General features: G+C 51.7%; 133 protein-coding genes and 4 non-coding genes across 137 annotated transcripts; 68 read left to right on the forward strand and 69 right to left on the reverse strand.

Annotated features, from left to right (window-relative positions):
- Positions 1-1,512: 1,512 nt before the first annotated feature.
- Positions 1,513-1,875, reverse strand: CLUP02_15175 (uncharacterized protein; the record flags this gene model as incomplete). The annotated part of the gene is made up of 2 exons (XM_049294099.1): positions 1,513-1,729; positions 1,844-1,875. The coding sequence occupies 2 exons, from the start codon at positions 1,873-1,875 to the stop codon at positions 1,513-1,515; spliced, it is 249 nt and encodes an 82-aa protein (XP_049151245.1).
- A 242-nt stretch (positions 1,876-2,117) lies between these two features.
- CLUP02_15176 (uncharacterized protein) lies at positions 2,118-4,903 on the forward strand (the record flags this gene model as incomplete). The annotated part of the gene is made up of 3 exons (XM_049294100.1): positions 2,118-2,219; positions 3,086-3,549; positions 3,700-4,903. 3 exons carry the CDS (start codon positions 2,118-2,120, stop codon positions 4,901-4,903), a joined length of 1,770 nt encoding a protein of 589 aa, XP_049151246.1.
- Positions 4,904-7,370: 2,467 nt separating this feature from the next.
- Positions 7,371-8,228, reverse strand: CLUP02_15177 (RNA polymerase Rpb5 domain-containing protein; the record flags this gene model as incomplete). The annotated part of the gene is made up of 3 exons (XM_049294101.1): positions 7,371-7,896; positions 7,951-8,033; positions 8,145-8,228. The coding sequence occupies 3 exons, from the start codon at positions 8,226-8,228 to the stop codon at positions 7,371-7,373; spliced, it is 693 nt and encodes a 230-aa protein (XP_049151247.1).
- Positions 8,229-9,014: 786 nt separating this feature from the next.
- On the forward strand, positions 9,015-10,662 carry CLUP02_15178 (nuclear segregation protein; the record flags this gene model as incomplete). The annotated part of the gene is made up of 3 exons (XM_049294102.1): positions 9,015-9,170; positions 9,311-10,468; positions 10,534-10,662. The coding sequence occupies 3 exons, from the start codon at positions 9,015-9,017 to the stop codon at positions 10,660-10,662; spliced, it is 1,443 nt and encodes a 480-aa protein (XP_049151248.1).
- Positions 10,663-12,195: 1,533 nt separating this feature from the next.
- Positions 12,196-13,103, reverse strand: CLUP02_15179 (uncharacterized protein; the record flags this gene model as incomplete). Its single annotated transcript, XM_049294103.1, has 2 exons — positions 12,196-12,841; positions 12,901-13,103. The coding sequence occupies 2 exons, from the start codon at positions 13,101-13,103 to the stop codon at positions 12,196-12,198; spliced, it is 849 nt and encodes a 282-aa protein (XP_049151249.1).
- Positions 13,104-14,432: 1,329 nt separating this feature from the next.
- Positions 14,433-17,524, forward strand: CLUP02_15180 (obg family GTPase CgtA; the record flags this gene model as incomplete). The annotated part of the gene is made up of 6 exons (XM_049294104.1): positions 14,433-14,790; positions 14,882-15,011; positions 15,079-15,167; positions 15,231-15,258; positions 15,326-15,716; positions 15,770-17,524. 6 exons carry the CDS (start codon positions 14,433-14,435, stop codon positions 17,522-17,524), a joined length of 2,751 nt encoding a protein of 916 aa, XP_049151250.1.
- A 659-nt stretch (positions 17,525-18,183) lies between these two features.
- Positions 18,184-19,602, reverse strand: CLUP02_15181 (glucan 1,3-beta-glucosidase; the record flags this gene model as incomplete). The annotated part of the gene is made up of 1 exon (XM_049294105.1): positions 18,184-19,602. One exon carries the CDS (start codon positions 19,600-19,602, stop codon positions 18,184-18,186), a length of 1,419 nt encoding a protein of 472 aa, XP_049151251.1.
- A 2,107-nt stretch (positions 19,603-21,709) lies between these two features.
- On the forward strand, positions 21,710-23,846 carry CLUP02_15182 (uncharacterized protein; the record flags this gene model as incomplete). Its single annotated transcript, XM_049294106.1, has 3 exons — positions 21,710-21,849; positions 21,908-21,998; positions 22,080-23,846. Coding segments are annotated over 3 exons (1,998 nt in total), but the record flags the coding sequence as incomplete, so codon positions are not given.
- A 232-nt stretch (positions 23,847-24,078) lies between these two features.
- CLUP02_15183 (ABC transporter) lies at positions 24,079-28,175 on the reverse strand (the record flags this gene model as incomplete). The annotated part of the gene is made up of 4 exons (XM_049294107.1): positions 24,079-24,105; positions 24,175-26,409; positions 26,489-27,265; positions 27,330-28,175. 4 exons carry the CDS (start codon positions 28,173-28,175, stop codon positions 24,079-24,081), a joined length of 3,885 nt encoding a protein of 1,294 aa, XP_049151253.1.
- Positions 28,176-30,748: 2,573 nt separating this feature from the next.
- Positions 30,749-34,094, reverse strand: CLUP02_15184 (uncharacterized protein; the record flags this gene model as incomplete). Its single annotated transcript, XM_049294108.1, has 4 exons — positions 30,749-30,891; positions 30,980-33,326; positions 33,382-33,922; positions 34,081-34,094. The coding sequence occupies 4 exons, from the start codon at positions 34,092-34,094 to the stop codon at positions 30,749-30,751; spliced, it is 3,045 nt and encodes a 1,014-aa protein (XP_049151254.1).
- A 1,242-nt stretch (positions 34,095-35,336) lies between these two features.
- CLUP02_15185 (uncharacterized protein) lies at positions 35,337-36,392 on the forward strand (the record flags this gene model as incomplete). Its single annotated transcript, XM_049294109.1, has 3 exons — positions 35,337-35,472; positions 35,597-36,098; positions 36,161-36,392. The coding sequence occupies 3 exons, from the start codon at positions 35,337-35,339 to the stop codon at positions 36,390-36,392; spliced, it is 870 nt and encodes a 289-aa protein (XP_049151255.1).
- Positions 36,393-37,619: 1,227 nt separating this feature from the next.
- Positions 37,620-38,379, forward strand: CLUP02_15186 (ribosomal protein L23; the record flags this gene model as incomplete). The annotated part of the gene is made up of 2 exons (XM_049294110.1): positions 37,620-37,696; positions 37,812-38,379. 2 exons carry the CDS (start codon positions 37,620-37,622, stop codon positions 38,377-38,379), a joined length of 645 nt encoding a protein of 214 aa, XP_049151256.1.
- Positions 38,380-38,541: 162 nt separating this feature from the next.
- On the reverse strand, positions 38,542-39,750 carry CLUP02_15187 (uncharacterized protein; the record flags this gene model as incomplete). Its single annotated transcript, XM_049294111.1, has 1 exon — positions 38,542-39,750. One exon carries the CDS (start codon positions 39,748-39,750, stop codon positions 38,542-38,544), a length of 1,209 nt encoding a protein of 402 aa, XP_049151257.1.
- A 439-nt stretch (positions 39,751-40,189) lies between these two features.
- Positions 40,190-41,902, forward strand: CLUP02_15188 (uncharacterized protein; the record flags this gene model as incomplete). Its single annotated transcript, XM_049294112.1, has 4 exons — positions 40,190-40,326; positions 40,405-40,604; positions 40,689-40,882; positions 40,952-41,902. The coding sequence occupies 4 exons, from the start codon at positions 40,190-40,192 to the stop codon at positions 41,900-41,902; spliced, it is 1,482 nt and encodes a 493-aa protein (XP_049151258.1).
- Positions 41,903-42,241: 339 nt separating this feature from the next.
- Positions 42,242-43,366, reverse strand: CLUP02_15189 (uncharacterized protein; the record flags this gene model as incomplete). Its single annotated transcript, XM_049294113.1, has 3 exons — positions 42,242-42,286; positions 42,351-42,929; positions 43,118-43,366. 3 exons carry the CDS (start codon positions 43,364-43,366, stop codon positions 42,242-42,244), a joined length of 873 nt encoding a protein of 290 aa, XP_049151259.1.
- A 2,437-nt stretch (positions 43,367-45,803) lies between these two features.
- On the forward strand, positions 45,804-47,457 carry CLUP02_15190 (3-dehydroquinate synthase; the record flags this gene model as incomplete). The annotated part of the gene is made up of 4 exons (XM_049294114.1): positions 45,804-46,136; positions 46,190-46,236; positions 46,291-46,731; positions 46,791-47,457. 4 exons carry the CDS (start codon positions 45,804-45,806, stop codon positions 47,455-47,457), a joined length of 1,488 nt encoding a protein of 495 aa, XP_049151260.1.
- A 136-nt stretch (positions 47,458-47,593) lies between these two features.
- CLUP02_15191 (uncharacterized protein) lies at positions 47,594-48,602 on the forward strand (the record flags this gene model as incomplete). Its single annotated transcript, XM_049294115.1, has 6 exons — positions 47,594-47,749; positions 47,878-47,948; positions 48,011-48,146; positions 48,226-48,324; positions 48,351-48,393; positions 48,475-48,602. 6 exons carry the CDS (start codon positions 47,594-47,596, stop codon positions 48,600-48,602), a joined length of 633 nt encoding a protein of 210 aa, XP_049151261.1.
- On the forward strand, positions 47,928-47,992 carry CLUP02_tRNA268. The gene has a single exon. It is a non-coding gene; the product is annotated as a tRNA-Lys (tRNA).
- A 104-nt stretch (positions 48,603-48,706) lies between the features above and the next one.
- Positions 48,707-51,512, reverse strand: CLUP02_15192 (NOL1/NOP2/sun family protein; the record flags this gene model as incomplete). The annotated part of the gene is made up of 3 exons (XM_049294116.1): positions 48,707-51,116; positions 51,193-51,425; positions 51,495-51,512. The coding sequence occupies 3 exons, from the start codon at positions 51,510-51,512 to the stop codon at positions 48,707-48,709; spliced, it is 2,661 nt and encodes an 886-aa protein (XP_049151262.1).
- A 245-nt stretch (positions 51,513-51,757) lies between these two features.
- Positions 51,758-53,878, forward strand: CLUP02_15193 (class II Aldolase and Adducin domain-containing protein; the record flags this gene model as incomplete). The annotated part of the gene is made up of 9 exons (XM_049294117.1): positions 51,758-51,841; positions 51,938-52,028; positions 52,085-52,175; positions 52,235-52,289; positions 52,361-52,449; positions 52,517-52,725; positions 52,825-53,087; positions 53,167-53,305; positions 53,379-53,878. 9 exons carry the CDS (start codon positions 51,758-51,760, stop codon positions 53,876-53,878), a joined length of 1,521 nt encoding a protein of 506 aa, XP_049151263.1.
- A 1,594-nt stretch (positions 53,879-55,472) lies between these two features.
- CLUP02_15194 (ABC transporter) lies at positions 55,473-60,493 on the reverse strand (the record flags this gene model as incomplete). Its single annotated transcript, XM_049294118.1, has 3 exons — positions 55,473-56,450; positions 56,527-60,124; positions 60,408-60,493. The coding sequence occupies 3 exons, from the start codon at positions 60,491-60,493 to the stop codon at positions 55,473-55,475; spliced, it is 4,662 nt and encodes a 1,553-aa protein (XP_049151264.1).
- Positions 60,494-62,364: 1,871 nt separating this feature from the next.
- On the reverse strand, positions 62,365-62,687 carry CLUP02_15195 (uncharacterized protein; the record flags this gene model as incomplete). The annotated part of the gene is made up of 3 exons (XM_049294119.1): positions 62,365-62,407; positions 62,474-62,487; positions 62,592-62,687. 3 exons carry the CDS (start codon positions 62,685-62,687, stop codon positions 62,365-62,367), a joined length of 153 nt encoding a protein of 50 aa, XP_049151265.1.
- Positions 62,688-63,000: 313 nt separating this feature from the next.
- On the reverse strand, positions 63,001-66,304 carry CLUP02_15196 (endomembrane protein 70; the record flags this gene model as incomplete). The annotated part of the gene is made up of 6 exons (XM_049294120.1): positions 63,001-63,019; positions 63,090-65,172; positions 65,273-65,476; positions 65,585-65,826; positions 65,937-66,140; positions 66,213-66,304. 6 exons carry the CDS (start codon positions 66,302-66,304, stop codon positions 63,001-63,003), a joined length of 2,844 nt encoding a protein of 947 aa, XP_049151266.1.
- A 2,235-nt stretch (positions 66,305-68,539) lies between these two features.
- CLUP02_15197 (arrestin) lies at positions 68,540-70,027 on the reverse strand (the record flags this gene model as incomplete). The annotated part of the gene is made up of 1 exon (XM_049294121.1): positions 68,540-70,027. The coding sequence occupies one exon, from the start codon at positions 70,025-70,027 to the stop codon at positions 68,540-68,542; it is 1,488 nt and encodes a 495-aa protein (XP_049151267.1).
- A 267-nt stretch (positions 70,028-70,294) lies between these two features.
- On the reverse strand, positions 70,295-70,765 carry CLUP02_15198 (uncharacterized protein; the record flags this gene model as incomplete). The annotated part of the gene is made up of 1 exon (XM_049294122.1): positions 70,295-70,765. A coding segment is annotated over one exon (471 nt), but the record flags the coding sequence as incomplete, so codon positions are not given.
- A 641-nt stretch (positions 70,766-71,406) lies between these two features.
- Positions 71,407-74,670, forward strand: CLUP02_15199 (uncharacterized protein; the record flags this gene model as incomplete). The annotated part of the gene is made up of 16 exons (XM_049294123.1): positions 71,407-71,471; positions 71,533-71,583; positions 71,676-71,798; positions 71,852-71,899; positions 71,957-72,314; positions 72,353-72,541; positions 72,611-72,656; positions 72,722-72,745; positions 72,814-73,270; positions 73,350-73,614; positions 73,683-73,853; positions 73,906-73,930; positions 74,001-74,124; positions 74,188-74,295; positions 74,381-74,515; positions 74,574-74,670. 16 exons carry the CDS (start codon positions 71,407-71,409, stop codon positions 74,668-74,670), a joined length of 2,286 nt encoding a protein of 761 aa, XP_049151269.1.
- A 110-nt stretch (positions 74,671-74,780) lies between these two features.
- Positions 74,781-75,508, forward strand: CLUP02_15200 (uncharacterized protein; the record flags this gene model as incomplete). The annotated part of the gene is made up of 5 exons (XM_049294124.1): positions 74,781-74,832; positions 74,894-74,968; positions 75,021-75,112; positions 75,154-75,264; positions 75,344-75,508. 5 exons carry the CDS (start codon positions 74,781-74,783, stop codon positions 75,506-75,508), a joined length of 495 nt encoding a protein of 164 aa, XP_049151270.1.
- A 140-nt stretch (positions 75,509-75,648) lies between these two features.
- Positions 75,649-77,196, reverse strand: CLUP02_15201 (ZIP Zinc transporter; the record flags this gene model as incomplete). The annotated part of the gene is made up of 4 exons (XM_049294125.1): positions 75,649-75,834; positions 75,925-76,243; positions 76,316-76,941; positions 77,053-77,196. The coding sequence occupies 4 exons, from the start codon at positions 77,194-77,196 to the stop codon at positions 75,649-75,651; spliced, it is 1,275 nt and encodes a 424-aa protein (XP_049151271.1).
- Positions 77,197-77,970: 774 nt separating this feature from the next.
- CLUP02_15202 (uncharacterized protein) lies at positions 77,971-78,303 on the reverse strand (the record flags this gene model as incomplete). Its single annotated transcript, XM_049294126.1, has 1 exon — positions 77,971-78,303. One exon carries the CDS (start codon positions 78,301-78,303, stop codon positions 77,971-77,973), a length of 333 nt encoding a protein of 110 aa, XP_049151272.1.
- Positions 78,304-79,632: 1,329 nt separating this feature from the next.
- Positions 79,633-80,337, forward strand: CLUP02_15203 (uncharacterized protein; the record flags this gene model as incomplete). Its single annotated transcript, XM_049294127.1, has 1 exon — positions 79,633-80,337. The coding sequence occupies one exon, from the start codon at positions 79,633-79,635 to the stop codon at positions 80,335-80,337; it is 705 nt and encodes a 234-aa protein (XP_049151273.1).
- A 228-nt stretch (positions 80,338-80,565) lies between these two features.
- CLUP02_15204 (uncharacterized protein) lies at positions 80,566-81,011 on the reverse strand (the record flags this gene model as incomplete). Its single annotated transcript, XM_049294128.1, has 3 exons — positions 80,566-80,686; positions 80,748-80,883; positions 80,978-81,011. The coding sequence occupies 3 exons, from the start codon at positions 81,009-81,011 to the stop codon at positions 80,566-80,568; spliced, it is 291 nt and encodes a 96-aa protein (XP_049151274.1).
- Positions 81,012-81,046: 35 nt separating this feature from the next.
- On the forward strand, positions 81,047-89,160 carry CLUP02_15205 (Spc97/Spc98 family protein; the record flags this gene model as incomplete). Its single annotated transcript, XM_049294129.1, has 16 exons — positions 81,047-82,251; positions 82,279-82,785; positions 82,864-82,990; positions 83,039-83,220; positions 83,373-83,606; positions 83,682-83,869; positions 83,898-83,956; positions 84,014-85,590; positions 85,676-85,728; positions 85,804-85,843; positions 85,905-86,200; positions 86,290-86,384; positions 86,442-86,570; positions 86,616-87,257; positions 87,308-88,997; positions 89,036-89,160. 16 exons carry the CDS (start codon positions 81,047-81,049, stop codon positions 89,158-89,160), a joined length of 7,149 nt encoding a protein of 2,382 aa, XP_049151275.1.
- A 1,358-nt stretch (positions 89,161-90,518) lies between these two features.
- On the reverse strand, positions 90,519-91,943 carry CLUP02_15206 (uncharacterized protein; the record flags this gene model as incomplete). The annotated part of the gene is made up of 1 exon (XM_049294130.1): positions 90,519-91,943. The coding sequence occupies one exon, from the start codon at positions 91,941-91,943 to the stop codon at positions 90,519-90,521; it is 1,425 nt and encodes a 474-aa protein (XP_049151276.1).
- A 1,411-nt stretch (positions 91,944-93,354) lies between these two features.
- CLUP02_15207 (uncharacterized protein) lies at positions 93,355-93,945 on the forward strand (the record flags this gene model as incomplete). Its single annotated transcript, XM_049294131.1, has 3 exons — positions 93,355-93,442; positions 93,502-93,707; positions 93,772-93,945. The coding sequence occupies 3 exons, from the start codon at positions 93,355-93,357 to the stop codon at positions 93,943-93,945; spliced, it is 468 nt and encodes a 155-aa protein (XP_049151277.1).
- A 583-nt stretch (positions 93,946-94,528) lies between these two features.
- CLUP02_15208 (uncharacterized protein) lies at positions 94,529-98,202 on the forward strand (the record flags this gene model as incomplete). Its single annotated transcript, XM_049294132.1, has 18 exons — positions 94,529-94,684; positions 94,762-94,890; positions 94,946-95,138; positions 95,193-95,302; positions 95,335-95,365; positions 95,440-95,529; positions 95,587-95,713; positions 95,756-95,928; positions 95,989-96,106; positions 96,188-96,486; positions 96,545-96,659; positions 96,732-96,958; positions 97,048-97,171; positions 97,233-97,311; positions 97,355-97,466; positions 97,512-97,622; positions 97,664-97,911; positions 98,023-98,202. 18 exons carry the CDS (start codon positions 94,529-94,531, stop codon positions 98,200-98,202), a joined length of 2,622 nt encoding a protein of 873 aa, XP_049151278.1.
- A 30-nt stretch (positions 98,203-98,232) lies between these two features.
- Positions 98,233-99,340, forward strand: CLUP02_15209 (uncharacterized protein; the record flags this gene model as incomplete). The annotated part of the gene is made up of 7 exons (XM_049294133.1): positions 98,233-98,379; positions 98,490-98,645; positions 98,702-98,839; positions 98,902-98,944; positions 99,007-99,035; positions 99,116-99,163; positions 99,194-99,340. The coding sequence occupies 7 exons, from the start codon at positions 98,233-98,235 to the stop codon at positions 99,338-99,340; spliced, it is 708 nt and encodes a 235-aa protein (XP_049151279.1).
- A 1,315-nt stretch (positions 99,341-100,655) lies between these two features.
- On the forward strand, positions 100,656-102,510 carry CLUP02_15210 (uncharacterized protein; the record flags this gene model as incomplete). Its single annotated transcript, XM_049294134.1, has 6 exons — positions 100,656-100,809; positions 100,866-100,903; positions 101,749-101,785; positions 102,108-102,159; positions 102,214-102,351; positions 102,423-102,510. The coding sequence occupies 6 exons, from the start codon at positions 100,656-100,658 to the stop codon at positions 102,508-102,510; spliced, it is 507 nt and encodes a 168-aa protein (XP_049151280.1).
- Positions 102,511-102,783: 273 nt separating this feature from the next.
- On the reverse strand, positions 102,784-107,187 carry CLUP02_15211 (SH3 domain-containing protein; the record flags this gene model as incomplete). The annotated part of the gene is made up of 5 exons (XM_049294135.1): positions 102,784-104,450; positions 104,507-104,581; positions 104,633-106,461; positions 107,035-107,044; positions 107,172-107,187. 5 exons carry the CDS (start codon positions 107,185-107,187, stop codon positions 102,784-102,786), a joined length of 3,597 nt encoding a protein of 1,198 aa, XP_049151281.1.
- A 1,431-nt stretch (positions 107,188-108,618) lies between these two features.
- CLUP02_15212 (Rtr1/RPAP2 family protein) lies at positions 108,619-109,518 on the forward strand (the record flags this gene model as incomplete). Its single annotated transcript, XM_049294136.1, has 1 exon — positions 108,619-109,518. One exon carries the CDS (start codon positions 108,619-108,621, stop codon positions 109,516-109,518), a length of 900 nt encoding a protein of 299 aa, XP_049151282.1.
- Positions 109,519-109,977: 459 nt separating this feature from the next.
- On the reverse strand, positions 109,978-110,623 carry CLUP02_15213 (40S ribosomal protein S17; the record flags this gene model as incomplete). The annotated part of the gene is made up of 3 exons (XM_049294137.1): positions 109,978-110,073; positions 110,139-110,339; positions 110,477-110,623. 3 exons carry the CDS (start codon positions 110,621-110,623, stop codon positions 109,978-109,980), a joined length of 444 nt encoding a protein of 147 aa, XP_049151283.1.
- Positions 110,624-111,334: 711 nt separating this feature from the next.
- On the reverse strand, positions 111,335-112,708 carry CLUP02_15214 (uncharacterized protein; the record flags this gene model as incomplete). Its single annotated transcript, XM_049294138.1, has 1 exon — positions 111,335-112,708. One exon carries the CDS (start codon positions 112,706-112,708, stop codon positions 111,335-111,337), a length of 1,374 nt encoding a protein of 457 aa, XP_049151284.1.
- Positions 112,709-113,301: 593 nt separating this feature from the next.
- Positions 113,302-114,688, forward strand: CLUP02_15215 (queuine tRNA-ribosyltransferase; the record flags this gene model as incomplete). The annotated part of the gene is made up of 2 exons (XM_049294139.1): positions 113,302-113,711; positions 113,773-114,688. 2 exons carry the CDS (start codon positions 113,302-113,304, stop codon positions 114,686-114,688), a joined length of 1,326 nt encoding a protein of 441 aa, XP_049151285.1.
- A 151-nt stretch (positions 114,689-114,839) lies between these two features.
- Positions 114,840-117,319, reverse strand: CLUP02_15216 (uncharacterized protein; the record flags this gene model as incomplete). Its single annotated transcript, XM_049294140.1, has 10 exons — positions 114,840-114,922; positions 114,972-115,154; positions 115,204-115,395; positions 115,465-115,571; positions 115,637-116,061; positions 116,143-116,580; positions 116,649-116,688; positions 116,877-117,054; positions 117,121-117,172; positions 117,251-117,319. 10 exons carry the CDS (start codon positions 117,317-117,319, stop codon positions 114,840-114,842), a joined length of 1,767 nt encoding a protein of 588 aa, XP_049151286.1.
- A 48-nt stretch (positions 117,320-117,367) lies between these two features.
- On the forward strand, positions 117,368-117,656 carry CLUP02_15217 (uncharacterized protein; the record flags this gene model as incomplete). The annotated part of the gene is made up of 2 exons (XM_049294141.1): positions 117,368-117,416; positions 117,472-117,656. The coding sequence occupies 2 exons, from the start codon at positions 117,368-117,370 to the stop codon at positions 117,654-117,656; spliced, it is 234 nt and encodes a 77-aa protein (XP_049151287.1).
- A 1,065-nt stretch (positions 117,657-118,721) lies between these two features.
- CLUP02_15218 (histone deacetylase) lies at positions 118,722-122,341 on the forward strand (the record flags this gene model as incomplete). The annotated part of the gene is made up of 3 exons (XM_049294142.1): positions 118,722-120,738; positions 120,814-121,163; positions 121,217-122,341. 3 exons carry the CDS (start codon positions 118,722-118,724, stop codon positions 122,339-122,341), a joined length of 3,492 nt encoding a protein of 1,163 aa, XP_049151288.1.
- An 894-nt stretch (positions 122,342-123,235) lies between these two features.
- Positions 123,236-124,367, forward strand: CLUP02_15219 (histidinol phosphate phosphatase HisJ family protein; the record flags this gene model as incomplete). Its single annotated transcript, XM_049294143.1, has 3 exons — positions 123,236-123,397; positions 123,484-124,029; positions 124,143-124,367. 3 exons carry the CDS (start codon positions 123,236-123,238, stop codon positions 124,365-124,367), a joined length of 933 nt encoding a protein of 310 aa, XP_049151289.1.
- Positions 124,368-124,909: 542 nt separating this feature from the next.
- CLUP02_tRNA284 lies at positions 124,910-125,002 on the reverse strand. Its single transcript has one exon. It is a non-coding gene; the product is annotated as a tRNA-Trp (tRNA).
- Positions 125,003-126,395: 1,393 nt separating this feature from the next.
- CLUP02_15220 (lysophosphoplipase A) lies at positions 126,396-128,627 on the forward strand (the record flags this gene model as incomplete). The annotated part of the gene is made up of 3 exons (XM_049294144.1): positions 126,396-126,539; positions 126,600-126,922; positions 127,001-128,627. 3 exons carry the CDS (start codon positions 126,396-126,398, stop codon positions 128,625-128,627), a joined length of 2,094 nt encoding a protein of 697 aa, XP_049151290.1.
- Positions 128,628-128,682: 55 nt separating this feature from the next.
- CLUP02_15221 (fungal specific transcription factor domain-containing protein) lies at positions 128,683-131,059 on the reverse strand (the record flags this gene model as incomplete). Its single annotated transcript, XM_049294145.1, has 5 exons — positions 128,683-128,883; positions 128,956-129,229; positions 129,283-130,740; positions 130,793-130,917; positions 130,985-131,059. 5 exons carry the CDS (start codon positions 131,057-131,059, stop codon positions 128,683-128,685), a joined length of 2,133 nt encoding a protein of 710 aa, XP_049151291.1.
- A 685-nt stretch (positions 131,060-131,744) lies between these two features.
- Positions 131,745-132,705, forward strand: CLUP02_15222 (uncharacterized protein; the record flags this gene model as incomplete). The annotated part of the gene is made up of 2 exons (XM_049294146.1): positions 131,745-131,777; positions 131,836-132,705. 2 exons carry the CDS (start codon positions 131,745-131,747, stop codon positions 132,703-132,705), a joined length of 903 nt encoding a protein of 300 aa, XP_049151292.1.
- Positions 132,706-137,456: 4,751 nt separating this feature from the next.
- Positions 137,457-138,590, forward strand: CLUP02_15223 (MOSC domain-containing protein; the record flags this gene model as incomplete). The annotated part of the gene is made up of 1 exon (XM_049294147.1): positions 137,457-138,590. One exon carries the CDS (start codon positions 137,457-137,459, stop codon positions 138,588-138,590), a length of 1,134 nt encoding a protein of 377 aa, XP_049151293.1.
- Positions 138,591-141,677: 3,087 nt separating this feature from the next.
- CLUP02_15224 (uncharacterized protein) lies at positions 141,678-142,001 on the reverse strand (the record flags this gene model as incomplete). Its single annotated transcript, XM_049294148.1, has 1 exon — positions 141,678-142,001. The coding sequence occupies one exon, from the start codon at positions 141,999-142,001 to the stop codon at positions 141,678-141,680; it is 324 nt and encodes a 107-aa protein (XP_049151294.1).
- A 303-nt stretch (positions 142,002-142,304) lies between these two features.
- Positions 142,305-146,392, reverse strand: CLUP02_15225 (uncharacterized protein; the record flags this gene model as incomplete). Its single annotated transcript, XM_049294149.1, has 19 exons — positions 142,305-142,540; positions 142,602-142,743; positions 142,831-143,067; positions 143,114-143,272; positions 143,344-143,474; positions 143,538-143,656; positions 143,712-143,799; positions 143,865-143,926; positions 144,040-144,155; positions 144,237-144,373; positions 144,565-144,694; positions 144,763-144,815; positions 144,866-145,332; positions 145,410-145,548; positions 145,606-145,656; positions 145,879-145,943; positions 146,011-146,104; positions 146,169-146,236; positions 146,304-146,392. 19 exons carry the CDS (start codon positions 146,390-146,392, stop codon positions 142,305-142,307), a joined length of 2,583 nt encoding a protein of 860 aa, XP_049151295.1.
- A 4,897-nt stretch (positions 146,393-151,289) lies between these two features.
- Positions 151,290-151,745, forward strand: CLUP02_15226 (uncharacterized protein; the record flags this gene model as incomplete). The annotated part of the gene is made up of 2 exons (XM_049294150.1): positions 151,290-151,401; positions 151,648-151,745. The coding sequence occupies 2 exons, from the start codon at positions 151,290-151,292 to the stop codon at positions 151,743-151,745; spliced, it is 210 nt and encodes a 69-aa protein (XP_049151296.1).
- A 2,982-nt stretch (positions 151,746-154,727) lies between these two features.
- CLUP02_15227 (histidine acid phosphatase) lies at positions 154,728-161,452 on the reverse strand (the record flags this gene model as incomplete). The annotated part of the gene is made up of 12 exons (XM_049294151.1): positions 154,728-155,046; positions 155,114-158,530; positions 158,556-158,714; positions 158,761-158,782; positions 158,894-160,072; positions 160,158-160,224; positions 160,319-160,388; positions 160,481-160,733; positions 160,823-160,886; positions 160,946-161,099; positions 161,164-161,218; positions 161,281-161,452. The coding sequence occupies 12 exons, from the start codon at positions 161,450-161,452 to the stop codon at positions 154,728-154,730; spliced, it is 5,931 nt and encodes a 1,976-aa protein (XP_049151297.1).
- A 139-nt stretch (positions 161,453-161,591) lies between these two features.
- On the forward strand, positions 161,592-168,880 carry CLUP02_15228 (WD domain-containing protein; the record flags this gene model as incomplete). Its single annotated transcript, XM_049294152.1, has 11 exons — positions 161,592-161,723; positions 161,798-161,980; positions 162,043-164,743; positions 164,829-165,150; positions 165,440-165,592; positions 165,642-165,810; positions 165,937-166,154; positions 166,212-166,307; positions 166,586-166,643; positions 166,705-166,787; positions 166,849-168,880. The coding sequence occupies 11 exons, from the start codon at positions 161,592-161,594 to the stop codon at positions 168,878-168,880; spliced, it is 6,147 nt and encodes a 2,048-aa protein (XP_049151298.1).
- A 402-nt stretch (positions 168,881-169,282) lies between these two features.
- Positions 169,283-172,076, reverse strand: CLUP02_15229 (uncharacterized protein; the record flags this gene model as incomplete). Its single annotated transcript, XM_049294153.1, has 14 exons — positions 169,283-169,375; positions 169,409-169,583; positions 169,721-169,824; positions 169,872-169,925; positions 170,025-170,221; positions 170,287-170,570; positions 170,648-170,706; positions 170,777-170,801; positions 170,876-171,183; positions 171,211-171,475; positions 171,507-171,544; positions 171,617-171,753; positions 171,810-171,869; positions 171,935-172,076. 14 exons carry the CDS (start codon positions 172,074-172,076, stop codon positions 169,283-169,285), a joined length of 1,941 nt encoding a protein of 646 aa, XP_049151299.1.
- A 188-nt stretch (positions 172,077-172,264) lies between these two features.
- On the forward strand, positions 172,265-173,191 carry CLUP02_15230 (uncharacterized protein; the record flags this gene model as incomplete). The annotated part of the gene is made up of 5 exons (XM_049294154.1): positions 172,265-172,443; positions 172,485-172,512; positions 172,600-172,799; positions 172,927-173,074; positions 173,135-173,191. 5 exons carry the CDS (start codon positions 172,265-172,267, stop codon positions 173,189-173,191), a joined length of 612 nt encoding a protein of 203 aa, XP_049151300.1.
- A 61-nt stretch (positions 173,192-173,252) lies between these two features.
- On the forward strand, positions 173,253-175,581 carry CLUP02_15231 (glycosyl hydrolase; the record flags this gene model as incomplete). Its single annotated transcript, XM_049294155.1, has 3 exons — positions 173,253-174,988; positions 175,345-175,365; positions 175,434-175,581. 3 exons carry the CDS (start codon positions 173,253-173,255, stop codon positions 175,579-175,581), a joined length of 1,905 nt encoding a protein of 634 aa, XP_049151301.1.
- Positions 175,582-177,139: 1,558 nt separating this feature from the next.
- CLUP02_15232 (uncharacterized protein) lies at positions 177,140-178,711 on the forward strand (the record flags this gene model as incomplete). The annotated part of the gene is made up of 1 exon (XM_049294156.1): positions 177,140-178,711. The coding sequence occupies one exon, from the start codon at positions 177,140-177,142 to the stop codon at positions 178,709-178,711; it is 1,572 nt and encodes a 523-aa protein (XP_049151302.1).
- A 710-nt stretch (positions 178,712-179,421) lies between these two features.
- CLUP02_15233 (uncharacterized protein) lies at positions 179,422-181,248 on the forward strand (the record flags this gene model as incomplete). The annotated part of the gene is made up of 3 exons (XM_049294157.1): positions 179,422-179,484; positions 179,627-179,687; positions 179,801-181,248. 3 exons carry the CDS (start codon positions 179,422-179,424, stop codon positions 181,246-181,248), a joined length of 1,572 nt encoding a protein of 523 aa, XP_049151303.1.
- A 717-nt stretch (positions 181,249-181,965) lies between these two features.
- CLUP02_15234 (uncharacterized protein) lies at positions 181,966-182,640 on the reverse strand (the record flags this gene model as incomplete). The annotated part of the gene is made up of 1 exon (XM_049294158.1): positions 181,966-182,640. One exon carries the CDS (start codon positions 182,638-182,640, stop codon positions 181,966-181,968), a length of 675 nt encoding a protein of 224 aa, XP_049151304.1.
- Positions 182,641-184,048: 1,408 nt separating this feature from the next.
- On the reverse strand, positions 184,049-189,128 carry CLUP02_15235 (lysophospholipase NTE1; the record flags this gene model as incomplete). Its single annotated transcript, XM_049294159.1, has 3 exons — positions 184,049-185,409; positions 185,595-188,518; positions 188,578-189,128. 3 exons carry the CDS (start codon positions 189,126-189,128, stop codon positions 184,049-184,051), a joined length of 4,836 nt encoding a protein of 1,611 aa, XP_049151305.1.
- Positions 189,129-189,448: 320 nt separating this feature from the next.
- CLUP02_15236 (uncharacterized protein) lies at positions 189,449-190,628 on the forward strand (the record flags this gene model as incomplete). Its single annotated transcript, XM_049294160.1, has 3 exons — positions 189,449-189,512; positions 189,575-189,900; positions 189,960-190,628. 3 exons carry the CDS (start codon positions 189,449-189,451, stop codon positions 190,626-190,628), a joined length of 1,059 nt encoding a protein of 352 aa, XP_049151306.1.
- A 6-nt stretch (positions 190,629-190,634) lies between these two features.
- CLUP02_15237 (Rpp14/Pop5 family protein) lies at positions 190,635-191,254 on the reverse strand (the record flags this gene model as incomplete). Its single annotated transcript, XM_049294161.1, has 2 exons — positions 190,635-190,984; positions 191,044-191,254. 2 exons carry the CDS (start codon positions 191,252-191,254, stop codon positions 190,635-190,637), a joined length of 561 nt encoding a protein of 186 aa, XP_049151307.1.
- A 351-nt stretch (positions 191,255-191,605) lies between these two features.
- CLUP02_15238 (molybdenum cofactor synthesis domain-containing protein) lies at positions 191,606-193,779 on the forward strand (the record flags this gene model as incomplete). The annotated part of the gene is made up of 3 exons (XM_049294162.1): positions 191,606-191,881; positions 191,941-192,019; positions 192,068-193,779. The coding sequence occupies 3 exons, from the start codon at positions 191,606-191,608 to the stop codon at positions 193,777-193,779; spliced, it is 2,067 nt and encodes a 688-aa protein (XP_049151308.1).
- Positions 193,780-194,217: 438 nt separating this feature from the next.
- Positions 194,218-195,025, reverse strand: CLUP02_15239 (ATP synthase subunit C; the record flags this gene model as incomplete). Its single annotated transcript, XM_049294163.1, has 4 exons — positions 194,218-194,326; positions 194,387-194,695; positions 194,768-194,894; positions 194,968-195,025. The coding sequence occupies 4 exons, from the start codon at positions 195,023-195,025 to the stop codon at positions 194,218-194,220; spliced, it is 603 nt and encodes a 200-aa protein (XP_049151309.1).
- A 402-nt stretch (positions 195,026-195,427) lies between these two features.
- CLUP02_15240 (transcription initiation factor IIA) lies at positions 195,428-196,025 on the forward strand (the record flags this gene model as incomplete). Its single annotated transcript, XM_049294164.1, has 3 exons — positions 195,428-195,474; positions 195,544-195,691; positions 195,873-196,025. The coding sequence occupies 3 exons, from the start codon at positions 195,428-195,430 to the stop codon at positions 196,023-196,025; spliced, it is 348 nt and encodes a 115-aa protein (XP_049151310.1).
- Positions 196,026-197,378: 1,353 nt separating this feature from the next.
- CLUP02_15241 (uncharacterized protein) lies at positions 197,379-198,478 on the forward strand (the record flags this gene model as incomplete). Its single annotated transcript, XM_049294165.1, has 5 exons — positions 197,379-197,662; positions 197,749-197,802; positions 197,894-197,990; positions 198,041-198,076; positions 198,134-198,478. 5 exons carry the CDS (start codon positions 197,379-197,381, stop codon positions 198,476-198,478), a joined length of 816 nt encoding a protein of 271 aa, XP_049151311.1.
- A 1,831-nt stretch (positions 198,479-200,309) lies between these two features.
- Positions 200,310-203,735, reverse strand: CLUP02_15242 (voltage gated chloride channel; the record flags this gene model as incomplete). Its single annotated transcript, XM_049294166.1, has 3 exons — positions 200,310-202,986; positions 203,268-203,280; positions 203,705-203,735. 3 exons carry the CDS (start codon positions 203,733-203,735, stop codon positions 200,310-200,312), a joined length of 2,721 nt encoding a protein of 906 aa, XP_049151312.1.
- Positions 203,736-203,992: 257 nt separating this feature from the next.
- CLUP02_15243 (histone-like transcription factor and archaeal histone) lies at positions 203,993-204,825 on the forward strand (the record flags this gene model as incomplete). Its single annotated transcript, XM_049294167.1, has 4 exons — positions 203,993-204,056; positions 204,115-204,200; positions 204,274-204,368; positions 204,405-204,825. The coding sequence occupies 4 exons, from the start codon at positions 203,993-203,995 to the stop codon at positions 204,823-204,825; spliced, it is 666 nt and encodes a 221-aa protein (XP_049151313.1).
- A 528-nt stretch (positions 204,826-205,353) lies between these two features.
- Positions 205,354-206,460, reverse strand: CLUP02_15244 (U2 small nuclear ribonucleoprotein A; the record flags this gene model as incomplete). Its single annotated transcript, XM_049294168.1, has 5 exons — positions 205,354-205,599; positions 205,676-205,810; positions 205,916-206,176; positions 206,259-206,299; positions 206,382-206,460. 5 exons carry the CDS (start codon positions 206,458-206,460, stop codon positions 205,354-205,356), a joined length of 762 nt encoding a protein of 253 aa, XP_049151314.1.
- Positions 206,461-206,556: 96 nt separating this feature from the next.
- Positions 206,557-211,727, reverse strand: CLUP02_15245 (uncharacterized protein; the record flags this gene model as incomplete). The annotated part of the gene is made up of 4 exons (XM_049294169.1): positions 206,557-206,771; positions 206,843-206,946; positions 207,091-211,453; positions 211,514-211,727. The coding sequence occupies 4 exons, from the start codon at positions 211,725-211,727 to the stop codon at positions 206,557-206,559; spliced, it is 4,896 nt and encodes a 1,631-aa protein (XP_049151315.1).
- A 108-nt stretch (positions 211,728-211,835) lies between these two features.
- On the reverse strand, positions 211,836-212,223 carry CLUP02_15246 (uncharacterized protein; the record flags this gene model as incomplete). Its single annotated transcript, XM_049294170.1, has 4 exons — positions 211,836-211,910; positions 211,950-211,993; positions 212,039-212,112; positions 212,192-212,223. 4 exons carry the CDS (start codon positions 212,221-212,223, stop codon positions 211,836-211,838), a joined length of 225 nt encoding a protein of 74 aa, XP_049151316.1.
- Positions 212,224-212,291: 68 nt separating this feature from the next.
- Positions 212,292-213,555, forward strand: CLUP02_15247 (uncharacterized protein; the record flags this gene model as incomplete). The annotated part of the gene is made up of 7 exons (XM_049294171.1): positions 212,292-212,345; positions 212,445-212,507; positions 212,593-212,723; positions 212,804-212,873; positions 212,980-213,154; positions 213,190-213,254; positions 213,358-213,555. 7 exons carry the CDS (start codon positions 212,292-212,294, stop codon positions 213,553-213,555), a joined length of 756 nt encoding a protein of 251 aa, XP_049151317.1.
- Positions 213,556-213,702: 147 nt separating this feature from the next.
- On the reverse strand, positions 213,703-217,205 carry CLUP02_15248 (SH3 domain-containing protein; the record flags this gene model as incomplete). The annotated part of the gene is made up of 12 exons (XM_049294172.1): positions 213,703-213,907; positions 214,041-214,139; positions 214,185-214,191; positions 214,250-214,363; positions 214,451-215,462; positions 215,541-215,732; positions 215,788-215,926; positions 216,003-216,086; positions 216,139-216,348; positions 216,434-216,531; positions 216,612-216,853; positions 217,001-217,205. The coding sequence occupies 12 exons, from the start codon at positions 217,203-217,205 to the stop codon at positions 213,703-213,705; spliced, it is 2,607 nt and encodes an 868-aa protein (XP_049151318.1).
- A 116-nt stretch (positions 217,206-217,321) lies between these two features.
- On the forward strand, positions 217,322-221,265 carry CLUP02_15249 (uncharacterized protein; the record flags this gene model as incomplete). Its single annotated transcript, XM_049294173.1, has 21 exons — positions 217,322-217,401; positions 217,473-217,672; positions 217,741-217,774; positions 217,823-217,922; positions 218,003-218,137; positions 218,186-218,243; positions 218,286-218,416; positions 218,490-218,550; positions 218,617-218,936; positions 218,991-219,139; positions 219,202-219,404; positions 219,469-219,594; positions 219,678-219,721; positions 219,781-219,849; positions 219,913-220,144; positions 220,185-220,231; positions 220,299-220,468; positions 220,529-220,676; positions 220,737-220,850; positions 220,980-221,188; positions 221,244-221,265. 21 exons carry the CDS (start codon positions 217,322-217,324, stop codon positions 221,263-221,265), a joined length of 2,652 nt encoding a protein of 883 aa, XP_049151319.1.
- A 117-nt stretch (positions 221,266-221,382) lies between these two features.
- Positions 221,383-222,139, reverse strand: CLUP02_15250 (uncharacterized protein; the record flags this gene model as incomplete). Its single annotated transcript, XM_049294174.1, has 5 exons — positions 221,383-221,415; positions 221,477-221,591; positions 221,709-221,783; positions 221,869-221,978; positions 222,041-222,139. 5 exons carry the CDS (start codon positions 222,137-222,139, stop codon positions 221,383-221,385), a joined length of 432 nt encoding a protein of 143 aa, XP_049151320.1.
- A 1,443-nt stretch (positions 222,140-223,582) lies between these two features.
- CLUP02_15251 (uncharacterized protein) lies at positions 223,583-225,034 on the forward strand (the record flags this gene model as incomplete). The annotated part of the gene is made up of 2 exons (XM_049294175.1): positions 223,583-223,612; positions 223,709-225,034. 2 exons carry the CDS (start codon positions 223,583-223,585, stop codon positions 225,032-225,034), a joined length of 1,356 nt encoding a protein of 451 aa, XP_049151321.1.
- Positions 225,035-225,630: 596 nt separating this feature from the next.
- Positions 225,631-226,988, reverse strand: CLUP02_15252 (serine/threonine-protein phosphatase PP2A catalytic subunit; the record flags this gene model as incomplete). Its single annotated transcript, XM_049294176.1, has 6 exons — positions 225,631-225,703; positions 225,761-225,833; positions 225,888-226,421; positions 226,478-226,583; positions 226,636-226,704; positions 226,830-226,988. 6 exons carry the CDS (start codon positions 226,986-226,988, stop codon positions 225,631-225,633), a joined length of 1,014 nt encoding a protein of 337 aa, XP_049151322.1.
- Positions 226,989-228,129: 1,141 nt separating this feature from the next.
- Positions 228,130-230,355, reverse strand: CLUP02_15253 (uncharacterized protein; the record flags this gene model as incomplete). Its single annotated transcript, XM_049294177.1, has 4 exons — positions 228,130-228,478; positions 228,531-229,800; positions 229,851-230,070; positions 230,143-230,355. The coding sequence occupies 4 exons, from the start codon at positions 230,353-230,355 to the stop codon at positions 228,130-228,132; spliced, it is 2,052 nt and encodes a 683-aa protein (XP_049151323.1).
- Positions 230,356-231,095: 740 nt separating this feature from the next.
- CLUP02_15254 (MAS20 protein import receptor) lies at positions 231,096-231,889 on the forward strand (the record flags this gene model as incomplete). The annotated part of the gene is made up of 4 exons (XM_049294178.1): positions 231,096-231,156; positions 231,277-231,522; positions 231,604-231,704; positions 231,773-231,889. 4 exons carry the CDS (start codon positions 231,096-231,098, stop codon positions 231,887-231,889), a joined length of 525 nt encoding a protein of 174 aa, XP_049151324.1.
- Positions 231,890-232,324: 435 nt separating this feature from the next.
- CLUP02_15255 (wyosine base formation) lies at positions 232,325-236,951 on the reverse strand (the record flags this gene model as incomplete). Its single annotated transcript, XM_049294179.1, has 9 exons — positions 232,325-234,651; positions 234,711-234,785; positions 234,839-234,914; positions 235,033-235,118; positions 235,339-235,507; positions 235,575-236,277; positions 236,335-236,464; positions 236,518-236,759; positions 236,815-236,951. 9 exons carry the CDS (start codon positions 236,949-236,951, stop codon positions 232,325-232,327), a joined length of 3,945 nt encoding a protein of 1,314 aa, XP_049151325.1.
- A 743-nt stretch (positions 236,952-237,694) lies between these two features.
- CLUP02_15256 (cysteine dioxygenase type I) lies at positions 237,695-238,623 on the forward strand (the record flags this gene model as incomplete). Its single annotated transcript, XM_049294180.1, has 4 exons — positions 237,695-237,718; positions 237,849-238,136; positions 238,199-238,448; positions 238,499-238,623. 4 exons carry the CDS (start codon positions 237,695-237,697, stop codon positions 238,621-238,623), a joined length of 687 nt encoding a protein of 228 aa, XP_049151326.1.
- Positions 238,624-239,391: 768 nt separating this feature from the next.
- Positions 239,392-242,555, forward strand: CLUP02_15257 (SNF2 family domain-containing protein; the record flags this gene model as incomplete). The annotated part of the gene is made up of 8 exons (XM_049294181.1): positions 239,392-239,674; positions 239,732-239,790; positions 239,906-239,998; positions 240,046-240,459; positions 240,578-241,158; positions 241,218-241,490; positions 241,542-241,640; positions 241,691-242,555. 8 exons carry the CDS (start codon positions 239,392-239,394, stop codon positions 242,553-242,555), a joined length of 2,667 nt encoding a protein of 888 aa, XP_049151327.1.
- Positions 242,556-242,984: 429 nt separating this feature from the next.
- Positions 242,985-243,646, forward strand: CLUP02_15258 (uncharacterized protein; the record flags this gene model as incomplete). Its single annotated transcript, XM_049294182.1, has 2 exons — positions 242,985-243,313; positions 243,577-243,646. The coding sequence occupies 2 exons, from the start codon at positions 242,985-242,987 to the stop codon at positions 243,644-243,646; spliced, it is 399 nt and encodes a 132-aa protein (XP_049151328.1).
- Positions 243,647-243,741: 95 nt separating this feature from the next.
- CLUP02_15259 (uncharacterized protein) lies at positions 243,742-244,041 on the forward strand (the record flags this gene model as incomplete). The annotated part of the gene is made up of 1 exon (XM_049294183.1): positions 243,742-244,041. One exon carries the CDS (start codon positions 243,742-243,744, stop codon positions 244,039-244,041), a length of 300 nt encoding a protein of 99 aa, XP_049151329.1.
- Positions 244,042-244,684: 643 nt separating this feature from the next.
- Positions 244,685-245,107, reverse strand: CLUP02_15260 (uncharacterized protein; the record flags this gene model as incomplete). The annotated part of the gene is made up of 1 exon (XM_049294184.1): positions 244,685-245,107. The coding sequence occupies one exon, from the start codon at positions 245,105-245,107 to the stop codon at positions 244,685-244,687; it is 423 nt and encodes a 140-aa protein (XP_049151330.1).
- Positions 245,108-247,143: 2,036 nt separating this feature from the next.
- Positions 247,144-247,443, forward strand: CLUP02_15261 (uncharacterized protein; the record flags this gene model as incomplete). Its single annotated transcript, XM_049294185.1, has 2 exons — positions 247,144-247,296; positions 247,375-247,443. 2 exons carry the CDS (start codon positions 247,144-247,146, stop codon positions 247,441-247,443), a joined length of 222 nt encoding a protein of 73 aa, XP_049151331.1.
- Positions 247,444-248,584: 1,141 nt separating this feature from the next.
- Positions 248,585-248,821, reverse strand: CLUP02_15262 (uncharacterized protein; the record flags this gene model as incomplete). Its single annotated transcript, XM_049294186.1, has 1 exon — positions 248,585-248,821. One exon carries the CDS (start codon positions 248,819-248,821, stop codon positions 248,585-248,587), a length of 237 nt encoding a protein of 78 aa, XP_049151332.1.
- Positions 248,822-249,158: 337 nt separating this feature from the next.
- On the reverse strand, positions 249,159-251,231 carry CLUP02_15263 (endoglucanase B; the record flags this gene model as incomplete). Its single annotated transcript, XM_049294187.1, has 4 exons — positions 249,159-250,486; positions 250,573-251,021; positions 251,086-251,117; positions 251,205-251,231. 4 exons carry the CDS (start codon positions 251,229-251,231, stop codon positions 249,159-249,161), a joined length of 1,836 nt encoding a protein of 611 aa, XP_049151333.1.
- A 1,943-nt stretch (positions 251,232-253,174) lies between these two features.
- On the reverse strand, positions 253,175-256,526 carry CLUP02_15264 (uncharacterized protein; the record flags this gene model as incomplete). Its single annotated transcript, XM_049294188.1, has 14 exons — positions 253,175-253,440; positions 253,492-253,667; positions 253,750-253,913; positions 254,037-254,156; positions 254,323-254,353; positions 254,489-254,639; positions 254,738-254,799; positions 254,856-254,977; positions 255,045-255,120; positions 255,179-255,925; positions 255,988-256,159; positions 256,211-256,248; positions 256,297-256,395; positions 256,471-256,526. 14 exons carry the CDS (start codon positions 256,524-256,526, stop codon positions 253,175-253,177), a joined length of 2,280 nt encoding a protein of 759 aa, XP_049151334.1.
- A 623-nt stretch (positions 256,527-257,149) lies between these two features.
- On the reverse strand, positions 257,150-258,020 carry CLUP02_15265 (chaperonin 10 kDa subunit; the record flags this gene model as incomplete). Its single annotated transcript, XM_049294189.1, has 4 exons — positions 257,150-257,177; positions 257,287-257,345; positions 257,627-257,854; positions 258,018-258,020. The coding sequence occupies 4 exons, from the start codon at positions 258,018-258,020 to the stop codon at positions 257,150-257,152; spliced, it is 318 nt and encodes a 105-aa protein (XP_049151335.1).
- Positions 258,021-258,678: 658 nt separating this feature from the next.
- Positions 258,679-261,643, reverse strand: CLUP02_15266 (uncharacterized protein; the record flags this gene model as incomplete). The annotated part of the gene is made up of 4 exons (XM_049294190.1): positions 258,679-259,325; positions 259,376-260,720; positions 261,081-261,382; positions 261,589-261,643. The coding sequence occupies 4 exons, from the start codon at positions 261,641-261,643 to the stop codon at positions 258,679-258,681; spliced, it is 2,349 nt and encodes a 782-aa protein (XP_049151336.1).
- Positions 261,644-266,135: 4,492 nt separating this feature from the next.
- Positions 266,136-267,287, reverse strand: CLUP02_15267 (50S ribosomal protein L11; the record flags this gene model as incomplete). Its single annotated transcript, XM_049294191.1, has 5 exons — positions 266,136-266,237; positions 266,309-266,427; positions 266,487-266,571; positions 266,703-267,029; positions 267,156-267,287. The coding sequence occupies 5 exons, from the start codon at positions 267,285-267,287 to the stop codon at positions 266,136-266,138; spliced, it is 765 nt and encodes a 254-aa protein (XP_049151337.1).
- A 473-nt stretch (positions 267,288-267,760) lies between these two features.
- Positions 267,761-269,089, forward strand: CLUP02_15268 (uncharacterized protein; the record flags this gene model as incomplete). Its single annotated transcript, XM_049294192.1, has 4 exons — positions 267,761-267,783; positions 267,847-268,062; positions 268,125-268,926; positions 268,985-269,089. 4 exons carry the CDS (start codon positions 267,761-267,763, stop codon positions 269,087-269,089), a joined length of 1,146 nt encoding a protein of 381 aa, XP_049151338.1.
- A 790-nt stretch (positions 269,090-269,879) lies between these two features.
- CLUP02_15269 (histone H4) lies at positions 269,880-270,920 on the forward strand (the record flags this gene model as incomplete). Its single annotated transcript, XM_049294193.1, has 6 exons — positions 269,880-270,019; positions 270,089-270,120; positions 270,195-270,210; positions 270,494-270,581; positions 270,660-270,722; positions 270,813-270,920. 6 exons carry the CDS (start codon positions 269,880-269,882, stop codon positions 270,918-270,920), a joined length of 447 nt encoding a protein of 148 aa, XP_049151339.1.
- Positions 270,921-272,389: 1,469 nt separating this feature from the next.
- CLUP02_15270 (acetyltransferase) lies at positions 272,390-273,957 on the reverse strand (the record flags this gene model as incomplete). Its single annotated transcript, XM_049294194.1, has 2 exons — positions 272,390-273,294; positions 273,843-273,957. 2 exons carry the CDS (start codon positions 273,955-273,957, stop codon positions 272,390-272,392), a joined length of 1,020 nt encoding a protein of 339 aa, XP_049151340.1.
- Positions 273,958-275,604: 1,647 nt separating this feature from the next.
- Positions 275,605-276,296, forward strand: CLUP02_15271 (uncharacterized protein; the record flags this gene model as incomplete). Its single annotated transcript, XM_049294195.1, has 4 exons — positions 275,605-275,714; positions 275,770-276,067; positions 276,132-276,175; positions 276,251-276,296. 4 exons carry the CDS (start codon positions 275,605-275,607, stop codon positions 276,294-276,296), a joined length of 498 nt encoding a protein of 165 aa, XP_049151341.1.
- Positions 276,297-276,372: 76 nt separating this feature from the next.
- On the reverse strand, positions 276,373-276,910 carry CLUP02_15272 (uncharacterized protein; the record flags this gene model as incomplete). The annotated part of the gene is made up of 2 exons (XM_049294196.1): positions 276,373-276,456; positions 276,689-276,910. 2 exons carry the CDS (start codon positions 276,908-276,910, stop codon positions 276,373-276,375), a joined length of 306 nt encoding a protein of 101 aa, XP_049151342.1.
- Positions 276,911-278,314: 1,404 nt separating this feature from the next.
- CLUP02_15273 (uncharacterized protein) lies at positions 278,315-279,210 on the reverse strand (the record flags this gene model as incomplete). The annotated part of the gene is made up of 2 exons (XM_049294197.1): positions 278,315-278,628; positions 278,709-279,210. 2 exons carry the CDS (start codon positions 279,208-279,210, stop codon positions 278,315-278,317), a joined length of 816 nt encoding a protein of 271 aa, XP_049151343.1.
- A 1,185-nt stretch (positions 279,211-280,395) lies between these two features.
- CLUP02_15274 (uncharacterized protein) lies at positions 280,396-280,692 on the forward strand (the record flags this gene model as incomplete). The annotated part of the gene is made up of 1 exon (XM_049294198.1): positions 280,396-280,692. One exon carries the CDS (start codon positions 280,396-280,398, stop codon positions 280,690-280,692), a length of 297 nt encoding a protein of 98 aa, XP_049151344.1.
- Positions 280,693-283,612: 2,920 nt separating this feature from the next.
- CLUP02_15275 (uncharacterized protein) lies at positions 283,613-286,619 on the forward strand (the record flags this gene model as incomplete). The annotated part of the gene is made up of 4 exons (XM_049294199.1): positions 283,613-283,812; positions 283,912-285,560; positions 285,615-285,889; positions 285,945-286,619. 4 exons carry the CDS (start codon positions 283,613-283,615, stop codon positions 286,617-286,619), a joined length of 2,799 nt encoding a protein of 932 aa, XP_049151345.1.
- A 711-nt stretch (positions 286,620-287,330) lies between these two features.
- On the reverse strand, positions 287,331-289,016 carry CLUP02_15276 (uncharacterized protein; the record flags this gene model as incomplete). Its single annotated transcript, XM_049294200.1, has 9 exons — positions 287,331-287,434; positions 287,526-287,823; positions 287,881-287,992; positions 288,124-288,248; positions 288,309-288,333; positions 288,394-288,489; positions 288,558-288,576; positions 288,701-288,794; positions 288,900-289,016. The coding sequence occupies 9 exons, from the start codon at positions 289,014-289,016 to the stop codon at positions 287,331-287,333; spliced, it is 990 nt and encodes a 329-aa protein (XP_049151346.1).
- Positions 289,017-289,644: 628 nt separating this feature from the next.
- Positions 289,645-291,855, forward strand: CLUP02_15277 (uncharacterized protein; the record flags this gene model as incomplete). Its single annotated transcript, XM_049294201.1, has 2 exons — positions 289,645-289,923; positions 290,734-291,855. The coding sequence occupies 2 exons, from the start codon at positions 289,645-289,647 to the stop codon at positions 291,853-291,855; spliced, it is 1,401 nt and encodes a 466-aa protein (XP_049151347.1).
- A 2,142-nt stretch (positions 291,856-293,997) lies between these two features.
- On the forward strand, positions 293,998-307,164 carry CLUP02_15278 (dynein heavy chain; the record flags this gene model as incomplete). Its single annotated transcript, XM_049294202.1, has 2 exons — positions 293,998-306,666; positions 306,715-307,164. The coding sequence occupies 2 exons, from the start codon at positions 293,998-294,000 to the stop codon at positions 307,162-307,164; spliced, it is 13,119 nt and encodes a 4,372-aa protein (XP_049151348.1).
- A 738-nt stretch (positions 307,165-307,902) lies between these two features.
- Positions 307,903-307,991, reverse strand: CLUP02_tRNA283. The gene has a single exon. It is a non-coding gene; the product is annotated as a tRNA-Arg (tRNA).
- Positions 307,992-308,180: 189 nt separating this feature from the next.
- CLUP02_15279 (uncharacterized protein) lies at positions 308,181-308,465 on the reverse strand (the record flags this gene model as incomplete). The annotated part of the gene is made up of 1 exon (XM_049294203.1): positions 308,181-308,465. The coding sequence occupies one exon, from the start codon at positions 308,463-308,465 to the stop codon at positions 308,181-308,183; it is 285 nt and encodes a 94-aa protein (XP_049151349.1).
- Positions 308,466-308,801: 336 nt separating this feature from the next.
- CLUP02_15280 (uncharacterized protein) lies at positions 308,802-309,912 on the reverse strand (the record flags this gene model as incomplete). Its single annotated transcript, XM_049294204.1, has 3 exons — positions 308,802-308,952; positions 309,016-309,546; positions 309,644-309,912. 3 exons carry the CDS (start codon positions 309,910-309,912, stop codon positions 308,802-308,804), a joined length of 951 nt encoding a protein of 316 aa, XP_049151350.1.
- A 555-nt stretch (positions 309,913-310,467) lies between these two features.
- CLUP02_15281 (ATP synthase F0) lies at positions 310,468-311,513 on the reverse strand (the record flags this gene model as incomplete). Its single annotated transcript, XM_049294205.1, has 4 exons — positions 310,468-310,695; positions 310,752-311,154; positions 311,206-311,422; positions 311,483-311,513. The coding sequence occupies 4 exons, from the start codon at positions 311,511-311,513 to the stop codon at positions 310,468-310,470; spliced, it is 879 nt and encodes a 292-aa protein (XP_049151351.1).
- Positions 311,514-311,549: 36 nt separating this feature from the next.
- CLUP02_15282 (uncharacterized protein) lies at positions 311,550-312,575 on the reverse strand (the record flags this gene model as incomplete). Its single annotated transcript, XM_049294206.1, has 4 exons — positions 311,550-311,892; positions 311,954-312,007; positions 312,087-312,193; positions 312,315-312,575. 4 exons carry the CDS (start codon positions 312,573-312,575, stop codon positions 311,550-311,552), a joined length of 765 nt encoding a protein of 254 aa, XP_049151352.1.
- Positions 312,576-322,583: 10,008 nt separating this feature from the next.
- CLUP02_15283 (uncharacterized protein) lies at positions 322,584-324,349 on the forward strand (the record flags this gene model as incomplete). The annotated part of the gene is made up of 2 exons (XM_049294207.1): positions 322,584-322,947; positions 323,001-324,349. 2 exons carry the CDS (start codon positions 322,584-322,586, stop codon positions 324,347-324,349), a joined length of 1,713 nt encoding a protein of 570 aa, XP_049151353.1.
- Positions 324,350-325,105: 756 nt separating this feature from the next.
- CLUP02_15284 (uncharacterized protein) lies at positions 325,106-328,803 on the reverse strand (the record flags this gene model as incomplete). Its single annotated transcript, XM_049294208.1, has 14 exons — positions 325,106-325,205; positions 325,245-325,474; positions 325,547-325,743; positions 325,819-326,141; positions 326,480-326,800; positions 326,877-326,966; positions 327,011-327,160; positions 327,205-327,514; positions 327,644-327,750; positions 327,863-327,979; positions 328,064-328,163; positions 328,229-328,409; positions 328,501-328,639; positions 328,769-328,803. 14 exons carry the CDS (start codon positions 328,801-328,803, stop codon positions 325,106-325,108), a joined length of 2,400 nt encoding a protein of 799 aa, XP_049151354.1.
- Positions 328,804-328,915: 112 nt separating this feature from the next.
- Positions 328,916-329,710, forward strand: CLUP02_15285 (uncharacterized protein; the record flags this gene model as incomplete). The annotated part of the gene is made up of 5 exons (XM_049294209.1): positions 328,916-329,182; positions 329,266-329,330; positions 329,396-329,484; positions 329,519-329,573; positions 329,641-329,710. 5 exons carry the CDS (start codon positions 328,916-328,918, stop codon positions 329,708-329,710), a joined length of 546 nt encoding a protein of 181 aa, XP_049151355.1.
- A 1,121-nt stretch (positions 329,711-330,831) lies between these two features.
- Positions 330,832-332,319, forward strand: CLUP02_15286 (uncharacterized protein; the record flags this gene model as incomplete). Its single annotated transcript, XM_049294210.1, has 4 exons — positions 330,832-330,922; positions 330,980-331,580; positions 331,727-331,983; positions 332,042-332,319. The coding sequence occupies 4 exons, from the start codon at positions 330,832-330,834 to the stop codon at positions 332,317-332,319; spliced, it is 1,227 nt and encodes a 408-aa protein (XP_049151356.1).
- Positions 332,320-332,372: 53 nt separating this feature from the next.
- CLUP02_15287 (fungal specific transcription factor) lies at positions 332,373-337,123 on the forward strand (the record flags this gene model as incomplete). Its single annotated transcript, XM_049294211.1, has 8 exons — positions 332,373-332,998; positions 333,063-333,200; positions 333,253-333,390; positions 333,448-333,542; positions 333,599-333,723; positions 333,861-334,208; positions 334,263-334,364; positions 334,448-337,123. The coding sequence occupies 8 exons, from the start codon at positions 332,373-332,375 to the stop codon at positions 337,121-337,123; spliced, it is 4,248 nt and encodes a 1,415-aa protein (XP_049151357.1).
- A 570-nt stretch (positions 337,124-337,693) lies between these two features.
- On the forward strand, positions 337,694-339,916 carry CLUP02_15288 (uncharacterized protein; the record flags this gene model as incomplete). Its single annotated transcript, XM_049294212.1, has 14 exons — positions 337,694-337,810; positions 337,877-337,967; positions 338,021-338,152; positions 338,231-338,256; positions 338,317-338,402; positions 338,521-338,689; positions 338,757-338,795; positions 338,865-338,973; positions 339,047-339,094; positions 339,156-339,308; positions 339,376-339,441; positions 339,526-339,535; positions 339,589-339,745; positions 339,827-339,916. The coding sequence occupies 14 exons, from the start codon at positions 337,694-337,696 to the stop codon at positions 339,914-339,916; spliced, it is 1,293 nt and encodes a 430-aa protein (XP_049151358.1).
- Positions 339,917-340,084: 168 nt separating this feature from the next.
- Positions 340,085-341,696, forward strand: CLUP02_15289 (serine carboxypeptidase S28; the record flags this gene model as incomplete). Its single annotated transcript, XM_049294213.1, has 2 exons — positions 340,085-340,457; positions 340,519-341,696. The coding sequence occupies 2 exons, from the start codon at positions 340,085-340,087 to the stop codon at positions 341,694-341,696; spliced, it is 1,551 nt and encodes a 516-aa protein (XP_049151359.1).
- A 510-nt stretch (positions 341,697-342,206) lies between these two features.
- Positions 342,207-343,097, reverse strand: CLUP02_15290 (uncharacterized protein; the record flags this gene model as incomplete). Its single annotated transcript, XM_049294214.1, has 4 exons — positions 342,207-342,387; positions 342,453-342,653; positions 342,767-342,872; positions 342,929-343,097. The coding sequence occupies 4 exons, from the start codon at positions 343,095-343,097 to the stop codon at positions 342,207-342,209; spliced, it is 657 nt and encodes a 218-aa protein (XP_049151360.1).
- Positions 343,098-346,388: 3,291 nt separating this feature from the next.
- On the forward strand, positions 346,389-348,659 carry CLUP02_15291 (uncharacterized protein; the record flags this gene model as incomplete). The annotated part of the gene is made up of 7 exons (XM_049294215.1): positions 346,389-346,437; positions 346,727-347,420; positions 347,470-347,545; positions 347,595-348,085; positions 348,143-348,399; positions 348,453-348,534; positions 348,590-348,659. 7 exons carry the CDS (start codon positions 346,389-346,391, stop codon positions 348,657-348,659), a joined length of 1,719 nt encoding a protein of 572 aa, XP_049151361.1.
- A 1,585-nt stretch (positions 348,660-350,244) lies between these two features.
- Positions 350,245-351,589, reverse strand: CLUP02_15292 (initiation factor 2 subunit family protein; the record flags this gene model as incomplete). Its single annotated transcript, XM_049294216.1, has 4 exons — positions 350,245-350,346; positions 350,424-351,294; positions 351,352-351,418; positions 351,511-351,589. The coding sequence occupies 4 exons, from the start codon at positions 351,587-351,589 to the stop codon at positions 350,245-350,247; spliced, it is 1,119 nt and encodes a 372-aa protein (XP_049151362.1).
- A 4,605-nt stretch (positions 351,590-356,194) lies between these two features.
- Positions 356,195-357,073, forward strand: CLUP02_15293 (uncharacterized protein; the record flags this gene model as incomplete). The annotated part of the gene is made up of 1 exon (XM_049294217.1): positions 356,195-357,073. One exon carries the CDS (start codon positions 356,195-356,197, stop codon positions 357,071-357,073), a length of 879 nt encoding a protein of 292 aa, XP_049151363.1.
- A 585-nt stretch (positions 357,074-357,658) lies between these two features.
- On the reverse strand, positions 357,659-359,397 carry CLUP02_15294 (uncharacterized protein; the record flags this gene model as incomplete). Its single annotated transcript, XM_049294218.1, has 5 exons — positions 357,659-358,665; positions 358,723-358,907; positions 358,961-359,130; positions 359,256-359,265; positions 359,303-359,397. 5 exons carry the CDS (start codon positions 359,395-359,397, stop codon positions 357,659-357,661), a joined length of 1,467 nt encoding a protein of 488 aa, XP_049151364.1.
- Positions 359,398-359,505: 108 nt separating this feature from the next.
- On the reverse strand, positions 359,506-360,684 carry CLUP02_15295 (radical SAM superfamily protein; the record flags this gene model as incomplete). The annotated part of the gene is made up of 2 exons (XM_049294219.1): positions 359,506-360,296; positions 360,390-360,684. 2 exons carry the CDS (start codon positions 360,682-360,684, stop codon positions 359,506-359,508), a joined length of 1,086 nt encoding a protein of 361 aa, XP_049151365.1.
- Positions 360,685-362,396: 1,712 nt separating this feature from the next.
- CLUP02_15296 (GMC oxidoreductase) lies at positions 362,397-364,693 on the forward strand (the record flags this gene model as incomplete). The annotated part of the gene is made up of 6 exons (XM_049294220.1): positions 362,397-362,580; positions 362,647-362,939; positions 363,011-363,457; positions 363,528-363,741; positions 363,807-363,893; positions 363,948-364,693. 6 exons carry the CDS (start codon positions 362,397-362,399, stop codon positions 364,691-364,693), a joined length of 1,971 nt encoding a protein of 656 aa, XP_049151366.1.
- Positions 364,694-365,618: 925 nt separating this feature from the next.
- CLUP02_15297 (ATPase) lies at positions 365,619-369,947 on the reverse strand (the record flags this gene model as incomplete). Its single annotated transcript, XM_049294221.1, has 4 exons — positions 365,619-366,075; positions 366,143-368,402; positions 369,175-369,715; positions 369,897-369,947. The coding sequence occupies 4 exons, from the start codon at positions 369,945-369,947 to the stop codon at positions 365,619-365,621; spliced, it is 3,309 nt and encodes a 1,102-aa protein (XP_049151367.1).
- Positions 369,948-370,407: 460 nt separating this feature from the next.
- Positions 370,408-371,777, reverse strand: CLUP02_15298 (ferrochelatase; the record flags this gene model as incomplete). The annotated part of the gene is made up of 2 exons (XM_049294222.1): positions 370,408-371,472; positions 371,523-371,777. The coding sequence occupies 2 exons, from the start codon at positions 371,775-371,777 to the stop codon at positions 370,408-370,410; spliced, it is 1,320 nt and encodes a 439-aa protein (XP_049151368.1).
- A 566-nt stretch (positions 371,778-372,343) lies between these two features.
- On the forward strand, positions 372,344-378,118 carry CLUP02_15299 (ATP-dependent DNA helicase II; the record flags this gene model as incomplete). Its single annotated transcript, XM_049294223.1, has 12 exons — positions 372,344-372,415; positions 372,464-373,081; positions 373,131-374,352; positions 374,464-374,621; positions 374,683-374,820; positions 374,859-374,926; positions 375,022-375,331; positions 375,387-377,054; positions 377,117-377,179; positions 377,347-377,449; positions 377,533-377,722; positions 378,016-378,118. The coding sequence occupies 12 exons, from the start codon at positions 372,344-372,346 to the stop codon at positions 378,116-378,118; spliced, it is 4,713 nt and encodes a 1,570-aa protein (XP_049151369.1).
- CLUP02_tRNA269 lies at positions 377,747-377,827 on the forward strand. Its single transcript has one exon. It is a non-coding gene; the product is annotated as a tRNA-Glu (tRNA).
- A 592-nt stretch (positions 378,119-378,710) lies between the features above and the next one.
- On the reverse strand, positions 378,711-381,999 carry CLUP02_15300 (major facilitator superfamily transporter; the record flags this gene model as incomplete). Its single annotated transcript, XM_049294224.1, has 7 exons — positions 378,711-378,801; positions 378,869-379,410; positions 379,472-379,519; positions 380,071-380,150; positions 380,212-381,590; positions 381,659-381,732; positions 381,811-381,999. 7 exons carry the CDS (start codon positions 381,997-381,999, stop codon positions 378,711-378,713), a joined length of 2,403 nt encoding a protein of 800 aa, XP_049151370.1.
- Positions 382,000-383,942: 1,943 nt separating this feature from the next.
- Positions 383,943-384,535, forward strand: CLUP02_15301 (uncharacterized protein; the record flags this gene model as incomplete). Its single annotated transcript, XM_049294225.1, has 2 exons — positions 383,943-384,147; positions 384,438-384,535. The coding sequence occupies 2 exons, from the start codon at positions 383,943-383,945 to the stop codon at positions 384,533-384,535; spliced, it is 303 nt and encodes a 100-aa protein (XP_049151371.1).
- Positions 384,536-385,479: 944 nt separating this feature from the next.
- Positions 385,480-387,888, forward strand: CLUP02_15302 (myb-like DNA-binding domain-containing protein; the record flags this gene model as incomplete). The annotated part of the gene is made up of 1 exon (XM_049294226.1): positions 385,480-387,888. The coding sequence occupies one exon, from the start codon at positions 385,480-385,482 to the stop codon at positions 387,886-387,888; it is 2,409 nt and encodes an 802-aa protein (XP_049151372.1).
- A 249-nt stretch (positions 387,889-388,137) lies between these two features.
- Positions 388,138-390,478, reverse strand: CLUP02_15303 (major facilitator superfamily transporter; the record flags this gene model as incomplete). Its single annotated transcript, XM_049294227.1, has 5 exons — positions 388,138-388,825; positions 388,872-389,058; positions 389,132-389,156; positions 389,277-389,562; positions 389,700-390,478. 5 exons carry the CDS (start codon positions 390,476-390,478, stop codon positions 388,138-388,140), a joined length of 1,965 nt encoding a protein of 654 aa, XP_049151373.1.
- Positions 390,479-392,381: 1,903 nt separating this feature from the next.
- CLUP02_15304 (uncharacterized protein) lies at positions 392,382-394,088 on the reverse strand (the record flags this gene model as incomplete). Its single annotated transcript, XM_049294228.1, has 4 exons — positions 392,382-393,169; positions 393,248-393,480; positions 393,600-394,003; positions 394,059-394,088. The coding sequence occupies 4 exons, from the start codon at positions 394,086-394,088 to the stop codon at positions 392,382-392,384; spliced, it is 1,455 nt and encodes a 484-aa protein (XP_049151374.1).
- A 1,946-nt stretch (positions 394,089-396,034) lies between these two features.
- On the forward strand, positions 396,035-399,133 carry CLUP02_15305 (uncharacterized protein; the record flags this gene model as incomplete). Its single annotated transcript, XM_049294229.1, has 4 exons — positions 396,035-397,440; positions 397,604-397,647; positions 397,905-398,210; positions 398,271-399,133. The coding sequence occupies 4 exons, from the start codon at positions 396,035-396,037 to the stop codon at positions 399,131-399,133; spliced, it is 2,619 nt and encodes an 872-aa protein (XP_049151375.1).
- A 272-nt stretch (positions 399,134-399,405) lies between these two features.
- CLUP02_15306 (uncharacterized protein) lies at positions 399,406-400,682 on the reverse strand (the record flags this gene model as incomplete). Its single annotated transcript, XM_049294230.1, has 3 exons — positions 399,406-399,564; positions 399,620-400,340; positions 400,675-400,682. 3 exons carry the CDS (start codon positions 400,680-400,682, stop codon positions 399,406-399,408), a joined length of 888 nt encoding a protein of 295 aa, XP_049151376.1.
- A 2,904-nt stretch (positions 400,683-403,586) lies between these two features.
- On the reverse strand, positions 403,587-403,745 carry CLUP02_15307 (uncharacterized protein; the record flags this gene model as incomplete). Its single annotated transcript, XM_049294231.1, has 1 exon — positions 403,587-403,745. A coding segment is annotated over one exon (159 nt), but the record flags the coding sequence as incomplete, so codon positions are not given.
- Positions 403,746-423,571: the final 19,826 nt, after the last annotated feature.

Consider the following 423,571-nt stretch of genomic DNA (forward strand, 5'->3'; position numbering starts at 1 on the left):
CGCTAGAGCATACATACTCGACTGGGCGGCTGTTTATAACATGACCCTTCCTAGAAAGCAATGATAAAATACGGGGAACACACGAGATACTGCAGCTGTCCACTTTGGGACGACAGCCGAGACGCGAATGCGCTCCTCTCCAGCTCCTGCTGCGCTATCCAATTCCACATGCTCGAGTCGGCCGGCCGAGCCCACCATCGCCTCAATCCTATCACCCTTCTCGCTCTATCACCGCCTGCGGTAACCTTTCGCCTGTCTACACCGTAGCGGCAATCAATGGTGCCTCTGATTCACCTCCGGTCTACCAAGAAATCCTGGCAGTGTAGCCAACACCACCAAAAAAAATCCACCACATGGTCAATATCAGACTCTCAGTCCATAAGCCCAGGCTCGGCCCCCTCGCCAAAGTCCAATTAAACAAACCGCGGTTATCTATGTCTCTTCTTCTCTAGGATTCCCAACCCTCAGCCGTGCAGCGCCATCAGGCCATGGCGGTCGTCAACTGCATCGAAGCAACCAAGGAGACATGCATCTTGCTGGCGACCATTGGTACTACCAAGTGCCAAAACCTGTATGCCCTGATCTACTAATAAAGTTGCAAAGCTTACCAACGCGTCGGACCATGCCACCGTCCTTTCTTCAGTCAGCAGGACAGTGCAGAGCAGGGCAGGGCCATTGGCAACCCAAAGACACTTTGACCCTCCACAGCCTGCGAAAGCCAACCCCTGTCGATTTAACCTGACAGCCATTGGACATCCTTGTGGGCGACTCTTCCCCGGTAAAGAAAGAGGGCAAGGGCCAAATCGCCTCCGCATCGTCTCCGCGCGCCTGCGTAGGGACTATTACGGGGCCCTCGAATTCGCAGTACGGAGGAAAATAGTATTCGTACACAATGTTTGCTTTGTACTCGGCTCGGTTAGTCCGTACAATGATTGATTCTCAAGAGAGAGTCAGCATGTGGGCTACTGTGTATACTGATTCGATGAGCCAAGGCACTGAATTCGCGACTTTCCCGTTCATGTCAGTCAAGGAGGGGGCGTGCGCAACACGGCCGTTCAACGGCCGGTCCACCAATCCTGCGAAGAAAGGCTGGCCTCTCGTCTGCCGTCGCCTTATCTAAGTGGAGAGGCGCACACGACTGAGAGATCAAGACCACCTCCAGGCTCCCAGGCAGTCAAGACAAGACGAGACAAGTGGAGAGGGGTTTTCGTTGGCGCTCTGTCTGTATGCCGGTATACGATAACGGAGAGGCTTGCCAATGCATCCAATGGCTCTAGAGCCATGTACGATTTCTTGGGATAACAGATACTTTTGCTTCCTACGGAGTACGGATACCACGAATCGAGTTTGATAGCGGGACGTCGATGACCTGAGAGAGTGCTGCCAATCCCTTGGAAGAGCACGCGGCCAGCTCCGACACCGACGGCAAGGGCATGTATTTCTGGCTTATCGAGTAGGCCACGCCGTCAACACAGCCGATCAGACTCGGCTGGACGACATGTTCTTTGAGAATTACTCCATCGTCGAAGAGACCGTTGCCAACTTCGCAGAATGGCAAGATGCAGCTGGAAAGTGCTGTGGGAAGAGATGTGGAGGCAGTTCTGAAAGCTTTTCGCGCATGCTGCAACAAACGCAGCAGCGCCGGTTCGATACCCGTTTTTCGTCGGGTTTCGATTCTTTGCCCGTCCAGCCGCAGTGTCTGCGCAGCAAGCGCCGAGGCCCCAAAAGACTATTGTCGTGTTCAAAATGGAGCCCGCCAAAGTACGCGAAGAAGCCATGCTGACTGTAAAGCGAAGGCAAGCTACAGAGTACAGAGTACTATTCTTGCCTCAACTCACCTTACCTTGGGCTCGGGTGCCGCAGCGAGTGAGACATTGTCGCGGGACACACTCGGTCGAGGCGAACGACTCGAGGCCCAAAGCTAGGTACTTGTCTTTACCACCTTAGCTCCTAGCTTCCCAGCCAACTCCGAATCACCCCCACCAGATGAGCGAATCGGTTACATCTTGAACGCGGATTAGCGTCATTCCAATGAGCGTTGGCAGTTCTGCGATGGCTGACCGCCGTATCTTTCTGTCAGTACGGATACGTACTAGATAGACTAGAGACACGTATACATGGCCCTGGGAAAGGACCGAGGAAGGCGAGACATCAACAAACGGCAAACGACAGTGCCAATGCCACTTCCAATGCCAATGCCAATGACTGACAGCATCTTGGTCCGCCACCGGCTTGGGATATCTCTCTCCTGGAGAGAGATGGACACGGCCGGCCTTGACTGATGCCCCTGTGGTCCCTCTCTCTCTCTCGTCGAGTGCGCCGCCAATCCGTTCACCCACCCGACCTCCTCACAACCTCTCACCTGTCGCCCTCCAACCGACAGGATCAGGATTGGCCAGCCAAGAAAAGCTGGTGATGCACACCACCAAGTCCCTGACGGCACACCCTCGCCCAGTTCCTTGTCACTCCGTCCCACACCCCCCAAACTCTTACTCCCAAGGGCCCGAATCCCCCATTCATCCCTAGCGCGCAAAGGGACCTTCACCAGGTATCCTTGACTGCCCCCCAACTTGGCCATCCCGGCCCAGCCTATCCCATTGCCCATCTCATCCTAGAAGCCGCCAGGAGGGCGGCGGTATGCTCACCAGAGACCTGCCTCTATCTGCGTCTACTCGGCGGTGCAGCTTATTACTTACATCCACTCCTCCGCAGTATCTAGACCAGGCTCCATTCCACGTTCTCCTTCCACCACATTCGACATCTGTCCGTATTTTTTTGCTTCGCCATCCAGTCGGTCCAGAGGTTTACAGGAATAGGAAGCTTTTCTGGTTATCTGTTACCGTGGCCGAGACGGTCATGCACCCGCTTCCATCACCGCTTCTAATCACAGCCGGATCCGGTCCGCTTCATGTTGCACCGTTCGTCCCTTCGCAATCGCAAAGTTCATGCATCAGACGCAACAACAAACGCTACAATACCCTCGCCAACCTCCCTAGCAACACTGTGCTACTCTTCGATCAACCGATAAACTGCGCTACTTCAGCCTCGAGATAGTCATCATCGTTTTTGCCATTGGGACAGTTAGCCGAGCCGATTCTCTGCACGAAATTCGACCCGCCCGCTACGTCACGTCTCGACCTTCGACGACGCATCCTTTTCCTCGCTCGTCGTGCCCTCCGCGGAGGTCGACGGGCGTGGATTGCTCCAGTCCATCATGAGCCTCTACACTGAGCCACCCGAGTTGCGCAGTTCCTCGCAGGACAAGCCCTCGCTATTGGTTTGTTGGTGGATAACCTCATTCTGCACTGTTATTATCCTACTGCGGGTTGCCGGCCGCTTCATTCGAACCGAAAAATTATTTCAAGAGGACAAAGTCGCAGCACTCGCCCTGATCCCTCTATGGCTCCGCATGGTTTGCGTGCATTTTGTCTTGCTCTACGGGACTAACAATGCCGAATTTGACGGCATCGCATTATCCGCCGAGGTCGAGCGCAGGAAGGAAATCGCAAGTGGTCTCGTGCTTGCCAGCCGAATCTTCTACGCAGCAACGTACGTCACGGAATCCCCTTCATGAATTCCCCTTTCATTTCTTATTCTTGTACTTTTTTTTCGCCTTGCGCCCGCAACACTTTATGCAGCAATTTCATCACTGGATCCAGTGGGACGGTAGGATGGCTTGCTAACGCCTTGTCTGTGCAGACTGTGGATTCTCAAGAACACTATTTTAGAGTTCTTCAAGCGTCTGACTGGCGTCACTTGGGCACGTTCCTACGAACAGACGCTGGTGTTCATCAGATGCACCTTGGTCGCAACCTTCATCGCCATTATCATTAGCGATTTGGCGGAATGTCGGCCTTTCAATCACTACTGGCAGGTTACTCCTGACCCGGGTGGTCAATGCCGCCAAGGGTTCGCTCACCTCCTCACCATGGCGACTTGTAACATCATCACCGATTTGCTACTGGTCTTCTTCCCGATTCCCATTATTCTGCGCAGTCAGATGAATGTGAAGAGAAAGATTCAGCTCACCCTGCTCTTCTCGCTTAGCCTGGCCGTCGTTGGTGTTACTATTTATCGTGTCCCCCATGTCATGAGGGCACATGGCAAACAGCAGCTGCGTTCCGTGCTGGCATCCGTTGAGCTCCTTTTCGCAACAACGGCTGCAAATGCCCTAGTCTTGGGCTCATTTGTTCGTGATCGCGGCTTGAAGAAACAAAAGTTCAAGTACGGCTCTGTGGCAGAAGATTCAATAGATCGCAGAGGCTCCGACTCGCGGCGTCCCACTCTCCATCGTCATTGGGGAAGTGACGAAGACCTCGTCCGAGATGTCGGCCTTGGTGTTGATCCTGACCTACGAGAACGCGATGAGGAACGGGACGAGTTCGACAACGAACAACAACGGTACACTCCCGCACCAATGGCCAAACCGTTTGGCGAGGAGCTGAGACAGTGGCAATTCCCTCAGCGGCAACGAAGCAATGCCGAGCGCAGCGACGCTTCTCTCTTACCCCACGACCTTTCTTCCTCAAGGAGCAACTCGACCACGACACCGCGCAGGGTCTCCTTTTTCGACGTCGGGGGTTTGTTGTCAGAGGAACAGGTTGGAGTCGGCCAGACACTCCGCAGGGACAGCATTGTCTCAAGCGTGGACCCTATGGCATCTAGCGTCCACGGTGTCCCGTCACCCACCCTACCCGCCGGATCGAATGGTTTACGTCGCGGATCAACAGCACTCCTGCAAGATCTTGGCGGGCTTTTGGGGCCCACGAAACCGTCGCGACAAAGATCCAGGACTGGCACGGAATTGCAACCCATTCCTCAATCGCAACACGATGATCATCCATCTTACAACCCTCGCCCCGGCGAGCCAACACTTATCGATCCTGGTGGCTTACTCAAGTAGTTTGGCAACAACTACGCAGAAGCTGACCTGTGACATACCACACAATCATCTAATTTCAACACGTTACGACCACGAAACTACGACTATATTTTATGAGACAGTACATGTATATGTATATTGACGATCTCGGCGACATTGCTGGGGGCTCTTTTGGACATGGGGAGTTATAGAGGTTTAGAGCCTTTGGCCGGCGTTTCTATAGGTCAATGGGGGACCGGATACGACCACACTTTACGTTTTGGAATTTTTGGAGGAAAGAACTATTTACGACCAACGGGAAATGGGCGTTGGAGGAAATCCCCGGAGCGGCCTTCACGATGATATCTGAACGCCGTCGTTTTTTGCTTCGCTGTTTATCGTTATATATACCCCGGCGCAAATAGCCGTCATGTTTTGTACCTGAACAGCTTGTTCCAATATCATCACCATCTACAAATAATGAATGACGAATGACTCTTTATGGATGGCACTTCCCCCCCCTTCTTAATCATGTCCGCTTGCTTTTTTTCCCGCAACTGCAGCAATGCGAGAAGCTCGGTCCCGGAAGGCGCTTTCCATGATGCCTGGTCCCTGCACGACGTTTGTTGCGCATCTCGGCCGACGACCCTGTTCCCTACGAAAAGTCAACGACTGACTCTTGTCGCATTCTGCCCGCTGCCAGCAGAATCCCTTCTTTAATTACCCCTGAGGCATGAGTGTACTGTGACCATGGTTCTTGTACCCTTTCTTTAGAGTTTTCTTGGCCAATTACGATTTTTTCCTTTTGATTTTTCTTGGTATTCTCTTTTCCCTGCTTTGTGGTTGTTGTTCCGAGGACCGACGGTTTGGCTGTTCTGTCTATTCTATCGCGGTTGTTGATCTATCTGTGTCTGCCTGACTCGATGGCGGCCGCTTGACGCTGGGCGCCTGACTCTTTCCCCTTTTTTGGAGGTTCAGGAATCCCTAACCTCACATTACAACAGATTTCAGACTCCGCACTCCGCACTTTATCCCTGAGTTCAGAGCTGGGTTCAGAGCTGGCCCGAGAATCCTGCTACGTCGTGGGTATGATTCGGGACAGGAAAGCATGAATCACTTTGTATATTGAGGAGTCCTGTTTTGGTGAGGAGGTTGCTGGGTTTGTGGAGGGCGATCAGCCTAGGGGTTTAGTATTCCTAACTAAAACGATCGGGAGGCTGTTGATATACGCGGTACATGGGAGCCCACATGGCACGTGATGAAGATGGATAGGAGAGGGGGGATCTTGGATAGATTTTACAGAGGTGTTGATGCCATATATTAGCACCTCCATATCTATATCCTTCTCCCCTTTGTGGAGGATATCTACTGAAAACTATACGCGGTCGATGAACGGGCTTTTATGATTCCTAGGTTAGTTGTTTGATAAGATATAGAAAGCTCATCCGGTGGTGATGCGTAGGGTGTTCATCCAATGCCTTGGTCCCTGTCCTCTATCTCTGCAAATTTATCAGTGTTATGGAGCTTTCGATTCTAGACGCGGATGGTATCACGGGTTTTGTGAAGATTTTCCGTCCTCGCACACCTCCCTCCCCTCTACCCGGGACTAGGCTCCCCGTTTCACCAGAGATGAAGATGTATCGAATGAGTAGCCCAGAAGAAGGGAGTACCTCATATACTTTTCAGTCGGGTTGGTCTTGTTTTGAGAGGAAAATATGTATGTGATGAGTGGGTTAGATTGCAAAACTTTGTAAAGGTGTCGTTGACGAAGGTGGGACGTGGGCACCGGAGGCCTTGCGAAGTAGCTGGGAATAGGCGCAAGGCAGTGTTTCTATGGAGGCTTCTCTAAATCCACTGCCCTTGGAGATTGTCGTTCAACGTCATCGAGTGAGGATGCTTCCGACAACATGGCATTGAGTGACTGCCGGATCTGCAAGAACTCGGTTCAGTCCTTTGTATAATTGAGGAACATTTTCTGTCAATGGCTGGCCGACCCGATCTCAGAGTCTCTGGTGATGGATGAACATTGAATCGACATGTAGCATAGACTTTCAGAGGGTTGCGGAATCAGCCATAACGATACCGGTTCCGTTATCGTCCCCCCCCCCCTCCCCCGGGGAAAAGCTGAAGGAGTGACGACTGTATTTAACTCACATCGTATCTCACTTAATCAGTCACAATAATGAGACGTGACTCCCAAGGAGAACAAAACAATGTCGAAAAAAAAAGTAAGTTAGTTATATTGTCCATCCAGAGGAAGCCCTCCATCTCTTTTTTTGGTTGTCGTACACAAAACAGCAGACCGTAGCCGTACCCTCAACGCCAGACTCAAGAGTGATGCAAAGAGTATACTGAGAACTCCTTTTCCCCCGTCTACCAGGGCGTCAAGTCATCCTGCCGGAAAGGTGAGTCCCCAATCCCAGCCCCCACGTCGACCCCGTCCCTCCCGCTTTCCCCCCTCCATCTCATGTCTCGCCTCCCCTCAACCACATGCGCTAGACCCCGTTCTTTACACGCACAATCTGTAACTGGCGTAACGGCCGGCCGTCTCCGAGGTGCGGATGATCTTGACGACGTGCCCGCGCTTGAGGCCGAGGTACTTTGCGACGGGATCCTTTTGCAAGATGCGCGGCAGCTGCGTCTCCTTGAGGCGGTAGCGCTTGAGGAGGGCAATCTTCTCCTCGCGGCTGAGGAGGATGTGCTTGGGCACGAGCTCGTGCTGGGTGATGTTGACGAGCAGGTCGTCCTCGAGGAAGCACTCGACCTTGGCAAAGGACTCGATGGTGACGAGCATCTTGCGGGCGGCGGGGGAGAGGGGCACGTGGGTGACCATGATGCCGGACGAGTACTTGTTGCTGATGAGGTGGTGGATGAACTTCTTGATCTCCTTGATGCCGAACGTCGTGTCGGCGAGGAACTCGACCCAGAGGGTGCCGCAGTCGGGCGTCGGGTTCGGGTTGTTGGGCGTCGGGGGGTGTGTGAATTTGCGGATCATGTCGGCGGAGGGGTTCGCGGAGAACTGGAGCTTGCCACGGCTGATGGGGCCATGATGTTAGTATTGAGGACTTTGATAGATCAAGGGTACGTACTTGACGCTGCCGTCGGCGCTGGTGTACTCCATCTTGAAGCGGTCGAGAGAGATTGTAAGTTCGTCCTCGGCGAGTTCATAGCCCTGCGATCCGTCATCAGCACAGATGTCGCCAAGAAGTACATCGTCCGCCGGGGTGGAGATAGCATCATTCGCATGATGTTCCTCATCGATGGAAGATCAGGGGGTCCGTACGCGGTCCGCAGCCATCTCGTGGGCTGTCCTCCATGCTCTCCACAGTCTGGTAACCTCCTTATTGACGTCCTTCTGGTCCGACATCTTCGCGACGCTGCGTCGTTGAAAACTCTTCCGTCGAATTCGTGGGTCAGTAGCGATGCCTTTGTCGTCGTGGGTAATCTGGGTAGATCCAGATGAGGGCGTCGGTGGTGGATTGGTTCTTGTCGCGACGAAAAGTTCGAGAACCTCAAAAAGGATTGGCGTCGCAAAACAGATTCAGCCAAAAAGTTCTGGCGGCGGAATCAGCCTTGCAGGCCAGAGCAAAAGTTTGAGTGGGGCCTTTGGACTCCGATTGCTTAATCCTGGTTCGGTCCCGGATAGCAGTCGGGTTCTTCTGGAATAACTTGGAAGAGGTTAATCCGAGACAGAGACGGCCCGGAACATTCTGGACTTGGAGATGAGGTACGTACCCTACTTCTTGACTGACAGATCCCCAGCAGCATTAACCACCTAGGTGGCAGGTGCAAGGTGCACGCTCCAGCCACGGCTGCCACGGGCCTTTCAAGGGTCCAGAGTCCCAGTATACGCACGTGCCACCTTTGAGGTGAACCCCACAATCAAAGTCCAGGATGGCAGGTGGCCTTACCTTCTGGAGAAGGTACGTGCCACGGAACCCAAAAGAGTGAATTTCAACAAAATTGGGGGATCCTTTTGACGAAAAGTTCACCCTTCGCGTGGTTAATTCCGATTCCACTTCTCCGTCCTCCATCCTCCACATCACCAATCCGACTTTGCTGTCCACCCCGACTACGGCAGTGTGCGCATTCGCCAGCTTTGTTTAATTGATCATCTTTTGCATCAATTAACAAGCTCCTCCCTACCTTCACAATGGCCGACACCAAGCAGGCACCTGCTGCTGCTCCTGCGGCAGCAGAGACCAAGACCGAGACCAAGTCAGCTCGTCCCACCATGCCCGACGAGGCCGAGTACCAGAAGAAGCTCAAGGTCGCTGAGAAGGAGCATAAGGAGGCCCTCGACCAGCTGGTAAGTTTCATCTCCAATTCCATTGGCGACTTGTTCCTCGAATCCCTTTCCCGACTGGGAGAATCGCAGCCGAGCACCAGATACCCGGAAATGACACATTGCCATTGGATCGCAAATGGCTCACACAATTCCTCTCCTAGAGCGCCATCAAGGCCAAGATCGAGATTGCCATGCCCAACAAGAACAAGGAGCAGCAATCTCCCACCCAGAAGCGTCGCGCCGAGCTCATTGCTCAGGCCAACGAGATTCGCCAGAAGCAGGGCGCCGGCAAGAACGCCCGCACCTCCAAGCTCGACCAGATCAAGCGCCTCGACGAGCAAATGCGCTCCCGCATCAACGAGCAGAAGACCGCCCGCTCCAAGGTCAACTTCAAGAGCGTCGAAGAGGTCGACCGTCAGATCGAGAAGCTCGACTCCGAGGTCAACTCTGGCCGCATGAAGATTGTCGACGAGAAGAAGGCCCTCGCCGAGATCTCCTCTCTTCGCAAGCTCAAGAAGAACTTCTCCCAGTTCGACGACTCTCAGAAGTCCATTGACGACCTGAAGGCCAAGATTAAGGAGATCAAGGACTCGATGGAAGACCCCGAGGCCAAGGCCATGTCTGAGCAGTACAACAAGATCCAGGCCGAGCTGGACGCCATCAAGGCCGAGGGCGACGAGGCCTACAAGAACCTCTCTTCCCTCCGTGACGAGCGCACTAGACTGCACAACCTCCAGAACGAGAAGTACGCCGCCCTCAAGACCATCAAGGATGAGTACTGGCAGCAGCGCAAGGCGGCTCAGGCCCACGAGCGCGAGGCTCGCGAGAAGGCCCGCGAGAGAAGGAAGAATGAGGCCGAGCGCTACCAGAAGGAGCGCAAGAAGGCCGATGCCGAGAAGTTCCTCGCCGACGCCAGCGACCCCGCCTACCTCGAGGAGATCCGCCGCGCCAACAGCCTCCTCCAGTTCCTCGACCCCACCCACAAGGTCGAGAAGGCTCCTCTCCAGGCCGCCAGCGGCCTCACCGCTCAGGCTTCGCGTACTGTTGACGACTCGGGAATTAAGGGTATGAAGGTCGTCTCCAAGAAGGACCGCGACGAGGACTTCTTCCCTGCCGTCAAGAAGGGAAAGAAGGGCAAGAAGGGTGGTGCCACCGAGGACAAGGCCGGCAAGTTCAACTGCCCGCCCTCCGTTGTTGAGGACTGCGCCTTCATGGGCATCGATCCCCCTATGGCCGCTTCCGACGTCCCCGCCGTTGCCGAGAAGGTCAAGGCCAAGCTCGACCACTGGAAGAGCGACCAGGAGGCCCAGACTCAGCGCGTAAGTCCTTCTTTGCAATCATTGTTTGATTATCTCTCCATTTTACATACTGACCCAACTTTCAGAACATTGAGAAGGCGAAGAAGCAGCTCGAGAAGCTCGAGGCTGACGAGGCCAACGGTGTCAGCAACGGCGACTCGGTCGAGGAGGTCACCAAGGACCTCAAGGAGACCTCCGTCGAGGAGAAGGCATAGTCTTCTCACTCACTGACTCCGTCTACAACTTTTGCCTGACTGAAACCCACTGACTCTCAAGTCTGTCTTATCTGCCTGACGTCCTCGCACAGATATTATGGACTGGGGGGAACGTGAACTCTCTCACCTCTCTGCCTCTTTGTCAACACACACCTCCCAATCGATACACGCATACGACACACCCCTTCTCACAAAAAAAGCACCACCCTTGGCATTTAAAAGAGGAAAAAAGGAAACTTCATTCGGAATCAAAAACTAAAGGGGGGAAGATTGCAAAACCTTTTTATAAACTCTCTGGCCTGTTTTTGCGTCTTCCTAGCCAAAATTGTCCCTCGAGGCAAAGTGGCTTTCTTGTACTTAGCAGCTTTCTTCCCCCCCTCCCCCCCTTGTGCCGTTTGTAGTTCCAGCCATACACTTTGAAAAAATTATGAGAGGTAAAAAAAGAGAGAGAAAAGCTTTTTTCTTCGATTTTGTAAAAAAAAACACGAATGTCCCATGTTTCTATGCGTCGACTATCACATTGAAGGCAACTTACCTACCTGAGATGTGCAATATGTTGAATGGGACAAGCTCTGCCCAGCTGTCCAGTCCAGCAGAGTAACTTGAGCTCTTGGGCCCAGCGTAATCATCCCATCTGGTAGGTCCATCCTCATATCAACAAAACCAATGGAGCACAGCCATCGCAGCCCATTGATTGGCCTGTTGTATCTCGGGCTGTCCTCGTCGGGCAGGTGTGCTTGCGCAGCGGGCGAGGCATGTCATGACGTGACGTGCTGGAAACGATTCCTGGGGGTGCGGTTGGGGGGACTTTGAAGTTTGAGCAAACACGTCGCGGAGGTATCATGGCACGAGACGAGTGGTGCGCGTGTAGCCTCGGTAGTAACGCTTCGAGGTCCCATGGTGCAATCTCATGACGTCCTTTGCGTGCAGAATGATGCGTGCAGAATGATGATCATCGATCGGTCCTCTCGCTTCCCCTCCCAGTCTTTCACCACAGATCCGGTCACGAAGTTGCATGATACGTGAGACGATATTTTATATGGTTTATGGATTGTTGCTCTAGCGACCACTGGTTTGAGGGCTGTTGATCCTGTAGAGAATTCCTCCCGTAACATCCAAGAAGAGGAAAATGAAATAGTACCCGGCCTGCGCCGTCGCAAATGCCAAAGAATGCCCTCTTTCCGTGATCCGTACTCCGGTGCCTACCCAACCAAAGAGACTGGAACAGGATGAAACCCTCAAAAAGGATACAAACGTACGAGACTCGATCACAAATTCCGGGTTGTCTCGAACATAGTAAAGAGCAAATGCGTAAAAAACCGTGTGTTCTCCAAGGCTACCGCTACGCTTTGCAATGCATATATGCCTGCTTGTCCCGCTTCAATACACCAAAAAAGACCGCTGATGCAATTCGTGGGTCTCATCAAAATAATATCGTAGGAAAATTGCAAAGACGCCGTGATTCGTACCAATATGATATTCGAACTTTAGGAGCTTCTAGCTCTGGATGGTCTCTTTCGTCGATCTCGGCTTTCATGGGGGCCCACCCCATCCATAGTATGCGCCGGCACCTGGAGGTGCGGTTCGTCCATATCCAGGCGGTGGTCCTCCAGGATGTCCAGGGTGTCCCATGGGCGGTCCCATATGCGGCATGGGTGGCATTGACCTTCTTTCTCTTTCCCTCAAGGCCGGTGTTCTCCCGCCCATCCTGCTAGGCATCGGGGGCATGTCCATGCTGGGCGGTGGTGGTGTTGCTCTCCCAAATGGACCTCTGTCATGACTGCTAGGCGCAGCAATGGCGGGAGGTCCTCCTGGAGGAGGCCCGCCTCCTCCAATTCTTCTTCCAGATCTATTCTTGGACCCGCCACTGAGGGCGCTCAATGGGGGATCCTTGACAAAAGGGTCATCATCGGGAGGGACGTTCAGCTCGACCAGACTGAAGAAATACTCGAGGACTTCAGGATATCGTTGCACACTAGATTGCCAATCCTCATCAATGCCGTGCTTCAATGCAGCCTGCGCCTGGGCAAGCTCGCTAGGATGAGGAGGGGCGTGGTAGTAATGGTATGCGGTGGCGTTGATGCGTTCAAGGTTAGCGGCGTGAGCTGTCTTTCGGCGCTCGGTGAGTAGACGAAAATATTCCAGGATGTAGTCTTGCGCGTGAGCCCGAACCCAGCTCCTGTGTATATAGTTAGCGAAATGTGTCCTCCATAGGTAAAGATGAAAAGTCGTTCATACCGAATGTCGGTGTATATAGACTGCATCATGCGCTGCTCAGCCTGTTTTATGGCAACATCAAGTCCCTTGGCCTCGCAGTCGCAAGCTGCGGAGGCAGGGGCGTGGCATATAGCACAGTCCGGATCCATCCTTGTGGTAGTCTTGCGCACACGCGGAGTGCGTGGAGTGCGCGGCCTGTAGTCTCTGTGGGAATATGAATACATCTTAGCGAAGGGATCACCAGATGAGACACGAGTGGTCTGTCTCTAGCGGAAGTGGAGAAGAGGTGAAGATGAGAGGATATTGTACAAGGAGGTCAAGATGGGTCATCTATTACTAGTACAGATGTCATTATTTCTCCCGAGACCCTGAGCTTGGGTCTCATGGAGAGTGTTTGGAGAGATTGGGGTTGGGGATGAGGCTCGGCAGCCAGGGCAGAGGTAGTGGAAGAGGAGAAGAGAGAGGAAAGCGGTGATGGACTGACCTGACTTAAGAGATTATTAAGAGGGGCCGGATGGTTACAGCCCGGCAGAGCGTCGGCGGTAGGGTGCGAGAGTGAGGGAGAGAATATCCGTAAGGTAGTTGGGAATAAACAAAACTAGGACGAATAAAGCGAGTTGCTCCTGTGTGTTGGTGCTATGTATCCTGCAGCATCGAAGCATGAGACAATAAGGCAAGCAAGCAAGTGAGCAGGCGAGCAGCGAGAAGCAGACTAAGGTAGGCTTCCTAAGCGTGCAAGCAACAGAGAAAGTCGAATGGAGAGTAACGAAGTCGTAGTTGCGGTCGTGGTAGACAAACGGCGGGCTCTCATTCAACGAGAGGAGCAGAAGCAGAAGCAGAAGCAGAGGATGCGGAGAAGACGTGGGGAGAGAGAGATAGCTTGATCCACGAGAACGCAGGTAGATGAAGAGAGGATCGAATGGGAAGGGGGGTTTTGACTGCAGCGTGAGTGTCGTGGCTCGAATGCCAGCAGCTCTCGATATGCAAGTCTTGGGGGGTCTGACGATGGCCCAATGAAGGGGACGCCAAGCGAGAGAGGTCGTCTACCCGACCAAGTCTCAATGAGCTTCGATCGGGGACCCAGTGAGAGGCGGGCTTTTGTTTCTTGAGGTATACGTAGGCAAGGTAGGTCTAGACGTCTGTTTGCCAAAGGTGACGGGCCGGAAGAGAAGGGATGGATGGTAGAAGACGATAGAAAATTGTTAAGAAATTGCAGTCAGTCGGTAGGCGAGAGGAGAGAGAGAGAGAGAGAGAGAGAGCAACGAGAAGCACCTCAGGCCAATGAGTGGAGGGGCAGATTATGTGTGTGCGTTGTCGCCGCCCCTCGTTTGTCCTTCCGGTGCCGTTCCCGCCTTTAGCTTTGGGCTTCAAGGCGGTCAAGGGCCAGGGGAGGAGGGAGAAGAACGGGCAAGGACAGGCCGCAAGCAGGAGAGCTGCAGCCAAAAGAAGTCGCGGGGCGGTTTGCAGTGAAGCGGGGGTACTTTACAGGACAGGAGGTTGGGTGAACCACTTCCATTACCTTAGGTACCTGTACTCCCTACCTCCTTCTCCGTATGCTCTACGGGTACAACCACTGGGGAACTAAGACACCGCCGATGGTCCAACGGGAGACACCGAAGAGGAAAGAAAGCGGAGAGGGGCAGGAGAAGTCGGGCGGGTCAGCGTTTGCAGGCCGAGACGACCGGCGGGGTGGGGTGGCTGGTCTGCACCTTCCAATGCTCCTCATCACCCAACTTAGGACAAACTGCGTAGGTACCAGGCCATCAACACCACCACCCACCTTCATTGAGGGAAAGTTTGATGCACAAGAGACGAACCAGTCCACACTACAGGAAGGAGGGGGCGAGCAACCATTGTATACCTATCGATCAGCTGGGACCCAACTGCTTCCATCTGATGCAACGTCCGAACGTGCGCTTCCAGAACGCCAACGAACGCCTTTCCAGGACCCGGCCCAACTCTACCTTACCTTAACTTGCCTTACTTACCTTACCTACCATAGGTACGGAGCACTTCCAGCGCCATATCGACATCCCTCACTCGAATACCTTTGCATACGCGACTACCTTCAGCAAGATCCTCTTTGCTCCGACGATGGGTGCTGTTTTGCCAATGTCCCTACAATGTACTGGGTCATGGGACTAGGCTGGTTGGCTCACCGCATATTGCCCTACCTCATGCACCTCGCGTCTCGATTAGAGCCCGCTGCAGGCGCGCAGAACATAACCGAACAATCCCCTTTCTGTCAGATTATGGACTCGTAGAGAAGCTGTGGCAAGCCATCATTGGTAAGCTGCAGTAGCATTGTCGTACCTCTCTGTCTGGGTCGGTCGAAATAATTTGCCTCACAGTTGGCCCCTCTTGGAGCCGCATCTCAAAGTCGAGAGATGAAGGAGTGACGTCGAAGAGGCTGAAAGGACAAGCGAGCTCCCATTTCCCTTTTCAGTCTTCCCATCTTCCCCAGCCAACTCTACGGGAGCTTACGAGGCAGTGCACGCCGCCGGATTTCATATGTCAGCCCCAGTTTGTTTCCCAATGATTTGGGCACTGGCCAGTTTGACAATCCCGTCCGGTCGTTGATCCTGGTCTCACAACGGTTGCTCCCGCCCCTGCCACATTATGTAATCTCGTCTTCTTATCTTATCGTCCCAGCTAAGTTGAGGCACGTACCTTACCTTACCTCAGATGGGATGGAAGCGTCCAAAATTTCGAGCTCGTCTCATCTGTTCGCATCGCGGGCACTCAGCGACCACCCTAACGGCTGCGATTACAACGACGACGACGATCGGCATCACACGGTGCCGAACGAGAGACGAACATGGCGCCAAGATGTTCGGGTGGGCATACGGTGTTGCTCCCGTTTCTGTACCCCTCTTTATTTTTTTCAAAGAGCACCACCACGCCTCGTCTTGCTGCGAGAGCGGTTGCAAATAGTCGCCGCCATAGCTCCACCCAGGTAGCTCAAGAATCAAAGTCCACCAGACTCAACCCAGCTCCCGACGACTATTCCCAACCCATCTTCGCCGATAAAGCCTCAGTGACACTTTACGCGGGCCCCGGTGGCCACGGCTGCATCTCCTTCTTCCGCGACGCATACCTCCCCGACGGACCCCCCAACGGTGGCGACGGTGGCCATGGAGGCAACATCTACATCCAGGCTGTACACGGCGAGACGTCCCTGCACAAGTTAGCTAGGCGGCGTTTCATTCGAGCAGGGAAAGGAAAGTCTGGTCAGGGCAGCTCCAAGGGTGGTCAGCGAGGCGAGGACGTCATCATCACCGTGCCGGTTGGTACTGTCGTCCGCGAGCTGGCCAGGGAAGACCCCATTGCCGAGGATGCGATCATGCAGCGCGCTATGAAAGCGCAAAGGAAGGCCGAGAAGAAGGCCAAATTGGCCCGTCAGGCTGAGTTAGCGGAGCAAGCGAGGCGAGAGTTGGAGGAAGGCATTGAAGAGGAGGATGAAGAGATGGCGGCGGAAAGGGAGGCGAAAGCGAAAAAGCAGGCCGAGGATGAATTCGACGAGCCCGAGGACCCCGATCGCAGCAAGTTCCTTCTGTACCCTGGCCTCTCAAAGTCGGATCTGAAGACGATATCCCTTCCCAAAGCCCCTACCCGCCAGCGTCTTTACCATCAACCACCCGGCCCGATCCAGCTCGACTTGTCGCGCCCGTCTCCGCAACCCATCCTACTCGCCGTCGGCGGCATCGGCGGACTCGGCAACCCGCACTTCACGTCGCGCGAGTTCCCGCGGCCCATCTTCGCCACAAAGGGCGAGCGCGCCGTGACCATGGAGATTGAGCTCGAGCTCAAGCTCCTCGCCGACGTCGGGCTCGTGGGGCTACCCAACGCCGGCAAGAGCACCCTGCTGCGCGCCATCACGAACTCGCGCACCCGCGTAGGTAACTGGGCCTTCACGACGCTGCAGCCGAATATCGGCACCGTCGTCTTGGACAGCTACAAGGGCCGCCCCGTGATCAAGAGCTACAAGCGGTATCCCGCCGCGGACCCCGCATACGGCGGCAGCGGATCACCCGGCGCGGAAGAGGAGGTCCTGGTCGAGCAGCGGACCCGCTTTACGGTAGCCGATATTCCCGGTCTCATCGAGGGCGCCCACTTAGACCGTGGCCTCGGCATCGCGTTCCTGCGCCACGTCGAGCGTGCCGGCGTGCTCGCCTTCGTCGTCGACCTCTCCGCCGGTCCCGCCGTCAAGGCTCTCAAGGCCCTCTGGAACGAAGTCGGTCTGTACGCGCAGATGCGCGAGGAAGAAGAGCGCGCGCGCGAGATCGACTCCCGCGTCGACTGGGACCTCAACGCAGGCACCACGAGCGGGGCCGCCGCTCTGCAAGGAACGCACGGCGCCATGATGGTCGCCGACGCACCGCCGGCGCCCCGGCAGGAATCGGGCCTACACATCGCGGCCAAGCCGTGGTACGTCGTCGCCACCAAGGCCGACCTCCCCGAGACCCAACAAAATTTCCGAGACCTCAAGGCCTACCTGGACGAGATCAAGCAGGGCACCGCGCCGCACCCGAGCGGGATCGAAAACGCCTGGACGGACAACGTCGCCGCTATCCCCGTCAGCGCCATCAATGGCCAGGGCGTCGATCGGATTGTCCACTGGACTGTGGGACTACTTGACGAGTAAAAGGGGGGGAAAAGACAAGGGAAGAAGAAGAAAAATGTATCATAGCAATTTGTATCACCACCACTGTATAATGCCACTTTTGGAAGAAGCGTACCGTGCTCTTCCAGAGAACTTGTTTCCTTGGTCCAGCCCCTGAAATTGGCATGCAAGTAAGTACCTGAATGATATGAATATTTGTACGGAAAGAGCGAATAGCAGCATATTGCAAAACTGCCAAATTTATCTGGATTGGATACAGTAAGGCACCCCCGAGACCACGGTAGCACCGAAGGGCTTGTACCATTTAACGAGGAAGGTCCCTTGGTTGCAATCAATAAGCAACTAATGAGGGAATTCACACTCAGATGTTAACAAGAAACTTTTGGCATTTCGTTCGTAATGACTACTCCGTCTAGGGCGACTCTAATCGCCTTGATGGTGCGGAGGTGCTTCCATCCAACTCATTATCCAGGGTTCGACTATGTGCTCGTAAACCCAAAGCCAGGCAGCAAAAAGAACGAGTTGCTGCTCGACCGTAAGCGGTCGACGTTCCAATCCGTTTCTGCCTCCCAAGGGTACGTCCCCCCAAATTCCAAGTCAACCCAAGTAACCATTAGAATATTATAGGGTGAATAGTGATCATGCTGAGACCCGATCCTCTTCTGCTCTCCACGAAATCCTTACAACATGGCGAGAACAATCGCACCAGCCAGAACAGCAACACTGAAGGTCGTCGTGGTTGCACTGCTGCCAGGTACAACCGTCGGTCCTGTCGTGGGAACGCTGACGGTTCCATTAGTACCGGGGCGGCCGGTGCCAGAACCACCTCCGGAGCCACCGCCGGAGCCAGAGCTCTGAGAGGCAGACGGTGAAGCACCGCCAGTAGCAGTGGCGGTAGCAGCAGTGCCAGTCGCAGTAGCACCTCCGCCGCCGCTTCCACCCGAGCCACCATCAGTAGTAGGCACCACAGTCGAGAGAGTCGTAGCGGTACCAGCGGCAGAACTCTGCTGGCTTGAGCCTGAGCCGGATCCACCTCCTGTAGCAGTAGCCGTTGCAGTCGCGGATGCTGAAGCTGCGCTGCTGGCCTGGATAGAGGCACTAGCAGACGCGGTGTTTGTGGAGGAGGCCGAGGCCGAGGCTGATGAGCTAGAGCTGATGTTGTCGCATGAGAGGTCGTAGAGAGGCTTGGTAGTCAAGGTCGAGCCAATGACACCGAAGCTGGGGTTGGGTGTTGTTGGAGAAGAGTCCTGGAATGTGTACCACCAGACATTGGTCTTACCGAACATGGGGCAGCCGACGTCATTCCAGAACTTCTTTGCGTTCTCGAGAGATGGAACGGCAGCGCCGACAGTCTTGCCGCTGACGGGCCAACCAGTCTCAGTAACCCAAACGGGCTTTCCACCAACAGCTCCCTGGGTGGCAGCCAAAGCTTCGGCCCAGCGGTCCTTGCCGTCCGAAATGGAGTTGGGCTTGGTGTCCTCGAAGTAGGGGTAAGCGTCCATTCCAATCCAGTCACAGGCATCGATGACCGCCTTGTTGCTGCCATTAACCCAGGCGGTCCATGTGTCGACGTGACCGATAGGGGCACTGCTCAGAGGCGAGTTCTTGATGACTTCTCGGACTTGCTCAAAGTACTTGACGAGAGTGCTGGGCTCGGCGCCAGAGAATTCGCCGTTGGCAATGCCGGTAGGCGAGTGTCGGTAGAGGTCCTCGCTGCCGACAGAGATACCAGCAACCAAGCCGTTGAGCTGACTGCCGTACTGAGAGACAGTCTTCTTCAGGGCCTCAAGCTCGTTGGCGAAAGCAGCATCACCGGCAGAGGCCCACAGACCGAGCAGAAGAGTTGTCTTTGTGGAAATGGCGGCGGGAATGGCAGAGATGGGATCATTAGTGCTTCCTCCCTGGACCATGGTGTAGAGACGAGCAGAGGTGAAGGCGCCATTGGTGCCCTCGAGGCTAGCTGCGGTCTTGAACTCGGATTCGAAGTCTGACTGTGCCTTTGCTTTACCGTCGGTGAAGGTAGATCCGTAGTTGAAGCCCTGGAAGGCGCTGGCCGTAGCCGCGGCGTATACAGCCGCCAGGCTCAGAGAGGCGCGCATAGTTGTGATGCCGAAGGAGTGTTTGCAATGTTGCAACAGTGACGATGTGATGCAAGGTAGGCGAGATGATGGGAGTTGGCTGGAATTGATGGCAAGGTCCAAAGTTACCGTTGGAGGAGAGACTGGGCACTCTGGGAGGAGTGTTGACTACGGGTAAATATACAAGAGTCAGGCAGGTAGATCCAAGGTATTGCAAAAACGAGAGACGGATGAGTGAGGTTGTCCCAGAGTCCCGTAGGTACAGAGCAGGATGAGGGTCAGATAAGGTATCGTGAGTGACAGTGAAGGTAGGTAGGGAGGAAGAAAAGTGATGAAGTCAGTCGGGCGATGAAAGGGTAGAAAAGGGAAAAGGCAAGTGACGGGGAAGGGCAGAGCAGGCAAGGAGGGATTCGCCAGACAGTAGGAGGGATGCTTGTTCAGATCACATCACAAGCTTGGGAAGTTGGGGTGGTGTCCTACAGGGTTCCCTGTTCTTTGGGCCTCTCCATCTTCTTTTCTTGGGAAAGCTCTTCACTCTCGAGTCTCAACAAGAAAAACCTTGAAGGACGGGACGGGTGTAAAAGTCTGAAAGAGGCAAGTAAAGAAGCCAATTGAGTGGTGCCACCACACACCAACTTGACAGCACTAGTGTGTCTCTTCCTCATGCCCTCACTCCATCAAAACAACATCGAGGGCGCCACCATAGGTTCCTGAGAAACAACAACACACAGTCGTGACAGTCTCATGCAGGAACGAGCCAAGGTGAGGTCACTGGTGTGGCCCGTATTCTCTATGTACACAACAAGTCTAGCACCATACAAAAGTGTGCTATAAGGTATGGTCTTGCCCCTGGAACGACGGTGGCGATGAGGTCACGCCGGGCACAGGGCAAGGCATTCGGGGCAGGCCCGGTCGAAACACCGACCCAATCACGGCTGCCATCCTATTTTACCGGCGTCCCGGGCCTTCCCATTGCTCCCAACTGGGACGGCCGGGTCCCTGCTGGCTTGCCATATTTAGCAGTCAACACCCACTATTTTCTGTCCCCATGTCCCTGTCGCTGTCGTCCGGCCAGGCTGTGGCGCCCCTCCCCCGTATTTTCCAGCAACCACCATCATCGATGCCCCCTCCCGGATGACCAACATAAACACCTCATCTCTATGTATGCGGGACATTCCATTCGGGCCATAACACTGTCGCTCACTACTGTTTACCGAGTTGTTATGGTGCCGTTTTCCCGCGGGGTTATTCTGCAAAAATACGAGCGAGGCTTTGATGTGTGAATGATCAGCAGCCTCTCGATTTGCTCATCCCGTTCCAAGGTGTTGTAGTGTCGCTGTCAACTATTGCCATAAAGCGAACAACACGCTGAGGCACCTACGCACCTATGCAGTAGTTATATCTTGGAACAAAGTCTATAACTGCAGGAGAAGTCGGTTGAGAAAGTATCGAGTGTGCGAGTCTTGACGACGGAAAGAAGTCTTGAGAAAGCCACAGAGCAGGGAGCCGGCGTGACATCTGCAGGTACCTATGCAAGCAAAGCGCCTGCTTCCCCGCCTACTATGCAGGGGCCCTGGGTAGTAGGCGCCGGGGCTGGTTCTGACTGCATTCCTGGACCTTAATTCTGCAAACAACATATCTTCTCATTGATCATTCCGGCAAAAGAAAACCTCACAACTTCTAAGGCTTTGTTGAGAAACTTCTGGCATTGCAGTCTCAGTGTACAGATACCAGTCGACCAACTTTAGCGCAGTTATTACCGGAGCATTGCCTCCTGGTCATGCAAGGCTATCAGTAAGGTACTGCCTGTAAGACACAGGACTTTCTCGCCATAACAGAACCATAGGGTCTCAGTGCTTGATATTCCGTACCATCCCATCTAATAGCAACTGCCCACATCGAGCCGAAGTTAATGGCCATCCCGTCTCCAACTGGGAAGACCGACAGAAAGTTGATAGATGTGAGAGCCGAATGGACTTTGGTATCTCTTCATTGACAGCCGGCAACTTCGGAAGACATCTGGCAACACCTGTCAGTCTATCACATTTCTTAGTCAAAGTCCTAGATTCCAAGAGCCCAACCTGGTTCACCGAACGTCGTCAGACGGGTAAAAGTGGGACGGGGAACTAGGCATCTTCACGCTGTCATCATACCGACAGATAATCACTTTGATCGACTTACGTTCTCAAAAGATGCCAACCAACGCTTATCGCGGGGACGTACCGCCATGGCAGAATACAAGGCAATATTACCCATCAGCCCTCAAGGGTAAGAAGAGGAACGAAAGCACCGGCATCAATCACAAGAATTGAGCTGACATCCTTAGGTCCATCATCTCGGACTCCAACGCGGCCCCCGAGCAAAAGCCAGTTGTCCGTGTCACTAAGGTGAAGCTATCACGTACAAGCACACGCAAGGTACGCACCGGGTGCATTACCTGTAAGAAACGTCACATCAAATGTGACGAGTCCAAACCACATTGCGGCAACTGTCTGCAGACCCGCGGCCACTGTGAAGGTTATCTCCTGGATCAGAAGAAGAACAAAAAGTCCTCAGGGCCCGCAGAGCTCTGTTGGGATTCTACCCAGGCCATCATCCCTCGAGTATCAGCAGTAGCAGTAGCATCGCCCACGGCGCAGACGAAACTGCACATCAACACGGTCGACTTCCGCGATGACCACAGCATGACCTACTTCAAGGAATTCGTCGGCCTGGTTCGAGGCCCCTGGATGAGAGCTGCCTCTACTGGCGATCTGTGGGAAGTCATGCTGCCCCAGCTGTCCCGCAACAATGGCACTCTCCGCTCCGCCGCCATGGCCATCGGCGCCTTGAGCGTGTGGTACCGCCAGTCCGCCCATATCTCCCTCCATGCCATCACCGTACCCGACCAGCCAACCGCCCAAGGAGACATCCATTACTTCCAGGCTGTAGCCCACTACTGCGACTCTCTCAAGATGCAGTGTAGACGGGCCTCCGCCCAGGACGCCGTCTTTCTATCTGTGCTCCTCCTCTTCTTCGAGACTCTCAGGGGCAACAGGAAAGCCGCCCTCGACCACGTCAACCACGCTCTGTCCCTTCTCCTCGCCATCGTGACGGACACAGATGCCCAACATCGCCTAGCCGACCTAGCCCCTAATCCGATGCCCGTCATCAGCGCCGTGGCAGATGTTTTCAATCACCTGGCAAAGCAGGCACGCACCGTCTTCAGGGGTCGTATCCTCGATGGTCCGCCCCTGCCAAACCTCGCAAAGCGCCTGCAGAGTACAAATCAAACAATGGAGACCTTCATGATGCTCCTCAATCAGACGCAGAGCGAAGCCGCCAATTCGCCAGAATCGTATCCTGACTCTTTCGGTACTCTCGAACAGTTCGAGCAGATCTGGCCCGCCATCCGACGTCACCAGGCCGCCATGGGCGCCGTCATGGAGGATACATTCAAAAAGTCTGGCCTCAGCAGCGCAGACGACGACGTCTCCATCACCAAACTCCACCTCGAGCTCTTTGGGAACCCTCGCATTCTCAGCTTCTGCGAAAACTTCCACAAGTCCATGGTCAAGCTCAACGCGGGCTTCCAACCCCTCTTCAACCAAATCATGCAAGCCGACATCGGATCCCCGACCTACCTCCGCGCCATCCTCCTGCGCATCGAGTTCATGGGCGTCTACATCTTCAGCAACGTGCCCTCCTTTATCCAAGACGCGAGCGCCCGCGCCCTGACGCCGCTGTACCGCGAGTACATCTCCCTCGCGCACATCGCCACGAGGGCCGCCAAGAAGGAGTTCGAGACGAACCCGGCCCACCACCTCTCTCTGCAGTGCAGTCTGAGCTGGTGCCTCCTCATCATCTCCCTCTTCTGCCGCGACCCCCTCGTGCGCGACGAGGCCATGTGGATCTTGAAGGAGTACCCGGGCCAGGACGGCATATGGAGCATCCGCGCCCTGTACGCCCTGGCTTTGCGGAACCGTCACGTCGAGCGGGTGAACGCCGTCGGCACGCCCGACGAACAGTGGCGCCGGCTGTGGCGCCGCGAGTTCGTCTTCGAGGACAGCGGCGACCGCGTCGTGCTGCGGTACATGGAGAGAGATGAGGTGACCGAAAAGTGGCAACTGGTGGAAGAGGCAGCCGATATCCCCAGAGATGGCGGGGAGGCCCAGTGGAAGCGGCAGCCCCTTACTATACATAGCGGACTGCTCATCTTGGACCTGTTTAACGCCGTGGCTCAGGGTGACATGGACACGAGGTTACCGATTGGCAGGCCATGCTGAGAGATGGGAGAGACTGAAAGAGAGAGAGAGAGGCATGTTTCTAGATGCGATTCAAAGTGACGTCTCTAAATATGCTAGTTTGATACCCCCGACAATGATTCTGAACAAAAACGCAGTACATTTCCAACAACGCTGTCTGTTTGATGAGGATGGTTTGAGACTTCTACTTATACACTTCGTTCACTTTCGGCTACAACGTTCCTACGCCCTTCCTCCTGTCATGGACTGAAAACTACTGGTCGAGTGCCTGACTTTGACACTGATACAAACTTATGTTAGCAAAGCAAGATCATTCAAGTTAGTCAGAACCAAAAGAAGCACAACTTACCATTTCCCAGTACACGCCCTGTTTCCGAATAAGCTCGCCGTGGCTTCCCTTCTCCACCACCCGCCCCTCGCTGAACACGAAAATCACGTCTGCGTTTTGAATCGTCGACAGCCGGTGCGCCACGGCGACGACGGTGCGGCCGTCGCGCGCCCTCTCGAAAGCCGCCTGCACAATCTTCTCCGACTCGGAGTCGAGCGCCGACGTGGCCTCGTCCAACAACAAAAGCTTCGGCTCGCGGATGAGGGCGCGCGCGATGGCGATGCGCTGCTTCTGGCCACCCGACATGGAGACGCCCTTGGCGCCGACGTCGGTGTCGTACCCTTCGGGCAGCGAGATGATGAAGTCGTGGATGAAGGCGTCGATGCAGACCTCGTGGATCCTCTCGTCCGGTATGCTGCTGGGGTCGTCGATGCCGAAGAGGATGTTGTCCCGGACCGTGCCGCGGAACATGATGGGCTCTTGCGGCACGAGGGAGAGGTTCCGACGGTAGTCGTAGACGTCGAGCTCGTTGATGTCTACGCCGTTGCAGAGGATGGAGCCGTGGTTCCGGTTCAGGTCGTAGAAGCGTTCCAGAAGCGAGATGATTGTGGTCTTGCCGCATCCCGAGGGTCCGACAAAGGCCGCGTACTGGCCCTTTTCGATGGTCAAGTTCAGACCCTCGAATACGACGACGTCGCGCGTGGGGTACTTGAAGTGGACATCTTGCAGCTCGATCCGCACGCCGCCTTCGGACTCGACAATGTCTTCCACCCCTCTCGTCGCACTCTGGCCGACGTCTGCCGACTCCCGGACGTCGAGGATCCGGTCCGCCGCCGCGGCTGCTTGCGCGGCGCTGGGCGCCACGGCTAGCGTTTGACTCGCTGCTTCGGCGCCCTGAATGATGGCCATGAAGCAGACGAAGAACGCCTCCATGGAATACTCGCCTGTGGCGAGGAGCCTGCCGCCGTAATAGAACACCAACGCCTGGCAACCGAGACTCACGCTGTCGGCAAATCCATACAGCGCAGCTGTCCACTGTGCTTTGCGGCGAGCCTCGAGGATGTGACCGTTTAGGAGCTTCTCGTACCGCGCATTGATTGTGGACTCCATGCCGAGAGAGGAGACCGTCCTAATTGCTCCAATGGCCTCAGTGGCAAACTGCGAGCTCTCTCCGAAAACAGCCATGTTCATCTTGTCGAATTGAACCTCGTGTCTGTACTTCCAGAGACCTGCGCCCAACATAATTGGCATCGTGATGAACATGGCAACCAGGCCGAGCTTCCAGCCAAAGATGAGAGCGATGATGACACATCCGAGAACGGTGAAGACACCAGAGAGCAACATGGCCAGGTTCAGCCCGAGGAGTTCCTCCAGCAACTTCGCATCGCCCGAAACCCTGGCGCTCAGAGCGCCGTGGGAGTTCTTGTCCTGGTCGAAAAAGCTAATCTTCTGGTGAAGCATGTCGGTCAAATATTGCCTCTTGTACTCGGCGCTGACGAAATACTGCAGCCGCAGGCCGACCCAGCCCTGAGCGACGTACGCGAGGCCGACGCCCCCAGCGAGGGCGAGCCACATCAGACCCCAAAAGCTCGCCTGTCTCCTCAGCTCATCGCCAGTTAGTAGGAAGACGGCAATGACTTTGGAAAACAGCCATGCTTGTATCGGTGTGCCGGCCGCGGTCGCCATGCAAGATAAGATGACAGCTGCATACGACGTCCACTTTGCTCGCCTCTCAAAAAGAAGCTTACCAAAGCTGCGGACCAGGCCTCGAGGCTCTTGAGACGAATCACCCTCAGCAGTGTCGCTAAAGGCGGCACTTCTGAAGTGCTCATGGCCATTGACCTTCTCCTCTGTTTCCGAATCAAGCCCAGACGTAGATGCCTCGGACACCGACTTTCCAGGCGTTGACAAGTTCAGTGCTTGAGCTCTTACCAGGGAGCTGTAGACGCTGGATGGATCGCTCAGGAGGCTTTGATGGGTTCCTTGCTCGACCGCCTGTCCTTTTTGGAGAACCACAATGTTGTCTGCTTTCTTGATGGTTGAAAGCCGATGGGCGATGGTAATGGTAGTTCGGCCCTGTGTCACTCTGTCGAGTGCTGCCTGGACTATCTTCTCACTCTTGGCGTCGATAGCACTGGTTGCTTCGTCGAGAATGATGATGCGCGGCTTCTTGATGATACTTCTAGCAATGGCAAGTCGTTGTTTTTGACCGCCTGAAAGCTTCGCTCCGCCGTCGCCGACTCGCGTATCATAGCCCTGTAAAAAAGTTTAAAGTCAGCCAAAAGCTCCTTCAACGCGATCAGCTGCTAAGGAGAAGCAATTGTAATTTACTCACATCAGGTAGTCGGCTGATAAACTCATGAGCGTACGATTCCTGGCATGCGTCACGAACAAGCTCCCGTTTCACCGTCTCAGGCTCCTTCTCCCACTGGGTTCCAATGAGACCATTCGCAACGTTGCTGAAGATGGTGTTATTGAAGAGGAAGGGCTCCTGCTGGACCAGACCGACTTGGGACCTCCACCACTTGAGGTCGAGATCCTCCAGGTTCACGCCGCCGACGGTAATTGAGCCGGCCAACTCGGGTCGAATGAGTGACTTTGACTCGTCGGTGACGCTCTCGACCCTCTCAGCTCCCGGTTTCTCGGACGATGCATCATCCACGACCCGGGGCAAGGCGTGCTGCTCCCTCAGACTATACCACCGCTCCAGCAAGCCGACGATGGTGCTCTTGCCCGATCCGGATGGGCCAACGAGGGCGACATTCTGACCTGGTTGTATGCGGAAGCTCAGTGAGTTGAGAACCTTGACTCCAGCTCGGCTAGGGTATTCGAACGTCACGTCCTCAAAGACGATATCCTCTGCATCGATTTCTGGCTTCAGAGTACCGGAAGGAGGCAAAGGAGCGTCGATCACCGTGAATAGCTCACATGCCGCGACCATTGCCTTGCTTACAGCGATGACCGGGGTTGAAATCCTCTCCAATGAGGTCAGAATCATCATGACGGACATGAGAACCACGACAACCACGCCAGCATCGCTGAGGGCACCGGCAATATATCTCTGAGTGCCGTACCAGAAAGCCAGGCCGAACGCGCCGAATACGCCAAAGAACTGAAGTCATATTAGCTCTCACTTACACTTTGGGAACTTGGCTGAACAGGAGAGTAAAACGTACGATGAGGCCAAACTGAATTGCAACAACGGGAGCAGTTTTCTGAGCCCGTCTCCTGGCTTCATGCACCCATGCCTCGTAGCGAGAGATAATGTGCTTCTGCGCACCGCAAGCCATGACCAACCGCACTCCGCCGAGAGCCTCGCTGGCGATCGCGGTGCCCTGGGCATCAGCTTCCGTCGTTTCAGTCTCCCCCTTCACAATCACCGGTAAGCAGAAGGACAGAACCAAGAGAATGTACAAGATCAGCGACGAAGTCACCAAGGTGAGATCCCAGCTCCAAATAAAGGCAATGACCAGGGCCGCCCAGATCGTGCCGTTGAATTGCAAGAATGTCCCTAGACGATCAGAGATGCCGATTTGCAAGGTGGCAGACGTGCCAGTGATGGCCGTCGCGGCGGCGCCGGGCGGCATCGAGTCAATGACGTGGATCGACTGGTCGAACAGCGAGCGGAGGTAGTGCAGGCGGATAGCGGACGAGAGCCGGATCCCAATCATTCGGAAGCAGAACTTATTGATGGCGTTAAGGAACCAGCGACCGAGGAAGAGTGCCGTGATGTAAAGGGCCTGGCGGTTCAGGAGGCTCTCAAACTGCGCCGTGGTGACGGTCGAGCCGTTAGCAAAGTAGCCTGTGAATTGGCCGACGAGCTGGCCAAAGATGATGTTCATCAGAGGTAGCGTCACACCCGCGGCGATGGACGCGAACGCCGCAACCACGTAGACGAAGAAGTCCCATTTCGTTGCATAGGTGAAGACCCTGAGATAATCCGCAAACTTTGGCTTTCGCACCGGAGCCTGTGTACCCGTCGTCGAGGTGATCTCGTCGGTTCGGACTGGAATCTTCGCCATATTTTGGCACCACCTTCGTAGGTGTCGTCGTGCCCCTTGAGCTTGATCTTCTTTCTGGCGTATAGATGTCGATGTCGTGCAAAGAGGCTTTCCGTCCTAGATTAGTGCCCCTTTTTTCGCCTTCCGTGTTAGTCTGACAGTTTCCTTCCAGACTTTGACAGGAGAAGGAAATTGAAGGTTACTTTTGGGGGTGTGAGAAATCCGTCCGTCCGGATTGCTTTCCTGCTTGCTTCATCCATCCTGATGACTTTTTGTCCCATTGATGTTTTGACGTCAGAAGGTCCGACCTCGTGCTTCAAGGCGACGGACGTCCTTTTCCTCTGGTTCTTGGGCCTCTTTGTTGCCCTATCTTGTTTTCCTTCTGGACGGCAATGTGCATGCAGCAAATCGAAACGAGGCACTGCTGTCGATAGGCCGTGTAAGTGGAGGTCCGAGAATAAAAAACGAGCTGAGAGCTATTACATGACGAGACCATCTCTCTCGCGACGGCGAGACTGAGGTGAAAAGCCATAAAAAGTCTGATGACAAGTTGAAGTGAGATTTGTTAGTCTTTCATAGACTCGGAACCTGATGAAAGCCCGACGCAACGTCTCCCTTCCATTTTCGTACTCCTTTCCGCAGTCCGTCTCTGGGAAGCTCATCCCGCGCTGGATGCTGTCTCAGACGGACACTTGACAGATTGCGAACTACTGCAAGGGCCTCACTAGCAACCGTTTTTGGAAGGCGTAGAGCCGTGCGCTCGGGAACCCGGGTTCGATCCAGGAGACAGGCGGCGAGTTTGGGCCAATCACGGCAGTCTTCTCATACCCGACTCTCCGTAGACAATCTTTCAAGTAAGACTAAGGCAAGCAGCCCAAAGCAAAGACTTATGCATCGGTGAAAGGTAGGAAACACGTCCTCGGGGCTCGGAGTTGCGCTTGCAAGACAGATACTGATACGGGTGGCGATGCTGCAAGCTGCAGAGCGTACCGACGTGAGGAAGGAAGCAGCTATCGCTTCCCCCTTCTTCGACTCTAAGGCATGGAACTCTGTGAAGCGGACTTTCTGCGTCAAAGTCTTTGCGCTTGCGCTTGCGCTTGACGGAAGACAATTTCCAAGCTTCCCTTTCTCTTCTCACAATGTCGATACTGCCTTGGGCCAATTAGGCAAGGAGTCAAAGCTGAGAAACTAAGGCCAACAGTTCCGGGAACTATTGACCAAAGCTGCTGTTCATCGGAATGTCCCTCACAACGAGGTTAGCCTTTTTGCAAGCCTCACTTGATCCCTCGAGCATAGTTGCGCTCCTGTCCTATTCCTAGAGGCGCACGAATTCAGGTGACTGAATTCAGTTGGCCTTCTACAGTTTGTCTGGAAGAGATAGAGTCATGGAAGACTATGTGTTGAGCCCAAACCGCTTCCGCCGTGTCCGTGGGAGCTCCTGCATAATGAGGCTGCGCACCACTGACTGGTTTCCAATCGTCGAGGCGGATTCTTGGGTACGGCTATTCCGCACCCACACGAAGGCTATCCCGCACCCATACTAGGCCTACTCAAGCAAATAGTGGGCTGCACGTGACTACACAGCCGCAGCAGCCACATGTCAGGCCATGGGCACGCGCCTTCCCATTATTTCTGTTTTGACGCGTAACACCACCTTTTTTGGTCATTTTTGAAGCAGGATAAGTACCTCTCCCAGCACCAAAATATGGGCTCTAGAGATGTATTTTCCCTGAGCAAAGACTAGCTTCTGAAGTCGTGGTTTTGACTTCGAAAAGCGCGCATAGTCGGCATTGTAAAAGAGGGCAAAGTGGAAGGTGCAGTTGTGGAAGGTGCAGTTGTGGAAGGTGCAGTTGTGGAAGGTGCAGTTGTGGAAGGTGCAGTTGTGGAAGGTGCAGTTGTGGAAGGTGCAGTTGTGGAAGGTGCAGTTGTGGAAGGTACAGTGGAAGCTGCGCCTTCCAATCCTCTAGAACTGCCGGAATAATAGAGATTCCGGGTCACATGTGGCTGCTGCGGCTTGTAGTCACGTGCAGCCCACTATTTGCTTGAGTAGGCCTAGTATGGGTGCGGGATAGCCTTCATGTGGGTGCGGAATAGCCGTACTCGGATTCTTGTAGCAGGCGAGATCTTTGGCTCATGTCGTCTGCTCCGGTGTGTTCCATCTGCTTTGTCAGCTCGGACAGATCTTGTACACCGAAAGTTGATATCTTGAAGAACACCACCGTTCCGGGGAGTCGGAAGTAACTCAGTGACTGAATGGTTATGGTAGTCAAAGGCTCCGTAGCATCTTGTGCGCTGTCGTTTTACTCGGCAGCAACTGCCTACTTTTCGGGCTCAGCTTTCTACAGCTCCCTTGTCCAGCGCTTGACAGTAGTCAAATGTGCCCCCTTTGCAGCCCAACTAAATGCTAGGAGGAACCAAAACTCATAAGATGATCTGTGGCGTTTGGCCCCCGAAGAATGATGGTTATCATACGCGAACGTGATTGCATCTTGGCCACAAATCTAGCAGAACTTTTAGTCATTGGGTATCTCTCTTCATGGGCCGTGTTTCCGTCTTCTCTCGACCAGACCGACTCGCTTATGATGCTTTGCTGATCACATGTATCCACGTATACCCCGTATCACGCCCGACTTTTTCTCCTTCTTGTCGCTGCTGCTACCGCCACCGCCGCCGCCACCACTACCTCCTTCCTCCTTCTTCTTCCCCTTTTCATCTTTCCGTCGATTCTGTACTCCGCCTGGAAAGAATAAGAAAAACAATTCTCAATTAGTTGATCCGCCAGAACCCATCTCGGAGCCGAAGCCGGGCCGATGTTCCAGACTCACCTCTGCCGAAGTATCTCGGATCTGTCGTGGTCGGGCTAATGGCCTCGTCCGTCTCAATCGGGCTGGAAGGTACGGGTGGGAGGTGCGCGCTCGAGGGGACCGGAGTCGACGGCTTCGACATGATTGGCGGTGTCGCATTGTACGACGTCGGGTTGAGGAAGTCGTGCTCCGACAAGACCCTGTGGATCCCCGAGTGACTACCTCTCGTCGTGACCGGACTGCTCGAGTGCGTCGACCCTTCCCCGTCACCGTCCATGCGGAAGACGAAATCGCCCCGGCCGTGAGAGTTCGAAGATCCTACCGAGAACCGGTTCTCCTCTAGCTGCGACTGCAGCACCGTGTACTTCCTCATCAGGCTGGTGTATTGCTTTTGAAGCTCAGCCTGCTTTGCCCGACTCGCAGCTAGCGCGCTCTCGACCGCCGCCTTGGTTTCGGCGTTCCGTCTATTGTGAATGCCTTCATGCGCCTCTAAGAGTTTCGAGTTAAGCACGCCAATTTGCGTTTGGAAGAGCTTCTTCGTCTTCTGGAGCTCCCCCTCGCGCGCTTGAAGCTTCAAGTCCAAGATCTCGGCTCGGTTTTCTGCTTCCGCAGCAGATGTGATTGCCGCCTGTCTTTCTGCCTCCTTGGCTTGCAGGTTTCTTTCAGAGATCGACAGCCGCTCTACATCAGCCTTCAAGCGGTCGTTCTCGGCAGCATTGATTTCCACGGACTGCATGGTCTGCTTCGAATTTAGCTCCTTGACCTCAGCGTCACACACCAATTTCTTCAGTTTCTCGCTCTCTTCGCGTGCACCCTGCAACTCTTGCTGCAGAGACTGGATCTCTGCCTTGGTCTTCCTCGACTCCTCACGCAGAGTTCGCAGTTTTGCGGATAAGTCGGATTCCCACTTCTTGGCCAACGTTCGGCTCTTTTCTGATTCTTTCCTGATTTGATTCTCGGCCTTCTTTGAGTCTTCCAACCGCTTCCTCAGCGTCCGGTTCGTCAAGATAAGATTCTGTGTTTCGGCTTCACTTGCAGCTTCCCGAACTTGTTTGCGGCGCAATTCGCCGATATGCGCCATGTGTTGCTGCTTGAGATACCTTTCAAAGTTCAAATCATTGTGGAGTAGCAGAATCTGCCTCTGCAAATGTGCGACTTGGGATTGTCCTTCAGCAACAGACGTTGGCGTAGAGATGACTGGCAGAGATGGAGGCATGTGGCCAGTAGGGGCCTTCTCCGCTGCTGAATCTGGGTGGCTCAGCGCGAGTGATGGAACGCTATCATTGGCCAAAGACTGATGGAGTCCTGACTTGATAGCTTTGTTCGATTGAATCATGTCCTGCAAATGGGTGTGGGAGGTCGACGGAACTAGCTGAGGGGGCAACGTCGGACTGTCCCCAGCGATGTCTGCCTTGGGGGCCTCCAGGGAGTTTCTGTGGGAAGGCTGACTTGAAAGCGAGCTTTGACCTTGGCCAGTCGAATGCACGTGGCTGCTTGCTCTTGAGTTTTGGTCAAGATCTTGATTGCTTCTCCAGCTCTCAGCGCCAGGTTCCAAGCTGCATCCGCTGAGCAAGGCAGGACCGAGACCGTCTCGATCAGATTCATCGCTGAGAAGGGAGCTGTCACCCTCAGCCGACTGCATGCTGTCCGGTTCGATAGCCGCGAAACCTTCGGGAGAGAAACGCAGTGCCATGCACTCGGCCACGACTTCTGCTGGTTCGCTAGTCATCCATCGACCAAAATCGGTCTTTTCAGACTCGATTGTCAGGGTATAGAAGTTTGGGTGCAGAAGATGGCTTTGCCTGTACCGCTCAGACTTGTACCTAATCTCTGTTGGTTGAACTTCCACTTCATCCGCATTAGCCGCGTTAGCATGTCGAAGATAACGTTGCGGCTTCCTAATGTAGTCCATGAAATTGATGGGATACAAGCCGTAGAGGACGGTAAAGTAGTTGGCGAGATGAGGGACCTCGATGTCGTCGGTCTCGGGAGAGTACTGGCATGTCTCCCAGCCTGAAGGCGACGCAAGGCTCTTCTGCTCGCTTTCATCTGATGTTGCCTCGATAATACCCGTCCGTTCGCTGTCCCAGAAGAGCAACCGCGCATAGATATTGAACAAGTTCGGGAGATGTGGCACCAAGGAACTAGGCATATGTGGCAATATCATGATGAGGGCGGTGATGGCCATCGAGATGGCCGTAGTCGATGTGTCTTGTTGCAGGCATCGCAGCAGATTATTGAACAGCGGCGTCTGCAGTATCAGGTGTAGGTGTGGTGGTTGGCTCTGGACAAATTCGCACAGCAGTTTGGCCGCCCTCGCGCGGAATTCACTCCGCACAAAGCACGTATCTAATGCGAAAAGAAAATCCTGCCATAGCATAAGAATACTGGTCGCACCCACGACGGAAACGATGTTGACGTACCTTGGGCTTCTTCCTGCCATACGTAATCAAGGCCTGGCGTATTGCGCGCTCGCTGGATTGTGCAGTCAAGTCACTTTCAGACTGTATCTTATAGTACTTTTCTAGCCATGATGACAAGAGCCTCTTGGCGAAAGGGTTCACAACCCGTTCTTCATTTGGGTCGTCTTCCTCGTGCGCATCCAACATGAGAACCTCTAGCGTCGCATGGTGAGACTCTTCCATCAAGCCCTTCTCCCGAGTAAAGTTCTCCAGGATCGGGTCGTTGAGTAGATCCCACCACTTGAGAAGGCGGGCCGGGGTGCGGATCGCAGGCACCAGGAGTCGGAAGACGTGGACGAAGGCAGCATACTTGGGTGGTGCACCCTTAACATGCTTATCCCAGATGCCGAGGAAGTCATCTTGTAGTCGCTCGGCGCTCGAATCCTCGTATTTCTCGTGCTTGTTCAGGTAGGCATCGATGACTTGGGCGACATCGTCGGGCAGTGGAAGAGAAGGCGAGGCAAAGAAGGACGTCAAGGCTTTGGACAGGTCCTTAAGAGACCTAGAAAGTCTGGTATTAGCCCTATCGTGTGCGTTGTCGCAAGTCGCAGGCGCAGGTAAGTTGCGGGATGGAATATCGCGCACCACATTACGCAGGCGACCCAGGTCGTTGGGAAATGAAGGGAAAAGACGAAGAGGGAACACAGTCTGACCACTTACGCTGACGACGCCATTTTGTTAGCGGTGACTCTTCATCGAGCCTCACGATGTTCTTCGCTTGTGGAAAAAGCAAGGCAAGGTCCGTCTGTGGGCGCAGGTGGGTAAGTCGAGATCATGCAACTGTCAGGCAACGGCAACGGAATCTGCTGATGCAAGGTACAAGCTTTGCTTGGGACCCTCTCTCGAACAAGGCCGGGAACGCTGTAGAAGGCCGATAAGATAGGTTGGATCATTGGACGGCACGCTACAAGGCATGGGAGGGGCCTGACGGAAGACCACTGTTCGGCAGGACGCGGCCAAACAGCTTTGCAACACAGCTTGTGGTTGGTCTCGCTTAGTCTTGCTGTGGGGCCTGACCTGCTGGGTCTCACAGTGCTCTGTCGCGACTCGCAGGGCTCAATTCATTGCCAGTGCGACACCTCCAAGGGCGGGCGACGCCGCAAGGAAAGAGAGTTCAAAGTGGAGATACTTGGATCTCGGTGTTCCGGGTGCCCTGCAGGCATGTACCGGGACCCACCAGTGACCTCACGGGGAGACTAACCCCGCAATCCGCGAAAGAGCGCCATGCACCGTGGGCCACCGATGCACCCGACCCCAGAAAACGTACGGGAGACAGTGGGGCCATTGGACCACTTGAAGCTGTTGTGGGTTGTGGCCTTTTCCAGAAACGCACCTGATCAGTCACTCAATGGCCAGTTGACTCAGCTGAGCTGGACGAGGGCAAGCGGACCGTATGTAGCACGCGTAGGCAGGAGGGGTTGCTTTGGTTTGAAGCCGGCCAACTGCGTAGATCCAAAGGGGGGAAGGGGGACATACCGCCAGGAGAGGTACCTCAACGTCCACCTCAAGGTGATGCGTTAGGAGGTAGACATTCCGGAATGGAAGTCAGCTAAGGTCAGGTAAACCGTAACGAGGTAAGGAGAAGAAGAGGTCTGGTGGGTTGGTGGTGCATCTGCCAACCCCTCCTTTGACCACCTTTGACCAGATGACTCGACCCTTATTACTTCCTTCCCCTCCCCTCCATCCATCCAAATAGCTCAGAGCTTCCCTCTTCTCCTTCCACTTCCACTTCCTCTTCTTCCACCATCGTCAACCAACAAACAGCCCAATCTCATCAATCAATCGCCAATCCCCAGCAACGACCTTCTCCGAGAACTCATCTCGGTACCCCAATTACTCCAACACAACCTTACAGCTAGCACAAGCTGTATTACTTACTCTTCCCCCCTTGAACCACTACATTAACAACCGGCACGATGGCAAACAAGAGCTCTGCAGTGGCGGACGAGCCCATTGAGGTTCTGTTCGCCCTGCAACCCAACTTCGACCTTCTTGACATGGCAGGCCCTATGGAGGCTTTGTCCACTGCTCTTCATGACCAGAAGGACAAGAGTGAGTTACCTATTTACCTTCTTGGAAGCTTCTGCGCAGCTCCTCCTCCTCACTGCCTTCCCCGCTCCATCCGCCACGCACGCCGCTGTCATGCAGCCATGTTAACCAGTGCCCGACCCCGCAGACTCCAAGGCCTTCGAGTGTACCATTGCGGCCGCAGAGCCCAAGGTCGTCTCCGACTCTGGTGTTACCATTGGCACCCAAATCCCCTTCAAGGAGGCCTATGAGCGCCTCAGCGACTTTGACGTCCTCGTCATTGTTGGCGGCGACAGTGAGAACATTCTCAAGAACAATGCCGAGCCCCTTCCTCTCATCCAGGCCTTCTCTGAGTTGCAGCAGAAGGATCCCTCCCACGAGCGTACCCTCCTCTCCATCTGCACCGGTTCTCTCTTCCTTGCCAAGCAGGGTGTCCTCGCTGGCCTCTCCGCCACTACTCACTCAGACTACATCACCAAGTTCGAGATCCTTTGCAGCGAGGCCGCTACCCGCAACCTCACTGAGAGAACTGATGTCATTGACGATGCTCGCTACGTCGTCAACAACCTCCGCTTCGAGCTCGGAGATGAGGACGAGAACCCCTACGTCCGCCGCAAGTCCGACACCGGTCGCCGACCCTCTAACGCCAGGTACGTGGCCAGATCTACACCCCATCTCCAGTGCTACGAGTAAAACTAACTCTTTGAAACAGAAAGGGCAGCATGTCCTTCAAGAGCTCCGGCCGCCGCGAGTCCATTACCCGCCGTGCCGCGATGCGCCTCGGCGGTCTTCGCGTCATCACCGCCGCTGGAGTCAGCGCCGGTATCGATGCCGCTCTGTACCTTATTAGCGCCCTCGTCGACGACGCTTCGGCCGAGGAGACCGCTCGCTACATGAACTGGACCTGGAACAAGGGTGTGGTTGTTGACGGCCTTGATGTCTAAGTCAGACACCAATAGCCATGACAGATGGATGGTAAAAGTTCATCATGATTCATGAAGATCTGTAAGAAGGACGGGAAAAGCCTTCCAGATGTGTACGGGATAGTTGCGTCTCCATGTTGCTAGCAATGCTGTGTTTATTAGTACAATCCACCCTTACTTCTTTCGGGAAACAAATTCTGCGGTCTACCGCGTGTGAGTCGAATCTGAGTCACCGGTCCACTTGCAGCCGACCCCATGTACCGCGGTAGTTGTGCATGCCTTCTCAATGTGCTAGAATGGCATCGCGATGAGGAGGTGAATACCAGGAAAATCGCCAGCTGTGGTGCTCCCAATTCCCCTCATAAACCAGTGGAGATTAGACTCAGGTTTGTGCGCTGCCTTACATAACCCGTCTGGTCTTGGAATCTGGGGTTGGAGCTCTGACGGACAAGGCCATTCCTTGATCGGCACTGCTCTTGCCTCGTTGGCTGCTTTCTCGTGCCAGGTAAAACATCGGATATGAACGCAATAGGCGTGTATTGTATCCGTACACTGATCTTCTTGTCCCCTCTTGCACATCTCGATGTGAAGTGGTCGAAGCTTCCTCAGATGAAGGCAGCCAAGACTCGACGTATTGTTTCTGTGGAAGTGAGGGGAGAAGCTCTGCTAGCTCTCATAACTGAACTGGTACCTTATTGGTAGTGCTAAACACTGAATTGGCGAGAGCGAGTATCAAGCTGTCCGGCTCAAACTTTCGGAGTCCGAGATCTACGCATGGCAGGACGTCGCGTGACATGTCTTGACTCCACCTTTGCTTGACACACAAGCGACCCAGCCTTGCCGTTTTTTGCCGGGTTAGGACTGGGTATACGTTCGCAAAAAAGCACCTTGATTTGGAGTTCTTTGGCTTTCACTAGGGATGCCAAGGTGACTGTTAATACCTACGTGGAATCAAGGTAAGTTGCCCATAAATTGTATCTGAAGCCGAGAGTCAAAGGCCGGGGAGCGGGCCCGGTCGGAAGAATTGACCTCGTGTGGAGACACCTTGAGGGAGCTATCGTTGACCCAATTTTCCCGCACCTGCGCCCGGCACCCGTAAATCTGGCCCCACTAGTAAGGGCGGAAATACGTGACCCCGAGTCGACCAATCATCAATCAGATCAATCCTGACGGTCAACTTTTTGGATTCTCGCATCGCAGGAGCTCCACGATCGATTAAGCTCAGCCAAATCAACGACGGACGACAAGATGGCGGAGGCATTGGCACAAGCGGTAGCCCGCCAAGGGCCGGCATCCTTCAAGCTGGGAACGAAGGCAGTGTATCTGTAGGTTCAGCTTTCCAATCACAACTACCTTCACCCGAGATCACCTTTCACCCCCTGGCGCCACGCACCTCGAAGACATCATTCACAGAAAGCTAACGTCTCTCTCCCCCCTCAGGCCGAACCATGTCGTCACTTTTGTCCGCAAGGACAAATCCCCAGCCAACATGGCCACCTTCAACGTGCCCCTGACCTTCACAAAGTTCGACATCCGCGACTACCTCTGGAACCTCTACAACGTCGAGACGACGGCGGTGCGCTCCCAAGTCAAGCAGTCGGCCATCGAGCGGCGGTCGACGGGCTCCGGCTATTTCCGCCCGCAGAGCACCAAGGTAATGACGGTGCAGCTGACGAAGCCCTTCGTGTGGCCCTCCCCGCCCGCGGACCTCGAGCCCTGGAACAAGAAGCTGTGGGAGGCGCGCGAGAGCGTCTCGCGCGAGCAGTACCGCGGCGACATCCGCAAGCAGCTCGGCAGGCTGGCGAGACCGAGCAAGGACAAGGAGAGCCCCGAGAGGAAGTTTTTGCGCAAGCAGGCTGGTAGAATCTTGCGCGGTGCGGCGCCGGGCAAGTGGGATCAGGGGAACAAGGAGGTTGAGCTGGATAGCAAGTGGGATCCGCCCAAGAAGAGGAAGGCGAAGAGCTGGCGGTTGATCAAGAGACAATCGAAGAGATCGGTGAGGAAATGAGTATCTTCCCGTTGCGGGAGTTCATGAGATGGGGGGTTGACGGAAAGGGTTGGGATATTCACGTGTACAAAAATCGAAAGAACAATAGTGTAGCATGCGGATCGGCATGTTTTGTACAACACACAACACACAACAAGGACGGCATGCGATATAGAAAAGGTGTCAATTGGTTTTGGTATCTTTGGATTCGGACTCCTCAGTTACGGCATGCCTTATTTCTTCAGATGATGCGACCCAGTGCTGAGACTCTTGAAAGCGAAGAGCTTCGTTGCCCCATGCCCACCAGCCAGCAGTCAGATTACGCGCAAATACCTCTAGGCCGCGATATCCTCGGAGCAGCAGGTCGTCAAACATGCAGCGCAGGTTTGGCTTCCGTGAGTGAACGTCAGGGACCGCGGCAATGACCCTCCCGGGCACCTTCTTATTGTCACCCCGTTTTCTCGCGACGATGAGCCTCTCCCAGGGTTTCCTCCACGCAGACTCCATGTCGAAGATGGCATCGCCTTGCGACGTGATCTTAACCCATTGCCACTCGGCAGCGACCTCAAGGCCCCAGGATGCGAGGACACCCTTGGGCGAGGTGAGCAAGTCTACCAGCGTCGCCTTATTCGTCACCCAGACGGCAACGAGACCGCCGTCTGCGAGATGGGCGGCGACGGGGATCTGGTCCAGCAGCGCGCGTGTCTCCTTGAGACCGTAGACGGTGGCATAGCCGCCAGTCGTCTTCTTCTTTCTCCTCGCGGACTTGTTGGGCCAGGGAGGGTCCATGATAATGAGGTCAAACTTGGGCGCCGTCGAGAGGAAGGATTCCCTAGTCTCCTGGATCGAGCCGTTCAGGTACGTAGACTCTGGGGGAATAAAGTGCGCCGCAGCCGCAGCCGCAACCGGCCGAGAAGCGGCTGCGGTAGTGGCAGCGGCAGCATCGTCGCCGTTGTCCTTGCGTGCGGGATGATCCTGCGGGCTTACGCTGCTTTCACGACCGGTGGTGCTGACGACGGCGCTGCTGCTCCCGCCGCCCGTCACACGAGGGAGACAAAACGGCGCATCACAGGTCCGTCTTAGCGTATCGAGGGCGCTCCTCACCGCTGCCTCGATCATGAGGTCTGCGAGCTGGCTCGCCGGCGTCTGGTTATTGGTTTGAGGTTCCCGGGGCTCTGGGAGGGTAAATGGCGCGGAGACGGGGTCGACCGAGAGGAGCCGTCTCTGTGGTTGTCCTGTTGTCTCGGCACCTTGGCCCGGTAAGAGCTGGCTCTCCTCTAACGAGGCGGGTATGTCGACGAGACACACGGAGCGGTCTTCATTTTGGAACAGGACGCATCTTGGCGACGAGCACGCCTGAGAGGACTTTGATGGAAGACTAGTAGAGGTCATGACTAGAATCGTATCTTCTTCTCATTCTTCATCTAAGTATAACCAGGACCAGCGTGCCTTGCCCCTGTGGCTTTGACCCGGGGCGTCTTCCCCGGAGGCTTGATTTGAGGCCCGGCGCAGTCAAAGTGCCCCTCGACCGGACCCTGGTGGGGGCTTGACTGTGGTGGCCGTGGGAAAAAACAGTCCGGTGCTTGTAGTCCCCAATCCTACCGAGGCCCTCCTGCGTTGGTGTGGTTTCCCCTTGGACAAGCGGTCTGGTGTTAGTTAGTTTCTCTGTGTGTGAGAAAAGTCTTTGCAGTCAGTCCCCGATTCGACTGCCCACATGGAGTGAAATTGCGGAGGTATCGTGGGTATCAAAGGCCTAACCCCGGACCGGAAGTGAGTAAAAGCAGAGAAGATCCTGGAAAGACAGCCCGCTGCAGAGGTCGAGAAGTTGAAAATGACCATCCGCCCGCGTCGACGCTCGGCAATCTTCGGCTCGTGGCCCAGACCCCTGTACTCCGTACTAGAACTCTCAGCGGGCAGCCCCCAATTTACCGCTCGTGCGCCACGCTCCTCCCCCGTAGAGCACCAGTTGTGTGCAATGAGAAGGAGCCTTTTTAAAATCTCGCCTTTATGACGTCCCGCCCCGTCGCATTTCGGCTTTACTTGTAGACCCTTCCCTTCCCTTCCCGCACTCTGCCTCCTTGGAACCTTCTCCACGATCACCACTCCCCCCCACGATCCTTACCCTCCTCGCCTGCCAGCTCGTGCTGTGAGCTCCTTTAGTTTCTCCTTTACCAATCTTCGAATCCTCGACCCCGGAAACTTCGAAACACACTTCTGGAAAACACGATTCGCGGAATGCTCCTCGAGTAACGCCGGGCCCAGCACTTTCACAAACAGCCAAAGCGAACGAGCGCGCTCGCCGGATTGCGCTGACTAGGTGATGCCGTCAGCGCTGCTGGAACATGCCTCTATGTCGGAGGTAGCACCAAATAACCAACGAAATGCTGCGCGACCGAAGCCAGACACGAGGGCCCCTCCCGTGTGCCCGACTGACGACGACGAGACGGTAGCCGTCAGGAAGCAGACGCGGACGTTCGACTATGTCTGGCGTTCTGGCGTCGCGGGAGGCCTGGCAGGATGTGCTGTAAGTAGCAATAGGAATGAATCGGCGTAGAGAGGATATCCGTCATGCTGACGCAGATTTGTACCACAGGCAAAGACGGTTGTCGCACCTCTTGACCGAGTCAAGATTCTGTTCCAGGCGAGTAGTCCGCAATTCGCAAAGTACACTGGGTCGTGGTTCGGTGTCGTGACGGCAATGAAGGACATTCGCTCCCACGAAGGCTTCACGGGGTTGTATAGAGGACACTCGGCCACTCTCCTCCGAATCTTCCCCTACGCCGGAATCAAGTTTCTTGCGTACGAGCAGATCCGCTCCATGATTATCAGGAGGCAAGATCAAGAGACGCCCTGGCGCCGGCTTATCAGCGGCTCCCTGGCGGGCATCACATCCGTCTTTTTCACATATCCCTTGGAGGTCATTCGGGTCCGGTTAGCGTTTGAGACAAAACACGGCGGTTCCTCGTTATCCGCGATTTGCCGGCGGATCTACAACGAGCGTTTTGTGCGGACGTCCCCCGCCTCGCAAGCGGCCGGCACCTCGGCAACTGAGGCGGCCGCCTCCGCCGTCACCGCCGTTGCCCCGCGCTCGGGTCTGATCAACTTTTACAGAGGCTTCACCCCGACCATGCTGGGTATGCTCCCTTACGCCGGCATGTCCTTTTTGACGCACGACACGGCCGGCGACGTTCTCCGCCACCCCAAGCTCGCGAAATGGACAACGCTTCCGCGGCCGGAGAACTTGCCTGCGGGCAAGCCCACGCCGCTGCGATCATGGGCCGAACTACTCGCCGGTGGTGTTGCCGGCCTCATCTCCCAGACTGCATCGTACCCGTTGGAGGTCATTCGTCGGCGAATGCAGGTTGGCGGTGCCGTAGGCGACGGCCACCGACTGCGCATCGGCGAGACGGCCGCCATGATCTTCCGGGAGAGGGGTATGCAGGGGTTCTTCGTGGGCTTGACTATTGGCTACGTCAAGGTTGTGCCCATGGCAGCGGTCGCCTTTTACACGTACGAGAGATCCAAGATCTGGCTGGGAATTTAGACTGTCTATCCTCTGTTGTGTGGGTTGCTGTTTGAATTTGGCGTTGTTGGAACACTGGGACAAACAAGCATTTTTTGGGAGAATTTTCTTTTTCATGAAATACGCGGGTTAGAGGAGCAGTTCTCTTGGGACCAAACCAAAGGAGTAAGATGGAGTACTAGAATGGCGGCTGTTCTGCACATGCCAATCATCCAATATATTTCTGGATTTTTTGCGCCACATGCCAACACCTCGACTTCACTGCGCGATGTGCGTGGTGTGAACCTTTGGATCGCTTTGTTTGATGTGACTGGAACAATTGGATGAAAGCATGGTATTCTAACTTCGTGATTTATAAGCTCATTCCTTCTCCTCGCCAACACATCTTGTAATCTCAACACCATCCTAGCGAGAACTTGTCAGCACCCTCATGGGCCAGAGCAGCCAATCCAAGAGACCGAGAACTTACAGGCACACCAGTCGGCTCAAAGCTGTTGATGAGCTTACTCTCGTACCGAAGATTGGGGTTCCCGATGCGCGACAAGTCCAGCCTCTCCTCTCCCTCGCGCTTCTCGTACTGCTTCGCCGTGCGCTCGTCGTGCCACCCGGCCGCCTTCCTCGCGTCGCCGACGTCTCTCGCGGCGGCGCGCTTCTCGGCCACCGAGCTGCGGACGTACTCCAAGTAAGGCGGGTTTCCCGGCTTGATGACGTTGTCGGCGGCGAGGACGGAGCCGGGGCCGACGAGGCCTAGTTGTTCGGCGAGTTTGAGGTCCGTGGTGTAGGCGGGTTTGTAGTGGTCCAGGAACACGAGGTCGATTTTGGAAAAGGTGCCGTCGGCGTGCAGGCGCGCGATGGAGGCGTCGCTGGGGCCGACGACGACTTTGACCGTGTCGGTGAGGCCGGCGAGGTCGACGAGGGAGCCGATGACGGCGGCGAATTCGGGGTTGCGCTCGAGGGAGAAGTATTGCGCTCCGCCTCCCGGGGAGGCCTTGCGGACGGCGGCGCCGAAGAGGATGCAGGAGTAGCCTACGTAACCTCCTAGTTCGACCTGTTGGCGGGTGTTAGATTTCATCCAATCTCTCTCTCTCGTCTCTATGTCTCGAAGGGGGAAAACAGTGCGGAATGATCAGATCATCCTTAGCCAGCAAGAGCGTTCGGATGGTTACAGGTGCGATTGTCAAAGACTGCTGAACTTGCGACGGAAAGCCGCCTCTAGGAACGAAGCTCTTCTCTTACCATCACCTTGGGCTTGACTTCAGCGATCAAGTCTGTTACAATCTTGCCCTTGTCCTCGCCCACATTCATGAGGTACTTCTTGGTCCGGCCAAAATCGTCAATCGCCTTCAACACGCCCTCCGGCGAGCCGCGGATCTCATCGAGGTTGGGTTGGCTGTAGACAAAGTGCAGAAGTTCGATTTCGCGGCCGTCGTCGAAGAACACTTCCTCCTGGACGGCGTATGCCTTGCTTTCGTCAAAGTGAGGCATCTTGACTGAGGTATGCGTGCCAACCGTTGCAAAGTCACAGTCGCTTTCTTGGTGTTTATGGTATCTCAATTGGAGACGAAAGATCTATGTAGATAAGATAATCCGAAGACGGCGAGAAGGAAGAGAAAACAGAACAGAACGCATTCCCAGGCAGCTCATCCCAAGGGCCACCGGTCTAGTTATGATCACGATGGATGAAACAGAACAGGCCTTCCCACCAACATTAAAACGCCGCCTCCGTCGCGCGCAAGCAAGGAATTCCGAGCAAAGCAGGCACATTTGACGGGAACCGTAGCTCTCGGCGACCTTGACCACCTTTACCACACCCTCCTACCCCAACTTTCTCGTTTCCCCCCTCACCCCTGTGGAGCTGCCCCTCCCTCCTCCGATCTTTCCAAATTAAATTGACCAGGCAATAATTGCCGGGCAAAGCATAGCAGCAGCAGCAGCAGGGAGAAAGCTCGGCCATCATCCATGACACGCCTTGGGCTATTTGATAGCTGTTTGAAGGCAGGGCGCCACAGGGTACCTATGTAGCTCCGGCCTAAAAAGGAAGAGAGAGAGACACATGAATCTGATCATGGCGGGGTATATGGCCGGACCTTGCCATCCCGCGAGATCGTGATTCGCATCTCCCGCAATATGTTGAGGGAGAATGCGGTGGGTACCTTTTGCTGGAAGTGGAAGAAGTGGTACGCGGTACGTGTAGTAGACAGATACAAAGGTACCTGATCAGTACAAGAGTACGGGAGTACGGGAGTACAAAATCATGTGCTTTCGCGACGATTGCGGGTAGTGGCACGCGGAGAGGGGCAGTTGGCTGGGCACGGTAAGTCATGACGCGCATACCACCTCATCAACCGCGTCGACGATGTAATTGAGTTTTGCTTTCGAGCTTTCTCAACTCCACAGCAACTGCAGTCTTTTCTCAGCTCATGCCAGCTTTTCTCGGCCGACTGCGGGGTGTTCCCAAACGTCTTAACTGCCTTTGGTCTTTTTCTCAATCAAGGTGCGTCAAGCCAACGGTAGCACGAAGCCAGGGGGAGGGGGGCGAGGCGAAGGGACGCCGCTGATCCAACTCTAGCATGCGACTCGATGCTTTCATCCGATCCGAGGCTCCCACGCTTGACAGCATTTGAACAAACCCGATGAACCAGAAATGCAAACTGCATCCATGTCCGTAACGCAGGCTCTTCTTCCCCCAGCCAACGAGAAGCTGTCGACGTCCCGATGCGGCTCGCCGGAGGGTTGTCTCCCCCTGGTCTGTCCTCGCCCCCTCTTCCCCACGTGCGAGATCTAGATCTCCCGACTCGTGTCGATCATCTCCTGGGCGTAAAAGGCAAGCAGCACTTTGGGGCCTGGGCTTGTCTCTGAGGGCAAGCGTAGCTAGCCTGCTGTAGCTACGCTTGGCTCCGCGTTCCTACCGCAAAATTATCGAATGTCGATGACGGAATCGACTTTTCAGACTGAAACATGGGATTTCTCTAGCTCTCGTTCTGTTTGCCGTTTTTGCTTGACAGGCGGCAAATAGGGAACATCGGAAGTTGCTCCGAGTACAGCACGCCATCTTCCCGCCCCGCGGACCGCATTGGTTTGTGACACAATAACCAAGCAGAGAGCCTGTGGCATGCGGAACTAACGCCAGAACGGACGCCAGGCCTCGCTTCTAGACGTCTCCGGGGCCAGAAGCTGTAAGCCCCATTGGCAAATGTCATGAACATCATGACACTCTTTCTGCACATTGCCGTCACGCAGCAACCGTAATACGAGAGAAACGAAGAGATCTGATATGAGAAAAAACCGCGCACCAAACGAGGACGATCCCGTAAAAGCTTGTCCGTACTAGCAACTCGCTTGTGCCACCAGAGTTTGACGGCAGCATCGAGTCGAATGTACTTGTCACCGTTTCTCCTCTCTTGTCAACTACCGCGTTGCGCCAGCTGCTTCTACCCAAAGGTAAAGCAGCGTAGCTCCAAGCTTAGGCGCCCGGGACAAGCCGGGGTCTCACCTTTTGACTCCGACCCTTGCTGGTCGTCTCCGGACGACTTGCTTTCGTCTGCCTTGGGATTGTGTAACTTGATTCTCTTTTGAGGAGTCGGTCAAGCTGGAGTGGGCCTAGATGAGCGTTGGAGGCGCAAGCGATGATGTCGACAATTCGTCGACAATTCTCCGGGATTTGACATTCGCCGAAAGAGTAATGACTACTGGAACCAGAAGTATCTCATACGGCTGCGGTCTTGTATCGTAGTTCGAGCTATGGGGAGCTTAATTCATTCAAAAGCCTGATGTTGGAAGCACCTCTCTGGCAGATTCCTTTCATCACCTCTCTCATCTCATTCAACAACTCTCAACGTCTTTCATCTTGACAATCGCGCTCTCCTCTCTCCCATTGCGCAATACCTAGACCGAATCAATTTCTATTACTTCCCTTGACAAGATGGCATCAGACATGAAGGCGACGGTGGAGCCCACCAAGAAGGGTTTCTCCGTCTGCGGTTACGAGAAGATCGAGTACGACTTTGAGCTCCTCGATGGCGTTTTCAACAAACAGAACAGTCAGCTGGCCGACTGTTACTCGCGCTGGAAGCGATGCTTGGCTGTCATGGACCTCAACATCTTCAACATCTACGGCAAGGAGATGAAGGAGTACTTTGATCACTACAACATTGAGCTCAAGATTCACAAGACCATGATTGGTGAGAAGGCCAAGTCCATGGAGACGTTGCTGAGCATCGTCGACTCCATGACTGAATTTGGTGTCTACCGCAAGGTAAGTATCTTGTCTTGATTCGAGCCATCGAAATTATCTAACACCAATTGAAGGAGCCTGTTCTTGTTGTCGGAGGTGGTCTGGTCACAGATGTTGCAGGGTACGTTTCCCTATAGAAGTTCCCTTGACTTGCTTGGCTTCTGACACAACCCAGCTTCGCATGCGCCGCTTACCGCCGCAACACGCCATTCATCCGCATTCCCACGACAGTCATTGGCCTGATCGATGCGTCTGTGTCTATCAAGGTCGCTGTCAACTACGGCAATTACAAGAACCGTCTGGGCGCGTACCACGCACCAACCCACACATTCCTCGACTTCACTTTCTTGCGAACTCTTCCCACCGCACAGATCCGCAATGGTTTCGCCGAGCTGATCAAGATCTCTACTTGCGCCCATCTAGAGACTTTCGACCTGCTTGATCGTTTCTGTGAGGAACTGATCAAGACCGGTTTCGGTCGCACTGATGGAGCTAGCAAGGAGGTCAGGGATGCGGCTGACAGGATCAACCGCAATGGTATTCACGAGATGTTGAAGCTAGAGACCCCCAACCTGCACGAGATCATGCTTGATCGTGTTATCGCATACGGCCACACGTAAGTCAACTTTCCACCCTGCATACGCCACAAGCGTCCTAGAAGCTTACCCCGCGCAGTTGGTCACCCCTCCACGAGCTCTCCCCCGATGTGCCTCTGCGCCACGGCCACGCCATCTCTATTGACATGGCCTACTCCGCAACTCTGGCCCACGTTCTCGGAAAGCTCTCCTCGGATGAGCACCGCCGCCTGCTGAACCTCTTCTCCCGCGCCGGTCTATCCATGGACCACCCTCTCTTCGACGAGGACATGCTCGAGAAGGCTACCTCTGCCATCCTCAAGACCCGTGACGGCAAGCTCCGTGCCGCCGTTCCCTCACCTCTGGGCAACTGCGAGTTCCTCAACGATATCTCCCACGAGGACATGTGTGCTGCCCTCAAGGTGCACAAGGACTTAATGAAGGAGTACCCCCGCCAGGGTGCTGGACTTGAGGCCTACGTCGACGCCAGCGACACTGGCTACACGATCAACGGCTCTTCCGTGGAGGATGAGTCCCGCAAGTACACGAACGGTGTCGAGCAGACTGTCACCCGCGACGATACTATCTCGTCCAACGGCTCTTCGACACCCGAGTACGGCTTGTCAAATGGCAAGAACTTGGATCAGGACAAGGCTACGTATGCCGCTGCCGGCTTCGAGCCTGAGATCCTGAAGAAGCTCAACGCTGAGGAGATGAAGAGCTCCAGCACACATGGCAAGGTCCACGTTGATGAGGAGTGTTGCTAGAGCAGGCATACCGAAAAGTTTTCCTTTGTAAAGCGGCGAAACGAGTATCGTTAGGATAATTGCATCAACTTAGGGGTTATTAAAAACTCGAGCATAGCTCTTGAGGGAACTTAAGATAGATTCACTTTCAATCACAATGTTGGGCACAAGTGCGCGCGCAAGTCTCCCAAGACGATATCGACTCATTATAGTCACTATCATTCTCCACACGAAGCACTTCAGAACATCCTTTTCAACCACCTCGGATATCCACGTGCTTCTTCTATTACGTCAAGATCATCTCCCTACCATAGTTCGTCTCCAACCCATCATACCTTAATTCCTCTCCTCCTCCGCCTCCGCCCAAAAAGAAAGATCCAATCCTCTAACCCACAACCACGACATCCACCACTTCGTCCCCCTTTTCGACCCGCATCATAGGCCCTCCCATCCTCGCATCTCGTCACCAACCAGAAACACAAAGCCTGCCCGGCTAGCTCAATCGGTAGAGCGTGAGACTCTTAATCTCAAGGTTGTGGGTTCGACCCGTAAGTTACAGCTCACTCATCATCAGGAGATGGTTCAGTATTGGAACATCGTCACTAACTCATCACCAGCCACGTCGGGCTCAATTCCCGTCCGCGATTGAAGCGCACTCACCTTTTTTGGAGATTCCTTTCCAAGGAACGGGTTTCTTGTTTTTTGTTCAAGTTTGAAGTAGATTCGTGCGTATGGGCGGCTCCTCGAGCGAGGTTGACTTTGACCGTCGGAGGAATCGTGATTAGAAAGTTGACAGTGGCATGCCGAGCTTGCAAAGAGAACTGGGTGGCATCAGCCTCCAAAAATGAGCGACAAATGAATGGTGTCACCGTTGGAGTCCATGATTTGGTCTGTCTCTCTGTTTATTCTTCTAGACTGTGCAAATGCAAAACGCCCATCTCGACGAAATTTTTTCATGTACTCATACATTTTTTCTCATCTGCTTCTCCATCTTCCCATCCTGACTGACCCCCTATGTATCGCTACCCTTGATTCCAGGTATCGTGATACTCCAGACGCTGGCGAGGATATCTACGGGAAGGGCTCAATCGTCATCGCCATCGTCGACAAGCCATCCTCCCTCCGCCGCAGCGCGCATGACCAAATCCGCGCTCTTCTGCGCGTAATCCGCCATGCCCCGGCGCTTGGCTCTCGCACGCTTCGCCGCACGCTTGCCCTTTCTTCCCGGCCGGGCGTCCAGGTCCAACTCGCTCGGATTCGAGTCCGCCTTCTAAGCCTCCTCGGTGGTGGGAGCAGGTGCGGCAGCGGCGGCATCCTCGGTCTCCGCAACAACAGCAGGCACAGACGCAGGCTCGAGATCCATCTCCTCGGGCGTGGGGGCGTCCTCAATGTCAATGAGTTCCTTGTCCGCGACATGGGCGTCCTCCGCCGCCTTCTTCCTGGCAGCCTCGTCAATCGCCCTCTGCTTCTGCAGGCTGTTGTTGATGAGCGGGGTGGTGTCGTCAAAGATGCGGAGCAGCATGGCCGTCCGGTCCTCCTTGGGCAGCATGAGGTTGAGCGAGTGGATGCTCTTCCACAGCGGGAGCGCCATGCGCTCGCTGAACGCCGGGTCGGAGCCGTCGGGCTCGACGCGGAGCACGCAGCAGCCCATGCCGATGTCGCGCACGCGCTCGCCAATCTCGCCCATCTGCTCCCACTCGCCGTCGGCGATGCGGGGAAACATCTCAATCAGCAGACGGCGCAGCGTCTCCTTCTTGGTCAGGCGGACGACGCGCTGCTCGCCGACGTAGCCCTGGAGGATGGGCATGCCCTCGGACTGGATGCGCCAGCGGCAGATCTCGGCCGAGGGGGCGTCCTGCTTCATAAACATCTTTACCCCGCCGTGGATGACCTTGATGCCGCGGCCCTCGTTCTCCGTGAGGATGTCGCGTGCCAGCGCCGAGGTGTAGTAGACGGCCTTGGCGGGCTCGCCCGTGGCGTTGCGGACCATGTAGCGGTCGTCGGGGAAGCGCGACGAGATGTGGTAAAAGTCGCGAATGTTCTTGATGACCTCGTGCTTGGGATCCAGGTACTTGAACGGCTCCTCGACACGGCCGTGGATGTTGCGGTTCGAGTTCTTGGGCTTCTCTTGTGTTGTCGTCTCGAGCTTGGCCTTCTTGGTCTCTTGGGTCTCGCCGTCAGCCGTCTCGTCTTCTCTCGGTCGCTTAACACCGTTCGTAGCATCCTGCTCCGCCTCCTCGGCCTTTTCCTCACTTTTTACTTCTTCGGTGGCCTCAGTGGTGGTCTCAGGGGCCGTCTCCGGAACCGTCTCGGGGACTGCCTCGACCGCCTCTTCGGTCTTCACGGCGTCGTCAACCTCCATGTTCGCCTCGGTGTTCTCGGTCTCAGTCGCGGGCGTGGCTTCGGCAGGTGTGGCGGCCGCAGTCGCTCCGTTTGACTTGGTGGACTCGTCGCCCTGCTTCTGATCCTCGGGGCGGATCTTGACCTCGGCCTTCTTCTGCAGAACGGTGATGAAGAAGCCTCCAGTGTCCTGCTGGTGAGCGTAGACACGCATGCAGCGCTCGAGAGGCAGGTCGGCGCAGACGCTGCCCTCCAACGGCGGGAACATGGTCTCGACGAGTCTTCCGGGAGCGACGCCCTCGGTGCTGTTCTTGGTCCACTCATCGACCTCGGCCTGAGAGCTCCACAGCCTGCCAGACTTGTCCATGATCTGCCACTTCTTCATGCCGGGGGCGCGAACGAGACCCTGCAGCTCGTTGCTGCAGTCGACGATCTCGACCTTATCCGGGCCACCAGCGCGATCGATGGCGGCCGCGACGACGGACTCGTTCTCGACGGGGTTCATACTGCAGGTGGAGTAGACGACACGGCCTCCGACCTTGAGCATGGCGAGCGCGCGCAGCAGGATTCTGACCTGGGTGACGTGAAGACCCAGCGCACTGCCAGGCTGCCAGTCCTTCCACAGATTCATGTTCTTCCTCAAGGTACCGTCACCCGAGCACGGCACATCGGCGAGGATTCGGTCGAACTTGAGGTATCGAGGCTTCGTCGGGGTCTCGGGGTTCGCGGGGAGCCTGATCGCGGGGTACTGGGTGGCGTCGTGGTTGGTAACGAGCAGGTTAGGGGATCCGAGACGCTTGAGCTGGTGGACAAGCATGTGGCCGCGCTTGTAGTCGGAGTCGTTGGCGATGAGGAGGCCGGTGGTGCGGCCAGAATCCGAGGGGTCGGCCGAGAGATCAGCCTGGCGCTCCTCCTCTGTCTCGTCGCCGAGGTCGAGGCCATCCTCCTTGGCAAAGGCGCGCAGAACCTTTCTGACTCTCGCCTCTTCGCCCTGGTGAATCATCTCGAGAAGCTGACCGGCCTTGCTGCCGGGCGCGGCGCACATGTCCAGCACGGTCATGCCGGGGCGGACGTCCATCAAGAGGGGAGGAATCATGCTGACGACCTCCTGTCTGCTGATGTTGCCGACGGTCGTCTCGGAGACGAGGAACTTCTGGAAAGCGGCAAAGGGGGGGTATTTGCGAATAATGTTCTTCGGGGTGGTCATCCACCAAGCGAGCTCGTTGGGGTACCACGCCAAGGGCTTGGGGGGCTCGACGGTGCGTCCATCGGCGTGCTGGATGTTCTGGATCTCGGGCATGTATCGGGTTTGCAGCAGCTTCTTCACGGCCAAGGCGTGGCTGGGTTTCGGGTCAGTATGAGGTCGCGCGAGACTAGGAAACGTGTCTGTCCTCTGCCAAGTGACTGATGCCTTACCCTTTGGAGCCGCAGAAACGGAAGCTGTTGGGTAGATCTCTGCGCAGGGCATCCCAGAAGGGGCCTTGCTCCTCCTCGGAGAGACCAAAGATGGTATTGTAGTAGCGCTGGAGTCTCTCGTTCTCCTTCTTGACGGCAGGGTAGTTCTGCCACGACTCGCTGCGAGGCTGGCGACCGCGGTCACCGCCGCCCTCGGCGTTGCCGCCGCCGCGGGACTTGCCCTTCTTGCCTCCCTGATGGAATTGTTGTCAGCACGCGAACAGGCAGTAGGAGTCAATTGAAAAGCGACCGCAAAAACTTACTCTGAACTTGCGACCCATGGTGTGTCGCGGGAGTGGGAAAGAGAAAATTAAGTCAACGTGCGTGGAGGGGTATGGGTTCCGCACGGCGAGTGTTGTTCGAAAGGAAGGGAAATTCAGAGGTAAGAGTCGTCGCAGTCCAATCCTGTCAGCGTTGGTGGGTAGTGTCGCGCGGTGTGAAATTTTGCCGTCACCAGAAAAAGAGCAACGGAGAAAAAAAAAAAAAAAAAAAAAAAAAGTTGGAGGTTCGGGTGGAATGCGCCAACATGCGGCCAGCCCCTCGATTGGAGATGATTGGCCTATCAGAGGATAGCTATGGGGAGCATCTAATCACCCCGCATCGTACCCCTGTACCCTCAGGGTCCGCCCCGGCCCCCCGCCCGGCATGTATCCGCTGAAGCCCGCTGGAGCCCGCTGAGAAGTGTCCCGCACTCATCACCTCTCAGTGTGCATACGAGTCTTTCAAGATACAAGTAAGCACCAAAGGTACTCAACCTTCATCTCATCATCCTCCCATCTTCGGCGTCTGTTACGGCGGTAGATGCGATCGGGATTTTGACCATATCGGCTGCGGTCCATGTAAACTCAAGTAGCTCACCTCTGCGGAATGAGGCCGCAGGCACGGCGCCCATTACTCTACTTCTGGAAGCCCAAGCTTCCTGTAGGTCTGCACCTCATAGATGCGTGACATCCGCAGGGCGTGACAGCAAAACGTAAACTGTACGCTTGCCATCGCTTTCAAGAGCCTCCGATCACCGTCGCGGAGCTCATTCCGCTTCTCCCTCACTAAACAACCAAGTAATCCTCTCCGTTGTATTAATATCTCGACTGCTATTGGATACCTGAGCTGAATGGTGGTGGGCACCGAGGCACGCATCGTCAGGGATGGGGGGCCCCAAAACGCCAGAGCGGCACAATGGACGTATAATGCGGGGTTTGCCTCGGGACCCGAGTACCGGTAGTCGGCGGAGAGCGTGGCCAACTCTTAGCAATTCCAGGCTTGATTTCCGTCTTGATGACTGCAGATTGCTGTCTCATTCTGTTAGTGACGTGGAAGTTGATCCCCCATACCCATACCTGCCGGGGTTGGGGTATCGGCAACCGAAGCTTGAGCTATCCCGCATTAAAGTCTATATGCGACCCTTTCGGATGGACATTCGCGTGGCGAGGAAATACTCATCTCTCACACTTCATCTCACTCATATAAAGCTCAAACCCACGTCCGCAATTGCCGGTACTACTCTCTATTCATACTGAAACAACATACACATACATATGTTCTGTGAAGCGATCCCTCATTGAGAGAAGAAAACCATGGCACCATCAACCTCAGTCAGCCAGATCCCCCACGCGGACGCCTCCGCCGTCAATCACACAAACGGCAACGGCGTCCTGCCCAGCTCTACCATTGCGCCTGAAAAGAAGCCCGGGCAAGACAAGTCAAAGACCCTGGAGACCAAGGGCTTCCCCCGCCCGCAAAAGTTTGACGATCCGTACCAGCAGCGCCAGCACCTTAAGGAGCGTCTGGCCCTAGGCTTCCGCATCTTTGCAAAGAACGGCTTCGACGCCGGCGTCGCTGGCCACATCACAGTCAGAGTATGTATTCTTCCGTCTTGGAAACGATCAACATATTCTCGAACCAGCTTCGTGAATCTAAAACTAACGACGTCAAAAGGACCCCGTTGAGCCGCAAACATTCTGGCTAAACCCATTTGGCGTCCCCTGGCCACTACTCAAAGCGTCAGACCTCATCCGCGTAGATGAGAATGGCGAAGTGGTCGAGGGTGGCCCCGTCAGGCTCTTGAATACCGCCGGTTCGTCCCCTCAGAACGGACCAACTTTATCAGTTGCCTCTCGACGAATCTAGCTGACAATGTAAACTCGTAGCATACATGATTCACCACGCGGTCCATGAAGCCCGCCCCGAAATAAACTGCGTAGCCCACTCCCACTCCCTCTACGGCCAAGCCTTCTCCGCCCTCGGCCGCAACCTCGACATCACCACCCAGGACACCTGCGCCTTCTACAACGACGTCGTCCTCTACAACTCCTTCGGCGGCATCGTCCTCGGCAAAGAGGAAGGCCTGCGCATCGCCGCCGCCCTGGGCAACAAGAAGGCCGCCATCCTGCAGAACCACGGCCTCATCACCTGCGGCAAGAGCGTCGAGAGCTGCGTCTACTGGTTCCTCAGCCTCGAGCGGTGCTGTCACCAGCAGCTTTTGGCTGATGCCGCTGCGGGAGGGAGGGGCCACGAAACGGTCAAGATCGATCAGGAAGATGCTGAGTTTACATACAAGTCCATCGGATCCGAGGTGGCAGGGTGGTTTTCGGGGAAGCCTACTTTTGATATGATGGAGCATGAGTCTGGTGTTGCTTATAAGATGTGAGAGTGGTGGAGGTGGTGGGATTAATGATGTATGGAAATGCCAGGCAGAATGAACAGCTTTGTTATTGATTATCGCTGACGGAATTTGAGAATCTTAGCGACATGTAAGGTTTACCTGTAGCCATCGGTAGCTACCTATACAAAAGGGAGCCCATACCATGTTGAATCGTGCCTCTTCAGGACTGGGTGGGGATGTAGCCTGAACGGTCTTTTGTCTGGACCATTATATATTCCAGATTTGGTGGCTAGCCCAAGGTACGGTACATAGGACTGAACTCCACAGCCTTCGCATCAAAGAGAGATCCAGCGGTCCGCCCGTCCTGACGTGCCTCTTCACGTATTCGTTATGTACTACGCTCGGCTTAAGGAATGACGGGACGGGAGCAAGGGTGTCTAGAATGACTCCGGCTTAACAGATATGTTGACTGCGATGGTGCAAGAACAAGGGTGTTTAACATGACTCTTGCTTAACACATATGTTGACTGCGATAATCTTGCTACGCTCTCCAAATTCGAGACAAAGGCTAATGACGCACCAAGCTCTGGGATTCGTGTCTGGGGCGTACTTCAAGTCACTGGTCATTCTTTCAAACCGAATAATTCTCAACGTATCGGACATGGACGACAAGGGGCCAGTCTTGAAGGAAACCATGACAATTTACGAGAGACTACCACATCTACGTACCTAGAAAGCCTCAGTTTCGTCATCAAGGGTGTTCAGGCTATCGGCTAAAATGTCATAGATCGATGTGGTCTCTCCTGTTCTAGGAACTGTGTCAACGTCCCAGCTCAGAAGGTTCGTCTTGCACTGTGAGGATGTACAGAACCAGTCCATTCCATCTGTCTGCATCGTTTCAAGCTTCCACCGGGTTCGGGAGGATTGTTGTAATGCCGTCTACAAGAGTTTCTGGTTTAGTTGCGACTTCTTGCACCGCTCTAGCCACGACAAAGGATGAGATATTCATTCTTTTGTGTCACTGCCTGGCTTGATGAGTGTCGAAAGGGTCTAAGCTGCATCTTCGGAAATCATCCAGTGATATAGCTTAAATTGGTTCCCCATTCTTTGTTAGTTTTAAATTTATCCTAACTATCCGTTATACAAAATATTGGGTATTTGTAGAGGAGAACGGGAACGGAAGTCATATGTAACTACTCTTGGTTGATACTGTGTAGGAAAATCTGGCTGCTCGCCTATAATTTGCCTCACATCAAACCAAACAGACAGGAACGGAACCTAGCACGGTCTCTTCACAACTTACAAGCTCGAGTACAGTCTTACTCCCTGGACTCAAGCCCCTAGGCACAAGCTAACCACGCTATTTGTGTCGGAGGTTCAAGTATGTAGGTGATCACACGAATCATTCAATGTTTCCGATCTATATTGAGCTCACTCTCCGACTGCAGATTCGAAACACAAGTAACGGCTTCTTTCTATGTGTATGTGTACAGGATCTCCATACAGATGCCAAAAGTACACGCAGCCCGGGCACAATCTATAACGTGCTGTTCTAATGCATCATATCCAACTCCCTGACTGGCTTCTCCAACCGCCTTACCCATACTGAGATGCAGGAACAACCTCGGCCCCTTTTCACTTATTTTCCACCCTCAAAAAGCTCCTCCAAATCCTTCCTCTCACCACTATGATGAACCATGTCATAAAACACGCCTCTCGCTTTATACAACTCAACCGGTCGACCCGCCTCAACGACCCGTCCAGCCCCCATGACGACGACCGTATCATAATCCGCAATCGTCCGCAGGCGGTGGGCAATCGTGACCAACGTACGGTCGTCACCGCCACCATCTCCGTTAACCTCCCTCCGCAGCACAGCCTGAATGCCCCTATCCGTCTCATAGTCCATGCTTGCCGTCGCCTCATCCAGCAACATCAACCTGCTGCCCCGCACCAGCGCACGACACAGCGAGAGAACCTGGCGCTGCCCATGGGAGAAGTTCTCACCCTTGGCGTTCACAACCGTCGACAGCGCCAACTTGGAAGAGTCACCGTCACGCGCGACCACCGCCGCCGCGTCGTCGTCCGCGTCGGTATCCACGTCCGAAGAAGGCTGGTACTGGAACGAAGCGATCCCTTGACACGACTCGAGCGCCCTCTCGAGCACGGGCTCGGCGATCTTGCCCGTCGGGTCGAGGTTCGTCCTCAGCGTGCCGTTGAAGAGCACGGCCTCCTGCGGGATGATCGTCAACGCCTCGCGGAGCCGGCGGCGCGGGATCTTGGTGATGTCGACGCCGTCGTAGAGGATCTGGCCCGACACGATGTGCGTGAAGCGCAGGAGCGAGAGGACGAGGGTGGATTTGCCGCTGCCCGTGCGGCCGACGATGGCGACGCGCTCGCCGGCGCGGAATTTGAGGTTGACGTCTGTGAGGATGTTGGGACCGTCTTGATCGTAGCGGATGGTGACGTTGCGGAACTCGATTTCGCCTGTTGTTGGCCAGGTTTTGGGGATGACGTGGGTTGGGGTGTCGGTGTATTCGACTTGGCCTTCTTCCGGGTAGGATTCGTCGTCCTTTTCTTCGGTGTCGAGGCCGGCGTATTCCTTGATACGTACGAACTGTTCTCTGATGTTAGCCACCGTAACTCCAGAATCACAAAGAAAGGAGCGGGAAAAGGGGATGCGCGCAACTTACACTTTGCAGCTCTACCTCGAGGTCGTTCATGCTACGGACGAGACCCAGGATCGTCTGACTCAAACCGGTGGCATTGTGCAGCGAGAAACCCACAAGACCGGCGCCCACAAGGCCGGCCTTGGACACGGCAATGATGCCCGCGCTCAAGCCGACCAAGGCCGTGATGACATCGACGCGCATCGCGACCCACCGATTGCAGTTGAAGTGCGCCTCCGCCGCCCGAGACCAGACGCGGAGCTTGTCCGCGAGGTTATCGCCAAAAGTATCCGGCATCCCGGCCCGCGCACGAATAATAGGCAGACCCGCGAGCGTATCCGCAAACTGCGAAAAGATGGGCGACTGCGAGCTCGCGACGAGACGCTTGATAGTGACGGCCGTGCGGGTGTAGATCTCGCCGACGACGAGGCCGCACGTGGACGCGACGGCGGCGGGCACGATGAAAATCGGCATGATGGAGCTGATGGCGAAGATGCGGATGACGAGCGCCAGCGAGCTCTCGAGGAAGGCGCGGAGCTGCGGGCTGACGCTGAGGTCGAGCGAGGACATGTCGCTCGAGAAGCGGTTGATGATGCGGCCGACGGGCGTCTGCTTGTACCAGCTCAGGGAGACGCGCATGACGGCGCGGATGAAGTCGTTGTGCAGCTTGCGGGCGGCGTGCCAGGCGCCGTTCTCGAAGACGAGGAAGACGGCGGCGTAGAGAACCGACTCGGTGACGGTGACGGCGGCGTAGACGCCCAGGTAGAAGGCGATGTCGACGGCCGTCTGCCTGTCGTAGGCGTCTACCCAGACCGAGAGCCAGAGGGTGCCGCCCATGACGGAGAGCTGGGAGAGGAGCATCAGGAACATGCAGAATACTGCGTACCCTGGGCCGCCAAAGTAGGTCATGTACTTGAAGACTTTGTTTCTAGTTGTCAGCTTTGAAGCTTTGAAGGTCTTCAGGGGGTTGCACTTACACATTAAACGAGCGCTCTTCCCGCTAGCCTTCATCTCCTGAGCAACCACATCCTTCGTTCCCTTATCGACGGCGACCTTTCTGGCATCGTTGAGCGGATCCGTCTGCGTCTCGACTTCGGTATCCGAGTTGTCGGAGACCTCAGTGCTGCTCTCGCCTTCAATATCCTTGGCGACAGCGACCGGGTGCCTGACGACACCAATATTCTGCTCAACGTGCTTGACGGCACCGTCCTCGAGAGTCAGGGCAACGTCAGCCTGAGCCGCAACCCAAGGCTGCTGCGCCACCAAGACCACGGTACGCCCTTTCAACAAATCGGAGCAGAAGCACCGCTCCCAAAGCGAGGCCGCCGTCTTGGCGTCGAGCGCCGAAAAGATGTCGTCGAGAAGCAGCAGGGGCGCCTTGGAGTACAGCGCCCTAGCCAGCGCGACGCGCGCCTTCTGGCCGCCCGAGAGGGACGCGCCGTTCTCCCCGACGACGGTCTGGTCGCCGGCGTCCAGCTCCCGCAGATCGACGGGGAGACAGCAGGCATTGACGACGGCGTCGTAGCGGACCGGCTCGGGGGGGCTGTTGAAGAGGATGTTCTCCTTGATGGTGTCGTTTTGCAGCCACGACGTCTGCGACGCGAAGGCGACGTCCTTGGGCCGCGTAATGACACCGCCCTCCTTGACCGTCTCGCCCAGGATCGCGAGCAGGAGCGTCGTCTTGCCGCTGCCGCTGACGCCCGAGACGACGTTGAGCCCGCCCTGGGCGAAGTCGATGGAGAGGTCCTTGAGCTGGAACGAGGCCGTCTTGTTGCGGCGGAAGGTGGCGTCCCGGATGCGGAGGGGTCCCTCGGGGTACTCGTCGAGCGGCGTCGTGGTGGCAAAGTACCTGTCGAGGCGGCTGATGGCGATGGCGGCGCCGGTGATCTGGCGCGACATGAAGGCGACCTGGCCGACGTTGCGGCGGATCTGCTTGACGAGGTACGTCGTAGTGAAGGCCGTGGCGGCCGTCATGGGCTGCCCGCAGACGCCGACGTAGAGGGAGAACATTGTAATCATGGAGATGTAGGGCACGAGGGCGCTGATCTGGTTGAGCATGACGAACGACAGCGACACGCGCCAGAGGTCGCGCTGCTCGCTGGCGCGCGCGTCCTCGATGGTCTCGACGACGGCGTCCTCCCACGCAAAGTACTTGACGGCGCGGATGGAGGCGAGGTATTCGGAGACGAGCGAGATGCGGGCGTCCTGCGCGCGCCGAGCTTTCCGCGTCAGCCGGCCCATGAGCCGCGAGATGGTGACGGACACGGGCGCGGCGAGGAGGAGGATCAGCGTGCCCACGAGGGCGGGCCAGCCGAGCATCCTGTAAAGGCCGATGACTGAGAGAATGGTGCCCACGGGCACGCCAGTCCCGGCCATGACGACGTCGCGCGCGCCAAAGATGGCCTGCACGTCAGCCGCCATGAGGTTCGCCAGGCGACCGGCCGACGTCGTAGATCGCCCGGCCTCCTCATCCTTCTTGTTCCTCTTCTTATCCTTGTCCTTGGTATTCTTGTCCCCGGCGCCATCGGGCTTGGGCGCGAAAATGTCCTCCTCGAGCTCCATGGACCCCATGGCTCGGTGGTACAGCTCCTGCGTCAGGGCGGACCGCAGACGGACGACCAGACGGGTCGACGTGAAGACGTACTGCTGGAACAGAACAGAGCGCGACAGCGGGCCGCAGAACATGAGCACCAGCCAGAGCCAAGGCTTGACGGAGGCGCCCTGGGGGTCCGCGAGGTAGCCCAGGAGGTGGTACAGGCCGTAGGGGGCGACGAGCTCCGACGCGTAGGCCGAGGAGATGTAAAAGGCCATGAGGTTGACCTCCTTGCGCAGCAGGTAAAAGAGCGTCCACGTCGTCGTGACACCCCTGGCCCTCGCCTTCTTGATCCGCGCGAGGAGCAGCAGCGGCTCGTCGTACCAGGGCAGCTGGGGCAGGTCCTCAAGGACGACCTCGCCGGTGCGGGCGCCCTTCCACATGACGGGTGTGAGCCACTCGAACGTGAGGTAGTAGTTTGCCCAGCTGCACGTCTCCTCGGGCGCGGGCCCGCGCTTCTCGTAGTCCTCGGGCATGGGCACGTCGTTTTCAAGCGAGGGGGGCACCCATTCCCTGGGCGTGATGACGGAGAGGACTACGGCGGCCGCCAAGCTCGCGAGGCCGGCCTTCGCCGGCGCCGCCGCGAGGGCGCACTCGGACGAGACTTCGATGCAGGGCAGAGCGGAGGAGGCGGCGAAGACGAGGAGCTCGAGACCAAGGGCGAAGTTGACCTGGTGCAGGGCGACGTGCCGCCACTCGAGATCGTTGACGAGCCGTGAGAGGCCTAGGACGAGGGCGTAGGCGGCGACGAGGGCGTTGAGCCAGGGAGTCTGTCCGCGGGCGGCCGCGAGGGCGAGGAAGGCTAGTGCGGAAGCACGAACGAGCTGGGCGAGGAGTTCCCAGGGCCATCTGATGCTGGCGGCGCGGACAGTGGTGGTTGTGGCGGTTTGAGGTGGCGATGAGGGCTTGTTGCGGCGACGGATGAGGCGTGAAGCAGTCCAGAGCGCAGAGATGACGAGGACGAGGGCTTGAGGATACCCTGAGTCGGCGGTTTGGGTCACGTCGTTGATCCAGGGTAGTTCTGCATGGCTATTTGAGGTTCGTCAGTAACGTTCCTTTACAGCGTCTAATCAGATACGTAGGAGCAATGGATGAGAGACTGGCATCCTCCACCACACGCTCTCACGCGCCCTCACAGAAGAAATGTGCAGAAAGCACCTGTTGCCATAGATTCACTAGGTTTTTGAACCAAGCCCGGAGGAATAAGTCCCATAAGACTATCTGGTAGCAGTCTTTGCATCCCATATCTAAACCCGGAACGATTCCCCTTCCCATGGCCATGTAGCGGTCAAGCATTCTGTATAGAACTCACCTCTGCGCAGTCGCCAGCAAAGCCTGGGATCGCAATCGCGCCTCAGCCGCGAGCGCAAAGACTCTCCGAGGTATGAGATCCATCATCGTCAGGGGCAGCGCAGCGAGAGAGGTGTTGTCGACACCACGGCCTCTTCTCCGTTGGCGCTTCTCTCGATGTGGGATACTTGACTACTGCTATGAGCACCGCGTGTCATGAGCGAGAACGACGTTGAAACGAAGGATTGCAATTCGCTGGAGGATTAGTGCCCCTTCTGGGGAGTGAGGCAGTATGCAAGCCAAGACCAAGAAGGTCTACAGAAAAAGAGCGGAGGGGGCAGAAATATATCAAAACATGTCAAGAAGGTATTCAACGTAAGAAGAACGAAAGAGAATCCCGAGACGTTGTACCCGTAAGAAAAGGTCGATAAGATACGGCGAGACAGGGGGATCCCTGGTCTTCTAGGCTGTGCACCAGCTCTGGAGCAAATGGGAAACGGTCAATGAAGGCCTTCCGCTGGGGGGGTACCCCAGCTAGGCAGCCAGAGCCTAGTCGGGATGCGTTCATCCTCATTGCTCAAATGTTCGTTTCGTCCATCCTTCCGGGGTTGTGTGGTTTGTGACGGGGAGGGGCCGATTGCTGAGAATGCGGGAATGATGACTGGACCGCAGGACTGGCAAAGAATGCTAGCAGCTAATAAGACGGGGGGCAGGGTCACCAGTTGCGAAAGCGGCATCCAGAGTGTTGCAATCCAACCCGACATGGGTTTTTGCATGCCGCCCTTGGATTGACACATTTATCAGGTACTGTACTGAATCCCGAAGCCTAGCCCGACTGATCGTCATTGTCAGCTTAATACCCTTCAAAAGGCTCTCTCTCCAGTGCATTGCCTTTTCCCCAGGCTGCACTTTTGCAAGATGCACAAGAATCAAGTTTCCAACAACAGAGCTCTCGGACAACTTTGCCGGTCTCGGGACCGGAAAGTGGGGCCCTAGATTTGACCTCTTCCAAACGTCGGGAGCGGATGCGGAATGGGGTTGCCGGCCGAAGCAGGCAAGCCCAGGCAAGCCATCCCACTGACGCCACTCCCGTCTGTGAGGTCGAATTTAAACCAAAGTCCCAAACTTCAACGTACCAAAGTTCCTTTAGTAGATACGAAGACCAAATTACCTAGGTATCCTAAAGTGGCCTTCCTGATAAGAGCGCTTACGGACTTCAATTCCCCAAAGAGAATTTCGTTCGAGACGTATTCCAAGTTTCATGCCCATGCGGTCCCATGGATAATATTATGGGCGGGCACCCCCCCGTCGCATCCCGCCCATCTAGTTCCCGTCCCGTGTAAGAAAGCTTGGCATTTCAAGGAACCAACCCTTCTCGACTTCACACAGGGAGGATCATGGCCAGATTATCCCACTTGCTTGCAACGAATCGTCTCGGGGCATTGTGATTCACCAGAAAGATTTATAAACGTCACCGACTGCATCGCATGAAGCCTGTCTCTGCTCTGTTTGATATGGCCTTTTTTATCAATTCATCTCGCAAAGTACATAGCAACATAATTAATCATCCTACAATACGCAATCATCAAAATGCAGCCATGGACGTGAAATCACCTCCTCTCCATAGATCCCAACATCAAAACGCAGCAACATAGCGGCTGCCCCATCAAATACACCACCCCCTACACCGTTGGACCCCCCCCCCCCTTCTCGGGGCCTGTCAGCCTGCCCGACACCACCGGCATCTCGTCGCTCAAAACGGCAGGTCCAGGTTTCCCCCCTCACCACACGTCTCATTGGATCATGACCGGCACCTTCAAGAGAAAGCTCATCGACCTTTGAGAGGAGAGAGGGGGAGTCAAGACATGGCAATCATGTCATATGCATCTTTTCTTGTTTTCGCTCACCAATCCTTTTTTTCCCGCGCCGTTTTATCCGTGTGTTTTCCCTTCTCAACCACTATTGCAGGATAAACGAGATTAGGCAGCAGTCGCGATTCTGACCTTGAGTTGTTGTCCGTTCCTACCGGAGCGAGCAACATCTTTCATCAGAACCTAGGAGCCTCTCTCTTTCACTCATGACACAAACTCAAGGTCAAGGAACTAGACGGACACGCAAGGCACTCATACGTAGACAGGGAATCTAATTATACGCTGACAATCTTTACCCCAAAAAGTAATCAAGTTCTTTCAAACATAATACACACTTGAGCCTCCTGGCCGTGGTGATCTGTCTTCGTGATATGTACTTCATGTGCGTTAGAAACGTCTTCAAACGACCCCTCTCCCTTCTCACGCTCCATGGTTCCCAGGCAAGGATGAGAAAGAGATAGGCAGAGAGACCGATGAACAAACGAGCACACTTCAACCACCGAGTATAAAAACGCCCCCAAAGCCAAAGCCTCAACGCACTCCCCATTGGGCTTCTTTATTTCCCACTCCCCAAAAACTTGTTTTGACGACGCCAGGCAATGCAATTAATGAGCGCCTTCCCCACCGTTTCGTCTTTCCTTCCGTTCCATTCTTTCTCTCGTTCGTGTCGAGAATCAAAACATTAAGGGAACCTCGCTGTCCAAAATAAAACATTAAAATGACGATGACAAACCCTCACGGGGTTTAGTCTGCCTTGATTGCTCTGTCCGCACAACGTCAGCTTCTTTTTCCCCATAAGAATCCGGAGAGTGAGTGAAAGGAAGAAAGCTTACCCATAAATCCTCCGAACAAACGCGTACGCGCTCAGGAACCCCACCGTCCCCGTCAGGAGACCGTATACACAACACGCCATGAAGCTGTAGCTGAAGAAGAGCATACTGCTCACGAAGCCGGTAATGTGCAACTTGAAAAAGTAGTACCATACGCAGTACAAGAACACCCACACGGCGCTCCCACCGCCGACGGCGAACGACTGCCACCACCATTTGTAGTTCTCGGCGCACAGCCGAACGTAAATTGTCACGACCGTCACCTCGGCAATCGTCACAATCAGAATCACCGACACCACGGCCAGGAACCCAAACACGTAGTAGTAGCCGCTCTTGTCCTGCCAGACGGACTGGAACACGAACAGCAGCTCAATAAAAATGACCGCAAAGGGAATCAGCCCCGCGAGCAGGACAGACTGCCACGACTTGATGTACCACGCCTGCCGGGGCACCTGGCGCGGCGCGACGCTCGTCTTGGTCGGGTGCTCCCATTTGGCGCTGCGGACGAAGCCGAACCAGGAGCCGGCGTAGACGAGGGGCACCTGGATGCAGAGCCAGAGGAAGATGATGGCGACGAGAGTGCCAAAGGGGATTGCCGTGCTTGAAGCCTGTGCCCAGACGAATAGGTTAAGGATAAAGATGATGCCAAAGAGGAGGCCGGGGAAGAGGACGGCGGTGACGAGCGCGTTCTTGCGGAAGTCCTGGCCGTCGAACGTCTTGTAGACGCGCGCTGAGAAGTAGCCCGAGAAGAGGCCAGCGAAGACGAAGAGGCCGACGCCGACACTGATGAAGCCGCCGCGGAAGCTAGGGTTAAGGACGCCGAGGGCGCTTAGCAGAACGAGACCAACCGCCATGAAGAGCAGCTGCATGCCGGATCCGACGAGCGGGGCCAGCAGGTAGCCGTGACGGGGCGTCCGGAAGACGTCGGCGTGCAGCAGCTTCCAGCCCGTGACGTCCTCGAGTGCCTCTTCGTCAGACGACACGTCGGCGTCGTTTTCGGCGTCAATTCCGGCTCCCTGATCGAGCAGTCCGCCGGTCTTCTCAGAAAGTCGGGGCGATTTGTTGCCGGCCGTCTTCTTGCGCTTCAGCTTTGGCTTGCCGTCCTCGAGGGGCACCTCCTTGTAGCCCTTGATATCGGAGCGGATCGTTCTCGCGAGAATCATCAGGACAATGCCCGTGAGCAGACCGCAGATAATGAGCGAGTTGACAATGGCCAGCCAGTGAATCTTTTGGCCCTCCTCCTGATTGACAAAGTACAGATCCCAGCGGCGTGACCACTCGACGTTGTTGTCCTCGCGGAAGTAGACGGAATAGGTATAGGGCACGGTCAACTTGGCGCCGTCGTCGGCGAGGTCTTCGTCATCGTCGGTAGCGGGGTGGTATGAGGAGGAATCGAGGTTCTGCTGCTGCTTTGGCGTCTCGGAGGACTTATTCGGGGCGAGGTAGAGCTCGAAATTCTGGTCAATATTCTGCAAATCCGCGGGGCACCCACTCTCGTCGCGCTTGTTATTGGGTCCGATGCTCTTGGGGTACACCTCGAAGCCGACGACGACTTTACCGCCGCGCTCGCCCGCCTTCCCGGGGGCTTTGCGCCAACGGATGACAATGGTGTGGTGGTTGTTGAGGAAGTAGCGCGGCTTCCCGCTGCTGGCCGAGTAATCCGTGAAGCCGAGCTTGAAGCCGGCGGCGTAGTACTTGCGGCTCTTGTCGACGGTTACGAAGCTCGTGGCACCGGGGAGGTTATCGACGATCCATTCGGTGACGTAGCCATCGTGTACCATGTCCTTTGCGCGGCGCATGTCCTTGCGGCTCATCTCGCGGTTGCACAGCAAGTTGCACGGCTTGTCCTGTCCGACGACCAGGTCAATGTCGGATGTCTTGATCCTGTCGCCGCGGAGGACCTCGCCGAGGTTCAGGGGGGTGCTTTGTCCGCTAAGCAGTCCCGTGCCGGGCTTGCGCTGGCCCGTCGGCGGGCACACGAAGGGGAGGTCGTAGTAGGCATACTGCAGCTGAGTGTTGTCGGAGTAGACCTTGTTCACGAGTAAGGGTACCTGCTCGCCGTCCTTATAGCTCTTGATCGACCAGCCTATAGTTTAATATCAAGGTATAGTCAGCGGGCAACTGCTCGAGCGAGAGAGAGGTGTTTGAGATCATGAGCTGGGGGCTTCTTTCTGAGGGCAGCGAACCTGGAATGTAGAATGCGTCGGCTGGTGCGGCAAGCAACAGGGAGACGAGGCACCCCAAGCCGGCCTTGAGCACCTGTCGCATTGTAATTAGGTTCGGTATTTGCGAGTTCGTCGTCGTTGTCGAATTATATCCGCATAGACCGTCTCGACGAAGTTTGTGTAAGCGGTAAAAGAGGTGACCCGATAAGATGGGTGACCTGTCCTCTGCGGTGGTGGTTGTGGTTTAATCGGGGTACCTTTCCGGCTTGGAGGGAATTAAAGGACAATTGAGGATAAAATTAGGCCAAGTCAGGAACGCAATCAAGGTAAGACGAGTCCGGTCGCGTTCAGGTTCAGTCGAGGGTCCGTGGCTGCACGGTGTCTCTCTCCGCGCCACGCCGCCGCCGCAAATGGGTGGGAAGGCGGAATTCAAGAAAACTGGATCGGACTGGGCTGCGCAGATGTGCCGGCCCCAAAGGATCGCAAGAGGAGGAAACTCGGGGTGGTAGAAGGTGAGGTGAGGTAAGCTGAGGCGGAAACGAGTGGAATCGGTACCAAGTACCCAGGAAAGAAGTCTAAAGGTAAATTGTCAAGTATCAAGCTTCGAAATCTAGAACTCTCCCGTCTTGTTGAGAAATGACGCAAGTGAGCCCGCCGTCGGCCGTTATCGTTTTTGTTTCGAAACGGGGTCCAACCTTGGAAGAGTGGGTGAGGATGGAAGGGCGAGTTGAGGTGTTGTTGTTGTTGTTGTTGGAAGTAGGCAGGTTGAGTGATGGGAGACAATGCATGCAGCACGGGGGGAAGAGGCACAAGAGGAATACAAAGACACACCCTCCAGATGGAAGGGGGGGAGGGGGGGAGAGGGGATGAAGAGGCAATTGGAAGAAACCTAGGACGTTGGCGGGATGCAGCTGGCGGATGGAGGACGGGACGGAATCGGCGGGAAATAAGAACAGTTCACAAGGGGGGAGGAGATGGACAGAGCATGGGAATGGGAATGGAAATGGGAGATTCACTGGGATTGCATGGCATGAGCACATGGGCTGCGAGCATGGGGATGGATGGTCGGGATGGGGGGATCGATGATGGGCGCACGGTTCAAGACCACTTTACATATAGGAGCCCACTGAGAGGTGAAGCATCGATCAGAGAAAGGCCCGGAATAATTCATAAATTGCTTTTAATCATTCAACCTCAATCTGAGATGCCGTCTCCCAGCGTAGCATCGCGGTCGTCGAGTGCCATCCATCCCTCACTGTAGTCCCCAACCGACATCTGGGGGGGGAGCCTCTCTTCCCCTCTCTTCTCTTTCACAGATGGTACTTGCCTTGCCTTACATTGGATGTCAGTAGCTTTGTACTTCTAATGTAGAGTAAGGCAAGGTAGGCACGCTTCCCTACGCGCTTCAGTTCCTATCTCGCGCCTGCCAAGACCAACATGTCTCTCAATGAGAAGCGCAAGACATGAGCGGGAAGGCTTGTCGCAATTCACCCATACTCATCCGTATGCGTACCTTGAAATTCCTTTCCCAGACTCTTTGCCCAATCCCATGAACGCAAGCGGTAGTACAGACATTTCTGCAGGTAGATACCTATGTACATACGGATAGGTTGCTCACGGTTCACCCCCCCCAAGACCCTCCAAAGAGCAGGCGAGAAGTGCGCCCCAACCCCTATATCTGCCGCCGCCCGCTGTCCCGCCGCACCAATCAACATCTGCTGTTGGGGAAGCTAAATCCAACCGACACGAGGGGGGTTCACTCTTTGGGGCAGGTCGCAGCCAAAGATGAAAGGGGCGTCCGCGTCGTCACGTGTAGTTCCATTGTGATTTGTGCATTGCTTGTGTTTTACAGAATAGGATATCCAGCTAGAAAAAATTATTCTCACGCAAGAAGAGGGAGGAATGGTTGGTTATTCGTGCACAGCTTACCTCACCTCGGAACTTGCGCCTGAGCCTCATCCTCAGCTTTGCAAGCCCTCGACTCGCGAGTCACCGCACTAGAAACGATGCCATGTGGAAACAGACGATCGATCTTATTTAGTGTGGGCAGTTTACGCGGCTCCCGCTCCCTTTAGTCAAGTTACTATCAATAGAAACAAACGAACAAACCACTTCCGTGACCTGCCTCGTAGACGATCGCTCCCTCTCTCGAACAAACAGCATCGGGAGAGTGGGCTGTTGGACAGTGACAGGCCGGGTGTTAAGAACGCCCAGATATCGTCATCTTTCTCCATTCCCAATGTCACGGGGGGAATTCGCATACACGGATAGTGATGCAGTTTGCTTGGTGTTATTGTGCTAATGCCAGCTTATGCCGGATAATCAAACCCCCACATTTCCTCACCCCCAAATCCCCCTCATTTGCCCAGTGACCCTCTAGTCCGAGCTTCTTGGAAAAATCATGCTGAGCGTCCGGGGCAAAAGAAACAAGGAAAAAGCGGGATAGCAGCAAAAACTCCACCGCAATCTCAATACTGGAAGCAACAGGGGAAAATGGAAGCAACTTAATGGGCCTAGAACTTTCTGGGTGTCCGGCACGGCATGGCGGCACCTTTCTCCCGTTTTCGTCTCCACCGAGCACCTGCTTCCGGCCAGGTATACCAGGCTCCTCCGGTCCGGGCCCCTTCACTTCCGCCCCATCATCCCGTCCCGTCTCCGGAGGTGCCACTCTGCCCCGGACCATCTCCTTCTCTTGGCATTCCGGTTGGAGACGGGTTCGGCCTCTGATTATGGATTGTACTGTCTGTGTCAAACATGCCGTGTGAGGTAGGTATTATTCGGGTATAAGTGATATGAGTAAAACCAGGACCTCGGCGCTGAGGTGTTGTCAATCTCCTAATTGATTTTAGTGTTCCTCTAGGGGTGATTCGCGCCCTTTTGTTTGGAAGAATACAAGCTTCTTCCTCCATAAATCAGTGCCATAGAGTACGTACTAGGCAGGCCTCATCAGGTCGTATAAAAAAAGTTCCAAAGGAGCCCAGATCTGAGTGATTTTGTCATATTATTACTAAGTATTGATGTGTTTATCCAATTTGCCTCTTGCTCTTTGGGTATCTTCAATTCCAACAGACAAATTTTTCAAATGAATAACAAAAAAACTCCAAATCAAGGCGTCCCGAATTTTAGTATCCAAGACTCCGGTAGCCCACCAGCTCGATTCTTTACTGGTATCATCGCCATCGAAACAAGAGAACAAAGGAAATTGCTGAAAAGGAATATCGTGCTCAAAACCCCCCATAAGTCGTAATTCGTCAATGCAAGGAAACAAGGACTTAAGCTGCAAGAATTTCAAGCAGCGGAGACCTCGCCTCGCCTTGCAGACAAATCGCCGTAGCTAGGCAGCACGGAAGTACCCTGGAATTCGGGTGCGGGTTGCTGCAACAATCTCGGCTGGAGGAAAGCGTCCGCTTCCGCCTCCTCTTGCTGTGCCATCACGGCTTCGAAGGTGGGAAGGCCCATGTCGAGCGAATCGAGCTGCATGGGCGGCTCGAGGGCGACTTGCAGAGGGATGTTCAAGTTGATCTTGGAATCGCCAACGACGATGGTCAACTGCAGCGTGTAGGTGCGGGAGATTAGGCAGGCGTGGAAGGTCGGGATAAAGGTCTTTCGGGCTGTGGGCAGCTTGAAAGGAATCTGGAGAGCGGCCTTGTGAAAGATGGGAGAGGAGCGGTCCTTGCTCGAGCGGCGACTGTTGCTCTGACGCTGGCTGTCCGAGTCGGAGGGGCTGCCTTCACGCATGCCATCGCTGGAGTATCCGGAATCACGGCGGGCGGTGGAGGCCAGTTGCTGGCGCCAAGCAACCTTGTCAACCGATGTGGAGAAGAGGGAAACGGAGGTTTGGTATGCGAGCTGCTGGGTCATGGCATATGCCTCTTGGCTGTTCCCCATGTTGGGGAGCGACGACATGGGCGTTGCGCCGTACCAGGTCTGAGCTTGGATCTTGGCCGAGACGGTGCTGACCTTGGGAGGCAGGATATCGGCAGAGGTAGGCTCAAAGTTGAGGTTGACCAAGACTGAGCCCTCGGAGGCTCCGCGGCCGTCGGCAGTCAGGTAGACGGCACCAGGCTGAGCGGTTGCGGCTGTGACAGTGCCCTGCTTGGAGGAAAAGATGTTCTTGCGAATGGTCTTTGTCTTGTTGAGGGCGTAGTTCTTGTCCTGCTTGGTGATGTTCAGAGGCGGGTCCTCGGGGGATCGAGGGAGGACTTTGATGTGGTGGGTGTCCTCCATGACCTTGATCGGCTTTCCGCTGAGCTCGTCCTGTCGCACAACGCGGGCCTTGATGACATACTGGACCTGGGCCATATCGGGGGCCATGTCATCCCTCTCCCAGCCGCCCATGGTCGGGGGCAGACGCATGTGGTAGTCTTGGATGTAATCGTACTGAGCCTTGTGAGTACAAGCACTCATCGTCAGTTGGTGGGGAATGACGAAGTTGAAGGGAATGGTGTAAGCCCTGCCGGCCTCGAAAATCCGGGGTACGGGGTAGGCGGAAGCGGGAATGGGCATCTCGAGCTTCAGAAAGGTGTGAGAAGAGAGCTGAGGAATCTGAACGGCGTCAAGGCGAGTCCTCGAGATGCCGATCAGGATGATCTGAACAAAATCGAATCGGCTGTCATGGCTGGGCGTGATGGTGACCTCTCCAGAAATGGGGTTACCCGAGGTGTAGACCTTGGAGCTGTAGTGGTCGTTGATCTTGACCTCGATGCTCTGCTTCCTGGTGGAAGCAGGCTGTCGAGCAAAGGAGATGACCGAGCTCATGTCACTGTGGCTCGACATTTTGGCTGATTGATGGTAGATGGAGCTGGTTGGGTGTGATGATGACGATGATGGGAATGTCCCCGAGGTGGGGTGCGTAGCTTATATGTATGTAGACGAAGGCTTGAGTGAAGATCCCCCAGGTATTAGATGGGAACCAGATGGAGTCTTGTAAGTGACGATATGGTAATGAAACCAAGATGAAAGCCTGTGAGTGGTACGGAGAAATATAGACATTTCCATGACAAAAGGGTGGGCGAGGCGTGTCTCTTTAAGGTCGGGTCAATGTCAAGGATGGGAAGGGAGTAGATGGATGGGCAGGAGTGCAATGCAGCGTGATTGTTTGACTCGACTCGACTCGACTTGAGCAGATCCATGGCAGCAAACGCCGGGGCCGGAAACAACCTGGAAACCCTCCACCGTCGACGTCTTCCTCGCACTTGCAAAGGGCGGGCTCCTCATCCTCAGCCTGCGTGATGGAGGGAGGTGGGAAACGTACCGGTACCTGGCCAAGGTACATGAGGTACTCGGATGAGGTACCGACATTTTGAGAGAGGGTGGGTGGTGGGTGGCAGGCAGGTCCCCGGGCGGGAGACTTGCGGTTGCACGGGCAGTGGCCGAGACGGGAACTTGAACTGCCTGCCCTGCTGTTGACCGGTTGTTCAGTGTGTTCAGGGTGCAAAGGAAGGTGAAAAGTGGAGCAGAAGACAGCAGAAAGACAAAATCTGAAGGATGGGATCCACTAGAATGGTGGATGGCATGGCGGATGACTGGCGCTCCCAAAGGCGAGCTTAGGTGCTTGGTCTCGACAAGTGACGCCCTTCCTGTCGAGCTTACCTTATACAATTATGCGCTAGAGACATCCCCAGCGCTGTAGGGCATGCTCCGACTCCCATTCCCTCTGTAAGGTAAGGTAGGTAGGTAGACTGAGTAACTGTACGGAGTAGCCCACCGGTTGTTGGACGCAACTAGGTGGAGACCCCGAGACTCCGACCCTCAAAACGTCGCCAGCTGCGATAGAACGGCGTGAAAGGCGTGAATGGCAGCTATGACTCCGTCTGCTGCTCCGCAACTTCTCTGGGCCATCCAGGTTTCTTGTCACAGGTTTCCCATTTTCGAATTAGCTAAGGTACCTTGGTATCGAATACCTGTTGAAGGTATTTTACCTAAGCTCATTAAAGGTTTCTCGACATCAAAGTCCATTGTTGCACAGAGAAGGATTCAACTGCAACAGACCCTGATTTCCAATGCTCCAAATGATGCCATGTAGACCATGCAAGACGAGACGCATCCAACCCCAGACTCACAAGTTAAGGTACATTAAACAGCAATGCCTCTATTGTCTCTCCCTGCCGTTTCAAAATTAAAGGCTGCTTAGAATTCTTTGAGATTGGTAATCCATGGTTGGGAATCTCAGATTCAACTTTGCTAGCGTGTCGCACTTGCTCGCCAAAAGAGTCATCATGTCAACTTGGACGTCGTGGAAAGGCGCAGGACCCGCTTTAAAATAACGAGAACCGAGCAAGACCCTTTGACTGGACCTTCCTCCACCACCACACGGCGCCGATGATCGGCAGGTGCTCCTTACCTTCCTTTGGCAAGAACGAGACAGCAATTCCCGGCTGGTGCTAACCTCCTGATGCTTGCTGAGGCGGTAAGGCATGGAAAGCACCTCAATAGTGTCTGAATCAAGGGAAACTTTCATCTTCCCGGCCGATGCTTCTGACATGCATCTCCACCCACTCGGATTCCCGACCATCGCCAACGGAACCCGGCTCAAGCCTCTGGTACAGTCAGTCTGCTGACATGACGGATCAAATTGGACCCTGATGACTGTGACGCCAGCGCCAGCCAACTAGTGAAAGCTCAAGTCTCTCGCCGATCCATACTCGAGTAGAAAATGGGCAACCTCTGCGCAAAACCAGCGTAAACAACACGCAGCCCGCCTAGGCACTTGGCTGCAACCTTGGCCGAGAACCTGTCGTGCTTCCGGTACTCTCATGCATTCTCAGACCACCGACATGGCTCGACACGCCCTACTGCCGTCACGCTGTCGTCCGACACCAAAAGCAGTCAGTCGAATCTCCCAGCGCCCTACCGGATGACATTGACGCAAAAGACAAAGACAGCACTAGCACCTGTTCAGAATAATATGTACTCGCAATGTCGCGGACCTCTGCTCTCGGAGCTCAATCGGAGCCGTGCCAGACTCCAGCCGTTGCCATCTCCAGACTGGGGAATGGGGAATCAGAACAGAGCTAAGAGAGCCGCCCCCGCGACACCACACAAGAAGCAACTCAAACCGAGGGTGATGCGGGCACGCGGGGAGCAATCATGGGATTCAAGATCCGCGACCCCAGCAATCTGCCAACGGCTGCAGCGAGCCAACGTCCAAAATGTCACATTATTATCTGCCTCCCTGCGGCCTGCCACTCCCTTCAACACCAAGTTGTGATAAGACGCACGAGACAGCAGGAGAACCACGGCCGGGCAGCCAGTGGCATACTTTTCAGCCTGCTGCCGAGGAGAAGTCTTGTTAGGTTCACTGTTCTTCAATGATCGACCCCAATCGCGTCGCCAGTCCGACACCGCTGTCCCAATCAGCAGCTTGAATTCGTTCCATCACCCTCCACGACGACTGCAGGCAAGGGTGGGAAATTTCCTTTCCAAGCACTTCACTTCGTCATGGCTGCAATACGCAGTCACACGCACCAGGCGTATTTTCAAGCATAGGAGCAGGTGTGTCGTTGGTTGAAAAATTACAAGCCCGTCGAATAAACAAGGGCAGCCTGGGTAAACCGACACAGGGTACAAGCACACGACAGGTACAGCAAGTAACGCAAGTACCTCTACCTCGATTCAATCGTTTTCACCCTCAAACATACGCGAGGTGGATATCGCAATCCAACGGACAAACGACGTGGATGAGAAGGAAAAAACTAATTCAGATACAAAGTTCGCAAAAACACACGACAACCGGCTGGGCTTTACGTACACGGAATCGATGTCTAATGAGATCCATCCAGGGGCGCGGCGCTTTGCCTTTAGGTGCCTGGCGGCTGTTGCTGGCATTACACGAGATCCATGCCATCGGGTCCCCTTGACGTACACGGTTGAAAGTGGACTCCCGCGGCGGAGGCACATCGGCCACCCGGTTCGGCCTCCCGTTAGCGGTCGATGCCCTCTGTTAAGCCGGTGGATCCCCTGGTGGTCTGGGGCCCTGGAGGTTGCCATGATCCATCCGAAGGGTGCGCTTATTGGGGCGTGCCTCGCGAGTTCTTAACGTTAGGGGACGCCGAAAGTAATGAGATCCATCAGAGCTACGACCATGGCCATCGTGAAGTGAAAATTTTACACTCGATCCCACGCCTTCAAAGTTGCAAAGGTCTCGAATGGCCACTCGCGGCCTCGCCAAGGTAGTGGCCGCATGGACCATTGGATGGCTCACACACCATGGAACATGCAAAAGAACAAACAGAGGGAAGCCATTACTCTCACATCACGAATGGTCGGGTACCGCAGGAGAGAACCCGAAGAGTACAGCTGCCCACGTTGCGGCCTACCAGGAGCGCAATTGGATATCAAGTAACAACAGCCGCACGACGATGGTGAGCTTATGACTGATGAGATCCATCGGGGTGATGACGCTAGAATGTATGGAACGTCTGAATGGAAGGCTGGAACGAGCCAAGTACGTCAGGCCAAGGCACGGGAGCAAGCGGATCTTGAAAAGTTGAGACAAGACAAACTTGAGGCTCCATCGCGGAACAGAATGGGGCTCTTCGGGTTACAGTTTACGGCGCATCACTACCTGCAATGCTGCATGGCCATGCTGTGCGGCTCCTTTGTGAGCAGCAGCTAGAGCCGCCGTGAGGTTTTGATCGACTGACCCAAATCAGGGGTGCATACGGGAAACAAGCCAAAGTTGAACGGGCATGCTTGAGAACAACAGGAGACAACTGTGGGTTTGCTTGATATGGATTGTGGGTGTTAGTGACGATGGTGCAATACCACGAATATCCCGAGCAGAACATCCACTTTGAGCCGACGACAAACGAGCCGTGGATGGCCGCGGTCTACGATGGCACATGGGTGTTTGCGATGTCGACGGTCGGACAGTGTGGTTGAAGTTTTTTTTTCGAGAAAATTTTTACGAGCAATTTGTTGCCTCTATTGCGCAGAGTGGAGTGCCATAAGCGCCATCTGTCCAAGGGAAAAGGACCCACGATGCGCCTTTGGATGGACAGCACTGGAGACATGCTGGAGACATCCCACGCTCCGGAACGAGAGTCCGGAAGTATTACCTAACACTCCCGTTAACCGCCCTTCCGCACATGGCCTCATCGCCAAATGTCTATGGCCAGACCCTAGCAGGCCTACGATGATGGGATTCCGCCTCCAATCGGGACGGGGACATCCTTCGGACGACGGATGGGACAGCCTTTTTCGATTCCGGGTCATTCCCAGACTACGAAAAGGCGTCATGCACACATGGCCATGCACCCACCAGTAGGTGTAGAAACTTTGGCGGCCAAGCCCAAAGACTCTTATTGACTCACGCGCCCAGTGCGCCCTACATACCGCTGATGTGCACCGCGCCCTGCAGAGCGCCTCATGTCAATGTCGCTATTGCACTAGTAGGCTGGTGGACAGGCCATAGATAACAACGCATATCAGTTGGGCATCTCTCGGTTCATTGGCAACCACCCCCAAACCACGAGAGCTGACCAAGCTCCATGATGAATAATTCCCCGTCTTCGCTACACCGGAAATCATGTTCCTCGAGGCTGAGGTGAACCAGAACACCATCTCCAGGACTGTATTGCGTCAACCCTCTTGACATTTGCTCACCAAGCTCATTGCGTGCTCACAGCCGCAAACTTACAGACCACCCAGGAATTGCATCATGCACGCCTCCACTGACTCCTCTCTTTCCACCTGAAATTGGGAGATGGCAAAGCAGTCAGGCCTAAGCCCAGCCAACACCAAAATGCGATGCGTGCAAAATCACAAGCTTACTCGGAATACGCAAGTATCTTTGAAACACTGGTAGTTCTTACCCCGGCCATGACAAGCTCATTCCTTCGTGGGGAGCTTCGTGTATATGTGTGTGTATTATTCAGCTTCCCCTCTGCTTCATTATGTAGTCGAAGGACGACATGTTCCTCTACATTGTCTACTTTCTCTTTACCCCAACTTTTGACTCCCGTCGACGACGCCACATGCTTTCTCTTGCGCCCGCACTGCTACCAAAGCCGGTCAGTCGGGCCAGGGACTAGACGATCCGTCGACCGAGTTGTTGGAAATGGTGTTTGGGGACGGTCTGTTGCTGTGAAGGCGCCGTTTCGGGTTGGGGTAGGTCATCACTCCTTTCGTCCAGCTTACTCTCTACCTCACATCCGTATTGCAGGTTGCATTGTATCCAGAGGTCAGCGTAACCAGATTATGGTGACGGGTGGTTTCACATCACTTTTGGCTGGGGAAATCCTCCTCATCTGGTAGTGGCAGAGCGTCTTGCTCTGTCTATTGTCTCTATATATTCTACATGGCGTATTCGCCTTTTTCAATAAGGGTGCATCTAACATGGACATGTTTACGTGTGCACGGGGCAGAATGCAAGCATCATTGAATGGGTGCATTGTCTAGTCATGCCACGAAATGTACAACATGATACCGGCGCCGACAGCGATGGCGGCGAACTGAACGAGGGTCTTGCGCAGCTCGGCCATCTTGTTCGGGCCCGTCTCGAGCAGCTCGGGGATAACGGCGACGGTACCGACGTAGAGGAAGGTACCCGCGGTGAAGGGCAGAAGCAAATCGCCCCAAGTCTATCAGGTCCATCGTCAGCAACTTGTGATTCGTCACGCCAAACTTGCGTTGGCGGCACGAGAGAAAAGGAGCGCAGGTTTTTAACTCACCAAGCTGGTACCCCAGAGCCCCGCGTTACGCGGCATACCGCCCTCGCCGGAGCCGGAGCTGCTGCCGCCGAGCTCCTGGACGGCGATGCCGATGAGGGTGCCGAGAAGGGCGCCGAGGGCCGTGACGAACTGGGCGCCCATGGCGGCGCGCTTGCTGAAGCCGGATTGCACGAGCAGGGCAAAGTCGCCGACCTCGTGGGGGATCTCGTGGAAGAAGACGGCTACGGTGGTGGTTGCGCCGATGGTCGGGGAGGCGTAGAAGCTGGCGGACATGGCGAGGCCGTCTGTGATGTTGTGCGTGAAGTCGGCGCTGCGGGATCTAAGTCAGTACAGTCATGAGTGGAATCGCGCCCGGAGGCCGAGTGGGAGACTGGGTGGGAGGAAGTCGTACATCAGGTTCAGGTAGCCTCCGAGTCTCACGCTGGGGTTCATCTCCTTCTCCGGCTTGTCCACGGCGCCGTCGGCTCCAGATCCGGAGTCGGTCCCGGCCTTCTTCTTGCGCGAGGTGACTTTGCCCGCCTTCTCCACAGCAGACGACACAGCCTCGGCCTTGGCCTCCCCGTGCTCCTGCGCATGCGGGTGTCCACCGTGATCGTGCGAATGCCCCTCCCCGCCCGTAGCGATGCGCAGTCCCTTGTCCATGGCCACGAACGTCATGAAACCGACGAGGATCGCGACGCCGAGCAGCAGATTGCGGTTCGGTTCGACGAGCACGAGGCGCGCGCGCTCGGGCTCGTCCTCGCCGAGGAAGATCTCGGGGAGCAGGTGGAACAAGGTGTCGCCCATGAGCCCTCCGACGGCGAAGGCGACCATGACGGAGAGAGAGGAGGGGTCAATGTCGGTCGGGCAGAGGGCGAGGAGGAAGTTGGGGGGCCCGGAGATGTAGAGGGTCGCCAGGAGGGCGTTTACGGCGGGGGAGCCGGGGAAGAGGGTTCCGAAGGCGCGAGAGAGGAGGGAGGGGGTTTCGGAGAGGGAGGCGAGTTTGGAGGAGGTTAGGGATTGGACTATCGAGCATTGCTGGGATGGTATCGTCAGTTGCGAAGCTCTAGGCTGATGATTTTTGGTGCTCTGAGCTCTCCCGTGCGTCCAATCGGGTTTGCTTCATATTCTTCTCCTCCTCGCACTTACCTGCAGCTGCTCGTCAATCTCCTCGAGGCTGAGTGATGCCACGGGCTTGCTCGTGAGACCAATTTTCTCGGCGACGGTGGAGGCGAGGCCGAGCTGCACCATGAGGAAGAGAGCCCAGAAGGCTGGCTTCCAGGAACGATCCATTGTCGCTACAGTTGCTTGTCAAGTTCGGTATTTGACTTTGAGCTGATCTCTCCGTTCTCCGACGTGTTTTATGTTCGATTTTCCCGAGGTTGAACGATTGTCGAGGCGGGGATGGGTGTGGAAGAAAAACGAGTGGAAGCTCTCGGTTGCACGACGAGGAATTGTCGAGAGAAGCGAAGAAAGCTGTGGCGGTGATCCTAACACTTGTTGAGATCTCTCTCTCTCTCGTTTACTCCAATTTCCGCACAGTGCAGAAAGCCCCCTCTCCTCCCTGGATAAGCTGTCATCTCATTCCCTCTTCCAAACCTTGGCGAGCACGTCCGCTGCCGCTGCCGCTGCCGCTGCAGTGCCGGCCGAGGGAGACGCTGTAATTCCGACCATTCTCGGCCGATGACCGGTGCGAGCTGTGCCTTTCCAGGTCGCTGGAGCCTGGAGGAGCTGCTGAGAGGGTCGCGTGCCGCTGATTGTGAGGGTGCTGCTCAATGGAGGGGGTAATGCGAGCTGTGTGCAAGCTGAGAAGCATAAAAAGGCCGCTAGGCCATTTTCGGGACTTGTTGTGCAAGTCTTGCGTCCGATGTTGGAATTGGCAGGATAACTCATCCTTACGACTTGCCCAATAATCGATATGGGTTGGAAGTTTGGTCCAAGAACACGGATCAAAGTTGCCAAAGACATTTGGAAACAGAATATGCAGAAGGAAGGGGGGTCTCGAAGCATTTATTCGTTTTTCTCGACCTCCTTCCTGCTTGGACCCTTAAGGTACAAAAATTGAGACTAAAGCTCTTGGTACTGGGAAAGAGCTGGGGGCTCCCGAGGGTTTCGAGTACCCGGACGGGTCGGTTGGTCGTTTCCACTTTCCATCACCACCACTTGCCGCGTAAACGACTTTCCCTCTTCAGTTTCGTGGGAAAGAAGGAGCAAATGCAAGACCCTGTTTGGCCCAATGCTGCTGCGGAATGTTTTGAGCACTGACAGAAGATGGGTAATGCTTGGGAAGTGACGGGTCCCGATTTGCTGGGTAGGTTGCACCTTGGTCTTCGGGATGTGGGAGTAGAAGCGGGTGTCAGTGTCACCGAGCTTGTTGGGTGAGTTCTGACGTCGCTCCATGAACCAGGTATGGTCCGCCCCTCGAAGCTCTGTTAATTGTGTGTTTTGTCTTCAATTGATCTCGATGAGTCTGGCAAAGCATCCCCGTTGAAATTCTGGGAACCGTGCAAGAGAACGAGGGCACGTTGGCTACGTCCGTGTCCATGCTGCCTCTTCACTCTCGTTCAAAGTGCCAAAACTCCCGTGTGCCACGCTGTATCTTCAAGAAATCGCATACGTGTAGCACACATTTGTTCAACTGCATGGATATCAACAACATTGAAATCCAATAGCATTATCCATGGTCTGTCCGGGATGAACTGGTGGCCCATGTCTCCCGCTAGAACCGGCCCAGATTTCACGGGGCACCTTCACCAAGAGGACACCGAGCGACCAATGATCGTGCGCTAGTGACTCATCGTTTGAAGCTCCAGGAACTCCAGCAAAGCCTTTAACCATCAGGCCTTCTGCTTTTCTTTGCGACTTCGACCTCATGGCTCTGTTGTCCTGGTGGGTGGCTTCACTAAAAATTTATAAACGATCTACTTCTCTGGTGCCGTGAAACCCCACACATCGCGATCTAGGAGCTATTCGTGACCAGTATGAACATTAACGGCAAACATCACAGTTAGGATGATTGCCGTTCGTGCTCCTATTAACCACGAACAACGTCTCGGATGGATCCTCGCTCGATGCTGGCGAGACACCCCGTGTATAGCCAAGTAGACTGTTCAACAGAAGTAAAGCCGTCTTATTCTCTACACCAAATTGAACTGCTGCAAATAAGATGTTCGTCTAGCAGTCGCGTTTCGATTCGTAAGAATTGCCGTCTTCAGCCCACACGCCTAGGCACCGGGACGCACATTTCTATGCCCTGCCATATCTCGTGGAATAGGAGAGATTGCTCAGATATTTGGTGACCGATGGTTTGAACATCCTCACCGAGATGGTTTTCTCAATGGATGGGCCCTTCAGGGGTGATTATGTGACCGTTGATGACAAGAAACTGTAGTTACCAAGGTTCGATGACAACGACGAAATCCGGCCAAACGGGTGCCCGACTCTTTTCGGAGATAATGTTCTTGAGGCCCATAATCAGGCGTCAAGCAGCCAGAATGTGTCAAGTCCATTTGTTCTTGTAAGTCTATCTTATTGAGCAGTTGTGGTCTTTCTCCGGCTTTGTCGGCTATAAAAGATCCAACCCACCGTCTCATCACCCTGCTTCTACTCGTTCATCTTGTCCTCGCCGCCCCAGCTTTCGATCACCCTATCTTCCAAATACACAACAATCATCAAAAATATCGCCTCCACACTCTTTTACTCGCAAAGTGTAGTCATATCGCATACAAAATGTACATATACAACGTTTTCGACGCAATAGAGAGTGCCATCGATGCATACGACGGCAAACTGTCAGACTACTACTTCCTCAACCAATGCATGCGTATCATTTGCGAGCTATACGGAATGGTTCTCCTCGGCATCATGGACTATTTCCTTGTTCTCCTCGTGCTTCGATTCGACGCCGAGGAGCAGCCGTGGCGCACACTCGGCCACGACCCCTACGGATTCATCTGGTCCAAATACACCAAGGTCTACGATGTCGGCAGTATTGAAGATTTCGGCACGCAACAGGCTGGCGACAACGGAACTTACCAAGGCTTGGATCTTCTGAACGCCACAACGCCTGGTCAAGAACTTGACTATAGGCTGGTCCTGCGCAGATACGGCAAGGGGTGTTGTGGAGGTATCCTTGGGCTGTATGATGGGTGGAAAATCTTTGGATTCCTTATACACTATGCCATACATGATTTCCGCGCTCTAGCCGCTACGAGATCCGCTCTAAGAGAACGCGGCATTGACGACTCGGAAACCGCCTTGGAGCATTGCATCATATGGGCTTTGTCGCTTGTTCCCATGTTCTTCAGTGGGCAGTCTTACTACGATAATCCAGTGCAATCAATAGTTTGGCTGATCCTGCTGGAATGTATCATACAGGCGTTCGCCGTGTTAGCTCGCTCGCGACTGGAAAAGGAAGAAGAGGGCGAATGGTAAAACGATAAGGGCAACGAGAGCCCGCTGATGGAGGGAGATTATGCGAGGGATGAAAGGGACTGATAAAGGGGCGATATCATCAACACTACAGGGAAAGGGGCTGAAGAAGAAGATGAAGTACTCCATTCGCTTGTGACTTGCGGCTGTTCTGCACTCACAACTTCTGGGGAAGACCGAAGAGTTACGAAGATTTCATGCGGATCAAAGTAATAAGAAGATCAAATAACGTTATGATGAATGAGAAGCTTCTTCTAGTTTGTGTGATAAAGTCCCTGCTTCCATAAATTGGGATCGCGTGCATGACCTATCAGCGATATTCGTCGATATGATAGCCATTGCCGAGACGTCACTGCCCAGATGAAGATAGGGATGCTGTTGCCGGGTTCGACGAGAGGGAAGGTACTATATACCTTTCGTTCACAACGATGAGGCTCGGCACGAATGCCAGCTTAACCGTGTCGGACACGAGGAGCTGGGAAAGAGGAGTCAACATGACGCAAATCGCAGTTGTCGCAGACGTCTGCGGAGCGTGGAAGTAGCAGTCGTCTTCAGATGATCATAGCCAGAGGTTGAGGCAACTACCATGCTTTAGTTATATGCATCCGGCAGGAATGTGCAGATATCGAGCAAGGATACATACCTTTCGATGAGTCCTTGCCGAATGTTTGCTCCATCAGGCATGTTGAGAAGAAGTTGCGGAAGAGATGACATGGTCAGTCACTGCCTCCAACGGCTACATATGTGCAATTTCCGCGTCGAAACAGCAGGACTCAGCAGCAGTGCCAGCCAGATTGCATTACTTCCAAATATTGGAAGCAGGAAATGGCATACCTGGGTCTCAAAGTTGGAAGGTCTGATTCTGTTCCACGAAGTCCTTGACCAGTATATCTACCCATCCTCTCCCCCCCTCTCTTCTCTTCTCTTCTTCTTCTTTTCTTCTCCAGGGAGGTCGTCTATCATTCACTACCGAATACAACAAGCGAGCCGCATAGCGATACACACTTACACCTATACTTACAACATGGACCTCCTTTACGTCATCCTCGCGGTACCGGTCGCGGTCGCCTTCTGTTTTCTCGTCATACTTCGAAAATCCCTCCGACGTGGCTGGACAAGACTCCGCCCCCAAGTCAACGAATGGGCAGGTCTGGCCATGGTCGCGCTTCTGGAGGCCTTCAAGAAGGGCATTAAGGACGCCCTGAAGGAGGTCTTCAAGGGGATTATCTTGACAATTCTACGAGAAATGACGGGCTTCCCGAAGCCTTGTGCCGCTCAGGGCGGTGCAGGTGGACGTTGCCCTGATGAACCCTTCGTGGTTCACAGAAGGTGTCTTACCCGACGGTACCTTCATCCGACAATCTCCGACGCCCCGGTCCTTGGGCTCCAGCGGGGGACCTTACAGATTATGTGCTCTCTCGGGAGCTTTCTTGACGACATGTTTTCTTACGACATCTTACATCACGGCATCTTACAACACGACATCTTGCTTCACGACATCCTCCACATTGGCATTTTGTATGACAGCCTCTTTCATCATGGATCTCTTACCGTATGTCCTTCCATCACGGCATCTTCTAGGACGACGTTTTTGGTCAAGACATCGCCTGCCATGGTTATCCCCCTATCACGAATTGTCCCATCACTGCATTTTCCCGGCATCTTGTACATTATCATCTCTCATCCTGGATCCCCTATCACACCGTCTCTCAAAGAAGCATTCTTCGTCATGGCTGTCTCTTGTCGAAACACACTCATCACGGCATCTCGCACAACAGCATCTTCCATCATGGGTCTTCCATCACGACGTTTTCTCTCACAACATCTGTCGTCATTGCCGTCTCCTATCATGACGCTTCCTGTCATAACATCTCACGACATGTCTTCTACCAAGACGTCTACACTGGCTTTTCTCATGTCATCGGCCCATGTGTCGTGACGAAGTCATTGTACTCTATTCGGCTTGTCCAAGGTCATTGCCAAAGCTATCCGTCATGACTTCGACCCACGAGTCTGTCTTCCACCAGATGACCGACTGATCACTTCATCTCAACGACTTCCTTGTCAAGAGTCTGAACACGAAGATTTGTCATCTATGGGACGCTGTAGGATGACTATCCTTACTGGCTGTCGTGGTGTCGGTCCCTCCCGGACTGTCTCCAGAGAGCCTGCCAACATCAGGATTATCGTCGAATGCCCCTGGCCAGACTGGACTTCGGGACGAGAAGCCGTCTCTTCATCCGTGCTCTTGAAGTCCAAGTCTGAGGATGGCTATCTGCAAGCTGGCAAACTAAGACAGTGGTATGGCTTCCTTGCCTTTGCTCTTGATTACCTGAATACGCAGCTAACGTCTTCTGCAGGTTCTGTCCCTCTCAGATTGTGTCTGTTTTCCAGTATGGCTCAGTTCATGTTGGGTGAAGCTGTTCTTCGTAGCTGGTGCTGGTGGTTCGGGTCACATGCTCTACGGGTAGGTCAAGTTCTTGAGTCTCTCTGTTCGACACAGCTGACATAAAATTGAGGCTCTGGAAGTCTTGGCCAATCAGGTGACGCATACTGCTGGACATGTGTCGAAGGTGTTGCTGCCGCCACTGTCTCCTTCACCATGGGTTGCTTCTCTTTGACTATTCGTCATTGCAGTACAATCAACCATGAGCGGGTGGGGCGCGCCAGAAAGCACATGGGGGTGTGTCAGTGCGTGTGACAGCCGCTGGAAGGAGCATCAAAAGGTGGTCAGAGCTTCCCAAGTCGCTGGTTCCCTCTGCCAAGTCTTGCACCTCCTCCTCCAAGCACCTGGAACCCCGCCATGCCCGCCTCTTTTGCAGCATCCAAGGTGGCTGTGCAAGCAATCGACACTTCAACCCCTCTTACTGAACAATCAAACTTCAAGTGACGAATCCACTGAAGAGAGAGTGGATGGGGGGCGAAAAAGGGGTCCGTCACTTGTCGTCGAGTTTCCCATCAAACAAGATGTCGTTGGGTGCAAGGACTGGGAACACCTTGAAAGTCAACAGTGGCCAATGACGTCGCTCGCCGCCCAGAGGCCTCTCGGGCACGCACCAGCGCCATCACCAAGCTAAAGCACGGCGCACCACCACCAACAGCTGCTTTAAGCGCCATGCAAGCTGTTTCGACGCACCCACAATCCAACCATATTCGCCCTCACTACACCCCCGGTCCTTGAATAGACAGAACCCGGCTCGTCGTCACAAAGTCTCAGAGCACCATCCGAAGTGCCACTCACCTTTACCGTTCCTTGCGATTCCTGCTCAGAGGTTTCCTGCTGGCGAATAGCTATTGCAGTTCCCCTACACAGTCGTCACTTTGTCTGATCGCTGGCGTCCACCTAGTGTACCAACCAGACCTTTTATCCTCCGGACCGCAACTCGCTTCAACAACTTACCGAGCAGACGCTCTCTCCAACTTGCAAACCGAGCCTCTTTGGCTTTCTGGACCCCGCGGTCTCTCACCAAAGTTCTCCACGACATTTACGCGCCAGTCGCATCTCGAGACACCACCATCCAAGAGCAACCATCTTGTACGAGGCCCGACCTGACGTAACCAAGACCTCAACTTTCTGCGCCTGTTTTGCGCACCCATCTTCATCATGGCTTCGGGACACAACGTATGCCCTCCAAGACGGAAACAATATGGCGACCGCCCTCACTGACCTTGAGACCAGGACCCCAAGCTTCTGTACGCCATCAATGGCGTCCAAGCCTTTCACATCTCCAATGGCAAGGAGGAGTCGCTCACACCCGCCGGGCCCCAGACCTTGTCGCTGTTGATGGTACCGACTTCTTCGCCCTTCACCGACGCAGTCTCCCCCGCCGAGGACTTCTACCTGCACCTCCATCTACCTCCCGAGCTTGATCTTCCTCTTCCTGCGACAACACAGATCTACCACCAGCCGCCAACTAGCTACCTGATTCCAAGATGGGATCTGGGCCCAGACAGTGGCGCTTTCACACGTATCGAGTTCCCAGACACTGGTAGCCGGAAAGGACTGCAGGAGGACGTCGACACCTTCGAAACGATCCTTGCGCAATGCACTGCATTCCTCGAGCGAGCCCCGCCGCCAAAGACCTCATCCAAATCGGCCAAAGCCGCCGCCGCAGCCTCCGCATACCCCTATGATGACCCCGTTACCGATCGTCCCTCTGCCAAGTCCAGAGCTGCCGCCGCCGATGGCCTCCCCGCTTACAACCCGGCCGACTACCAGCCCGGACAGGGCTATGCCCCGGGAGCCCACAGCTCCCAGCACAATGGCGGCCGGATTGTCCTGATTGACGAAGAAGACGGAAGCGTCATTGGGGAGCTGACTGAGAACTACCAAGTTGTAGAGGAGCTGGGCGTCAAGCCTGGAACAAAAGGTAAGTTTGGCGGCACCTCGGCCGAGCTTGACTCACATGGCATGCTAGATCCGGTGGAGATTACACTCCCTGCCGACAACAGCCAAGCCATTACCGTTCAGCCCGTGTCGCAGGAGTACCGCGAGATGATTATGCACCCATCGTACAAGAAGTCGTTCTTGGTGTCGAATGCTTCAAAAGCGTCTCGACTCATTGTGACATCGTCGGACTTGATCACAAAGGGTTTGCAGTCCTCGGCCGACAACTTTACAAAGAAGACAAAGGCGACGACCGAACCCGTGACGTTCACTCCTGCCGCGCACGACCGTGTACGACGCATCAACCAGTTTTCCACCAAGGCGGCTGGTCTGTCGGCGACCACGGTTGGAGCGGTGGGCAAAGTTGCCCAAAACCTGGGCGCCACCCTGGCTAGAAAGAAGGACGGCAGTGGAAGAGGATACGATAAGGATGGCAACCCAATTGAGGGTTACAAGCCTGGCCTGCTGAACAGGAGCTTGATGGCGTTCAACACTGTTGCGGACGGCATCGATCAAGCAGGACGTAATCTGTTGACTGGCACCTCTTCCAGCGTGTCACAGATGGTGGAGCACCGTTGGGGTGCTGAAGCTGGCCAAGTATCCAGGAACATTGGCGGCGGCTTCAAGAACGTTGGGTTGGTGTACATTGATGTGACTGGTGTATCCCGCAGAGCAATCTTGAAGAGCGTAGCAAAGGGCATGGTCGTCGGTAAGGTAAAGGGTGGTGGACAGATCATCGTCGGAGGCGGCGATGGCGGAGCAGTGGGTTATCTGGAAGACCAGAAAACTCGCAAAGACGACCAGAGCGATACGGCCAGTATGTACACGGCGTATGAGGGCAATGGCAAGCAGCCAGCCGGCAAGAGACTGTGAGTGTGTATTGGAGGATAGTTATTCTGAGTGAAATAGATGGGACCCTTGGACGTTTAAGAGGTACTGAGTTCAGTGTGAAAGACTTGGAACGAAGAGGGATGGATGGTGGGCCACTATGCAGTTTTGTCCAGGCAGTGCGTATTCAATACGAGTAAACGAAACCTAGGTAGCTCAATCAAAGAAACCACAAGCCACTACCTACCCCTTAGAGTCCGCTGGCCGCATTTGTAAGGCTAGAGAATTCACAATGTAGGTGAAGAGTGTTCGTTCGGCATAAGCCTTGGACGGGTAAGACGGAGTACACATCCAGGTGCCGGTGTGCCGGAAGCCGTCGGCGATTACCTAATCTTAGACAAATGGTCACGTGGATCCGCAAACGCCTTGCCGGGTCTGATTGTCTCAGTGTAGCCACTTTAGCCCGTCCGGTCGCGTCAGATCGCGCTTTCCTCCTGGCGCCCACTTCCATCAATGCGACTACTGTGATATTGGAAGGGATCAGGCCCTCAGCATGGAGCCTTCTTGACATCGGTGCTGTTCTGTTGTGGCTCGCGCTCTCCTGTTCCCGTTCGAGAGAAAGACAGAGAGATTGGATATCCTTTTGGGTTCGTGCCACGATGCCTTAGTTCTATGCAGCCCAAACACATCAGGTAATTTATCCATTTGCCAACCATCCGTCACCTGTTGTTGCAACGCAGCCCAACTCTCCCCGTCTTTTGCTTCCTCCCGCCAACCTGCCCCGCCATCCCGCCAAATCCTGGACGACATCTACCCGGCGGTTTTCCTCTCCGCCGTATTGCCAACCTCCACTCACCGAGAAACGAGTAAATGTGTCGCTTCGAGCTACTAGGCGCTTTCATCTTGCTTCTCCGTGACTTTGGCGAAAAGTCAAGGTCCAAGAAGCCGCCGCAACCACGCGAAATGTGCCACATCCTCCTCCTCCGTCCCCTTCTTTGAACCCATGATCGAATCCCTGTCTGTAACCTAATCCCCGACTAACACCTCGATTCTCTCCCCTCACTAGAAGCAAACAGCCGGCATGCTCCACGAAGTCCTCCTCGCCCTCTCTGGGCACCCCTCCCCTCTCCTCCGAACCGACAACACAGATCCCAATGCGCTATCAACGGCAATCTCACCACCGGAGCGCGAACTCCTAGCCACCGCCGCCCACCTGAGCGACCTTCATGTCAAACTGCAGAGCTACACCGCCCCCATCGCCGCCGAGCACCCATCTACGATATGCCGCGCCACCGCCACCGCGATACAGTCCGTCCACCTAGCCGCTTTCCAGCGCAAGGTCCTCGATGTCGAGGAGACGATACTGCGCAAGGACTCGAGTCTTGTCGGCGCCTACAACATTGTGCCATTGACCGCCGTTGTGGGAGAGTTTTCCGAGTGGACGAGACGCATGGAATGGTTGTGGGAGATCGTGCAGTTTATGCTGAAGAAGCAGCAAGGGCAAACGTGTCGCGGGGCACAGCTGATTGACAGGCTGAGGAGTGAGCTGCAGAGCGGCTATGTCGATATTGAGAGGACGGCTATGAGCCTCGTATCCGTGGCAGAGACGGCCTGGCTGAAGCAGGTTTCTGCTTGGATCCTCTACGGACGATTGCCGACCTTTGGAGGGGAGGACTTTTTTGTGCAAAAGTCGGAGGGAGGTGACCAGGTATGTCATCGGCAATGGGTCACTGTGAGGTTCATGACTGACCGCGACAGGAATACATCTCGGTGCCGGCTTTTCTACCCAACTTTGTAACCCTACCAACGGCATCGTCAATGCTCTTCATCGGCAGGTCGCTCAACCACGTCCGTGTCAAGGGCAGTGTTGAATCTGGCTTACAAGGCCTCGATCACCTGTCTTCGCAACTAAAAGAGCTATCCGCTTTAACCTACCCTCTCCACACGGCGAGCTTCTCGCGCGCCATTACCTCGATCCGCCTCACACTCTCACGGACGATCTTGCTCAAGCTCCTGCCTCTCGCCAAAGTTGTTGAGGCACTGCAGGTTTTGCGAGAGTTCTTCCTTCTTGGCCGCGGCGAATTTGCCATGGCTCTGACGCAGCAGGCTGACGAGAAGCTTCGGAGCAGGTGGAAGAGATCCGACAATCTCGCGTACGAGAAGCGAGAAGGCCTCGGCACCTTTGCCGTCAAGGAGGGCGAGGTCGCCGCCGTGCTGGCCAAGACATGGGCGGCCATGGGCTTGATGCAGGGACAGCACGCGGACGAAGACGAGGGGTTGGAGATTGCGAGGGAGCTTCTGCGGTTGACTCTCACAAAGTCCAAGCCGGCAGTGCCCCTCAAGCTCGAAGCAAGCGTATCACGGCCCGCGACGAAAACTCTGGCCACGACCCCTTTCCGCAACCTCCTTTTATCAGTCCCTGTCGTCTTGACGATGCAGATTCCCTCGCCCATGGACATGTTCCTTACCCCTTCCGACTTACAGATCTATTCCACCATCAACTCATACCTTCTCTCTATTCGCCGAGCACATATTCGTCTCACTGAGCTGTGGAAGATCACATCCCTACGCCGGCATCATCCGGCACCCCCAGGACCACCCGCCGGAAGCACTCGAGCGGGGCGCTCTAAGGTGATACTGCTGCGTCAGCGCTATACGCAGCGGTCCAATGCCTTGCGCAGCGCCTGGGTGACATGCAGCTCTGCTATATTCTTTCTTTCCGAGACGGAGGCATACTTACAGACGGAAGTAGTGGCTGGCCTATGGGACGGCTTTCACGACTGGCTGACTCCCAAGGCAGAGACGGACGGCACTGAAACGGGGCCTCAGGGTGTATCAACCAAGGCAGCATCTAAACCTTCGACAGTAGTCGAGGCAGAAGATGAGGACGACGACGACATATGGCTAGCTCAGAGCACGCCAACAACAAAGTCATTCAAGCGAGCAGAACCAACAACGACCACAACTCACGACCCCCAGAGTCTCGCCACGGCCCACAGGGCCTACCTCCGCGCCCTCTCCACCCGCCTCCTCCTTACCTTTCCCACCTACACGGACCCGCTGTACAGCCTCCTCACGCACACGGATCACCTCGTCGCACTTACGCAGCGTCTCCACGCCGTCTGGACCTCGATGGACCTCGAAGCGGACGCGGGCGTCGTCGACGCTTTTGTGGACCTCGAGATTGAGGAAAAAGAGGTCCGCGCCGCGATCCGCGACGTGGAGAAGCATGTCAAGGACGGGATCCGGGACGTGATTGCTGCGTTGCGGAGCCTGGAGGCGGACCCAGCGGCGTTTGCGGACGAGGAGGAGGGCGGCGAGGAAGGGGTTCTTAGAGAGGAAGGGGAGTATGTGCCGCGGAGGGTCGGTGGCGTGGAGAGGTTGCTGATGAAGCTTGATTTGGCGGGGTGGTTTGGGGAGAGGAAGGATGATTTCGGCTTCATGTTTAGTGAGTACTAAACGCGGCGGATGGACATTGGCGGAAAGAGCGAGCATTTGCAACACGCGCACCTATACACACGACACATGTGGAATGGACAAAGCCTGTTGCCACCCCCGCAAAGGGCAGATGCTGGGGAGAGGGTTCCTCGGAACACCCCCGATTCCGATAAAGATCACGGAACAGAGCGGAGAAAGATAGTACGACGATGGAAAGGGACACATTCCGTCATAAATCCGAATCTTGAAATCGCCCCAGAAAACCGGGGAACACAAAGACCGTTCATGGCACTCCGGGTGACCGTCTGCAAAATTACGATGGTGGTGGTGGTGGTGAGATGTCACTTCCTCTGCTCGGTTAGACAAGCGAGGAAGCTCTTCCACGACACTCTGTACGCCTTGCTTTCTTCCACCTTCCGCTGTCGAGGTTGGGAAAGGCAGAGAACGTGTTTTGTGCAGCGGTGGTGGGGTGATTTTTCGGCCGGCCGGGACCCAGCGAAGTGGTGTAAACGGCATAGGGAAAGTTTGGCATTTTGTTACTGGCGGGACGGACCGGGGGAACGTCATGGGTCACGCCAGAGCGGAGCTGGTGTCGCCAGGTCGGTGTCGTTTGTGGGGGGGGACGTTCTCGGCTGGGCTTGGCGTCGTACCGAAATCTCACGATGGGGAGTGGAGTTGTGTGGTGTGACATTGACGATAGGTAACCCGTTCCACTCACGACGGAAAAGCTTCAGTGTTCTTGTCCGTCGTGTAATCGAGCTTGTGCGAGCGTGTGTTCTTCCTTCTCTCATTTTTTTTTCCCCTTCAGAGCATCGAGCATTAGCAGTGGGCGTTGACACCAACATGACCGTGGAACATTTTCTTCAGTCATGCGCAATGAGGTAGTTTGAGCAAAATCAGAATCGAGGCAATGATGCATCTTTGTGCCTTTATTCATATGTACGAAATACCTAATCCAGAAAGGAAGAGGTTTCAAAGGTAGTCGTTTCGATTCGTACAGGGCTTGCTTGCTTGCTTTCGCAATTCATCCAATTCATCCATTCCATCCCAGCTCTTGGGGGGAGGTTTCCAGTCCAGCGCCTGTTTGATGCATCTTCCATGGAAGGAAAAAAGTAAGAAATTACATACAGAGAGATTGATGCACGCACTCCAAAGAGAAGAAGAAGAAAAAAGAAAAAGAAAAAAAGGGGGAGTCCAAAACGCCATTCCACTCCATGCTGTGAGCGGGAGGAATTGTCCCCATGGTACCGTGTCCTGCCCATCATATCCACATTGCTGTCATTGTGTGTTGTTTCCTGTTCTGTTCTGTATGTGCTGCGCATGATCCGCTGCTTGTGTTTTGCTCCCTTCTTGGAGTCTGTGTAAGTCGATCTCAAGTCGATTTGGATCTTCCATCCGAAAATGTGCTTGTTTTTGGTTCTTTTATGTCCCCCGCAAGAGATGAGAAATCCGTAACAAAGTGATAAATTTTGGTTTCCAATGATGAAAGAAAAAAAGAGTTGATCAGAAAATGACGCCTCCTGCATTCATCTCAATAAGTCGAAATCGGACGTTGTCGCAATGGACTTGAAGCTTGATCAGAGGGGCGGCGCTGGAAGAGGTGTTGCATAAAGGCCTTGGGGCCTACATGCTCTACGTCGACAGACCGGGAGGTCATGGGCACCGGGATGCGGGTAAACTTCTTCGTTTGCCAGCGGGTCTTGATGCAGTCGTCGACAAGGGCCATGAGGCCGGTGGCGATAATCACATCGGCGACGTCGGTGACGGCGTCAAGGACGCTGCGATCGCTGATCCACATGTGGCAAGGGGGCACCCAGCCACCGGCACTTTCATCCTCAATAACCTGGTTGGGCGAACGTGTCTCTGGGACAATGTGCGCAACGGCATCGCGGGCGTCGTTGTTGCCGTCCTTGACGAGGTGGAAAGAGACGACACCGAGGTTCTTGTCAGTGACACGCTTCCACTGGTACTTGTGACCCCACCAGTCAAACTCGTAGCGCTTGTTGTTGGCACCGCCGCGGCGTGACACGTCGACGCGCGCATAATTGGAGAACTCGAGCTTCATGGTGTTGCTGGGAACCGGTCGAGCTTTGGATTTCGCTTCAAATGAGGCTGAACGCTTGAAACTTGCTGCGTCGTCGCCAAAAGTGCGCATAGACGAAGAGCTGGACTGTGGGCGCTGCGAAGCTCCGTCCTTGCCCTTGCCTCCGAAGATTGAGCCGCCCGAGTTGGTGCGCGACAGAGGAGGTCTCCTCATGGAGAGGGTCTTGATGGCGCTTGAGACGGATCGCTGGAGGGTTGGTCGCTCTTGGTTGGTTTCCTCAACGTACTTGCGTTTGGAGTTGCAGACTTCGCGGCCGGAGTCGCGGCAGTAACGTCGAAGCGAGAACTCACGCTTGCTGAGGTCGTACATGCGCAGGTGGAAGAGCTGAATGTTGAAGGGGCGGCGACCGGGGGCGACGGTGTCTACTCTGAGATTCATGTTGCCGTCCGGGGTAAATTCGTCGTGGCAGATAGATAACCTGTTCATGGATGGGAACAGTTTGCCAAAGTCCTGGGGTGTGGATGGCCGTACATCAGTGTCGATGATATCACGGTAGTAGGTAGGCAAAGGCGGGATGTCGCGGTGCTTGTCGAAGTTGTCTAGTTCGGCTTCCCGTTGAAGCTCAAGCTCATCTTCGTCGTCCGAAGCCAAACTTGAGTCGAAAGTGTCGACGGAAGATCTCAAACAGTTACTAGTAGAAGGGGATATGTCTTCCTCGTAGACAGGCGGGATCTTGTTAGAGACGGTTCTAGCTTCTTTGACTGATGACGCTTCGGTGCTCGCATAGTAAGAAGTGGGTGTTGTGCTCTGTGATTCATACGTCTCGTATGAGTCGCAAGATTCGCTACTCCTGCGGAAGTCTCGGCTACTTGTCGAGCTCTTGGAGCTGTTTTTCCGATATGAATGTGACATGGCGATATGTAATTATGTGTTGTGCTGGTTGAGCCGGAGGGGAGACTCGAGGTTGAGAGAGGAGTGTTGTTGAAGTTATACAATGTAGGAGAGCTGTGTCTGTATGCCAGGATTGCTAGGGGAGGGAGCAAGGCTTCATATAATCCAAATGGAACAAGGCCTCTGAGCAAGTGAGCTGGCAGATTGGGCTCCAGAGATTGGGGGAAGAGGGCGTGAAGTATTGTGCAGGTTGGTGAAGGATTGGGCAATAACGTGTGTTTGACGTGAAGCCAGGGTGTTGGTTTCCGATGAGGACCTGAGGCGATGGGGCCGGTTGGATAAAGCAGGGGGTGTATGATTCCGAGGCGGTTGGGGATGGAAAGGAGTTGAGATGTGAGAGTGATTATAAAGTGAGTATGATCAAGAGTTCGTGGATATGATACAAGTGCAAGAATATAGCCATCAGGCAGGAGGGCAGTTCGATGAGAGCAATAAAAAAAAGTGCAGGGACGGAAAGAGTAATACGTGATGCTGGGGGTCGGGGCGCGACGGGTGGGAGGTGGTTTGCTTCTTAACGGAGGGTGGGCAGCTCTGGCGCGGACGGGCAGGGAAGACGTAGGACGGGGATCGGAGATGGCAGAGGCAGCGACGGCAGAGACGGGGAAAGTCGTCCAGCTCAGGATACTTTGGTACCTGAGGTACGTAGTGAGGTATACAGAGTACCTACAGAAGGACCCCAGGCGGTACGCACACGACTGGAATTGGAACAACCGGCCCTGCACTGCTACCTTCCCTTGGGTACAACTCAGAAGTACTTGCCATCCCCCCTGCTTGACCCAAGATGCCTTACGGTGCCCACTACCAGCTGCTTGCTGTACTGTATGGTCTTCTCCCTCAGAACCCCAAAAGATTGGACAAGACGGGATGGATGGGTTGGAGAGGGAGGAGGAGCGACAGGGTTTTCCGTATGGCTGGCGAGAGGCCAGGCCACCGCCAGAGGCGTGAGTCGCCCAAATGGACGGACGGTCTGCCTCTTGGGGAATGTGGATGCGTGAACGAAGGCGACGATGAGTTACAAGTCATCGACAAGTCATTCTGTGCCTCATCCTTGAGCGAGTTGGCGTGAAGGAGGATTCGGAACAGTAAAGTAGTGACATGGCGACAAGTACACAGACCCGTACTCTGTCATGTACCATGTTATCTTGCTATTTCCTTAATCCCTCCCCCATTTTTGGCGACAACGAGACACGAAGGCACTGCATGTGTGGGGGGGGAAAGATGGGAGGAAGTCTCGCTCGGCTTGGCTTTGCAATGCAGACAAGTCACCCGGCCGAGCGAGGGAAAAGAATCACCGGGAAGGAGCCAGCGGTCTCTCGGCCTTCTCTGTCCTCCTTCCTAAGTAATAAGGTGTCCGTAAGGTAAGGTATGGAAGATGGAAGGTACGCATACTCCGTACCTTGGGCAAGAAACGGGGAAAGCAGGAACGGTGGCCCGCCGTGGGATGTTCCCTGCCCTATACGGTACGAATTGCTTGTGACCTCTTGCCTTTTGATTCTGGCCTGGCCGAAGGAACTTTTAGGGGAGCAACAATGTCCCACGAATAAGGCGCCGTGTCGCATTTGCAAATTTCTCGCTGTCACCATTTTTGCAACTCCAACACTGAAGATTTCAAAGACGCCCGACAGCGAATACGTCTCGCAGCATTGCTCGAAAGGGAGCCAGGGTGGCACGACAGGTCTCGCGGTTTTAGCTTCCGGTGGCATGTTTCCTAGAGACCTTGACCCTGTCTGTCTGCCCGCTAACTTCTACGCAGTACGCAGTAAGGGTCGGAGCCCACAGTCGCACCCAGATTCTTCACTGCAAGGATAGAGGGACCGAGGAAGTCTTAGGGAGTGTCCCGCTGGGACGGTCGGAATGGAGACCTGCTTTGGAGCTTATTCCTGGCATCGTTCCCGCTGGAGACGCAGGCAGGCCACAAGGCAGGTCGGGAACATTCGGTTTGCGGCTTGCCCATCAATTTTGATCGGAAAGCCCCCCAAAACTCTGTTTGTAAGCTAACGATTCCAGCCCGACGACCGCCACGTACAACCCACGTCCCCCCATGTTCACTACTACGCATACAGTCACTTGTTCTTAAACCAGCTGGCGCCTCTCGTGGCTGAGTGAAAGTCACAGTCATCGCTATCGAAACTCACGGCTGGAAACAGACACGCCGCACACAGGCTGGCTTGGGTCCCAAAGTCAAGGCGGTCTATCGGATGGTCTCCAGGCCACTGTATATCCCAGCAGTGACCGAGAAGATTCACTCCTGCCTGCGTGCCTGCTTGGCCCGGCTCTCACGGAGCTGGTCTCTTTTCTCAGCGGCCAATGACCCAATACCTCGTGGGCCGCCTGCTGTGGCTTGGGCGGCGACTAAAGCCTGAATGAACGTGTCGTGTCATCAGGAGGGAGGGACCTATCCGAATAATCCTGACGCCCGTGTCATTGCCATTTCCAGTCATCGTTGTGCTTCCTCGCGCGGCTAATGGGAAACCATGATACCTGATGACCTACTTAATACATACAACAGGAAGAATACGAAAGAAGAGGTTACTCGCCCAAAAAGAATGCAAAATGACCAAATCATCTTGCGAGGATCGTCCGTCCACCAGGGAGAATTTCCTCCTGCTGGCTTTTTCTTTTCTGCCCGTCTGATTGATCCGTTGCTTCAACGATCGGCACTCGTCGCCCTTCCCGGATCGCTTCCCGTTTTCTTGGTCACCGTCTAGACTTGTCGACTCGCAGCCAAGGCAGCGCAGCTTACCCCCTCCTTGCCTCCCTGGATCTCTTGTCCCTCCAGCTTGGAAATGATCCCCTGCCAACTTCCCGACGAGACTTCGACCTGCATCTAGAACGTCCTCTTTTCCCTCACCTGCCACCCTTCTCTCCGTCATATTCTTCTCATTCGCTGGCACCCCGTTATCTCTGTGTACGCAGTAATACACCAAACTCCACGCCGCACCACTCACTGGATCTCCAGATAGTTACTAGGTGACGTGCCACCTACGACCGTCGGCTTTGACTTCGTCTTACTACGCAATACTCCGTCTCACGCAATGAATTCATCGCGGCGCAACGTTCGACTTGCCCCCCTGCCCCGCCGCCCAATCCACGACGGCCTCCCGTCGTCACATCCGCGATGCCACCCTCAAGCGCCCCATACGACTCCATCAACACGTGTAGACTAAAGGCCTTCTAGAAATTCCCGTCGATAGCCACTGCACTGCATAGCCGTAACCCGCGTCAGCCAGTCCAGCCCAGCTCAGGTATCCAACATGCTGATCACAGAGGGAACGGATGACACATCGTGCGCAACACCAGACCCTGCTCTGTACCCCACGGTTCACAGGCAACGCTTACTGCGCGCACACAGCCCTTAGACTGGCCCGCCCTTGGAGACCTGAGTTTGCATGTAGTGTACGGATAGACTGTGGCTGCTGCCATGGCGTCTGACAAAAGTCAATCTATCCGACTTTAGTTCTGCGTCGTCTCCATTTCGATACGGAGCACGAGGCACGCCGCAGTCCCAGAGAGTCAGGGACCGTCTTGGATGAACCCCACCAGCTTTGTTGGCCGCCTGGTCTCTTGCGCTTAATTTAGCTCCTCCATCGTCAGCCACAACCAGCCGCCATCGTTACGCCGTCTTTCCCCACGATGCTGCCGCTTCACACACACACCGCAACCTCGTCCTCAGCTGGCCTGGGACGACGATGGCGGTGGGATCTTTGGGGGCTTCTAGGGCTGCCTGCATCGTGCAATGAAGACACGCCGATGGCTCCTGCGTAACACTTCAGGATTGCGAAACGGTCACCTTCGACACCGACTGCCCTTTCGCTTACAGCGGCCGCGGCGTTGAGGACCGCATTCCATCTCAAAAGCCCTGTTCGATGCTCCAATAACAACATCGTGACGAATCATCCACCGCCTCTTCATGTTTCGAGCGTCCTCGCTGATGCCCAACGGCCGAGTTAGCCCCACGATTTGGCCAGAGTCGAGGCTGCATGCTGCGCTTGATTCATTGGAGTAGGCGGTCACGATCAAAGCCCCAGAGCCCTCTCTCGCTTCGCTGTCTTCTGGATACCAGGCTCAAGTTCCTGCAGTTCCGACTCGGCAGGCATTCTTGGTATCTGGGACCTGGTAGAATTGTGCATGCTGCCTAGTTTGCATCTTTGCCTGGGGCACAAACACTTTCGAATCCCTATTTACTCGGCATGCATCTTATCTAGAGACCAATGGCAGCTCTGGCGCTGGTTTGCATCGATTTGCAAAGGCCACAAGGCGGCCTTGAGGCTATACGGTTGCAGTTATCAGTACTCACGGCCTTGCGATGGAAATCCCATAATCCTCGATTCATTGCGCGGCTTGACAGCTCAGTATGACGAAGTCAATTATCCCAAAGCAGAATGCAGAGTATCCAGCTCCTGCAACCCCATCTGCAGGCGTTTGAGACACGCTTGTCTTACGAACTTGCAGCAGAATGACCGAACCTGCGTCTGCGCAGAGACCGTTTCTGCCAAATTCATTTGTTCCTTCGCTTATGCGGGTTGCTGTCATCTTGGCTTCGGACCACCGCCGTGTGTCAGACGATGATTCGCTGGATCTACTGCTTCACCACTCCCGAGAATCGGCCCTGCTCACGACAGATCTTGAGCACCTAACACGTGCTATCTCATTGCTGCTCTGGGTCTTCTCTGTTAGGTCCCTTCGACATACTCTACTCCGTAGGACGGCGCAAAGCCCCGCCCCTATCAACTGCTGCTGTGTTTTCAGGGTCTATTGTCGGCCCAACGCGCACTTCACCGTGCTACGGTGCAGGGCGAACAATCAGGCATCCAGGTTCCATCTCGTTCATAGGACAGGCGACCAGATGGTATCGAATCCGACGCCATGGGGACTATTGGTCTACCACATAATTCTCGTGCTTAATCGACCTCATCCTGCGGCCCAGATCATGCGGCGCCTCATACCCTTAAAGCCAGATTGCAAGGATTCTATCAGTGGCTGCATATGACTTCTAAACGTGTCATGGGCGGTATCAATCTTTGGGTAACTATCAATCAGTAGTTACTGCCGATCAGTGCGGGAGCGACACTTCTTCTAACTTTCTTGTACGCGTTCCTTGATCGGCGTTCCTCTCGGGCCACTATCCGGCGCTTGGCCGTCGGCAGACCTTACCAGGAATGGCAGATTATACGGAACATCTCCTTGACGTGAGGATGGATCATCATTGGCGTTCAGCGTCTCGATTGACTCTGTCGGACTGGCTCTTAGCATCTACAGAGTACTGGATGACTCCCTCGCTACGGTACGGATGTGCGCCTACGTGCCGCTTTTCGGTCCTGACTCTCGGGTCTGAAGATACACTCCAGCAGGATACATACAGCATGTCGTAGTGTGAGTATGGAACGGATTGGGTGACCTCATCACCCGTTGAGCCTAAGGAGGGCAACCTGCATCCGATATGCAAAGGACCGAAGTCGGGGTTGTCATCCAGCATCTACGGCTGTATGGTGGCTGCTTTTTGCCATTGACGCAATGATGCCTTGCAAGCGCCATTTGTCTCCTGGAACTACGTACTACAGCAGCAGCAACTCGAATTCTCCTCAGTCGCCCGCCTTGGCGGTGTTTGCCAACGATCGTCGATGTTCTGTCGCCGTAATGGTACGTTGACTGCGTGGTCTCACTGAAGTCTTGACGGATAGTTGGGCATGGGATGGACATGCGTATGTCGCCATGCGGCGATGTACGCACTCTTCTCACCTACCCCGTGTATGAGGAAAGTCAGTCCTCGACCAGACATATCTTTGAGCTTAAAGACACTCATTTATCCGCACGCGCGCCTATGAGCTGCCATTGCAGCGCTTATTGGCAATGTCGATCATGCCAGATCAAAGGCAAGATATCTCGCGGTATTGCTGGTGTTGCCACTCTCCAGGCTGGGATATACGCTGTCTAGCGACGGCAAATGCGTGTCTGATCCCCCCGGAAAGAAGTTTCTCATCGATATACCACAGTCTAGAAATTAGACAACTGCAACAGGCGAATCTCGACTTATTCCTAGCCTCCCCAAACCTTGCTTGTCACATCAATTTTTGGGTCGGGCTTCAACGATGTTTCATTTGCTGTACGGGTGTATACCGCGCTATTCCCTGTGTTAAGACGACCTAGAAGCGCGAATAGAAAGTCTATCCGCGTTGAGTACCACGTCGGCACAACCACATCCCAAAACGGCGTTGACTGATTTGTCCCGGCCCTAGTCTTGCTGATCCGGATGCAACGGTCTGTGTTTTCAGACGATGTTCTAGGCCTCGCTATTCCCTTGGTGCCTTCCTGTCTCTGGACCATTGCGACTACGGCAGCCCTGGATATTGGCCCTATGAGAGACGGAATCGAGCATTGGGTTTCCATAGGCAGCATTGTAACCAGCCACTGAGGGATCGATAAATTCCCCCGTATAGTGATTGGGCTCTCGACGGGCTCATGTGATCCATTTCCCGCCATCTTGCGGCGTCCACACACGTGGTGGAGAGAAAGCCTTCTTCCCCCGCACTCGCTGCACGGCGGGCGTCGTGCAACCCCGACCCCGTTACCGGCAGTGGAGGGGGTTTTGACACCGCAGCGACCGGCCGGCGGCTCGTCTCTCTTGACACGCTCGGCCTATGGAAGCTGCCGATCATCATCCCAGTGCAGTGGGATGCTAGGCCAGAGCCGCGCCGGCAACGGAGCTTTGCCTGGTGCAGATGCTGCATCACACCATATCGAAAGCTGCATGTGTCTTGTTCTGGGGCGATGATCGGGTCCGGGGTAGGTGGCCCTTTTCTTCGGGAACTAAGGAGTTGAGGAGGGGTGTTTCCGTCTGTCAAGCTTTACTCGAAATTGTATTCTTACACAGAATGGCATGTTGGGGAGGAGCTAGGAGCTGGAATATGATTGATTTCAGAGTCAAGTACCTTTAATCAGGAGACTCGGCCCGGCTAATGATGGTACATGTATGGAGAAGACGAGCCTTCTCTCTCTCCAAACTTATCTTCCAGCATCCATGTAGGTCTCCTACTCCGGGCTCAGACGGACGAGGTGGGAAACACTTTTTTATTCATCCTTGCAGAAGCCAATCATCCAAGAATGAGAGAATTCTTTTCTTTTGCCATCATCAGCACATCATCCCATCATCCAACCTTCTCTGCGAAAAAGCTCCGGCCTTGGTGACAAGTCTAGAGCCGAACCGGACCTAGCCGAGCCCTCCCTCTCTTTTTCAAACTTTTCCCTGGGCTACCGGTATACTAGAAAAAGCCAACGACGAGTTGACGGAAATCCCGCATGTCCAGCCGGTTGGAGAGACGGGTGAGATGCGCTGCCACCGTCATTGGGCGTTTCCTTAGTGCGGGATGAGGATTGGGGGTGGTTTAGGGGGGGGGGGGGGGGGGGGGGGAGGGGGGGGGGGGGGGGGGGGGGGGGGGAGGGGGGGGGGGGGTGGGGGGGGGGGGGGGGGGGAGGGGGGGGGGGGGGGTTGGGGGGGGGGGGGGGGGGGGGGGGGGGGGGGGGGGGGAGGGGGGGGGGGGGGGGGAGAGGGGGGGGGGGGGGGGGGGGGGGGGAACGGAGTTGGTCTGGATGAAAGGCTAGGTAGTAGGAGGGGGGAGAGGATGCGCAAGTGGACGTGTTTGACAGGCCACCATCTCACCACTCTAGGGGATTCTTTCAGTCTACCTCAGGTATGGTGTTGGTGGTTGGTGATTGGTTCTAGTGACTCCGATACCCTGGGAAGGAGGGCGAGTGCCTTGAGCATCCCTTTTCTCTGCGGCTCTTTGCGCCTGAAGGTAGAGAGAGGGGGGGGGGCTTGTGAATCTGGAGGGAGGTGATTGATGGTTGATGGAGAAGCGCCTTCTTCCGTGAGCTAGTGGTGATTGTGAGATGAGTTATGTTGGGTGTTCAAGCCTCTAGATTAGGGACTCGTTCGATGAATAAGCGGGATGCGTTGTTTGTTGTTGAGTTTATTAAGGAACGGCAAGGGGGCTTTGTGCTGATCTTGGTTTGGTTCTAGGTTGATGGCTTCGTTACCAGGGGAGGTCCTTCCTAGCCTTGCTCCCTGTGTGTCTGCTCCAGTGTCAAAGTATATTTTGAATAGAGCATGACCTTGTAACCGTCAGACAGAACTCTTCTATGGGTTTGTGAAGTTTGTTGTCAATATTAGCTGGCCTAGGCAGTATACAAAGGTATTTACTTCACTCAGTATATAAACAAGATCTCGTTTGTAACAACTGTTCCTTTCTTGATAGCGCATCTCGGTAGAAATTCTATCCTAAGTCTTCGATGTTTCTTTGTGACCTGTGCTATTTGATCTTGAAGGGCTCTTTGAGTAGTTAGGAGTGATCTGGTTGAGAACCTCACGCATAACGCCTCAAGAGATGTAGCAAACCTTGCTTTGACTCTGACCGGTCTTATAAAACAAACAGTAGTGTCTCTGCGTATGCCCAAGTTGTAGAGGATGGCTTCAATGTCCATATTGAGCTTTTCCTCTGATAACCTCAATCTAGCTAAACCCTTTATACCTCCCTCTGGAAATACCGCAAGTTAATTTGAGTGGATCTTTTCTGGAAAGATACCCAAGTGTAGTCTTTCTGTTCGAGACGTGCGGACGCATTACAAGACGGCGCCGTTCTCACGTTCAGTACTCTTCCACAACAACGATCCAAGTGAATGAGCTCCTCTCGGGCTAATTCCCTCGCCCGCTTCATGGATGCCTCAATCTACTGCCGCATGTGTTACAGGGTATATAAAGCGACTTGCGTTTCCCACGTTCAGTCCTTCTTTCTTCCCGACGACCTGGAGGCAGCTCGCCGCAAGGGGCCACGTCAGCCGTGGCAGGTCATACAATCATAGTACGAGTCTGAACTGCAAGATAAACAGGACACGCCTACCGTCTGAAGTCCTTGAGACATTTGCAAGTATTGGAGATTACGTTCTTTACTCACGCAGCACCTTGCTCGGTCGTATTCGTGATAAGATAGGTAGGCAGACTGGGCGGAAGCTGAAAGATCTCCTCGTTCGAAAAAGACTACTGCTTAGGGTGTGGCTTACATGCAGACAAGCTACTAAAGACTCTAAGCACTCTTACATAAATATTAAAGAACCTATTTTATAATAGCGTCTACTTTACTTCGATGCTCAGCTTTATATAGGAATTTGCTACACTCCACTAGCTCTATACATATTTATCAATAAATCATTTAGAGTAGCTAAGTAAAAGGAGAGAGGATAGGATTACTATTATAAAGAAAAACTAAGGAATCGGTAAGAACACATAGTTTTAGTGTAGTTCTTTCTCTTATGTCTATGAGCATTCATCTTATCCTCTGACGCACGTATCTTAGGGCAAATACGAGACGTTGTAAGAGTACTTAGTATCATAGGACAATTTGTAACGAGGGGATTTCGTTCTTTAGATGACCCTAGTTGCTTAGGGGGCGTGCCAGGAGTGTCACTTAACATACGGCGCCAGCTTGGAAATCCCGACCATAACGTTGATTCGGGAATGAGAAAGGATATAAATACAAAACGGCCTTGGGGACCTTTGCATCAGTGAGTTTAGTATTCGTAATACGTGTGCACTTATTGCGTGGCATGGAGTTTTAATCATAAAGCCGTGTAGAGCTAACCGAGAACCGCCCGAGCAACTAGCAAAGACAAAACCAAAAGACGAGTAGCAAACACGATTGAGATCTAGAGGAGCTTCTAAGAAGCTAAAGTTCAAAGATGTACTATACTGTTCAGACGTAGTGCATGGGCATAGCGCGTCATAGGCGTCCTTGTAGCCCGTCTTGACCCAGGTACACTTTTGAAATTCTTAATGGCTGAACTTCACGTTCAGGCACTTAATCTCTTGTGACTATTCCCTCCTTACGAAGATGTGAACATGAATGATGAGGATAGTATTAGAAGAACTTACAAGATGAATAGAAATAGAAAAGAGACATTGTGCTCTAGCCTAAAGGACAAAATACGTTAAACGAGGTAGTGGGAGATTTCTTGGGGGGATTTGGAAGGGCAATCAAGCCTGCCCTACTTTACCTTCTTCTGTTTCTTTTGTTTACCTTGGTGTTTAAAGGACGTAGTATCACTAGGTAGGTCATGAATGCCCACTTCAACCAGAGGTCCAGCCTGAATGTCAAACTCACTTCTTTGCTCCTGCAAGAACGATAGAGTAAATCCCCTTCTGCGCTGAACTAGAAGAGAAAGACCGTCTTTCACTTTCCAGCGTAGTGATTACCAATGGAAGAAAAGGCTTACATCTCATTTCTCGCAAAAGAACGCAGACTGCGAAGAACATCACAGATAACGGGGGGCCCGCACACACCCCCGCCGCACTGGCTCCTTCGAGTTGGGTCGGGGACAGGTAAGAAGGCTGATATGGGCCAGATTTGAGTAAAGCAATGTAAAGCAGAGACCCACCGAACGAAAGAACAGAAGACGCAAGTATATTAACATCCTCACATACCCGGACCAAGGATCACACTCAGCGGCGTCAATCAAACTACATGAGTCGACAAAATAGAATCAATGCGTTGCTACTAGGTTCCTAAAGCGAACTATGCTGCGGGAGGGGCGTATAGCCAATGAATAACACGAGGACGAGCGAGATGAAGAAAGATCCCAGTCTATCCCCCATCCTCTCCTTGAACGCGCAATAGATGCATCAGACCGATCCGTCGTAACCGTGGACTCCCAGTCGGTGTCTTCGTCGTAGAGGTGAGTAGTCCCTCTTCAGCGAGCCGACCGTCGTCCGTCTTCGCAGCGTCGGCTGCCGTGGGGGCTCCCAGCACATCTCCTAAGACGGGCTGTTCCATCCCACCCAGCTCCGGGGCATCACCCGCCAGATTTTAACCTCACCACTACGCAAGTCGTCCAGCTTGAAGCTTTCAACCTTGTTCTTCTTGCTTTCACGGCCCTGTTCCCAGGCGCGAACCTTCTTTTTTGTGCCATCCCATTCCGATACAACCGCCACGTGGTCAGGTTTGCCGACCTCCATTGAATACTTGGCATGCATGGGGCCGTGCTTGCCCTGGAACCGAGCGTTCCGAATGGAAATGATATCTCCAGGTCGGATCTGGTCATTTTGTTGTGTGGAGGCATTGGCCATGTTGGAGTAAACGAGCGCGCCATAAGCTCTGGTGCCAATTGGCGCCAGAGCATCATTGAAAGGCTTCAAGAGTTCATGGATAAGGCCTTGCGGCGTTCCGTCGCCAACAATCGTTTCCTTCTTGGAGACGACCGCTTCAGAGATTGGTCGTCCAAATCGTTCATACGATTGCTCGAGCTCATCCTGTCGCAAGGCTCTTGGAGGCGGATCATGCCGTTGATCCAGCTGAACATCGGCAGCGTTGTTCTGATCGTACTCCACGGTGATAATCGTCTGCGAGTAATCTTGGAAGAGCACATAAATGGTGCGTGTGACAATCGAGCCTGATGTCGAGTCGTCCGTCTCATAATACAAGTCCTTTCTACCCTGGAAAATGGGAGGTACCGTCTTGTCCTGACGCCACCAACCACTTTGCTTGGCCAAATCGACGTTGTTAGCGATGAAGCCTGATTCTGTGGACATGGACGGTCGGTGCGCATCCATAGAACGTCGCTGAGACATGGAGGCTCGTGACACATCCAGTGACTGGCGAGACCGGCCAGCGGGAGGGGCGGGAGGCGGGGCTCTCGTGTGAGACGGCGATGGCAACGGCGGAGCATCATCCTGGAAGTATCCCTCCTCTTCAATCTTCGGGGTACGCTGAGAGTACGGTAGCTTTTGGGTGGAGTAGTTATAGGGGTCGTACTCGTCATCGTCCCTTGCTGGCGGAGGGGGAGGAGGAGCTGTTCGCGGTACATCCACAGAGCGGCGCTTATCAGCCGTCGGCACCGGTGGCGGAGCAGCTCTGGGCGGCGGGCCAGTCGGGATAGGTGGCGGCATGGTCGGCGGTAGGGCTGGGGATGTGGGTGATCTGACTGGCGTGTTGTCGTCGAGACTCGAGTCCCTGGCGTGAGATTTGAGTGCGTCTTTGTGGGGAACCGACGACGCAATGTCAGTATCGTAATCTCCCTCATACTCTGTAGCCTCGTCCTCATCGTCACCCTGTTGAGGAGGTCTGATGGGTGGTGATATGGGTGATGCGACGTGCATATCCTGCGTCGACTGACGGCTCAGACTACCGCCTGGAGGTGGTGGGGGAGGCGGTCGCGATTGTGCTGTAGGGATAGGAGGAGCAGCTCCAGGGATAGGAGGCGGAATTCTGCTCATCCGCTTGCCCGAGGAGCTGGTGGGAGATGTTGGTGAGAATTCGGAGCCGGGAATGGGAGGTGGCGAGCGTGCGGCGGTTGCAACTGGCGGCAGTGGCGGGGGTGCTCGCGCTTCTTCGGCCTTGGGAGTGTCTAGGACACCTCCTGATAGCTCATCGTCGGACACTGAGCCATCACTGGGAGATTTGAGCCCAGAGGTAGCGGGTCGAGCTGGAGTACTATGAGCCGTTGTCTTGAAGCGAACCAACACAGGGTCAAGGACTTACAATCGCTGGGAACGGGCGGCGCCGCGGGCCGGGATCCTGGAACAGGAGGAGCTCCTGCGGGCTCACGGGCAGGGACTTTCGCAAAATTAGCAAATGCAACTAAGACAACAACCGTCTTTGACTCACGACTGGGAGGTGGGCTCGTGATTGGCTCGTCTCTGTCATCGTCGACTTCAATCGTTCGTGGAGGCGGAGGTGGCGCTCTAGGGGATGTTGGCGGCTCAGGCTCAGTAGCCTCTTCTTGACGTTTGGGTGCGCTCAGCCCTGGCAATGCCATCATGCCCGGTACGGCGACACGGCTTGTAGGCGATGTCTCCTCTTCGTGCTCCTCCGTCGGCGATGCCTCCACTGGCTTCTCGATTGTCTTCTTCTTCTTGGGTATAGCTGGAGCAGCCATTGGAATTCCAAACATGCCGTGCATTCCCATGCCGCCGCTCATTTTCGCCATCCTGGCTCTGAGCTCCTCCTTCCTGCGAACCTCGGGGTCAATATCGTCCTCCTCCTCTTCTTCCTCATCTCCGCCCTGCTCATCGGCTGCGTCCTCCTCTTTTCTTGCTTCGATAGGAGAAGCGACTTGGGGCCGCAGGACAGGCCGTGGAGCCGCGTCGCTATCGTCGCGTTCGGTGAGATCCTCAGGGCCTTCGGTAGTTTCGCCAGCCCCAGACATGTCCGCTTCATTGCCATCATGGTAGCTCTCGGCAGCAGGGCCCTTGGAAGGCTTGCGCCGGGGCGCGGGCGGCACACGAGCTGAATCTATCGAGCTCCGGCCTGCTACCTCCTCCGTATCGCCCTCAGGTGCAGGGGCAGCAGCAGCGCCGGCATCCTCAGAAGCCTCCTGGCTGTCGGTGCGCTTCTTAGGTGGTGGTCGTGCAGCCTTCTTTTTGGCAGCGGCCTCGGCGTTACGCTGTGCTTGTTCCTGTTGTTGTCTCTGAAGAAGAGCAATGCGCTCCTTCAAGGTGGTCGGCTTCGGCGCATCCTCACCATCTTCACCAGAGGGACCAGGAGCCATGCCGGCCTTCTCGGCGTTCTCCTGGGCCTCTGCCTCTCTTTCCAGAATTTCAGGGTCCTCGTCTCTTCGGTAGACCTTTGCAACCGGTGCCTGCGTAGGCGGAGGAACATATGCATTGCGGCTAGGAGGAGGAGCCACAAACGGCTTCTTGATGTGATAGGAACCTTGGGCCAGCCCGCTCGGCTTAAAGGGCGTAATAGGAGCGGCCGAGGCTTTGTTGAATGCAGCAATGCGATCCTTGAAGGCATTGCTGGACGGCTTGGGCGGCGGGCCGGGCTTTGATGAAGTAGGCGCTGCCTTGGCGATGGGAGGCGACGTAGCTGCGGGGGACTCAGTTCTGGGAGCCGGAGCAACAGGGGTCGGTTCGGGGATTGGCTCAGGTGCCTTTACAGGCTCGGGCTCGGGAGCTGCGGGTGCTTCGGGCGAGGCAGGCACGGCAGCGGCCGGGGACGGCGCAGGTTTCTCGACCTCGGCGAGAGCATCTTGGGTGGGTTGAGGCTCGGATTGAGGAACTGGGGCGGGCGCCTCCGAGATGGGGGACGTGACCTCGGCCTCTTTCTTGGTTCGAGTTCTCGTTGGGCGAGGCGGGGCCTGGGGCTCGAATTTCTCGACGAAATTGCGAGGAAAGATTCCTTCGTGCTTGGCGCCAGAGTCGTCGACATACTCGCCAGTATACCAATCAGCATCCTCCTCGTCGGTCACGGTGATGATGACGCCGGCGGGGAACTGAAGGTCATCCTCGTGGGGCGAGGAGTATTCGAACAGGGCCTTGACCCTGAAAGGGGCGGTCGACATGGCCGGCAATGGTCGGGATAGTCCGTCGTCTTCGTCGATATCGTCGTTGTCGTCGGTTTGGCTTGTTGTCGGTGTGTTTGTGGGATGCGAACACCTAGACGGTCGAAAGAGGAGTTGGGTGCCGCAGGTCAGAGCGAGCGACGCTGGAGCTCTATGGTGTGGGGCAACGGAATCGGAACGTCGTCAGCAGCTTGGACCTTGCGTGGGCTGTTGGTTGCAGCAGCAGTAGCAGCAGTAAGGTACGCAGTAATAGTAGCTACGACTAGAAGCGAAAAGACAAGAAAGGTCAGATTCGGGGCGGTAGCTACATCAACAAGGGACTGCGATGTGCGAAGTAAGAGCCCGTGAGGGTGGAAAAACAAATGACAAAGGTGGATGATGACGGTGTGTGGTTGAGCGGGTTGCGTTGCGACTGCGCTGGCGATTTCTCAAACTCAGCGAGGGGGGACTTGGGGAGGAAGGGGGGGTGGGCAGTCGGAGAAGGAGGCTGTGAGGAAGAGACGGACGGGGGTGGAGGGATCTACAAGTTGGCGTGTCGACGTCAGCGCATGAACTTGTAACTCTCTTAGTTCAATGTGTCGGGGCAATTGGGGGCCCTGCCTGGGAAGTCTGCACTATGCAAACACAAGAGTCATGTATGCAGCCCCAGACACCCCGTTGACAAATGCATTCTCTTTTCCTATTCAGGTGGCTCTTTGTCCATCTTTACCTTGATGTGTCGTACCTAAGGTGAGCTAAGTTTTGGGGGTTGTATGTGGTGCATATTGGGTACTCTGGAGCCGCAATGCGCTATGCGGGTAAGATGGGCTCTTCGGGTAGGATGCGTCTGCCTAGATACACTGCAACCCTGGATTTGAGAACACTGTATGAATATCATGGTTGGTATTCATTTCCTGCTCTACGTGGATGGCCACTGTGTTCTGATCTGTTTTGTCGCTGTTGAACTGGACTGTCTTGGGTTCACAAATTCATATTCAGTATCAAATAGCAGGCGATGCGATGGGGTCCTAAGGGCAGGGGTTCACCATAACGGTCATCCAAAGAACGGGCAGAGAAGTCTATCGCATGTCATTTGTCGCCTGCGTCTGCATTCTGCGCTTCGGCCGGACTTCTCATAGAATTCTATAAGAGTTGGAAGTCCATCACCGTTAGCTGCAACACTTCACAATGCTACACCCCAGGCTATGCCTTGTGGAGGTCGGAATACCTTAGCAATATCGATACTCAACAACAGCGAACGGGAACAACGGCAGGACCAATATAGATCAGGCGCATGTGGCTCGGCCAGCTAGTGCCTCACGCGGATTGTGGTTGGCCAGAGGGGGTTCCGTAGAGAAGCAGATCAATGTAAAGGAACAGCTAGGTTAGGCACCTAACCTTCATGGCAACTGCAGTGTGAGGTCAAGTTGAGGTAAGCCAGCAAAGCCAGTCCCCAGGCATTGGACGGTCCCACGACATGGTGCAACGGCACAATAGTAGTGCATTACGAGATGACCTGAAGGAGCTTGAGCAGGTCACTCGGCCGTGGCGCAGGGCAAGCCCGGTGTTAACACGAGGTCAAACAGTCAAACCAACTCCAGTTCCAGTCCAGTGTTGGAGGTGTGAGAGCGGACGGAAGATGCGCTACGTTTCTTCAGCCGCTTTAGCCAATCGAAATCCTCCCCAGAAGTCCAGTCGAGGGGTCAAGAGGGCCGCGGACATGGGGGAGGGAGCAGCTGGGAATGGAGGGGGGGAACTTGGAAGCGGAGGGACGGAGTTACGGCCGCTCAAGCCACCCGAGCACCCCGAGCCACACTCTCGCCAGCAAAGCGCCTGGTCAACCCGCCACACCAATGTGCCTGAGTGTAAAAGTCTTGGCGGCTGTTGACTGTTCCCCCTCAATCGTGGCGGCAGCCGGGTGGTGGCAGGAGGTACGTACTACGGCCCTGGTGCTTTGCTTCAGCTTGCGTGCTTCCATGCCTAACAGCGGATTCTCGATTGGGAGTGCTCTTGGTGCGAAGGGTGGGGTGTATATTCCCGACAGTAACACTTGCGGGATCGAACATTCTCCAATTGCTTAACAATTTTCACTTGTTCACGTCTTCAATCTACACTCACCACCACGCATCGTATCTTAATTCCAGCCTGTCTCACACGCGTAGCCACGACAACATTTTCCCTTCCGCGCACCGTATAGTCATTTTTCAATAGCTCTACCACCTTCCATCGCCGAGCTCGAAGCTCCTACAGGGAAGCATAAGACGACGCGCCGCACACCAGCTAGACGAACCCCTCCCACAACCACCTCACGTACAAAACAACATCCACCATGGCTACCGATGCCCGGCCACTGAAGGGCATCCTCAAAAAGGCAGCAGCCGGAGCCACCGCCTCCGGCAGCGGCGCCGCCAACGCCGTCCTCAATCCCCGAAAACAAGACCCCCGCGAAATCGCCCTCCAGCACGCCCGCATCATTCAGCAGCGCAAGGACCTAGAGCTCCAGATCCTCGAGAGCCTGGCCGAGCTCTCCGAGTACCCCACCGAGCGCGGCAGCAGAACCTTCTCCGCCGCCAACCCTTCCCCACGCGACGTCGCCGACTTCAAGGCCGGCATCCGCCTCTTCCAGCCCTCCGACTACGACGACCTCATCGAGGAGCGCAACGTCAACGGCTTGTGCGGGTACACTCTCTGCGCGCAGCCGAAGCCGATGGCCTCCAAAGGTGGCGAGTGGAGGCTCGTCAACTTTGGCAAGGCAGACTTTGATATCGTCAATCGCAAGGAGTCGGAGAAGTGGTGCTCCAAGGACTGCCAGCGCAGGGCCATGTATATCAAGGTGCAGCTGAACGAGTCGGCTGCGTGGGAGCGGGCGGGGTTGCCGGAAATTGAGATTGAGCTGTATGGAGAGGAGAAGGCGAGGCAGGAGGACCCTGCATCACAGGCTTCGCGCGACCTCGCAAGTTTGAAGCTGGAGGAGGGCAGGAGGGCGGCCGACGAGTCTGCCACATTGGCCTTGGAGAGAGGAGAGACACGGGAGACGGGACAGCCTGGTAATACTTTCACTCTTGCCATCAGGGAGAGGGAGGTCAAGCCACCAACAGAGCATGGCGTGTTTGGAGATCCAGACGACTCCCATTTATTTGTTGAGGGACACAGACCGGGAGCTGGCAAGGCGCAGGCCATTGCTGAGGCTTCCCAATTTGAGGCACAACGTGACCAAGAAATGTCATGATGTAATTCTACGGGCGGGAGGATACCAGAGATGATTGAAGCGTGGAGGAGGAGCTCATTTAGGCGTCGCAATGATCGGTTGCTCTATATAGATAGATTTGATACCCAAAGGCACACCGGTTCGAAAGTTTAATCACTTTAAGCACAGCAGGCCTAGTTTCAGAAACCAGCTGCATTTCAATGGGAGGCTCAGTTGAGCTACAAGGTCAGAGGGACAGCATCACGGTACGCAAGAGAGGGATAGAAGATTGGCAGTCAAGCGTCATCTCCGGAATTACCCTAGAGAATCGGCGACACCTTGAGTGGGAAAACAGAACTTTTCTTTGTGGAAGTTCCTAGTGTGAACTCACTACCGTCCGTAAGACGCCTGTAGCAATGTGTATCATCATATGCCGTTTGCCGTAAAAGTCCGTTAAAAACCACCCAATTTTCCTTATCCACAATCGACCACGACTGAAATTTAGTCGCGGCGAGGGGGGCGGCCACCGAAGCGGCCTCCGCGCTCCTGGACCTGGGTCTGGCCGACGGGAGTGACGTTGACGGGGATAGCGTCGAACTGCAGGGCACGATAGTCAGTATTGGGGGACATCATTTCGAATCAAAGTAGAGGTTGAGACGTACGCCGAGGTGCTTGAGAAGGTCCTTGGTCTCGACATCGACCTCGAGCTGGCCGCTCTCGGTGTTCTGGGTGAAGTCGAGGGCGGAGACCTCGGGGACGAACTGATCCTTGCGCTCACGCTCCTCCTCCTGAAGCTTGAAGGAGATACCGCGGACGGGACCACGCTGGATACGCTTCATCAAGTGGGTGGTGTAGCCAGCAATCTGTAATTTCACTCCAGTCAGCAATTTTGCCCTCTCAACCTTTCCGTATCCCCAACACCGATGTTTGGAAGCGGTCTCGCGGGGACCTTCGTTTGTCCAACTCGTATGTTGCGTCTGGGTGGCTATCTTTTGCTGACCTTGTTGCGGAGGCGCTTGGAGGCGATGATGGCGATCTCATCGCAGATGCGCTTGTTGGTCTCGAAGTCCAGGGTGAGTCTGGGGTAGTACCGCTCAATGATGACCTTGGCGGACTTCTTGACGGTCTTGGTGCGAACGCGACCCATTTTGGCGGTACTGACTCAACGGAAGGGGGGTATTTGGCTGGGTGGAGGGAGTTGGTCGGTTAGTGAGGCTGGTCGGTCGAGATGTTCACCATGAGTTTCGCCGGGCAGATGCAATTTTGATATCTTTACACGAAATTTAGGGCCGTGGTGTGGGGTGCGGGACTTTCAGTGCACAGGCCATGGGGGCATGCATATGTAATCACACGTGACCTCGTGGATGGCTGGGACGAGACAGGAATCAGTGCCCCACTCGGGTCCGGATCGGGTTCATTCCTTGGTACGGAGCCGATATAACACGAGGCTCTCGTCTCCACTGCTGGCTCCTTCCAAGGATGCACAATTGCGTCGAATTGGAAGAGTTGCGCTCCCATTCTCGGAATAGCATAATTTGACAGTTGAAGATATTTTCTGGCCTCTATTCCCGCCGACGGCCAGGTACAAGTAGGTACTGCAACAAGCTGAAGTACCTTATCTTGGCTAGATTAGTAGTACGATTGCTCCTTAACGATCATAGACAGTCAAGGAAGTATTGAAATTTGCGTTGTATCCTTCTTATTTTACAATACCATACATAGTACACTCGGCACACATGCGAACGCCATACAAAGATGGTTTCTTCATAGTGTGACTCAACTCCATGCTCTACTATCCTAGGCTCATTCGCGCCTAGTCTTATGACTAGAAGCGCTTCCAATGCTATCTTCACCACCTTCAAGAGTCAAGACCGTAGCTCTTCGAGCTGCCCACCGCGCTGGTTCCGGGTCTTTGGTTGTTGGTATGCACATTTCGGATGAATCTGCGGGCCGGTGCGGGTGCTTCTACCTCGGTCTTGTCGTTGTAGATCTTGGCCTTTCCAACCAACTCCTTCAGAATGAGCTGGGCCTCTTCATTAGCCTCGCCGACGGTGATTTGGACACAACCGTCTGAGTCAATGCGAGCCGACGTAGGCGAAACGTAGGCCTTGGCGCCTCCCTTGATATCGGGGTCGAAAGTGACAACACCAGCCACCTTGTTGTTGCGTCCAACGAAAGCTCTGTGGTTGAAAGCCGTATCGCCCTGGGGAACATCCGTGATGAAACCGCCGACACCCAGCTTGGCGCTGTTGGCTCCTGATCTCGGGGCGACGATACGAGCCAGGACGGGGGTATGTTGCGCCTGGGGGCCGTATACTGGGTGGTTCTCGGCGAAGTTGGATGTGCGGAGGTATGAGATACCGCCAGAGGGGTGAGAAGCGGGCGGGCCATGCTCAGCGTACAAGCTGGGGCGCTTGGTCTTCTCCGTCGACTTGCTGAAGTCGGTCAACGAGCTGGGCGGGTTCAGGGGAGCAAGGTCCAAGAATTCGCCGACAAGTGAGTACAAGGTGATGCGGTCGTTGCGCAACTTGCGAATGTACTCTGTGAGTTGCTCTTCCGTTACGTCGCCTGCGCGAAGAGCTGCGGGAGCATTCTCTCCAGCCTCCAGGGATTTCTGACGCTGCTTGCTCGTTTCATCGGATGCAATACGCTTCCGCAGGAAGTTGCGGAATGATGCTCGCTTGTTGCGGACAGCCTTGCGCAGGTATGCGTTGAATTCGCCCTCAGTGAGGCCAGCCAACCAGGGGCCCTGGAACTTCCACCTTTTCTCCTCGTTTTCGGCGTTACGCTTGACAGTAGTGAAGTCACCATCGTCTTCGAATACCGATTTCGCTCCAATGTGGATACCACCGAGACGCGACCGGTTGGTGCCAGGTAGTGTGACGGGCAGGTTGAGCTCGTGGAACTTCTGAAGAGACAAGGTGTGGTCCGCGGCGGAGGTGTAATCGGTGACGTTTTCGAAGCAGTCAATGTCCTTGATGCGGACAACGGGGGTCGATGACTTGGTCGTGGATCGAAGAGGCAGGGAGCGCTTGAAGCCCCAGTCACCAAGGGCCCTCGAGGATTCGGTAGTGGTGATGGATTGGTGCGTGGGATAAGGCGCGGTCGCCGTCGGGGATGCGTATCGAGCGATGGCAGCTGCTTGACCTCCGGGTTGAGGGAGCGGCTTGGGCACAGAGAACATCCGAGATGATCTCAACAGCGCCCCTCCGGGCGACATTCGGGCAGACATGGCGGCTGGCGAAGCTCTCTACTGAGCTTGGTCGTCGTCAGTCGTATGTATCGCGGAACGGGTGACGAGCGTGCATCGTTGCGTGAGAAATTTCAATTGGAGTGCGGAAGAAGCCGGCGTACCTGATTGGGTGAGAGCTACCCCTGTCGTTTCTCCTGCTTCTCTCCACTGTCACCCGAAATGTCCATGTATGGTGCATAGTCTAAACCAATTAAGGGATAAGAGACACTGGGCCTTCAGTCTCAGAGGCTTCAAGTGGTAGAGACAGCGAGGGAACTTTGCGAAGTTGAATATTCCGACAATTTGCAATTTTCGAACTAGATGAAAGCCTTCGAACAGTATTTTCAGGTCTTAGCGAGGCACACAGAAGCTACCTCGGTATTTTAAGGCGTAAGGTCAGGTACATAGGATGGGGTTTGAAATTTAGAGGGACATTCGGCAGGAAGGACACTCAACGGCCCCACCAACGCCGATGGGAAACCGCATCGTCTAGCGGTTCGAATTTGGAGAATTGCATTTTGCCAACCCGCACTCAGCCCTTTCCCCCTTCCTGCCACATCGCAGCCAGCAGCCTGTGGACTGCGCGATCGCTCATGTGGATAGCGAAAAGGATGGCGTCAACCAATGTCGGGTCCTCGCCCGCTCTCACCTTCGAGCTCGTCGCTCGCTGTTCAGTAAGCATCCCCCACCTCCGTACTTTGACTCACAATCTTCATGTGATTCCTAGTTCGCATGTTAACGGTTTAGGCCAGACAACGAGAGCCCGCGCATCCATCCTGACGCTTCCTCACGGCCAGGTCCAGCTTCCGATATTCATGCCTGTCGCGACACAAGCTTCGCTCAAAGGCTTGACTCCCGAGCAGCTTGAAGAGACGGGCTGCCGCCTGTGCCTGAACAACACCTACCATCTCGGCCTGAAGCCCGGCCAAGACGTACTGGACAAGATCGGCGGCGCGCACAAGCTCCAAGGATGGAAACACAATCTTTTGACGGATAGTGGAGGGTACATATACCTTCTTGACTGGATTGCGAAGGTCTTCACCATTTACTGACTAAGTCTATAGCTTCCAAATGGTCAGTCTCCTCAAGCTGGCGAAAATCACTGAGGAGGGTGTGCGCTTCCTCAGCCCCCACGATGGTTCGCCCATGCTTTTGACTCCAGAGCACTCCATGTCTCTGCAGAATTCGATTGGAAGCGACATCATGATGCAGCTCGACGACGTACTTGTCACGACATCACCCGACGCAGCCCGTATGCGCGAGGCCATGGAGCGAAGTGTAAGATGGTTGGATCGGTGCATCGCAGCGCACAAGAACCCCAAGACCCAGAACCTCTTCTGCATCATCCAGGGCGGTCTCGATCTCGAAATGCGACGGGAGTGCACACGGGAGATGTTGGCGCGCGATACCCCAGGGATCGCCATTGGTGGTCTGAGTGGTGGCGAGGCCAAGACGGATTACTGCCGTGTTGTCGAGACGTGTACCGAGCTGCTGCCGGATCTCAAACCTCGATATGTCATGGGTATCGGATACCCCGAGGATTTGGTTGTGAGCGTCGCCCTGGGAGCGGATATGTTCGACTGTGTCTGGCCGACGCGGACAGCCCGGTTTGGCAACGCAATCACGAAGCACGGCGTACTGAACATTCGCAACTGGCGATATGAGAACGACTACGGCCCTATCGAGGAAGGATGTGGCTGTATCTGTTGCCGGAAGGGCGAGGGTGGTCTAGGTGTGACTAGGGCCTTCATCAACCATAATGCGGGCAAGGAAACGGTCGCTGCTCACCTGCTGAGCATACACAACGTCTGGTATCAGCTGAACCTCATGAAAGATATCCGGCAAGCTGTTATCGAAGACAGGTACCCTGCCCTTATTAGGCAGTTCTTCGGCGATCTTTACGACTATGACAAGTCAAAGTATCCAGAGTGGGCTGTTGAGTCTCTGAAGAGAGTAGGAGTCGATTTAATAAACGAGTAAACTCACGGCTGTCGTCAAGACTATTTCACGTTGAAGATGATTGAGACACTGGTGAAATTGTTTATTGATCACTGATACCGACTAAGCCCCCGAGACCAGTGCCTGCCCATGCTATTGAGCTGTAAGTCTTCCCTTGGTTGGGCCCCTCACATTAAAAGTCAATAAGGCAAGACGGCGTGTCCGAAACCATGCAGTTGAAAACGCCCATCGCTGATAATGATTCTTTGGCGTTGACTATAAGTTCAACCTGCAGCTACTTTGCCAAATGTCCGGTCGAGCTTACTGGCTGGACTTTCCCTCTGCCCAGAGCTTCTTATGCGGCATTGACCCTCCTCTTCTGCTCCTATATCTGGACGCCAAGACATTTCTCCGCGTTGAGAGTCAGTGAGGCGAAACGGCGTGTCCAGAGTCAGAACGCTCATCGTTGATAATGGTTTCTCGACGCTGACTATGACTCCAAACATGGCTAGTTTGCCAAGTGTCAGGTCGAGCTTGCTAGCTGGACTGGCACTGACTCGGCTCTTCTGCTCCTACATCTAGACGCCCAGACTCTTTTCTCCGAGCAGCTGCCGCATCGTTGCCCAAAGTGATTTTCGACCCTAACCCAGGGTTGTCGTGCTTCGCGGTTCCCACAATCATTCGGTTGCGAACTTCAGCTTCGAAGGCCAGTCGGTCCTTAATGTTCATCGGGGGGGGGGTCTTGGAGTCTGTCGTGGATTCGGCTCAGACCGTCTGCGACTTTGATAATCTAGGTGGTGTTCGGTCGGTGTAGGTACTCCACATCGTGCTCTGCGAGGACTTCAATCTACTTGGCGAGTTTGCCATGAACTTCCCCATTGTGTCCGAGCAAACGGCGTGAGCTCTGGCTCCATTCGAGATCCTCCTTAATAGTGTCATCTTGTCGAGCAGACTGGCACCCTTCCGCTTGAGTAAACCTCTTTAGCTTACGTTGAGCTCTCCGTGCGTTGGCTAATAGTGGCATCTCTTCTTCGCAGACGAGGTGTATTCTGGGACGAATTCCTAGAAGACGCTACGGTGCCTTGACTAACGGTGGCATTTTGTCTGAGCAGACTGAGCGGTTCGAAGCTTCCTCGGCCGAGAGTGGCATCTTGTCTCGGTAGACTGGGTGGTGCGAATCTCTCCTGGCCAACAGTGGCATCTTGTCTTCGCAGAAGAGGTGGGCCCTCGCCTTCGTGTCGCCGAAGACCCTCGCATCGAACCACCGTCACTACCACGGTGTGAGTAGATATCCTAGGTGGCAGTCGCCCGCGGGTATACGAGACGATGGCGTCAAAGACGCAGCCCATGAGCACCTTCATGCGGCCAGCTTCTACACAGGCCTCGACCTGCCGCTCACTGAGAGCCAGCGTATCCTAGTGCGAAGGTAAATCAGCATCACTTCACTAATTACGAGTAAAAGGGGGTTGAAACCAAGAATGTGGTGAAGTACGTACATGTACGGGCTGGTGGGTCAGCCTGTCAAGGTCCTCAAACTCAAGGATGAGGCGCCGGAATCTCCCTACAATCTCGAGAGTCTCCTCGAGATTGAAGGTATGCGTGCTGTCGTTGGGTTCAGAATCCATCTCCAGGAGGGCCGGTCGAAGTGCGCGGGTGATTCGCGTCATCGCTTCATCAAAGCCCGTCCTTGTGCCGTCTTGCTCCCGAAGGATGTTCTCATAAATATCCCCGAGCATGCAGTCTAGCACAGCCATGGTATAGGGCCGCAAAATCTGCTCTACTTCGTCCACAGTGGAGGTCAAGCCCCTGAGTTCCTCTGGCGTCCTGAGACCGTCGTTTCTCTTGAACTCTTGGACCCTTGCCGCTAGCAACTTGGAGCGGTCTGCGAGCTGAAGCACATGGTCGAGTGGGAGGATTTCCCCGACCGGTATGTCCTGTATTGATTGATACATTCTGTGTGTTGTATGTTCTTTCATGGTTTTTCGGGTCCGAAGTCTCTCACGTCTTGAGAAGGTTTCGTCTCTTGGTAGTCGTCTTTATCTCTGTATGGAGGGGCTATCGTATTGAAGGAAAGAAATCTGACACCAATATATAGTGCTTTTCGTAAATCATTCGAATGGCGGGCTCATTCAGTCATGCGGTTTCCCTCTATTATAGAAATCTCATTCACGCAACGGAGACACCCTTCCCAGGTGGCCTTAAACCCTAATATGCTATAGGAGTGAATCACTCGGCGTCCAGAATTTGTGGCAGCTGCATTGAAAAGGATGGGAAACAAGCATTTGTGGCCTGACCGAGCTGTCTCCTTTCTCCTCTTCCTGTGGCCACCAACTGCTGCTGCCACAACATTTTGCGGCTCGGTGGCCGAAGCAGGTAGCATGGTATGTGGCGGTCAACGCGGAAGAAGCCTAAGAGGTGGCAGAAATATCAACGTCAAGGGCTGCGAGCAGGTGACTGAATATATAATCAGGCACGAAGAAACGCCTCTGAGTCGTTCATCTGATAAAGGGGCAAGCGAGGCAGAATCTACAGAGTGGATTGAAATGAGCAAACATTAGCACAATAATTGAGTTTGCATAGAGGGGATACGCCGGTAATACTGACGATCAAACCAAACAGATGTCTTCGCGTCCCTTGCCCTGTCATCTCGGTTCCGACCAACTGGATCCTCATATGTGGCTCCGATAATGTACTCCGTAGAAACGGGCAATCCAATCGTTGATGAATCACCGTCCGACGGTGTCAGGGTTGGGTATTACAGATTTCAAGACTCAACAACCTGTCAATAAGGTATATTATTTGTCGCCGTTATGTTGCCTGCTCACAAATGACCCCTCCATACGTCCCAGACGCGCAGAAAGACCCTCCAGGTTGGTGGACACCTGTTTCCGCTGATCAATCTATGGTTACGGAAGGTGGTACCCACCTTACCTTGGCTGTGGTCACGGAACGAGGCGCACCACCTCCGTATTCTACCCAGGTACCTCGCCTGGCAGAAAGGAGGCGGTAGTGGCGTTCTGCTCCTTCCTTCTCATCGAAAGAGGCAGGCGTACCTTCCACACGTGCCATGAGAAGCCTTGATATACCCCCTCAAACCCATTCCTGTCACCAGCCATCAGGCGCCCGTCTAGGTCGACGGGTCAGGTCAAACTGGCTGGGTGGTGGAGTGGTTAATGGTCAACGATCAAATCGCCAACCAGCCTACTCGACGACAGGCTAAGCGCATACGAGTACCCAGTTCGAATCCCAGCATGAGCACCAAGAGATGTAGCCCCCAGTTCAGCACCGGGGGGGTGAACTCTTTTGTCAGTCTGAATGACTTTTTGGTGCTTATATAACCAGTCCTAAGGTAGGCTCGAAATGACTGATACCACCTTTCCTTTGGGTGGCTTATCTTTTGGCCCCTTCTAATGCCATGTTCTGGTCAAAACCCATACCATCTACCTCTCTGTAGTGATGACAAGACTGATTTTCAGGTCTTCTCGGCAGATGATCGTGTATTTTATTATAATAAAGGTGCTCAGAAAAGCATCGGGTATGTCGAATTGTGGTTGATGCATTTAAAAGCCCGTTGAAGAATATTAAGCTCCTGGAGAAAAAGGCGTTGGTTAGATGTAAGTGGACGTTTGACTGCGGACGTTGCATTGCACGAGGGAGTGACGATCGTGCCCCCACATGGTATTGTCTGAACCCCACTTGAATCGGTAGCGCCTGCGCTTCTCTCAGCCCAAGCGGGATCAGGCGAAATGCCCCGCGCATCCCCTATTTGTTGATCCCCACGTGATCGCAATTATGCACCTTATGACGCGTGTTGTGTACACAGAACAGACGCGACGGACAAGTGACAACTGTGACGATGTGCTGGCGGGCGGTCAACTAATACGTAAAGTCCCCTACCCACCACCTCCCCTGCAGCCAGCTGCAAGTTGTCAGAAGCAGCTACACACCGCACTTATCCAAAACTTCACTTTCGGGACATTTTCTTTCGCTACCGGTTTCTCACTTTATTGTTTTCCCCAACCTTTTCTCTCATCCGAGATACCACACAAGATTTCATGGGTCTTGCGCCTCTGCCATGGCCTCTCCATTCGAAAGAGCGCCATCGCGGCGCCCATCACTGCTGAATACATCCTCTCATGATGGGGACAAGGAGCTGGCGCATTCGCTCAAGCAGCTCTCCCTTTCGACATCATCCGCCAGCAACTCACCCCGGGCTTCGAGCGCTCTGTCTCCCATGAGACCGGCCGTAAATCGAACATCTCCGGCACCGAGTCCACGAGCCCCGTCTCGAAGTCCCTCCTTTGCGAGAGAGCTCTCCCGCTCCCGATCTTCGACGCCGACGCTGCAGCGATCTTCAACGCCAACACTTCAGCGCAAGACCTCCACCAGTTCCTTGCACTCTGTGAGTGGCTCTTCGAGCCGAACCCCTAGCCGAGCGCCTTCGAGGCGAACTAGCATGGTGCATGCCTCTTCTCCTGTCGCCAAATCCCCTTTGCGCCCGAGCCCCCCTGAGTATATCAAGCCTGCGCCCACAGCGAATACGGTCGCCCGCGATTACTTCAAGACCGAATTGGAGGTTCACCACTCGCCAACTTCGACTCGAGCAACGGAAACCCTCGTCATTCTCCACGATGCCTGCTACGGCCACCGTTTCTCTCGACCCAAGACGTCCAAGGGCGCTCTCAGCACCATCGTTGAGCGGCCTGAGAGAATCAAGGCCGGCGTGTTGGGGGTTGCCATGGCCTACGTGCGGCTCGGGGAACGGCACTGCGATGGCGCATATGCGCTGCATCCAAGCCTGGATCCCTCTACCATCCCGACGATTCCGTTTCGCATCTACAAGACCGAACGGAGACTGCCCCTGACATCGGCAGCTGTCACCAACGTCCACGGCACCAAGTGGATGGAGGAGCTCAAGATGATGTGCGAAGGAGCAGAGATAAAGTTGGCGACTGGTGGGAAGGAGCTTCAGAGGCCAGAATTAAACAGAGGTTCAGACGGACCGCCTGCGAAATTCCACGAGGGTGACCTCTATCTTTGCTCCGAATCGCTGGAGGCTTTTGAGGGCGCGCTGGGTGCCGTTTGCGAGGCCGTAGACCGCGTTTTCACATCAGGTCCTCGACGAGCCTTTGTCGCTGTACGCCCACCGGGACATCATTGCTCAGCTTCTTTCCCGTCAGGATTTTGCTGGGTTAATAACGTCCATGTCGGTATTATGCATGGCATTCTGAACCATGGCCTTACCCATGCGGCTATCATCGATTTCGATCTTCACCACGGAGATGGCTCCCAAGCCATCACTTGGGCGCATAACTCACGGGGAGTGAATGCGGCCAAGAACACGGCAGCGTGGAAGAAGGCGTCCATCGGCTACTTTAGTCTTCACGACATCAACTCGTACCCCTGTGAGTGGGGTGATGAGGAGAAGGTCAAGAATGCCAGTCTGTGTATTGACAATGCCCACGGCCAAAACATCTACAACGTCCATCTGGAATCATATGGTTCAGAGAAGGAGTTCTGGGAGCTATACGAGACCAGGTACTCAGTAATCCTGGAGAAGACGCGCAAGTATCTGAAAAACCAAGCGGCTCGCCTTCGTGCTTTGAATCTGCCTCCTAAGGCGGCAATCTTCTTCTCGGCCGGATTCGATGCCAGTGAGTGGGAGACCAAGGGTATGCAACGTCATAATGTGAACGTTCCTACCGAGTTTTACGCTCGTATTGCTCAAGATGTTGTGAAGCTTGCCGCAGAGGAAGGATTAGGAGTTGACGGGCGCGTAATCAGCGTGCTCGAGGGCGGCTACAGCGACAGAGCTCTTTACTCTGGTATTTTCAGCCATCTGAGCGGACTCTCAGGAAATCAGACCCCGGAAGAGCCCACTCGGGGTCGCTCTTCACTCGGCGACGAAATGGCAGGGCAGATCGCTGCAGCCATTACTGGCGAGCCATCTCTACATCCTTACAAACCGTCATGGTGGTCGAGCTCCGAACTCGACGAGCTAGAAGTTGCGATGGGCAACAGACCAGCCAGTCCCAAGATGATACGGCACTCAACTCCGCCGACATACTCAACTCCCACACAGGCGTCGATTGGTAAGTCCATAGATCCGGCAAGGATGAGACGAATGGCATCCGGCTTGTCGAATGGAATGCCATATTCGCGACCAGCAACACCACCTCCCCCTGATGTGCCATGGACCATAGCAGCCCATGAGCTGAGCAGGCTACTCATTCCGTCGGATCGCCAAGTCGATAGCTGCAAACCTGAAGACCTAAACGCGGAGGCTACAAGGGCCCGGAGAGACCGGCAGTCAATTCTCAACCCTGATCTTGTGCCGCCGGCACCTGCTCCCGCGCCCGCTCCGAAGCCAGCAAGCAGGCCTACCTCGCGAATGTCTCTGAGAGAGCGGAAGCCAGCGAAGCCTGGCTTATACGTTGATGTAGACGAAGATGATGACAAGCAGTCCAAGAATCGGCGAAGAACGGTCGCGGGCCCTGCTGCTCTGTCATCTGAGAATGTTTGTCACTCCTCGTAGTATCGCAAATAGACTCAAACTGACGACGACACTAGGCAACGGCCCGAGGCATACCCTCTGACACAAATGGAGCAGCTAAGCGACCTGGTCGACGCCTTAGTGGTGTGTCTACTGTGGCTTCGAATGCTCCCAACACAGAGTTCGAGAGCAACGGAGTTTCAGCTCAGCGTCCCGACACTTCTATGAGTGTGCGACCAGACACTGCGATGAGTGTCAGAACTCAGAGTGCTACGTCTTTGAATGTTAAGAAGACAAGACCTCCAGCAGTCAAGAAGGAAGCCCCCAAAACCACCAGAATTGTGAAGAAGCCTGCCGCAATGGCAAAACCCTCTCCTCAGCAGGCTGGACCATCTCAGCCGCCTCAAGGAAAGCCGAGCCCAGCTGCTGCATCGGAGGACGATATGGACAAGTTGACTGCCGGTATGAAGAAGGTCAAGATCAACTTAATCACAAAAACACAGAAAGAAGAGCGTGCCAAGGCAGCACAAGCAGTTCAAGCCGCTCAAGCCAAAGCTGCCGCACCCCCCACAGCCGAGGAAGCAAAGACGGATTTCCCGTTTGAAGCACAGACGGCTTACTCGCCGGTGGCACCTCCGATCGTCACACCTCCGCAAGACGAGGCTTTCGCTACACCGCCAACGCAGCCTCCGGTTATTGAAGACTCGTCACCGCCTGCCGTCCCAGAAGGCCGGCCTGAAGTCTCAACTCCAGTGACGGAGCAAATGCCTCTCGTCGCCACCCCTGATCCTCGTTCAGTAGAGCTCCTCGCCAGCTCACCCGCCGCGATGTCGCCAACCGTAGCAACACCCTCATCGGATGTTTTCATCAACTACCAACCGGAGGGCCCTCCACCTGTGTCCGTAACGCCGTCAGAACCCCTGAAGTGGATGCCGCCCAACACCAACACGCCCGTCAAAGCCTCGCCGTCTAAGCCATCGCCAGCCAAGCTGTCTTCAGCTAAACCGTCGCCCATGAAGAAGTCTCCGGTAAAGATGATGCGTGCCGATCTTCCAGTCTTCACCTCCACATCCGCGATCCCCTTTGCGCCGCCGGGAATGAGCGCCCCGTCTGAGGTCGAGCAAGAGCCGGCAATTAAGGCCGATCCGGAGGAGCCGGCAAAGTCGGTTTGGGATATCCCGGAAACTCCGCAGAGGCAATAGTGCGCTGTGCCACAGACCGAGAGGTTTGGGGTGGAAGCACTGACACAGATTTGGGCCGTCACAGTCTTTGAAAAGTCATTTGTTTATTTTGTCTCCTTTGCCCAGCGCTTTTCTCCAAGTATAGAACTTCCTTTCTGCGAATCTGGCTTTTTGAGCCGTGTACTTGGAGTTCGCCGTCTTGATACCCTCTCGTCCGAGTTATTCTCTTTCTTCTTGATCCTCTGATTCCTCTATAAATACTATAACTCTCTTTTCTTGTACTGATCATGTACTTCGATGCTGCCATTGAAGCCATTGGAGACGTTGTCAACGTAGGGCCATGATTGGCCGAAATGCCTATAAATGTGACATGAAACCAAGATCCCATGTAACCTCGTGGACGTCCGCGGACGCGGCCAAAAGCCTTGGCATGTAGAGACTTGATTTACAGACTTGATTTACAAAGTAGCGGGATTATGCGCGTCAACGTGGACGGATCAACGTCAGCGATTTGCTGCGGCTACCCGCCGGGCCCCGAAATTTTTCTTTGGTGGGGAACCCATTACAGCGCATGTTTTACGCATCCCAGACTTAGTTGGCCGATTGACCAGGTTCTTATCTTGAGGTAATCGGAGATACTCGAGTCCTGTTACACATATTCGGCCGGGATATCGCATCTCATCTTCAGACATTTTGTAGATTCTGTATCTCACCGCTCACTCAATTTGTGAAGCGTGGCCCAGCTTAGTTGGAATTTTCTCTTACTGTCTCTCAAACTACGTCACCAGCCAGCCCTTTGCGAACTTAGCCAGCAACGGGGACCTGACTCATCTCGAGTTCGTCTCATCTCATCTCATCTTATTTCCTCTCACTTAGACCAACCCAATACACATACGCACAACTCATCGACTCACCATGGCGTTCACGATGCACTCCCACTCGGGGCAATTCTGCCCCGGCCACGCAAAGGACCAGCTCGAGGCCATCATCCAGCATGCCATCAGCATCGGTTACAAGACCATGGGTCTGACGGAACACATGCCCCGTCTAGAGATTGGAGACCTCTACCCTGAAGAGGTAAGAACACACTTCAGTCTCATCACACACGCCCCGAACATAGCTCTCATGAGAAACTTAATGATCCTGACCAAAATCTTCACCAGCTCGAAGAAGGAGACCCCCAAACAGCCCTCTCCATCCTCGCCCCCCGCCACGAAGCCTACCTCGCCGAAGCCCAGCGCCTGCGCGAAAAGTACGCCCCGCAGATCGACCTCCTCATCGGCTTCGAGGGGGAGTGGTACCGCCCGGCCTACGGGCCGTTCATCAAGTCCCTCGCGTCCCACCCGGCGGTGGACTACTTCATCGGGTCGCTGCACCACGTCAACGCCATCCCCATCGACTACAGCCGGGACATGTACGTCGAGGCGATGAAGTCGGCCGGCGCCGACGAGGAGAGCATGTACGCGCGGTACTACGACCAGCAGCACGAGATGCTGACGGCGCTAGAGCCGCGCGTGGTGGGCCACTTTGACCTCGTGAGGCTCATGAGCGAGGATCCGGGGAGGGACGTGAGGCAGTGGAAGGGGGTGTGGGAGAAGATTGTGAGGAATCTGGAGGTCGTCAAGGGGTATGGGGGCTTGTTGGAGTGTAATAGCAGTGCGTTGAGGAAGGGTCTCGATGAGCCTTATCCGTGCCGACCTATTGCAGAGGTAAGTTCTTTTCCCCCTTCTCCCCTCCTGTGTTCTTGGTCCTTCCTCCAAAGCTCGAAAGACATCTTAGGTAGTGTAGCCATTGGTCTCTTGCGACTAACTCCGTATCACAGACATGGTTGGCGATGGGCGGCCGCTTCACATTCTCAGACGATAGCCACGGCATCGCACAGGTCGCGACGAATTACAAACGCAACGTGAAGTACCTCGAGAGCCTGGGCGTGAAGGAGGTCTTCACGTTTGAGCGGGGGCCGGTGGAGGGGGTCAATGGGGATGCTAAGGCCGTGTTGCGGGAAAAGGGCGTTGGGTTGGCGGCGTTTCGGGAGAACTTCAACTAGAGGAGATGAGGCGCAATAGAGTTGTAGACGAAGAAGAAGTCAGAGAAAAGAAAAGAGCTAGTGTAGAGGGTAGACGTAGAGGCGTGAGATAGATGAACGTCTGGCAAAAGGCCAAGAATATTCGGTTCCATTCTGTTGGTCATGGTGTAATTATTTTTAGCACCAACTGTCTCCCTGCGATCGATGTTCAAAGTCATTGAGCCGTTGCTCATCAACATCCTTCCGGTGTATTAAATGCAGAAAGATATGAAACGCGTCAACTGAGGCGCCGGCGATAATTCATACTATGAAGAATTGAGTCCCAGAACTAGAACACAACTGGGTCCCACCTCATAACATAACACTCAACATCCTTCTTCAATAATTACGTGAAGTTGTCAGAAGAGATCATGCTGTAGCTAGAGCGTCCTGACCATTGTCTCCATCAAAAACCCTAATTTCTCCCACAAAACCCCAAAAACCGAGTTCCTGTGCAACATCACCAAAACACCACCACAACCAAAACAAAACTCACGATAGCTTCGCAGAAGGCGCAAAAAAAGTGACCCCCACCTGATTTGAACAGATAACCTTTCGATGGCATCTCGACGAATGTCGATCTGGAGTCGAACGCGCTACCGTTGCGCCAGAGGGCCGTGTTGTCTGATTCCGGATCTCGAACTGGAGAGGCGGAGTTGACGATGCAGCCAGGAAATGGGTCTATGGATCGAAGCGGGGTGAAGTGGCGCCTGCAGAGTTGGAAAACGGAGTCTCTGAAAATGAAAGTGGGTCTTGTTTACTTCGCAAAGGTCAAGTGTGCCACCTTCATGCAGGACAAGAAATGCAGAAACACACTCTCGGGTAAGACGCTGCGGGACGATTGGTGAGTCAAGACTCTCTGCATGAGTCGAGTATTAAGTCCACTTGAGCAGACCTTGGGGCCTCAATCTATAATTGCATATGGCAACTTCGACGTTTGGTCCAAACTAAGGTACAATAAATGAGACTTCGCAGGAGGAGACAGCACTGTGCTTTTGGGACTTGACTTTGCTTGTCATCCGAAGCTACCAAGCTAGGTCAGGCAAATCACCAGTAGGCCTATCAAGAGCCTCTTGATCCAATTCAGGCGCATCAGACCTGGCTTTCAGCCAGCAGGCTTATCGACTTACACCGAAAGTAGTGAAATCTCATCTAGCTGTTGTCGATGCACCCAACTAGTCTCAGCCATTGCCGCTTTCGGTGCAAGTGTCTGTCACTTACTTTTCCAGCACATTTCCTTCTCCTGCCTGAAAGCTTGCCCGAACAGAAAACTACACGATCTTGAAGCCAGACTGTAGAGCAACTACGAGAGAGGAGTGGTCGGCCTTGGTATCTTCACGTCGGCTGGCGCCTCTTCGAGCGCTTTTTGTCAAATTTTGCAAGATCCTTCGACTCATCCTTTGCATCGACAAGACCAATGAGAACTCACAGGTGCGCAACAAGATTTAGAATCCCACCTTTCTACTAGCGTTCCCAGAGACCCGGATCTCATCCGAGAAGAACTAAGACAGGGGGCTTGCGGGAAGCGCGTTTGCATTTTTGGACCGTGACATGGCATGCATCACTTGAGCCGGATGCGGCCAGCCTCAATGACCTCATTGGACTGACATGGTTGTAAGTCAGCCCTAAGGAAATAGCCTTGTGCTTTAACAGGAACAAGCTTTTAGCCCGTCAAGCCCGTCTGCATCTCTTATCCCAATAGGTGCTCCCGAACACAAGTGATTCAGAAGCGAGACGAGTAGTTGTTTCTACGAGACAAAGTTGTTCCATTTGCGGGGACCGCCTGATCGTACCTTGTCGATGAAGCCGGGGGGGGGGGGGGGGGTGATGCATCGGGACAAGAGGACCATGGCGAGGCGTCTTCAAGTACCTATACTACACTACAGGTAGCTCACTGGCACAGCTGGTAGATAAAGCAAGCTTTGCCTACCTTCTCAAGATAGAGCTCGAGCAGCTTTCGGCTCCTCATATCTAACCTGTGTCCTGATAGCCTAGGAAGCAAAGTACACCATGCCCGTGATAAATCGCCAATCTCTTGGCGGCGTCCTCCTCTTGGCCGGCCTTGCCTCCGCCCAGGGACAAGGAGACGTCGACCCCTTTGCGCCCGTCTACACAAGCTGTCCCTTAGGCTTGGCAGTGCGGTCAGCTTCAGAGGTAACTTGAGGTTTTGCCCCCCATGAACTTTAAGCATAGCTGTTGACTTTCTTCTGTAAGGGACTCTCGCGCTCGGAATCATCTTGGAGGGTAAGCCGCGGCGAAAAGGTCATCCCCGCGCTCAGCTCTTACCTCACATTGGCGAATATTTCTGGATTCGATGTCCAAGGCTACATTCAGCGTCTCAATACCTCCAACTATCCCGTCGTTGGTCTCTCCGTCTCCGGAGGAGGCACTCAGTCGGGTGTTGGAGGTCTTGGGATATGGCAGGCTTTTGATGCCCGCAACTCGGCTGCCGTTGCTGCTCGCACGGGTGGTTTGACGCAGGTTCTGTCATATATCACTGGTCTAAGTGGTGGAGGTGCCTTGACCGTGAGCACACTGTAAGTTCTGCCGACTGTTCTCTATCTGACTGCGTCTTCCCCTGGCCAACGAATGTAGAGTGCTTACATGTTACGCAGAGCTGCCAACGATTTCATATCCATAAGTGCTTTAAGAAAACAAATCAACTTCACTGTCGATTACACCCTGGGTCCGGACGGCAACATCACCACCTATCTGACAGATATCTTTGAAAATGTTGGCGCAAAGGCAGAGACAGGACTTCCTGTCTCCGTCGCCGACGCCTTTGGCCAGTTCTGGGCAACCTATCTCCCAGAGAACCGTACTTATGGCAACTACTCTGATCTTGCCCAATCAGGAACCGTCTTCTCTTCAGGCGAAGCCCCAATGCCCATCATAGCTCTCTCTGAGGTCATCCCCGGACAGTCACCCACAATCGGTGGCATCATGTGGCCTGGAAGGAACAACACCAACGGATTCAATCTGACTTCCTACGAAGTAACGCCCTTTGAGTTCGGAAGTTGGCGAGGCGGAAGAATCCAGGCTTTCATGCCGACAATGTACCTTGGAACCTCCATGTCCAATGGCACGGCCCAGAACAGCAGTGAGTGCGTTCAGGGGTTCGACAAGTTCACCTTCATCCAGGGGTCTACAGCCGACGCTTTTGACGCGTGGTTCATCGACGACTGGTACGATACTCCAATATTTGCCAAGCGAGCGCTCAATACAGGCCCGCCAAACACCTCGGTCATCGTGCCTCCCCCTCAGTTCGAAGACGACGGGCGTGTGATCCTCGTCAACCAGACGGCCGAGTCCTTCAACCAGACATTCAACGAGTCTCTGTGGGCCACCTACCCGAACCCCTTTGAGAACTACAACCCCGCCATGCAAGGGATCGACGAACTCCTCCTCGTTGACGGCAGCCTCGGCGGGGAGACGAACCCCATCCGGCCCCTCATCATCCCCGAGCGCCAGGTCGACCTGGTCATCGTCTACGAGGCCTCCTCAGACGCGCAGTACAACTGGGTCAACGGCACCAACCTCGTCAACACGGCTCAGTCGGCGGCCCAGGGCAACATTCCCTTCCCGCGCATCCCCGACGTCGCGACGCTGGTGACGCAGAACCTGACCAAGCAGCCCACCTTCTTCGGCTGCGACGCCGCCACGTCGCCGCCTACGCCGCTGGTGCTCTACCTGCCCAACTCGCCGTGGTCCGGCTACAGCAACTTTTCCTTCTTCAAGTCCTCCTTCACGGACAACGAGTTCGACCTCACCGTCGACAACGCCTTTAACCTCGCAACCTACGGCAACGGTTCGGTAGATGCAGCGTGGCCCGCCTGTCTCGCCTGCGCGACGATCCGCGGAAGTCTGATCAGGGCTGGTGTCGACCTGCCGGAGCAGTGTCAGGAGTGCTTCCGCCGCCATTGTTGGAACGGGCAGGTTGCCAATCGTACCATCGCGGCGGACGATCTCGATCCCAAGCTGAGACTCAATTCGAGCCTGTCATTTTCGGAGTGGAATCAGACATACTGGAGCAGCCAGAAGACCACGGGTGGTGCTAGCGGCGGAGGAAGTGGCGGGAACAGCGGCACCGGGACCGGAGGCAATGGCGGTGGTGGTGCCTCATCCACACCCTCGGCTTCGGCCACGGCGAGCCCCTCTGGTGCATCGAGTTCGGCCGAACTTGCACGAGTGGCGACTGCCGTGACTGTGGCTTCTCTTGTTGCTCTGATAGCATTGCTATAGGCTAGAATTATGGGGTATCATTTCTACAATTCTTTCTTACAGATAATAAGTCATTTCAAGAACTAAAAAAGACGTTGTGTTTGTGTGGCATTAGCAGCTCAGGGGCAAACGGCCCGTAGTCAGAATGTGTCTGCTCCATCCCAAGTACATCCGCAAAGATATCTCTTGCTTGTGTGCATAGTAGAGGCATGTTGCTCAGTAGACCCTGGGCAAGATGCATCCAGTCCGTTACTCCAGAGAGCTTCAAGCGAAGAGCCTAGTAGTGGCGTGAGTCATCAAGGTCGTACTTCCAAACAGAGGAAAAGGACTGCGTCCGATATGATCTCACCTCAAGCTGTTCCTTGACATCATTGTCTTCCTCTAAGGGTGCCGTCACTCTCATGACTCTCTGCGTATGGACGACGTATTTGGCAATTTTGTAGATCTTGGAACAGCCGTCCAGCACGTTGTTCAGATCACATCCTTCTTCCTTCAATCCTGCTAGGAATTGGATAAATTGCCCCAAGACCCTGATATTGAGATGGGCCTCTGATCCTGTGGGTTCCTCGAGTGCTGACCATAAAAGGATTAAGCTGGCCATGATGGGATAGCCGAGAAGAACCCTATCAGAAGTGTTAGTGAGCTATATAGAAAATCAAGAATATTTGAAACTGACCATATATTCACATAAGGTTGAGGTGGCATCACCCGTAGAAGATCAATGATTGCCCGAGCCGCCGACGTACACTTGGAGTGTGACTGCTCTATGCTGGGAAAGGCGCCCCTATTCACCCAGTCTGAGTACAGCGAGCATGACGGCTGTACGCTCGTCGCATTCTTAAGTCGCGCCAGGTTGATGTTAGTCTTAATCAGAGTGCTAAAATAGATAAAATGCAACAGGGCGGTGTGCATGTCCACCGCTCCCGTCGTCGAGGGGGTAGAGGGGTCCGGCCTCGATTCTTGCGGGAGCGAGCACTTCCACTCTTCCAGCTCACAATTGGACAGTATCATCATCATGTGATGTTCCGTACCTGACTGCAGCTGGAGATTGTGTGGAGAGAACTTTCCATGGAGTGTGACTTGGGTCCTTGAGAGTTGTGCCATGCTATTAAGGAGGCACGGCGAGTGCGAGATGCCATCAAAAACGGTCGCATCCTTATCTGGAAGCTCAACGGTGACATCGTCATGAGCAAAGGGGTGAGATAGACCATACTTTGCCATCATGTCCGTGTTGAGTATATGTGTTGCCCAAAATACCCGCCTACGTCGCGCCGACTCGATGGCATCAAGGCTGGCATAAGTTTCCCTCTTGTGCAACCCGATGATCTGCGCGGTTCGGGCCGCCGCAGAAGCCAGCTGAGCCGTCGTGCGCGCATCGGCCGTCTGCAACGAGAACGTGGCTATAGCCAGCAAGGCCTCGCAGGCCAACACGTTTGTCCCCTGCAGAAGGAGTTCAGGGACGATGGCGTATGCGTTCTTGTAGTATCCCCAACTCAAGCCGCCAAAACGCTCAAAGGAGTCATTCGCGGTCCTCCACCGCATGGCGGCCCCGAACATGGCATTTGCAATCGCGCGCCTGGCTGAAGTATCACAGTCATTTTGGTCGGCGTGAACCCCGTACTGTTTGTCAGTATGCCCTAAGAATGTCTCTCTCGTCATGGCGGGACAGAAGAGCTGCACTTCCTCCATGACGGTGACCTCCAAATCCAAAATGTAGTCTTGGGGCGGGAAGCGTGCAAATGTGGTTCGGCTGAAAGGCCTCCGGTCTACAGTTGCCTCAATCTGATTTCGAGCATTACGCAGTCCTTCTAGCACGGAAGTCCGCCCGAACAGATCTTTGGGGAGGAAAGGGAGAGCATAGGGTGGCATCCTTTCGCGCCGGCTGGGCCCAGGATCAGGATCGGCCGGATCACGCTGCTGTTGTTCTACGGCATGACCCTGGATTCTTTGCGCCAGACTTTTTGGTACCTTTATGCGCCGTTCGGCAAGCTGAGAAAGTGTAGTATCGACGAGCCCTTGGGATTGCCCTCTTGGATCCTCCAAAGACAACTGGCCACCGAGAGTGCCAATTTCAGCCACATCGGGCGCCTCGGCACTCAGTCGCTTTCCTCCTGGCTCGGATTCAACTTTGTTCCTGGGTAGAACGTCAGCAATTGTCGACGGAGTGGCCCGCACTTGGCACTGACTTCCGCCCCGGGCCTCTCTTCCTGCGCTCAGTGTATACGCAGGGTACGCCTGATCTAGTGCAGAGTCCACAGGCCGGTTCTCGTCCGTCGCAGCGTCTTTTGCGTGATTTACAGTAGGCACATGCCTATGGATTGTAATTAAGTAAGTTCATATCGATTCCGACTGGATGGTACGGATGCGGAGTTGCTTACACTATAGATCCGCTTCTTGGTGACTTCCTCCGCATTGCTCTCGACGGTACTGGTGGCCTCAGCGACATCGACCATGTTTGCTAGGTGATCTCTTCACCCTACGGAAGTACTTTGGACAGAGCAAGGAGCTGTTGTTTGATTCCGCTTGAAAGATGGGCAAACATTGTGCTTCATGCGGGAGTTGTCGTGGGTAGTCGGGGGGATGTATAAGTGGGCGGATATTATTAAGCTTCCGCCCTTTGTAGTAGTCGGGAGAGATAGCGGATACAACTGCGGATGTTTCTGGCATGATTTGTATCCCCCGCTATAGCCTTTCTCGACTAGCTTACCCCAGCTTTCCGCAAATCAGCGTTCAGAGCGGCCCAAGACTATCATCAAATCGGAGACACAATTACATCCGCCGAGTCGACGGAAGCTCTGGACAAAGGTGCTTCCTCCACAATTACGCCATCTCATCCTTCTTCCATTCTGCACCTTCGATGTCCAAAGTTCCGAGTCATTGCCAAACGGGTCGGCAGAAGCATCGTAAACCCGACCCAGAGTGACAATGGCGGAGTCGTATCGTTATACCGTCGGACTTTCAGTCTAAACCGCACAGACGGAAAGTTGAAGAGGAGAGTATGTTATTGTACGTATAAGAGGACATGAGGGTCGCGACGAACACACAAGCGATCAATACACAACGATAGCAGACGACAACAATCTTTTCAGCACATCATATCTAGAACGCTTATTAGGTCATCCCCTACAAATCACAAAAATGAGCTCTTTCAAGAACGTTGCTCTCCTTGGCGTAAGTTCACATCCCAGCCTCAGAAGCCAGAGCACCCGAGATACTAAGAGGTCTACAGAAAGGGCTCTTGGGAAGCGCAATCACCACTGAACTTTCCAGCGCTGGCTTCAATGTTACAGTATTCGGCCGCGCCGAGTCTGCCTCAGGAGACCTCCCTGCTGGGGTGCACTTCAAGACGATCGACTACTCCACAGTTGACACCATCGCCACGGCCGTCAAGGGACAGGATGTCATCGTCTCAACCCTTAGCAAGGGCGGCCTCTTCATCCAGAGAACTGTCATTGACGGCGCTATCAAGGCTGGCGTCAAGCGCTACATCCCTTCCGACTGGGGCTCCTTCACCACCGACCCCAAGGCGGCAGCCGAGCTTACCGTCATGATGAAGCCCTTCACCGACACGCAGAACTACCTGAAGGAGAAGGCCGGCGAGATCGAGCACACAATCTTCTCCGTCGGCGGCTTCACCGACCTCATCGTCAAGTTCCCCATCGCCTTTGACTACGCGAACAAGACGGCGGCCGTGACGAACGGGGGCCACGCCCGCTTCGCCAGCACCAGTCTTGCCGGCATCGGCAAGGCGGTCGCGGGCGCTTTGAAGAACCCTGAGGCAACCAAGAACCGCAATCTGAAGATCCAAGAGTTCGAGGTCTCTCAGGCGCAGCTGCTTGCGCTCGCGAAGAAGTACTCGCCGCCCGGCACCGAGTGGAAGGAGACTGAGCTTGACGGTGAAGTTGAGCTGGAAAAGAACCTGAAAGCCGCACAGGAGGACTCCACCAACGAGTTCGCTATGATGGGTCTAATCAAGGCTGCACTACTTAGCGGCCGATACAAGTCTTCTTACGACAAGCTCGATAACGAGCTCGTGGGCCTCCCGATTCTGACCGAGAAGGATCTAGAGGCTAAGTTCGCGGCGGTGTACAGTTCCTAGACTGTTTTGCATCTCTACAGTCTACACAGTCGGAAATGGATAGTAAGGCTTACTTGTAACAAGGCTATGATAAGTCGAGGATGAACTACATGTGCAACCATTTTTGATAGTTGAGAATAGACTTTGTTCAGGCAGCTGTGGCGTCGTTGTGTGTGCCTAGAGAAATGACGAACAGACATATATGTGACAGCCGTTCCGTTGCGAGGATGCATTTCTTGCGGTGCTAAGCATGAAGAAAACAATTGTGGGTTGGTCTCCTATATGCAATATCTTGCTACGCTTCAAGAAATGTCGAATGAGCGACATCGTCAAGCGAACATGCATAAACGAGCGTTGGAATGCAGTGACTCCAATCGCCTCAACAGAACGAACGATTGACTCGGATAGAATTATACTTTGACGCCTCTGAACCATCACAACTAGTCTGCAAGTCTAGTAATGAAAATGGGCCTATCAAACTACTGAAGAAGCAAATATAGTACATCAATCACGCCACAATAACTCGCGCAACACTGCTAGATATTCTAGTCAGCTACAACTTTCCATTTCTACGTATATCCACCTAGTGCATTTGAAACTTACAGCACCCCGTGGCAAATATTCACATTAAACACGACGTAATGCAACCCTAGAAAGGAGAAAACTCTTAGAGGCTACAGCTTACATTGCCATGGGCGGTGGACCATATTGATAATCCATGCAGTGCAACGACATCTACTCCATCGCGAAAGAAAGATACATCCAGTGTACAAACACCAGAGTATCTACATGTCACAGATGCGCCCGCATGTACCCCGGGGCCATTATGATCTAGACCACTGCTCCAGCATGAGATGCAAATCGGATACTTCAGTGACAATCAAAAGCCTGTTCCATCCAAATGTGCAAAACCCCATAGTGGTCTAGATGATAAGGATGAAATGGAGGTCTGACATCTGATATCACCCGCTTCCCTCCTCATTGCAGGCGTCCTCATTTCATATCATCACATCCAGGATTGCTTCCAAGCCCGCGCCGTCGATTCTTGGCAACACATCCCCTGGGGGAGCCACCAAGATTATGCAGTGTTCCGACTTCCCGCAGGACGGCGCTCTCTCCAGTGTCCACACTTCACAAGCGCGCGAATCTTGGCAAGGGGGCAGCACCCCTTTCGATCCTGCAGCCAGCCCGGGACGCCCGGTAGACAGGCCCAGCTGGTTGCCGCTGAGCATCGCAACATGAGACCCAGGGGAGGAAGGGCAAGGAGGGAGGGGTTTGTGGTGGGGATGTAGGGATGGTGTGAGAGCACTGGGCAGTCAAAACGGCTTCTTGTAGGGGGGGTGGTGTTGGCGTGCTAGTACCTTGAAGGATCACGTTGGCTGGAAGCCTGGAATGGTCTCTGAAATCAATCCGCTGGCTGCCGCTGGACAAGGGCCCTCGTCAGCCATGGGATAGCCGAACCGCATGCCCGTTAGAAGGCCAGCATGGGAGAGTGAGGTTATGTTTGGGGAAAGGTGGTTGGGTTCACGGTAGTACCATATCTTAGCCATCTTTGTACTGCCATGCTGAAGCTGCCATTATCAAACATCAAGACATCAGGCCATAATCTTGAGTCAGTTTGAGTTTCGTGATCCCTATACGTCTTCTTATACGCTGGTTTGCCGGGAGAGTTTTCGTATATGCCAGTGTGTCCTTAGCGTTTTTGGACTATGATCTATCTACAGCCCCTAGGTGAATACGATTAAACCCCAGGACTCATTCGCCACACGAAACGGCTATCGAGACCACGGCAACAACAGATGGGTCCCAGAAGGCTCCATATCAGTTGTCAATTTATCGGCCGATCGGACAAGAGAGCTAGAGGCAGCCGAGAAGCCTTTTGGTCCACTGTGACAAAGGAGCTGGCCTCGTCGGAATTTGCACAGGGCGGAGCATCTGACCCGTAGATGGGTATTTGGCCAAATATTGGCGGGCAGTCAAATATCTGATCGTAGGGAACTATATCTCAGGGTCCTCGTGGGGATCAATCTAAGCATACTACAAGAAAAAGTACGGATACTTTCTCCTTGATGAACCTGTCGCCGTGGCTCGTGGACGCAGCTTCGCAAGCTCTTCCCACGGGGGTTGCTTCCGTCTCACCCCCTTTCCCCCAGCTCCATCTGCCTAAATTATCGAGAATGAAGCCGATAATTATCGCGTTGATCATAAGATCAAGCCGTCGTTTACGCCAGTGCTCCTCGAAGGAGGTTAAAACAGTCCAACAACCCAATCACGCTTGCAGCATCACCCAGTGCCAAGGAAATCCTACCTGGACGTTTGAGCATCAAGTTACGGAGGCGTCCCCCTTTCGGATCGGTCCGCTGACCGATGTTGCTGTTGTCGGCGTCATCGACTTTTCGGCTCCCGCAAGTGCTCCCACTCCGTGCGTAAGTATTGCCCGAAAAGGTTGGACAGATAACCACCATCAACAACTACCCCTTGACCGATAACCGTTGGCCGTTGATCGTTGATGAGCTCCAGACATACGCAGCATGGCAAATGGTTATCATCGGCAGTGCGCCGTTGGCTCCGGGTAAGTGTTCTCACGCACGAGCACGCGAGCAAGTGCGTGTAGTAGTGTACCGTAGTCTCCGGGAAGCCTTTCCTCCTCCCCGTTGCGGTGTTGATACCCCCGCCTCGCTTCACCATCTTTCCTCATCCCCCATCTCGCTGATGTCGCCGAGGCGCCGAGGCGACGCCGAGGCAAATGGGGTTTCTTGAAATCCCATCTAGACATGTCCATGCCGGCCGGGGCGTATTGCGAGAATGGGCCAATCAAGCATGGCTGCATCATATCTCCCACATCACGGACAATCGAGCGCCCGTTTCTTTCTTTTCTCTTTCTTCCTTTTTTGCTGGGTATCCAACCGAGGGGGAGGGAGGGGAGGGGCGGTCGGCCCGCCATTCAATGTCAAGAAAAGGCCTAGAACAAGTTCAGAAGCAAGTTTGACAGCCCCCACTAACGGGCGTTTTGGTGGCACCCCTTTTCTTTCTTGCAGCTCATGGTCGGCGATCCCCCATGCGAGCAAAGTTGCAGAAAAGCAAGGCGTGGCAGAGGAAGCTTTCCCGGAGCTAAGCTAGTAGACGGGTCCCCATTTTAGCGTTCCCGCGGGAAATTTCATGGCCGTTTGAAAAAAACATGAGTCGTGTCATTTGGTTGCCATTCTGGGTAATCTCGTCACTAGTCAGGAGGCAAAGAGTTAGGGATCATGATACTAACAAATTTGTAAATGAAAGGGAGCAAAGTGACGCGAACCTATCAAATGGCGGTGGAGTTTTGGGCAGCGAAAATGAGCTTCACTTATTCCGCGGAATTCGGAAACAATTAACATGGTATCCAGCTTTGGGCAGCGACACACCACCACCACGCCCGCCGTGCCCAGACTAAGCCTGGAGAAGCTTAGCCAATGAGTGACGCCCCGGTTGCCATTCTCGGAAGAGCCCCGTAGGTATCCCCGTGCTTCGGGTCCGGTGGATCTCGGGACACGCCAAACGGTAAGCGACAGCCGGATAAGATGGTGCGGAACAAGCGGGGGACCCACCCGGGGCTCAGTGGTTGATTTTGTCGACGTCGCTCTTTGCCCCTTCCGAGCCAGAATCCCGCCCGACCTGCATCATCGGCCTTGCAGCTTGCAGGAGCATCGCAACTGTTGGGAATGAGTTCTACCCTGCCCTATCCTCTCGGGACCTGCCACTGCCTGTCATCACATCCCTAATTGAGATGGAACGGGCAGAATCCCGCTGTGTTTCTGTCTAATCACACTGCTCCCGCCTATTCGGGCTACCTTTCCGCATTTCTCCAGGTCCCCTGTATCATCAACAAATCCGTCGCGGCTCACCATTTAGGTGTTCGTCCTATCTTATCAAAGGTGCCAGCACGCGATTTCATCAGTCTGAGTAGGGCTATCCTTACGGCCCAAGAAGAGGAGTAAATGAAATGCGCCGGATCACTCAGCCCTTCCGCAGTCGGGGACCCTCTTCGGCGTGGGGAACCTTCGGATGCAGCCCCGATGTCCAGAGGCACCGGCGCTGGCTCCGTCAACAGTACCCCGTCCCCGCTATCTCTGCTATCACGCTTATCTCGGGCATTCTCACCCAGCCGTTTTCGGAACGTCCGACGTTATCCCCGACGGCATCAATACCCCTAAGCAAGCAACCACTTCGAAACGAAACATTGCGCAAACCGATTCCCCAAAAAAATGAATGACCGAAAAGAGAAAGAATGCCCAGCCCAAATCAGATATCGCGTATTTTTACCGAAATTTCTCCCCGGGCAGAATATGCCCCTTCTTTTTTCTTTACTTTTTCTGCTTACCATTCATGACCCCAGGCAAGTTAACCTTTTGCCAGACTGCTACGATATCGGCCGGTGCGGCTTCCTACTCTACGGATACGTGGGTGCATCCTTCCATCAGCCCTCCCTTTCCTGCGTTCCGTGTGCTGTTTTCTCCCTTGGGAAGGATCATCCTTGCTCCGTTTGTGCGTAGCTAGACCTGAATAATTAGATTAACCTTTACCCCTTCCTCTTACCCCAAAAAAGCTCCGACTGACGTGCGATCTACCCAAACTCTCAACCAACTCCAAATCAACTTCACCCCTTCACAACGTCACACCGACTTAACCCCGTGCGTATCGAAAGAGAGGGAGAAGGTCATCACCTCCAGCCGCAACTGAATCCATCCATCACCACCACATTCAGACATCGTAGCGTCACACAGTCATCTATCACCAAAATGAAGATCAAAGCACTCAACGTCTACCCCATTAAGGCTCTCCGCCCAATCCACCTTACCGAGGCAACCCTCACCCCGCAAGGCATCCTCCACGACAGGACCTCCATGCTGTTCAAAGTCAATCCGGACTCGACCCTCCGCAAGATGCAACTCTCCACCTTCCCCCAATGCGCTCTCTTCTCCCAGGAGATCGTCGGCTCTCCCGACGAGGACGGCGGCGAAGAGATTCTCGTAAAGTACAACATTCCAACCCCGCCTCTTATCGACCACCACCTCCTCCAGGATACGACGCTTTCGGTGCCTCTCGTCCCGGATACATCGTCTCTGGAACCCATTTCAGTCGACCTTCACGGAAGTCCCGCCGAGGCACTCCGCATGGGGGAGCCATACGACGCCTTCTTCTCCGCTTGCTTCGGCTTCCCCACCATCCTGGTCCACATCGGCTCCGGACGCCGCCGTGTCCTCGGCACCCTCGCCCCAGGGTCATCCTCCAAACAGCAACAACAGCAGCAGCAGTCGTCCTCTCTATTCTCATCCATCACATCGTATCTCCCCTCCCTCTCGTCTCTGTCCAAGTCTGAAGATGATGAACAAGCCTGGCTCACCTTCACCGACTGCGCCCCTTACCTCATCACATCAGATTCCTCCCTAACTTACCCATCCCTGACCTCCTTTCAGAACCCGGATGCCCCATCCACCATCATGCCCAAGATGCGCCCCAACATTGTCGTAGAAGATTCCTCCGAGGCACCCTTCGCCGAGGACTTTTGGGCGGAGCTGTCCCTCCCTGCCTCCTCCAACGCCAAGCTCCTCCTAACGGCCAACTGCGGTCGCTGCACCTCTCTTAACGTCGATTACGCCCTCGGCCGCGCAGCCCCCGGACCCGAGGGGAAGCTCCTCAACACACTGATGAAGGACCGCCGCGTCGATCCGGGTCACAAATACGCACCCGTCTTTGGCCGGTACGCCTTCCTCGAGGTCCCTTCCGTGGGAGACGGGTCCCTAGCCGGGGATGGAACTGTCCAAATCCGCGTGGGCGACCAAGTCGTCGTCACCCGACGCAACGCCGAGAGGACAGTCTTTGACTGGGACATACCGGCTCCCGCCGCAAAGAAGACCGTTGCCGTTGCATAAAGGGTCCATATCCGCAGATCAGATTTCCTGATGTTCGTGGTTGCAGCCCACTTCCCATCCACATCATTCTCCCCTCCCCACTTGGGCAGCCATCTTTTTGGTTTCCCACTTTTCCTGCTCTAGACTAGAATAGGTAACTTTCTTCACAAGACGGCCATAACACATGTCATTTCTCACGATTCCCACATGTCCAATAGGGGGAAGAGAAGGAAAAGAAAAAATACCGCGGAAAATAGGTAGCATTCTAGATGGAGTCAAGTCGTTGGCCGCACCGTTGGCTGCACCACGAACCAAAAAAAGGAAACCGGGCACACGAAGGGGGGGGGGACTATCACATGTGAGGTTGTCGCTACATACGGCATCATACCAGGTGGACGGGCGGGGGCAAGAGGCGGGAAGCAGAAGCAGAAAGTAAAAAGGAAAAAAAAGGGCAGAATGCCGTGTTACCTATCTGAACCCCTCGCGCATCACGTCTTTTCCCGGCATAAACCCACCTTTTCATCCCGAACCCCCCTCTGCATCGTGAGAATATCCGTGTCATCATCTCCTGATCTCACGAAACTGATAACGCAACTAGGAAACACCGCGGCTCTCCCATTGCCTAAGGTAGAGAGCCCTTTTTGAGGATCGAGATGAGGATCGAGATAAGGGCCTCACCGCCCTTAACACATGCACAATAGGCCTTCAAGTCAAAGCACAATTTCCCCCCTAGGCCTTGCCGATAGACGCCTCATCCACGGAGTAGGTATCTATCTGTCCTTCCCTCTCTCTCATGGGCTGGAGTTGCCAATGACACCATCCCAATCCCAAGTTTCATATGCCCGTCACCTTTGTGTAACCCGAGAAGAAGCGCCACTCACTCACCCTTTTCGGCGTCAAGTACCATAGGTGATTGGGGAGAAGAAATAAAGCGGGGAAAACACACAAATTTATACCCACCAGGGTGCTTGCTCCGTCTTCTGATACCCCAGATGCCCAGATCAAATTGATTAATAAACCACAAAAAGGGGAAGATGATGTGTGTGTGTGTGGGAATAGCGGTGCATCTCGCTGGAACTGGCACCCAGCGGATAAACATAACAATACTAAAAAAAACATCGAGAGATTCGGCGAGGCTTCCCGCGAACCCCCCCCCTAGAACAATAAGCAAACTTTCCTAATTCCTTACTGTCTACCTATCCCATGCCCTGCCGGCCGGCAAGGCGGGCAACAACGGCCCAGCCGGCCAGCCAGCCAGCCAGCCCCGCGCGTAACCTGGCCCCCTTGTTCCCCGGTCCTCCCGTTTGATATAGTGTGCCGCGCCGGCGCCGGCGCGATGGGAATTCCTCAACCGTTCAAGAAAGTACATAACATTGGAAGGGCAGACAAAAAGATGATGGGGGGGGGGGGGGGGGGGGGGGGGGGGCGGGGGAAAATCTTGGGGGGGGGGCCCACAAGAAAGTACCCCCCTCCCCCCGGGGGGTGTGGGGGGGGGGGAGGGGGGGGGGGGGGGGGGGGGGGGTGGGGGGGGGGGCTGGCGGGAAAGGGTTCAAGCTTGAGGAGGGGGACAGCTAAGATAATTCCCCCGATCTTCGCAGCGATTGTGTGTGTGGTGCGTGTGTGTGTGATGTGCAGGTAAGGTATCTATCCGCACCCATCCCCATGCCGGCCGAAACTCACTCGAGTCGATCATTTCATGGTCCTTTTTCTGCCCGCTCTCCTAGGTACATGTTTGAGTTGGGTATCTACCGCATATCTGCCCAGCCCATGAGCTCTCAAAGTTCATCACCATCTCGTCATACCTTCCATTGCCGCATCTTATTTGCATCTCGGCTTGAGAAAAAAAAAAAGCCTGGCGCAGCACTACTGGGAACATCAGGTTTATGGAAAAGCAAAAAAAAAAAAAAAAGGGCATAAACAACAATAGCAATCTTCACCGAGAACGATCGACACATCTAGTCTAGTCTCGCGAACCCATCCATCCCGCACCAGAGCCTCATTTACCTTTCTTACTACACCATCATACGTCGTCACAAAAAAGCGCCTACTTACATGTTCCTCGACCAATCATCATCACAAGCCACCCATCACAACAACTCGCCCAATCCCATCACACACGCGCCCGTCGTCGAATTCGTCGGTGTAAATCAGCCAAGGTTACTCCGTGGTCTAGTCCGGTCTAGTCCACCTTGGTCTGAACGACGACCACCACTCTTAACTCTCACTCTGCCTTGTCACGCAACCGCAGCACTACTCGTCTTGTAAAGTTTTCCTGGTGCACATTTGACCCCGACTGCCTAGTTACACCGAAAAGGATTTTCCCACCGCAAGCCTTCGCGTGAATCTTCGCCTGTTGCGAAATTCAAGACAATGATAACGAGAAGAGATGAGGGGGGAAATGAGGGCCGTTCTTGGGAAGACCACCAAGAACGACACGACAGACTTCACCGAGAAACACTTCGGAGAAATATGTGATGCAGGCAACCGGCCGGCCCTTTCCTGTCAGATGCAGTGGTACAAGTCGTCAGTGCCAGTGTCATGCCATGCCATGTGTGCCTGTACGCATGTGTGTATGTATGTATGTATGTATGTATGTATGTCAATGCCATGCCGAGGTCGTGCCATGCTCTACCCGAACAACATCATCTTGTACAACCGCAAAAAAAAAAAATTCCCCGGATCTACATTTTGTGTAACCTAAACACAAAAAAAATACAGCCTTGAATCCCAGACTTGGATAAAACCACATCTCCGAATCGTGACGCACAAATGTCTCTTCACCGACTTCTTCCCGTTGAAGAAAGATCAAGGAAATTCGAGTCGAGACGAGGCGGCATGGTTACACACGCATCGCGCCATATGGTTCTTCACCGGTGACCGGCATCCTCGGGCCATGGGTGACACCGAGTGAGCGCTTCATCGGCATCCGAACGACGTATGTCCCTTTCAAACCAAAAAAAGGTATCCCGCCCACATACCGAAAGGTGTCCAACGTCCCCCAGACTCACAGAGTCACAGGTGACATGACATGGCAGGTTCTGAATGACACAAGGGCGGGCGCAGCAACCATGGTATCATGGCTAGACATACATTAGGGTTTTGGTTCTTTTATATTAGTGCTTGGCACCTTCTTGGTCTTTCCTGCATCATGGCACGCGTAGAAGTTCCATAGTTCTTCAGACCCGGACAAGCGCTACCTATAGATTCGCTTGACCAACCGGACGCGATACCGTTCTGACCTGGCAGCATCATAGTCATACGCGAAACCGAAGCGCAAGGGGTTCGATGTGGTGCAGAGACTCCTTGAACAATACTCAGCATGATAACTGACCAAAAGGCAAGAGCGTAGCGTGAGGAAATAGAAGTATTCTGCGTCAGGAGGTAAAAAGAAAGAAAACTCGAAATTGACAAATAACCGCCGTTCCAGTCCATCAGCCTTGCGTGCTGTTGTGACGTGATCTAAGCCCATATTTTTTCTTCTGTTTGCCATGCTCCGTGAACCATTCCCAAAAGACCCGAAATCTATTGTTAGAGAAAGAAACCGTTCCTTCTCGCTAGTACCACTACCAACATTTGTCGTGCTCCCTCGCTCGCCCCCTCGCCTTACTTGCTCCTGCCCCGCCAACTTTGGCGTTTTGCCCAAAGGAAGAGAGGAAAGGAAATAACCAGGTCGTTGTTTGCCGTAGAAAAGGGGTATTGGGCATTGCGCGGCCGAAAAACTCCGTTACGTATTGATCAAAAGCGTGAAATGAAATGGAGACGGGCGATGGGCGCGTCTTCTTGCGGTCGAATCAAGGAGCTAACCGGCCGGAGCGTCGGCGAGCGAACGAGCTGTGGATGGATGATTCCTCCCTGCCGATTTAGGCTCAGTGCCTGATGGTTCCAGATTGTGACCGGGAAAGGTGCCGTCGCATCATTCCCGTCTTCAGCCAGGTACGGAAACTCGAGGGCATCATCGCACAGGGGCTCAGCTGTTGACACAGGCGCTAGGGCGTGACCCCCCTGTGGACGGGATACGCTCCCCGCCGGGACCGTTAAGCTGCGGCCAGCTGCAGAGGTGCCTGAGCCAGAGGGTCCCACGTGCGCCATGCAGCACCGAAATTCGGCCCCACTGAGCTAAACCAGAGTTAAGACCGAGGACCCTGCCGCGACGGCAGGGGGGGCGGACCTGGTCCTGTCTGGGTGGTGTAATCGGCGTGCCTTCAAAACGTCCGGGGAGGGTTGCAAACAGAATGATTGAAAAAACTCAAAAATCGAAAACGGAAAGAGTTGCATGGCTTTTTTCGTGTCGACGGCCGCCGCCAAAAGTGAAGGAATCAAAGGGGGAGAACCCCGCGAAGAGGAATCCGATGTTGTCCGATCCGAAAAAATCCTGACTGTCATCGATCGCCAGGGCATTTCTCAAGCTCATGCGCGTGGTATTGCGTGTTTGGTGGTGCATCGCTGTCGGGATGAACCAATATAGTCCTGCAGCGTCTGAAGGTCTCAAAAGGGGGCCCTAGGCTTGTGTTAGTAGGTGACATCCATCAATTGCAAGATGACACAGTTTGCAACTGCCGTGCCGCATTGTCCACCGACGGGTATTTCCATCTGGAAACCTCGTAGGTAATGAAACAAGAGAGGGCAATGAGATCGGGGATCGGATAGGGCGAGACATTTGTGTCTGGGTGGTGACGGAAGGGAGTTTGCGTCATCAGAAGCAACTAACATGTAGCTGGATTTCGAACGAGGTGACTTGCTCGAGGTGAGCAGCAGTGTGTCTTTGTGAACATACCTCGAGTGCATCCAATGCCAAACCCCCACGTTGCCGGCATGCCTCCATCTTGCGTCCCCTCACGGTGAGCACCATCTTTCCCGCAGTCGGTCGTCTGGGGTGCTCAGTAACGGCGCCGACAAACGCTGCACCTCAGGCGCTTTGAGTGCAGGGCCGGCAGGTGTGTAGCTTGCAATACCGGCACTCAAAGATACTCCAGTGGGGTCCAGAATGGCATAGGTTGCAGGTCCATTGGATCAAGGTGCTGTCCGACTTGATCATTTTGAACGAGTGGGCGCAGGGGCCCGCGACGGCCATCTTGAATCGAAAGCAGCTGGAAGGCCTGGGAAGCTTAGGGTCTTAAAGGTTGTGTCTGGAAGGACCCGGACGTGCTGGAAGCGCTGTGCGTCGTGCGCGCGATGTCCTGAACCGCGTGGTTTTTGGTGCCGGCGCTGCTGTCGGAGTAGTTGGTTGGCCCTGAAGATCGAAAGTAACGTTCGCTAAAAGCTTTCGATTTTGGCCCTCTGGGAGAGAAGCCTAACGGTTCGGTGGCAGAACGACGGTCAAGCTTTTCCTTGTCTTTTCTTCTTTTTCTCTCTTGGATCTGTGGAACTGTATTAGCAATGGAATAGACTTATTTATGATCATTATTTCGGTAGGTGATGCCGCCGTCTTAAACATGATGTGAAGGCTTGTAGGCGGGTAGTTGGCACTCACATGAGAGAGAGAGAGAGGCCAAATGTTGATGTGATGTTGACGAGCAAGGGGGTGGGTGTTAAATCAAAGTGTCTGAGTTGAAGAACTGAGTCAACTCGGAGTGTTTGGAGAGGATGCTAAACGAAGCGGGTGGAGTGTGGGAAGGGAGAAAGAAAGAAGTCGGAACCATTAAGGATTCAAGAGGAATCCAAGAACACAGGAGGATGTGGTTCTTGTTTAAGAAAAAGGTGAAAGAAGGTTTGCCGGTCGGTGGTGGGTGCTATTGATGGCATGGATGTGATGGGTAAGGATGAGGGCGCGAATGAAGGAAGTGCGGGTGCAAGTGCAAGTGCAACTACCGCGAGGCAAGTGCAGTTGCAAAGTGAATCTCAAGATGAGCGAGGTATCCGTGTCCGTAAGGTCAGGTATTAAGTTAGGCCGCCCAAGGTAGAAAGAACTTCCAGGGAAGGTGAGGCCGGGTGAGGGCGAGGGCGAGTGTGAGGGTTAGAATGATGTGCCCCACGCCAAAGTGTCAAGGAAGGTTACGGGATGGTCCGAGGGTTTTGGGCAGGAAAGAACGGCAGCAGGGAAGGGGCCATATAATGTCAAGGAATGTCGAGTAAGGAAGTCGCGCCGACATGGTCAGGAAAAAGGAGGAAGAAATGAAGCATATGCGCTTGCACGAGAGAAGTGGGAAATAGAGGATAGGAAAAAAACTAACAAACTTTAGGAGCTTCCAAAAACCGAGGCAATCAAGCTGCCTTTGGTCAAGGTGAGGTAGGTAGGTCGGTAGGTACCTTGGGTTGAATACAAAGGTGAGATGGCTTAGTATTGTATGGCAAGGTACCTTGTGGTAGGTAGGTGCTGCTCGGTACGGCAGAGAAAGGCCAGTGCCGGATGTGATGATGTATGTGTGCTTTGACAGCAAAGCTTGGTGGTTTCTTCTTCTCACAAATAGCCAATGCAAGCCAGGCAAAGTCAGCAATGGCAATGGACGCCCAAGGCAATTGCCGTTGGCTAATGCTGTGTGACTGGTCGAGCAGCGAAATGAGGGAAAAAGGTCGACTGAGATGAAGGTGAAGTGAGATGACTAGCAAGCGGGTGTGAGGTGTAATGACGATAAAAAACAAATAAAAATAAAGATAAAAGTGCTGCTGAGAGCCAATGCAGTAAGTAGCTTGAGCTTGAGCTTGGGGTGTAGGCACGGAGTAATAGAGCCCTTTGGTTTTTTTTCTGCTCTCGATCGACTTCCGGCCAGTGGTCCTCAAGCAACCCTTATATGGATGGACCATGGTCCCACGGACGGAAAATCGTCTGATTGCAATGCAACAGAGAGGGCTAGGTATTCCTCGACAATCGCAGCTTGTATAAACTCTAAGCATTGGTATTACCGCATGTCCCGTTCTTCGGCAGAATTCTGAGGTGCTGTTTGTTGCTGACCGTCCCTGTCCGCCCGGACCCAGCCCGTCCCAAGGTTCACAGCGGGAGCGTCGGATTGGACATTGGATTGCCCTGTCCCCGTTTCCACTCCTGGTCCGTGTTGTCGTCTGTCCGTGCCGGTATTATAGAGGATGCACAACACGGTACTGGTAGGGCTGCCAGACTTTTGGCTGGCTCTGGCCGGTGCCTCTGGAAAGTCTAGTTGACATTGCCGTGATTCTGTGACGGGAAAAGGACGTAACGAATCCCGGCGGCGGGAAGCTAAGCATACACTCCGTACCAGTCGTAAGGTAGTAAACTCTTTCTTTTTCGAATTAGAGCCCGATCATAATCCAGTATGACAGCAGTAAGGGACTAATAAGGTACGAACACAGCTCTGGAAGCATACCTAGTCCATGAGTCCCGGTTTCCGATGCTCACGCAGCCACTGACGGGATATGCCTTGCAGTTCAGACTTTAGAGGCGCCTGCGCTAGGTTGGAGAAGCTCGACTTGTGGTGCCCTGCACGGTACCACAAGGTACCGCTGTCATTCCTCCCCAATTGTACCTTACCATAGCATGGATCTGGAATAGGTTGAACTTTCAGAGTGAGCTGAGCTATGTACCGCAGTAGCCGGACGTGGCATCGTTACAGCACCGAGACAGACTCATCACATCTATGGTGCCCTCTCTGTCCTTGACAGGTACCTACCTGCCAACGGTTAACCGACCCAACGATGCCGCTTTCTCGGCCCTACCGCTTTTCCCATCTCGTTTGTTCGAGCCGGGAGCACGACGTCTTTACATGGATGCCATGTCAAAACGTCTCCCGTCATCATGGCCGGCCCGTTTCTGTTCGTCTGCACTTGGGGCCTGATGATAGACCAAGGTACTTCTTCAGTACTTTGCCCGAGAAAGACAAGACGGGCGCTACCCACCCATGGTCGCATGTCATGTCTTGTATCGCCTAAAGCTAAGGTAGAAAAAGGGCTTCCGCATTCCTAGTTGCCCATCTGCCATGCGTGCCATGCCCCTTGGGTACGCAGTGAGGTCTTGTCCGTAATGACGACAAACCATAATGATGCTTGCTAGTGCAACAGACGGTCGAATGCCGTCGCCCCTTCTTGCATACCTTGCCGTGTCTCGCCACCGTTAATGGCCAACGGCCATCGTGCGGAGCGGCAGCAAGGGATTTGACAGACAGGACCCATCAAAATGATACCTTTTGGTTGTGACTTGATCATGATGTATGGGCCGTTCCTTCGCATTGCACAATGCCTCGTGGCACATCACTACCGCTTCCACGGGAGTATTTTGTCTCTTCCGCTTTCCCCCCCATTCGCGACAAGGATAGTTGTATTGTTGTCGACCACGCTGGCTGATCTTGAGTCGTCTCGTGGGAATCCGAGCTAGAGGTCGTCATATTGCCTGGCTGTGCTCCTTTCGTCTTGGTTGCAATCAAATCTGATCCGAGCAAAACCGCCGCGTACTTCTCTTACCACGCCCGGCACCCAGGTTTTCGGACTGTTCCATTCAAAGTAATTGATCTGGTTCCCCGTTTCCAGCTGCCTTCTACGGACAACTTCGATATCGATCTACATCTCAAGCTGCAAGCCAATAAATCTTCCAACTTCATGTAGCTCGGCTACCGTGCTCTGGGAGCTTGGGACTGTCCCCGTGCGTGGTGTACCTTGTCGTGTAAATTCAAGGCCCCTGCGCCTGACAGGTTGAGCCTCTGTGGCCCCGGGATCTCCTCCGGCAGGCTAAATTTGGTCATCATTGGGAGGGTGGGGCTTGATGAAATGTTTCTGTTTGACTTCAAAGGGAACCTGATCCGGCCACAAGGTTCCGTGGCGCAGGGCCCAGAGTTCTGACATGTAACAACCACGACCCAAAGCCAATGCGTCCCATGCGGTTGACATTTGCTGGCGGAAAAGGAGAGCAATCAACCTGTGCAGGGTATGACATGAACCAAGAATAACAGCAAATGCTCTCTCAGGTAGAGAGACGGCAGGGCGTCCAGCTCCGGCTCCCGAGTTGGTCGTCCGATTGGCTCGTTCTGCTGACGATACCATGCACGGAGCTATGTACTTGGTATCCGTAAAGGCCACTCTGGGGTCGGCAGTGGATCGGATACAGTACGACCGGGCCTCCGGATGCACCGTCCTGTCTAGAGCACCAAGTCTGAAAGTCTTTTGCGGGCATGCGTGGTGGCAGAACGGTCGACAGGGCCGGGATATGGAGAACCCACGACTTCACCACGAACACTTTCAAGGTCCAGGCCTCGTTGGAGAGCGAAAGAGGCCTGTCTGCTCGAGTGCCAATGTAACGACGTAGGTTTCCGGGCTTAAGTCTAGGCTGTATGGGCTGTTATGGCTATGGTGCGGCCTAGGTCGCAACCTTCCTTGGTGAAGATAGACTGCTTGTTGCATGGGCAGATTATCTCCAGCCTAGAGCGGTACATTTGCAGCTAAGCGGCCAAATGCGAAGATCCTTTTCGATCCGGTTGCTCGCTGTGTCTTTGCGCCACGAATCTCTCCGTGCGGCTCGGAACTCTCCCAGACAGGGCGAGTGGGTTGGGTTTGGCCATGTGTGGGGGAACGCCCCAGAAAATCATTGCAGTTTCTGGTGTCCTGTCGGGGAAAAAGCGGCATTCTGTTGCGACGAAAGCAGCATGCTTCGTACGGATAGTTGGGCAAGGAGAGAGAACCTAACCACACAGATTAAGCGACCGACAAGCGCATCGATGCCGCATGTACTTTTGCAACGCCTATCTTCTCGAGCAGAAATTGCCGTGGCCAAGCGACTGATTCTTGTTTTCCGAGATGCTGCGCGCGTATCATGAGGTGGTACTTAATATCCTCAAGTTAAGGGCAAGGAAAAAGGTTGCAAATGTGGCAGTCGAGTCTTGTCCGCATCGAGGCAAACCCGCAGGACCTTTGCAGGGGATCAGCTCGTGGCCACTGGCTGGGTCGACCATGCATTGCGTGGCAGATCTCTTCTGCTCTCCCTTCTCTTCTTCTCCCACCTTGGCTTGTACCCACTGAGACCAGATTACCTGCATCCACTGCCCAGAAGCACCCATGGCGGGGAAAATCCTTTTGTGCCCCCAATGGGAAGCCGGCCTGGGGGGCATCCAAATCTTTCATCGAATGTTTTTTGAAAGCGCAAGGCGAACGAGGCTTTAGCTTGAACGATGGGCTAGATTGGGTCGTTAGAGCGTGGCCAGTGTAGCAAACCCACTAGAAGGATACTGGGATGGTGCCGAGCGCCGGCAAGTTCTGCATCTGCCGCGTTTTACGCAGGCAGGTATCCGTGACGATATAATGTAGGATGAGCAGCGATGTTCAAACGCCGGGCCCTCAGGAGCAGAGTATCGTGAAAACATTGCGTCGTGTGGCATTGAGAGAGAGAGAGGAGCATCAGCGAACAGCTAGGTGACGTTCTGAGGGTCCTTTCGTACAACGCAGACGTGAACGCTGTCCGAGCCATGAAATGAGTTGAAGACTGGGCGGAGACCGACGGATGACGGACCGTACGTTCGTAGGTACACTGCAACAAGGTACGTATGTGATTGTGAGCCGCATGACCTAAGTTTGGCCGGATTCGACCAAGGGATGATACCCGTTGACGACGACCAGGAGTAGGCTTAATTGCGTTCGGCGTTCTCTACTTGTCCCTGACAAGGCTCCTCGGGCCAGTAGCCTGGACGGACCGACGAGGGAGTAATCCCGAGATAGTGCTGCGAGAAACGGGGCAATGATCCATTGCGAAACAGCTGTCATGGCTTACAGAAACGGCTTCAAGGCCCTGGCGCAAACAAATAGGTTGTCTTTCCGAGTTGGCGAGCCAGGGTCTGAGCCGCCGCCGTTTGAAGCCAGGGTGATTAGCCTACCGTGGACCATAGACCATGGGCCATGTCAAAGTCAGTCCACCATGCAACGCGGAGCTTCTGGAAAACGGAGAAGGTGTGGATGGAGGCCGCTTTACCTATAGAGTATGGAGTATGGAGTAATAGTGTGCGGTACGGATACGCCGTGATGGAGCAGAGAGGAAAGAAGCGCGCCCGAGGCGGACAGAGACAAGAGAAAACGAGCGGCCGGAGCACTCCGGACATGAGTTGTTGTCTTCTTTTCTCTTCCTGTAAATGGAGAGCGACAAGGCATCGACACGTGTAGGTAAGGCGTGGGAAGGAAGGTAGTAAGCAGCCTTGAAGCTAGGGTCGCCAAGATGACGGCGTTTGGAATGGAGTTGAATGTGCCGAAGCGAACGTTGACCGCGGACGCTGTCTTGTTTGTTGCCAGCGGTCAGATTGGATTCTGGCTTCAGGCTTCAGGCTATAGTGTAGGAATGCCGGGCTAGAGTGAGTGGTGTGGATGTTGCAGAACCCGGACTGGAGTTGCGAAATAGCCTCGGGCGTTAGCTTGCTTACCTTAGGGTGAGGTAAAGTTCCACCTTCTGCATAGCGCCTACTTAGGCAAGGACCGGAAACTCAACGTCAAAGCTTCCTTCCCGGACAGGCCTGACAAGCAAAAACCCACACAACCTTCAGGCTGGTCTGGTGCAGTGATACTGGTGGTGGCATCCCAAAGTTGAAAGCTGCATGCTGCCCGGATTGAAGATTGTGTGTTTCTGGCAGGCGCAGGGAGACAACAGAGGGGAGCCCCAGGTGGCTGCCTTTCTTCGCCAACCTCCTTGAGGTAGGTACGGTAGCGAGTCTCGTTTGACCGATGCCTTCCCAGACCGATTGCCAACGCAGCACCACACTTTCCAGACCAGTCACAGATTTCAATGTGTCTATCCCAATTACAAACTACGTGGGTTCTTGAAAACCGAAGGAAGCCGGAAGTTTGAGGCTCGAGACTTGCACACCCATTCCCGTATCTAGCAATCTTGGGTATGACAAGGCAAGGCGAACGCAGCGCACATCAGCTTTGACCGTCGACCGAGACCCCTTGGTGCCACCCACGTTCTCGCTCATGCGATACGGAGTACATACCTAACTTGCGGAGTACGTACGGGCAAGCGCCTGAAGAACGGGATGGAGGCAAGCAAGGGCGCAGCGCATGCTAAGGTACGAATACTAATTGGGCAAGTCTAGATATCTATGGCGTAAATCAACTTCCATTCACTCCAAGACACCTCTTCCTGGCCAGCCGAAGCCATCAATCTGGAAGGAAGAGGCTCTGGAATGTCTCCCGGCACCTTCTTAGCTCGGCTCGCCCGCCTCATGCCGTGATGCCCCATCTCCAACATCAGTTCTGGTACAAAGAACGAAATGTCATCCCCTCACTCACTCCTTCCATCCCGCGCCCAGAAACGGTAAGGTACTTGGGCTTGAGGTACCTTGAGGTATTCTGCAAACACCACTGCTCTTGCCCTGGATCGTGGCTTGTCACGGTTGGCATCACATGACCTCCATGTCACGCTTCCCAAATCCACTTCTCATCCACTCTCATTGCATTGCCAATGACAATGACGGAGACAGTCACATTTGGCCCGCTGGGTCCTAGCGGCTCATCCGCGACGTTGGAACCGCCTTCCATTTTGACTTCAATCTCCCGCTGTCGGCCGCCTCTCCGCATCCTTCCCTTTCAACATTGCCCATTGCCCGTTGCCCATGGAGCTGTCTGCTGGCTGCGGGCATCTTTTTCATCTAATTTCCACATGATGCCATGCATGGGACTACGTAAGCCTTGCTTCCTTCAACCCCTCCCTCCATTCACGTAATGTCTGTTGCGTCAATACCCGGCCACCGCCGCTTCACTTGACCCTTTTGATTGCCATCGAGGGGACAAATGCATTCTCACCTATCGTCACAGAGCGTCACACTGCATTTTGCGCCTGTCAATATGACCGACAAGCATCCAATATTTGGTGTCAGCACTGAAAATCCTCAAGAGCCTCGGCCGCTAGCAATACCTACGTACAAGACGAAGTTGACTACACTACACAATAGCACGGGTACGGAATACAGACACGAATAATACATACATTGAGCTATCTCGAATCCTCGGCCGCTTGTCGATTCTCAGCCTGACCCTATTCAGAGCCACTTTTCTAGGCCCTGCTAAAAGGCCGAGCTCAACTTGAACTGGCCGTGTTCGGTACTCTCCGCCCCCTCTCTCTATCTTTCCCGTTCCTTTCCAACGACACGGTCGAGGCTCTCCGCTCCGCCTTGTCTCCAGACCGGGCTCACTGACCTTACAGACGTCAAGATTCCACTTCACGAGACTCCGGGCTCGTTCCGGGCTCGCCCTCGGTTCCCCACCCACAAGACCAATTCCAGTCTTGTCCGCAGAATCTAACCCACTATGACCACGTCTTTTGGCTTTTTAACGACAAGCATGTATTTCGCCCACCTCCGATGCTCTCAATACCCGCTTACGACGACGCATCGCCGAACTGTGGGTGGTCAATATGATCATGGATTGTCCCATGTTATGATTTTACTCGCTACAGCGCAGTACGTTGCGCTGGTTCCCTCCCTCCCGGCTCGTTCAGACATGGGGGTTTGGACTGTGGTTCGATAGCGCCCCGGTAAGGACCACACTCGGTCAAGTTGGGACGATTACCTTCACACCCTTTCGACGAAGCGAAAGCAGTGCCGGTCAAATGCCAGAAGACCATGAGAATTGCAGTAGGCCGACACGACCGACCAACCAGCAAATTCGACCCCTCGAGATGATGTGACTGGCTGGCAAGGATGTGCATGCACCCTGACCGTTTGATGCCGGCCAAGATCTGCACCTCGCTACAAGGGGCGACCACCGGCTCAACTCGAAAACAACGCCAAATCATATTGCCAGAGAGACATCTTTTTCTCTCGCCCCGCTCAATTTTGTTGTCCTAGAATTGGACTCAAAACCTGAATAACATGAAAATTCGCAAATGTTGGCACCGACCCGCCTATCCTTCGGGGAACACTATCACAACTTTCAACCCCATGAGCCTCGAGGCTATGTCGAATCAACCGATAAATGATGATTTTGGTCACTCGCAATGTTCTTGGCGAGTCCTTCCACATATCCTGCCCTGCCGCGAGACAGCGTGATTGGATCCGGGTCTTACTCCGTGCCCGTATTCACAGCGCTCCCTCGCTAACGACCTAGATGGGTACTCACTGTATCCGCATAACAACATCCCAGCCGATGTACTCCACTATTCGCCATCCTACTCAACAACAGGCATTCTCCAGACCATGCCACCATCTCGCTGCCAGATCTTTTCAAATCAAGGCACAACAAGAACAAAAGTGTACCGAGGCAGATTACGCGCTTCTGTATTGTCTCTAATCGAAAGCAGGAGACTCTACTCCGAGATGATTCTTATAGCGGCCTTCTCTCAAATGGCATCGGATTCCTGAATCACCGCGTTGAGCCTGTAACTTCACTATTCGCTACCCATGCGCCGGTGATGCTCACATGCAATAGATTCAGGTGGACTGCCTGAGGACGTCGACTAATAGTGCTCTTCTGCTTCTCACATTCAATCTCATCTGCGACATTTCGAGCATGTCTCGAGCCTGAATATCAAATGGCCATGTATTCCCTTAGCGAAAACCGCGGTTTACTTCGTGCTTTCCGATGGTTTGGAGGCTAAGGGAGCTTCTGCTCAGATGACCATGCCAACGACTGATCACGTCTCAAAATTGGGATTCGCCTGTTGGAATTGGTGTGTTAGCGACATAAAATGAACAACTACTTTCTTCCTCCCAGGCAAGCTTTAGCTATCCATTCTACTCACGCAGACGAGCGGAGGATCGACTAACCTAAGTGAGCTTAGAGACGTTTCTTAGCTGGCCTTAAACCCATCTATTATCTGTCTCGACGATCCTTTCTGGAGACAAAAAACTCCAGCCGAGGCAGCACGACCGTTTGGTTCCTCATCAACCATCCCTTCTGCCAGGCGTCAAGTACCCCAGACCCGATAGCTTCGAGAAGTCGAATACTTTAGGCGAGGAACAGGCCCTCTGAAGCACTTCCCTGCCTGTCCTTGCGGATCGGAAGCCTGCCCCTGCGAGACCGCTTTGCCGCTATTGGACGGCTACACTTTTCGCACACAATCGCAGCCCGGTCGTTCCAGGACTCTTTCCCTCTCCATTGAGCAAATGAAGAAGAAGGAGGAGGAACGAAGACACAGGGCGCGCAACCCTCGAGGACCTATGATGAACTAAGTCACAAAACTACTTCGGGGCGCGCAACCACACCTATCTTTACAGCACGAACTATGAGAGGGGTTTCCCCTCCATCCCATAGGCAACGCTTCTATCAGGCGCAGACGTTGCGGGACTTCCAGGCCCCTTGTCCATACCTGACCATTTGCCTGATCCGATGCAGAATAAAATTCTGGGGCGTGATGAAGAATGATCCACACGCGGCACGCGGGAGCGTCTGAAGTTCGGACCTTGTCCATCGCCGTCCATCTGGGACCCCTCCCCCCTCCCCAGTCAAGGTAAGGTAGGACCAGATTTCATCATGCCTTGGACGAACTGGGCGGGACGAGCCAGGTAACCACAAGCACCGGACTTGCAATTCCGAGTCGCCAAAAAAACTAACCTTTTCACATCTGTCGATTCTGAAACCTTCTTGCCGACCCTCGTCGATATTCAGCGTCCGTATCGAACTTATAAGCGAGCCAGACAGATGACCCTGCTCGAAAAATGGTCGTAACCATGACCCATCTCCATCAGACTAGCTGTCAGCCCGTCTCAAGGTACGACGGGGGTACTTTCCGTGGAATACCACCTCAGGTCCTCTGGCCGTCTCGCTTCCGCGGTACTTGCAACGGATATCCGTACTTTGCCATGCGCTTCAAGGCAATTGAAGACCCCAAACCCCTGCAGCCGATGCTGCACCTCATGGGATTTACCACAGGGGCGATGAGGAATTGCGGTGTGCATCGTCCATTTTGTTGCCGACCTTGCGAGATGCCATGTTTTTTCCCTTTTGCCGAGCAGTGGTACGGTACCATGGATGAGACTCTCTTCTGGCTAGCACGCAAGACCAATGCTGGGGCGAGCTCGGCCCGCGTCACATCCAACTTCTGACGACAACTCCAATGACGTTGCACCTCAACATCGTCTTGCCTTCATTGCCAGCGACTTGCCAAGGTCTTGGATGATACTGTTTGATTTTCCGCTATCGTTGCTAATAATGCGCTTGAGTCTATCCATGCTATATTTCTTGCCTCCTGTCCATCGCTTGTTCTCTCACGTCTAGTACCTCCCACCGTATCTTTGTAATCCTGTCTCGATAACTACGAGACTTAAGCCAAGTATGCCGACTCAATCACTCGGCAGAGTCTGCTGCCACCTGGGAGATTGTCTCGGTTGAAGCGTCAGGCTTGGTTCTCGGGCTAACGGGCTCCTCATCATCCATGACGACCGACGAGGCTGAAGCAAGAGCCTGGCCCGCTGAGACAAGCTCCTCCTTTCCTGTTCCGCTCTCGGTTTCTGAGTGGGCAGTGGTTTGCTGCTCTGATACCTTGGGCTTAGGATGCAATCCCTTCATTTCGAGCCCCTCGCTGTCACTATCCCGTCGTTCATGGTCCTCGACAGAAAAGAGATCTGACAAGTTCACAGCGAGGAACGTCTTGGGAAGTTTGACTCTGCAATACCACTCGTTAGCATCACACCCCAAAACCCAGGTAAGCCATTTACTGGAGCGAAACTTACTGGTTGAACTTAGCCCTCAGAGTGCGGATCACTTGCATCCAATCGCCGTGAGGGGTCAGACTGCGTCGCGGAGCGCAGCTGATGCAATGCTTGCTGTCCAATTGGACATCTAGCGGGTCGAAGACGTGGCATCCGGGGCTAATGGTGATTCTGATGCTGTAGGCAAATGTCTGCTCCTCGCCCCCGTCGGGTGTGGCGGCAGGGGCCTTGGTCTCCGATTCATACAGCTCGAAGCAGATCTGCGAAAGATAGTCAAGCTCGGGAATAGTGCTTCTCTTGATCTTCGTCTCGATCCCTCCTTCAAGGATGCAGTTGAGCAGGGTGTAAATGTGAGACTCTTTGGTAAAGTAAAAGAAGGATTTGGCATCGTTCGATGCTTGCATCTCCTCAAGATCCTGAACAATCTCCTTGAGCAGCGGCAACGATGTCAGAAGACCAATCTCCAGCTTCTCCCCATCAGAGATACCGTACTCTTGAGGGCAGATGAAGTCGAATAGAACCTTGGCAAGCTGGTACAATTCCCGCAACGGCTCAAACCTGGCATCGGTCTTTGCCTTGGTCTGAGTGTTGCTCTTGTAGAGGTGAAAGTACTGTTCAGGCGGGGCTGCCTCGACGTGTCGGAGACCGTTGAGGAACGACCGCCGTCGGAAGATGCGTCTGACGGATGTTGAGCTCTTGCTGGCTTCGCTCTTGTCTGCCTTATCGCTAGATCCCGAGAAATCCCGTCGTTCCTCGCGGGAGTCCTGCGACGACTTCCCCTCATCGGATGTTTTCTCGGCAGTCTTCGCCTCTTTGCTACCGTCCTTGCTGTCCTTGTCCTTTTCCTTGTCCTTGATACCGTACTCCTCCTCCAGCATGGCTTTGGGCGGTGTGAATACCCATTCCAAGAACTGCCGGTTATGCAGAGCATCGAACTTCATCGTGTCGTAAAGCTCGGAGATCTTGCTTGGATCGACCTTTTCTCCGTCACAAAACTCCGCGAAAAGCTTTTCCCAGCGTTCCCTGAAGAGCTCGGCATCCTCGCCACAACACCATCTGGGTTGAATGTTGCTCACCGCATTCGCCTGAGACAGTGAGGAGGACATGGAGCTTGTCGAGCCTGATGCCTCGGCACTTGTGGGTTTCTCGGAACCCGGGTTGGCAATGGCATTATTCAAAGAAGCAACGGCACTACCGTTGTGCAGCTTGCTGTAGTTGTAGTGCATTACGCGACGATGGAAGTTCATGAGTTGAACAACGCGCGTCTGAACCTCTGAAGGCTCGGGCATTTTCTCCGGCCAAGCGAATTGGGAAGGTCGCTCGTTACCCTTGCGAAGAAGACCCTTCAACTTCTTCTTCACCTTGTCCATCTCGTCCTTGGCAGCGTTGGAGTCGTCGAGCAAATCCTTGCGGATAGTGATGAAGTCCTCGGGGAGATCTTTGCGATCCAGGAAAGCAGAAGCCCAAATTTGCGCACTGGTGGTAACGCGACGTTCAGAACTGCTGAAAACGTGAACCTCGTCAAGGACATCTCGGTTAAGCAGATTGAAATCGTTTCTCATGTTCTCACCCAGTTCCTGGGCCTGATAGCGTGCCGAATGTGTTGGCTCACCTCCCCATTTCACAATGAGCTGAAGCTTCTCTAGGACCAAGCTTTCCTCCGCTGCTGTGATGCGGGACATGGTCATACCAGAAAGTGAGTCGTGCCTCTTGGGTGGCATCCTGGACGGTGAAGAGTTTTCCGTCTTTGCGGCACCATCATCAGTCTTCTCTGCGAAGTCCGTTTCGACGCCTTCTTTCAAGACTTGTGAAAGCTCGTCGCCTGACGAAACTGCGACCTCTTCCGTCTTCTTCTTTCGGAACATTGGCTTAATTTGGACCTTGGTGCCAGCCCATCCGCCCTTCTTCACGAGGACATTACGCAGCGATTTCAACTTGGCGCGGTCTTCTACGCCAGCTCTCAACGCGACATCTACGGCTTGCAGTACGCTGGCCAGAGCGGCCTCTCCTATGAGGAGCACCTCTTCCTGATGACCCTTGAGTAATTCAATAAAGGGCGCTGTATGGAAAGTGAACTTGTACTTTTGCTTCGGAGTTCGATCAGCATGTCGAATGACGGACACGATGCCCTTGAGTTTCCAAGAGTGCTTCGGTGGCGGCGGCGGCACTGGAGCCTCCTCTGCAGGAGGCGCAGTGCCCTCCCCTTGCAGCGAAGGCGCGGCGGATGGAGTCGCTGACCCCGTTCCCACGGTGGAAGGGACGCTCGCCACTGCAGGATCTACCAGCGGAGGTGGAGGAGGAAGAGTAGGGCTGGTACACGAACTGGTGACAGCAGAGGGGAGTGCACTCTCCGACTTTTGAGGCGGTGCACTCGCTGGTATGGGCTTCGGCTCCTGGGGTAGCTTCTCAGAAACGGCCGACACGTTGGTCACGGACTTGTTCTGCGCCGGTGGCACAGGGATAGGTTGCGAAGCCTCCTTCTCCTTTCCGCGCGATGCCAATGGATCAGTCATATCCGAGGGAGAAGGTGATGGTACGGGAGAGGTGACGCCGCCTCTGCGAAGCCTCTCCTTGACAAAGACATCCTTGAGAATGTTGGCGCAGTGGTCATAGTAATCGTCGTTATCCTTGACGAAGCTCCAACCATTAACGTCGATGACATAGCTCTTGCCGCCGGCCCGCAGGAAGTCGAAGCCGCAAACTCTTTGGCCGAAAGAGGTTGAAATCTTGCTCGCAATTTCCTTCTCTTCAGGCTCCAATGCCGTGACATAGCGCAGCTCCTTGCCGTGCGTGTTTCGTCTGACGACACCGTCGACAACTGGAGATTTCCGAGTCTCTGCGTGGCAGTAGTTGGGTCCCACAGTGTAGGCTTTGACATCCTCAGCATTGTCAACTCTCATGAACTTTTCGTAAATGTAACTATTCTCTGGCTCCAGAATAGCGCGAGGAATGTTCAAGTCGGGATCATACTCGGAGCTCTTGTTGCCAATTTTGCGAAACAGCCGGCGAGCACCACCACCGGTGGACTTGGGGAAGTAGATGATGATGTTGTGATCTTCACCGCTGACAGGCTTCTCGACAAAGGGTTTCTTGAGCAGAGCGCCGTCGACGCTGAGAATGTCGCCGTCGTCGAGAAGCTCGACCTTGCGGGGAAGCCTATTGTAGCCCAGATCCTCGGCGTCCAAGGTTATACCAGTAATCTCCTTGATATGCTTTGCAGTGTCTGCGGTCAAAAGCTTAGGTCCGCCATCACGGTTCACCTCGATGCGTTTCGGCGTAGCCACGCCAATTCCGTCCAAGATGTTGAGGCATAGACGACGATCCCAAAGAATCTTCTGCATCGGCACATCGTTGACGCAGAACGGTTTTCTCGCCTTGACGTAGGCAATTGCCTTATCCAGGGGGAAGCCATCCGAATAGAATGAGATGAGATAATCACTGAGGAAATTGTTAGTACCTGTACGCAAGAAACCCACTTTCGTAATGGCCTCGGCGACTATAGATGAATAGGGAGTAGAGTTGAAAGGATGCCTGTGACTGGTTGGGGATCTGTGAGAGATGGGAGATGTCTTGTGCATGGGTTGAAGGATTGGTGATGCAGGAAGAGGCTATACTGTTTTGGCTCACCGAGCCGTCAGCGAAACATAAGAAATATTCTGACTACTCACCACATGGGCCAATTCTCGACCTCTACATGACGAACACCGTGGTTAGCAAAATTTCCGACGTAATGCAGCTCCTAGATTTCCAATTTGCTCGAATCTGGGTTGCTCCTCTCCATTGAGCGAAACGGCGGCTCACCTTCGTCCAAAATGACCTTGTCACCAAACACAACGACATCGAACTCGCGATTAGCAATGAGTCGGTTCAGAATGTTCCTGCTAGGCTTGCTGCGGGCCTTGACATCCAAAGCGCAAACTCCAATAACACCCCAAGGCGCTGGCTTGACTGCAGGCGCATTAGAGCTTGTCGGTACACGTTGTCGAGGCGCGCTTGTATCTCTTGACTGACCCTCTTCTTTCTCCTTGTTGTGGTAGGGTCCTCGATCGCTGCTGGGGCTATGGCTGCTTGCACCAGTGCTTCCGCTGAACCTGCGCTTGTTGCGGCTGCGGGATCGCGTTGGCTGGGCGGGACGAGGAGGCCGTTTGATTACTTCGTGGTGCGTATGGGTATTGGTCTCGCGCGGCGCCAGGTGATGACCACCCGGGGCGGCATTGGTATTTTGACCATTCGAAGAGGTAGTTACAGTAACGTTGGAGAGCTCGGCGCCGGGTTGCGAGGCATTCGTGACTGGTTTTCCTGACGACATGATGCCGGAAACGGAGCGCGAAGGGCCACCGTCGGAGCCGTTTGTCGAAGCAGCAGAGGATTGGGTGGCGGGGACGGAAGTTGGGGCGGCGCCGCGAGCCGAGGCCAGGGAGTAGACAGAAAAGATGCTGGAGACGGATGTGCGCTTGTCCTTGAGGTCGGACTCGGAAGAAAAAGATGATCGGGAGGTGAGGGCGGGTTCGGGGAGGGGGCGATATGGGGCGGTGGTGGAATCTTGCTGGCTAGACCCAGACATGAGGCGTGGGGTATTGTCGACCTCGTCGACGTCGGCAAACTGCAAGGCGGAATCGCTCCAGGCTTCGAGCGAATTATTGGATTCTCGGCGGGTGCGGCAGAGAGAAGTTCTCGGGCTCTTTAGAGGAATCGAAGAGGGCGGGGGCATGGAAAGGCTAGCAGAGGCAGAGTGGGCGTCGGTGGTTCCAGGCTCGGCATGTCGGCTCTTCCTGCTGGCAGAAGAGGATAGATTGAGGGAATGCGAGACGGAGCGTCCGGGCCTCGATCGCAGAGGAACGTCGGTAGGAGCAGAGGAGTTTACGGTCGAATGGGAAGAGGATGACGAAGTTTGAGAAGAGTGAGGGTTGAGGGGAGAAGCAGGCGCGGCGGCAGTGGCAGGGGAAGCAGGATTGGTAGCGGTAGCCGAGCGTGCACTATCTACGGATCGTCGAGTGTTAAAATTCGGTCGGTCCATGTTGCCAGATACGCCCCGAGGCGATGGAGAGACCTTTTAGACGCGCACTGATCAGATGGAAGGTATTGGAGGGGCGGCTGCTGACTCGACGATTGCTGGGCCTGGGTCGTAGACGCTACAACCTTGCAGTTTTCTCTTTTTTTTTTCTTTTTTTTTTTCTTGTTTGCTTTGTTGCTTTGTTCTCTGGTTGGTTTGTACCGTATTCGTACCTTGACTGCAAGAATTGGAGGGCGAGCAAGGTAGGAATACAGCGACCCAGCGGTCAGGGTGCTGGAACCTCTCAAGGTGGAAGAGCGCAAGACAGGATAAAAAAGGAGGGGTTTCCACCAGACGAGAAAAGGTGGCAGACTGTGTTTTTTTTTTTGGTTTACTTGAATGACGTGAAGTCTACAGCGAGGAATTTGGAGTTTGGAGTAGTTGGAGTTGAGGGCTCGCTGTTGCATCCAGATGGAAAAAGGTTATTATTGGGCAAGAAAGGTACCGTCCAAATGGCAGATGAAGAAGCGACGCCAGAACGTGGGCGTGCAGCACCTCCTGCGTGGCCTTCCCATTGGACGACCGAGGTTAGAGAATGGCAAGCAATCGTAACAGACAATAGAGCCCTGTCCCTGTCTTCTTTTTTCCCTACACATGTAAGAGTCAGTAACGTACTAGCTCGTGCTGCTCCCGTGTTCTCGCACCAAAAGAGCGATTGCGAGACTACCAATGCCTACTTGTTGCCGCGAGCGTGATGATGTATGTAGCTTTGTGCCGTGAGACAAGGTGGCGGGGCGGCGGCTGTAGGCACAAGCGAGGGCAGCTCACAATGCAGCAGAGGGACTTTCTAGAAATCCCACAAACCAAGACATGGCACTCGAGAGGATGCAACGAGGGAGAAGTAAAAACGTTCTAGACGCAGGCGTGGCAGAAGCAAGGATGACGTTGGAGGCGGGCACACAGACGGCTGACGGGTGAGAAAGAGGTGGGGGGGCTAGCAACACCAACCGAGACCTTGAAAATGCTCAGGTAGGTTTCTTATGCAGCCAGCGCTTGACAGCTGGACCTGTTCACTAACGTTGTCAAGCTGGAGGCTTCCGGCGAATCATGAAGCTGAATGCAGCTTCTGACACCTCGAGCCTCAATCAATGGCGCCTTGCTACCTTAGTCTCCCACCCCTCTTCCGCGCATGCACGATAAGGTTGTCCCAAACCCAAAGACTGGATGAAAAGTTCTAGGCTCTGGCGAACGCAACATCTACGGAACTTGTAGTACCCAGCAATGGTTGTGATTTCATAACATGTTCCTCCATACAGTCCAATACCCAGACTCCATGGAGCCGATCGAGACCCCAAGAAGAGGTACATATCATGGTCTATAGTGACTACAGTTCGGTGAAGAACTTTGTCAACTACCTACTACTTGTTTACGTGGCGCCCTCTATGGAGTATATGAGGTGATCGATGATCATCTTCCTGAAGGGCATTCCTGATGCTTAGTCGAGGAATGAGTCAGCCGTTTTGGCCTCGCCGGAAGAGATGCAGAACCAATCAGGTAATCCCAATTGGACTTGCCCCGCGCCCCTCAATCGTCAATGGCGGGGCCAAAGAGACCCGTCGGCTAAAGCCCGGCAAATCTGTGATCGCGATAAGATAAGGCACGTCTGCTCGAAAAGATTGGAAAAAAATCTCGGGCGACGACTCGAAAGACAGTACCTCAGGGCCTTGAACGAACCGCATCCCGGAAAAGGCCTTCGAGTCCGTCAAGTCCACATGCTCGCCACAATGCCTCACTCGGAACAAGAAGGGCCTCTGGTCAAGCGACAGAAGCTTACTGTCGCCTCCAAGCCTGCCACCGCCACACGTCAATCCTCTCGCATCTTTGCGCCTTTCCGAGTATGTCTTTTGAATACTGATGATCCAGGTCTTTCCATGCTAATGCCAATGCTTTCTCCCAGACTGTTGGCCTCGTCTCCCCCACAAACGTCCCATTTACTTCGATTCCCCTCGGAAAGACGACTTTCCAGATCACGACATCTGTCGGAAGAGCCCTTCAGACCTACGATTTAAAGAGAGGTCTCAATCTAGTCTTCGTTACTCGTCCCCAGACCCCAGCCGACATCACCACGACGCTCGCATGGAAGGACAAGGTATTCGCCGCATGGGGCGACGCCAGGAAGGGCGAGAAGCAAGGACTCTGGGCATTCAAACGTGGAAAGAAGGTTGAGGAGCTCGAGCTCCCCGAAGACCTCAACGAGCCTATTCAACAAATCCTCATCTTCGGCTCCTGGATTGTTGCATGCGCTGTGACGAGACTCGAGGTTTGGAAGTCGGCCACCCTGGAGCACTACACCACACTCTACACCATGGCTGGCAATTCGGGCGCCAACGAGATCACGGGCGGGATCACGAACATGCCGACCTACCTGAACAAGATCTTTGTTGGTCGCAAGGACGGCTGGGTCGAAATCTGGAACGTCAGCACCGGCAAACTCATCTACACCATTCTCCCTCCGACCCCCGACTGCAGCGCCGTTACCTGCATGCAGCCCACCACAGCCTTGTCACTGCTTGCCATTGCCTACGCGAATGGCAACCTAGTGATCCAGAACATCCTAACCGATAAGCCAATTATCCAACTCAAGGCCGGCCACGACGATGAACCCGTTACTTCCATCTCTTTTAGATCTGACGGCATGGGAGCAGGTCATGATGGCCGCAAGGACGGTGTCATGGCGACCGCTACCGCTGCCACAGGAGACGTTACGTTCTGGGACCTAAACAATGGAGGCAGGGTCATGGGTGTTCTGAGGAGTGCGCACAACCCCCCGTCCGGCGACGGTCCGTTGGTACGAGGAGGAATTAGCAAGGTTGAGTTCCTGTCAGGCCAGCCGGTTGTTGTTACCAGTGGACGGGACAACGCCCTCAAGACGTGGATCTTTGACGAGACCCCATTCTCCGCCATCCCCCGTATCTTGCACCAGCGCAGCGGCCATGCCGCGCCCGTCAAGTGCTTGGAGTTCCTCCCCTCCGACTTTGACGGAGCCGATGCAGGTAACAAGTGGCTCCTCAGTGGTGGTCAAGATCGTAGTCTCTGGGGATGGAGTATGCGACGTGATGGTCAGAGCACCGAGCTCAGCCAAGGAAACATCCGCAAGATGGCGAAGAAGACTGGTATACTTTCTACAAAGGCGATGGCCAGGGGCCCTACGACGACTTTGGAAGATCTCAAGGCCCCCGAGATTACCTGCATCGCCAGCTCTCTCAACCGCGACGGTGGCATTGGCGCCTTGCCCGGCAACCAGCCCATCTGGCAGAAGCACAGGGAGAACAAGAAGAAGCTCGATGCCGAAGTCAGTGGCTCGACTGGCTGGGAGAGCGTCGTGACGGCACACAAGGATGACGCTTGGGCGCGTACATGGTTCTGGGGTCGCAAGAGAGCTGGCCGGTGGGCATTCCCCACGGGCGACGGCTCTTTTGTCTCTACCATCGCCATCAGTCCCTGCGGTACTTTCGCTCTGGTCGGTTCCGTGGAGGGCAGCATCGACATGTACAACTTGCAATCCGGCATTCACCGCCAGCGTTTCCCGTCCAAGCTCACTCCCGCCCAAGCGAGAGCGCTGAAGATTCAGCAGCTAAAGCAGGCCGATGATGTTGTGCAGCTTCACACCGAGAAGAACAGTGGCTTTGCGCCTGGCACAGGAAGACACACAAAGGCAGTAACGGGTATTGTGGTGGACTCGATGAACAAGAACGTCATCACCTGCTCCCTCGACGGCAAGATCAAGTTCTGGGATTTTGTCACGGGTAACCTCGTGCACCAGATCAACTGGGCACCAATGGCCGCCATCACCGGGTGCCGATACCACGCCGCAAATGACCTCATGGCCTTCACCTGCGACGACAACTCGGTCCGCGTCGTCGACCTGGAGACGAAGAGAACAATTAGAGAGTTCTGGGGCTGCCAGGACACCATCAACGACTTTTGCTTCTCCAACGACGGCCGCTGGATCATCGCCGCTTCACAGGACCGCGTCATCAGGATATGGGACCTGCCCACCAGCCATCTCATTGACGCCATCCGCCTCGAAAAGCCCTGCACCGCGCTGGCCATGTCTTCCTCGGGCGAGTACCTCGCCGCCACGATTGAGAACGAGCTCGGCGTCGCCATCTGGACCAACAAGTCCCTCTTCACGCACGTGCCGACGCGACAAATCTCGGACAAGGAGGCCGCGCTGCTCACGGGACCCACGACGTCCGGCGAAGGCAACGAGGGCCTGCTGGAGGCGGCTTTCACAGAAGACGGCGACGCAGACGCAGAGGACGAGACTGTCGTCGCGCCAACGGTCGACCAGCTCAGCGCTGAGCTGACGACGCTGTCCCTGGTGCCCAAAAGTCGCTGGCAGACGCTGCTCCACCTGGACCTGATCAAGCAGCGCAACAAGCCGACCGAGGCCCCCAAGGCCCCCGAAAAGGCGCCCTTCTTCCTGCCCTCTGTCGGTGCCGGGAAGCAGCCGCAGCAGTCGCTCATCGAAGGGGCCGTTGCACCCGAAGCCGATGCCGCAACGGACGCAAAGTCTCGCATCACCAAGCTCGAGCGCGGCCGCATGCAAGAAGCGTTTACGAGCAAGCTGGACGACGGCGCAGCCTCGGGAGACTGTAAGATGATTTTTCCTTCTTTGAATCCCCCACTCACCCGCGTCTTCCATACGTAAAAGAAAGAAGAAGCTAACATGCAAACCAGTCGACGACTTCATCACCCACCTCAAATCCCTGTCCCCCTCGACGGCAGACCTCGAGCTCCGCTCCCTCTCGCCCGAGGACGGCGGCCTCCTCAACTTCATCCGCGCGCTGACGAGCCGCCTCGCGGCCCGTCGCGACTACGAGCTCGTCCAGGCCTGGATGACTGTGTTCTTGCGCCTGCACTTTGACCTCGTCATGGCCGACGCGGGGCTGCTGGAGGCGCTGGGCGAGTGGAAGACGCTGCAGGCGCGGGAGGCCGGGCGGCTGGACGATCTCGTCGGGTACTGTAGCGGTGTTGTCGGGTTCTTGCGGAGCCCTAGGACGTAAGGAGAGAGAGAAAGAGAGAGAATGTGTATGTGTGTGAGGGGACGGGACAAAAAAGCGTTTGTATCTATTTGTTGTCATCTTGTGGAAAAATTTGGGACATGGAGGCCATGAAAGTTGTGTGTCATGAAAAAGGAGGAAAGGCGCCATTCCGTGTAGAGGGAATTATCTGGCGAGATGGATGAATCAATCTTAATACCCACCAAACGGTACCCAGGAGTAATGCGCCTCTCGATGTTGACTCCTTCTCTTTATCAATCCGTCTTTTCGTTGCTCACATTCTCCCAGTCACAGGCTACTACAAGCCATGAGAGTACCGGTAAAGCAGTTGGAAGTTGAACTATCAATCCATCTACGCATCACCAAATGGGTGGCCCCCAGTACCACCGTAATACAGACTCGCATGAACCCGGCAACTCCAAGCCGAGCCGATTCTCTTGAGTCCAGGCATCATCGAAACTTTACGGCTCGCACTCTCTTCTGAAATAAGTCAAAATGACCCGGTCATCCGGTTCCGCCAAGGAAATACTGAACCCCACGGGGGAAGGACCCCAATACGTGGGAAATTATACCGGGGAACCGAAAGGCGGGACCAACCAGTGTCCCTCGACGCTTTGTTACACCGACGCAACCTGAACACACGGCAAGCCGGCCGCAAGGTCGGGGGAGGGGCAAGATAGGTGGGCATTCCTTTTCACGGTTCACCTCAAGTTTCCAGGGGGCAGGCAAGTTGCTCGGTTCCTGCAGACGAAAGAAAAGGCTTCTTCTGAATCATGGAATTGAAGTCCCGCTCCTTGGCTGAGGGCGGTGACTTGCTAGTCTCAAGGTCTAGTCACCGTTGGGGTCCTTGGCCAATGTCAAAACCCCAGCTTGGCCCGGCTCGCCTCGGCGAAGAGGGCACCGAAGTCAAGGCGGAGATCGGCGGAGGAGGTGGGTGGGCTTTTTGCGGGTGGTCTGGGGGAAAAGTTGGGCGACGTGCGGAGAAGGTCCCAACGACACAAAGGTAAATTACCTACCCCAGACTTTTGAAAAGAATTGGGCCATGTCATTCGCCCGCCAGTCCGGACCTCAATTTCTCCACGCAGACATGGTCGTCCTTGCATGTCAAAAAAGCTCATCATGCATTCTACGCTTCCATTGCGTTTATTTCTCTGAGGTACGCCAAACAAAGGACGGACGGCCTTCCCCGCATCTCTCTCTCTCGGTTTCTGTCTAGCTGACGTACCTACCCAGCTTCGCTATCTGGCAATCTCTGCATATCTATCCGACGATCCGTAGCCCCCCCCTCGTTCGGATATGGATGGATACATCCCAACCTAACCCTGCGACCTGCGGGGAGGGCCTGCCAGCCTAAATATGTCGCTGGGGGGTCATGGGGTTGTATTCTCCCTCCCCCAAGAGAAATAAACAAATTCCGGAGATGAGATGCCCGAGATCCTCCTTCCTCCACACCAACGACACGCCCAGCAGGGCCGGCCCCGTTATGAACGGGGTGCCTCGGGAGAATAGCCTGCGGTCATAAAAGGAAGCAGTCTCGTCTCCATGCCGGACAGTCCTTCGTCTCTTTTTGCTGGTTAGGCAAGCGAAGAGTAGAAGTTCCGACGAGAGCATCAAGTCGAACGAAAACCTCTCGCCGGTCCCCGTATTTCCTCTGGTCGTCGAACGAGCGTCTCTACCGTGTCCACAAACCTCGTGAGACTTCCAAACGACTACAAGATGCGCGTCTCCTCCCTCCGCGGCGCCGCCCTAGGCGCAGCCCTCACCCTCGCGACCGGGGCAAGAGCAGCCCTCAACGCGACAGAGACCTCCAACCGCCTCATCATCGCTAACGACCGCCTCTACGCCGCCGTCTCCAAGCCAGGCGGTGCCGTCGTAGAACTCACCCTCGACGGTGTAAACCTCCTCGGCACCGCCTCCGGCGCGACCGGCCAAGGGCCGTACCTAGACTGCTACTGCACCCCGCAAGGCTTCTGGACGCCCGGCACCGTGAAGCCCACGTTTCAACTCTACTCCGGCACCGACTCCGCCGGTGTCGCCTACGGCGGCGTCAGGATGTCAGACACCTACGCCTCGACGGGCCAGGTCCTCGAGCAGTACTGGTTCCTCCGCGATGGCGAGACGGGCCTGCACATGTTCAGCCGCGTCGCCTACCACAACGAGACGGCACCCTTCTTGCGAAACCTCCAGGAGCTGAGGACTCTGTTCCGCCCCAACGATCCCATGTGGACGCACCTCCTCACCAACCCGACGCAGTACGCGCCCCTCCCGTCAAAGGACGCCGTCGCGCAGCAGGTCGTCGTCCAGGACGCGACGTGGTACCTAGGCAACACGCCCCAAGACCCCTACGTCCAGGAGGAAGCCGACTGGTTCACGAAATACACCTTCCAAGACACCTGGCGCGACGTCGACGCCTACGGCATGTTCGCCGACGGCTCCAAGACGGCCGACGGCTCCGCGTTCGGCGCCTGGATGGTCTTCAACACCCGCGACACGTACTTCGGCGGCCCCCTGCACTCGGACCTGACGGTCGACGGCATCGTCTACAACTACATCTCGTCCAACCACCACGGCGACCAGACGCCCAACATCACAAACGGCTTCGACCGCACCTTTGGCCCGCAGTACTACCACTTCAACAAGGGCCCCGCGGGCACCTCCATCCTCGACCTCCACGCCGACGCCGCCAAGCTCGCCGACCCGACGTGGAACGCGGACTTTTACGACGACATTGCCCACCTCGTACCCAACTACGTCCCCTCCACGCAGCGCACCACCTGGAAGCTGCACGTCGATCTCCCCGAGGGCGTGACGAAACCCATCGCCGTGCTGGCGCAGAACGGCGTCGACTTCCAGGACAACGTCTTCGACACGAAAGCCTACCAATACTGGACCGACATCGACGCCCAAGGCTACGCCACGATCCCGCGCGTAAAAGAGGGGACCTACCGCCTCACAATCTACGGCGACGGCATCTTTGGCCAATACATCAAGGACGACGTGAAAATCGTCGCCGGCAAAATCGACACCACCCACGCGCGCTGGCGCGAGGAGACATCCGGCACGGAAATCTTCCGCATCGGCACGCCAGACAAGTCCTCGGGCGAATACCGCCACGGCTTCGCGCGCGACACCACCAAGCCCCGCACGCCGGAGGAATACCGCATCTACTGGGCGCGCTACGACTTCCCCACCGAGTTCCCGGACGGCGTCCGCTTCCGCGTCGGCGAGGACGACGTCGCGCGGGACCTCAACTACGTGCACTGGGCGGCGTTCGGCGGCAAAGGGAACTCCCTCCGCCCGGACCTCTACCTCGGCGACGGCAACGTCAACAACTGGACCCTCGTGTTCGACCTCGACGAGGCGGCCGTGAAGCAGAAGCGCCACGGCACCTTCACGGTGCAGCTCGCGGGCGCCAAGACGGCGGCGGGCAACACGGACGTGTACAACGCGAGCGAGCCGCACGCCAACCTGAAGTACACCGTCAACGTCAACGGGAAAGACCTGGAGCCGTGGGTGATTCCGTACTACCAGAGCAGCTCGTGCGCGGTGCGGTCGGCGGTGGTGTGTTACAACGTCGCCAACAAGTTTGTCTTTGACTCGAAGCTGTTGAGGGCGGGCGAGAACGAGATTGTCCTGAGCTTGCCGTACGGCGCGACGAATTACGAGAGCGCCGTGCTTACGCCTGCTATTTACGTCCAATATGATGCGCTGCGATTGGAGATCAAGTAAACCCCATCGCTTGAGGTTTGAATACGGGATGGGCATTTCAGTAGATGCAATAAGCGAGGCGAGATGAACGATATCAATAAAGTTTAACATTTAATCATCAGACAGCCGTCTCTCTCTTTTTTCGGTATTCCCCCCCCCTCCCCCCCTCCTCCATTCCTTTCCTGTCCGGTTTTGGAGGACGAAAAGTATAAAATGGAAGCTTTGACTCTGTGCCGAAGAGCCGGGTCCTGACCAGACCAGTTAAGAATCATTGAACGAACGCAAGCAAGAGCAAGAGTTCAAAAAAAGAGGCTGAGTCTGATTCGGAGAAGGGACGACAAAAAAGAATGGAACGCAGGTTTGGCGTTTGGCCCCGCCGCGCGGTCGGATGTAAAACGGTTCGTTTCAAGACACTGTTGACTGTCAAGAAAAAGGTGGGAGCGTCGTGTTTTGCGATAAGGCCCGGACCGCAAGCAGCCACGAGTACGCGTAAGAACCCCCCAAGATGAGTAGAAACTAGAGATTGTGAAAATGGTGGTTGTGGTTTACTTTCCCAGGCCCAGGAGTAGGAGGCAGGGGCGTGTTTGGGCCTGCGATTTGGTTCATACCGTGGGCGTCGCATAGAAGTGGAAATTCTGTACGAATAGATGGAGTTTTGTCGATTGACGTACGGAGCACGGGGTACTCTCGCGTGCTATGTGCGACCCAAAAATCAGGGTTAAAGCTGTTGAACCTTGCTCAATGATATTTCTCTCTACCTTTTTGACACTGGCTGTTCAGTGTATATTTGAAATGAGTGTGGTTGAAATACCTTATGCCAAGTGGTGATGCATGTTCATGAATGAGAAGATCAATGTTTACCCAATGTACAAGGAGGAGGACAAAGTCTCAAACCAAGCCAAGTAGTCGGGTTCGTGCTCCAAGGGCGGTTTGGAACTCGCGGCGTTTCTTGAATCGCGGGAGAGCTACGTTAGACCGGCCTCAGAGGGTTGCGCTCGTGTTCAAGTCGCACCAATATCTGGGCATGGTAATTAGTTTCTCGGCCGGATGAGCTTCCGTAGAGGGTCTGGGAAACGTCGCATTCCGATAACCGACTCGTAGTCCGTGAAAGGGATGATACTCCGAGAAATGCAGAAATCTGCGGAACCAAAGAGTTCCGTCAAACGCCGCCTTTGCCGAATCTTTTCCAATAGCTGAATCTGATGCTCTGAACAGCGTGCTGCGTGAGGTAGCTGTTAGGTTTTTGTCTTGGCTGGGCGTAACCCGGCCACACAATTGCCAAAGTCCCCATATAGCCGACACTAACACTGCCCACCCGGCCCCGCCCCCAAATCTGCATGTAAGTGCAGACGGCAGGCTGCGCTAGGCAAATCGTAGGATTTCGCGACGTAAGTGCCGCGGCCAAGGCTAATTGTATGCCGTGCAACGGCGAGCTGGTGCTCGGTATGCATCAAATTCAAGGTTGGGCGGCAGAAGAAGCGGGCGTACTAGGCCTTCGCTGGCAAAAGATCGCCGGGCTGGGAAGAAGCTGTAGTCTGTACGCCCAATATGACGGTCGGTAGGGCTGCCCATCTGCACGCAGCTATCTTGAAGGGACTTTGGAGCGATGCTGTGCCTATACCTGGTAGCTCTTAGGTTCTCCAGAATGAGTGAATGATCGTCGGGCTGCGCTGAGCAAGGCTGATGGGGCGTAATGTTGCATATGCTGTCTCTGACCAAAGATCATTCTTCTGATTATCGAATTCGTGCCCGCGAAATCCCTCACCCAAAGAACTTTGGGCAGATGACGAGAACAGTATCAACAACCGCGGTATCACCGTCTTGTCATCGCTGCCTACGGTGAGAACCTAAGTTAGGCAGCACTTTTTTGCTTGAAGGATGATAGTTGGTTGGCTTCAATCCATCCAACAGACGCACCTTTGGGCCGCAGACTCCGGGCCGCCTTGAATGTCGGTGTGACTTCTCATGTTCGAATGCCGAAACCAAAGTGATCGCCAGAACATTGAGCACGGTCACGGCTCCATTGAGGCTGATTCGTGATCTTTCCTCATCGTAGCATTGATCTTGTTCTGCACAGGGTCACTTGGCCGCCAGTACTGCGACCCTGCCACGTCGAGCATGCTGATTCGAAAGACGAGAGCCTTGTTGTCGCAAAGAGAAGAAGAGAGGTTGGTTGTTCTGATGCCAAAAACCATCATGACTGTTGTCATCCAAAGCTCCAGGTTCGACATCGGCTCCCACCTGCAGGTTGCGGGCCAGCTCGTGGTGCGAGGTGGTCCCCGGCAGTGGGAATGCGTAAAATGCCCCTCCATCCCCGCTGTCAGCTTGGGTCGTCAGCCACCCCCCGGGACCAGGGTGGCACTGATGGCTCTGGTGCCTTTGCTGGCATGTCTCTGGTGTTCTGCATGTCGGGGTAATCTTGTTGAGCTCCTCGAAACAAAGCGAGCCCTGGTTCCCCGTCTCGCCAGTCGACACTCAGGAGAAGGAAGGTACGGATACTTGGTAAAGAATTTTCCATGGCGCTCCACCGCATTGAAGATCAGCCTCTGCGCCGCTGCCGTGGGAAATAAGCTGTGAAGCGACGAATTGGAGACCTCGGCGTCAGGGCCTGGAGTTCTTGGATGGTTCTTGGTCAGTCTTGGATGACGAGCCGTACTCTGTGAACATGATTTTGCCAATATTTGACTGCACGCCGCAGTCATGCGCATGGGAAGACAAGGTTCGCGGACTTTTGTCAGTGGCCGGTCTAAATCGGACAGTCATCTGAGTCTGGAGCCCATTCATCGTCCACAAGCTTGATGATCCCTCCTGCTCGGCTACGTCAGCGGAGCAATAGCTCTGGGTGAACGATGTGGTGATGATGCATCCATGAGGCGAACGAATTGATCCCGAGGCTGCGATGCTGTGCAATGACTGAAAGGGTGACTCGGAGTGAGTGAACAGACATTACAATAAAGCGCAGATCTAGAATGCGAGTCTGGATCATGGGAATGAATCACAGCAGTCGGAGCTTGTTGGTGGGCAAGTGTAACGTGCGACTTCATCATGAGGGGTCTCTGTGGATGTTACCCTGACCATGCTGGAATAGATGCCTCTGATACTCGCGGATCAGCATCTTTTGGGATTTCGTACCTGTCCTAGGCGTTCCTAGCCAGATTGAGCTGCCCGTTGCATATCGGAGTACTACTCTATGAGGGTGGAGAGCAAGGTGTACCATTATCGTAGGGGAAAGACGCAAAAGAATGTGTACGGAAGAGAAGGAAAGAAAAGATACGTCCCCCTCTTACACCAGAAGCTTCAGGTATCTCTGGAGGACCAGACGAAGGAGGAATGGAGGAGGAAACTAAGGAAAGACCCGCACGTGGCGGTGCGCGATGTGCAGATTTTCCCAATTAGGGGCTGCAGATGCCAGGGTATCCCCTCCTGCCCGGGGGCCAGTCCCAGATGTCCCAGCCAAGTGACCCAAGACTGAAGGGGGACATGGGGCTTGCAACACCCTTTAAGCCCCTGGTCATAGCACCGGTGGCTAATGGAAGGCCCGGATACCGATCTCTGGTTCCTGGGCGTTGGAACTTGGCGCCGCTGTGAGTGTGACAGTCTCACAGTCTCACTGCTCACAGCTCAGGCGCTGGCTCGATGGGTTCGGGTTCAAGGTTCGTCACAAGTGCCTTATCGCCCGATAAGCGGTCCGGTGCAGTACGTACCTCAAGCCTGAGGTGGATGGGACAAACCACCACCAGGGACCTCACAAAGTGCCTTGTACCACAGATCCAGTTGGTGCGGTCTCGCGCCGCCCGCCAACACAGCATAACGTACAATCTTGTCTGAAACACCATCTACCGCCAGTCACCTTTACACGTTCAGCTCTCAAGCTCCCCATCCCCAAAGACACCAACGACTCCCAAGCAACCAAGACTCTGAAAGAGTCTCCGAGCTGGCGGTAGACCCTCGTCCCGTTCGAATCTCTCCCAATGAACGACAGCGCTTACCGACCCGCTCGCTCTCCAAGGAACCGCTGTTCAAACGCCCTTGTCTTGTCTTGCCCCTTTTGCTATCTGTACTCCGAGTTTGCTCTTCTGCCCTTTGCCTCTTGCTACTGAGTACGGCTACTTGGTACTTGCGACTCTTCGCGCTTTGCCTCTCTGGTCATCATCTCATCCCACGCTCCTTGGTTCTTCCTCCTTCTCTTCCCAGATACACCAACTGGCCACCACAGTCTGACCCCTGACTGTGATCTTCGTACTTCTTTGCCGGGTGGCCCCTGTCAGGGCGCAGCCGCGTGCGGTGTGCTGGCTCGACGAGAAGGCAGCTCCTGATCACAACATCAGATGAAGCCTTGTTTTGTTTTGTGCTTGTTTCCAGGCTGCGAGTAAAGACACACGCAAAAAGGATCATGGCGCTGTCATCGCAGGATCAGGACGTTGGCAAAAGCCGCGCCTGCGCCAGCTCCTGCTTACATGTATCCTTTCCTTCCTCTTCCTCGTCATCCCACCTCGACGCTGATCTTGACCTTGACGACATCTCCGCTTCTTCCAACCCATCATTTTCATGCTTCCAGTCCTGTTGCTGCCACTTCCGCCCCAGATTTCCACTTTCTCAGAGCCCTGCTACCAAGATTGCCGTCCAGGATCAGCATTACCGTTCCTCCTCATCGCCTTGTCCGTACCCGCCTTCTTCCCACCACTTCCATTACTGTTGTGCCGGTCCACCAGTTCGGAGGAAACCTGGACAAGGGGCACATGGACCGGAATCCTCGCCCGCTCCTGATATATTTAACATCCCGGCCCTCCTCTACCGGAAGTGGCCTCTCCTTGCCCTCGCCATTGCAACTAATACATATATCCTCCTCCACTACTCCTCTCACTTCTCTACCTCAAGCAGAGAAGAAGACCAGACGAACTGTTCCGCCTCCTTACTCAACTCCTTATACTTAATAATCGTCAACATGGTCGCCAACGTTGGAGGGCTCGCAGCCCGGGCAGTCTTTCTCATGTCCACTCGTCCTATTGCCCAGAGAGCAGACGTCGCCTCATACACCAATAACGCCGTTGCCGCCATTCGCACTCTCGAATCTACCTGGTACGATGTTGGCTCTGGTCTTTGGGACAACGCCTGGTGGAACAGTGCCAACGCCTTCACCACCCTCGCCGACTTCGCCAACCTGAACCGGGATGCTGCTAACGAGCTTAACATCGGAGGCATTCTCATGAACACATTCCAGCAGGCTCAGAAGGCCACAGCATCAGCTTCCAAGTCTATCAACGCCGCTGGCCTTGTCACAACCTCGTACGCCATCACCAAGCGCGAGGTACCGCTGCCCATCGAAGGTCGTCAAATGAGCGCTCAGGGCTTTCCCAACTTCATCAACGAGTTTTATGACGACGAAGGCTGGTGGGCGCTCGGCCTGATCCGCGCCTACGATGTTACCCAGAACCAAGACTACCTCGACATGGCCGTGCGCATCTTTGCCGATATGAAGACCGGCGGCAATACCAACTGCAATGGCGGCATCTACTGGAGCAAGGACCGCAAGTACGTCAACGCCATCGCCAACGAGCTCTACCTCAGCGTCGCCGCCTCGCTGGCCAACCGCATCTCGGGCGATAAGGCCAGCTACCTCAAGATCGCGACTGATCAGTGGACCTGGTTCAAGGCCACCGGCATGATCAACGCTCAGGGCACCATCAACGACGGCTTGGACGGCAACTGCAAGAACAACGGCGCCAACGTGTGGTCTTACAACCAAGGTGTCGTTCTCGGCGGTCTCGTCGAGCTCAGCAAGGCTAACGGCGACAAGTCGGTCCTGACAGACGCCACCAACATTGCCAAGGCGGCCATCAAGCAGCTGGCCGACGACAACGGCATCCTGCACGACACGTGCGAGCCCAACTGCGGCTCCGACGGCAACCAGTTCAAGGGCATCTTTGTTCGCAACCTGCGATACCTGCAAGAAGCGACGCCCAACAACGACTTCAAGACCTTCATCACCAAAAACGCCGACAGCAACTGGAACGCCAACCGCGACTCTGCTGGCAAGATGGGTGTCGTCTGGTCGGGCCCCGCGCAAGGCGTTTCCGGGCCGACTCACAGCTCAGCACTCGACTCCATTGTTGCCGCCGTTGCCGTGGCGTGAGCGGGACTTCTTTCGAGAGATTAATTGTCCTCAGACCTTTTGGATCAACATCATCATCATCATCGGGCAGGCGTTGGAAATTTTGCTTTACTTCACATGGCCGCTCTGCAACACGCTCCTTCTTTCTAATTGGGCGCAGGGGAAAACGGCAACGAACGGATTAGACTTGATCAGGAACGGGATACCCCTCAGAACACATGGACACTCCTTTGATGCCCCGAGCTGAGCAAGACAAGACCAGCTCGGGCGGCGCACCGGAGGGTTTTGCTTATTGTTAATAATGACTCTAATGAGTAATGATACCATAGTTTCATTTTGGATAGTCGTTTAGTCAGGCTTGCACGGGAGCAAGCGAAGATACTGAGGCACAGACGTGTTGGATAATACTACATGGTCTTCCACCGTATACATACACTATTTGATGATCACCATTTCTGCGAGACTCATGATTTCACTAAAACTGATGGTCGCCCTCCATGGATCCACAGGAGAACTCCCTCGAGCTAGATCGCCATCGATTAAAGGAGAGATCCTAGAAGGACTGAGCGCCAAGGGGTGTCTCCACGGTGGTATCGGCGCGGGAGTTTAAATTGAGGGTTGATGCAAAAACTCTCGAGAGTCAAAAAGGAGATCTCCCGGAACGATCATCCGTTGGTTCGTTGGCTCGTTCGCTCGGGAGCTGTGAGCCGGTTGTGTAGGTAGCAACAGTACTCCATATGCGAGAGAAAGTTATTTATGGCGCATTGCTGATCGCTTCCGCTTTAAATTGCCCGCGGGAGATCGTTCGGGGGGGGGGGAGATGGGTTGGTTGGTTTTTGGTGGTTTGTTATGCGGGGGAAATTGAAATTGGAGACCATCATGGGTTGTTTCCTCCCCTTGTTCCTGTCAGGCAAAGCCTTGTTTTCTTCTTTTGGTATTAGGGACGAGATCCTGGCTTGACACAGGAAGAATGAGCGGCCTCCATGTTAGGATGGTTTGTAAGGTATCCATGCTCGTGTGCCGTTTCTTCTTCGCTTGGTGGCTTGTCAGTTCATCCTTTTCCGTTTAGCATCTGCTGCCGTCCTACCTTTTTAAGGAACTTGCCTGAAGGAAGGTATTGAAGCTCAGACTACCCGTATCTTACTCAGTACAGTCGATCAATGCCACTTGATCATGCTTATAAGCATATTTGATTTCATCATGCCGAGGAGCAGTATTATGTATCAAAACACTATATGTCAAGGTGGGGTGAAGTCTTGGCTTCCCAACTTCCTGTGGGGCTCTGACTTCAGATATCCCTGCAGAGGCAGTCAATGATCCGCGCATCCTCCCATCTCCAACAACACATGGCACCAGCCAGCCTGCAAAGCCAGAACTCTGTCCGACGCTGACACTCAAGCCACAGCTTCAGAATGATACACAACGCGCGTATGCTCAGCCAAAGGGAAAAGACAAGAGAAGTCCCCACTCGTTGACATTTTTTGACAAAGCTTTTAGAGCTTGCGACATCTTATCCTGCACCCTCCCCCCCGCCCCATCCGGTCCGTTCCGGTTGGAAGACGGAGCTGAAGCTCCCGTCACTCACACAACATGCCAATAATTCGACGCAGTGAGACATCACTCTGGCGCGTATTTTACCTAAGGCAAGGTACGACGAGGCGAGGGGGTTAAGGTAGGTAAAGTCATGTGCGTTCGCGCCAATAGCTGCAGTAGTCCATGACGTAAGGTATACTTCTATCAACCCAAGTGGGCGGTGCGTCGGAGCCTTCGGGGAGAAGGTCATCATGATACCTATGCCCGCGTACGCGTGTAGGTAGGTATTTGTGTGCGAGAGAAACTTCGTACCTGCCACACTTTTTTTTCCAATCCCGCATTCCTCAGCCCGCCGTGTATCCTGGGACGAAGATTGGGACACGCAGCGCGAAAAGGTAGTTTCATCCCTTCCTAACCTATCTTCACCTGTTCAACCGAACTGGCTTTCCCATCCCAATTGGATGACGCTGCTTGCTGCTCTTCCAAACCTGCGACGGCGTCACGCAGCGAACTCGCCGTCTCATCTTCGGCCCCAGCAACCTACCTACTTACACTCTCCCGTCTCCTTCTGATCCAATCACCATCTAGTGGAGCAATACTTCATTCAAAGGGACAACCCGGGCACCACCGCGACCATGAAAGCCGCCTCAGCCGACCCCTTTGGCCAGATCCTCAAGGATCTAGTCCTCATCGTCATCAGCGTCGCTTTCATCCCCTTGACGACGATCATCCTCGCCTTGAGTTATGCGTGGCAGCGCTTCCTGCGTCCCGGCCAGGCCTTTGACCCCGCCGCCGCCACGGACCGCCAGCAGCAGCAGCGCCGCACCATCCTCGTCACCGGCGTCGGCATGACAAAGGGCCTAACCCTCGCCCGACTGTTCCACCAAGCCGGTCACCGCGTCGTGGGCGCCGACTTCTCCCCCCACGCCTGCGGCAGCCGGTCCACCGCCATCGCCGCCTACCACGTCCTACAGAAACCCGGCCGAGCTGGAGGCGGCGCCGACCCGTACCTCGACTCGGTGCTGAGGATTGTGGAGCGAGAGAAGGTCGACCTCTGGGTCAGCTGCTCGGGCGTCGGGTCCGCCGTCGAGGACGGCGTCGTCAAGGAGGTCGTCGAGGCCCGCACGCGGTGCCGCGCCGTGCAACCCGACGTCGCGCGCACCCGGATCCTGCACGAGAAGGATTCCTTCATGGACCACACGCGGGAGACGGGCCTGCGCGTGCCAGAGTCATATCTCGTCACGAGCCGACATGAGATGCTGGCCGCGCTGGAAGAAGCGTCGGGGGGACTGTCCTACGACGCCGAGTCCGAGACCACCGCCAAGAAGACCAGGAAGCCGCCGCCGCGCTTCATCGCAAAGTCGGTGGGCGTCAACGACCGCGGCCGCGGCGACATGACGCTGCTGCCGCTGCCGACGGAGAAGCAGACGTACGATCACGTCTACCACCTCGAGTGGCTAGGCATGTCAGACAAGGAGCCCTGGCTGTTGCAGGAGTACATTGACGGCGACGAGTTCTGCACCCACGCGCTCGTGGTCCGCGGGGAGGTGAGAGCGTTTGTGGCATGCCGCTCGGCGGAGCTGCTGATGCACTACGTCGCGCTGCCGGCCTCGTCGCCGCTGTCGAGGGCGATGCTCGAGTTTACGCGGAAGCAGGCCGCGTCGTTTGGGGATGCGTATACGGGCCACCTGAGTTTCGATTTCATGGTGAGCTACGAGGACGTTGCTGCGGCGGAGGCGGGGGATGGACGTAAGCCTGAGCAGCTGAAGCTGTATCCGATCGAGTGTAACCCGCGGGCGCACACGGCTGTCGCGTTATTTGGAGAGACTCCGGACATGGTGGAGCAGTATCTGAGCGTACTTGACGAGGCGGGAACCTCTGGGGGCAGTCCGGAGACGGATGTGGTGACGCCTTGGAGGCCGTCCAAATACTACTGGATCGGACATGACCTCTTCACGCTGCTGCTGCTGCCGACGGCGAGGGTACTGCTCTTCCGGATGTCGATTGCGGCGTACTGGCGGTCTGTGAAGACGTTTGTCGAGCACGTGCTATTCTGGAAGGACGGGACGTTTGAGCTGTGGGATCCGTTGCCGGCGTGGTGGCTCTATCACGTCTACTGGCCCATGATGTTCTGGGACTGCGTTGTGAACCGGCGGAGCTGGAGCCGAATCAATGTGAGCACTACAAAGATGTTTGAGTGCGATTAAGTAATTTGGTATGAGTGTAGATGCCGTGTTGGTTGGCGGTTTACAATCCATGGCTACCTAGTCCTTACTAGATGTCACGTGTTGTTGACTTATCAAACCATTGGAGCTTTGTGATGGATTTCAAATGTTTCCAGGGCCCAAATCCAGGCAGAGCATAGCCCAGAGAAGACCAATAAAAATAGAACTTCAAAGCAGTCAAACTCATGATCAAAATGGATTCGGTGGCTGCTTTCTCGTTGGTCTCACATGGCAAGGTACACCAGATACTAGGTAGATCTCGGACTTGACCCTTAGTGCCGGGATCAGCGACCCAGAAAACTCAATTGCGACGCTCATGTCACTTTAGGGCGGAGGGTCCAAAACGCATTTTTGACATTCTTTCTGTCAAAAAGGCGTCCTTTGAGCAGGGCTGGGTGCATTATGCTTATAATCGGAGCCGTTCCGAGGGCATTCCGGCCGGTGTTCCGAGCGACAAACCCCGCGTTGAGCCGCCCCGCGCGGCTGGCTGACGAGTAGTCGAGTCCTCCGTACGCCACGACGAACAGCTTTCGACACCATTGACCTATTACATTACTGCATTCGGAATCCACCTTCCAAGAACCGGGGAAATAGGAAATCGGACCATGATGTGATGGGCGGGCCATGGTGGAGTACCAGATAGAGATACACACTTCCATGTCGTCTATGGACAGCCGACCCTAGTTTGTGAAATGCTCTTGATTGGCCGGGCTATTACTTACTACGTCCACAACACAATTGACTTCATCTCATGTGTGCGTCTCTCATGCTGCTGGAAAGGTGGCGTTAAAGACTCGAGATATCATTCTCTATAAGACGGACAATCCTGCCCTCCATACACGTACCCAGGCTCTGAGCGAAGGACATCAGTAGCAGCACTTAGACATTGACTAGTAGACCTTCTTCAAGATGGATTCATCCGAATTCCGCACCGCGGCCGCAGAGGCCATAGAAGACAGTAAGTCTCTCATCACACGCTCCTGAATCTCATCACCACCAAACACCCTCACCCCAATCCTCATCCTCCAACCCCTCTCACGAAGCCCTCAATCACTAACCACCATCCCCCAGTCACAAAATACTACGACACAATCACCTCCCAACCAAAAGTCCTCCCCTCGGTGACCCCAGGCTACCTCCGCCCCCTCCTCCCGCAATCCGCCCCCGAGGACCCGGAATCATGGCAGACCATCCACGCCGACCTCCAATCCCACATCGTGCCCGGCATAACCCACTGGCAATCCCCTTCCTTCCACGCCTTCTTCCCCTGCTCCTCCTCCTACCCGGCCATGCTCGCCGAGCTCTACTCAAACGCCTTCAACGGCGCCCACTTCAACTGGATCTGCTCCCCCGCCGTCACCGAGCTCGAGACGATCGTCCTCGACTGGCTCGCCCGGCTCCTGAACCTGCCCGCGCCGTACCTCTCCACCGCGCCCACCCGCGGCGGCGGCGTCCTCCACGGCACCGCCTCCGAGGCCATCCTCACCGTCATGGTCGCCGCCCGCGACAGGTTCCTCCGCGCCCGCACCGCCCACCTCCCCGCGGACTCGGAAGAAAAGGAGGACGAGACCTGGCGCCTGCGCTCCAAGCTCGTCGCCCTCGGCAGCGAGATGGCGCACTCGTCCACGAAGAAGGCGGCGCAGGTCCTCGGCGTCCGCTTCGCCACCGTCCCGGCCCCGGCGGAAACGGGCTACGCAATGTCCGGGGCCGCCCTCGCCTCCACCGTCGCCGCGCTCCGCGCAAAGGGGCTGGAGCCGTTCTACCTCACCGCGACCCTCGGCACCACCGACACCTGCGCCGTCGACGACTTCCCGGGCATCAAGGACGCTCTGGCCCCTGACGAGCAGGACGGCATCTGGGTCCACGTCGACGCCGCCTACGCCGGCTCCGCTCTCATCCTCCCACAGAACGCACACCTCACGGCGCCCTTTGCCGCCTTCCACTCCTTCAACGTGAACCCGCACAAGTGGATGCTCACAAACTTCGACTGCTCCGCCCTCTGGGTACGCGACCGCGCCTGGCTCGTCGAGTCGCTGAGCATCAAGCCCGCGTACCTGCGCAACCAGTTCTCCGAGGCGGGGTTGGTGACGGACTACCGCGACTGGCAGATCCCGCTCGGCCGGCGCTTCCGCAGCCTGAAGCTGTGGTTCGTGCTGCGGGCGTACGGCGCCAGCGGGATCCGGAAGCATCTGGAGAGGGGGATCCGGCTCGGGGAGAGGTTTGCGGAGATGGTGAAGTCGAGGGGGGATCTGTTCGAGATTGTGACGGGGCCGCGGTATGCTCTGGTCGTGTTCACATGCAAGGCCGGCGATAGAGAGAAGAGCAACAAGGTGACGGAGGCGGTGTTGGAGAGCGTGAACGGGGAGGGCGTGATTTATTTGACGCCGACGACGCTTCATGGGCTGTATGGTATCCGCATGTGTACCGGGAGCAGCCAGGTTATTGAGGAGGGGCACGTCCAGAAGGCGTTTGATATCATTGTTGCGGCTACCGAGAAGGCGCTTGCCGATGGACAGTAGAGTTCTCTTAGAGTCCTTTATTTTGGTACGTAGAATGCATCGCGTCAATAGACTCGGATATGAGTAAACATGCTTGGACTTACGGCTCTTGAGTGCCCGATGAAGACTGCCATGTAAAAGTGGGAACGATGCTTTGGGTGCTGAAATTTCGATCTCGGCGTTCAATTTTGATCTTGAACACGACGCTGCATTATGTTTCTTTTGTATGAGCTGCTTATGGTACCCAAATATGCCGTATTTCAGTCACTCCCCATTTGATCTGGGCACAATGTAGCTAGTCAACAGCCAAGAATGTAAGAAGTTGACAATGACCCACGTATCATACACGCAAGTGAGCGAGGTGAGCAGGCGATATCCACTAATTTATTGTCAGATGCAAGGCATGGCTTGAACTGCAGATATGTATGATTGAAAATTCAACGAAAGATCTGTTAAAAAGATGAACCAACGCAAAAACGTCTAAACCATGTGAATGCTTCGCTCCAACATAAGACTCGATCCCTTACTCTGAAGAGGGTATTGTATCTGTATCTGTTTTCGATTCTTCCATATGCAGAACCCACCCCATCCCATGCTAATCATAATCATTCTCATAATGTCGTTTAGTTATGCAGTGTCGTATGTCAATCAACCCCATCGCTCATCCGTCCGAACCAGGGCATGCCGACGACGCACACCACACTAGATCCTCTATCCCTCTCTCTCAAAATAGAATCCTTACCAATTCGAATAATAATCTCTCGACCTCGACACAGGAATGCTCTGACTCCGCCTCCGCTCATTATACCTAGGCCGACGGTCCCCATAGCCATAATCCCTCTCAAACTGATCCACAGCCCTCACGTACTCTCTCCCTCCAACGCCCCTCACACTAACACTCTCCTCCCTCACAGCGGTGCCCCGCGTCGCTCTCGCCTCGGAAACATCGCTCGGCGGCGGCGCATAGTCCCTCACGGACTTATACTCCCTCTCATGCCAATCCGGGTCGTAGTAATCCCGGTCGCTCCTATCATCCCGAAAACTCCTCCCGTCGTCGGTTCTGCCGTCGTCGTCGTCGTCGTGTCTGCCGCCGTACCTCTCCCTATTCCTGCCCCTGTCTCTATCATATCCAGCCTGGCTGCGACTGCTCCTCGGCGCGCGGGACCCCGACTGCCTCTCCCTCTGCCTCCGCCTCTCCTCCCTCCTCTCCTCCTCCTCGTGTTTTGCTTCTTTGCGCTTGAGCGAATTGTCGATCCCAAAGGCGACCGTCGCGCCAATGAGGCCGAGGGCGATGGCCTGGCCCCAGTCGAAGCCGGCGACCTCTTTTTCGAACTCTTTGCGTTCTTTGCGTTTTTCGGGTTCCGCTTTCCAGGGTCGTGGATCGGGTGGGAGGAGCTTGCTCGGCTTCACCATTTTGTGTAGGTGTGTGTTGGTATGTATGTGTGTGTATTGTCCTTTTCGTTGTTGACTTTGTATAGGTTTCGAGCTCTTGAATATTGAGATGTAGATGGTGTGTAAGTTTGACGGTAGCTTATTTTATGGTTTCGGTTTAGTGTCAAAGGCGGTTGTTCAACGTTCCCCGTACTCGAACAGTCTCTTTGTTTCCGTTGTTCTTGATATACGTCTCGAGGGTAAAGCGTGGTGAGGCTGGTGGTTTTGGCGTCCCCTCAGAACGGCATTAAAGTACCGAAGGTGCAAAAAAGAACGCGGCGGTACGTAGGATTATATATCTCAAAGGATTGCAGGTGGCGTCAAGGCCCCTTGTCGAGGATAGGGCAAGAAAGGCACAGAAGGGGAGGGGTACGGATGCCGAATTGAGACAAAATATGCAGGGGAGACTCTGACGGCGTTGCACTTTTCAACGGCAATCGGGAAGGGATCTGGATCGACTTGTGTGGCTTGCTGGCAGGGGGGGGGAATGGACCACACAAAGTGAATATCTTGGGTGTGAAATGACAAGCACTACGGATAACAAGCACAACAGAGACATTTGCTGGGCACATCTAGAAATTTAATACCTACCCAAGCTACACTAACCCAGTCCCAGGTCCCCTTCACCGCTGGACGCCGGCATTCCCCCGCATCCACTAGCTGAACAAGCCCGACACCTTTCGTGATCCATGTTTCGACTGCCGGGAGCCTAGGGGAAGCTTGCCCATTGGGCTCGAGCTGGAAAGCTTGTCGTCACCGTGCCTGCATGATGTCATGGGGTTCGGCCCCGAGATGCTCCTCACTTAGCCCCACTCACGGTATGTCGCTGGTCTTACCCCATCATTCCCGCCAAGCCGTTGACGTCAAAAGCGTTCTCGATCTGGCCATAGCTCCCGGGCTTCACCATTCTCCATCCCATTGCTCCAGAACGTAAAACGGCTCCACCAGACAACGAATGAGGCCCGGGCAGCATCAGCACTGCAGCAGTGCAACGCAGCTCCCACAGGCTACAGCTCGAGAGCCCAAATGCCTTACAACAAAATCATCATGAGACCATCGTGCCATCCTTGCCATCGTACCCTCGTGAGGCATGAGTCGTGCCCTCTTATCCGAACACCTACGCAAACTCTCCCGTACACCCTCGGGGAACAGATCCTGTCTAAGCCACGAGGGCCAGCAGGCCCCCGCCCCCCTCCCCTTGGTTTAGGCTGAACGCCTGTGACAAGCGGTTGACGCCGTCACCGCCAGCCGCGGGAAGCAAGCACGCAAGAAACATCAATTTTGAGGCACACATCGCAAAGGGAAACATATTGGTCCGTTGTGGCAGTGCAAAGGTGGTATCATTCATGCTCCTCGTGTAGGCAAATCATGTCTAAGGTCTGAGAATCTACTAGATGCTGGCTCTCCTGGGTGCCATGGTCCGCCGCATCGCCTTCTTTGCTTCCGTTTCTTCCATGAACGGCAACGACCCGTCTTTTCTAAGCTTCTGCAAATACTCCTGTCCATACTTGTATCCCATCTGGTAGAGCTCGTCAAACTTGCCAAAGTCGAGCGTGCCATAGTCATCAATCGGAGGCCGCATGTAAAAGCAGCCTGGCATCGTCTTCGCCCGTTCCAGAGCATCGACACTAGACACGTAAGCCAGTCTAGCCTGAATCTCGGCCAATGTCGGCGGGTTGGCTGTGCCCGAGAACGGATTCCACCTATTCCAGAATGCCCACACCCCCGACAGCGAATCACCATACGCCTGTGGAGTATCGTCGTCCAGTGAACCAACGTCGACTGAAAAGATGATGTCCACACCCAACCTCTTCATGTGAGAGACAGTCAGATTATCAATGTAGCCACCATCCAACAGCATGCTGCCCTCATCGCAGAGCGGTGGGAGTAAGCCAGCCAGTGACATGGAAGCTCTGATGTATCTCCACGCATAGCCACTGGTGTGGTATTCGATTCGGCTCTTGCTGATGTTTGTCGTATTGCAATAGTACTCAAGCCAAAAGTCTTCAATCTGAGTCTTGCCAAACGTCTTGAAGATACCCCGATTGAACTCATGGCCCGTGGTGTAAGAGGCAGTCGGGTATGTGAGATCGAGAGCGAAACGCCACATGCTGGCCATGCGGCCAGAAAACTTCTTGGCGAGGCCGAAGATGGGAACAACATCGGCATGACGGGCGTAGAGAGCGCCGATGAACGCGCCAATTGAGGTTCCGCCAACAACGTCAATGGGGATGCCAGACTCTTCCATGGCCTGAATGATGCCGATTTGGGTGATGCCTCTTGCGCCGCCACCACCTAGGACAAGGCCAACAGACTTGCCGCAGAGACGTCTCGCCAGACGATGGAAGTCGCCCTTGTAGGGTGCATCTGGAGAGTAGAACGGACTGTGCCGAACCTTCCTCGAAGTGTACTTTTGAATCTCCGCCTGGATGATCTGAACCCTTTCCTTCAAGGTGCTCGTTCGCTTTGAGGGCGGATGCGCAGGCATGATGTTTGCCCCGAGAGGCATTTGGACGTGGTAGTGTCCACCATTGATCCACATCCGATTCCTCAGCCAGGCTCGAGTCAACCCCGACTGGGAGTACCTCTCAGAGTGGAGAAGGACGAGAAGTTTCCTCGCAGTCGACTTCATGCCCAACATGAAACGCTCATACTCTCCAATCTCCGGAGATCCTTCAGCAAGACCAACAAGAAGGATGCAATCCGCCTGAGTGATGCATGTCTGAGTCCAGGGAGAATTGACGTTGGTGTCTGATGCATAGTTAGCATCGGTGTTTGAGCAACGAGTGTCATCAACAAGCGTGAGATAGGTAGTCCAATCAGGAAAAAATTAGAGTATGTTTGGCCATCAACGGCTTTTGCCTCCGCAAACGGTGTTTGTTCATCATAAAAGGGACAGTGTAGGTGAATAGAGAGAAAAAAAAAAGGGATCTTACCTGCGACGTATACGACGAGGCCATACTTTTCCTCGAGGTCAGCCAAGTATTGGGAGAGCTTCAGCTTTCCCATCTTGTTGAAAGCATGCTTGCCGAGATGGTTGAGAATGGCAGATTGGTTGAGGGAGGTGGCACCGTTTGCAGGACCAACCTGAGACAAGGCGTTCATCAACCGATTACCAAACTCAACCACAGGAACACCAGAAGTCACTGGCAAGATCGCAACGGTCCTCAGGTTGAGTGACGAAGAGCCTTTGGTAATTGTGTTGGCGTTGCCTGCCTCCTTGGAGAGAAGCTGTGAGGGGTCATCGACAAGGTTCCTTATCCGCGAGGCAATGATCTTGGAAATCTTAATCGTGATGTTCGGGTGCTCTTGGGCAAGACTGTTGAAGAGTGTGCGTGGAAATTTGACCAGCTCAGTCTGACGGATGGCATGGAGCGTGCCTGGTCTGACAGACTCTGTCAAGACTTCGAGTTCACCCACACTCTCGCCTTGACCGAACTCGGCTCGCACACTGACACCGCCATCTTTCCTGTCCTGCACGAGACGAAGTCGGCCGTTGAGAACGATGTGAATTGCCTCGCTCTCCTCGCCCTCATGGAAAAGCACTTGGCCAGCATCAACCTGCTCCCAGTCCAGAGCAAAGTCGATGTGCATAATCAGACGCGGGAGCAAGCTGGTCAGTCGCTTAGCCATTGTAAGCAGGACAATGGGATAACGGTCGACGATCCTCTCGAGAGCAGAACGCGGCAGAAAGCCGACATAGACGTCCGTCTTGGCCACGACGTCGATAAAAGATCGGTACGACGACACTGTGCCTACGTATCCAGCAAGGCCACCTGGCTTAATGAGTGACACACTGCGACGATAGGGCTGCTTCTTCTTCGCTTCCATATGATCAGGCGGATACGCAGGAGACCCATCCATACCCATGTGGTCAGTGTGCAGAGTCGTTCTACTTGAGGACTGCAAAATGTCTGCTGAGGTGTCCTCCTTCGACGTGCATATGTCGAGGAAGCCGTCAACAACGTAGTAGAGGCCAGGATTGCGCTCGCCTTGCTCAACCAAAACGGAACCCTTGGGGAAGAAGACAATCTCCACATCATCCTTCATATCGCTTGCGAGGATGTGCGCATTGGGTGGCGTGTTCAGTGTAAAGCCTCCAGATGTCATGGATTCCGTGTCTCCATCACCAGAGGCATCGAAAGGGCCCATTAGACCGAATGCATTGTTGCCCAGTCCAGGTCTTGATCGCCTCTGGTCGTAAGAGAAGAGCCGTGGGGATCCTTCGACAGACTCAGCCTCACGGGAGACGCTTCCGTTGCTGCTCAGACCGATCGCTTTGAACATACATTCAAGGATGGACTGACGGAAGAGGTTGTCTTCATCCAGGGACTCTCGGCCGTCGATCGAGCCTCGAGATTGCCTTTGAGTTGTGAACGGGTTGAATGCTCGCTGGGCAAGCGGGCTTGTACCCTCGTGACGGAGAGCGTCAGCGACTTGTTCGAGGTGAACACTAGCCGAACCAGATGGTCGGTGGCCAATATGCCGTGCTGACTGGATGTTGGCCAAAAGATCACCAGGACTGGTCTGAGTGGAAGCTCTCTCCCTTGGCGGTCCGATGTTAGTAGCGACCTGAGAAAATGACCTCTCCTTGGTGGTCATGGAATGCATCATTGCATCCTTGCGAAGAGTCGAGGTTGACTTCCGCCGACGATGCGCGTCTGCGTTGTGCAGTGCTATGCCTTTGCTCTCCGATTCGCCGCCCACTCTCTCCCGCTCCCGATCAAACTTCTCCTTCAGACGCTGCAAGGCATCGCCCCTAAGCATGTTGGGCAACTGACATGAGGTGAAAGAAAGCATGTTCTTCTCCGTCTGCAAGACTTCACCAGTAAGCCCCAGATAATTGTAAGCCGTCGCCAATGTAACTCTCTGGAAACGGGAGAGAATGACTTGAACAATGTGGGAAGTGGCCTTGGGATAGACCTTGGTGAGCCGGCGAAATGCGCTTGCTGGGATGATGGCGATAGTTGTGTCTACCGTCGCCCTTGCAATGATATCTGGGTGCGCTGAGCCAGAAGTTGCTCGACTCTGAAGAGGAGGGCGCCTTGGCTGGCGAGCACTGCTGGGGACACTGCCGCTGCTGTCAAGCGAGATAGGTGGAATTCTTGCGCTACCAGGCAAGTTGGGTGTAGTGGCCCGCTTTGGAGGTTCCTCGATCCTCACCCCAGTCCTTTCCTCCGAGGTCTCTGGGAACTCAGGAGTTGCTGGGAACGGACTGGCAGGGTCTGATGGCATGCGGCGGAAGCCTGCGGTGCGCGGAAATGGTGAGGTTCTCAGTCCACCACTGCCCGAGGTGGGTTCCGGGGTGTCGTCATCTGTCGAACGAAGCTTGACGTCTTCCGTGAACAGTGACATGATGGAGAAGAGAGACGACATTGGAGCTCCATTGCGAACCTCTGTAAGCAGTTGGTATCTCTGCTGTGGAGCAGACGACATGTCGTCGTCTTCTCCAGGATAGGCAGAATCTCCCCCGAAGCTGTCGCAAGGGTCCGGATCCATGGCTCTAGCATTTCGGCCAGATTTGACAAAGATTTCCACGAGACCGTCGACGACGATACAGAATCCCTTCTCCTCTTCCAGGTTGAAGGTCTCGCCAGCGATAAGCTTGCGAGTCTGCATGCTCCGGGTCAACTCGTGGAAGACCTGCCGCTCGAGGTAGCCAAAAATTCTGATGGCACTGAGGAACTCGTCCAAATAGCTCGAAAGGCCTGATTTCTTGCCCTCATCGTGGGATTCGGGGAACAAATCGACGTCAGGCTCTTTTCTCTGCGGCTCCGGAGGAAGTCGAGAGTACATGTTGAGGATGCGATATCGCACCACCCAACTGACGGCGGATATAATGGCAACCATGATTACCATGCTGCGCGTCAAGTCAGCAGAAGCTCAGAGGCAGCCTGATAAGGATGATGAAGCGCGTACAGAGTAGTGGCGTTCATCGTCACAGTCCAGCTTGTCGAGAACAAGGTGAAGAGGACGGTAGGAATTGTAATGGTAACGATTCGAATCGCCCAATACAGGATCGAAGAGATCAAGGACAGAATGGCGAGGATCAACCGGCCAAAAAGCCCCAGCCAGCTGGACGATCCCTGAGCTGCGACGACCTCCTGCGCACGCGTAAACGCGGACGGCAGGGCCTCGGGAGAAGCTTTCATTGTGGCCGACAAGCTCTCTGATACCGCGTGGGCGGCACTCGAAATGTCGGACGACGACATGGCTGCGGTGTGTGATGTTGGGACGGGCGTTGCAGCATAATGCAGCAAGCAGGTGAAAAGACAGATTACATGGTGCAGTGCGACCCTGAGGCTAGCAGGGTGCGGGCAAGGGAGAGCCTCTGGTTTTAAGCCGTTGTTTGGTGGCTGAGACGCAGGACCGAGGTGGAAGGTGGTTGGAGAGAGAAGAGGGAAAAAATAGAAGAGGGAGGAAGAAAAGAGCTTTTGCGCTGTGGGGGAGCTTGAAGAAGCTTGCAGCATGGAGGAACATGAGGTGGGCACGGGCGGTCAGCCAGTTTGTGCCGCCCCACCCCGCCAAAAAGTTCCCAGGGCGGGCGGAACGTGCGGCATGTGACGGCAGCCCGGCCGAACAGTGCCCATGGCTTTCCTTAATGTGGTGGTGTTGGTATGCTGCATGGAGGGGCACGACTGGCCTGCACTTGTGTAAATCATACACCAGGAAACTTTGATCGTTAAAGATCAGTTCACGATTATCAACAACCAACTATCGACACCAAGTTGCGCACTTTCTCCCGCTATACGACGCATGTTTTGAACCTAACACCCAACAATTAGACGCGATGCCCTTTGCGCAGCTCATTCTCGGTGCTCCAGGCTCTGGAAAGAGCACCTATTGCGATGGCAGTAGGCTACCCTTGCCAACACACACAACTTTGTCGTCTACGGTGCTAATACAATGCGCCTAGTGCACCAGTTTATGGGCGCCATTGGCCGCGCATGCTCCGTGGTCAACCTCGATCCCGCAAACGATCACACAAACTATCCGAAAGCTCTCGATATCCGCGACCTCGTCAAGCTAGAAGATATCATGGCTGGTGACAAGCTGGGCCCCAACGGCGGCATCCTCTATGCCCTAGAGGAGCTCGAGCACAACATGGAGTGGCTGGAGGAAGGCTTGAAAGAATTCAGCGAAGACTACATTCTCTTTGACTGCCCGGGTCAAGTCGAGCTATACACACACCACAACTCTCTGCGCAATATCTTCTTTAAGCTACAGAAGATTGGCTTTAGAGTAAGCTGCCCACGATCATCCCCCCCCCCCCCGGACCGACCTCGCTAACGTATTCCTAGCTTGTCGTCGTACATCTCTCCGATTCCTTCTGCTTGACCCAACCCTCGCTGTACATCTCCAACCTACTCCTGGCCCTTCGCGCCATGCTCCAGATGGACATGCCACACATCAACGTCCTGACCAAGATCGATAAAGTCGCCTCCTATGACGATCTCCCCTTCAACCTCGAATACTATACCGACGTCGATGACCTCTCGTATCTGATCCCATACTTGGAAGAAGAATCGCCGGCGATGCGCAACGAAAAGTTCAGCAGACTCAATGAAGCCGTGTCAAACATGATCGAGAGCTACAGCCTAGTCCGGTTCGAGGTCCTCGCAGTCGAAGACAAGAAGAGCATGATGCATCTCCTCCGGGTGATCGACCGAGCAGGAGGATACGCCTTTGGCAGTGCAGAAGGCGCAAATGACTCCGTCTGGCAGGTCGCAATGCGCAACGAGTCGTCCATGATGGAGGTGCAGGATATCCAGGAGCGCTGGGTCGATCGTAAGGCGGAATACGACGAGCTGGAGCGGAAGGAATGGGAAGAGCAGGCCAAGATGCGGGAGGAGGATGATCCCAGCGCCGGGCAGGCGCCGCCGCCGCCGGCCGACGATTATGATCCAGACTTTGGCGACATGACGATACCTGCAGATAGTGGCATAAAAGTAGTGCGCAAGAACAAATGATACCCTTCAGCCGTCATCTTCAATCACGTCATCTTCGTCAGACACGTCCGACGCATCGAACATGACCGCGTCCTCGGCTTCGGTCCTGGGCTCTGAGAAAAGCGGCAACGCGCCGCCGGCAGCAGCCGCGGAAGAATCTTTGGCGGCAAGCACGAGCTGTCTCGCTTGACGAATGGCCTCTTCCTCGGCCTTTCGAATGGTCCCGCTGACTCTGACAACCTTGAAGGTGCAGGGCTTGCCTTCTCCGCTCTTGAGAGGCACGCGATTCATAAACGTCAGAGCAGCCCAGACTAGACGGTAGTGCGCTCTCTTCACTTTCAAGATGAAAGTCGACGTCGCCTGAGAGAGATACTTGACTACATGACTGTTAGATGCTGCTCAGCACAGACGGACGTATCCTTCTCCGTGAACTCACCGACGAGATTTCCTTCTATAGCACCAGAACCGTAATCACCGAAAAGAATAGCGACCTCAGCTCGTATCGCCTTAAGAAGTGACTGAGGAGTGAGACTTCCGGTCGTCGGTTGATGCATCACCACAAAATCGGGAACATTGGATTTTTGTTTTGAATCTTCTGGCGGGTACAGAATATTGACGAGAATGTATCTCTCTTTGATTCGGACCATCTTGGCGCGCTCAAGATCGTGTCATCCAACGAGAGGAGGAAATCGGCCTTGAAAGTTGAGTCTTGTAAAAGTTCAAGCTTGAGGTACGTATCCTGCAAGTGCAATCCGTTGGAATGGGTCCATGCAAGGACATGAGTATCATTGCTGACTAAGGTGGGGAGCTTCACCTCTGGTAGCTCCCTCCTACCACAAGCTCCCGACGTCACCAGGCATACTAGGTATTCCATCGAGGTGAAAAATATCTAGTTCATCTGATTTGATGTGCTTGATGGTCGCCGATTTATCTTGAAGAAAACTGTGTCTGGAAACCATCTTTCACCACTGCTTATAGCATCTCGAGCTACCTCCACTATGACTGACACCCCGCTCAAAGTAGCTATCTTGATCGTGTCGACGACAGCATCGAAGGACCCGTCGACAGACAAATCGGAACTAATCCTACGAGATGTGATTGAAAATGAGGGTGGCGGTAAATGGCAGGTCACCGATACCAAGATTGTGCAAGATCATGTCCCCCAGATCCAACGGCAAATCATGCTCTGGGCGGATTTGGGTCCCGTGGAAGGAGTCAACTTGATCCTTACTACTGGTGGAACTGGATTCGCTGTGTCAGATAACACGCCCGAGGTACGATGAACGACATATCTGCATATATGCAATCGATGGATGCTGATCACCAAGCAAAGGCTGTCGCAACCCTCCTCCATAGGACCGCCCCAGGCCTGGTTCACGGAATGCTCGCTGCATCCCTGGCCGTGACTCCATGTAAGTGAGTATGATACTCACAAAAAACACAAAAACTGACTGCAGTAGTTGCAATGATGTCAAGACCGGTGGCAGGTACACGCAACAGCACCGTCATCGTCACTCTACCCGGCTCCCCTAAGGGCGCCAAGGAAAACTTACAAGCCATCCTCAAGACTTTGCCGCATGCGTGCGTACAGGCCGCCGGCGCTGACTCCAGGATCCTTCACTCTGGCGGGGTGAAGAAACTCGAGTCTGAGGCGGGAATCCAAGGCGCCTCTGCAGGATCAACAACCAAAAAAGAGCAGGCGCACTCTCACGACCACCACAGCCATGATCACAGTCACAGCCACGGCCACGGCCATGGACACTCACATACTCACGGCCATGGCCATGGGGGCCTCGTCAGACACACCAAGCCGGAAGAAAACCCCCTCTCCAACGATCCGAGTCTCGGCCCAAGTCGCAGATACAGAGAGTCACCGTACCCGATGCTGGAAGTTGACGATGCCCTGCGACTGATCAAAGACTTCACCCCTGACGCCGAGGTCGTGACGACCAAAGTAGACGTCAACATCATCAACTCGGTTCTCGCAGAAGACGTAACGGCCAGAGAAAGCGTCCCGGCCTTCAGGGCATCCATTGTGGACGGGTACGCGGTGGTGGTACCCGAGGACGGCAACATGAAGGGCGTCTTCCCCGTCACCGCAGTATCCCACGCCGCCCCAGGCGAGGTCAAGACCCTCAAGGAAGGAGAAATCGCGAGAATCACAACAGGAGCCCCTTTACCCCCGGGAGCCACCTCGGTCATCATGGTCGAGGACACCATTCTGAAATCCAAAACCAAGGACGAAAAGGAAGAAAAGGAGGTGGAGATTCTCGCTGACGGCATCAAACCCGGCGAGAACATCCGTGAAGTCGGCAGCGACATTCAAGAAAACGACACAATCCTCAGAAAGGGTGAACAAATCTCTGGCGTCGGTGGCGAAATCGGTCTCCTCGCAGCCGTCGGCGTAGCAGAAGTCCAAACCTACAAGCGCCCCGTCGTCGGCATCCTCTCCACGGGCGACGAGATCATCGAACCCTCCCGCCCGGGCGGCCTTCGCCTCGGCGAAGTCCGCGACACAAACCGCATCACCCTCATGTCTGCAGCCCGCCAGTGGGGTTTCGAAGTCGTCGACCTCGGCATCGCGCGCGACAAGGAAAAGGCCCTTGAGGAGAACCTGCGCGAAGGGCTCCGCCGTAGCGACCTGCTCATCACCACGGGCGGCGTCTCCATGGGCGAGCTGGACCTGCTCAAGCCGACCATCGAGCGGGCCCTCGGCGGCACGATCCACTTTGGCCGCGTGGCCATGAAGCCCGGCAAGCCGACCACGTTCGCCACGGTGCCCGTCAAGACGACGCTCGGGAAGCGGGTCACCAAGACCATCTTCTCGCTGCCGGGAAACCCGGCTTCCGCCCTGGTGACGTTTCACCTCTTTGTCCTGCCGGCGCTGCATAAGCTGTCTGGCATCGAGCCCGCGGGCCTGCCCAAGGTTCCCGTGACGTTGGGTCACGATTTCTCTCTCGACAAGGCTCGGCCAGAATACCACCGCGCCATAGTCACCGTCGGAAAGGACGGATCTCTGTCTGCGAGCAGTACCGGCGGTCAACGAAGCTCAAAGGTTGGCAGCCTAAAGTCTGCAAATGCCCTGCTCGCTCTCCCGGCCGGTTCGCAGCCGTTGAAGAAGGGGGCCAAGGTGGAGGCTCTGATGATGGGGGACATCCGTGTGGAGTATTGAATCGTTAAGCTACGCCCGTACCAATAATAAGAATGCGTGTATGATGACATGATCTTCAGTCTTCAGTCAGTAACGTTGATCCCTCATGTGCCTAGCTGTGCTTGCAAGGAGCTCAAAGGATACTCGTCAACTCTTATACCCGATAGAATACACCAGCTGCGTGTAAACGACTTGGGCCGAGATCCTATACTAAGCGAATCAGAGCTCGAAAGTTTATGACGCGCAGAAATCATCTCGATGAGGAGCTATAATACGTTGATAGTGTACAATACAAAATGTCCTCGCCCTGCCTGTATGCCATTAACGCCCGCCCAAGTAAACCTTGGTGTAATGCAGTGCTCCACTGTACATCGTGTCCGAGGTAGATAGTTGCTATGCTGTCGGTGATAAACCTCCTCTTTTCGAACCTTTCATATCGTGTAGACAGCTTGTTATGCCTTATGCCTTGCCGAAAGCGTTGGCCTTGCCAGAGACAAGAAGTCCAACAATCAGACCGAAAAGACCGAGGACAGAGCTGAAAATCTCGACAACGAGAATCTTGACGAAACTGTATCCCGGCTAATTAGCACATGTAAAAGATCGCTCATCATATCTGGAACAAACATACAGTGTAGGGTCGGCGGCATCGGCCAGCGCGGCTCCACTGCCGTTGATGCCGACTGCGACACCACAGATGAGGTTGCACATTCCGACGGTGATACCGGCCCAGAAGAGGGCGAAACCAGTGTAGTAGCTGTTGCCGTCGTGCAGAACCTCACCCTGGACGTTCTCGAGCTGGGCGGAGAAGACGATAGCCATGATGACGCCGTAGATGGCGACGACTTCGCAGAAAATGATGGAGATCAAGTTCTTAGTTCGCACACGCGGGGCCTTGACGCCCGCGCCGAGGATGGAGGAGCCGGTGATGAAAATACCCCTAGATTTGGTCGCCATGTTAGATTATGCATTGGCCCTGTGTCGTCAATTGCTGGGAAGCTTCGCTCCATACCATGCCGCGCCCACAACGGACAAACCGATGCAAAGGGCAATGCCCGTGTCCGCCCACGCGTAGGGTGAGATAGATTCGAGGAACTCGCCGACGTTGAAAGCCTCGCCCGATCCCGTGAAGAGCATGTCTATTTCAAAGGTGTTAGCTGGGACTGTGATTCGCGGAATAGTCGATGCCATCGCGGAGATGGGGTTTCGTACAAGCTCCTACAACGAGAAGGGTGCTCCCAATGCCTCCCAGGCCATATGTGAGACTCATCGTGCTCGATTCGGTGCGTTGCGTTGCCTGTGTCGTGGTTGTTGTTGACGGTGGAGGGCTTTGGGGGGCGTTGCAGCTACGTCGAGCTCTCTAGTCCAGGCCAGTGAGGTAAGGTATCTGAGGTAAGGCAGAGGGATCCAGAATCGGGAAGGTCACATGATGTGGCTTGATGCATCCTTAGGTAATGCGAGCCAGAGTCAAGGCAAGAAAGACTGACAGGCGTGGCAGGCACCAGGGTGTCATCAGCCACGGCAAGAGCATGTCAGCCCCACATACAGCAGATGAATAAGCAGAATCCAAGGATATCCTCAAACAATGCCACTATAAATACAACCTCGCCTCTTTCACACTCACAACCGCCTAAAACGACCCGCCCGTAGGAGATCAGAACAAATCTCCAAGATGGCCGCCGCACCTCAATCGTTCTACGAGCTTTATCGCCGTAGCAGGTACAGCGCCATCCAAATTAATTACTACATACCTGTGCTACAGATGACTAACTCATTTGCTTGATGCAGCATCGGCCTTGCGCTGACAGATATGCTGGACGATCTCATCAGCGAGGAGCGTATTCACCCTCAGTTGGCGATGAAGATCCTGGCCAACTTCGACCAGGCCATCACAGAGGCTCTGCAAAAGAGCGTCAAGGCTCGCTTGACTTTCAAGGTACGTGCTGCTTACTTACCATCTTGCTTGTTTGCGCCGGAGTTTGATCTCTGTTGCCAGCCTCCGGCGCATAACTCAGAGTATTTCTAGCTTAGAAGCGATTCCCTCTTGGAATGCGCAGAAAATGCGCCCCAATTGGCACGAGAATTGTGAATCAGAGCTAACGTTGCGCGCATCATAGGGAAGCCTGAGCACCTACCGATTCTGCGACGAAGTCTGGACGTTTCTTATCAAGAACGTTCAATTCAAGCTGGATAATGGCGGGCAGATCGTGACCGCCGACAAGGTCAAGATCGTCAGCTGCAACGCCAAGAAGCCCGGTGAAGGCCCTTGAAGGGTATGCGTCAACGATAGTGAGCATCAGAGGCGGCGTCGACCACCTTACTCGGATACACGAACGAGACGCACTTGCGGACAAGGGCGATGGGAACGACAACGAGCGCCCCCAGTGGCTGCATATTACAGGCGTTCAGGTTCATGCTCTTACGATGGCACGGTTTAAGGATCCGGGAGTTTGTTCTTTCAAGATTGCCATTTTGATACCATCAGAGGTTTATACAGCATCGTTCATAGGTTTACGTCAGCGCATCAATAGACTGGCTGCCTGCATTTGAACTATGTTGCGACTGGTAATCTTGATTCATGATTCGCTGCGACCAAAACCCAAGGCCGGAATGGTATTATAGCTGGATTGTAGAAATTGGCGCAACGCAGTGATTTGGTTCTTGTCATTGTATTATTCTGCACAGTATGTAGACAAATACTGCTCGCCCATCATACGTCATCTTGTCCCGTTTGTCCCAACTGGGCCAGTCACGATGTCGGATATGACCCCCATTGGCATCTATGCGTTATACCGGTGAATTGGATAGAGACGGAGATTTACCGCATAATGTGCTTACAAGTTATGGCTTCTGAGCCTCGAAGTTGAAGCAATAGCCCCTGCCACTTTGTAGAGGGGAAGCCGATGCCGGGTAACTGTTGAGCCAGCCGGGGCCCCATCTTCCGGAAACGGGGAGTACAACCGAAGTGGTTCCGCGTCGGATTTCCTCCCTGACAATTGGCGATTGGAGACTGGTAACAACAACTTGCTAAGGTAGACCTGGCGCTTCTTTTCCCCTTCAGCCTCAACGGCCTGTGATTCCAACGACTTGGTCGCCAATCGAATTCCTTTGTTCATCATAAAACTTATTTCAAGTTCCAGTGATACTAGTACAAAGATTTTGTCAGACCCACGTTCAAACAGCGAAACAACACCTCCGAGGCTCTGAAAGACAAGGACGCGTGCCCCTGGATTTGCACGCACTGGGATGTTCCCCTTACACTAGTCGTGCGACTTCTCGAGGACTTTGTCAAACAATCCCATCCACACCATTGAGACACACACGCCAGTAGTCGCCATCAGACTTTCCCAACTCCCGCGAACCCGCTCCTCTTTTCTCTGCGCGCACACACACTCTATCCGGCACGTGGGTACATCTGTCTGCAGGAGTTGCTGCTGCACCGAAACGGCAGCAGCAGTAGCAGCGGCGCACCGAGCTACCTTACCTCATCCCCCATCGCCAAGCCCACCACCAAGGCCGTCATCCATCCCGTCCCATCCAAGCAGAGCAGTAATTAGCAGGGATCACTCACACCAACACCCAATCTCCCTCCTTCTTCTTCCTCTCCTTTCCCTCTCCACATAATGCTCCGCCAGCGACAAGCCGCCGCAGCATCCGCCCCCGACCGCCGCTCTCAAAAGGATCAGATACCCACCATGGCGGGCGCGACGACGACGACCCTGGACAATGAGCGCAGTCCGCTGCTCCCACGCCACGAGGACGACGCACACAGCGAACCGCCAACCGAGGCAGAAGACGACGACGAGCAAGCCACTGAGAGCATGGCTTGGGCACGACGGAATCAGTGGATTGTGCTCGCCGTTGCGAGCGGCGCTTGCGCTGCTTTCAACGGCGTGTTTGCAAAGTTGTGAGTTGATATTCTCGATTCGGCTCATTCGGGGGACTATCGAGTGCGATGCCAAGACTTTTCACCACTTTGAGTCGACATCACAGCTTGAAAACCAAGTTCACTGTTTTGCTTTGCCAGAGCAGCTTGTTTCTTAGTTGGTAGCTCTGTGAACTAAATGCGCTCATTTTGAGTGTCTCGGGCACACTGTCGGGCTACGGTCTGTTGAATGCTTTACTTACAACTCCATAGGACCACAACTGAGCTCACAACGACAATATCTCAAGCAATCTCCAACTTTCTTCATCTTCAAGATATCGAAGGAGCCTTTGAGGTTGTCATGCGAGCAGTGAGTTGAATTGGATACTCAACATCATCAAACTGCTAATCCTGTCTCAGGTCTTTTTCGGTCTCAACCTCGTCTTCAACGGCATCGTGAGTTGCCCAGCCTTTTATTCTCACCTACGTGAACTCAACTGACACTTACCTTAGATGTGGACCCTCTTCACAAAAGCACTCGCCAAGGGCCAGTCAACCACGCAGGTGTCCATCATGAACACGTCCTCCAACTTTGTCATCACCGCCATGCTCGGCTTCGTCATCTTCTCCGAGTCGCTGCCGCCGCTCTGGTGGGTCGGCGCCGCCATGCTCGTCGCCGGCAACGTCATCATCGGCCGCAAAGATGAGGAGGCGGACAAGTCTGGCGACTACGCGCCGGTGCCGCAGCAGCCGGGTCTCGCTCCCGTCCCGCTGGATGGCGGCGACGAGGACAAGGACTCCGAGGACGAGGATATTGTCGATTTGGGGGACTTGAACTCTGCGGAACATCGCACTTGAGTTTAGACTGAGGCGATTGCAAATAGGAGACCTTGTACATGTTTGCTTATATATATCAAGCATGTTGGATAGATAGACAATACCCCGAGTTGATTAAGAGTGGACTTAGATGAGCTCCAAATACTTCTCTCTGCTTGTATACAGCTGAAGCGACTGGCTCCACACATGAGTGTTTGCATGATCTGGTGGTCGCTACCTACCACTCGACGTATACCGCTCCTCAGAGTGCAAACGAGTTTCTATTAGCGATGCTTCATCAAGCTATGCTCGTTTACTCTGCATTAGGAAAGAAAGAGACTGAAAAAAAAGTGAAAAAAAGTGATTCGAACCGGCATAAATAATGCTACAGCGAGACGCCAGGCATCTGTAGACTTTAAATGGCAGGTGCGCGTCAGTGAAGGAGAAGCCGCACGATGAACCACTGGCCCAAAGTGTACTTTCTCGCCCACCCCGACAGACTCTGCGACTTGGTCGGCTATGAAGGACGACGAGGAGTGTATTCGTGTGGGGCTGTGTTGAACCGCAGAGGTGCCTGGTTGTGAAGTGTCTCTCAAGGTTAGTCAGCGAGAACTACTACCTTGCTTGCGCCTTTTACTCTACTCGACGAGGGAGATTATCCCTTGCCCATGTTATGTCGGGACCAGGCTCAGCTAGGAGATGCGAAATATCCGAGTCCAGTGTCTAAGAGAATCTATAGCCCATCGCCTCAATCAAGATGATTACTAAAGCTTCTGAAAAGGGGGATGGAGGCCGCTATCTCGCCATAAGTGAAGCATATTGATGGATGTAGTGGCTTGAGATCCGCATGACATGTAACTTATCAATATCATCACAGCTAGAAGAGTGAAAAAGAATAAGCCATCGTCCATAGCGTTGTACAGGACCGCGAGCCAACGGAGGAGGCCTTCGCCATTTCCGGCTAGAACTATCTCTCTCGGTTATCGGAAGGATACTGCCTATTGATAGCTCATCGATCTTTGGTCCCTACAAGAGTTGGGATGCAGGGTGGTTGGATAATAGGGGATGACCTAGATGGCCTAGATGGCCTAAGAGGAGTGTGCCTTGTATTAAAGAAATAACCTCCCTGAGCTCCGAAGAAGTACTGACTCACTAGCATATGTGCTGTCAAGAAGGAGAAGACGCCTAGATCTCACCTCCTTCCCTCTTGTTACAAAATCAACGCCAGGTAGCCGAGAAGTATATCAGAAAGCGCTGGCCTCAATATCGTGAGTCCTCTCAACCACCCTTAACCATTTGCTTCTTCCTTCAACCCTATGCATCTAGATATCAAAAGGGTCTCAACACCAAAGGGTTCAAGACGAAAAAAGAGTTCACCCCGCAGGTGCTGAAGTGGAGGCTACATCTCTTGGTGTTCATGCTGGGATTTGAACTCGGGTACTCGCTAAGCCTGTCGCCGAGTAGGCTGGCTGGCGTATGTGTAAATCGATCGTTGACCATAAGACCATTCCGCTACCTGTCCCAGTTTGACCTGACCTCTCGACTTAGAGAGGCGCCTGCTGGTGACTGGAATGGACTGGAAGGGGGGGGGGGGTAAATATACCCTTCTCGTGTATTCGTACGGGGAGGTTGGTAAGATCGGGGCCGCGAGGAGGGAAGGAACGATGAGATATGCTTTCGCAGCAATTGAACACCGCAAATCTATTTGACGTCTATGTGCCCAAACCCCTATATGTTCGTAACTAACATTGTTGTATACATACGCCCGACCTCCCAAGATGACCATGTCCCTCACCACCTGAATCACACATTTCAAACTCCAAAGTTCCGAGATTCGCCCGCACCAAATGGAATAAATCTAGAAAACCTCCGTTTACCGGTTCTCGAGCTCCAAAACGCCGTCATCGACGTCGTCCTCGTCGCCGTCTAATATCTGCGCCCCAGCCGGCCTTCCACCACCGCTTCCGCTGCCGTTGTTACCACCACCACCACCTCTGCTTCCACCGCCCATACCTCGTCGCTCTTCAAACGACAAGGGTTGGATTCTCCCGCCGGAAGCCGTTGTCACCTTGTCAGAAACCCACCCAGCCGCACGCCGCATCGCACTCCACAGCTTCTCCTGGCTCTCCGCAAAGGCAGAATCATCGCGCGGATTCTCAGCGTGCTCGGCTGTGAACTGGTACTTGAGGCAGTCCTTGACCGTCACCAGACCCGACAGGCGGCCGTGGTACTCGACGAGCACGACTCGTGGGCCGATTTTACGGAACAGTTCCATGACGGTCTCAAGTGGTAGGCGCGGATGCGCTGTGACGGGCGTGGTATCGATGTAGCGACTGAAGTCAACCGACATGGTCGACATCGGGTCCAGGTTGACCGTCACAGTCGGCGTAAGTGGAGTAGTTGCGTTAAGTGACGCCGGCGGAGGCGAGAAGGTGCATCGGGCCTCCGGGTTGATGGGTCTCTCTCGCCGTACGCGGTCAATGGCGTAGCGCAGCTCGGTGCGGCCGATGTAGCCGACGAGGATCTTTGAAGTTGTGTCCTCGACGATGGGGAAGCCCTGGTACTTGTCCTCCTTAAGAAGCTTCTCAAGCTCGGAGAATTCCATGCCGCTCACGGGCAAAGATGTAAGCTCCTTTCGCATCACTTCCGAAACGGGGACGCCAAAGTTGTGCTCTTCCTTGTTGTCTAAGAAGGGGAACCCGCTGAACCAGATCATCCTGTCCGCAATGCCGCCCTTGCCGAACGTTTCGCTGACGATCTTGGTCACACCCACCACGATCATGGTGGGTAGAATGTACGTCAAGGCGCCGGTGAGCTCAAACATGATGACAACGACAGATACGGTAATGTGCATGATACCACTCAACGCGGCAGCAGCGCCAAGGAATGCGTACGTGCCCGGTGTGATACATGGTTCGTCCGGCTTGCAGGCTGCGAAGAAAGCACTCGTAGGATTGGCTTCGTGAATGGCCTGAACAATAATACCCACTGTCCGCCCAAATGAAGCCCCGATGGCCATGGACGGAACGAAGATACCAGCTGGGACTTTGCAGCCGTACGAGATGATGACCAGCAGGATTCTGAGGATCGTAGCCAGAGCCAGTGACAAGATATTGGACAGTCTCTTGTCTGGTTCGCAGAGGCCGTGGTAGTCCTCAGCTCCTTCGCATTCGAGGAACAGGATTTCCATGCTCTCGGTCATATCAATCCTCAAAAAGACGTTGGGATAGCAGATGATGGCAGTGCCGGCCGCGAGAATCGTTGCCTCCGCGATGGCGTACTTTGAAAGGTACTTCTTCCTGAATGCCTGAGCCCGCAGATTCCACTTCATCACAAAGGCGCCGTATAGACCGCCAAAGATGCCCAAGATGATGTAAAAGACAACCTCGAAGAAGTGCCACGAGCGATCGTAGTGGACCTGGAACATGACGAGCTGTCCCGTCCTGAAGGGGTTCATGGCCGCAAGCACAGCCGTCGCCACAAGAGCGCAGAAGTAGCTGCGCCACAACGTCTTGAGGGGAAAGTAGTTAGACATCTCTTCCAGAGAGAAAAGCACTCCGCCAATTGGACTACCGAACGCGACGGCGACACCAGCAGCGGCGCAGGCGCTCAGTATCTCTCTCGTTTTGGAGGCGTTGCGTCGGTACTTCTCGAATAAGCGAGAAATAACGTTTCCGGTACACACGGCGTAGTGTACACTGGGACCCTCCTTGCCGACGGACAGACCAGAGGCGATGGCCAGGGGCAGACAGACGGACTTGATCAAGAGCGTCCAGAATCCCAAGAATCCCTTCATGACGAAGCCCGCAATGATGCACTTGATCTCCGAGATACCCGATCCCGCGGCGTACGGTGCAAACGACTTGACCAGAGTGGCCGACGTGAAGGCGAAGAGGGCGCCAACGACAATGTAGATAACGTAGTTGGCTGGGCCAAACCCCGTCCAGGGATACCACTCGTCGCATCCATTGTCCTCTCCCCAGCAGCAAAAGTTCTCGTTCAGGTAGAAAGCCGTTGTGCAGTGCCCCATTTTTATATCGGACAACCACTCCGTAATGATGTTCAGGAACGCAGCGTTGAGTCCAATGGCGATACCAATCAGCGTGACGACGAGCCAGCCCTGCGCAGCGTCGTAGGACTCTCGCAGACGATACCTCCAGCCCGCCGCCTGACCTGTGTCGAGCATGCCGGCGCGCCGCCGTCGACGCAGCTTCTTGCGCGCCTGCTCCCTGGCGGCATCTTGTACCCAGTCTATGGTGGTGAAGTCCTCGTAGCGCTTGATCTCGGCGATCTCGTCCTCGATCTGCTGCTGCTGATGACTCGCGGGCGGGGCGCCGGCGGCCTCGTCATCGTGCTCGCTCTGTTCGGCGGTCGAGACGGCAAAGGAGATCCTCGAGCTGATGGAAGGGCGCGGGGGCCGGTGCGGGCTGTGCGAGAAGGATGTGCTTCGGGAAGTCATTGTCGCATCCGCGCCGTGCTCATGTTCGCGGCGGTCGAGGAGTCGTGGTGAAGGGCCGGACGTCCCAATGAGTGTCGTCCCCGGAGTTTGGCTGCTTTTTCGTTCAGTTTGGCTCTTGTTCTAACAAGGCTTCGTATGGTGTGTAGTCGTAGATGTTCTCTAGGCAGGCTTTCTTAGATTGCCAATCACCAGGAGGAGGCACGAATATGTAGTCGCAGACTGCGGCGACGAGGCTAGCTGGGTGAGCAAGGATGATGAGGACAGTGATGGCCGATTTGCCGTCTCCCAGCTAATTGGGGTCACTGGGGACGCTGCGAACGTCTCCAATGTGGCGGGGGCTCCCCTGCAATTGGCGTTTAAGCTTCCACTTACCTCGCCCGGTACGCTGCACACCGGCGCGTTTTTAGTGGTCGCGTCCCAATGGCCTTTTTGGCGCGACCCGACTCTATCAAAAGTGATTCCCTCTCTCCTTGACGACCACATCTGAGAAGACATCTCACATCCACGAAAACCTACGACCGACGAAACCACGGCAACTACCTAGCGAAGAAATCACTGCGTCACAGCGAATTAGCTTAGTCGAGACAAAACCAAGCAGACTCGACCGTTGACGCCGGTATCTCTCTAACCCCTTATCCTCCTCGGCGGCCACTCACGCCAAGGTTCAATCAGGTAGGCTGTTCTTCTCCTTCACCAAAGTCCGCATCTCAACCCTATGGCACGGCCAATTTCGACAAGAGCATAACAACCGGTGTTTGATGTGTTATGAGACGTTATAAGATAGACCTTGGATTCATTCCTGGACTCACTTACATGCACCCCATTAGACTGGATTTGCATGAGCTGCGGAGATGGTCTCTGGTGCTTGGCCTGCGTTAGGCACCCTACAAGAGGTCGTCTACCTCAGGTACTTCAACCAACTCAGTTTGATTCCATCTTCCTGCATACTTAGGCACCTTGGGAGGTCTTACCGACTTACACCAGCTTTCATATCAAGGTCCATTGTCTCGTATACCTAGTAGCTAACATCAATCAAGGCACATCATCTAAACCTCGCCTCCTGACAAGACACCACTCACATCCCATCCCAACTCACAATGCCTCCCAACAACAACGCGATACCTCCCAGAAAGGAGGTGACAGGCCAGCCGGCCCTGCCTCGTAAGTCACTCACCTCCCTGCTCACGGTCTTACGGGTTATTCTGACAGCCCCTGACAGTGGCCCGCGTGAAGAAGATCATTGGTACAGATCCAGACATTGGAATCTGCTCAAACAACGCGGCTTTTGTTATCACTCTGGCAACAGTATGATGCTCTCACCCATGCTCTTGCTCCTCATCTTTCATCGAAAGGGGCATGCTGACCCTCCACTCAAAAGGAAATGTTCATCCAGTACCTTGCCGCCGAGGGCCATAACATGGCAAAGGCAGAGCGCAAGCCCCGTCGTAACGTTCAATACAAAGACTTGTGTACGTGACTCTTGCGAAATTGTAGCTTGCTTCTTCTTAGCCTGGCTTCCCTTTGCCTCAAGCGGTTTCAAGGAGTCAGCAGAAGCATCATTGAAAAGTCACTAACAAGGCAAACGTACCCTCCAGCAACCGCAGTCAACCACCACGACAACCTCGAATTCCTCGAGGACGTCATCCCCAAGACGGTCCCCTACAAACAAATCAAGGATTCGGCCGCCGCCGCGCGCCTCAACCCCCGGAAAGCTGACCAGGAGCCCAAGAAGCGGCAATCGACCCTCAAAACGAAGGGCGCCAACGCAGGCGCTTCCAGCAGCGGCAACAGCAACGGTGTCAATGGCACAGCCGCCGCTGCCGCCTTGGATCCAGTCGCAGCTGTCATTCATTCCGACGATCCCAGCGCCCAGCTGGTCGCCGAGGCCCGTCGTGCGGCTGGGGACGAGGATGTTGACATGACGGGATAGGGAAAGTTCTAGTCCGTTCTTCCTCTCCGGCCGTTCCTTGGAGGGATAGCCCCTTTTTAATGAGCTCAGCGGGCATCTGGAAGCTTGGCAGACTGTCTTTTGCGATTGTTTGTACGGAATAGGAGCACCTTAGTCAAGGAGCTTGGGTCTGAACAGCCAATATTATAATAGCCAGGACCGCAGCATTCACCAATGAGGGAGAAAGGGACACAATATTACGAAGTGTACGATGCATAATTGGTCTCCTTTTTTTTGCCACCGAATGAATATTGAATGGGTCTTTTCTCTCCCCAGATCCAACGATCCCTTCATCCATTAGCAAAAGGGGGAAAGGTTCGTCTTCGACTCAAAATATCCCCTTTTTTTTTAGTTCTTCGTCAACAAAACAAACGCCAGTCCATGGATATGACCCGTTTTCTTCGCAACCATAGTTGAAGTTGCCTCTCTCCTCTCCCTCAAGTACATCCTTCTCTCTCAAATAAGAGGAATTCGAGTGGTTGACCCTGCCTCCAGCCGCAACCAAAACACTCAGTCCTCCATGGTGGCGTCCCCGTCCAGGTGTACACCCGCCGGGATAGTCCCCTCGGTCAACATCTTCTCCAGCCGGATAATCTCCTGCAGGCTGTCGGCCTTCTTGATCATCTCCTTCAGCCGCTCCTTCTCCTTGTCCGTGAGCTTTATCCTCGAGAGCTTCGAAGGCGCGGCGCCGCCACCGGCCGTGCCATTGGAGGCTGCGGCGGCGATGTCGAGCTGTTTGGACTTGTTGCCCATGATCTGAGAAAAACACGCCAGAATGAGTGTCGAGTAGACATAGAATCTGAAGGAGGGGAAGAAGAGGGCGTGGACATACCTTGGCCGCCGCATCTGTAGGCTCCTCCGCCGTACCAAACAGCTCCCTCGCCTTCTCCCTCTCGGCCTCCTTGACTTTCTGGTAATCCAGGAACCGCACAGTCGGACACCTCCAGACAACCCAGTATCGGTAGTTCTAAAGCCCTCACTGTCAGCCTTCAACCCCGCCATGAATCGCCCCCTTTTTTTTCCCGTCAAAGAAATAATAAGGAAAAGGGTAAACAGTTTGCAAAAAGCGCACCTCCTTCTTGGTCACCGGGTTATCCACCAACACCAAATGCGTCAACCGCTTGAACCCCGCCAACACATCCAGGTCCGCGAGCTGCGCAATCTGGTTCGACGCCAGCACGAGCTGCTGCAGGTTCGGGATCGCGTTGGGGAGCGACGTCTGTATGCTCGCGACACGGTTGTGCGCCAGCAGCAGCGTCGAGAGGCGCGTCGAGAGCGGGAAGTTGCCCAGGACCTGGATGTCGTTGTCGGTGAAGTCGATGGAGTCGTGGGGCTGTTTTTTGCGCAATTAGAACAAACGGTCAGCCAGAGGACAAAACTCAAGGAAAGCCGAGGAGGGAAGGAGAGAAACTTACGCCTGCGACACCCAGGTTCTCAATCGCTGGGATTCGATGTCCTATTCATTCCAACCGACGCAAGACGCTATCAATTCTGGCCCTCAAAAAGTGTAGTATCTGCTCCTTTCACACAAAACGCACCTCGGAGATCAAGCTCTCGCTCCTTGAGCGGATTCAGGTAGGAGAGCGAGCCCTTGATGAGCTCCGCCGTGAGCCTCATCTTTGGTTTCTTTGGCTTTCGTTGGTGGTAGAAATGCTGGTGATTTGGTTGTGCTGGGGGTTACCTCTCTCGAAAGTTCTCGGGTTCGCCGTGGGCTCAGTGGTGATGCGACTCGGATTTGTTCGTCGAGCTGCGTCGTCGGTCAGTGGTGCCGCCGCAATTCGTTTTTCGTTGTCGCGTCTTGGGGTTGGTCGCGTGGGTATAATACTGGGTGGACGATTCGACGAGGCTGAAAAGTTGGCGGTCGAACAAGGCGCCCAAAATTTCCCGCCTGATTAGAGCTGCCATCCCCGCGATTTCGTACTGTGTGTCTAATTCTCGACACGGCCCATTATACGCTACGGGTACGCCTGGCCTGTGATTATATTAATTGGTTGTGCACTGTGTCTTCCGCACCTTTCAACCAAAGCATGTCTCATTCCAAAGGTATTAAGTTGAATAGACATGATATTGTATTCGTCAGATAATATTTCATCAATGAAGAACCTATCATTGTCAGTTAATCATTGACAAGACTCAAAGTTCTTCCCCCATGTGTTATGTATCTTGTATAATGTATTCACTAGGTATCTATGTTCAAAGAACCCTCGACCAAACGCCCAAGAAGCAATCCGCTATGAAAACACAAACACCACGCCAGATCGATCCACCGACAGCGTCATGCTATACGGGAGCTCAATCAGCGCAACATCCATAATGGAATCCAAGTGAGACCGCAGAAGCTGCTGCTGCTGAAGTGAAATCACAGTCGAGCGCGGCGGTCGCCCACCAGCCGCCGTGCTCTTTCCGCTGACCGCCGCGTTCGGAGCCGTCGGCGCTTGTCGCGGGATCCTTTCCGTGTTCAGCGTCATGGCCGTCGTCGGATGGGAGGCCGTGAACGTCGGCTTCGGATCCTCCCCTTGCAGCCCGCTGTAGACCACCGAACTTTCTATGCGAGACAAGTCCCAGAATCGTAACTTCTTGTCCGATCCCGCGGTGACGATGAAAGCATGCCGTACGTCGCGTGAGTCCTCTGAGGCGCCTGTGCCTGCTACCATCGCACGAACACCTCGGTCCGCGTTTCCGGTACCGCTAGGCTCAATGTTGGTAGCAAATCGCCCAAGCATACCTTCAGGCTTGTCCTCGTCCACTTCCCAAGCCTCGTATCCCTTCGGGCCCTCCTTATTGCCCCCAACGCGGTAAATCTCTCTGCAGATTGTACGCTCTAGGTCCCAGACGGTGACTTCGCCCTGACCCGTTCCACCAGCGACGCAGACCCATTTGCCTCTGCCCTTGCTCGGGTGTATGCATAGTCTGTAGATGGAACTCTTGCCAGGAACGCCCCAACCCTTGAGTCTCATTCGGAACCTTAGGTCCCAAAGGTCTATGACTCCATGAGTAGTTCCTACGCATAACCAGTTTCTCTTACGATCGACACAGAAACACGTAGGTGTACCATGGTGCACAGGGTTCTCCAGCGTATACAGCAGTGACATGGTCCGCAGGTCGATGCCGAGAATCCTGGAGCGATTCGTCGCAAGGAGCATCACCGAGGTGGATTCCACTTTGAAGTGCTCGCACCACACTGCGTACTCGTCTTCTGGAAGCTGATACTCCCGGAGAAGACGAAGTTTCCCGTATCGCAATGTGCCACTTGCCGAGACGGTCTCGACCTTGACAATGTGAACGCTTCCATCGCTGGCGCAGCTGATGAAGCAGTGTGTGTTCTCAATGAAGCACAGCGCAAGCACCCTAGCGCCATCGGCATGCTTATGGCTTTGCCTTGATCGGTGCGTAATGTTCTTCTCTAGGCGCGCACTATCCCAGACTCTGACGGAGCCATCATCGCCTCCTGTGATGAAGAACACATGGTCTGGAGACACCACCAGACGGTTGATTGAGCCGGTGTGTTCAGCAAACGTGGCAACCATGCGTCCCTGTGGACGCCACGGCTCGTCGCCTGGCTGTCCCACTGAGCGATTCGTTTTCCGACGTGTGATAGGGGTAACCATCGGTCCGAACTCGGCGATATCGTGAGGATAGTTGTCCTGGTACATGGAGTCGAGCATTTTGAGAATGCTGGGGTCGGTTCCCTCATAGGAGTGATTGGGCCTTAGTTTCGCCACGACACTCGCAGTGCTGGTTGGACGGTCCTGTAGATTTGGTCGAGCAAGAGGAGTAGGAGCAAACGGACCCTCCACTTGGCCAACAGCATTCGCTCCCGACATGCCAGTCTCCGGCACGCTCTTATTGCTGTCTTTGCGGTCCAGAAGACTAAGAGCGCTGGCCTGGTGGCGAATGGCCCTCCGAGTTGCGTAAGGCTGATCATGGATAGAGGCCCCATCGTCCGTCGGGCTCCCGACCGTGAGCTTACCCTGCCCAGTCGATGCGCGTCTCGCAGGATCGATCTCTCTCACACGAGAAACGTCACGCGAAGTAGACCCGTGGTCTTCCACCACGCGAGTCCGGAGACTGTTGAGAGCTGCAAATCGTCTCCTTCCTGTCGAGTCATCGATTGTCATGGAGGCATCCAGAAGAGCATCAGCAATGGTGTACGGGCCCTTCTGATTTGACTCGGGGGTAAATGTGGACTGTTGCAGTGGCTCCTCGTCAAAGAATACTGTCTGCGGCGTGATGCCGAGACTCTTCAAGGAGATCACTTCGTTGAGCTTGGCCGGTTCGCCGTCCATGCCATCTCGCGACTTCATTTTGCTGATTCGCCAAATGAATTCTCGCAAGACGAGGAGTTTGAACTCGTCGTCCGGCCCAAGGCCAAGGTTCCGAAGGCGGCCAAGCCATAACTCGTCTTCATCGTTCCGCGAGACTTTGCTCAGTGTATCCTTAGACGACCGACTGCTGATAGTCTTGGGAAGCGATCCAAACGAAAATGACCTGAGCTGCTGCGTCAGCTTCCAGAAGACGCCTTTGTCGGTCTTGAGAGCCCAGACTAGGGCCTGATCAAATACGGCTCTCGACATTGGCCGTTTCAAAGCGTCCAACAGACTGAGCTCTGAAAACGCAGGAACCATTCCAGTCTTGAGGTATTGCTTGACTAGGGGATACACGATGCACCTGACGTCTGCTGGAGACAAGAAACGAGTTGTCTCAGACAAGAACTCCGTCGCAGATTCTCGGATCCATTGGTTGGGGTGCATCGTAAATCGTGCAACAACGTCAATAAGCTCCCAAATCTTGGTTTTGGAAAGGAGGCCCAGCCGTGCCAGCTGTGCCAAAGAATGCAGGGCTGCTTGTACCACAAACTCCTCTGGATCGGTAAAGGCCTGCACCATGAGCGGCAGCATGAACTCCTCGAGGCTGACGCTTCCCACCACGCTGGCTATACTGACGATGGTTTCCAAAAAGGCACACTTTAGCATCCAGTCTCGGTCGTTTAAGTAGGTGTTCAAATGGGTTAGAAGAATGTCGTTTGCCTCTGCGGGACCAAAGAAGAGGCACAAATCGGGCACAGAAGTCAAGAACGCCCTGCGAACAGAAACATCCGAATCTTCCACGAGTGCCTTCGTATGGAGCTCAAACATTTCGTAGAGTTCGCGTTGTGCGTCGTCGAATAGCCCATCGAAGGCAGCCTCCGCTTCGATGCCTGGCTCGAGCTCAGGATCAGCTACCGTCAGGGTTCCATCCGACTTGAGGGTTGCCGCGAGCTCCAAGTAGCGAGCAGCTGTGGTCGCAAGGCTTCCGATACAAGATGCATAGGTTGCTCGTACCAGTGGGCTGGCTGGTTTCGATGGTGCAATCAAGGCACTTTGAAGTCGAGGTAAGATGTACTCGACAAAGATGTGCGAGTTGACGGGAGACACCACTCGGACTAGGTGTAACAATTGAGATATGGACCGGAGCGCTGCGATAACCACAAGTTCCGAATTATCATTAAGAAGCGTCATAAGGTATGGCAACACGCGGTCTAGTTTAGCTTCGTCCGTGATTCTCTCGGAAAAGGCGAGCAACACATCACAGGCTCTGATCTTCGACGCCGCCCTAGCCGTATTACGGAGGGATGAGACAATCAGCGTGAGGAAGATCAAAGTCCCGTCATCTTCTGGCGGGTCGGACGACCCGGTGATGTACTGTTCATGGTTTGGTATGTTGAGGCGAACAGGAAAGTGGCCCAACCCCAGCTTTCCGGCCAGGGGCTCGGCTTGCATTGGGCGTTTGTCGTTTGGATAACCGAGAAAGTAAGATATTTTGTCAAAATCGAGGAATACGCGGTCGATACGGTCGTCCGCTTCTCCCAAGTTCCTCGTCGCACCAGATATAGGACTGTTCCCAGATGAGGGATCCGTAATCAACTCCATGTACTGGTGGAGGAAGTTGTAGAAGTACTCGGGAAAGACCTTCTTCTTCCAGAAATCCAAGTATTGCTCTGCAGAGTACCGACGTTCGGGGTCAAGCTGAATCATGTGCGATATCATATCCCGCAAGTCCTTGTCCGGAATACGACTGATTTGCGAAATGACTGGGTCATACTCGCCCTTGCGGAACTTGTACAACGAACTAAGTGTGAAAATGGGCGACTCCAGGAACATCTCAGCAATGACGCAGCCGGCACTGAAAACATCCATAGCCCACGTAAGCTTCGCGTCCTTGCTGTTAACCTCCTCCGCTGCGACGAAGCGTTCAGGCGCCACATAACAGGTTCGCCGTCCGGATGTGTCAAAGTAGTACGAGAAGTCGCCTGGATTGTCATCGGGCAGCAGTATGGGCTTGAAAGGAGCAGAGAAGTCGGAGAGGTATAGCCAGTTCCAAGATGTCACTAGCGTGTTCTCCGTCTTGATGTCGCCGTGATAAATGTCTCGGGCATGGCAGTCACGCAGGGCGCACAGCAGCTGGAAAGCAAGCCATTTCTTCTCGATGTCCTCCAGGAATGGACGGGTACTCATGCGATCGTAGAGGGAGTTGTAGAGGAACTGTCGGACTAGGTAGCCATTCGTTTCGGTCTCGACGATCCGGTGGAAGCCCAGCGCATTGGGCACATCGGCCAGGCCGCTACGTTGTTCTTGAGATAGTCAGCCATATGCTCAGCGATTTCGGGAAGACAGGTCAAAGGCTGGCTCACTCTCTATGTCGCGTTTGTACTTCCCCAGAGGCATCGAGGTGTACGGCTTGACTAGGACCTTGACAAGAGCTACTCCATCGTGATGCCTCGCGCGTATGCTCTTCATGAAGCGCGCATTTCCGATACTCTTCTCGTACACGAGGTCGGAGAGCTCGGGTATATCTATACCCGCAGAGCCCGCGGAGGGCGTCGCTAGAGAGAAACCTTGGCCCATGGCGGGCAGAGATAGCTCAACTGCTCAGGAAGCTATGCGATTACTTGGCCGGTGTGGTAGGGAGCGGTCATGTTGGGGAAGGTAAGTCGCAAAAAGCAGTCATTTGACCTAGTTGGACGGGACTCTATCTGTGGTAGAGTTCTCGTTGCGTCGCGAAGATTGACGAGTTGTTGGTAAAGATGCCTTGCAGCAGTGATGCAATCACGAGTGCATTTAGGTCACCGTCCCCAGATCAAGCAAGGTGCCTGCCGCGGGCGGGACGTAGGCTGTCCACTTAAGCAATCAGTACCTTACCTTACCTTACGTGGTACATCGGCGTCCCGCCGTCTTTAACCTCCGCACCGCGTACCCGTAAACCTGGCCCGTGCTTCCACCCCTGCCAGGCCTAAGTTGAGTGATTGAAGGTCACTCGGTAGCTTGATACCATATTCATAGCAACGAGAATTAGGTAAACGATAGCTTACAAAGCTTGATCTGCAAACTCTCGATCAAGCATATAAGTCAAAGCTGTCCGCGTCTACGAACGAACCAAGCAGGACTTATACCAAAAGCTGATCACCGGTCATGCAACCTGCAGGAGCCCTCAAAGCTGGTGTGTCTCACCCCAGCGTCTTGACGGTGTCATTGCTCAACCCATACAAGAACCGTTTCGTTTACTGATATCCCCAACTTGGTGGCTGATATGTATACTCAATTTTAAGCACCGTATTATCACAGTATCATCTAGACTCAAGCAGGAGTAATGCTTCGCAAAACGTCAGCAGTAGCTGCCCCAGACAGGTGGGTTACACACAGCTCACTTACCGTAACATTAATCGGAAGTCAGCTCACTCAAGAGAGCGACAGAGACACAGACAAAACACAGGCTGCCCATATAACCGACAGCTTCCCAGCGAATCAGCACGCAACAAGGGCGCCCGACGATCGCCAAGTTGCGAGATGGCACATGTCAAGATCTCCCCGAAGCGGAAACCTCCTCATACCTTACCGCGTAAGGTAGGAGGAGCTTGAAGAAATTAACCCCTCCAAAAGACCTCCCCCCCCCTCCCAAACCCCCACCTTGGCGCGCGCCGCAGCAATAAGAGCATGGAAGTAGAAAGGCCACCGCCTTCACCGGGAGGTAACCCGGCCGTCTCGGCGTTCCACGTCACTAGCGAAAGACAAAACCTACTTCCTTTCATTCGTACAAGATAAGGTGAGAAGAAACGACAGGTCTCAGAAGCTAGAATAAAACCGCCCCTCCTCTTCGGAGGAACACCTTGATATTGGAAAGAATAGCCCGCCGGTGTTAATCCCAAGCGGAAACCCTTTCAAACACGACAAGCTGCTCAACTTAGCAGCAAACCCTTTCACTCTTCCCTTCCCTCGCCCAATCCCAAGCCTGTTCCATGATCCCCCCAAACTGCGCAATCCGAAGCGAGCGAGAGGTAGGACAGCAAGAGTCATGCCTGTCCATCAAAAGTGGATGACTCTGTAGATACAGTTCGTCTGAAGAGCTACGCCATACCTACGATGCCCATGTCATCAGTGTCAAGATCTAGGTCTAAAAGTCTCATCCCACCAAACTCTCTTTCCAGCCCTAGCCTCACCGCCAAATTCCACTGCAACAAACACCTCCCCGTTGTGTCAGCATTTTCTGTGCTTCTTAATTCGCGATCTTAATCTTCCTGGTTCAGGGACTTTCCCGACGGAGCACAAGCTGAAAGAAGCTGCTCATGCGCGCGTGACCACAAGAGTTTCAGCTCCCGATGCGGATGAAACCATTCAGGGTAGCATCAGCGGCACCAATACCACACTGTCACGTCTGCCTCACAACCGTCAGCTATAGCAAGAAGCATCATCAGTGTGAGAGAACTCTCTTTGGTATTTGAGCTAAGTAAATTGAGCGGCTATCCAGTAGGTTACAGGAGGAAGCCAAAGTAATATCGTCAGGCCATGTGTAGCAGGATAGGTTTCGCGCCGCAACGGCCAACGATTAAGACGAAATCCGATTCACCTCCTCAAAACCAAGTGCCCAGGCTTTGTCGTTGTCCTCGCCTCCACCTAGTCGATCGGGAGTCGATGTGTGACCGAGTAATACCAAGGACGACAAGCCAGACATATCCGCTGCCGCAGGCTCAGCTCTTCTGCCCAAGAGGTCCGCCATTAAGTATGTCGCATAGGCCCTCCCCGACCTCTTACTACTCCACAAACATCAGTACCTCGTCACCGCACCATGGGTATATAAGTCGATTGTTCGAAATGAAAGGGGAGAGCGCATTGCGTGCGTGTTCGTCATAAAATTAAGATCGCGTATCGTTGTCTCATCAGAACCACTCGCATGGGGTGCTCGAATTGGTCTGTGAAGGCTTCCGAGTGGTCGTCGTGATTCGAAGCGATGCCGCGTTGAAGAAGAAAGTTTCGTTCGTTCGTCTAGGATTGATGACATTAGGCGGGTCGTCGCAGAAATGTAGTTACTTCGTCTCTATGTGCAAAATGCCAAGGGAGTCAAGTGAACTGCGGTCGGTGGAAACGTTAAGCACGTTTCATTAAGAGTCGCTGGTCAATGTCGCCCGAAGGGAACTTCGACCTCTCTGTGAGGCCGAAGTCAATACAAGCTCGATGCCTCAACGCCGTAGCCCATGCTGAAAAGACAACTATTTTCGTTTAGGTGTATGCAAAACTCAGTAAATTGGCCTTGCTTTTTCATGAAAAAGATGAGTGTCCTTGGTGAGCGCTGGAACCTTCTGTCGAGACATCCCCTTCAATAGTTTTCCTCCAGTGTTCCGGTAAGCAGACGCAAACGAGGGGGAAGGCCTTGATCTCGCCGCTCACGGGCGGCGAATTGTCCTGATGCCGGCCAGAAGTGTTGGAAACACCGCTGTCTCGTTGGGCCTGTCGTCGAGCTTCCCATTCATCGGCCCGCTCATCCACCAGAATACCCGTTGCCCAACCGTCGTCCCAGATACCCACAATCTTGAGCATATCGCCGCGTTCGAGAGTAAATTCATCGGGGGCACGGGGTTGATAGGCCCAGAGTGTAGCGACTCTATCACCGGGGTGGATGTCGTCTTGAGAGTAGTAATCCTTGAAGAATGGCAGCTGCTCAGATTGCTGGCTGGCCATGCCTTGTGGAGACGACATTCCGGCGCTCGTTGGCGATTGCGGATCCGCCAGGACTGAGCTACTAGATAGAGATCCCGTCCTCCGGATGTTAGTGGGAGGGGGCCGTAGAACACCAGCTCTGGATTCCGACTCGGGGCTGTCTCCAAATTCGGATGAAGACGGATCGTCGCCTCTCCTCCTGCCCGTCATATATCCTGCTGCTCCTCCAGCGGCGGCGGCCATGAGGGGGCCACTGTTGCGGCTGGGCGGGACAGGAGCCGGGTCTGATGCGCTCTCCAAAGCTGACATTCGGGCGATTCGGCCGCCGGGCAAGACTTCGTATCCGCTCGTGGTCTGGGCCGGCGCTATCTTAACCGTAGACGGTCCTTGCCTAGAGGGTGACGGTTGGTTGAACACACTGCCTTTCTGGCTCCCACGTCTTCTTCTTTTGGCGAGCAAGATGCATGCGAAGATGAGGCCGGCAAGCAACAGAGCGCCTACCACGCTGCCGATAACGATACCGGCAATGGCACCACCTGATAGTCCTTTGGATGCAGCTGCCGTATTTGACGGGCTCGGGGTCGCCGTTGCCGTTGGGGGTGCGAAGGTCATGGTAGGGAAAATGGAGGGTAGCGTGGCTCCGGCACAACGCTGGTCGATGTTCGAGTTGTAGCAGCATGTGTCAGTAGAGTTAATACCACCAGATGCGCAATAGGAGCACAATCCCACGGTGCTGTTGCCGTATCCACAGTTCTCCTTCTCGTTGGCGACGCCTTGAATGCAGTTGGAAGATGACAGAGAGCCGGCAGGCAGAGCGCAGTTGGTGAAGTCTGCTCGAATTTGATTGACGAGATTGCTGCCCGGGTTGCCGCAGAGACTGCTGTCCGAGGTGAGCAGAGCCTCACTTTGTGCGAATTCGGCCTTTGATTCACGTTAGCAACTGTCGCAACTGCTGCCGATTCCACGAGTCACTTACACAAGTGTCGGCGCACACGGGTCGTGAGTTGGATGCAGTCAAATTGCATGCGTCGATCGAATTCTGAACAATTGAGTTGCAGACAACTGTAGCCGTGAAACGTGCGTATAGCTCGTCCGGGTTGGTAAGATTGACGTTGCTACAGCCAAGTAGTGTTTGATACCTGGTTACGTGTGAGCAAAAGCATTTACGAAATCGCTGATGGATGAGCTTACTTCTCCCGCACGTATGTTGTCTCAAGATAAGACGACATCTGCTGATCAAATGTTTCTCTGCTGGACACATATTGAAGGAAGGGGCTATTAAGGATGGTCAGTGTAGGTCGCGGCGCTTGGTGATTGCACAACGTACAAAATCCCCGCCACAAAGCCTGTAGTCGAAACGGATGCTGACTGAAAAGCTGAACATGTCGTCGATCCCTGCAGAGAAATACAGCTTGACTGCGCCGAAACCACTGCCGCGGACAGCACTGACGAAAGTGCTGCTCTCGCTATTTGACCCATCTCTCTTCCTCTGCCTGTAGGCTTTCCTTTACCGGTGGTTGAAATTGTCGTTCCGTAACTCGTGGCCACCAGCTTGGAAGGCTCGATTTGAAGTCGTTGATCAGAGAAGGATCCCGTTCATGACTATCTTTCCAGGATTTCACAGATCGTCGTCCCGAAGGAATTTCTTGGCGGGCCGAACGGGAGATCGTCGTGAATGTTTGACAGTCAAAGTAAAGAGTGCTTGTGGCTCTGAGAGATGCTGGACGAGTGATAGTCGTAACCAAAAAGGATTCAGGCAGTCGTTCAATTGATTTTGTAAAGAGGCCGAATCGTTTGCACTGAGCTGTTGCTGTTGTTGTTGTTGTCGTCGGGAAAAAGAGGCAAAACGGCGGGTAGGTGGTTGATCAACTGTGTCAATTGAGAAAATAGCTCCAGGTGGGGGCCGAGGAAGGTGAGAGACTGTCGAATGCTCGGGGATTGGGTCGCGATTAACGTATTGACATGGAAATCGGATTGAGATTTCGGCGCAGGAAGGAGGTTGACCAAGAGATTTAGAAATAGGTACTCGGGGAACTGCACCACTAGATTGGTGGGTTGCGAGAGGTAAGAGGCTGAACGAGAGTAAGTAAGTGAAGGCAAACAAAGGTTGATTGACAATATTCGGGTAGGAATACAATTAGGAGGATGCAGTTAAGATCCGAGATTTGTGAGGAAATTCGACGTGTCACGGTCGGGCTCGTCGAGGCGAGAGAAGAAGGGAAAGGCGATGATGTTGTTTTGAGGCGGGACGAAGCTCGCAACCACACAAACACACACACTCACGCGCGGGAGGGAAGGGGAAGGGGAGGCAAGAGGAGCACTCTGCGGCAGGTACGGGAGGACCTTGGGGAAAATAGGGAAATTTTGGAAGGCAGCAAGCAGCGCGAGGGACATGGGATGGGCACATGGGCACAGCCGATTATCAGAGGTGCGGTGGAAGGTACCCTCTCAAGTCTTCCCACGCTTCCTTCCCTCAGGTTGACCCCGGGCCGGGACCTGGGCGGTGGACCATGGACCAGGCCCTGAATGGCGACGGCACGCGGCGGGAAGGTGCAACTAAGAGGTTTGGAGGTGTGGACTTTCTTCTCTGGTAAGGATGGAAGTTCTTTCTGGACGCGAACTGGGGCCATATGAACATGGGTCATGGGACATGGATGTAAGGAGGCTGGGGCCCTTGCCTTCTTTGGGTCTTTGCGAAGAGACTCTCACACTCGGAGGGAAAAGGAAAGAGGTGAAAGCGCACCAGCAAAAAAGAAAGTTGCCCACCTCGCGGCCATCACCCATCTGCAGGAAAGCCATCCGCGTGACCTTCTCTCCAATGAGAAAGAGAGACTACCAGAGACCCGTCAGCTGTGGTCGATGTGAGTGGCTGCGCTACCCAACAGGCACAAGAGGCTACTCCAGTCTGGCCCCCCATCTGTGTGGGCAGCCGCTCAGAGACTTGGGTACATGCTATGTATTCCGTAGGTGCTGCAAGTTGTAACTAGGAAGGTAAAGAAAGTTGACGGTAGGAACAACCGGTACGGAGTACGTACTGCCCCCTCGTACCTGGCAACGTACTGGCTACCCCTGCTCTTCACAATAACTTGGGAAGCAACGGCCACCGGAATTGTCAGAAACAGGCAAGGCGCTTTGAGCATTCAAAATTGGTGGAGCAGGGGAGCAACTAGCAGCTGACAGGGGTGTCTCAGGGTCTCCCCTCGTCGGCCATGGATCAAACTGCCAACGCTCTTCCAATTCACTCCAGGTCCTGGCCGTCCAATCCTCTCTTGTCGTTGGTTCCTACTCCGTTTTCTCCCCATTCGAATCTGTCCCCTCCCGTCGCCGTGGATATATCCCGTTTGCATAAACCACAATAAACCCCTTCATCGCAGCCGTGGGCCGTCGCCGCCAGCAGGAACTTCCCCCTTTCATGGGCATACGGGGTACTGTGTAGACAAGGCTTGTAGTTCGGCTCGTTAACTTAACGTCAAGGCTGTTACCGTTGTTTCTTGATCAACATCTGCTCGGAACATTTCCTAACAATGTTCCGTCCCGAGTACTTGGGATCCAAGCGCCTCGACGCCGGCAGATTCTACGGATACATCTGGAGAGAAGGGAAGACGGTTGGTCACCTACCGTTTCTTTCCGCCTCCTTTTCATCTCCTAAACTTCGCTCTCAGAGACACTCAATCCTAGGGCACCAAGCCATCCTACCATCCATTTCTATTTTCAAACTTCCACTGCTCACGTCTACGTTGTATTTACGGCGTCACGACATCAATGTGCTGGCAATGGGGGCAATGAAAACAAACACCACCTGAAGCTGACGAGGAAGACTGGGAACATGAATGCAATGGCTTCCACCATGAAGGGACCATCCCTCTTTCCCCGGCTTTGTCAGGCCAGTGCGGCAATGGCGGGAAACCAGCCGTCGGCAACACGTCCTCCTCGTCGTTGATCAATCTTCACACCACATGGTCTTCCTTGTCGAAGCTTTATTATCGCGATGGTTGGCCCGTTCGTGCCATTTGCTGCCATCCCATCTTCGATAATGCCTCTGATGGGAGGTCTAGCCAGATCGCTCAGCATGTCAACAACAAGACTGAAGAAACCCATCAACTACAAACGCTCGTGACAGCGTTGGTAAGGGAGAGCCATGTCTCGAGAAACCATGTGCCGATACACGCTTGTTGGCAGACTGTCTCACGGCTATCGACTCGTGTTTCAACTCACTTTGTCCTACACACTCAGTTCCTCAGCTTCTTCAAGACACCTCGCAGGCTCACAGTCAGTACGGATACGAATACCTACACGCCGTCCAAGCCGTTTCCCCTCATCCATCCGTTGTGATCTGATGCATTTCCTGGGGTACGGCCGGCACCCTCCCCGTCCGAACACGATTCATAAGACGGTTGTGGGCGACAGCTCACAAACTGGCCGGGGCAGGACGGCCGAAATCGGCAAGGTGGACAACTGCACCCACCATAGAACGATCAATTAGGAAACGGGCAACAATCTGCACAACGAGACTCATTATGTTTGCACGGCGACTGAGCGTCGGTGTGGTGGCTTTCTCACCACCAGGCTTGTGCAGGTACATGTGTCCGCAGAGTCACACTGCAGCAGCGCGGCTGTGGCGCGGCGCAACACACTGGTTGCTGCTCACAGACTGCAGTTATGACCATGACATTGGCATTGCCATTCAAGTTCCAACAAAATAATGACGCGAGTGTCAAACTGCGGGCTTCCATCATCGTCAGCCCAAGAACAGAGCTCCATAAGCTAACTGAGCATAAACATGGTATCCATTCAGCGAAGAAACATCCACAAACTGCCGAATAGACTCGAGGGGCAACCAAGGCGGTTGACAAAGCGGAGTACTAGGCGAAATTACCACGACTTCGCGCATGTCTCAACCCAGCGATACTGTGCTCTGATTGGTGAGGCTCACAATGCTCCAGGATTACAACAGGGGTTGCGAATACAGTGGGGGAAGAGCAGCGCAACTCCATCGCTCCCTGACCCAGAAACCGCGTCGGCTACTGGCGATACCAGCGTTTGTGAAATGAAAGATGGTCCCAGCGCTGCCTTTATCTTGCGTGGCACGGACAAGGCCTAGCCACTTCGTCGGATTGTTCCCAAGGATGAACGCGCCGTTTGGACGATCTACCCAATGACAGCTCGCCTCCATTCCAACTCCATCATATCTCAATTAGGTCGCCAGTCAGCAGCGCCGAGTTCTCGACTTGAGCGTTCGAAGCTTCGAGTGCGAATTGTCCAACACTCGAGTCCGATAATAATGCCGATCATTATTGTGCTTCTCGCCGGACCATCTGCGGAATTCGGTATCCGTAGACCAAGATTTCGGCCGTTTGTTCATCACGCGGCCAGCCGCTCCCGCTGTCACGGAGAACTCACTCAACCCTAAATCGAAGCACGTGCAATGATCAACAAACAAGAATAGAATTCGCGTGGGATGAGTGAGAAACATCGCAAATCGTCAAGTTTGAGGATCTTTACCCGCTCGTCCCATTTTCACTGCCAATCGCTTGTTACAATACACGTCAGCAGACCATGGAACAGTTCGGATCCGAGATCAAATCCCGACTTCGGGTAAGCACGCTGAAAGTCTATATACATACGGCTCGCGGCTATGAGGCACAGCTGGGTTGTGCGTAAGAAGTTCCTTGCCGTCTGTCCTCAGTTGTGACGACAGTCTCATCTTCCCTATTAAGTGCCCGCGGTGCTGTGGGTGAGGATGATCCCTTGCATCGACAGTTCCGTACTTGGCAGTCACATACGGAGTGTCCGCGCATACTGCCTCAGTCCAGGTTCAATCGGGCGCGACAACTCCAGGCCTTTGCCACAGTTTGGACCGCTCTTGTATACCTTGAGACACCGACGCCACGCAATATGGTTTATCTTGCACGTCGTGGGAAGTAGAAGGATCCGAGCGTGCATGTTGCCGCTGAGTCTGAGGCTACAACGCCCTCCCATTGGCTTTGTGTTGGCTCGTCGTCGAAAGCTACCAGCTACCATGCTTCCTTCTTCAAAAACGTGGCAAGCATTTGCCCCATCGAACTATAAAACCTATCCACACGTTCAACAAAGATCAACAAAGAAACGTTTCTGACTTGAGACCGTTGCTCACTACGCTACTGCACATAACGGCGTTCGAGCGACTAGGTATCTCTTAAGTACCTAGTACACTTTACAGCTCAGAGTGTCTTGATTGCCGTGTCGGAGGAAAATTTCAAAGGAAGCGGCTCCGTTGTCGAATTGAGGAACGGCGGCCGTCGGCAACTACTTGCAGAGCGGCGTCCGAGAGACGACATGCAGCAATCATTCTTCGATTGTTGCGGTCTCGCCGTTATTGCCTTTTATGCGGCGAAACGGTGGTGTCACATCGGTTGATAAACTGCGGCTGACACAGCTACGACTCAATCATAGCAAGTCCATGCTAATCGAATAGACGCATAACTCCGGATACTACTACTCCGGACTCATCACTCGGGGGAAATTGTTCCTATGCCTCGAAGAATACGTTGCCTGATTGGTCTATAGTCCAAGAAAGCTTGAACATTGTTCTTCAATCGGTAGATGATCCTAGACGATCTGATGTCTGACATTCGGGTCTGTTAATGACATTGCATTAAGGCACTCATTTCTGATTGTTTGGTCACAGCAGTACAGTAAAGCGGCGTTGTCGCAACGTCAATATGCGTCAAACCCCCATGGGTGACGTTCATATCAACCGACACATTCATTCGAGAGGTTTTCGACGTAGTTTTGCGTTCTCTGGACAGCACGTCTGCTCCAAGTCTTTTGTTATATCGAAGAAGATTCTACAGCGTTGGAAATCATCTCCATCCCGTCCAATGTCGATACGAAAAATTCCCATGGACATGCTCTCACGCAGCCCAACCATGCCTGACAGCCATGTTGATTTTCAAACGATAATCATCACCTGTGTCAGCTTCGAATTCTCTTCTAGGTCACAGAACTCTTCAGCACAACCCTAATGGGAAAAAGTTGTTGCGCAAGCGGTGTTAAGCTCAAGTGTTCATGGCCACACACTACATTGGGTTTTGACGATGTTTGTGTATCGACGGGTCTGATCAGCATCACGAGTCTTGGACGAAAAAGCTTGATTGTCTGGCCGTTTGACTCGACGAGGTTATACCACTGAGCTACATGTGGGCTTCATTGTCTGTCAAGCCCATGGTCCTTCAGTAGCATCATCTGACCTTCCAAGGGGCTATAGGAACATTCATTCTGACATCGATAGCCTTTTCGAGAGCGCCGCATTGTGAATTGGACACGCCTAAACGAATCACGGGACACATCTTGATGATACACATCAACAAAAAAAAGCTCGCCCATGCCATTTATTTCAATGAGTAACGGTATTTCGATATGGTCAAGGTGAGCCACATTGTTCAAAAAATGCATACGGGCGAAGACCAAAACGAGCATTCATCGCCAGACTTGCTCTTGTTCAGTTTTCCAGCAAATTACTGTCTAGAAACTCTGGATTCGACATAGCTCATAAAGCGATTTTCACGAGCCGTTATTTCCGACAATTGTACACACAAAGTCGGAGTCCGGTCAGCACCGGTCCCTCACTTTCAAGGTCCGTGAGCGTGGCTCCCCAGCCATCGACATCGCTCGCTGCGGGACTAACGGCCGCGCACGTCCAAGAGGGATGCGGACCACCGACGTTGACTGTCCCAGGTAGACCGGCAAGGGACCGATGGGAAACATGTTTCTGCACCGCAGCCCTACTGTGCAATGACATGCCCTCTTCCTCTTTCCCCGATCTATAGTTAACGGCGATGATATGGGCCCAAACACCTACAGCCTTGCTCTGCGTTAGTTTGACTGGGGCTGAATTGTCTCGCAAGTTTCCGACATGTGCGAACTCCTTCTCTGTTCTCAAGCATCCGAGCCTACAGAGATCTTACATGTTGCGTGCCGCGTGCCGCCGCAAGCGTGAAGCGAACGCGATGATCTCAAGGGGCAAGGCTCTACTTCTTAGGCTCGCGATTCGCTTCTCGGGTCGATCCTACGACTTCAAGCATGATGGGTAATAGAGGCTGAATTTAAGGAAGAGGCCGACTACTACAATTGAGGAGGAGGAGAGTATGGGGTATGAGAGGTAATATACTGTCATCTCGTTTCCTCACAACGCCATTCTATCTATGAGACGAACTCCCACCACTCGTCACTCTCGCCCATTTTTCGAGAACACCAAAAATGACCGCACAAACTTATCAGCGAGAGCCAATCCGACTCTTTCTCGCTCTCAGCTCTTCTCAGCTCTTGCCACAGGCTGAAACCCGCATCCGCCTTTACCTTTGCCTCGCCCGTCACTCTCTCTTCCCCCATGTCCGTGCCGAATAGCTCACGTAGACCAACGCACCCTTCGCCGACGCTAAGGAAGAATGCACTCGAAGCTCAGACGAATATGTTTCCGTACGGCAAACACGATGATAAAGAATTGCTCTTACCCCGGTCTTTTCCAAGAAACTAGTCGTACGCAATGGAGGGGGAGAGAGGATTCCTTCCTCTCTTTTGACTTACATTCGGCGTGGCTTTTACGTCTGGTTTGGATCCCCTCCTTCCCCTGGCACGAGTATGAGCATGAGCACTGGCTGCCAAGCATCCTCGACTGTCCAGCTCATTCAGCCTCCTCCTCCCTGGTTATAGCTGTTCTGCAGGTGCTGCTTGGCTTGCCAGCAGCTTCAGGCCTGCGAATAGTTACTAGTCCTGACAGGTACTTTGTCAGAATGGCGGCACTCATACCCATTGGGGCTCCGGTTCGTCTACCCCCTATTCCCTCTCCCTTTCTGTCCAGCATTGCAAAGAAAAGAGGACCTCGCAGCTAACATTGTGAACTCCTTTCCGCCTACTAGCTGCCTCTGTATGGACCTCCTTACCCCCCACAAGTGGCCGCCCTGGGTCTCATCCCAGACGTGAGGGTAGACGTCCCGATCTGCATCATCCTCATCATCTTCTTCTTCGCCGCCGCCCTCCTCAACGGCGCAATCTTCCTCCGAAACAATGCCCGGGGCCACAAGTTCCTTCCCTCGGGCGTCCTCGTCGGCTTCTGCATCACCCGCATCATTGCCCTCTCCCTCCGCATCGCCTGGGCCACCCAGCCCTGGAACGTCTCCCTCAACATCGCGGCAGCCGTCTTCGCCGCCGCTGGCGTCGTCCTCCTCTTCATCCTCAACCTTCTCTTCACCCACCGCCTCCTCCGTGGCCTCCATCCCAACATTGGCTGGCTGCCCGCCGTCAACGTCTTCTTCCTCTTCACCTACTTCCTCATCTTCGTCTGCCTCGTCTGCGCCATCACCGCCCTCGTCGTCAGCTTCTACACCCTCAACCCGGTGAGCCTCTACGACTGCCGCGTCGTCCAGCTCTTCACCTCCACTACACTAGCCCTCATCGCCTTCCTCCCCATCCCCATCCTCCTCTTCGCCGCCTTCTACCCGGGTCTCCGCCGCCCCGAGCCCTTCGGCTACGGCTCCCTCACCACCAAAATCATCCTCGTCCTCGCCGCCGCGACCCTCATGACCATCGGCGCCGCCTACCGCTGCGCCGTAAACTACGCCGTCCGCCCCGTTCTCTTCCCCGGCTGGTGGCATCACAAAGCCTGCTACTACATCTTCAACTATGACCTCGAACTCGTCGTTATCTTCCTCTACGCCCTCTTCCGCTTCGACCTCCGCTTCCACGTCCCCGACGGCGCCTGCAAGCCGGGCCACTACGCAAAGGGCCAGCACGCCTACAAACGCGTCAGCACCCTCACCGTCCGCGAGAGGTTCCGAGGCGGCCGCAGCGGCCGCCACGGAGGGCGCCATGGCGTCATCAGCTCCTTCTCCAGACGGACCACGACGGCGGTGCGAGGACGAGCCTCGTCTCGCACAGAGTACTTCACCCCGAGCGGCTACCTCGCCACCGACTACACCCGGAGCAGCTACTTTACAGGGTCCGGAGATAGCCGAAGCGGCTACTTTAGCGGGACGCGCTCGTCGGGCAGCAGTCGGTCCGAGGAGATCAGCAACGAGATCAACACGGGTATAGGCGGTCTAGGTATCGGGGGAAGGAGGAGAGAGATCTTCCGGGAGCGTGTGGTCGTCGAGAAGAAGGTGAGAAGGGGTCGACCGACCAGGAGGAAGACGAGCGAGGAGAGGAGGCGAAGTCATGAACATCGGCGTCGGCGGCATAGGAGGTGAGGAAGAATCGTAGGGTACGCTACGTCCGACATATGGTCCAGGAGAGATAATGTGTGATGATGACGATGCATATTTGGGAGGTTTCAAATACGGACCTACAGGCGCAAGGCGATCATTTATCGTGTGCTTGAATAAAATAGTAGCTTGGAAGCTCACCTTGAAGCATTAGCCCACAACTTGGTTGTATCCATGCGTGGCAGGCCAGGGGGTTAAACGGAAATTGGAACATCAGCTTGTCATTAACATCGACACCTTCTTTGTTGCCGGCGGTCTATGATGAGTATCTAACGTGATGACAGAGGAAAGCGTCCAGGATACACCAGGAACCTTAATGATAAGGAACTCTCGCGCTCCTAATTGAGCGTCCTGGGGCCATTCTGTATCTCTCTCGCTTTATATCATATTGCTCAACGCAGGATCTCTCTTTCTTGGGAGTACATTGGTTCTCTTGGCTTTTGTTGTAATCTTACAAGATTAGACGCCCCTAAAACACCAATGCAAGTTGAGCTTGCACGCCCCCATCTCTTCGAATTCCGTCCATGGATGACATCCAGATCGATCTGGATGATGGACGGTAAGGGTATCGGATAGGTTGATCAGAGGAAGTAATCGGGTGTGCGTCTCGAGACCATCGGCTCGCCGGCTCTGGGGCAAGGATCGAATTGCAGGCTGCGCATGGTTAGTATATGCTTGTCGACGGCACGTTGATGAGAAGTGTGTGCTTACAAAGTGTACTTGAGATGTTCGTCGATTTCCATGATCGCCGCCTGGTTACCGCATCTGTAACAATAGTTGGGTGCTGGCTCGGTTAGTCATGATTCTCCAGCCCATCAAACCAAGAAGCTCCGCTTACCAGAGAAAATCGTCACGACATTTCTGTCCTGAGACCAATTGTAGCCCTCCATCACCAGTTGATGAGCACGCGCAATAAGTGTCAGACCGTTGTTGTGGTTGAAAGCCTCGGAGATGTCCTGACCGAACGTATAACCGGCACCACGGGGTGATATCCCCCAGCCGCAGCGGTCATCCGGGTCGGACCAAAGGAGGTCGCACATGGGGCCCTCGTGGGGCACCTCCTGGATTCTGTCGAGAGCTCTGATATTGTCCAGGGTGTCGATACTAGGAGACAGACCACCGTGCAAACAGAAGATCTGGTTGTCGATGAGGGCGGTAAGGGGGAGGTAGTCGAAGAGGTCGGTGAAGTACTTCCAGACGTTGGCGTTGCCGTATTTTCTGAGGCACTCGTCGTAGAAACCGTAGACTTGGGTGATCTGGCGGGACTCGTGGTTGCCACGCAGGATGGTGATGCGCTGAGGGTATCGGATCTTGAGGGCGACGAGGAGAGTCACGGTCTCGACGGAGTAGTAACCACGGTCGACGTAGTCACCTAGTAAGGTAAGCGTCTATCCAAGAGAGTGCGAGGACATGATATGGTCAACATACCCATGAAGAGGTAGTTGGTGTCGGGGTTCGGACCGCCAATCTTGAACAACTCCATAAGATCGTGAAATTGGCCGTGGATATCACCGCACACTGTCACCGGGCATTTCTGAATGAGGGGGGTCAGCTTGAATCGCTTGCCCTGCGACGGGGATACATACGACGGGCTGGACATTGGATTCGTCCTGCAAGACTTCCCGCGCCTGTTGCTGGACGTTAGCGAGGCGTTCCTAGGGGTCACGCGAGAGGGGTGATTCGAGATGAGGGGAGGGGAGGCCGTATGGCGAACCGCAGCTGTGACGCTGTGGGAAACGCGCATCACGACCTTCATCATCGCTGGGGACGGAAGGCTTACCTTCTCGCAGAGTCTCTGGACGTCGGCCTCGACGAGCTGCTTGCAGCTCATGAGGCTCTCGATCCAACCATCTAAAGTAGGGATCGTGGTGGGCTCGAGGTTCTGGGTGGAAGGCAGATCGGCGGGGACACGGCCGACGTCCTCCATGTTCGTATCCATGCTGAAAGTCGTCTAATCGATTGAAATGCTTGGGATGTTGATAGATGACTCGATCGCACGAAGGCTGGGTCGCGGGGAGCAAGGAAGGCGGCGTCGTCGGGGTCGTCGAGTTAGGTTGGGGATGACGTTGTTTTCAGCAGCCGGTCGCGGTATTCAGATTGGCACAGCACCTCAATCGTAGCGTGGGGCTGGCGGCGAATCGTCACAGGCGGTCAGAGCTTCGTCTGAGGCCAGATAAGGAGGACGCGATCGAGTGTTTTGGGCGAGGGAGAGGAGCACAACGTTGAACGTGTTCGCGCAGGGTGGGGTTGGAAGGGATTATGTTCTCTGGATGCTGTGATGAGAACGGGGAAAGACGTCGACGTTGGGCACTGGGGATTTTTGCGATGTGGAAGGTGGTGCTCTAGTGCTGGGTGCAGGTGCGGCGGGCGTGGTGTGGTGCTTGCTGGTTGCAGCAAGACCAGCAGACTGGGGCAGGAGGGGGATTGAGAGATACACCACCACACTGGATGGGACTTTCCTGAGCCCCCAGGCAAGAAACACACCCGAGCCATGAGGCAGGAGACAAATGCCTCCCATTGGGTGACACCTCCTGGCCTGGACTCGCTTAATCCGATACACTGCACTAACGTAAGCCTCGTCACGTCTGCGTCTACTCCTTTGATGCATCAGCCTCGACATGAAGGTAAGATCCTATAGGTAGGTATGTACCTAGGTAATACGGATACCTGGGTAGCCAAAGTAAAGCATCTCAATCTAAATATCTTAATAAGACACACTGAGCATCATGTCATCGATCGATTTCACGAAACTCTGGTTTCTCTGGTTGCCTTTGTCACACAGCTTGCTCCCCTTTTTTCCCATCAGTGAAGTTTCGATATAGGTCACTTGTCCTATGGCTACTCATTTCCCTATTTAGGTAACAAACGTCGTCGCAAGTAAACAGGCCAGAGGCCAAACAAGCCTCAAGTGGCCCAAAATATCTGTGCACATGCCAGTGGCCGCGGCACTTCCGTCATTTCGTCCTCAATGTCTCGGTATCATTTGCTTGACCGCGGACTAAACACAACCCGCAATCTTCAGCCCTTCCACATGCCTATTGTAGACGTCGCAGGGTCCATGAACACTCAATCGTTGACAACTACGATAGCCCGAGACCAACGGGGCTGGTGACACCAGACGAGTGCTCCAAATCACGTCCGACCAGTGTGCGGAAATCGAGCTGCACCTCGTTCAACATCTTTGCGTGCTCTTGGGCACGCTCCATGCATTCGTTCCAGACCTTTCCGCCGCGCTCTGTTCCACTGAGCTGTCGCGCGAGGATGCCGTTGAAAGTCTCCACCTCTTCCTTGGCCCATTTGACGCAGGCGCTCATCATCGGCGGAGGGAAACATGAGTGAAAGCAGCTCACGGTGTTGCGGATCAGAGAGAAGTAAACAAACGAGAGCTCCCAGATGTACAAGTGCAAATCACCCTGGAAGATGCATTGTCTGAAAGGGGGTTAGCCAAATCCAAAAGGATACGTAGCATCGCCAATCTTACCTCGATCGCTTTGTGATAATATCATGTCTGGCGACCAGATATGCCTCGCGAGCCCTGTCTTCGTAGCCAAGCCTGGCCAACCAACTAATGTTACGCTTGTTCTTGGTAGGCGCCGTGTGTGTCGTCTCGAGCTCGCGAATGATCATGCCCGCCAACTTGGCACATCTTTCTTCGACCTTGAAGCTGATGAAGTCCTGCGCCACCGCATTGTTCTTCAGGCCTCGAGCGAGATTCTTCAGCTTCTCGACGCGGTCAACTGCCGGCTCAAAGCTCTGTAATGCAATGTCAATATCGAGCTCGTCCATCTGGCTTTCGACCCATCGTAGATTTTGCTGCTTTCCATCAACGTCGATGAGCATGTCCTTGATGTCGGACAATGTTTCCAAAAGCTCAGTCTTCTGCAGCAGGCCGGGGTCACGGGACGCAAAGTAGTTGATCGTCTCCTTGGCCTTGTTGTTGGCCTCCAGTTCTGACTGTCGCTCTTTGCGCAACTCTTCCACTGCTTTGCGGATGTTGAGAAGCAGACTGTTCTTCTCCGTATCCTCTGGCTTTTCGGTTCGGTAGATGACAGATTCCTGGCCGACGCCTCTGACCATGACAGCATCTGCCAATTTGTTTCTCGTCGTCGAGCCATCGCCGGGCCCGGCCATGTCAACAACCTCAATATCAAGCAGCGGCCAGCAACGATCTGCGACCAGCTTCACCAGGGGTCCTTGAGCTTCGCGAGGCGGGACATCGGCTTTTCTCTTCTTGCGAGATGCAATAAGCAAATGGTCGCTGAGTAGGAATATCTGCATCGCTCGTCGAGACTTGTATGTGGCGTTGTCCAGCTCAATCCAAGCTCCTGCATTCTGGATGACATGGCGCCGGGCAGAATTGGGCAGGAACTTTTGGGAACCCTCGACATTCTTGTATAGTGCCTGCATCTGCGAGTTCCAAAGGGCGCTTCGGTCTGCGACCGAGCTTCGCTTGTCCCTCTTGCTCAGGCCTGTCGAGAGTTCGCCCCCAAGGCTTGAAGACTCATTGTTTCCGTTGTTTGAGGCCTGGCGAAGTGCTGTTGTATTCACTTTGAGGTCCGTCATCAGGTTCTTCAACGCTCGCATCTCGCCCTTGAGCTTCTCGGCCTCTTTGCTAATCTTGATGAACTGGGTACGGTTCTGCATGACATTCTGCTGCAAGTCTGCATTGGCCCGGCCCTTGAGATTGCGTAGGTTATCCTCAAATTCTCGGATCTGGTCTTCGTCCGCTTCGCTGAGCAATGTCGCAACATCTAGAACTGCGTTAGTTACATGCTATGAACCAAAGAGATCCATTACTCACATTGGTCTGGTACCAACCCGGGATCTCGCAATGCCTTTATATCGACAATTGGCGCTGGTGCTGTGCCGCCACGGCTGGGAGGGGGCTGTGCTGCTCTTCGCTGGCGGGACTCGTACTTGTCGAGGGATGGCATAGACGGTACCGGCGGGTTATTCACGTCGAAGTCGTTCGGCAGGGTGTTAAACCGCGTCGAGTATCGTCGCTTGACCAAGTCCGAGGTCTATAAATTCTCTCGTCAGCCTCCAATACCTTCAACTTGACTCTTTAGTTAGCCCTTGCTGGGGATGCTTACCTTTCCGCCTCCAGCTTGCGGCGGCGGGCGAAGCCGAGGCTGAACCGGCGGAGGACCTGCATCTGCCATCGGCCTTGAGCCGGGAGGCCGTACTGGGCCAGATCCATCCTGTAGAATGGGCTCTGAGATCTGGCGAGGTGCGCTGATCTGAGGGCGGCCCTTTCTCTTTCCACTTCGGAGCGAGATCTTGCTGCGCTCCCGATCTTCCGACATGGCGGGCGGTTGAGTTGGTGTTATGTGCTGAAGGGCACGAATCTAGTAGCACTTATTGTGCATAGAGAGACAGATGTTGGTGGGTAGAAAGAGCGAGGACAAAGCCCCTTTGGTGAAGTCGCAGATCAGGTCGGATTGATGTTGTTTCATGCACCGTCTGTCGCCCGCGGAGTGGGAAGCTGCCGCGCTGTGGTGGCCATTGAGAGGATAAGACCCCTGCCAGTTCGACATTAAGATGGACGTGGAGTCCCAAGTCGTTATGGCACGCAGCACTTATCCCTCTACGTAATCTGGAAGGCGGGCACCTAACCTCGTCGTCCAGTGGGCAACAGCAGCCTCCTGGCGGGTGCTGCAGCAGTGCACCTACCTACCTCAGTGAGCTGTCGAATCAGTACGTACCTATCTGATCAGTGTGTCTGGTCTGTGCTCTCAGGGACCCACTCCAGCGGCTGCTTGGCAAGAGAACGCGACCTGGGAACTATGGCGCAGAGGCTAAAAAAATTGGTAGAGGAAGCTCCATCAATTCCCGATAGAGCTTCTTTCCTTCGATATTTACTCCGTCAACGAATCCTCCGCCCGTTGTCTCCCCCCGGTCATTCAACCATCTCCCAGCTCACAAAGCGCAACGTTGTGAACCTGAGCACAAACCCCATCAGCTCTCATCGTCGCTATCAGCTCCGACTGCTGTAGACCGAAAGCCAAACCTTCCGTCCGCTTTTCCCCAAGTTCCAGAAAAAAAGATGTCCCAGACTTCCACGATAGTGACGGCATCAGTCGCCGCCGCCGTTACCGGCTTGGTTGGTGAGTCTGCCTCGACACCTCGACGCACCCCGATATCACAATTCTCCCTTTGCCAATTACACAATAGGACCGAGGGACCAGTTTAATTGGAGCCGCGTTTGCTAACGTTCGTCAACAAAGCGTACGCCGCCTTCTTCGACTACCAGCGACGCAACAAGGCTGAGTTCCGGAGAGAACTGCGTCGAAACGAGCGCCGTCAGCACAAGGCCGAGAAGGAGTCGGCCCAGCAGGAGACCGTCCGACAAAGGCAAGCCATCAAGGAGGCCGTCGATGAGGCCAAGGAAGAGGGCTTCCCTACCGACGTCGAGCAGAAGGAGGCATACTTCCTCCAGCAGGTTTCCGAGGGAGAGACGCTGTCCGCCGACCGTTAGTCCAACCCCTATGCGAGAAGAAATACCCGGAATGAGGCGAGATGGCTCAGCTTACTGACAACGGTTGATGTTACAGCCACGCGCGCTGTTGAAGCCGCGCTTGCGTTCTACAAGGGCCTCAAGGTCTACCCTACGCCTGGTGACCTGATCGGCATCTACGACAAGACCGTTCCCAAGGTAAGAGACCTCCTTGGATCCCCGGAAAATTGCTACAGCATTTGATCTGAAACTGATCTTATATCTAGCCCGTCCTTGACGTTCTCGCCGAGATGATCGCCTACGACTCCTCTCTCAACATTGGCCAGTACCAGGGTGGCGTCAACGTTGACCTCGGCGGCATGCCCACCGTCGGCCTGGACTAAAAGATCTTCGTTTTGACGATGTAGCTCTCACCATAACGAGTTCCCCTCCACTCTCTCACATCCCCCAAAACCTGGACACACACATTCCGGCGCGCGCTCGCCTCCAAAGAATCCGCAGTCACTCCACCAATGGCGTGATGCTGCGAATCCACCACCCCATACGTAATCCCCCGGCATTCTGCGAGAAGAGGAAGGAGGAATTACGACTTTTCACTGTACAATACCTGGCCGGCTGGGGCTGTTTTGATAGAAGGTTTTTGTAAGAGGAAAGAAACCAAGTGTATATTGATGATCCCGGCAGGGACAAATAGGCAAGAAGATGAAGAAGATTCACGAAATTCCACAATTTCATAATGCGTGTGTATCTGGTCTCTTGAGAGCATGCAGCCGGCGCCTTTTTGATTTTCCGTTTGATATACTCCTCTACCGAATAACCTAGGCCTCGATTTTCCTGCCCTTCCTGTCGACTCTGTCATCTCTGGGGTCGAAACCGCCTTTGCCCCAGGTGGCCCACTCGGGCGTCGCCTCGCCCATGTAATCCTCGGGCTTCCAGTCTCCGTCGGCGCCCCGCTCCTCTAGCAGCTCAAAGAAGCGCTGGTAGTCGATGCGCGGGTGCCACTTGCCATCTTTGTAGAACCGATCGCTCGCGAGCAGGACGCAGCAGCTGTGGGCGTGCTCTGCGGCGATGCCGTACTTGAGCCCCTTTTCGTTGAGCCTCTTCTCCAGCGCCGTCACGAACTCTTGGACTTCCCAGTAAAAGGGGACGTTGGACATGCTCAGGCCGGCGTTGGACGCTGTCGAGGTGCCGCAATAGGTGACGCCCTTGATCTCGACGAAGCAAGGGAGGCCCTTCTCCACAAGCTGCGCGTAGCCCTCGACCTCGTCGTCGACGTTGAAGCCCTTGACCAGGGTCAGGCGGAAGACGGTGCGGTGCTTGAAGCGCTTCTCTCTGAGGATGTCGAGACACCGCTGGAAGCGCTCCCAGAAGTCTCGGTGCAGGGGGCGGTCGATCTTTCGGAGGGACTCCTTGTTGGACGCGTCGATGGAGACGTACAGCTGCGTCACAGCCTTTAGGGCGGCGAGCTGGTCCGGGTGCTGGGCATTGCAGACCAAGAAGGAGGAGATGCGCTCGGCGTGGAGCATACCGAGGAACTCGTTGATGTAAGGGTAGAAGATGGGCTCGCCGACGAGGGAGAGGGCGCAGTGCCGGATGCGCATGGCCTCGGCGAAGCGCTCGGCGCGGACACCGGGTACGCCGCGGAGCATCTTGATCTTGTTGTAGTGGTTCGCCTTGACGCCATCAAAGATGAGCTCGGGCGGGTCGACGACCCAGCGCCAGGTCGTGCCGACGGGGTTGGTGCCGTGGCGCCAGCAGAAGACGCACTTGTTGGAGCACGAGAGCGACGGGGTCGTCTCCATACACTGGTGGGAGTTGATGCCGTAAAAGGAGTACTTGTAGCAGGAGCCGCGGCCGCGGAGGGCTGATTTCGTCCAACGGCAGATCTTGACGCCCGAGTGCGAGCCGACGATGGAGTAGCCCTGCTTCGTGAGCGAGGCGTACGTGGGCGAATTCTTGGGGACCATCTCCTTGGCGGCGTTAAGAGGGGTCTTCTTCGCGACCGTCTTGCCGTATGTTGTAAAGTCCACGGCTATAGGCGCCGCTGCTCCAGCCGTTGCCGTTGCCGATTTAGCTGCGCGGCCGTTTGTGGCTGCGTCGGGGTTGGAGCTCTTCATGATGCGCCCTAGGTCTTCGACGTCATCAATGTTCTTGCGGCTCTTGAGCTTCTCGGGCTTCACTTCGGAGTCCTCGATCAACACCTCGTCGTCGTCTTCAGCTGCAGACTCATCGTCACTTTCCTCAGGGGCACCGCTTCCTGGGAGTCCTTCTCCCAGGCTGCCAGTCTTAGCCAGCATGCCGAGAACATCGACGACGCCCTCGGACCATTCAGACAAGCGTTCAGTGTAGTCTCTCTTCGTGTCGCCCATTCCGACAGGGAAGGCTCTCTTCCGGGCCGTCAGCTTCGCCATCCACTTATCGACCTGCTTGGCCTGGAAACAGAATCCATCCTCTTCCGTCGGCCAGCCCTCCCTATCACCAAAGCCAAAGACGGAGTATCCGAGCAGCGAGGACAACGGCGCGGTGTCGATACGGAAGTCATGGTGGGTCTCCTGAAGGTGCTCCAAGAAGGTGTCGTTGATGGTGTCGATGTTGTAGCTTGGCAGGAGGAACAGGTAAAAGAGATCTGCGGGGTCCTCTTCCGACTTGGGCGGGGTGATGAAATAGTCGTCAAAGTCGACCTCGGCAAGATCCAGCACCTCAGGAGCCATGAACGAGCAGTCGGTCTCCGCAGCGACCTTTTGCAGCTCCTTCTCCAGACCCTCTGCATACCCCTTTGCGATCTTGGGCGTGTTTGCGGTGATGCTTGAAAAGAAGACCAGAGGCCTGACCTTGCGGACCAGAGCCTCTCCCTTTGCGTCGTTAGAAGAAGTTCGCTTGACGATTCCGCCTTTTATCCTTTTGGGTCCGTTCGACTTTGGCGCTTTCGACTCGACAATAGGGCTCGGGGGGCTTGGTTTGACATCCTTCTTCTTCGTCTCCTCCACAGGCTTCGTCTCGGGCTTCTCTCTATTGTAGGCCTTGGGCAGGGCCTTCAATTCGCTCTTCTCTTCGATAGAATGGAGGTAGAAGCGCAGAATCAAGAGTCCAAAGGCCGTGAACAAGATCACAGGTATGCGAACTTGCTGCCAAACATCGTGGATGTCTACGCGCAAGAAAAGCAGAATGAGCGGTTGAACGAGAAACAGAGGTGGCGGGAGGCACCAAAGGCAAGAAGAGCCAACTCACCGTTCAACATGGCCTTGAAGCCTACGGGCTGAAGAGTGGAAGCCATTGGTGCTGCGACGGAGCGCGGTGCTCGAAGACGAGCTATGCGCGGATTGTTTCGTCACTTTTTGGAGGAACGCGCCTTGAGGTTGTGATTTCTTTCAAGTTGCACATGAGCAGTGGCGGGGTGTGCGAAATGGGCTTTGACCAGTGGGTGCGAGCGCAATTGCAATAATTATTTCAAGTGTCAAACTTTCCCAGTGGCTGACCTGGGTGTTTAGTGGTGCCCCGCCAAAGAAATTTAGGCCTGGCCCTGCACCTCATCGACCCCGCCATTAGCGTCTTTGGGGTTCCCCAGTTGCTGACCATTGGCATTGAATGGCACCTCGGCCGGCTGGAGGGCATCTCAAGGTGAGAACACCATGACTAAGACAGGAGCCCGCCTTTATCGAGAAGCTGTTTGCAAAAATTAGGTTGAAGTCAAATTCTCTAAACGATTTAGGCTTGTAACTCGAACCGAAATCTACGTGTTGCGCTTGAATCAAATTTCAATGCTGCTGGATACATAATAGATGCCTACATTGCTGATGGTGGATATCACACCAGATTAATCACTAATATGTACTGGTCAAGAGACCGCACGGGAGCTTGACTGGTGTACAGGGAATAGACCCAGTTGTGCCCATGGAGGCAACCATTTGCTCAGCATGAGACTGAGTCGCTGTTGATTTTGGTTTTTCATGTCGATTCAGTTGTTCAAACTCTTCTATCCGATCCTGCCTGCGCTTGCTTGTCTCGAAGATCCTTCAGGCACGGCGCAAAGAAAATTTCCCCAGAAATAGCCTGATGAAGTGTTCTCACCGCAACCAGCAGCCAGAGGAAGCATACAGAGAGCGAGAAGATCTGCCAGGAGAGATCAGCAAAACCGGACGGATAATCATCGACAGGCACGAGAGGGAGACAAACCATGGTCATGACCCTGAAAAAGGGGCTGTCCAAGTCCTGGGCCAGCATGCCGGTGCAGGTCGCCAACACGCCCAGCGGGAACGTAAACCCCCACCAACCCATGTTGAAAGGAATCTTCTCCATTGTAGCAAGGCTGATAAGAGCAAACGACAACCAGACGAGGGCGAAGCCCCACATGACGAGCGCCAGGAAGAGTCCGATAAAGTAGAGAATCTCTCCGCCGTGCACCGCCTCCGGAGCCGCCACCGTCAGAGCCGCAGTCTGGGGGAAGAGCTTCAGGGACACCTTTCCGAGCTGCTGGATGCCGAAGCCGCCCTGCCCCAGGGGTCCGATGGGCAGGAACACGGAGACGATGGCCTCTTTGGGCGGGAGGCTGTGGATCGTCAGGCGGTGGAAGTAGAGCGCGAGGACCATGCCCGAGAAGCAGATGCCGATACCCCAGAGAACGTAGGATGCGATCAGGGTTGTGAAGGCGTGAGATGGGTTTGAGAGGGCCTCGGCGACGATGCCGCCAGTTGAAGATGCGACTACGACTGGGACGATTGGGAGAAGACTTGCGGCTGTTACTGCCTGAAGTCCCGGACGGTGTTGATGAATCCTTCGGAACATGGTTGATCAGTCTCGAATTTGAACGTTGTGTGGTGAGGTCACTTACATGACGAATGGCACCGAAATGCATGTTGCCATTGACAGAGCGGCATCAAGCCACCAAAATGCCCATGCCCAATTCACCACCCACTGGCCCCAGGCAGGTGCACACACGAATATCATCATGTTGATTATGGCTGGCCACAGAGATTAGTATATCCTGTGGTGTGGGGAGAACTTCGCGACTAACTGGCAAACCCCATAGGGAAACAGCCAAGAAACATGGACTGGGCAGGGTGTACAACCATGGCCTTCCAGATCTCGGGGTACAATGCGTACCGCAGCACTGTGATGACGGTGAATACGGTAAACAGAGCGATGTTGAGCACGAAAAAGGCACCGGCAAGACCATGTGAGATCCATGTTGCGTTGTAAGGCAGGTTGTGAAGGAGAACTGAGACTATCCCCGTTCCCATTGTAACCGCAAACCATCTGCATTATGTTAGACACACTTTAGTTCATCATTGCCTCTCGAAAGTTTGCTTACGAGGGTGTGAAGTTCCTGACAATTCTCCTCCAACCTACGTTTTCCTTATTACAAGGCGTACATGAGGTCGGGGCATCTTGACAAGAACTTTGTTGCGCTCCCGACTGAATTGTCGAGGTCGCGCTAACAATAGCCATAGCCTAGAAGAGCACCTAAGAGACCAGATGACTTCAACGAAATTCTGTTCCTGAATCTGCCTATTAGTGGCTGAACAACTCAATGGCGATTTCTTTCTGTTACAGAAGATGTAGCAAAATAATTGACAAGAGTTCACCCGCGCAACAATGAAGAAGGAATTTCAGGGCGGCAAGTGTCCCTATGACTCTGGCTCTCTTACCTAAGGTTAAGCCGTTTCCTAGCGTGAGTAATCTAGACGAACCCATTCTGGTAACTAGCCCCACACCGGATCCGCTCAGCTGACTCTGAGGCGGTGCGGCTATCGGCCAACGCCGGCAGCGATCCACCCATTCAACTGGCAAGATGAGAATTTCATGTTGTCAAGAATTCGTTTTGATATCAAAAATCTCCATGAAAATCTCTTGACTAGATATAGTCCCGTGAAACTCTAACAAGGCCCATCTCGTCTGGTGTTTGGCCATCTGACCCCCAAAAGTATCGGAGCTCACCGTCGCCTATCAGCGGCTTTGCCGGGATCCCTCGACCTTGGTAAAGTAGGTTATCTCGTCCAACCAGAGGCGCCTATTGTTGGAGACCAGTCCACCAGACGTCAAATTGGTCGCCGACTAATTGTCCGCTGCGCTCTGGCAACGTGGACAGATTGCCCTGTCTCAAAGAGAAAAGTCAGGACCGACGAGACGACCCACCCGCCGAAGTCGGATCATCCAGTAGTTCCGCCAGTCCCGCCCGTTTCTATCAGGTAATGCCAGCCAGGCCCGGTCACCGGGTAGATTCGTAACACCGACGAGCAAAAAGAGTCCAGCCCCCCGCACGACACATTCCCAACAGAACCATCCAAAGCAACAATCGTCCAAGCACCACCACCAACAACATCACCAACAGCACCAACTTGATAGCATTCCATAGCAACCATGGCCGTCGATATCCTGACCAAGATCACCTCCGCCTTCGGGCATAACCTCAAGACCGATGTTAATCGGTTCGACGAGCTCGTATTGGGATTGAAGGAGGCGCTTGGCCCGTCGTCGGGACTTGATTCGGCAGACGTCGATGTCAATGAGTTGATGAAATTAATGGAAGAGTATAACACAACGGAAAGCGAATGGGTACAATTTGCATTCGCTGAGAAGAGCATGGGATACACCCGCAACCTCGTTGACGAAGGCAACGGCAAGAGCAACCTGGTGAGTCTACTTGTGGCCACAACTTCGTGGCATCAGGTAATATCATGGCTAACGCCACACAGCTTGTGCTTGTCTGGTCGCCAGGCAAGGGAAGCCCCATCCACGATCACGGCAATGCGCATTGCCTGATGAAGATTCTGAAAGGCGATCTCACTGAGATCCGCTACGCCTTCCCAGAAGGCAACGAAGAACAACCAATGCAAATCATCTCTGAAAGAACACACAAGGAGAATGCGGTGGCATATATGGCAGACGAACTTGGCGTCCACCGAGTCTGCAACAAGGGCAGCGACTTCGCTGTCTCCCTTCACCGTAGGAATTACCTCGCCGTCTCTGCCGTAGCATGACTGACCACTTCGTAGTCTACACCCCTCCCAACGTTGCCAAGGGTGGTTGCAACATCTTCAATGAGAAGACGAGCAAGAGGAGCCATGTAGCCAAGTGCGGCTACTACTCGGCGTACGGCCGCCGACTGCCGAAGCAGTAAATGGTGATGGTGTCGATGTTCTTTTCTCGTCCTGGGCGTTTGCGTATTTGGCTTCGATGACAATCCGAACTTGGATTTATCCTGTTTGATATACAATTGAGGGATGCCGAGAGCCGCAGAGCGCTCGTCGGTAGACTGATGGATGATGATGGCATGAATGCTCTATCCACCGTATATAGTGGATAGATACCGTCGGCGAGCTCAACCTGCCGCGTTTCCGTATGTTTTTTGGGTACCATAAGATAGCAGATTCATCACAGAATTACCTGAGACAAGAAAATATGAATGAAGTGAGGTTGTGAAGGTGCAAGAGCCGCAGAGTCGTCGTCGTTGGCCAGAGACCACCCAGACGGGCCCGAAGGCAGGTCACGTGAGATGTCGTGATTTTGCAACTCACGGTGATTGGTTTGTGTGGGTCTTTTTGACGATGGCGTGCTTGCACGAGGTGACCAGATGGAGAATGACTCAGCCACAGGCTTGCATCTTTTCAGCCACAGCACCAGCCTCATGCTGCTGGTGTAAGAGAATCCCTGTGTCGATCCCATCACTCCGGGTACGCGAGAGACGCGTCTATCGCGTCTGGTTCGATTTGTGAGAGGTCCCAATTGTCCTACCCAGTTTCGGCACGCCAGATCTGGAATCGTTCGGTACCAACCTGTCACTTTCCCTTAGCTGACAGCTTTCCCCAATCCGCTCTTCTGTTTCACGAATTAGTACCCATCCGGCCCCAGAATACGGCCCCAGAGCCCGGGGGCTCGGACATTGAGGATGCCACCCAAGAAGCGCAGCATCGCTGTCATCGACCTTGTCAGTAGCGATGGCGAAGACTCATCCGTCCAACGACCCAGCAAAAGGCCGGCTAGCCATCGCTTGGGCCCCAGTCCAGCCAGCGGCAGGGTTTACGGAAATACCCCATCAAGCTCCCAGCCCCATTTGAGCTCAGGTGCTCTTGCTCCTCGCTCTTCGACTCAGTCTATTGACAACGATGACGACCTTGTCGATTTGACCCAAGCTCCGGATGGCCCACCAAGAGAACTTTATGGGATTCTCGGTACGGCATTTGGGCGTTTCGTAGGGGTTTTCCCAGTATGCTGATCCGATATTATAGACAACAAGATTGTCGGCGTTCGCTACTACAATGGATATGCCTCTGCAGGCGAGGTGGTCGTATGTATGAGAGAACCCAGTAATCAGGTACTAAATCACAACTATCACAAGCTCAGAGAATCATTTTCCAATTTGAGCTTTCGTCTTTGCCGTCAGATATCTAACATGACCATAGTATGATCGCAATGCCATCCGAGTGTGTAACGTCATGGGCGCCCAGATCGGCCATCTTCCACGCAAAGTAGTTGAAAAGCTAGCGCCATACGTTGTACGTACTTTGATCCAACATCTAATCGTTACTAAATCCTGTGCTAGGATCGGGATGAGATCGCAATAGAAGCTATTCTTACAGGGGAGAAGGGCATGTTTGACTGCCCCATTCGTCTACAGCTCTATGGTTCGAGCAACCCAGTCGACCGCTCGGCGTTGGAGGACAAGCTAAAGAAGGACAAACTGCTCAAGGCTAGAGAACTTAAGCAGACGAGAGCCGAGGCAGAAGCGCAGAGAAAGATGCTAGGCATCAAGGGCAGCCAGTCTACAATTGGGTTGAACCCTGCTGAGCCAGAGGTGTCTCTGGAGGACCTGGCCCAAGCCAGTCAGGCAATTTCGAGCCGTCCACGCGGTGATGCCGTCAAGTCGCTCGTAATGGACGAGGACTTCTTGTCCAAAATGCCGATGGCAGAGCAGCCCGCCGTTCTTGAGTCGACATTACTGCCATACCAATTACAGGTGAGCCCTCTCGAGCTTTATGCATGCTGGTCTACGGGCTACAAGCCCCTTCCCCCCTCAATTCATACGTATCGAGAGTTTTCAGGGTCACAGTGCACTTTGGCTGATCGTGACACAGGGTCTGGCGTGGATGATGTCGAAAGAGAACCCCCAGATGCCTCCTAAGGGCTCTCAGGAGAGTGTCCAACTGTGGAAATGGCATCCGAACGGCCGTAACTTGTACCACAATATGGCCACGAACTTCGTGGTACAGAGTGCACCCAAGCTCCTTTCGGGTGGCATACTAGCGGACGACATGGGTCTTGGTAAGACTTTACAACTCATCAGCTTGATCTTGACTGGAGGGGGCGGTCCGACGCTCATCGTTGCTCCGTTGAGCGTCATGAGCAACTGGGATCAACAGATCCGCAAGCATGTCAAAAAGGAGCATCTGCCCAAGATCTTTACCTATCATGGAAATAACAAGGCCACCAAGAATGAGTTGGCCAAGTATCAAGTTGTCATCACCAGCTACAACAAGCTTGCCCAGGAGGGAGGCCAGGAAAAGGCCATCGCACCTTTACCACCCCTTGTCGCCACAAATTGGACTCGCGTCGTACTTGACGAAGGTCACACGATCCGAAACGCAAAGACCAAGGCTGCCATAGCTTGTCGAAAGCTCAACGCTAAATCCAGATGGGTCCTGACCGGAACTCCAATGTAAGTGTGCCGTGGATGGATTCAACCAAACTGAGCATACTCAGGCTTACTGTCACTAGCATCAATAGTATCAAGGACTTCCAGTCCTTGCTCCAGTTCCTTGGAATCAACGGTGGCGTCGAGCAACCTGCCATTTTCACCAGCGTGATCGCACGGCCCCTTGCCCAAGGGAACGAGACGGCAGAGGCTCTCCTACAGCTATTAATGCGAGATCTCTGCCTGCGACGCAAGAAAGACATGAAATTCGTCGACTTGAAGCTTCCGCCCAAGACGGAATACGTCCACCGCATTGCCTTCAGGCCAGACGAGAAAAGCAAGTACGAAGCATTGCTGTAAGTCGCCCGTGTTACCACTTGAGGGACCAAGCTCATGCATCAACATAGGTCCGAAGCACAAATTGCGCTTGAAAAGTACCAAAACAACACTGGCGGGAAGGGCCAATTTCAAAGTGTACTGGAGCGCCTTCTCCGCCTTCGTCAGGTGTCAGTATTGCCCGCTCTTAATGAATCGGCCCTACCTAACATTCCCTCAGATGCAACCACTGGACGCTCTGCCGCAAAAGAATCTCCGATCTTCTTGAGGCCCTCGAAGGCCAATCTGTCGTTATTCTCAACTCGGAAAACACCAAGATCCTCCAAGAGGCGCTTCGTCTTTTTATCGAAACCCAGGAAGACTGTGCCGTTTGCCTCGATACTCTGAGCGGCCCTGTCATCACGCATTGCAAGCATGTCTTCTGTCGCGGCTGTATTTCAAAGGTCATTCAGACGCAGGGCAAGTGTCCCATGTGTCGTAACAAGCTCGATGAAGACGCGCTTCTGGAGCCCGCCCCGGAGGGCGGCGAAGAGGAAGATGAGAACTTTGATGCCGACGCGAAGAGTTCCAAGACCGAGGCTCTCCTCAAGATTCTACAGGCTACAACCAAAAATCCCGACTCCAAGGTCATCATCTTCTCGCAATGGACTTCGTTCTTGACTATCATTCAGAACCAACTCGTGGAGGCCGGCTATAAGTTCACCCGCATCGATGGCTCCATGACGGCGCCGAAACGAGACGCCGCAATTCATGCCCTGGACAACGACCCGGAGACGCGCGTGATGCTCGCGAGTTTGGCCGTCTGCAGCGTCGGTCTCAATCTAGTGTCGGCGGATACGGTGATTCTTGCAGACAGCTGGTGGGCGCCGGCCATTGAGGACCAGGCAGTGGATCGTGTGCACCGCCTGGGTCAGAAGAGACCTACAACTGTGTGGCGTCTTGTTATGGAGGGGACTGTTGAGGAGCGCGTGCTGGATATCCAGCTGGAGAAGCGGACGCTGGTCGGCAAGGCGTTCCAAGAGAAGAACAAGGGGAAGAAGACTCAGGAGACCCGCATGGCGGATGTGAAGAAGCTGCTTGGTTGAAGAGCGTTGAAGGAGGTCGCAGTGCTAAAGTAGTCAGAAGTCTGACTCGTCTGAAAGTTCGATGTGCGGCAAGGCATTGCTAGAGCAACATGATGTATCCATACTTGTATTTCTCATTCAGAGCCAAGAAGGGCTTTAGACATTATTCGAGGTGGCTCAACCTTGCATGTATTACCGCAAAACATATGGAACAGTCCCTCCATCAACTTTAGAACCACAGGAAAAGATATTCTTAAGTTACCTATCTGCAATCCCGGCGCTTTCACAACGGTCTACCCACCCGAGTATATTGCGAGGCCTCAGACAACTAACTATAAGACTTCCTACCTCTAATCATAACTCCTACAACTCTTCTCGCTAGTCAGGATTCGCAGAAAACTCCCAGTACGAAATAGACCATAATCGCTTCGCCACCCATTTGAACTCAAAATGAGTTATGCAAACAGCACGCTTTGGCCAGGTGGTTCAACCCAAGTTTCGTCCAGTCCGATCCCAATATCCAGGGGATCTCGCCCACGGAATATTCCAGATTGTCGGGACTCGAGACCGCCGCAGAGTGGTCTGTGCAAGGATGATATGAGGAGGCCAATCTACTACAGAGTACAACTCATGGGGCAGATCCGAAACTCTGAGATTCTTCTTAGCACCTTATCCACTTGGCATACTTTCCACTACATCCGTACAGATCTAAGCAATACGAGGACGGATACTCGCTTCATACGTTTGCGGTGGGCCGCAAGCTGGGCCATGGCTCAGTTGTAATTACCCTCTCTACATTGCGACCTACTCGTTCTCGGCTTCGAGTCATGAATGTAAACGGAGCTAAATGAAACCTTAAACTAGTACGTCTTACGGATAAGTGACACTGCATCGGGAGGGATGGGAAAGAACGTAGCGTACGGGGAAGCGTAAACACCGAGCTTGCGATCACGAGAGACTTGTACCAATTACAAGCTATTTACATTGCTTCAGGCAGATGCATATCAGGGGTATATAACTCATCGTCATGTCTCACCCTCAGAGGATGTATCCGTACCACCAGCCAACAGCTCATAGCCCTTGCTTCACATCAACTCAGCAACTTCAATTGAAAACGCAAGATACTACATCCCTTCAGCTCGAAGTAGTCCTCTCTGAAAACCCAACCATATCTTCCTTCAGGCCATAACCTCAAGAACAACCCAAAATGAAGTTCACCCTCCTCCTCACCGTGGCCTCATCCCTGGCCATCGCCAGTGCCAAAACCTGCCAATGGACCCGGAAATCATGCAGTCCCAACGGCGGCCAAATCTCCATGCAAGCCTGGATCGACCACTCCCGCGAACTCTGCACACGGATCGGCGGTTCCCCTCAAGGCATCTACAGCGACCAGGTCGTCTGTGATGCTCCAGGCACCTTTGTGCCGAGACGTCTCCCGGCGACGTTTGATGGCAAGAGTTATCAGTGCTGCATTTCTTGCCCTGGAGATGAGAGAGGGAGCTGTTAAAGAGGGAGAGCGGTTGAGAGGCTTTCAAATTTGGAACGGATTCAAGCATTGTACACGGAGCCACCAGAGCACAGACTTGCATAAGAATTGGATCTGAAGATACCTGCCTGACTACTTAAAAGCCCGATCCAGCGGCGTCTGGTCATTATAGTGATTTGCTGGGAGTGATTACTGGCGAAGGCGTAGCCGTCTTCTCATGGCGGACCGCCCGCCCGCCCACCGCCACTTTGCTCACAACCTTTCAGATATGTAGCTGGTGGTGCGGCTAGACGTCATAAAGGGGTACCTTTTCCAGCAAAAGCTCTACGCGTATCATGGGGTACTATTACTTTGTCAATTTCAAGCGATACGTATATGTTACTACATACTACGTAAAGGAAATCATATGTAGAGATATATTTATAAACGGTGAGCTTTTTTACGCACATAATGCATAAAATACAATACAACTCAATAGAGCCCTCTATCCCTTGCGGCCCTACACGCCAGATATCCTCGTCAACTAGCCCGCGCCAATAATCTAGAAAGCGTTCCAGGTGGTGAAAGCAGATCTGGTCGCCGCCAAATAGCTCGTATCCATGCTAGAAGAGCTTGGCGACGCTGCCTGCCTCGACGAAATACCCCTCGTTCTTGCTTGCGCCAGCTACAAACTCCTCGTTTCGAACTCTTCGTAGAGACCGGCGGGGACTCGGGATAGATTCGAGTGACTTAGAAGTGGGCTGAGCGACCCAGTGATATCAGCCTCGAGCCCCCTTTGCGCGACAGGAAAGAGGCAGATTGAGGGGATATCCAGCAGCCGCGGTCGCTGCTGCTGTACGAAGCGCTGCAATGCTTTGGACTCGGCTGCGTCTACGGGAGGTAAGGCGAGGCCCGGAGCAACGTGGCGGAATCGAGACCGACGCGCACGGGTCAGAAAGGCGCGTGCAAAGCCGTCTGGCACTGACGCCGTATCAAGCACAGCGGGCGTGAGTAAAGGTTCAGAGTGCGACTGGCCTGTGGCGGCGTTATCGTTGCCCACTATGCCTGTCTTGATGGCGTCGCACAAGCCGTCCAATGCTGATATCATATATATATATCTACCTGGGCGTCGCCATATGGCCGCCATTCCCAGCGCCCGCCAATCTTTTCGCCGCCAAACTGGGAGGATGTATCGTGGGGTGTTACCTTTACCTTTCCCAGGCGTAGCGCACGAGATAGTTGTGCAGAGATGGGCATCGCTCGTGACCCATTCTTGATACGTCGGCTGTCGAAGGGTTGTCTGCTGTTACCATCAAGTCGTCGATATTGGGGAGTCGCAGTCCGCTCATGGCGATATGAATCGGGCCGAAGTTATTGTCCGCGTAGTTGGCGGTTATATGTGCTCCTGTATTTGACGAGGATGAAAAACGTTGCAATAAACTAGGTTTCTCCATTCTGATGTACTCCCGTATTCCCCTCCATCAAGTCTGGAGGTGTGACGACATCTCGGTAGGGTGGTAGGTAACCCCCTCCTTGCATGCCAAAGATGGCTACGTACCATCAGCCTCCTACCCGATTGGGAGACAAGCTCTGCCGTGTGTGGGCCAAGATCGGCCGGCCGGAGGCGGGTGGCCCGTGCTCACCGGGGACGACTCCGGGATGGGTTTGACGGAGACGGGGGCTTCAACATTTGCCAGGATCGGGATGCTGGAGTGTATGCCACACGGAAGGCTGTCTAAACAGAGATTTGCCCATATTGCGTCCCGTGTCCGCCATCTTCTGCTCTTTTTGACGTGCGGCAGATCCTTGGTCGCTAGATTTTCAATGCCAGAAGAGACCGGAACTTTCGACACATGCTTATCGGTGAATACCCAGCCATCATTTGAAGAACTTCCCTAAGAGGAGAGGAACAATTGCTCGACAAACCTTCATTTGAACGCCTAGGACGTGCTGAAGCTGCCCTACAAGTTAATTCTATCACCAGCAGCTTCGTAGAGCAGTGGCGTGGCTCATCAGCGCTCATTAGCAGTACGGCCCACGTTGATTCATACCTCAGCATGGCTTAAGCTATATTGGACCCTCAAAGCTATTGTTACGAACATCACCGACTACTTCTGGCACTTTCATCCGGCTCTCCAATCCCATGATGTCTGTGCGTCCAGCATTCGTTCAACAGCATCAACCTCTGCACGGAGCCCAAGCTTTCAAGGCGATCGGGAGGCCCGCGAGCAACATGGAACTTGCGCGTGAGACCCTCAGCTTTCTCATACGAAACAGACGGGGCGAATAAAGGCGTTCGTCTACATGAAACTTTGTCGGAAGCCGAGTCATGTGCAGCCGTGCCGTTCACGCGTGGGCTTGGTGACCATTCCGAGCTAAAGATCCCACCGCATAGACCATTCCTAAGGGGGCTGTCGCGAGCCTATATAAGTTCCTCTCCATTTTGGCAGTCGATTTAGGATTGGCTTGGTGTCCATCTTGCCTCAGTGACTGCGTGAGTTTGCCGCTGGACGTCTTCTGGGGGTTCAATACGGAGGAGGTCCATCCCATCATCCATCTTGAAGTCAAAGTCTCTCTTGCAAGAATGAACAAAGTTCCCAAAGTACAAGCAAGTAGATACCACAAAATTTGAATTAGAATCAGATTATGGACAAACAGAATTCCGAGGTTTCGGAAACCCCTAGCTCCTGGCCCGTTGAAGCAGATCCCACTCCAAATACCCAGCCGAGTCGACAGCCCTATGACTCGCATGACACCCCCCAGCCACAACGCGCAAGCGGACACCAAGGCCACGATAATGCCTCTGCGCACCTAAACATACCATAATAAAGCTTCACGGTATAGTACCGTGAGTATTCAACAGGGGAAACTCTAAATTGCGAGCAGAAGTTTCAATCTAAATCCACCATGTGGGATACCGAACGTTACACGTTCATCAAGGAATTTGATGCCGATCAGGCCGTGCAGTAACAATGACTTGACGGGGAAAAGAGACAAGTAAGGAGTCGTTGAAGGAATACATTAAGACGGACGACAACCGCGTCTTTATTTTCCGAGTTTCCTTCTGCGTCTTCTTTACCCAACTATACCCTCCTACAGCTGTTCATCATTCCATCCTCACAATCAAAACCGAACGAAACAAACATGCATTTCCAATCTCTCTTCGTCTTCGCAGCCGCCATCCTCGTGGGCCAGGCCGCGGCCCAGTCCCCAACAGTCAGTAGCCAGTGCACCCAGGTACCGAGCTGTACCAAGGACAACGTCGGCGTAGCCTGCAAAGTCACCTGCGAGGATTCAGTAAGTACAACCCGGCCTTTACCAGATCAGTGGCAAAGCCTCGGGCCTTTCGCATGGGCTAATCTCTCCTGTACACAGCCTGGCGGCACTCGCGTCACCTCGGGATTGTGCAAAAAGAGCCCTTTCGGATTCAGCTGCACTCCCTAAGAATGCCCGTGTATACATGTACCTTGGACTTTTGACAACTACATCATGGGGGTATAGTCACGATGCGACGACTTTGATTTCCTTGAACGAACTTTTGCATCATATTTGGGGGGGGGACGACAGCATATTGGGTGGCACGGTCAGCTAGCTTGAAAGAGCGGTTGAATCCAACGACTCATGCAAGACTGGAAAGGCACTCTTCAATAGTACCGAAGGATGAACAAGCGGCCAGGAATGACAGGATGGCGTTGCTGGATATTACTTCTTTCTGTAAACAATACCTCCTAGATCACCCGGCGCTACAATAGACATTCTTCATAACCAACCATAACGGTTTGGGTCTCACAATAAGTTCATCTCACAACAACGAGTGCTCGTATACTGAGTGCCTAGATCATCTGAAATCCGTCTCGTGATTCAAGGTGTCACGAGTAACAATGAGGTGCGCAACAACTTCAGACAGCCGGCGGGATAACTTTATTCACAGTCTATTAATACACCACAAGTCAGCCTTCCCGAAGCAACTTCCGCGTTGCGGGTACTCCGTAGACTGCAAAGAACGGGAAGAATGGGAAAACAGAATCAAGAGGAAAAAAACAAAGGGAGAGTCCAACGCCACACCTTCTCAGTCTTCGCTATTCAAAATCGCCAAACTCTCGAGACTACGAAAATGCCTCTCAAATCCTGCATCAATACTCGCGATCAAGGCGGTTGGTACCTCGACGACAAACGATCCGCCAAGGCGACGAGCCGACAACCATGCTTGAGTCGAGTAGAACGTGTTCAAGACTGAGCTTATGACGGACAAGCTAAGAAGACGAGTGTAAAAGGGCTAACAAATGGCCGTAAAACAAACTTCGCCGTCTGGAAGGCCTCAACGCCCGGGAGGGTACTTTATATATAAGGTAATGGATGGTCCAAGGATTCTTCTCTATAGTATTTCAACCCAAGACTATCGCAAAACAACTGAAGACGTCATTGTTGCTGTCTAGCCCGCGGTTGCTCTGTATTCTTCAGTGAATACTTTCGTACTACCGACTGGCAAGCAACTATATTTTCGATAACTACGTAGTTGTAGGGATATGCATATCTGTGACTGGAGGGAAACTCTAGCTCCTCCAAAGAACAGCCGATGGCCCAATCAATGCGACAATACCAATCCGTCGAAGTCATTGTCTCTCGGTTCAGGAGATGGCCACACTTGCATGTAGTTATAGACGTTTGACACACATTGAATCACGATTCCGAACTCACATGCCGTTATACAGAGGCAGAAAGGCACTTTGAAAGATCCATATCTGTTTATGATCGAATTGTACACTATATACAAGAATGGCACATGACAAAAAACACCAGAAGTTACCCAAGCAATGCCCATGATTTCCTGTTCCGATGTAATTTGTTTTTTTCCCACTCGCAAAAAAGAACACCATTGAACCCGGCCGTGATGTATGTGTTGTCACCAAACCCCAAAAGTTTTTTCCACCCCCTAGTTGAAGATAAATGATGCAAGCGAGGTGCATGTTGCAAAAAAAGAGCAAGACTCGTCGAAGAAAAAAGCGAAGCGAAGCGAAGGAAGTTTTTGAATCCACTGATGGAAGAAGGGGGTTTCTTTCATGTCGTCGTCATGATCACGTTCTAATGTTGTTTTGATGTCGTGATGTAGTTTGATGGAGAGGTTGGTGTGGGTCAGGAAGAAACTAAGCTTGCTTGCTTTAGTTGCTCTTCGTCAGGCTGCGGGCCTCGAGGCAGAGACCGAACTTGGTCTGGCAACCGCAAGAGGGTCTGCACTGCAGAATCTTGCTGCCGCACTTGCCGGCGGCGGAGCAGCAGGAGCCGAAGGTGCTGCCCTCGCAGGTGAAGCCGGTGCTGCCACCACAGGTACCGTCGGTGGAGGGGACAAGGGCGCCAGAGGCGGGAGCAGAGGCGGAAGGAGCGGCCGGGGCGGCAACGGAGGTGGAAGCCGGAACGGGGGCGGCAGAGGTCACGGGGGCGACAGTGGCAGCGGGCGCGCTGGTAGCGATAGGGTCCTCGGCGGCGTACTCAGCCGTAGGAGTAGCGGCGGGAGCAGAGGAAGAGGCGGCAACAGCGGTCTTGGAGGGGGTGGCGGAGGCGACGGCAGCGGCGGCGGTGTTGGCGGAGCCACCGAGGAGGTTTAGGTTGACGGCAGCGGGGATGGCGCCGGGGGCGGCGACGGTCTTGGCGGTCATCTCGATGGTGGGAGGGCCCTGCCAGTTGCCGGCCGTGCACTGGGCAGAGATGCCCTTGCACATGTTGTCGTTCCAGACGTAGCAGTTGGCGGCGCCGGTCGGAGGAGCGGAGTCGAAGCACACGTTGCCCTGGGCGTAGCAGGCGTCGACAGCGGCCCAGCAGCCGGTCTGGGTGGTGTAGGCTTCGGGAGCCTTACCGCACCAGTTGGCGTTCTTGATCAGGCAGTCAGAGGGAACGCCGCCCTCGAAGGAGGTGGACTTTGCGCTGGCGGAAGCGGTGCCGACGGGGCTGTAGGGCTCGGGGCCGGGGATGGGGTAGGGGTACTGCGGGTTGTCGTAGAGGTTGAAGTTGTTGCCGGCCTCGGAGCCGTCAATGTAGCCGGGGATGCTGACGGAGTACTGGGAGGGGATCTCGAGAGCGCCGGAGGGGCCATCGGAGACATGGATCTGGGCGCAGCCGACGTAGTACTGGGGGTCGTGAAGGCTGACGGCCTGGTGGAGGGCGAGGATCTCGGTGCGGACGAGGTAGTAACCAGCGGGAAGGCCAGAGGGGAGCTCGACGGTCAAAAGACCCTTGTTGGCGATGAGCTTGTCGGTGCACCACTGCTGAGTGGACTCATCGTAGCCCTCGTCCCAGATCTTGAACCAGTTGGGGCCAGCGGCGGCGGTGGTCATGTCGTCAACCTTCTTGACGTAGACGGAGCAGGGACCCCTGTGGGAAGGGTCGATGGAGCCCTCGGCACGGGCATCGGGCCACTGGCGGAACTCGAAGGTGAGCTTGGAGTTGCCGGGGGCAGCGCAGGTGTAAGCGGCAGCGATCTGGCCGTCCTTGCCTGTGGGTGATGTCAGTAAATATGAATATCAAAGTGAGCAGCGCCCAAGCTCGTTGTTGCTGGACGGAGGCATGGTAGTAGCTTACCGCAAGCCATGTCGTCGCTAGTCAGACCGGCAACGGGGGAGGTGGCGGTGTCTCCCTCCTTGGGCATACGGATGCAGGTAGCATCACCCTGGGACTCGCCGTTGATGTACAGCTTGGACATGAGGGTGTGGGCGTTGGCAGCGGCAGCCATGGCCAGGGCAGTGGTGAAGAACTTCATTTTGATGGGTTGAAAGTTGGGTATCCTGAGATGAGATGTTGCGTTTTTTGTGCAAGAAAGAACGTCGAGGTCCGAAAAAGATGGGTTTCTGTGTACAGCTGAGAGCAGGCCTGCTGAAGAAAGTCGAAATCGAAGATATCGAATGAAGGACTGAAATGTAGTTGGTGGTTTTGTTGCTTTGGTGTAAGCGCTTGGCTCTGCCTTGTTCAAGGAGTGGAACTGTTCAACAGTGACTTCGTGCTGGACGAGAGAGACTGAAGGAGCAAACGAACTGACGAAGAGTTGTTTGGCTCTGGTGGGTATAATGAATGTAAAGTTCGTTCAAGAAAGAGGACGAACAAGAAGGGAGTGTGGTATCAGCGGCCAGCTGTGTACAGAACGCGATGGGGTCAAGAAACAAATAGAGGGAGCGGCCCGATATCGAGGGCACCGAGATGGATTTATATCAACCAACCAACGGTCCATAACCCCAGCGGTCCATGACAGGGCGAGCCGCGAGAGAGGGTCGGGCTACTGCGTAGCAAGGAGGGAGGGCGGCAGCGGTTTGCACAGTTGCACTACGGATGCTCCATAGTGCCCTTGACCCTCTCCGAGGCTCCGTCATCCTGTTGGAAGAAGCACTAGCTGGGGGCGGAAGCGAATAGTGGCACTCTTGTTCAGCAAGAAGCTCAACCGCTTTGCACGCACCCCCTTTAGACGTGCAGCTCCGCTCCTGCAAGGCCATAGACACCCCTGGTTTGGTTGCTTTCTCCATCTCTCATCTCGGGCGGCCTGGTACCTTGCAGTTGGCAACGGGCTGTGGACTGTGGGCGGTACCAGTAGCAACGGGCAGCAAGTTGGCTGTTGGCAACCACCCCCACTCGCCTTGTCCACTACTTCAGTGTCCATTTTACAGAGAGTTTTGTGACTTCTGTCTTTCTCGTCACCTTACTCCGTACTATCTGTGCCTCTTCCGCGCCGCCAAGTTGCCCCCAGTTCCCGTCTTGCAGGTTACATTGGGTGGTGCGCTAGCGCGGTCATTCTGCCGAAAAAGGCATGCTTCAAGACAAATTGCCGCCGCTGGGTTGGTTGAGTTCCCACAAGACAGCCGGAAAGTATACGGGATCTGCCTTGGAGGGTTGCCTCTGTTCAGTCTTTTTCTGCCTGCCTAAGCTAGCCATGGGGTGTCAGATCATGGTGCCGGGGGCGAGGGGGCGAGGGGGCACAGCAGCGAGATACCGTGAAGAGAGAGACAGATACGGGTGTGCATGTGTGTGGTGGTGAGATGATTCTGCCCGAGAGGAGCGAAGTGTGAATAGCGAGAGAGAGAAGAAAAAACAGTCTGACCAACAGGAAAGAAGCCTGGGCCCTTGCCAAGAGAAAAACCACTGACAAACAGAGAGGAAGTTCATATTGCAGGGACTCGTGGCGTGCGTTAGTGGGGACAACGGAGATGGGAAGATGAAACAGAAGTGGGCAGCGCTACTGGGGGCACTTGGGGGTACGTATCGCTGGTATCTCACTTCCTTCCCATCTTGCCATCCATCCCATCGTCCCTTCCATGGATTTCATCCCATCCTTCCAATCCATGATCCATCCCTCTTGCCCTCGTCGTCCGAACCCGCCCCGCCCTAATGGCTACGTACCTAGCCATGGTGACTGTCTAGTTCCATTGCCGTCGCCTTCGGGGAATTACTGCGTAGGATTTTCCAAGGCACAGAGAGCAAACAAGACCAAGTGATCGACCAAGAGCCGAACAACGAATTAGACGCGCGGTGTTATCATACCATACCACAGGATCAGAGAGGCATTTCCCTCAGCCCTGGGTCCGTGGTTTGCGGGACCGAATGGATAGCCGCGTCCACTTCTCTCTCCTCCCCGAGTGCCCGAGTCCCCCGACAACGCGCACAGTCTGGACTCTAGGGACTTGCAACGCCCCTTCTGGAGTCTGCCCACTGAATACCAAGACCGGATCATCGTCATGGAAGGAAGAAGAAGCCCGGTAGCTGCAGTTGGAGCCAGGCGTTGTCACGCTAGAATCTCCCACCAAACGACGTACTGTGCTGATACGGATACGTGTGTGTGCACACATGCCTCTGACCTCAGCAGAGAGCGAGCAATGGAAACGCGCAGAGCCGAAAGTTCAGACGCCGTTTTAAGATTCGTCGATCTCCCCTGGCACTAAACCATTTCGGCCCATCTCGAAAAGCCGAATAGGTGCAGATTCGCGTGTGACGCGCGGGGTTCAGGAGAAGGAGGGGGGATTTACTCGAGTCAATACGGATACCGTCAATCAACTCCCGCGAGTGTGACTACAGGAGATAACCGTACCTCACTGTGATACCTCAGAGGCGAACCGGAACGTAAAATCTAGGGGCACCCAGGGGCTCGGGAGGGAGGCTGTCATCAGCTAGATAACTCGCACTTCAGCTTTTAAACTCGTGTTTAGTTCCGCCTCCGCCGCCACAAGTTCGGCCGTTTGACCAAGACACCAACGACACTTTGTCTCGAAAAGGTGAAGAAGGCAGGCTGGGATGGGCTGGGCCGGCTAGCTTGCCCGTCTTTCTGATGTCTATCGCCCGAGAGGTTTCGCTTGGCTGCGTCGATTGATCGTCTCGTTGACTGATTGGCGCAAGGGGTAGCGGGAACAATTTGGAGAAGGGGGTTGGAGAGTGCTTGTGTTAACACGGAAGGGGGAAAGAAGAAACAATCTTGTCACTTGAGATCTTAGTCTGAAAAAGAATCGAGAAAATGAGACGAACCGTGATTGAGGAGAGACAAGTCAATCAACTCCTGACTTGCCTCCTCAAACGCTGCTGTGCATACCTTACAGAGTGCATCGAATGTCTGCTGAGATGCATTAGCTAATCCATTCAAGCACCAGCGAAGGGGTTCTGGAATGACACCGAGCACAGTAAGGTTAAAACGTTTAGGCAAACTGTTTTGAAACCTGGGAAACGCACCTTAACAGCAATTAACTAAGCTGCCAGGTAAGCTTGAACTGCAAAGTTGTAACGTACTAAACACATAACTGGGCCGAGGGACCCAGAGCCACGCATGTCCCGGCACCAGGTATCAACTCTTGAGCCTTTCCCACTTGCAACTCCTCGATCCAGTTTCTCCAGTGTACCAAGATCCAGAAATTCCAAGAGTCCAGCCAAGTCCTGGCCCATTCTCTTCTCAACTGTGAGTTGTGATGAGTTTTCATTCGATTTCACTCCCGCACTCCAGTAATCATTTCCCCAGGTTACATTACAGCGAAAGAAAAAAAACCACAAAAAAAAAGTCTTGTTTCTTCGTCGCGGACCAGTTGGTGACCAGGCGTCACGCCCTGCCAAGAAGCCCACTCCAGATCCCACCAGTCAAGCCTGTCAGGTGTCTCCGTATAACCTGTCCCGAGCCGCTGTTTCGTTGTCGCCAATGAAGTCTGGGACATTCCACATGAACCACGCGAGAAGGAAGAGGCGACGTTCGTCTCGTCTTTTTCCCCTCCCCTTTCCCTCCAGCCGCATCCGAATTCCAAAAATCTAGATCCGAACTGACCGTCGTCCCTTTTCGTTCCCGATTGGCAGCTGAATATAGCTAAACATCACAAACGCAGCCGCCAGCCGCCCAGCCGCCTTACTGCGTCAAACGTGCATTCTCAACCCTCAGCAGCGTTAGGTTGCTTACTGCGTACTGACTTTTTGGGACCGGCCCCCCCCTTGAACATGCCCCCCATATGTCCCCCCAACCCCTGAATCAGAACGAAAAGAGGACCAGCAAACGACTGGCTCCCATTCATCGCTGACAAGATCCTCGAAAATCTCGCAGCCCAACCTTGTTCTCCACAGTTTCCGCGGTACCTCTCTCTCAGTCTCCCTCTCTTCAATCCATGATCCACGGATCCCTGCCTTGCTGTGGACTTTCCCTGGTGGCCCGTGAGACGACATCACAGAGGCAAGAAAAGGGGTGGTGGTCTTGACTTCCTATCAGGCCAGCGTCTAGACTTTCCGACTCGTGGCTCACTGGCCTCTCTGCCCGCCAAAATGTAGCTGGAATCCACCGTCTGCCCGGGACACCCGTCGGATCTCACATTCATTCACATAGAGCCTCACCGGCTCACTCTCATTCATCGCGTTCTCACTCTCCATCACTACCTCTCCCGCGGACCATGACCATGGACCGTGGTGGCCCGTGAGTTATGAACCCATAAACCCGTAAGATTCCCACCTTCCATGTGGATAATGCACAATCTCGGAGCGACTCCTCTCACACCCATCTCGCTTCTTTCTTGATTTGATCAAAGTTGTTTAATTATGTTTATCCCGCTTACCGGTATCTCCCCCCTCTCAGCTTTCTGCTTGTGCTCTCTTTTTCTGCTCTGTTTATCGCGCGCATTTCCGTACTGCCTGGTTCCTAGTCATCTACCTTATCCATACCTATAACGGTCGAGGCTCAGCTTGCTACCAGTGGCCGCCGCACAAGTTCTTACCTATTATGTATACAGTATCCATTTTCTGTTGATTACGTCCGAATTGTCCGTCCAGGGTCGTGCTTGCCCATTCATCACCGGGGAAGAAAGCCGCGTCCGAAAAGGACAATCCTATTGTTCTCCCTCCACTGAGGAGGGCGGGGCCCAGTAGATGGTCAGTCAGACACGTTTTCTCTCTCATCAACGAGCATTCCAGCACTGCCCAAAGTGTGACCAGGGAGGAAAGGACAATGGGCAGCGAGAAGCGTACACGAGCAGAGTTGGTCACTGGTGAGACAGGAATCAACGTGATAGAAAATGACTCGGGCACAGGCCGAGCCTCAATCGCGTTTCCACAGCCCACAGCCGTACGACGGTCCGCAGCCCGAGAGTGCGCGGCGTCCCCAGATGAAAATCTTGGTTGCAATTCCAATATCAAGCACTGCGGCACCTCCTCTCTGTGTATCCACCGATGATTAGGTTCGTCTTTCCGCCCACTCGCCCGTCCCGAAGGAAATAGCTTGTTTGTCTTGCACCGCCCACACTCGCGGGTCTCGCAGCAAGACATGCCTACCTCAACTCGCTCCCCCCTTACTGTGTACCGAGTATGTCTGTCTGTTTTGTCCGATGCCTCGCCGCTGCGTCCGCACCATTTCTGAACTACGCGGCCAAAACCTGCCAAGCCAGAATATCTCAGACATTGGTCGAATCCTAGAACTTGAAACTTTCCAGTTCCCATGGTGCTTTTTCACTAGTCGTCAAAAGTCAGACACCGTGTTTTGGTATGCACGCGTGCCCCTCGTACGTGCGCATCCGAGAGAGAAGGGATGTGTCGTCCTGCGCTGCGGCTGCTTGCGCAAAACGATTGTTCCCGTCTTGGCGAAAAGGGATCAAGCCCGCCAACGTAGGTAGGCGAGTTAGATGACGTACGTCATGTCGTGGCCGTTTGTTGTTTACTGCTACTCTCCTGATGGGCTCTACAACCATCCCAAGCCAAAGCTTTGCTTCTTATCCCCCAATCTGGCAACTTTGTCTGGGGTTTCTGGATTGTCTCTGATCGGGCTGCCTGAGCCGACGATGGTTGATACAATCCGTTTCCCTTGCTGGGCATCACCGCATGCTTAATCCATGAAGCTTGACCGGGTGCTTTCGGTGAAAAAACACCATGCCCGCTTTAGCTTCTTGGTCATGATAAGCTGGCATGTTGAAGACGCTTGACTCTGTCTGAAAGGAGTAGAGCATTGTCTAAACTCTGCAAGACGGCTTGAGATGGTGTCGTACTGTTCACCAGGTATTCTCAATGAATGAAGATACCCTCTTGGCCGCGTCCTGAAATACACCCATCTCTGTAGTATGTTGTCTATGATTTGCTCATAGTAACTCCTCGCAGCAGTCATGCGTCGAGGTCAGTTGTCAGGTGCCACGACTATACTAAGCGCAACCACACCAGCCAACCATAGCTTGCTACGAGAACATCACATCGGACGACTTGAGGCATCAAGGCGAGAAACTTGGTGGCAGAGAGGAGAGGTTTCTTGATGATTCAAACCCCGCCGAGGGAGGAGCGGTTCCAGCCTGTAAGAAGAGCAGGAGCAAAGAAGAGAGGGACACGATTTGCGTCACTCCTCTTACTCAACTCGGAGTCCCTCCACTCCGTCTCCTATGCATTTCCCCGACTCCTACTTCGCGGGAGCTAAATCACACCTACTATTACACCACACCCCAAAAAAGTCTCTATGCAAAGGGCCAAACCTATCACTCCCTCCATAATACAGTTTTCCAGCGTTCATTGGTTGAATATTCCAGGTCAATTGAATACTGGGCGGGGGGCTATACACCCTCCCTTACTTCGCTCTCATTTTTTGGAGTTTCTTTTGATACACGGTATTGTACACACGCCAAAGACCTCGTGGGTATCTTTTACACTTTTTTATGGTTTGAGTCGTTTCTGGCAGATTTCTCTCTGTTTATGACTCGTTGATCTTGGCGAGGATCCTAGGTGAAGGGAATTACGTTAGTGACCTTGTCTTTCTTTTGGTATAACACATCGAACTGATTGCTGGCTGAAAGGGTTTGTGTGGTAAAGGGATTGGTGTAGACTTACTCGCTGTCACGGAACAGGTGGTACTCCTCCTCACCGACCTTGACGGGGGAGCCGCCGAACTGCATCACATCTTGTCAGCCCATCGGATCCATATGTTGTGCTCGTTGAACTAAATCGCCCATCCTGTCTTCACCCGGCCCCATCATCTCATTACTCTATTTCCACTTCCGCCGACATTATGCGGCGAAAGAGATGTCAAGTAAAGAGGTGCCGGCTACTGCGCATTCCCGAATGTCACCACCTTTCACAGGCCAGGTCACGGAAGTAGGGAAGCAGAGAAGCGGGTAGGATCGATGACTGGCGCCGCAGTTGAGGTTGCTGTCAGGGATCGAAAACGTACCTGGGGAATCAGGACGCGGTCACCAGAGGCGACACCCATGGGCAACCGCTTGCCGTCTCTGTCGAGGGCACCGGGGCCGACGGCGAGGACCTTGGCCTCGTTGAGCTCCTTGACGGAGGACTCGGGAAGGAAGATGCCGCTGGCGGTCTTGGTCTCAGCCTTGACGCGCTGGACGAGGACGCGGTCGAGAAGGGGCGCAAGGGCGCGGATGGAGCGGAAGGAGGCAGACTGCAATGCGTCTTGTCAGCGAAATGGTTTTGCGAGATGTTGCATTGCTGGCAATGGCGGCAGACAATGTCAAGGGCTAACATGGGGATGCCCGTCGTGCTGCCGACTTAAGGGGAAGGCTGCTGCCGTAATTGAGGCGTAGAATTGAGGGGTGCCAACGTACCATTGTGACTGTTGTGATGGAATTGACAGCGAAAGCGGCAACTTTGGTCTGTTTGGAGGGATTGGGCGGATGACGATCGGTGAAGTGTAGAGTCGATACGGGGGACGAACTTTAAGCCTTGAAGCTATTCCAAGAGCTTCCAGAAGGTCAACAATTTTTTGGGCCGATCGGCCAAAGGATTTCCCGAACGCCCCACCGTTACATACCCCTGGATATCGTCCGATTGGCTGTATATGCCGAGGATGAATGAGGTACTTACCAATCGACCATATCGCATTTGACGTACGGACACAGACCATCCACGGATGAAGATGAGTTGCTACCTTACTGAGACTTGCCTCAGGACGGGACATCTCGTGATATCACTTCATCACGATGAGCTAGGCCAACATATTGAGTCTTTTCTGAATAGTATTATCTACCTATCTAATTCAATCGCTTGATCCAAGGCCGTGAGCGGAGCCGCAGCAGCATCTACAAAACCTCAAGACGGACTCCGATACCACCCAAGCTCCAATATCATCGCTGTGTCCCCAATCACGAGGGGCTCATGTCATTCCAAGTGTCTTCCACATCCTGTCCCATTCCAAAACCCCATCTACAACCGGTTAAACGCCTTTCAGACATGCAATTTGTGTTGACCGCGCCCGTGCTGTGAACCCTACTTCGGGGGCTGTGGTGGCTCAAGAGTGTGAATGTGATCCTCTGCGTGTACAACGCGGCCCGGCTCGGGTTGCTGGCAAATGACTGTATTGGCAACCCAGGGCTCATCGAGAATTTCTTGCATAGTCGCACGATCCTTCACCTTGATCTCCAGCATGCGGCCAATGATGTGACGACTCTCGCGAGGGAGCAGGCGCAAGATCCTCCAGGGACCTCTTATGACCTCTTTCTTGTCGGCTGGTTGCTGGCCGTCAGACTTGGTCGAAGTCTGCGTCGAGCTGCCCTGTGCTGCACTCCCCTCGCCGTCCTTGGGAACTTCCTTCTGGTTCTCCTTCTGGCTTTCTTTCGGCTCGTGCTTGTGAGTATGATGCTTGCCTTCCTCGAAAATATCTCTCTGAGGAGTGTTGGAGAGGTCGTTGGCAGACTTTGACGGCATAATCAGCTTTCTGGGGTCGTGGCCTGGTGTTGGCTCAGCAGCGAAAAGCTTGAACGAGTTGTCCGTCATGCGAGGGACCTTCCACGGAAATCTGCGCAACGTCATACAGCAAAAGATAATTGCCAACGACCAAATATCGACGGCTTGGGGATCATATTTTCGTTCGTCGTAAACTTCAGGAGCCAGGTAGGGGTCGGAGCCCACGATGCCTATAATCAATCAGCAAATACGTCGAAGCAAGTTTCAATGGGTAACTAACCTGAAGCGAGGACAATGTCGCTCTCGAAAGGATACTTGTAAACGTGGGCACTACCAAAGTCGATGATTTTCATAATCCCATGCTCACTGACCACGACGTTGTCAAGCTTCAAATCCCGATGAGCAAGACCCATGCTGTGTAAATATGTCACACCGTTGAGGATCTGCAAGAAGCAGCAGCCGACTTCCTCTCGTGTCATCTTGCCAGTCATGACACACGCGAAAAGGTCAAACGGAGCGTACTCCATTACCTCGTACCACTTGCCCTTCTCCTGCAGAATATCCAATGTCTCGATAACATTGCCATGGTGTAGAGTTGAGCCAACGCAAAATTCAGCTGTCAGTTTCTTGACGTACTCTTTCTCGGTTTCATATGAATGTCTCGGTCGGAATTCCTTCACGGCGAAAACGACACCGTCATCACTGCGCTTCATCAAACGAACAGATCCTCCAGCACCCGATCCCAGGACTCTGCCGAGCTTTCCGTACTTCGAAGTAAGTCCGTGGTCGTCTCCGAAGGGAACATGTTGCGACCCTCTAGTAGGGGGTGTCTTGGTGCCTGATCGAACCGATGATGGGGAAGCTTCCCTCTTCATCTTGTGGTGTCCGCCAACCTTGAAAAACCTCTTCAGGTCGGCAAAGGAGCCTTGTCTGCTCGTGATGCTAGCCGAGTCATCGTGAGGAACCTGCAGCTCGTCGCCATGTCCCTTCATGCCCAAGAGCCCGGAGTGTCGTTTGTCGCTTACTCGGCCCAGACTTGAGGTAGAACCAGATGGCGACGACCCGTGTTTGTTTTTCCGGCGCGAGAAGACGAATCTCGAATCGATCTGGCCCCGCTGAGGAGCCGGAGCTGGTGGTTGACGTTTGTGAGCCGCATAAGGGTCGTTGGCATCTCCGCCTGGTGTCATCGGCTTAGAGTAGTACAATGAGGCCCGAGACGGACTAGATTCTCGCGAAACCGGCACTGATCCTCCAGGACCAACAGAGAACATTCCCCTCCTATGCGACCTCGTGTCGTGTGGTTGGTCTTCTGCCGAAGCTGATCGCTGAGGTACCTCCTCCGTCGACTTGCCTCGGACGGGCAACTCCTTCCTGGTAGATGATGGTGGTGAGTCCTGGGAGGACGAAGCCTGCGGAGTGATCACATGGGGGTCGCTCGTGGATGATTTACGATCGTCATTTTGATCTCTACTCTTCCTGGCTGTCAGGTCTGAGGGATCGGTCCCCGCCGGGGTCAGAGGAGGTGACTGCATCGGATGCGCCGGACCAAACCGCGGTGATTTCGGTCCGCTGGAGTTCGGGGTTGGCAGTCGACTGTTGTCGGATTCCTCCTCTCGTGAGCCAACCTATAGATGCCGGTGGTTAGTAAGAAGCAAGTTGTACAGGCTGGCGCGTGCGATGCAATGGCCGAGTGGTGTTGTCATGACAGATTGGGGGGTAAGTGGGATGAGCATGAGACTGATCATTGGGGGTTCCGACGAGGAGCTCCATCGAAAAGAAGCCTCGGATGATTATAGCGAAGACGAGGTGAGATGTTGGGGGAAGACAAGTCTGAACGTCGAGGCAGTGTTGGTTGGGTGGAGGGGTAGGTATGAGACTTTGAAACACAAGGCATCAGGACGCACGCCCATGCCAACAGGAAACAACGTCAAGAAGCTCCGAGACCGCGCATAAACTAGAGAGTTATGACGGAACAGACTACTTACGCGTGATGCAGGTAGTGAGTATGGTTCGAAGCCAAAGACGTTCATCCGGCGCTGCTGCAACGGTGCACCTTGAAGGGACTTGGAGAGAGCTCTAATTTGATCGGGCGTTACTTCGGCCAAGGACTCTTCACCGTCTCCGGTAGCGGCATCGGTGGGAGAAAGAGTCTCGGTGGGTGATGTCGTGGTGACGGCTGGCGTTATCTCTTCGACGGAAGAAGCGAAGCGGACGGCGGGAGCATCTTGAGGGGGCATATTGTCGTCTTTGTGGAGATTTGGGTTATCTGGAGGATTGCGGGTGATTTCTAGGCATTGCGCACAGCGGTCAGCACAAGACGGGATCTGCGTTGAGGATAAGATGCAGGCTTGGGGTATGAGCGTATGTGTGAGAGTGAGCGTGGACATGGGACATTGGGCGAGTGAGTGTTTGTTTGACTGTGACATGCGCAACAGACGAACCGAGGGCGGGGTTGCGCGCGCCGGAACAGACGGAAGGATATGGCGTTTGTACCTGGGACTTTGACGTCCTCTTTCTGAGGATCGCGGGCGGGAGACGGGGTAGCCATGGGCTTGGCTGTAGCTGCGGGCGGTGACTGTTTGTCGTCTGCAGCTTCTCTGGAGTCGAAAAAGGACGATGATGACAACGGATGGCGGGGAAGAGGAGCGAGAGGAAAGAAAACCAAGACCAAACAACGACAACACGAAGGGCCGGGCCTGGGAAAGAGAAAAGTACGGATACCCAGGACTAGGTGGATGAGTGAGGTGTGGATGCCAATTGCGGATGGTGGGGCACTTTGAGATGCACTAAGACTAAGAGTCAATGGAAGTACCTAATCATTGCGTACCTGATGGGAAGGTACTGGTCAAATGCACGGCATGGGTACTAACGGAGTACCTAGACGTTGCAAAAAATCGAAGGTCCTTGCCGGAGGGTCTCTCCCTTGGCTGTGATTTGACATGTGTTGTTCAACAGCGTTGTCGCATTCATCTCACTTCTTTTTCTGTACTGACCTGGCCCAAGAACGAGGTCACCTAAAGAGACTTTGCCGGTATGTAGACACCGGGACCCGAGGAGAAAATATGATAGTGAGAGCCCGAACCCGGTGCAGATACGTATCGCGGAATCTCGAGTGCGCTGTTCACGGGTCCGTCTGACCTCCCGTAACCCGTGCCGAGCCAAGTACTAATATGATCTGGAAGGTATTATAGAGGGGTATACAAAGGTGGGAGGGTCAGCAAGTACACGATACTTGTGCTAAGTGAGTGAGCCTGAAAAGGATGCAATCTGAATGGTCAACTGGATTGTTATCCATTCCTTATCGGGGAAGCGGTGGCCTGGATAAGACACGGTGACATGACACTGGAGCACCAGGGCCGCCGAAAGGGAGCCGAGAAAAGTGAAGGGGGGGGCCACTGGGCTGGAGACTGGAGGTGTTATTTTTACGGCTTGGGAACGGGAGAAATACTTGGCAATACCCCCCAAAATCATAGATACATTGCGCGTATCTAAGTACCTTGTTATTAAAGAAAGTTAATTCTTTCTAAGTTATAAGTATAAGAATATAGTTTTAATAAAATAGTATAGTACCTACCTAGTACTTAAATTAAGATGTTTTTTTAAGCTTATTATAAGAAAAAGATAATTATATTACTAACTACTTATTATTAAGGTTTATAAGTAGTACTATAGTTTTAATTACTATAGTTTTAATTATTATAACTTTAACCGTAATAACTTCGCTTATAATAAGTAAAAAGTCTAATTATAAGTCCTTTAAAAACCTCTTTTTAAGAGCTATAAAAACCTCTAAGTTAAGTTAAAATACTTATTAAAATATTAATAACTAAACTAACCTTATAATAATAACTTTAATAAAAAACTTAGTAAATAACGTTAAAATCCTTATTAACGTTAAGTACGATTTATAAAATATAATAACGTAGCTATAGAGTATTGTTACGAAGGTAACTTTGTTTACCTTATTATTCGCCTTATTATCAATATTACGTAAGCAAACTATATACCATATTAATCTACGATTTCTGTAGATTATTATAGGTATTGATTATGTAAGCAATACTCTAGCACGTATAGCTTTAACGAGGTAATGCGGGATATTCTTATAAAGAATATAAAAAGTGAATATTCATATAGAAGCAAGAATATATGAATATAGGGGATATAAGCGTATATAAAAGAGGTTTTTATAGTAAAGAGAGTAATATAGTTGAATTACTATATGAGAAGTTGCTTGCTTAACGAAAGGTCTAGGTAGGCAAATACACGCCTATATATAGGCATAAAAACCTCCTACTAGAATATTTCATTGCTTATTAATTATGATATAATTAATAGGCGTATACGTAAGTGAATGCGTAATCGTAGTACGTAATTCCGCCTCGAGTAAATTCCAGATTATTCAGTTACCTTCCAGTACTTTCCATTGCTCACGTAAGCTTATATAAGCAGTATTGCTTACATAATCAATACCTATAATAATCTATAGAAATCGTAGATTAATATGGTATATAGTTTGCTTACGTAATATTGATAATAAGGCGAATAATAAGGTAAACAAAGTTACCTTCGTAACAAATACTGCTTATATAAGCTTACGTGAGCAATGGAAAGTACTGGGAGGTAACTGAATAATCTGGAATTTACTCGAGGCGGAATTACGTACTACGATTACGCATTCACTTACGTATACGCTTATTAATTATATCATAATTAATAAGTAATAGAATATTCTAGTAGGAGGTTTTTATGCCTATATGTAGGCGTATATTTGCCTACTTAGACCTTTCGTTAAGCAAGCAACTTCTCATATAGTAATTCAACTATATTACTCTCTTTACTATAAAAACCTCTTTTATATACGCTTATATCCCCTATATTCATATATTCTTGCTTCTATATGAATATTCACTTTTTATATTCTTTATAAGAATATCCCGCATTACCTCGTTAAAGCTATACGTGCTAGAAGTATTATTAATATATCTTATATTAAAAAGGGTATTATTAATATTAATAAAATAAATAGGGTTATATTAATATAACGCCTTAGCTTCTTTTTATAGCTTAAGGATAATTATTTTAAATAGTATTAAAAATTATTAAAAAGCTCTTTTAAATACTTTAATATATTTATTACTATTTCAATAATAATAAAACTCTTAGCATTTATATATAAAAATAAGTTACTTATTTTCAAATAATAATACTAGCTTATTAATAAGTTATTAAAATTACGATTTTAGTAATTTTGTAACGAGAGAGAGGGTAGAATAGAAGAAAGGATAGGTAAAAAAAGGGTTAAAGTTAAATAGTGCGGAATTCGAGGGTAGGGTAGCGTCTATATATACTGTAGCAATCCTCTAGTAATGCAAAACGATGGAGTTAAACAGTGGCATTGCGCGTATCTGCATCAGGAACCCGGCCCAAGGAGAGAAGGCCCTTGCCTGCCCTGACCCCATGGCAGCTCCTGTCCCTGTGGTGATCGGAATATTCTATATTTTTTTCTACCTCATGACCAGCCGGTTCTAATTTTCTAGACTTGTCCTTTCATGGTCCCTCGGTGATCGGCTTTTTCCAAGATCCCTCCCGAGAGTGCCTTCACCTCAGACCGCCCGTCCGTCTTCAGAGTGCCCCCAATATGCGCCGGGGGTCGGTTTCTCGGCTTCGCATCCGTGACACATGCGACACCTGTGAGGCGTTGTTATTCGGCGGCTCGGCGGTACCTACTGGTAACATGTTAACCGTTTTTACGAACCTCGCAGCACACCAACGAAGACTCATCCATGGATGTTGATGGTTTTTGCCTGCTTCGGCCGCGGCCCGATCTCCACAAGGCCGATGACTCTTTTAATTCCTCGCGCCTCTTGAAAAATCTTTTCTTTCGGTTCAGGCTCTTCATTCCGCCGACGGTAACCAGGGCATACCCGTCCACAAGGTCAACGAACGCCAATGCGCGCCAGATGATTCGACAATGCACCTCTTGTCTAGGCCGGGACGAACGAGTCAAGCCTGCTAGGAAACAAAAGCACACCAGTCCCAAGTCGTCTTCGCCCTCCTTCAGGCTTCAACATATGAACAACAGATTACCTATTACCTCTGAAGGTTGAACGCACATCCGACGGCCCACCAAAAGAAAACCTCGTCGCTCACCGGCTTCTACGAGCCGCGAGGTCTAGCTCTCTGTCAGCTTCCGGCAAGTAGGAGTCAAGACGGGGGTTACGATGGAGTGATGGACAGGAACAGACGGAGCTTTGCTCTCCATCTTCCCCAACTGCCCACTAGCCCGAGACTCACTTCCAGAGCACATGCCGAGACGTACCTTAACTGGCCTGCCTTCGTCCCGCCCTTCCGCCCTACGAACACCGCCGCATCTCCGGTCCCAGACCGACGAGCCCAGCTGCCCCAGCACAGTGGCGTGGTTGCTGATGTGTTGCACCTGCAGCATGAAAACGGCCACTGTTCCGTCACATTACCGGCTTCGAATCGGTCCCACACTGACGAGGCTTGGAGGCGCTCTTGCAGATGACAGGCTGCTGCTGATGGAGCCCTTTATCCAGGCACGCTGCAAAAGAGGACCGCCTTCCAGGGGCACCAGGTGGGAAAATCTCCATTGGCATGGCCCTGGCATTGTCTAGATCTGGGCCTGCATTTCGTCGCAACCAGCTGGCCTCCACCGACGGAGCTAAAGCATCTGCCACTGGGACCCGTTACCCGATACCGCACAGCAAGTACCTTCTTGCGCAAGCTTCTTGGAGGAACCGTCGCATTATAGGACAGGCAAGGAACTGCCTACGACACGCTTCACTGACAATGAGGAGGAAGACGTGTAAGCCTTTCAGTCTCGACAGATTTGTCGATCTCGATTGCGAAGCTTCGAGAGACTTTGAACCATCTCTTCCCCACCGATGTGCTGGCTTTGCCGCTTGCATATCAGTTCTAGACCGCTGATCGCACATTTGACTTCGGAACCACCTTGTCAACTATCCCCCAATCCTGTGGTTCAGCACGACACAATGAGACTTTCCCCTCACACCATCTCAATTCGACATACAAAGTTCTGGCGGGCCATGATCCAATCCGCCCGGCGACTTACTCAAGCAGGCGTGCAACAATTGGCATTTTGTCATAATCTCTTGGTTCTACATCAATTCTTCCCTTCCGAATCCTCAGACAACGGCCAGACAGCTAGTCGTTTCGGTCTCCCACGGACGGTTGGCGTACTCGCACTATCGTGCGCAAGTAGAAGCGTGAGAACGGACTTCGCCTCAAAACGAGACATATATTCAACGTCACTGCTCAATTGGAACTTCTGGGGCGCATGAAGCATCCCTTCAGGCGTGCCATGTTCCGACCACGCGGCGCTAGTGTATGAATGTTTTTTTTGTCACCGTGCTCTGCCTTTGCTTGGCGGTTGAGATTCTCATCGTACAGTGCCTCCTGTCTGCTATGATAACGTCGCCTCGTCTCGATCCTCTAATAATTGTACATGAGCACGCTCTTCTTCGTTTGAGATGGTATACAAGTGGATGCTTTCTTTCCGCGCCTGACTCCGTTTTTATACGTGGTTGAAAATAGACTGTTGTAGGACACGTGCTCTATGGCACGACGTTGATACCAATGGACTTGCACTGGTAGATGACGGAGCGGCAGATGGCCTCGAGGCTGAGACCCGATAGACGCATTTCCGTCTGCTTGATCTTGGCGATCTCGTATACGTGCTTCAAGCTGACGGTGCCGACCGTCTCCTTTCCGGGGTTGGTTGCGCCCTTCCGCTTGCCCTTCTTGCCGACCGGCACCTCGGCGGCGTTGAGAAGAAGCCAAGATGTGTGAGGTGTGCGGATGTCAAAGTGGAATGATCGGTCGCCTCGGACAGTGACTCGACAAGGCATCGGCGTGCCGGTGATGATGTGTGCTGTCCTTGCATTGAACTCCTATCGATTGAGCAAAGACACGTTAGCATTGATCTCAACCATGGCATAACCAACCCCTTAAAAGCACAGATGTTGGGCAGAGAGTGGCATGTGTTGCTTCATCAGAGTCCCAAGGGCAAGTCTCACCTTGCAAAAATCCATCGACTTGACACCCTTGCTACCCAGCGCAGGGCCAACAGGCGGACTCGGGCTGGCCTGCCCGGCGCCCACGATGAGCTTCACGACCTGGTCGGCAACTGTCGCTCCTCTCTTGGACATGGTGACGGATATACAGACGAGTCTGCTCGTTGGGGAAAAGGGGGGTGATGGGTGGGTGGTGATGGGCAGGTATATTGCACAGCGCGACAGACAACCAAGCTTCAATCAATCAGACCTGATGCTGCACCTTTTCGGAGGTGGAAAATTTAGGAGCCTTGAAGCACCAGCCACGCGCCAAAGGTCCAAGCGACCGGGATGCTCGGGGGAGCGCAGGATCCACCCTGGTCGCATTAGCCACAGTTTCACCGTCATTGGGTCGTGGGATGACCCCTCGGCCCCTCCGCTGGCTCTTGTTTGGGGCGGTCAACTCAACTTCTTCTCAACTCGGTTTTCCTCTTAAGAACACCACCAAGAAGCTTGTTTCTCTTGTTACCCGTGTATAGACCTGCTGCATTTTACCGCCATCGACGACCACCCTTTATACCCCTCCCGTCTCCATCCGTCGTCACCCGTTCACGCGTCCTGCCGTCAACATGTTCAAGTGGGCGCAACAAAAGTAATTAGTGTTTGCCGTCCCTCAATGTTGTGTCAGCCAAGGCTAACCTTTTGATTCTGCCAGGCTCGCCGATGTGGCAGGTACCCAAGAGCCCATCTACGGCCCAACAGCTATCAGATCCGTCGCCGAAGAGGCCAAGACGACTACCCACACGGAGACCACCAAGGATGACTTGAAATGGATTGCGGCCGACTCGACCTCTGTTGAGACGCAGAGCTTCTACCTCATGGGCGACAACGGACACCTTGGGCTGGCCCAAATCATCTACAGCAACGTTGGGTATGGGATAGCTTCCTTGTCTTTCACACCTGTCTCTTTATGCTGACCCTATGTTCAAACAGTGGCATCCGCACAACATGCCAGTTCAACGCCAAGATCTTCTACCCCAACAAGTCGAAGCCGACGCTCTGGGAGACCACACAGCTCAGCCACTACGAGGTGAGCGAAGACCGGATGTCCTTCTACGCCGATGACTGCGCCGTCGAGCTGTCCGAGGACGGCACCTACTACACGATCAAGAGCATGAACTCGGAGAACGCTATTGTCAACCTCAAGGTCACCCGCATGTCGCCCGGCTTCCACGCTGGCAAGACGGGCAAGACGCTGTTCGGCACCGACATGTCGAAGCCCTGGGGCACCATGCGCCACGCCTTCTGGCCGCGCTGCATCACCGAGGGCACCATCACCACCAAGGACGGCGCCGTCGACTTCAAGGGTCGGGCCTTTTACGTGTACGCGCTGCAGGGCATGAAGCCTCACCACGCGGCGGCCAAGTGGAACTTTGTCGACTTCCAGGGCCCCAACTACTCGGCCGTCATGATGGAGTACACCACCCCTCCCTCGTATGGTTCGACCACGGTCAGCGTTGGCGGTATCGCCAAGGACGGCGAGATGATTTACGGTGGCGTCACGCAGACGGCCAAGCACACCAAGGCGAAGAACGATTCCGTCAACGAGTGGCCCGAGCCCGAGGAGATCAAGTTCACTTGGTCCGGCACGGACAAGGATGGCAAGGCCGTGGAGGGTGTCATTGAGGGCCCTCTGGGCGAGAGGCTGGACAGAGTGGACGTACTGGCTGAGGTCCCCGGCTTCGTCAAGAAGATAGTAGCTGGCACGGCCGGCACCAAGCCGTACATTTACCAGGTAAGTCCCCGGGTCGAGCCCCTAGTGGCTCAAGGAACTAAGCTGACAACGATTACAGTACTGCCCGACAGAGAAGAAGCTCACTTTGAAGCTCAAGATTGGAGACCAAGAAATCTCCGAAGAGGGTCTCTGCTTCAGCGAGGCCACCTTCATCTCCGAATAGACGTATGGACAATGAAACGACGGCGATGAAATTCTTGGGTAGTTGTTGCCGGTCTGGTTAGGCGTTCAGATGGGGGCTATGGTCACTCGTTGAATTGGGTACGCATACTTGTTCTATAAAGTTGTTCTAATACAAATACACACTTTCAACATTCTGAATATGTCGTGCAAGTTTCTGATCACTGAAAATCCTGTGCTCCCGCAGCCAGCATAGCTCCTCGTGCCAAAGTGCTTCAGCTCTCAGCTATCTTAAAGCTGGGGCATCACATAGACCCCGACCCCGACTTCAGAGTTTCTATCTTGAAACAAGACATATGACAAACATTCGCCGGCAAGTTCCCTGCACCTGCATTGCGAGCGATGAGTTTTGACAGTGTGTGGTGTGTGATTCTACGGTGTTTTTGCACGGGGCATTCCAGCACGGGCCATGTTGAACCGATAAGACTCGAGACGTGACCGATAAGGCAAGGCAGAAACGTCCCTGCCGCACCTGTCTCCATTGGATCGATGGCAGGTACCTACCTACTGCGCAGTAAGTCCACTGCCCTGCATCCAGTGCTTCTATTGTCTCTGGGTACCTCAAGACCTCCTTAGCTTACGGTTATTCCCCCACATAATCGCTGCCAACTCCCCCGTCCCAAGTCCCCAACAACAGTCCCCAAGCGGCGCGTCCACCCACCCACCCACGGATCCTCACCTTCACCTGCCAGTTCGGCGATTCACGATCTAAAAGAAAGCACCAGCAATTTTCCTCATTCCACAGTCTACACTGACTTCATCACTATTTCACCATGCCGCCCGCGCCCGCATTTCGCGGCGGCCCGTGGGCCTCGAGCTCCGGCGGCAAGCGCGGCACCGCTTCAAAGGTGCATCAAGGCGGCAAGGGCAAGACTGTGTTGCAGAACGCGGGGACCGGTGCAAAGAGACACCGGTAAGTGGTCTCCTTTTATCGATCTTCACTTACGGCAGGTGAGATTCGGCTACTGACTAGGAGAATCAGAAAAATCATGAAGGATTGTATCCGGGGTATTAGTATGTTGCACTTGACTCAGTTGACGGCTTATACACACTTGGATTTGAGGAGCTGACCCGGATTACTCGTTTAGCTAAGCCTGCTATTCGGTATGTTTTTCTTCCTTGATTGCAGGAAGTTTTCTCCTTGATTGAGAATTCTTGAGGCTCCCGGGTGAGGCGGATGGTCTCGGGGTTTCCCTGAGATGACGGTGATGAAGGGGACTTGAGTTGAGCTCTTCCTCGTTCGAATCTCATTTCAGTCTCATCACGCACATTATCATCCTCGCCCACTTCACCTGCGTCTCTTTACCATGGCGACTACCTACATCTACCTCCTTCCCCCTTCCCTTTGAGAAATAATTTTTAAGCTAACTGCCTTCTCTCACTTTAGTCGTCTGGCTCGTCGTGGCGGCGTCAAGCGGATTTCCGCCATGATCTACGACGACGCTCGTGAGGCCCTGAAGACCTATCTCGAGTCTGTAAGTACACACTCTCACATAAACCGAATTCTGCTTGTTTGTTTTTAGCTTCATGAAATGCTAACGAGTTACAAATAGGTCCTAAGAGACTGCGTGACATATGCGGAGCATCGCAAGGCGAAGACTATCACTATTCACGATGTAAGTCTCATGACCTGCCTCCGTCAGATTCTAGTGGCAGGGCCGGCGTTGTTCTGTGATGATTGGTATCTGACGTTTCCCTCCCCTTAGGTCTTGCATGCCCTGGCCCGCAAAGGCAAGCCTATCTACGGCTTCGACCCCGATACCTTTGTCGACCCGAAGTCGCGCAAGGCAAAGGCAGCAGCTATCAAGGACTGAGAGGGTTGGCCGATTTACCTCCTCTTGTGTCTCTTCAAGCTTTAGAGAGGCAAGCTGTGAGTCAAAAACGCCAAAAAGGATTTCCACCATCAGTCAGAAAAGCGTGCCATCACCACAGCTATTTATTGGACCTTGTCACCCTTTCTGGGCCCTTCTTTACTTGTCTTGTGAGGTATAGGCACCTCTGGCATTCGCATTTGAAGCGAGTATGACGAGAAAGCACTACGGAATAGGGATATGTGTGTGTCTCACTTTCTTTCTGGATCCCGACGTTGGGGTTATGAGGCCTTGCAAGAGAGGATCCTCGATGGCCAGGAGAATCTCGCGTGGGGACGCGCGAAACTTGTCGACCGCCTGAAACGACGGAGGAGAGAGATATGTCATCGCGAAGAAAAGACTGAATGAAAAGGGTTTTGGAGACTCCTCTCCGGATATCCGAGCCTCAGGAGGGAGAAAGGAATGGACATCCCGTACATTGTCAGTTCTCGATCCTGGGCACGTGAGCAGACAAAGTCAGTAGTATACGGCGTCAGCGAGAATGAAGTGAGATTTTATCGTAAGCCAGCTCTCGGCGGAGCGCGGGATGAGCGCATCGAGACGATCAGTCGTGAATGATGTAAGCCATGTCGAGGCAATCTAGGTCTTTTCTAGTTTGGGATGTTTGAGTCGTATATTGACATCGGATCGTGATTGAGGCTAGTTTCTGGGTAAATGGGCGAGATTGAGCGTCGTGACTTAGGAAACCACCAGGATTCGTGCTTCAGCTGCCCTGTCTGAGTAGCCAACTGTCCTTAGTGCATCTCGCTGGGAAGTGTTATTTGTAGCTGATCACAGAACGCTGCAAGTTTTCAACCATACTTTGTTCGCCGCAGTCCAAGAGAGTGTGAACAGATAGATACGTTGCCAAACGAAGGGTTTATATTAGGCAGCAGGAGGGAAGGGGACGGATGGTCTACGAGGACCTCTCTCCCACTCTTCCCTTTCCCCAAGCTGCACGTCTAGTGATATCTTCTTGCCACGTCCAGGTCTCCACGCTCTTCAACGGGAAGGGTGTACCGCGAAGAACTCTTGACTCCCTCCCCAAATCTTTCCGCTCTATACAAATTGTATAATCGCCACCCGAGGCGCCCAGTATAAAGATGAAAAGCCGTTTGATATAACGAGGGGTATCGTTTGAAAAAGATGAGACAACCAAAAAGATAAAAGAGATGCCCGCGGGATCCTACACCAGTGACGTGTCAATGACACCTGGCCCGTCGTTTCCCACAGCTCTAGGTTATATTTGTAACCAATTTCCATCGACCGTCCCCGCCTAGTTGTCCGAAAGGAGGGAACAACAGAAGAAACTCACACGCGCGCGCGAACACACCAAAGGTTGCGAATAAGTGGGTAGTAGCAATACGAGATAGAACAAATGTCTGTTGTGTTCTTTAGATGATGAAGTGAGACGATGAAGACGACGACGATCTTCACCTCTTCTTCTTGGTGAGCTCCCGCTCAGCCAACACGCCATCGAGTGTCTTGGCGGCCCAGCGCTCGCGCTTCCTAAACACGCCGTTGAAGAACTCGGGCATGACCATGCGGCTGTTGGCGTGCTCGAGCGCGAAGCCGACCTCTGCGTCCTTTCCGCACCGCTCGCGCGTGATGCGGACCGCCTCGTCGAGCATGTCGGTGCCGACGCCTTTACCGCGGTACCGGAGCTTCGTCGTCCAGGCGCGGATGATGCCCTTTCCGCCGCGGAAGCTCGAGGCCTTGTTGCGGCGCCGGCTGCTGAAGGTGGAGGCGACGGCCGGGCTCGCGGGCTCCAGGTGGAGCACTAAGGCGCCGACGAGCTCGTTCCCGAAGCGGGTGCCGAGGACGAGGTCCTCTTCGTCGGCGGAGGCGTCCGGGTGGGGCCGGATGAAGGACCAGGACATTTGCTCTGCGAGGGGCAGGTAGCCGCTCGTCGCCCAGCGGATAGCGAGGAGGTAGGTCATGATAACGCCGCTGAAGAGGGTGAAGGCTAGGCCGATGTCGCCTTGGCGGGCGTAGGAGTACTGGTAGGCGACGCCGAGGGTCGCTGTGAGGCCTGCGAGCGGGACGGGGTGGAAGACGAGTGAGTAGGCGGCCTGTTGGCGCTGCTGGGCGATGGAGTCTGCTACGAGGTGGAGGGCTTCGGCCTTGTCCTCGCGGGTGGAGAGGACCTCGAGCGACAAAGGAGGGATGTCGTCAAAGGGGTCGAGAGCCTGAGATGTTGCCAGCGGAGACGGGGCTGCCGGGCGGTGGGTATTGGAAGCCACCGTAGGCTGGAGGACGGGTGTGTTGGTGTTGGATGACATGGCGGATGGGTTCAGGACCAAGTTGGCGCGGAGAAATGTGAAGAAGGCTGGATAGACTGGTCAGTTTACTTTCGTCGTGATGCCGGGTCCAAGTTGAGAGCATTAATGAAAGCCAAGTGAAAAGAGGAAGAAAAAAAAAAGAAATGTGGTCATGTAGTGAAGTGACTTGCGAGGTTGTGACAGACAGGATGAAAAGCTTGTCAATAGTTGAGATGAGATTTTTGTGTTCCACGTCCTCTTCTGGATTGGTTCTAGAGCACCGAGAGGCCGATAACCGTGAACGTGACCGAAACTTTCGGCGCTTTTGCTGCACGTTCTGAAAAAAGCCAGATCCCCAAACGATCCTGCCGGAGCGTTGGAAAATGAGGTTGGATGAACTTGATGACGATGTTCGGGTTTTGGTGTAGGCGGTATGATTGAGTTGTGAAAGAGACACACAACGCGAAGTGAGGTTGAATGAAAATGCCAAGGTGAGAGGAGAGGTAGCGTTGAAGAATATGTGGCCAAGAAGAATTGATTTAAAGAGCCGCAGGGCAGAAGCGCAGGGAAGACGCAACGAGAAACCAAATGAGGGAAGAGAAAAAAAAACCGTGTTAACTCTTACCTGCGCTTGTCTTGATTGCGGGGACCGCATGATTGAAGGTATCGGTAAGGGCATTGTGAGAGTGCCAGTTGCTCACATTGAGCTCGCGAATGCCCATGTGGTGTGGTGAATCCATCTTATTGGCCCGTTGGTCTAGTCGACTTGACGACCCAGTTTCGTTGCTGGCTGTCCGGTCCTGGAAGGAGAAATCGGTCGCTTATTAGGCGGGCAATTGTACGGATACGTCTCGTCTGGTTAGGGGCGGGTTTGCCGTCAAGACTAGGGAGAACCGCCGGTAACAGGGAATACAAGACGCCGGCTCTGGGGTGGTTGGAAATTGGAGAGTTGGGGCTGGTTGGATTCTTAGTGGCGGCAGCTGGCGACAGACGATGGTAAGCGCCGCCGCGAAGCTCAAGATGGATGGTGGTCTCGTGAGGTCGTAGAGTGGAAAGAAGAGAGAGGACCCTGTCACGGGAAGGGGGGCTGCAACATGGATCGATGGGTTCCGTCTCTCGTCTATATATCCTCCAGGGTTGGCCAGGTTCCTTCGTCCAAAGAAGGCCCCAAATACGTCGTTCGTTCGTGTCTTTGGCGTCGGCGTTGGGGGTGGCTGGAATGTCCAGGGAACAGAGTTGTTGGTGGCCGTTGCGTTATGCCCTTGGGTATTAGTAGTATGGTGGTTTATCGCCGGTAAGGTTGGTCTGGTCAAGGTCTGTGGTGCCTGGGTCTTGGACTGTGTCTGTTGGTTTTGAGTCGGCCGTTGGACTTGCACACAGACAGGTATCTGTAAGATGAATCGCCCGCGCACCCGTCGTCGGGGATCCCGTCCCAAAAGTGGCTGGTGAAGGGGGCTTGATGAAGAAAGAAGCCAGGGGAAGAGGGAAAGAAACAAAGCTCGGAAAAAAGGATTAAATAGAGAGTAAGAAGGGTCTTGTGGTATTTGTTACTTTGTTACTTGACCCCCGTTCCTTCGTCCAGCAAAATGGGAAGACTAATAAGTGGGAAATGAAGAAGAAAAAGGCTTGAGACCTTAAAAATCTGCAGGAAAAGGAAAATTTTGAAGAGTGGGTGGACTTTGGTTAAGTAGGATCGGTAGGCGTGGGCTGGACAGGACAGGACTGGACAGGCCCGGGGATGGATGAGAGAGAGCTGCGAGCACTGATCAATGAGCAACGAGCATGGAGCATGGGATGGGATGGATGGGGAATCGGGATGGGCATGGGAGAAGGCCAAAAAAAAAAAGAAGAGAAAGATTGTCGTCGTGTGCGCGTGCGAATGGGAACCTCCTTCAAACCAAGCTTCGAAACGAAGTACCTCCGCCGCTAGACGTTAGACGTACGGCACAGCCAAGCTACTTTGGGTCTCTTTTCCTTCAGCTCGAACCGGGGCTGCTTGCTTGTAATAGGTATTGCTACTCTTCTGTCCCTCTGCCTCTTATGATTCTTAACCAGGAGACCATGACCGTCACTCTGGAAACCTCACCCCCCAACCCAACCTGGAAGTGTCATGTATCTCTCTTCTTGCTGCGCCGGTTTTTTTGTTGGTGGCTTGATGCATGTGGGTGAGCTAGAGGTGAGGTATACCGCATGTTACCGCCATATCAACCCTAATATCCGTATCATCGGGTCGGATGGCACCACTGGTTGGTTGTTTCTGCGCTCTCTTGGCTCCTCTCTCCTGTCTATCTCTTTCCGCGGTGACGCCAGTGGTTGGATGCATTTGCAAGAGATACATGGAGACGCACACACACACACACGCACACACTCTCTCTCTCTCTTCCTCCATGTCTTTCCGTCTCTTCTTCCTCACCCTCTCTCCCGCTGTATCTCTCTTTCTCAGACACATACTGACAGACAACCCCCCGGTCAACGTGCTTCTCGCGCCAGAGCCAGTGTCGCGCGTGCGGCGTGCTGCTGGGACCAGCAGAACCTAGGATGGTGATGGCAAGGGCTGGGCGGTGGGAAGGATTGCAGCAAGCAGTAACAGCTACTGCAAGAAGCAGGGCAAGCCGCAAATCCGCACCCGCCGTCTTGCAGATTTCTGATAAGGGTCCCCCCTCGCCGAGTGCGCGTGTCACCCGTGTCACCGTGTCTCCGGAGCTTCTCACAGGCTCGATAAGGCGGAACCATGGGAACGCCAATCATGACTGGCGGGGCCGCCGCCATGGCTTGTCAAGCCCAAACAAGGCGGCGAGCGTGCTGCCAGCGTCTGGGACCAACGGACGGGGTTCTTGGCTCGGCCGGAGAGTGGGTGGTGGGGGGAGCAAAGACTGAACAGAGTGAGAGACTGACAGACTGTGACCTTGCCCAGACCAAAGGGGGTGGTGGGGTGCCCAGCCTGGTGGAGGGGTCCTTGTCAGTGAGTCGAGTGTCAGGATCCGATCCAACGCGACGTGACCCAATGCATCATGGATGTGACTTGCTCCCTAGCCTCTTCTCAGGCTCCTCCCATCCCCCCCTGGTAGTGGTAGCGTAGCCCAGAGCAGCCGTCCCCTAGCCCCCCCGGTCTCCAATCGACGGCCTGGGCCCAGATTCTTTCTCCGAACCATCGTCTATTGTTTTTTTGGCGTCTGTCTAGATGTGATGGTCTTTGATGCCATCGGTTTCGAAGAGTCGTCATTCGTCGCAGCTCTTTGCTGGCAAGCAATCAGAGGGGAGCTATTAGCGATGCACAGGCCATGGATTGCGTACATATCTTTCGCGTCCTAGTTCTACGAATAGAGAGATGAGAAGTAAGAGGAGGTAGGCTAGGTGAGGTCGCATAGGTATCTCTCTCATACTCTCACCTCGCACTCTTTCACATTTGCCCTTCCGACATTTTTTCGATATCAGAGTTTCTTGGGGTTAGGCGCGGCGGACTTGGCAAACGGGTGGGTGACATTGCTTCAGACCGCAAGGTTGCTGATTGTCGATTCTGCAAGATGCTGTGTCTCTGGCGTCACTCTGTGAAGCCCCCGAAAAAAAGCTGAAGGTGTGCTGGTAACCCAACTTGGTGGTGTTGGAACTGGCACCACTGACTGACTGGGTTCGTGGTGGTGGTTGGGTGTTGGGGCCTCTTTCTTGGGTGTGGATGGCATGGGCCAACGCCATTTTGAGGGTGGTGGTGGGATGAGTGGGATGGGATTGGACTCATTGGGCTGGCTGGATTGGATTGGATGTCTTGGAGCTGATAGCGAATTCGCCCGGTAGGCTGGTAGCAGAGAGAGCCAGAGAGGCAGCGAGCGGCTGGTCCGGCCGAAGAAGAAGCAAATCTGTCGACTCAGGCTCGACATGGGCAATGATGCGAGTGAGGCAAGTTGCAGCTCAAGATGCAGCACGCGGCAAAAAAAAAAGGTTTGATTGCAAACAGATCAATCAGCTCAGTTCCATTACACTAAAGTACCTAGGTAGTTGCTCGCTCTTTCCCGATGCCGTGGCACGTACGGATGTACTATGTATCTCTCTTGCAATGGCAAGTTCTCGTGGTCTGCAACTTCCTCGGGATTCACGCACGTTGCTGATTCAGTATCCATAGGTACCTTTCTTCAGCTTACAAAGTACCCCATCGGATTGTCCTTGCCGTCAATAAACCAAATGACGTGTGCCACGGGGATCACAGCGGGGTGAGAGTTTCTGCTTTTGATTAACACGATGACTCGAGTTCTCTAGAGGAATATCAAGAAGAGAACTCAGTTTCAACCAACAATCAATATCGACACCGGCTCATCTAGGATGTAAAGTACTACTATGAGCATCTGCCCTACAATGTAGTTTACGGAGTACCTAGGCGACGTTCACCCAAGAAAGTCTCACCCCTCCAAATTGACCTCCTCCCCCTTCTCCCCCAGATTGAGCTTCACAAGCATCCACCAGCAGCAACATCCTTGCCGGGCGCGAATCACGGCTAATCCGCACCGCCAGTTTGCTGCCCTTTTCTTGCTTTTACTCCCTCTATCCTTACCTGGTTATCCGTATTTGCTGTCTGTTCGCCAAGATCGCCCGCCAACATTCAATATCTAAAGTCCGTCCGCCGCCGAAGGGGGAATTGACCGGTCGTTCACGGCTGATCAAACTACTGCCTTATCTCGTGAGAAAATGCAACGCTGCAGAGTAAGAAAGACGCGAACAAGCCCCGTGACAGCGCGGCATCAAACGAGGCAAGATAAGAAGAGCAGCGCCGCGCCTTGCATAATGACGTGCCGCATCATCTTCGCGAGGCCAATTAGACAAAGATTCGAGGTGATAAGGTTGAATTCTCCGGGGCACAATCAATCCAAGGCCGTGTTGCCGCATCATTCTCAAAATGGCTAGCCAAGTAATATTGATGTTGACTTTTTGGTTAACCTTTCTATTAATGTGTCTAAATGTGACCTCAAAATTTCCCCTGCTCAAATACCACGCATCCAAGTATCCGTACTCCGTACCCCAAAGATTGTATCCCTCGAGGTACCTCAGCCTTCTGAAATTCCCCAAATGCACGGCTTATCGACAACTGCCCTAGACAAGGAACCCATACTAGACTGAGCCGGTAGCAAGCGGGGAAAGCAATGTCGTCTGCCCAATGATCCACGACTCGGAAACGATGGAGCAGACGGCGCCTGCCGGGTTGGCGAAGCCGGCTACAGTGTACAAGCCGGGCGGGAGGGTGAGGGTGCCGTTGGCCACGGCCGACGTCGTCGGCACGGTAAACGGCGGGGCGGCGGTCGTGGTGAAGCTGCTGACCGTGGTGGTGAGGCTGCCGCCTGGGCCGGTGCTGACGATGGTGCTGGCGACAGTGGTAACGCTGCCGGACGCCGTGGTGGTGCCGCCGTTGTTTCCACAAGTGGATGCTTTTCTTGGTGTTAGTGAACATGCGTCTTACAGCTTCCATCCAACAAGACAAAAGATAAGTAGAAAGGTGGAAACATACCAACAACGGGACCGAGTTGAACGGGAGCGCAGTTCGCTGGGTACGACACGGTCGGGTCAGCAAAGGTAGCATACACCTGGCCCGCCGCGTCCTGGCAGAACCCAGCCTGGCCGCCAAAGAAAGCCGGGTTTGACCAGGTCAGCGCACCGTTGCGGAGAGCAAAGGTGACGGTGATGCTTCCTGGCGGGCTGATGGGCCGGAGGGGGATGAAGGGCGTCCCCGGGTTCACGGATATGACTGAATTGCCGACGACGAGCTGGCCGAGCGTGTTCAGGCTGAATTCCGCCGCCACGCCGCAGTCGCTGGTGATGGGGTTGGCGGCTGTGTTGATGAAGCCGCCGGCCGTCTGTCGCTTGCTGATGCCGTTGCTTCGCTCACGAAGGGCGGGGATCGAGGGCTGAGGGGACCCGTCGCCGCCGACGAGGTCGGGGATGGCGCTGGCGTAGGCCCCTGCTGCGTAGGATGCGGCGGCCAGGGCCGCGACTTGCTTGAGGCAAACCATTGTGATAGTGATTGTGAGATGCCCAAGATTTACCCCTGCAAAGTGCAAAAACTTGGCGAGTGAAAGAATGGACAAGGGCAATAAAAGCACCGACTAGCTTGATATTGAACGAGTGACGAAACGAGGGTTGTGGAAAGATCGGGCACTAATCAACGATCAGGGTGTCTAAATGGCCGGGAAGGTTTCCGTATATAAGATACTGCAGGTCATGTAAGCATGGCGATGGCCATCGGTTGGAAAGTCTGATGAATGTTAAACACCTGTTCGTCAGTCTGGAATGTGGGAAATGAAGCTCGCGGCCCAACAAGGGACGGGGGATGAAAGATCCATATGGTTCACATTCCTCAACTTCACGAGTGAAGTAGCACAGTTAGAAGGGAAGCCAACGGGAGCAACCATGTGCCTGCCCACAAGAAAGAGCCGATTCTTTGGACTGCCACTGACGAAATCGCTTCCATACAATTACAAGCAGAGTCATATCTCTTGCTGACGCGTTTTCCAGTATCATACAGGTAACCAGATCAGACTCAAAGCTCCAAACGCCAGCTATGTGTCTTCGCGGAATAGGGGAGGCTGAGACAATGGCGCTGGATAATATGAAAAGGCACGTCGTCGACCTTTGAACGTTGGAATTCAAGTATATCAGCCGCAAACAGAGTCTCGGAGGTTAGAGCAGACAGGCGGCCCGGGGCTAGGTAGGCAATTACTCCATTTGGCATTTGGGTATTGTCCACTGTGGTCTCGGCCCGAACAGATGAAAAACACACTGAAGACTTCAGTATCAGCTGTCGAGGCAACGACCGGCTGGTGGTTGATGGTCTGCCTGTAGCATGTTGCTCCCTTTCTTGCGCCATGCATACCAGGAGGGAATCCATCATTCAGTCTGTACGACTGTTGACTTCGCATGGCATGATGTGTAACGGTTGAGCAAGAATGCGTATAAGTCGCGATGCAGACCAGCTATTGGTCAGTGCCATCAGCCAATGCTTGCTGACTAAAGGGGCGGTAGTCAAGCATCTCTACGAAAAGCACGCATGATGAGTGGCCTTAACTTACGCCTGTCAGCCCCATCCTGTACGACACCGTGAACATTTACTTAAACGCAGGTATCCGTACAGACGAATGCACATGTTGCCATATGGGGGCCAGCATCGTTCTGGCGGAGCTGACCAGTCTCCAGAGAATATGTCTGCAACTGCTGACGTACTCCAGTCGATGTCGACCCCCGTCGAGGACGATTCTGTAACCGATGCCTGCAAGCTGGAATCGACTAAAACAAAATCCCCGCATCTGGGCCACCCCCTGATGGACAACTCAAAGGCAGCTAGCCAAGCCAAGATGTTTTGGCCCGCCTCAAGTTGTGCTCTTATTCGCCCCAAGAAGTTCGCTCGAAGCTATGCGAATATGACACGATATGCAAGTGCTAGCAGAACGGACCGGCGAGTTGACAGCTCCTGGTGCATCGAATTGGGCCCGCCGTAGCCGCTATACGTGATGGTTGGTTTAGAACTCTTCTGGTCCGGGGGAGAACATCTCGAACTCTCGAATCTCGACGACTCAACGGCTCGCCATTGATGCTTGTCTAAGCCCCCATCTTCTCTTTGTCGCTATTTGGGAATCTGATTGGACCGTGTCAGCCTGCAACATGAATCCTTAGCTATGCGGTTCAAAGGAACGGTCGAGGGATGCCGTGCCACCGGCGATCCGCCCACATGCCCGATATTTGAAACAGCGGTTAAGTAGCTTTGCCGCATGTATGCTGTGCCCCCTTTGACGATCGCCCTCTGCCCGAAGCATGCCCTTCTTTTGGTCTGGAGTCTGGGCCAAATGGGGCGTCTTCGTGCAGGTTCGTGTCGTGAAGTGCCAAGAATAAGATGCTTCCTTGAAGATAGGTTGCAGCATCTACTTCATACAACATCGTCCGAAAAGGGGCCCGCTTTCCCCTAACAGATCTTCGAAACGCGCGCCCCCCCCCCCATGTCACCATTCGCTGTGGAGCCCATGACGCCGCCTGATGTCGACATAAAGTCGTCGAATTGGGGCGGGCGACGGATTGAGTCGGCGAAGCCGGCCGGGAGTTGCTCTTTTGTAGATATTATCCGAAGCGGCGGGCTCCATCCGGGATTTCCACATGGTCTTTAACCAAGACAGTGATGTCCGATGGTCTTGGGGGGACTCTATGGGACAGCGCAGGTTGCTAGGCTGGACTGCAGGCGTAGATCGCATGACCACGATTGTCTATGATGGTGATGGGAGGAAACGGAATGCATCAAGACTGTCCAGTAATGCATCAGCAATCGAACTTCAGCGAGCGGTGAGATCAAGTAGGAGGGTGATGGTGCGTGGTCCAGACCACTGAGCGTCACTAGCAGACGGACTCTACTATATGGAGACTTGCCGGTTGTCGACTAGGTAAGAGTCTATGAAAATGAGCGATGCCTTGGATGCAGCTAAGAGTTAGCTTTCCAGACCTCCGGTATAACCCGGAAGAGAAGCGACATGCACGAAGTGTCTGCCGTGGTGATCGTGAACTTGGGGCTGAAGGCCGGACGATTGCACGAACTTGCAAAGCATCTGTGCTAGCCGTGCCAGGGTTGTGGCCTGCGAGATATGGTTTAGCAGCAGGCCAACCCTAGTTGTGTGGCCCAAGGAGGGAATAAATTGAACGACGGATGACAGAAGACTTGGGACGATTGCCAGCATGATGGTTTCCGACAAGAGAGTGAGGCATCATGTCGTCAAAATGCCGTCCCGTGAGTTCGACATGCCGAGAGTTCTTTCCCTGCGTACCTGCCCTTGAGGATCCTGCCGTCTTCAGTCGGAAAGCAACACTTGGGAAGGTTCCGTCAAAGGGGCGCGTTGCTGCTTTCCTTCCTTCACTGCCATGACACTCACACGACAGCCCCGTGCCTGCCATTAAAGGCTTGCAGTGGGAAAGGAAACTTCCAGGGGGGAAAACTTTAGGAAAACCAAAACATGTTCAGAGAGTTCAGCTTTTACTTGATCCCGTCTTTCCCGCGAACTCAATTTTCTTCCGACACTTGGCTGAAAGAGTCTGCAGGGACAACAACTTAACGCAAAGTCATGTCGCCATCCCATGTGTACGGCGTATACCTACAGCTACACGATACTGCCAGCCGACATTGAGTAGGTACTCTCATCGCTACCTCTCTGAGGTGAGGACATCACGCAGTTGCTTGCTCCATCTCTCCTGTAATTCCACGGAGGATTGGTTGCGCCGGCATTCCATCCCTCTAGTGGCTGAACTCCGTGTTCATCAGCACAGCTCAATGTGCAAAGCCACTGCGGCACAGCCTACGATATCATCTCTTGACTACGGATAGCCCAGGATTTTCGGCCTGCCTCGTATCGGGCTCGGGTTCTGGAGGCTCCGAAAGCCTCAGCGTGCTGCATTCAGCCAATGCTACCACCAGTATCGGTTCTCTGACCAATCGTCTATGCAAGCGCACCGCAAGGCGGATAGCAAGGCATTCTACTCCGTACTCCGTACGCTTCAAGCCTGTGTTTCCTGCACCAACCGCGGCTCGCCATCCAGTCATTGGCTGTGTGCCTTGCTGCCTCTGCGCAGCCATCAACACCGTGGTTGGCTAGATGCAGAGCGTTGCCAGGTAATATTTCGATCTCGAGATACTACCAGACTGAGACGGGGGATGATGCCGTCTACCTCATTTCTTGTCGCAAGTGTTGATGAGTGTAAGTCCTATGAGGCTACTACCTAGAAACAGAGGAAGAAGAGGCCAAGCCGAGCCTATCCGTGTTCATGACCAGGAGACCTGAACGATTTATTGATTCGAAATCTGTTTGTTGAAAGAACAATAGAAGGTTCCGTGTTGACTCGAAATTGAACCTCACAAGGTAAGGTAATTCGCTAACATGCGCAGCCAAAATCTCACTCCGCCCTGTGACCCTCTGGTCCTCTCACCTTGAAGCCTCGGAGGCCTGCCACCCTGCCTGCTTACCTCACCGTGCCGTCCACTCTACAGAGTACGGATACGCGGTATGGCATTGGATGGCACCCGACCCGCACTGAATGTCTCTTCCCCCCTCTCTGACGCTCTTTGGCGGGACGGTCTGACCAAAGTTCGCTCCGCAGCACGCACAGCATCTGCCGGTGGCCCGGGAGGAGACCACCTTTTTCAGCCAGTCCCGACCCGCAGCTCAAGTCCTAGGGATGCTACCAAGTCCTGAGAGTCCTACGAGTCTACCTACGACACCGACCAGCCTTGATACAATCTTGCAGGCTTCATCCACCTCATCCTATGGACAAATAAAACCAAAATGGGTGGCGGATCAGTCTCGACCCGTCTTTGACCGTTGCTTTCCTTGCAATTTTGTCCTTAGACTTCCACCTGTCCGTCCTTGGGAGCACCTTGGGCGCACTATGGAGTCCAAGACTTCGCTGTCGCCCTTCGGGGATGACCGCCGTTCGCTGAATCAGAGCCCTTCGCCTTCAGCCCTACGAGCGCTCACCTCGTCCCGCCTCAGTTTCGGTCGCTCACGACGGGACTCTTGCTCCACGAATTCGACTTCAACCTCTTCGGCCCGCTCATCTATTGACTCAACCACCTCGCCATCATGCGTGTAAGTCTGGTTTGCTTCCTTTGTAGCCTCGTAGATCCTGGGCTGAGATGAGAATCGCAGTACTCGTACAGTAAAACCAGACCAATGCGCTCTGCACAGGTTCATAGTATGGGCCGCCGTCCAGCGTAACAAGTCTCAAAAGATGACGGCCACTGATCGTCTCGAATGTCCAATGCTTCGCTGTCGGAAGAGGTTTCCAGACCATGCCGCTATGCTGGAGCATCTTTACGAATGCCCTCAGCTTGGCACTGGCGAGTATTGGTGCTATGAGTGTAGCAAGGCCGAGAAGTTCACCGATGGAAACTGCAAACGATGCCTCGGCCATCCTGGAAAGAGACGCAAGATCATGAGCGTCGCTAAAAACTTCTTCTCATCTCTGGGGCATAAGTCAAGAAATAACCAGAGAATTCCCGACTTCCGCCTGGACAACGTATCCGAAGTCGCCATGGCACCACCTCCGAGTTACGACGACTCCTTGCACATCCAACCACACCAAGTTGAGCTTTCTTCGTCGTCGGAGATCTTGGAGATTGACTCAGTCGAAGTTCCCTGGCCTTTACCCTCGAATGCAAACCGCAACACTATGGTTACTCAACCTCATGTATCTATGGGCATGGTTCCGGCAAATCTCCAGCACCCAAACTCGATTCTGCCCGATCCTTGGTTTGCGCAGAACAATTTGGACATCGGCGAGAATACCATGGGCAAAGCCGACCGGCCATTGTTGGCCCTTGATACTGACATTTTTAGCCAACCCCGCAAACAACTGCAGCCCACGACAAGAACTAAGAATCTATCGCCAAGCAATTCACTTAGATCAAACGCGAGCACTGATACAACTGCTAGCTACCTCATTTCGCCCGCGTCTGCCTATAGTGGCGCATGGACAACTGCTGAGACAAATATCACATCACCGACCTCTGACGGCGGCTCTGGCGGATATCTCTCCAGAGGATGTTCTAATGCGAGTCGATACTCAAATAACAGCGTGGAGCCATATAACTTCATTTCGGAGCTTCCGGCAGATGACATTCTACTGCAACCTTTTCCTATGACACTTCCGGCCGTTGATTTCGACCAGCCGGCATCCTCATTGGAGATACCAGCCGCCGTTAGCCCAATATCCGAAGCCGCCGATGTTCCTGCTCAGCAAACATTCGACATTCGTGCGCTCAACAAACTCTCGGAAGAGGCTTTGTTTGATCATGTTGTCGACGCCAACTCGCTTGTCGGATCGGCGTGGGATACCCTCAAGACTCACATCAGCTCCTCCCTGGAAAAGCTGCAGCATGTCCCATATAGTGCTCTCGTAGCACAGCTGAAAGATCTCTCGACGCAACAAGTAGCAGACAAGGCCCTCGTTACGTTGAAGGGCATGTCTGAGGGTAGACAACCTGCTACCAGCATCGATATCCTTTGCTTCGTTCATCTCATCTATTCCATCTCGCTCGTCGTCCACGAAGATGGTGCTCGGGACCACTCCAGGGATCTATTTGCTCAAACATCTCTGTACGGCAATGTGCTCCCTGATTGGGAGAAATCAGATTATCGTCGAGTGGCATCAGCGATTTGGCAGCCCTTGAATCTATCTGCCGGGAAACTGGATGGCGTCCTATCAAGAAATTACGGGGGTGAAGTTTCTCGGTCGTCGAGCAAAAAGGGCAAAGAACGGGATCCTGGTCTGTCGACATATCAGCCGGAACCTGGACAGGATAAATTGTTGGAGGTGGCAATGTTCTTCCTAGATGGTACGTATACACTGGCTTTTGAGCTGGTTGACAACTGCTTACCCTAGATTACAGAGTTGGACTATGCTGTCCTGTCCAGCGGGCAACCCGAGTCGGACGAAGTCTTGACCTCGCTACTTTGGGCACAGCATTGGCGATACAATACCGATCGGGCTCCATTGAACGGTGCACTGTCTGCAAGCTTCAAAGGAATTCGTAGCAAACTCAACCAAGACTTCCCTCACGCCGATGGTCTAAGTGCAAAGTTGAAGCGTATTCAGAAGCGCATCAACGATGGTAATATTTGGTGCGCCAGGCAAGCAGAGATAGAGCTTATGCAAGCCGGTAAAGTAAGTATCAAGTAACAGAGGAGCTCTTACCGTACTATGCTAACATCGTGAGCAGAGTTCCATGGTGTTGTCGAACTACTTTAATCATTATGTCCCGACCGTCAGGGCGCAGTCAGAGATCCTCTACGCCAATCCAGGGACTGTCTCACGGATAAGCTATTACGCATACGCTATCAATCTGGTGGAGTCTATCATTCGCGGTATTTGCACAAAGGAGAGACTGGAGAAGGCCACTCCAAACCCTTCCAAGATGACGAGCGAAGCGGCCCTCGATGATTTCATGAATCTGACAACGACCTTGGGCGACATAACTTGGGGCGATGTCCAGACTACGACGACCGACGCGCCGCTTATCCCGTCGTCCATGCCTGATATTGATATTTGCATGGATGTAGATAGCAATGGGTTGTCGGATCAGTTGAAGATGTTCTTTGAGGAGGGTGGAGTTCCAGCAGCGCCGGCCTTCCGGACACCACCATCCACGACACAGCCCAACAACGCACCTGACAAGTCTGGGGCCAAAGTCCAGGAAGATCTACCTTCGAGCTCAGCACCAAAGACAGAGGCTGAGGCCAACGAGAAGTGTGAAATCTGTGGATACCGGCCAAAAGGCCACCCTCAGTGGTTCAAGGGGAGCATGGCAAAGCACAAGAAAATGCAACACTCGACGGCGCCGCCAAAGATTTACAAGTGTCCGTTTCCGGGGTGCACAAGCCAGTACAAGAACTGACTAGACAATTTAAAGCAGCACCAGCAAGACAAGAACCACTTTGTGGACGGGGAAACCGAGAGGAGACCGAGCAAGAGGAAGAAGAGAGACTAGCGGAGTTTTTGAGACCTGATTACTTGGACAGTGATCCGCACGATAGAATGGGTTTTGATTTCTGGAGTTAACTGGATGGATGTAAAGATACCACATGAGCGAACAGAGCCTGGGTTCTTCCTTTGTTGCTATTTTTTTGTTGTGTTTAGCAAGACACTGTATTCTATACCCTCGGTTTCGCACTCATGGCATCCGATGACGGAAAACGAATATGACATTACAACATGATTATTCATATCGAAAACATCAGTCAATGGAGTACGTTTCGAGGCTCCAACATTACCTACAGCAACTTATCAGTGGAATTGGTTTGTATCTCTGTACGATTCAAGGGTCCCGGCTTGATACGGAATTGACTCGAAAATTACATGTATGCTAGAATACACTGGATGGTAATTATGTAGAGAGATATTCGAAAAGGGTGGGCTATCCCAAGTCACCCATAGTCAACTTCGAATAGAACAAATTGGGCAACACATAAAGCTGATTTGTTAGTGATTGTGGACATTGAACATGCCACATTGCTGACGAATGTCTTGTCGAATACAGAAAACCGTAGCATATGAAAGGTATGGCTTCTACCCAAGAATTACCACACACACCCGGCAAACCTGAGCTTTAGCAGCTTTTGGCATAGAGCTCATTCATCTCGGTGAGGTCGGTGTAGGCAATATGACAACACGCCACTCTTTTGATAGCCCAGCCTTGGGCAGGGATCGGACCTGGTAGGTACATCGTTGGGACTGGCGGAGGTAGGACCCCCCACTAGAAAAGCACCGCGAAAAGCACAGACAGGCCACCCAGTTTACTCACTATCCGGTCTCGATTTTGTAACATTTGCGCAGGTGCCGGGGGTGGGTTGTAAGGCTGATTTGCGGGCTTCCAGGGGGAGCTTGGTGCTGTAGCGAGCCGTCGAAACCCCCGTAAATGCATGGGGTGCGGGACGGGATAGTGTTTTCGTAAGGGAGGTACGGATACCTTGGGTAGGATACCTAAGGTACGAGATGGGAGCTTCCTCTCTTGTTTGTACCTTGCGTGGCCGTGAAGAAGGCAACAGCGTTTGTAGTCCGCTCTTTGATGCGCCCGATGTAGAAGGCATGATATGCAGAACCTAAAATTGTTCTTCTCGACTCGTACTGTTCAGAGATTCGGGGTTGTGGAAGGGGACCTGAACAGAGCAGTTGGAGGGGGCGTGGGCGTGTGGTCTGGTCGAGGTCCCCTGGAGCCCTGGGAGAAGCTTGTACCTGCAAAAAAAGGTGGTACAAGCGCAATCTGGATACCTGAGGTGTGCGGTGATGGTCCATCGAGGACCTGGGTACCTTATGGGTGGCTTATCTAATCAGCCTTGCCTCTAAGGAGTGCGAATAGAAAAAAGCAAGTCCATCAAGTCGCGTCCAGCGCAGCGCAGCACGCCTCAGCTGTCAGATCAGAGAGGTGTCGAGCCAGCGCAAAATGACTTTTGGAGCCCTCAAGTGACACCTTTTCCCACCCACTCGGACACTCCCGCCATCTTGCGATTTTTCCAATCTCACGCCTCTGTTCGGGGACGTGGGTAAACGCCAGGAGCTGTCACCCTCCTCTTATTCCTACGTGCACCTGGATGCCGTAGTGGATGGAGTACCTGTAGGGAGTAGTCAAGATCAATCAATGAACCTTTTGAGCCTCAATTGTAGATGTGCACCACTGTGGATTCCTCTCCCATCCCGCGTCTGCGCTTTGATCCGGCTGAACGCGCGCAAGTTCTTTAATCCGATATTCTGCTGCTCTCGTGTTCACCCTTGACGAAACACGTTGCCTTTCTGGCTCTGTTATTGTTTCCCCCCCCCCCCCCCCCCTCTCTCTCACGCGCTGACGAGCGCCAGCACTGCCAGGCAGGCGGTTAAAAAAAGAAGTCGACACAGCCAACAATGAGGAAGAAAAGGGGGGGGCCGCTCTGTCCGTTCTTAATGACATCACCGCTGGGCTAATAGTCACGTGTTGTGTGCCACTCCAGCCAATGCCAGCTGGCCCGAAGCCTCCAAGGGGGGCAAAAGGGGGTGGGGTCTCCCCCTCGAGTCTTGACTCCTCAGGCTCCGGTCCATCCTAACCCTTCAGGCTTCAGGTCCTTCCCTTGACTTTGGCCGTCGCCGCCCCGTCCCTTTCCTCTCTTTGATGCGCGCCCGCCCAAAAAAAATAGTTCGGGTGCACCTTGAGGAAACTTGAGAAGGCCCGCGCCACAGAAAATTTCTCCCGGTCGCCTTTCAGCTTTACCTTGGGCTTCCCCTTCCCTGTCTCCCCCTCCTGGTCCTCACTGTTCTTTCCCATCGCCCTTTGGCTTTCTATGTGCTTTGCTGCTGCTGCTGCCAGCGCTCTCTGGCCTTTTCCCGCCAGTCCTTTCTGACTTGACACGGTCCTTGGTGTCAAGTCCCAAGTCCCAAGTCCAAGTCCACGTCCCCCCCCCCCCCCAATCCGCCCAGGTCTCTTCCATGTCCGCCGCCCTTCTCTTCCTCGCACACCACCCTTCACACCTCGCATGTTTGCTCTCCCCCTTCTTTTCTGTGCACACCTCCCAGAACCCACACACACTCCACGCCTCTCCCTCCCCCCAATCCCATTATCGACACCCCCAGACCACATTCAAGGGTTCGTTTGTTGCATCCTTTTGAGCATCTCTGGGATTCGGGTTACGATAGCGGAGGCTCAACGACTTTGAGCCAACTACTCCGACGTCCAAAGTCGAAACTCCACGCGACTCTCCATCCGTTGATTCTGACGATACCCTCGCCAGACACGTTCTCCCCCGAAGCCTCGCCTCGCCTCGGCGGGTGAACGACTCCCCCCTCACCCTCACACACACGCACACGTCCGACCTCACGCTCCTTCTTCTTCGCCCTCCTCGCCCTCCCTCCCTCATCTCCATCAAAGGCTTCGACCACCCTTCTCTCGGCACACAATGTCGAGTCTGGGGCAGTCGGGAAACAGCCATCCAGGCCTCGCCTTTCCCCAGCCGGGTAGCCTTCGACGTAGTCACGGCGGCCCAGGCGGCTTCCCGCCCCTGCAACACGCGAATCCTGCCCAAAAACCATCGCCAGGCCCTCATAACGCGTCCCCTTATCAACAACAAGCATACACGCCTCAGCAGCCGCCCCAGGCTCAATATCCTCATCACCTCTTCCAGACACCGACGCCCGTCAATGGCAACGTCAACGGAACCTCGCGTCCCCCGAGCCACGTCCCCAATGCCGCCGCCCTGGGAGCACGCCAGAGGGGGCCGCCCCAGAGGCAGCAGATGGGCCAAGGCGGCCCCAATCTGTTCCTCCCTCTAGGCAATCAGCATGGCCTCGGTCAGCAACAAGGACTCGGTCAACAACAGAGCTTGGGTCAACAGCAGGGCCTGGGAGGTCAACAAAGCCTCAGCCATCAACAGGCCCTCGGTCAGCAGCAAGGCTTGGGACAACACCAAGGTCTCGGTCAGCAGTCTGCCCTCAGCCAGCAAGGCCTCGGCCAACAGCAGGGCTTGAGCCATCAGCAGAGTCTGGGTCAACAGCAGGGACTCGGCCAGCAGCAAGGTCTGGGTCAGCATAACCAACACCCGCAGCACCAGCAGCAGCACCAGGCACATCAACAACACCAACAGCACCAGCAGCAACACCACCAGCAACAACATCAACAGCACCAACAGAGTCTGAGTCAACAGCAGACCCTAGCGCAGCAGCAACAGCAACACCAGCAAACTCTTAGCCAGCAACAAAAGCTGAGCCAGCAGCACAATCTCCATCAGCAGCAGCAGCAGCAACAGCAACAGCAACAGCAACAGCAGGCGCAACAACAAGCCCAGCAGCAGGCCCAGCAACAAGCCCAACAGCAGGCTCAACAGCAAGCTCAGCAGCAGGCTCAACAGCAAGCTCAGCAGCAGGCTCAGCAGCAGGCTCAACAACAGCAGCAGCAGCAGCAGCAGCAGATCAAGTCTGAGCCGATCGTGCCGCAGCATACCCCTCAAGCCCAGACTCTATCACAGCCCACGCCTCCCACAGTTCAACAGCAGCTGCCGCAGGTTACCCAGGTCCAGCAGGTGCCTCAGCAAGTCCAGCAAGTCCAGCAGGCCCAACAAGTGCCCCAGGCCTCTCCAGTCCAGCAGCAGGTTCAGCAGCCTGCCCAGGCCCGACCCGAGACGCCTGCCCAGGCTAGCGATCACCATGGGGAGAGTATGGAGGTCGATGCATCCCTGGCCGAGGGTGATGATTCCCTTGAGCCAAAGATGGTTGATGGGGCGCCATTCGTTCCTCGGACGCCAATGGGAGAGATGATGTCTGCTCCTCCCGAGGGAGGCAGCTTTCCAACCTTGGAGGCGGTGCATAAGAGCGTTCTCGCATACTGCACGTCAGTCGGTTACGCAATTGTCATTGGCCGCTCCAAGAAGACAGTTCCTGGGCTCAAAAAGGTTCTGTTCGTGTGTGACCGGGCAGGCAAGCCTCCGAGTCGCGTCAGCCCCGAATTCCGCAAGCGCAAGACGTCATCGCGTAAATGCGACTGCCAATTCGGCTTCTTTGCCATCGAGCAGCGGACCCAGTGGACGATTCGATACCGACCGGATCCTCAGCATCTGCAACACAACCACGGCCCTAGCGAAAGCCCGCTCCTCCACCCAGCAGCTCGCAAGCTAGACAGCAAGATGGTGGCCGCCGTCAAAGCTCTCAAGGAGAATGGTGAGCCGGCAAAGACAACACCACGAGAAAGAGCAGCCGCTGACTCTTCGACAGGGGTTAGTGTGAACGAGACACTGGAGATACTGCAAGGCGAAAATCCTCACGTTCCCCTCCTCCCTCGCGACATCTACAATGCCAGAGCGGCAATCAATCGCAACCCGCAAAAGGTGGCTACGGGATTGGCAGAGAACAGACCGGCTATATATAGCAAACCACACCCCACGGCAGAAGAGAGGATTCGGGCAGACCTCCGAAAGGAACTCGCCAAGGCACGCGAGGATTTTGACAAGTACAAGGAGGACAAACAAAAAGAGGTGGACGAGTTGAAGAAGAAGCTGGTGGAAAAGGACCAGATCATTGAAAGATTTGAAATGTTCATCGACATTTGCAATCAACGGGTCATGGTTCAACGGGAGAGGCTCGGCGGCCCAGAAGGGTCTGGCAACAACGGCACGTAGTGTGCGGCCGTGGACGGACGGGATTCGGCAGAGGGTATCCTTGCATGATCGGGATCGGGAAACTGGTTTGAGAAGGGGTTTGTACGATGCTTTCCTTTCTGCATCGCGGAAGCATGGCCGTCGGTATGCCGAAAGTGCAAGGCAGGATGGAAACAGGTGTTTGAACGGGGCGGAGTCGATTATTGGTTGTGTTCTGAGGTCGGTCCCATTAGAGGCTGGGGTCATCAGGCAGTTTTTTGTCCTTTATTATTTTCTTTCTGTTTATCTGGAAGTCCGGGGTTGCATTGGGTGGGATTCAACCAGCAAACTATCGCGAACATGACTGAAGCAAGCATTCGACTTTTGACCATGTTACTTGATGCAACTTTACGTGACATTGACAGGCTGCGGGAAGTCGCGTCGGGAACGTCGAATATGTAGAGACGGAGACTCCGTAGGCCATACGGATATATGAAAGCCAGCTTGACCGCGGCAAGTAGCAATTAGAAGGAACGCAACATGGGATATCAACGCGGCAATGAACGGCATCTTGAGGTCAAATATCGAACAAAGTAAAGTGAAAGGTGAAGTAGTGGTAAGGTAGTGGGGCAAGGGCGCGCGCGGGCTGGGCGGGAAGCTGCAGCTCAAGCTCGAGCTATCCAGGGGTCGCTGCTAATTAAGAGGCGATTTTAAGAGTAATTTTGGATCCCAAGGATAGCGGGCGTGGGCGTTGGATGTGGCAGATTGGATGGCCATTTTCGTACTGGTAGCCATCCAAACGGACCAGGGGGTTCTAGCGATATGTATGTAGTCAGGTGATGGCGATTTGTGAAGAGAACAGGAGCGGAAGACCATCTCAATTTTATCATGCTGCTCTCGATCTTTGAGGCAGAAGTGTTGATGGGTATTCTGTACTCCGTAGTTGTAGGTCAGGTACCTTTAGGTATTTAGACGCGTCGTTGGCTGCATTACCTAAGACATGCGCATGTGAAGAAAGAACAGCTGTTGTTTCTGAGGTACAGATATGCAAGCCCACCAGTGAAGGGGGAGGGAGGGGCTTGTTGCTGCTGCTGCTGCTGCTGCTGCTGCTGCTGCTGCTGCTGCTGCTGACTGTTTCCTGTCCCGAAATGTAGTGTAGACATGCACAGGGAGGGGACCCTGATGCAGATTTATGCCTGGTGCCAGTGGTGCAGGTGAAATGTACAGACGGGACGTGTCCTGGCCAGCGTGTCTGGGCTCCTCTTATTCCCCTTTGGCAGCATGCATTGCCAGCACAGGAGCGAAAAAAAAGAAAAAAAAAGAGGATTTGGTCGCGGTAGATCGGAGCTTTGATTTGGCAGACTCAGAGGATGCAGCCAATCAAAAGACTCCCGTAGTCCCGGGTGGATACTCCGGGTAGTCTATGTACGTATAGTCTACGTACCTGAGCTTGAGTGGCCAGCAAACCTCCTGACACATGCTGTCGCGACAAGGGTCCTGCCTGGTCGCGTTCAAACTCGCAGACATTGGATCTCAGGGAAAGGAAAGGACCACCGCCCTGGAGCAATGTACCTTTTCCCGCCGTTTCCTGTGTAATTGTACACAACTCGCGGGAATGCTCCATTGCACTTGCACAAGAAGTTCCCAAACGAACGTGAAAGTGGAACCCATGGACAAGTCAACCCGTCCGGGGACTCTCCAGTAATTCGTCTGGAAAGTCAACATTGCATTGCAGAAGACCGGGCACCTCACCTCCGACCTACCTACCTTATTACATAGTTGCATTTCGTAGACTCATCCCACGACAACCCCCGGAATCTGCGCTGCGCATCCAACCCGCTGCCGCAAATAATCACCCACTACCAGACGACGACAACGGGACGACGAGCACATCTCGGTTCCTAAACGCGATAATCACTTCCTCGTTCCACTCAAGGATACCACAACTCTCCTTTAGCATTTTCCATTCTCTCGCTTCTCTTCGTTTCGCTCCCCGGCTCATCACGACTCGTCCACCTCGCGGCCGACAGTCATCGCCCCTGAGGTTGCCCTTTTTTGACCCGACAGACACACTGTCCGCTCACCTACGTTACCGTCTATTCGTCGTACCCACGATGATGCCGACCTCGACCCTGTAAATATCGTCCTTCGTCCGAAACCACATACCACATACCCCGAGCCGCCATGGAGGTGGCCTCCACCCCGATCCCGGGCGCGAACGGCGTCGCCTCGCCCACCGCCGAATCCTCGATCGATCCGAGCCGCGTTCTCGACCACATTGCTCTGGTCTGCCAGATAGCTCTCGGAGCGACCAACGAGGACCTCGAAAGCCCCGGGAGCTTGCTTCACAAGCACCGCTACTCTGATACTGTCCAGCGCTGCACCCGCTTCGCTACCGATACCCCGAACGCCCTATACATTCAGAAAGACATCTTGCCCGTATCCACGATACAGAATGGAACTGACGACTCAAGTTCGTTCAACCCGCGCGAGGCAGAACCCTATCCGACTTGCATAGGCACCGCTAACCGCTTGAGTGTAGAGTCTCCATCCTACACATACTCCCTGACGACCGAGATCTCTTCGTCTCCCACGACCGTGTCATGCCTCGTGCTGCTCAAGCAGCGCCCTGGCCAGATCGACCCCTCGCTGCCGCTCACTTCTCAGATACTCTTGACTAATCTCCCAGGCCCTGCGACCTTGAATGCCACCGCCGGCGAGCAAGGCCCCTCCACTTCGCCCTTCGAAATCCTGCACTCTTATGTTCATAATGCGCTGGCGCCATACTTTGATGCCAACACCCGGAGCCAAATCACCAATGGCGCCAGGGGCAGGGCGGATGTGGACTCCAAGACTGGAATTCCTGTCACCAAGAAGAGATGGAACGACTTGGAGTTGAGCTTGCTGCATCTCCAGCAGAACGTCGAAATTCCCGAGGTCTCCCTCATGTTCCATACAATGGTACAAAACGCGCTGGAAGAGGCCGATTCGCGACACTCGAAACCCACACTCGATCTCATCCCGGGCACCGTGCTCTCCGACAGTACCTTCCTCAACAGCTTGCAGAACAATGTGAACAGCTGGATCAAGTCGATTCAGGTCATTACGAGGATGACCAGGGACCCCGCCGACAGCGCTAAAGACTTCAAGTTCACGGCCAGTCAAGAGGTCAACTTTTGGCTGTCGATGGAGTCTGCATTGGAGGGCATCGAAGGACAGCTCCGTAGCGAGGGAGTCCTCCTGACTCTTGAGATTCTCAAGCACGCCAAGCGTTTCCAGGCGACTGTCAGTTTCACGGCCGATACCGGCTTGAAGGAGGCCATGGAAAAGGTGCAAAAGTACAACCAGCTCATGCGAGACTTCCCGCTCGACGAACTGCTTTCCGCCACCTATCTGTCCAAGGTCAAGGACGCTATCGTGCAGATCTTTGGCCACCTGAACAGGAAGCTCAGAATCTGCCCGTACCCCATTCGGAGAGCCCTCCCTTTGGTCGAAGCTATTTCTGGAGACTTGGACGAGGTGCTGCACCGACTTTTGCCCGGTACCGAGCTTGTCAACCTCGATTACACTGAATTCAAGGCCATTATGAAGGCAAGCGACGACATCTTCACTACATGGGATGAAAGCATCAAGGAGTTTACCAATGTCGCGCGTGAGGTAACGCGTAGGAGAAACGAAAAGTTCATTCCCATCAAGGTCAACCCGAAGCATGCCGAGCTTCAAGGCCGTCTCAAGTACGTCAGCACCTTCCGCGACAACCACGAGCAGCTGCAGCGGACCATTGTCAATGTTCTCGGTCCCAAGGCTACTGTGAGCGGCTTGACAGAAACGACCAACACCAACGGCGTAGTCGTTGTTGAAGAGATGGGCGATGTGGACGCCGTCGAAGAAGTCAAGCAGGCCTGGGAAGCGTTGAAGAACGTCGACCTCTTGGATGTTTCCCCTGAAGGCACCGAGAGATGGGCCAAGGCTGAGAACATGTACAATGAGCGGACTTCTCGGGTTGAAAACTCCATCATTGCGCGCCTGAGAGACCGCCTGGCGACGGCAAAGAACGCCAACGAGATGTTCCGCGTCTTCTCCAAGTTCAACGCTCTTTTCGTGCGCCCAAAAATTCGTGGTGCTATTGCCGAGTACCAGAACCAGTTGATGGAGCACGTGAAACAAGCCATCCACGGCCTTCACGAGCGCTTCAAGCAACAGTATGGCCACTCTGAGGCTCACGCCATGGCTCAGTTGCGTGATCTGCCGCCTGTTTCTGGTGCCATTATCTGGGCGCGACAAATTGAGCACCAGCTCGACAACTACATGAAGAAGGTCGAGGACGTGCTGGGTTCCGAGTGGGCCATCCACGCCGAAGGTCAGAAGCTGCAGAGCGAGAGCAATCTCTTCCGGAAGAAGCTGGACACGCAGACCATCTACAAGGCTTGGCTCGACGATGTTCAGCGCCGCCAAATCTCTATTTCTGGTTTCCTTTTTGATATTCGTCGCCAGCGATCTACGGGCAACAGCTACGAACTCATGGTCAATTTTGATCCTCAGGTCATCACCCTCTTCAAAGAGACACGTAACCTCATGTGGCAAAACTATGCTGTTCCTCATTCAATCAACAATGTGTCCAAGGATGCCAAGCGTGTCTACCCTTTCGCAGTCAGTCTCATGGAGAGCGTTCGTACCTTTTCGCAGACCATGCGTCAAATCTCCGAGATGGGCGAGGAAGCCGTGCTTGTGTATGGATACAGGAACGACGTCTATGCTCTGGTGTCCAGAGGTGTTCCTCTTCGATGGGAGTCATTTGTCAACTCTCACGAGATCTTCTTCTCCACCAAGAACAACGCTACCTTGCCCAACGTATCCGAATTTGGGCTTTCCAAGCCATCCGAGAGCAAGCACAGCCTTTTCATTCGAGAGTTTGCCGCGGCCGTGTCCTTGCTCCAGGCCAAGACCGCTTCACTGGCGTCAATCCACGCGACCGTGGAGAAGGCGCTTATTGAGCTCAACACTTGCCCCTACGAGGCCAGCGCCTTCACTTCACGTCTAGAGACCATCCAGACTGCCGTCGATCAGCTTAACTTGGAGCAGTACGTCAACTTGCCGTACTGGGTCGACATGATGAACCAAAAGCTCAAGGAGGTGCTTCTTACTCGTCTGCAAGACGCCATCCTGGCTTGGATTAATGCCTTTGAGGACGACTATCTCGACGATGGGCGCCGTAAACAAGTAACTGAGAATGGCGAAGAGGCTGTACAAGAAGGACCTACAATCAAGCGTCTGATTCTCGAGTTGTCCATGCGGAATCAAGTGATCTACTTGGACCCTCCACTGGAATACTCCCGCTCTAGCTGGTTCGTTCAACTCCACGAGTGGCTCGGCATCGTCTGCAATCTTAAGAAGATCAAAGCCACGCGATACCAAATGACTTTGACGACTACCACATTGGACGAACCGCACTTTGACGACCTTCCCAGCGATTGCACCGACTTACTCAGCCGCGTATACGTGTCTGTCGAGAAGAAATTACAGGAGATCGGCTCTTACGTCGACAAGTGGCTGCAGTTCCAGTCCCTCTGGGATCTTCAATCAGAACAGGTTTACGAGGCTCTCGGAGACCAGCTTGCGAGATGGCTGCAGTTGCTCCAGGAGATCAGAAAGACGCGCCAGACCTTTGACACGCAAGAAGTCAGCCGGCAGTTCGGCCATATCACGATTGACTACGATCAGGTTCAGACAAAGGTCAATGCCAAGTACGACCAATGGCAGCACGAGATCTTGATGAAGTTCGCCAGCAGACTCGGAAACCGTATGCGTGAGGTCCACGCCGAGATTGAAAAGGCTCGTCGCGACCTCGAGAGCCAGGGCCTCGATGCATCTTCGACTGCACAAGCCGTGCAATTTATTACTGTTGTGCAGGCTTGCAGACGTAATGTCAAGCTCTGGGCTCCTGAGATCGACATGTTCAGACAGGGCCAGTCTACCCTCGTGCGCCAGCGCTACCAATTCCCCAACGACTGGCTTCATATCGAGCAGATTGACAGCTCGTGGGAGTCTCTTACTGAGATTTTGGAAAAGAAGTCCAAGATCGTCCAGGACCAGACTGACGCCCTGCGATCCAAGATCATTGCCGAGGACAAGATTGTCAACGACAGGATTGCCGAGGTCGCAGTGCAATGGAACGACGAGAAGCCCGTCTCTGGCACCACTCAGCCTGATGTTGCCACCGCAACGTTGAAGACGTTCGAGACCAAAATCTCTAAGCTGCAGTCCGATTTTGAAATGGTGGCCAAGGCAAAAGAGGCTCTCGATATTCCTACATCCGCGGACACCTCTCTCGGTACGATTTTGGAAGAAGTCCAGGACTTCCAGTCCGTTTGGTCCAACCTGTCCACCATTTGGGCGAGTCTCAACGAGACGCGAGAGGTCTTGTGGACTGCTGTCCAACCCAGAAAGATTCGGTCCAAGATTGACGACCTTATCAAGAGCACCAAGGAGATGCCTAGTCGCATGAGACAATATGCCGCCTTTGAGCACGTGCAGACTATCCTTCGCAGTCTGCTCAAGGTTAACACCATTCTTTCTGACCTCAAGTCCGAGGCTATTCGAGACCGCCACTGGACCAAGATTTACAAGCAGATCAAGCCTGGCAAGCGATACTCACCAGTGTCGATGACTCTTGGCGATGTTTGGGACCTCAATCTCGTCGCTACCGAGGTCATCGTCAGGGACATCATTGCTCAGGCGCAGGGTGAGATGGCCCTGGAGGAGTTCCTGAAGCAAGTCCGCGAGACGTGGTCCAACTATGGGCTGGAGCTCGTCAACTACCAGAACAAGTGCCGTCTCATTCGCGGTTGGGACGATCTGTTCGCCAAGTGCAGCGAAAACCTGAACTCATTGCAAGCCATGAAGCACTCGCCTTACTATAAGGAGTTCGAGGAGGAGGCGTCCTCCTGGGAAGACAAGCTCAACAGAGTGCATGTCCTCTTTGACGTCTGGATCGATGTTCAGCGTCAGTGGGTCTACCTTGAGGGTGTCTTCACTGGCAATGCCGACATCAAGCATCTTTTGCCAGTAGAGTCCTCGAGGTTCCAGAACATCAACAGCGAGTTTTCTGCTGTCATGAAGAAGGTCTACAAGCAGCCTTACGTACTCGATGTCTTGACTATTCCCAACGTCCAGAAGTCTCTCGAGAGATTGGCTGAACTCCTCAACAAGATCCAAAAGGCTCTTGGTGAATACCTTGAGAAGGAGCGTGTCTCTTTCCCTAGATTCTACTTCGTTGGTGACGAAGATCTCCTCGAGATGATCGGTAACAGCAACGACACCCTGCGTATCGCGAAGCACTTCAAGAAGATGTTTGCTGGTCTGTCCGGACTGATTATGGACGATGAGACTATCATCTCTGGCTTCACTTCGAAGGAGGGCGAGGCTGTGCGTCTCAAGAAAGAAATCTCCCTCGCCAAAACGCCCAAGATCAACGACTGGTTGGCTCTCCTGGAGAGTGGTATGAAGAACACGCTGGCTGAGCTCCTCGCGGAGGCTGTCGAGCAGTATACTCCAATCTTTGAATCCGAGAAGATCGACAAGGAGGCGATGGATGCGTTTATGGAAGCCTTTCCCAGTCAGATTGTCGTTCTGGCAACACAAGTCGTCTGGACCACATCCGTCGAAAAGTCTCTCGTTGACGGAGGAAAGTCACTGCAATCTCTCTACGAGCTCGAGGTGCAAGTGCTTCGCCTCCTCGCCGATACTGTTCTGGGTGATCTTGAGGTCATTCAGCGCAAGAAGTGCGAACAGCTCATCACTGAATGTGTGCACCAGCGCGACGCCATCGAGAAACTCATCAGCCTCAACGCAACCTCGCCTGCTCACTACTGGTGGCTTCTCCAGATGCGCTACGTCTACACCCCCGAAGGCGACTTCCCCAATCGCCTGCAGGTGAAGATGGCTAATGCCAAGCTCAGCTACGGCTTCGAGTACCTGGGAGTTCCGGAACGCCTTGTCAGAACACCTCTTACAGACCGATGCTTCCTTACTCTCACACAAGCTCTCGAGCAAAGACTGGGTGGGTCTCCCTACGGTCCAGCCGGAACGGGTAAGACGGAATCAGTCAAGGCCCTTGGTCTCCAGCTCGGTCGTTTCACTTTGGTCTTCTGCTGTGACGACACTTTCGATTTCCAGGCCATGGGCCGTATTTTCCTCGGTATTTGCCAGGTCGGAGCTTGGGGATGTTTCGACGAGTTTAACCGTCTCGAGGAGAGAATTCTATCCGCTGTCTCGCAGCAAATCCAAAACATTCAGCTTGGCCTGAAGAAGGGAGCCGAAGACGACAAGGCCCAGACCGAACTGGTTGGGCGCCAGCTCCATGTCAACGCCAACACTGGTATCTTCATCACCATGAACCCGGGCTATGCTGGCCGTTCCAACCTTCCCGACAACTTGAAGAAGTTGTTCCGCAGCGTTGCCATGTCTAAGCCTGACAAGGAGCTTATTGCCGAAGTCATGCTGTACTCTCAAGGTTTCAACCAGGCCAAGCAGTTGTCAAAGCACACGGTTCCTTTCTTCGACCAGTGTGCCGCGAGACTTTCCAAGCAAGCTCACTACGACTTTGGTCTTCGTGCTCTGAAGAGTGTTCTCGTCAGCTCCGGAGGTCTTAAGCGTGCAAGGCTTGTAGAGAGTGATGGCAGCATTGGTGCTGAGGAGGTTGTTGAGCCCGAAATTATCGTGCAGAGCATCCGCGAAACTATCGCCCCTAAACTTATCAAGAGCGATGTGGAGATCCTTGGCGAGGTCGAAGAGGACTGCTTCCCTGGCGTCAAGTACGTACCGGCCAACTTGCAGGCCCTCGAGGACGCCATCAGAACGCTCGCAGACGAGAGAAAGCTAGTGGTCAACGACACCTGGATGACAAAGGTTCTTCAACTCTACCAGATTCAGAAGATCCACCACGGTGTGATGATGGTTGGTAACTCCGGCACCAGCAAGTCTGCTGCATGGACTCTTCTGCTCGACGCTCTCCAGAAGGTCGAGGGTGTCGAGGGCGTGCAGCACGTCATTGACTCCAAGGTCATGTCCAAGGAGGCTCTTTACGGAAACCTTGACTCTACCACGCGTGAGTGGACGGATGGTCTGTTCACTAGCATTCTGCGAAAGATTGTCGACAATCTCAGAGGCGAGGACTCTAAGCGCCACTGGATCGTCTTCGACGGTGACGTTGACCCCGAATGGGTTGAGAATTTGAACAGTGTGTTGGACGACAACAAACTTCTCACCCTTCCCAACGGCGAACGTCTCAACCTACCCGCCAACGTCCGCATCATGTTCGAGGTGGAGACGTTGAAGTATGCCACCCTCGCCACGGTCAGTCGTTGCGGTATGGTCTGGTTCAGCGAGGATACCGTTACGCCAATGATGATGCTTGAGCACTACCTCGGCACGCTCCGCTCCAAGCCCTTCGAGGACCTGGACGAAGACAGCGTCGGAGCTGGACAGAGCCCTGCCAAGGCCCTGGCCGTTCAGTCTCAAGTCGCCGATTTGCTCAACGCCTATCTCTCCGGGGAGGACTTCCTCACAGCTGCTCTCAAGGAGGCCGAGAGCTACAACCACATTATGGACTTCACTGTCGCTCGCGTTCTCAACACACTGTTCTCGCTCTTGAACAAGGCAGTCCGCGACATGATTGAGTACAACGCTCAGCACTCTGACTTCCCCCTAGACCCTGAGCAGGTTGAAGCCTATATTGCCAAGAAGCTGCTCCTCGCTTTAGTTTGGGCCCTCACTGGTGACTGCCCTCTCAACGACCGCAAAGCGTTTGGAGATGCCGTTGGCGGACTGGCCAATTTCGGCAACCCGCCTCTTGATGGCAGCAGCTCGCTCATCGATTTCGACGTGTCTCTTCCGCAGGCCGAGTGGACGCCGTGGCAGAACCAGGTGCCGACCATTGAAGTCAATACTCACTCCGTCACTCAGACAGACGTGGTCATTCCTACTCTTGATACAGTGCGTCATGAGGATGTTCTCTATTCTTGGTTGGCTGAGCATAAGCCGCTGCTCCTTTGCGGCCCCCCCGGTTCCGGTAAGACGATGACGCTCTTCAGCGCTCTTCGCAAGCTTCCCAACATGGAGGTTGTCGGCCTCAACTTCTCCAGCGCGACTACTCCCGACCTTCTTATCAAGACATTTGAGCAATACTGCGAGTACAAGAAGACGTTGAACGGAGTCATGCTTTCGCCTACACAGATTGGTAGATGGTTGGTCATCTTCTGTGATGAAATCAACTTGCCTGCCCCCGACAAGTACGGAACACAGAGAGCCATTTCCTTCTTGCGCCAGCTCGTTGAGCACAACGGTTTCTGGAGAACCTCGGACAAGTCTTGGGTCACTCTCGACCGTATCCAGTTTGTCGGTGCCTGTAATCCTCCAACGGACGCTGGTCGTACACCATTGGGCGCCAGATTCCTTCGCCATGCTCCTCTCATCATGGTCGACTATCCTGGAGAGCTTTCCTTGCTCCAGATTTACGGCACCTTCAATTCGGCTGTTCTCAAGATTATTCCATCCCTCCGTGGCTACTCTGAGCCACTCACGCAGGCTATGGTCAAGTTGTATCTTGAGTCGCAACAGCGGTTCACGCCCAAGATTCAGCCTCACTATGTCTACAGTCCTCGTGAACTCACTAGATGGGTGCGCGGTATCTACGAAGCCATCAGGCCTCTGGAGACGTTGTCCATTGAGGGACTTGTCCGTATCTGGGCGCACGAAGCTCTTCGCCTCTTCCAAGATCGTCTCGTCGCTGAGGACGAGCGCCAATGGACCGATGACGCAGTCCGACGCATTGCTCTTGATCTATTCCCTACTATCGATGATCAAAAGGCACTTGGCGGTCCCATCCTCTTCTCCAACTGGCTGTCGAAGAATTACGTACCAGTCGACCGAGAGCAGCTTCGAGACTTTGTCAAGGCCAGACTCAAGACGTTCTGTGAGGAAGAAGTTGACGTACCCCTCATTCTCTTCAATGATGTCTTGGAACACGTGCTCCGCATTGATCGTGTCTTCAGACAACCTCAGGGCCATCTTATCCTCATCGGTGTGAGTGGTAGTGGAAAGACCACGCTCTCGCGCTTTGTGGCCTGGATGAACGGTCTCAAGGTCTTCCAAATCAAGGTCCACGGCAAGTACTCTGCCGAAGACTTTGACGACGATCTACGCGATGTTCTCAGGCGTTGCGGTTGCAAGGGCGAGAAGATCTGCTTCATCATGGACGAAGCCAACGTTCTGGACTCGGGTTTCCTCGAAAGAATGAATACTCTGCTCGCCAACGCCGAGGTTCCCGGTCTATTCGAGGGAGACGAGTTCGCCGCGCTCATGACAGCTTGCAAGGAGGGTGCTCAACGACAAAACCTGCACCTCGACTCGCCTGAGGAGCTGTACAAGTGGTTCACGCAACAGATTGTCAAGAATTTGCATGTTGTGTTCACCATGAACCCGCCAGAGGGTGGTCTGGGATCCAAGGCTGCTACCAGTCCTGCCTTGTTCAACCGTTGCGTTCTCAACTGGTTCGGAGACTGGTCCGATCAGGCTCTCTTCCAAGTCGGTCATGAGCTCACCCAGTCCATGGACCTTGATCGACCCAACTTCCAGGCGCCTGATACTATCCCCGTGGCGTACCGCGCCCTCAGCCTTCCCCCTACGCATCGCGAGACCATTGTTAACTCCATGGTCTACATCCACTACTCCCTCCAGAGATTCAACACCAAGCTCTTCAAGCAGCAAGGCAAGGTCACCTTCCTTACCCCCAGACACTTCTTGGATTTCGTTGCGCAGTATGTCAAGCTTTACAACGAGAAGCGCGAGGATCTGGAGGAGCAGCAGCGCCATCTCAACGTTGGTCTCGAGAAGCTTAGAGACACTGTCGACAAGGTTCGCGATCTGAGGGTCAGCCTTGCCGAGAAGAAGTCTCAGCTCGAGAAGAAGGACGCCGAGGCCAACGAGAAGCTGCAGCGTATGGTTGCAGACCAGAGAGAGGCTGAACAGAGAAAGAACACCTCGTTGGAGATTCAGGTCGCACTCGAGAAACAAGAAGCTGAGGTGGCCTCGCGAAGAACGGTTGTGCTGGAAGACCTCGCCAAGGCTGAACCCGCCGTTGAAGAGGCCAAGGCCAGTGTTAGCAACATCAAACGTCAACATCTTACCGAAGTCCGGTCCATGGGTAACCCGCCCCAGGGTGTCAGATTGGCCCTCGAGTCCGTCTGTGCTCTGCTCGGTCACAAGGTCAACGACTGGCGAACGATCCAAGGTATTATCCGTCGCGATGACTTCATTGCCAGCATTGTCAACTTTGACAATGAACGCCAAATGACCAAGGCTCTACGTACCAAGATGCGCAATGACTTCTTGTCGATCCCTGAATTCACTTTCGACAAAGTCAACCGTGCCAGTAAGGCCTGTGGTCCTCTGGTACAATGGGTCGAGGCACAGGTCTTGTACTCTGAGATTCTCGATCGTGTTGGTCCTCTGAGGGACGAAGTCGATGCGCTCGAGGAGACCGCTCTGCAAACCAAGGCCGAGGCCAAGGCTGTGGAGAACACCATCAATACCCTCGAGTCTAGCATCGCCCAGTATAAGACGGAGTATGCTGCGCTCATTAGCGAGACGCAAGCCATCAAGTCTGAGATGTCAAAGGTCCAATTTAAGGTCGACAGAAGTGTCAAGTTACTCGACAGTCTTTCGTCTGAGAGAGTCCGTTGGGAGGAGGGCAGCAAGTCTTTCGAGACCCAGATCAGCACGCTCGTTGGCGATGTCCTCGTCGCGGCAGCCTTCCTCGCTTACAGTGGTCTTTACGATCAAACTTTCCGAAAGTCCATGATGGATGACTGGTTGCACCAGCTGCAGCTGTCCGGTGTGCTATACAAGCAACATAACCCAGTCACCGAGTACCTGTCGACTGCTGATGAGCGTCTCAGCTGGCAGGAGAACAGTCTGCCGGTTGACGATCTGTGCACGGAGAACGCCATCGTCCTCAAGCGATTCAACCGCTACCCTCTCATCATCGATCCTTCCGGCAGAGTCACCGAATTCTTGCAGAAGGAGAGCAAGGACCGTCGCTTGACAGTCACCAGTTTCTTGGATGACTCGTTCACCAAGCAATTGGAGAGCTCCCTCCGTTTCGGCAACCCTATCCTCATCCAGGATGCCGAATACCTCGATCCAATCCTCAACCACGTCCTCAACAAGGAATACCAGAAGACTGGTGGTCGTGTCCTTATTCAGCTTGGAAAGCAGCAGATCGATTTCTCGCCATCCTTCAAGATCTATCTGTCGACCCGCGACCCGTCGGCAACCTTTGCTCCTGATATCTGCTCCCGAACCACATTTGTCAATTTCACGGTCACCCAGAGCAGTCTCCAGACCCAGTCCCTTAATGACGTATTGAAGTCTGAGAGACCAGATGTCGACGAGCGGCGATCCAACCTTATCAAGCTGCAGGGAGAGTTCAAGATTCATCTGCGACAGTTGGAGAAGCGTCTTTTGCAAGCTCTCAACGAGTCCCGCGGAAACATTCTCGATGACGACAACGTCATTGAGACCCTGGAGACATTGAAGACGGAGGCTGCGGAAATTTCTGACAAGATGAGCAACACCGAAGGCGTCATGGCAGAAGTCGAAGAGATTACCCAGCAGTACAGCATCATTGCCCGCTCTTGCAGCACTGTGTTTGCTGTGCTGGAGCAGCTCCACTACCTCAACCACTTTTACCAGTTCTCGCTCCAGTACTTCCTCGACATCTTCCACTCTGTCCTGCATGGCAACAAGAATCTCGCCAACGAGATGAACCACAACATTCGGCGAGACATCATTGTCAAGGATCTGTTCATCACAGCCTTCAAGCGGACTGCGCTCGGCCTGCTCCAAAAGGACCGGATCACGCTGGCCATGCTGCTTGCGCAAGCTTCGCCCTACAAGATGGACAAGACGCTGATCGACATCATCCTTGATGATCGCGTGGAAGGCAAGGATCTTTCTACCGACAAGGATGCCAAGGAGGAGGCTTTCACCCGAGCTGGCCGCATGAGCGTGCTCAAGGACAAGCTTGACGCTGTTTCGTCTGCTGACTGGGACAAATTCCTGACTGAGGAGCTTGCCGAGAACTTTGTTCCTCAGATCTGGGACGACAGCACGGAGGCCTTTGACCAGGCTCTACAATCTCTGCTCCTCGTCAAGCTGTTCCGTCTCGATCGCTTCGTCCCCGCTGCCGAGCGATTTGTCACTCTGGTCTTTGGCTCCGACACTTTTGACGTCGTCGAGGATCTCAAGGAGACTGTTAGCCAGGTTCCCGCCACTAGACCGATTTCTCTGGTCTCCAGCCCTGGTTTCGATGCCAGTTACAAGGTGGACAACCTCGTTGAGAGGCTTCGCGTCAAATGCACCAACATTGCCATGGGTTCCAACGAGGGCCTCGCGAGTGCCGACAAGGTCATCAACAACGCCGCGCAGTTGGGCAACTGGGTCTTGGTCAAGAACGTGCATCTCGCGCCTACATGGCTGCAGAGTCTCGAGAAGCGCATGGAGTCGCTCAACCCCCACTCCGAGTTCCGCCTCTTCCTGTCAATGGAGTCGAGTCCCAAGATCCCCGTCAACTTGCTGCGCGCCTCCAGAGTTCTCATGTACGAGCAGCCCGCCGGTGTGCGCGCCAACATGAAGGACTCCATGTCTTCCTTGTCTACGAGAGGTGCCAAGGCACCCGTGGAGCGCACGCGATTGTATCTGCTTCTTGCCTTCTTGCATGCAGTCGTGCAAGAGCGTCTGCGCTACGCTCCAAGCTTGGGATGGAAGGGCTTCTGGGAATTCAATGACAGTGACGTAAGTCTTATCGAAGTGAACATGGAATGCATAAGCTAACCTGCTCAGTACGAATGCTCGGCATTCATCATTGACACCTGGATCGAAAACGCTGCCGGCACCCGTACGAACATTGCACCTCAGAGCATCCCTTGGGAGATGATCCGCTACCTCGTCACGGAAACCTACGGTGGCAAGATTGATAACGAGGGAGATTTCAAGCAGCTGAACCAGCTGGTGCACTCGTTCTTGACGCCATCTGCCTATGACGTCGGACACAAGCTCGTTGAGGGCACAGAGAACCAAGAGGGCAGCCTCGTTGTGCCGTCGGGTACCTCTCTGTCGGACTTTATGGCCTGGATCCACAAGCTGCCGGAGCGCGAGCCGCCTACGTACCTCGGCCTGCCCGCCAACGCAGAGAAGCTGCTCCTGGTCGGTCTTGGACGCAGCCTTATTGGTAACTTGAAGAAGGTCACGGAGTTATTGGAGGAAGGGGAGCAGCTCATGGTTGAGGCCTAGTGAGCTGATGCCTATGAGAGCGAGGGTGGATGAATAGAGGACATTGACAATTCCCTGATGGCAGGGGTTGCTTCCTTTTCTTTTTTGTCAAGAGAGAATTGGTAGAGGTCGTCTTGATTGCGAGTTGTTAAGAGTGTGTGGCATCATTGCCGACTTTTCCTTGCTCGAGAAGAAGTACTCGGCGTGGTAGTGGGCGTGGAAATCATTGAAAAAGGAGTGGATTACTTTGTTGTTGCAGATACTACTTATACACTGATACCCTAAATTTCAGATTGTTTTTTCCTTATTTTGGGCGGTGTTGTTGTATGACATGTCGTGATGACTTGATGATAAAATGGATAGAGACTTCAGTTTTGGTTGGCATTGATGAGTTTGCACACTGAAGCCGCGATTGCCTGACCTGTCGTTGTTCGCTCCTTAATTGAGCCTGATTGAATGACGGGTTGCAGTCTTTGCAGAGAGCTTTGGAGACATCAGTAGAGGTGCGCGAAGCTCAAGTTGCGTCGAGATAAAGGGACCAACTACCCTTGATGCGAAGAGAAGAGGGCGTAAGGTAGTGATTGATGCATGCGCGGATCCCTCGGAATATGACACCACTAAAGGGGTACAGATTATAAGACAAAGGATACCGTTGTAGATGACACAGAAGGTAAACTTGATTGGAAAGGTGTTCTAAGATGAACACCATAAAAAAAAGTCAAAAGATTGATTACTCGCAATCTGTGTTCAGATTACCGACGACCAACCTGGGACTCGAACCCAGAATCTTCGGATGAGTTTGTATTCCTCATAGGAATCCGACGCCTTAGCCATTAGGCCAGCCGGCCTGCCAGGATCTTATTTTCTGTTGAAGCGAGGGGCGGAAGTCGGGGCCTATGTTTCGTGTCGTACGGTGAGGTGGGGGGTGTGCGTGCCGCTGTGTGGGCTTGCGGTTTAGTGGAGTGTCATGTCTGTCCCCCTGTCTGTCCTGTCCTTTGAGTCCGCTGTGCGCGGGGGGCCTGTTGTGGTGGGTGGGCTCAAAGAGGTGGAGCTTTTTGGTGTCCTTGTGTGTTGCTGGTGGGGTTGACCTGCTTTTTGGTTGTAGGGGTATGGAGGATCGTGTGGTTCAAAAGGAAGAAGAAGAAGAAGAAGAAGAAGAAGAAGAAGAACCCTACCTTAGCGCCCTGCGCGGACGGGAAAGGAAGAAAAGGAAAAGAGAAGATGTACCATGTGGTAATGTAGTGTGCGGCGGGCTTAAGTGACTTCCTCAAGGCTGTTTGACATGAGGTGGTGTGGGAGAGGAATTGCGCGGGTAGGCACATGGACGAGCCGGCACATATTCATATTCCAAAGTGTGGACATAACAACCACATCCCATATTTTTGGGAAGGGAGTATCGTAACTTGATTGTATGTATACCTATGTGGCAGCGCTCCAGTAAAGGAAACAGACAGTTGGGGAAACGAGTTGGACTCGTCGATCGAGCAAAGCGAGAGCAAAAGTGGCAAGCGACCGCCTTGGGTCTTGATATTTACAACGTCATAGAACGAGAGCCTATAATACAGAATTACCTACACCTACACCGAGTCCCATGACATAGCCTTCTACAAATACACTTTTTGCCATCTCTCTATCTAGGGAATCTCCTCATAGCCCCTTCAAACCGTGACGCCATAAATCTGCTTAACGTCATCATCCTTCTCACCGGCCTTCTCCTCAGCCTTCTCAGCAGCCATCGCCTCACGCGTCTCCTCGGCCTTGCTCTCAGCCTCCCTCCCCCTCCTCCTCCTCCTCCTCCTCCTCCTCTTTCTTCTCCTTCTTCTCAGCCCTCATCCTCACTATACTCGTTTCCCACAATTCGTCTTCCCTTACGCTTTAGCCCTGGCCTTCCACGCCCGCCACGCCTTAAACTCCTCAAACTCCTCGTAGCTCACCTCGGCCTCCATAGCCGCCTCCGCCGCCTTCGCGCTCTCCTTCTCCTTCTCACCCTCGGTGTCGCGGGGACTGTCGCACTTCTTGCTCTCCTTGCGCTCCTCGGGCTGCTTGCGACTCGGGTAGCCTTCGCCCTCGGCCTCAAAGGCCAGACACACGGCCGTGGCGTAGTCTCCGTCGTGGCTGATGGATAACAGCGCCTCCTGCCCGGGTATCCCTTCGTGTATGCCGCGCACGATGGCGATGGGCGAGCCGCTTCCGTTGGGGGTTGATGCGGACGGTTCTGCCTCCTTGGCCTCGAGTTCTTCCGGCTCCTCGTCCTGCTTCTTGGGCTTCTCTTCTTGCTCCTTGGCCTTCTTCCGCTCCTCAATATCCTCCAGCTGCGCGGATTGCTTCCGGGCAATGGTGATGTCGTGCCATGTCAGGTTTCTCGTGGGGTGTGCTTTGAACGTCGCTTCCTTGGCTGCGAATCTATAATCATGGGGGGTTTGAAGACGTGAGCTTTCGCACACTCTCGCTCTCTCTCAATTGACCGGGAAGAGGGATGAACTCGGGAACGAAAGCTTACCTGCCAGCTAGGAAGCTAGCCTTCTTCCATAAAAGCGGGTTGCGCTTCTTCAACGCCTGGAAGTCGTCATCTTTGGAAATCTCGGACGGCGTCGCTGATGCGTCGGCCGACTTCAGGACGGCAGGGATCGCGAGGCGCTCATGCTTGGTGAGGATGCGACGGAGAAATCTGGATTCCTTGTCGCTGGCCAAAATGCGGTAGATGCGGGAGATTTGACACAAGTCAGTCCCTAGTTGCAGAGGAAAAGGAAACCTCTTGGGCGGCAGCATGAGGAACAAGTTTGGGTATCAAAAAAAGGGTGTAGATCTTCAATTGGCATCCGTAAACTCAAGCTGCAACAATGACAATTGATAGATTCACTGCCAGGGGGTTCGAGGTACCTTAATCCGTTCCACCTTCAGCTCTAAGCTAAGGTAGGTAGATACCTCGCCACTACCTCAGGTAGCTCAGGTAAGGTACTTCAAGATAGTTCAAACCGATAAGAAAGCTCGACAGCGATAACGATAACGATAAGACCATGGCTACGTCATTCCTCCCCGTCCTCTCTTCCCTAAGTCGAATGAAAACATGGGGAATTATTGTGCTGTCCTTCGCATGCATGGCCATTAAAAATGCCATGTACATTCCATACCGAAAACAGAACCAATTGTCGCAGCAACTTCAGAACGAAAACGGCTTTTTTGTCACCCATTACTGTCATGGGCGGCTTCTAACCACACTTCAGCTCGAACTCCTCCTCTCGTGCAGTGAGGGGTGCTTCTGTCGCGAGAATACGCCATTGCGCAAACTTCGGTATCGAGCCTCCAATGCGAACATAATGACATTTACTGGTCATCGGCAAGAAGGGGAGCGCGCTCCGAGTCGGCAGTGCGGCTCCTCCACGGGTAGTCTTTGCCAGTCGCAGCCGGGTAGGCAATTACGAGAGTCGAGACGAACAGCACGGCCATGATGGTGAAAGCAAAGATCCACTGAAAGGCAATGACTTGGCGGCCGAACTGTGCAACGCCAATGGCGGCGGACAAGACGCTGAGAGAAAAGCCCATGGTGTAATCCTAAAGCATGATTAGCACGGAATTTCGGAGCATCGTAGGCGCAAATTCGCTCTTACCTTGTAGGTGACGATGAAGAAACCTCCGTAAACCAGAATGGACCAAATGAAGATGTTGCCAAAGATGCGAGCAACCAGGTTGTGGGGGTGGGGAACCATGATGGCGCCGTTCCAGTAGATAGCCACGAACGTCCACGCCAGAGGAGCGGAAACGACAGGCCAGTGGATGAAGCGAGGGTACGTGTTGTGGCGGAAGTAAAGAGACGACAGATTGGCGAAGTTGACGATCAGGATGAACTCAGCCCAGCCGAAGTGGGAGCGCACGAACAACATGACAAAGGCGAAGTGCAGAAGGTTGTTGAAGATGAAGTGCGATCCGACGCTGGCGGCGGCGTTGACATAATCGCTGTTGCTCGAGAAGAGGTGTCCGACGTAGCCGATTTGGAGGATGAAGAGAACGACCCTGGACCATGTTAGAAGTGCCACACACCTGAAAGGACGAGACGGAATTTACCAGTATATGTCGATGATTGTGGAGTTCAGAGTGAAGGCAGTGCGGTAGAGGTAGTTCTGGTCCCAAATTCTTTTCCGAATTGTGAAGCCATCGTGGGGCTCATTGACCGTGTAGTAGAGAGTGACGACGAAAGCCAAGAGCCAACTCAGAATAGTCAAGACCTTGTAGGTGGTGATGGAGGCGGCAGTATGAGACTCCTTCTTGGAGAAGGGGTTCACTAGAGAAAATGTCAGCACAAACGAATAGTTGCATACACCGAGGATGGACAGTAGCTTACGGGCGTGAATGCGCTCTGTTGCGGTAGGCATCTTGAAGGATGATGATGGTTTTCCGGTGTTGAATCCTCAGTGGCCACGCAATCTGCGGTACTTGCGAGTCTGGTGTTGCACAAAAAGTTGTTGATGGCAGCAGAAGCTTGGAAGTAGCAAAAAGGCATGAGTTGAGGAGGGCGGCGGTGGCTTATAAGCGAGGGACGCAGGAAGCAGGAAGCATGGGGTTGGTAGATGGGACGTTAAATCTGCGGGGAAAGCAGCTCGCCACAAGCACATTAGCGTGTAACGACTAACGCGGATGTAGACGGTAGACCTGAAGAGAGGTTCCTTCCTTGCTGCAGCGGTCCTCGTCCTCCAGGGCTGGCTATGGAGGCAGGAGGCATGAGGCATGAGGCAGGAGGATGGGGAGGAGGTACTGTTCCGGTCCCGACTGCGGGACCTCAATACCTAAGGTACCTCAGGTAACTACTCCGTACAGATTCCAGGCTGGGGCGGGATACATGGACCATTGGGCAAATGAGATGGGATGGCTTGGGCGTGCTTGTTTGGACTTGTTTGGACGCCTCGCTTGATCAAGTAGGCTACGGGCTGCCGCCTAGAGGATGCTACTACCGATTGGCTGTCTCGTGCAGCACGCAAGTCAATGGGAGACCTCTTCGGTCAACGATCCATTTTGGAGACATGAGGACGATGTACCAGGTAGCCGTACTGTCCCACTACCTTGAGGTATCGTAGACGAATTCAAGAAGCATAGGGTAAGAACAGCAAGTGGCCTCAGGCGTGAAGCGCTTTGGATCGGGATCGCCCCTGCGGTTTTGCGGTTCAACAACATGACACAGGGAGCCTGCGAGCGGCAGCCATGCCAGCCAATGCATGGATAGTCAGACGGGCTGATCTGGACCTGTCAACCCTGTCTGGCCGATGCTCTTCCCTGCTGTATCCGGACCGCATCAGCCACACCTTGGGTCCGGGGTTGGAGACGACGTTTGTAGCGACGCTGTCGTCAGAGCTGACGATGCCGCCCTGGGCGAGCGTGACCGGAGTCGAGAGTAGGCTCATTTGGCTAGCACTCTGAGCTTGGTGAAGGTTTGAGACCATCCACCATCTTCTGCTCTTGTACCTACCTTGATGGGGTGGCACAGCAGCAAGCTGTTGTGAAAAATGTGCCACTCTTGAGGCTAGCGGGAAGGGTCGGTCGATTCAATCCAAGATGGCGACCACTACAAGCCACACATTGTGTCAGGAAGCCAAGAGGTAGGCTTTGGTCTTGGAAACCCCGCCTACGCTTCCTTCCTGGCACCAGCTTGAAACTGGAGGGATTTTTCGCTTGTCTAGGACATTCGTTCATAGGAAGGAAGAACAGGCAAAAAAGGGGGCGTTTGGAGTAATGGAAGAGATGAGGTGAAGCTGGAGCACCCGCACACACGCACTCGCCGCAGTGTGGAGGTACCTTGGCACCTTGCAGCTGCACCTCCAGACTTCAGTCCGATCCAATGGCTGGCAATGTGGGCGGAGTGGGGCGATCCGTGGTTGGGTCATCCTTGCACAGGTATGACGACTTGCCGCGACTTCTCGCTGAAGCTCGTCGACTTCAGTTCTTGGAGGCAAGAGCTCCTAACCTCCAGTGACTTCCTACCCGGTTGCCCCACAACGATCCCAAATGCCAAGGAGCCACTCTTTGCCGCTTCACAATTTCTCCATCGACCTTCAGACATTTCCTCCCGCATTTGCCTCCTTGCAACCTGTTGCGCAACCCATCTCTAAACGCCTCCACGTAGGTATGTTTGGTCACTAGTCCAAGTCGGAGCTGGAGCCCGTCAACCGTCACCGAGGCCGAGACACAGTCACACTTGCTCGACTAGGTAGGTCTCATGATACCGAGCTCACTACCAGACCGCCCTGAGGCTTACTACCCACAGTCTCCCACTTTGACTAAGCCAGAGGCCAACATCTCATTTCTTAAAACAAGTTGGCATTCTACAATATACGCCCTATCCGTCATTCCCACAGACAGACTTTACGAGCCACAAGGTGCCCCATGCCGACTCTTTATACGGACCCAAGTCGTTGGGGCCCATCAAGAGACGAGCCCCCTGGTTTTCCATCCATGGACCTTCATCATCATCACCTCATAGCTTCCCTTCCTGGCCTGATTTGCTGCTGGCGGATGGAGCAGATGAAAACATTACCCTGCGCACCTAGAGCGCCGTTTCCTCCTTCTCTCCAAACAACTCTCAATTCGACCTCATACATATGCAGTCTTCGCCCATCCCTTCCATCGCATCTAGAAAGTTGCGACTGACTGCACACCCACCCGCACAATATCCAATTCTCCAATGGAACGGTACGCCGTTCGAGGGGGCGGAAGCTATGGTGGGCGGGTAGCTCAGCACACCACCTTGCAAACCACCAAACCCAACTAAACCCGCCGGCCACAGACCGCTCCCTGCTATGCCGGGACAGGCTTTATTTTACGCAAAATGATCGGCAAAAACGCTTTCTCACCTGATTCCGACGTATAATTTCTTTGTTGCTAACGATTTCCCAGGTTCTTCTATCTCGTGAGAGAATAAAAAGTCATCGGCCAACTGCACGTCTCATGCCACTCACTCTATTCTTGGCAATGGCCTCAATGCAAAGTTCCGGAACCATACGCGGCAGGCGTCGAGCTCCAGTCTCTAGAGGGCCCACCCCCGTCCGACATCTGCACCGACGCGAGCAGGGAGGTATTTCTACCCGGCCGATACATCCCCACGTCACCGCACCTTTCCCTCCGGCCTGTGGGCTAAATTGCGGGGCACACTCCAACCTGCATCACCTGGCCCTTCTCGTGTCCTGCCCCCTCACGTCTAATGACAGCATCCGCGAATCAACTCGTCTAAGAGCTGCGGCACGGCCATTACCGACTGGCTGCCACATAGCAAGGCACCATGTTCAGGTCAACCAAGCGAGCACAATTCATCTCGATGGATCGGCCTTTTTGTGAAGATTTCCCAAGGTGTGGCGACAAAGCAAACGACTTCATTGGAATAGCATGCTACCCAGGTATCTATCTATACGGCATCCTACAATTTCGACAACAACTTTTTCTTCACACCAGTCATATTGTACACCTAATCAACCCAATATCTCTGCCATCGTCCGTTATTGCAAGAAGCCACATGGAAACGGCTCACCGCGTATCGGGTTTCGGACTCTGTTCCTGATTCTGAAGTATTCGTCGCCAGCCTTCTCTAATTTGGTCAGGCTCATCTCCGCCCTTTGGCCTGGCAGCATGTCGCTACTACCATCCTCTCTTTTTGTATTGTATGCACAGAAGATCGGCTTATCTTTGGGGCTATAGACTGCTCTTTGTCGCTGTATCGATTGTGATTGAGAATGCGTCGAGTCCGCATGAAATGCAGTTGCCGCCGACTGTTGGCTTCGATGTTCTCGGAGTGGGGTCGGTCTCCGACGCCCGTGTGCCGATGCTCGACCCATGTTTGCGGCTGCGGGTTCCGAGGGCTCGGAGTAAGACATTTCTCTTCGGAGTATCTTCTGTCTCAAGAGACCACCTGTTGAATTTGGCTGGCGAGGACGGACGTACAGCAAGTGCTGTTGATACCGTGGCTGAGTTGGTAACACAGAGAAAGGCGCAGTCAAAAGATCCAAGTTGAGAAGGCCCGTTTGTTGTCTGATTTGACTTCTGGGGCGAGGACCCGCGCTGAGGTTTCCTGAGCCTGGCGACTTACTTTTATATGAAAAACGTATCAATATTGGAACTTGGCTGAGTAGACCGGTCTAGCATGCCATTCCCCAGGTGGCCAGACTTTGTCAATGGGAATTGCACTTTTTCGGCTAGATATAGCGGCATGCATGACCCTTCGGCTTTTTGGTATTTTGATGTAATGATGTTAGTATCCCTATTATAGGGTAGTTAGTTCGAACCGTAGTTAACGAAGAGATTAATTAAACTATTTAGATATCTGCGTAGGTATAAAAAGGAGGTTCTAACTATAGGTTAGGCTAGCTATAATAATCGTAAATAAGGCCCCTAATTAGCCCCTGCGCAGTCGGCTATATACCGCGGTTAAATTAGACTTCTAATCCGATATTAACTTTCTCTTTTTTTATCGATTTAACCGCTATAGTTAGAGGTATAATTCGACCTCGGGCCCGTTTACTAAGTCGTCTCCTTTTCCCCTTTTTCTCTATTCTTTTTATATAACCTATCCCTCTATTCATATAGTAACTTTTTTATTACTTACGAATTACTCTAATCCCTTATTTAGTACTACTTTTATAAAAGCGTCTACGAGGTTATTTTTACTATTAATCTAACGGATCTCGAGTATCTCGCGCCTTTTATACGATTACCTAAGGGCTATAATATCGATTATAAGCCTCTTTTCCTTCGTCGTTCTTAATTTAATAAGGTATTCGTATAGCGAGTAAGAATCGGTATAAATAACTATTAAAATAGGTAAAAGGCTAATTCGATCGGTAATCTTCCTTAGCGTTATTAAAATTGCGTAAGAGAGGTTAACGCTATTAACTATACCGTAGACCTTTAATACTAATATACTTCTCGTTACCCACTTACTTTTAATTAACGAGTAATAAATTATATTACCGTATATAGTAAATTCGCTCTCGCCCATACTCTCGTTAGCTAGGATAATAATATACCCTAATTACGAAGTAAAGTCGTTATTATTCGTAAATAACCTATTAATAAAGACGTAGAGCTTGCTAGTTATAAAGTTAATTAGGTAGTAAACGAGACCTCGATCGAGATTTGTTTATTATTACTTAAGCTACTTATTAAGTACTTTGATATCTCGTTTAGTTAGATCTATAGCTTACGCTACTTTAGTATAATTAAAAATTACCTCGGGTTAATAAATACTCGTAATATATACCCTTTACGTAAGCTTAGCCTTATACCGCTTCTTAATATCGGTTACGTTCGGGTCGACGAGGTTAATCTTCTCGCCCTACCCCTTTTACTAAAAGACGACAGTTTCCCCTTTAATTATAAGAATCCCGCCGTTAAATACTAGGGGGGTATTTATTATAAGGACCTCTTTTAGCTTCGTTATAAAGCCCGCTTTTTAAAGCTCCTTATCCTCTTTTTTTATAAAGTTAATATTAGATAGGCCTAATATATCGTCGGTCTATATTTTAATAATCCTAAATTAGTCGCCTTTATACTCCGCGACTAGTAAGCACGGGTCGTACGTAGAGGTAACTATTAATAGTTAATTAATATAAAAATCGTAATAAGTAGCCTACTAATAGGTGCCCGATTCTACGAGCCTATATAGTGGCTTAAGCACTTTAATAATCGTACTTTCTAAGTACTTACTAGCCATTTCCTTTAGTAAATAGGCCAGGATTTTCCTTATAAGCCCTGTAGCCGATTGGGTATATGCCTAGGTAATATCATAGCTCTAAATCTCGTATCCCTTCTTCCGTAACGATACTATTAGTACTATTATTAATTATTAGCTATAGCGCTATATAGTAGGCGATTATATAAGTAGCGTCGCCTTTTTAACGTCGCCGTACCCCTAAATTACGTATCTAGACTTCTCGTACGGTTAGGGTATTCCTTTTCTTTTAATTTTACGAACTATTCGCAATTTAAATATACGGAGGTTTATATACTTTTCTAGATCGTAGAGGATAAATTAATAGACCCCTCGATTACGCAAAGTATCTACTTCGATAAGATCTAATCCCTTATACGGCTTTTTAATAGTTATAATTATACCTTCCTTACGTAGTTTAACTACTAGCTTAAAATCGGCTTTCTTTTTTACTATATAAAAGGTATTAATTACCTCGTTGTTAGTAATAAATTACTACGTTAGTACTTACCGTCGTGGTCTCCCGCGACGTCTCGCCAGTAGTATTAGTGCCCTTTTAGTAATTTCCTCTTCCTCGTTATTTATTAGTACTATTATAACGATTTCGTTAAGGATAATTTCTTATACCTCTGCCGCGGGTTATATAGCTTCCCCTAGCTCTTTTTCTTTTTATAGGCTAGAAATTACCTCGATAGGATCTATATAATATAGTCTAACTACTATAATTAATACCTCGAGTAGCTAGTTACGATCTCTCGTAACTACGCAAGAACGCTCGTTAACGGAAATTAATTTATATAGCCTAGCTTATTATTAAGTAATTTCGCGCTATATTTATATATCCGAATTTAGGGGTATATTTAAATTAACCCCTATATCGGGCCTATTGCGCGTAGTAATTATCTTATTAACTTATTTTTTTATACTTACCTCGCGTAGTACCCGTATTACTTTTTTAACTACTTAAGCTCGCTAGCTTATATTTAGTAACAGTAGCAAGGCTAAGGTCGTTTTTAAATATGCTCTAAATACTAAAAGCGTCGGTATAAGCCCGTTAGGCCCTATAGTATCGTTATAGTATTTAAGTACTATCTAGAGGTATTCGTCGTCGTCAGAATCGGGATTTTCCTCTTTAATAATTTTAAACGCTCTTTTTAACTACTAGTGCGCCCTTTTTACCTTTCTAATACTATAGTACGCTTTAACGGGCACGACTTTTAATTAAATACCGTAGGCCGTCGCATTTTCCTTAAATTTTACTAACTTAAAACTAGTACTAGCGTCGGTTTTAATGCTGTCTAATGGTCCCTAGTATATATCGATCTAGCTTTTTCGCAAAGCTACTTATACTATTTTTATTTATAAATCCTATAAGAATTGCCCTACTTAGAATAATATAGCCTCGTTAATTATATATAGGACCGGTCGACTATTTAAGTAGAAGATATCGACGACGATTTCCTAATTAAAGTTAAGCTTATTACGCAATTTAAATTTAAATTTGCGTAGGCTCTGCGTATTTATTTAGTATTAATAGTATACTTTTATTAACTACTCTAGCGCCCCTATTTCGATATTATTATTACTTAAATACTTTAAGAGGTTATATAGCTTCGCAACTAATAGGTAGCTAAATCTCTAGTATAGTCGTCTAAGCTCACTTTCCGTTAAGTAATTAATTAACTTCGTATCGTTAATAAGCCTTATAAACGCGTACCCCTATTATCGTTCGACTATTTCGAAGTGCTTATAGCTAGAGATTCTATTCCTCGTATTATTAAATATAATACCTAGTCGATCTATATTTTTTAAATATAGGAGAAATGGGGTATTAACGGGTAGGATATAAAAAGTTATCGTTCCGAAGTGCGTCTCTACTTTTACTATACCTAGGGCGACGATTTCTTTACCTAGGCCGAAGCTAATCCTCGTAATACCTGCTATTAACGTATTAAGTATTATTAGCGCGATTTTCTATAGCGCTTAGAATTACCCTTTTCTTTTTATTAACTATTACGATACCCTAGTATTTAAGATAATCCTATAGAAATTATCTAAGCCGTACCTTTTACTCGCATAGAATTCTTATACGAGCTTAGTATTTAAGTAATCTAAGTAGTATAAAAAGGACCCCTCTAGCTACTCTTAGAATTGCTTAGTACCCTATCTTTTTTTTTTAAATATTAAGAGAGTAGAATTCTATACTATTAGATTCGTCCTTTCGCCCACCTCTATATCCGTTATTTAAGGGACCTTCCCTTACTATTTATAAATAAAAGCCTACTTATTAAAGGCTTTTACTACTTTTTATTCGTTTAGCCTCGTATATCCTCCTAAAGCTAACGGGGCAAAGAAAGAGTAGTTAATATCGTCGACTTCGTCGTAATCTAATTCGTTAGTATAGGGGGTAAGATCTTCTTTATCTTCCGAATTTCCTATAGGGTGCGGGTACTTTAGGCTACTAAATTAGCTACTTTCGCTAGGTTCCGTACCCCTAGATCTACCCTTATATATAATAAGGAATTAGTTAAATCGATAAGGGCTAGTTTTGCTATCTATTACCCTCGATTTTCTATATTATTCGTACGATTTAGTACGCTCTTCCTCAGAGTAGTTACTTAACTAATATCTATCCTTTTTATAAATAAAATACTACTTTTTTTATTACCCTGCTCGCGAGTTAAATCTCTACCTATTTAACGAATCTAAGATTCCTTATTAGTAATTACCGTACCTAGCTTCCTTTCCTTTCTTATTATACGTTCGGTCGACCTAATACTACTAATAAGGGCCGTCGTACGCTTAGAAGTAGGTTTAGTACGGTATTCTCGCTTTAATATTAAAACTAGATCTTAGCCTCGAGTAGAGCGTCTCGTAATCTTTAGGTACTTAGTACAAAGTTATTTTTACTTTTAGAACGCGCTAAATTATAGTATAAAGATATCTAACTTTCCGCTCGTTAGTCCCCTTATTTAGCTAGGTTTTCGCTAGCTTATTAATTCGATCGATAAGCTCTTCGAGGATTTTTACTTATAATTTACCCTCTATTATCCTAGCTATAAATATAAAAAAAATCGCTCGTAGCTTAGATAGGAGCTCTAGATTCCTATCGTAGGTCTTAAAGCGGCTTCGGATTGCGTTAATTATACTAAGAAAGTCGTTTTAATCGAGATTACGTACCGCTTCGTAGTAGTAATTAGAGGCTTTGCCTACGAGTATAATATTAATTACTAAATAGTATTAGTATTCCCTAATTCCGACTTTTTTATAATAATCGTAAAACATTATTAGGGTTTCTTATAAGACCTTATACTTCCCCCTAGAGTATAATTTCTCTTTTAAGAAGATCTTTTTAAAGTTTATAAATTACCTCGTATTTATTACTAGATTTTTAATATCTATATACGATCCCTACGTCGCTACGTACTATTAGTGACTTTAGGTAGTCTACCTCCTTTCTTACTAGCCAATTAGTACCGAATTTCGTATTAATAACGGCGACGAGCTATAAATCGAAATAAGTAGAATTATTAATTATTATACTCCTAGTACTATATTTTACCTCTATATATCCTTTTATAACGATAGATTACCGTTAGTAATTATAAAAAGGAAATCTGGGTCGTTTACCCTTTTTTTAAATTCGTTAAAGCGATTATACGCCTTATTAACTTATGCCTAGGTTTATATTACGAATTCCTCCTCCGCAATCGTCGCTACTAAGATTTCGTAAGGTTCTTATAATTATAATTACGCTAATAGTACCCCTCGTTTATAAAAGAATCTATTAACCGCTTTTATAATTCCTAGGCTTGCGCTTACGAACTATTCGTCTAGCTAATAGCTAAGGTTATCTACGATTTCGTAAAATAGGGGTTGCCCCTATAGCCCCTTTTTTTTATAGACCTTAGTTAAATAGATTAATACTACGTTAATTTACTTACTATTAGGCTAATCCGCGATTTTATATATCTACGTCCCCTAATAGTCCGGGTTAATATTTACCTACTTATAAGGGATTAGGATTCTATCTAGGATCGGGTTTCGTCCTCTTCTTCTTTATCTTAACTCGCTAAGGGTCGTACTCTAGCTTATGCTTATATTAGCGGTTATTAGCGTATTTAATTTTAATAGGGATATATTTAATCCGCGCGCTAGTTATAGTAAATCCGTGCTTTTACTACTTAACGAATTTATCGGGGTTTAGGAGATTCCCGCTTCCTCTTACTGTCTCGCTACTACTCTCGTTTTTATTATTTTTAGTAATTACTACTACCTTTTTAAATCGCTAGCTATCGTACTTACTAGGATCCTCCTTTTCGTTTAGTATAAAAGGGTAGGTTCTAGTAGTTCTTTTTAATAATAGTAGCGGCAAACGTTTATATTACCGTAATAAAATATAGTAATTAGTCTCGGGATCTTTATTAATTACTAATTTCTCAAAATTAGTAATCTTATGCTATAAGCTAATATAAAAAGAAGCCCTTTAGTAGCCTTTTAAAAGATTTTTTTCTTTTCCTTTAGATCCTCGTCTTTTTAGCCTTTTTTTAAGCTAATAATAACTCTAGCGGGAGGTCGTAGGACTACTTTAGGGTGGCCGCTTTTTTCTTAAGTTAATCTCCGAGATCCGTAATACTCTTAACTCGATATTATTAGGACCTCTATAAGATCCCCGTGGTAGTAGACTTTTTTATATACCGTAGATCTCTTAGCTTAATAACTCCTATAGGGTTACCTTCGCCGCTAAGTAAGAATATTTATATTTAGAGATCCCCTTTTTCGATCGCGTAGTGCTCTTTTATACCGTACTATTAAGCTCGTTCGTTATGCTAATTAATTAAGCGGGTAGTCGTTACGTAAGTATTTCCTTTTACTAATTTAATTAGTTAATTTCTAATCGTAGGCCGGCTGCAGAAAAAGTCGTTTAGTAAAAAAGCTACTCGGGGTAACGGTAAAAAACTAGTTACTTAAGCGGTTTTATTAATTAACGTAGTTTAATATAATAAACGTCGACCTCTCGTAAGTAATAAAGGGCTATAATTACTTAATTCCGTACGGTATTTAAGAATTGCCTCCTTTTTCGTTTACTTCCGTAAGGTTAATTAGTACGAGTCTCCTATCCCGTGCGGTATTAAGAAGTTATCTCTTTTATATAGCGAGATACCTTACTAATTTACGATAATAGAATTTAATTACTAATTAGTATTAGTATCCCTATTATAAAGTAGTTAGTTCGAACCATAATTAACAAAGAGATTAATTAAACTATCTAGATATCTACGTAGGTATAAAAAGGAGGTTCTAACCGTAAGTTAGGCTAGCTACGATAATCGTAAATAGGGCCCCTAATTAGCCCCTGCGCAGTCGGCTATATGCCGCGGTCGAATTAGACTTCCAATCCGACAAATGGTGTTGTTGAAACCCAAGTGGAATTGCAACTGCCAAAATGACAATGCCAGCTTAGTTGCTGGCCCAATGGCGGTGCAGGGAAACTTGCACTTTTAACCCCTGGTTGAGCAGTGATTGGATCGTGTAAGGACTTTGCATACAGAGTGAATTGCTTTGAAATTACAATTCGGACCCAAGGCTACGTACTTGGTTCGCGGACTGGGAGCCTTCCATGAAAATCAGCCTCAAGAAGGCGACGAGTGGCGGAGCTCGTTGGGCTTTCTTGGGTTATGAGGAGGACTCCAAGGCACTTCGTCTCTTGCGGAAGAATCTCGTTTGATTGTTAAAACTACAAGTATCATACGAAATGGAAGCAGAGTATATGCCCGCATTCGAAGTTCTGGGGGACACCTTTCGGGCATTACCAACACAAAGTTATACAATCAACGAACTTGATATGGCGAAAGGAGCAAAGAAAACGAATCTTCGAGCGCTCCGGATCCCGGTGGAAACGTGGGACAAAATGAGGCCGACCATCTGTGAAGAATATATGACGAAGACCCTTGATGAGCTGGTCTCGTTTCTCAAAGTTGAACATGATTTCAGCGTAAAGTATGTTTTCTCTTCAAAATTTGATTTGGCGCTGATGTTTTCCAGGAAACGCCAACTTGTCTACAGGCTGGGCACCTGGGGATGCGGGAAGTATAATAACCATACCAAGGGTCTCAAAGGTTGGTATGGCTTGCTCGATGGCGATGGGAATTGCTGACGATGTTCTCTCAAGACGAACAAAGCGGCGTGGACTCCGACCTGGACGATGAAGAACTCGATACAGACGACGGTCACTTCAACGAGGTTACCGACGCATTAGAGCTCACATCCTGTTTCGAGGCTGGCTCCTACGCGTACGATCAAGTCAATCGAAACATCCAAGCAGCGAATGCAATTTTCGCTGCTGGCGGCGGTTGCGGTGGGCTCGCTTGGACCGCATATAAAGACGGTTATCTCAACACTCAGGGGCATGCAAACCTTCTTGTGGCCCTATGTCGATCAGCCGAGACGGAACCACAATTTCAGGAAGCGTTGGATGTACTGGGGCCACACAAGCTTCAGTCAGGCGATCAACGTATCCTGATGTATGTCCACGTCTTGGAAAGCATGAATGATGAGAGATGTAGGAACGACAAATTCCAACTGGAAGGTCCTATGGCAAGAAACGTCGCCGACGCCGTTTCTTCAATCCTCGATAGGTCTGGGAAAGGCTTTCTGCTCAAGGCAGATGGCACTGTTGATCTTTTTGCTTTCCATTTGCTAGACGTCATCTACGAGCGCTATTCGGCGTGTCTCGATAAGTCGCAAGAAGACAAGCTCCGAATCCTCCTGGACTGCCTGGAAGGCTGGGTCCTCTCGCGAGACGAGAACGGGGCGACGACGTCTGCGGCTCTCGATACACTAAGGGAGTGCGTACAGTGGTGCAGCCAGAGGCTCGAGGAAGTCTGCACAGATTTCGCCCAGACAAAACAGACAAGACGGCCCAAGCTCCGCTTTCCCCACAGCCAGGATGATTTGATATGGAAGGAGCACCTTGAAGTGTATGGAACTTTATGGTATAGACTGACTTTGCAGCAAGAAGCTGAAAAGGTCGAGGAGGGCGTCAAAAAAGCAGGGGAAGAAGACGGCGCTGGCTGGCTTGAATGGGCCTGCCATGCCAGGAACGATCTCGGCATTTCGCACGCGGAGGTGCTCTCGTACGTGTGCTGGGTCCTCGTGAACTACGCAGCAAACAGCACTACCGGGCACGGTACGGGAACCGTTGACATGATGACGACGGCAAACGGGTATTATGGCGGATCGGCGGGGAACGAGTACAACGAGTCGTCCGCGGAGAGCTTGTTCCTTCGAGTCAAGGCCGCCGCCAATGTGATGAACGGAGCCGAGCCTAGGGTATTGTGGCATAGGTTCCTGTATACCTTCAAGGATTTCAACGACCTTACGGGCGGGAACGATGAGTTTGGGGACGTCGCGGTGAGGGCGGCGGAGTATAAGCGTTTCAGGGGAGGGATCGTGGCCGAGTTTGCGAGCTTTGTGAGGGAAGCTCTGAGTGAATTTGAGATTAGCCTTTTAGATTTATAAGGCAGGCGAGGCAAGAGATTATTCATGTTATCCATACTAGTGTGCGACTAGAAGATGAGGCCGTTCTCATGATGAAATTTTCTATCTTTATCTCACAAGCTTTGATCCCAACATGAAAGAGAGGCCCCGTCTCTTTCCTATGGTATCAGCCGGGTTTCGGGATCTAACGTTCATAGTCAAGAAAGCTGACAGTTAAAGAACCATGGAGGTTGAAAGCCGAAGCTGCTACGATAGATGCACACTCGCTTCCTTTCTTGTGGTTGTGATTAGTCTCAGCCATTTGGCGTGGAGGAGGAGCGGTGATATGACGACTGATGCCCACGTTTTGAATGAGCAGGGAACGCGTGAGACAAAGTTGTTTGGTCAATTGGATTCACGATAAGGAACATGATTTTATCTGATTCTCGGCTTCGTGGACACATCGGGAGGCCAGACACAATAGATATATTCTCATCCTGAGGGTTGACATTTACTCTTCTCTTGTACCGGGATGAAAAACACTTGGGTCCCCTGCTTGTTTGAGAAATTCATGCGCTTACCTATGTTCTTATCTGTATACAAATGTGATGAGAACCATGATTTCGACGCAGAGTTCCCATAAACAATACATTGGCTCTATCTTTGATCTATCATCTATGTTTTTCTATTATAAGGGCTAGAATATACAGGAAACAAGCAGAAGTGCCAGGTACTACTACTGCTGCTGCTGCTGCTGCTGCTGACTGTATTCATTTGGCCAATAGATTTGACAGCAGGTCAAGGTCGCATAGCCTTAAACAACAGGAAGAAGCAATCTGGACTCATGTTTATGACACCGAAGACGACTTCGAACTTGCTTTCGGTGCTCTCCAGATCACTGTGTTCAACAAGTCAGGCGTTGATACGGCTTTGATACTTGCTTTTATATCCACAATAGGAGTGGGTACTGTAGGCAATAACAGAGTCTGTCAGGTAGGAGGTGTGCCATTGCGAGGTCCTCTTGCTTCGTCGTTGGTTATCGCTGTAGTGAGATGGGTCCCAGGTTACAACTTGTTTTCGAGAAGACCGCCTTGAAAACCCGTTCACATAGAACAAGAGACATCTTGGAACATTGATGTAATAGCGAGGCTTGAGTTTCCATCTTTCCTTTTACTGGTGTACGAGACGTGCATTCGTTGGGAGCTCTATATTGTGAATTATCTCGAAACATCTGGGTACTGTACCCCCAAAGGGATAGAACCACTTCACCTTGGCATCGCCAACATGCAGGTCAGCGTGGCTGATGAGTAGTCCGAGTGTCAATGAGCAAGGCAAAGTAACTTCTGCAGGTAACGTGTGCGGGAGGCCGGAAAGTCCCAACTGGCGGCGGAACCTTCCGGCAGAACCTTCCCCGGATGATGTGTACGGCATCAAAGCTCGCCACAGAGGTTGAGAAGGTTTCCTCGTTTTCGATTACCTCACCCCCCATACTTTAAGGCTTCAGTAGAGACAGCGAGCGGGCGAAAAGGTTCTGGAAACACCAGAGTCTCGGAAACATACCCCGATGATTGGCTTTCCGGCCGTAAGGGGGAAGCGGTGACCGGTTGAGGGGTCTGTGGGAATCCCTCTGTGCTGTTGAGAAGTGAGAAGGACGTGGCAGGGTGTTCGTCCTGAGAGGCCTGGCTGGTTGTGACTTGGCGTCTTGTTGTGAGCAGCAGGCAGACGGTTGGGTTGTCCAGGGATTCCAGCTTGAGGGGGGTTTTTGAGTCTATTCGCGAAATCGGAATGGCTTCTATCCGAGAAAAGCTCGACCGCCGCCCCCAAATACAAGCCACTCGAAGTCGTTCACGAACGCGAATAAGAATCCGAATAAAGATTTTTAAAGAAAAATACAGCAGTAAACCGGAAAAACATGGCTGTCAAGGGCTGGCTGTCAAACGATGGCAGAGCCGCGAACGGGTAGTAGCGTCATTCATTGATTGTTGGAAAGAAAGCTAGGCAAAACCACAGCATTTCAAAGCACATTCCCAGATGGTCGTCTCTCCCCCTTCCCCCTCTCCCTAAACTAGAAGTAGAACCTTTATCCAGGCGAGCACTAAGTACTGACTTTATAAAATCCACGGTACGCTAGGAAACTTTGTGAGGCGGCTTAAACGCCGACGGTGCTCTCACTGGCCAGTTCGGCTCCGGTAGATTGCTGGTTGCGAACTATGATTATTTCTTATTCCACAACATTGCAATGCAATTGCAGGGCTTGGGTTGGTACTTCCGCCAATCAGCATCAACTGTCGCTTGTTAAAACTATTGGAGTCTCCATTGCCCGGTCTTTCTTTTGGATTCCTAGTCGTCATTGGGCGTGAACTAAGAGGGCATTTTGGAGGGTGGGTCGTCGTCGTACAAAGAATGTTGTTGTTGATGATGGGAAAGTTGATTTTCCTCGAGACGAGGATGATGTGGGGCAGGTAACCGGCGGCAGAGTTCTCGATTATTAGACTTCCCATGTGTTTTTTTTGGTTGTATATGAGATGCCTACTTTAGATACTCAGTGTGCACCTGTCCACATGCTCACCCGCAATTCTGGATCAAGACCTTAGCGCTTAAAGGCAAATTAGACGAGCATCCGGCCGTAGGCGAGTAAACCAAGTCTCGCTTGCGCATTCTAACATGTCATGGGTGAAGCTTATCAGGCGTGACTCCGGTTACGTAGACGGCTGGTGAGGCTTGGCCGCCCATTTCTTACTTGTGACTTGTAGCAATTGTAAATTCCATGAGTCGAGAAGGCTCCCTTCGACCCAAAACTCGATGAACGGGATTTTCCGTGAGCCTACAATCTGAATAGTGACAAAATAGACACTGAGAGAGAATGCAGGGCCAAGTGTATCCCGCCTCCATGGAACGACTCCACATCCCGAGAACGGTATTTCTTCTCTCGGGAAAGAGCTCGTCCGCGATTCTTGGGGAGCTCTGATGACTCGCTGATATGGGAAAAGGGCAGAATGCCATCCTTTCGACACTCGGAAGCTGTCCGGCTCCGAGATCCGGAGTGGAGGCGCATGTCGAGCCGGAAAGCTAACCTGTGTTGAGCAAAATGCCATGAGGCTAGATGGACGTCCTTTAGCCGCTTTATCCGGTATGAAGGGGCGTTGAATGCCGTGCCAAATGGACTCGGTGAGCAGAACTTCTCCATATAAGGGAATCTGGACCACTCTGCATGCGTGTTTGTTTCGTAAGGCAAACCACTCCCTCCACCTGTTGTCTCTCGCTTCTCGGTCGAGACCCTTTAAGATAGTGAGATATGCATTACCGAGATTACCACTGGGGACGTAGCCGGTTCACTGAATAGAATTGGATATTGTTGGGCGCGGCTGAAGAAGGGATCAGAGACGGTTCCAGAGATGTACCTCGTAGAGCTCAATCGGGCATTATGATCGTGAACTGACCGACTGTTCTGTTTCGTTGTGGCCAGCATGTGATCTCGATCTCGCCATTGCTGGCATTATCAACCTCTAAAAATTATTGAGACAGCATGTGAATAACGGTTGCGACATGTGTTACATGAAATGAATGAGTCTCTGAGCGAAATAGGTGGCGGGCAATACGTCCAAAGCCTCAGTGTCTTGCGGGTTCAGGTGTGTTTTGCGGAGGGCATGAGGGAAAACGGGCAGAGGCTCACTGCTTGTCTTAACTTTAATGGCGCCCTTTTCCACCAATTCGGTAAACTTGGCAACGATCGGTCCGGAAGGCTTCTCGTATTACGCGAGAGAAGCCAATCCATTCCCTCGCTTGCCTCGTTGGAACTGCTGGAGGGCTGAAAAATGCCTGGGGATGACGTGTGGTAATTTGTGAGACATGAGAGCTGCAGGGATGTAAGTCACCCGTGGCCGGCCTAGACAGCTGCCGTCTTGGGGGTCCTTTTGATACTTTCTTTCGGGCTGGTGAGGCTTGCGTGAAAATTGATACTTGAAAGAGTAGGTTCCTGAATGGTTTGGAATCCTTGCTGCCCGATGCAATCGATACAGCGGCCGCCGAGCTTCGGTATGAATTTAGGAGGAATGCCGATGAGAAGAGTAGACGATAACACGCTTGCGGCTGACTTCCTTGGCTACTCCGAGTCATATATAAGAGGTTTGTGGGGAATCAAGCCTCATGATGAGTAGAATGAAAAAGAAAGTGATCATGTATGCAGTGTGGACACTCGTCCGGTAAAATTCAGGGTACAAGGCAAGAACATGATGAAGTTGACGTGACTGCCTGAGAGGTGGTGATAGTGCGATGGTGGCAGGCAGAGATATCTCAAAAAAGAATGTTAGGGAAGGCCCCGGCGAAGTTGGACTGGGCGGGATGGGTCTGTGTCTTCGTAATAGGATCGAATCATCGATCGACGGCAGGAGGAAATGAGTTCATCCGTGGAGGGAATTGGTTGGCTTTTGCCCTGCAAGCCGGTATCTTTCTCTCCCTTACCTCATTGATGTCGGGGAGAGGGAGCGCAACCACATTGCTGGGCCCTTGCCAAGGCGACCTAAACAACAGAGTTGGCTTACGGATACTGATACCTATTCTTCTTGTCTGGCATTGCTATCATGTACATGGCCGAGGTTGATAGGGCGAATGCTTAGATGCCGGGATGCGGGCAGAGTGAGACATACGAAGACATGGGAAGCGCGCATCCGTACCTCACCCAGACGGCACTCTGGCCGCCCTGAACCCAGCGATATTCCCCCTCACCGGACATCAGCGGTGTCCGAGATGTGGCGTGCAGAAATGCTCTTCAGCCCTGCTCGAAGTGAGGTGCAAGGCGGCCCGACCATGGCAGGCAATGGGCAGTCTCTCGGTCCCGGGCTCTTTGGGATGTCTACGGCCTACGGAGCCAAGGATGTACGGAGTACGGAGTATAGGTCTGGTACAAATAGGAAAGACCTGGGGACATGACCTGCATATCTGTTCATGGGTAGTGATAGCGGGGAGCCGGACCCAGACACCGAGGAAAGCTGTCTTTCACTGAGGGCATCGGGATGAAGGGGCGGTCAGACATGACTTTACTATGACGGACGATCCCTGAAGATGCTGCTGAGAGGCACAACCAACCAGGTCTCCTCCAGCCGCTCCTTTGAGGGGATGCTGGGAGTGGTCAGGAAAAGTCGGAGCTGAAAGCGCGCATTCATGGATGCTGCTGCTTGGTACCCTAATAAGATGGCTGACTTCCATTTTGAGAACTCGACTTCGAAGAGGAGGGGGAGACTGCAGAAAATGTGAGGGGTGAGGTGATGTGAGGTGAGGACGGGAGAGCTTGCCAGCTTAGAGTTGCCCCGCTTTTGTACCACGTGAGCAACGAGTGGTGTTCCCTGGGGTTACACGGAAACGGCCTCCAGCTGGCAGGCCCTGTCCGTCGAACCTGCCTCATAGATTTCCACCTGTTATCGGCTCCGGCTGCCTAAGGTAGGTTGCCTTGCGTGCCTGCCCTGGCCCTGGCGCACCTGGATTCTCTTAGTAAGAGTGAACACAGGTAAACTGACCTGTGGGGGGGGGGGGGTGTTAGCTGACCGCCCCACATCTTCACGTGAGTGTAGCCCGTGCCACTCCGTAGGTGATCTAGATATAGTTCAGAATCGATTCTAAATTAATTAAGAATATATATTAACTATAATATTAAATAATTATATATATATATAATAATAATTTTTAAAAAGTATTTTATATATTATAAATAACTAAAGCTAGCATTTTTAAAAAACTATTTTTAAATTAATTTAGAATCGATTCTGAATCAATTCTAGATCAAACTAATATTAATAAATAAAAATTAATAATATATAAGTTATTTTTAATATTAATACTTTATTATTAAATTAAACTATTTATATATATATTTTTATAATATCTTAATTGAATTAATATTATAAAAATTAATATTTAAAAATAAAACTATTGCTAAGTTTTAAAATTTAATAAGGATTAGTTCGAAATTAGTTCTAAATTTATTCTAAATTAACTCTAAACTAATTCTAAATTAGTTTTAAAATATATTTTAAAATAAATTTTCAAAATTCAAAACCTTACTTTTTATATCTAAATTAATTATTACATATATGAATTATTATAATATATTTAAAAGAATATATTTTTTATATTAAAATAAGTATATTCTGATATTTTTAAATTATAATATAGAATTAATTCTGAAATATGTCTAAATCAGTTCTGAATTAATTCTAGATTACTTTAAGATCAGTTTAGAATTAGGTCAGCTGGACCCACTTATTTTCCACGGGCCAATGAGAAGAGCGCTCAGGTCACGTCCCTTTTCCTTGGTCAGGTCAGGTAACCGGGGGGGCCACAGGTCAGTTTACCTGTGTTCACTAGTAAGACGGTACGTACTGCGATTTCACGGGGTGAAGGGCACACGGCCCACGGGATGAAGTATCCGTAGGTAGGTATCCACCCAGGACATCGTCAAGGTATCCATGGTACATACCTTATCCACCCTCCAGCAGCATTCGCAACCACCTGGAAGTCGTGCGCTCACAATGTTTTCTCCCTTCTCCCCCTACCTCGCCCTCTCCCTCTCTCTTTTTCCCATCCAAACGCCTCGACCCGCGACACCCGCCCACCATGGCGGTATGGCTTTCTAGTCCCCTTACTGCTACAGGGTCAACTAATGCCTATTCGGGTGAGTGGCATGGCGCGTCGCCTCCACTGGCATTCTCTGTCTCGTTTCTCGTGTAACAACCGAAACCCCCGCGAGACATACCAAGCAGCATTGTCTCTGGCGCAGACTCGTCCCGGAATCACTTCATCATTCACAATGGTTGGATCGCAGCCAGCTCCGAGCCATTCCGCTCATTCACCAAGAGACTCTTCTATGTAGACTCTTCTGCTTGCCTCCACTTACGCCTAACCGGGAAGAAGCACCGCATCTTGGGCGAGCAGAGGCATTCAGACGCAGACGCTGCTTGGCCCTTCCATCACCTGCCCTGCAAGTTGGGCCGAGTTGGGCCAAGCAAATGGAGAACCTTCAAACGACCGGGGGATGTCTCTGCGGGCTTATCCGCATCCCAAGGTGCCATCCCACGAACCTCGATATTTCGGACATGGCAGCTGGGCAAACCTTGACTGGTTCCATCCATACATGCTTCGCACCTACAGAGTGCTGTTGCGTCGCTCCCGATGTTCCCACACTCTTGACGGAAATAGCGTATGCAAACTTTGCGAGTCTGGACGAGACACTAGAATCCATGCAACATTCATTGCCTGCGTCTTCAGTAAAACGTCTAGAGTACGGCGCTAATTTGGATCTTCGTCGTTGGAATCTGCTCGGCTGACTGTCGGCGGAGGCATACCGAATTCGGACTGCCGATTGCTTTCTTTTCAGTTTCACTTCATAGGGCCATGATTTACCGTTCTCTGACTTGTCAAATGCAGTGTCAGTGTCAACGATCGGAGCCTCGGGAAAGGAGTCTTAATGGACTTTAGGTCTGGCTGGTATACGGAGTACGCACGGCGGAGCGACAGCCAGCCTGTTGCCGACGCTACCTCTCGCCTTCGTATCGATCAATCACTAATCGACCTGAGATCGGTCGATGTGCAGCCCGGGACCAGGCATTCTGGGACGCGGACCGAAATGCAAAAGCATAGCCAAGGCAGACGCCGCCATCCACCCCTGGACATAGAGACTTCTTGTGGCCATTTAGGCTTTGGAAGGGAAGGGGGGGTCAGCATCGGCACCACCACCCTCAGCGGTCCCTTACTACGTATGCCTGGAACCCTGGGTCGTTCGGCTACGTTGCTCGCGGCGCGGGCCATATTGCGGCGCACGCTATGAATTCAGCAAACCATGCTCCATCTTATCTCATCCCCCCCGGTCTGCCACCTTGAAGTTATACGTCTTTTTTGCGGTCAACACGGGCCACTCCCGCGCCTCCTTCGGAGCAAAGAGTCAATGCGCCAGATGCCCGCTGACCGATCCGCGGCCGTCTGCGTCCCCAGACGAAGAGAACCTACGTCGGGCGGGATAATGCCTGTTCCAGTCCTGAAGCAACCCAGGTGATGTTGGCGCGGGGGCGTGGGCATGGCTGGTTTTCCCTTGATGCGCCAGACGAAAGCCGAAATGCTCTGCAGAGAGGCGACAACTAAGCAGGAAAGCCACGCCGATCATCCGTTCCTTGTCCCAGTCGCCTTGCTATTGAGAGTCACGAGTGTATCCGTATGCTCTGTCAGTCAACCTAGAAGCCGGCTGTGGAACACGCGATGGGGATGCAACCTAGAAGATGCAAATCGCCATTTGCACTTACCTCGGAAAGGACGGCGATACTGGAATCACGAGAAGCATGTAGCTGTGATCTTCACGATTATTTCACGTCACAATTGCAGCCGTCAATTGCCACCTGATGACGATACCTTTGAGATATCCCGCCTTTCATTGCCGCCAAATGTTCCACAACAGTTCTCGCTGATTAGAATCGTTCGAATAAAGGTCAATATGCCAGGATTGAGCACAACAGCCCCCCCAGCCATCTTGCGGGGCCGTCCGGTCGAATACCAAATCTGGACCAGATGTACCGCTGAGCAGAGGCACTGGAGTTGGACGGCAGACTATCAAAAAGGTACGAGGATCCGTCATACGGCCCTCGTCTCCCAAGCCAAGCGTTTGGCCCAACAAGAAGCTGTATCCCTCTGGCATATCACACGAATAATGTTCAGGCGAAAAAAAAAAAAAAACTAAACAAACTAAGAAAAAACTCGAAGTCTCAGACCCAAGATGCACAAAATGTTCAGCGAAAGCGGCGAAGGGACTTGTCACGCCGTCCAACAGGACCCTCGTGAATGCAAATGTACTTTCCCTCGGGGATGGAGAGCAACTTCGCTCGTCTGTTCCGGTTGGCACTATCCAGAAATCGTTCCAGCATCCTTGCTTGGCCGACCTTGATCTTGACCTGGGCCGTCCACAGCGACCCCTCGTGCCCTCCCACCAATGCCCGCCTCATTCCTTCTGCGCGTGGGGTTGATCAGAGACATGGGGCCTGGTGTGTGGCCAGCATGGACATTCACACCATACGGATGGCACACCCGCCTTTTCTACAGGCTTGGTTCACTTGGCAGTGTTGCTATGCTGTTCTGACTGTGTCCCCATAGAATTACTGTAGCAGAACCAACAGCCCGGACGACGGCGACGAAGGGGTAGAAGCAAACATGCTTATTCCAGACTCTATCGATCTAGTCGGTGCCGGAGAACCCCTCCGTAATGGAGAGAGCAGAGGGACAAAGCCAGCTTAATCACGAGAGACAACAAGCAAGGGAGAGGCGGGCAAGCAATGCTAGCCGGTGACGCCCGGCACACGGTCAATTTTGGGGGCCGACAGCACGGCCGGCTAGAATTCAACCATTTGCCCACCCTCCCACGCCTCCCTGCACCCCGGCCAGTAGGTACTTCGTGGGAACGCAAGCTTCAGACCACCACTCATTGCTTATTGCTCAAGTCGGCCACATCCACCCCCGATTAAATTCGCAATCCCACTTCCCTGATTTCCCTACGAATTGTGACCTTACGCACTTCCAGCAGGGCAACTCTCTTTACCAAAACGCTTTCACCAGCACAGCGTTCATTCAGACTCATCGTTACAAGCCAAACTTCGCTTATCCAACCACTGCATGCATCATCGATCCCGAGATACCAGCCTTACCTGCCATCACCAAAGCTTCGTTCATTGAGCTCTCCACCTCCGCAAGCAAAGAAGTAGGACTGCGTCTGTCCAGTCATCGCATCTTGATCACCTGTCAAACCCGAATTCGTCCAGACACTTATCGTGGAGTGCGAGTCACCCGACACACTGCAGGTATTTCGTGTAGCACCTGGAAGCAAACACCCGTCGGTTGCAAGCTGTCGACAGCCACTGCCTGCTCATCTGTGCCACTTGAGGCCTGCCTTACTTAGCATCGCCTCGACAAACATTGGTCACAGTCGTCCAACTCTGCGGACTTTGCCCTCCCCTATCTCAAGTCACTCTGCCACGAGCACAGTCATCCTGGCGCAGCGCGGGTTCTACAGGAGGGGAGCCCACTGGTTCTTGGTGCACCGAGTATCTCGTCAAGGTTTCTGCGCTCAAACATCCGCCACCCCTCACTGGCTTCACGGGTCTATAACAGGCCCGAACCGTCACAATTTCTTCCCAACTTCGCATCCAGTCTATACTCTCTCCCGCGTCGGATTCCGATGACGCACCTACAGCGTCCTCTACTCACACCACGCCGAAGAGGAGATATCAAGAAACATTTTCGCCTTCGGAGAGAACCTCCGCGCCCCCCGCTGTAGCAGAGCCCGCAGATAGGCAAGCTTCGGGAGGGGCCAGATTTCACACTTCCGTCCTGCCCGACGACGATGACTTGAGGCCGATCTTGGCGGGAGGCTCAAGTGCCAAGAGGCCCTCTAGAGCCATGCGGCCGCCGATGAGATCCAGCATAGCTTGTTTGAGATGCAGGAAATCCAAAATCAAATGCGACAACGACAATACTGGATCGCCTTGCGACACGTGCATCAAGGCAGGACACAAGTGTGAGTTTCCTGATCCAACACCTCTTCCGGCGAAACGATCAGAACCGCCGACTGCGCCGAAGCAGGAAAGGGAAGTCGGGCATGACCGGAAGCGAGTGAAGAAGCTCGAAGATGCCACGTCCTCTGATGGACGTACTGTCGCCGCGCTTGCTCAGGAAGTGCTTTCGGCGCCCTATCTTACCGTCGACTTGTGGCATCAACTCTTCGACATATATAAGCTGCACTTCGCTACCGAACTCCCGTTCTTACATCTCCCGACTCTCAAGGGTATCATTCACGACAAAGACATCAAGAAGCCGTCAACCGAATCAAATCTGATCCTTTTGGGCATTCTGGCTCTCACCGCAAGATTGCACCCCGACTTGGTCAAATATGTGGCGCACATCACACATGACAAAATCGCCGGCCCAAAATCTCGCGGTGCTCTACCCAGGCCGGAGCCATCAATGGCCTCAGAGTACTTCGCAAACGCTCTTACAAAGGCACTGGGACAACTCGAATCAGCCCTGACATCAGCTACTGTCGTCCGTGTCCAAGCTTTTCTCATGCTCGGCTTGTACAAATGGAGCCAGCCGAACGGCGGCCTAGCGGCATGGATGTATGTTGGCGTTGCCATACGGATGGCTCAAGGCTTGAAATTGGGGTTCGGAGACAAGCCTTTGAGAGGGAGGAGAAATTTGACTCTGTCTCCTCGGTCGAGTAAATCTACTCAACTACCCTCAGACCGTTGGAAAGACCAGGAGATTAGGCGTCGTACCATGTTCAGTTGCTTGATACTGGACCGTCTTTTGTCCTGCGGATCTGATCGGGTTTCCATGGTTCGGTCCGACGATCTTCAAATCCAGCTGCCATGCACTGAACACGCCTTCGACCTAGGCCGCGTTGTCTATACCGGATTCTTACGACAGGTGGGACATGGCATGGAGCCACCAATCGATGACAGTGTCTTGAGTCGATTCGTGCAACTAGCAGATTTCTGGGGCGATATCACCAAGTACAGTTTCGCGGGCGGCCGCCATACGGAATCCCTTCCGCCGTGGGACCAAGAGTCGACTTTCTATCAACTGAATAAGAAGGTAGATGCCTTTTACGCTCACCTTCCGGAAGAGTTCACCTGGTCTAGCTCGAACTTTTGGAAACACGACAACAGCACGTATGTGTCACTTCACATGCTGGGTGCCCTATGCAAAATCATGCTGCATCGCGAATACATCCCGTTCATCGCCATCAAATGTTCCGAGCCGGTTGGTCCTCTGGACGAGCCCGTCTTTGACCCCGAAACTGTTCCCGACCACTTTTGGGAGCGAAGCGCAGAGCAGGTTTTCAAGGCTGGAAGGGAAATCATCGACCTCATCTCGACATGCCGAGACAAGCTTCCTCATTCGTCACTAGTCATATTCGCAATTTGGCAAGCAGCGTTTGTTAGAATATACGCAAGGCACTATCCCCACATGGATACTCAAAACCACATGGTTAGTAAACAGGAGATCGAAGAACGGAATTCAGGAGCCATGTCTGAGAACACGCAGACGGGGAACACCAGTATCGCTTTCCAAGCATTGACCAAGGTTGCACCTTACTTCAGCATGGCCTCCAATTACGTCACGTATTTCAAGGACATTAATCAGTATCTCACCAAGGTCTACTCCGACTACACAAATCGAGGTTCGAAGAAGAGCGGAGACGGTTCTCTAACCATTCGACTGGGAGGAGGTGGCGGCGGACTAGAAGAGTGGAGGGCAAAGGCCGACAAGATTACGAGCAACGGCATCATCATGGACGATGACCGTCCAACCGCCTACGACGGCTCTGATGGATCGCGGGCTAGCACATTGGAAAGAAGCTCTTCCTTGGGACCTGAGTATTCTCATCTCAGCGGGAGCGGTTCGGACAGCCGGAGGGATTCCCGCCAAGCGTCGTCATTTACCGCCATCAACGCCGCCGCATTCCACCAGCAAGCCGGTCACGAAGGCTATGTCGGAGGCATTCCACATCACTCACCAACTCAGGGCTTCCCGCCAACTCCCGGCTCCCTATCAAACGAGGCTACGATGGCTAATGTTAATGCCGAGACAGTCAGCATCGATTCATATGTGCAGCAGAACCAGGGTCAGCGATTCGGCACTATGCTTGAGGACATTCAGGAATTCACGACGGGCGGGATGGTCTGCGCGCCCAATATTGGTGACTGGGACATGCTCAAGCCCCCCTTCTACACGCAGATGGCCGGTGGCAACCCGTTGCCCCAGTTCAGCGGGAGTTATTCTTGAAGGGGTCAGATGAGCAGGTGGGAGAGGCTTCTAGGCCCCTAACCCGAGACATGATTATATGGGGAATGATGTATGGGAACGCTGTGTAAGGGAATTGTATTTGAGCGCGTGATATTTTCAGACAGAAGTTACGAGTGCGTTATAGTCTTGGATACGAAGCCATGACGAACCCTTCCCCCCCCCACCCCCTTCGCTGCGGAGCGAGAAGTCACAGGAAAATGTCGACCGGGCATAATCAGCATGAGAGAGCGTTAGAAAAAAGAAAGAAAAGATAATCATCACCGTATTTACGAAGAGTTGTTCCGCGGTGCAATAAGTTGCGCCACATAAGGGAAGGGCGAACGCTAATAATCCATGCCGAAAGTTTACTGATAGAGAGTCCTCTCTCTCCCTTGGCACTGCCTGCCGCGAACGTTGAGCCACGTTCTCGTCACGTTCACGTCACGCAATTTCCTCGTGGTATTTCTCTCGTCTCTTTCTGCTTGCAGCTTTTTGTTGCGCTTCGATCACGTGGGGGAAGCGTGTCAGAAGTCGAGTCGAGTCGAGCTCGATTTGAGTTCGAGTCAAAAAATGAGGAACAAGTCAAGTCAGTCTTGTCAGGTCAGTCAAAGAGGTCTGTCTCTGTACGACGCCGGCCGTGTCCGTTTTCCCCTAACATGTTTCGGCACTGGAACAATGTCTCGAACTGTTTGTTCCTGGAATGAAGGTTTACCGATTCCCAGGTACGCGTTGCGTTGCGCGGTGTTTGCGTAGCCATTTTCGCATGTTCAAAAGTTGACCCGAAAGGGAGCGCATTCCAATCCACCCAACCAAACCAACCTAATCCTTGGAGGGGAGGAGGACCGTAAGTAGTACCTAGTTCTAGCCCACCAGAGGGACACACTCCCCCAGCTCCAGCCAGCCACACGGAATCCAGGGTTGACAAGGTTGCGGGCGTTGTGTTTAGGGGTTCTCTCGATGACGCGCCGACCGGCCTTTTTTCTCTGTATGGGATTTTGTATCTCACCTTACTCGAATGCGGCGCTATTTGTCCAAGGCTCCGGCTGGCAATTACTATCGTGTTTTGTGTAATCTACGATTCATGTTGATGACGACTGCCAATGTCAGTCACTCTGTCTCCCCCGACTTCCGGAGTGAATGGGAAAAAAAAGTAAATATGCGCCGGCAGCGTTACACAGGGGAAAAAACACAAGCCACGTAGTCCGGCGCTCGGGAAGCCGTGGGTGATGTGGTGGGATCACTCGAATCCCGAGACCTTTTTCTTTCCCTGGTACCTTTGGTGTCGGGTGTCCAAGGTAGGCTATTGGGCTTACGGAAAACTCCATCAAACACCCCCCCCCCCCTTTTTCTTTTTTAACCCTCCCTCACACCCGGCCCGCTAACATGCTACTTTTCAGTTTCTCACCTGGCTTCTGGGTTGTATCTTTGTACCACGCACACTGTTTATCGTTTTTTTTCCTTCTTGTCTTTCTGTCCGCCTCCCGAAGGGAAAGATTGTTTAATCTTGTTGAATGGCATTTTGCTGTCTCATCTGACGAACGTGTGATCGTCACCGAGTGCCAGCGAGTGCCAGCGGGCGGTTTGTGCGGTTCTGTGCGACTTGCCTTGTTTGTACTCATGTGTGTTGGGAAAGGGGAGGGGGGTTACTGTTACTCCCGGTCCGAACCGTGCGGTGGGTTCGGACGATACCTAATGCCGACCCGATCGGAAGGTAAGGTAGTACAGGAAAGGGGGAGGACAGCGAGACTCGGATCCGGTGTGGGGTGCGGGTCCGGTCCGGGGCTTACAGGACCGATGCGGGACGGACGGAGTGGGGGCGGACTGCGGTGCCTCGAGACAACAACCGGACCGTGAGTGTAAAGACACAGAAAACGGGAGCCCAGGCCAGTAGGGACGGTTAGGGCAGGCAACGGCGTGTCTGAGCAAAATTCTGGTCCAACGAGGACTATTGCCCAGTATCATCGAACCGTTGTTGGTAATCAAAAAGTTCGTCCCAAAAATAGAAACTAGACCAGGTTGGTCATGCAGCCAGCTTCTCAGCCCAGCCTTGGAGGGGCTTCTTGCAGCCTAGGCAGCAGCAAACGAGAAGCAGGATCCAGCGGGCATCAGCAGCCGGCGAGAATGCACGGCCGCACAGCCCTCCATGGAAAGGAAAAACAAAATGGTAGCGAGACAGGCGACGCGGGTGGCCGCAGCTTTTTCGGGGCTGAGGCAGGCGGGGAGGATTGAACCCGACCAGACCATACTAATAGCAACAACCAACGCGGTAACGCCAGCCGTTCGTGCGTTGCAGGCGACCCGGGTCCATGAGCTCCAATGTAAGATTTTCCAGGATTTGAGGGTAATAATAAGCTTAGCTTACTAGCGAATCCCACGGGCTGCATGTCCATCCACCTCAACAGCCCGTCCCATGTTGGCCCTACCAGGCGACCGCTTAGCTGACCGATGAACCTAAAATGCTCCAGTCAACTTGTCGCTAGTCCTTTTGCCAAGGATATTGCCTTACCTCGCCGGCCATGCTGCCATTGCATGGTGGAGGCGCACTCAGAGGAGTTGCTTTTCAACCCCCCGCCTAAGCAGGCTCTAGCCCGAATCACACCTTCGTACATGGACCGAAATCTGGTGTCCAGCGCGGAGAAAATAGAGAACAGGTCATTAGGCTGTCAGATTGCTAGATTGAGAGCCTTCTTGCGGCGATACTAGTTTCTGGGCACTGACTGGGGTTCTCTTCCTTTCTACGGTAGTTTGAACCTGCGGTTGAGGCTGAGTGATATTGCGGCCTTGTCGATGTAGGGCCCAGTGTCCGAAACTCTCTGGAGTAGCCGGAGGTTGAAGAATATATGATCGAGGAGGACACGCTTCTCTAGGTATTAGTCTAGCTGAATATCCATCAGTTTCAAACCTCTAGCAAGACCTTTCCCTTTTCTCTTGTTTGTTACATTGTCGAGCACCTGTTTCATCATGAAGGCATCAATATTCGCTTCCGCAGTGGCCTTCGCAGCCACTGTGATGGCTTCAATTCCGACCCCACAACTAAAGGCGCCGCAATTATCACAATTCCCTAAGATGGGTGGCCTCCAACGCCGAGCGCATTCGGGGACGCAGGTCCATAACGGCACGTTCGACCAGTATCTAGACCATACCGACTTGTCCAAGGGCACTTTCAAACAAAGATACTGGTATAATTCGGAGCACTGGGGCGGCCCAGGATATCCCGTGTTCATGTTGAATGGTGGTGAAGGTGATGCTGAGGGCCTGACCGGTTATCTGGAAAACGGCACCTTGACATACTTGTATGCTGAGACGTACAAAGGCGCGATCGTCCTGATGGAGCGTAAGTCAGCTGTTGGAAAGTCCGCAAGAAGACTTTGCTAAACTGACACTCACCGTTATAGACCGGTATTACGGAAAATCTCTCCCCTTCAAGACTTTCACAGCCGACACCTTGCAGTATCTCAATGTCCCGCAGGCCATCTATGACAACACCCACTTCGCCGAAACTGTCGAGCTTCCTTTCGACAAGAAGAAAGGTGCCAACGCAGACAAGTCTCCTTGGGTGTTAATCGGTGGCAGTTATCCTGGCGCCCTTTCCGCGTGGACATCTGTCATTGCACCTGGCACCTTTGCTGCCTACCATGCAAGCTCTGCCGTCGTGCAGGCTATTGATGATTTCTGGCAGTTCTTCACTCCCATTGAGCAGGCCCTGCCGCGAGCCTGCTCTGCCGATGTAAAGCTTGTCATCAAGCAAGTAGACAGCGTGCTTGACAAGGGCTCCGCAAAGGAGATCGATGCCATGAAGGAAGAATTTGGTTTGGAAACTCTTGAGGACAATGCCGACTTCGCGTGGTACCTACTGAGGCCCATCATCGAGTGGGCAAGCAACGAGACCGCGGTATACGAGTTCTGTGACTATATCGAAACGAGCACGAACAACGGCAACATTATCAAGGGCACCGAAAAGTCGGGTGTTGGCTTGAAGGCTGCGTGGAAAGGATACACATCGTATATGTACAGCCGGTATAGCAAGGTTTGCGAGGGCGAGGAAGCATGCGACTTGTATGGAAAAGCGGTGGGATACAACAGACCGAACGACCTCAGCGCCGATCGCAGTTGGACTTGGCAACTTTGCAACGAGCCCTTTGGATGGTGGCATGTCGGCCCGCCCAAGTCGGACGGCACCAATATCGTGTCATCACACGTGCGGCCTGCCGACCGCCAGCGCCAGTGCGATCTCCGCTTCCCACAAACGTTTGGATTCAAGCCGGCCAGCTCCGAGGGATTCACGGCGGCCATGTTCAACGACTGGACTGGTGGTTGGAACGCCACGTTTGAGAATGTCCTCTTCTGCGATGGCGAGCATGACGGTTGGAGGTCGGCATCGATGAACTCTGATTATCGCCCTGGCGGACCGGTCAAGACCACCGAACAGACGGCTACCTTTGTGGTCAAGGGAGCGAACCACGTCCCGGACTTTCTTCTGAACAACGGCGAAGACAATGCCGCGATCATTGAGCAAGAGGTGAAGGTCATTGGCAAGTGGATCAAGGCGTGGAAGCCGAACAAGTCGTCATAGTCAGCCGGGGTTATGAAGTATTCGGGATGTATTTATGGAATAGCATTGGGTGGCGTTTATGGAGGGTTCGGTCTGGAAGCTGTTTGCTGCATAGAGTTGTTTGGATTTAGGTGATACCTTTTGCATATTAGATAGGACTACTCATAAGAAGAGGAACTTGCATACCTGGAAGACATTTGCCACTTTGAAATACTTGAAAGAGATCGTAGACCGGACCTCCGCGAAGCCAGATGACAAGAAAGTGACGTGAGGATATGCCGCATATTGACTAATCCCTGATCAAAGAACCGAGATACGCCAGTGATACATTCTAGCAACAGACATGTTGCCCTGCGATGTCGTGGCCGGAAGTTGGGGTGGTGTGGAAGATAACTCCTTCCAGGAAACATTTGACGACTGGTGATTCTCAAGCTTTGAACGTCCCGCTGTCGACATCGGTGCTACTTTTCCAAGTAGATAGAGTTTTCTTAGTCTAGCAGGAAGGGTATCGTGCATCCAGGCAAGTACTTCTCAGGAAGCCGCGGGGTTGATCGGCCATTCCTTCCTTCGGCACATGTGGCTTTTGGTACTGCCGTAGACGTAAACTTTTTCTCCGTCCGGTTCGGATGCAGATTGCGAAAGTCTTACAAACTCTTCACTACACCTAAGATTATCAATCGGCCAGTAGGGGGTTTGACGGCTTATTTGCTGACTACCACAGAGGTGAGTCATTTGTGCTGTTTGTATCCATGTATATGACAAATGTATAGTGCTTACTCGTCTTTGTTGTTCCTAGGTTTCCACTCTCCACGATGGCGAAAACGAGAACGACGGCGTAGCCTCACAGCATAGGTAGATGGCGATGGTATCGGAACGACGTCCGTCCCGATGGCCCCACGAATATCTACTGATGCGGACCGCGGTTCCTTATCTATCTCGGAGAACTCAGGAACCTCCTCGATTGGCCCCGGCGCCCACCTGGGACTACCTTGTCACTACTCAAACCGGCCGAGCGATCTTCAGAGACAACTGATAGATAAGCTTATCAATCTGGGGAAGATCAAGCTGCTCCTCGCCGTTGGGACGTTCACCCCAGCACCAATGTCACGGGAACTTTCCCATCTGTAGCCTTATGCAAGGCACAAGTATTCCAGCTGGTTCGCTCGAACTCGAGATTGCCGAGCAATGTCAATCTGGCTGTCAAACAAAGGCAGATGTCGATGCTCGCCCATCTCGCTCTACCTAAACTTGACCGAGCTTCACCGAAGGTATCTGGGACCCCCCCACGGCGCGCACACCGGTACCGGGCCGGATTGTCTTGACCATGCCGGCCACAGGCCCTTGTACAGATGCATATTGGCGCAAGAATCCTCGGCCATATACGATCCTCAATATCCCCGACGATGATCCCATGTCCAACATTGTCAGCATTCCTCGGGAAATACGGCAACGCGACAAAATCCTCCGTGGGCTGTTTCGGACCACAAAGCCTACTGGGGTTGGCAGACGGGAAGAGAAGCTGCACGGAGGTAACACCGACACGCAACAGCTTCCCCGCACTCGTGGACGGAAATCATGTCATGCATAAATCGCGCTTTACTGTCGAGCTTCCCTTTCGTCGCCTTGACTTTTGCCTTGCAGTATGGCATTGTCATAAATTGCGCTTTGCAACGGGGACAGTAGATCGGCACGCCCTTTGGGTAACTCAATTGGAACGGTACCTGATTTACCCCGCCCTCATGTGGAATCTTTGGCTTTTCTTTGGGTGCCAGTCACAGCATCAATAACTCCAAAGTATTATGGGAAGGTTAGCTGGGAGCCAGCACTTTTGCTGCCATGTCCCGCCAGAGGAGACATGACGTCGACATATCCTCACCCACACGCAGTATGACCCATTGTTGTTGGCAGGATTGGTCATCTGGGTGGGCTGAGGCTCACCAAGACGTATCGTGTAAGTGTCGGAACCTCTTCTGGCCCCTCCCTCTATGTACTTGGTCTCACCCCCACAGGCTTCAGGGAGGTTTGCAGCTAACCTGGGCCGGGGTTGCAGCCTTTGTGCCGATCTGGAAGCCCAGGCCAACAAGCGCTCCTCGTCTTTGGTGGCTCTTGGGACACCAGTTCGCACCGTGACACCCACTCATGGTAGCTAGTCACGTTAGTGTAGGCGACCTCGCCAACCGATGGAGAGCTTCTCAAGAGCTTCGGAAGAGCTTCGAAGAGCTGTGGCAACTCTGGAGTTGCAACTAAACTGGCAGATTTTCTCACTTCTGTAGCCAGCTTCACTACTGCTCTCCAAGCGCCGAATTACTCCGAATTCTGATGTTTCTCACGAGTCTCAAACTCGCGAATGAGGGCTGGCCTGGCTCGAATTGGATGCTGCGCGTTTGGTTTGTTGGAGACACCCGAAAAGCTCGTTCTGGAAGCTGCGAGGATGGCCTTAGCCGCGGGGAAGTTTGTATCGAGCATGCAAAGCAACCTTCCCGACACCCCTGATAATTGCGGTTTCGAGCCTCGCCAAGATGCCGCACAACTTTCTTTTTTTTCGCCAGATGTTTTTCGACCAGACAACAAATGCCAAATAAAGGTCTCTTGAAGCTTACCCTTTCCCGCGCAGTAGGGCGCAACAACGGCCGCTTCCAATACTCAAGGTACCGCAACTATGTCGAATCCGGTGATCCGCGTCAAGCTCCAGCAATAGTAGCGTGGCTGCCCCCTCGGTGGGGCGTGGGATACGCCTCAGATGACGTCCGCTGATTTGCTCAACTGCAAACCTCTCCCACTCTCTGTCAAGGATGAAGCTGTCACGCTCCTCTTCTATCTGCACGTTATGACCAAAGGAATTGCACTGACTGGTACAAGGTCCACGGAACCGGAATACCTTTAGTGTACTTCCGAACGCAGTCCTTAATGTGTTGCCGTCTCACCTGATCCCATTCTGGCGCTCAGTACCCCGATCGTACACATGCTCACGCTGGCCACCAACATCCCCAAAATACTTCTCAGCTCCGTCAAGTAGCTGCACTGTAGACCAGAATGGCAAACCATGGCACGCCGAGTCACCAATTGTACGTCTGACAATCCACACTCAGCATTTGGTGCACGTCTCGAACATGCCCTATTGCTAGCATGGCAACACCAACGTGTACCGTCGTATGCTTGCCGGCGTCTCCGCCGGTCTGGGAGAACCCAAGTAACTTTGCTGTGGCCCCTATAAGGTAAAGGTACTCGTCCGTTCTTCTCGTCTCGAAAGCATAGGTTGCCTTGCACATGCTACTTTCAACATTCTTCATATAACCTTGACCTTTGTTCCTCTCTCTTGTATCCGGCCTGTATTCAACACTCAAGCCATTGTCTTTCCGTAAACCCAATTACTTGTCACGATGGGTTCTCTTGCCGTCTCTCAGGACAGCGTTTCCCACGCCAGTATCAAGGCGAATAAGCAGCTGGCAGTACAACCCGTGGGCAAACATGGCCTTGACATCATCGATATTCGACGCGTTGCGGTTGAAACAAACTTGAAGGACGACATCATTTCCATGTGGAACCCCACAAACGGACCCCGGAGGCTGCCGACCCTGCTTCTCTACAATGAACGGGGCCTGCAATTGTTTGAGGATGTAAGTGCTGATCGAGTGCTCCTCAGCTCAGCCACATCTTGCGTGATCAACGCTAACAACTACCCTAGATCACATATCTGGAAGAGTACTACCTGACCAACAACGAAATCGAGGTTCTTGAGAAAAACTCAAAAGAGATCGCTCAGAATATCTCACCCGATTCTATGGTCATTGAGTTGGGAAGTGGGTCAGTGAATACTTGCTGAATGATGACTCGAACGAGATGATTCTGACCTTTTCTTGAAGCAATCTTCGTAAAGTTTGTTTGTTGCTGCAAGCTTTCGAGGACGCCGGCAAGAACATTGATTACTACGCACTCGACCTCTCTCGAGAGGAATTGGAACGCACGCTTGCTCAAGTTCCTGATTTTCATCACGTCAAATGCCATGGTCTTTTGGGAACCTATGATGATGGCCGGGAATGGCTGAAACAGCCATCCAACCTGGCACGCACCAAGTGCATCTTGAGCTTGGGTTCCAGCATAGGTAGGAGAAACTGGATCTTCGATTCTCAACTCTAGGCATGTTTCTGAGTTCTTGTGTAGGAAATTTCGAGCGCGATGATGCGGCCGGTTTCCTCAAGCACTTCAGCGACGTTCTGACGCAGTCGGACAAGTTGCTGATAGGGCTTGACGGATGCTGCGATCCTTCCAAGGTTTAGTGAGTTTGAATTCCCCATATATCTGGTCTACAGCTAGCTGATCTCAGACACAGCCATGGTTACAATGGTAATTGCGCTGCCTCGTAAAGCTCACTAAGTCCATGTACTAACACCTAGAATCCTAAGACCAGAAAGGAGTAACGCATGCGTAGGTGTATCATGAACCGCTGTTTGAGCCGCATTGACTGACCTCTGCAGGTTCATCCTCAACGGACTCGCCAACGCCAATGAGATCTTAGGAGAAGAGGCCTTCAAGCTCAAAGACTGGGAGGTCATCGGTGAGTATGTGTACGATGACGAAGGAGGACGTCACCAAGCTTTCTATTCGCCCGTTCGAGACACATACGTTCTTGGAGCACTCGTAAGGCAACACGAGCGCATCCAAGTTGAGCAGAGTCTGAAATACTCTCAACTGGGAGCCCAGAATCTGTGGAACATGGCAGGCTTGGTCGAGACGAACTGTTGGACAAAAGGAACCGAGCATGGTGAGTGGAATCTTTCCCTCGCATAAGAAACCGAGTGATCAAGGCCGATGGTGGCCACCCTTCGTGAGAATGGTTCTGCACCCCATAAGCCTCCCCCACGTTTGGCCGGCTACGTGGATCCAATTGCCCAAAAAGGCATTGTGCAGTCTCCGGATCGTAAGATGATGGATCTCACTGGTCCCGATGCGATCATCTGACCGAGTTTCAATCATTCTATATCTTGCAGCGAAAATCACTCGCATCTTGGCTGGAAGCCCAATCTTCATTTCCGGAGCTGACTTGATCATAGGAATCCACATGATTTCGAAGAGGAAAATGCCCTTCAGTCGTCTCCCCGAACTTTACGCTTCTTCGCCCTGTCCTACTCTGGACGATTGGCAGGCGTTGTGGGCGGCATGGGATGCTGTTACACAGGAAATGCTCCCAAGAGAGGAGTTGCTGGATCAACCCATCAAGCTTCGCAATGCTTGCATCTTCTACCTTGGGCATATCCCCGGGTTCCTAGACATTCAGTTGTGCAAAACTACAAGGACGCCTCCGACTGAGCCAGCCCACTTTCAGCCAATGTTCGAGCGGGGCATCGACCCTGATGTCGATAATCCGGAGCAATGCCACTCTCATTCCGAAATCCCTGATGAATGGCCTGCAGTGGAAGAAATTCTTCAGTACCAGCAACGTGTACGATCCAGGCTACTTGACCAGTACAAGAATGGAATCAATAACATCCCCAGAGCTGCTGCTCAAGGGATCTGGGTGGGATTTGAGCACGAGATCATGCACATGGAGACGCTCCTTTATATGATGCTCCAGAGCGACAAGACTGTCCCTCCTCCTGATGTTCTGCGCCCGGACTTCAAGCGCTTGGCCAATAAAGCTCGCCGGTCCCGGGTATCCAACCAGTGGCACGATGTACCTGCTCAGTCTATTGTTGTAGGCATGGACGAGCCTGATCTTGACGCTGGCGTCAACGGGTACTTTGGCTGGTAAGCAACGATTCTCTGAAACGTATATTCACAACTCACGTGGTACTAGGGACAATGAAAGACCTGCAAGGAAGACCAATGTTCATGCGTTCCAGGCACAAGGACGACCAATCACAAATGAGGAGGTGAGTGACAAGATATTCTGCGAGATCAGTTCAAGGCTGACTAGAATAGTATGCGCAATACATGTTTGAAAACCACATCAAAAAGGTCCCTGCATCATGGGCCGATGTTCAAGCTGCAGAGTCCGATTCTGACACGGTCCTGGACGCGAATGGACAAACATTTCTTACCAATGGAAATACAAATGGCCATGTCAACGGGGTCAACGGGCATGCCAACGGTCACGTCAATGGCCACACAAACGGTCATGTCAATGGCACTACAAATGGACATGTGAATGGACACCAGAACGGGGATAGTGTCGTCCCCGATTCATTCCTTGACGGCATTGCAGTTCGCACGGTTTATGGCTTGGTTCCGCTGAAATATGCTCTAGACTGGCCCATCTTCGCATCTTTCGATGAACTCTCTGGATGTGCAGCATGGATGGGAGGCCGAATCCCGACATTTGAGGAGGCTCGAAGCATCTACACTTACGTTCATAACTCGAAGAAGATGGAAGCTGAGCGTACGCTGGGCAGGACGGTACCAGCAGTCAACGGGTAAGTTGAATATTTAGCTGATCTCAATGATCCCAGAGGCTGACGTCCCTACTTTAGCCACCTGTCGAATGATGGAGTCGAGGAAACACCACCAAAGAAGAAGTCGCTTGAGGCCGCGGAGGTTCGATCGGAGCTATTCGCGGACCTCGATGGTGCCAATGTCGGCTTGCAGCATTGGCACCCGGTTCCCGTGACGGCCGACGGCGGTCGCCTCGCGGGACAGGGTGAGCTCGGCGGTGTCTGGGAGTGGACCAGCACGCCCCTTGCTCGTCATGAGGGGTTCGAGCCTATGCCTCTATACCCTCAGTACACGGGTAAGACACTTGCATTTCCCGAGAGTGATAATCTTGCTAACGATGAGCTGTAGCCGACTTCTTCGATGGCAAGCACAACATCGTGCTTGGAGGATCGTGGTCAACGCATCCCCGCATCGCCGGCCGAAGATCATTGTAAGTCGACTACTGTGTAGGCGATGTCTTGGTACAATGTGCTGATAATTTGTAGTGTCAACTGGTATCAACGAAACTACCCCTTTGCCTGGTGTGGCGCAAGACTCGTCAGGGATATCAAATAAGCAGTTGCCTTCTTTTCATTTTGCTGGTTTTCATCGACTAATGTAGTATTACCTCTCTTAATCACACCCCTTCTGGTAAAGGCTATCAGTCCAACACTGCTTTCGCCACGAGAACGACTCAACTTCGTTCGCACCATTCCCTTGGCATTTGCCCAAAAAGCTTGAGTATTTGTTGGTCTTGTCTCATCTTGCTAGGAGCATTATTGGGGGAAACGAAAAAAGGAATCAAGGGGCATCCACACGGGTTTTCCATCTCTAGGTGTATCGTGTTTCTTACTTTGGGTTTCTTATGGGTGGCCTGGCTATCGTTTCTTCGATTTGAAATTGGGCATCGTGAAACGTTTTCACTGTACTACTACTTTTCGCCAAACCAGGCGACTTCCGCCGACTTGAGCGGGATATCATCAATCAAGATTCACATTCGCTAAAAAAAAAGCCTTACCAGAGCCTACGTTGGCTGACCGCGACGATGGTCTTTGCCACTGCTGAGTACTGACGATCCAAGATGCCGCTCACGAGCTCCCGCATCCTCGGTTCTCGGGTACCTTACCTACCTCGCAAGTTACGTATCGTTTTTCGGGAACAAGAACGAGGTGCCGAACATCCATCCATCCAATATCCATTCATCCATCCATCCCCGCCTTTTCCAACCCGACCCCGGACCATTAAAAAAAAGTTCCTGCAAACCCCTTGGTCGGGCGTACTGCGTATGCATGTCATACTGCGCGCGTGGACAGTTCCCACATTGGAAATTGTGACGTCAAGAGGCCGTGGGGGTCGGTCGGTCGGTTTCCCCTCCCTTTGGTCTTTTTCACCTTCTTGGACCTTCCCCGTCTCTTGTTGTATTATGGGGTAGTAGCTATCACGGACAAATTACGAGTGCAGGGCGAAGACACCTGAGGAGAAGGGAAGGGGAGGGGAGGGGGAAGGGTTGCCTTGCCCGCCCGCCTCATCGTGAGGCCGTTCGTGCGCAGTGCGTCTGGTAAGGTGAGGTAAGGTACCTTGGGTACGGTGCGAGGCGTCCGCCTCGCAGGAGTCTTGGTTGCATATTCTCGTATATCTGAGCAGGTCATTTGGTGAGCGTTCATTCCGTGTACACTGCACGTATGCGCTGTGAACACAGGTAGCAGAGAATGATTGGAATTTTGAACCTTTTGTTTCTTCCTTACTCTATTTCGAGTTATAAAAAGGGCATTTCTTGCCGACAAGTCCCTCCCGTCCCGTGATCAGCAGGACAGTTTCTCCGGCAAGGCGCCTGCATCTATTCAAGTGATAGGTACCTTATACCTGCCCGATTCACGGTCATACTACCTGCCGCTGTAAAGAGCATTTTTTACCAAGCGGCCATGATCGGTCAATTCCCTTACCATGCGCCTGGCCATCGGACTCTGGCATTGAGACGCCGCTCTCTATCGCCGGCGAGACTTCTCTTCGTCTCCACAATCCGGACCCCGGCATGTCTGCGGCCGGCCCCAAGTGGGCATCAAGGCCCACGTTCTCATCATTTGCGATCGTGGAGAGTCTCCGAATTTTGAAACATTTGAAAATCCTAGGCGGGTATATATGTGTTGTTTTGTAGGGGGAGTCAACCGTTCAAGCTACCATAGATGTCGAGGAGCTGCTCAAACACGTAGCTGGGAAGCTTGACACCATTTTCTGTCACGAGGTTGGAAATGAAATCAGGGGGCTTAGGACAATTTTGTCAGCAATTATGATCAAGTCTGAAAATGAGGAATGTGGGATTGTGGGTGTGATAAAACTCACAGTGTAGTCTACCGCATCCTCAGGCTGCTCGCTGGCACCGTCCGTCCGGAAGTCCAAGACGTGCTGCTGGAAACCGAGATCCCGCTGGTCCAGAGGCACCTTGCGCACAAACTTGTGGGACTCGGCGGCAACGTAGAAGGGCAGACCGGCCTGCTTTGCCAGCTTGGCGATCTGATAGGTGCCCATCCGCGAGATGATACCGCCGTTCTGCGTGACGGCCTCGGCGCCGACAAAGACCATGTGGACCTGGCGCAGCAAGCCGAGGACGTGGGCGACGGCGGGCTCGGCGATCTCGGCGACGGGAATGCCCTTGTCGCGGAGCTCCTTGACCACGCGGTCCGACTCGGCGGGGCGGTGCTCGTCGCGGACGTAGACGACCTTGAAGCGGACACCGCCGTCGCCGGACTGGTCTGCGGCGCGGAAGAGCAGGTCGGAGACGGCGCGGGAGGCACCGTGGGTGAGAACGACCTTGCCGTCGCGGACGAAGCGCCAGCCGGCGTCGGCGATGCGGTCGCGGGCGGCGATGGCGCGGGAGGCGAAGAGGCGGCCGTTGCGGAGGAGGTGGGTGCGGACGGCTTCGAAGGACTGGTAGGGGGAGGGGGCGGCGGCGGCCGAGGCGGATGCGTTTGCGCCTTCTTGCTGCTTAAGCGAGGAGACGAGGTACTGCAGGAAGAGGTCGGTGCCGGCCTGGAGGGGAACGGGGTTGTTGACGGATGCGTGGAGGGTGTTTGAGGCGCGCTTGACGAGGTCGAGGGTCTCGAAGACGGTGGTTGTGCCCGAGGCGTTGAGGAGGGCGATGAGGGCCTCGATGGCGGCGACGGGTTTTGTCAGGTCTGGGTCCTCGAGGAGGGAGTGATATGTTGAGACGATGCTGTAGGGGAAGAGGGGTTAGCCTTGAAATGGACGTTGAGAGTGGGTTGTGCCGTACTCGATGGCATCACTTGTCTTGATACGGATAGGGATGTCGGTGGAGGACTTTTGGCCGTCGCCAGCTGCTGTAAAGTCACGTTGTCAGTATTGGGTTCCTTTAACGTGACACGTTTGAACGCAAGTAGATTGTCAGGCAGAGAGAAAGGGGGTAGCGCACGTGTCAGGTCGCCGGTGGCCATGGTGATGTATGTGAAGAAGGATTCGATTCGGAAGATGGGCAAGGCCCTGCGCAGCATGCAACTCGTGCGCTGGTTTCGGTATCGTCAGTGCTGCTGACAGCGGTCGCCGAGAAGATTGTAGGATATCGGTAGTGTGGTTAGAGGGGAATTGGTGCGAAGTTGGTGGTGGGCCGTTGAGTTGAGAGTCGCGATGGCGGGGTTTGGTGTTGAAGCTCTGGGAAATTTTGGGCAAAAGGCAGTGACTCAATTCCCACGGGCCACGAGTGACCGAATGGAGCTTGCCGTTGCGCCCACGCCCAAAGGGATTGATGGCTCTGATTTGGCGGGGTAATTAGGAGGGGCTCTTCTTAGGTTCACAACCGGAAGCTCCGATATGGATCTACCTAATGCCACACGTCATCTACACGCATCTCGCAAGTACCCACCTATCTACTCCGGGGCCTCCCAAGTCGCCCTCCGAGCCCGTACGCAAGGTGCAAGCCTCCGTCTAGGCCCCCCGTCGGTCCAGGGTCCCTACAACACCACAGAAATAGCGGTCTCATCGCCCTGTATCGTCGAGTACGGCTATTCCGCACCCACACGAAGGCTATCCCGCACCCATACTAGGCCCGCTCGGGGAAATAGTAGGTAGAATTAGGTAGTAGCTATATTAAGTAGCTCTAGCTAATTCTAGCGGCTAGGTTACTTATATATTAACCTAAGTAACGTAATTATATAATTATTATAGTACTTTTCTATTAACTATATTAGGATATTTTTATATTAATTTAATTACCTAATTCCTACTTTTTTATATTTTCCTTAAGCTTTTTTTAATAAATTTAATAAATAATTCGATTAACGACTTTTTTATAAGGGTTCGGCTATATTAATAAGACCTTAGTTATAAAATAAATAAGTTAAAGTTAAAAAAGCGGTAAAACGGCTCCCTATTCTACTTAGATCTCGTATATAAATATAATAATTAGCTACGGTAATTAGTAATTAAATAATAATAAATAATAATATTAAAAACGGGCTACTTATAGAGGGCTCGTATATATTAATACCCTAACTTATAAAATAAGTATAGAATAAGTATAATATATAATAAGTATAATATATAATAAGTATAATATATAATAAGTATAATTATAAATTATTAATAATAGAATCGTACTCGTTAAGCTAGGTCTTTTATAAGCTAAGTTAATAAGAGTTTAGTAAAAAGACGGTTAGGGTTATAATAAAGTTATTATTAATAACTAAAAAACTTACTTTTATTTATATTACTACTTAAATCCATAATTCTATAAGTATACTCGTTAAATAGCGCGACGTTAAGAATACTTAGTAAAAGCTATAATAGGATAAGTACGGCCCGCTCTTTTTGATATAAATCTTTTTATAAGTACTTAACGATAATAACAATATAATATTTTTAATAATTTACTATAGCCCTATAATAAGTAAGATCGATAACGTATTTTAAATATATATATAATACTTTAAAATATAAAAAAAGAACCCTAAATTACTTATAATAAATAATACTTATAAGGTTAGTAATTATATAATTAGAAGTTATTAAGACTTACTAAGAGAGTAAGTTAACTATTTTAATATACTACTTTTATAAATTAATAATATAACTTCTATTTATATTATATTTAACGCAGCCTTTTACTTCGTATTAAGTAAAAATATAAAAACTTTTAAATAAGTACTAAGCTAGTTAAAATTAGTATAAAAAAAAAAGAAATTCCGTAACTAAAAATAATTATTACGGACTTTAATAATACGCTAAAAAAGGGAATAAGGGTAGTATTTCTAGATATACTATAATAAATCTATTTTTAGTATATTTTTAAAAATATAATATTAAATATTAAATAGAAATAGGATAGTATATATAAAAAGGAATCCGTAGCTATTTAGAATTCTTACGAAGCTACTTTCTAACTTTATATATTAGTATTAAAAAATTTATTACTTAGCACTAGAATTAATCCTTAAAATAAGGTACTAAAGTAATTAAAAAGCTCTAGTTAGCTTAATTGTATTAATATAAATTTAGTAAATCTTTAGGAATTAATTAACTAAGTAAAGATTACGAAAAGTAAGGATCTTATAGCTAGCTCGCTAAGTTAATTTTTAACTTACGAATTACTTTAACTAACATAGCCCGTTAATAACGATTATTTATTTTTAATTAATTTACTAATTCTATTACCTCTACGGCCCTTAATTATACTAATTTTATTATTAAATTCGTATAAATAAACGCTTAATAAATTTCTTAAGGCTTAGTATACGTACGTTTATACTAGGACTAAAGAAGATTTTAACTATTACTAAGCTATATTTTATAAAATCTTCGATTTTACGTAGCTACGAATAGTCTCGTATTTCGAGGTTATTTATTTACTTTTTTATAAATAATTTTATACTTATTACGTTAGTTACTTATAAAATTACGGTTTTAAAGTTACGTTATGTATAGAGTTTACTTATTATAAGTTAAAGTTGTACTTACGTAATCGGCTCTCTAACTTCTATAGTTTTTAACTTATTATTGTTAAAATAGTTTATATAAAAGAAGTACGATTTAAAAAGGAAGTAAGTAAATAAAAATATTATATTAAAATAGGCTATAGTAATATACCTATAATAAGGAATCTTTTATTAATAATCTCTTTTTAGGTACTTAATTAAATCTAGTATTAATTACGTATTATTAAAAAGGTCTTTTATAACTAATCTCGTACGAAGTACCTACCTCCCTATACTAATACCTTTTTAAGCTAATAGGGCCTATTATACTACTATAACTTCCTCGACTATTTAAAGTTAAGTAACCCGGCTTAGTTACTTATAAAAAATAATATTAACTACTACTAATAATTAAATTAGGATCTAGTACGTTAGTATTAATCCTTTTACTAAAAAAACGTTAACTAACCTTTTTTACCTTATTCTAGCTTATAATTATTACTCTCCGTAAAGTAACCCGTAAAGCTAACTTAAAAATAATTAAGTTACGTATTAATTATTAATAATTTACCCCGATTATTACTAACGATAATTGTTACGAAGGTAACTTTGTTTACCTTATTATTCGCCTTATTATCAATATTACGTAAGCAAACTATATACTATATTAATCTACGATTTCTATAGATTATTATAGGTATTGATTATGTAAGCAATACTGCTTATATAAGCTTACGTGAGCAATGGAAAGTACTGGAAGGTAACTAAATAATCTGGAATTTACTTAAGGCGGAATTACGTACTACGATTACGCATTCACTTATGTATACGCTTATTAATTATATCATAATTAATAAGCAATAGAATATTCTAGTAGGAGGTTTTTATACCTATATATAGGCGTGTATTTACCTACTTAGACCTTTCGTTAAGCAAGCAACTTCTTATATAGTAATTCAACTATATTACTCTCTTTATTACAAAAACCTCTTTTATATACGCTTATTTCCCCTATATTCATATATTCTTACTTCTATATGAATATTTACTTTCTATATTCTTTATAAGAATATCCCGCATTACCTCGTTAAAGCTATACGTACTAGAATAATACCCTTTATAATAAGCCTACTATACCCTTTTAGGGTTAGAATATTATTTTTAGCTTATATAATAATTCTATTTTAAGAGAGCCCTCTGCTTTTAAATACGACCTATTATTACGTTATTAAAATATTACCCCTACCCCTACGCTAGCCCCTACGTAGCTATAAAAAAAGTAAAAAACCGCTACTAAAGCCGCTAATAAGTAATTAGTTAATATATTATAAAATACTATTACTTTTATTATTAATACCTAATTTAACTTATAGCTTAGTAAGTTAATTACTAAAATAATAAGACTTTAATAGCCTTAACTACTATTATAATACTCTTTTTAGTAATCTTACTACCCTTATAACGTACCCTTTTTATTAAATTAATAATAATACTACTACTTCGTAGCTTTATTAATACTTTTATTATAGCCGTAATTAAGATAATTAGGCTAATAGTATAATAAGTAATAAGAGGGTAGTTAGTAAAATTAGCTTAGCCCGAGCCTAGGTAAGTAATAGTAGTAATTTTAGTATTATAATAGTTAATTCGGTAGATAATTATATATTAAGTAATCGTAAACTCGTAATTATTAACGTAGTAATTTCTATAGTAGTATTGCTATTAAAATGCATATTAAGGCTGTGCTGCCCCAGTTTTTACTAAATATGGCCTAGTATAGGTGCGGGATAGCCTTCGTGTGGGTGCGGAATAGCCGTACTCGTATCGTCACCGTCACCCTGAAAGCATCCCACTACCGACAGCGGGGTCCCCTCTACTCCCGAAACACTGACACCACCCAATGCCCAGCTAATCAAGCTCCCGTCCTTGTAAGCCTTCATCTCCCCCCCTCCCCTGAATACAAGCAAGCAATTCAACCCCGTTTTCTCTTCCCTCTGCTTTCTTTTCTCCATCATGAAGCTTCTTCTACCTCTACAAGACCGAGACACCCGTAGAAGCTCCCAAGCACATCCTCTTACCCCTCCCTGACAGTACTTGAAGCTATATTCCTCTCCGTCAACATAACCTCCACCACCAACACCTCATCTACAACTCCATCACAGTTGTTCAGCACACAAAGAACACAACACAATGGAACAACTCGATCCCACAACAGGCAACCCCCTCCCAGCCGACGCTATCCAGCGCATCCTCTTCATCGCCTCCGGCGCCCACGTCTACAACATCCCGCCCCTCACCTCGAACAAGGGCTACACCGCCGCCGGCTGGACCGACCGCCAAATCTTCACCGCGCGCCTCCGCGTTCTCGAAACAGCCTGGGAGACCGCCGCCGCCGCCCGCCCTACTCCAGTAGGCGTAGGCTCCGCCGTCGTCCCCGTGGCCCCCGGCGCACCCGCAGGCATAACCTCGAAAGAGAACCACATCAAGGTCGACATCGTCCTCGAGGACCCCTCCAACGGCCAGCTCTTCGCCGCCGCGCCCTACACCTCCATCAACGCCGTCGAGCCTGTGCTCGACTCGTCGCGCTTCTTCGCGGTGCGCGTCATGGACGGGCAGGGCCGGAAGGCGGTGCTGGGCGTCGGCTTCGAGGAGCGCAGCGAGGCGTTCGACTTCGGCGTCGCGCTGCAGGAGGCGCAGAAGAGTTTGGGTTTGCTCGACGCCAGCCACGCCAAGCAGGCTGCTGAGAATAGCAAGCGCGCCGAGGAGGAGAAGAACAAGGATTACAGTCTCAAGGAGGGCGAGACCATCACCATCAACTTTGGCGGGTCAAAGATTGGGCGCCGGGCGAGGACCGAGTCCGGGTCCGAGATCCCCGGCGGAGGAGCGGGAGGGTTGCAGGGGTTCTCTCTTCCGCCGCCGCCGAGCGCGCCCAAGAGCAGCGGTGGTGCTGGTAGCTTCGGATTGCCGCCGCCTCCGAGCGCTGCCAATATCCGAGATAAGAAGAGGGAGAACAGGAAATCCGCACAAGACCTGGGTTTCGACGACGGCCAGTTTGGAGAGTTTGCGTAAGGGGCTGGCTGGCTGCCGCGGAGTGTCTGTCACGCACGAGCTGAACGAATGCTACGAGGTAGCTTCGCTTTCATAGTTGGCAACAAAAGAGGAAAAATAACAAAAGCTCAGCCCCCTACAAGAGGAGGCTTACGAAAGATCCGAGCTACACCTCATGCGAAATGAGGCTCGGATTTTTACAAGAGAAAGCCGGGACTCGAACCCGGGACCCATGGAAGCGGGGCAATTCAGACGAGGACATTCCCCGCCACGCCATGGGCCTTGGTGACAGTATCAAACAAATTTGTTTGTTATAGAGGCATGGTGGCAGGTGGTTGGCGGTGAATGAGTGAGACTGGATGCGTTGGTGACGGTTGTGGTATATTCATGGCCAGGAATAAACACAAAACTCTAAAAAGAGGCATGTCGAGGAGTTTGGAGGCGGCCCTTATTTGATGATTATAGTAAAAAAGATTCCCTACCCTGCTTTATTGCAATTACCATCTATCTGCCTACTCCCCGGATGAGACATGAGAACACTAAAAGCACACGCAGGCTGGGCTCATCTACTTGCGCCTGTCTGCCGTACAACCATGCTTCGGGTAGTTAGTTCTGATAGACCTGCGATACTGGCTCGTTCTCCTTTTCGCCTGGTCTGCGTAGCCCCTCAACCCCTGGCCAGAGGCTTTTCAACGAGGGTAGACTACTTCTTCTGCCCGATATCGGAGTTTCAATCTCCTGGCTTGATTCCTGGTCCTGGCCTTTGATACCATCCTGCCGCGAATCCCCCGCCCTCAACCCATAAACAAATTGTAAGCCATGATTCCCCAAGTTTTCCGCAAGAACCTCAGGATGTTGACCAAAATCGGCCCATGATCCAGCTGGCCTTGTATCATACACCTCATACCAATGCTCTCCAAAGCGAGGAGCCGCTACGTCCCACGTGTTGTATACCGGATGACATTCCGCGGGAAAGAATACCGGGGAGGCCGCGTTCAGTGGCGTCGGTATCATCGATGTTACATCGGACGGTGTTGTAGCATAAGCGGAAGCACTGGGTGAATCGACGGACCACCATGCGTATCTTCTCTCGTAGAGTTCGTGTTGTATCTGCATCCAGGTCTCGCGGCTCTGAAGCTCCACGTAGATATCGCCGAGCCGCAGGAGAATGATCTTCTTTTGTGCCGTGGCATCGACGATCTTGCTCTTGAGCAGAGCTATCTTCTTTCTTGCCTTGCGGCGCTCGTCAGAGGGCAACCCACTGTCAACATTCTCCTGGAGGATCGACAGCCTTCGCATGAGGTTGATCTCGCGTTCGCCCTGTTTGCTCAATGAATCCATCAGATATGCCTTTTCCATGTATAATTGTTCGAAAGAAAGCGGTGATGCTGCAGTAGACCATCCAGAATCCGGTTCGGTGGTCGTGTTGACACTGGCTCTTGGATTCGGGCGACCGAGTCTCAGGGCGGCCAGGAGTGGTGATGGTACTGCCGGAGTACAAAGTATTCGTGATCCTCTGAGGCATAACAGGTCTGGGGAGTTGGTCGAGGCCGAGTCATCGGACGATGTTGTAGAATCTTGATTCTTGATGTTGGAAGGAACGAAGACTGGAGCTTCGACATGCTGATTCATGATGAGGGGCAAAGACAAACAACGGTACTAGTGTCGACAAGATTGTCCCTCGAGAGAGAAAAGTTGGTCCTGTTCGATCAGATATAGGCTATAACCGATGAGAGTCGACTCCGACTGTGTCCCGATCTGGCAAATTCGAGACAAAGGGTAGGTTAGGGGTTCAGAAGTATGAGGCCCCTTCGCCGCGACATCCTCATATCCGAGACCGAAAGCTCTAATCGAACTTGATGAAGCAAAGATGCAGTGAGCAAGGGAAATCCCGATTTAGCCTGGTACGTCTGAGAGAGAGCAGGCATTCGGCAAACAAGATGGCGCAGTTGAAGCTCCGGTGCGATCTGTGCTTCCAAACAATACCTGAATGCGCAGCAGATGCGGCTTGCTAATGAAGTATACATGGCAGATCTGCCCATCTGCTTGCACTTGCAAATAGATATGGGCAATTTGGCCTGTATGTTCGTCAGCCCAATAGTTCTCAAACGTAGACTTGAGGTGAATGAACGGCTTAAGAGTTACTGAAACACATTTGTGGATCTAAACATTAATATGAGGACCACACGATTATAGAGGGTACTATGCCAGCACTGATGCGATTGGTAGCAAAACAACCACGTCACTCACGTAGCTGTAGTTGTTGACGCCATCATAAAAACGGACGGGCTGTTGGCATAATCCAGACGGGCATCCCTGCTAGAGAGGTCTGGGTCGTCATACATCTGCGGCCGTCCTACCCGTGCAGGGGCATCCTACTTTCTCGAGGGAGCAAATTCAAGCCTGCCGTAAGAGCACCTACCATCGTTACTTTTGATGTAAGGGACTTCTTTTCAGATGTTGAAGCCGTCGTGCCGAGGAGGATCGCAGAACCGCCAAAGACCAGCCGCTTCCGCAGCCTTTCGGACCGAGGACACCTCGTCTCCTGATACGGCTCGGTTGATTTCGCTATAGCGGACCTCGTCGTCCTGGGTGTCGGTGCTCTTTTTGTTGCGTCTCTTAGACTTGCCAACGTGCGCGTCTGGGTGGTACTGCTCCATAATGTTGACGAAGCAATCTCTGGAAACTTCCTCTGCCAAGAACTGCATTATGCGATATCCCTCTTGTTCCTTTCCGGGCATGACAAGATGGCGAACTAGAAGGCCGCTCTTGGCGATGCCATCTCCAGTAAAGCACAGGTCACCGACCTGATTGTGCATTGCTTTGATGCTCTCGCGAGCTGTGGCGGCATAGTCGTCTGCCTTGAGCAACCGCTTGGATGTCGCCGACTCCCATACCTTGAAGTCAGGTAAATAGATGTCTACCAAGCCATCAAGTAGCTCCAAGGACGCTAACGAATCAAAGCTGGAGGTATTGTAGATGATTGGCACTCGCAGGCCCAGCTCCTTCGCATGCAATATACTGAGGACAACCTGGGGCACAACATGCTCCGGAGTGATGAGGTTGATGTTATGAACTCGGCCGATCTGCTGTAGCTTGACGTACCATTCACCCAGCTCCTCGGGTGTCAAGTCTTGACCGTTACGCTGATGTGCAATGTCATGATTTTGGCAGAATACGCAACGCAGATTGCAACCCGAGAAGAACACGGCGCCACTGCCATTGTGCCCTTGGACGCAAGGTTCTAGATCAGATTATGGTCAGTCCAAAAGATCTCGCAGAACCTCTGAGAGGTTTAGAAAAGACGTTGGATGCGATGGAGACGTTTGCCCCAGACCTTCACCAAAATGCGGAGCAATCACGTTGACCTTGGTGTCATTGCCAATCAGACACATTCCAGTCGTCTCGAAACGATTGACACCGCAAAGTCGCGGACAGAGGTTGCACTTGGAGAGATGGGCGTAGGCCTTTGATCGCTTTTTGGATTCATCGATGGAGGTCAATGCCATGTAACGGGGCGTGTAATCGTCTAGGAGGAACGGGGGCGCAAGGTGTAGGTAGCGGCCAGCGCCCGCCGTGCTCCGGCGAAAGACGTCGTGTCTCCGTGTGATGGTTCGTCTCAACATGCTCATCTTTCAAGTTTGGAGATAACAGTCTGAGGTGTAAGGTAAACGATGGAAACATTTCTTGCGTCACAGGACGATTGGAAGGAGGAGAGGTGACATTACTTCATGTGTCGTTCTATTGGCCCAAACGCCTGAAGGTGGGTCCTCTCCCGATACTGCGAAGGAACTGCCCGTCCGCGCCGTCCTAGGTACTGTCCCTTCCGTGTAACCTCCTCGCATATCTTCCTTCCCGCGTATTTCCTTCCAAATTTGCCATCCAACCGTTGAAAATCTTCTCAAAGAAATGATCCAAACTCCTGCAAGACCTACAGACAATGCCAAAGTCCAATCCACGTTTCCGCATTGAGACAATGGTTGACTTGGCGATTTCGAAAGGCTCTAGCCATCGCCGATGTCTATCTCTCAATTTATCGTATGACAGAAGCTCGCACTTGCACCATGAGCCATGGTAACGCCCGAATATCTGGTACTGCTTTAAGGCTGATGAATCTAAGGATGGTATACAGCCATCTTCTTTTTATTTGAGAAAAAGAAGAAGCGCCTCAGCGTTGAAGCCGTGAGGGTCGTGCGTGTATGAGTATCAGCACTTCTTTCCCTAGGTTTATCTTCGCCCATCATTTCGAAGTGTAGTTTCGCCGAATCGTCTTGATCTTGAAGCTGGCCATCCAACAGGGATCTCTATTCAGCTCTACATCAGGCTCCGGCTTCCTTGATGATCGACATAAAACCACCCGAGGGGATGGCCCGACTAGATGGGCCCGTTTTTGCTTTTCAATCGATCCCCTGAGGGACTTTCCCCAGTATTGAAGCTGGATCTACGAAGATGCCGAAGATTTCAAGTGATTTCAGCTGGAGTCTTGCGCATGAAACAGTGAATGATCAGAGTCAGATATAGCAAACATCATCGACAAATTTGAAATGTCCAACAGGACGGTACGCCAAATAATTAGCCCGCCGTGAAAGCCGATGGCTTGTGACGATCGACGGTTTGATTGCGCGAGCTGAGTCAACTTCAGATGAAGGAGGGGCAGCTGTCGGAATAAGAAAGTTGAGTCTCTCTGCAAAACAGTCTTCTATGAGTCTCTACGCTGTGGAATACGGCGAAGAAGAAGGACTTGCGAGCTAGAAGACTTGCAACGCGTTCTAGTGTATTTTCAGACACATTGCTGTGGGTAAGGGAACGCCAAGAATACGAACTCGTAGGTTGAGGTGGTCTCCGCAACTCTCACTTACAACACGATCTCGTGCCACTTTGTGTCTCGCTGGACTGAGGTGCTCCAGATATCTGCGTGGAGTACTCGAGAAACATCATCAAAATGGCAGAAGAAACGAGTTTGGAAATGTAGAATGGATATAATACTTGACGGGATCGAGTCTTTTGGTGCCTAGTCATGCGCTGGTGAGTCCTCAGTGACTCCCTCCTTTCACTCTTTTCTCATTGTCCGTATACATCGTCAACACCGTCAAGGCCGGGCGACTAAGCCTTGCGTCCATTCGTTTGATCAAGACGTTCACTTGGAAGAGCTCTTTCTCACTCTCATTGATCAGAAAGCTTTTGACCTTTTTTTCTTCTTTCCTTTCGCTGATTCGTAGTCAATAACTTCCACTTCATCATCTTTTTTTTTGTGTTCATACACTTTGGAAGGGCATTTGTTCTTGAGCCCTGACGACGACGATTCTATTCTTAATATTACCCAGGGCGCGTTTCGACTTCAACCATGATGAATTCGACGTTGGCGTTGCTGCTATTCTTATCTTGGGTGTTGCTTCCCATTTCGAACGCCCTACACATCACCGACGAGACTATCGACAAGTTCCTCCTCGAAGAGTATGAGTACATCGTCGTCGGCGGTGGCCTCTCAGGCTTGGTCGTCGCCAACCGTCTGAGCGAGGATAAAAACAGTAAGTTTTTTTCTCCTTCATCGTCATTCGCGCGCGCGCGCCTTGGCAAAGCTGACCATACGCCAGCGACTGTCCTCGTGATCGAGTCTGGCGAGCTCGACGGACGGGAGAGCAGGGTCATCGCGCCCGGCTACATCGGCCTCACACCGCCCTCGCCATACGGCAAGAGCGTCACGACGGCTCCTCAGACGTTTCTCGATGGCAAGACGCGCGGGATCAGCCAGGGCAGAGTCATTGGCGGCGGTTCCGTCACGAATGGCATGTGCTGGACCAGAGGATCGGCAGCGGACTTTGATGCTTGGGAAGAGCTGGGAAATCGAGGATGGGGATGGAAGAGCCTTCTTCCCTACTTCAAGAAGGTGAGTTTGATGAGATTCACATGAAGATGACAGTGAAGGAATGAGAACTTCAAAACTGACGGAAAATACAGGTTGAGACGTATACCACAAATATTGATCAAAATACCCAGGACCGCCTCAACATTCACCCGGATATGTCGGTTCATGGCACAGAAGGACCCATCAATGTCGCTTACCCTGAATACTTCTATAACTCGTCGGGTACAGTCCTCTCATCATCCAGTCTGTTTCATTATTCTGACTTTCTCACAGATCATGTCATTCACGGGCTGTCAGAGATGGGCATCCACCTCTCGGGCGACCTTAACACGGGCGACCCGACAGGAGCCATGATGGTCCCGTCCAGCATGTCTCCTACCAACCAGACCCGCTCCGATGCAAGAACAGGTTACTTCGATCCGGCCATCTCGCGTTCGAACCTGCACGTCGTTACCGGGCAGACCGCGACGCGTCTCATTGTGGGCTTGCCCAGCTCGCTCGCCAAGGAGGGAACCCGTCGTCGAGTCATTGGGGTTGATGTACGTCATCACCCGTTCTCCTATGATGGGGTCTCGGATCCATGGCGACCTATTGACTAACTGTCTGTAGTTCTCATCTGAGCCCCTTGGCATCAACAGAACAATCACTACCAAAAGGGAGGTCATCTTGGCTGCCGGCGCGATTCAATCGCCCACGCTGCTTCAGGTTTCGGGCATTGGTCCCCGCAAAGTCTTGGAGTCATTGAATATCTCTGTACAGATCGACCTGCCAGGTGTCGGAAACAACTTTCAGGATCATCCCATGGCCCAATTTGAATTCGACTGTGAGTCCTGTCGTCATTCTTCTCACTGCCTCGCAAGATGACCATGTAGCTGACTCGAACTACAGACTCCAACTCATCCATTTTCACTTCTCGCGACCTCACCGGCGCCGCCTTCGACAATGCACTCACCACCTTTGTCACAAACCACACCGGTACGTCAATACTCTCAAAACTGCTTACACCATCATCTCTAACATTTCCAATAGGCCCTTTGACTGCTCCCTTGATCAACACAGTCGCCTTCCCAAGCCTCCAATACCACGCATCCGAATGGAAACTCCTCCTCCAGCACGCCACAAACCAATCCTCCTTCACCTTCCTCCCGCTCGACACCCCGCCAACGGTACAATCCGGCTACACCCGCCAAAAGAGCCTCGTCCTCGCCCACTTAGCCCGCCCGGACGTCGGCGCCTACGAGCTCCTCGCCGCCTCCTGGGGCCAAATGTCCATCGCCAACCAGAAGCCCCTATCTCGCGGCACCGTCTGCCCCCGCTCAGCCTCAATCTTTGACGGACCCGTGGTTGACCCTCGTTATTGCGCCGACCCTCTCGACTGCAAAATCATCCGTCTCGGCCTACAACTCATCCAACGCCTCATGCGCACGGAGGCAATGACGCCTCTCCAGCCCGTCGTGGAGGATCCGCGTTTGAACTCGACGGACGAGACGGAGCTCATGGCGGCGCTGAAGCCGCTCGTCGGCACTGAGTATCACCCCAGCGGTACGACGAGCATGATGCCGCTGGAGCTGGGCGGGGTCGTGGACGCGGAGCTGATGGTGTACGGGACGTGCAACCTGCGGGTTGTCGATGCCGGGATCATGCCGCTCGTTCCGGGGGCGCATATTCAGGCTGCTGTGTATGCTGTTGCTGAGAAGGCTGCGGATATCATCAAGACTGCTGCGGGCGGACCGGACTTGTGTCCTTTTGGTCGGCCGGAGTGGCCGCCTGTGTAAGAGGCTGGATCGTTGGAGATTGAGGATTGTGGAATGAGTGTGGTGGATCACAGCACAGGATGGCAGAGAGACTATGATTAATTGAACTTCATGATCGATTCAACGTCGATAGTAATGATGATCAGGCGGTCGATCGATCGATCATATTAACTGACTATTGGTTGATTGAAATAACCAATTGTTCCCGTGGTGACCCTGAGATATAAGCTCAAAAACCCCACCACAATGCCGCAATCACCAAGATACCTATGAAAGAGGGACAAAAAGAGTTCACCCCCCCGGTGCTGAACTGAGGGCTACATCTCTTGGTGCTCATGCTGGGATTCGAACTCGGGTACTATCGTATGCGCTAAGCCTGTCGTCGAGTAGGCTGGTTGGTGTAGATAATTGATTGTTGGCCATTAACCACTCCACCACCCAGCCAGTTTGACCTGACCCGTCGACCTAGACGGGCGCCTGCTGGCTGGTGACAGTATTGGGATTGAGGGGGTATATAAAGGTATACGCTGGGCAGGCGAGACCGGAATACTCGTGCGTCTGGCCGTACCTGCCTTACACTGACTACGCTTTGTATACCGTATACGCTCCTCAAAGCTTTGCACGCCAGCCCGAAGAGCGATCTTTCTTGCGGACACATGAGCTGTTACTTTACTTTCTTGTGGTCTTGTAGAAAACCAACGCCAAATGAAAGCTGCATGAAGGAGTGTTGAAGCCCATCATCGACGGTACAGGATTTCTACTCGGCCCTAGACGTGTCAGAGATGCAGAGTGTCGCAGATATCACTCGAATACCCGGCTCTGACGCAAAGCAAAGTACTGACGATGTGCAAGCAACCAAGACTTGAATGAATGTAGGAATCGGACTCAATTATATTCATCAAAATCCCATATCTAGTCCAAAGAAAGAGACCGCCTTGGCCCCCGCCTACAAACCCTTCATAAACTCCAGCAACGAAATCGGCTTCCTGACAGCATTATTCAATCCTTCATGGTACGTAACCCAGACCTTGTTATCACTCTTCCCGCCCTCGTGGTGATCGTGCGTCTTCTTCCTCTTGGCGTTGCCATCCATCTCGCCCAGCGGTCTTGCAGGAATCACACGCCCGAAAAAGTCCTTCTTCACGCTCGACGCGAGGATCCTCTCCTGCTCCTTGATCATGTTCTCCTTATCCGCCCGTTGTTGCTGCTGCGAAGGTGTATCCTCTGCCCCTCCCAGTGGTCCACCAACCTTGAAGCGCGCCTGGCGGGCCGCGGCTTCGCGTAAGATAATGGTCTTTTGTAGTTCCTGGTCTAGCACCTGGCGGACGGCGTATCGGGTCGGTGCTTGGCTGGAGAGTACCAGGTTCCCTGCCGTCTCGTACACCGCAAGGGCATCGAGATCACTATTTGGGACTTTGTTAGCAGAATTCCCACCAAAAAGTAGTTCACAAGAGGAGAATAGTAACTCACGGTTCCATGCGGTACACCCACTGCGGCCCCCTATTAACCAACGAATCCGTCTCGATCTTGCCCTTCTGCATCTCGATCCCGACCTCCGCCATAATCTCCGCCGCCCGCTTGACCATGATCTTCTCCGTCTCTTTCCGCACGCTAGCCGTGCTGATGCCGCTGCCGCCAATGACTACCGGCTTGACGTCCGGCGACACCATCCGGACCAAGTACGGCATGAACTCGGTCGAGATGTCTTCAGCGCTCCGGAAGGACCGCCCCAGCGTGGGCGTAAGCTGCGCCTGGATGGCCTGGAGCATGGCCCTGTTCTGCTTCTGCGCTTCAAAGGCGGCATAATCAGCTCGGGGGCCCGAGAACGGCACGGGAGGCTCGCTGTCCTCCTCTGTGGCGCCCCATTTTCTGTCGTAGCCTTTGTTGACTTGATGTCGCTTGGACGAGGCGAACAAGCTGTGGCAGGCCAAGATCGGTTGGCTCAGGTACGGCGCCAATTCCCACTCCTGACTTCCAAATGTGCGTGACGAGCAGGTGTCGAGAAAGTTCATCCAGTCGTACGCCGCATTCGGCTTCGAGAGGAACGAGTCGTCGTTAAATTCTCGGTTTGGGTACTCCAAGAAGACGTCTGTCATGACGCGCTCGACCTCTCCGCTGGTGTCAATCATGTGTCGCAACCGCTCCATTGCGTTCTTCTTGTGATACTCCGCAAAGCCCAACTGAGCCTTGGGTTGTTCGTGCTGGTTCTTGAAGTTTTGTGATGTGTCCAGGGCTTGTTTCGGAAAGCCACCGCCTTCTTGAAAGACGCGTGACACAATGTCCTTTGCACTCCCTCTCCCGAGCCCTCTAGCTCCTCCAGCGCCTTCTGTAAGGTCGTGCATCACGTTTTGGTCTAGCCATTGCCTTGTCAAGCGCTCATTGAAGCCGGCGGCAGCCCTGAAGCGCCCGGCAACCCATTCGCCAACGACCATGACTCCTCGAAGATCGCCCTCAGCTCCGCTCTCCGCGCCACGCTTTGCATCGATGCCGCTCGTCATACCCCAAGCGGCTTCACAAACCTTGCGTGCTGCGTCCTTCTCACAGGGGATGCCCTCCTTGTCGAATACGGTTTTGAGGCGTGTAACAACAGCATCGATGCCTGGCTTTCCGACATGGATTACCTCCGCCATTCCGGACTGCCGAAGAGGCCTGAGAGAGGGGTGGTAGACATCGTTGCAGATGAGAATAAGGGGGCGCAGGAGGCGAAAGTCATCCCCCTTTTTCTTTTTCTTGGAGTACGAGGAATCGGATCCGCCAGCACTATTCTTTTGATCGATGAGCACGAGGTCAATCAAAGCCTTAACGAAACCACCCTCCCCTGAAGCGCCGGATCCACCCACGACACCGTCGACCTCATCAACAATGACACAGGCCGGTTTGGCAACCTTTTGCTGTACCTCTCCATCTTTGGACTTGACGTTCTCGACAGTCTTGACACTCTCGGTCCCTAGGGACGTTCGTATCCGGTTCTTGACGACGTCTCGGCTGCGGTCGTCGCTGGCGTTGATCTCCATCACTTCGTACCCCGCTTGTCTCGCACAGACGTGAGCCAGAGTCGTCTTGCCGAGACCCGGTGGTCCCGTCAGCATGAGAATCTTCTTGTGCGGCTTCTCTTCCTCTTGGACCTGTTTCGCGCCTGGCCTTCGTACGATCGGGGCCTTCTTCGCAATGCCGGGGAATACGATTGGGTCCCACCGCTTCAGCCAGCGCAGGACCATACGATTTGTACCATCGTCACCGCAAAGATCCAGAAAGTTCTTCGCCCTGTATTTTTCGGTCCACAGGAGGGTCTTCTTTTGAGATTTGCCAATGTGTGTCGGCTCGACTGACCGCACTGGGACATCACTTTCCTTTCTCTTTGGGCGTGGTTCTGAAGCTTCGCTCTTGGCCTTGTCGATGAGCTCATTGATAGCTATGCCGTAGTATGCGCGCTTAGCTTTTCCCTCCTTTGTCTTGGACCGCGCCGCAATGATGCTTTCGTATGATGCGTTGGCTGTCGGCTTTCGTTGCTTGATTGTGGTAGTTGTCCCGTTACAGGTAGTGAGATTGAAGGTCCTCGAAGACTTGAAGATCGATGGCGTGTCCTGGAGTAATGATGATGCAAGGCTTTGAGGTCGGGCAGGAGGAGGGACATTTCGTGTAGGCGCAACTTCAACACGGTCGTTCGTCTTTTCAGGTGCTTGGGCTATCGGCTCGAGGACATCGTCGTCCGATAGGGAGGTTATGGGCGCTGGACGTTGCAAGCGGGCGCTAAAATCGAGGAGTTGTTTTTTCAGAGGAGGCTGCTGCTCATTGTTGTCGTCGGAGTCGGAATCATCGTCAAGAAGGAAACCGCTGTTGACCTTTGGCTTTGATTTCGTCGTATCAGCCGCCGGGGCCCTTGGGCGTTTCGCTGCGGGCGGTGATGGGCTGGCGGGGAATGTGACGGGTGAAGATGCGCTGGGCATTTTGGAGGAGAGCCCAACTGAGCTCGAACGGTTCAGTTCTCTTGTTTGCTAGTTGCGACGATGTTAAGTGTTGCGCTGAGTGCCTTAACTGCAGTCTGGCAGTGTGGTGTTCCTTCAGTGACAATTATTCTTGAGAGGGGAGACGCGACTCGACGCGACGACCCTGGACGCGTTAATGATTTGGTGGGGGTTCCTGGACTTGCTCCAAGCTCCTTAGTGTACCGTGCTAATTGCGAGCTTGCCAAATCAGGCACTGTCTTCACGATGAGGGAGTACCACGATCTGTAGCTTCCGCTGACTTGATAAGCTACATCCAATTGCTTGGATCATGATATGAAAGACATGCTTTATTCTTCTCTTTCATACTGATGAGTCTTTACCTCATCTCATCAAGATCCAGACTTCTATAGGAGTCTTGTGTCACGTACCTCGATCCGCAATGACGCACACTGAGGACCTGAAGCTGAGTTCAATGTGAGAGCAACTTACAGTAATTGGCCTGTGGGAACGCTCAATTCATCGTGATATGGTCGCTATTCGATATTCAGCTCTCACTCGAAGCTCCCATATCCTTCAATAATTCCCGATACGAGTCCGCTTCAGCCACCATCTCCTCCATACTCCTCGCCTTCCTCATCGCATCCTCAATCCTCGCAAACTTCCCTCCCGCCTCCGGCCTCCTCCCTAACTCCGCATCCCACAATGCGCCACCAACATTGCCATCTTCAGCAGACATCTGCTCATAAATCTCATCTCTCGGCCCTTCCCCAGCCTTGCCCGTCTCACCGGGGACGCGCGGGATGATGTGAACGTGGACGTGCGACACCGTCTGCCCCGCGTCGGCGCCGTCCTGGACCGCAATGTTAAACGATCCGGCCTCCGGCGCCGCCGGTTCTGATCTGGACGTGGCGTTGGAGAAGTAGCGACGCGCCAGCATCTTTTGGATGAGCTGTGTCGTCGTGAAGAGGTCCGTCACCTCAGCGGGCTGGAGATCCGTGAGGCGTTTGTGAGCCTGGAGGGGGCAGACGAGGACGTGTCCTGGGAGGAGGGGCTTGAGGTTGACCAGGGCGAAGGAGTGCGCCGTCTTGTAGAAGACCTGGTCTCGTGTTAGTCTATGAGTGTAGCTGTGATGCCCGAGTTCAGGTTTCTTGAAATGAAGTAGTGCCCATGTCGCATCCATAAAACGTGCCCATAGCAAGATTGCATAAGATGCCGCAAGGCCAATTTAAGATTGACGCATAACAGGATGTCATTGACTGTGATGAAATGCAACTGACCTGGCTGGTGACCTCAAACGGCCCGAAATGAATCTTATCTTGAGAGCTCATATTTCGTCGGATATCGAGGGTTTGAGTTCGAAATACCTTCTGTGCCAAAGGCCGTGTCTTAAACATAGCCAATCGTCAACTATGTAAGCGTGATGGAGTCGATTTGTAGCTTCACTAAGAGCAGATTGATTGAGGGCGATCGTTGGTGGAGCTAGGTTTGGAAATTGTTAGCACATCTCAAAAATAGAGTGGCGTCATCATCACAGGCAAAGTCCCCTTCAACATTTCGATCCTTGCTTCTTTGCAGTTGGGCATTTCACACTCATCACACATCTCCAATTCGGATACAGGTTGTTCATGCCGCTGCGGGCGACACTTTGTGCATGAATGGTGGAATAGATTTGAGAGTTGATGTACTTTTGAATTCGCCTCCCTCCGAATGCCACTTTAGACCCTAGCAGATCCCCGGTTCCTGATATAATACACAATTACATGTCGCAAATTAGATGCGACTCATGCTTCATTGGGCAAGAGTCTTCTCCTGCGCGGGGAGGAGCTTTGATTGCTGTCCCGCAAAGAACTTCTTCGACTCCAAGCATCGCTCGCTCTTGCAGCCAGGGCACCGCAACTCCATCTGCGGCGAGCAGGCTACACTGCTGTCGAGATGAGCCTTGGCAATGTCGGCAAGAGCCTTGATGAATACGGGGCTGCCGTTCAAACTCTCCACTCTCTTGACCGTCTCCGGGCTTCCAGAGTCAGCGATGACTTCGAGGTCCAGCTCGAACAAAGTCTCGATGTGGTCTGATGTGAAGGCAATGGGAATCAACACAAGGTCCTTCTGGCCCTTGTGGACGTAGTTCTCAACCGAGTCGGAGGTCTGGGGTCCTAGCCAGGCGGACGGGCCGACCTGGGACTGCCAGCAGAGGCGGTAGGGGTTGGAGAACTTGAGGCGCTGCATGACAGCGTACACGGTCGCGGCAACTTCGGCCGGGTAAGGGTCGCCTCTGTTGACCACAGACATGGGCAAGCTGTGGGCGGAGAAGATCAGGACGGCGTCCTTGCGTCTTTCCTCGGGGTATTCCAACAACTTCGCCTCAATGTTCTGTGCAAACGCCTCGACCAGGCCCGGGTGTACCGGCCAGCGATCGATCACACTCCATGAAATGGTACCGTCGCCGGGTGTCGTCTCTCCGACGGCCTTGCCCTCCAGCCTTTGCCTCCACTTCCACAACTCGTTGATGCTGCTTCCTGTCGTCGAGCACGAGTACTGGGGGTATTGTGTGAATGCAACCGCTCTTCCGCCTCTTCCCTTTCCAAAGCCATCCTCGAAAAGCTTGTTGTACATCTCCTCGGTCAGAGGGTCGGCGTAGCGGAAAGCTGTGTACGGCTTGTGTGGCGCTGTCTCGGGTGAGATCTCATCGAGAATCCTGCACATCTCGGCGTTCTGATACTCAGACCACTTGCGAATAGGTGAGCCGCCACCAATATCGGCGTATTGCTTCTGGATCTTGGGAGTCCGTCGCTTCGAAATCAGGGGACCGAGGTAGTTCTGGAAACGGCCAAGGGGAATCAAGTCGCCATCTGCCTGCGCATCGTTAGCTTGCGTCGCAAAATGTAGAATGACGATAGACCTACAAAGAGCCTGCTCAGAAAGTCTCCCACTTCGTCCGTCGTTGAAGGGCCACCCATGTTCATGAATACCATCGCCGTCGGTCCCTTGGATCCAGCAGAGTTTTGCGTCACAGGTGGTACGACCGTCGCCATTGATCTAAGCTGCGCAGCCGACTGCTTCGGCAGTGCCATGGTGAGAGGCGATGAGGCATTGCGCGCAGATGTCGTCGCCTTGGACAAGCTCCGCGAGAGCTGTCCTGTGGAGTACTTGAACGCCATTCGATCGTAACAATGGTTGAATGTGAATACACGACTAGGAAAGAGTGTAGTGCGAAGGAAAAATGTGGTTAATGTTCAAGTGGCTTTAGATTCTCGCACTTGTGGCAATCCGCGAACCCCGGTGATGCGTCGATGCTGGGCGACACTTTGAGGAATTCGGGCTTCGATGACGAAGGAAATCCCGATCTGGACAGCAGCCCACCGAGCACCGAGCAGGACCCCTGTGAGGCCGAGAAGATACCTCGATACTTACAGAATGCCCTGTCCTGGCCCTGAATCAACTGGTGCCTGGGTACTCCCCTAACCCGCAGTCGAATTGGCCAATTAGACACTGCGTAATCCAGAATCACGGCAATTACAGTCACGTGGTTGCGCGCTGTGACCAGGAGCTCCTGCGAGCTTGGCGCGAGCTTCCCAGCTGCGCGAAGGCCCCAGTCGCGCTGGCTGCCTGGAGCGACGCCTGGTAGCTAACCTGCAAGTGCTTGCTATATCCATCCGCTTCACAACCAGCGCAGCGAAACACATCCCATCTTCTCTTCGTACACATTTTGAGTGAACTTTCAAAGATGGCTGATCGCGGACACTTCAAAAGAGAGGATGAGGATGAGGATGATGCTGAGGAGGAGCTTGATGAGACCGTAAGTCCTATGCACTGTGGATCATGACTTATAACTGACCTGTCGCAGGACTTCAAGGCTCAAAAAGATGCCATTTTGCTCGCCATTGACGTGAGCTCATCAATGCTGCAGCATCCGCCCGCAACAAACTCCAAGAAGGCCGATAGGGACAGTGCCGTCGAGGCAGCTTTGAAATGCGCCTACCATCTCATGCAGCAGCGCATCATCTCTAACCCCAAAGACATGATGGGCATTCTCTTCTTCGGCACGGAAAAGTCAAAGTTCCAAGAAGAAAGCGGTCGAGCAGGCTTGGGCTACCCGCACTGCTACTTGTTCGCAGACCTCGACGTTCCCGCTGCTGAAGATGTCAAGGCACTAAAGACCTTGGTCGGCGCGGATGGAGAAGAGGCCGAAGATGAAGATGAGGTGCTAGTGCCGGCGGAGGAAGAAGTCCAGATGGCCAACGTCTTTTTCTGCGCAAACCAAATCTTCACTACCAAGGCGGCGAACTTTGGCAGCAGACGACTCTTCATCATCACAGACAATGATGACCCACACGGCAAGAACAAGGATGCCAAATCGGCTGCGGCTGTCCGTGCAAAAGACTTGTACGATCTTGGAGTTGTGATCGAGCTTTTCCCCATTACCAGAGACGAGAGGAAGTTCGACCTCGGCAAATTTTACGATGTAAGTACTGAGCCGTTCGATTGGAGTGGGCAGAAAGCTGACCGTGCAGGACATCATCTATCGAGACCTAGTTGCAGAGGCCAATCTCTCCGAAACCAGAAACTCAAAGTCCGGCGATGGCCTCAGTCTCCTCAACTCATTAATATCAAACATCAACTCCAAAGAAACGCCCAAGCGCTCCCTATTCTCTAACCTCCCCTTCGAGATCGCCCCTGGACTCAGAATCTCGGTCAAGGGATACAATATTCTTCACCGTCAGACCCCAGCAAGAACATCATACATCTGGCTAGACGGTGAGAAACCTCAGCTCGCCAACGGCGAAACGACACGGATCGCCGAGGATAGTGCCCGGACGGTTGAAAAGGTCGAGTTCAAGAAGGCTTACAAATTTGGCGGCGAATACGTGCACTTTGCACCAGAGGAGCAGAAGTCTCTCAAAGACTTCGGTTCCCCCATCATCCGCATTATCGGTTTCAAGCCGCGCTCTATGCTTCCCTTTTGGGCGAGTATCAAGAAATCAACATTCATCTTCCCATCAGAGGAGGACTATGTCGGCTCGACTCGTGTCTTCAGTGCTCTTTGGCAAAAGCTGCTAAAAGACAAGAAGATCGGCATCGCATGGGCTGTCACCCGTGTCAACGCTAGCCCAATCCTCGTTGCCATCGTCCCTTCCCATGAGAAGTCTGAAGACGATTCAGGAACGCCCTATCTACCCGCCGGTCTTTGGCTCTACCCGCTTCCTTTCGCTGACGACGTACGCGAAGGCCCCGAGCCCCCAAGTAATCACGTCGTAAGTTCCAACGAGCTTATCGACAAGATGCGCATCATCGTCCAGCAGCTACAGCTACCAAAGGCCATGTACAACCCCAAGAAATACCCCAACCCATCGCTTCAGTGGCACTACAAGATTCTCCAGGTCTTGGCTCTCGAGGAGGAGTACCCTGAAAAGGCGGAAGATCTCACAGAGCCGAAATACAAGGCCATCAGCAAGCGCGCCGGTGGATACCTGGATGACTGGGCCGAGACCCTACAGGACGAGACCAAGATAGCGTTAGCAAAGGCAGCCATCAAGCGCGAGGCGGACGGCGGCGACGACGAAAGACCGGCCAAGAGAGTCAAGGCCGCACCGAAGGCTGCAAAGGTTTCAGGGTCTGGTATGACGACGGCGCAGCTCAAGGAATCTGTGGCCAGTGGTGCGTTGAACAAGATGCTGGTTGCCGATCTGAAAGACATTCTTGCGGCAAGGGGACAGAGCACAGCGGGCAAGAAGAGTGAGCTAGTGGAGAGGATTGAGGAATGGGTCGAAGAAAATGCTTAATGCCACTGGGGCATGACGACTTTGCGATGAAACTGTATTATACCACTTGATGCCGAGATAAAAGGCTTATTGAAGGAAGATTTCAACTTCAAGTGCCCGTCACACAAGTATGCCATATTCGTCGCCCTTCAGGCAGGCGGAGCTATTGATGCCTCCTCGTCCTCGTCTTTCCGCTTCTCAGGTTGCCTGCGGGAAGCGCTGAGCCCACCATCCTACAAGGTGGTGGCTTGATCATTCGTCCTACGTTACGCCGTCACCCGAGAGGCAGACAGCTTCGTACAAGTGTCCAGCCATTAGCAAAGACGGACGTCACAACATATCGCCAGGTCTCAGCCAGCCAGACCTGAATCCTACAGAAGGAGTCCAGGCTTACGAGGTAACAGCCAATATACAATCTGTTCCGATCCGCGTCATGCTTGTAGTATGGCGTGATGGGCTTTGATGGCTGTGTCGTGGTAGTTGAGTTCAGCTTGTGACATGGTCTTCCGTCTGCCTTGTTGGCTTCTTCTTTGCCAGCTTGATGAGATGTGTGTCTCGACCGAGGACACAGCTTGCGTCTTTCATCAATCACTTAAAGAAAGCTCCACGGAATTTGAGCCTTTCTAGACACTGTTTTGCACAGCTTGAACTCTGATAGCAAAGAAGAAATGTCATCTCCACGAACCAGCGAGCAGACGACCATTGACGCACCTGAGGAAACCCGACACGAACCTCCACCAGGTTCAGGGAGAGCTGAGTCGAAGCTTTTACAGTGGCCACCAAAAAGACTCAAGAGCGGACTGTCTAAACCCTCAGAAATTCTACTCAGTCTGCTTTCCTTCCTTCTGGTAGCTGTTATGGTTACATACATTGCGATTCTACTTTTGAACAACGGACAAGACATTGAAGCCCTGTCACAGACTTGGACGTTTGCACGCGAATTTTCCCGACTTGTAAGATGATTTACTGGCTCATTGTGTCCGTTTATTGTACTGATTTTTCGCTTAGGGCCCGACGGTTGTGCCCTTGATGTTTACTTACATTGTCGGTAGGGCCGTCAGAAGCTGTGCCCATTGGAGGTTGCAAAAAGGGGAGCGTATCGGGGCCTTAGACAGCCTCTTAGGATCAACGACGCTGACAGGCACGATCAATACCATGGCTGATCTTAGAAAAGTCGAAATTTTGGGGTTTACACTACTGATGGTTTGGTCACTATCGCCACTGGGAGGACAGGCAACGCTCCGAGTTCTGACCCCGCGAACCGAAGAAATCTCGTCTCTTGCGACGCTACCATACCTCGACCATGATGTTGGGTACCCCGAAAGGTTTGCTTCAACAGTGCTATCAGGCCAACAGATCCCCATCAACGCGTTGGTCTTGAGTTCTCTTGGAGCCACAGATGCAGTGAAAAGGTCAAAAGTAGATACGTGGGGCAACATCAAGATTCCCATGATCGAGTCATTTTCAGTTCATCTTCTGCTTGGAAGCAATGAGTGGATTCATCTGGATCAGTATCAGGACGAGGTGGTGTATTCCGCTCTGCTCGGTATTCCTGTTGCCAATATTCCCCAGAGGCATAGGTTCAACTTCACTCTCGAGACATCGTACGTAAAGTTAGATTGCACCGATCTACGCAACTTGACAGGCAATGCATCTATGGAAATAAACAGTTGGCGTGAGGGATGCGAGAACGGGCGGTGTCAGCGCAATTTCAAATGGGGTGGACTTGCTACTGTCCCTAATCAGCAAGGAATGCAGAACTCGACTCACGACAAGCGATGCTCCGACCCTCGAATCGCAGCCAGAGAAATGCTTTATTGGAATTGGGAGTTGTCAGAATACTGTGACTCCACATTTACAAGTTGTTCCATGACCACGTCGTTCGTTGACGTTCGTGTCTCGTGCTTGGGCTGGGATTGCGAGGCAACGGCAATACGGCCAACAATGCTGGCATTAGGTGACAGTCGGAGAGCGAACGTGACCTTCTTCGACGATTGTCCCCAAGAACACGCCACCATATGGTCCTGGTTCTTTCGATACTTCGCAACTTTGGCTGATAGCGGTGGTGGCGGTGTGCATTCGACCACTATCATTCAGTCGTACTTGGTTGATCCCAAGTTGGGATTGAACGCCACGGCGGCTTTCCGCCTCCCGCCAATTTTCACAGTAGAGAAGAAGCTATTCTCTATCCGCCTGGGTCAGCTTCTTAACACCTACTGGTGGGCCATGATAGGCAGTGAGCCACTCTTCTTGGGCCATCCTGAGAATTACGACAGCGTAACGGTATGGCCTAATCAAAGCAGTCTTTGGGGGGCGGCTACAAACGACAACTACGTCTTCTCAAAAGCACAAGCCACCGTTTACATTAGTTTACAAGTACTTCGATACAACAAGGTCTGGATGGCCGTTCTCATCGTAGCAACTTTGGTGTTGCTTCTCACAGCAGTGCTAGACCTTGCGCTGAGCCTCAACATTTGGGTCCCAAGGCTACTCATGAACATCTCGACTCTGACGAGGGGCAACCCGAACTTTGACGTGCCCGCCGGCGGTGGAGCACTTTCGGACGAGGCAAGGGCAAAGCTTCTAGCAAATGTCAAAGTCAGGTTCGGTGACGCTGAAGGGGTTGATGAGTCTTCTGATCTCGTCATTGGGAATTGCGTGGAACACGGGGGTCGCGTGTCTAGATTGACGAAGGGGAAACTTTACACCTGACGGCTTGACTTGAGACGGTTCGATAGAATCCATTATCGTTCGACAGACAATACCTTACAGGCTGCTTGGGGGGTCTCACAAGAGAGATGGTGGCTTAACGTAATGGGAAATAACATTTAGGTTCACTACGTTCTCCATCGTATCCCTCAATCGCCATGATGTTGTACACTAGTCCATGCTACTCTCTTTTCGAAAATAAGATAAATGTCACAGGAACGTTGGGATAGCCTTTTCTTACGATCTTGACTGTCTCTAGCATGTCGGTCTATTCGGCCGTGACTGCCCGGTGAGGTGGAACCGATCGGAGAGCTGTGGAAGAGCAACCTCCCGACGGGCTCTCAGGGTGCAATGCCAAACCCGTGAGGGGCCTGGAAGACTCACCCAAAAAAGAGAGTTACGGGAGGCGCACCAACTACAACCATGTTTTGTCACTGTTTTTGAGTCGAATCTTGGCTTCAAGGCAACCAGATGAAGTGTGCGCGCCAAATAAGGATCTTCGGTCGATTCCAGATTCTCGGTTTCGCAACTTGCACGGACACTGAAGTGCTGCCCTTCACAGAAGAGGGCGGGTTGCAGAAACCGGTGCTTGGACGGGCGCAGCTAGCGAGTCAAGGCACCCTTGATGGTTTCACGTAAGACCAGAGGAAAGCATCAAATCCGGCATGGTGTAGCGGTTAGCATACTCCGCTTTCATTGAAAGTCCCGGAGAGATCCGAGTTCGACTCTCGGTGTCGGAACGCTTACATTTTTGCGCTTTCTTAGAAAGACTCGTTGCCAAATAGCAAATAACGCTTATACCGAACATCGACTCATTGATCATGTTTCCTTTTCATAACGTGGTGACTGAATTGCTGTTTTCGGTCTGTGCTGTGCGGGTGACACCGTCGAGTTGAACTCAAAATGTCATTTGCTGTACCGGTATTAGTGGCGCGAACCACATCACATGGACTCTATCTGCCTTTTGGGCCTCACCCTTTGAGTTTGGACTGCGCGAAAGTCTTACAACCGACATCACATATGACCTTTGAGATGGTATGCTTCGATGCTAGGTATTTTCTTGTTTTTCTTCTTCTCTCCGAAAGAGGACGGCAGATGAGTTAATCACAAGCACTGATCAATTTGCCTTGTAAGTGCCGTCACTGGCCAAAACCTTCAGCATATATCTACTACACATTAACCAACGCCCTCTCATCCAACCCTCTCAATTACACCTCCTGACATTAAACCCCCCACCGTAATTCGGAATCGGATTCGCGCTCACATGTCCAAAAAAGTACCGATGATACCGATTCGAACTCTCCCCGTCCGCGACCGCATAACACGACCCTCCCTTCCCCGGGTCGCGATCAATCACCTTCTTTCGCGCGCCAGGCCTCTCCTCTTTAACATCGACCGACATTTGGCAGTAACTGAAATACCAGTCCTGGCACTCTGCGACATAACACTGGTTCGTTAGGCCCCGTAGGGGCTCGGTGCCGAACACGTTGTTGAAGACGTCGTACATGATCAGCAGAGCTTCTTTGGTGTTTCTTTGGCCGATGCGGTTGCAGGTCCAGTCTGTTTCTCCGCGCTTTTGGAGGGAGGAGGAGGAGGAGGTGTTGGTGGTGGGCAGATCCCATGCTAGCGGACTTGCGTTGCTGCGATTGAGCGTGTTGAGGAGGTCTGCTGGGCGCTGGCGATGAGTTCCGTTGGTGGTGGTGGTGTTTGCTCGCTCAACAGAGGGCGTAGATCTCTTCCAACCATCGGAGCCACCTCTGGTATCGGAGCATCCCGCGCACTGGACGAAACCCCCCTGTCCCTCGCGGAACTTTGGCTTCTCAAAGGGATCTTCACTGTTCCCTCTGTCTCTGAGGACCCGGTTCCACAGACCGTCCTCGACATCTCTCCTCTCGGGATCAGAGTACGCATCTTTATCCAAGGTGCCTTGCTCGTGGACTCTCCTGACAACTTCATCCTCCCCGTCCTCGGAAAGGTCGTCGTCAACCTCAACCTCCTCGATTAACGTCCACTCTAGATCATGTTCATCGATAACCGTCCGTAATGCCTCCATGTTGATCGGATCACCCCGCGCCACGCGCGCTCTGCCCTCATCGCTCTCGGAGAAGCGGACGCCGTAAAAAGGCTTGTTACTATCGCTGCCATCGTTGTGTCTCGTGTTATAGGGCCGATTGAGAATTTCTCTGACCATGTCTTCCCCGTCCCCGTTGAAGTCCACATCCAGAATGGTTTCTCGCCGCCGGGGAGGTGAAAGGGCCCGTCGCGGAGCACCGAGGGTGAGAGGGGCGGCTTGGAGGAGAAGTAGGCAAATGAGAGGAAAGATCTGATGGGAGGATCTTAGCCTTACTGCTTCAATGATCTGGGGCCCCCGTCTAGACACTTACCATTGTGCAGACTTCGAACGGGTTCTCTAGCGAGCGAAGACGTTCGTTCTGTTTGAGTTGCCGTTACGGTGAAGAACAGGAGGGAACAGAGAGCGCATAAATCTAATCGAGAGGTAGGTGTTGATGGCCTTTTTGACTGATTCTGGACGAAGCAAGGATCGGATGACGGTCGTACTGCCCATTTTTACAAACAAAGCTCAGGTTAATGGCCAAGGTGCCGAGGCCAAGGGAGGACAGAAGCCTTCATTCAGAATCGTTCAGAGTCAATGGAAGTGACCAGGCCAATCTCTGCGGAGTAGGCACGACTCTTGAGCCACTCTCTCGACGAGAAGACATATGAACAATCAAGGAAAGGTGTATTGATGGTATCGAGGGATACTCTTGTATCCGGTGCGGCAAAATCGCCGATGCTCTAAATCAAAGGAACCACAACTCTCTAGCGCTCAATGGCGCCGACGTCTATGTTCTAGGTATCGCAATCCTCCTCTCGCTTTTCTTGTGAAATTACACAAACACTACATAGAACGTACAACTCGTCAAATCCTATACCAAAACCCTAGAATTTAGTTATTGGGTATCAGCTCATCCTCTGTCAATACTTCCAGCGCCTCCGAGCTGGCATTTGAGCTCGGCTGGGGCACCGATGAAGGGATAGGCTCGTAAGTCTCCTCAAGGAACACTGCGTTTTCGGTCAGCAAAGGGAGCTCCTTGTACAACACGAGCGGCATTGAATAACTTACCACCGGGCCGCACTATAAAGCTGGCCAATAAGGCCAGGCCAAACAAGGATGCAAGGAGGACGAAGATGGCCTGATCAAAGACGCCGACGGTCGAGTAGTAAAGCGTGTTGAAGGCAATCGGGCCCAACACCCTTGAGAGAGCATGCAGGACGCCAATGGCGCCCAGAAGCTGGCCGACCTGATCCGCGGGCACATGCTTGGTGATGGCGGCTTGGATGGTCGCACTGCCGAGACCGCCAAAAGCAGTGACCATGCCAGAGAGCACGAACACGGCCTCGTTTCTCGCAAACAGGTATCCAAGGGAGCCTGTGACGTCTGAGAGTAGGGCGAAGCGGAGAATCCAGCAGTCGACGCTGTCGGCGCCGTTGTTCGCCTCGACGATGGAAACACCCGAGACCCTCCTACGGTAGGCTGCGGGCCGCACGCGGAAGACGTAGTTGACGAGAGGCAGGACGACGAGCAGCGCGACGACGCGGACCATGGAAACGGCAGAGATGTAGCGGGAGCTCTCTAGGGTGCCCCAGCCCCATGTCTCAGGGGACTCGGAGTAGAGAAGGATGACGGTGCCGGCGCTCATAGCGGAGCCCAGGAGGATCATGTCGGTGAACGAGAGCGCGGCGATGTTGAGACGCAGCCTCGAGGAGGTGCCGGGTCCCGTGGGCCACAGCGTCTTGAGGGGAGCCAGAGGGTTGGCCGCCTTGATCGCGGACCAGGTTCCGGCACCAGCCTTGGCCTCCTTTTCTTGCTTGTGCTTTTGGCGGGCGCGGAGCTGACGCTTCACGCTGAGGGACTCGGGAACGATGAATCCGACAAAGATGATGAAGTAGATGTGGCATCCCATGGTGACGTAGAAAACGGAGAGTAAGTTGCCGGTCCAGGCGGCAAAGTAACCAGTCAGAAGGGGGCCAAAGGCAAGGCCGCTGAAGAGGCAGGCGTGAAGATATCCGATGCGCACACCACGCTGAGACGGCGCGGTACAGTCGCTGGTGTACGAGTTGATGAGAACGCTACCAGCCGTGAAGGATCCAGTGAGGCCGTCGGCTACGGCACCGAGAAGCAGCCAGTTGTAGTGGAACGTCCAGGGGAAGTTGGCACACATGATGACGATGAGCTCGGCCACGACGCCGCCGCAGGACGCCAGAGCCAGGAGTTTCCGACGGCCATAACGGTCCGAGAGCTGGCCCAACTTCGGAGCGGTGATTGCGGACAGGATGCCGGTCAACAGGTTGATGGCCAGAGTGAACATGGACACACGCTTCTTAACCTCGGGGATGAGGCATTGCGGGTTATCCGCGCCGAGTATCACGGGTGTGAAAACGAAGGCCGGGTCCAGCGCCGTCTCATCGGCAAAATGCCTTTGGCATACCAGATCGACGATTCTATGTTGCACACGAGATTAGCGACTGCGATCGGCCGCCAAGACATCACGAGATCATTTGTGACATACAGGTTCAGCTTGGGCACCAGAGAGCCTCCAAAGGCCAGCGTGAAGAGAGCATACGGGATCAGAAGCCAGAAGACCTGGCGCACAGAAAGTCAGCACGATTGTTCGGGACCACAGGGCGGCCCGAGCCGGAGACCAAAAAGAGAGAATCCTACAGAGGGAGTCCTCCACCACGGCAAGTGTTCGAAATCCGCATAACCCGGCCATGTATCTTCGCAGGAGCTTTCGCCGTCGCGAGCGCCTGCGCTCAACAGCGATGTGGTCTCTGTTGCCTCGTTTATGGGTTTTCCGTGGACGTCCTGGTCCACCCGGGTGACAATGATGTCGTCTTTTGGTGCCGACATTTTTGACTATTTTGATGTTGTTATTGCTGCTCGTGCGCTGTATCGAGTTCGAGTGTCGTGTAGTGTAGCGTGCTTGGTGCAGAACACAGCACAACTGTCGCAAGTAGGTTCCAAAGACTTTTTGAGCTTGATAACTGACAGACAGAAGGCTGCGAAGTTTCGTATCGAGTATCTGTGTCTTTGGGAGGGCTGTATCGTCGAGTGTTGGCCCTATATCCTGACTTGGATTGTATCGTTGGGGGTGAGCGCAGCGAGATGTACAGAGCGACACTGCCACGATTCCATTCCTGTAGGATCGTGTTGGACGTACACAGCAATTAGACGCCTCTCCGAGAGTGTAACTGTCAAGTCGGAAGAGGGACTAAAGCTGGAAAGGCAGAGGGGTATGAATACATGAGCAAGGGAAGAGAAGCGCTATGCTCGGCGCAACGAGAAGTGGGAATGGGAAAAGAAATAGAAACCCGAGCTACGTAGCAGAGGACCGGGGTGCGCTGCCCACATCGAGAGATAAGGCGGGTGTGGGACAGCGATGGACGCTGATGAAATCGAGCCAAGGGCCCGGGCGAGCGAGAGACAACTGCACGACCACACATAACCAGAATTGAACAGGGGGGGCGGCTTCGACTTTGGGTGTGGAACAAAGTGGGATGGGCCAACCTAGGTGCTAGGATGGGAGTGGGATGGGATGTGTCGTGGACTCGTGGAATGGGAACAGCGCCCCCCCGGACATGGATCGTAATGTTCACTTCAGAAAGCGGAAGGTCATAGCATCTCTCGAGGCGCCAGTGATTCCTATTGGAGCGGCGTGGGGACGTTGACAAGATCAGAGAGAGACAGAGAGAGACAGAGCAGCGCAACGCTTCGTCCGGCGTCCGTAACGGCCTAAACACGTTTCGGTTGGGGCCCTTGAGGCTTGGGAGGCGTTGTATTGACGGGCCACGGGGAACTCGGGGATTCTGAAGGAGACTGGAGACCAGCAAAAAGTCCATCATATTGCGGTCATGTCTGAGAGTTTGTGAGTTGTATTGGCTGTATTGTGTGGGTGGGATTAGCCCAGCGAGGGGAACTGAAGATGGTAGTGATTTGCTTGTAAATCCTCGTAACCGAAGTAGACAGGGAGGTACTTAATTCATGGTCGGGGAATCGGGGAAGACGGACTGAGGTCTCTCAGCCTCTCTTTTCGAGCAGAATTCTCAGTAACAGACAGGATACGGTACAAGTTACAAAGACCGAGAGGAAAGGGAAGAAAAAGGTGACGACAAGACAAGACGACAGGACGCTCCCTGCCGCGGGTTGAGGAGCAACCATCCCGTGAGATGGTGGGATAGGTGCGTGCCTGCCGGACTTAAGAGTGACCCCGTGTGAGTGAACCAATCTCGTGGGACAGCAGGCGCATGAGTTGGCGTCTGCCAGGCCTATCCATGACGCAGTTTCGCAGCTTCAAGGTCGATAAGGGGGGTGCCACAGTACCTCCAGAACCTGGGAAGTTCAGCCACAACCCAGATCTGTCAGGGCCGCCGTTGCTCTGTTGGAGGGGGCCAAACTCTTGTCTCTCGGTGCTCTGTGTACGTACTCCCCATACCTTACCTAGTTCACTTAGTGTAGACAACTCCGCAAGCTTGAGAAGATGATTTCTAAGCTTGAGCCACTCCCGCGCGGGCACTTTGCTCCAAGTTACATCACCAGAGTCAACTCCGCAGCCCGTCTGACGAACTATCCGAAAACAGAGTGACAGAGTCCCAACGCCCACCGGCTCGCCAAAAAGACGTTGTTAACTTTCAGCCTGTCAACTCGTCGTACCTAACCACCTAGGTAGTACCATCGCTGTCGCAGTTCAGCAGGCTTCAGATGTCCGAAGTCCGGTTAATCTAACGACAGTGAATGAACCCTCTCGTGCGCGCGCGCGCGCGCGGTGCCACGTACCTAGGTAGTTGCACAAAGACATGTTGCATCCACAATTCCCGTCTCCTCCCCTTTACCTGAACGCCAGCACAAACTTTGATGCCCAGAATGGCAGCACGGCAATACTTCGTCCAACACGACTCGACAAGGTTCGGTGGTCGGCATGTTTCAGCACCGACTGGCGGACCGGTCCCGCGGAACCACTCTCCTGGAAGACGCCACGCTTTTTCCTCACATTCACTGGAAGTTTGCCCTGCTCTCTATGAATTCTGTCCAAGTTCCCCCTCTCTTTCACTGGGCTGGAAAGGTCGGCAGGTTTCGTCTTATCGTTGTCGTCATCGTATTCCGGTTTCCGATTCGGTGGCCCCTCTCAAGACAACCCGAGAGCGACTCGGACCACTTGGTCGTAGATAGATTATCCCATCTGCGTCTTGGGGGGATGTGTTTGCCGCCATCCGACGGCATATCCCCTGGGCTCCCGCGAGGGTGCGCTGTCTTGTTTGGACTCTGAGAGACGGCCACTCTTAAATTGTCAGACGGTGTTTTGCGCAAGCGACAACGTGCTGTCATTGCCTTTCTCGCCATGTGCTCGGTGCTGTTTGGATCGCCTGCTGCCGTGTTCCGCGGTGCCTGATACCAGGAAACGGCTTGTTGAACAGCATGAGTCGGCATCTTGTGTTGGCTCCGCTCAACTGCGTGAACCCCAGAAGCCACGCCATATTGCAAAGCAAGTGCTCAGAGCTCGTCACGAACAACTCATCCACCAGACATATGTCCTCTTGTAATTGATTATTGTGCTGCATCGGAGGACAGAGGAAACCCCTCTCTTTCAACCCAACAGGACGCGTGGATGCTACTATGCCTCGGCAGCAGAATAAGGAAAGTGAGGGGGTGACAAGCTGAGAGTTCATGAATGCGGCTGCTCTTATCAATCTAGTAGCGGAGCTGGGCCGCCAATCAATGCCAAGATCCATGCACCCTCACCTTGTGTCGTCGTAATTGACTTCGATCTATGCTTGCAGTACATTGCTTGAGTAGGGCAGCAGCATATACGATGTTAAACTTCCAGCTCGAAACCGCGGGCTTCGTAAAAATGCCGCCGTTATCTAGAATCGGAAAGATGCAAGAATGGTGTGTTTCTGACTGTCCAGAAATGCGATTGCTACAATCGGCTTTCGTATACTTTGGGTCAAAGCATGTCTGGTAAGAGTTTATTTCGTTTGGCTTGAGACGTTCTAGCCAGAGAGAAGCTTGCACCGGTGGCCCTGTCGGACTTTCAATCCGGACAGTCAGTAACTACACTAGGAATTAAGTTCTCTTGGAAATTTCAATCTTCACCGAGGATACCGAAACGCTGAGGTGTGTCTCGGTGAGCTGCATTAGGCTCTCGATGTGGAGCCAATCACTACCACTCACAGAAGCTGACTAAGACATGCCAAGCCGCTCTCAGCCTTGTGTACCCATCCTTCACGATTGGCCTCGCATCACAATTTCTTTCGCGCAACGCCCTCGCGAAGGGGACTTTCGACAACCACAACCTGCGCCGCAATCCGAATATCTTCAGCACTCGTCGTCATCATGGGTGTCGTCAAGGGAGGAGTTTGGACCAACATCGAGGATGAAATCCTCAAGGCCTCAGTGTCAAAATATGGTCTGAACCAGTGGGCGCGTGTCTCGTCACTGCTCGCGCGCAAGACCCCGAAGCAGTGCAAGGCAAGATGGAACGAATGGCTGGACCCGAGCATCAAAAAGACGGAATGGAGCAAAGAGGAGGACGAGAAGCTTCTGCACCTCGCCAAGCTTATGCCGACACAATGGCGCACCATCGCTCCTGCCGTCGGCCGAACCGCCAACCAGTGTCTCGAGCGATACCAGAAGCTCCTCGACGAAGCCGAAGCAAGAGAAGCTAGCCAATTTGGACTCACGGGTATCGATGGCGGCGAGGCATCGGCACCCAGCGCCGACGATGTTAGACGATTGCGCCCTGGCGAAGTCGACCCAGACCCAGAGAGCAAGCCCGCCCGACCCGACACGATCGATCTTGACGAGGATGAAAAGGAGATGCTGAGCGAAGCCCGAGCGCGTCTAGCCAACACACAGGGCAAAAAGGCCAAGAGAAAGGCAAGAGAACGTCAGCAGGAGGAGTCGCGCCGTTTGGCGGCGCTGCAGAAGCGACGCGAGCTCAAAACGGCCGGCATCAACATCAAGGTCGTCACGCGCAAGAAGGGCCAGATGGACTACAATGCCGACATTCCTTTTGAGAAGAAGGCTGCCCCAGGGTTCTACGATACCGCTGAAGAACAGGTCCGAAACGAGCACCAGCGAGAGGCTTTCGACCCGAGGAAACAACAGCTCGCGAGCAAGCGTAAGGGCGATGGCGACGATGATGGAGACAACAAGAGGAGGAAGAAGGAAAAGGAGGCGCCCTCAGCATCATTCCAGGCTGCCGTGAAGGCGGGTCAGATGCAGAAGATCAGAGAGGCTGAGCAGAGCAGCAAGAGAAGGGCGCTGAATCTGCCTGCTCCTCAAGTCAGCGAGGGCGAGTTGGAGGAGATTGTCAAAATGGGTATGATGGGCGAGAGGGCAAGCATGATGGCGCGCCAGAGCGAGAACGATGCAACCCGTGGCCTGATTAGCGAATACTCGACCCTGAACAACAACGCCCCGATCCGAACCCCTCGAGCTCCCGCACAGGAAGACCACATCGCAAACGAGATCCGGAATATCAGAGCCTTAACAAACACTCAGTCTTCACTACTCGGTGGCGAGAATACTCCGCTACACGAAGGAACCGAGTCGACTGGATTCGATGGCGTCGCCCCCCGCAAGCAAGTGGTTGCGACACCGAACCCCCTGGCGACACCAATGCATACAGATAGCGTAGGCCAAACACCGGCACGCGTTGGACAGACTCCGATGAGGACGCCCCGCGACAGCTTTGCTTTGAACGCCGACGGTAGCCAAGCCCTCGTCTCAGCGACGCCGAGAGATGTCAAGATGCGAGAGATGGCCCTACGCAGCCAGTTGAGACAAGGCCTTGCATCTTTACCCAAGCCCAAAGATACCGAGTGGGAGCTTGAACTTCCTGAAGACCAGAAGGAGGTTGCTCTGGACGAGGATCAGCTAATGGAAGACGCTGGAGAGAGAGATCGTAGGGAACGCGAAATCAAGGCCGCACAAGAAGCACTGGAGGCGCGGAGACGGACACAGGTTATGCAGAGACAGCTGCCGCGGCCGGCCAAGGTGGACGTCTCGGCTCTGCTTTCAAATGCGGAGTCTTTCCAGGACAGTGCCGAAGCGCTCATTGCGCGAGAGGCTGCTGCTTTGGTCGCCAACGATGCCGTCAAGTATCCTCTGCCCGGCTCCGAGATTAGCGGCGCTGCTCCTCGGCTAGACACCCTCAGCGACGACGACCTTGCAGAGGCACGGCTCCAGATTATGTTGGAGACGAAGCCGACTCCGTCCCCCGCCGAACTTCAAGTGTCCTTCGAGGCCAGGAGCAAGAGTTCTCTGCTCCTCGGTCTGGGATGCTACGGTGACGACGAAGAAGAGGAGGAGGTAGCCATGAAGAATGCCTTTGACGTAAGTTACACCACAGACCGCGCCGTCTTTGATGCTTCCATTTGCTTCCCAGTACTAATCCCATCATCTCAGTCTATCCAAGATTCCATCGCCAGTACGGCCGAGGAGGGCATCAAGCTCGAGAAGAAGCTGGGCCTGCACCTGGGCGGCTACCAGAAGCGCCAAAAGATGCTCAAGGACAAGATTGGCGAGGCCGCCGAGGCCCTGGATAAGGCCAACAACGCCCTCAGCGGGTTCAAGACGCTGGCCATCTCCGAGGAGGTGGCGATCCAGCGGCGTCTGAGCGCCCTGAGGGAAGAGGTCGGGTTCGTCAGCAGGAGGGAGCGCGAGGCGCAGGAGTTGTACCGTAAGACCAAGGATGAGCTTGATGCGTTGCGGGTTAATGGGATGAATGGTCACTATTAAAGGGGGTGTGTGCGTGTATTTATAACGGGCGATGAGAACGGCAAGGCAAGGCAAGACAAGGCTTAGGCTTGGATTAAGGCAAGGCAAAATTGAAGCTTGTAAGATGATGCGGAACCGCGAAATGCTTCCGTTAGAATGCTAAAAGTATCTATGCAACGCAAATGCTATATTAGATGACGCAGCGACAACTCCCCCCCCCCCCCTCAATTCATCATTACCAGTGGATGATAGATATTAGCCCCGGTTCCTTTACCGGCTTGTCTTTCTCGCACCCAGTCTGGGCAACTTGATCGGGACAAGCAGAGCCACCGAAACAAAAGCAATCACGACACAACACAGAAACGTCGTCCGCAATGCCGCCTCGTAGCTCATAACGACCTGCTCGCGGTACGCAGTCGGCAACTTCACAATCGACTCGACGCTCTCCCTCACCTTGCGAATCACCTCGTCCTTCTCCGGCCCCTGGACGTACTCGTCCAGATACCCCACCAGCGCATTCTGCACGACGAGACTACTGCTCGCCACGCCCAACACCATGCCGAGCGAGCGCCAGAGGATGAGGGTGCTCGTGACGACGGCCTGCTCGCGCTGTTCGCTTGCCGCCAAAACGGCCATGAAGGTACCGGGGAACTGGAAGCCCTGGCCGATGGAGGAGGGGACGAGGCAGAGGAGGTAGACCCAGGAGGGCCAGCCGCGGCGCATGGCGGAGAGGGCGATGGTGCCGACGAGGAGGCCTACTGCGCCGGTGAGGGCTGGCCATTTGAGGCGGCGGGTGTAGGTTATCAGGAAGCCTGTTGCTGTGCCTACCATGGAGGAGACGATGGAGGGGAGGACGAGGTTGAGGCCTGACGAGGTTGCTGTTGTGAGGAGGACGGCTTGGAAGAAGAGGGGGCTGTTGTGCGTCAGGTTTTGAAGTTTTCTTGGAGGAGTAACCTGTCTTCGGGGGTGTCTAGATGAATACGGGGACTACACTGGGGACTTACATGTTGAAGAGGATGGCATTGCTGAGGAGAGCCGCGAAGAAGTTGGAAAAGATAAGGTTCATTCGAGGCGAGCGCCGGACTAGGTAAAGGGGCATGATGGGTCGGCTGACGTAGGATTGGACGTAGAGGAAGACGGGGAAGCAGACGCCAAAGATGGCGAGAGATGCGATGACGAGAGGATGGGACCCTTGGATCTTCGTTAGCTCACTGTCACGAGGGCCGATATCATATCTATGGGGACTGATCTAAAAGCCACTTACATGGGAGAACATTTCCTCCGAGGTTCTGCAACGTTGCGGGAAAAAGACGTTAGTTCATGTGTTCAAAGAGCCTGGCTACGCCACTGCCTAACAGATCCCCTTCATGCAATTCTACGAGGCCGGAAAGACGGGAGATAAAACTTACAAGACCAAGAACGAAGAAGGTAATGGCCGTGGTCAGGAGGATGGAGCCCTTGAAATCAAAAGCCTTGAGGGCCTCGACGAAGGTCTCCCGCTTGGTGCCAGCCATACCCAGATCGCTGGGGACGGCGATCATGGCGATAATGCAGCAGATGATGAGGGGCGGAACCTGGATGCCGAATTCCCAGCGCCAGCCGAGGTGGTCGGCCATGGCGCCGCCCAGGGCCGCGCCGAGGGCGGATCCCACGCCGTAGATCATGTTGATGTAGGATTGGTATGCGCCGCGGTTCCTGTGTCATTGTCAGCTTTCAAACCCGTTTCACGGTGACTGTCTTCTCATGGTGAGGTAATGTCGAAGTGGACGTTCGTGTGCATTCTTACAAAAGTGCACAAGAACGACTTTTGCAGACTGAAGGGAACCACTCACTCAATCGGAACCAAATCGCTAACAATGATACTACCCAGAGTCATCATCCCGCCGGCACCAAGTCCGCATGCCGCCCGGGCAAGGATGAAGCTCGTCATGCTCTGCGCGAGCGCGCACCACACCGTCGCGAGGCAGAAGATGACCATGGTGGCGACGTACGGCGGCTTCCGGCCCACGCTGTCCGACAACCGGCCCAGGATGGGCTGAAACGCCGAAGACGTCAACAAGAACGCCGTCGAAAGCCACGAAGCGCTGTTGGAGGCCTTGAAGTAGGACGTGATGACGGGGTGGGACGAGGCCATGATGGTGCCGTCGAAGCAGGCGATGAAGTAGGTGAGGAGGATCTCGGAGAAGATGAACCAGAAGCGGGAGCGGGAGATGCCGTTTAGGAAGGGTGTCGAGGCGACGCTGCTGCTGATGGAGACGGCGTCGTCGTTGTCGCTGTCATCGTCTACGGCGGCGATGCCTCCGGCCTCGGAGGCGCGGTCGGAGCGGCTTGCGAGCGAGGGCCGGCGGTGCTTGGAGGCCGTGCTGTAGCGCCGGGGACCGCGGAGGAGGGGGTTCACGGTCGACTCGGGCTCCAGGAAGGGTCCCGTGGAGGGAATGGACCTGGAGAGCAAGAGGTCGAATTCGTTTGGCGGGATGGCGTTTTCGTCTTGCGGGGTGATGGGGAGAGGGGTCGTGGGCTCGTCGACTTGGAGGAGAGGCGTGCGCTCGGTGGAGTGGTTGACGTTTGACGCCGCCGACGACGAGGCCGGGTTGGCTTTCCGGGGTGCCATTGCGAAGAATTGGTTTTACGGAAGAGCAGACAAGGGTGGCATTCAGAAAATTTCACGATGGGACCGGGCGGGAGATCTGCCTTCATGAATCAGTCTTGTGCGGTCTTGGTAGGTATGGGGCCGGGGGTTGAAAAGCTTACTCGAGAGATCTAGATTCTGCAGATTTGAGATAGAGTATTGCAGATGGACCGCGCGCAAGAGAAAACAAAGTCAAGCCTAACAACGTTGTTGTCCTCCGATGCTAACAATTGCTATTCAGTCTCAAAGGATTGAGGCTCAGGAAACACAATTCGATGACATAAGTGACAGACCGCAAGCGAATGTCATGAGTCAAGAGAGATGGGATGAGGTGAAAGGAGAAAATTAGACTGATCACCGAGAAAGAGGAAAAGAGACGAATCTCAGGTAAGGCAGGAAAGAGAAATTCCGCATTGAGATGGGACGCGAGCGCGAGGAAAGCACGCCTTTTTCTGCTCACCCTTGCCCCGGAAAGCCGTTGACTCAATAAATCGGTGTACCTACTTTTGTACCTTTTTTTTTCTACTCTTGGGATCCGCCGTTTCCTTGTTCCCCGAGGGACCTCACAATATTAACGTTGGTAGTAAGCAGCCATGCAGAAAAAGGACCCAAGGAGTACATGGCGCTGCGGTATTGCTCCCGCCTACCGCTTACCGCCGGTCACGGCCCCGGCCTTTGCACGCTGGCAAGCCCAAGTTTGCCGGACCTGCTGACTCTTTTCAACTGTCAGCGACGGCGTTGGCCCTCCTACAAGTCTTACGGCCTACCTCAAACCCCTCGCTTCCAACCCCCCTCCATCTGCATCACGCTCAACTCTCACTAAGACGGGATACCTTGTCGTGTACAATAAGGGCGTCGAACTAGAAAGATCCTTATCCTGCCCCTCCAACTTCCGTCGCCGTTGCCCATACCAATGGCCTCAAAAATTGTTCATTGTCCAATCACGCAATAGCGGGTATGCAAAGGCGGCAGAAGCGTACAGCGCGGACTCAAGCCGATATGTGCCCGCTTAGCTTACCTGATTAGCAGGCGCGAACACCGCTCAGCGAATGCGATGGGGGGAGGGAGGAGATATTGCCCACTTCCCCAGCTGGGTGTCTTGCTTTTCCCGCTGCAGACTTGTCTACATAGAGCGGCGTTTTTGTAGTGGGCCGAAGGATCTGATCCTAGAGTGGGGGGTTCCTTCCATCCCGGCCAGCGGGGGTCCCGTTCCGGTGCCGGGTATCGGAGCCGACCCGATGTGGTACATGGGAACCTGCCGCGATGCTGTCGTACGTGTGCCACCGTCTCGCCTTTCTGTATAACCTCACATCTCGCTGAATCTCTGCATCAATTCTGGTCTACCAATCTTCCTCAATCGCGTTCAGAGAGCCGCCGAAGTCGATGTCGCACCGATCGGAGTGTATCACCGGCAAGATTGAGAATCACTCGGGAGTTTTCTGGGCAGCACTCTGCATGCTGCCAGGGACCGGACCAATGTGCGACAAAGATATTGAATATGCGACTCTCCGCCGATCGAAACACCGATTTCTGCATTGCATCTATCGTGTCTGATTCTGCTTGTCTCGTTTCCTTGGGCCCGGGCGGGAATGAACTTTGAAGCCGAAGCCGATGATTCGATCAATGGAGCCGATGCCGAACTGTTAAGAACCTAGCTTCCTAGGATTTCGTACCCCTGATTAAACGGCTGAATGCATGCGATGTTTGACCTCGTTTAGGTAATTGACTGTTTGTCTGGTTGGAACCACAATATTTCGGACTCGCACAAGACTCTGAATAAGACCAAAGATCGAATGCAGTCTGAGAGGAGCTTGCGCGCTGTGAACTGGTGTTCAGTATGCTGCGAGCCTTCGCGGCTTTTCAACTGAGTCTTTCAATGGGGTACCTATGGCTTTTCTTCCTCCATCTCAGAATCGTAATCATACACCGAAACAGGATAATCCTCCCGCGACCCAGCCTTCTTGATAAGCTTCATATCGAGCATTTGCAAGAACAGCCTATCGTTAGCGTCCTCATCGTAGTCGTCCGTCCAAATAGAATTATAGTTCTCCCACTGCCTGTTGTTGTGCTCGTAACGCGGATGGTTGGAAAAGTAGCTGAGCTGTTCCGCGCGAAAGAGCTCAAGATCAGGGCAGTTCGTCCTCAGGTGCGCAAATACGTCTTCCCAATTGCCCCCATCCCAGTGGATCTTGACGTCGTCAAAGTTGACCCGGCGGATCGCCGAATCCTGTGACGATAACGGAACCGCCGACAATAGTTGTAGAAGCGACGGTATGTTTGTCCATATCCGGCGGAGCGAGAGGTCGCGCAGATATTTGGATTTGAATCGGGGATTGTCCCACTGCTGAACGTCCAAGTTGAGATAATGCGTCGCCTCGATGCCGAGTGCCTCAAGTTTGGGGCAAGATGCCACCAAGACCCAGAGTGCGTCCTGATGTTCTCTGTTGGGATAGGTTGCCTGCACATTACTCGGCGCAACCGATCCCAGGATAGTCGTTCTATCGCCGTCGTTATTTTCCTCCTCTATCTTGGTGTATTGTGCGCTTCCGCTCGGTCCAGTCTCGTCGACGATAACCAAGCGTAGCTTCCTAAGGCGATCCCGAGCATCTTGAGAGAGGCCGCCAGCCAATTGTCCAATATGCCACGTCGAAGGCACCGCAAAGCTGAGGTCCACTAAGTGTTGGAATCCCGGACTGGTCAGACCGTGTTTCACTGTTGCTAAAACTTCATCTACACCTTGCATGTCGTAACAATTTGCCATGAGATCGTGTTTGCTGTGTGCCGCAGGGAAGTCAACACTGAAGCGCTCTATGTGCTTGACAGTGTTAAAAAAGCGTCGAAGAAGCGCGTGTTCATTGTTCTTCCCGTAATGGAGCTCGTGCCTAGAGCGTGTCGGGTCCGAGGTCCACCAATCTGTCGTTCTAAGTTTGTCGACATAGGAGTTCAAGATGATGTAGTCGTCATCGACATCCTGACCTTCGAACCTGCGTCAGCCTTGAGTCAGTCGTTCGTTCTTATATAGGCAGTAGACTCGAGTAAGCTTGCTGGCGTTTTGCAAAGACGGAGAGTGCTCAGGACATGGCGGTGGACGAGTAAATCTTACATCTCAAAGTCGTACGAGTACAACCGCGAGAAAGTTCGTAGTCCATCGAGATCGTGGAGGCTGAGACTTCTGATCCAACTACATGGACCGCCATCAGGCCCGTCGCAGATTCGGATGAGTTTCTCGAGACGATTCCGATCATCAAAGGGTACGCTCCACCATTCGTGCTTCTGCAGCATTCTGATTACGGAGGAGTTCCATTGGCGCGAGACCAAGCGCAAGTTCCAGAAGCCGCCTCCGATGGGGGGCAGTTCGCCCTGGTTTAACTTCTGCAAGGAGCCGGAACCGTGTCGCGTATTAACAGGAAGCCGCGCTGAGTGTGACGTGAAAAACTTCCAGTCGCCTAGAGAGTAGACGCCTCGGACTTTTGCCAATGGCTGGTAGACCATCAACCCATCAAGGACCTATCGAAGGCGCAGGATTAGCCGACCGCACACAGTTGAGAGAGATTCAACGGACCTGGTCAAGTATTTCGGAAGGAAGTTCCATGGTGCCCGAGATGTATCGTGACTAGATCACCGAAGTGCGGAAAGCCGATCACGATGAAGGCGGTGCCGGGTAGCTTTCCACATCTTACGTGGTCGTTTGGGATGTTGAGCTGTAGTTGCTGGGCCTCTGGGAGGTAAGTAGGGCAGGCAGCCAACAGAGGCTGGGCTTAGCGTAAAATCCAGCAACAGACCACTGTAGGATTAGTCAGACTCCCTACCTTACGGGGAGCATCTGACATCAACCACCCGGGAATGGAAATGCACAACATCGATCTTTTCTACTTCATTACCACTTCTATTCGGCATTTATTCTAGCAGGCTGTTGGGTCTATGATTTTTGTCTCATAAGAAGACTTCAGGTACTCTTTGAACCTTTTTGACGAGAGGTTTCTGCCACTCGAAAATTGGCAGAGACTGAGGGGACGCACTCGAGTTTAAGTACCTCCTGTGTGCTGCTTAACCACTCCTAACATGATCACGAAGAGTGTTTAGTGAACCAACGTTCCAAGACGAATTTGGATCCGCGTCTAGATTACTCTCGACCAATACACATTCCCATCGGTGCAACAGAACCTCCGACTGATCAAAGCCTCGAATCATGTCCAAAGCCATTCACAGATCAAAGAGCCCCTCAATCTCTCCATTCCCACCTATTTCTATATACAATACACCAACCAGGGTTGAGACTGCTGACTCGCATACTTGCAAGATCACTCAAAGTTTTCAGTATGAGGACTGATTATCGGGTGCGGGGTAAAACATGGTAAAGAGGCAATTTGGGACAGTTCAGGATTCGAGAGTGGAATCGACTTCAAGTTGCGTGAATGAGATTATTGGCGCTGCAGCGTGTGAATTAACGGCATGCCTAGGCAATGGCAACCCTCGATGTCAGGCTATCAAGCTATTAACACCCTCGGTGTTCTTGACCACTTTCAGTAGATCACCCTCCGAATTTCAATAATAGTTCTCATCGTGATTTCTTATAACACTCCACAAAGAATTTTATCCAAGATGAAAGCCTCCGCTATCGCTGTCCTTCTTTTCAGCAGTCTAGCTACAGCTGAAATCGCCAGAGTAGTTTGCCAACAACCCCCTAGAGAGTGGGGAGTATGTGTGGCCCTGGTGTGAGACTTTAAATAACGGTCGATGGAAACTAACGACTTTTCAGAGAACGGCAACTACAACGGCGACGACAGCTGGGCTTGCGGTCAGCGATGTGGCCAGGTTGGTTTCCAGGATCAAATAGACAAGTTCAAAGAACGCCTGACTAACGCAATATGGTGCATTGACGAGAACGATCATCATGGCTATGCTAGATATGGTGCGCGTTTATCTTCTCCGGAATCATTTTTGGATTGTCTACTTACAGTTTCAGGCGCTCGTCCGACAATATGTGCGATTGCTATTACTATTAGAGTCCAGCTTAAGATAGGGCTCTTCTGAGCTCTATAACAATTCGATAAAACCTTTTCGATAGCTACACGCCTTTTCCCATCATCCAAGATCGAGTATTGTCCGTCATGTCTCATATGTACACCATCAACAACATGATAACATGCGTATATAGACAGAGAGAGAATTTGTGACCTCGGATCCCAGTTTGGTATAAAAGTTGCACCACTCCTTATATCTGCCGTATCGAGAAATAAGTATTATCGAAAACATGAAACCCGCCCCCCCCCCTCTTCATTTTGGGACTTCGAATTCGAGAGGTAAAACAGAATTATTTTTCATGCTGATATAAGAACTCTCCTGGAAGGCCTAAAAGTTAAATCTTGGACTGTGAAGGTTGTCATGGGATCTCAAGCTGGAGATATCATGTGGTTGCCTTAGGTATTACCCCGTGCTGACAGTCACAGGCGGGAGACGTCCGGCATAGAGGTACCCACTTTACCAGGGTCACGCGCTTAGTCATCACACCGAGAATCTGCGAACCGATCTCAACCGATGCCAAGTTTTGCCGACTTGAATCTCATCCAGGATAATTCACCTGTAGGGGACGATGAAAAGCAGTATACAATGACACGACGTCTCGATGACGGCACAACGACATACGACCCGTTTACAGGCGTCCTCCCCGTCCTACCGCCCGATGCCCAGCTTCCGGACAAGAACCCGCGCAGCAACGCCGCAACCGCAGCATCGGCCGCCGGCGTGCGCGCCTTGAGCGCCCAGGCCATCGCATTTTACTTCCGCGCTCCTGTCAAGGCCTTCTTCCGCACCCGCGTCGACTACCTCGCCTATGCGCGCAGTGTGCACCAGGCCCAGATCGAGCTGCTCGCCCAGGCCGCCGCCAAGGAGCCCTCGACTAAGCTGAAGGCGACGTTGAACCAGGCATGGTTCTATCTGCGGGGCACTACGCCGGGCGTGCTCACGTCGGCGGTGAAGCAGCACGGCTGGAGCGTGCTCCCGAATCAAGTCTTGCCGCCGCTCATCGCAAACGTAGGCGTTGGAGCCGTGCTGTATACCAGCTACCTCACGATCCTTGGCAGCCTGCATGAGGAGAGCGGCAGAGCGACAAAGACTGTCTACCCACCACCGCACCCGACGCAGACCTTCACCGCAGGATTTCTCGCCGGAAGTCTCCAGAGTTTCATCGCGGCACCGTTAGATGCCATCCAGGCACGGTATGATCACCGCGACCTCATGCCAACGGAGGGTGGGAAACCCAGAAGCATGTGGGCCTTCAGTGCCGAGAAGCTGAGGGAGATTGGTGTGCGTGGCATCTTCGCGGGATGGGGTCTTTCCCTCATGAAGGACAGTTTCGGCGCAGCCGTATTCTTCAGCGTTTTCGAATACGTCAAGGCGCAAGGATACTACCGTTTCGTCTCGTGGTACTACGGCGGACTCGAAGAGCATATTGTTGACTTTATGGCCCAAAAGCGACCTGCGAAGAATGGTAAACCGGAAGATGACAACAAGCAGCCTCTCATCATTCGTCCGCACTACGCTATAGAACCCATCTTCTTACTTCTCGGAGGACTCAGCGCATCCTTTGCCCAACAAGTTGTTCTTCATCCCTTGACTCACGTGCAAGTGGAGCACTGGGATCGCCTCGAGGAACTCGACGCCAAGGCAGCGAAATTGAGGGAAACCAAGGGAGCCGACCCGGCACACCGTAAAGACGGATGGAGGATGGCGAGGGCCTACTACCGGGCTTACAAAGAGACCTGGTCAGAATGCTGCGCAGAGGCGGCAAAGGAAGGGTTGGGCGTGAGAAAATGGCTATGGCGCGGTTTCTGGTGGAACACCATCCGCCAAGTTCCCAGCACAAGCGCTGGATTGATCATTTTTGAACTGGTGCGACGAAAGTACGGTCTCGGCAGCGAAGAGGTTCGCATCATGGGAGACGGGTACGATATATTACTAAATTAGAGCATTTGGCACGCGCGCAGGCGTTTGGAAGGTTGCATTTTAGGGACTCTCGACTCCCCGCTAGACATTTGTACAAATTACATCAAGAGACTCTTTTTTCATATCGTTGATACGATACGGAGTCGCAGCTGTGGCCTGCAGGTGGCACGACTTTACACTGGCTGGCTGGTTTGCGGCACCTTCGGGTAAGTATTTCCTGCACCTCCAACGTCGCGTGGTGATAGAGCAATAAGCTTTCCACATTGGATGCAAAAACCCGGGGAAGTGGAGAAGACATGTTCATTTGATAATCACCGATGACGTCGGGGCACCATGCGGCTCAGGAAACTTTCTCCGGCATCTCTCCCCTCTTTATCTCCCTTAAGTCGTCCCGTAGTTTGTAAATCCACTATACTAAGATTCATCAACAAAATCGACGAAATGGCCAACATTCCAAAATCAGACAATGTTGTGCGCGTGAAGCTTGTCGATACGACAACTGCCATGGTTGGCGTCGCCGAGTCCTTCGTTCAGCCAGTCGTGAAAGGGCATGAAGTCATCAACTTTTGCTCGTTAGCTTTCCTCCTCGAACATGAGAAACTCGGCAAAAAGGCAATGTTCGATCTCGGCGTCCGAAAAGACTACTGGAACCTACCCAAGGGCGCCCAACAAGGAGTGCTGGGGCCAGATAGCGTGATCTTTGGCATGAGTGTACCAAAGGGCATCGATGAGGTGTTGGAGGATGGAGGAGTAGATCCAAAGTCGCTTGGTAAGAGCCTTTGTCTCTCAATTGCTTCCCAAGAACATCCTCTCACACACGACCATATAGATTACTGCATCTGGTCTCACGCCCATTTTGACCACCGCGGAGATGTGTCCGTCTTTCCCAAATCAACAACGCTGGTTACTGGGCCTGGATACTTCTCGTCCAAAGGAAGACCCGGGGGCAGAGATGATCCACAATCGGCAGCAGAGTTTGAAGGCCGACCGCTCGAGGAAGCCAACTTCGACAAAGGTCTGATGGTGGGTAAGTTCAAAGCCCAAGACTTCTTCGGCGACGGTTCTTTTTACCTTCTTGAGGCTCCGGGCCATCAGCCAGAGCACATATGCGGTCTCGCCCGGACGACGCCGTCTTCGTCCCCCGAGGGAGCCACATTCGTCTTTCTAGGCGGTGACATCTGCCATTTTGCGGGCGTCTTCCGGCCGTCGGAAGAGACCCCGCTCCCAAATGGGATTCCCGCTTCGGCCATTGCATTGCGCAGAGATTGGGCGTCCAAAGCCGTGTGCCCATGCTCTCACTTTACTCCCCACCATCCTAACGCGTCGGACGAAGAATCGGCGTCTACCACGCCCTGGTACGAGCTTCCTCGCGGAGGTAAACACCCCGTCTATACAGATATTGACCTGGCCACCGAGTCGGTTGCAAAGATGCGAGAGCTGGATATCAAGGACAATGTCATGGTCTGCATCGCGCACGACGCAAGTCTGCTGGATGTGTTGCCGGTCTTCAACAAGCAGCCGGAGAGGGATATTAATGACTGGAAGACTAATGGATGGAAGGCGACGACGTACTGGAGTTGGCTGAATGAGGTGTCGGTAGACGGTAATACGCCACATGAGCCGGTGGTGGAAGGCTTTTGGAGGGATGGCAAGAAGTGGGATTACGCGGGATACTTGGAAACTCTCAAATAAGACTATACGATCCCGTAGCTAACCGGAGCAAGTAGCGCGGGAAGAAAAGTTTTCTGATGGAATGAATAAAAACGATGATGCTCTCTGATGGAGAAAAGAAAGTGGTCTCAGAAGAAGTGATCTCAGAAGAAGTAAACAGACAAACAAGGGAGAAAACCGAGTCCCTAATGGCGAAATGGGAAAAAAGCTTCTGTACTTGCACTGATGCACGTACAGCCACTCCAGATGCATAAAGTAATTACAAAGCCTCGAAATGCTAGACCACCCCTCGACTATTCACTCTCCTCTGCCTTCTTTGCTTGGGAAGCGACATATTCAAATGCAGTCATATCCGGCTCGCACGTAGTCCCGATCTCGGGCATCTTGCCATTCTGGAAATATTCACGGACGATGTTGTCCACGCAGCTAGAGGGGTGATTGGTATATCCGTGCTGAAAGACATGTTAGCATTGATACTTGCGGGGAAAATGACACGAAAGTACTTACACCAACACCGTGATGAATAACAGCCCGGCTGTTCCGGAACCGCGCAGAAATCTCCCATGCCGTGTTCTCGGGGGTGACCGGATCCCAGTGGCCGTTGATGATGAGAGCCGGAAAGCTGGTCCTGACGTTTCTCAAAGCGTTGAGGTCGATCTTCTCCGCGGCATCGAACCTCCAGCGTGAGCATTGCATGCGCAGCCTGGCGCTGGCTTCGCCGAAAGAGCTACCCTCCCAGTGGGTTCGGTAGATAGAGTACAAATCATCCACGTTCTCGACGCGGAAGGAAGAGTCCGCGCAGGAGATGCCCCAGACGCCAAAGGTGCCGCCTTCGTTCCATTCGGACGGTAGTGCGTTCGCTGCCGAGGCGATGGCGCGGGTCCAGTTGCCCGTCAAGGCGGCGTGGACTCTTTCGACGGCCAGAGGGTATTGCAGCGGCTTGTAGAGCTCTGCCAACAGGGAAATCTTGAAGAGAGACACGATGTCGTCTTTCTCGTTGGCGGTGTCATTTCTGTCATTGATCTGCTCCTCGAGAAGGGTTTCGAGTGCCTTCATCAGGCTGTCCCCGGTAGTGTCGGCGCCGGTGAAGTTGGCCAGTACGCAGGCCTCAGGACCAGCCTCGACGCACTCGTCAAAGAGGTGGTGTAGGGCGCGCTCTGTGTCTCTTTGGCCGGTCTTCCACGTGGTATCGGCATAGTCGTCGGCGATAAGGTTACTATTAGTATCCCTATTACAGGGTAGTTAGTTCGAACCGTAGTTAACGAAGAGATTAATTAAACTATATAAATATCTATATAGTAAGTATAAAAAGGAGGTTCTAACTATAGGTTAGGCTAGCTATAATAATCGTAAATAAGGCCCCTAATTAGCCCCTACGTAGTTAGCTATATACCGTAGTTAAATTAAACTTCTAATTTAATACTAACTTTCTCTTTTTTTTATTAATTTAATTATTATAATTAGAGGTATAATTTAACCTCGGGCCCGTTTACTAAGTCGTCTCCTTTTCCCCCTTTTCTTTACTCTTTTTATATAACCTATCCCTTTATTTATATAATAACTTTTTCATTATTTATAAATTACTCTAATCCGTTATTGAATATTATTTTTATAAAAGCGTTTACGAGGTTATTTTTATTATTAATTTAATAAATCTCGAGTATTTTATGCTTTTTATATAATTACCTAAGGGCTATAATATTAATTATAAGCCTCTTTTTTTATTATTATTCCTAATTTAATAAGGTATTTATATAGCGAGTAGGAATTAGTATAAATAACCGTTAGAATAAATAAAAAGCTAATTCGATTAGTAATCTTTTTTAGTATTATTAAAATTACGTAAGAGAGGTTAACGCCGTTAACTATATTATAAACCTCTAACGCTAGTATACTTCTTATTACTTACTTATTTTTAGTTAATAAGTAATAAATTATATTATTATATATAGTAAATTCGCTCTTATTTATACTCTCGTTAGCTAGGATAATAATATACTTTAATTACGAAATAAGGTCGTTATTATTTATAAATAACTTATTAATAAAGATATAGAGCTTATTAATCATAAGGTCGATTAGGTAATAAAAGAGACTTTAATTAAGATTTATTTATTATTACTTAAGCCGCTTATTAAATACCTTAATATTTTATTTAGTTAGATCTATAGTTTATACTACTTTAATATAATTAAAAGTCGTTTTAAGCTAATAAATACTTATAATATATACCCCTTGTATAAGCTTAGTTTTATATTACTTTTTAATATTAGTTACGTTCAGATTAACGAAGTTAATCTTCTTACTCTACCCTTTTTATTAAAAAACGATAGTTTCCTTTTTAATTATAAAAATCCCGCCGTTAAATACTAAGGGGGTATTTATTATAAGGACCTCTTTTAGTTTTATTATAAAGCCCGCTTTTTAAAGCTCCTTATCTTTTCTTTATATAAAATTAATATTAAATAAGCTTAATATATCGTCGGTTTATATTTTAATAATCCTAAATTAATTACCTTTATACTCCGTAATTAGTAAGTACGGGTCGTACGTAGAGGTAATTATTAATAATTAATTAATATAAAAATCGTAGTATATAGCTTATTAATAAGTACCCGATTTTGCGAGCCTATATAGTAACTTAAGTATTTTAATAATCGTACTTTCTAAGTACTTACTAGCTATTTCTTTTAGTAAATAGACTAGGATTTTTTTATAAGCCCTATAGCTAATTAAGTATAAGCCTAGGTAATATTACGGCTCTAAATCTCGTATCCTTTTTTCTATAGCAATACTATTAGTATTATCATTAATCGTTAGCTATAGCGCTATATAGTAAGTAATTATATAAGTAGCGTTACCTTTTTAATATTACTATACCCTTTAATTACGTATTTAGACTTCTTATATAACTAGGGTATTCCTTTCTCTTTAATCTTACGAACTATTCGTAATTTAAATATATAGAGGTTTATATATTCTTTTAAGTCGTATAAGATAAATCGATAAACCCCTCGATTATAAAGAGTATTTACTTCGATAAGATCTAATCCCTTATATAGCTTTTTAATAGTTATAATTATGCCTTTTTTACGTAGTTTAACCGCTAGCTCGAAATTAGCTTTTTTTTTATTATATAAAAAGTATTAATTACCTCGTCGCTAGTAATAAATTATTACGTTAGGGCTTACCGTCGTAGTTTTTTACGACGTTTTATTAATAGTATTAGTACCTTTTTAGCAATTTCTTTTTCCTTATTATTTATTAATATTATTATAACGATTTTGTTAAAAATAATTTCTTATACCTCTACTACGGGTTATATAGTTTCCCTTAGCTCTTCTTCTTCTTATAAATTAAAAATTACCTCGTTAAGATCTATATAGTATAGTTTAATTACTATAATTAATACTTTGAGTAACTAGTTACGATCTTTTATAACTATATAAAAGTACTTATTAACGGAAATTAACTTATATAGCCTAGCCTATTATTAAGTAATTTCGTATTATATTTATATATTTAAATTTAGTAGTATATTTAAATTATCCCCTATATCGGGCCTATTATACGTAATAATTACCTCGTTAACTTACCTTTTTATACTTACCTCGCGTAATACTTATATTATTTTTTTAACTACTTAGGCTCGTTAACTTATACTTAGCGACGGTAGCGAGGCTAAAGTCGTTCTTAAATATACTCTAAATACTAATAGTATTAATATAAGTCCGTTAGGCCCTATAGTATTATTATAGTATTTAAGTACTATCTAAAGGTATTCGTCGTTAGTAGAATCCGGATTTTCCTTTTTAATAATTCTAAACGCCCTTTTTAACTACTAATATACTCTTTTTACTTTTTTAATACTATAATACGCTTTAACGGGTATAATTTTTAACTATATACCGTAGGCCGTCGCATTATCCCTAAATTCTACTAACTTAAAACTAGTATTAGCGTCGGTTTTAATACCGTCTAGTAGTCCTTAGTATATATCGATTTAGTTTTTTCGTAAGGCTACTTATACTATTTTTATTTATAAATCTCGGAGGAATTACCCTACTTAAAAAAATATAACTACGTCGATTATATATAGTACTAGCCGACTATTTAAATAAAAAATATTAATAACGATTTCCTAGTTAAAGTTAAGCTTATTACGTAATTTAAACTTAAATTTACGTAGGCTTTACGTATTTATTTAGTATTAATAATATACTTTCGTTAATTACTCTAGCGCCCCTATTTTGATATTATTATTACTTAATTACTTTAAGAGGTTATATAGCCTCGTAACCGACGGGTACCCAAATCTCTAATATAATCTTCTAAGCTTACTTTCCGTTAGGTAATTAATTGATTTTATATTATTAATAAGCTTTATAAACGCATACCCCTATTATTATTTAACTATTTCGAAGTACTTATTACTAAAGATTTTATTCCTCGTATTATTAAATATAATACCTAGTTAATCTATATTTTTTAAATATAAGAGAAATAGGGTATTAACGGGTAAAATATAAAAAGTTATCGTTCCGAAATACGTCTTTACTTCTACTATACTTAGGGCGACGATTTCTTTACTTAGGCCGAAACTAATCTTTATAATACCTACTGTTAATATATTAAGCGTTATTAATACGATCTTCTATAATATTTAGAATTACCTTTTTTTTCTAATTAACTATTACGATACCTTAGTATTTAGGATAATCTTATAAAAATTATTTAGGCCGTACTTTTCGCTCGTATAGAATACTTATACGAGCTTAGTATTCAAGGGATTTAAGTAATATAAAAAGGACCCCTTTAGCTACCCCTAGATTTACTTAGTACTATATTCTTTTTTTTTAAATATTAAAAAAAATAGCGTCTTCTCTTTAATTATTAAAAAAATAAGCTTCGGCCCTATTAAATTCGCCCTTTTAGCTACCTCTATATTCGTTATTTAAGGGACCTTTCCTTATTATTTATAAATAAAAGGCTACTTATTAAGAGCTTTTACTACCCTCTATTTATTTAGCTTCGTATATTTTTTAAAGGCGAACGGGGTAAAAAAAGAGTAGTTAATATTATTAATTTCGTTATAATCTAATTTATTAATATAGGGGGTAAAATCTTTTTTATTTTCTAAATCTCTTATAGGGGGTATATACTTTAAATTACTATTTTAACTACCGTTACTAAGTTCCGTACCCCTAGATCTACTTTTATATATAATAAAGAATTAGTTAAATTAATAAGGGCTAGTTTTACTATTTACTACCCTTAACTTTTTATATTATTCGTACGATTTAATACGCTCTTTTTTAAAATAATTACTTAATTAATATCTATTCTTTTTATAAATATAATATTACTTTTTTTATTACCCTATTTATAAATTAAATCTTTACTTATTTAACGAATTTAGGCCTCCTTACTAGCGATTACTATATTTAGCCTCTTTTCTTTTCTTATTATACGTTCGATCGACTTAATATTATTAATAAGAGCCGTTGTATATTTAGAAATAAGTTTAGTGCGGTATTCTTATTTTAATATTAAAACTAGATCTTAGCCTTAAGTAAAGCGTCTCGTAGTTTTTAAGTAATTAGTATAAGGTTATTTTTAATTTTAATATACGCTAAATTACGGTATAAAAATATCTAACTTTTTATTTATTTATCCCCTTATTTAGCTAAGTTTTTCTTAGTTTATTAATTCGATTAATAAGCTTTTTAAAGATCTTTATTCGCAATTTACTTTTTATTATCTTAGCTATAAATACGAAAGAAATTGCTCATAACTTAAATAAGAGCTCTAGGTTCTTATTATAGGTCTCGAAGCGGCTTTGGATTACGTTAATTATATTAAAAAAGTCGTTTTAATCGAGATTACGTACCGCTTCGTAATAATAATTAAAGGCTTTACTTACGAGTATAATATTAATTATTAAATAGTACTAATATTCCCTAATTCTAACTTTTTTATAATAATTATAAAATATTATTAAGGTTTTTTATAAAACCTTATACTTCTCTTTAAAATATAATTTCTCTTTTAAAAAGATCTTTTTAAAGTTTATAAATAACCTCGTATTTACTACTAGATTTTTAATATTTATATACGATCCTTGTGTTACTACGTATTATTAATAACTTTAAGTCGTCTACCTCTTTTTTTATTAACTAATCAGTACCGAATTTCGTATTAATAATAATAACGAGTTATAAATCGAAATAAGTAGAATTATTAATTATTATACTTTTAATACTATATTTTACCCTAATATATCCTTTTATAACGATAGATTTTTATTAGTAATTATAAAGAGGAAATCTAGGTCGTTTACCTTTTTTTTAAATTTATTAAAGTAATTATACGCTCTATCGACCTATACTTAGTTCTATAATACGAATTCCTCCTCTATAATTATTACTATTAATATTTTATATAGCTCTCGTAATTATAATTACGTTAATAGTACCCCTCGCCCGTAAAAGAATCTATTAATTATTTTTATAATTCTTAAGCTTGCGCTCGCGAACCATTTATTTAGCTAATAGCTAAGGTCGTTTATAATCTCGTAAAATAGGGGTTACCCCTATAGCCCCTTTTTTTTATAAACCTTAGTTAAATAGATTAATACTATATTAATTTACTTATTATTAAGCTAATCCGCAATTTTATATATTTATATCCCTTAATAATCCGGGTTAATATTTACTTATTTATAAGGGATTGGGATTCTATTTAAAATCGGGTTTTATTCTCTTTTTTTTTACCTTAACTCGCTAAGGGTCGTGCTCTAGCTTATACTCATATTAATAATTACTAATATATTTAATTTTAATAGGGATATATTTAATCTACGTACTAGTTATAATAAATCCGTACTTTTGCTACTTAACGAACTTATTAAAGTTTAAGAAATTCCTACTTCTTTTTACTATTTTGTTACTACTCTCGTTTTTATTATTTTTAATAATTACTACTACCCTTTTAGAACGCTAGTTATTATACTTATTAAGATCCTCTTTTTTATTTAGTATAAAAGGGTAGGTTTTAATAGTTCCTTTTTATAATAATAATAATAGACGTTTATATTACTATAAAAAGATATAGTAATTAGTCTCGGGATTTTTATTAATTATTAATTTCTATTATTTTATATATTTCTAACCTCCTAAGCCTCGTACTCTTTATAATTTTTAAATAGCTTCCTTCTTTAACCTACCTCTTTTAAGGTAATATTCCGTAAGAATAGTTAAAAATAGACGTTAAGTAGCTCGTAGAGGAGCTATATAGGCTATTAAGAACTATATAGGCCGTTAAGTATAGTTAACGAAGTTAAGCCCTCTTTTTCGTAAGATCGTAGATTTTAAAAACTTATTAAAAATACTTACTTATTACTTATACGTAATAGGGTTAAATATTTTAAAAATCTTATTTTTTACGGCCTCTCGGTTTAAAAAATTCGCTAAGTAAGTTCTAAGATCTTAGGGGGATATAAATCCTTTTAAAAAGAAATAAATAGACGCTTTTTTAAAAAAGAACTTATTAATTAAACTTTAAAAAAGTCGTAGTATTAATTCGAAGTATTTAAATAGGGCTATTATTAATATAATTAAATTATAGTTTAAATTACTTAATATACTAGAGATTAGTAGTATTAAATAGGCTAATAAGTATAATATAAATAAAACTAATATCCTAAAGGGTAAGGGATTTAATAACCTAGTTTTAAATAAAATAAAAACTATAATAATATAAAAAAAAGAGCTTAGTTCGCATACTTAAGTATTTATAATTAGGTATATTTTTATTAATAATCGAGTTATTAAACTATTAGTTATACATAAAAAAAAGTCGGTATAATAGTAATAGTTTCTATTTAAATTTAACCCTTATATTAGTTAGGAGTTTATAGTAATAGATAATAGCTAGACGACTTATAAAACTACCCGTAAGTAATTAAAAATAGTATTCTTATTATAAACTAAGACCCCCCCTCTTAAGGAGCTTAGTATATTTAATAAGCTTTAATTATTAATTTTAAATAGCTATAGGAGTTATATAATAATAGAATTTATATAAAAATACTATAAAAATAACGTTTATTTACTATTTTTATTATTATATACTTCTTATATCCTCTAGTTATTAAATATAGCTATTTTTAAACTTATTAAGTTTAAATATAAAAAAGAGCTTAGTAAAGAGGATATAGTAAATAATTCTATTATTATTAAAAAGTAGTACTTCTTAAGTTATTATTAAAAAGCTCGTTTAGCTAGTTTAATATTATTAAATATACGAAATAAATAAAAAGTAATTAGACTATATCTCCCTAATATAGCTAGACTACTTATTAATTTAATAGTCCTATTTAACTTAATTATATTAATCAAAAAGATTATAAATATTAAATAAGTAACTAATTACAAGAGATTAGGCTATAAGTACTTAACTAGCGAGGCTATAATATAAATATAAGTATATTATAAAACTAAAGCTTATAGAGTCTTTTATAAGGGCTCTGTTTTTTAAAAAGTTCTTTTATAATACGATCTATATACCGGTTATTAAGTTATTAATATCCTATTACTAACTATATCCCGAATTTATTATAATTACTTCCTTTTTACGTAACTTTAGTCCTTAAAGTTACTATATAATATTTTCTTTTAATACTAATAATAAAACTATTAACGTCGTTATTTATAATAAATTTTATAAAGCATTAATAATATCTTTTTTTATTTAAGAATAAAGTGTTAATCCTATTTCCTTATTTAACGGATATTTTATTATTATTATTTAATAATAGCGCGCTAATTAGTTACTAAGTTAGTAATATATATTCGTAATAAAGTATTCCGACCGTCGTAATATATAAGAGCCTACTTAACCTCGTAGTTATTATTATTATTAAGCTATTAAATATAATAAAGATTTTTTCTTATTACTAATTACGTATTTACTTTTTTTTCTCCCCTTTTATTTAATAACCGTTTTATAAATTCTTTTTTATATAACCATACTTCTTTTTTATAATATTCTAATTTTATATCGTTTCCTAATTATAACTCTCTCGCTATATTATTACTAAGTATTTACTAAAATATTTACTATTTTATGTATTTAAAATATACTTAATATAGAGTATAATCTTAAAAAGGGCTTTTATAGTTTCTATAGTGGTACTCTCTATATACGCTATTTAGTTAATATATATTATAATATTAACGAGCTCGTTTATATTATTAGTACTTATATTACTAAGTATATTATTTATTAAATTAATAAAAAGAAGTGTTCTATTATAAGTTATTAAGTCCTCGCTAATCTATTATTAAAATATTAAGCTAATAATATTTTTTAAGTTCTTAAGGAGCTATATAGCGCTACTTAGTTTATTTAGAATACCTTTATAAAGTTTTATAATATTAAAAAATAAAATAGCCTTAACTCTTATAAACATAGCTATGTTCTTTATATTTTTAAATATATTATTAATATATAAAAAAAAGTCGCTACTTATATTACTAACCCGTTAATAAGTAATAAAATTTTTTTTATTTTAAATAGGCTATTCTTCAAAAGCTCGCTACTAACTACGAGTATCTAAACTTATTAATTTTAATTATAATAAGTTATTAGCGATTGTTTAGCGAATTTTTTTTACTAACTTAGATTTCTCTTTTTAAACTAATATTTTTAATATTAATAATAAAACTAAGATTATTTCTTACTTTAATTACTTTTAGTTAGTTTATTTTTATAATAATAGCTATATAACCGCTTTATAAAATAACTTTAACGCTCTAGTTTAGTATTATAAAAAGACTCCCCGGAGTATTATTATTATATATATTTAAGAGTTTCTTATTTTCCTTATTTTTTATAAATATATTACTAAGTTCTTAATAAATAAAGTACTTATTTATATTATTATTATATATAATACTATTCCTATTTCTCGCGGTCCTAAAACTCGGATTCTTATTAAGAAGCGTATTCTTATTACTAATTATATTTTTAATAATAATAACGAGCGGGACGACTTTAAGTTTAAGTTTAATAAGTTTTAGTACGAGGATACTAAATCTAAAGAGCTTAATAATAACTTAAAAATTCTTTTTTTTAATATTATAATAAGTATTATTACTTTAATATTAATAACTTACTAACCCTTATTTATAACGCTCTTTTTAATATAAATAAGGGTACCCTAGTCCTTAGTTATATTATTTTAGATTTTAATAAGGCTAGTATTACGCTCTTTTTATTTTAAATAAAAGCTTTATAACGGCTTAATAAAGCTATTACTTATATTAAAATTAAAACTATAAATCGTAATAAGTAGTTTAATATTAATAAGTTTTTTATAAATATTAATATTATTAAGGTCCCTTAGCTTAACTAGGATTATAAGAGCGTTATTTTAAATAATATCCCCCGTCCCTAACCCGTTATTAATAATAATAATAATATATTTTTTATTTTATTTCTTATTCTACTTCTTATTATAGCTCCCGTTATACTTCTTATTATAGCTCTTATTATACTTCTTATTATAGTTCTTATTATAGTTCTTATTATAGCTCTTATTATACTTTTTATTATAACTCTTATTATACTTCTTATTATAATTTCTAATAGTAACTAAATAGCGAACGCTTTATAAACTATTATTATTAATATATATAATACTTTATACGACTTTAACTACCTCCTTTTTACTTATTATAATATTAATAAAGTTAACGGCCTTATTCTAAATAATTAGCTAAGTACGTATATAAAGCCTCCCCGCTTCTTACTTACTAAGCGAACTATTATTATTAATTATTAAGCTTTAAAAATATACGCTAAAGCTATTATTATTATTATTAATATTACATAAGTTACTCCCCTTAAATAATTAGATCTTAGTAATCTCTTAGCGACGTATTACTAAGGGTTATAATACTATATTTCTTTTTAAAAATTACGCTAAGCTAAATAAAAAGGGTTTTATAAAATATTATTAATTAACTTATTTTTAATAACTTTTTATTATAAACTTAACGTTTATTATCTTATTTTATATATACCCTTTTTTTATAGTATTTAAATTCTTTAACTATTTTTATTACTTTTTTAAAATACTTAATAAGCTCTTATATATTATACTTAGTAAGCTATTTAGCTTATTTAACGAGATATTATAAGTCTTTTCCCTTACCTTATATTATAACGATTTTTTTTAACTTTCTAAACCTTTTATTTATTTTTTAATTTTAAAAAATTTACTATTTAATTACTAACCGTTTAGTAATTTCCTTATAGTTTAAACTAAGAAACTAAGAAAATATTATATATTTTTTAATATTATTTTAATAAATATACTTAATAAGCTTATTTCCTTACCTTTTTAGTTATTATTATTTTAATATATCTTAGTACTAGTTTATTATTTTTAAATTATATATTTTTTATTAATAAGCCGACGACCTTTTTATAATTAAACTCCTTTAGGGTATATTTGTTATTATAATAAGCTACTTAGCTCTTAAAAGCTTATACTTATATTTACGTAGCTTAGGCCCTAATCTCCCTAATCTTTTAAACCCTTTTTTAAACCCCCTAAACTATAACTTTATAATTAAGTATATATTTAACGTACCTAAAGTAGTAATTATATAGTATTATATATAGGGATATTTTTATAATAAAATATTAACTATTATTATATATAAACTTAGCCTCCTTTAACTATACTACTTACTTATTTAGCGAGCCCTTAGTATAAATCCTTAAATACTTTTTTAATATTTAATAAGTCCGCTCTATTTAGTTATCCGTTTATAAGTAATACGTAGTAAATAGTTAGTAACGTATTACCTATTCTTTAATAAACCTTTTTTAAAATACGCTTATAAAGAGCTTATTTTTATTTATAATAATATTTTTTATCGTATTAAATTTATATTCGACTTTTTAATATAAAATACTTACTATTTATACTACGTTAAATATCTTAATAATAAGTAAGAACTTCGCGAACTTTATTATATAATAAATAATAACTAAGATATTATTATATTTTACACCGTTATTACGAGCGCTTAATAATAGCCCCGTAATAAAGTTTATAAATATTTCTTAAAATAGATATAAAGGTAATAGTAATAACTATAGCTATTTATACGGCTTATATTTTAGGGTTATAACTCCTAAATAATACTTATATAGTGGTTTTTTTCCGGCTTTATCAGCGCAAAAGATCGACCTTAACGGGATTACGCTTTTAAAAAAAATTATATAATACGGTATACTTTTTAATTATATAATATGCATAATATGCCCTAAGTACGTGCTTAACGTAATATAATAATTTCGATACGAAAACTACTATATAATTTAGGATAAATAAGCTACCCTCTTCGGCTACTTATTAATAATAAGCTAAGTAATATATTTACGTAATAGTACTAGCTAGAAAGGTTAATAATAGAGGTCGGCCGTAATAATTAGCTATAATAGTCGGCCGTAATAGTTAAAGGCGGCCCTTAACTATAGAGGTTCTAAATTTTAATAGTAACGTAGAGGTTTTTAAAAAAAGGGCTAAATAAGCTAATATTTATTACTCATACTAAAGCTCGTAAAGATCTTTTTTATCTTTATTATTTCTAATATTGCCTAAAGCTACTCTCTATTTAAACTAAATAAATTTACTAAATAAATCTATTAAATAAACTTATTAATATATAAACTTCTACTCTCTTAATATATAGTTAATAATTAATAAGCTAAAGATACTTATTAATAAGTTTACCCCTCTCGGGCTAGGCGCCCTCTTTAGCTAGCTCGACGCTATAGTTATCACGGCAGTGGGCATCAGGGCCCCTGTGGGCCCCGTGGCTCAGCCTCAGGCTACGAGGCTGAGCTCCTAGTGGTCACGTGACGAGCTGGACCGCTGGGCCCAAAGGGCTAGCTCGCTAGCTTTTGCCTACTATTCTATTTTTTCCCTCTTTACGTTAAGTCTTTAGTTAATTAGGTTAATATAGTAGCGTTCTAACCTACTTTAAGTTCCCTTTCGTAATACTACTTAACGTTACTTAATTAACTATTCTCTGGAGACGGAACGATAATATCTTAATTAATTAATTACTTATTATACTAACTAGTTACCCTTATTAAAAAAGCGTATAAAAGAGCTAAGTAATAGCTAACCGAATTAATCGTATATAAGTAGCGTAATTAATACTCCCTAAATATATACCCCCTTTATTAAATATAATAATTAGAGGACATAGCTAGGGAGGCTAGGTCTCCCTTTATACTAACGGCTTTTAGTAAAGTTACTACCTCTACGAGTCTTAATAGAGCGTCGTAGGCCCTAACGAAGGCACTAAGCTCTTAGTTATTAACCCTAAGGTTGCGCTATTTAACTAGCTAATAGAGCGCTTCTTACCCTCTATTACTTAGGCCGATCGCTTAGTATACTTTAATAACATAGCTAACTAGCTTACCTCGCTTATTTATATCCGTAACGATATCCTCTTTAAAAAGAATACTAAGTAGTATATTAACCTCGACCTTATTTAAAAGCTATACTTTAAAAACGACGGAAAAACCCTACTTAAGTAGATTGAATAGTAGCTAAAGATACGTATCGCTTAGTATTAATTAGAGTAGGTCCTAGTTTTTATTATTAGCTAGTTAAGTAATAGTATAGAGTACTTATATATAATAACCTATAAGAACCTCGACCTTATACGTACTATTATTATAAAGCTCCGTATTATAAAAAAAGCCCTTACCCGAGCTTATATTAGTAATACGGCTATAGCTAAAAGACTAGAGTAATTAGAGAACGGCTCCTAGGCTAGCTCTATTTAAAATACCGCTACCCTTAGCGCACTAAAGTAACGGCTAATATACTTAGAGACGTAAGGTAGCCGTAAAACTACTCTAACCTCGTCCTATCCTATTACTTACGGCTCCTAAAAGATACCTAACGTACCTATCTTTATAAGTAATAATACTAACTTTAAGTTTAACTATTAGCTCTAGCGCATTACGAAGTATTTAAAAAATACTAACTATAGCACGGATAGGTACTACTTAGAGTATATTATTAATAAGATTAGAGGTAGTACTACGGAGTTTATATACCTAATACTAACCTCTAATAAGATTACTATAACTAAGTAGCTACTCTACGAGCTTAAGTTAGCTTATACTAGCCTAACTATTATAAATAACGCTAGTCGTAAGCTAGACGCACTCGCGATTACGCTTAAAAACGTTTACTAAAAGCGCTCTATATTTACTAAGCTCGTGCGTATTAATAAGCTTCTAAAGTCTTAATAAAAGCGCCGTTTTTATAATAAGCTACCTATATATCTTCGTAACTAGGCTATATTAAAATACCTAAATAACACGGCTACTTTTTAAAAATATACTAAGTACGTTACTTAGTTAGTTAACGTAATATAGCCCCTTTTTATAAAAGACTGCCCGGTTAAAGCTTCTAACTAAACTCGCTAGACTTTAAATAGAAATAATAAAAATAGTAGAAATAATAGAAGTACTAAAGGTATTAAATAGGACCGAGGTCGCACCTCTACCCACGAGACGATCCCCAAAGCCCTATATTAGAAACTTAAGGATAGTAGCGCTTATTTCGTTTATAATAATACTAAATATATTTCTAAGGACTACCCTAAGAAGCTAAAGACTATTATAGCCGATATTAACGCTACCGAGGGCCCTACTAAGATAGAATCGGGTTTAAAAAACTAGAACCCTTAGTAAAAGTAAACTCCTAGCTAGGGAATACGTATAAAAAGGACGGAAAATTAGTAATTAATTTAATAAACCTATAAAATCTCATAGGGGGCTAGCCCCTTAAAATAGAGCTTATACTAGTATTTAATAAATATAGAATTTATTTAAGAGCCTTACTTAATATAAGAGCTAATAAGTACGGATTTATAAATAACCGCATAACCCCTCTATTATAATAGTTCTACGCAGCCCTATTTTATAAATTATAACGCCTAATCCCTACTACCGGATTTAATAAAGAGCGATTAAATAATACTAGCGTAGTATAGACTACTAACTTATATATTAATTAATAGGTCCTTCTAAAGGCACCCCTTTTTTAGCTTAATACGGGCCGCTACGACCTAATCGTAGGGTAGAAGTAGTTCGAATACTACGGGGTAAACCCTAATATTCGCTACCGACGTCTAATATAGCCTAAGGACTTACTGCTATAAGAGACGCCCTTTATTATTATTAGGGACATCGAGGACCTATATACCCTAGAAGTTATCGACGTATAATACTAAATCGATACCGACCGCCGGTAGGACCTATTTAAAATAGATATAACTCGCTATAACTAAAAGCTTTAGTAATAGCGGGCAAAGGGTATACTAATTAGGATATTACTATGCCTATTAAAAACGATAGCCCGTTAGATATAGTAGTTAGATAAGGCTAAGAATATAAAAAAAATAAAACGCGCCCTTAACGGCACTAGTATTGCCCCCGCGGAGAGGGCTAGGTAATAAAAACTATACTTAATAATAATATAAATAGATATTGCTTTTATTAGCGCTCCCGCTTTTAAAAAAAACCTAAGGCAAAACGACGTCGAGATAGGCTCTATATTATTTTATAAGCTTAACTATATTATAAAAAATAAAAAAAAGGAGGTAGACCCCTTATATAATAATAACTAGGTCACTCGCGACCTTATAATAACGAACTTACTAAAATATTTACGGCCCTAAACCGACGTCTTTAGTAAGGCTACTAGCGATATATTAGCGCTTTATAGGCCGTATAACTATAAGATCGAGCTCTTAAATAGCGGTAAAGAGAAGCTAACTTACTACCCTCTATATAAGTAATTAGTACCCGAGCTAGAGGCTATAAGGGCCTATTTACTAAAGCACTTATAAAAGGGATTTATCGAGCTAGGCAATGCTCTTTTTATATTACTAACGCTATTTATAAAAAAGTACGATAGTAGCCTACGCTTTTACGTTAACTTCCGTAAGCTTAATAAGGTTATAAAAAAAGACCGCTACCTACTACTACTTATTAATAAGACCCTCGCGCGGCTAAGTAGGGTAAAAGTGTTTATTAAGCTAAATATTAAGTAGGCCTTTTACCGTATCCGACTCGACCTAGCTTCTAAGGACTTAACGACGTTTAGAACCCGCTATGGGGTATATAAGTATAAGGTAGTACTTTTTAAGCTCTATAACGGGCTTATTACGTATTAGTAATATATAAACGAGATACTAATAGAGTACTTAGATAACTTTTATATAATATATATAAACGATATCCTAATCTTTTTTAACGACCCCCTTTAGTACTAAAAGTACGTTACTAAAATACTAAACTGCTTATAAAAAATAGGCTTATAAGCGGATATTAAGAAGTACGAATTTAGTATTACCGCTACGAAGTACTTAGGCTTCGTAGTTTTAATAAAAAGTATATAGCTAGATAAGGAGAAAGTTTTTATAGTTAAAGACTAGAAACTACTTATATTACTTAAGGGTATTTAGTCTTTTCTTAGGTTCTATAACTTTTATAAGAGGTTTATAAAGAATTACGGCCGCCTAGCTAGGCCCCTTACGAGGTTAATAAGTAAGGGAGTTCCCTTTAACTTTAGCGCCGGCTATAAGACGGCTTTTAAAGTTATAAAGCTAGCGCTAACGTCGGCGCCTATCCTCTATTACTTTAGGCTAAAGCTATTAACGTAGCTAGAAATAGACGCCTCTAACTTAGTATATACCGGGGCGCTACTATAATAATAAGAGGATAACGGGTTATAATACCTAGTAGCCTTTTATTTAAAAACGATAAGCGGCGCAGAGCTTAATTATACTATTTATAATAAAAAAATACTAGTAATAGTACTATACCTAGAGGAATAGCGCGCAAAGCTCGTGAGCTATAAATATAAGTTCGATATTATTATAAACTATTAGCTACTACTATTTTTTATAACTAAGCGCCTACTTAACTTATAATAAGCCCGCTAGGCCAGCACGCTAGTAGACTTTAATTTTTAAATTTACTACTACCCAGGGAAAGAGAACGTACTAGCTAACGCCCTCTTATAAAAAATAAAAAATATCCGTACTTAGTAAGTACTAAAAGAGGCTAATAAGATATAAGTCCTTATACTACTAGGACTACTATCTCCTAATATTATAACAAAGCTACGGGCGCTACTAAGCGCTACCGTTAGCTAACTATAGCTTATAATTAGCTTACTTTTATTAAAAGACGAGCTATAGGGGTACTTATTAATAAAAAAGATTCTAAAGCTTAATAAGGACCTTATTATAACGTCTCTCGCGCTAATACGAGCGCTAGTAACTAAAGGACGCGAGCGCTAGTCTATTTAAAACGACGGATTATTAATAATAAATAGGAAACTCGTAGTACCCGAAGAAGAGAACCTCCGCACTATAGTTATTTATAAGGTCTATAAGTAAAAACTCCTTACCTACCCGGGGCGCAATAAGGTCGTAAAAATAATTAAATAGTAGTACTACTAACTAGGCCTAACGGTAAATACCTACTAGTACGTTTAGAACTACTATACCTATTACTAATTATAAAAGCCGCGCAATAAACCCCCGGGGGAGCTAAGACCGCTACTAGTACTTAATTACCCGTAATAATATATCTCTACCGACTTTATAACTATCCCCACCGATTAAAAAGGATTTAATAATATATAAGTAGTAATAAACTACCTAGGTAAAAGGGCGATATTTATTCCTTATTATAAGATTATTATAATAAAAGATATAAGCTAGATATTCTATAAGCGGGTGCTACTTATCTTCGGCCTACTAAAAACTATTACGTCGGACCGAGGCCCCTAATTTATCTCTAACTTTTAGGGGGAGCTTTATAAGATCTGCGGGGTTAAGCTATAGCTATTAATAGCGGATTACTTATAAACGGACGGCTAGACGGAGGTACTAAACTAGTATATCCTATAGTAATTAAGACTACTAATTAACTAATACTAAGATAACTAGAGTAATATACTACTTACGGTCGACTTTACTTATACTACCTAGCCTAGCGAGACTACGGGGCTATCGCTATATAAAATAGAATTTAGTCGCTAGCGACGGCTTTTTTTTAACTAGTCTAAGCGAACTTACTAATTCGGCTCTATAAAAGAGAAGCTAAACCGTACCGACGCGTAGCGTATAGCTTAAGAGATATACGAGGCCTAAGAGATCGCTAGGGGTAATATAAAGGTCGCTTAGGTATAATATAAAAAGTATACTAACTACTACTAGCGCCCGGACGACTTAAAAATAAAAGACTAGGTCTTCGTTAATACCTCGTACTAGAAATCCGCTAACGTAAATAAATTATAATAGCTATAAGCCGGCCTATAGCCTATCGTTAGTACTAAATAGGGGGGTATATAAGTCGTAGAATTATTAATAAATAGCTAGGTATACCCGGTTTTCTACTTAAATAAGCTAAGGAAAGCTACTAATAACCTACTACCCGGGTAGAATTAAGAGCTACTACTACTAATTATTAATAACGACGGTAAGCCGGAGTACGAAGTCTTTAAAGTAATTAAGTTATACTTATATAGGGGAAAGCTATAGTACTAAGCGGACTAAAAGGGATACGATACGGATCTAATATAATACGACGTAAAAAGCTTTAAATATACGCTAATAATACTATAAGCGTTCTACTACTAATACCTAACTACTAAGGGTCCGCTATAGAACTTAGATATATAAATAAAAACCGCCGTAGCTAGCGATTCGCTATTACTAAGGGACGACGATAATACGATAATAATAATTACGGCTATAAATTTGCTAAAATAAGGAGTAATTAAAAAGTTTATTTTTCGGTACTACGGATAGCGCCCTCTAGTATAGAGGGGGGGGGTAATATTATAATAGTAAGTATTAGGGCCCCTATAGGCCCCGTAGCTTAGCCTTAGGCTACGAGGCTAAGCTCTTAGTAATTACGTAACGAGCTAGACCGCTAGGCCTAAAGGGCTAGCTCGCTAGCTTCTACCTACTATTCTATTTTTTCCCTCTTTACGTTAAGTCTTTAGTTAATTAAGTTAATACAGTAGCGTTCCGACCTACCTTAAGTTCCCTTTCGTAATATAGTTATTATAACTAATATAAATACGCCCGAGGATTAGTAAAGTACTTTTTAATAATACGGAATTTAGCTAAGTAATAATACGAACGCCGTAAATAGCCGGGTTAATACGGACGTTAAGATTTAATATATTAACGCTAATTTAAAAATTATACTTTATAAAGCTAAAAATCCTTTTAATACGGGCTATATTATAAATATAAAAGAATATATAAGGGGCCCCTTAACCCTTAATAAAAAGGAGTATATAATATAAAATCTAACTACTTACGCGGGCTAGTATTAAGAGGTTTTATATATATTAAAGTAAGTATAACTTACTTTCTAAACGGCTAGAAGCGGGGGAAGGTCGGGAGCTATTAATAAAAAGAAAATAATAACCGAGTTAGTTAACTACTATTTTAATTAGTAGTTAAGTATAGAGCGTAATATACTTAGTTTTCCTTAATACGTAATATATAGTACGGCCCCGGCGGATTGCTCCGTTAGGGGGCTAAATAATACTTATAGTTCTTAACGTATTCTTAAATATTTTATTAAATATTTTTTTAATAAAACTTCTTTTAGATTAGCTTAAGAGTTTTTATAGCTCCTATATAACCTATTTAATAATCATTATAATATTAATAAAAGATCTCTATCTAAAAAAACTCTACTTAAAAAATAATACATTTTTTTTAAAAAATAATATACCCTATTTATTAAATAAATATATTCTTAGCTCGCTAATTATAATACGAACTCTTATTAATTATAATATATAAAACTCGTTTTTAATTTATAGTTTTTCAACGAGCTCCTTAGTTTTTAATAAAAAATAAAAAATAAATACCGTTTTATTTTTTATAAGCTCCTTTATAATAAGATATAAAATATACTATTTTAATATAATAACCCTAGCTCTATTTAACTCCTCTTTATTTTTACTAAACCGTTAACGAGCGTTTATTAATAACTTTTATATTTCTTTATTTTAAATTATTATAGTAATAATTATTACTATTTTATTAATATACTTTATAATACGTTATTAATATAAAGAAAAGGATTCCCTATCCTTAGAACTAATTAATATCTAGCTAGGATTATAAAAAGAGGCCTTAACTACTTAAACGTATATTTTAATAATATTATTTTATTTTTTTAAACTAATTATCCTTTATTAAATATCGGGTAGTAGTTTATTAATAAGATATAGTTTCTAAACTAGCGTAAAAAGGACGTCTTTATAAAACACTTTTCCCTCTATATAATCTAGCCTCTTAAATAAACCGTTTATTAAGTTCGTTTTCTTTAGCTAGTATTCTAAATTAAAATTAAATATTAATAGTTTATATACTTATTTCGTAAGCTTTTTTAAAGGTCTTATATTAATATATTAATTATTTTTTTAAATACTTAGTAATCTATTAAAACTATAAACTTTTATAAAAAGCTTTAAAAATAATAAGCTTAGTACTCTAGCCCTTTTATTATAATAAGTAGTTCTTATTAACTTATAACTTATTATTACTCCGTATTTAAGAGCTTCTATAACTAATAAATAACGGGTTACTATTCTTTATTAACTTATTATAATAAAATTATTATAATAGTTTTAACTAAAACATCGGTTTTTATTTATATAATACGTTATAAGTTCTAATACGTAAGTACGGTTACCGAGGTAAAAACGACTTTTAACTAATTAAACGCCTTATTTATTTCCTTAGTTTATTAAAAATCCTTTATTTACTCTTTTTTTATTTTTAGTAATATTATTATTAGTATAATAATACCCGAGTATTTAGTAATAAATTTCTAATAAAAGTTATAGAATCCTAGGAATACTTAAATATCTTTAATAAACTCTAGTACTTTTTAATCGGCGATCGTTTATACTTATAATAAGTTAATTTTGATTTTTTTTAGTATAATAATATAATTTAAAAACTCGACCCTTTTTTAATAAAACGAGTACTTTAATAGTTCAGTAAAAAGCTTATATAATTATAAATATTAGAGAACCTTTTTAATATTCTCTATATACTACTTTTTTATTATTAACTAGAGTATTAAATCGTTTATATATATTATATAGTAAATATTTAATAAGTCGGCGAGCACTTAGTAAATATATACTTAAAACGTTACGGGTACGTTTATTAGCTTAAAAGGTATAATAATAGAATAGGGTAGGGTAATTAGTCCTAGCGGTCCTTTTTTAAAGCTAATTAAGTCTAGGGATCTATAAGAGAGCTAATCGGAGCAAAATATAAGGAGAAGGGCCCCGATTAGAAATAGGAGCTCAGTAGCGCGGATTTTTATTTTAATTATACATATACTTTTTAAGATCGAACTAGAGCCTTTTTAATAATTTACTTTCGTATATAATAATATAAAACGATTAAAAAATTTACTTTTCCGATCTAGTTAATACTATCCTCTTTCCCTTAGTCGTAGCTCCGTTAATTAAGACTATATTAACCTAATTAAAAGAGGTATTTTATATTATTTTTATAAGTATTAGTAGTTCTTTTAAAGTACCGTACCGCGAGAGTCCCTTATACCCTATACGTTTTTAATAATATACTTAAAATAACCGTATTAGCTCTAGAACGCTATTTTTTATTAGTCTTTTTTTTAAATTCAGATATAGTAATAAGCATCCTTAATATCTATTTTTAAGATCTATTTTATTTTATAAAGCTTATTCAAGAGCTTATTAATAAGTAGTAATAAGTATCGATTTTTTATAATTACTTTATTTAGCCCATAATAGTTTATATAAAAATATAGCGTACTATCTTTTTTTAATATAAAGAGGATTAGTACCCTAGCTTTATTAACTAAAAATATAATATAACTGTTTACTAAGTTCTTAGTAATATATATATAAAGCTTATTAAGTTATTTTTTACTTAATAAATAAATAGGACTATACGGTAGTTTAGTACTTAGAACTAGGTTAATTAAGTATTTTACCCCGCTATATAGCTACGGTCCTTTTACTAACTACTTATTAAATATCTTTATTTTTAATTAAAGTTCTAATAATAAACCCCCTTATAGTTTAGTTTCCGTTACCCCCGTAATACTTTTTATAATAATAATATATAATACGTACGCTCTCTTATAATTTTTAATAATATTATAAGTTATTATTTTTAATTCGGTAACTAAAATAGGCTTATATAATTATATATTTATTATTATATTAATACGAATGCCCTTTTAGCTTATTGATAATTACGATAATAAGAGGTCTACTATTCTTTTATCCTTATTAACTACGGTAAATAGTTACTAAATCTTTTTTAACTACTTATAGTAATTAATAAAAAAGAGTATTAATTAATAAGCTTTTTTTTAGCTTATAGCTTTACTCTAAAAGTCCCTTAATAAAAAAGCTATAATAATAGCTAAGGTTAACCCTAAGTAAGTTACGAGCTTAGTATTAATAATATTTATCTCAGAGTATATATTTATATTAACTTTTATTAGCTTTTTAATAATACTTCGTAAAACTATTATTTTACTTTTTATAATTATTTTTATTAATACTTTCTTAATACTTAACGTAAGTATATTAAGTATATTATTTATACTTACTCGTTTTTTAATAAGTTAACTTTTATAACTCTTAGCTTAGTAATAACCCGTTAAATAGTTATTAATATTAGTTTCGATCGGGGGTACGTTAGTTTATTATTACCCCTACTTCTTAACTTATTTTTTTAATACTTATTAAATATATAGCCTATTTTATTATATATAAAGTACTTAATATTATTACTACGACGCTTTTATAATAGCTTAGTATAAGTACTTTTATTATATAGCTTTTATAATATTATTTTTAATAAGTCTTTAGAGCTTAGCTTTTTAGAGCTCTCCTTACTCTTTCTTTTATAAAAGGGGGATATTTAATATAATTATTTTAATAATAAATATAGCCTCTTTTTACCGTCCTTTTATAACTAATTACTACCCTTTTACTAATTTAATAATTATAATTTATTAGCTTTATAAGCTATATTACGTACTCTCTTAATTAAAACTTTATAATAAGTTAAATTATTTTATAACTAAGATAGTAATTTAAAAAAGAACTAATATACCTTTATTTTCGAATTCTCTATATTTTTTATATTTAAGTTATAATAAATTGCTAATTACTTAGTAAAAACCTAAGTAGGGGTCTAGCCCTTTTTTAGCCTTTTTATCCTTAGCTCTTTATAATATTCCCGTTTTTAAGTCTCGGGGTCTACGTATTATTAATAAATAAACGCTAAAAAGTCGCTTTAAAAAAGGGGATTTTAAAAGCTGTTTTTATAATTATATTATTACGTTTATAATAATAAGGATATTTTAAATAGGGCCTATTTAATATATTATTTTATAATACTTTTTATATAAAGCTTATTACTTATTTTTATAATAATAATCTAGTTTATTACTTAGGTACTCGTAAACTTTTTTTTAACTAGTTTATAGTTATAAAAAAGAGGCTTTTCGTATTCTTATTAACTTAAATATATTATTAACTACTTAGTAAGTTATTAAATAAGCTCTTTATATTAACGCCGTTCTTAATTTTAATTCTTAATTATTATTTTTATTATTTTATAAAAGTAAGTTATTATTAAGCTTATAGGGTTTATTAAACTAACTATTTTAGTACTACCCGTGCTTTTATATATACCTTAACTTCGTATATTTAATAATTAAATATTAATAAACGCCCTGTTTATAATAAATAAGGTCCTTAGGGTATTAATAAAGTAATTAGCCCGTAAGGGTAATTTACCCCGATTATTTTTTTATTTAGCTCTTTTATAAACGCTAATATTTAAATAGAACTCGCTTTATAATAAGCTCGTTCTCTTAAATAGAATAGAGTTAAGTAATTAATTCTAAATAGTTATAATTTATTAATATTAATAGCTCTTTATTAATAGCTAAGTATTATTTTATTCACGTTTTATTCGTTTTTATAATTTATTATTACTTATATTAATTATTTTATAAAAATAAAAGTTTTAAAATTATAAAAAATTAGACTATAAGTACTTAATTAATAAGGTTATAATATAAATATAAGTATATTATAAAACTAAAGCTTACGGAGTCCTTTATAAGAGCTCTATTTTTTAAAAAGTCTTTTTTATAATACGATTCGTATACTAATTACTAAGTTATTAGCGTCTTATCGCTAGCCGTATCTCGAATCTATTATATTAATAATATTAAAAAAGTTATTAACTAAGTATTAATAACGTCTATTATTAACTAATT

The sequence above is a fragment of the Colletotrichum lupini genome, chromosome 8, assembly GCF_023278565.1.
Source record: "Colletotrichum lupini chromosome 8, complete sequence".
NCBI lineage: Eukaryota > Fungi > Ascomycota > Sordariomycetes > Glomerellales > Glomerellaceae > Colletotrichum > Colletotrichum lupini.